Here is a 576,716-nt window from a genome sequence, read left to right as displayed (position 1 = left end):
CGTGCCACAAACAACCTGCTAAAAACACTTATTTCTCCCATACAGAAATAAACACTGGCCAATTAGTGCTCTTATTTTTGGAACTCCATTAGCTGCCAGAGGAGTTGAAAATATAACTGAGCAGACGTGGCCTGGCATGGAGGACTGCAGATTCAGTTCTGGGCGTCTCCCTGTGGACAAGCAGGAGTCACTGCAGCTATCAAGGCTGCACATTATCAATGATGGTCTGTCTCTGAAAGGAATCCCCGTGCTGGGAACAATAATGCCACTATTATGCAGCACAGAGAGAGATGAATTCAAACAGGGGACAGGATATCTTGATTTATGAAGTGTGAATTAGGAGCTGAGAGTTAGAGACCAAGGTGGGGATGGTGGGGAGGTGGAGTTCGCGTGGCACAAACAGCCGTCTGTGTTGTAGAGGCTGGAGACACCGCAACAACCCCCAAGAACCACCACCACCACCAGCACTACGCTCTGACTCCTCGCCTGTTCGCTCATTCCCAAGAGCCTCTGCAGCGTCGACCCCTGATCTGCAGAAATCCAGCCAGATCACCACACGGACCAACGCCTCGGCTGCAGCGCACTAAAAGCCCCGCTATCCTGAGGACGCCTGCTGTGTCTCTGCACTGGTCGTTAGGCTTCATTTATACCAAACTGCAGGTTGATGGAGCACTGCATCATCCATCAAGAGCACAAGTATTTCCTCAGATTCCAGTAAAGTAAAGGCTCATCTAAAACTGCTGACCTGGAGTCCTCTTCAAGCCAACTCTACACTATGAGAGTTCATGGTGGCGGTGTGTGCCTGCATACTTGTGTTAGCCCACTGTGTAAATATTATTGGCTCAAAGCTAAGTGTGTAAATACTTTTCATACCTGCAAGTCCACAGTAAAATAATCTGAGTGTGAGAAAATCTTAATTTGTTTATTTTCTTCTGAATTGAAAAGCTCAAAAATTCCAGGAGTGACAAGAAAGTCGAAATTACCAGCTGAGATTTTATTTGAGTGGATTGCAAAAGAGAGGAAAGAAAAAAGATCTTTTGTTTTGTACATCCATCCTATGACGCCACATTTAAGTCTGTCTCCCGGTCATGTCCTTTTGCACTTTAACCTCTGGTACCGACCATAGTTACCTTTCGGGTCTCTCAGCATGCACAGTTGTACCCCCCAGAGAATATTTAACTCGCTAATACAGCCTACAGAGTTCCTTCTGTGTCTGCAGACAGCTACTTAAACCCATGCATACAGGCTTATGCTCCTCCTGGACCACTGCGTTGCTTTCAGGAGTGTCCTCTGGGGCTGCCGTCCCCACTTCTTGAGGCAGACTCAGTTTCAGACTTTTACATTTACTTTGCACCTCTGTACCTGCTCCACTTGTACCAAAACTGGTTGATTTAGACCTAAAGGACATAAAGACCTGCATATAAGGCATTTATAAAGTAAACCTCACCATGTTGAGTTGTTAGTTGACCTTTTCCAAGCGGATATTTCAGATGATGCATTTAATGTTTGGGGCTGATAACAAAGTGAACTTAACACCCATGATCAAGAACTTTGGTTGATGTGAAAGTTGTGAATATGTCGACTTACCTGAAGCATAGAAAAGAAACGCAGTAAATTAGCAGCTTGAACGGCTGCACAGACTGTTCCATTGCATTGATAACATGAAGCAGTGGGGGCATCTGTGGTCACTACTCGGCTCAGTAGATTACCACCAAGTTGTAGTAAAATTAATTATACTGCTAGTCTTGAGTAAATCTGGGATAAATGTGAATGTCAAAGCACTTTGTGAACCTTAAAACTATGAGCTTCTGACTCGCTTTGAAGTACAGCTTTTGTTAGGTTTAGGATTCCTGCCTGCATGACACCGTTTTGCTTAATGATACCAAAGTCATGCACCAGCAACTAGATAAAAGCAGACTTTTGCTATAATTAATAATAAAAAAAAGACACTGTTGCTTTAATATGAACTTTTAAATAGAAAACAACCTTGTGGCAGATGCATCGAAGAGACTAAAGACAATGGTATGAGTAAAGTGTACCTGCAAAACAGGACAAGAATAAACATCAGATTGGTTTTCAGTGCAGGAGAGAGCAAAACTGGATGATGGACAGACGTAGAGTTGGCTTCATTGTTGCTATCAGTAAATAATCACCAACAAGAGCCAAGAAAAGCAAACGGGACAGAAGAAGAGAGCCGATCAGTTAAGTTGTTGACGTCCAGGTTTCATTTCTCCCTCTACTCTGTGTAAGCTGTGTTTGATTCATGTTATAAAACGAATTAAACGGGTTCACGTCCTCCAGGCATTTACTTTATTACTGTGACTACCAGGAAATGCACAGAATTATAACTGCAGCGTGTTAATCTGTGTTGTTATCTATCAGAGATGGAGAGGGGAGTTATAACGTCATGGTTATCACTTCGGTCTCGCAGGTGAAGCCTCAGTTAGCGCCACAGTTCTGTTTCAGGCTAAAGTGGAAATAAATGATGGGAAAATGTTCTCTCTGCTATCTTCAGATTAACTGTCTACAATGTGCATGACGGTGTGATTTCACACATAAGCCACATCCAGATCCTTCAAAATGTAAATAAGAAAAAGCCTGTATTACAGTAATTACTGTGAACATTTTGTTTTTGTAACATTACACCACATTGTCTCGTGGCGTCTGCAGATGTGTGCGCGGCTCAGGTGGAGACTGGTGTTATATCCCAAAACTGTAGGGGGAGCCAAGGAGCAAAAAACTCACATGTAAACTTAATTTAGCTTAACTTAAATATCTAATGGCCTTTTAAATGTCTCTTAGACACCCAGAAATACATTGTCCCTCATGTGTAAGTCCCTTTGGATCAAAGCATCTTCTAAATGACTCAGTGTAAAGCTAATATTCTGCAGACCGTGACCAGCGGAGAACGAGTCCATCTCCATTAACAGTACATTTTACAGTTACCTGATAATGTAATTTTTCCATTAACTATGGATCCTCTGTAGTAGCGTCTCCATTTCCTAGCAGTGATAACTTTGTTTTGATGCTTGAACTGAGAGCAGAGAGAAAACGTTGTAGCTTTACATAAACCAGCTCTTTATTTCTATCACTGAAACACTGAACAAGTTGTATTACAGTTGAATAACAGTTATAGTAAAAGCTGGGCCTATCAGGACCCGTGAGACACTGAATGGCTGATTATGACTGAAGCCTAGCTCGCACTACAAGTGTTTCTTTTTTTAATGTTGCAGACAAATGTCTCAGATCTAAAGCCAAGCAGTGGTTTTATCTGTGTTAATTAATCTCTAAATATAAGTGCTTCAAAAAATGAATTTGTTGCTGTCACGGTGACATCCCAGACTCTGACTGAATGTCCAGCGTGTTTTTCACCACTGAGAGACAACTGTCTGCTCAGCAAAGAATTCGGTTAAAAGTTGGAGTGAAACGGACCAATTCTCCAGGAGCTACTTGTATTATAATGCGAACCCTGAAAAATTTGCTAAATGAGCTAATTATAGAGCTGGTTAAAAGCCGCAGATTTTCATTGTGTGTGTGAATGCTCACAACCTGAAGATGATTGTGTTCGGTTTGGAAGAAATTATTCCTTCAAATTGAATGCCAAGAAAGGTCAAAACTACAGAATTCAAAGATATCGTGAATTTTAATGACAAAAGCAAAGTGTTCGGTGTCTGATTAGTGTCTCAGACACCTTGTTAGGGCTGTGTTATGCTCACAAACACAAGCGTTATAAAAACTCTAACCTCGTCCCAACAGCCAGCAGCTTCTCTAAACGACTGCCCGTTTTATTTGATCACTAGCAGGAATTGTGGAGTTGAAGTTGAGTTGGAGACGGATAACAACCGTGATGGAGAACATGATCGAGAGACAACTGTCTGCTCAGGAAAGAATTCGGTTAAAAGTTGGCGAAAACATCAGGCAATTTCGTGATGGATTTGATAGAAGCTGCTGAGTGAAATGGACTAATTCTCCAGGAGCTACTTATATTATAATGCGAATGACAGAGAAAAGCATGTCTGCATGAAGCTGGAACTGATCAGACACTGAGACTTCTGACCTCCTGAAAACAACGGAAATGTGCAGCATGAACAATATGACCCCCCCAGTCATCTTCACTGGTGTGCATGTTCAACTGCAGCCACATGCTGGTCTGCTGCTTCCCTCACTTCTCAAAACAAATGCATCAGCTCAGCTGCTACAAGTAAATTTGTTTGTGAATAATTCAAATAAACAGGGTTTTTTTCCATAAAAATTTGCAGTTCACCATAGGCAGAACATCAGGGTACTGTGTGTTAATATCATCCAGAGAATCCAGAAGAGCAGACTGTGTCCTGACACTTAACTGTGGCTTCTTACACTGAAACAGGATGTTATAACTCAGGATACTAGTAAGAGATATCGAGAGCTATCTCCAGCCGACATTCACCGACTTCAACTCCACTTTCTGCTTTCGCTTGTGCTTTTGCATCCAAGCCAAATGATATGGGTTATCAAAAGTCTGGTATGGGAAGCCCATATTTAATGTGTGTGAAATTCCTCTCAGATGAACCTTAACAAGAACTGTTTTTTCAACTGAATTCAGAATGTTGCAGAAGTTGTGATAGGGGAAAGAAAAATAGGTGTGCACAATGAGCCAAAGTCTCAGGGGTGAAAAAGTTAAACAAAGCCACAGTTCAGGAGTTATGAGCAGGACATAAAAATACTTGTTACACTGCCACCAGCTGACCCATTAGATTACTCTGTAACACCCTGACAAATACTCGCATTAGAATCAAAGACTTTAAGTAACGGAATATTTCATCCAGAAAACAACCTCAGAAGTAAACACCAGAAGAATCAAGATCTCCAAGAAGAGCCCTGCTGTTTTTATCCTTTTTATTTGTGCCAGTATCTCAGTTTATGATCCGATTAACTCTACTTTCTGTCATCTGAGTATTTAGTTGTGAGTTCTGGTTTAACGACTTTGTTTGGATGCTGAGTTCTGTCTGGAGGAATGAAAGGAGCACAAACTCTCACCAGACTTCGGGTTTGTTTTTCATTAACACTGCGGGCCTGTGGGAAAAATTTGCTAAATGAGCTAATTATAGAGCTGGTTAAAAGCCGCAGATTTTCATTGTGTGTGTGAATGCTCACAACCTGAAGATGATTGTGTTTGGTTTGGAAGAAATTATGCCTTCAAATTTAATGCCAAGAAAGGTCATAACTACAGAATTCAAAGATATCGTGAATTTTAATGACAAAAGCAAAGTGTTCGGTCTCTGATTAGTGTCTCAGACACCTTGTTAGGGCTGTGTTATGCTCACAAACATAAGCGTTATAAAAACTCTAACCTCGTCCCAACAGCCAGCAGCTTCTCTAAACGACTGCCCGTTTTATTTGATCACTAGCAGGAATTGTGGAGTTGAAGTTGAGATCTAGACCAGTGGTTCCCAACCTGGGGGGGCACAAAGCAATTGCAGGGGGGGGTGGAATGCATGCATGCATGAATCAATAAATGATACTGCTAGTATAACATGGACAACGTTTTAAAGGGGCTCCATGTAAACGCAAAGCAGAGGATGAAGCTTTGCCAGATGTGCTTCCAAAGCAATTTCCTTCCATGGCAAAGAAAAGAAGATATGATGACACATGTCTAAAGGTGGGTAATGAGGAGAGACCGCAGTGTGTTGTCTGTCTCAAAGCGCTAGCTTGTGACAGCTTGAAGCTGAACAAGCTAAGACGCCACCTGGAGACAAAACATCCAGAGCACAAAGACACGCCAGTTGAGTTTTTCAGACAAAAACTGGTAAACTCTTGTGCTCAACAGTCACTTTCTTATGTACCAAAGGGGGGCCCAGCAGAGAACGTTTGGGAACCACTGGTGTAGACCAAGAAAATGTTGGAAGACATTCATATTTGGGGGAAAAAGGAACGACTCAAAATGTCTTAAAAATATGGCTTGACTGAAACGTCAATCTTTCTTGCAGGATTTTGAATTGTGTTTCAGACAAGTTCTCACTGAATGGATTTAAATAAATAAACTGCTGTGTAGCTGCACCAGAGGGCGACAGTTTAGGCTACAGTGAAGTAACGGATTGTGACCAGAAACCAACTGCACACAACATCCAATAAGAGCCAATTAGAGAGGGCTTTTCTTTAAGAATTGCTTCCTCTGACAGTATTTGGGATAATGAATCATATTTGGAAAGGTTCTGGTCAGGCACATGAGCTGTTTTTGTTTGCCGCAAACAGCTGTTGAGTCATTTCAATCTTTGCCAAATGAGATATGATTTTAAAGGTGGTTTCTGTTCCCCTGCTAAGCCCCTTTTTGGGGCATGAGTTGCAGTTTTTTTCATTATTCTCATCGTTTCACCTGTTCTTATTTACATATTCTAACTGCATAAAGCAAACATCTCTCAGTTAGAGCGGTTAAGAACTCAATAACTGAAGACTGCAACCGAAGATGGTCGACGAATACAAGCTGACCTTGTTGATTGTCATCACGGCTAAAGCCCAGCCGCCCGTTCAGGATGCTGATTGGTCCAAAGTTCACTAAGCCCCTCCCACAAACGGCTTCTGTCCAATCCTACGTTAGCAACCGTAACTATGCCCAAGAAGCCAGTCACGTTCGGCAGAAAGCAATATACAGAAGCGGTGTGCATACAAGTCCGACAGTCGATATCCAAGAAGTTTGGAGGGTGTTGTTGAATTCTTTGCCTTCCCCAAGCCCAAGACGCAACCAGACAGGTGCCGGGTGTGGATAAATCATTATGGAAGACCACACGAACAGCTGAATCCCTCCAAAATCACAAAAAACACCTACATTTGTTCTAAGGTAAAGTGCTAGCTAACGTTAGCTAACCATACCTTTGTGTGATAACCTTAACAAAGACGTCTCTGTTAAACATTGAGTCACTGTGTAATATTTAAGCAAAATAAATACTAACAGATAGAGACGAGTTCTGACATACTGATATCCTTTCGCAATTTTGCAATATCCTGGCGCACTGTAAACAAATTCAAGATAGTTTATTTTAGCAAGAAACTGGCAAATCTAATTAACATTTAATTTACATTTAAAGAATGTACGTCGAGTTACCCTGCTGTACAAGAACGTTGTTGTTCTTGTATGTGCTGTTTTTTTTATTCGAAGTGTTAACACATGTTGTGCCTGGCGTAACAGTGAGAGCGTGTACTTTTCCCTCTATTTTGACTTCCTCTTCTTTGAACTTAGCCAACAATTAATCTGGTTAATTAAACGTCTCTTTCAAACGCATATTTGAGACCTTTTTGTCTGTTTCGCTGTGACACTTTTGAAGAATTTTGCCAGAAAATTTCAGATAATTCCTGAGGAATATTACTTAACGGTACCGGTAAAAACGCCATGTTTCTCGCTCTCGGAAAGCTTGACTGGCGTAGCAACAGTAACCAAGGGAGGCGAAGGGTCAATTCAAGTACACTGTAAACCCGAACACTACTACTAAGTCAAAAGTATTGTGAAAACAGCTATCAAAATCCGCTATCAAGTCAACCCAACTTCAAGTTATTAAGTGTTCCGAACGAGTTGTAATTCCGTGCTACATTAATTGTCTGAGTGATCATCACTATTTTACTCAAAACCTTTGAATGCACCGGGGCGTGTAACGCATTCACGTCAATGCGTCGTTACGTTGGCGGGACCGAACGAGGCAAAATCAAACCAACATGGCGGCCGTGGAGCAAGGAGAGTGCATCGGTTGCTGAAGTTAAGAAAACGTGTAAGTATAAGGGTAAAGTCTTCTAAAAGTCACTTGCATCTTGTTTAATTACATAAATGCCACAATGAAATGGTACTTTTTTGTTTGTCTGAGTTTTTTTTTACACATTCAGCGTGACACAGACACAGTTACTGGTCTTTGGTGAGGACGTGTTGAGTGAACTGAGTGCGATAATCATAATGACAATAAACATTTTCAGTCGTCGGTATTTTTATTGTTTATAAATGTGTTTCTGCTGGTAATGTTAACTTTTGGTTGAAAATAAGCCGCCAGTATGATCCGGTAAAGCCGCCTCCCCCTATAAGTAAGAATATGGTGGAGCCCGGCGGCCTAAAATATTAGTGAAATATAAAATACTAGTAAAATTTGTATAGCCCCAGGTTGAATTTGCCTGGAATTGTTCTTTTAATGACTTCTTCTCCTTCTCTTCTTCTTTTAATCACTTCTTCTCCCTCCATACTAATTTTTGCCTTTTCCTTTAGGCTGAAGTTGGTAACCAGCACAAGGCATCCTTGGCAAACAAGGTAATGTTTATGTTAATTTTTAATGTGAGATGTAGCCATTAAATGTAATGTTGATGATGATTGTCCTTGCTTTTAACTGTATTTTTTGGTGAGGCAGATAAAGCAATTTTCTATGTTAAAGAAATAACTAGGAAGGCAAATGTCATCCCTAATTGTTAAGAGATTAGATTAATTAGAATAAAGGTTAAACTATATATGTTGCACAGTTGTTTTTCATCAGGAAAACAGCTTAATCAGCAGCTTTTAACAAAGATTGGAAAGGGCTAACAATCCATGTTTTAAAATTTATAAATTACTTTTATTTTTAGCTAAAATATTGAAATTAGAAATTTGGTTTCACTATTTTATGTCATCCCACAGGAGCACACACACCTGAGACCAGTGAAGAGCACTGAGACCAGTTCAGAGCACTGAGAGCGGCACAGAACCTCTGTGGTAAACTTTGATCTTGAAACAAAGACACTGACGACTTCTTTTGTTTGAGTAATGTAGTGAAAGTGCAAACTGTGTCTGCAGACATCCGGGCACAGTTATTCCGGCACTATCGCTTTAAACACAGCCTTTATTCTACAGTTAGCCCTCTGCCATGTCTTGTATTTGTACATTTCTGTCCTTTAATGCCTTGAAAATTCATTTGTCACGGTTTCCCAGAGATGCGTGTAGGCCCAGTGCGAGTGACAGAGCACAAGCAGAAAGGGCAGCTTTTACCTGCTCTGTGTGTAACTTGAAACAGCTTCTCACAAGAAACATTGTTCACTCATTTAAGGGGCCATTTAAAAAAAAAAAAAACCATGAGCCGATAACATGCCCATTTAAACTGTAACTACAGCACAAACATGTTCTTCTTTTAATACACACAAAAGCAGGATGCAAATAGTTCAGACTTTCGTCATGAGATGGTTTCAACAGAAAATGCTACAGTTCTGCTGCTGTGTCCGAAGTGGTTTGGAGAAAAAGACGCCTGAATAAAAACACTGAAATATTCTACATTTATTGTGTGAAGAAGTTTAATTGAGTATTCTGAACTTAAACCTTTTGTGAATGAATGCGAGTCAAATGTTCCTTTTTAAAAGCATAATTATGATGGAATCTGAGAGCAAACGTGTACGTTTTTGGGGTGCAGTTGCCTTTTTAACAGGACATTTTAGGGCACTCTCAAGTGTCGCTACTTTTAAAACACTCAGGCTCGACATAACATGAAACTTTCCCAGTGTGTAAAGACCTGGGAACACGCGAACCCAAACGTCTATTAAAATAAAGGTTTTAAAAAAACTCACTTCTCACTGTCCGAGTTTCCGCTCTCCGCCATCTTTGTAGTCCAAAACAGTCAATCGGTGAATGAATGGACTCTTCCGGCTTCTGATTTTAGTATTATCTCTTATATGAGGCTCAACTGTCAAATACTCTTTTCCACTAACTGCAAAACAATTATTTGAATAGATAATGCCATGAAAGGCTAAGCTGTCATGCATTTCATTGCAATAAAAACTTCATGGGATTTCCTCCATTGGAGTCCATTCATTCGGCGATCGAGTGTTTTGGACTACAAAGATGGCGGAGAGCAGAAACTCAGTTTTTTTTAAAACCTTTTATTTTAATAGACTTATTGTACACAAACATGTTCCCCACGTTTGGGTTCGTGTGTAGAGACCCAGGTCTTTACACACGGGGAAAGTTTCATGTTGTGTCGAGCCTCCGAGTGTTTTAAAAGTAGCGAGTTTGACTTGAGAGTGCCCTAAAATGTCCCGTTAAAAAGGCAAATGCACGTCAAAAACTTACATGTTTGCTCTCACAAATGGTGCTTCCATCGTAATTCTGCTTTTGAAAGGACTGTTTGACTCAGTCGAATACATTCACAAAAAGGCCAAAGTTTAATTCTGGCGCTAGTTTTGCTTTAAAAAAATAGTTTATGATCTGTGAAAAATGATCTTTTTGGTTACTAACCAGAGTTTAAAGATGTTGATCAATTAAGTACCATAGCATCAGAACAAGTCATTACAAAGAAATGAAAACACATACAAATTAAAAGTATTTGAGTGTAAGTGATTTAAAAAAAAAAAATGTAAGAACTCCAAACTAACTCAAAAACTTGAGTATTCACGACTTATTCGGGTTTACATTGTGCTTAATGTGTCTGAGCTGCAGGTTGCTCTCACTGTCCCTAAATGAACAAACAGGAACATTTGTTGACACGCTTCAGAAGAGCAGCTCATGCATGATGTTGCAGGAATCTCAAGGACCTGAGGTTCCCCTCATAAAGCTGACATGGGTTGAACATTTCAGGCTCCAGGTGCAAGAAATCTGTGCACTCGCCATTGGAATAGCATTACACCCAGGAAGTAGACGGCACCTGATCACCTGAGCGGTCCGATTGGAGTCTGATTCTGACAGCAGAGAGACGAGGATCCAAAGATCTTCCAGAGCACCCAAGTTTGAACTCTGTGAAAGGCTCATAGTGGGGAACAAATGCCTGTAATACTCACCAAACTTTTGCTTTCGACCCCTTTTCCCGCTTTCATTTGTATCCATTCATTCATCAACTGTGAAAAGGTCTAAATAAATGAAAAACTGTGTAAACTTAAGGGTTTAATTTTGGAAACAGTTTAAACCTTCGCCTCTTGAACTTAGTTCTAGTAGCTGTAGCGTTGACAGTTTAATTCTTGACAAAGCTGTTTTACACATTAAGGTTTTCCTACTTCTGTGTAGAATTAATTAAATACAAATGTTACAATACTGAGAAATGTCAGGCAAGTCAAAGCTTTAAATAAATAGGACAAGAAGAGTGTGACATGCGAGAATACAATCTGTCATCTGACTCATGGTTCGTGGTCACAAGTAGCAATTAGTTTTAATTTAGCTCACAGCAGGAGTGATTGTTGCGATTGTGTGCTTTTGGATTGCAGAGGAATGGAAAAAAGTGCTAAACAAACTAGCAATTTGCACACCTCCCGAGTGCCAGAGTAAACAGAGTGGCACCCACTTCATGTCTGTGTGTATTCAGCTTGGCAGTGTGGGCTCAATCAGCACGAGGTGTGAAACAACGCACTGAGGGAGATGAAGCGTCCTCTGAATTACGCCGGAGCTGCTCCGAGCCGCTCCGAGCACTGAGGGAGGAACCCGGAGCTTCGGCAGTCTGCTCGCCTTGGCATTTCTTTCATAGACAGGAGGAAAAGCCTCGGCTTTCCTCAGCTTTTCTGTGGTCTGCGTCAGGTTCTTTCTGTTGTTTCTGCCTGAGCGGGACTCTTTTTGGGACCTCTGCTGAAGATGGCTGCCAAGACAGAAGTCTGCTTTTCCTCACTAAATGAGAAATCAGCAGGGAAGGCTACAATGACCTGCGCTCGCCTCAAACATGGAGATTAATTATGAATGTATATCCTAAAGCGCAGGTTTAAAAGTCTTCAGGAACCAGACCCTGCATTTAAAAGAGAAGTCATTACAGCGGGCAATTTATTAGCCAAAGAGAACTGTGTTTGGTTAACTTAGGAGGAAAAAAACTCCTCAATTAAGCAGGCGTCTGTCTCAAGTAGCCTGACTTTTTAAGGAGGAATATTTCACTATCAAAATGTTCCTGCGGTTAAACAGTAGGAAGGGATTAGAAGAAACCAAAACAACTCGGCGTTAAATGAGCCTGGCAAAGCCCGGTGACATTTAATGAGAACCATATTTGGACTTCTCCCATGCAGCAGTGAAATATTCTTCTTCTTCTTCTTCTTCTTTTCTGAAGAGAACTAACTCGCCAATTTGGTTTTAAACTCATTCAAGTACGAGATGAAGCGCTTTATGACTTAAAGTGTCAAAAGAAAATAAGTGATGCAGCTTAGTTTGTTCAGAAATCCCCCCGGACATGAATTAAAATCAGGGATTTGCTGTTATCTAATGCTTGGCACTAAGGTTTGTCTGTGCGAGCTGTTTGCTCGGCACCGTCCCCCGTGTGAATGCGCTGGATTGAGCCTATCTGTCAGCGTTCTCAGGAGCCATGGTTTATGATACCTGCTGGTCAGATGAAAAATATAAGGGTGACATTTTCCAGACTTTTCACCATCATTTGACCGTAAACTAAATGAGTCGTGTGCTCAAGTGCTTGTGTGAATTAGCTCATTGAAAATGAAACAGAGATGCATTTATCTTTAGCGGATGGTTTATGGTTGATGTAGCAGCTGGCGAAGTTCTTCCATTAAATTATTTTTCAAAGAATGATTCTCTGAGCTCGGCTTTAGACAGGTTCACAAATTGTGATACTTTCCATGGCTGTGCTTAGGGATGGTTGTTTATTTGGGAGTTAATTTCTCCAGCTTTATTGAGAGCCTCGGTTACAGCTGGACACAGGCTGTAAATATGCTGCAGAAGGTTGTTGGCATCTCATGATCAGACTGTTTCTTCAATCAAGTCTAAACGTCTGCTAAAAGGAGGATTTTTATTCATTTAGTTGTCTTTTTTGTTTATTGCGCAGCATGCCTCGTGGAGCTCATTTTTTTCTATGAAGAAAGTTCTACTGTTATATCAAACCATGTTTCCTGTTTCTCCACACAGTCGGACACGGGTCAGCCTGAAAATGGGCGCTCTCTAAATGTGAGTTTTCCCACCTTTTCTCCGTCTAGATAACAATTCACTCAGTGTGACGCACTGTGAAAAGCTGCCAGACGAACATGCATCCTGTCCTTTAGTTTCATACCAATTATTGAGCTTATAGCGACCCATTTCTCCAGAGAAAGTGCCTCATATGAACACACTCTTAGAATACCAGAAGCCTCTGATATTCCCTGTGCAGTTTGCCTTCAGAGACCTAAAACTGCATGTGAAGGAGAGGCCATGTGTTGTATCTGCATGTGCAACTCTTCATGGAAGCAGCACAGCTTTCTAAAATTGGTTTTCAGCATTAGAAATGATCAAATAATTCAAAGTTCTCTGCCCCACTATGGTTTTATCTATGACAGCAAATAAAATGCTTGTTGAGGAACAACTCAGATGTTTAAAGTCGTGTAAATACATTTCTGGGGCAGTTTATGTTGTGTTTGCATACATTTGAAAGGCAGAGATGTAGTAGCAGTATCTCACATGCTGGCAAAGTTACCATCTGTGAGCTTTTCATATCAGAACACTGAGATGCTAAAGTGTCCCGTGAAGGCCTCTCGGTTGCACTTGAACGCAGCACAGTTAGTTTTAGTTTGAGTTTTTCTGCAAGCGATACTGGAGCGTTTGGATTCACCGCGACTGACCAACAAACCTGGAGAATCAAAGACTGATTTAATGCAGTCTGGAAAACCCACAGGGGGCGTCTCCTCTCCGTGCCCCCCTCCCACCTCCAACCCACCTCCCCTCCCAGCGCGTGGAAGAAGGAGGTATTGGGGATCGCCTTCGAGACAACAAACCTACATTGAAAGAGGGGCACACGAATTACATCACGCTGCGTGTGGAGGATAAAACGGAGGTCGCGGCTTTTGCTCAGCACTTTTCCGCGGAGGAGACTACTTCAGCATCATGCCGAGCCCTCGCGCACGGAGCATAAGGAGACAGCTGATCTTTGTCACGCGTTTATTCGTTGAAGATAGTTTCCACTGATGCTGCTGCGGACAAATCTTTTTCTCCTGTCACGGATTTTTATGATGGGTAACTAAATTCTGAGGGACATTCGAGACGCTGGTTTGGATAAGGCTCGCGCGTAATTGCGCACAAGAAAGTGGCCCTTTGAAAGCTCCGTGTGCGCGCTGATCTTACCGTTTGTCATGGATCAGTCTCATCAGTGTGCAGCCATATATCTGCTGATGCTGTCTCTCGGACTTCTTATGGACAGAGGGCTTTGTCAGCACTACTACCTTCTCCGCCCCATCCCGAGTGACAGTCTGCCGCTGGTGGTATTAAAAGAGGACCCGGATCCTGTCTTTGACCCCAAAGAGCGGGACCTTAACGAGACCGAGCTCAAGAGCATCTTGGGAGACTTTGACAATCGATTTTTGTCCGTGTCACCGCCCTTGGAGGACAAATACACTGGGCTCGATGAGCTCGACGTCTTCGAGAACTTAAAGGCGGCTGGAATACTGCCGAAGGAAATCCGAGCGGTGGATTTCGACGTCCAGTTCGGCAAGAAGCACAAACCCAGTAAGAAGCTGAAGCGGCGGCTGCAGCAGTGGCTGTGGGCGTACTCTTTCTGTCCGGTCGTGTACACCTGGACCGAACTGGGGAACAGGTTCTGGCCGCGGTTTGTGCGGGTGGGCAGCTGCCTGAGCAAAAGGTCGTGCTCGGTGCCAGAGGGCATGGTGTGTAAACCCGCGAGCTCGACCCACCTGACGATACTGAGATGGAGATGCGTGCAGAGGAAAGAGGGGCTGAAATGCGCCTGGATCCCGGTGCAGTATCCGGTTATCACTGACTGCAAATGCTCCTGCTCAAGTTAAAAGAACTCTCTAAACTTAAATTATAAGCTCAATATTTTTCTAATTATTTTTCCACGTGCACTACGGAGTGTAGGAATGTATTTTCTGTATATGCGTTGTCATGCAGGTTTTATATATGAAACTCCCTGTACAAAGTCAGTATTATTTGTAACCAGAGTCTACTCTATTTGTGGAGAATATTGGTTATATATATATATTTGTATTTATGGAGCTGTGGCACGCGCAGCCACGTACGGACTTGCTGTTTTCCATATCTGGATGAAGCAGATCGACCTCAGTGTTGAACGTTGATTATCGATACAATCATGTATAAATGACTCGTTTTATCCTGTAAATTAAGGAAATGTATTATTTATTCTTTATATTCGTACAATAAAATGACACTGAAATGATTTTAAATGCTTCATTTTCCTTCTTCTGGGTACCAGCGTTGGATACTTTGAACTCACCTGCCACGGTGTGAAGTTATGAGGATTTTACGCATCATCTACTTTCTGCAACCAAGCGCTGCGTAATAACAGCATAATCTGGCGGTAGATTGCAGGTGTTTAAATGCGGTTTCAGTAGCTTTCTCAGCTAACTGCTGTGATCATGCCGCTGGTGAGGCCTATCAGACCTTTTACAAGCTGATAAAGGAAGGAGCAGAGAGGCAGTGGCTGAAGGAATCAACAGCTGCTCATAGGTTACACTTTCATCTGCACAATCCCTCCTCCCCATTTGTAGCCCAGCAGGAGCTGAGCTGAGGAGTGAAAACTGACTCTCCAGCACCATTTGAATATTAAAGATTAGTTCCTCCAAATGACTGAAATCTAACATCTTTTCTTTTGAGCAACTATGACTCGTAATATTTGGCTTGAGTTTAATGGCGCCTGCTTCATCCAGTTTACAAACACACACAGAACTTTTTTATAGACTCTGAATCTGAGGATGCAGATGAATCCCTTAAACTCAGGTTTGATTTCAGATTTAGCTGAAAACTATCTTTCTTAAATCACTAAATCTAATATATTTTGTAATCTTTCTTCTGCACAGCATCTAATGGAAATATTGTCAGTGTTTTCTGGATTAATATCAAACCGTACATCCAAAGAAAAGTAGTCTCTGTTAGAGCAAATGAACCCTAATCTGCATGAATCCGTAAAAAAACAGACTCTATTCATATTAATTTCAGTCATCAGAGGTGTGTGTTGTTGCTTTACGCAGCCTCCCCCCCTCAGTTGTTCCAGAGTCTCAGCTGGGCAGACTGTAGGGCACCAGAGAGCCTGTGTTTTGTTTAAGTTGTGTTTAGTCCGTAATGATGCTCCTTAACCTCAGAGCCGGCTCTGAGCACGCGTGCAGCTGACAGATCCCTGTACTTGTCACAGGATAACGTGAGGCCACAGATCTGAGCGCTGGGCCTAAACAAACACAGCGTACAGCCTTTGATGTATGCGTGTTGGATCCCTGGTGTTTGGTGGTAATCTTGTTGTTTTGTTCCATTTGCTCCAAGCCAGCGATGGTCAGGATTAACAGCTGACGGGCTCCATGGATCCCCGTCTATTCCAGGTATGTCACGGCGAGGCTCTCAGGGGGAACATCTGGCCCATAAACCGTATCGGGTAATAGTTTCTTATGACGTTGACTTTCTTAAAAGAATTTCTTAAAATCATCAAATAGGTAACCCAATCAGAGTGTTTCTGTTTGCTCAGTTCTTTCCACTTCTTCAGTTTTTCCTGCTGTAAAACAGAGTCGGTTGTGACGCCGGTCAGATGATTTGCGTGTTGACGGAGCGGTCGGTGTCTGCTTGTACCAGCTGCAGACTGCAGGATGTCACTTCTGAGCTCTCAGCGTGGCTCTTCACAGCCTCGTCTGCCCACAGAGACACTCGAGCCCCACACATCCAACAATGTAATGCTTTTAGCCACCAGCAATCCATTAACTTAATGATCTCTTTAGGTATGTGCTTGTTTTACCGCTGCTCTGCTCCTTCCCTCTTTAACCTAATCAACTTTTTTCTCGGTGGATATTTTCAAGCCAAAACATTTCTGCTGATTAAATTCTCCTACAGAGTTCAGAGGTTTTCCTGATCAAAGCAAACTTCTCCCGGTTTGTTAAGCCAACAATATCAAACGGAAGTTTTCAGTATAGATGATAAAATCATATTTTTAATAGCTCGGACCGGCTTGTTAATCAGCTAGAAGTAGACTTTGTGTCAGCCAGCTTGGTTTGTAAAAGGCAGACAGCAGAGTGACGTTTATTCAGGGGAAATGACATATTTCTAAATAATTCTGTTGAACAGTTCAGACCATGAAAGGATGTGCTGTAATGATCAGGTTTGAAAGCTCTGAATATACATTCACCCGCCTTTGGACTGCAGCTCTGTAATAGAATTATACAAAACTTTGTGCATTTATTCGGCAATGAAAGACGAGAAGTGGTCTTTGATCCCGATAATGCAGCTCAAAGATTTGGGCTGGCTGCAAAAACTTGGGCTCTGAGGCACATTTCATTAACCCGTTACGTCCTGGAATGAAGCGTTGGCTGTTTAAAAAAACAGAAATCCAGAAATATGTGCCAAAAGTCATGGACTGAAGGCTTCACCACACATTTTTCCATTTTTTTAGCTTCTTTAGAGGCTGAGAAAAGAGAGATTTCTGGAAAATCCTCAGGTTTGAACAGTCTGAATGAGTTTAAATCAGTCTTTACCCCAGTGACCAGTTCATAGATGCATTTTTAATCCTAAAAGCTCAGTTTGACAGACGCAACAATGAACTGCAACTCTAATTTAGCTGTTCAGTGCACCATAAAACACTCATTTCACTTTACATTTTATAGCAGAACAAAAATCATTTGTTTATCGTCTTTTTTTCTCATTTTTCTCATATCTAGTATTTCTATACGAGGTATTTAAGTCTAGAATCACAGATATAGATTAAATGTTTGGTACAATACAAGCCAGAAAATGCTGGGACACTAAGATGTTGATTAAAAACAGGTTGAAGTTATTTACAATTAATTTAAACTTTGTGTGCAACTGAAAATAATTGTGCCAAAATTCCTTACTTTACCTCTTCTTTAAACTCTACTTATTTCTGCATTTACAAATAAAAATCTGCCTCAAACCGATGGGATCTAGTTTAAAGCAGAGTTCGATAGTATTTCACAGCTTGTCAGTGAAAACAAGCCCTTCTTTAATGATCTGAGCAACATGTCTGCACATCTGTCAGTATGATCAAATCTGAGGAAATCTAAAGAAGCTTCACTCTCTGGCTGTCCAGATGTCCAGCTGAGGCCTCCGGTAAACGGACCTGAATGAAAGCAGGTGTTCTCTACCTGTGGAGCAGCTGTTTCTGTTCACAGAGCTCAGATATGAACCTGTCGCTCAGTTACAGCCTCATTTATCTTCCCGGGCTTTCGAAAATACAAAGTTATTCTCTTCATGCCGACTATGAGCCGGAGCTCAAGCTGCACAACCCTGTTCTGTTCATTTTGGGTTGAATTGTTGTGCATTTTTCTTTTATACGCTCTTTTGTGACTGTTGCACTGAACATGTAGGTTCACTAGATTAATTACTGGCTTCTATTTCCACTGGGAATCCGCCACTAATTACTTTGAGCATGTGACTAAACCGACAGTTTGACTTGAATAGATATACTTTAAATCATTTTTCCTACAATGCTGGAGGCCAACTCATGCCTTTGATTTTTATTCTAGGCTTGTTAGGATTCTTAATTACATTCAGTGCTTTGAACAGAGAAGCAATAAGGATGCAAACAAAGTGTTAACTTTCAGCTTGACTTCAACAATTTGGCTCCTTATCAGATAATGACTCCGAACATTTATGGAATATCTGTTCGAGGGAACTTTAAATAAGACAGCTAATTACTTAGATGTTTGTTTTTTATCAGTAGAAATGCACTCAAAGGCTTTGGGCAAACACAGAAGACTCCTAAAGAGGGTGATTGCAGAACGCCTTCTTTTGTCAAGAAAGCTGATGAACAATATTTAGCCAAAGTAAGAAAACTCTCCAGGAAGAACAGCCGTTATGAACATAGATGCAGAAGGTTTGAGTTTAGTTGCAAAGCTCTGGTAACACTCAAGAACCGAGGCCTGGTTAGATTTACTACTAAACATGTAAAGCACCTGGAAAAGAGGAGAGGTAGGGAAAAGGCTCATGATTAAACACGGCGGCGGCGGTGTGATGCTGTGGGTGTGGGTGGCTGCCAGTGGAACTGGGTCAGCAGTGTTTCTGATGCAGCTGCTGATGGGAGCAACAGGATGAACTCTCAAGCATACAGCGAGTAATTCTTGTTCAGATGCTGCCGGTGGCTAACGAGCCGTAGCACAACAGAACTGAGCTTCTTCCTCTCTAAGCCAGTCCGGGTGGTTTGGACTTGCATACAACAGGCCGGTGGGATGCTTTCCCCTCGTGATAGAGGCCACTGATTGGCGTTGCACCAGAAATTCGCCCGCTTTATATTTGTGTTTCTCACAAAAATGGATACCTTGAAGCCTGGGAGGATGGTTTCTGTCCCGGTTGAAAACCTTCTGATCTCGCAGGAATCCGGCTGCTTTGAAAGTCAAGCCGTTCATCTTCTGAAGACACAAACTCCTGGCAGAAGAAGACACGAACGAGCAGAAGCATGTTCACGTTCTTCCAGACTTCATTCAGTCATTACCTGCAAAATGATTTGCATCCAAGTCCAAAAGATGATCTTTAAATTTCTAATTCTGCTCGTTTATCCAATTAAGATCCAAATCTAGTGACAGTAATCTCAAACCAATGTAGTTATGGGCAGATAATGGGCAAAATAATGAAAATATCAGCGTAACTGTAGCTGCTGTGCCTTCAAAACGACTGCAAAGTGCTAAATTTACTGTGTAAAATGCATTAAATCATTGAGAAGAAAAGCAGAAATGTCTTTGTCACCCGTAGTTTTTGGACTGTTTGAGAAAAAGTAAAGAAAAAGGGGATTTGAAAATGAATGTTCTGCTTTAAAATCATTTATTCACAGATAAAATGTGCAGATATATACATTTATTTTGTTCTTAAGAGTGCATACCCTCACCAAGGCTGTGTAGTGGTCATTATAATTATCTCCCGGCCGTTATAGCAGGTGGAGTGCTGCTTAAAACGGGCCTTTCCTCCCACTTCATTCCACTGTCACTACTGAGGATGATTCCATGAGAAATATTACAACTTGGGCCTAAAGGAATCCTTTTAATTTGAAAACTAATGACTTGCCTCTTACGGTGGTTCTTGGTCTGGGTTTGAGGCGTTTGCTGTTGTGGACGTTTCGTTTGGTGAAAGATGGCGTGCTGCTGAGCTCGTTGTGTTCTCCCACACATCAGATAATTGGAGACTTTTGAAATCTCCTCTCTGCTGCTGCTACTCCCCGTCCTGGTCATGATGTTCAGACTTGGATGTGTGGCAAGGCTGGTGTGGAGTTTACTGAGCTGGGTTTGATGATTTGTGGGGGGGCGATCCTGCTGTTTGATGTCCAGACCTCATTAATCGAAGCCTGATCTGGTATGCAAGGTCAGACCTTGCTTTGATGTGCGTGGGGCAGCTGTGCCAAGTTCAGAGAGTTAAGAGGGCACCGTTCGTTTAGGAAAAATCAGGAACCAAAGCAACTCTGACACGGTTTGGCTTTTCTCCACCGACCGCGATGAAGATGAGCACCGGTTGTTAAAGGGGCCTCTTTGCCCTCCCGCAGCCAAAAGCACACACTAGAGCAGTCGCCGATGAGCTGAATTCAATGCAAATCAGTCCCTAAACATGCAAAGTAATATGAGGAATGTTCATATTTTCCTCAGGGAGCCACGAGTGCGAAGAGAGGCGAAAAGGCAGCGATAACACCGAATGTTTCCATGTGTGGCTGCTTTGTTTTCTCTTTAAAGATCATTGTATATTTCCTTGTGGTGAAAAACCTGGGATTGTATTTAAGTCCCTGAGCTGCGTGACACTTAAAACAAACCGTAATTAATTAGTTTATTTTCACGTGTGAGGGCTCAAAGCCCCCTGCATCTTTGGATAAAGATCTTGTTGACAGTGAGTGGAAATTGTGTGTTTGTTGTGTAAAATAAAGCAACAGCAGCCCCGACTTTGCACCCAGCACAGGAATTCACTGCAATTAACTCTTGAGCGTCGCATGTAAATATGAAGCTTTGGAGCTCAGCAGGCAGGCCGGCGCTCACTCACTCAGGGACCCTTGGCCTTTGTTCTCTTTGGGCTTTGGCCTGCCTCAGCTGGCAGCATCCGGCTATAATTTTCTCACAATGACCGGCGTGTGAGCCTTCCATCACTGCTCTACCCTGTCTGTGTTGCTTCTGTCCACCCACCACCCCAGTGGCACCTCGCTAACCTTAAGTACATTCGGGTTTATCTGCTCCTGAGTGCATGCTGGTTTATTTCCATCATCCTGTCGTCTTACACAACTAAACAAGCTGCCGAAGGATATCGATTAATTCACTCTTTTTACGATTCTGATGAGCTTTAAAGTGAACATCTGGTCTGAGCTCCTTTATTCTCCAACACAGCCTGAACCCTCTGAGACCAGCTTTCTGTCCTTTCTTTAAGGAGTCTTCAGGAATAGTTCTCCAGGCTTCTTGAAGGACATCCCAAAGCTCTTCTTTGGATGTGGGCTGCCTTTTGTTCCGTTCTCTGTCAGATGATCCCACACTGCTTCAATAATGTTGAGGTCCGGGCTCTGGGGAGGATTCATCCCTCCATAAGACCTGTTGCCACTGATTTTCAGTCCACTTCTTGTGTCATTTGGCATAGCTCAGCCTTTTCTCCCTGTTTCCCTTCCTTAAGAATGGCTTCTTGACAGCCACCCTTCCATGGAGACCATTTCTGATGAGGCTTGGGCCAACAGTAGATGGATCAGCTGAAGGTCCAGATGCATCTCTCAGGTCCTGTCAGGTCACAGCTGGATTTTTTCCTCTTTCTTAAGGACATCACTTTCAGATCCTGTTCATCTGCTGTAGATAGTTTTTTAGGCCTGACACTTCTTCTTTTGTCCTCCACTTGTCCAGTTTCCTCAAATGTTTTAAGGACACACTGCACACCATGCTGAGATATGCCAAGTTTTCAGCTAATAGCTCTTTGGGAATCACCTTGTTGCTGCAGAAATCCTATTTTCTGTCTGTCAAACTGTGTTTTCTTTGCTGTTTTTCATAGATGCAGCTAAAGAAATGGGAACAAATGATGTGTCTTTGTGACAAAGTGCCTAAAGATCCAGTTTAAAATGGCTTCTTTGCTAAGTTGTCTGTTATGTGTCGACTCAACACTGGTTCATCCCTTGAGTTAGGAGCCTTTTTGCTGCTTGAATGACTCATAGGTCAGAGTTAAGTAGCTTAACAAAGAAAAAACAAGTTCCTCTGAGAGTGATCAGAAAGACGAGTGAAAACTCTGTCAATGTACAGAGAAAAACTTTGAAAGATCCTCAGAACTGTTGCTCAAGACCACTTCAAAATATTACAAGAAAGGAAATGAGCTGTGGCTCAGGACCGTAACACAATACTTAACGCTCACATGTTTGAAACCAACAAGAGTGCATGATATGTAGCTTGAAAATAGATAAACAGATGAATAAACTTGCCAACGTAATGTTGCACAGAGTTTGAAACGTAACAGATGTTAGACAGTTGGATTTTAGTCTTATTTCCTGGTATGTAGCTCAACTGGATGATTTGCAAACTATAGTTGGTCTGATTTTACTGAACAATATTTACAATATATGGAAGAAACATGAGAAGCTGGAATCAGCCTCCATCAACCCGTCATGAATCGTGTATAAAGGTATATTACAAAGAGAAAACAGGATTTATTGGATAAGCAGAAGTTTATCTTAGATGGTCATTTAGGCCGGAGACATGCTTTCATGATAGAACTGTTGATGATACTCGCAGCTCTTCTGCGTGATGAGAGTAAATCAGCGATTGTGGCTTTTGGGTGTTGTACTTTACATGAATTCACCAAGTGTTGTTCAGAGAGGTTCGACACAGTTTTACAAGAATGCTGAGCGTCTGCAGTCTGATTTGCAGCCTTCTTCTGCGTCTTATGTGCAGGTCTGCCAGGAGTCTTTCCTCCGTCAGATCGGCCGTTTCTGCAGCTTTTTGTTAAAACTTTCTTGTAGCTTCTTGGACAACAGTTTCGTTAGCATGTTAGCATGAGTGCCCTACTAGCCTTGCATTAATGCACACTTGACCTGTTCTAGATCCTGTGGAATTAGGTTTTCTAGCATCAAGTCATGTTGCAGAAATGCAGTGATCGGCCACAACATTCGGCTGCTGAAAGCTGAAGTAAATAACACTGATTGTCTTGTTACTGTGGCACCTGTTAAGGAGATAAATAAGGTTGTTAAACTTGTGTGTCTGAAGCAGGACAGCCATAGTGTGATGACTTTTTGACTGTGTCAGCATCTCCAGAGCTCGCCGAGTGTTTCAGGTACGCAGTGTTTTGTACCGTCCAAAAGTAGCAGGAAGAAAGTGTTAAAGCACGAGCAGATTAGTGTGAGAAGTGATGGTCGGTCTGTGTGATGCACAAGCAGAAACTGCTAAAAACCCTGTTATTGTTCATGCTATCGGAGCTGATTATGAGGCTGTGCCGGAGTTTATCTGACTAATAAATGACCCCATTAGCACTGGAACTGGAGCTTTTAAACAATGCATGAAGTAGTCTAATGAATCCAGCTTCTTTTGCATGATTTGGGCGTTAACCTGGGGAAGAGGTGGCATCACGATCCTCTGTGGGGGGAGCATAAGCCAGTGGTGGTGGTGTGATGCTCTGACCAATGTTCTGCTGGTAAACGCTGGGTTCTGGCATTCACAACTTTCTTTAATTTCCCTTTATTAGCGGATTTTCTGACCTGAAATTCCTCCTATCACACGCTTGGTTCCCAGTGTGTCATCATGTGGACACCAAGCTTTCACTTTTGAACCTAGATACCATTTTGTCTTGTATCTGCAGTTGCAGTTATGGTGGTTATTCTCACCTAATTTCCCTTGATGTTGCTGCTTTTCAGTGTGAATCGTGCCGCTGAAGCTCCACTTTATGCAGGAGTTCTTGCTGCAAGTTGGCTGTAAACTTCAACAGGACCAAGGAGGTTTCTTCTACTTGATTGATTATATTATCTGTATTACCAAGTTCAGCATGAAATGTTATCAGAAGCAAAGCCCTCCAGCACCAGAGACTGAGACAAAACCCACCTGGCGTCTCCATCCTGTTGACTGAGCCCCGTCATTAACACGCCTGTGGGTTGCTGATATAATTACATTCTGTCAAGTTTCTGCACAAACATGTCAAATACTGCATCTTTCATTGGGGAAAAATTACCATTTCTGAAGTGGCAGATCTGTCTGACACATTCGTCTCAAAGGGAAAACCTTTCGAGTAGTGGATTTAATTTCATGTCATGTCTGGAGGGTCTAATGCAGCACATAGATTAGATTTTAAATTATCCTCAAAAGAGTTGGAGCGTGCGGCTCCTCCTGAAACCACAAATTGTTGGTTTACATTTCTGATTTAGTATGGATTACAAACAAGATGCAGCATGTCAATAGGAGCGAATTTGGCATCTTTTAGGAGAGTTTTTTTGCTCTTAAGCATCTTCTGTGTGCTTTTTGTCTTGTGTCTAACAATCAATTTCAAGCTTTTCCTGCCCAGCAAAACAAACTACAGTTGCCTGAACAGAGAGAGCAGAAGAAAGCTTATAAAAGGGAGGAACAAGGGAAGTTTAGGCAGCAGAGAATGGAAGATTTATCACCCAGCTATGGAGTGGAAAGAAGTGCTGCAAGTCTGGAGAGTGGGTTTCCACTTCAGACTAATTCAGTGTGAAGTGTTTAAGACACACGGGTTTGGGGAGATAAATGAGAAAGCCAGGCTTTTTCCACAGGACTGACACCTCTCTGTATTCTGATCTATAATCAACTCCCTCAGGAGGCATTTGCCACAGTTTACTGTACGTTGTTGATCCAGTACTCGTCTTGTTTTTGTGGTTTGACCCCCATCTAATGTGCACATTTATTTTTAGACGTGCCTGCAGGGTATCGGTTCAGAAATTTCAATAAAGGAATATTAATGACAGCTGCTGTGTTCTGAACAGTATGAAGCTGCATATGTGCCATCTAGTGGTGCAGATGCCTGCAGATGTTTCTCACAGCTGCATTTAATGTGTTAGTGTGCTTGTCTCAGTTAGCATACATGTTACATACAGACTGGAGCAAATGTTCAGCACGTTAACGAGGACCAATATTAGCTAATCTTTGTGGAGGAATCACTGTGATTCAGCTCTAAAGTTGACATTTTTCCACTTGTCTGTGTGTGTTTGTGGATGAGTCCTTGGCTGTGAGCGACGAGCATTAACCAGTGTGTTCAATGAGGGCTGAATAACTTGGTCCTCATATTTCTTTGGCACTTTAATGGCTGTTTTATTACCTTAGTGTGTTAACCTGAAGCCCTGTTTGGGGTCTGAGAAGAAGCCGAGGAGCTGCGTGAAAATGATTACAGCGCTATTATATCAGCCACTTTGTGTGACTCCTCATTGCCCAGCTGTCTGCCTCCTGCTGCCAAGAAATGGATTACTTTCACTGCTCCTCTAATAAGACAGTTAAACCAACAGCATGAGCCCAAACAAATGAATGAATGCTGTAGATGGGGAGGATGGAAACAGATTAATATTGTCAAGCTGCAGCATGGCTCTTCACCCACGCATAGCTGGAGAACTGGCAGAAGCAAGGGGAGACTCTCATTATCTCTGAACAACCAGCTGACACTTACCACCATCAAATCCTGTCAAATGTCCTCACACAGGACACAGCGAGCTCAAACAGAGAGTGTTTTGTATACCAGGAGGGCAGAGGTACAATCCCAGCGGTAATAAAACTCAGGCAGACCGTGTTGGTCCTGTAAACGTAATCTGCAATGTGTTAATTACAACCTGGCGCCTCTGTGAAGCTGTGTGTGCTGGAAGTCAGCTGAGTCGTCAGCAGCGTCCTGATCTCCCTCCTAAACAACACGGCTCAAGCCATGGCGACAGCCTTGGAAACGAGATTTTCTCTCTGTTGGAGATCCCGTTTGAATGGGCTGCTTTAAACAAATTAAGAGCCAGTCAGATGCTGTGTTTGTGTGACCCCTTTCTCCTCAGGGGTGGGGGGTTCAGCCAGAGATCCTGTGTTGTTTACTGTCATTCATGTGTGTGTTTACCACACACACACACACACACACACACAACAATCAATGAAAAGGTTTCTCAGAAATGAGACTCTGTGGGTTGTAGAGCTGCGTGGATTCATTCATCAATAAGCCAGTTTCTGTCATTTGGGCGTGTAGATTTGCTGCTTTTTGTTAGTTTTTGGTGAAAGGATCTGCTTGTGGACTCGATGGAGAATGAAATCTGGTTTTCAGGAGAGTTAGAAACCTCTGGTTGATGAGACTTAATTCAGAAACCCCCGTCCTGCGTCCAGCCTTCTCACTGTAGCCCCAGAGGACAGGGTTCAGTGGATGAGCTCCTCTCTCAGATTTTGTTATTTTGTTATTGTGTAATGGTTTCCAAAGGTTGATGGATGGCTCCACTATAGGTCTCCCTGAGGAGCATAACCTCTATCTACACATTAATCTACTGCTGTGAGACAGACACGCTTGTTTAGCTAGCACAAAGCCCAGTAAGCTGTTGTCTCTGAGAAAAAGCTGGCCGTCTCCAGAGCCACTGGAGGCAGCGATGGCTGGAGCCAGAGTAATGACCTGTGAAATTCAGCGATAGAGTTGTCCTGTTGCACACAGGTCCGCTGGCTCCGGGCCTTGTTCGCAGCCTGCTGCTGATTTATCAGAGTGCCACTGGCTTCATGTGAATTTTATGTGGGTTAACTAAAGGACCTTAGAATCTGGGGGGAAGAAATGGAGCTTTTGTGATACAAAAGGCTTGGAAAGATTTGCATGAATTTGATTTTCTGCCATTAAACTTAAATAAAGATAAAATTAGATGAACCAGTCATTTGTTGTGTTTTAAAAAGCTTCCATTTAGGTGGTCGCATTCCCACTTTTCCACTGTGGAGCATCATGGCAATAGCTTCAAATATTTACACTGCTTTGTCTTGTAAAATAGTCAATATTTTCTCCCCCCCCCAATCAGATCAGGATGTGAGGCTCAAAGCGAAGGGGAGGTGCCTTTGACGGTGGTAAGGAAAGTAGTTGTGTCTTCCCCAGGGCAGATTATACAAGGATCAGAAGGGCAAACTTCCCGCTGGCCCCTTGAGTCTGGTAGATACACTTTGACTTTGTTACCCCAGTTTCACAGCAGAGGGAGATTCCTCCTTATTCCTGCCCTGTGGGTGTTTAAAGAAACTCCTGGTGGGTGAGAGACTGAGCTTCATGTAACAAGCTGCTTGCTTCAATAACTCCTCGGTCTTTGTCATTCTGCCCGCTGCCATCTTTTGTTCTCGCTGCTATTTTATTAGCATTTTACAGTATTGTGTTGAGATGCCTGAACTTGACCCGCTCAGAAACTGCAAGCTTATGACTGCTGAAACTCCAGTGCTGCTTTCACTGTTCACTGCTGATTTTCACATGGATGTATTCCTGTGTGCATGTTCATTTAAAGCTGTCAGGTCTCTGCTAACACGTGTGCAGTTGTGTCTGATTTCTTATGATCTCATCCACCGTTATCTTTATCAGACAGCACACAGGTTTCTCAAAAACACCTACTTCGCTTTATTAAATTATGCTTTTCAAGTATAATTATGAAGAAATAAGCAACACTGAAGTTTCCGTAAAGCTAAAACCTTTGTAGTAATCATTCAATACAAAATATGTTTAACATCCGGTTTGTGGGGTGAACTTAAATATGAATGAAAGTTAGAAATGTTTGGGTGTTAAAGGTGTGACACCCTTGCTCTGATAGCATTTTGCAGCTCCTTCCACCATCATGGAGCAACAGATTTGGACTGAGGCCTAAAAACACACATCTGTGGGTACTTTCACAGATTTGTTTGTGCCTGTCATCCAGGTGCAAACATAGTTATTTGGTTAAAATGTTGCACAGAACACTGCATTCCTCCATCCTGTCTTTTATTCTGCATCAAAGTGTTGGAAGGACCATGTTTGCTCAATCAGAAGGATGAAAAAATGAGTTCTTAATTAGTTCAGAATCACGTGATGTTCAAGGGTCTGAGACCAGTTCTGCTGTCTGTAAAGTCCAATGTGGTGACAGGTATTGGTCTTCCCTTCATCTGCTTCTGCCCGGCAGCCTCATGACTAACATGAGTGTTTTAAACTTTACTTTGTAGATTTTTTTTACACTTTTTGTAACAGGAAATTATCCAAAAAAATCCAAAACATCTATCACTGTATAAGTATGATCGAATTCTATAGTATGGCATATCGTTTGGTGAGCATCAGGGTTACGTTTTAGGTCGTTTTACTTTACAAACTGTGTTTAATGTTATTCGTAATTCGTTCCTGATGTCTTTGAGCATTTACTCCTCCATCAAAAGTAAAATGTGGTGCTAATGATTTGCTCCATCCTCTGAAAACAGAGCTGCAGCTGATGGCCTTTCTGCTTACATGCTCTCCAATCGCTTTTTTATCTATTTTTCCTGTTTTAAATTTCCGACTAGAAATTTGAAAGGAGATATTTTTTACATTCCTCTCTCACATTTTCACAGATTGATTAGCAAGAGAGAAAAGTGTACATGGAGGCTGGATGACATCAGATACCATGACTAATCAATAGGACCCCTCTCTGCCTGCTTGCCCTTCAGGTGTCCGCAAAGGAGGTGGAGTTCATCTGGTGTAATAAAAGAAAACCAGGAGGAAAATGTGACAGATGTGGAGGTCTGTGCCAACGAGAAAAGCGAGAGTGGGACTGTCAGACATGTCGACTCCGGCACAGTGATGGATGGAGAGTGAGGTAAGACAGATGACATCGTCTGTCTGAGGCCGTGTTGTCATAGTGGAGGATTGCCGCTTGTCTTAACCTCTCAATATCAGAGAGCAAACTGAAGTTTGTTTACACTGCTCCAGTGGAGTGATTTAGAAGGAGGGGTAAGGGAGGCGTGGGTTTAGGTATGTTCGCTGGAGGGTCGGATCAGGTTTCTAAACATTCCCTTTGAAATCGAATAGCAACCATCCCAAGGGTTTTTAAAACCCAACCAGCCACGTTTTGTTGCAATCCTCATAGAGAGGAGTCCGAACACAAACAGAAAATGAACTATCATCATCAGCGATGGCCTTGATGTCTATTGCTGTTAATATTCTGGGATTTTGGCTGACAATAAAACAGAAGATAAGGTGGTAAATTACTGCTTGTTTTGAGCTTTCTGCTCTGTATTTATGATGTAAAGATTATGGTCTTTTCTGCAAATGCAAAGGTAAGTAAAATAAGTTCCCATACAATGCGTTCGGTTGCATCCTCTGGTTGCTTGCTTTAATAAATGCATCATGGAAAAATCTTTAAATCTTTAAACAGAGGCCATGGTGAAGCGCGGAGATGACGGATTTATAGCAACTTGTGTTGCTAAAACAATAAGACATCCTGGAGAAAAAAACAAAATCATCCCCAGAGATGAACTTGCTGAACACCCTGCAAAACAACATGGTTAGGGATGTGTGTTATTACGATGGAAGATGGATTAGAGTCTGGCTTATATAGCCAGGAGTCAGGTGTGGGGTTGGGGGGGGGTGATGGGGATTGGTGTTGGTGCATCGGCGCTGGGGGTGAGGTAGGGGTTTAGGCTCATTTCCAAACTCCGCCTGAAGTCAGTGCTGGGCTGTTTGGTATACATGTGTGTGTGTTTGGTTGGGGGGGTGTGAGGCTGGGATTACACTGTCACACTGTTCATACTGTTTATGCATACCAGGCCACTGTGAGTGCCTCTTTGTCGCATAAGTGTTTACTTGAATTTATTTTGGGAGAATTCCACATGACTGGGACAGGGATCTCTATAAATTATGGAATAGAGCGCTTTGTGTAATGATAACTTCTGTCAGTTAGTCAGGCTGTGTGACAGTGTTTTTAGGAGTGTGTAAATACAGGGGTGGTGAAAGAGGGAGTGGGGCGTCTGTGTGTTGAAAGGTGCTGCAGACTTTCCCCTTAAACAGAACAATAACAATGCTTTTCAAAGAACATCTTAATCCACTTTCCTTACTCAATGCGTTTTAAATACAATAGTTAAAGCACATTGAGTAATGTATTGTGCAGGAACAGCATGAGCAAGGAGGTGTACCCTGAGAGAACGCTAGCTAGCAGCTAGCCCCGACCAAGTTGCTTTGTAGCACAAAAATAATGAAAATACAGTCATTTAAATCCACTACTTCTGCATTATTTTTCTAATAGTTTTAGACAGGCTGAGGTCTGTGGGTACAACCAAGTTGATGGTAATGTTAGCCACATTAGCTACACATAAGCTAAGCACATTAGCATTTTTCCTTATTTTTTATGCGCTATTCAAATGATGGCAGTCTACTATGAAGACCGTTGTTTGCTTGTGAGACTTAAAACAGAACATTCAATCTTCTTTGCTCATTGCCAAGATATTAGCATTCACAGCTTCAACAAAGAAGACGATGGAGACTTCATTCAAACCAGCTTTGAGTGCTTAACAACTTAGCTGCAGTGAATGTGTTACAAGTAAGGGCTTCAAAAGCTCAACAACAAACAAGACATCTCAGGCAGGTAAGGACTCAAGGTGCAATTATCCATTAACTCTACAGTTCTCAATGTTAGGGACGACTCGGGTCCAAATAAGCTGAAAAAGAAAGGAAATATGCGGCATAGATGCTCCAAAACACAGCTGACTGGGCTATTGATTTAAATGTGGAGTAATTTTCCCAACACATCTCATGCACATCTTATACGTGCACGAAAATGCTACGCAAGAGACGGCAGGAAAGGGCCACACCCACAAAGCATCACATGGTTACTTTGCTAAATGTTACTTTAGGCTGACGTTGCAGTGTTGGGATATTCTAATAATTATGTTGTCATTATTATGTTTTTTGAGAGTACATAATGGTATGAGGAAGAGAAAAATGGTATATTCTTAGACTAGAGAGTGTGGAGTTATTGGCTATTTAATTAGACAAGTTGCTAAACACTTGTTTGTTGTTTTTTTGTCCTTACAGTAAGCAATCTGTCGCTTTAGGATGGTGAATGGAGCACTTTTCTTATCCAGTATGATTCCAGGTGTAAAATTTAAGGAAATGACGGGTTGCTGTGAAGCTGACTGATGATTTGAATCTGTAGCTGTCTTGTAAAGAAGTCCTTCAAATGACTCCTTGTCAAATCAGAAGCTGAGTTATTCTGTTCAGTCAAGTTTGTGGGTTAGAGACACAAACTACTGCACAGCAATCCATAAACAAAGCCAATACCTGGACTCACTTCCCATTAAGGTGATTGTCTGAAGTGCAGCAGCTGGTCTTAGTAGAAGTGTAGAAGAGACAAACTGTGGTTGTCTCTGGTATAAATCTTGGGTGAATACAGCTAATCAAGAACTCCGATGAGTCCACCTTCAAGTGCAACAGCACCATCTAGTGGCCCTTTCAGTCCATGTATTTATCAGTTGTAGTGAAATCTGGCACTGATGAGATGAACTTTAACCAGGTTCATGCCCTTTTTCCTGAATGGAAAGGATCATTTCTATTACTGTGTTGCTTTAGATATGAAATAAAGGATAAAATCCATCCTTGACCTCTTGTAAAAGCTCATTTTTGGCATCATTTTAACGCTGAAAGTAGGGCTACACGCGCTTCTGTATTGGTGCTGTTGTTTAACACATTGGTTAGTCTGTAAAATGGCAGAAAATGATCAATAATAATGATAATGAGCCCTTATGGTGTTTTTATATTTCTTGTTATGCCCATAGAAGTGTCCAAAACCCATTGCTGGTTAGAATTATGATAATCCCAGGACTGTAATTTGAATATCTTAATAAATGACAGCAAATAGACCAATTCTGTAACGGGTACATATTTTAATAAAATGTTGAGAGGTTTACAAGGTTCATACAAATATCTGATGAACTCTGGGCACATATGTCCACTCCTGTGGATCTGAGTTAGTTACTGAAACTCAAATTAACAAGAAAATGGTGAATTTTCTGCGAATACAAAGCCGAGAGCCATCTCAGAGCATTAGAAATTCCAAAAGGCTGCAAGAAAATCTGAAAAATGTCTGGAAATCTGTTTCAGTCGAGGGATTTCAAAATGCTAAAATTGCTCATGTGCTTCATTGACGTTGTGCTCAGAAAAAACCGACATCCAGAAGACGTTAGGCTGATGGAGCAAACCTGTGTGGCGTTTTAAGGAGGACATTACTGTTGAAAGGCACAAAAAAGCACAACGCCGCTGACAGAAACTTTCAGGCGTAGTTTCCACAGCAGAAGCAAACAAGAGCTCCTCAGAAAAGCAGTGCATTAGATTGTTTATGGGCAGCAAAGTGACCTCTATAAGGAGAAAACGTGGTGGTTCAGGCTGTTTCTGGGACTGAAGGCACATAATGTATCATTACTAAGGCGGTTTAGAGTGAAATGTGTGATCTGGTGTCGGGAAAACAAGATTTAAATACTGGGCCTGGTCTTAATCCTGGAAAAAATAAAGAAAAAGTGCAAAAAGGACTCCTGTAAACTGGAAGAAAAACACTCAGATGCCCAGTAAGTTTGTTTTATTTCACTATACAAACGCCTCTTTGTGTCATTAAATAACTTACTCTATTAAGGATTTACTTAAAATGTAGAAAAAGATACTGTTTACACTGAACGCTATAGGAATTTCCACAGGACATTAAACGAGGCATCACATTTAAGCCAACAGCTGACATTTGTACCATTTATTAGTAAATATCGACGACACTGTCCTAAAGGCTTTTAATTTGAAAAATAAATAGATTGCAAAGAGAACATCATCGCATTGAGATGGTGAGTTGATCTACAACAGGAAACAAAGTTATGCCAAGATCTTTTTCATGAAAAAGCAGATTCCAGAAAAGCAAAAACCGTAACGTGGTGACACTACCCCAGAGTCTATCACATGGGACCTGGATTAAGCCCAGACTAACCTCCTAGCTACGTCTATAGCCTGGAACTACACCATTCTTATGGTTTCCGGCGCTGTTGTGTATTCCAGATTTGACCCCCTTTACAAAACAGACCAAAATAAGAGGTACAATCTCCATGCTATGCTCTAAGGGGCATTCCTTCATTCAGCAACCTGAAATCCTAGCTATCTTTGGGGTAATGCCTTTGTGTTTAGTCTTTGAGAAAGAAAGGCACAATCTGCAGAGCAGGATTAAACGGAAAAGAGTTCAGTTGAAGTGCTTTGTTGCCGAACTCCTCTCAGGGGAGCTGAAAATAGCGCACATTGTTGTGGTTTCTTTGCCGTTACATCAGATAAGGACTCTTCTCCCCCCCCCGGCAGGGCCAGGCCTGCAGCTCAGGAACCCACGCATGCAGGTGGGACGTCCGAGTAACCAGAAACAGCTCCAGCAGACATCAGTGCACGGATATGGGAACTGTTTTGTGGTCAGTGACAAACGATTCCAGCTCAGTTGCCGTTGAGCTTTGTCCACACCCAGCCTTTCCTTTTGTTGTCGAAAGCTGCGGCCTCAAAAGGCTTATGGGATGGTGGGGCGGGCGGGGAGGGGCATTGTCAGGTGAACTGTCCACGATCCTCCATGTTTTCAGGTTTTTATCTGCGTTAACTCCCAGTCTGAGGCGACCCAAGTCTTATCCTGGGGTGTCGGATGGGGGCGGACAGAGATACCATATCTGACTGCCCACATGCTTCAGCCCGTTTGGAAAACTGCAGCGATAAACCGGCCGCACAGTGGAATGAAACTTCCCTTTGAGGCGATAACGGCGCACAGTTCAACACGCTGTGAAAGCTGTTGCTCCAGTTAAAAGCACGAAAGTCAAACAGTTAGAGCTACGTAACAGGAACACAGTGATGGAATACCCTGAAGGGAAAGGTTTAACCTTCCCCAAAGACTTGGATTTGAATGTGAAATGACATATGCTGAAAAAACAGAGGTAGCTACTTCATGAAGTACTAAAAAAAATAGTTCTATTACTCGATAATAGTAAGAAAAACTGGCTTATGATAGCCATGGATGAATTCACAACAAAGACTATTTTTAGGTAATCTCTGCTATTCATGAAAGACGCTCGACCTTCGCTCTATGAAAACCACAGACTGTATAAAAGCTGCTCAGAAAGCCTGTGCACGAGTGCCATGAACCTGCATTCTGTCGAATGACCAGCAGGGGGCGACTCAGCAAAGTCTGAGAGCCATATTACTTCTCACTGGATTTGTGACCACTCTAGATAATGAAATAAATAAAATCTCAATGATTTTATGGCCTTATTGGTAGGTTTTACAGCTTATTTAGAGTTTAGAGTAAAAAATGTCAAATGTTAGAGAAGCCAAATGTCCAAAAATGGTAAACCTACAACCCAAAAGGTGACGTCTGAGTGGCTACAGCCAGCTGCTCTGTTACAGCCAGCTGTGCTGTTACAGCCAGCTGTGCTGTTACACCCAGCTGTGCTGTTACAGCCAGCTGTGCTGTTACGGCCAGCTGTGCTGTTACGGCCAGCTGTGCTGTTACGGCCAGCTGTGCTGTTACGGCCAGCTGTGCTGTTACGGCCAGCTGTGCTGTTACGGCCAGCTGTGCTGTTACATCCAGCTGTTCTGTTACAGCCAGCTGTTCTGTTACGGCCAGCTGTGCTGTTACGGCCAGCTGTGCTGTTACGGCCAGCTGTGCTGTTACGGCCAGCTGTGCTGTTACGGCCAGCTGTGCTGTTACGGCCAGCTGTGCTGTTACGGCCAGCTGTGCTGTTACATCCAGCTGTGCTGTTACATCCAGCTGTTCTGTTACGTCCAGCTGTTCTGTTACGTCCAGCTGTGCTGTTACGTCCAGCTGTGCTGTTACGTCCAGCTGTGCTGTTACAGCCAGCTGTGCTGTTACATCCAGCTGTTCTGCGGTGCTAACGAAGCAGAAGACCAAACCGATATGAATAAATTTGGCAGGGCCGTGAACGAGCATCTTGAACAAGTTACTTCTCTCCTCCGTCACCCCGGTAACAAAGTTGGACCCACTGGAGTCAAAGATGTGGATCATCGAGCGAGGCCCAAATGCAGTTTTTAAACCTAAACAAATAAATAGTTACAATTAATAACCGACTGTTTATCTTTTTTTTTTTACATCTAAAATGTGTTTTTTTTTTTTTTTTAAATGAAAGAAAACGAAGAACAAATCAACCCTGTAATTCATTCCCTGATGCGTTTCTCCAGCTGTGATCTTTCTCCAGTCCTTTCAGAACCCAAATCCACTCCTTTGGCTCCAGAGAGCCTCTGTTTGCAGGAACTAGAGTCCGGTCAGTAGTTGCGAAGGTTGAAGAAGCCCACGCTGGTCGGCGACTCTTTGACCGTGACAGTGACGAGATTAGCGGTGACATCCGTTACGAACACATGCTCGATCAGACTGCGCGTGGGCTTCCAGTCCTGGTTCTGGACCGCGATGGAGTGACTCTGACCCGTGTAGGAAGAGTCGTGGTCCGAGTCTGAGCTGCTCTCCTCTTCCCCCGTGCTCATGTCGGTCATTTTGGCCTTCTTGCTGCCTTTGGAGGCCGATCTCTCCGGCTGGTTCTGGATCTCCGTGCAGGATTTATCCAACCTGCCTTGAACTCTGGAGGTCTGGATCTCAGCTGCCTCCCTGACTTTCTCTCCTGAAAGCTGTGTTTTCCTGGCCTGCAGCCTCCCGGGGGTCGCTGGGGTTTTCGGGGATTCACATTCCTGATTTTGTGTGACAGCTGTCTTCCTGGCCGGGTTTGTTGCATTTCTCAGGCCCGACAGCGGCGTCGTCCCATTCCCAGGAGCATCGCTGCTTTGAGACGTTTTGTTTTGAAGGTTGAGGGGCTGCGGGCCCTGACTGGTCGGGGTGCTCTTAGATGGTAAGGAAGCCACTGCTTTAGTACTGGGTGTCCGCTGCCCTGTTGAGGCGGGGGTCTGGGCTTTCTTTTGTCCGTTAGGTGGGCTCAGCGTGTGCTGTGGGGTCCCTTGAATGGGATGTTTGGAAGTATTCAAATTCAGCGCTGCAACCCCTTTAGATTTACTCGCAGTTGTTTTCAAATCGAGACTCGTCCCGGTGCTCATGGACATGGAGAGTTTACCCTCCGCTGCATTTCTGCTCTGGCTGGATTTGTTCTGGGGAAGAGAGGAGGTTTGGCCCGATGACCTGCCAGCTCCAATGGGGCTCATGGGACTTTTGGCCACCCCCGCCTGGGTCAGATGGCTCCTGCTCTGACCAGCCGCTGCCTCCTTGGCCGAGCCACGATGGAAACCCATGAAGGTAAAGCTTGCCGGGTGAACAGGCTTCTTGATGGCACCTGGAAGGTCGGCGTCTTTGGTCGTCTTCAGGATTTTGCGAGCGCCCTTGTTCTGCTGAAACTCTTTGACTTCGGGAGAGAGAGGTTTCCTGCTCCGCTTCTTCGGGGGCTCCTGTTTCGCCATGACAATCTGGGCCTTCTTCTGGGGGACGGGATGCAGGTCTCTTGTTCTGACGCTCGGACTCGCCTGTTTCACGTGGCTTTCGTCGTCGTCGTCATCATCAGAAGACGACGACGACGAGGAGCACGAGGATGACGAATCGGAGGACGATGAGGATGAGGCAGACGAAGAGCTGCTGGACTTCGAAGCTTCGGGCACATTTTCCTAAAGTTTAAAGAACAAATATTAAACGTTCGGTACGAAGTGCGAACAGAACAAAATGCTCTGCATTGACTTGTACTCACTATGATTTTCCGTGGTCGTCCTCGGGGCCGTTTGCCTCTTTTTAGCATCAGAAGCTCCTTTTCTTGCTCTCTGGTGAAAAAAAGCATGAATTAAATTGTAAAATGAGACACATGATGGTTGTAATTAAGGTTGTTTTGAACCATCTGATGGAGCTGAGTGCTGTTCATTCATGCTCCTGTATAAATTTCCAATAAATCCCTTATGAGGCTCAGATGGAATATTAATTCATCAGCAGGGCTGGTTTAAAACAAACCATTTTTCTGACCCACAGCTAATAAGACACTTACTTTTTGTTGAAGGCAGCCAACAGTCTCGGGTCAAGGATGTTTTCTTGAGGCTCCCAGCTGTTGTGTCTGAAATGAATGGACACGAAGAGCATTAAGCCATCACAGCACACATCAAAAATAAAGAACAAGCAGCATTAAAGGCGTTTCTCCAGCCTCAGCAGTGACCCCACATTTCATTCTGGTCCGGAGAACAAGCTGAATGTTACCTGAGAAAGTTCACTCCGGCTCGCCCAAACAAGACAACAACTAAATTCCGCCCTTTGAACAAAAGATTTGCTTCAAGCAGACACCTTTAAACCGGTCTACGCCAACAAAGCACAGACATTTAAATTTATGAACACCCCGCGGCACCATCTGCTTTATCAGTCAGACGAAGCACATTTTTCAGCAGCCTGACACCGAGGAACCAAACTGACCTCCCTGAAGTCCAGAGCCGTCACCCACAGACAACCTTGGGCTTATAATTAAAGAAAAATTCCACGAACGCACCCCCGAACCTGTCGAACAGCTGAAATCTTGCAGAAAAGCAAGAATTCATAAACATGTTCCTTGGCAGAGGCGATCTAACACAGCTGTAAACACGCTTCTTATCCAACTTTATGGAACAAGTTGATGTTATGAAACAAAAATGTAGCTTTTTTTCTTTAAAAAAAACCCACTTTTTTAAATCTCAACATCTCTTTTTAAATTAAATAGAAGGTTTAAATGATAATATTCAGGTTTTTTTTATTGTTTAACAAGCGTTTTTATACCAGTATGATTACAGACATTTAGAAAGCACCAGTGAGTAAATTATACCTTCAGATGTGGGCCGAGACTCTCGGTGCTTCATTTAACTTCCTAAATTTATAACTAAAGTTTCTCACTGTAAATAAGCATCCTTATAGTCGGATCCCACAAATGTGTACAATCTAGCGTTAAATAAACAGATTTGTTAGAAATCTGAGCAACACTTGTCATTCTTTAGTTATTTCAGGGGTTTTGTCCAGCAAATAAATGACTCCAGAAAGGGAATATTTACAATGTGAGGTCTCAATCTGTGCATCTTTTAGTTTGCAGGCTCCCCAAAGTGTCACATTTTCACTCCTCTTAACTCAATTTGAGTCTGAATCTGAAAGTTCAGTGTGCGATTGTGTTAGGAGCCACATGAAGAGTCCAGGAATTTCACAGCTGAGGCTCAACAGAAGAAACCAGCTGAAATCAGGCCACAGATCTGAGCTACATGCATATGTAATTACCTTTTCCTACATCACCAGAACTGAATGGTCTATTCTGATCAGCAGTCACCAGTGCAAAATAATCAACCCCCACCCTTTCCCTGCACACAAACACACAAAGGATGTGGTTCTAACAGAAAACCATGGAGCTGGCAGGCAACAGTGTGCATTGATGGTGGATTACAGCAACAATGTGAGCAGAGGGCAAGTGGGAAGAAATGAAGGTGGAGGGCAACCTTGGAGGCAGCAACGCAAATACAGAATAAAAACCTCGGGTTTAGGATCATATGCGACTATAACGCGACACACAACAGTTAAAACTAAAAAATAAGCTAAATTAATGCAGAATTGGGTGATTTATTGATCCCCCGAATCACGCACAAACTCGATAAAACAAGTAATCGATCGTAATAATTATCCGAATAAACAGAAGCGTTAATAAACGTCTCAGAAATATGATGGAGATTAAATATTTTCCCTGGGCTTTACGCTAACTTTAAAAAAACCGCTTGTTATGAACAAAAGGCACAAATGTAAAAGGTAGATTTTGTGAGCTACATGTGAACAAACCGCGAGCAGAAGCTGCATCTAAGTTCACGCTGCGGTGTCGGTTCCGACGGAAAAGCGTCGGTTCGGTTTCCCTAAAAGCAACCAGGCGACACGTTGTTGTTGTTGTTTTCATTGTTTCGGGCTGAGCAGCACCACTTGCACTTACTTGGATGACCATCCCCTCCACTTCACAAGAAACTCCAACTTTCCCTGAAATACAAGAAGAAGAAAAAAACACAAACGAGAGAGAACGTTTGCGGAAATCCACCGAAGAAGAAAAAGGCGAGAATTAACGGAAAAGTTGTTTCGGAGCTCTGACCTTTCTCAGTCGTTTGTTCAAAATGCATTCCGCATCAAAAACCTGCTCTCCCACGGCGCTCAGCTCCTCCATGTCTGCCTTCGCCCAGAAAACGGATTCTTTATCAAGACACGAGCTGCGCTCAGCCAATCAGAGCCACGATGGGACAGGACCGGATGTTCAAAGTAGAGCCTTCACAATAAAGGCACACTCGGCTTTATTCGCCTTTATAACTTCGGCTGAAAACTCTTTCATATCAGGGCTATCCGTTGATTATCTAATAATAATAATAATGTTATTATTAATAATAATAATATTAATGCACTTTTAATGTGTTCTAAATGCCCCTCAAAGGTGGATTTTTCCATAATAAGAGCGGACATTCAAGCAACAATCCAAAGCAAATGGTCTTGAAGAACACTGTCACAGAACATTATCTGAACTGTATCTCCAAAATAAAAATAAGAAACTGCTGAAAGCTTATTATAAACTCAATATTGATCACATTCTTAACATTCACACAATGTACAAACAACAGACTGTAACATCCCATTTCCAGGGTCTTATTAAGTTATGATTTTCAGACATTGTGGTCCAACATAGTTGGATTCAGTCTCTTACAACATTTGAATCTTCTTTCACCATAAAGAGCAATGTTACTGAGGAAGAATGCCTTCCCTCTCTCGTCAATATTTTCTGTTTTCTAACAGCAAATGAGCATTGAAATTAGCCAAGTTAGGGAGAAATATGCTATTCTGACTCATTAATAGGTTCATAAAACTATAGATGCACAATTTCTCCGTGAATTTTACTAAATTTAGTAATATTTCTGCTCCAGATGGTTAAGACAGTGCATTCAAACTCGCTATCTGTATCAGTTTAATCGATAAAGAAATAAATAAGTCAAATTTGCCACCGAAACATTAAAATATGGGTGACATGTCCTTACAGAAATTTGGTTATTTATTGTCAACGCTGAGCCAACCGATTTTTTTCTTAAGTACAGAAATGTTTAGCAAACATCATAATGGTTTAATTTTGAAAGTCTAAACCGGAAGTTTGGTGTTTTCTTTTGTAACTTGACACTGGTACTCAAAGAGAGGCGGGCAAATGAGAACGTAGGGCTGAAATATGACACCAGACAGCCACCGTAGTGTTTTTTTTTATTGTAAATTAATGTAGCCACATTAAATCTGATTTCAGAATGTATTTGAAATATTTCATAGATGAATTAGTCATGATTTTATTGCCTTTTTCACATAAACAATTGACATATTAAACGATTATTGAAGTACAACCTTTTACCACAATGTACATCTGATGAATTAGTGGGAAAATGAAAAAATATATATATACATCAGAAATCTTTTTCACTTGCTTCTTAATCGTTTTGACCAAAAACTAAAAAACATAGTAGAGTATAGTTGAGCTGATAAGTTGGTTTAACCAATTAATTCAGTTTTTTTGGTGATTTAGTTGTCTGTTAGGAATCACTTTCACTCAGTTCTGCTTCTCGGTTCCTCGTGTGATCCATGTGCCTTTCCTCAGGAGGAATAAAAGACTGTCCATGGGCAGCTTTTCCTCTTTTCCTTGATCAAAGTGAAGTCTGTTTTGTCTTGTCTTTTTCTGGATAACTTCTCAAACTTCCTGATCTGAAATGGAGACAAAGATATTTGTTTTATATACATATATGCATAGTTTTACAACAGAGGAGGGGAAAAAAAGTCAAGTTTATGTTAGAAAATTGCTTAAATGTTGATTTTTCACTATTATATGGCCTTTCAGCACATAGTATTAAATTATTACCTGTCATTACCTTTTATTTTCACGTCTTCTCTTGAGTAATTTATGAGATACTACCACTATGGCAACTAGAAAAAGAAATCCAGCTACTGCACCCAGTCCAATGTAGACACTTTGAAGGATACTCCTGGGTTCTAAGAGGAGAAAACACAAAACCGACACATTTCAATGATTTTCCCTGCGAAGGTAAAAAATCTAATGGACCCTTTGTGTTACCTCAAGTAGACTTTTTAAAAGCGACAGTGTTTTTCGTAGAGTACAGAGTCTGCAGGACACTACATACTCGAACAGTGACCTCAACCAGCCACATGATGCCGCCATAAGCGCACTTTCAAAGTTTATGGGCTCAGAGATGAGATTTTCCTTTATATTCTGAACTCACCCTGATTAACTCCAACATCTCTGATTAGTCCTGCTGAAGGGAACACTAAAACTCCACAAAGAGAAGATGGAATGATTATGAAAAGATGCAAAATTAGGCAAAAAGTCACCCGAAAGACATGCATAATCATTAAAGAGTCATAAAACAGCCAGAGTTCAATGCAAAATCAGTAGAAACACACCCAGAATGACTTGATTGAGACAATTAGAAATGTAAAGACGCAAGATAAACGTTGGAAAGATGCTTTGGACTTAATTACATTTACGATTCTTCTTTATGCTTCTACATTTTTGGTTGGGTATTAATTGGCATATATAATATATATATATTTTACTCTCTGATTTAGTCTTATGTATGGAAAAAAATCAAGAAATTATGAACCATTTCCTTCGGTTTCAGTGGTTTTTCATATAAAAACTACAGCACCGAGCTCCTAAACATTTGTGGCCCATTTTTAATGATTTATGTCCCTTCAATAGTAACCGGGGGACCTTAGGCAGAATTGGAAAGGGAGGAAGAGTTTGAGGTTAATTAGGCAAACCTGAACATCGCTGGTCTTTACTTTGGGGGAAAAAATACTTGTATGTATCACATCCATAAACCTGTTTAACACTTTAAACAAATAACCTTTTAATGATGCTAATGCAGTGTAGTTTTACCCTGCAGTGACCCTGATGTGGATCAGAAGTGATTGATGAATGTCTCCGTAATGAGGGGGCAGGTGTGGCAGCGACACACTTTCGTGGCTACGGGGGCGACTCATTAGTGTGATGCAAACTCACCTGACGGAAGAGGGCTGGTAACCAGCATGCGTTTGGTGGCATCGAGGTGGCCGTCATTGACCTCAGGCTCGATGCCCAGAATGTGACACATCAAGGGGTAGATGTTCACGGTTTCAAAGGGGTCCACCAAGAGGTTCTTGTGGAACGCCGGACCCACTGCCCTGAAGAAAGCCTTCATGTCCATGTCTTGGTTGTCAAAGCCGTGCTCTCCTTTATTGAACTGGACTGCGAAATACTGCAAGAACAGGATGGATGGTGTAACTCGCATGACCCAGTTTGCTCGGTTCAATTAGAGTGTAACTTTCACAGGGCAGGAACCTTTCTGAAAACAGAGCTGGAGCAGATCTCCACATGCTGGCCTGCTTCCAGCAGAGGGAGATGTTGGCCTAGTAAAAGAGTCTAAGCTGGAGACTGAGGGGGCTTTTCTCTGTTTGTGACTGCTGTCACCCAGTGAAAGTGTTTCAGTGGGAATTTGATTGCATCTAAAAATGTCCTTTTCATGAAATACTTGTTAGGCTTGAACTCCTTTGATTTAGTGTTATATATTCATGTTTATAACCAAGCACATCATGTAAATATCAGTCATTGGGAAGGCTCTGTTATCTCAGGAATGATGTAACAGTCATGATGTCCTTATTCTCCTCAAGGATCAAACTTAGCAGTAAATGTCATAAAGGGAGAGAACAAAGAGTCTGCTGATATCACGATCACTGCCGGCCCTAACCTATAGACTTTAGATAACCCTCTTTATCAGTAGGTTCACAGGACTGATTTTTTATTTTTTTAGCTCAGCCATTTTATGATTTTAGCCCTGTGCTCCGTAAGTCGTGGTTTGATGGTTCACAGTATCGACTGACACATTCAGCTGCAAAGTTGCTGCCCAGTGGAGTGTCTGCTGGAGTGTGGAGCCAAATGAAAATGCTAATTTTTGAATTTTGAGGCCTGAATAGCTTCGTTGAAACATTTGAGAGCGCGGCGTGTCATCCGCCAGGCCTGGATTATCCGTGCAAATGCACTTGATTAAAATTGTAATGTACTAAGATTAGAATTCAAACTCCCTGTTTCTGATTGAAAAGGGTCCCGTTTTTGCATCTCCAATCAGCAAATCTGAAGTAATTTAATTATTTCTGTGGTCAAGACATGAGGATATTTCTGGAATCAACTCGTTGGCACATACAGATTAGTCATCTGGCCTGTTATCTCTATCCGTAAGTGCTTGTCATTTCCTTTCCTCATGATCAATTAAGCAGATCATAATCGCACAAATTTACTGACTGCTGTTAATTTGTTACCAAAACTGTTGCTGCAGAAGATGCAAATGTTTGCTATTTTAACTGTGACATCTCGCATAGGCACAAATGGCAATTTATTTTACCCTTTAAAGGGTAAATCAATAAGACTTCCTGTTGGCAGAAAACTGCCGCGGCACCTGTCTCTGCTGACAAAACTTTCCAGCACGTCTGACCAAAGCTCGTGTTGCTGCTGCACCTGAAGAAACGATCAAAGACAAAATGGGAAAATCTGTTAACGCACCCCATTGATTACATATCCAGGGTCGGCCACTAGAATGAGGGGGAGGATGCGCTCATGTTTGGTGAAGTGAAGGTGCTCTGGCATCTCTTCTTTCTTGTACACGTGCAGGTGCGGATGCCCATTTTTCAGAGCGCTGTAAACCTTCTCCAGCCTTCCCGGCTTCGGCAGCAGCATCCCGGAGGGACCGTAGTCCACCATATGGAAGGACAGGTCGCTGAATGAAAAGCCTGGGATCTTGAACAGGACGATTTCTTGCACCCCAGCACCACGGAGCACCGTTCTCATGCCATGGTCTGCCGTGATGATGATGTTCAGCTCGTCTGTCAGCCCGTGCTGTTCAGCAGAGTGTCGAATGTAGCCGACAGTTCTGTCCACTTGCTGGACCATCTCTTTACGCTGAGGTGAGTCTGGGCCATATCTGTGGCCTGTGCCATCTGGCTCACCAAAGTACAGGGACACAAAGTCCAGATCCTGATCTCTGAACCAGCCCATCACCTTGTCTGTGTTGTTTCGCCAAGCTGTCTCGTTCTTGTAGTTGTAAAGCATGGGCTCCACTTCGCGCACCACAGCAACCTGTCCCTGGTAAGTGGAAGCTGTGCCAGGGAAGTGAAGAGAGCCAGCTTTCAGGCCCTGGAAGGGGGGGAGAAGGAGGGCACATTAACATGAACATGACATATGTAGCAGGCTTGTTGACAAGTATGCACATTCTTCACGAGTTCACACTGTGAGGCAGCGTCGAAGGAAGGCAAAGCAGTCGCTCCCAAGCATTTTCCTCCACCTTGCAGTTGCAGTTTGCATTTATACAGGCAGAGTATTTAGCAGAATCACCGAGGTCACTGTTCAGGTCGCGTGTTTTGCAGTAAAACAGTTCTCACGCTGATAAGATGTGTGCCGCACAGACCTGTTTCTGTGCTGTGATCCAGATGGGCAGACTGCCGTTGTCCCACCACTCATTCACAAACTGAGTCTGGTAGTAGGGCAACTTGGCAGAGGTGGTTGTGTTGAACCACATGTTGTGGATTACGCCGTGGTTCTCAATGTAGCGTCCTACAGAAGAGAATCACAGTCAGCCTGCTTGCACTCACTATTCACAGCGTGACACATTCACATTAAAAATTCTATCAACTTAACAGGCTGAGTGGCATGACGCTTTTGGACAAGGTCTTACGACCAACTTTGGAGATTAGAGGAATTTAATTTCAAGGAAGTTAAATTTCTTTTAGCGGACACTGATGATTTGAGAGTCAAAATAAGAAAGGGAACCGAATTCTAACCTCAGTCATCCAAGCATAATCATCTTACTCAGCTATAAAAGCTGTTGGACCCAGGGACATTCAATTACAACTAATTCCCATTTCCTGTGGCCTCTCTCAATCCTTGCAAAGTAAACTCTGAGCGGTTTCCTGCTCTGTCATGATATGCAGATCTCCTGCCAAGTGGGAGCACTGTAGTAGAAAATGGAGCACTTTACCTGTCAAGAGGGTGAAGTGTGCAGGACTAGTGATGGTGACGTATGGAGGTGTGACATACAGGGCTTTGACTCCATCCTTGGACATTTGGTCGAGGTTCGGCGTGTCCACATCCTGGTCGTAATCCCACCGAAAGCCATCGAAGGAGATCAGCAGTACCCTCTGTCTCTCTTTGTTCACTGGAAATCCGAGAATGGAGGAGGCCCAGAGGAGGCAGAGACTTGCTCTCCAAAGCATGGCGAAGGCTGTGGATATGAAACACGACTGGAAGCTGCGACGCTTGTTGTTGTTTATTAACAATCCTGTAAAGCAGCGTCTCGACACTATCAAGGCTAAAAGGAGACAGAGAAAGAGATATTTATACGAGTTCGTCCCATGGTCATCATGGTCTCAGACAGTACTTAAGAAAATAAGGCAAACTGCTGGAGTGCTGATATTAGCTGGGGCCAGAAAGCAAGATAGGCAAGATATAGAGTTCCAAACTGAGGGTTAGAGTAAATTAAACAGTCACCCTGACCCTCTCTGCTCAACAACACGTAACACAGATTAAAACACTGGAATAAACTGTACCTTTGTCTTATTTTACCCGACAGAGAACATCTCAGGGAGTCCAAACTAACCCAGACCTTCAGCTAAATGTTGCACGCGCTACAAAGCCCAACTCCTTTTATCCCACCTGAGTTCACACAAACAAAAACTTCTGTACAAAGTTTCTCCAACTTATCTTATCTTATTGATTAGATGGACTTTATCTTAGCTCCTTATTCATGGGGCCTGATGAGGTTTATGGGTCGGTTTTATGGCTGAGAGTTCTGCTCACAGTGAATTTCCCCCCTCGTTTTATTCTTGAGTACCGGCAGTAAAGCAGATTAATTTTTCCGGGCATCTTGCCTGTTTCTCCCCTAACTCGGCTGTTGATGCTGCCTTTCTGTTTGTCTGCCGGCCCGTCTGTGTTTTGGAGTTTCCTCTGAATCACTGACAATGGGGGAATGACACTTTGATGGGTTTCACCTTGAGTTGGGATGGTGCATGATTGATCTGACACCGGGAAAATGAAGAGGAGAATGAGAGTGTGTATATCTCATCCTCAGCCAGCAGTGGTCTCTCGGGATGGAAAGACCCTAATAGACATATTCTTTTTAATAACTCTAATGTGTAGATTTGCCCCTGGATATTGTTTGGATCCTTATAAAACTTACAGTAATGGCCATGAGGAGGGGTAAACTATTAACAATGAGCTGCAGCCCTCCTTACTGCTTCAGCTCAGATCATCGTCAGTATTTTCATCCTGACATTATATATCACTGCGATGCAGTGTAACCTTATCAATGTCCATCAAATTGCTAGACAAGCTAACTCTTCAAATTTGTTCTTTATTGTGTGTGTCCTTGGCAGAGGTTCAAGGGAATAGACTAATCTTTATGGAGATAAGGGATAACATTCATCAGCTTTCATTTACCTCATTCATATTCATCAGCTTTCTCATATTAACTCTAGCCGCTCGTCATCCACTGTCAGCAAGATTTGGAGGAGTGTTTTTGACTGCTGAGACCAGTCAGAGTCTCAGATCTCTGCTATGAGAACTTTATCAAACACACACACAAACTTTATCTGACCCTCTCAGTCCTGCACAGAAATTCCAGCGGGGTTCTTACATATTCTCCAAGAAGAAAAATGAGGTTTTTGCCTTCAGCACTCCCTCCTGCTGCACACCTTCCCCACACACAGCCTGCCAGTAAGCTTTACCACTTTCAGGCAGAGAATGTGTAGTGTAGTAACAACACATAAACCAAGTCCCTGCACTGCTGACACTGTTGCATCTTTTCACCAAAACAAAGACTCGGATATCTTATCACACAAATGAGCGTCGCAGCTGGTGCTGAATGCACTTTCTTTACCATTACAAACTATTGGAAGTCAACCTGGGTCTTTAGTTTTTAACCCTACCAGTGAGGTTATGTGATTGGTTGGTACGGTTTGTTCATCAAAAAGTCATGGACGCTTTCAAAGTTTTACCACTTGTGCTGCATAGCCTAACTTGATGTCGATCTGTGTCTGGAGAAGCAGGATTTATTTATTTACTTTTTTATTCAGCCTTGGCGGGGCTATGCAGTCTCAGACAGATTCTTTCCAAGTTATTTTAAGTTTAGAACTCCAGAAAAGAAGTGACAAACTCTCATCAGACCACTCCGGGTCTCATACTTTACCGCTTTAAACCTGTGCGTAATAAAAAGCCTCAGAATATTCATTCTGAGCTTACTGTACAGTGTCTGTTCTGAAATTCAACAAAAGCTTCAATCTCTAATAGATAAATAAGTACACAGAAAGTTTCACTCTTCCCTGACCATCGTCACTATATTTAGAGAATATAAATTTAAGATTTGATGCCATCAACACCCTCAAAACTATTTGGGACAGAGGCAAAGAAAGGCCGAAAAGTTTCTAGAATATACAAGTGACATTGTTCTGGAAGATTTAGCAGATTTTTGGGGGGTCAAAAAGGCAGCTTGGTCTTCCCAAGTGAGGATGGGTCACGGCTCACTGCTTCGGTCAGAGAATCATCAATAAGTTCCAAAAAATATCTCTCAGTGTAAGACTGTAAAGAAGTTTGGTCTTTCAGCATCTACAGAGCAGAATATTGTGAACAGATTCAGGGAGTCTGGAGGAATCTCAGTGTGGAAAGGCCAAGGACAGAAACCGCTGTTGGATGACCTTGGAGCCCTCAGGCAGCACTGTAGGAGAAACCGTCAGGCCACCATGATCAATACAGCCACATGGGCTCAGGAGGAGCTGGGAAAAGCATTTCCACTCAACACAGTCCACGGCTGCATCCAGAAATGTGAGCTGAAGCTGCATCACACCAGGAGGAAGCCATATATCAGCTCTGTGCAGAACCACGGCCCAGTTCTCTGGACTCCAGCTCATCTCAGAGGGACAGAAAGACAGTGGACACGTGTTCTGTGGGCAGATGAGTCCACGTTTCAGCTGCTTCTGGGAAAAACTGCTGAGAAAGAGCATCCAGGCTGTTCTCAGAGGAAGGTTTAAAGCCAGCGTCTGTGATGGTCTGGGGCTGCATCAGAGTCCAGGGCATGGAGGGCTTCATCTGGGTGAAGGTACCACTGATGCACAGCTGGATGTTGGAGTTCTGGAGAGACAGATGCTGCCATCAAGGGTCTGACTTCTGTGGTTATTTCAGCAGGACGATGCCAGACCTCATTCTGCAGGACTTAAAGCAGCTTCACACACACAGAGTGTGTGAGCTTGACTGGCCTGGCTGCAGCCCACATCTGTCTCCTATTGAAAATGTTGGAGCATCATGAAGAGGAGACGCAGACAGCCACCACGGACTGTTGAGCAGCAACTGTTCTGTTAAATAACGCTTCAAACGAGTTACAGATTTAAGTATTTAAAGCATTTCGGAACATGTTCCTCTATTCTCAAAATGAGTTCAATTAGACCAAACGATTTGGTTTTTAATCCTTCTGAGGATTATACAAACCAGATGTGAAGCTGCTCGGCTGCAGCTGCAGAAAAGTTCCTTTGACATTAGTTGTGTTTGTGTCTCAGTGCCTGGATGCAAGAATTTATTCCCATCTTTATGCGGTAGATCTAACCCTCACCAGAGATGTATGAAATTCAAAGAATATGTTTCTAACAGTTTTCTCCTCTCTCTGGAGTCAAGACAGCTTAAATAAATCACCACATTTGTTGTGTCAGGTTTAAAAAAAACATTACCTAACTCATCTCGCAAACAGGCAAAAACTTCCAGAATGCACACCAAACATTTACTCTTAAATCAGAATTTCTGATGAAAGACGAGTGAGAGCCAAATACAAAATACACAAACACAACCCACCCTTTTGTAGGTTGAAAATAAATCCTCAGCTGCATCTGTATTCTGCTCACTTTGGAGTTTGAATCTCAGGCTGCTCTCCTCCCCGCTGTGACTGGAAGTAGACCATCAAGTTCATGCCAGCGTGCTGAGATCGATGTGTTCTGAATTGTGTGCAAACAAACTTTTAATGCATGAATGACTGATTATCAGGTTATATGAAAGTAAGTCCAAGCGTAAAACTCCTAACCGCAGGAAAACTCCCCTGGAAGCGCGCTGTGTTCACACATGTAGTTCCCACTTAATAACTGCCACAGATACATTAAACAGCAACATTTTAACAGCTTATTCAGGATGGTTAATTGCTGTCAGGCTATAGAAACCCACTGTGTGGCTTTACCACCAGGTTTGACTGCAACATGCGGTGGTTGAAAGTGAAATCCAAACAACGTGAAACCGTAAAACAGGCTGGAAACATATCAACACCATGCAGAGCTTCTACGTGCAGCTGTAAGCATGCAGCCCCCTCTGCTGCACGGCTGTTTCTACTGATTTATGCTGCAGATTAATGCTTGTTTCTTAATAAGTTAGTGACTGGTCATGCTATTTATGGGTCTGCTTTAGCATAAGAGAAAAGCCTCCTCCTATCGGTTTGTAAATGCCCGACTCGGGCTGCAGCTGAAGCTCATGCTTCCAAAATGATTCATTTTATTATGACATCAAACAAATTCACTGACTTTTCCTGCCTGATAAATCTACAGCTTGCAGTTAATATTGAGAGAGAAAAATGGATGATTTAAAAACTGCAACAAATTTCAGTGCATAATTAGTTATTTTAAGACTTTAAAATTAATGTCCTTTTATGTATAATGCATTCGTCTTAAAAGTGTCTGAGTTTATGGGAAGTGCTGATGTTATCTGTTCCACTATATTTAAATTTTAATTTGGACATTTTTAACTTCTCTGTGAACTTTTCTTTTGAATTTCTGTGTGTGGTTTTTGTTAGTGCACGTAAACCTGCAGCCTTATGCTGTTTGATGGGGATAGCAGAGGCGTTTCCTCAGTGTTAATGAAGAAAAACACGAGGGACGGTGCTGAAAACAGTTCTGAACTTTAAAATCACATCATGAATGTACTCTTTTCAAAGGATCTTTCCTAAGAAGGAATGAAATGTCTCTGAACATAAGATAGAAGCAGCTAAAGCTCGACGTAGAAGAGAACCTGAAGTGGACAACTACATAGCCACGATGAGCTTAACATCTGGTTTGTCTGGAATCAATCATGAAACCATGAGAAGTATGTGTCAGAGGCATCATCTGTGCACTGATCAGAGGGTGTGAAAATATTCCAAATTCTGGGCATATTGTGGAAAACATGTTAGATGTTGATGTTTTCTGAATGGAAGTCCCAAAACTAAGCTAAAATGACTTGAATGTGAGACTTAAATACATGAGATGACCAGAAAAAAAAAGAGTAAACAGAAATGTTGTTGTCGGATTTTTGCAATTTTTGGCAAACAATCCGTGCGTGTCAGCCTAAAATATTTCAGTTATTTGGTCATAATTTGTGTCTTTTGACACCAAGATAGTATTTTTACAGGTTTATAAGTCTTAAACCGCCCCAAGCTTTCTGTCATTTCTTTAAGGAGTCTTCAGGAATAGTTCTCCAGGCTTCTTGAAGGACATCCCAAAGCTCTTCTTTGGATGTGGGCTGCCTTTTGTTCCGTTCTCTGTCAGATGATCCCACACTGCTTCAATAATGTTGAGGTCCGGGCTCTGGGGAGGATTCATCCCTCCATAAGACCTGTTGCCACTGATTTTCAGTCCACTTCTTGTGTCATTTGGCACAGCTCAGCCTTTTCTCCCTGTTTCCCTTCCTTAAGAACGGCTTCTTGACAGCCACCCTTCCATGGAGACCATTTCTGATGAGGCTTGGGCCAACAGTAGATGGATCAGCTGAAGGTCCAGATGCATCTCTCAGGTCCTGTCAGGTCTTTGCTGGATTTTTTCCTCTTTCTTAAGGACATCACTTTCAGATCCTGTTCATCTGCTGTAGATAGTTTTTTAGGCCTGACACTTCTTCTTTTGTCCTCCACTTGTCCAGTTTCCCCAAATGTTTTAAGGACACACTGCACACCATGCTGAGATATGCCAAGTTTTCAGCTAATAGCTCTTTGGGAATCACCTTGTTGCTGCAGAAATCCTATTTTCTGTCTGTCAAACTGTGTTTTCTTTGCTGTTTTTCATAGATGACGTGTCTCTGTGACAGGCTGCTAGTAACAAAGTGCCTAAAGATACCATTTAAAATTGGTTAAGTTGTCTGTGTCCATCCCTTAAGTTGATGGGCCTTTTTGTCCTCGGATGATTTATATGTCAGTGTTAAGTGTGTCTCAACAAACAAACCATTTTCACCTGAAAATGGCTCCATACAATGACTGTATGCATTATAGCTGAAAAAGCATCAATGGAAAAACTTTAAGTGACCCTCAGAAATCCTGGGGAAGTATTTCATAAGATCATAACTAAGTCTAGCTGCTTGGAGACTAAATATAAAGAACTGAGGGGTGGCTCAGGGTTTTTGTACTATACTGTAGGTGGCTCTCCTGTTCCACACCTCACTTTTTGATGTCTGCTGGTGCAGTTTTGGTAAAGGCCTTTACGTGGAACACTCCTATCAGGGAGACAGAGCAGATTTAAGTGGAGTATGGATGTGAAGAGTAGTGGTCATGTTGCAACAAGGAGAAGAGTCTTTCACACCTGTCAGACAGCCACACTGATGCTTGAAGACGGCTGAGAAGGTTTCTGTGTGTGCGTTATGCAGCTGGTTAATGTTACTGGCTCAGCACAGTACATATCCTCATATGGTAAACATATGATGACAGCAGAGGTCCCGGGGTCAGAGGTTCACATCGAGGTGAACATGTAGTCAAAGCTGCTGTTTTTGAATAAATGTAGTCCTTGTCATTCAAATCCAGTGTCACTGTTGGTTGCTGCGTGGAGCGTTAATTTCCATGTCAGCGCTTCGTCAAATTCAGACTGACCTTGAGCATCTGTCTGTATAGTTGAACAAAGCCTATATATGAATACTGCTCCTGTAATGTGCGTTGACATTGATTTGATAACAGTGAGATTAACATATAGAGAGGGTGGCAGTCGTTGCCACCTGAAACGCAGCAGACATAACATACATTATTAAAACTGTACAGCAGAAAAGAGACAACAAATATTTTCTTTACATAGGAGCGCCTCCTCTAACAGACCTGGGCTAAGTGTTAATAATGAAGATTGTTCAGTGCTGCTGTGATCATTGTTTTTCCTCAATGCTGGCTTTTCATGGTGTTTGGCTTTTTATCCTCTCTGTTGTGAAGCTGTCGGCCCACCTGGCTCGAGCTAACTATCAGCCAATCAGTATTCAATCACCGGAACCTGTGCATTGACGGCACGTCTGTCTTTATTAAAGATATGTCTGTGTGTGGATGCTGAGAGCTCAGAAAACGGGTACAACCGTGAGAGTATAACATGCATCTACCAAGAACACACTTTGTTCATTGTAATAACGGATCATTACCAGCCGTAAGAACACCACAGCTGCTTCAAACTGTGATTAATATGAGGACATATTGTTGAAAGGATACACTTTCTTTGCTTGAGGACATATATGTGTGTGAGTGAGGAGACTGCCTAATAAAACTCCAACATAACACAACCCTGTCACTTTATCCGGGCCTGTTTACGTCAGAACATGCGTCATTCAGTGAGCTGTTCAGATTTGCAACCCGTTCAGATGGTGCAGCTGATATAAGAGCTGAGTGGACAGACAATATTCCAGTCTGTTGGTATTCCCCAACTTTTTGCCAGTCATTGAATGACTCAACAAAAAGAGGGATCAAGTGTATCAACTGTGTGGTGACACTGCAGATGAGAGAAATGTAGATATTTGAGAAATAATTTGAGATTCCTTGGTTGTTTGCCGAGTTAGCATGTTAGCATGCTAGAGTTAGCATGTTAGCATGCTAGTTGATGATTGATAACATGCTAGAGTTAGCATGTTAGCATGCTAGTTGACGCTGCACTGAGCAGAGCTATGAAGACTGGCTTGAAAAGAATGATGTGGTATTTTGGCAAGACTAACATCTTGTTAGATTTGTTGACAAATGAAACACGGCCACCACTTGCTGGTCCAAAGCATTGCTGGTGCCCCCTGGAGGTTGCAGTGAGCATTATTAGCAATTCAAGAGGTTCAAGCTTCGGCTTTCCTTCAGTCTTTTGATTTTGATGTGTCTTATGAAAATTTGTGTGGGGAATTTGGACTTCTGCTTGTCACCGGTGTCCAAAATCAGCCTCCCTCTGACGAGCAGGGTATCAACATAATGACACCGATGAATTAATGCAAATGAATCAGCCCTGCAGAAATGCTGTCACAGTTATTCATATCCAGGAGGGAATGTCTTTCAGATATGTGGTGGACAATATTTATGAGCCAATATGGGTTATGCATTTTATGGTCTTTTTTTTTTAATCTTAAGCTCTAGCATGTGTACCATATGTGTAAGCTGTGCATGCGAATGAGACAGATGAGTAAGAGCTGGCGCAGAGTGGAGGAGGCTCAGGCTTGTGGAGGCAGCTCGGCTGATTTGCGGCTTCATTCCAGCGCGTGGGCCCTTTCAGGCTCTGTTGCTTGTAACAGGTTGACGTGATAAACTCTGCAGCCGAGCCAGTCAGAAGTGGCACTTCGAAGGCACCCTCCTCCTCCTCGCTCCTCCTCTCTCTTTTCCCCTTGGCCTGGTGTCTCATTGTGGGGCTCCGGTGTGCTGGCATTACACTTTCACACGGCAGTAATTGATTTCTTTAATTTGCTTCAAGAGAAACTGTTGTCAGCCAACCAAGCAGCCATTTTTCAGGCCACTTTAATTAAATGCCAGGTCTTTAGGTGTGATATGAAATTCGTTTGGCTGCTCTGATCTTCTACTCCTTAGACAATTCATTAACATTTTCCTTTCTGCCTTTATGTTTTACACAAAGCTTCAAAGAAAGTGCTCATCAGTGACATTTCCATTCTTGCGCTTTACATTCAATCATTTATTTAAGTGCATTTAAACTAGAGATTAAATGCACTGGCTGTTTCATATGAGATAATACAGAGTTTCTATAGTCTCAGTCAGCTGAGAAATACATGAGAATAACAAAGCTGGCCACCAGCTGGATTTAGTCTTATTCTAGACTCTGTTTCACCATTGATTTTTCACTGTTTCAGGTAACTAAAATGTACCTGAAGACATGCTGATATAATTAACTGCTTTGTTTTCGAGCAGCTACATTCATCCACATCTTTGGTAGTCAGATTTCATCCTGATGACCTTTGCTACTTTCACACATCCCAGAAGTGACACTGGGCCTGTAATCAGTCAGGAGTCATGGGCTTAGTACCATCAAAACCCTCCTACTTCTCACATTTAATATGCGAAGAGGCAATGCAGAGCAGGTGTATCTGAAGTCTACAGCAGCAGAGCCATTTATTTCAGCTGTAGCAGGAGGGCAGCAGGCACACCTCCCTAATAATATCCTGATGCCTCACCACTCGTTCTGACTCAGATCGTCTAAAAGGCCCCTTTTTACTCATCCTCTTCGAGTGGCCTTCCTCTCATAGAGATGAACAGAAGCAGCCTCTTCTTACCTCCCACCATACGTCAACACTATGCCTCCCTTTGTATCTTACCTTGATACCAACGTTCCTCTGTGGTTGTATTTAAAAAGCAGTCGTTTCTGAAGGAGAGGTCACTTTTTAGAGAAGCCCCACTGTGTTTATACTTGTCCGATCATATTTTTCCCTTTAATTCAAGTGAATCCTTTTTAAAGTGGAACATCCCTTGATCATCATGGGAAGTATGAGATCTGGCAGATAAAATGGACAAGCTTGGACCCCTGATGAGGAGACAACAGGAATATCAGGGAACCGTTATTTTCTTTCATTAAGACACGGCTGCAGGAACAACTCTCACACCTCTCTGCTCAGCTTTAAGAGTAAATTGGATCACAGAGAGTGCAGACAGAGGGATAAAAGTAAAGGTGGAGGATTGCAGTGCTTGTTAACAGCTGGTGTGGTCCTGCACACGTCGCTGAGAATGAGCGTCTCTGCACTCCAGATGTTGAACTGTTGGCTGTGAATGACAAAACAACACCTCGACCCATTTATGGAGACCTCTGAAGGTTTCTACCACTCCTTCCTCTCTGCTCCCCTTCAACTTTCTACATGTTTGTCGGCTGATTTATATTTAATTTTGTTATCTATCAATAAGCAAAGCATATCTTTGATAATAATCAGCACTGCGGCAGTCTGATTTTCCTTCAGGGATTGAACTGCATCATTTATCATGCAGAAGCTAACTGGATTAGCTGTTGAGTTTACACATCATCTTATTTTCATTTTTGCTGTAGATCAGGAGGTACTCTACTGCCACTTGATGCCTTCTTGGCTTTTGCTGCTGTCTGTAGCTGCTAGCTATTCTTCATTTTTTTACTTATTTGTATCTTATTAGTTTATTTAGAATGAGGAAAATAAAGAGTATCCCCTTTACTTAGCACTTGATTAAAGCACCTATGGCACTGAGGGCTGTTTTAAGAATCCTTGGGAATGATCCTTCACCTTTACTTTGGAAGTTTCCTCCATTCCTCTTGACATAACCTTTAAGTTCATCCATGTTGGATAGGAAGCATCAGCTCTTTTAAAGTCTCCATGGAGAGACCCTCTTGTGTTCTCGTCCAAATTTGAGCTGGATCACGGTCGGACCTTCTCCTTCTGGGTTATTTATTTCTTTAGTTTTGGGCAGCATGCATTCAGTCTTAAAACATAAACCTCCTGACATGAGGATTTATCAAAGTGTAGACATGTTTTTCACTGAGGATTACTCTCTTTTCCCGGCTCAATCCTTCTCTACGTCCCCCACAGAATGATTCTGCCACCACTGTGTTTGACTGCAGGGAAGGTTCAGATGAAGTGTCGCTCAGCACCTGGTTTCCTCCACATACTTTTAGGAATTATGGCCAAATGGATACTCACATAGCAACGAATGGCTCCTGTTTGGCTGCACTCCCATGAAGGCCTGGAAGGAACTCAGAATCTCGTTGGGTTACCATTGGCTTGTCGGTTTCCTGTCTTACCAAATCCATTCATCTATGATTACTTGGCAGCCGCTTTGAGACTCTTTGAATGCTGCAGAAATGTCTCAGTATCCATCCATTCATCTTTGCTGTGACACAATGCTCTCCTACAGTTTTCACTCTTCTCTTCACGTCTTTGTAGCATTGTTATCACTCTAACATACTTTGAGATTTTGAGACTTTATGCGTCTTCTAAATAGTGTCAAATGAATTCAATTAGACACAGTGAAGCTACAGTTGAGTTGCAGAAGCATGTCAAGGACCGCTGGCAGCAGGATACACCAAAGCTCAGCTTCTCATGTCTTAACAAAGGGTCTGAATACTTGTGTAAATTGGATTTTGAGCCTTTTATTTTCAGTAAATAACCAAACACTTCAAATACCTGTTTGTTTTGCTTCTGATCGTTAAAGGTTGTGTGCAAAAGGGGAAAATATGGAAATAAAACCAAACTAAATGTGGAAAACTTTCCTTATTCACTGTACAGTCGTACTTTCTGGAAAGTTTTCCTGAGATATCATTAATCCAAGGATAAGAGAGTCCTCATCATTCAAACCTTTTTTCTTGTCTGAGTGAAACATGAAACACGGTAATGCTTCGAAGGCATCGTTTGTGTATTGTGTTTATCAGTCATAAACCCACACTCTCCTGACAGCTTCTTGAAGCAGTGAGACTCATTTTCTCTGACAGTTAGCATTTTTCAGACTGTCTTTTTTGAGCTCATCATCTGTGACTGCTCATCATCTATAACTGTGACAGCCGTAATTCTCGGCTGTTTGGCAGATTTTCTCCCTGGTTCATCTCTGCAGTAAAGACATTATTTCCTCCATGGCGGAGGGACACGTAACACAAGCTGCAGACTGTCCAGCAGGTCAGTGGACTGGCTCTGACTCTGACTCTGGCTCTGGCTCTGCTCTGTTCTGCACGGGCTACCCAAACAACATGATGCCAACATAGAACCTGTGATGTAAATATTGTATTAATGTACAGCAACTGATGGTACAGCATTTAACTAGTGCAACAAATAATTAGATATAATGAGGCATCTTAAATGGTCTTTATAGTTATGTCTGAAAGGTGCAGATTTGAGTTGAAAAGTCTGGCTTTTTAAACTACAAAAGGTGCAACTGCTTGATTAGTTTTTACATGCATCATCATCAATTATAAATGTAATGTAATGAATAAATGTATTTCAGAAGCACATTTAAATGATAAAAGCTTTAAAATAACCTTTTTTTTTTCTCACTCCAATGCCACTAAAACAGGGATGTCGAACTCCGGTCCTGGAGGGCCGCTGTCCTGCAGGTTTTAGATGCTTCCCTGCTTCAACGCACCTGATTCAGATCTAAAACCTGCAGGACAGCGGCCCTCGAGGACCGAAGTTCGACATCCCTGCACTAAAATGATAGCTGATGATAACTGGATTTAAATCATGCCCTGACGGTAGTAAACACAATTAAATGATCAATTATAAGATATTATTGTATGTTTTTTTAATCTGTAAAGTATTATAAACTCTAGACACATTTTTTTTAGATCAAAAGAATAATCAAACAAGTGGCTTATAAACAGTTTATGTCCATGATCGACCATAGCATCATCACCACCTTCACGATATTGATTGGGTCCCGTTCCTGCTGCCAAAAGAGGACAAAGAACATCTGAGGGTGTTTTGTAGTTTCTGGTGCCAGGACGACAGCATTAGATGCTTTGGGCGCTGTATAGGGCTGGGTATCGATCCAAATTTTCCGATACCAATACCGATACCTTCACTTCAATACCGGTTCCTGCGCGAAACTTTTTTCAACACCAATCTTATAATATCAATTCTAACAAAAAGGAAATTACATTAGACATAACAGTACATATCTTCAGTTTTGTTTTTCCAGTCCAAGCAGTTTTCTTACAGAAAAGATTAACAACAAATAATTTCCAGTGCAAAACAGGTTGGTGTCTAATACTATCCAACATACTGAGGACACGTTTCACTGAGCAGTTTTCCTTCAGAAACATCAACATTTCTGCTTTCTGCACGAATTAAGTTGCACTAACATTGAGATTAATGCCGGATTTTGCTGAGTGTTAATTTACCTGTTAAAATCCCACACACTGCGCCGTCCTCGGTGCTCTTAGATGCAGCCAAGTCCAGTGGTGGAGATTTTGAATGATGCCGCTCGGGCTCTGTGGCGTCCACAGACTGACTTGAATCCTGAGAGGGGGATGGCTGCGGTCCGACCTTCTTGCAGTCAAACACGGAGCAACGTTCTGCTCTTAAATTGATTGATTTTGGCCTTAGCAGCGATGACTTTTTGGCACATATTGTCATAGATCTTGGTGAAATGGAGCCACGCTTTAGACCTCGGTGGCATTGTTTAACCGGTTCGACGACACACACAACTACAGTTACACAGCCAATCGAGGGTAGCATGATCAGGTCTTGATCACATGATTAATCTCTGGGTACCGAAACTTGGCACCGAAAGACGGGGCATGTTACTACCGAAGCATTTTGGTTGGTGCCTTAAAAGAACTGAAGTTCGGTACCCAGCCCTAGCTCTGTAGGTTGGGATGTGGAGTCTTTATGAACTGCTCTTTTCTCCCACAGATGCCGTCAGATTGATGCCAAGACTCTTTGTTCTGTTCTTTGACTTACTCTTAATTTACTAACTGCAGGAGAGTGTCATCCGTTTGGGTGCCAATATGCACCAGCAGAGCATTGCACCGTAACAAGACGGGTGTATATAAGCATTATTCACTTTACCTGGAGCTATTTTAATGTGTTTACTGTCACTGATGGTAGCATTGGGTTGGGCTACTGTGATGAGGCCCGAATTCAGAGCAAATAAGCTGTATGTATTAGGATCATAAAGATCTATTGTGTTTATGACACCTAGTCAGTCCCTTTTGGACTGCTGTGGTAGAGGAGTGAGGACGGCAACCCACAACCCACCTGAGTTGCTTGTTCTCAGGAAATGAAACACAATAATTGCGCCACATGTCATTCACCTGGACACTCAAAGGTCTTTAGAGAAGACCTCTGCAGACTGAACTTAACCCTGGATGTCTAATCAGTACGGCTTCAGGGTATCATTTGATAATCTGCCTGTCGGTGGCTGCATTTCCTCATTTTTAGAGTTTCTTATAGCTCACATATTTTGTATTTTACAAGGATATTGAACACAAGTTGGCATATTATTCACGAGTGGATTTGTGCCTGGACTTCAGTAATTTTAATTACTGTAAGCAGCAGGCTGTAATCTTTTCCTGCTCCCCAAATAGAGTAAAAGTCACATAATCAAAATGAAAAATGAGTGTTTTTGCATGTAAAGACAGAGTCAACTGAAGCACACCATTAAATATTAATTCTGTCATGAATAGCGGCATTTATATCCATCCACAAGTGAATTTCACACTGCAGACACACACCACCTCGAGCAAATATATAAAAAAGTGAACCTGAAGGTTGAATAAAAAGAGTTGCACCCACAAAGATGTTGGTTTATCAAAAAATGAAAAAAAATCACAGGACTTCATCCCAAAATGCATTTAAAGAAAGGTTTTCATCTGGAAATGGAGCGGCAGGCATTGTAAATGGGACATTAAAAGGATTCCCACATCAATTTCCCATACCAAATGCTGCATAACAGGAGTCATTTTGACAAAGTAGCCGTGTGATTATTTTTTTATTTCCATTTGAAAGCAATTAGCTGAAAGGTCCTTCCCTTGAGTTTCTGTGGCAGAATGTGTGGAATGACTCAGGATAATTGCTGTGAAATGAACAGAGTGCCAAGTTGAGAGAAGCACGAAAACCGCAAGGGTTCCCTCTCCATGGAAACGCCCTCTGCCTTTGTCAGTGCACCAGGAAATTAGGCAGCAAGTGATAACGGGGCTGAATGAGTAACAAATGCAGGGGGGCGAGTGATATTTACTCCATTTCAAGCCATTACAGAAATTGAGTGTTTCCCCACGTCTCACACTGAGCGCTGGATACAGCAGGAGGAGGGTCATTAAACATGGCAGTGACGTGCCGCTGAAAGCCAGTCGAACAACGCGAAGCTCGCACCGCCGATAGGCAGGGCAGACATAACGAAGCCCAGCGCTGTCAGAGAATGGCAACAAGCGATGGTACTGATGCCTGAAAGGAGGACAAGATGTTAGACAAAAGACAAGTTTGAGACTATGTTTGCTGCTCATCTCAAGTCTGCCACAAGCTGCCTCCTCAGCTTCCGCCCTAATTGCTGCCTTGCTTGGAGGCAGATCTCCCTCGGTGTGCCTCTCATGTCTGCCCCTATTACATCAGCTGCAGAGCAATGTGATTGTTATTGTCATTACTCTCATTAGTAATTAAGCAGCCATTGGCTCCTTCTTCACATTCAGCCTATTTGATTAGGGCCTGAGGCCTTGAGATATGGATTTAGCTTGTACAATGATGCAGCTGTAGAAGGCTGCATCCTTTCCTTGGCTGGAAGCCATGTGACCATTTATGGAGAGAGGAAGAGTGCAAAAGAGTAAGAACTCAACTGATCTTAACATTTTGTCTGGTAAGTCGAGAACATGCTGTGTCCTTTGTTCCTAACAACAAAGTTCTCGCCTCCCTTTGTCTGAGGGACTTGGAAATCACCAAAGCAGATATGTGAAGAACCTGCTTAACAAATGCAGCGGCAGCAGGGTAAAGTATATGCTGAAGTGTATCTATATTACATCCTTTTCCTTTTGGAGAATTTTGTTCAGAATAAACAGAAGATGAGCTGAGAAGTAAGACACCACAGTGCAATGTGTAAGAGTTGTCTTGACCTTGTAAAAAGTGCCCAAAGAAAAGATATTTTCTTCATGTTTTCTAGCTGAGCTGCGTTCCTGTTTTCATTCAATCTCTTTAGAAAAAAAACTCTGGGCAGAATCAGCCAGAAAATGCTGCACCTTCTTTCTTCAGATTGCTTCTTTTTTGTCTTTTTCCCGATCTTGTAAACGATCTTTTTGAATAAATTTGATTCCCGGCTGGGGCCTTTCTGCGTGGCGTTAGCATGTTCTCCCCGTGTGTGCGTGGGTTCTCTCCGGCTTCCTCCCACCATCCAAGAGCATGCGTGTTTGGTTAGTTGGCGCCTCTAAATTATCCCTAAGTCGTAGTTTGTGCTTCTCCGTTGACCCCTCTGCCGTAGCCTGACGTGCACCTCCAAAGAATTCTAACTACACGTCGTGTAGATGCGGGCCTTAAGGGCTGTGATTGGTCCACTCAGAACGTAATTTCCGGCAGTTGCTTTTTCCGGTCTTAATGGCTGCACACGGCGAAAAAGCTCGTTGATATTCGAAATTATCTAAAGTGCATTTGTTCATCCAGGTTGTAAATTCACCCTTTCAGCCTCGGCCGGTCGTTAACCATTTGTTCTTAAATATTCATGAGCTCCAGCTGCAAATACAGCTGCTCCACCTCGGTTTCCATTGGTTACTGTTGTTAACTGTGACCAGAAGAAAAAGCAAGGATTCGGCTATAACCCCTGAAACCACACAAACACTCAGCAACACCTCCCTCCCGGCATGTTGAACTGCAGAGCAATGAAGACGTCGCGTTGACGATGTCGACGTTCTGGAAGAGTATAGATTAAGCTTAAGAGTGTGTGTGGTCGGACTTTTGTGTCCCTTTTGTGTCTTTTGTTCTTTTTGCATTTGTTGTATTTTGCAGAGCTGTATTTCTTTCTGTTCTTCTTAGAAGTGCTGAGCTGAGTAGAATATTCAGTCATATAATATGATAAATAACAGTAAAACAGAGAGGTAATTCAAGGGTCACTTTCCTTGTAATCGAGGTCCAGCAAGTGGTTTTGGTTGTATATCGGTGGCTCCTGGGTTTTTGTGTCAGCTCCGATCACACACAGCCCGATGGATATGGACTTTAAAACCCTTCACTGATCATTTAATCTCGGCACAACTCGCAGAAACTGGCCGATCGCTGCAGTGACAACTTATCGCCAAAAATCAAAGAAGCTCCAATCCACTGGGTTGCCATTTTTAAAACCCCAGGGATTCCCTTCCTGCGGGAGAGTGGAAGAGGGATATGAGAATAATAGTCTGAGTATAAAAGAGGGAGTTCAGTAATCATGCAGGAGTGACAAGGACCCAAAAGCAATTCCTGACTGAGCACTAATCCTCACTTTTTTGGTGGAGCGCGCAGAGTGAGATAAGCCTGGAGGTTAATGCAGAGGCATCTCTCCTCTGTCCTCGGTGGTGACAGCCCCTGACAGGCGGACCCCAGCAGCACGCCTTGTTTATGTTAATGTGGGTGGCCCGGGCCAGCTCCCACACTGAGCAGCACAGATAGAGACTCATCAGAGTGGCACTTGCAACCTCTCGCTGGGCTTCCCGGGATCTCCGGGTTTGCATTCAGGGGGTTGGCGGTGGGGGAGCACCTAGTGGAGGGTGAGAGGGAAGGGCTTGCTGTGGCTCCCATCCACCTAATCATCTGTGGACGCTTTGTCTGAACCACGGTCGACATCTTGGAGAAAAAGATCCGTTTTTTTATGGTTAGTGTTGGGTTAGCGATACAGTTTTGCATTTATTCTCCATGCATGCAGGAAACTTTGCCTTTGAATTGAATTTAATGGAACAAAATTACATTTCCGTGTTCAGGATGTTTTCTATTCTGATACGTAAGCGGAGGAGAAACTGTGTTCGTGTTTTCTTTCACCTTCTTTTCTCCTATCTGAACATTTTGAACTGTCTGACTTCCGGTCCGCTGGACATGGAGATAAAGGAAATCTAAACTAAATGAACCCAATTCAAACAGCACACTTCACTTTCCATTCTGTATCGTTCGCTTGTTTATCTGTTTGTTACTGTGAGGTATCGCTCTCATCATATGCCTTGTCTCACACTGATGAATGGCTGTGCCTTGGTGACCTGCTACCCCCCCCTCCCTCTTGTTTATGTCAGTGTGATGTAGGGCTGACCCGGGGAGCTGTGAACAAGGTGGGGACATTGAGACGGATGAAGGGTCAGAAATGTGCGCCGAGAAGCTTCTCCTCTGGGTCTCCTTCACCTGCATGAGCTCGACCTGCGCCAGCCTTTCATTCTAATCTGATGATAATGATATTTGCTCAGGACGACCTCTGCTTGCACAGTGTAATTACCCCCCCAGCTTTCTATGATCTCAGCTATTGGAAATCGATGGGCCATAAGAGTGCCCCATCAGAGCTTATTATTATCACTACTCTCTTTTCGTTACAGCGCGATCAGATTTAATATGTTGTCGGGATTTTAACCAAATGTCCCCCCCCCCCTTTCACCTCAGCTACAGTAAGCATCGAACAAGGCTTTGACTAAATTTGAATGCTTTAATGACACTTTAATTGTTGTCTCTTATTCTAAATGCATCAACTCAAGGCTCAGAAGTTCAATATCCGTCTTTGAAATAATGAAAGTTTTAGGAAATCTTAACATTTAAGAACATTTTTCTTCCCCGTTCATCCGCTCGCACCAAAACTGCATCTGTTGATGTTATTTTGTCTCCTTAATGTGGCACCTTTGGCTTCGTAGCACTCAGCATTTCCATGCTTAGCCATGCGTTTGTGAGTGGATGCCTATTTAAATCAGTTAAGGGAATCTGCTCTGGATGACTCCCTTCATTAGCCACTCATCCGGGGTTAAGTACCCTCAGAAACAGACGGCGGTGGCCATCAGGCGACCCTGCTTCTGAACAGCTTATGATTGAGACACTGCCACCGTGACCTTCCCAAAGCCTCCTGCAAATAGACCTTCCTTGTGTTGGCATGGCTTTGCGTGTGGTCACGGATCTGAACAGTAGTTTTACTTCTTCTGCCTTTTCAGAACTTGTTATTTCGAAACTAAAGCGGTGTCTTTGCAACGACCTTTATACTTGTTATCGTGAGTCTTATCAAAGGGATGAGGATCACGGCTAAGATTAAATTCACTTACTACACTCTTTTTGGACAGGCCACTCCGCCTTCTACACAATTAGACAATAATGATTTGCTTTCTTTGTTCATTGGAAGAAGGCTGCGACGGTGTGTGCTGTTTATTTGTCGTTTAGATCAGGTCAAGGTTTGAGTTGTATGTCTTGAGTCACACTCCCACAGCTTCTTTGAGCAGCAATTTCCTTTTATTGACCCTGTAAAGTGCCTGGCTCTGTAAACATCTAGAGGCTGTCGTGTTTTTATGAGCTAAAGGAAACCAATAACAATAGTGATCAGCATTTATTTTAAGACGGCTCGTTTTGTGAGTTTTCACCGAGCAGAGGTGAGCCTCTGACCTCGAAATAAGTACGATGCTATCTGAAGGTGAAGGAGTCTTGAGGTCACAAGGCAGATGTTTGGTGCTCCAAACATTTTAGAGAGAATTATGAAAAGGATTTGAGTCAAAGGAGAGGGATCCAAGGATGAAGGAGAGGTAATTGGGGGTGGTCATCGGTGACATGAATAGGTTGTGAAAATGTATTTTTAGCCCAGGACAGAAAAGGTGACAAAGGAGGGGAGGAAGAAGTGATCGATATGTTTGTGCAAAGGGCAGAGGACTGCCGAGACACAACAGTGGAAGTCATGAGTGAAGCAGTCCCTCAAGGGGACGGCAAGCTTGACCGTTGTGTAGACACAACAAATGAGGAAATGGTAACGGAGACATGTCTGATGAGCAGTGAGTGCGCTGGAGACGTGGCTGTGCTGTAAAATATTTTAGAAGCAAACTGCAGGCTGTTTAAACACCAGAGAAGGCTTCTTTTAACAAGGCCGAGGGAGGCAAAGAATTCACTTTTATTTGATGCAATTTTATTTAATGAGTAACTCAGAGGCTTCAGTGTTTGAATTAGTGAGAAGTTTTCATTTCAAATGATACAGCCTCAGATTAATAACACATATTATGCTGTGTCATTATTTATTTAACAAGCTCCAAGTTTGTCAAGCCTTACTTCTTCCATAGGAATTAGGAGGGTAAAGAGCAGCCTGGTGCTGCTAATGTGTGTTAACGCAATGCAAAGGAGGAAAGACATCAGCAATGATCTTAGAGAAGCAGCAGCTGCTGCCCATCAGTCTGGGAAGGGTTATAAGGCCATTTCCAAACTATCTGGAGTCCATCATTCCACAGAGAGAAAGATTATTCACAAGTGGAAAACATTCAGGACAGCTGTCAATCTTCCCAGGAGTGGACGTCCCAGCAAGTTCACCCCAAGGTGAAAAAGCCAAGAGCTACATCTCAGACTCTACAGGCCTCAGTTAGCATGCTAAAGGTTAAAGGTCATGACAGCACAGTTAGAAAAAGACTGAACAAGGATGGCTTGTTTGGAAGGGCTGCAGGAGAAAGCCTCTTCTCTCTAAAAAGAACATGGCAGCACAGCTTAGGTTTGCAAAGCTGCATCTGAACAAAGCTCAAGACTTCTGGAACAATGTCCTTTGGACAGACCAGAGCAAAGTGGAGATGTTTGGTCCTAATGCACAGCAGCACGTTTGGAGGAAACCAAACACAGCATATCAGCACAAACACCTCATACCAGCTGTCAAGCACGGTGGTGGAGGGCTGATGATCTGGGCTGGTTCTGCAGCCACAGGACCTGGGCACCTTGCAGTCTTTGAGTCCACCATGAACTCCTCTGGATACCAAAGTATTCTAGAGTCAGATGTGAGGCCATCTGTCCCACAGCTAAAGCTGGGCTGAAACTGGCTCATCAACAGGACAAAGATCCCAAACACAGCAGCAGATCTACAGCAGAATGTGTGAAAAAGAAAAGAATCAAGGTGTTGCAATGGTCCAGTCAGAGTCCAGACCTCAGCCTGACTGAAATGCTGTGGTGGGACCTTAAGAGAGCTGTGCAGAAACCAATGCTGCAAACCTCAATGAGCTGAAGCAGCGCTGGAGAGAAGAGTGGGCCGAGATTCCTCCAGAACCATGAGAGAGACTGATAACGTCCCACAGGAAACCATCACTACAGCTCACTGCTGCTGGATCAGGGGTTCACTTAGTTTTTCACACACTGCTTTTTGTCTTAGTTTTAGATCAACAACTAATGACACAGTGTAATTTATCATATGTAGTTGTTGTTTTTTACATATAATAATACAGTGTTGGAGGACAAAGATTAAAGTAAAGTAAGTTCATACTAGCTGGTAGATTCCCAACTTCCATTTGGCAATAACGTGCTTTGAACTTATTTATAGATGAAACATATTTAACACTTAAACTATGGTGTTCTTAGAGTCTATGATTGGCTATAAAAAGACAGCAGCAGGGTTTAGAGGAGGAGGAAAAGAAACCGTGAAAAGAGCATCGTTCTGCCCACACAGATACTTGCACCATTTGAACAATAAGTTTTGTTTTTAGCTGTTACCTCAGTGATAATAACTGAAGTCTGTCCGCTGATGAAAGCCTTGAAATGCAGTTAACTGCTGGCATCAAAGTGGTTCTACTCCTATGAATCTACTGGAACTTTAAAAGAAGTATTTTGTCGGGGCAGCCGAGTGCTTAAGATCAGAAAATATGAGATAGGCTGTGTGTCGACCCATCTGCCATCACGCCGTCACCGATGCAGCAACCGTGCCACATTTTCCCATCCAAGCAAACTGATTTGAGTGTGTCAGTGTGTAGGATTTCAGAGATTTGTCGCCGTTACGCCCACAGGTGATGATTTCTCTGACCAATCAGTGAACAGAAGTGTCTTCACGTCACCTTTTTGTATTGGTTCAGCTCACCAAGACAAACCAAACGTCGTATTTCCTCACCGGTTCAGTCGCTTCTTCAGCCACGGCTTCATTAACCTCTTTTAGCTATGTTAGTTTAGCTCAGTTTGACTCTGTCGAGTCAGGGAGGGAAACGTGAGTGTGATCAGTTGGCTGCAAACACAACATTTCCAGAACAAACTGGTGGGCCGGAGACTCAGCATGTTCACATTATAAAATGGTATCTTTTTGGTAAATGGTCCAGTTTTGTTGTTAATGAAACAAATTCTCCATTTTTTCAGCCATCCGTCATGATTTTTCAGGGTTTGAGGACATATTTTCTGCTTCTGCTTGCTCAACATACCTCCATTTAAAATACAAAACTTTTTATATCTGCCACACAGTGCATGTAAGTGTGTTTTTCTGACTTTGTGTGTGTGCATGTCCATGCATGCGTGTATTTCACTCAGCTGTGACTGGTTAAATGATTTCTTGAAGGTCTATAGAGCAGCCATTTCATTTTGGCACCTAATAACAGTCAGGTCACACTGTGCCCCAGCTGATCCTCTTTGATATGGTCCTTGCACTTGCCCAAGCCCCCTTTCACAGGTGTCAATCATTATAATCAAGCCTCCATCCCCACCTCCATCACCAACACCGTCTCCTCCCTAAACCCTGAGGGTGTGTGTAGCAGGTTGCATCAGGAGGAGGAGAGTTTAATCTGGCCCCTGTTTTGACAGATGGGCCATATTCTTTGACCCTTGCTGACACCATTTGGCAATACTGTTCTTCTCCTGTTTCACTTCACTTTTGCAGTAAACTCAAAGCACTTGGACTTGAAATATTTCTCTGTATGCATCCTCCAAAGCAGCTTTCATGCTCAATGGCACCATGACAGGAAGAACTAATGGTTTTGGAAGGCAGAGCTTTGCTCACTTATACACTGCAGACGCATATCAGCTGGTGTGGGAATTCAAACGGGTCATCTGGCAAAGGTTGCTCGTTTCAAAAAGGCCAGAGTTCAAAGGTGAGCCTGGTTTCCAGATCCCATGAATGCTGGCTGCACATTATATTTAGCGAGCGGCTGGGTCTGACACTGCCCTTTTCTGAGATGAATTACTGACTTCATTGCTCTCCCCACCGTACTGGTCAGTGTTAAGCCAGTGACAGCAAGACAGAAATCAAATTGAACCCCAGATCAAATCAGGGCAACAGGCGCCAAAGGCAACCTCACCTTTAATGAAAGCTCGCAGACCCACTGTGCAGCTTTTCAAAAAGAAAAACATGTGTTTGTCATTGCGACTTATTTAAAGAAGTAGTGAAACTGGCAAATTTAGCTTAATGTGAGTAAAGAACCTTGATTTTATTGGTTAGTTTGTTATTGAGCTGCGATTCTCCTAAAGATGTTCTTTGAAGATGTAAATCTTGATATAATAATGATAATATTCTCTTATATTTACATTTCAAAGTAACTGCTTTGAGTTCCTATCGTCTTAGTTTTGGTTTACTCTCTCTTCTCATTCTCTACACCTCATTGTCTACGTCTTCTAACATGAAAGTCACCAATTTTCTACCCGAAAAGACCAGCGATGACTACTCTGCCAGGTTAAAATCCCCAGTAAGGACCCTTCCTGCTGGGGTCAGATCACACAGATGAGCACCACCCACCTGGTTAGCAGTCGGTGGCTTTCATTCCAGTTTTTAATTCACATTTAGATGATGTGAAATGCTCACTTCCAAGCGTTTTGTCTGATTTGAAGACGATTTGATGTGCATTTGGGGGAATGGAAACAATTTGTCAGTTATTCCTGACCTGGTTGAGATTAACTGAATGTGACTAATCACCTTTTTTTGATCTAAGTCTGTAAAGAATAAACTTGTGACAGATGTGATGTAATATCCCAGAGATGAAAGTGATTCTTTGCCGTTGTTTCTTCGTCTTTGAGGTTTTTCCTAAATTCTTGGATAAAATGCGTCCGAATCTTATTTCTTGATATTTGAAGACATGTCACCTTTCATCCAAAAGGCTTCAAGAATGAATAAAGGAGGTCCAGTTGCTTTCTTATCAAGAACTTGACCCGTATGACTGAGAATCTACAAAGACATTTCTCCTTCCCTTGATCTCATTTCCCAATTTGCAAACTTCATCCGTCCTCTCAACTCCTTCCTACCAGAGAGACGAACAGGAGGGAGGAGGCGTGATATCAGGAATTTAAAGAGACGCGCTTGCTTCAGTCATCCTAAACTGACGTCAGTTTTCTCTGAGAGAGCCTATGGGAGCATTTCAGGACTTCTTTTGAGGCATAACCTGTATCGCAGCAGTCTGGTGACGCCGCAAAGTTTAGTTTATTCACTTCAAACAAGTCATCTGATCTCAGATTGAGGATTGGGATTCTCAGGGGATTAATGGAGTTGATTTCAATTCCTTGTTACTATAGAATATAAAAGGCGATGGCAGTGGTGAAGCCAAATATCTGACGGTCCGGGCTGAATATCTGCACGTTTTAAATGTGCCAGATGTGGAGAAAGTGAGGGGGGGGGGGGTACTACCTGATACCCTGATGTTGACAGCACTTGAAAACATTCTTATTGTCACATTTTATGTTTAGATTATCTTGTTTTCAGGTTCTTTTTTCATGTTTTCAGGTTCCAGGTTATTTTCTTGTCATGTCTTAGTTTCACTCAAGTCACCTGTTTCTGTTCCACAGCTGCACCTCGTCACCAGTCGCCTCCCCACAGTATTTAGTTTCCAGGTTCACTCACACTTTACTTTGCATGATCACGCCATGTCAGGTCAGGTTTAGCCTCACAGTCTTGTTTGTATTCCATAGTCTTGTTTTTTCGTGCCATAGTCACAGTCTCGTTTGTCTTGTTATTTTTGCCACAGTTTAGTTTGTTCTGCCTTTAGATTTTTTGACACTTATTGCAGAGGAAGTAAGAACATGTTGTAATGAATAACACCAGAGAATAACCCTGCACATGCACAGCCGTACACCTGAAGTTGAGGTCGTTTTGAGGAGGTCAAAAGGAGCTTAAAGCAAAATGATGCGGTGCAGGGCTGGAAACCAAAGTCATGAACTGCGGTATCTCTGCCTCCGGACACTCTGGGGCAGTTTTAGGCTCAGGAATCTGCAGAACAAACATACTTTAAAATGAATCAGCAGCACATATTGTATTCAGCATAGTGCTTCAGTGTGTTGTGCACATGTAGCTTTTATTTTCTTTAAAATGACAAAAAGCTATGCCTATAAATCAACATCTCAGATCATGTTACATTCTCATCTCTGTATTTGTTTATGTTAAGTTTTATGTTTCTGTATTTATCAGACGCTTTTATCCAAAGCGACTTACAAATGAAGATATAACAGCTCTATAAAAAGCTAACAATAAGCTACATAGAAGGAACCCAGGAGTCCGACTCTGTCAGAGGGGACAGAGTAGAGATAGGGTGCAGGCATAGAAGGAAGTGCAGAAAGATAAAGGGCAGAGATAGAGGGGGTAGGGAAGTACAAGGTAAGTGCTGGGATAGGAGATGCTCTCTGAAGAGCTGGGTTTTCAGGAGCTTCTTGAAGATAGCGCTCGGTAGGTCATTCCACCATCGTGGGACGACACATGAACAGAGTTTGGATTGTCTTAGGCGTGGTGTAGGAGCTGCTAGACGACAATCCTGGGACCAACGGAGGGACCCAGTTGGGACAGAAGCCTTTGCAAGAGCATTCAAGTAGATGGAGCCGTTCCATTAAGCTCTTTGTAGCTAACATCAGGGACTTGAACTTGATGCGGGCGGCTAAGGGCAGCCAGAGGAGCTCAATGAACAGAGGGGGGACGTGTTCTTTTAGGCTGATCCAAGACCAGACGCACCGCCGCGTTCTGGACCATCTGCAGAGGTTTCACAGGCTGGAGACCAGTTAGGAGACCAGTTAGGAGAGCAGTTAGGAAACCAGTTAGGAGACCAGTTAGGAGAGCAGTTAGGAGACCAGTTAGGAAACCAGTTAGGAAAGTTAGGTATTTGATACTTAAAAGTATTGTGAAAAACACGAAATGATTAGATAAGATTTCATAATAAATCAGAAGCTTTCAAATCAACCCTATTTTTGGCATCTTCTTATCTATCTTCCAGCAATCGCAGGTCAGAGATTAGCCCTAAAATCTGTGACTGCAGCACCTTTAGTCACTTAATGTGTTGTAATCCGAGCTACTTCCCTACTGTGTTTCGCCACGTGTGGTTCGGTATCTCGGTATCTTTCCCAAGGACACTTGAACATGTGCCCCAGGATAACCCGGGAATCGAATAATGATAATACACCGCTCGGCTGCCTCAAAAAATTAGAGAGCTCTTCAGCAACAAGTCTGCAAGGAAGCAGGTTTATTAGCCTATTGAAAAGAATCAAATGGATATTGTAAACTTTGGAAGAAAAAACTGGAATAACGTCCTCTTGCAATCATTGTAAATAATTAAGCGCATACTTTGCCAGAGGCAATAAACAGTGAGTTATAAAACCTTAAAAATTTATAGCCTGTTGGTCTTTTCACAGAAAACAGACAGAAAGAAAGACTTGATCAATTAAACATACGTTACAAGAAGCAAGGAAGTGAGTTCTGATCTGATCTAATTTCATTGTATTGATTTAATCTTGTGAACACTCTCCTGTACATGAAAGGTAAATTAAGAACGACTGTTTTCCTGTCTGCCTTGACGACATGATAAACTTTCCGAGGCCTGTGGCTAGCAATATGTAGCAGTATAAATCGCCGCTGGATTTCTCTTTGAATGTTGTCAAAATAGCCACTAGGCAGGCATTACACATGTATTTTATACAGTGATGTAGAAGAGTAAAGGCTGGGCTACAAACGGAGATTTTCACAGAGCTCAGGAGCCGCCTCTTCTTTAAGAGGGAATGAATCCCTTGGGCAAATGACTTTTGACTTTGTAACTTTGCAGACCTTTTAAATGCACAAAATGGCTTTATGTCACTGAGAAAAAAGGGTGGAACACAAAAAGTATAATGTGGCTTCTTAAAGGAAGTCCTGGTCTTAGCTCAGTGTTTCCGAAACTTTCACCGAGCTTTGCCAGGATGTGATAACACACCCAGGAAGGTTCGTCAGAAATCAGAAGGGTTCAGTTTAGGATTAGATTAGATTAGATGAGATAGAACTTTATTGATCCGTTTGGGAGGTTCCTGCAGGGAAGGTCAGATTCCAGCAGAATCTTTATTTTATACATGCAAAGATAGATAATAATAAGATAAAGAAATGAAAGAAAGCAATCCTGTTTCCGGCGAGTGCTGCTCCTTCCCATCCTCTACCTCCTGATACCCCCTTTCTGAGTCTATTGGCATTGTCTATAAAGTCCCGGAGGGCTAAGAATAAATGTTAATGAAAATTTTGTTGTCATATGTTGAATGAAGAGCTTAAATGACTGTAACGACACGGCAGAAGGAAGGTGAAGGGATGCTTCTTGATCAACATTTCCCTGCAGCAGCCAATGAACTGTCCCTTCATGAATTTTGCAGTGTTAAGTTTGTGGACTGACTGGTGAAATAACCGAGATATTTGGATGTAAAAGAAAGCACCGCAGCCTCCAGAATGACGATTCGAAGGCGCTAAAAATGCCTCCAATAAAAACCTGAACATTATTAGCCTCTTATTGCAGGATCTCTGCGTTAGGCTGGATTTGTTTTTAGCTTTAAGCTTTTGCGAGTCTTTGTTCCAGCAAAAGAAGCTGCTGCACTACTCAAATATTAATCATCCACAACACAAAATGGAAAGTTTGGGTTTTACACCTGAAAATCCAGGGCAAACAAACCCAAACCAGGACTTTCTTTTTCTGATATTACAACAGAATGTACAATATATCCCATCACTGCAGTGGTGTGCTTTACTTATTTACTTATTCATGTATTCTTTCCTGCCAAGGGCTGACCTTCATATGGTGTATGTTTATGCTCTGCGTGTTACATATGAAAGGAATCTATGTACTGCCACAAAGTGATTGTTGTATTTCAATGCAATAGTCTCCGAAGGCGAATCTGAAAATAATTCATTGAACCAGCTGAATGAAATATGTATTATTTGAAGATTGGCTGAACATTTTGTTGTGAAGGTATACAGGAGCAGCGGTCACGAGAAAAAGAAACTGAAGAACATAAAACTGGTTCTTACCAGGTAAATACAACTTCAGATAAGCAACACCACATTATCTGCATTGCATTGGTTTCTGCACAGCTCTCTTAAGGTCCCACCACAGCATTTCAGTCAGGCTGAGGTCTGGACTCTGACTGGACCATTGCAACACCTTGATTCTTTTCTTTTTCCCACATTCTGCTGTAGATCTGCTGCTGTGTTTGGGATCTTTGTCCTGTTGATGAGCCAGTTTCAGCCCAGCTTTAGCTGTGGGACAGATGGCCTCACATCTGACTCTAGAATACTTTGGTATCCAGAGGAGTTCATGGTGGACTCAATGACTGCAAGGTGCCCAGGTCTTGTGGCTGCAGAACCAGCCCAGATCATCAGCCCTCCACCACCGTGCTTGACAGCTGGTATGAGGTGTTTGTGCTGATATGCTGTGTTTGGTTTCCTCCAAACGTGCTGCTGTACATTAGGACCAAACATCTCCACTTTGCTCTGGTCTGTCCAAAGGACATTGTTCCAGAAGTCTTGAGCTTTGTTCAGATGCAGCTTTGCAAACCTAAGCTGTGCTGCCATGTTCTTTTTAGAGAGAAGAGGCTTTCTCCTGCAGCCCTTCCAAACAAGCCATCCTTGTTCAGTCTTTTTCTAATTGTGCTGTCATGACCTTTAACCTTTAACATGCTAACTGAGGCCTGGAGAGTCTGAGATGTAGCTCTGGGCTTTTTCACCTTGGGGTGAACTTGCTGGGACGTCCACTCCTGGGAAGATTGACAGCTGTCCTGAATGTTTTCCACTTGTGAATAATCTTTCTCTCTGTAGAATGATGGACTCCAGATAGTTTGGAAATGGCCTTATAACCCTTCCCAGACTGATGGGCAGCAGCAGTTGCTTCTCTAAGATCTTCACACTTGCTGATGATCTGTTAATCACATACATTTAATTAACAGCATCTGGCTGCTACTCAACCTCTTAATTCCTGTGAAAGTAGTAACGGTGAACTTAGTTTTTCACACATTCCTTTTCTTTTGATTAAATGATGACATAATGTAATAATTAACATGTAGTTGTTCATCTCAGGTTGTATTTATCTTATTTCTCAACCTGGGAAGGACTCAGATGATTGGCAGTGTGTGTTAAATTATTTTTCCCTCACACACACAGACTATATATATATATATATATATAGTGTGTGTATATATATATATGTTTGCAATTTGTGGTTGGTCATTATTTTCCCTTCACTATGTCATTGTAAAATCCAGATTGATACATTGCTTTAATTACTGAGAGTCACATCCCTCACACACCACTGCAAGTCTTTCCCCCAACACTGATTTATCCATACACATGATTTCCGTTCACACACAGGACTGTTCTCCTCGCCCACCTCCCGTGGGACAAACGTTCCCTTCGATTTTACAGAGGAAAATAAACATGTTGGAGGTGTTTCGTGTTTTCTTTCCTCCTCCATCTGCTATGTCCAGAAACTCTAAGAGCTGTGGTTGTTTTCCTCTAGCAGGAGCAGCACCTTAAACCAGTCTGAGCTGCAAAGCTTAGCTTGTGCTTGCCACAATAAGATGCAACAACTTCCCAACCCTGCTTCTGTGAGTGTGATCTAAACAACTGGAGTGTGCATGGCGCCTAGTAGTTGCGTTGGTATTGAAATAAAATGAAAAAATAGCCACAGAAACTTAATTGGTATTGAAATAAAATGAAAAAATAGCCACAGAAACTTATTTGGTATTGAAATAAAATGAAAAAATAGCCACAGAAACTTAATTGGTATTGAAATAAAATGAAAAAATAGCCACAGAAACTTATTTGGTATTGAAATAAAATGAAAAAATAGCCACAGAAACTTAATTGGTATTGAAATAAAATGAAAAAATAGCCACAGAAACTTATTTGGTATTGAAATAAAATGAAAAAATAGCCACAGAAACTTAATTGGTATTGAAATAAAATGAAAAAATAGCCACAGAAACTTATTTGGTATTGAAATAAAATGAAAAAATAGCCACAGAAACTGTGTTTTTGATTTTACTGCACATGACATTTAACATATATAAGTGTGAACATGGACTATAATAGTCATTTTGACCCTTCTAAATGCAACATTGGTTCATGTTTTCTATAAATTCAGCAATAAACATGTTATTTAATGTTTAAAGCTGGGTCTAATCTCTCAGTCTGATGCAGTCTGTGCCACCATTGAACAGCCAGTGAACATTTGTGGTGATCAGGGGCAGACTCGGGCAGAAAGGTGGTCCAGGAATTAGATTTTCTATGTGTGTCTGTAGAAAAAGCTCCTGTTGGGGTGGGGAGGTCTGGGTCCTCATTGCACCTCACAAAATGAATCTTTTTTTATGCAATTTGAAAGTTAGAATCACCTGTTTTACTTTCTCAAGTAAAGGAAGTCGAAGGAACAGAACCCAGAGAGTGTGATTTATTTGAATAGATCAGTGATTTACAGGATTTGCATGTGGGTAGGACCCCGGTTGGGGCCTCTCTGGGTGCAGTTTGTTCTCCGGCTTCCTCCCACCATCCAAAAACATGCATGTTCGGTTAATTGGTGACTCTAAATCCTCCGTAGGAGTGAGTGTGAGCGTGCATGACTGCTTGTCTCGTTTGTCTCCGTGTGGCCCTGTGATGGACTGGCGATCTGTCCGGGTGTCCCCTGCCTCTCGCCCAGTGACAGCTGGGATAGGCTCCAGCCCCCCCGCGACCCTGACCTGGATCAAGTGGGTATGGAAAATGGATGGATGGATGCTCAAACTACCATATAGATGGCAACAAAACCATCTTACTGGCCCTTTCAATACAAACCTTTATTGAAAAGTGTCTGTTAGCAACAGCATCATACGTAGCCTATATGAGTAATAAATATTAGAATGGCTAATAATCAAATGCTAGCATTAGTCACCGCTCTCCTCTTTGGGAGGGGGGTGCTGGCTCTCTTAGTTTATGGTAAGCTTTCCTTACTAAATCTGATTTCTCTCAATGATTCTGGTGTTACCATCACCATGGCAATCTGCCTCTTCTCCACACTGACCTGAACATCTGTCTCTACACTCTGAAAGCTATACATGGGTTTCATATCGAGATGAATGGTGGAAGTTAGCCTGGTAACCTGACAAATATGCATCTGATGATTCTTTTTCTCCAGAAACCATCTCTCACACCAACATATTTCCAACCAGATTTGCCAGTTATTCACAGCTGATATGGGACAGTTTTGATCCGATGAGTTCTGTGCAGCCACTCATTCTTTTGTCTGTATTAAATGTTCTAAACGCTGTATTTTTCTCTAAAATAAGCCATATGCTGCTGTCGGTTCACATTATTCCTTTCATCACCACACATTTAATCAAAAATTTACCCAAAGGTACAACTTAAACCTACATTTGCACATTTTTCTGGTGATGCCATCATGTGTAAGCTGCCTCTATGGGTAAAATAACGAAATGTTAGGACTCGATTAAAAAAATTAATCTAATTAATTAGAGGCTTTGTAATTAATTAATCGAAATTAATCGCATTTTAATCGCAAATAAATATTTGACCTGAGAACAGTGAGAAGCAATTTTTTACATGGATTTTAGTATAGATAGATAGATAGATGGATACTCTTTCTTTCTTTCTTTCTTTCTTTCTTTCTTTCTTTCTTTCTTTCTTTCTTTCTTTCTTTCTTTCTTTCTTTCTTTCTTTCTTTCTTTCTTTCTTTCTTTCTTTCTTTCTTTCTTTCTTTCTTTCTTTCTTTCTTTCTTTCTTTCTTTCTTTCTTTCTTTCTTTCTTTCTTTCTTTCTTTCTTTCTTTCTTTCTTTCTTTCTTTCTTTCTTTCTTTCTTTCTTTCTTTCTTTCTTTCTTTATTTCTTTATTTATTTCTTTATTTATCCCGGAGGAAATTCAAGCATCCAGTAGCAAAAAGTAACATAACATACATTAGGATCTTTACAAAAACTAAGAAGTAACTGTAGAAATAAAATGTTTTGTACAACCATTGAATAATGACTAAATACATAAGCTTAAGCAACAAAACATTGCTTATTTTTTTCAAGGTAGTACTTTACCATCCGTCCGTTTTTTAAATTTTATTTTTTATGCCTTTTAATGGACAGAATAGATAAAAAGAGACAGAAAGCAGAGAGAGGGGGAATGGGACGCTGTAAAAGGAAGATTCGAACCGGGGCCGACTTTAGTCTCTATACATGGAGCACCTGCACAACCACAACTACGCTACCGACCTTCCCATCTTCTTCGTTCATGTTTGACTATTGTTCACTGTGCTTTGTCGTTGTGTGAAGTCATGAACGTCAGTTGGTGCTCCAGTATAATCGGTATAATAGTATAATCGTATAATCGAATGAGTTTATACCGATTATAATATAATAATCGGTATAAACTCATCCAGTGAAAAAATAAGTGCGATTAAAATGCATTAATTTTTTTTAACTCGTTCATTTTGGGCAATTAACTAATTTCCTTTCCATCCTTTCTACACCTAGAAATGAATCTCTAGGTAAAATAAAAAGGTGCATAATTAATAAATTAATTTCTAGGTGTAGTAGTAATTATGCACCTTTTTATTTTGGGACGCACGCAGTTGCATGAAGGCTGTTTGAGCTGAATATGATGCAGAGTTAACAAGCAGCAGGCCCAATGCTGCAGGAACGAGACGCATTTTGGTACATGGTGGAAACACTCATGTCCGATGGCATTAACAGAATGTATTGATCAGTTCGAGCTGGCTTCTCCAGAAGAATCCGACCGTACCAATAACTAATGCTACGGAGGTGTTCATATGCAACAAAATATGCTTCTTTTGTGGTTTTGTACATGAAATACACTCAGAATCATGGACTCTAATGGATAGTTTAATATGTAGACAAATTGCTTTTACATGAATTCCTGTGAGTGTTCCTCCCAGCGCTGTACATGGCTGCCAGGCTGCAAAAGATAACAAGATGTTGTGAAGTCAGACTTTTTAAGGTCAGAGGACTCTTTCAAAGCTGCAGAATCTATGGAAGTATAATATTTAGTTTCTCAGCTTGATAGCAGGATTCCGCTCATTTATTATACTTCTCTCCCTCTCTGCTCTGCCATCACACTAAAAAAACACCTAAAACTTTTTTGTCGAGCTGCAGCAGGACTTGGCCGGTTAATTGGGCTACTCTCCTCTTTCCCAAATATAAATGCTCGAGAGGGGAGTCAATTTACTGGCTCAAGTTTGACTGACACTGAGGACTCTGTGAGTAAATGTTCCAGAGTCTCTGCTGCTTCTACAGTAGTCTAACGTTGTCTTTGAGTTAGCTGAATGGTGGTTTTCTCAGATGATGCTGAGGTTATATTAATCAGGACTGACTCTTTGTCTTCATGGGCTGATTTTCAGTCGTATCTCCTGATGTTTAACCGTGTGACATTAAAAACAGAAAAACATGTGAATGAGCATCTTTGGGAATTTGACCGTTCTATAATTAACTTAGACGTTACTTTAAAGCCTTGTGGATATTATGTTATTACTAGTTTCTTCTTCTTCTGTGTACTCTGCAGGAATTGAGGAGCCTGAGTTGTAACTCGGCTCATTTGAGTCTCGCTGAGTTTAAATGAGTAATTCAACTCATAAGTGCACTATCTGGGTTTGTTTCAGTTGGACCAACATGTTTTCATGGATTTCAGTCCAGTTTTGGTTGGATTAACACAATATTAGGTTCACTTTCTTGTATTATGTAAACCCGCTGATCGTTACTCCTACAGATGTCCTGTTCTTCAGTATTTTTAGGGGGACAGAAGTAGAATATCTGAGTGTTACTCTTACTCCTCAAACTGAACAACATGGAGATGAAGGGCTGTTGTTGACCGCGGGGGGGGGGGGGGGGGTCCAAGGCTGTCAGAGGCAACACAGGAGATGAGAATAGTTGGCTTGTGTTTAATCTTCCGGTGTTAATTACACATTTGAAGAGCTTTGGTCAAAGCTTCTGGAAGCAATCGTTGGCTTTTTTGAGGCACTTTATTCTGATTACACTGAGTTTTCATTTGGTCTTCTCGTGCTATTTGTTCATTTGATGTCTTCAGTGATACAAATATTATTTTTCTTTGTGTAACACAAGGCCTTAAACGCATTTTTTGATGTTTAACTGCACTACTTCTGTTTCTATGTGGTATTAGGAATTAAATAACCTTTAAAAAAGGTCAGCGGTGGCAGAATTTGTCATCTTATTTCTCCTTGTACTGAACCAAGAGCCTTTCATAAACATTGTGAGAACAAACTGTTTCTCGTGTGACTCTTGTGGGTTTGGTACATGCAGTTTATTCAATTTATCAAACTAGTTTACATTTAAGGCAGCATTTCTCTTACTGCGTGCTATTTTTGGTCCTCTTCAATGTGCCAGTGGAGGCCAGAGGAGTTGAAGATGTGGTAGCAGCATAGTCTCACCTGTGTTTTAGCTCTAATCTGTAATTGCATCCAGTGAAGGAGGAACAAGCTCTCTTACGTGACTGGCCGAGGAGCACAAGGCCTGAGCCGCCACGCAAAGCCAGACAGAGATGGAGAGATTGAGCGGGAACAGCAAACACAGATAAAAATGAATAAAAAGAGAAAAGCAAACGGATTGACTTTGGTAAGAGGTCACTTTTGAAAGTCCTCCCAAGTGATTGTTCGAAAGTACCATTTTTTCTCAGTTCAGGACACCCCAGAGATGTGAAGTGTAAGGTTATAGTATGGCCCAGTGCTCTATATTAATGGTGACTTTGGCTCACCTAATACGGATTCTCAGGGTTATAGCCCCCGGGTGCCTGCTGAGCAGAATGTGAATGCAAAAAGAACCAATCCCTTTCCCCATCCCCTCTCTGGTCACCAGGGCCCCACCAGCCCTCGCTCAAGGTTACAGCCTGGCAGCAATGAAGCCATCAGCACTGATTTTAAATGATACCCCAGACTAGCCACCACTTAATGTGTTCCCTCTTCTTTTACTTTTTCTTTAAACTCTTGATTATCCTCTTTTCAAGTTGAGAGTGTGAAGCATGATCAGAAGAGATGCTGAATGGGAAAGACGTATTTCTCCTTGAGTCGGTTGCTGGAGTTCCTGCTGGGAAGAAAAAAGAAGAGGTTATGATCAAGGAGCTGCCTCTTAAGCCTTGAGCTATGCACAGGATGTTTTTGTATTTCACTCTATTTCACTGTGAACCAAGCCTGGGAATGGATAATTTGCTATGCTGAACTGCTGCAAAACAAGCCTCTGGATGTGTCACACATTGCTTGTTCGTTTTCCAGAGAAACTATTCCACTACTACATCCTGTAATTAGACCTACAGATATATTGCTTCAGAAGGAGAAAGCACTCTGCTCAGTCTTTGAAATGATACCTCAACGGATACTGACACTTTTTTTGTGTCACTCCCACCTTATTGCTCATGTAGATTTCACTAATGCTTATTTGACGAGTAAAAATGTTATTCTAATGATGGTCGAGGGAGCTGGGTTTTAGCAGGTAGTTGTTATGGAAACTGCAGCTGCAGCTTAACTGTGCGATAAGCCTCCTCTCTTACCTCTCCCCCATCCTCTCTTCCTTTTAGATCTAGTGAACACAGCATGCTGGAGTCATTACCAGAGTACAAATGGTTAAAGACAAAGCCGATGCAAGGGTGACAACATTCACTCAGAGAATGTGTGCCAACTGTTAAGTGAACGACTGTCAACTTCCTGTTTTTAGAGCCAGACAGAAGAGCATTGTTTGTGTTTACAAGATAATGTAAATGGGAGTGTATTGATATGGAAACTCTCTGATATATTGTGAGGTCTGTGGACATATTTGGGAGACTTGACAACAGGATGATGCCTTCGTCGTGGAGGGATTACAATGATATTCTGCTCTATCTTGTAGAATCCCTGATCAATTATTAACCACAATTCTGGTATTATGAGAAATATGCATTAAGGTACCACCTTCAATTGAAGGGAAACAGATTTCTAAGTCAGTCAGTATATTCATTTTGAATTCTTATTAATAATTTAATTAATAACCAGGACCAGAATTACCATATTAATAGCTGGTAAGGGCTGAAGGATTTTGGAGCTCTGAGATGCAGAGTTTGGCAGCATTCATGCTATGTTAAACAGACTCAGAAATATGCTCAAAGCATTTAGTGCAAAGATGATAAAAGCTAAAACAGAATATGTGCTGTACATTAGAAAAAGTGAATGTGTTTTAGCAGGATGGTGTAGCCCAGGGATGTCAAACTCCGGGGCCGCTGTCCTGCAGGTTTTAGACGTTTCCCTGCTTCAACGCACCTGATTCAGATCAATGCATCATTAGCAGGCTGCTGCAGAACTTCCAATCTTTCCAAGAGATCCATTTAATCTGAATCAGGGAAGCATCTAAAACCTGCAGGACAGCGGCCCTCGAGGGCCGGAGTTTGACATCCCTGGTGCAGCCTGTGATTCTTTGTGTTGGTTTGCTTCTACACACTTAGAAAAAAAGGGAAAAAAGAACATCGGGACGAGTTTGAAAGCTCAATACTGTGTTCGGTTGTGTTTTAAAGGTTTCTTTGGTGCTGTGTGACAGTCAGAACAGGTGCATTCGTCCTCTTCTTCTAAAGAGAAGTGTCACACAGCCCATTGTTTTAGATTATAAGATGGCAGTGAGCTGTAGGCTGTTGTTTTCTGTTGCAGCATTCGTTTGGCATGACGGGAACTATGATGCATCAGCTGCGAAACGTTAACCATTTACAACCTAGATCTGCAAACAAGTTGTGATGCTGCACTAAATGTAAACGGAGGAGACTATTTGCTGGAGCTTTGTGAGAGGAATGTTGTCCCATTTGTGTCGGATTCTCGCTGTGCAACAGTCCCACGTCTTCTTTGTCATATTTTGCATTTCATGACATGCCAAATGAAATGAAACTGGAAAAGATGCAGTGTGACAGTGTGACTGAATGGAAGCATTTGTTGCTCTGGAATATATTTCAGCATTGATGGAGCCTGTCCAGATGTGCAGGTTTCCAGTTCTGCGGGCACAAACACCCCCCGTACCATCAGAGATGGAGGCTTTCGAACGGAGCACTGATAACCAGCTTGGATGGTCACTCTGCTCTTCAGTCCAGAGGACAGGGCAGCCATGGGAATTTAAAGCTCCCCAGAGATGACAGCAGTGTTGAATCATGTTCACACGGGGCTTCTTCTCTGTATGATGGAGCTTTAAGCTGCGTTTGTGGATGGGACGGTGAACTATTCAGACAATGATTTCTGGAAGTGTCCCTGAGCCCATTTGCTTGACTACACCTCGTCTGTTTTTAGTCTTTTTATTCGATTATTTACTGTAGGTGATGGAACATTATTCTAAAACACGGCTGAACCTCTGCCCAGCTCTTTAGGGAACTCTTTAGACCAGTTGCTAAATAACCCAATTAGCTGCAACATTCTGCTCAGGCTGTTAAACCTTAATACTTTTCGAACCTTTTGTTGCATCCATTCCAAAGCAACAGTCTTCCATCTTTCTTGGAATCAGTGTTGTACACTGATTTTAACCCTTACTGCGTACCCACCGCACCACTAACTCTATCAGTGGTAGTAAAGTAGGAAGGAATAGCACGTGAGAGGGTGTTATTATTGTTTAAGACACCAAGCCTGTGGTTTAGAGCAGCCTTTCTCAAAGTGGGTGCCTCCAAAAAATGACCTATTCTGACATTTAATTTTTCAAAAATGAGTAAATAAATATCTGACATTTCACATATAAATATATTTGAATTCATAAAGACATTCTTTTTACATATGAATGGATTAATACAATTGTAAATTAATTTTAAATAAATAAACCTATAAAAATGTCTCACGTCGGCCCACCCACCATCAATAACGTGTCACACTGGGGTCAGCGTGACTGCTCAGTTTCATCATTTAACCACGAAAATACATTTGATTTCACAAAGAGCAAGGAGCAAGCAACAGCATCATGGATGGTTTTCTCTAAAGAAAAGAACCGGAGGAGATTAACTGTGAAATGGAGCCTCAGCCTGCTTCATGCGAGCCTTCGTCCACCAGCTCTGAGTCTGCACCAAAGGTCGATGCTAACAGTAAAGCTAAAAAGAGAACATACAACAACAACTACCTCAAATTTGGCTTCATCAGTTCATCTGTTCACTGTGTGGTTTTTAATGATATTTTACACTGGGGTGCCTTGAGAGTTTATGCACTTTTGAAAGGTGCCCTGACTGAAAAAAGTTTGAGAAAGGCCGGTTTAGAGACTTCCACCATCTCTGCCTTCCTGGCCAAGTCAACACAAAGAAGACCTTGAAAGTGGGCGTCGTTCACTGTTGTCTCACGGGCTGCTTTTTCATTACCTGCTGATTGTGATTGTCAGGTTTTGGAAGTGTTCTGGTTGGCAGCTGCAGTCAGAGTGTGATGAAAGCAATCACTGCTCTATTTTCCAGCTGGCACTCAAAGCTAGCATAAAAGGCACATTCCCACAGTAGGAACCTTTAGCAGTTCCTAGAACCTTTTCAGGAACAGGGCCGTTTTTTTCCTGTATTCGGACACACAGGAACTAGGGACCACCCTCAGTTCCTGGAACCATTTTAGTTCCTTCTCTGAGGTCTTTTCTGGGTTCCATAGCAACATGACGTAGGTGTTTGGTGGCTGTAGCTCCGCCCCTTGTCTGAAATGTTTACTCATACGACACGGACCCAACCAGCGCCTGTTTAATAAGTTAAACTGAGACGTCGTCTCCTTTGTCTGCGGCGCTCTGCTCTCCTTCTTTCCTCCATGAAACGAAGAAGTATCGCCCGCTGCTGGATTCTCCGTCTCCTGACTCTCGCTGTGAGCTCTTCCAGCCTCCATCTTAGACGCCTGATGTGATCGTCCATGATTAATATCACCGCCATGCAGACCATGAACACGGTGGCCTCCTCGCTCTCCATGTTAGCTTCTTGCTGCTGTTGTTTTCTTCTCTCCTTACTTTTCCCGGGTTTTGTTTTGTTGTTGAGTGGCGCTAAAGTAACACGTCTGTCGCAGACGGCTGCGTCACATCAGTCCCTGTCGAGGCCCCCGACTCGTGCAAATGCAAAATGAAACAGTTCCCCTGGGAAAGGACAGGTCTTAGACCTCTCTGTCCGAATGCGGCTATTGCTCGTCAACTTGCACACGATTCTCAACTTGTTGACTTGTATTTAGCCCTGTAGACCTTGCTGATCTGGGGTCTGTTTTCTGCTTTGAGCAGAGTGGGTCAGGAGGATCAGGATCAGTGCTCATTAGACATCAGTTTTAGTTTAGTCTTTTCCTTAGGCTTTAGGATATCAGGATATATCATTGGTCCATAACTCAGGGTTTTAACTCACCCACATAAGAAACTGGAGAATATAGCTGGTATTGGTCACTCTTTAGATTCCCTTCAACAAGTGTGGGAATCCATGTGTCCATTTCACTCTAAAATCTTGTATCCACCTTTATTTGACTCACCATTCGCATTATCTCCATGGTGTCAGCACATTAATGCAACGCATTAGACGCCACTGTCCTCTAAAAGGTGAATAGTTTGTATCTGCTGTTAGAGATGCACCAAACAGATGGTTCATCCAAGTACCTTCCATGTTTTTAAAGAAAGTTATATATCTTCAAAGTTTCTACGGACGGCCTCCATTGAAAGAAATGAGAAAGCAAAAATGTGAAATAAGTTCCTGATCTGCCAGAACTGATTGTGGGGGACAAAAAGTGAGATTTAAATGGGATGTGAACAGCACTCTCCCGTGTCAAATGGTCAGGTCACACTTTGTTGACTCAGCCATTCACCCATGTGTCCTTCTTTAGATTGTATGTCACATTACTATGGTTCCTTCATCTGAGTGACATCTGTCATGATTTGCATATCCTCAAGAGTTCAGACCTCAGTTTTTTTAAGGCTCTTTAAGGTAAAAATGAGATGAATGAATAGAGAATGAAAGATTCAAGAAGCTTTATTTATCCCGAAGGGAAACTGCTGTGCAACAGTTACAATACAAAGTGGGAAAGTAATAAAATAAAAATAAAACAAAGCTAACATAAGTAACTAAATACACAATATAATTAACAAAATGACCGTTTGTAGGGAGGTGTTGACTGAAGGTATATATAATATACAGCCCTGTGCAATGTGCAATGTCAGCAGCCTCAATAAAATCCAATATATACAAACAAGTGATTTGGATAAAGTGACATTTTGGCCTGAGGACGCAGCGTTTCCACTGACCCTCCATCGACCCGAGGTCGATGAGTTAAACAGTCTGATGGCCACAGGCAGAAAGGACTTCCTCTGGCGTTCTGCCTTACTCAGGGGTGGAATGAGTCTGCTGCTGAAGCTGCTTCTGTGGGAGGTTAGCACCTGCTGGAGCGGGTGAGTGTCCAGGATACGATGCAGTTTACCCAGCATCCTCCTCTCAGGCACCAACAAAGAGCCCAGCTGGACCCCCAGGACGAAGCCAGCCTTCCTGATGATCTTGTTGGCGCCTGCTGCCCCAGCACACCAAACCAAAGAAGATGGCACTGGCTGCCAATTCAATTCAGTTTTAGCGCCGTAATGACAACAAATGTCATCTCAAGGCACTTAAATTGTCTAATTCAAGCCAATTGGAGTTCAATTCATTGTAATCATAATTAATTAATTTCAAAATAATCCAATTCATTCATATAGAGCCAATTCAAAAACAATATCCTAGCTAAGGACTTGTCTTCAGTCCAATCTCCCGTCCTGAGCTGCACGAGGCGACTGTGGAGAGAAACGACTCCCTTTTAACAGGAAGAAACCTCCATCAGAACCAGAACCAGGAAGGGTGGCCATCTGCCTCGACCAGACGGGGTTTGAGAGGACAGAAAAGAGGGAAAAGAGGGGGGAAAAACACCATAACACCATTCAAAGGATACCTGTTGGAACAGGGAAACACAAGTTAATAACCACAATAATGTCACATGGACATAAAATCATTTGAGAGATTAAACGGGGAAAAGAGAGCAAAGTGAGGAAAGGTGTGACAGATGAGGTCCCCCAGCAGTCTAAGCCTATAGCAGCAGAACTATGGGATGTTTCAGGCTCACCTGAGCCATCCCTAACTATAAGCTTTATCAAAAAAGGAAAGTTTTAAGCCTGATCTTAAAAGTGGTGTCTGCTTCCCGGACATTTACTGGCAGCTTATTCCATAAGAGAGGGGCCTGATAACTGAAGGCTCTGCCTCCCATTCTGCTTTTAGGGGCCTGATAACTGAAGGCTCTGCCTCCCATTCTGCTTTTAGGGGCCTGATAACTGAAGGCTCTGCCTCCCATTCTGCTTTTAGGGGCCTGATAACTGAAGGCTCTGCCTCCCATTCTGCTTTTAGGGGCCTGATAACTGAAGGCTCTGCCTCCCATTCTGCTTTTAGGGGCCTGATAACTGAAGGCTCTGCCTCCCATTCTGCTTTTAGGGGCCTGATAACTGAAGGCTCTGCCTCCCATTCTGCTTTTAGGGGCCTGATAACTAGAGGCTCTGCCTCCCATTCTGCTTTTAGGGGCCTGATAACTGAAGGCTCTGCCTCCCATTCTGCTTTTAGGGGCCTGATAACTGAAGGCTCTGCCCCCCATTCTGCTTTTAGGGGCCTGATAACTGAAGGCTCTGCCTCCCATTCTGCTTTTAGGGGCCTGATAACTGAAGGCTCTGCCTCCCATTCTGCTTTTAGGGGCCTGATAACTGAAGGCTCTGCCTCCCATTCTGCTTTTAGGGGCCTGATAACTGAAGGCTCTGCCTCCCATTCTGCTTTTAGGGGCCTGATAACTGAAGGCTCTGCCTCCCATTCTGCTTTTAGGGGCCTGATAACTGAAGGCTCTGCCTCCCATTCTGCTTTTAGGGGCCTGATAACTGAAGGCTCTGCCTCCCATTCTGCTTTTAGGGGCCTGATAACTGAAGGCTCTGCCTCCCATTCTGCTTTTAGGGGCCTGATAACTGAAGGCTCTGCCTCCCATTCTGCTTTTAGGGGCCTGATAACTGAAGGCTCTGCCTCCCATTCTGCTTTTAGGGGCCTGATAACTGAAGGCTCTGCCTCCCATTCTACTTTTAGAAGCTCCACACCTGGTCGAACATCCTCAGCACCATCATACGTTGAATGACCGGAGCCTCCTCAGGAAATGGAGCCGGCTCTGGCCCTTGGCCCAGTCCAGTTTGTTGTCCTGAACCACTTCCACAGTCTCACCGTTGGCCTGCATGCTCAGTGGATTTACATTTGTATATTTAGCATTTGGGATTCATTCTTCTTCCTCTCCTGGAGTTTGAACACCAGAACAGTTAACCCTTCAGCCTTTGGTGTCTAAATTAAGATACAAAACGAAGCGTGAACCTTTTTTGGGGGAGTAATTTGAGACACGTTTAATTCACTTGCCTGAGCTCAGTGCGTCTCTTAAAGTTATTATGTGTTAAACGGTGGAGACAATGTCAGAGGTTCCTCAAATGATGTTGAACCTGCCAGTGTGACTGTAAGAAATAATTTCAGTTTAAACGCTTCAGTCACAGCACGCGCTGTTCAATTAACCAGGGAGGGAAATCTTTTATTGGAAAAGTACCTTCAAATATCTTCCCTCGGCCAGACCTTTCACATCTGCAGCTCGTCTTTCCCCAAAACAAATGTTTAATTCAGGGAAGAATTTAGATTGGAGACGGGGAACTGCTCCTCAGATTGAAGGCCAAACAAAATGTAATTACTATGAATGGGAAAAAAAGTGGATATTTGGACTTTTTTCACGTTTTGAAGTGGCTGATAATGGCATTGAACTGTTTGCAGTGACTAATAAGCTCCATATGAGATCACTCAAGGTTACAGCTTCACAGCTTAATGTGTCACAGATTCTCTCGGTTTCCATCAAGACTCTGTCGCGCTGAACTTCCACAAACTTCAGCTGAAAGTGTGGTAATGTCAGTAATGATCTCCATGTAAACTCAGCTAAAATAGCACAGTGACCTCATTATTGTTTCCATAGTTACAGAATGGCAGGGTTACAGTTCCTATCTATAGCAGCATTCACTTCACACAAAACCCAGCGTTTTGACAGACGATAGCGGTTAGCAGTTAAATTGCAAAAAACGGCTCGTCGTTATCAGATTTACTGTGGCTGTGGCGTGACTTTGGCTTTCTTTGCTGCCGCACACAAAGCACATTCAAACACGAGTAGCTCAAATTCCCCAACTGCGATGAAATGATTCGATAGATGTGAATTATTTTCTAGTGCTTCGTGATTAGGCTTTACATCGGTGCTTTGTTTCTTGTTTATCACATATTATCCTTGGTAATATTATTTAAATCGCACAAACAATGATATCAGTTTCAGACCCTCAAACAGCTTCTCTGCCACCCACCCACCCATTTCACACTCTGTGCCAGGGAAAGCATCACACTTTAAACTGAACCAGCTGGCTTTCTCAGGCAGGAATCCAAAATATGGATCTATATTTACAAGCTTATATCACTGTATATGAGTCAACTAAAACAGAAGATATTAATAGAACCCCTCCAAAGCCTCCTTCTGTATGTTCAAAAGATTGCATTTTATTCCTTCATGCAATATTTTGTTGTGTGAGAGGATGGTTGGCTCATATCCTGGCTTTCCCCCGTGAGGTGGCTGTTTTTGTATGTCTTTGTTGTTCCCATTTTCGTCTCAGTTGATTTGTGGTAAACTCAGCTGTAACAAGGCAGAGGAGACGCACAGCAAGGGATGTGTCAGCAGATTCAGTGACAGATTAGTGCCAAGACTTCTTTTAAAATGTCTGCTATTCTCTGTAAATGTGTTGAACTTGCTGCTATAATGCTAGTGTGAGGGTTACTAGTTGATAGTGGAACTAGCATGAAAGAATTAGCACTCATTCAGCCTCGAGTATTCCAGTTCACATCAAAAGTGTTGGAGCAGGTTGAGTTCAAGGCCCCGCTGCCACGGAGTCAGACTTTTAAAGAATAGTTATTTCTGATGGTCTTTCAAATTATTTCTTTGGACATTGGCTGATGTTTAAACATTTTCAGTTCAGTCCTTGAACCTAACCGTTTTTTCGAAGGAATGTTTCTTTGTTTAAGCCACTTAAAGGAGAACTCTGATATTTTTAAACCTGGACCTTATTTCTGGCATGAAATACGTTCATCTACTCACCGAGAACAGTTTGGTGAAAGTCGGCGTCCTTCCAGAGTAATACCAGAGTTCCCCTTTAACTCTAACCTATGAGTCATTCAAGCAGAAAAAAGGCTCCTAACTCAAGGGATGAACCAGTGTTGTGTCGACACAGAACAGACAACTTAGCAAAGAAGCCATTTTAAACTGGATCTTTAGGCACTTTGTCACAAAGACACATCATTTGTTCCCATTTCTTTAGTTAAATCTATGAAAAACAGCAAAGATAACACAGTTTGACAGACAGAAAATAGGATTTCTGCAGCAACAAGGTGATTCCCAAAGAGCTATTAGCTGAAAACTTGGCATATCTCAGCATGGTGTGCAGTGTGTCCTTAAAACATTTGAGGAAACTGGACAAGTGGAGGACAAAAGAAGAAGTGTCAGGCCTAAAAAACTATCTACAGCAGATGAACAGGATCTGAAAGTGATGTCCTTAAGAAAGAGGAAAAAATCCAGCTGTGACCTGACAGGACCTGAGAGATGCATCTGGACCTTCAGCTGATCCATCTACTGTTGGCCCAAGCCTCATCAGAAATGGGCTCCATGGAAGGGTGGCTGTCAAGAAGCCATTCTTAAGGAAGGGAAACAGGGAGAAAAGGCTGAGCTGTGCCAAATGACACAAGAAGTGGACTGAAAATCAGTGGCAACAGGTCTTATGGAGGGATGAATCCTCCCCAGAGCCCGGACCTCAACATTATTGAAGCAGTGTGGGATCATCTGACAGAGAACGGAACAAAAGGCAGCCCACATCCAAAGAAGAGCTTTGGGATGTCCTTCAAGAAGCCTGGAGAACTATTCCTGAAGACTCCTTAAAGAAATGACAGAAAGCTTGTCTCAGAGGGTTCAGGCTGTGTTGGAGAATAAAGGAGCTCAGACCAGATGTTCATTCAACCTTTATAATTTAGACATGTTTCAATAAGTCACTGCACCTATTTCCTGTTGTTCTGGCAAAATATAAAGAAATGAGGGTTGGCTCAGAGCTTTCTGCTGTCTGTGGCAGTTTTGTTTTATTCCCTTCTTCTCTTGTTCATTACAGCTATGTGCAACATTGTTTTCACAGCTGCCTTATGATGACACCACACAGCCTCGTTCTTTAAAAACAGTATTTGGTCTCATTTTCTTCTTGGCAACATGTAAAAAAAAAAAAAAGTCGCCTTAATTGGGCTTGACAATTATATAAAAACTAATTTTAGTGAAGCAGAAAAACAGCTTCTGCGAGCTGTTGGAAAGCTGGAAGCATAATTTTGGTAAACAACAGTTTTCATGGATGTAATGCAGCTTTGAAATGCTCAAAACATGCTGTTGAAGGGCTGCGTGCGAGAGTTCAGAGGTCAACATCAAACACACCAGGCTTGTTGTGGAGTTTGCAGCCAGGTCCACTTAGTCCAGAAAAATCTCTGACGGAGCCCAGGAGAATTCCCAGCGAGTGAAGTCTTTGAGTGCCGCTTTGTGCTCTTTCAAGCTAGCTTCTTTGTTAGCTTCCACCTATTTGTTATTGCAAGATTAAGACTTTATTGTCACGTAGATACAGGAAATACACAAAATTACGCCTCCACATTGGCACCTGTTGAACATGGACAGGGTCACACACTCATGGAGACAGATGCCATGCACCTGAGAGGTGGGCAGCCATTCACAGCGCCCGGCTGCACTGGGGGTACGGTGCCTTGCTCAAGGGCACCTCGGCCCTCCAGCTGTCAGTTCACCATTCTTTGAGCAGTGAGAGTGGGAATCGAACCGCCAACCTTCGGGTTATTGGACGAGCCACGGACAATGCGCTGCCCCTCTGGAGTTTTGTAGTTGTGGGAACATCCGGTTCATGAGCAGAAAGACAACATCTTCGTCAAAATGAGGGAGTAGTTGGGTTCAAACTCGCTCCTGGTGTAATATCTCACTTGGAGTGTTTCCTTCTGCGAGCAGGCGGTTGCACAGGAGTCCACACTCTGGTGCTGGTTTGTGAAATGTTGTGAAAGCCGAAGCTTCAAAGGTCCTGGCCCGACTTTATAACCGCACACGGTGGAGTTTTGTTTCCTCAGCTGTAGCTCTCTGTGAAATTCCAGAAAAACAACGCAGCCAAAGAAAAGTAAACATCTCACTTCATTGATTTGTCAGTCGTGTGGGCAACAAAACCGCATTGAAAATGAACAATGGAGTCTCATTAAAGAAGGCAGAAGCCTGCTGCTGCGTGTGTAGGTGAGCTTTAAAGCAATCACTTCTTCAGAGGGCCTGGTGTATTAGCTTTAAAGAAATGAGTTGGCTTCCTTTATGCATGAGCTTCCGAACCCCCTTAAACAGATTCATCACGTAGAAGGTTGACAGTGATGTTGCCATTTGGCTGAACCACATCTGGACAAACTGTGCTGTCAGTAATTAGAAGTAAATATTGGAATAGCATCCCGCTAGCAATGAAGTCCTGCTCCACAGTTTTTTCCTTATGGACTCCAAATAAAATAGTTTGATTTTTGCTATAATCTGGACTCTTCACATCTGGTGCTTTTTACTGTTGCTCATTAGCATGTTCTGTCCTTTAGTATTAAGTGGAATATGAAGCATTTTTCCAATGATAATGAACAGAAACACATAAAAGGTGAATATAAGGTGACGTTTCTTACGGTCAGATAACAATTTACACATTTAAAGTCACACTGTTTGGAAATAAGAGCCTTTTTCTTATTTTTCTCCTTCACGTGTTAAATGTTAAATGAGTTTTTTTTCTTCTAGGAATCAGAGAAAACTTAACTGTGATTTAGTTAACATTAGGACACATCCGAATAAGACAAATGGAGCCCAATCACATGTGAAGCCATACAGCACAACTTAGAACATGTCTGCTTTTGAAGGAGAGCGAAAAGTCGAATCTATGTGGAATAACCGCGGCTGAAAGCACGAAAATCTGATTACCTCTGAATAGGGCGACAGCTATTATCATTATTAGCTATTATCAATTCAATAATTGGATAAGAAATACTTTTGCCTTTTCAAAGAGGAGCAATGATGATTAAAAACGTGTATCGTTTCCTTTTGAAAGTCAAAAGCATTGATAATACTGAAAATACGACTTATAGAAGGCTAATTATTTGTCGGCAGGTGACATCTGTTGACTTCTCTTCCAGCCGTGCTCTCCTATAATGAGTTTAAGTTCAGTTTGTTTCAGTTTAGCTAAAATAAAACCAGTTAAGACGACACCCAGATCAGCAGCCACTGATTTCTCAGGTTTTATCTGACCTGTACCTGGTGGTCACAGGCAGAAGCTGCTCTGCTGGCGTCTTCACGCCGATGAAGACGTTCTCAAACAGCTTCAGAGCAGCCTGCATGAACAGTATCTTCAGTATGTGTTACGAAACATCGAGATGCAAGATGTCCCGATAAGGCGAATGCTTGATGGGCCTTTTTTTGTCCTTCGTCCAGTGTGACGGCTCACTCCGTGGTTGAAGTTCTCGCAGTATATTTAACCGCTGATGGCTCTGTAATGAGAAGAGAAATGATGTAATGAATACAAAATGTGACATTTTTTGTCAGAAACGGTGTTGCAACGCCTCTATATTTCTTAATTTGGAGTCACAAGTCTGTGTGTTTTCTCATCACTGCACACCAGTGTGTCAACAAACACAAGCTTGTGGTTTCTCATTTCACAGAATATAGCAGAACTCCATCTTACAGACCGCAACCGAACGCTCCAACCACGCATTGTTGAACCGCGGGTTGAGCTGCACGCAGGTGCTGTTGAATATTCAGCGGCGACGGGCCCTGTGGATTCTAATCACCGCCAATATGTGTGCACTTTTCAACTGTCTACTGTTCAGAAAACAAAATGTGCCCCTGCATCAACTACCTATGAAAATTTATGATGCAGATAGAAGATGAGGGGTTCCCGGTGAATAAAAGTGTGATTTTTGCATCAAGCACAAACAATAGAGCTGCATCTCTTCATAGTTTAAATGTGTCTCTCGTCTGCTTAATCTGCTTTAAAATTCATGATATTTGGTTAATGCTTCGCCCGTTTGATCAATCTGGCTTCAATTTAAACGTTAAACGCTTATAGTTGCAAGAATAAAGACCTTTTTAAGATTTAACCAACAGTAAAAGTCAACAAATGCTTCCTATAAAAGCATAAGAAAGCTTAGCTTTCAGCTAAATTAGAGCGCACTGTGAACACGTGTTAAACGTTTATACTGCGCTCCTTATCACTGCTCAGTAAGGCAGCTTTAAGTGCAACCACTTCAACAACCAATATCTTTTTTTACTAGCAGACTTATCTTCATTGTGCCAACTGGCGCCAGAGATAGAGACAAAACAACTTCTCATTTGCAGTTCGTCTCCAAAATCTTTTTAAGAGGCTTTCCAGATGTCACCAAATGGATGCTGCGAAATACGACCGACCGGTGACACCTCGGGAGTCTGCATTCATTCCTGTTTGTTTCACTGTGAGTTCATTTGAAAAGATCAGTGTTCAGACAATTTCCACAGTGCTGAGGAGACATTTGTTATGATCAACTACTTTTATTGTTGTTATCCGACAACATTTAGAGCTGTCGAGCAAGCTGCATTCGACGGGCTCCTGCTACACTTTCATTTCAGAGGATATGGCTGCAGATCTGATTTTACAGCTGCTGTGATGGATCTGTCTGCAAACCATCCTCCTCTGCAAGGCTCTAACTCACAGGCTATAAAACAGGCCCTTACTGCTACATGCAACCTTAAAAATGCTCATTTTAAACCAGATTTAGCTCAGTGGTGACCTGATTTTCCCTCGACTTCCCATCACCAATCAATACTCTTTAGAGTAAACATTGCAATCAGAGGCCTTCGTCTGATTGTTGGAGGTTTGTTCAAACCGGAAAATGCTTGCCCCTGTATCCTGTCGGCAGCAGGTTTTCTAGTAGACACAAAGCAACATTTCTTACCCAAAGCTTAACCAAGTGGTTCTATGCCAAAGCTCAAATAACCCTGCAACACAACACTGCCAAATGGTGAGAATTACTTCGAAATGGACTAAAGGAAAGTGATATCCTTCCAGTTGGGATACACAACGTTCTCTGTTAATTAGATTAAATTAGATTAATTCATGGCTTTGTTTCTAGGATGTGACATTAGATTAATACTACAACAGCCTATACTGTCTGCCATTGTTTAAGGCGGTACATTTACAAAAGGAAAATAATTCGTATACACATAATTGTTTTTAATTTGATCAATTTCACAGCAAAAAAGAAATGGAGACTGGTATAAAGCATGCTCAAGTAGCCATTTTTTATTTCATATTGATAAAATAATGAATAATTAGAAAAATGCCTTTTAAGCCTTGAGTGACGCACTCATAACAACATAAAGATTTAATTTTGATAAATGGAGTAAAGTCAGTAATGTTCAATAAAAGCAGATGGTTTAAGATCTCAAATGTTTTTTAAATCATTTGAGATCTTAAACAAAAGGTTTTAGGGTTTAGAAAATTAAATTTAAATGAAGTCTCAGCTATGGATGAGTCTGGAAGAGCAAATAAATCAAATATATTTACCTTTGTGCAAGAAGTACAAGAAGAAAAACTTTCTTTGATGCATTTTGAAAGCAAATCTGTGGACTGATTGGAGAAAAAGAACAACCATTTAGCTATTAAACATGGCAGGGCTCCAGTCATGTTTTGAGCTTGAGTTGCAGGCAGTTTGCACATTTCTTTAGTAGAAGAATGAACTGATGCAGCTGATCGGCTGGTAGGTCTGGAAGCAAACACCACAGTCTGTAAAAACATAAAGTTGAGATGGAAAGAGATGGTTTCTTCACTGAGATAATGATCCTTAAAGAAGCTTTGAGAGACACAAGCTACAGCTAAGGACCCTCACAGTCCTCCACCTCTTACACACCAGCAGACTTTAGAAAAGCAGTGCCTGCCACAGAGTGTAACTGAGTCTTTTCCACACTGAGTGGACACAATTCCTTCAAACAGGAAGTGTACGTGTTTTGATCCAGTTCATTTGCTTGGTTTTAAACGGTATAAAGTATTAGTTTATCCTTCTTTTTAAAGGCAGGTCATCTTAATCCCTTCCTGGAAACCTGTCAGTTTTACTCCACATGTGTGTAAAACACTGAAAAAGTTGTTCTTTAGTCTGACTCTTTATCAGGAATTTGACCTGGAGAATAAAACAAACCGATTTTTCCTTTTAAAGAGAAGGTTTTGGAGAGGAATTCTTCATTTGCTTGGTTTTAAACAGCATAAAGTATTAGTTTATCCATCTTTTTAAAGGCAGGTCATCTTAATCCCTTCCTGGAAACCTGTCAGTTTTACTCCACATGTGTGTAAAACACTGTAAAGTTGTTCTTTAGTCTGATTCTTTATCAGGAATTTGACCTGGAGAATAAAACAAACCGATTTTTCCTTTTAAAGAGAAGGTTTTGGAGAGGAATTCTTCATTTGCTTGGTTTTAAACGGTATAAAGTATTAGTTTATCCTTCTTTTTAAAGGCAGGTCATCTTAATCCCTTCCTGGAAACCTTGTCAGTTTTACTCCACATGTGTGTAAAACACTGTAAAGTTGTTCTTTAGTCTGATTCTTTATCAGGAATTTGACCTCGAGAATAAAACAAACCGATTTTTCCTTTTAAAGAGAAGGTTTTGGAGAGGAATTCTTCATTTGCTTGGTTTTAAACGGTATAAAGTATTAGTTTATCCTTCTTTTTAAAGGCAGGTCATCTTAATCCCTTCCTGGAAACCTGTCACTTTTACTCCACATGTGTGTAAAACACTGTAAAGTTGTTCTTTAGTCTGATTCTTTATCAGGAATTTGACCTTGAGAATAAAACAAACCGATTTTTCCTTTTAAAGAGAAGATTTTGGAGAGGAATTCTTCATTTGCTTGGTTTTAAACGGTATAAAGTATTAGTTTATCCTTCTTTTTAAAGGCAGGTCATCTTAATCCCTTTCTGGAAACCTTGTCAGTTTTACTCCACATGTGTGTAAAACACTGTAAAGTTGTTCTTTAGTCTGATTCTTTATCAGGAATTTGACCTGGAGAATAAAACAAACCGATTATTCCTTTTAAAGAGAAGGTTTTGGAGAGGAATTCTTCATTTGCTTGGTTTTAAACGGTATAAAGTATTAGTTTATCCTTCTTTTTAAAGGCAGGTCATCTTAATCCCTTCCTTGAAACCTTGTCAGTTTTACTCCATGTGTGTAAAACACTGAAAAAGTTGTTCTTTAGTCTGATTCTTTATCAGGAATTTGACCTTGAGAATAAAACAAACCGATTTTTCCTTTTAAAGAGAAGGTTTTGGAGAGGAATTCTTCATTTGCTTGGTTTTAAACGGTATAAAGTATTAGTTTATCCTTCTTTTTAAAGGCAGGTCTTCTTAATCCCTTCCTGGAAACCTTGTTAGTTTTACTCCACATGTGTGTAAAACACTGTAAAGTTGTTCTTTATTCTGATTCTTTATCAGGAATTTGACCTCGAGAATAAAACAAACCGATTTTTCCTTTTAAAGAGAAGGTTTTGGAGAGGAATTCTTCATTTGCTTGGTGAACAAAATGTGTCCGTGACATGAGATGCAAACATTTACATTCCTTTAACTCTTTTAACTGATAAAGCTCTGGTTTAGTCCCAGCTGTCTCACAGAAAGCAAAGATATAACCAATGCCATAAAGGGTTGATTAGGCTCGTGTTTGCGTCCTTTCTATGGGACAGTCAGCCTTTATTGTTGTTTCACGCATGCTTAATCATGGCAGTTAGATCCAGAAAACACAGCACGAGTCATTTTTAAAGACTTTTGGAAGTCACGGTTGTCCTGCCCGAAGGCATGTGGGATCAGATACTTGTCATCTTGGATAGTAGTGACAAATGAGTCTGGAGAGGCCTTTTGAGTTGGACAGTTTTCAGCTTTTTTCGCTTTTCTAAAACTCAGCAGCTTCCACCGGTGTCCTACAACCAGCTGGCAGAGTCTTGAACCGCAGTCCTCCAATGAACCGGGATGAGGGATGGGAGGTCAGAGCCAATGCCACTGCCAGGGCTGACCGAGTCATTTTACACTCTGTCATCACTCTTATCACAATTTTACCCCCTCTTTCACTCTATCTTGATTGGTCACTCCTCTCTGGAACACGTCTGCAGCCTGGAGAATTTATCTGCGATTCCTTATCATCCTCCTCTCGGCCTATCTCTCCCAGCTGCCCCCTTCTCTGTTCTCACTCCTCCTCCCTGTTTGTCTGTTGTGTTTGTCCTTCTCTATCTTCTGTAATAGAGTTGGAATTATATGTTGAAAGTAAATAGAGGAGGGGGGGGTAAAATAGATGTAGGTTTCAGCCAGACCCCTTCGGGGAGTACACATTTACTGCTGCTGACTTAATTATATTGTTCTTCACTGGGTACATTTTGCATCACATTTTCAGGTTTTACAATGTAATCACAGAGCTGGACTTATCAGTGTAATAGATCAGTGAGTAAACTGTACACATTGCACAATGTAAGCTAGGCTGGACGCTAATTATGATATTTTCAAAGTCATATTCACTGTAGAAGCACATTTATGCTGCGTCCATTTAAATTCTTAATTGTGCCTCAGTGTTATGCGAGTCGGAGTATTTGGCATATAGCCTTGGGGGCTGTTTGCCCTTGGTGATTCTTTCATCTTCAGATTTAATAGCATGAGTCAAACAGTGTTTGGTAAATTTGACTGGAGTACATAAAGTAGCTGGAGCTCATTGTGCTAATATTGACCTGAAGGAGAAGGTGAAAAAGATCATGTGGAATATGAAGATCCCTCCGTGATGGTACAGCAACGAAATGCAGGGAACGTTGTTCAAGGACGAGCGTGTTTGACATGTGTCCTTCGTCTTTCTTGCTTTGAAAGCCACTCGTGTCCGAGACTTTGACTTTGCATCTGATTTCCATAATGAAGACACCTGCAGCTAGTTAAAGTTCACTCAACGCCGCTTTGAGGTGTTCAGACCAACCTGTTGCACACTTCAGGTGTTATTTCTTGGCTGAGCAGCGCCTCATTTAAAAGGAAACGTCACTGTGACTGAGGGATTTTACTGCTGGTAGACAAGCAGCAACAGTAACGCCGTCGTTTCCACTTCAAACAGACTTTATGGCGTCCTTGTTTTAAATTGACTGAAGAAATAAAACCTCATGTCGGTGCGTTGGTCGAGGCTTCTAAAATGTGAAATTTCACCACAGTGGATGTTGTAGTTGCAGCTTTTTCAGAGCTTTTAGAATATAAAGCATCGTATTGACATTTATACATTCAGACGCCCCCCCACCAGAACATTGTTCACACATGGATGACGCCGAAACCACAATAATATTGCTTTGAATGTGAACAGAATTTTTGATTAGGTCACCAGCGCTCACAAGTATGAGCAACACTCTAACTGCTGCAGCATCAGCACCGTTCAGAGTGCTTTTCAGGGGGGAAACAGTCGTTTTTTATGTTAACCTGTTTCTTCCTGAGGGCTTCATTCCCAGTTGGAAGCTCGTTACTTGTCCTTACCTTCACCGGGATTCCTCTAAAGTGCCTCCAGAAGCTTCAAAACATCCAAAACAGCGCTGCCAGGGTCCTGATGAGAGTCCGAAAATATGAGCACATAAGCCCCATCCTCTACTCACTGCACCGGCTCCCTGTCCCATTCTGGATCAACTATAAAATCCTGCTGCTCACCCACAGATGCCTCAACGCACCTCCCTACTTACCAGAACTCATCACTCCTCAGTCCTGCAGGCAGCCTGCTCCTCCGAGCCCCCAGCACCGAGCTCTCCACCACGGGAGGCCGAGCCTTCTGCTCGGCGGCACCTCGCCTACGGAGCAGTCCAGCTGGGGGCTGCACAGTCTGGACTCTTTCAAAGCCGGCCTTTAAATGCTGACATGACTATGATCTGTGTGTCTTATGATTTTTCTTTATTATGCTTTTAACTTGCTGCTTTTACCTCTGAGGCTCCTGATGAAGAGTGCATTATAAATCAAATTTATTGTAAATATTACGAGTTTGACTGATTTATGATGTTTCTTACAGCTAAACGAAACACTGTATTTACATTAAAATGAAGGAGTTGATCATTTTGTTACATTTTCTGGGAGATTTTACACACTTGCTGCACGGCTGAGTTAGATTTAGAGAGTAGAAAGCCCTCTATAAGCCCCCCGATAGCCGCCAATAACAACAACACAGCAGCTATGAGCTAACAGAGCTATAGCACACGTTCATTCATTCATTCTTCTTAAAGTATTGGTGAAATAAAGACAGATAATGCCTTATTTAGAGGCTGCATCGTCTAAGCCCCGTTCACTCCATTATATGGATCTCGAGGAATCTAAATATCTTCCGAAGGACGCCGACTTTCAACCAAACTGTTCCCGGTGAGTAGATGAACGTATTTCATGCCAGAAATAAGGTTTAAAAACACCAGAGTTCCCCTTTAAACAGTAAAACCAACTGTTTTGTTCTAGTTACGGAAATGCCAGCATCTAAGATTTATGAGTAGCTGCTACTATTAAACGTAAAGTCACTGATAGACAGTTGATTCAAACACAAACACAAACGCACCACTTCCTGTTAAAACAGAACTGCCCATAATAAACCCATCAGTTGTTCGTTCATAAAAGCAGAAACAGCCGTTAACTGCATTCAGAAGACGTGTGTTTGGTCGTGAAAGCAGCTACATGTGAAGCATAAATGGTTATATTAGAAAGAATCGCAGTTTTTAACCCTAAAACATGTTGTTAACCCAAAGTACTTCTGATTTCTAACCCTAACCGAGGGATGTTGTTGTCTAAACCCAACCAGGAAGTGTTGATGTCTTATTAACTGAACGCAGCCCATGACAGAAGAGACATGTTTAAAAGCACTTTATTTAGCTGTGCCCCCTCCCTCCGCCTTTCAAAGACTGTCTGGCATCTTAAGTTTCCCTTTTGCCACCTGTCGGCGGTTGTTTTAAACGACACCAATCAGAGGAGAGGGGACACGAGACGCTGTCCCCGCCTCCAGAGTCACTGAAGTGAAAATGACAAGCAAGCGAGTTGAGTGCACACTTGACCCTTCCCATGCGCTCACAGCTCCTCTTCATGGCCGTAAGCTTGTGGAAAAACATTTGTGCACACAATGAAGACGACGTGTGCTATCAATTCATCCTCTTTCAGTTCACTGAATAGTCTGTAACTTTGGACAAACCTCATGTCAGCTGATGCCTCAAGATTGTATTCATATAAAACCCCTTAAACGTCCACTTTATAGCATTCATAGCAGATTGCATGTTTCAGGCCACTCAAAAGTTCATGGTTTTGTTCGCGTCTCAAGGAATAAAAAGCAGTTACTCTAAATGATGTTGCAGTAAACACATTAGTTGCAGTTATTTCAGAGAGCGTAGTATGTTCACATCAGTGTCTGATTAAGAGCACGCAGATTGGTGTTTGGTTCCATCTCTTATCCCTGAATGTCGGCACTCGAGCACATTAGTATGTGTGTGTGACTCCTGCCACACCTGGCTTTCCAATCTCTTCCACTCCAGCTCATTCAGCAACACATTCTGTTGGCACCAAACTTACTTTTGATGATTATTCTGGCAGCAAACATATTTTTATACTCTTTGAAGTGAATATATTTTAGAAACAGCTTGAAGTCCTCGCTTGCTAAGTTTGCGGTTATCGTGGGCTACAGATCTGGAGACTTCCCCCATTTCCCTGTTTATCAGTTAATTCTGTCCAAAATGACTTACTGTTATTTTCGCTACTTGTTTAATAGAGCAGCATTATCAAGGCCCTGTTTTTATGAGATAATGCCTGGGAAGACAGTGTTCAAGGTCTGGCATGGTCGAGCAGATGTCAGATTAGCACAAGAAAAGGCACCGTAAATAAAAGCACAAGCTGTCTCTCCGTTGCTTAGCTCCGCGTACGGATTTAGCAAAATATCAAAATTATCAGCCTATTACAGTCTTGACTGTGTTCAAATCCAGCACATGGCCCTCTTGTGTGCAGTGAAAATCACCATCACCTCATCCATAAATAAAGCAAGTGAAGGCATTGTACAAAAAATGAAAAGACTCGTCCAGTCTCCGGCCCATTTTTTTCCACCGGCGAGTCAGAGCTCGCATCGTCTTATGTTTGCTCCATGTTGTCATTCTCAGCACATTTCATAATGGATGAACATATTTCCGTCGTATACAGGAAAGCGCTGATAATGAGAGTTATCGTTCTTTAGAATTTGCACCACTGATGATAATGGACTTCATTATGTCCCTCTTCCAGTGAGCTGTCACCCTGAACAAATTTAAATTAGCCAGCCCAGAACAGATCTTACACCAAGATTATTTCCATTCAAGGCACCATTTGGAGCTGTTTTGATTCGTTTTAATACAGGACTTTTCACTCCAGCAAGCAGCGGCACTGTTTATTTGACTGTCACAACATTATAAATTACTGGCAGCTCTCTAAGCAATGACAAGAGGGGAAAAAAGTCACCTACAGCCAGACTCGGCTAACGTGGAGGATGCCGGCTCACTGGCTTCGAACGGGGCAAGGTTGGGTCTTGGGCAAGGGACCCTGAGGGAACCATGTGGTGCAAACCATACTGTGACTCATTCAATAAAGTTAATTAATGATATTTTATACATAATGAGGGTCGTTCTCCCATGTGGTCCACTCTTAGGTTGAGTTCATGGAGAGACAGCAGTTTAACGGCTGCTGCAGGGACCATTCTGGGAACAAAACAGGGCTTTAAACACATCAGTTTGTGTTCAGGTCGTTTAGTTTTTCTCTTTTCAAACACACATGTTCAATGATAAAAGCTTGTCGGTTGGCTGGAAACTGTCCTGAACAGGTCTTATCACACGGAGGCCTTGAAAGGCAGGGGAGTGAATATAATTCACCTTTTTTTAACTTCTTTTAAACTTCTTTTCATCTGTTAGATAGAGGGGCTCATTTTTCTAAATGTTTACTTTTTGTAGCACTCATTTCACCCACAAGAGGGTGAAGTGCACCACCGCCCTTGCCATCTGACAGACTTATGTGGAGAGTAAAAAGCCTTTAGCCAGGCAAACGCTGTTATAAACAGGATAAAAGGATAAAAACACCCCTGTTTTTAGAGTTTCTGCATGTGTTTTAAAAACAAGGCACACGCAGTATGTTTTGGTTTGAAATATCACTGTGAAAGCAGGACTTGACTGCTTGGAATAAGGAGTTTAATGCTGGTGAGGTGATGTGGTTTCTAACATTTGTTTGGCCCAGATTAGATTTAATTTCATGCATTTATTAAACTGTACAGCTGTGAAATCTTTGCTGTTTGTACCGTGTTTTTCGGGCTATAAAACGCATTAAATTAAACAAAACTCAGAAAAGTCAAACTGCGTGACTGATAGCGGTGAGTTTGAAATCCGCTTTGTGACGCCATTTTTGGGGCAGCAGGTATAGAAAATGAATGAATGAACGCACACACCTTAATGTTGAAGCACAGATCGTATTACTCTACTCTTGCTCGTGACTACGGTGGCCCGTAATGCTCAAACCATCAAGCTTCGTAGCTTACTGAGGCCGTGCTAAAACATTTTGACTGATTTTTGAGCGCCGTGTACCACATAAAATCGACTCTAGGTCAGAAAGCACAACCAGAATTAATCCATACATTAGGCGCAGCGCATTTTAAGGCATTTTAAGTGCGCCTTATGGTCTGAAAAATACGGTAATGCTGAGATGTCGCCCGATCTCCCATTTTAAAGCCTCGTGTTTGGGTTTTGGTGCAGGTGGAACCTGATTGGACGCAAGTGTTTATCCTTGAGACGTAATATCTATTTAAGTATTTGTGAAAGCACCCCCCAGCACAGGGACCACAGGGAGTTACTGTTGTAAATAACATCATAATGTGAAGGAAGCTTTGAGAGTGATTGATTGTCGAACGGGAGACCCTGTAAACATTTTGCATTATCACGTGTCCTCAGTGATCCAGTCAGAACAGCTCCAAGTACATGATTACATGTGCTCAGACCTGGCGCTACAATGCATTCCCACGTGTGCGCACAGTGACCATTTATGATTTCCCTCAACTAACTGACAATGTTCGCCTTTATTGGAAGCTCTCTTGAGACTATGGGGGGTCCATTTCATGTCCACAGGCGACAGCAGCCAACAATAGTCTTTTTGTTAGAAAGTGTTGGCCCACAGAGCTTTTCTGGGGCAAGGCCCATCAAAAGGTGTCTCCCAGAACTGAGAGGAAACTCCACTTCTTTTGTTGAGTTAGGCCATGTCTGTGGCCCAGACTGCTAAAGAAATGTGTCCTCAGTCCTTCTGTTTTACAGCTTGTGATTTCATCACCCAGGACACACTCTGGCACCATCTTTGAACAAGGCCAAAGATGTTTTCGACCAATCACCCAGTGGCCAACATGACTTTACACACTGTGTCATTGGCTTCATGAAATAAGTCAGTATGTGTGGTCTCTGGATCTTTATTCTATTGGTGTTACCATCTCTTAGGCTGAAATAAAGCAGAAACTGGGACTGAAAATCAGCTCGTTCAACTCACTTAAAGCATTTCTGCCCTGATAAAATCCTGATTTTTATAGCCGCAGCCTTCTCTGACAAAATTCAATTAAATAATACTTTAATAATCCCCAAAATCACCTTTTAAGTAACCCAAAGACAATGCGTGTGCAGTTAATGCAGCTATGCTTGCATGTGCCACAATCTCCCGCAGAGAGAGAAGCAGCAGACGAGCTCGAACGTTTTGTCGCACAGTCCAAAGCATCTGACATGGGACCACATCTCAAATATTGCTATGCAGTCTTGTGTTGTGTAATGATAAATACGTGTAATCTTCAAAGCTGCTTGCAGTTCTTGCTGTTCAAATAGAACCACGGTTTTCAGATTTACTCTGTGCTGTATGAAAGACTGAGACAAAGATGTTAAAGCAAACACACACGGTGCAGAATATCCATCCTCCATATGACGAGGATTAAGTTTCATGGGAAAAGTAGCCCTGATTCTGAGAAATATAACCAGGAGCAACACATTAGCGAGAGCTAAAAGCCAACTAATCATCTCATGTCCCTCTCGGTAAATAAAGCAATATATCAAAATTGGTTTAACAATAATAATGCGTGTGACCAGAAATGCTTCATGGTGATAGCTCAAGTTCGGTAACAGATTTTTGATAAGGACAGTAACAAAAATAAACATCAAGCTTTCATGCTGAATAACAGATGTATAAAGTTCACTGTATTCACAACAGAATCAACAGCCAAGCTGTTTCCTTTTTATCCGCTTTGAGGCCCTGGGAGCTGGATTTGCTGCCAGTTTGTGCTTCTGATTAGCACGTTTTCAGCTGTATTGACTGATGGTGCGACTCCAGGCTGACTTTCCTGGAAAGGTGTAATGAACACAACATGGGAGGATGCAGCATCTGCATTAACACCTTGCTGGGGATGTCTCCTTGGGCCCAGGAGCCGAGGACGGCGCCTTCCCTTCACACCTCGTTACTCCTGTTCCCTCCTGTGACCTTTCCCTGCAGGCAAACACGCACCCCAAGAGACGGAAAACCAATCAGTAACCCCTTCCATCCAACCCAACCTCTCATAACCCTTCCTCTTTGTCTCATTCCCTGTTTCTTCAGCTCAAATACTCTGTTGCTGCGACTGTCATCGACTCTTTTGCTGAGTGGTATCGTTGTCGTGGGCCCCATCATCGTCCTCCACTCATTCAGTCAGTGCTGTTTACAGGAGATTTTTGCTTTGAATCGCTGTAGTGGAAACTGACGTGACCTTGAAGAGAATGACTGCATCTTTCAAACCTGAAGAGGAAGGCGAACGCTCTTTGAAAGGCTTGTCTTTCATGCCACGAGACAGGAGGTTGTCTGAACATTTTCTTTCTTTTCTTTTTATTTTTTCCTTCTTTTTTATTTTTTTTGACCAGTCATTGCAAAGATCAGGATGGGCTTGAATGCATCAAACCTTGGAAAGTGAAAATGGAGTTCTCCAGGTGAAAGGAAAACAGGCCCTCTGGCAAGGTTGCATGGTTTGTCTTTGATGATCCTGGCTTGACACGGGGAGCTCACCTTGACTGGGTCATTTATTCAGACACACACTAAGTCACTTGGCACTAGAAGGCTGAGAGACAATTACTTTCAGCCTTCATGGAGCAGCGATGGCAGGGCACCAGAAAACATCTACATTTTGAACTTCCAGTGACTTGTCACGGTGTGAATGGTCCAAAATTAATAAAACTTTTTTTCTTTTTTCTTTTCTTTGCTCTCAATTTTAATTACATTGCTGTTAATTCTTCCTCTCAAAGCTTTTCCAAAGCTGAGAAGGCCTTTTTAGTCAGTCTGTGACAGAGATGAGAGAAATATTTCAGTGGGCTTGATGGGACTGTCATCCTTCAAGCTGAATTACTAAAGTTAAATTGACCTACAAGTGTGCAAGCGTTTGTTTCTGCCTGTTTAGATCCAAAAGCTGCTGTTGGTGGCCTGGTTTATGGCACCACTTTAAATCATGTTGATTAAAAAGAAAAGTTTGTAGATTCAAATCAGTTCTTTAAGTGGGTCGAATGTTGATTAATGTTGAACAACGAAAGTGCTGCGATACAGAAAAGAGGGAAGATGGGAGATCCTCTACATGTTTGGTCATCTCGTGCATCTCTAACAGCTGTTAAAACTCCCCTCATGCGTCCTGAGTGACCACTTGTGATCCATTCTGTCTGCAGATAAGCACAAAGCCTTCATCACACAGCCTGGTGTCAGCTGACCAACAAACATGACATCAGCAGGTCTACTTCTCTGTGACACCGGGTGCTTTCAGACACTGAACTGTGTCATTATTCAAGCATTAACATGCTTTAGATTAACCTGCGTAGCATCACTTTCCAGCCTTCCAGTTATATAAGCTCATTATGTATCAGGCGTACGAGAGAAGTAAAGAAACAGGAGATGAAATATTTGTAATCTTCTACTGATAGTGACACACAAACAACAGCTTTTAACCCCTGTAATTACAGCAGCTCACTGGTGGCTCGCTGCTTTGTATATGCGACATATCGCTGGGAAGCTGAGATTCTCGTGGCTTTATTCATGCAAAGTATTTTCATTAGTCGGCACAGTGTGTAAAATCAAACCTGATATGCAACTTTACCTCCTGGTAATCCACTGGTTATGTTTTCTTTATAAAAATGACAATCCAGTTAGGTTATAATAATACTTTCTTCACTATATTCCCACAGATTGCTGTTGCTTCATTTCAAATTAGTCAGCGGTTGTGCCTCATCTTTATGGGTTTCATTTGCATGTAAACATCCTTGATATCATGCTCACTTGAGACTATGGGAGCTTGCATGGTATGTCCACAGGTTACAGTAGCCAGATGTGCAGCAACAAATACACAGAAGCATCTGTAAATGACCTCCTCCGGGTCAAGGCCAATGAAAATGTGACTCCTTGGACTGACGGAAAAGGATCTGGAGCCTTCGCTTCGCTTTGCTCACTGTTTCTGCATAAATGAACATCAAAGACGAACAGGAGATGAATAATTCATCCTGTGAGCTTTGACAATGCTTTTTGCACGATGTAATTTTTCCAGAAACCAGAAGAAGAGAAAACATCCTGATGGTAGCTCGGCTGCTTGCAAAGAGTATGTCATGTCTGCAGATAGTCCCAGAACGTGTCCCTAAGATTCAGATTATCCAAAGAGTGTGGACTGAAGTGTTTGCCTCTGTCCTAATATGGCCTCAGTGACTGGATCTAAAAGTCTGTCCTGACTGTGCTCGCACCCGTATTTCCCTGCTACCTAGGATCAGATCACCCAGGACACCTGTTTGTCCCAAATATGAACAGAGCCTTAGGAAAGACTAGGTGTAGCAGAATGTTTCAAATAAGAAAATAGCTCATGGCAGAATGAGGAAACTTCTATCCAATTACAGCCCTTTGCATGTTTCATTTGTGCTCCACTGGAGCATTGTGTCCCCATACCAGATGGACCAGTGACAGTTAACACGGTGTGTGTTGGCGTGATGTGCACTTGTATTTCCTGGAAGGTGCCCACCAAGCTACAGAGAAGCTTCAGGTTAAATGATGGCACAGGGACACGAGAGTAAAATAAAGCCCAAGGACCAGAAGCGAACACTATCGTCAAATGAAAAACGAATCAACCGAAACCTAATAAAACACGAGGAAAAACCGTCATTTCATCGGAGTATTTGGAAGTTTGTGTCAGCTGTTGTCATTTGGGATTTGTGGGCATCTAAATATTTTGTCATGAATGTCTACGGTAGACTCGTGATTGACGCAAAACTTAATTTCCAGACAGAATAGGTCAGCCATCCATGAACTGGCAGAGTCGACTACATGTCATAAAGCTTGGAAAGGTGGGCAAGACCATTTCTGACACTGACTTTTTGAAAGTCGGCAGCTGGCGCCATCATACAGTGGCTCTCTGATTAGTCAGAATGGCCCTATGTTTGGGAATATAAATGCTGTCCACCTTCGATGGCCTGCATCTGTTTGACGCTGGAGCATAAATCCGGTTTTAGCCCCTCTGAACAAACCATCCCAACCTGACCCAGGATGTTTGCAAGTCTCACACAGCAGATGAGTTGCAAACTGCAGTGTGGCAAGTCAGAGCAAAGAAAAACCCTGTTAATTGGTCCAGTCTGGCTGGCCCCTGTCAGACGAGGCCTTTCATGGCCTTTTCATGAGTTTCTCCTGGGAAAACTGAGGAGGCTGCCTGTAATGAGGCACTGTACCTGGTTGCAGAGGGGGAGGGGGGATCAGGAGGGTCGCTCGTGGGCAATTAGAGAGAAATAATGAGAGCTTTCTCTTTCTCTCGGTTTCTACCCCCCGACACACCGTCGCCTCACCCCCCCCCCCCCCCCCAGTGAGAACTCTGGCTCATCAGGTAACTTTTTAGGGTAGCATCCCGTGAGAGGCAACTCAAAGCCGAAAGTAGCACTGCAAGAAGCGCGCCAGAGCATTGTAGAGCTGCACAAAGAGAGCTGCACACAACCCTCCACATGCCTGGCTCTGCTGCCCAACAGTGGAGGCAAGCGCCGCAGATCTGAAAGACGATGATGTGGAAATGTGTACAGTCATGCTGCACGATCATAAAGTGATGATATATTATAAAACAGATGGATCCGTGTGCTATCGTGCTGTCATATCTGACATGTTGTGACCGCCCAAGAGCTGAGATAAGATACCATGGATTAGCTTGTATACAGGTTATTGGACTGATTCAAGATTAGATGCCGTGGCTTAACTTGCAAACAGTTCATTATACAAACTGGTTTCCCCAGCACTCGTGGGATTTGAGTTTTTTATGCAGCTGCTGTTCGCTAGCACAGCTCTCCTCGCCTGCTTCTCCTGTCTGGAGACCGATTTCCACTTCCCTGACAGAGATTGATGTGCTGCCTTTGCCTGGCTGTAATGGCACTCAGCCTCCACTGCACTTAATATCCAAATGGCACCAAATCAAAAGCACAGCCAGTCTGACACTGGAAACACCTCAGCTAAGTGTAGCACCTTATTTACATGCAGAGAGCAGATTCTTTTTTTAGGGGGTTGAAAGGTGATCAATAATTTATATGCACATAAGTGCCTGATAAGTGTGAAATTGTCTGCACGCCTATAAGAATAATGGAGAGGTATTGCATGAAAAGATCCATAAAAACTGATTAGAATCAAATTTAAATTGAATAGCTCTTTTGTCGTGCATTTGCAGCTAAAAGGAGCTTAATTATGTTTAGAAAATATATTGTTGAAATAATTAGTCTTGCCTGTTTAGGTGTGGAAAAAACCCGAGAATGCTGGGCAGCGAATGAGCGTTCAACCTTTTGTGCAGCTCTAGCATTCTGCATCACATCAAACTGAGATCCACTGGCTTAAATCTCTGTGAGCCTGATCCTCCCACTCATTTCTACTTTAATGATAATCACAGATTCCCTCTCTTGCTTTTGTCTTCAATTTTGCTTTTGCACACGGCTAAAAAAACAAAAAAAACCCGATTTGAATGCTTGCATTCACGAGGAAGACGGAGCTACATTTAGCCTGTAAAATGTGGCTGCTGCCCTTTCAGTGGACAGATCAGACAGCGAGGTTGCAGCAGACGGAGGGGGGTGCAGTCTGCTACAGAGGGCTGTGCTTTGCAGTTTAGTTTTGAAGCAGTATGACAACACTGATGGCATGACAGATTTGGGTTAGGATCCAGACCTTGTTTTGATCTTGCTGTTTTTGCCTTGGAGAAAGGGCCATAAATGTTATAGCAGTAGTGGAAATCCCTCCCTGGTAAATGTTCCATCTGTGCACTCAGAGTAGCAGGATGTGTGCGAGGCAGTAAAAAATGAATGTGAGGATTGTGAGATGGCCCAGGGAGTCTGTTACACTGATAGAAAATGTAAAGTGCTATAGTCATGGATGTAATGTAGAATGATTGTCTGTCTCCCCTGTTTATTTGCCAGTGTAAGGGCTGTAATGGAGACAAATGCTTGTCTGAGTCTGTGAACCCAGTGCTTTGGTAATCTAGCTCTTCAGTATCTGTGGCTGTTGCGGCAGTCTGCTCTGAGAGGTGTGTGAAGGCAGGTGAAAGGTCCTGAGGTGACTAGCCTGGGTTTTATGCCTTAATGACTCCTTGTTATTCTCAAACCTATTTCCCAATTGCCACCAGCAGTTCCCCCCCTCTGTGTCCATTAGATGCAGGGAGCACAGATCAATATGTGATGCAATTTCCCTGGGGAATGAACAAAGCTTCTTTAGGGTGGCGGGCCGCTGTCTCCCCTTCTTTTCACTTTCTCATGCTTATCCGCCCTTACTTTTGCACCCCGCTTCTTCCTCCTTGTAATTCATGCTGACTGAACCTCGGTGTTGCAAACATGGAACGTTTTATCTAATTTAAGTTAAAAAAAAACCCAGATAACAGGTAAAACTTTGTAGCAGTAGCTAGAACAGAAGCCTGTCACCCGGGTCGTTTTAAAGTAGACGAGGAATGAGTCATCACCGGTTCAACACCCACCCAGAAGCGAGGCTGGCACTCAGCTTGCCAGCAACATCATCTGCCTTACAAGGGATGCTGCCCAGCTATTATCTTTGGACAATGAGACACGGTTTGCTAGTATTCGATTTCGCAAAGGTCAACATCATTTTGCCACTGGAGTAAAGTGTTGTTTTCATAATGAATATGCCCTAGATTATGCAGACACAACACTGCCGATGCAGTCTCAGGGAGCAAAAGCACATGAGAAAGCACTGGTGTTTTTTTTGTTAATAAGTCTATTGCTTTTACTCAAATATAAGTACAAATACCACGCTGTAAAACTAGCCTACTACAATTGAAATTCTAAGACTTCAGTAAAGATTTATGACAAAAATTGTACATTTATTACTGTAAAAGAGTAAAGATACTCAATGCAGAGCTCAGTGTCCCCTGTGAGTCATGATACTGCCGTCTCATTCAATTAAAGAGGTCCTCGTGTGCTTTTTGGGTTGTTTCCTTTGGCTTTTTATGCACGTTTAGAAGTCTGAAGAGCTTCAAAGTGTTCTTCTCACCAACAGAAGACGCTGCTCCCCAACTGTCTCTAACACCTCGTATGTGGTCCAGGTTTTTCTTCCCTTACTTAATGACACTATGATTAAAACATTTGCATGTCTGGAATCTACCAATCGGAGCAGATTATGCCCATTAGGAGGTGGCCCTTAAAGAGACACGAGCTAAAACCAGCTGTTTCAGACAGAAGTTGCCTAAAGATGCTGTAGAAATCCAACAGAATGTAAAATATTATCTGTTTTATTTAACATTAAAGCATGTAGATCTCCTCTCAGAAGACGATCAAAGTAGAATTATGGGCATTCAAATGAGCACAAGATGGGGTCTTTAATGTAAAAGGAGAGTTGGCAGCTGACAGTTCTTCTTATCATGCATCAGTTTTCACATTTATTTCCCTTTTTGAACGATTGACTTGTTATAATCTCATAAATGTGGGGAAACGTAGTCACAAATGATGTATAATTGACCTCATATCTGTATTTATTGGCCATTCGTCTCAGCTTTTCTTGTGCAGGTACAGGTCAGGTCATTTAATTTAAGGTAAGAAGTAACTAAAGCTGTCAGATAAATGTAGTGGAACGGAAAAAGGTAAAATATGTGGTGGAGAAGAGTTTAAAGAAATATAAATGTGGCATAGGCAAAGCACTTGAGTTGATCCACTAAATTACATTCCACCACAGATTTGGCTGCTCTGAAACCCCTAAATAATTAAAGGGATGCTGAGTAGGAGAGGCTGCTAAAAGATGCCTTACATGTCCCTGGACTTCTTTACTCGGTGATAAGTCAAGGCTCCACATGTATTGCTGACTTGTGTTTCCATGACAACATTACTCTTGTTCTAATTTTGAGTAGCGTAGTCTGGGGACTTCTTTTTGACCACGCTGAAAATAAGATGAGAGAAGAAGAACGTTTCGCAGTTTTCACTCATCTCTATAATGTGCTTAGGAATTATGGATAATGCTAGACTTCATCATCATTAATGAAACCCAAAGCCACTGTGTGAATGCCTGGAGTGTGTGTGCGCCTATTAAAAACAGGCCAACAAACATTATTTCAAATGATTGTCCAAAAGAAGTGATACTGACACCTTTATTTATAACCCGACAACGATGAAAAATGCATCTTTCAGTGTCCTCAGATGCTCAGACAAGTATGAAGAACTTGAATCACCAAGACGCCCTGTACTCTTTATACAGGAGCTTGTATGCTGTCAACTGAAAGCATGCAAAATAAGCCCCAAGTCTCCATGGCAGCCCTGAAATAGTGATGGGAGTCAGTGACACAGAAATCTCCTCTGGTCTTCGCCTCCTTTTTTGTGTGAATCTTACAGAACAGAAATGTGTTTCTCTGTAGAACAGCAGCCATTGTTTCTGTGCAGAACCCCCCCCCCCCCCCCCCCCCCCCCTTCCTCACCCACCCACAGAGCTCAGCCACACTGAAACCATTAACTTCAATAATTAGAAAATGCCTGGAGTAGATGATGCTGAACGCTGCACCCTCCTCCACTAGTTTGCCTACAAAGCCATCCTCTAAAGACACTTGAGAAACCTCTGAATTCTTCCAGGCCTCATTTCTGTTCATTTCACAGAGAAAGAAATCCACAAAGCGTGTTCGGACACACAATCCAGCTGCTGCATTGCAGCGAGCTCCAACATAAACATGCAGAAAAGGAGGAAGTTGCACCTGTTCCCACTCTGCTCTTATTGCATCTGAGCTTCTTATCATGTCTGTAGTGTTGGTTAATCAAAGTGCACGTTCTGGATTTTCTTTACTGAGTGAGGTTAACAGGAACGGCTCCACCTCTCACCTCATAATAGTGGACAGTGGATGAACCATATCCTTGAATTAAGAGGTGTGAAATCCAGTGTTTTGGCAAAAAAATCATAGATGTAGTGCTCTGTGTTTCTACCTCAGTGAAACAGCAGCATTCTCTCAACTGGACACACATTAACGCTTTGCCTGCAGTCATCAAACTCTAACTCTGGACTGATTTATCAGTCCGATTGTTTGACATTATCATGTTATTTGGGTTCTAATACAATTTTAATGCACTGTGCCTCTTAAGCTAAATTTTTCCACACACTTGGTGGTTATCTAAGATGAGGATGTTTCAAGACCGACAAAGTGCATGTTTGAACTTTAGAGAAGTGGCGGCGGATTATGTCACAAGACTTCCAGCTAGGAGATTTGTGTTGGAGTCTCAGGAATGAAGTAGAAATATACTGTAAGCCCTTTACAGACGTAGGATGCATAACATTAATGGCTTCAACAGTCTGTTAATCCATTGCGACCCGGAGTAACATATGCGTAGTTTTACCTTTCGAACCTGAAGCAAACGCACACATTACATCAACATTTACATGTCACGCTATTCTAATTGTTTTAAAAATATGATAAAAATTAGTAAAGAATAAGAAATTAACAACAAAAGCTGAAGGTTTAACCCCTCAAATGCTTTTAATTTCTCTTTTTTTTTAGTTTCTGAAGGCTTTTTTTAAAATAATAATAGAACAGTAACAGATTTAATTGTGAATATGGAATAACTTCCTCCTAATTCACTGCACCATGTGTGCATCTGCACCTCTCGACCCCAGATGCAGACCCCCATTCGTGTAGCTTAGACCCTGTGAAGATGGAAATAATAACCAATGGACTGACTAAGTAGGGAAAAGAAATCAAATTAGGAAAGTTTTTGGCACCAATGTTATCTAATTATTTGATAATGCCAACTTTTGGGCTTCTCTGAAAAGCAGATCACACTCCAAATTAAAGGCGGGAGGGGGGGTGTATATGACAAAAAACTTTTTCTTTGTACTTTGGATCATATCTTCTGTTTAAAGTGACCAAAAGTCAAAATTACCTCATTAAGTGAGCTGCAGCCTGCTGTTATTTCACAGCAGAATAATACAAGCTCCTTATCTTTAGCTCCACCCACAATCTCCCATCATGCTGCATTCCCTGTATCTGAGAAATAGCAAGTCAAAACTCTAGCTTTTAGGCTTGTTATAAACGGTTAATTCTCATCAGCAGTGATATACCGGACTATAGAGCGCACCTGAATATAAGCCGCACCCTCTCATTTTAAAAAGAAAATCCACTTTGTACTTGAATAGGCTTCACTGGATAATGGTACAGGTGAGGATTTTTCAACTTTTAATTTCATGGGTAACATAAACAAATACATACTGCAAATGCTTTTTTTTCTGACCAGTGCCTTTAACACTGATGGTTTTAACTTAAATACCTATCGGTAACATACTTTTTTTCGAACAGTGCCTGTAACACGCTAATTAAAAAAAAACAACCTTAACCTACCAGGAAAAGTAATTAAATGCCTTTTTGCATTTCTTCGTCTGTTTTCCATGTTGAGGGTGAGTCCAAATGACTGATTTACAATATTTTAGTAGGGTAAGTGTTTGATTTATCGTACAATTTAATTGGACCACTGTGAACTATTCGTTAATTGTATCGGTCTGATGTTACGAGGCATGAAAAAAAAATAAAAAAACATCTTAGCTGCACGTGGTGCTCAAAGCCTGGGAGAAAAGTGGCGGCTTATAGAATGTAGTTCACTTTAGAAAGGATTTTTCTGTGTAGGCTACCTTTCTCACACTACTTGGTAGAACTGTTTTGCTTCTTCTCTCGTTGTGGCTGTGGCGGTGTGAGCTCTCAGGGGAGGAAGCAGCAACGTAGGCCTACTTTAAGGGTGATTGAGTTGCACCCATCTTAAACTGCACCAAAGCGTATCGCAGGTATTTCATTAAGACCTCGGGATATTGTGTCAGTTGGTGAAAAACAGACGCATTTATCAAACATCTCAGTTAAAGCAGTGCATGCCCGCATATTGTTTCACATTCAGCTAGTTTTACATCTTAAATGTGATGTAAACAAAAAGGAGATAATAGATAGAAAGAAGCAGATAATCTGAGGTAAAGCACACACTTCTACCATGTGTGTCAAGGCTTTCCTCCATTATCAGGGTTTCCAGTGTGATGCTGTGTCTTGAAACCAATCAGAATATTTGCAGGTTCTTCAAAGTCCACCGACTTGAAATATATGATTTTCTTTAAAGTTACAGCAGACCGAGTGGTGTGAGAACAAATGAAATCCATAATGAAGGAAGTATGTTGTGCAGCTCTGAGATGCTCCTGTGCTCCAGTCGCTTTCTGGAGGTTAATTGTTTCAGGATGAACAGATTGTAAATGCATAATTTAATGTTTATAAGGCAGTGAACCTTTTTTTTATCTGTCTGTATTCCAGCCTGTCAAGGGTCAGTGATTTTCTGTGGGCTTGTTTGGCAGTTACAACCTTGTAGCTATTGAAAGATGTGCACGGTGCTGTGGGTGATCAGAAAGTCTGAAATTGGTCCGCATGGAGTACTGCTGTCTGAAGAAAAGAAATGGAAAGCGCCATCCCCTGCTGGGTGAATGAATACATGAATTTCCATGTGAACTTTCGGTCATACAGCTTGAATCTCAGCGTCAGCGAAAAAGCATGCCAAAAAAGTAGGATTATTTATTTAAAAATTCACAATTCAGGGGTGACTCTCTTTAAAGGAAAGGACACTAAAGTTAATGCTTCCCCTTTGTTAGATTTGTCCTCAAAGAGATATTTCTGTCGCCCATTCTGTGTTGATTTGAAAGGACGTCGGAGTCTCTTTCTCCTTGTCTTCTGTTAACACATAATGTTATCTTTCACAAGCCCCGGCCCTGCATTTGTGCCTGTGACTGTTTCACGACTGCAGCGCCGCTACTGAATGGCACCATTTAAGAGATGAAAGAGCAGTCGTGCAAATGTTGTAAAACAGCTGCAAAGACCGAGCTAAGTGGGAGGATGCAACAAAAGCCACAAAAAGTAGTCTTTGATTCAGGATCTAAAGAGGAGTCATCAGTACTTGTGGGCAGTGTTAAATAATTCACTGCCTGATCATACCCTGTTTAATTAGCCCTTGTTCCTCCAATTTAATCAGGCCCTCTTGGTCAGGGTGTTGGGCTCTGAACTGTTAGGGGCAAGGAGGCATCATAAGCTCCTCTGCTGTGTGATCACAGCAGGGCCCGAGGTGGAGGCGTCCTGCTAACTAACACCACCAGCAGGACGTAGCTGCAGATGACTTCTTTAGGCCTGCTGATAACCAATGCAACACTTTTCATGTCTTCATCCTATTTACTGGGCTCTAACCATGTTATATGAGCTCTTTGTATGTGTCTGTGTCTGTTGGTGTGGATGCCACAAAGCATCAGAGCCAGAGCTGCTGCTCCACCTCCTCTCTCAGGATTAGTGGTAGCATCTTTAGAACTTTCTGGAAATGATAGCAGAGAAGCGGTGCCTCTAAGTATTGTGCTGCCAGAGGCTAGTTTAGAGGAACTGTGAGCTGCCAAAGAATCCAATTTCAGGCCATTTCCCCCCCCTAAAAATTGTCTGAAGTGGAAAATCACACCTGATGGCCCACTAGTATGGCTTTCAAGCCACTAGATGGTGGTATGGAAGTCTCAGTACAAATCAATTTTGTAAAGAAAAAAAAAGTGGTTTTGATAAAATAAAAGGAAAGGTTGGACAAATGCTCAGATGGCCATCTGTCTTTGGTTGAAAAAACCCACTGGTGTTTGGTGTTTTCTCCCACTGTGGGATAGACGGGAATCAGCCAATGGAGGACATTGAAATTCATTTTAAGATGCAGTCCCATGACGTGCAGCCAGTGCTGAGGTGCACACTTTGATTTGTGACGTGCGGAGGAACGGGGGGGGTTAAAAGAGAAGACGATGAGGAGGAAGAGGCAAGTGGAACAGAAATGTAGTGTCCCACTGTGTTAATTTGCCTTGGGTCTTATAGAGCTTATTCGCACTGCTGGCAGAGTGGCATGCAGGCTGCTACAGGAAAAGAAGATGATGTGGGAACAGCGTGAGGAAGCAGCAGAATCACAAGTGTTTTGGCTTTACCTTGTAGCTTCAGAGGACATAAAGGGCGAGATGGAGGTAAGCCTGGGAGAGGAGTAGGGTTTAACTAATACTCAAACAAAAGGTAACTGTGTGCTCCCACTCGTGAACACAGTCATCATCCGAAGCATGTGGAAAACTAAGGACAATTTTAAGGGGGTGTAGCAGTTTTGTGCACACATAAGCGCCCGCGACACCTTTGGCAGTGCCAAGAGCCCACACATCAGCCGGCGCTGACAGCGTGCCTGGCACATGCCTGAGGGGCTGGGAAACTTCCCTTCTATAATTGCATCCCATGTCAACCTGTGACAAGTCATGCTCAACCAGCAAGGGAGCTCACTAATCACCGACCAGACCTCCTCCATATCCTTTACCCCCTCGTTCCCACCCCATCCACACTCCCAATCAAGCTATCTGTTGTTTGCATCTGTTGGGGTAGCACCCCTGAGCACGCCATTACATCCTCTTCTCAGCACCTGATACCATCAGCATGACTCAACAGCCAAAGCAGTGCCATCTCATTAGTCCTCTTCTTTAAGCGAGTCTGTTAATGATGCTCTGTGGCTGACACATTTCATTCATTTTATGTTGATTACAGCACATTTGTTAAGGTTAGAAATCTTTCTTACAGGATTATTAGCTGGGGATTCATGGGCTTTTTCACACCTTCCAGGAAAAGTCAGAGTGACAGCGATACAGTAAGTAACCACAGGCGTTTCAACAATGTACTTTTGTGATTTCAGACGAGCAGCAGATCTGTAACGAGCTAAAAAGCGTGATGACGAGTTTGTAAGAGTCTGCATGGCCGACAGTCCTCTTAATCTTTGGTGTGAGGTATCTGTGTGTGTGTGTGTGTGACCACATCTTTGATCTCAGGTGAATGATGTGTGTGTGTAAGTGAGAAAGGGAGCGTCATGGTGCGAGTGCCTCCTGCCTCCTACAGATTGAGGTGAGAGCAGCCAGGTGGGGCTCGGTCGTGTCTGTGCGCTACAGTAACTGGATGTGATGGGTGCCCTCTGGGGATCTCTGCCTTAGAAGTGCTAAACGAGCGAAGCAGAGCAATCACACTTTTCCTGCTTGTGTGTATCCTGCCTCTGTGTCTGTGTGTGTCGCAATCCCACACACTCCTAAATATGATAGTCGGTTTGCTTCCTGTTGACACTGGCTCTGAGTAGGTGTGTGTTTTTCCTTTAAAGGACACTGCTTTTATCCCCTGACTAAATATAAGCACCATGAGGTGGATGATAAGATTAAAAAAAAAGTGGTAAATGTATGAAAAATGTTGCCAGGTAACAAGCCTTTTAAGTAACAAATCCCCAACATGGCTGTGGCAGGTCAGAGCAGTGATGCTAAGTGCTGCAGATGGTCCACATGTGGCTGAGCCGCAGCGCTGTGCCAGTAGCATGACTCCAGTGAGAGATACTGGTTCCAGTCTGGATATTTCTACCCTGTGCTCCTTTAACCACCTCCACCCACTATGTCTCAATGTGATTGTTAGCCTGAAGCCCCAGAAAGGGCAAACTACCCCCTCCCCTTCATTAAGCAAATGGAATTGACATAATTCAATTAAGGAGTAAAAAATTCTCCTCCCAGGAGAGGAGCCAGTGTTTGTGTACATCTCTGGCTTTTTGCACGCCAGCTGTGGCTCCGTGTGTCCTCTCGGGTGCTCATATATCACACATGCAACCCGCAGCCAGCTCTCATGCATGCGAGAGCACAACAAACGGGTGCGTGTCACAGGTTGCGTTCTTGCCGCAGGCAAACCGAGGCCCACGGAGGCGACTACGTTAGCCTGCGTTAGCGCCCTGGTCCCACAGCGCCGCCCGCGCCCTTGTGCACCGCCTGAGTCGAGGTGAATGCCAAGAAGTCTCTGCGCCACTCCATCAAGCTGCCCCCCACCCACCCCAGGGGAACACCAGCCAATGAATTACAGATTAGATCATTGTTACAGGATCATAACAGTGATCTAATTGCCAATTTCTCTTTTTAATTGAATTTGGTGGAGTGAAGAGGACGGAGATGGGATTCATGGGACATTGTGTGGAGCCGATTGGAGCCGGCCTGCTGTTGACCGGGCACAACATTTAATGAGGGGAAAAAATATCGCCGCTTGACATTCGGCTGCAAACTGGGCGTCAACTGCAGAAATGTCAGGCTTAATATCCTTGACAGAGCCTCTCGTTTGGACTGAATCTTATTTTTGAAATATTTAGGGTGTGGGTTCACTAAGATGAGCAGCATCCTGTATCAGTTACATTTTTGTGTAACCAGGGTCTTGTTTTTCAAGTCAACTCTCTTCACTGTTTGTGTTTTCTGGTTGAAAATGGCTGCAGCCTGCTGCTCTCTGACCTGGGCTGAGCTACTAGGAGTTTGTCCGTGTCTCCTTGGGTCCAGTCTGACCATAAATGAGCTCCACAGTGTGGCCTGATTATAGCTTGGTTAAATTAGATGAGAGAAGTTAGCCAACATCTCCTCCTCAGCCTTGCTTGAGAGCTGACAAGCACAATACATCTGCCGCGGCTATGGTAATTGAGATGGGGAGGGGAGGAGGGTGTGTTGGATGTGGACGGGTGATTTGTGTGTGCACGTGTGTGCGCGTGTAGAGGCGTGTGAATGGGAGGAAGAGCCTTCCTCTGTCTCCTGTTCCTCAGTACCTGTCACTGATGAGGAGCCAAGGAGAAGCTTCAGCTTGAAGCTGTCATCAGCCCTCTGAAAATGTCTGCCTCCCTCTATCAGCCTCCTTCTTTCTTCTTCTCTGTGTGTGTGTGTGTGATCAGCCTCCTTCTTTCTTCTTCTCTGTGTGTGTGTGTGTGTGTGTGTTCAGAGTGTGAGTCGTGAGCCAGCCAGTGTGTGTGTTGTGTTGTTGTAGGAATCGGCTCAAGCAGCTCTGGTGTTTAAGTCGGAGAAGCCGGCAGACGGACTGGGGTGCAGGCAGCCCGCCGCCCTTACACCGCCGAGACCAACGCTCCCTCTCCCGGACTGACAGGCCAATCGCAAGCCACCGCTCGCCCTCCCTCCATCCACACTCTCTCTCTCTTCCAGCTCGCTCGCACTCCCTCCTCCTCCTCCACTTCTTCCCCTCTCTCTCTCTCTTCGTTTTTCATTCCTTAGCGCTCAATCCGTGTATCCCCTCCTCCTCCTCCTCCTCACACCTTTTGGTCAGAAGAGGAAGAGGAAGCCCAGCCCAGGGAGAGACGCTGAGAGGATGAAACTCTGACACGCCGGCAGACCACAGGGAAACAAGAGCACAACTGTGAGTACAGCAGTCCTTTCACCTCTCACTCAGGCTTAACGCTGTCACACACACTTTGTGTCACACACGTGTGCAGCACATTCTCTTCAAACACACTGTGACTTCACTCTACACTCGCCAACCATCCTCTGTTCAACTGTCTTTGTCTTTTTCAGGTGGGCAAAAATAGCAATGAAACAATTGCATTTTCTTAATGTGTTTCCGCTGTTTGGATCGGGCTTTGTCTTGCATTTACAGCAGAGCACAGAAGGCGAACACAAACAGCCCCGAAAAAGTCCGATTCGTACTTTGAGACCTTTTCCCTCACTTTAACAGGACGACTTTTATCTTCTGAACATTGTGCCTTTATTTTCCCATGTTTGGTTTAGATTAAAAAAGCACTCCAGTAATCAGGAAGGTCAGCTGGAAATGTTTGACACACTCATGTTGTGAGCCTTTTGTCTGTGCAGTTCGGCTGTTTTTATTGGCTATAAAGGAATGTGGGATCACCACATGAGGGACGCGTCTCTGTTCTTATCTCCCATCTTAAACGTATAAGCTGCTATAAGCCAATAGATGCCTGAGGGGTAAAAAAAAATAAATAAAAAAGGGGCGTACTTTCTCCTCAATGGCACAAGCCATCCCGAGCAACCCCACTGCTTATTATTTAGCGCTAAGCCAGGGGAGGTCTGCATGCCGGGCTGATCTGCGCCGTTTGTGCCACACTATTTTTTGATTATGTTCCTAGTTCATCTCTAGCCGAGGCGATTTCCCATTTCCTTCTCCCATTTCGAGAGCGGGGAGTATAATATGATAGCCGCTCACATGCGGGGAAGTGCAGACAGTGGATCTGTACAGAGGACACAGATTGCATTTCCCCTGGAGAATGCTCTTGCTGTATTAAAGGCACTAGAGGGCTGCGCGGCACTTGTCATCAGCTTCGCTAGTAATGCCGGCAAGGGGGAGACGGTAGACGTGGTGTTTACAGCCACACTCTCATTTAAAGAGCTCCCATTGGCCCTAATGCTGCAGCTGCACCACACTGGCCCATTGCATTCCAGGTTATATTACATTTGTGAAGCCCAGGATATTGTGTGGCGCTTCACTTGCTTTGACAATCTGATGAGCAAATGCAGAAAATGAAAACGTATATATGTTAAACACCCCGCAATATATTCGATTTGTTGTTGGACTATAAACTCCTGGAGTAAGAAATAAAGTATTTGCATTTTTATTACATGGTTTAACATGGATCACATGTAGCCGTTTATGCTTAAAGTTTAGCTCCTGGTGCCTGTTTTTGAAGTTTGTACTTTAAACTTGTTGTTCATTTCTAATTCTAATGATTTTTCTGGCATGTTCTGCTGCCATAGGTGATATTTTTCATGTTTTCCAAGTTGCTGAATCCAAATGAGCGATTGATTTTGACTGTTAGAAATGTGCAGTGGCTCTCGGGACCCACCGAGGCTCCAGTTGCGGATGTGTCAGCAAAAGTGAATGAAAAGCTTCAGATTGACATCCCCATCTGGCCTTGGTGAATTTTCTCAATCCTCGTGGTTTAACACACACAGACACAGTATTAAGTCAAGGTAAACAAGGCAATCATGTATCCTTTCCTCCTCTGTTTTTCCCATTTTCCCACACGAGGCAGGTGAAAAACAAACCTGGAAAACAGATGATTACTTCAGAGTTTCAAGGGAAACTTTTACCAACCACCATCAAAGCTGGGAAATTTGTGGCGGAGGAAGATTACAAAAGCTGCACCGCAAAAAGTAATTTAAATTCTCTCAATTAATGCAACTTTCATTTCAGAGTTGCCTGTGGCTTTCATAGGAAATTTCTGTAATTTGAATGCGGAAAGCCCGTCTGCTTCTGACCAATTTAAATGGAGCGTTTCCACGGTGTATGTGTCATTGTCAAGAAATATATTGAAGAGAAGTTAATAGGCTTTTATGCAAGGAAACATATTTAATTACATATATCTTTCACTTTAAAGTGGGTACCCCCGAGGTGCTGTTAACGTAAGTCTGTGATCTTTGCAAATATTAAACAGCTGGTGAAAGCCAGATAAGTAGCTGTGACGCCATATTTATTCCTGTTTGATCGCGTGTATGCTCCTATTGATTAGATGGTTGTGATCATCAATACAGATCCTTACAAAGTGAGGACCAGATAGTCTCTCCACTCTCCCTGAAGGCTCAATTACACAGCATACACAAGGAAATGTGGGGGGATGGAGCTCAGCTTCTGACAAGGTCGAATTATATATGTCAGCTTCAAATCATTTATTCAGTCATGTCTGAATGTATAAAGAAAGACACATTTGGGGAGTCAATAAATGTTGTATGCCGCAGCCTTTTAAACGGTTTAATCAGATACTTTGCTGATTAAATTATGTCCACTGGAAGAGGGGGGTTCGGCTCCTTCGGGGTGTTTTCTTCTTCTTTTCCACCTAACTTTGGAATATTGGATTCCAGTAATTGCACATCTTGAATAATGAGCGATGGAATTTACTAATTTGCTGACTTCTGATTACGATTGCAAACCCATCACACGTGTTTCAGTCCTGACAAAGATGCAGCGCTGCTCGTGCTGCAGAGTATGAAAGCTGATGCTGTAATTGGGGCCCGTTTTCATTTGCCAACATTCTTAGAAAATGCCTATTCAAAGACTCATGAATACCACAATTCACTGATGATGGACATGTGCTGCAAATCTTTAAGATACTTTGTTTTGTTTTGGGGTTTTTTTTATTGATGGGAAGCCAGAAAGCAGAATTGATTTCACAGCGGAGCCTGGGAAGTGGAGCACTGCCTCAAAACACTGCGTGAGGAAGATGGTGATTGCAGGGTGAAAGTGCTGCTGATAAAATACGAGATAGTTGCAGCGCGACTCCATTTGCCAGCTTTTAGTAGATATGCAAACCTACATGTGATTAAAAAGGACTCAAGTCTTCAGAGAGCAGCCTCCGAGCTGATAGCATCCTTCAGGGGTCAGCTCACTGTGCATTTTCTTTATTTTAAGTCATTTTCAATCTATCCATGTGCACAGTTATGCTTGTTTTTGGAGATCTGTCTGAGGTCCTAAAAACACTGAAAATGTAAGAACTCAACACTGCTGTTATGCCCTTTCCACCAGTGTAATAACCCATGTGAGAAATAGTGAATCAAATGATAATTTATCCTTTACTGGCAGCCAACAGTTAACTTGCTGATATTTCTTTACAGTTATCAGAGTAATTACTTAGTTTTAACATGGTCTCAGAAACTATAATAATGTAGTTAACTCCCTCTGCTGGCATTTGCCATAATAGCTGAGCTTCCATTACCACTGTTGACATTTAGAAGATGTGTATAAGAAAAGGTGAAAGGGAAAAAAAAAGAAAACTTCCACTGATCCACTAAATGTTTATAAGCCGTACCAAGAACTGTGACTCACCAGCTGTTTCCAGTCCAAGCGAGTGAACAATAAATTCTAAACTCGTATGAGTGACTGGCGTCTTCCCAGATATATGATATCTCAGATACTCCCAGAGATAGAATAACTTCCTGAAGAAGAGCTCTCTGTATTTTCCCTTATTGATGTCCACCACAGCTGAATTTTTTATACGCTTTGTTCCTAGTTAGGACGGCCGCTTCTTCTGCTGAATTACAACAAATGGCAACATAACCTACACTGATGCTTTGTGGCGTCTAGTTTATTCACTTCAGACAACTCGCTGGAAACATGTTTCATTCTCATTTCTTCTATGTGGCTTTTCCAAAGATAGCTTCGTATTTGCTTTGCTTGTAGAAGGAAACCAGGTAGTTTTGTTTGTACGCCGCAGACACAGAATGAGGTAGAAAGTTGTTGAGCCTCTGATTTCTGGATTCTTCCCTGGTTCTTTCCTTTATGTGGCTTCATGTCGCATCAGAAGCAGAAACCGAGCTCGTCGTCAACCGAGTTAATTATTAGAATTAACTATCTTTGCTTTCATATCCAATGACCTGCTATTAGCTCAGTAACTCGAGTCTTTGACTCTGTTTTGACTACATTAGCAAACGGCTAATAGCGTGTCGCTAATGCTAGATTAACCTGTTATCCTAAAGTAGATGGGTTTGTACGTACATACGACTTCACAATGATGCTTTTTAATCTCAGTTTAACCAAATTATTCCAGCCAATTTAAAAAAAAAATTAAAAATAAGAAAATGTAGCCTCCATCTTGGCTAAAACTCGATTTAGCTTTAACTAAGATAGCATTTCGGCATATAGGATTTGTTAGACATGCCTTATTTACAGCCTTTACGGTTATTTTACGACTATTTCCGGTTGGTTTTTAGGTAACTTCCAGTGAATGCTGCGGATGTTTTCCATTTCTCTCGGGTAAAGTTTCAGTAAGTTGTAACTTGGCTCACTACATTAGCAAACGGCTAATAGCGTATCGCTAATGCTAGATTAACCTGTTATCCTAAAGTAGATGGGTTTGTACATACTTACGACTTCACAATGATGCTTTTTAATCTCAGTTTAACCAAATTATTCCAGCCAATTAAAAAAAAAAATTAACAATAAGAAAATGTAGCCTCCAGCTTGGCTAATACTTGATTTAGCTTTAACTAAGATAGCATTTCAGCATATAGGATTTGTTAGACATGCCTCATTTACAGCCTTTAGGGTTATTTTACGACTATTTACGGTTGGTTTTTAGGTAACCTCCAGTGAATGCTGCGGATGTTTTCTATTTCTCTCGGGTAAAGTTTCAGTAAGTTGTAACTTGGCTCACTACATTAGCTACATTAGCAAACGGCTAATAGCGTGTCGCTAATGCTAGATCAACCTGTTATCCTAAAGTAGATGGGTTTGTACGTACATACGACTTCACAATGATGCTTTTTAATCTCAGTTTAACCAAATTATTCCAGCCAACTTTAAAAAGAATTGAAAAATAAGAAAATGTAGCCTCCATCTTGTCTAAAACTTCATTTAGCTTTAACTAAGATAGCATTTCGGCATATAGGATTTGTTAGACATGCCTTGTTTACAGCCTTTACGGTTATTTTACGACTATTTACGGTTGGTTTTTGGGTAACTTCCAGTGAATGCTGCGGATGTTTTCCATTTCTCTCGGGTAAAGTTTCAGTAAGTTGTAACTTGGCTCACTACATTAGCTACATTAGCAAACGGCTAATAGCGTGTCGCTAATGCTAGATTAACCTGTTATCCTAAAGTAGATGGGTTTGTACGTACATACGACTTCACAATGATGCTTTTTAATCTCAGTTTAACCAAATTATTCCAGCCAACTTTAAAAAGAATTGAAAAATAAGAAAATGTAGCCTCCATCTTGTCTAAAACTTCATTTAGCTTTAACTAAGATAGCATTTCGGCATATAGGATTTGTTTGACATGCCTTATTTACAGCCTTTACGGTTATTTCCGGTTGGTTTTTGGGTAACTTCCAGTGAATGCTGCGGATGTTTTCCATTTCTCTCGGGTAAAGTTTCAGTAAGTTGTAACTTGGCTCACTACATTAGCTACATTAGCTACATTAGCAAACGGCTAATAGCGTGTCGCTAATGCTAGATTAACCTGTTATCCTAAAGTAGATGGGTTTGTACGTACTTACGACTTCACAATGATGCTTTTTAATCTCAGTTTAACCAAATTATTCCAGCCAATTAAAAAAAAAAATTAAAAATAAGAAAATATAGCCTCCATCTTGGCTAAAACTTGATTTAGATTTAACTAAGACAGCTTTTCGGCATATAGGATTTGTTTGACATGCCTTATTTACAGCCTTTACGGTTATTTACGACTATTTACGGTTGGTTTTTAGGTAACTTCCAGTGAATGCTGCGGATGTTTTCCATTTCTCTCGGGTAAAGTTTCAGTAAGTTGTAACTTGGCTCACTACATTAGCTACATTAGCAAACGGCTAATAGCGTGTCGCTAATGCTAGATTAACCTGTTATCCTAAAGTAGATGGGTTTGTACATACTTACGACTTCACAATGATCCTTTTTAATCTCAGTTTAACCAAATTATTCCAGCCAATTTAAAAAAAAAATTAAAAATAAGAAAATATAGCCTCCATCTTGTCTAAAACTTCATTTAGCTTTAACTTAGATAGCATTTCGGCATATAGGATTTGTTAGACATGCCTTATTTACAGCCTTTACGGTTATTTTATGACTATTTACGGTTGGTTTTTAGGTAACTTCCAGTGAATGCTGCGGATGTTTTCCATTTCTCTCGGGTAAAGTTTCAGTAAGTTGTAACTTGGCTCACTCAGGAAGCGACACTGACTGCTTGCTCCTGATTGCCAGCTCTGACATGTCCCATCCTGCAAGCTGACGTCTGCTGGTTTAATATGTATGAAACTTCAGCCATGTTTTTGAGACCCTTATTGGCACCATGAGGAACTGTTGGGCCATACCATTGACTGCTTGTCACTCAGGATAAGTCCTCCAGCTCATGGAAAAATACTCTATAGACTAGAGCAATGCCAATGACTTGATAAATTCTGATATAGATACATCGACTGATTATCACGTGTACATATATTCATGCAGATATCATATTATTTGTCTGTGAAGACACAGCTTGGCTCCACATCTGTCAACACATTTTCCTGCTTAATGTCTTGCAAAAGAAACAGTTAATTCCACTCGTATGTGCTGAAAACACTGTGCTGTTTTGTGTTTGTAGAAACCAAAATGAGGTTTCATGTGTACATTACTCAGCCAAAGAGGCTGATGTATCTGGCACAACATGACATGATAATGATCTTTAATGATCTATGAGGAACGTGCATTTTTCACCCTTCAACTACCCAACTCAAAATGTCTTGTTTTGAAGAATATCCTGTCACAGCCAAATAAGAAGACCAGAAACATTCATGTTTAAAAGATGTTGACCTGGCAAATGTTTGGCAACAAGGGAACAAACTACAAGGAAGTATTTGCTTTTGTGGATTTTCATGGGAAAATTGATTGTGGACCTTCTCAGTCTTTTGTGTCAGAAAACAAATTGCTATTGAGTTTTTTTTTTTTTCCAAATGTTTTGAATGCTTTGAGGACTACGCATGAATTTCCTTTCACCTCTTTCTTTTTTTGGGGGGGGGTCGGGGTCTGGGGACATATATCTGAAAACCGACAGAAAGAAAATGAAACTATTTTTATGTTTGTTCATCACCAAAGGGCAGGAAGGGAAATGTGTTTTTGTAAATTACCTTTTTAAAGTCCTATAGCGAAATTCTCCTGCGAACAGTGTTTACTTAGTCCATTTTATTAGAAAGTTTATAGCGGCCCTGCACAGGCTTTTGCCATTCACTCGCCATTTAATCAGTCTGTACCCCCGGCATTAACCTTCAATTCCTCTCCGTCATTCTCTGCAGGGTCACACAAAGTATCATCAAATATTTATAATATTAATAACTGCCTTTAGGAAGGAAAAAGAGAACATAAATAAATCTGCTCTGCAAAGCATTCGATTAAGGAGTCCATTCCGTGTAATAAATGGGTGAAGGGGAAATAAAAGGGCAGTCGCGGAGCAGAAGGGGCGAGACATTAGAGTCGGTGACGGAGGAGATGCCACAAAACAGAGGCAGCAAACCCCTTTTTGTCAGAAAGCAGCACATTCCTCCTGTAAATTCTGGAAACGTGCATTATCCGGGTTGTGTTTGTTCTGAGAGCTAATGCGAGCCTGAGAGAAATCGTTGTTGTGGATGGCTCGAGCATCCACAATCCCCGGAGGGGGGGGGGGGCCCTCCTACATCGACAGACTCCAAATAGACAAATGCAGACACCCACACACGTGCGCACACATATGTACACACGGCTGTTTAGCATGGAGGCTGATTGAGGCAGGGCCCAACATTAATTATCTGTTTTTCAGCCGAGGTCTGGTGACAGTGATTAGAGTGAGGGGTTTTTTGGAGAGTGCTGCACATGCGGTCTAATGAGGAAAACTGGCCTCTCTATAGAGCTCTCCAGGCACACTTGATCTGCTTTGTGGTTCAGCAAGTGTATGTGTGTGTATGCGTGCAAGTGTGTGGGTGTGACTGTAGCTCCTCCAGGCTTGCTGCTGGGAGAGAGGCGGTGAATCTGAGCTTTAGAAGCTGATGTAACACCGCTAGTGTAGGCACTCCCAGAGCATTAAAAAAAGGCTTTTTACATAATTGCTGTTTAATTGTGTCTTATTGTGATGATTTTTGTTTGGTTTCCTGGTCAAGCTCTTTCGGCTTCAGAAAGATTGTGATTCTGTGATGACGGCACAGGCCAGTTTGCATCCCATGGAGTCTGTTTGGGTAAAAGAAGCAAGCTGCTTTCCTTGCAAGAGAATTATAAATGGCTGTGTCCAAACTTTGGCAGCACTGAGCCAAAAATACTCACAGCACAGTAGTGTGGAACAGCAGTGAATCTTGTGTTGATCTCAAAACAAAAGGCTGATTTCCTACTGGCTGAGAGAGAAAGAGCCGACTTGAATGAGGTTAGAGATTTAAAATTCAGAGTGAATTGCTCACAAGGTTCATGATACCCCGACCTAAATATGTTCCAAAATGCTGCAGGGTTTCATAAGTAAAACACTGTTTTATGGAAACATGATAGCATTCGAACTGAAACCAAATGCACAGACATTTTGAGCAGCAGGAGCTGCAGATTGCATGGCTTTAAACTCTAGTTTTCTTTCAGTAAAAGCACTGGTCCAGCACATCGGCTCCTCCAGTATCGTCGCCTAAATCACATTTGTGTAAATGCCAATGTTGGTGTGCACCTGACTGATAGATTTCTGCCTGCGCGCGGTTGGCTTTAGGCAAAGACCTACACGTCATTTTCCACACCATTTTGTCCCAAAGTCGATTACTTTGCCTCTGCAGCTATGGCCGCCTCTGAATTGAACCACACATTTAGCTCACAAGCTGCCAATAAAAGTCAGAGAGCCCGGCTTCCATCAGCGTAATGATATTTCAGCCTCAGTATTAGTTCAGCACTGTTCTCCACAGCAGTTTCTGCTCAATTAAAGATGGTCCATATTTAAATACATAGAAAATCACAGGGTGGGCCTGGCCCGTGTGCATTCAGATGTGCTGTCAAACGGTTAAATGATTGAGTTTGAAATGGACTTTTTAAGGAGCCACACGCTCCACACCTTTTGAGTTTGAACAAGGGGAGCCGTTCATTTTCGAGCTGTGAAATTTTCCCTTAACGTCATCGGTGTAGATTAACTTTTGCAAAGGTACGGTAAGTAAGTGAAATGTGAAATAATTCATCAAGAGTCAGCCATGTAAGAAATGTGATTTTCGCTGGCAGAAAGACTTATAGACCATTACCACAAACAGAGGAAGTAGATTAAGGGTGGGGCTCTCTCCTCCTCTCCCTCCTCATTCACTCAGTCTCCGGGCCCAAAAGGATGAACGTCGCATTTCCGACCAGAACTGCCTGGAAATAAATTGCAGCTAGTGTCAGCGCCGTGCACTCGTGGTTTGGAACTTCCTTTGTCTCTCCCTTCCCCGACCACTTCGGCTTTATGTAGCGGGAGCTGTCATTTCCCATAAATCCCGAGGAGGAGGCGTCCGTCAGAGCTGCCAGCTCCCCTGTGTGGAGCACCTGTAACAGGGGAGCGAAGTGACAGTTGTGCTGGGACGGTCCCATCAGACGGACTCAGACGTACACACACTGAGAGGATTGCTTCCTCTAAAAGCTTTTTGTTCGTTTTTAAAGCAGTTAAATCGATTTTTAGACGCATGTTTAATTTGAGCATCTTTGGAAGCTTCCACCTGCTTCCAAAGGTATAGATAAGCAGCATTTAAATAACGCTTTCCTGGTAAATAAGTTCCTTACTTTCAGGGCTCAGTCCCTGTACTTTGTATTTAAATCTGCTCTTGTCAGCTTTGACACTTTAATGAATGACCACATCAAAAAAATTTACAGAACACACAAGGTCATTGTATCTGTCAAACGTCATTTGCCACAAACTAATTGTTTCATTATTATATTTATAAATGTGGCATAAAAATGCTTGTGAGGTGGAAAAAGAGAAGTTTTTTTTCCTTTTTTATCTGATTCAGCTGTCAGCACACATGCTCCATCATCTGCGCTCCAGGAAATTAGAAAGGAGAAACGTTTGACAGCACAATTTCACAAAACACAGCCACGCCATCATTTCATTTTCTCTGAGCCATTCTTTTTTTCATTTTTTTTTTCATTTATTTATTTCATTATTGTCTTTTGGAAAACAAACAGGGCGATAACAGTGGTTCCTTTCCAGGTAATTTATCCAGGCTGCTGTGTTAAGTTTAACTCTATCCTTCCGAAGATTAAACTCCAACCAATTGGCGGTTACACGTGTGATGTCTCCCAATCAAAAGAGACAGTCGTATTATGTGGGTGCTGGCCTGCAGGATTAAAGGGTACTTTGGTTTTTACAATTGATGGCTCGATTAATTTCTTATGAGTGTGATCAACAGTCTTGTGAAAAAGACTTTCAACTGTAAGGTTTTACATATCCAAAGTGTAGCAACCTCAGGTGACTAACGACTCATAACTTATTACATTGTGTCATTATATGTTGATGAAAAACTCAACAAAAACGCAGAAAACTCCCACAGGAATTAAGAGGGTAAGTAGCTGCCACGTGCTGCTAATCAGATATAATTAATTGATCATCAGACAGTGTGAGCAGCTCTATAAAAGCAGAAGTTCTGTCAGTTTAACACGATGCCAAGGAGGAAAGACATCAGCAATGATCTCAGAGAAGCAGCTGCTGCTGCCCATCAGTCTGGGAAGGGTTATAAGGCCATTTCCAAACTATCTGGAGTCCATCATTCTACAGAGAGAAGGATTATTCACAAGTGGAAAACATTCAGGACAGCTGTCAATCTTCCCAGGAGTGGACGTCCCAGCAAGTTCACCCCAAGGTGAAAAAGCCAAGAGCTACATCTCAGACTCTACAGGCCTCAGTTAGCATGTTAAAGGTCAAAGGTCATGACAGCACAGTTAGAAAAAGACTGAACAAGGATGGCTTGTTTGGAAGGGCTGCAGGAGAAAGCCTCTTCTCTCTAAAAAGAACATGGCAGCACAGCTTAGGTTTGCAAAGCTGCATCTGAACAAAGCTCAAGACTTCTGGAACAATGTCCTTTGGACAGACCAGAGCAAAGTGGAGATGTTTGGTCATAATGCACAGCAGCACGTTTGGAGGAAACCAAACACAGCATATCAGCACAAACACCTCATACCAGCTTTCAAGCACGGTGGTGGAGGGCTGATGATCTGGGCTGGTTCTGCAGCCACAGGACCTGGGCACCTTGCAGTCATTGAGTCCACCATGAACTCCTCTGGATACCAAAGTATTCTAGAGTCAGATGTGAGGCCATCTGTCCCACAGCTAAAGCTGGGCTGAAACTGGCTCATCAACAGGACAAAGATCCCAAACACAGCAGCAGATCTACAGCAGAATGTGGGAAAAAGAAAAGAATCAAGGTGTTGCAATGGTCCAGTCAGAGTCCAGACCTCAGCCTGACTGAAATGCTGTGGTGGGACCTTAAGAGAGCTGTGCAGAAACCAAAGCTGCAAACCTCAATGAGCTGAAGCAGCGCTGGAGAGAAGAGTGGCCGAGATTCCTCCAGAACCATGAGAGAGACTGATAACGTCCCACAGGAAACCATCACTGCAGCTCACTGCTGCTGGATCAGGGGTTCACTTAGTTTTTCACACCCTGCATACTGGCTTAGTTTTTGCTCAATATGCAATTAAACAGCAAAATATGTTGTGCTGTTATTGAACCAAGGCTGCATTTACCTAATTTCAGACCGGGTAAAGACCAGATAATGTTTTTCATTATGTCCTGACACAGAGACCCTTGGAATTGAAAGGGGGTGCACTCTTTCTCTCATGGCTCTGTAGGTCTTGCTTGGCTGGTTCAGCCGTGCCCTTGATTTTCTGGTCCGAGCTGTTCTGGTGAGTCTTGACCAAAACATCAAGAAGTCATCAGTTGCCGCTCAGCCATGGCAGTTATTCATCACCAGTGTCAGCAGCTGACTGCTGCTTATCTCTCGCGTATCGATTAGAGGACTGCTGTGGGGACCACAGCACTGCAGCCAATCAATCGGGGCATTTCATTCCCCTTGAACATCTGCTTTTTGATCTCCACGACTGATTGGTTGGGCTCGTTCTGGTGCTGTGGGTTTTTCTGCTCTATTATGAAAAGGAGTGGGAGGAGAGTGATGAACACTTTGGTGTTGGCAGCCTGCTGAGCTTCTCGCCGATGTGCGTGGCATATGTGCAAGAATCCTGTTGTGTTCCTCCTTCGCTGCCAAGAACCCACAGATCTTGCTTAGAGGTTTGCTTCAAATTTGCACCTTAATTTCAATGCACATAATTTCATCGCAGAGACATGACGACCAAAAAATAGATTCCCTGTATTACCTCCTTTGTCTCACGACTTGATATATGAATAAGTTATATTGAAATATATATATTGTGTTCTATGTGGCTGTTGGAGAGTGCAGCTTGTGCAGTTAACTTTGAAAAGTTGTGATGCATTATTTAACTATTCACACTAAATTCAGATGTTTAAATGGGACGGAGTGCTGTATGTTCCAAGGCTGTGGCTCTTAACAGCACCCAGGAGGTCTCAAGTTTCATCTGAGGGATCAACGCAAGAGCTCACAGACAGACAAACTTATAACGAGGCTTCCAGTTGAGCCCTTGATCTCACTGAGAAGAGATTGTTCTAATCAGCCATCAAGGATGGAACTTTTCCTCCCAGCTCAAACTGGAGCTCCTGGCAACCTCTGGTCCCCTTGAGGGAACAACAGCGTCTGAGATGAAGTGAGCATTGTTAAGCCACATGCTCTGTTAGTTGGAAAACTTAAGATAACAACCCAGTCAGTGATCGTGTCCACTGAGACAGACGGATGCTAAATATAAGTTCTGGTTGAAACTGTCTGCAGACCTTTTCCATTAAAAATAAAGATCATGCTGCTGATCAGTGCGAGGTCGCATCTTAATACCGGGGTCTCTGCCCTTTATGCTAGAACAGAATAAGGAGTCGTTTCCATGAATCTGCAGTGTATGACTTATTGAAAAAGAAACATTCAATCTGCCGTTATTTCAGTGTCTGTATTCACAGGGCAGTTGGAGTCAAACTTTATAGATGTTCATATTTAATTCACAAGTCTCTCCCAGAAGGGTGAGAATGTTTGATTGAATGACTGTGGTCACAGGCGTGTTTAAACTTTCTGCAGCACCCGTGTGAATGCAGCTACCTCGCATTACCATTTACACAATATTCACAAGGTGTTTAAGTGTGCAACACCCACTGACATCTGGCTTCAGAGTGAAATGGAAAAGTTTGGAATCCAGCTGGAAGCTGCGGGTGTTCGGCTCCGTCTCTGATCGGCATTGATGGGAACACAGCGCTCGGCGCTGTGCTCGGGGCTGCAGGAGTTTGCACAGCTCACCTTTTCAGCGCAACACTGACCGACTGCAACGTCTCACATGAAAGCGTTAGAACCGACAGCAACAACTAGTAGACCAAAACAGATGAGATTGATTGATTTATCTTTTTTACCATCTGCGGGGAAGCTGACAGTTCACTCTTTCCTGTCTAACACAGCCTCCAGGATCCGGTGTGATGCCATCATTTCATGTTGTTGCAGCTTAGAGGCGTTGTTGTCCTCAGCATACTGAGGCTAAATGTCTAACTACTGTCTATGATAACACTGCTATCAGTATTCTAGTGGGAGTCATACATGTTACCCTACTTCTTCAATGCAGGAAAAGGGACTTAAGACAACTGAGGAGCAGGCATTAGCTGGATTCTTGGGTGAAACCGGCTCCTGATCGGACCCATAATGAGGCAGCGGTTGCTGCTAGCACAGGAGATGCAACATGTAAGGGCAACTTGTGTCTAACCCAGCAGGCTAGCAGCATCATGCTGCTGGCTTAGCAAAAGTTGAGACACTATGTAGAATGTAAATAAGAGCAGAAGGCAATGATCTGTTAATCTCGTAAACCAAAAGCTGCCGGATGTGGTTTAACTTTGTCCTGCTGAAGTATGCAAGGCCTTCCCTGAAGGAGGGAGCAGATGCTGCTCTAAAACCTGTTTATACCTTTCAGCTTTGATGGAGCCTTTCCAGATGTGCAGGTTTCCACTGACACACAGATGCAGGCCCTGGATGGTCCCTCTCCTCTTTAATTTTAAGGATGCAGCGTCCATTTTGATCCAGCTGACCACAGAACAGTTTCCCACTGTTCCTCAATCCATTTTAAACGAGCTTTGGTCCAGAGAAGAAGGCAGAGTTTCTGGATCGTGTTCACATTTGGCTTCTTCTTCACACGCTGGAGCTTTAACCTGCATCTGTGGATGTTACGGTGAGCTGTGTTCACAGACGATGATTTCTGGAAGTGTTCCTGAGCCCTTGCAGGGATTTTCATGGCGGAGACGTGTCTGTTTTGATGCAGTGCCGCCTGAGGCCATGTATGGATTTTCAGCCGTGTCTCAAGATTCTGTGAATATTTTGATGAGGTTATGTACTGTGGATGATGGAAGATTCAAAGTCTTGGCTATTTCAGACTGAAATTGCTTGTTGCAAGTTGCTGAGCCTCTGCCCATCTTCACCCTGCTTCTAGGACCTAGAAATGCCTGTCATTACAAGTCAAAATGAAATAAATGCAATCATTCACATTAAACCTTAATTCTGTACCAATCTTCGGCGGGCCGGATGTGGCCCGCGGGCCGTAGTTTGCCCACCCCTGTTCTAGGTCATGTAACTGACCAGTTGCTGATTAAACTAACTGTTTCTTTTAGTAACACTTAGTTTGCAGCAAGAATATGTCCAGTGCAGAGGGGGAAAAGCTGTGATCAGCTTTGTCCTGACTCCAGTCTGTCTCTCCTCTTATAATTTCTTAATTAATCCTGTGACGCTTACTGTGTTGTTCAATTGGACTTTCTCATTTGTTCACAACAGCTGGATTTCTTCTTTGTGAAGGTTTTCGATGGTTCACAAATTATTCATCTTCTTTTCTATTGTCACCACATGACATACAACACAAATCAAATGTGCAAACTTTAGGTATATAGCTGCTTATCCTCTGTGCTTTGCAAATTAAAGATGAATCAAAGGAAGTTCTGAAGACAGGACTGTCGGTGCCACAGAGAGTAACAAATAAGTCACTGGCTAACGGAAAGGACGTGTAAAATCTAAGGGAAAATCAAGATTTCCTCCAGGATGGATCTTCGTGTAATGATTGTTCTTTGTAAAGGAACTGGCAGTTCAGGTCATTTTATATGCTCTTTCAGCTTCTACATTCACACAGTACTTTGTGTATAGATGGCTCATATTGAATTCATGAGTCTGTCAAACAGGAAAACGGAGCACCTTTCTGTGATTCACTTTCAGATGGAAAATAGACAACGACAGTTATGCCACTCTGTTTGCGGTTCTTATGGGTCCAGAGAGTTCACAGTTTGCATGATATCTTTCCTATATGTCTCCTTAACCTTTCCAGAAGGCTATTGACTCTCACTAACCTTGTAGAGAGCTGCTGGAGGACAGGAGATGATGAGCGTGTTCAGTATATGGAAAGAGGCCCATGTGGAGGTTTTCCCGCCCCCATCCTGCCACTACCGAGCAGCACTACTACTTACGCTTTGCTCGACCTTTGCCTTCTGATCTCCGTTACCATGGTGAAGCTCACAATGCTGTGAATTCTGGCACAACAGGCATACGCGTCTTATCTATGAAACGGTGAGGCTTTCATGTCCTTCCAGCAGGTGCAGCAGGAGGAAGACTGGAGGCTACAATGGAGGTTAAGAAAGGTTCTAATCACTCTCTGCGCTGGTTAATATGTGTACATTATCAATTTTTACGGTCCTTATGACATACATGAACCCTCACCGGCTGCTCATGCTTGAACAACTTTTAGTGTCTTTCTCCTCCAACCACCACTGGCAATATGATTGCAAAGTACATACTGAATACATCACTGCCAGATGCAGCCGTGTGTTCATCTGCTGCAGGATCCAGGGTCTGTAGGAGAAAGTATGATACAAACAAACTGCTGATGAAGCTAATGCCCACCAGGAAAAGGATTCCTCCCTTATTTCCTTGTCTTAAAACACCATTTCCTTTTAATTTCTGCATTCACAAGCAGTCATAGATTAGTCATAGAAGCCCCAAAGTGAAAGCCAGGGGCTAGATGCATAAAACTTGTAACACTCTGTATGCATTAAGGCAAAAATATGTATTATTATTTTAGCTGCATTAATAAAACTCTGATTTATGAGCAACTGCATGAGCCAGATCTCTAATTCCAACTTTAACCAGGAAAAAATGTAGCTACTCTTAGGTCTGGAATTAAAGGAAGTAACAGGAATGAATCCAGGAAAAATAAGAACGGAAATGGTTTGATTACAGAGGAGATGCATAAAAAACTATCAGCTCACAGGTTAGCATCATGCTACCGGGGACCCAGGTCCTCAGACATGTCAGTAAGAGCAGCCCACTGAAGCCTAAACTGCTGCATGAGCCCACTGTCGTCATATAGCGGAAAATCAGAGCCATCTCTACGTATTTGCTCTCTTTGTGAAGTTGCATTAGTCGTCCAACAACAACAGCAACCTTATGGATGCACAACTCCATGAAATTGTCTATTTTTTCTTCATTATGTTGTCTTTGTTGTCTTTTTTGCTTCCTCCTCTTCATGTGAGTGTTACATTTCTATTAAGAAGATGAACATGCAGTGTGAACAATCTGTTAGCCTCACCACACGCTCTTCTCTTATAATTGCCAGCTTGTGTGCTGGAAAAGGAACATGTATCTACAGTATATACGCACCTTTAATACCTGTGTCACAGTGCGTGCATGTGAGGAGCGCGCAGAAAAGCATCTGTGAACAGACTGCCAACAGTCTAAATGCAGAACATGTAAGAACTACGTTGGGCTACAGTTTGCCTTCAAAATTGTGACACACCTGCTATGTTTTGCAAATTGTCACAAAATTAGTATTTCCAATTTTTACAACCACAACGGAGCTGATTCGAAGCCCATCTGACCCAATATTTCCAAGTATTCTTTCATTTTTCTGCTTGACTGTCACCGTAGCGGTTTTTGCAGTTTAGTTATTAAACGTTCACGGGTAGATTTAGAGCTAGAGATGCACTGTTTTAGCTATTTTCCTTTAATATCAGTGAAATATATAAGGTAAATATAGAATATGCATTGTAAACGAGTAACAGAACAGTTAGTATTTCAGCCCTTCATCTTTGGATTAGCACAGATTCGTTCGTGCTAATTATTTAACGACCTTTATCATAACCTTCTACATCAGTAAAATCCTTTTAGCCTGTTAAACTATTACCTACTGAAGTGCTTTTATTGATCCAACAATACGTGAAAAATAGGCTGAAAGTCAGTCCAACATAGATAAACACTGGCTACTGCCAGCGGTTCATGTTATCCTCTGATGAATATCTGCTGATACGGACGTTAGGCTCATAAATCTGCGCTTCCCTAGTTAAAGCACGACTCCTGCCTCATACACAAAGGAGTAAAAAGCAGAGTTTTTACATGTTTTAGTGCCTAACCCAGGTAGATCTGGGCTGACACACAGTTTTAGTGATATTTTGGTTCTTGGTAGCAGTAAACATTCGACTTGTCTTAATAGCTTCAGTGGTTAAGTAGTAGTGGTGACTGTACATTTAACAGAATTAACAATAGTGTTCCTGGTATTAGTTGTAGCAGAAGAAGCACCAGGATTAAAGAATTGCACTAGTTCCTGTTTGTGCTTTGAAGCATGTGAACTGTGACTTGACTTAAAGGGGAACTCCGGTATTTTTAAACCTGGACCTTATTTCTAGCATGAAATACGTTCATCTGCTCACCGAGAACAGTTTGGTGAAAGTCGGCGTCCTTTGGAAGATATTTAGATTCCTCGAGATCCATATAACGGAGTGAACGGGGCTTAGATGATGCAGCCTCTAAATAAGGCATTATCTGTCTTTATTTCACCAATACTTTAAGAAGAATGAATGAATGAACGCGTACTATAGCTCTGTTAGCTCATAGCTTCCATGTGCTCAGGGGGCTTTCTACATAGGCATCTACTTGGATGACCCGATTCAGGTCCATTTTCAACTAACCAGAGCTTTAGTAAATTCAGGTCACGAAAAGGTAGCCTGTGAAAGCTGAACTTCGTCCAACTCATCATCTTGTTTGGACAATTTGGAAAGATGCAAGCATGTTACCAGTAATAGCTAACTCTGTGTGAAGGGACCGACCGTCTCAGAGTAAATAAGAGCGTGCGTCGATGACATCATCCAAGTAGAAAGCCCCCTGAGCACATGGAAGCTATGAGCTAACAGAGCTGTAGCACGCGTTCATTCATTCATTCTTCTTAAAGTATTTATGAAATAAAGACAGATAATGCCTTATTTAGAGGCTGCATCCTCTAAGCCCCATTCACTCCTAAAAGAACACGTCCCCCCTCTGTTCATTGAGCTCCTCTGGCTGCCCTTAGCCGCCCGCATCAGATCCAAGTCCCTGATGTTAGCTACAAAGAGCTTAATGGAACGGCTCCCATCTACTTGAATGCTCTTGCAAAGGCTTCTGTCCCAACTGGGTCCCTCCGTTGGTCCCAGGATTGTCGTCTAGCAGCTCCCACACCACGCCTAAGACAATCCAAACTCTGTTCATGTGTCGTCCCACGATGGTGGAATGACCTACCGAGCGCTACCAGAACAGGGGCGTCCCTGTCTATCTTCAAGAAGCTCCTGAAAACCCAGCTCTTCAGAGAGCATCTCCTATCCCAGCACTTACCTTGTACTTCCCTCCCCCCTCTATCTCTGCACTTTATCTTTCTGCACTTCCTTCTATGCCTGCACCCTATCTCTACTCTGTCCCCTCTGACAGAGTCGGACTCCTGGGTTCCTTCTATGTAGCTTATTGTTAGCTTTTTGTTTAACTTGTTATATCTTCATTTGTAAGTCGCTTTGGATAAAAGCATCTGATAAATACAGAAACACTCCGTTATATGGATTTCGAGGAATCTAAATATCTTCCGAAGGACGGCGACTTTCACCAAACTGTTCTCGGTGAGTAGATGAATGTATTTCATGCCAGAAATAAGGTCCAGGTTTGAAAATACCGGAGTTCCCCTTTAAATGTATTATATTAAATACGTTTAGTTGTCCTTAAAATAAAGTTGGCTAATAAGGACCAATCAAAGAAGAGCAGACATTAGAGTCTGCCTCCCTAACAGAGAATATATCAGGAGATTTTAGTATTTTGTAGCTTTAGTACTTCGTATCACACAAGGAAATCATTTTTAGAGCCTGTGTTGAAGCTTAGCTAAAGGCTGTCAGGGTGCACTGTTGCTGAGGTTGAATTTAAAATCAGGGAGCCATCAAACACAACCCATTGTATTACAGTGCTGGTGGACAGTTATTTTTCTCCTATTCACTGTTGAATCTCAAGAATGGGTTTGTGCTGTTGGTGGTGTTGGAGGAAGGGTCAAAACAAGACACGGCTGTCGAAAACACCGAGAGCCATCCCTCACGTCTGACTGTAGTGGTTAAAGGGCAGCCATGCTCTTAAAGAAACCATTAGCATTTAGATTTGAGACTCTTCCCCCCACAGAGTAGCAGGGAGTGGCTGCGTCACACCTCAGACTTCTATGCTTTGAGTGGGCCCAAGTGGCAGCTCCATAGCCCTGATCAATCTTTCAATATGCCTAAATTGCTTTGGATGACCTCCTCGTGAAGAGACAGGATTGGCCATACTGATTCTCCTCCAATCAATAGCAGATGCTATCATGGCTCATCAACAAAGAACTGTTTTAATGGAGGTCAGGGCATGGAAGATCTAATTCATTTTAATTTGTAAATTGTGGCATGACAAAATTCTAATCAGGACGCTTTCCTATCAGATGTGCAGACTTCTGAGTCTCCTGCTCGTTTCTCCCACTCTCGATGCTTCTTCTCAGCCTCATTTGCATTCATGACTGGCTGTGTGTATCCACACAGGACTGGGAAGCATGAATGTATACATGACATATATTAAATATCAGTCAGCATTGAGTATCACACGGTTTCTAGTGCTGAGTGCTTCCTTCTTAAGGTGCATCATCTTTAGCCGAGTCTCACAAACACACCCCTGCACGTGTTCCACCTCATTAAGTAAAGATTGAAAAGATGACAAATATGACATGTGCAATTTATTATCTTAATTAATTCACTGTCTTCTGTGTGAGACAGGCAGGGCAGTTCTGTCATCTGAAAACTGTTTTTCCTCGGGGTGTTGTTGTAGGAAGCCGGCACTGTGTCGTTTGCCCAGATTAGTGTAAGAGGTGAGCCTTTTCCATCTCCCCTTCCATTTCAGCTAAATTTGTCTCAGCCACAGTAATATGCACCACGGGACTTTTTCCCCCGTGAGCGGAAATGCAATTGGAATGGGATGCGGCCGTCCGTTGTGATTGTGTGCAGATGAACCTGTCTGGCCTTGCACCCAGTGCATGAGTGAGGCCACGCGATGCCCATTGGCTGCGAAGGTTTGCAGTGCAGGGGAGACGAGGGCAGGTCCAGGGGCCACACGAGGCAGCACATTTGCTGGGCTGTGGCGAATGCAATCAGTACTGAAGATCGCCACGCCATTTCAGATGGATTAGACTTCCTCTCAACATGGAAAATTGGCAGAAAACTCCTGTCACTGTTGGGATACACAGGAAATAGGCCGCAGTCATTACAGAAATATTCAAGTCAAGGATTGTGCTCGTTTAGAGGGGAAAAAAAAGCTTTTGTTCACCATCAAATGGCCTTGATGAAGCCTAAACTCATGGATTTATTTAGGAGGGATTGGGCTGAAACGCTCTGTTCAAGGTCTGTTGTTTTCTCCCCATCGGTTGTAACACAGAAATCCATGAGTGAATTATGGAGAATAATTATTGATGAGAGCCAAGGGCATTATGCTGGCCTGAGAAGAGAAGCTTCAGAAGCGAGCAGCACAAACTCCCCCCTCCGTCTTCACTCTCGAGTGTCCCCATTGATTTATCAGGACTCTATTTTTAGTTGCACATGGAACAGTAATGGATTTGTGGGAATTAACAATGATTCATGCGAAGCTAATATTGTAGATTTCAGAGGCTTGATTAATGCTGGAGGAATTCACTGCGTCAACTCCCCAATTATTTATAACATTTCTCACAGTGCATAAACACAGATGCTTGTCAGGGAGGCTTGTTAGAGGGCCAGGTGTGTTTGCTCTCTGTCACACCACAAACTATAAGAGCATCTAATAGGCTGCGAGTGATAATGTTTCCTTTGTGCTCTGATTTATATCGAACAAACGTTTCCAGTACCTGCTCTTAAGATTAAAAATGTAAAGCCATAAAAGTCAGTTGCCCTTTTAACTCTTGTGGTATCCAGACGTGGAATAAGTAGAATAGAGCTGATTTAATTAAATTTAGTTGTGAAGGCATGATGTCTGACCTGCAGCTTGAAGCAAGATTCACAGGTTTTTTGTGCTCGGTCTCACATTTCCTAATTATTTTTGCCAAGTGTATTATTAGTTTGTGTCTAAATTGCAGCTTTTTGGCACAAGAGGAGTTTGAACAGCAGAATACTTTAATACTACAGCATTTTTTACGCCGAAAGCCACTGTGCAGATTGGTAAAATGGATCCATGGTTGCATTCATATCTGCAGGCTGGTGCTCCTGTCAGTCTCAAAGCCTCCACGAGAGACGCTTTGTTGTGTAAATGTGTTGTTAAATCTTGTTTCCGGGCTTAGCTCATACACGCAGTCCACTCGGATGTCACGTTTACGTCACTTCTGATCAGAGCTCCGGGTCATAAATACCAGCGTGAGTCTTTTATGTGACTCGATGCAGATTGTACCCTTTACAGCTGATGAAAATCCACAATGTTGGAGGGTGTTAACAATGTTAAACATTAACAATGTTGATTAAAGCCAGTTTTATAGGGAAAAAATGCAATATTTAGGCACCGTAATTACTTGGTTAGGTTTACCAGCTCAGCATTTCCTGATAACTTGATTTTAGCTCTTATCTTGAGCACCTGCATCATCGTCCAAGTTAGCCGCTCTGACAGAAACATGAAGTTAGCCTTTTAGGCTACAGTTAGAGAAGGATTTAGTTCTTCTGTCACATAATGTGAGCTTAAGAAGTCAGTCTCAGTTTTTAAATGAGACCAGACTAATAGGAACTTTCCAACTTCGCTATCAGATCTTATTTATTGAGACTGTTTGCTAATCAAGTGATCAGATTATTTCCAAGCATCACTACCCCATCTGCATGGGGTGCAGGGGTAATAACGCATTTTAATTTAGGTTTCTGCCCACCAAGCAGCACCGATTCTGCTGTTTCTGAGAATCAAACTGCATACAGTCTATTGATGTACAGCACGCAGCACGTTTTATTGTTTCTCTGAAGAAACTGATTAATGGATTCACGGGTTTTGTATGTTTTAGACCTTTTCTGAGGAGCTATTTCACATCCTAATAAATCTAAACACTGTCAGGTGTGTTTACGTGCTGGAAAAAATGATAAAAACAGATTTGGGCTTGTGGTCTGAACCAGGCTTAATTTAATCAGCCGCACACAGAGGACCTGTAGATTTAAATAAGTGTGTGAGGTCCAACGTATGAATAGAGCTGGAGGAAAAAGGCTTTAGGCAACTAAGAAAACTGACTGTCTAGATAATTTCAATGAGGGTAGACCTGCAGTGTTCTCCCACTTCTCAGCTCCAAGCATTTGATTATTTATTTACATATTTATATATATATATGTGTGTGTGTGTAAAGCACAATATCCTCAGAGTAAAAGACTGAACTCACAATAATGAGCACTTTCTTGAGGCAAACATAATCCACTCTGAAGTATCAAGTTTGTTTATTTGAACCTGTGGCTTGAATACAATCTTGAGGAAGTAATTCCAGAGTTGTTTCCCCGATAGATGCTTAAAGAGTGAACAGACAAATTCAAATAGTCATGAATAGAGGAGGAGAGATTAGCGATTTGCATTGTCTGAAGTGAAATTGGTTTGAGTGTGTGTGCTCCAGCTTTGCTTCCTGCTTTGCTGTCAGCTGTGCTGTTTGTGAGGCATGACAGTGGCAGCCATGTCGGGGACTTCTGCCTTTGTTAGGACAACACCAGGTGTCACTTCTTCTCTCATACTTACATTTCACACAGCCTCCCCCGAAGCTGCTCCCTGTGAGGTGGGACAACATTAACCTTACCCGGGAACTCTGTGTCGTCTACAGAAAAGCACAGAGAGCCACACTGCATCAGTCTCCAGTTCATGAAGGGTATTATGAACGTTTTCTTATTAGTTCAGTCTTGCAAGTGATTATAACACCTCCTCACTGTCTGGTAGGGAAGCTACAGCTCTCCTGTTGTGTCAATATGTTTCCTCTATCTGTTCCGTGCCATTAATGTTTAATCCAATCAGCCGTCTTACATCTACATTCAAACAGGGTCTCTTTGACCTTCTGCTTAAATGAGAAGAAATTGGGCATAATTACAAAAGCTGAAATTGGTTTCTGACAGTTATGGATGCCTAAGGTGTGCATTAATGGTTGTGGTGATGAATGCATGTGACAAGTGGACTTAACTGTTTGTGGCAGTTGGGACACGTTCGGAGCTGCCGTCCAATGATAGGAAGCAGTGAGAGGACAGTAAACGTGCGCCACATTTTACACGCACTCCTTTAATATTGATCAGAAGGAGCATTCTGGTGCTTTTCTGGTAGAATTTTAAGGCCTGTTGAGGAAGTTTAAATGATATTTTCAGCTGCTCCTACCCAGCATTGGTGTGTTTTATACATGCACAGCACTGTTGTTGTGCAAATATGAATTATTACTGCAGCTTGGCATGTTGTTTTTAGTAAACTCTGACTCTAAAAGGTCTCTCATTGTCAATGTGGCGGGTATATGAACAAAGGTGTGAAGAACATTAACATAAATGAGTCATATGACTGAATGGCGTCTCTTTAACAGCATGAAGAAGCCAATAATGCATATATGCGTTGTCTGAGAAGATAAATGGGGCTTTTTATGTTTGTTCCTGTGCTCTTGTGTTCTGTCTTTATTTACTTATGTTTGAGAGCTGAAACTACGGTTTAGTTTTTCTTTGTAGGAACACTGGAGGGAGATTTATGATGTTGATGTGTTGCATAGCAGCCATCATCGCTACATATGCTCATAGAAATGAGTTCAACTAAATCATGTGATTTCATCATGTGATAATCATGCTCATTGGCTTTTTTTTAAACTAAATGTACATTAAAACTCACCAGTTACACATTCATGCATTTTAATTATTCTTTTATTCTTTAAAGCTAGTTTGCTTAAAAAAAATCCTGTTGACAGGAAAATAATATGGACAAACGCTATCCTGCATCTGCATCATTTACAACTGGAACTTACTGGTCATGGGCGGCCGTGGCTCAGTGGTGTCCAATAACCTGAAGGTTGGCGGTTCGATTGCCACTCTCACTGCTCAAAGGCGCCCTTGAGCAAGGCACCGCACCATGGCACCTGTCTCCCTGTGCATGATTAGAACTGTAATGTATTGTATATTATTGTAAATACATATAAATGACTCCTGGATGGGTTAGACGCAAGGGCGTAACCATGGTTTAGACATTGGGGGGGTCCAAAAAAAACAAAATTGTTAAGTGCATTATCTACAATTCTTTATTTATATATGAAAAATTGGACATTTAGAACATAGTTTAGAGGACTACATTGACCATGTAAGTTCACATCTAAAGGAATAGTGTAATTTCTCCGAGACAGTGACTGCCCCCCCACTTTGTTTTGGTTAGTTGCTTACTGTTTACTGACCTTAAACACACCTACCAATTACAATTCTGCTCTTCCAGTAGTTCTGTAGCAAATAGGACAGCTTCCAATGGAAAACGACCAAATACCCAAAGCATGTTTATGGAAATATTTTAATAAGGACAACTAATGATGTAACAAATTACAGACTTTTCCTTTAACAAAAAATGTGCTGAGGACTTTTAAGTCCAGGTTCATTTATATTGGGTCAATGTCTCAAAATGTGCATTAACAATGAAAAGTCTAATAGTCTAATAGTAATTTTTGTTTTAAGTCTTTTATTTTGAAAGGGGGCGGAAGTTTATTTTGTTGATTCTGTGTTGGATTTCCTGTTCTGGTACAATCTGCTCTGTCAAAAGTAGAAGTCCAACGTAAAGATAAGGAGAGCCGCTGCTGAGACGGCGGCGCGCCCGGTGGGTCACTCTTAGCGATCAACAACGGCGACAGCGGCGCAGCCGTTACCCCGGTAACACACGTAAAATAAGTTGAAAATAAATAAGACTTAAAAAGAGACCGATCCCTTGACAGGGTTCATAAAAGGAGAACATGCATTTTACATATTTTCTTCTGTATATTGGGGGGGCAGGTTGGTATTTTCTCAATATTGGGGGGGGACACGACCCCCCCCAAAGAATGCGTGGTTACGCCATAGGTTAGACGTGCACACGCACATGCACAGGGTCAGATGTACACCGGAGCAGTGAGCAGCACCTCCAGCTGCCAGTTCTCCAATCTTTTGAGCGGTGAGTTGGAATCGAACCGACCCGCTCTAACCAGTGTGTTCAAGAGGTGCAGAGGAGTGATTTTGTGTGTCTACGTGACAATAAAGTCTTAACTAACTATGTTGGGCAATTCTCCACTCGGAACGACCAAGAACCAACCAAGAATAAAGGGGGAAATGTTCCATAAATGCTGGAGAAGACAACAAATCTGGGATGAAAGCTGCCTGTGGGTGGAAGTCTGCAGGAGGAATTAAATGCCAGCGAGTTCAAGTCGAGGTCATGAGATATTTATCAGCCCTTTAAGATGCCTCGGATCCAACTATTACTTGTTAATTTTTGTGTTTCGGCACATCTGAATTCTTACCAGCACAGGCACTGACGAATGAAAGAGTGAAACATTTGAGCTTGATATTAGCTGCTGTTATGTGCAGGAAAACACGGCACAGATTTATTTTCAAAAGCACTTGTCAAACAAAATTGCACTTGTGCTTTTCATACCTTTTGCACAGCTATTACAGTTTGCCAGGCTGAAGGCACTGAATAATGAGAACTTGCCACTTCTAAACTAAACACCGTGACATGGCCCTGCTCCCCTGAGTTACACTGAGATTATATTGTTTTGAAAAATATCTCTTTTATACGTACCAAATGGTTAATCCTAAATATTAAAAAAGCAGTAGCTTGACAGTTACGACTATTAAACCAGTTCTGAAGTAGAGTTAGTTGCATGTGAAGCAGATTTTTCAGAATTCAAACCGAGCAGCAGCGAAACCTCCAAAAAACCTCCAGAAACTTTAAACCGAGCGATGATCAGGTGACTTAAGCCTTTCTGAAATGTGTTTTTTTTTCTCATTAATTCACACCGTTTGGAATTGGACTTTAATGCCGTCTGTGAATAAACAGGAAACTGTGCTTAGACAGTTTAAAAACAGCATGCGCTGCCTGTCAGACAATCCTGTCAGGTTTGTTTATATTTACAGGAGCTAGCATGAGTTCTGATGTCACAAATCAAAGCAGAGTCACAGCATTAAAAAATTAGCTGAGATCAAATCTCTCTAACGACATGTCATGTGAGGGAAAAGTGACTAAAGACTAAGTCCTGCCCGTGATATTACCTTAAAGGAAGGGATTTAAAGCCTCATTAGTTGCAGTTTGTTGCCCTTAGTTTATGAATTATGATATTTGTCATTAGATTTCTAAACTTTATGCAGCATTTTTGAGGCATTTGAAATGTGACCTGACCGCACATCGCTCCCTGTGTTGTACTTTAAAGTCGACTGTATATAAAATATTCATCTTGAATCTAAGTTTTGAATAAGGCGGAGCAATATAATGACGTAAAAGTGAAGTATTTTGTTCTTAAATCTTGTGGAATAGAAGTATAACAACAGTCTTATCTTGTCAGTCTTATCTTATCTTATGTTTTCTCCCATTTGTCCTTTTTTGACCATGTGACCAACGGCACGCATCAGAAATGACGCACCAGGTGCTTTTGAGTCATGGTCACATGACTGCACAGAACAGCGTGTGATTGGGTTCATTTCTACACACCTGCAGGACCCATCAAAACCAAAGAAATCACAATTATTTCAAATCCTGCTCAAAGGTAAAGCGGAGAAGTTGTATTTTTCTGTATGAAACACTTCCTGTATGACTTCTTTCAATGCTGCTGCAGCGTTTGGAATGAAGACTGCATGCATAAAGAGTTAAAGCCCTGTTTGTGTTAGCATTAAACAGCTGCATTCAGGTAGTGTCTTCCAGATTATCTGGTTTGATTTTGCATCTCTAATTGCTGCCTGCTCACAGAGCTTGCTGTAGCTGACTGTAGCTCCCTGCCAGGCAGCTGTTTTTTGGAGGAATCCTCACCATGTCTCCTCACCATCCAAGCTGGTGCATTTTTCAGTATCTTTGCAGCTTGTCTCTCTGAGAATTTTCAAAGTGGGACACATGATCACTCCGGGTCATTCCCGGGATCTCGGTGTGCCTCAGGGACTTAATGTGACAGTTGTAAGTTAATAAAGCTTCACAGCTGCAGAGATGAAGATGGTTTGGTTGATGCTGACTTACATGCAAAGATGTAGGATTCTTATTATGAGAAATAAGCATCTCTGGGGTATCCTAAATGCATCTGATGCTTGTTGGCTCTGGCTTTTGACCTCATTATCTATACTGCTGTCTCCTCAGACAGCTGAGCAATGGATCTACCTGTTAACAGTCAACACAGTCTGTCACAGTTAACTGGTCCAGAAGCATGATTTAATGTCATGTGCCATGAATGCTGAAGAACTTTCAGCTGAATTCACTGCACAGACGTTGTCTTGAACTTACTTGAATGATTTTATCAGATGAGGCTGCGGTTATAAAACCAGGATTTTATTAGAGCAGAGCAACAGTCCAGAAATGAGACCACGAGGACACATGCAATCACAGTTTCTGATGCGTTTATCCGTCTGACAACAGAAACAGCGCAAATATTTCAAAGATAGCAGCTTCGTGGCTGTTTTTACATGAAGATGGAGCTTTGGAATATACTAAGCTGTTCACATGCATTTTAAACATCCAGTTTCGGTCAGACTAACACGATAATTAGCTTTTTTATGGTGTCATGTAAACATGCCGACGAATGACAGGTTTTTTTTTAATATAATACTTGTTTAACTGATGCTGCCCCATCTGTTACACACTCCCACTGCCACATGACAAGAAAAAAGCTGTAACTCAAGTAATAAAAAGTTTTTACTTTGTTAATTCCCACCATGGGCTGTGCCTCTCTGCCGTTTAATAAAAGCTGTAATCGAATGTAAAACTTATGAGATGTAACAAACCACAGCTCTTGTCAAAGCAGCGGTCTCTATTAGTGACTGCTTCTTATTGTGAGTGTTGGGGTTCATTTATCACATGTTGTCAGGAAGGCAGCTATTTCTGTCGTGCAAAGCAAGCACACAAGCAGCTCAAAACAGGATCAACGGTGTTTTTCTCTCTAAATAAAAAAGAAATGCAGAAACAGCAGATCATCAGTTATCACCTGAATGCCACTGATTGTGGTTTTCTCATATATTTCAGCAGAGCAAGCAATCGATGACAAGCGCAGCCCCATTTTGGTGTGTTCTTGCACAGCTGTGGAGGACCAATACGCTTATTATGAAGAAGAATACACCATGCTTGTGTTCTGCAAACCAATAAACGGGATTTCCTCTTTTTGTTGAGGATAGCTTAAAAAAATGGGATTCTAAATGAAGTTTTTATGCCGTTTTCACCTAAAGTTGTGCTAGATAACAGTACAGTAATGGAGATGCAAGCTTTTAGCCCAAAATTGATTCAGTAAGGTTACTGTAATACCTTTTTCCCTGACTTGTAGCCGTGCAAACGTGCTCCATATGCCGTATTGCTGTTCTGGGGTTCAGGGATTGGTCCATTTTGGTCATTTTTCAAATGGTAGGAGACAGGGGTGTACTGGGAGATAAACAGCCTGGGGCCCAGTTCAAGAAAGGCTTGCTGGTTGTTAAATTAAAGAATGGGTTTAATTAATTTTTTCTTGTTGTGGTTGTTGAATTGTAATATTTATGCAAGATAATACAAACCAAACAAATGGAAATGTGTTCTTTCAGCTGGTGGCGGGTAAAATATACTGAGTTGCAACTTTGCAGAGTCTTAAAAGCGGAACGTATGAAGTTAGTTGTCGGTTATTTAGCTTGAACAACAGATAAAGTACTTGTCTGTAACTATTGCGTCATCACAATATAACTGTAAAAAGTTTAACAGCTATGAGAACATGAAGACCTACCCTCCCGGTCTCTGCCCTTGAAATGCAGTATGAAACATGGAAGGAGTGGAGGCCGGTCTCCCATCACCTGGTCACCCAGACCAGCAGACAGCACTGGCAGTCTGTCCACTCGTCTCATTTCCATCCCCTTGGCACACTGGGTAATAGAGATCAGTAATTGGTTGCTATAAATCCTGGCCGAGGACAAGGTGGGTCAGAACGGGCTGATTACTTAGGCATTACAGTCAATCTAAGCAAGTCCTTGAATTGAAAGATTTGGTGAGGTGGATTCTCATTATCGGGCTCAGTGCATGCATGCATTTGTGGGAAAGAGGAAGGGCCAAGGTCCCCTTCCCATCCCCTGTTGCAGGATGACATTATGCAATGCTCCAATGCCCTCAACCGCGCAGACTCGTAAACATCACAACAAATTTATTTACCTCATTCTCCCACACTTTTACAAGAATGTTTTTTGGAATTGTCAGAATGGTCTCGGCGCTTACTTGGAGTTTTAAGACCCCTGGGTGATTTTCGGACCTGACATTCCCTGCATGTTCAACCTCAAATCGGGGGTCAGTGTGTGTCTGCAGCAGAAGCCCGACTCCGTCTCGAGGAATCCGCCTCCATCGCGGCTGTTTATCTCTTTCTGTCGCCAGCAAACAAGCTCTCAAGGTGATTAGCTCTGTCATTTAACATGAAGCAGATTGATGGCTATGTGGTGAGATGCACCTTTATGTTATTTTTCATCTCGGAGTCTATGAGCCTAATCCATTTTAAGCTTCTCAGTATAGAAAAAAAGTCTATGGAAGATGAATTAGAGTGTAAAGCTGATAGTCTTTCTCAGCATTCTCTCCAGCTGAAGGTGTGACTTACTGGATTATGGGAACAGTAGTTTCTGCTCCAGCCCCTTTAAGTTCTCCCCTGCGCCTTTTATTCTCAGGACTATTTTGATGCTTTCTTCCCCTGTATCCAGAACACATCGACACATTCCGACTATGAATCTCCAAATCACAAGTTTCCTTTCTCCTTGGTGCCATCAGTGCTCAAAAAGTCTTTGATTCGCACTCTTCAAAGTCATTTGTCTGAGAAAATAAAATGTAAAACTCACGTCATGAATAGTAATGTGTCTCGGATCCCAAATAAGAGCTAAGTGAGCAAATGTGATAAATTAACTTAGCATACATTTAGCTGAGAGGAAAAGGAAAAAGATATATGACACATTGATGGTATAGCAGCAGTGCAAAACCCTGCGGTGTGAAGTGTTCCCACTCAGAGAAGCACTCGTGCTAGCATCATCCCTCGACTCCTGTAACAGCATGCTACTTCACTTAGCAGCCTCCATTTGGGATGCAGCACAAACACTGTTTTAGCGCTTTTATCTTAATGCACTGCAACACTCTGTAGCTTTAAAGGCATGATTATTTTGCAGAGAGAGGAGCCGCGTGCATTTAAGCAAGACTTATTTAGACAGAAACTTAGCACCAGGCTAACCACTCAAGGGCAGATGGCTTTGTGATTCTCATTGCTTGTTCACTTCATTTTGTTGAATGGACTCTTTGCATATATTTTAATATAATACTAATTCTTTGCATCATTATCCCAGTTCAAACCATAATATCCTACTGAGTGTGTTTACTGTTTTGGAGAGCAGTTTATCTGCCAGATACCAGACTGTTGTCACTTTAACCATCTGCTCGCTGGTTTAGCTGTAAAATACTCCTCAAGGAAGAAAAAAAACATACATTTGAGGTTTAAATGGATCACAGTGAAGTTGGATTACTTATTTAGATTTTTTTCCTCCTGACTCTACTCCCAGAGTTGCATATGCAGTGTGCGAGTTGGGTGGGGGGGGGCAGCATTTTCTCCAGGGTATAAAGGGAACCCAGAGCAGTGCATGCTTCAGTTGACAGACGTCTTACAATCCTTACAGTATCTTGCTTGTTCAACTCAATGTCTGCTGTCTGTAGATGATGATAAACCAAATTTTACACCATTTTACATTTCATTGGGTGCATAATGTACCACAACAGGCAACTTTTGCAGTCAGCAGTCAAGTGTTGTAGACCCAAACTGCTCAAATGGATAAATAAACGAATAAATACACGAATAACATCTGTTATATTTCTCCTGTCAATTCAAATAAATGTGGTTTTGAAAAAGGGGGCAACTGTCAAACCTGGCAACGCAGCAGCTTTAGGCATTGTTTACAACTTTACCACAGTGCACGCCTGCAGGTTAGTAGAGCGAGCTAACATTTAATAGCATGTAAGCTAACATGCGCATGATGACATTTTACATTTAGATGGAAAGTCATGGACATACATTAGCATTTATCTGAAGTCACCTGAGGAATTAAGTGTAATAAACTAGTTAGATAGCTACTTACATTCATGCAAACAGACAATGAAACGGTACAGTCCGCTTCAGGGGTGTCTGACATTTTACTACAAGCATCTAAGAAAGATAAATGTTCCAACCCCCTCCCAATCTGTTATTTGTACCTCTTTTAGGGGGGATAAAGTCGTAATTGGAGGAGTCAAACCTCCCCGTAATTCGCACTAAGGGCATAAGAATGCTGTCAGCTTTGCGGTCAGGGCAGGTGTGGAAGTGAGCATCAGCTACGCTAAGCCGCCACACCCCATCTGATTGAATCTTCAGCAACAAGGATAAAGCGTCTGTCACCCTCAACTCTGAACGTGTCCGGGCCCACTGTGGCAGTGAGGCATGTTCTCACACTTTAAGAGGCCACTGATTTAATAGAGGCACAGTGTCGGCGCTGACCTCATCCCGTGATGTCTTCACAGCTAATGCCCTAACATGTGACAATGACAACCCGCAAGACAAACAGTAAAGCAGAAAGATGGATTGGCAGAGAGACTCATACGTCTCGCTCTGGACAGAGCAGAATGATGGACAATATTCAGGAAGACAGCTGTGTCAACAGGAAATGACAAAATCAAGCGTGATGGAGTTTATTTAGTGACAGGTCTCATGTAATGTTAGATCACATTATGTCATGTCACATCACGGCACGTTACAGTGTGGGTGGACATGTTTACTGTGGTACAGAGCACTAAGTATTTCTGTTATGTTTTAAATAAAGCAACTCGATGTCGATAAAGAAGGTGAAAAATTAAGGGTTGAACGTACGAAAGGCCATTTTTGATACAGGAATCAGGGCTTTCTCATTGTACAAACATGTATTTATCCTTCTGTAAGCTTGGTGATATAGACTCTTAGTACATTTGCTGTAATGTTTGGATTAAATATAATCATGCTGCAGCCTGGTCATTACCACCAGTCTCTGAGGAAATTAGCTGTCACTTGGCCATACTCATCAGCCTCTCGCAGCGAGAGTCACAAAAATAAGGCTTTATGTTCTGGTACGAGCTAAAGCCGTCGTACTGTAGGTAATGGGAACCTTATTAGTCCTCATGAGAAACTTGTTAATATGTATTGTGTTGATAAAAATGGACTAAGTATGAATCAAATAATAGAAAACCTCAAGTTTAAAGTCAACTATCAACAATCTTTCTTTAAATACTTCTATATAAAGCAAATATATACACATAAAAATCTAGAAAGGTCTTTGCAAGTTGTCACGTTAGATAATGAGTAAAAAGATTAATATAAATACAGTATATTAGAGGTGAAAACAATTTCATTGAATTGGATTTTGAATTATCAAATGATCCCCAAAGAGAAACTATATTTGATGTATTTGTCACAGTTTGTATGTATCAGGGCAGCAAAATACTATAACAGAGAGAAAAATGGAACAAAAACTGTGGTGGACAGGAATGACTTCCTGTGTTGGTCCTTATTCCAGCTGAAGGGGCTTTTTGACAGCTTCTTATCACTAATACAATTTTATTTCAAGATAGATCGTGCTGATCGCTTCGGTTTTTGCTTGTTTGGCTGCAGACGGTGACGTAACAAGACATAGGAAGTTGAAAAGTTTTGAATTCTCTGACAGTCTGCAGCTTCCCAAGGCTAAACGCAGAAATAAGCTGCTTTTCCAGCCTTTAACACGCTGTATCAAGCTAGTTTCTTTCTAAAAATGATTACCGACGGTTAAAAGATATTAAAAGTATTTTCTTTTAGTGACAACATACATTTTCCATTGAGTTCTGTGACTGATTAATCAGTTGTGTTGATCTTTTGGACTGCACAGTTTACCTCAATGCTGAAAGATGCTGCAGCTGTGCTTTTTTAAGGCCAACTATTCATATGTAGCCACATGTGGCTCCCAGTGGCAAGCAAGTAACCCTGTAAAGCACTTTTCTCACTGCAGCTCCAGCAGCAGCGAATCTGTTAAAACTGTATAAACTGCGAATGCATTGCAGAGAAGGGAGTTGGTGGTAATAAAGCAACAAAATGTCTTATTAAATATTTAACAATGATATGATAGTTTGGTAGATAACGATCTCCTCCAAAGCAACCCTCAGCTGTGAGTGAACACGCCATAAATCTGGTTAAAGTTGGCTCGGAAACAAAAGTAAAGGCTTGAAAATAGGATCGAACACCATGAGACAAAATTACATTAATTATTTGTCCATTTATTTGCACCCAGATCATACCTTCTTCAACACAAAACAGGGAAACTTCGGCCTTAAAGCAGCACCGCGGTTACAGCTCAACTTTAAGTGGACCACCTTCCTTGTCCCTGTGTATATATAATAAGGCCAGAATCAAGTTATTTCCTCATTTAGCTGACGGTACATGTAAGGATGGCTGAATTTACTTTGGTGAGGCTGCAGTTATAAAAAATCAGGATTTTTATTAGAGCAGAGCGACAGTCAGGGAACGCTTTAAGGGATTTATGGTACTTTTAGCAGTCTGAGATAATAACCCTAAATGTTGTGAATGAAAGCAACTCTTCAGCTGTATTATTAAACACTTTAGTCTATAGATGCAGGAGCGATTTGTTCACCAACCACATCATCTTGGTGTGTTCGTCCTGCTCTGAGAAGCTCGGTTTTGCATGATTTCAGTCGGACGGGGTTCCATATTTGGTCGGACTAACACAGGAAATGTGTTATCGTGCAGCTTAAAATGAACACAGTAACTTCTGATGTGCCTGCTTTGGTGTGAATTCCAGAGCCTTTGCATTTCCCACTTTGCTGCAGTTGACCTGAATGCACCACTGCAGAATGAGCCTCTGATACATTTAGATGAGCAACAATTACTACACATTAAAACATATGATTGATCTAATTTGACAGACTACACATTAAGTATAAAGAGATGTGATCTACTTTGACAGCTGTCTACTCTGAATGTGGCAGCGTGCAGAACGACCACACAACAAAGCAGCTTTGCAGTATGTTCGTGGTGCCATTTGTGTGTCAGTCAGAGATTTTCCTGTGCTAATATCCTTCAGCTGTGCCGAAGCAGTGAAGGAACCTGCAGAAAGCACCATCTCACCATCACACCACGTGGGTTGCTTTGAAGTGGGCGTGTATGATGTTGTTTATCCATGACAACATGCTGTGCAGCCGGCTTCAGACTATAACAACACCATATGTTTGTACTTTGTTTTTGCATGGCACCTTCAATCGACTTCCATTAATTAAAGCACTTTGCTACCAATGACAGTACAGGCTTAAAGGGATAAACGGTTTCTAAATTTACCTCCAAGAGATGCTAGAGATGCCCTCAATTTGGAGAAGCAGACACAGAAACTTAGCAATGTATGCTATGACTTTGAACGAGGTCCACTGAAAAAAATCTCTCTTTCAGGCTCTGCTCCTGTTGCATCATTTTAACAGCTTTATCTTGCCTCAGCAGTTTGGTCTTCCATTGTCTGGATAGGTTAATTTTATGTTATTGTGTGACATTGGAACACAGTAACCATCTGTTCAGGTCTGAGAAAACACTTTGACGTACCGAGGTTTACCAGCATATCTGTGTCCTACAAGAGGATAAAATGAAGATTATTTCCCATAAATTCTTTACAAGATGAAGAAAAAAAACACCCACTGGGGATTGTGTTTACACCTCCAACAGAATTCTTGCTAATTTTCACTAAAACGTGGGCAGAGCATGACTCCACGAGATGTGTGTAATATGCACCGGTTGCCTTAAAGATTGCATTAGCAGGAACTGATTTACATTCTACAGTGTTGAAATATACGACAATAATGTTGTTACGGCAAAGTTTAGGGGCGTCAGCTAAACTGTCACGCATGTTTTTTGTTATTCCAGGTATCATCAGTGAATAGAGAGTGATGCACAACTCGAAAGTGCTGTGCATAGAAACTTACAGGCGCTCGCTGCTCGCTATCAATACATCAATAAATTTTGCTCATCAGAATATACGCAGTGCTGAAGTAGGTTCTCGTGGAGTTGTGCGACTCCTAATGACATTGGACAGTTGAAGTGATCTGATCCAATTTAGCTCTGGGTAGAGCCATGAGTTCACTCAGACATTTTAGCAGACTTGTGTTTCCACGTGCAAGAGTTTTCTTTTGCAATCAAATCGATCAAAGTTTGAGAGCAAAAATGACCTCAAAAGAAATACTTTCATCTCAATTTGCAAAGTCCGGGAGTTTTTCATGTCACTGAGCTAAATGTCGTGGTCGGGACCTGTGCTGAGGGATGTAAGACGAAGCAGAGTGACAGCTTGGAAACATCCGCAGTTAGTAAACCAGAGAGGGAGTCTGGAGAAGACAGAGCGGGAGTGGAGCAGACAGAAAGTCAATGTGCAGGAATGTTTGCACATAACTTTGGTCTCTGTAATGGAAAGAATGTTTAAACCGGTGCATGTAGATTATATTCACAGCTCAAATCTATTCTGCATTTACATCTTTACCAATATCTATTATTATTGTTGAGTTTTGAGTTGCTTTTTATTCATTTATTTAATTTTTGAGTCGCAAACTTCATGCGTTTGATGCCATGATGGACGGCTCGAGACTTTTTTCTTTATATGTCGGCAGAAAAATTGGAAATGGGTTTAGAGATTTAATGAAATATAAGCAAACATGGAAATGGAAACTCAGTATATAAGACAGAAATGGAATTTCTACGATTTTTGCTTGTTTGAAAGTCATTATATGATATGACCTTGAGTGGAGCTTGAATTTCGAAATTTGGTCTGAGCTCCTTTATTCTCCAACACAGCCTGAACCCTCTGAGACAAGCTTTCTGTCATTTCTTTAAGGAGTCTTCAGGAATAGTTCTCCAGGCTTCTTGAAGGACATCCCAAAGCTCTTCTTTGGATGTGGGCTGCCTTTTGTTCCGTTCTCTGTCAGATGATCCCACACTGCTTCAATAATGTTGAGGTCCGGGCTCTGGGGAGGATTCATCCCTCCATAAGACCTGTTGCCACTGATTTTCAGTCCACTTCTTGTGTCATTTGGCACAGCTCAGCCTTTTCTCCCTGTTTCCCTTCCTTAAGAACGGCTTCTTGACAGCCACCCTTCCATGGAGACCATTTCTGATGAGGCTTGGGCCAACAGTAGATGGATCAGCTGAAGGTCCAGATGCATCTCTCAGGTCCTGTCAGGTCACAGCTGGATTTTTTCCTCTTTCTTAAGGACATCACTTTCAGATCCTGTTCATCTGCTGGAGATAGTTTTTTAGGCCTGACACTTCTTCTTTTGTCCTCCACTTGTCCAGTTTCCTCAAATGTTTTAAGGACACACTGCACACCATGCTGAGATATGCAGAGTTTTCAGCTAATAGCTCTTTGGGAATCACCTTGTTGCTGCAGAAATCCTATTTTCTGTCTGCCAAACTGTGTTATCTTTGCTGTTTTTCATAGATGCAGCTAAAGAAATGGGAACAAATGATGTCTCTGTGACAGGCTGCTGGTAACAAAGTGCCTAAAGATCCAATTTAAGATGGCTTCTTTGCGAAGTTGTCTGTTTTATATCTAACAGTGGTTCATCCATTGAGTTTGGAGCCATTTTATGCCTGAATGATTTATAAGTTAATGTTAAAACATAATGAAAATCAGTGAAAAAGCAGCAAATGTCCAAACAAAAACTTTAGAAGACTTTCAGAAAGCCGGGAGAACTATTTGTCAAAGACCTCTTTAAAAGATTATAAAACAGTCTGGCAACTTTGAAAATAAATATAAAGAAACTTGCAAGATGGCAGGTTATTGAATGTCCTGAATACAGACCGGCTGCATTTATATATATAAAACGACAAAATCAACAGCTGCCCTTGAGACAGTCTGTTCAATTACATTATGATTCATTAGGAGCCTGCAATGTCAAGCCACTTCAGAATTGTTCTGCTGTTTATTTCTATTATTCTGCTCCCTCCTTTACACGGATCAATATGAGGATTGTTTGTTTGTGTCTTCTAACAGTCGAGAGGAAAAGTTAGAGGACAAAACAACATAAAATCTAAAAGAAGCCCAACGTGTGAACACCTTCAGTGGATTGAGACACCCAACACATAGCCAACAATGCCATGAGTAGCACAGGCACTTGGCCATCAGACTGTGACATCATGCCTCAGTAAAGCTGCTGTGGTGAAGCTGCAAGCCGTGTAGAAAAAGAAGAGAGGTGCCTTTTGAATCACGGCTGTTTTATTAGATTATGTGAGATAATCCACCTTTAGAAAAGTGCCAGAGCATGCTGAACACCGATTTCACTGAGTGCTTTATCATTACCATTTTGCCTCCAAACTGAAATAAAACTCCTGATGGAAATTAATTTGAATAAGGGAAAATAAAACCGAACTGATGGTAAAATGAAATTCTGAAAGAAAAGTAGAACTGATTTGAAAATGTGGAACTAAAGTAACCTTGATGTGCCACGCTGCAGTGTGTTGTGTTTGTGTTGTTTATTGCACACTCAGTTCATACGTGGCTGATCTCTGCTGAATGGCCCAACCTGCCAAACTCACAGCAGCGCAAACAAGAAGGACCCGCTGTTTCTAAAATGATTGAGCCATGGCTTGTCAGCAAGAATCTACTCTTGCCCTTGAATGCTAATTACTGGGTGTTTATGCAAAGTCACGTGCACACTCCCAAAGGATCTTAGGCTGGGTTTCTAAACTCTTAAAACAAACCTTAACATGTTGTCAGCATAACAATGTCAATAAAATGACACTTCATTTTGTGTCAGAAAGACATTTTTTCATTCCCCCAACAGCAAAGGCTTTAAGATCTAGAAGACACCCCCCCCCCACACCACCACCACCCCCCACATTATCAAAATCTGTGACACAGTTTACACAATCAGCCTGACAGCTGCCCTAAAACAAATTAAAATGTATGAACCAAAATGCAAATGCAGTCTAACTCATTTCAAAAAGTTTAAACGTTTGCTGGAGTCGTTGTTCATGCTGCGGAGGAGCGTATTTTTATTAATATTTAAACTGCAACTTTCTGACTTAGGTTTTCATCTTAAAAGTCATCGAGTGCCTTACTTTTGTACCAGTTGGCAATCGTCTGTTCCTCCTCGGGTTTGTCTGCAACTTACTTGCAACTTGCTGAAATTGAGATAGGAGGTTATTATAGTTACTTGCATGCTGATGACCCGGTTGAAAATCAATTGCTGGGGTGGCAAGATCAAGTTAATTACTGCACCCCTCAATGGCAAATAACATAATTGAATCATGATTTTGCTGAATCACATGATTTCCCAGCAGCCTGGTGGTTGTCAAGGGCTGTGGACCATGAAATTAATACAGGGAAGGCACTGAAATGAGCCAAGGCTGCAGTTCAGTAAAACTACACGACATTGCAGATAATTCAACAAAACTTGGTCTGCTCCATTTTACAGATGTGTGAACATTTCATTTGATGCACAGAAGAGTCGAGATGTGATCCAATCTACCGTTGCATTGTCATGTATGGAAAACATGACTAACGACAAACTCTTATGAAAAAAATATGGATCTGGTCTTTATTTCAGATCAAGTAGAGAAAAAACATGGTGTCACCTCAAAATTTCTAAAAGAAATACCTGCACAAGTCTAAATAGTCAAATTAATCTGCACTTAAGAGAGCTGAAGGAGCTGTTGCACCTCGCTGATCGGCCCCCCAAAAAGAGCTGTCAGTGGAAACAGTGGGAGGGATTAAAACATGTCTTCCATAATAGCTATTCCCAGTCAGCTGGGCCTGAGATTTGGAGCAAGAATAAACTGAACAGGAAGAGTGTAAAACATACAGGTCAGTCGAGGTGGATGTCGAACAGAAAACTCAAAGCAGTGTTTCTGAAAATGTACAACAAAAGAAATGAAAAACAAATGTGCAGAAAAAAAGGAGTCAATGTTTGTGACAGAAGTGTAAGAAACCAGAAAAGCCAACATAAACCATCACTAACACCGAAAGAGACGAAAACAAAGGTCACAGTGGGCTGTGAATGAAAATGTTGGACCAGGAGATGATGCTGAGCTTTAGTTTGGTCCAATGAAACATCGAAAGTTAACCGGCTGAAGACAACGAGCACGTTTCCCCCCTCCCTGATGATGGCGGGTAAAGGACCAGCGGAGACTCAAACAGAACTCTTCTCACTCCAGCAGTCAGAAGGAGGTTTGGTGATGATTCACATCAGTTTTCAGGATGATCTCACATGCAGCCGCAGATCAAAAAGCCTTCAAACACTTCTTAGGAAAAGACGTCAGTTTAAGGACACGACCGGCAAACAACCCAGATCTCAAGCTGAGTTAGAAAAGCTGAAAAAAAGCCTATATTAGAAATTCAGATCCTGGCTGATGAAGAATATTGTTTTTCATTTGTAAAGTTCCAAATAATTCAAGCTGCCGTGAAACCCAGAGGAGCTGAAACACAGTGCAAAGTTTTTTTGTTTTCTTTTTTCTGTCTCTTGATACCTTAAAATTTCCCTCTGCTTTTATTACTTTTTGGGGGATTAATTTACAAAGCCGGCTTGTTCAGCTGTTAATGAATATTGTGGTGACTTCATATTTCTTTTTGCCAGCGGTTGTACCGTATAATACAGTTAAATCCTACACTTTCCTTATTATAGGTTGCTACATTTTCAGACTAAAGACATTTGTTTGAAGTCGTCATGAAATTTCACACCGGGAGCAATTTGCTTCCACTTCTGTACATTTTGCCGGTAAAAACAAAGGATAAAGACAGTCTGTTCTCATTCTTCAGCTCCACAGGCACCACCCACCATAAGAATGGTTGACATTAAGAATGTCAGTGATTAATTGTTATTGATTTTAAGCAGTTGATATTTTAATCAATTAGAAATGTATTACCCTGTAGGGCAACATGAGAGATGTGCTGTCAAACTGGATTCTTTAACTCAAACAGAACTTTTAATAGCCAAAACGTTGCAGTTTCACGATGAAGTGTGACCGTTGTTCAACGTCTCGATGCATCTCAGGATGTTCTGGAGCACTGCAAGGGTCTGATTTCTGACCATTGCTGCCCACTCCCACATCACAGGTCTCCAATCCCAGAGCAGTCCTCTGTGCAGGCACAGAACTGTCAGCTTTTACATCAGTAAGTCAACATCTAAGTCACTGTTGTTAGCTTTCTAAATCACATGCAAGTAAAAGCAGTCGATGAACAAGGAGAAAAAGAAATAAACTGACAGTTACGCATGTAACGTTGTGTTTACTTACTTCCATGAATGCAGAACAAATAGCAGCTATGCTATGCTATGATGCTACAAGGAAACAAGTCCTTTGTCCTTTGCTTCCTCGGTCTTTCTCTTAACTTCATTTGTTAAATGCAAACACTGCGGTTAAAGCGAAGGACCGCAGCTGTTGTTCGGAACAAACGCTTATAAGGAATCAGGAGGAAGTGGTCAAAGATGTTGGTTGAAGACCAGTCCCACAGAATGTTTTTCACAGCCCTTTGACTTACTTGAGTTGCTCTCACTGGCAAATGGTTAGGGTTAGAGGTTGAAAATGCATGGTTAGGGTTGGAATTAATACATATAGTGAGGTTAAAAGCTACAAACACACATGGATATTGTGTATTATAACACTATCATACACTGTAGAAGTGGATAATCATACCTCTCACATATTTCCTGATCGGAGTGGGCTGCAGATTGATAAATACAAATGTATGTTATTGATCTCATGAGGGAAGTTTTTTTCATAAATGAATATGAGCAAAGCAGTTCCGAAGAGGTGCAAAAATACCCCATACATATATATATACATATGCTGTGTAATTATAAATAGATAAATATAAATGAGTCTGATGGAGAATAAGAGCTGTTGTTTATTTATTTTTTTCCTTGGAGGGAGTGCGATGGATTATTCTTGGAGGACAGTGTGTTCAGTGCTGTATTATTATAAAATAATAGAAAATAAAAACTAGAAACCATATCACACAGATGGCTGTGAGATAAAAATGTAATTTACAGATGGCTGGGCAGAGTAAAACAGCAAACACAGACAGTAGAGCAAAAAGAACAGTACGTACAGATGGTAGAGCAATTTAAAAGAAAAACTGCGTACAGAGAGTAGTGATATAAACGGCTCAGGATTGGCAGTAAGAAGAACAGTGTGTACAGGTGTGTGGCACAACGGTGTGTTCACCTGTTCTGGGTGAGAAGTGGTAGACAGTTTTTGTGAAGGAATTACTTTCTTGAACGTTCTTTATGTCTGAATCTGTTGGAGAATGAGCTCCCGTGTCTCACGGAGGGGTTGTGATGGATTATTCCTGTTTTCCATGATCGGTGGTGGTCTGTTAAATGACATCCCCTTCCCCACTGACTCAGACATAAGCAGGTCCTTTCCACTGATTGTTCAGTCCTTGTGAATGAGTTTTTAAAATCCTGCTGCACAGTCGATGGCCGCCACAGACTGGTAGAAGATCTGAAGCGTCTTGCTGCACACCAAGGAAGATCTGAGCTTCCTCCAAAAACAGTTTGCTCATCTCCTTCTTCTAAACAGTAAACTCTGCAGATGTCAGCTGGCTTTCCAACAGTTTTCTACCTGAGGTCAACTGCCATCTCCTTGGTCTTGGTCTTGGTGTTTTTTTTAGGAGGAGATAACTGAAGAGGGCCCCTCAAGAGTGTGTTTTAGGTGGTTTCATGCGGTGCCTGGTCGTGCCACTTGTTAGACCCTTGTTACTAGGACAGATAAAACAATAGTTAGTAAACAGTAGTTTACCCATAAACATTGCGTTTTTTTAATGATTATTGACACATCTGCCTCCCGTCCAAGTCAACAAAAATTTAAAATCAACATCAGTGGCCACCCGCTATCTGCTAACTATGCCAGCTAACTTAGCTAGCTACTGGGGACTCTGTTGATGCTAAATTAATAGGGATGTGTTGGCATTGTCTACTGATTCACTAAATACTACACTGCAACCTCATTACATGCTACATTGAAAGCGGAATAAAGCTTCTGTACACTACATCAGTTAAGATAGACCTTCATTTATTCTAGCTTGGAGTCAGAAGCTAACTGAGCGTGCTAATGCTAGCACTAGCTACCACTGACGTGGGCCATTGAGGCTTTGTGTTTATAAATAGTTATTTTTGTCTCCTATTTATTTGTGGGTAATATTAATTCATCATTGAAGATTATCATATCGTCACAGCGTCACAGTCCCTGATTCTGTAGGTTTATCAACCAAAGAGACGTTCACCAGCTCCACACAGGTAACTGTGGTGTGTGCACTGCATGTGCTTTGCTGAACGGCTGCGTTGTGGCTGGCTGTTTTCACTGCACACATCTCTCTGCTGCTGATGGTTAATACAGAGTTTTGTGTATTCCATGACGTACGATAAATGGCTTAAAGTAAAGTTATGAAACTTCCCCAGCTTTAACATGCAACTGCAAAAATAATATCAAAGTTTTTCATCATAATCATCAACTCTGGCTAGCCCTGTCTCCTGGTGAAACCTCCATATAGGGAACCCTATATAGTTGACATCTGAAACTACCTAAGAGTGCCTTTAAAACAAGTTTTTGTCATTGTTGTCTGACCCTGACAATGCAGGTGACCAACACTTAAACACGGGTTGTTTTCAAGGGGATTTGAACATATCCCATATTAGTTTGACAGCTTTATTTTTGTTACCTGATCTCAAATGAAAAGACTTGATAAATCAGAACCCTGATTTGTAAATGTGAGCCTTGCTTGTGATGTCTTGAAATTTGGCAGTCAATAAGTTTGTGTTTATTTGAGTCAATATGAGCTTTTTTCTGTCTGTGGAGGAATTCCGGGGGATAAAAAGCACTTACAAGCTATTTAAACAATGAAGTGAAGCATGCCGACATTTCCATATTTTTTCCATATTTATGTCCAATCTGAACAGAAGCTGCGGCTGACTTCAGTGACTCAAATATAGAAGTTGGTTGAAAAAAAATTGTACTGTATTTTTAAAACTAATTTAACATTAGATTCCAGTTTACCTGAAGCTCTTTGCTTGATTTTGGAATAACTCACGTGACAAGGTCCATTTATTTCCCCCCCAAACTAAGAAATCTGAAATTCAGATTGTCCCTTTGAATAAATTCCATCCAAATGTCACCATATCCAAACCATCATCCATATAAAGCTATTTCTGCTGCTCTGTCCGAATCACAATTTCCTGTGTAAATCCACTTGATGTGTCAACATCTAATCAGTCCAATTTGAAAATGGAATGGGGGGGGAGGCGGGATGAGGAGAGAAAACGAAAGCCAAAGAAAAATGAAGCAGTGGGAGGGGGTGGAGGGGGGAGTCGCTGCCGCCCACCACTGTCTGGCCCTGACACCTTGTGAAGAGTGCTCATTCATCACGCCGCACAGGGCTTGAGCCTCCGTAAATCACTGTGGATAAAGGACGCGCCATAAAGAATGGAATTGTGAAGGTAAGGGTTTTAAATCCCCCTAGATGATCCGAGATAAACACGGAGAGACTTTTGACAGTCCCTCGTTACCGCCACAAGCGAGAGGAGCTGTCACCGCTCCCTCCTCGCCTTTCATCTCTTGGTAACAGTCTGGCTGCTAATATCCTCAATTATCTCTGCAATATGTTGCTGGGAAAAAGGGAAAGTTCCGAGGAGGCATCCACGCAGTTTAAAAGTTTTAATTTGACAGCTTGTGGTGCGATGATGAGTTGTGATTAGGGTAGAGGGGGCAAACGGCCCACACTTAGTGTGACAGGTGATTGGGCCAGACAGAGAATGGTTTTTGGATGTCAAGACTTGATGTCAGAAAGGTGAATAGATGCTTTACAGGACGCAGTGAAAAAAGGCCCCAACCCCTGGATTGTAAATGCCACTGGCATTTCATTTATTGGCTGTTTGCAGAGGGAAGGACGACATTTAATTTAACCAAGGTTTTTTTTTCTTTTACCAAATCCAAATCCATTTTTTTCTGTCGCCAAATGACACCAGTAACGGTTTCTCAGGTTTACGCCTGAAAACATACCCATGACATTTTGCTTTGACAAAACTGTACAAAAACAGACTGTTGCTTAGTGTCTGCTTCTGTTTCTCGGATGAATGTGCAAAATAAAGATAGGAAGCAGAACAGTGGAGTGTCTGGTGATGATGGAGGCACAAAGGGCACGAGGCTATCACATGAAGGTTGACCCTCAGAAAATCTCATCTGTCCAAGGCACCAAGCTCGTAATTGTCCTTTTCTTAGCATAGATACATAGCTTCAGCTTAGAGGATAAACCAATCAATCATTCAGTGTCTGGAGTAATAAGCGAACGTGATGAACTATGGCTTTGCACTCAGGTTTATGGAATATTGTCCATCCTGCAGGTGCTCTGCGTTATCTAGCAGTCAGTGTTTCTGGGCTGAGGCGCTGGTGTCGGAGCATGTGGGCAGTGCTGTGCTGCGAGGAACAGGAAGATCCGCCTTCTCCATCAAGGGCTTTGTGCTGCAGCGCAATTAGTACACAAAATATTAGCATAAGAATCAGGCGTGGTGTTTCCACCAGGGCGCAACTTAAAAGTTCAAGGTAGTTCACACCGCCGCAGTTGTGTCAATCTTCTTTCGCTGGAGTAATTGCCTCAGGTTCATTCAGTTTGAGTCAGTATAAGATGAAGTCAATAGAGTCGGTGGCATAATGACGGAGTACACACTTTCTTGCTCACATTAACAGCTTTTTCTTGATAGATAAAAGTCCCAAATAATGCCTCCTGTGATGGAGTGAAACCAGGATAACAAATTGGCCCTTTGTGATAACAACCCCCCTGTGAGCTTTCCGGGCGTGAAAGGTAGACAGACAGCTTTGAGGAGAGTCAGGTCTGCAGCAGCTTTGCGCCAGAGGAAAAGCTCCATGCCCTACAGAAGGATGGATAGTGTAGATTTGTAATGGTTCCCCTGCTTTTGACAAAATAACCCAACCTGCAACCTTCATCCTCATTGGCTGAGTGAAAGGGCACTGGCAGAGGAGCTGGCCTGAGATAAGTGAAGTCTGTCGCTCTGGCTGGTATGTTATAAATTGTAGCTACCTCAATCAAGTGTACGAGACAAGCAAGCTGTCTCCTCTGACAACCCCCGAGTGACTCGACATGCTAAAAAACAAATTGATACAAGGCGCAGAAGAAAGGATTGAGAAAAATGAGGGCTGAGCAGATGTGGGAGGTGATGTCTTCCTCCACAACTTTTATTTAACATAGCATATTGCGAGATTCAAATGCTGTGCACACTCACAATAAGAAGCGGTGCTGCAGGACAAAGGGGTTACCAGCATCCATTAATTAAATTCCACGGATTCGCTCTTTTTTTGTTCAAATACAGTCAGGTGTAATTTTGCATGTGCAGGAGCCATATCATAATTTACAACTTTGTCCAATTGCCTTCAGCAAATGCTAGAAAAGAGCTTAAATAAAGGTTTCATGCAAATTTAACCCTCTCCACCACCCAGCAGGAGAGGGAATGCTGGGAAATTATGCTAACTGGTCCAAACTGACACATGGAGCCGCCAAAGGGTCAGAAATACTCCCCTAATGATATTCAGCCATGCACATTCAGATCTGAATTTATTTGTTGCTTGTGCACCCACAGCAACGCTTTGAATGTGGATTAGATTAGTTTCTGAACACTTTGTTTTGCATTTAACACTCAAAAGTGCTGCTTTTGTTGAAATGAAGAGCTGTGCTGCTTTACCGTGAGGCAGGGGTGTCGGGGCTCAGTGGGGGGGACTTCACTCAGTCGATTTAGTATCACAAAGTTCGTGTATCGTCATGGTAACCTTTGGTAAGAATGAAGCAGGATGGGTTCCGGATAAGAGATCAAGCCGTTGCTTGAAAGAAATGTGGAATAAAAAACAGGGAGTTGGTCTCTTCGCTCTGTTTTACTCTGAGTTACAGAACCGAGTGGACACAGAACAGGGAACTATTTACTCTAAAGTATCTGGAAGTTACTTTTAAACCAGGGTACAAAGTCATTATTTTCTACAATGTAATAGAACCTTAAATCTATACGCTTTTAAATTAGTTTGACACTTTATTTAACAGAGACGAGTCCAAAGAAATCATTCTCAGTGTGTTTACTGACTAACTTTATTGTTGGAAGTCGTGCAGAATGAGGTTTGACATCATCCTGCTGCAATAACCGTGGGCCTCCCGGGAAAAGACGTCACCTTGATGGATGATATGTCTCTGCAAAATTCAAATATACACTTCTGTTTCCATGGGACCTTCACACAGATGAAGCCATCCGTGCCATGGACTCTGATGCAGCCCCAAACCATCACAGACACTGGCTTTAAACCTTTCTCTGAGAACAGCTGGATGCTCTTTCTCAGCAGTTTTTCCCAGAAGCAGCTGAAACGTGGACTCATCTGACCACAGAACACGTGTCCACTGTCTTTCTGTCCATCTGAGATGAGCTGGAACTGTGTTTCTGCACAGAGTTAATATATACGGGCTGCAGCCGTGGACTGTGGGCTCCGAGCTCATCCAACAGAGGTTTCTGTCCTTGGCCTCAGAATTCCCTGAATCTTTCTGCTCCGTAGTTGTTGAAGGACAAAAGTTCCTGACTATCTGTCATTGAGAGATGTTGTTGTGGAACTTATTGATGATTCTCTGATGAAGTGAACCACAATCCATCCTTGTTGGAAAGACAAGACTCCTTTTATACCCAACCCTGACACCCTCACCTGTCACCAGGTAATCTGCTGCCTGGAGAATCTTCCAGAACACGGTAACTTTTTCATGTGTTGCTGCAGTGAATTTAAGTTAAGTTAATCTGTCCGTGTGTCAGCTGAATAAAGATCCAAATCAATTAATAAAACAAACAAATGTCGGGTGTTTTTTGTTGCATTTCTTTGGAAATTTCCCAGAATGTCTTTTATAACCTTGATTTCTGAGAACGTGAACTTCAAATGACGCTTGTGGTGAGTTAAAACTTTAGAGCGGTGCTTTCATTTGTTCGGTGCAAAGAGCCCCAGCATTGGATCAGAAAAGAATAAGTTTACTCATCCATACGAGTGCAAAATGCTCATTTAATGAAATGCACAGTTGTAATTATAGTCGAATCAACTCGTGCTGTAATGATGTTGCAGTGATATTGATCAACACATTAGCACCATTTTAGCTGTGGCTCCAGCAACTGTGCAGCCCTCAGTCTGTTTTAGGATATGTATATTTAACTAATTGGATTATAATGAACTATAGTTGGTATACGGCCATGGAGCGGTCATTATGAGCAGGGTTGATGACCAGCATTGTGACACCTTTTAGTTGTTTTGGGGGTTTAAGTCGGATAACCAGAGGATGACATGTTTGCTTCATAGTTCTCTGGTTGTTCTGGATTATCTACCGACAGTAATTTAGAATAATGGCATTAAAGCCATCGATTTCTTTGTTTTTAACAAATTTTATTGCAGCAGATTTCCCACAAAACTAAACAGAAATAATTGGCATGAGTAGACATAGTTTTTAGATGAACTAACCCTTTAATCCTGTCTGCAGTGCCATACCCAACCCCCACAGGTGTTTTCACTTTTTGGGCTAATTAGGCTTTTTCCTCTGTCTGTGTGGGCGAGTACAGACTCCTGCTGACATCTCACTGAATCTTTTGTTTGTTTTTAGCTGCTGTCTCTGTAAATTTGGACATGCAAGGCGGCACATAACCCATTACACATAGAATCTAACAGCATTGTATCGTCGAGCAGGGAGCCGTTTCTGCCGGGGAGCGCCGTCAGTAGGTACCTTTTTCTTTGTTTTCTGTTGCTAAGTGCCGAACATGTGGAAGAGTCCTCTGCTGTTATATGTAATGCAAAGAGATTACACAACCTCAGCTGTGTGTTTTTATGTGGGTGTTGCCTTGGACAAGCACAGTTCTTTGTTGATCAAAGTCACTCAGAAATAGCAGAGTTATCTGACTGAAGAGATGGACACTTCCTTTTAACCCACTCTCTTACCAAGTCTGTTCCAGCCCTGCACAACCCTTTGACTTTTTGTTCTTGTTTTGACCGTGTGCACAACACAAATCTCTTGTTATTGTAAACCAAAAGCCAGGCATTAGCTCTTTGGCAAAGACTTGGAGAAGGGTATTAATCACATGACCACAGTTCACTGAACTCTGCCTTGAAATATGAGACTCATTTCTCATTTCTCCTGGATAATCAACTTAAGGGGGGGAAAAAAATCCAATATTTCACCTTGAAATGCTTCATAACTTGCCTGCGGGATTTTTAAACTTGCCATGCTCATGCCTGATTATACTAGACAAAAAACACAAAAGCACAGAGTCTGCAGCATACCTTCTTAACACGTGCAGCGCTCTGTGCAAGCCAGCATTAAATGAATAAATATACATGAGAGCTTATATTAATTAAAATGTAGTTTTCCTACTTTTAGAGCTGACAGCAGATGGATTACTTCTGCTATTTGGTTGGTTTTGCCTTCCTAACCAGACCATCCTCTCTCATGAACATTAATCAATCACTGACAGTGTGAGACAACTTCGTAGGATGCATCAGAGACCGTCCCCTCTTTGTTTTTTTTGTTGTTAATGAAAGCTATCCTGCACAGGTTTTACATTGGATGTGAGCATTTTGAGAGGAAGTCTTTTTCCAGAGAAGAAACGCAAACTTCACATCAGCACAAGTTAAAAAGTCGGAGGTCTTTGAGTCTTTTTATAGTTTCAAACTCTATTTTATGCACAAGAGCCACATGTCAGATGCTGAGTTTCCACACAGCAACACTCTGCTGAGCACAAAGAGGGCAGTTTTGTTGCTAATTGTGTAGACATCCAGTCTTTCTTTAAGCTCCTCTCCTTGTGCTTTATACCAGGGGAAATATCCATATTTCTTAGGAAGACCACACTGAACTGAACACCTGTCTCTGTTGGTTAACCTTTTTTCTTTTAGGTTTGTCAGGCAGTGTAACAGCGTTGTAGTGCAGGCTGTACACAGGTAAGCAGAGTATTCCCACTTATTTTTCAGTGCTCAATCCTCTTTCCTCTCTGGTGTTCTGTACATTCAGTGGTGGGCTGCAAATCTGAGGTCTGCCATGCTAATACTTGTTTCCTTCATTAGATGGGTTGATTAAGTTGAGGCTCGAGGTGTTGGGAACAGAGTAGTAAAAAAAAAAAAAGAGGAGCTTTTACAACTCGACTGTATAAACCCAATGAAAACGGCACTTTATCACAAAGGTAGGAAATTCGGAACAATAAATTTAAATATGTTGTCACATTAAGGAGGGCCGCTCACACTCAAACTCCTGCTTGTGTTTATTTGCACGAATGCCAATTATTATTTGCAGTAGAATAAAAATTGAATCGGTTTAACGATGCGGCTGCGAGGAAGGCCACAGCATTATCTCCTTTCCTTTCAGAAAGACTGCTCCAATATATTCAATATATGCTAAAGGAAATAATAACCAAAGCACTAAAGCTCATGTAATGGGACCCTTCATGAGCAAAGAATGTCCATTTGACCAATGATGAGCGGTTAGACTTTGTGTCGGCTAATAACAGACAGTTCTGGTCCACTTGCAGCTTACCTGCCGGCTTGGTTTTTGCAGCCTTAAGTACTTTATGAAAATAAGTAAGAAATGAATAGAATCTATGAGGCAAATCACACACACAAAAATAGCTTTCAGAATTACAACTCGTCTATATGTGCTGCATCTAATTGGCTGTTTGGAGAGATAAGTTGCAGAAGGAAGGTCGGTGAGGAAGTTCTGTCATTCTCTTCTGTCGCTGAAAAAGCATCATTACTTACAGTCGTTTTCTCATTAATTCGATTCAAATGTTATCACAGAATCCAGGTGCAAAGTTAAAACGATACATGATACAAACTAGATAATAAACTGTTAACTCTTATGGTTAAACTACCAAGAAGATGTAATGTTCTGAAACGCTGAGCCAGCAAACAACTATTTAACTCTTTAAACCACAGCAGCAGTCATAAACCTTTAAAAGTGTAATTTGAGTTAAAAATATGTGCAATATGCTCTAAACTAAGACATATTCACTTAATCTGTAGGTGGAAACCTGGAAATGTGTATCCTTATTCTTCAGAGCAGCACAGACTGGTACATCTTCACTTCTTCTGTAGCTAATCTTAATTTCAGAGGGACTGAAGTCAATCAGCAGCAGCTAAGTGGCGATATGCAAATAATACTGGTTCGTTTTTGAGTAATCTGCATATGAAAGTATAGTTTTACATGTCTTTGTTTGGAACACGAGGTGTTTAACCTTTGCTGGACCAAATAAGAATGAATAAATAGATGAAGTCCAGTGTAAATATTAAGAGTGCACTCACTTCTGCAGGCACATAACAGAGGGTTGCTCTGCCTCTGCTGTGTGTTGACACACTTTATTCCTCACATGAGGACACAGTCCGACAATATTTGGGTCCCTCCTGGAGTACAGTTCCCTAAGTTTACTAAATGTCACCACAGGTTCAGTGTCAGCTAAAAAATATTCTAAACTTTGGTCCTTTATGGTCCTGGGCAGCATCAATGTGGGAAATATTATAATTATACTAAAGTTTGGCTACATGAGGGCGCTGTAGACCGACCTTAATCAATACAAATTAGGTTCCAAATCGGTCGAGCATCTCTTAGATACCTGAGATGAGCAACAAACTTATCGCTTTGTCACACAAGACAAACACTGTCTGCCTTTTTTCCATAAGTTCGGCATACTCCAATTACTTGAAGGAGCTCGAGGAGGAAAAGATGACTACACATGAAGGCAGTTGGATGTTAGAGGTCAGAGTGGTTCCCTGATGGTTCCTCGTCCTCGTGCTGAGCAAAGCCTCCCCTGTCACCTCCACTGTTTCACTCCCCTCAAACAGCGCTCTGCTTTCAATCCTTTCAGAAGAAGCTGTGCCCTTCCTACCAACATACTGATGTTTAATTCATTCCCAGACGCCCGGGGGACACTCATAACAACAACAACTGGAAAAAAAGACAAAAGGAGAGAGGGAGGGATGGAAAGGAAAGAAGAAAGGAATTAGAAATAACTAAATGTTTCTTCTGCTTTTGCTGTCTGTTGGTGGGTAATGAATGAGGGGCCGAAAATAAGACCAGGAACACTGGAGGCATTTGAGAGGCAACAAAGCCTGTGAAGACAAATAAATCCCATTTCCTTGTGTTTTGATTGGCTTCAGGGGTAGACGGGGGCAGTGAGGATGTTGCTGGACACCTTGGCGTGCTCCCTCTTAATCAGAGGTTGATTAAGCGCACTTTCAGAGGCATGGATTAGGGGGCTCCCCTCGGACTCCACTAAATTGGTCGGATGGGAAGGAAGGCGGTGTGTTGAGCACTACTGAGGGAACTTTTGATGTGTCAGTCAGAGAATCTGGCATGGCTTGCTTTTATTGACCTTCCCATCCTTGATTTGTGACAGATCCCCTGGTGCTGGAGTCGGTGTGGAAGGTTAGAGGAGTTTCAGCTTTTTGAAGAATTTCCAAATTGTGCTGAACCAGAGGAGCTGCCGAGACAGTTTCCGAAGATTATATTTCTGCCATTTATTTCTTTATTTGGCAACAAGGAGGAAAGACTTGCAGCAAGATTCAAATCCAGGAAATGCAGTTTGAAATTATCTCATCTTCGTTTGAATATACAAACAGTGGCTTTTACACATTTCATGTTTTAGCCACCATTAATGGATTCAACAGAGTGCCCGCTACAGCTCTAAATACCCCCCCCTCCCCTGTATGTACAGTGTGTACAGTGTGTGCCATTTATGGATTTATGGTTAATAATAGTCTGATGCTTTCTCCTGCTGTCAGACTGGTTTGTAACCCCTTCACAGAAGGAATGGCATTATTCATGTTGCAGCAGTGGCACCACTATTAATGTAATGAGTCAGGCTGTTAATGTGATCCAGCTTCAGACACAAAGGGGATCTCTCAACCTGAGCTGCTGCTGCTGCAGACAGGAGACCTCTGCGCCCTACATAACAACGATGTGATGTGTCATCGCTGATTTATTTTGCCCTTGAACCTCCTAGTGATAGGACCTTGTGGGATAGCCTTTAAAAGAAGTGCCCAGAGATGAAATGAATGCTCTGTTCCAAACTATTGAGAGACGTGCACTACAGCTAAAGGCTTTTAGAGGGAGTGCTGTAATCTAAAATGTGCTATTTCTCACACATAGAGCAGCTCTGGGATGGGCTGATCAGATAGCCTGAGATTAATCTGACTTGACCTGTGAGCAGCAGTCACTGCCTTCTGCATTGCTGGCCATGAGAGGAATTTGCAATGGATTCCACAAAGATAGAAATCAATTTGAATTCAGCTGAGGCACCTTGCAGCGATAAGCTATTGCTACACTTACATGTGGACTCACAAATTTCATAATGAATAGATAAGGATTAATGTAATTTCAAACTGTCACCTTCTGCCAGATGGTGTGTCATGAATGGCTCATCGTTGTGTCCTGATGTTATTTACATCCAGGAACATAAACAGCCCAGTTTATTCATGTCCTTTCCATAAACATGACTCCATGGTAACCGTCCACAGAGACGCGTCCTCAGAAGTGTTTTAAACAGCCTTATCAACTCAGTGCAATTCCTCGTGTAATTAATGTCTGCCTACAATGCAGCAAATATCCACTATGTAACCTGTGCAGACGTGCAATGATTATGTGACCGTTTGAGTGACAGAGATCAGGACGGCAAATAGAGGAGGTCTGTCTGCAGCCTCGTCGGGGGGGCAGAGTGTTGGTGCAGGTTAATGGGCATCCTCCTGGCAGAGATTACCTGGAGTTAAAGAAAGTAAGGAGAGAGGCATTCAAATTTGCTCATCTTTTATCATCTCATTGGTCCGGGACTTCATGAAGTTCCCTGTGCAGGCATTAAAAACAGGAAAATCCTTTGAAAGAACACTTCATTTGAGCTGGACTCTGCTGCACCGTCCATAAATAGCCAACCATCTGTTTCCTGCTTCTGCAGCAGCCAAACACTGAGCTACAAAACAATCTCAAACCGAGTTTTGATCAGCGAACAAAGGAGGGCTGAAGCAGTGTAACTGAAAATGGTGTTGGACCAGAATCCAGCCAGGTGTCTGGATTCTGAAAGTCAGCACAAGCAGAACAATCTTGATTTTTAAGGGGAATGCCACTTGTAGTGAAGTGGACCTGTGATCGATTGGGATGAGAGGTGGCTTAGCAGTACCTCTGTGTGTCAATAGCTTTACCCTCCCTCTCAACCCTGTGATAAAACACAGGCGCGTGGTACTAAATCGCAGTCTGTGTGCACCTCTGAACCCGTCGGTATGATCATATTTTCTTCTCGGGTGTAATGCTGTTGATTTGTGGCTCATTCCTCTGATCACACAATCAAAAAGTTTTAACTTGAACATCATCAAACCAGGCCGCAAGACGTGTGGGCGTTAAGGGCTGAATTGACAACAAATTAGAATGCAGTCCGCAGCACGATGGATCGAGACAAGGATTTAATTGGCTTCATATCGGGGTTAGATAGCACCATTGTTGACATTTGATTAGGGGAAAAAAGAACAAGGTGACTTGATATTGTGGTGATAAGCAAAAATCCCGACTCGATCGCATCGATACTTTACTCGGGTGCAGTAAGGTGTCTCACCTTGTAACCAATGACAGTGGCTGTTGAGAGTCGCTGGCAGATAAATGCAGGTTTTCTACAGAGCATGCTTTGTCATACATTTATTGCTGTGTGAGCACTGTCCGTTTTCCTTCTAATCATCCGTGTTGCTTCCGACACACTGTTGACCCACAGGTCAAGCTGCAGAAAAGCATAAACTTCTCGAGCGTTGACGCTGGCTCATTCGCAGCGTGTCACTTCCCAGCTCCTCAAAAACAAAGGTCACCTCTAAACAGCACTTAGTGGCTTTATGTCTGTTTTACAGGCAACTGTGCAGATTAACCGCTGGAATAACCTCGCTCAGGGTTTATTTCTTTTGCTTATTTGTTGACAATTCTGTTTCAACAGAAAGAAAACAAGCAGAGGGATGATGATTTTATTTTTGATGTTGACAGTTCTGAAAGCAGTGGATCTCCTCGGGCTACTTTCTGTTTAAGCACAGAAATGGATGACTTCTACACTAAATCCTTTTAAGAAATGTTACATTTTATGAAAAACATTCCTTTAACCACCAGGACACGGATATTTCAGCTGTGAACCAAAATATTTAGCATTTATTGTAATTCATACGGACCAAAGAAAAGTGATCACCTGGATCTAACTAAGCAACAGTTTACCTCGGTGATTCATTTGTTTAAACTATAAACAAGTTAATTTAAACTTATGTAAACGTGTGGCTTCTCATGCAGTATATTGCCAAAAGTATTTGCTACAACCGCCAAACCCAGGCTCCTCCATCAGATTTCCAGATGAAGAAGTGTGATTCGTCCAAACTCCAAAGAATTCTAACTCCACGTCGCGTAGATACGGGCTTTAAGGGCTGCGATTGGTCCGCTCAGAACGTAATATCCGGCAGTTGCCTTTTCCGGTCTTAATGGCTTTACACGGCGAAGAAGCTCGTTGACGTTCGAAATTATCTAAAGTGCATTTGTTCATCCAGGTTGTAAATAAAGCTTTAGAGTCCAGTGGCGGCGTGCTTTACACCACTGCATTAGTGACGTATGTCTTGGATGCAGTTACCATGGAAACCCATTCCACGACGCTCTCTACGCGCTGTTCTTGAGCTAATCTGAAGGCCAGAAGTTTGGAGGTCTGTAGCGACTGACTCTGCAGAAAGTCGGCGACCTCTGACCCCGCTCTGTTTTACGTGGCCGAGCTGCTGTCGTTCCCAATCGCTTCCACTTTGTTGTAATAATAATAATAATAACTACACGATATTTAGCAGCGAGGAAACTTGTTGCACAGGTGGCATCTTGTCACGGTACCAGGCTGGAATCCATTGAGCTCTACATGCCGAGGTGCTTGGATTTATACACCTGTGGCCATGGAAGTGACTGGAACACCTGAACTTAAATATCTGGATGGCTGAGTGAATACTTTTGGCTATAAAGTGTATCTTAAGACCCATCCTGGGTTTGTGGAAAAGAAGAGATTTCTGGAACCACTAAAGTTGTGTTGGGAACTGTCCAATGCATATTAAAACCTGGAGGGATGGCGGTGAATCATCATCTCTGAGGAAGAATGGTGGATGGAGATGAATCTTGAATGATAATTATCTGAGATCACTTAAACCTTTGAAATTAAATTGAAGAAAATTGACTGTAAAACATACTGAAATGCTTAATATTGAAAGAGTATTTCCACACACGATGTGAAGAAAACTATCTGGCCTTAAAGAAATAAAATAAAAAACACATAACAGTGAGGCTGTTCAAATAGAGGAATTGGTTATTTGCTATGGAGCATAAATATCGGAGTCTAAAGTAAAACAGATGGGTCATATGGCGCGATATTTACTCTGTCTTAGGTACTGATGCATCAGGGTAAGAAGACAAAGTGCTGCACGGCTCATGCAGAGTATCAACTCCTCCATAATCACTCCAAGAACTTATTTAGGAAGGATTGCAGCCCTGGGTGGATAGAGATGTTGTGACGCCGCATAAGTTTACTGAAACATGGCAAAAGGCAATCCAACAGAATCTTAGTGTGTGACTTTCTTTGGCCGGGCAGTTTGTAATAAATGGGATCTGAAAGTGTGGACTCTCTGCTTTAATGAGAGCAGTGTTTCCCAATTCTAGTCCCTCACTCTGCATGTTTTACATGTTTCCCTGCTCCAGCACACCTAATTCAAATAAATGGGTCAGCTCTTCAGCTTTTCATCAAGCTCTGCAGAAGCCTGATAATGACCCATTCATTTGAATCATGCCTGCTGGAGCTGGGAAACAGCCGAAATATGCAGGGCTGGAGGAGCCCCGGGACCAGGATTGGGAAACACTGAATTAGAGGGTAATCCCATCCATAGTTGGGGAAAGGTTTAGGGTTTACTCTTCTTCAATATGTAGAAACCTCAGTTGTGACCCGCTAATGTTTGAGTACACATCATATATCTTTTGCGCAGTGTCATGTTAATATTAGTGTGACCATAAAATCAGCTGTTTTACATGATTCTGTCGTAAATGCTCACCCTGGCCATCATTATTAATAAGCTGTACGCATTATAACTTATGGAACCCACAGTATGATGACTTCTTCTCTGATTTATGGGCATCTACCGAATGGGTTTGCATGTCTTTGCTGTAGATCTCTCAAAGTCAGAATGTGTGTGTGTGCAGCTGGCTGCAAATCTGAGGCCCACGTTACTGAATAGAAAACATGCATCAGGCACGGTTAACTGGTTCAGTTATAATAATACAGCCTGTAATGTCCTCAGAAGGAGGCAAGAAACTGTAGTGATCTGAGGAAAACAAACCTTTAAGAATCCCTTTCAGTTTCTTCTTCATGTTTCCTCTCTGAATCGTAAAAGATCGTAAAACATCGTTTGTGTTATTCGTGAATTCACTTCTCGCTTCACTTAAAGCAGTTGTCTCACAAGGTGATTTAGTAACTGTAAAACTGTGAAAATAAGGCATTTCGGGAAAGATTCTGAGCCTTTTATGTTCTGTGAAGGACAATAAATGCCCTTCAGTGTGGACTTCTTGGGGCTTTGCACATTTGCAAGCTGTGGCATGAAAACACACCAACGGACGGGAGGAAATTGGCCTCTTTAAGTTTTAAAATGAGTAAAAACAACAGGTGTTGGGTGGTTGGGGTTGTTTGTTTCTTGCACATGCGTTGAACCGTTCTTACCTCACCAGGCATTGGCAGTGCGGACTGTACCAAGTAGCACTGCAGCGGAGGGGGTAATGGGTTGTATTGATGTATTTTCTGCCATTTTCTACCAGGCATCGTAAAATTAAGTCTGGCTTTAATTGTTTGTTGCAGAGTTATTGTGCATCTTAAGGTCTTATTGACTTGAAGATTGACAAATAAAACAGATTTAATTGCCCATTTTATTTCACCTTTGACATTGGCAAAGTAGTTTCACCGTGATGTATTTAAAGCTGCCGTTAAAGTGATTTGGCGTTTTGTCTGGGCCTTCGAATGACCACCCCATCAAGTTGGCGAGTTTCCTTTTGTTTTGTGTTGAGGCATCTTCCTTTATTCGTACCTACTGAGTCCAACAGCCGGTTCCCGGCTCCTGATCAACAAGGTTTGATAACTTCGCCCCATCAGACATCCCTAAATGTCTTCGTCCAGAACAGGAGGAGAGGTGTGATTACTATGGCGTAACCACAAATTCTTTGGGGGGGTCGTGTCCCCCCCCCAATATTGAGAAAATACCAACCTGTCCCCCCCAATATACAGAAGAAAATATGTAAAAGGCATGTTCTCCTTTTATGAACCCTGTCAAGGGATCGGTCTCTTGTTATGTCTTATTTATTTTCAACTTATTTCCGTGTGTTACCGGGGTAACGGCTGCGCCGCAGTCGCCATTGTTGATCGCTAACACTCTAGCCAATGAGAGTGACCCACTGGGCGCGCCGCCGTCTCAGCAGCGGCTCTCCTTATCTTTACGTTGGACTTCTACTTTTGACAGAGCAGATTGTACCAGAACAGGAAATCCAACATAGAATCAACAAAATAAACTTCCGCCCCCTTTCAAAATAAAAGAACTTAAAACAAAAATAACATTAGACTATTAGACTTTTCATTGTTAATGCACATTTTGAGACATTGACACAATAGAAATGAACCTGGACTTAAAAGTCCTCGGCACATTTATTGTTAAAGGAAAAGTCTTTAATTTGTTACATCATTAGTTGTCCTTATTAAAATATTTCCATAAACATGCTTTGGGTATTTGGTCGTTTTCCATTGGAAGCTGTCCTATTTGCTACAGAACTACTGGAAGAGCATAATTGTAATTGGTAGGTGTGTTTAAGGTCAGTAAACAGTAAGCAACTAACCAAAACAAAGTGGGGGGGCAGTCACTGTCTCTGAGAAATTACACTATTCCTTTAGATGTGAACTTACATGGTCAATGTAGTCCTCTAAACTATGTTCTAAATGTCCAATTTTTCATATATAAATAAAGAATTGTAGATAATGCACTTAACAATTTATTTATTTTTCTTGGACCCCCCAATGTCTAAACCATGGTTACGCCCTTGTGTGATTATGATGGGGGGGGTTCACTGCCCCAGAACGACTGAGGAATGACAATCCTGAACACTTTGAGGCTGTTATTTATGTTCTGAACAGGAGGATTTGAGGACTTCATCTCAAAAACTAGACTTCTTAAAGCATATGACCAGTTTTCTACATTGTGCAGAGCTTCTTCCTGAGAAGAACGTGAACCTAAATCCTGCTTTTAGACTTTTGTTGTTTCGTTCTTCATGTTTTGATGCACTTACTTCACATTTGATGGAGCCGTGTGTTATAAGTAAATGTCCCCGTTGATTACAGGTTGATCTTTCTGGGAGAGACTGCGTTGACATTGTGTCTCTTTGTGTGAACTTGTTATCTTCGTGCCCCACAGCCTGCTTCTCTCATACCACAACGCCGCTCTGTCCTCAGCTGTGAGCATATTAGTCTCCATGGAAACTCATTTTACCAATACTTCATTGGTGCCAAATGACCCTGTGCTGTTACTTAGCTTCTCGCTGCTTTTGTGTGGAAGTGTTTTCTTTTGGAGATTAAACGTTTGAAGGCAAATTGAGGTCCTGCTGGTTTTATCGCCAGGATATTGAATAAGCACATGTGGAAAATACCAAAGCGTGCTACTGTAACACTCGGTATGAAAACAGATTGATGTGTTTCTGTGCTTCTTAGGGGCCAGGGGATAACAAGGAGTGTAATGCCAGAGGTGATGCACAATTTTATCAGGTGGAACCAGCACGTTGAAGTTAGCAGCACAAGTGTTTTACTGCTGTTATTTGATATTTTCCAGTAAAAGAATATTCCTTGCCTTGCACTACAACATGTTATACATCTCCTCTTGGTTGTCAGACATGAAAACAATGACTTGGGTTGCTTTTATGCTGCCATATTTGGTTTCCTGTGTTGTTGTTTTTTTTTTACGAGCCTTTTGTATCGATCGGCATTTGTTTTGGGGGTTCCCTGAGGAATATTTACTCTTTCTCTCTCCAAAATGTCCGTAGATAATTGCTCTGAAGGAAGCACCCAGGAAGGTCATCCAAGAATCCCGCTGTAGGAGCCAAAGTGAAATCTACAGGACTACAATTACTTGGACAGACTTCGGCTGCAGAGCAAAGTGAATGACAGGTAGGAAATAATTCATATGAATCACCTGCTGTATTATGAATAGCCACCTGCCGAGAGGACATAGCACGGTCAGTTATCCTCAGAATTGCTTCTGAATTGCCCTTTTTTGTCATTTGTTAGTAATTGCCTTATTCTCTTGATAATATAATGAAATTAACCTCAGAACATTTCCTCCTTATGACATTTATGAGACAAGGTTGAAGTTGACGTCGTAGCAGTCTTATATATTTATATTTAGATGATTTGAGTCTGATGACGTTTGGCTTCTCTTGATGTTGCCACTTTAGAGGTTGTTTTCACTGCAGCTAATAAGAAGTGTTGGATCCCACTCGAAGGGAATTCTTTTAAGAACTTCAGGATCACTCGCATCTATTTTCTGTTTGGGTACATCTGACCTTGTAGTGAGCGGACATAAAAGGCTGTCAGTCAAACCATCATGCAGTCTTTGTTTCCGTGTGCTTGTCATTCTCTAGAGGAGTCAAGCAGCCACTGACTTAAATCCAGTGATTCTGTGCTCCTGGCAAAATGCTTGTCTGTCCTTCTTTCTACCAAACTCAGCAAGCGCCTCGGGGTAAGGTGGAAAGAAGGTGAAAATAAAAAAATATGAGGAAAAAGTTTGAGAACAGTGCTAGGAGAATATAATCAAGGCCAGCAGTTAAATAGTTTTTCTTTCTTTTGGATCAGTCTAACTTAACATTTCTGACCTTCAAGAGATTTTTCTGTCAAACCTGAGCAACAAAGAATGTTTGCTGTCAAACAAAGTGGAATATCCCTCAGTGGAAGACATTCTAGGTAAACTGCAGCCTCTCAGCACCGTTTCAACCCGAAAGGTTGGGCCAAATCCAGCTCTTTATTGAAAGCAGATCGTCTTCGCTGCAGAGAAGGATTCTCTGTTTCACTACAGATGCAGAAAGGGAAAATAACTCCTCATATCCAGGAGAAGTCCTGAACTGGTGCTGAAACCCCCCCCCGTACACAGGGAAACATGCAAACTCCACAGAAAGGCCCCAGCCGGGAATTTCGAGTAGTTTGTCAATTCGAGCTTAAAAACTGTGAATGACAGTTTATAGGATTTGAACCAGCAATCTGGCATGAAGAGATCAGCTTTCCCCCCCCCCCCCCTCAGTACAGCATTTTTGTCCTTGTCAGCCTGTCGACATCATTACATCGTGAGCATCGGCGCCGTCTCGTTGCGACAGGAGCAGCAACATCATCGGTAGAGCGACAGGAGCTGGATCACAGAGAGGGAATGTTGCTGTTGTACATTTTTCAGCCTTTATGGTGAAATTGCTGCCTTTTTTTTTCAGGGAACATCATACTTACTTTACGATGTATCATGAGATCACGTTGCAAAGTTACCAAACTCTACAGTGTGTAGAATATAGATTTAAAGGCTCTAAAGTGTCCATATAGATGTTTCACCTGCATTCAACCAGTGTGGTCAGCATGTTTATATACTATAATATTATCTTGATAGTCAACCCTCTAAGTCAAATCTCCTGATGAAAACCTGATTAAGTTTTTTCTCTTATCTGTATCATGGACAAAGTTCCCAAAGATCCAGTTCTGTAGAAGTTTTAGCCCAAAAAAAATCACTATTTATATATATATATATTCTCACAGATTTCTTCAGCATCATTTGCAGCGTTTCTGGCATTATTAACACATGGATTTTTAAATATAGTCGCCCTTCTTAGCTTTTCATTGACATCCTACTTGAGACTGTAGGAGGTTCCATTTTGTGTCCACAGGCTGCTTTGTAATAAAGTGCATGACCTTCTTCTGCCGTGCTCACACATCTGTATGTGGCTACATAAAGTAGACGAGGAATTTCTAAAAAATAAGAACGAGGATATGCCTTTTGTATGTTATTTCCAGTGGAAATCTAGAGAAACTTGAAGTGCATAAAAGCCATTTTCTCAGCATGACTTCCTTGCCTTAATATTCAATACAGATGTGCACTCTCCAGCTTTGCTTCTGTATCATTCAAAGCCGGTTTTATGGCGCATTAGTTAACCAAAATGGTAATATGGTAACCTGTAGATTGATGCATTTAATACATTGAATGTGAACAGTTACGACCTCGGTGCAGAGTTTCTGCTAAAATACTGAGATATTCTATACTTTTAAAGCTGAAATCTCACAAATATCTTTCCAAATGTGACCCTGATGCTGCTTAACGGGTAATAGTGACGCATTTTTCTGTTGTGGTGCACGTCTCGCAGCCATGGCGTTGCCTCAGATGTCTGTGCATGCTGTCGACTGCACTGTTTAGAGGGATTTCAGACATTTGTCCACCCGAGCACCAGCTGGTCAACGACTCGAACCCTCAGGAGCACATCAAACATGAAGTATCTCGGTGCTCGGCTCAGTTTCACATGAAAAGATAAAGTGCGCCACAATGTTTTCATTCCAGTTTCCTTCCATTTCAAAGAGCAGTTTCTCTTTTTAAAGACGGGCCTGAAAAAGCTTTGTCATAGAGCAAAAGAAGACTTACTGTGGAGAAACGGTGCAGATGCTGCAGAAAATGTTGCATTTTGATCACGGAAAATTACTTCAAAGGAGAACTAAACGCCTTTTTCTGAACGCTTTGAGGCAGAATTTTGTTTTGCTGCTCTGAGACAAATATTGTTGGTGCTTTTGTGTACTACAGGTTGATGCCTTGGACGCAACGATGAGGTGAAATGGAAATTGGTTGGGATGAGTTTCTCTTTTTGTCAAGTTTATTTGTAGCACATTTCATGTACAAAACAATTCAAAGTGCTTTACATAAAGTAAAAGCATTGCATCGGGGAGTGGAAAGAGCATTAAAAATACATAAAACAATACAAAGAGAAACTATTTGAATGATTAAAATCTCTAAGTTAAAAGATAGCGTGCAGATTTCATGCATAGACACATGAGAAAAGAAATGTTTTTAACCTGGATTTAAAAATGTCTCCATTTGGTGACAGTTTAATCTCCTCTGGCAGTTTGTTCCATAAATAAACAGCAAAATGCTGCTTCTCCAGGTTTAGTCTGGACTCTGGACTGGACCAGCTGACCTGAGTCCTTGGATCTCAGAGCTCTGCTGGGTTTATATTCTCTGAACATATCACAGATGTAAACCATCTTTTAAAGGCTTTTAAAATCTATTGTGACTGACTGGAAGCCAGAGTAAAGATTTTAAAACTGGTGTGATGTGTTCAGATCTCTTAGTCCTGGTTAAAACTCCAGCAGCAGCGTTTTGGATGAGCTGCAGATGTTTAATGCTCTTCTTGGGAAGTCCAGTTAAAAATCACTGCAGTAATCAAGTCTATTGGAGATGAATGCATGGATGAGCTTCTCCTGGTCTTTTTGGGAGAGAAAACCTTTAATTCTGTTGATGTTTCTGAGTCGGTAAAAAGCTGCCTTGGTGACAGCTTTGATGTGGCTGCTGAAAGTCAGATCTGAGTCTATCAACACTCCAAGGTTACTGGTCAGTGATTATAAGGGCCCGAGTCTCAACGTATTTACCAACGCTGACCCTCTTCTCTTTGCTACCAAACAGAATGATCTCAGTTTTGTCTTCATTTAATCGTAGAAAATTCTCTCTCATCCAGGTTTTGAAGTTGAAAAATGTCTTTTTTAGCAGCATTTCCTCAGTAGCAGAACAGAGTTGATATATTTTACCCTTCTTGTTGTAATAAGAGCCGTTCACCACATTTTATTCATAATGGATTTTTTTATTTTTAACTAATGTTATGAGGGAATATTTCTTATTTCATATCCAAACTCGGTCCTGTAGCCTGAAGTATCTGATAGGACGAAGTCTGCGTGCTGTACTGTAATAATACTGATTTCAGTTTCCTGAAATTAAACATTTAGATTCTTTTTGAATAATGACAATGATGCTGTTATTACTTTCTGTGCATGAGGAAAAAGACTGGAAGCTAGAAGTGCAAAATGTTTAGTTAAATACTTGATCTGCAGCTTTCGTTATTGTTTAATTTGCCCTTTATTTCATAGGTTTATTAACAACATGGTGAATAAATAAAGCGAAGAGGCAGTAGCATGCTGTTCTACCCTATGAGCTGAAAATTAGACAAATTGTTCAAGATACTTCAGTTAATTCATTCAGCGTTCAGTATGACAGAGCAAGAAAACTAAATATCTGCACACAAATAAGAAATATTGAAATGTTCCAAAAAAGACAGTCGGGGACAAATGATTAAGAATAATTTGAGCAATTAGCATTAAACAACTGAATAAAACAAAAGCTTGAAGTAAAATAAGATGGAAATAGGTTCAATTAAAGTGTTTTGTATCTTGGATTTAGAGAATTTAGTAAAATCGGTCCACATTAAAGGAGAGAAGCAAAGAATAAGGGAATAAAGTCGTCATTAATGTTTACTTGGATTCAGGATATCTTGACCTGACAATTCTTGTCATTTTTTTTAAGTGAAATCCTAATTTTATCTGCAAAAAAAAGAGGCGGTTTGTCAAATAACATCCTTCGTGTCACCCTTCGATGGAAGGTTACAGTAGAAATAGTCCATGCTTATTATCCATAAGTATTCAGGTCATGATGGCAGCTGCTCCTCTGATGCTGCTGCTTTTCACTCATCATTTGAGATCTATCTGTAATGCATTAACTTTAGCTTTATGTATGAAACGGAGGTCCATTGTAAAAATTGGTTAAAACTCCTTAAAAGTATGTGGGAGGTGAAGCTGCTGTATATATTGATTATGGAAACTAATTGTGGTTTGCATCCTGACATGACGTCGTTTAACCCGGTGACCCGATGTCTTGCCTTTTATTCTTAAAGGGGAACTCTGGTATTTTCAAACCCAGACATTATTTCTGGCATGAAATATGTTCATCTACTCACCGAGTAGTTTGGTGAAAGTCGGCGTCCTTCAGAAGATATTTAGATAACTGGAGATCCATATAACGGAGTGAACGGGGCTTAGAGGATGCAGCCTCTAAATAAGGCATTATCTGTCTTTATTTCACCAATACTTTAAGAAGAATGAATGAATGAACGTGTGCTATAGCTCTGTTAGCTCATAGCTGCTGTTATGTGGCTACTTGCAGCTATAGGAGAGCTAACGGAGGGATTTCTACACAGGCACTCTACTGGGACCACTTCATCCACACGCCCCCCTGCAGCACAGTTTATTCACTCCGTGCTCTGTGACAGTCGGCTAACTTCACACAGAGTTTGCTGCTGATAGTTTTGTGCAACATGCCAGGATATTTATCAGATTTTGACCGACGTGAACGATGACTTTGAGTAAGATGGACGTTCTTACCGGAGTGAATAAACTGTGCTGCAGGGGGGCGTGTGGACGAAGTGGGCCCAGTAGAGTGCCTGTGTAGAAATCCCTCCATTAGCTCTCCTATAGCTGCAAGTAGCCACATAACAGCAGCTATGAGCTAACAGAGCTATAGCACACGTTCATTCATTCATTCTTCTTAAAGTATTGGTGAAATAAAGACAGATAATGCCTTATTTAGAGGCTGCATCGTCTAAGCCCCGTTCTCTCCGTTATATGGATCTCCAGTTATCTAAATATCTTCTGAAGGACGCAGACTTTCACCAAACTGTTCTCTGTGAGTAGATGAACGTATTTCATGCCAGAAATAAGGTATAAAAATACCGGAGTTCCCCTTTTAAGCGCCCTCTCTATGTTTAGTGTGACGGTTTGTCATGTAGAACCATCCAGCAGGTTGTTGTCAGTTTGTTGAAGGGCAGACAACGTCAAAAAGTTTTTGGCAGATGGAAAAGAGCCCGTTCTAACTGAGTTGTCAAATGCTGCAGGGTACCGTTTAGCATCGGTTTTAATGTGCAAAGCCGGGATGTTGATGCACGGCACTGTAACCCAGTGGTTTTAGTTCCTAAACTCCACCAGGTGCCTGAACTTAAGAACTGAGGAATTGTGATGCCGAAAGTTAACCATCTGTGAGTGAGACCAAAAATTGAAAAGGAACTGAAAACAGCAGCCGGTTCTCACTGCCAACTTGTCATATAAGCCTTAAAGTATCACCTGGACTTGCAGGGTTTGACAGCTGCAGGACCCACAACATGGTTTCTTGTTGGAAAAGCTTGTATTTTAATGCCCAACTATGAAGTTTTCCTAACCTTAGCCAAATACTTTAATGTGTAATAAGACAGGACAGTAGTAAAGCAAAGGAAGTTTAAATAAAAAGGTAAATGGAAAAACAGCAGCATCAAGGTTTCACTTGTTTGACCCTGAGCACACACAACTCTTTATTTATCTGTTTAATTACCAACTCAAAATCAATCTGTTATTAAAGAAAATGTTCTTCAGTGCATTCTTGATTTGATTGAGTTTAACACCGTGCATTTGAACCCTGAAAGTAATTTCTGTAGCTTTAGATGCAACAACTTTACCCTCAGAAGTCACATTTATGTTACTCCTATCACTCAAATTCTGCTTGTGTCAAGTTAAGTGAAACATTAATAATCGTACACATAATTATCACAACCTGCAGAGCTCAATCGGATTACATTGGTACATCGGTTAAATCAATATCTCCTTATAACAGTGCTATGTCCCACTACAGGATGGTCAAAGTGGGCCGTGCCCATCATAATGCATCCAAAGCATGCAAGCTTTACTATTTAGTCTGCGACCTGCCTTTCTATCGTCTCCTCTCAAGAGACATTTCTGCACAATTATTAAAGCATATTAGCAGCAAAGGGCCATGACAAATGCTTCAAGTGCCCAATTAACATCACACCAACATGAGCTAAGCTAACTTCAGCAGCGGGTGAAACGACTGCAACTTCAAATCAAACAGCAGCTTAAAAGAAATTAAGAAAACTGACCAACAGCTGTGAATCTTTCTTAGTGGGAAAGCATGACACGGGTAAGGACAGCTCTCTGTGCCAAGACAAAAACAAAAGTTCACTTGAATTAAAGGTGCTCTCCTCTGGCTTTTTGCTGTGCAAAGTCATCCTATTACATGCTTCAGATTGAGCTGGCAGGACTCGCCATCTGCTTTTAGCCGTCTTCTGAACCCCGCTTTTGTTTTACTGCTGAAGTTTCCAGCTTGCTGTCTGCTGTGGGAGTGTAGCTACGTAGCATTACACACGCCCTTGCATTGATTGTATATATGGATGTTACTCCAGAGTAAATATAGATGTATAGTAAAGAGTGTGCACGCTTCATGCTCATCAGTTACAAACAGCCTCATTCAGTTCAAGATTTGCAGAAAATATCAATAACGCTCGCCAACAAACACATTCACGCGCTACTCTACTTAGCTTTAGCAGCTAGCGTTGTTTACCGTACCTAAAATAAAAGTTAACTGAGATGCATTTAGGATTTCATCAACTTAATTTAAATTGCGTGTGGGTCTCCTCAGTCACCTGAGCTTTCTCTGCCGATGCAAACAGCCTTTTTTCTGCTCGTAAATACAACTCAAACCAAGATAAGCCGTGTTTAAATCATCAAATGCAATTGTTTGCAGAAGGGACGCCTTGTTGAACGTGACTTGAACACCTTGTCTGGTGATATTTCAAGCACGACTGCATGTTAAAGCAGCAGGACTAGATTTCCATGTGTGGTGCCACACCCTATGTATCTCCATTCTCAATTATACATGGCTGGAATGGGAAATTAACATGGGGCACATCATAAAATGCTTGATAACAGAGCTAATACAATTACATTAGAGTGATTAAAAAAAGGTTAAATAGGTGATCTATTACATTGATCTTAAATGCATTCAGATTTAATTTAATTTAACAGTACTATAATGCTGTAGTTAAAATATGTCCTATTAGTGTTTGGAGCCTGTATGTATAACGATTAATTACTGAATAATTGTTCATGCATTTCAACACTGGCAAGCTCTGAAGGGTGATTTATTTTCTTCAGTGGCTGTACAGAGATAGGGCTTAATTACAGTGGATAGCCTTATCTCCCCTCTCTAATCCGCTCTTTGGAGTCTCCCGCGTTCACGCCATCTAGTCGTCGATATCATCACACTGTTGGCAGAGCCAGAGAGAGAAAGTGATCCCCAATTTCTCTGTCACATTAAGGCTTATTCATGAAGTCTCCACTGTGAACCTGACTTAAGAACTCCAAAGTGGGAGGGAAGAGGAGCTGCTGAGTGCTGGAAACCTCTTCCCCAGCCTGACAGTCTGAGGTCAGTGAGGCTGGCACATTACCCACTTGTGCTGTTTTTGTCAGCTGGATGGACTGAAAAATGTGTGGTCAAATCTGATCAGATAATGGGCTGAGCTTCTTGCCAGAAGCAATTTGTTGCGGATATTCTTGTGCTAATGTAGGCAATTTGACGGTTTACCTCCTTACTGCGAGTGCAGAACTGTGTGCCTCTGCAGTTCACAGTCATGTTGACCAAATACTTGCAAGATAAGCCATTATTAACCCCGTTTGCTTGCATACAAATGTCTGTTTTGACTTTTCGCTGATAGCTGTTTTCGCTTGATGATTCACAATCAACCGTGGCAGATCTTTATCAGGGAGACTAAGAGTTTAATTATTGTAGCTTGATGGATAATTTCCAGCACACTAAGAGTTGCATATATTAAAATGATGCTGGATAAATAGTTGGCAGCTTGAACAGACTGCATTTTCAGTTGCCAAAACGGATTGGGATCAAGTGATGTCTGATCTGCAGTGATGACACCTTCAAGATACGCGCTGTAAATATTCTAAATTGGACTCTTTGGGATTACATAAAAGGCAGACCCCTTACTGTGCAGCCTGAATATCTGATATGGATAAAGGAAGGAAGGATGGATGGATGGATCGCCTTCAGCCGTCCGCTTACTTTTGGCCATCTGTACTTGTTACAGTGATGTCATATAAGAAACAGCATCACTGCAGTTAGAGCAGAAAATACTAATTATCTTCTAAAGAGGCTGGAATAAGAAACTAGTTAATATCTTGATTGGTTTTTCAGTTTATTGCTTTTTATGCGTTGGTAAAAGTGTCCATCAGAGAGTCAAGGATGATATTTCCAATTTCTTGTTTTCTCACCCCGACAGTGAAATACCCAAATTAGTATTTAAGTTGCATTAAATTGGGAAAAGGGTTAAATCTCCCCAGTGCAGAATCTGGTTAAAGGGAATTTTTGGTTATATTTGATCACAAAAGCTGATTTTTATGTCATTTTAAAAAAAATAAATTAAAAGTTTTCTCATAACTATTCAAATAATAGTTTAATCATTAATTAATCACTGTTGGCGTCCAACTTTACCTGTGTTGGAATGAAGAAAGCCTCATGGAAGTTACACAACATTAAAACCTTCATAGATCTTTTATTTTCTCATCAGCCAAGAACTATTATTTATAATTAATTAGTGAAATTAATGAATTAAATGATTTGTTGAGAGTTCGTAGTCTTTGTTTCACGATAAAATCCAACATGCACAAAGTTAATTTTATCGGTCTGTTGCAGCCGCTCTCTGTACAAGGTGAAATGTAGACGCTGAGCAGTGAGGATGAGGATGTCGTCCCCTGACTTCATCGTGATAGAGAAAGGAAAAAAGGAAATGGCACGTTGAGCAAGGAGAGTTTCAGCAGCCGATGAAAGAGCTTCTCCAGTCTCCGTGTCGCTGGCAGCACGATAATCCTGTATTTTCTTTACATTAATTATCTTTCTGTGGCGCTGGGAAACAAAGATGTAATTTTGGATAGCAACATTTGCACGTACGGTGGCTGTCAAATAGCTCTGAAAGCTTAAATTGGTGGGTAACCGTGATTGTATTTGACATGTGACAATATTTGATGAACTTGGTGTGCAAATGATGAGATAATAACCCTGCTTTTTAAATAATGATTTGAATTATAATAGCATTGGAGAAGCAGACATTTTTGCCTTTTTCTTGCTCAGTTCCATTTTTGATTACACATAAATATTTTTACATGAGCAAGACTTAATTTTTACTGTGTAGTATCTGTTTTATCTAAAGAAAAATGGTTGAATATCTCCTCTCTTGCTGGTTTCGATGCGATGCTATTCTCAGAAACTAGGGTCTTGGAATACGTGTGACGTAGTCCTCAAACTCCATTACAGCCTTAATTGGATGCTCCAGAACAATCCCAGGTCCTCCACGACCCCACCCACCAATCCAAAGGACCTAAGAGATCCACTGCCAGGACATCTAAACCTCCTGAAGCATCGGAGCTTTTCTGGCACAGAAGGCCCAACACAATATTAGGCAGGTGGATTTAATGCTGCAGGAATGAAAGGAAAAGGAAAAAGTTCCTAAACTTGTTTCAGGAGGTTGATGTGCATGGTTGAGCTTGAACCATCCCTCACTCCCTCCTTGTTTTCTGGAGTGTTCAAGACAGTGTAGGAAATGCTTAATATGCTGATTTGTCAGGCAGATGACAGGAGAGCCCAAATGTTCTTTCATTGGCTGAGTGAGCTGATGTGCATCAGGGCGGCAGGCATCGCCGCCTGTGAGTAGTCTGGGCATCGAAACCGTCGGAGCCGCTGCTGTATTCCTTGTTTTAAGTGACCGAAGAGGGAGAAAAGAGTCAAACTGAATGCACCGACAGATTCGTTCTTAAATCGTCTCTTCAGGCTCAGTGACAGCTCTGCTGGAAAATGACACGACTTCCAGTGCAAAGCGACAACTAAGCTAACTAATTAGAGCAGAGATTCCCGCACAAATGTTTAATGAAGAGATAATGTATCACCACAGCGCTTGTGTAATAAGACTACTTAGTCATTTGTCTTTTTGTCTCAAAAATGACATTTTTTTCCCCTTTTTTCCTCATACTTTCAAAGTGTTGCCTCACTTATGGAAGTTTTAGTGCAAGTTTTAATAAGTTTACTTTTTGCTTGATATGCCTTTCATGCTTTCATGATGGAGTACTCTTCTCATCACTTTCAGTTGGTTATAGAAGATTAATCCTTTTTAAGGCACATTAAGCTCATTTGCTGCCTTTGGCTTCTTTTAACGATTATTTCAACATTGCATAGGGCCACTTGTGTTTTTGAGTTGATGTTTATGGATTTTAAAACAAAGAGAAAAGCTACCAACACACTTCACATCATATGCCACCATTTTACCATTGAATAAAAGGTCATTAAGCTCCACGTTTGGCATTTATTCAAAATTTTCAAATATCTATCATTTTAGAATGATTCTTAACATACTTTGTAATTTTTTTTATGTAATATTCAGTCCTTGTATAAATGAGAAATTTGAAAATTGCTCCAGTAATGGAATTTCTAATCGGATCCATCAATCTGTGGCTGCTCGTTACAATAACTGTGGTTCTTCCTTGACGATGGTTTGTGAGGCTTCAAGTATGATGATAGCGTCGGAGAATAATCCATAAAACAATATGATAAAAATGTTAATAACGCTTGCCTTTGTTATGTTAACATGTGTTATGAGATCACTCATCTCAGTTGGATGTTTCTTTCGTTAGATAATTAGAAATTCTATAAAGTTAGCCTTTTATCGTCCTTGTGACAAACATCCTATGCTGTTTATGCGTTATTATTTTCCTTTGTTAGGCCTGAAATATCAAAGCTTTGACTACTTCCAAATGAAGTCCTTGAGGATCACTGTTATGCCTCATCTAGGGGTAACCAAGGCACAACATAAATGTGACCTATTTTCCTCAACCCTCAGGCAGCCACGGAGACATTATTTAGAATTTAACATGAAAGTTTATTTACAATTCGGATAAGAAATATAATGTCCACTTGGAGATAAACTAACAGGCTTCAGCATGAGCCAAGGCCAAAACAACAAGCCAATAAAACTATCTTCAAGAGGGAAGCTGACCTGAACAAAGCAGCCGCTTTGTTTACCGCTTACCTTGCTAGACTAATAAAAAAAAAAAAGGGAGAATCTGAAGCAAATAACATGGCAGCCCACCCCTCCAAACTCCAGGATACTATTCTTTTTACAACTCAACCGGACTGGTGTGGCTGGTTGGGAGGGGAGAGGGAGATGAGTCCACCTGCTGTCATCGTCCCAGGTCTTCATCAAGAAGCCCACTCCCTGGTAGCCAATCCTCTACGGGCTCTTGAGGTCTTAGCCAATCGGAGCTTGGCACCTGCACACTGTAATTTGCATAATATTAACAAAAAAAAGACAAGTCATAACAATCGCCTTGTAATTTAAAAAGAAACAACTTGTCAACTTTTTGTAAAATTAGCTTTATCAGTATTTTCAATTACACCCCCACCCCCCCAACCCACATCTTATCTCATTATAATTCTGGTTTTATTACCTCCTTTTGGTGCTTAAAGTCCAACCTGCCCTGAAACTCAATCAATATTCTAAAGAGGTAGCTGATTTCTGCTAACTGAATACCATATGCCAGCACCTGATGTTAAAGTGATGGTAATAGCACTGTCAAGTTTGACAATGAGGGGAAAGCAATACCATCATTCCCCATATTCACTTTTGAAAATCTCATTTTGCTTTCATCTCTTCACTAACACAGAGCTGTCAACATGTAATTCAATGAGTGTCACCACTGTGCTTGAACATTTTCTTCATCTCTTTTGCCAACGTTGCTGCACAACTTCTGTTGTTTAAATGATCTTATGGCCACTTTTGTGAAGATTGTACTTTACCATAATGCAGTAGATCGTCTCGTATTTTTTTACACAATGTTTCTTTTGTTTAAGTTCTTGGTTTGCAGGGAACGCATGGTCTAAAAGGGATGTGCACCTCTCCATAACAGCAGCCTTATTCTAAGTTGTAGGGCTGTCAGGACGGAGGAAATTGAAACCAATCCGTCTCTCAGGCATTGTGTGAACACTATCTTCTGTTTCCAAAAGCAGTCAAACACAAACACCACATAACCTCTTCGATATATCTCAGTTTTTCTTTTTTGTAATCTGCCATCTTCCTTTTGTGAGATACATCTCAAAAGGGAGAGCCTGAACAAAGCGTGTTTTTACCCAAGGTCATCCTGACTTTTAGATTGAGGCAGATCCTTGCATTTTTTCAGAGGATGACTGTATTGACAATCAGTATTTTCCTTTTATTTACACCGTCAACATATCACATTAAAATACCAATAGCTATCAAATGTTTTCAGTGTGATGAGATATGTTGCTCTCGCATCAATCTAAATAAATCTTGCCAGTTAATGTCAACATAAAAGACTATTCAGCGTTTATTTTTAACACGATTCATATGTCACAGTTACAAAAGTATTTCACCAAAAAAATGACAAAATAGTCGCAGCCTTATCACTAAATAGTGATAACTTATCCTTTATCCTCGAGCATACAATGATTTAGCATTCCAATTAAATGTTTCCCAAAGTCTAGAATATCAGCAGATGGTATTTGGATTGGTGGATGGTACCTTTCCCCAATAACTACTTGATCGATATATTTCCTATCGCTCTATTGATGGAATAATATTGTCACGTGGCTTATGGACTTGAACTCTAAACAGTTTTTGTTTACTTTTTCATTTTATTTATTTATTTTTAGGGACATCATCTGTGTGTGCCTGCGTTAGCATACCGTGTTAGCCGTTAGCTTATTTTCTATATAATTAGCCTGTGTTATGGCTAACTCAAGCTAACAGTAGCTAATGGCTAATTAGCTAACTGTTGTTTTTTTTAGCCAAATGTTAACTGTTAAGAATCTAAATACATAAGCTAACACACAAAAAACAATGTCAAAAGTAACTGGTAACTTAAAAAGAACATTTTGCCACACCTGTAAAACTAAGTAAATCAGACTTCGACGGGGGTTAAACGGGGTTAGTTGAAAGCGGAGAAACAGCAGGTTTATTCAGCACTGGTTACTCCTACAATGCAGACCACTTATTAAAATCTGCTTACAGATGGTTAGCTTTCTTCCTTTTCTTTTATCCTCAGATAGGCTTTAGGTCATGTGTTTAATCGGTTTCCTTGTGTTACAACTTTTTTTTTTTCTTCTTCCAATCTTTACAAGGGATCCAGAGATTCAAACGGATCATTTACATACAAAAGGATGATCCCTCTTTCTCAGCCCTATAAGTCATGGGAATTATCCACTGTAGTGCTTCTTGTGTTGTTGGCTTGTTTCACGATAAGATGTGTGAACAACACTTCAGTTGTTTCCAAGCAGGGCGACACTACAGTCATTTTCATCAGCACTCTTGTTCAGGTGATGTTCCTTCAGGCTGGCTGATTTCAGGGCTTATCTTGTTAAGAGCCCCCTGCTTCGCCACAGATCTCTGCGGCTGTCAGAGACCGAGCGCACACATTCCACCACTATTATTGGTGATTGTAGAATGACACTAATTAAAGTCATTGATGTTTAAAATCAAGCGTCCCGCTTGTTTTGTCACAAAAGCTCAGAGAGCTTCTCAGCCTGGGCCTGTCGTGTAGTTATCATGTCATTTGTTTTCAAGCCGTGTGGAGATACTAGCATGTGTGTCACTTCATTAAAAAGTACACACCTCAGGAAGGGAGAAAGCTCTGCTTGAGATATTTACATTTCAATTTCAGCTTTCATTTCTTTATGGCAGGTTGTAATGCAAAAGCTCAGCGATTCTGCATTTAATCTCATTTTTATTACAACGGAGCAAAACAAAAAATATCTACAAAGCATCAGAGTATCACCTCAACTGATTCTCGTGACAAAATCCATTCTGGAGTCATTACTTGAAGTGCTGTGATACACAAATATGAGTCATTTTGTTTGCAATTTGCGAAGTAATTTCAAATTTTTATGGTTCATACCTTCAGGTACGCTGAAATATATGAAACTTACTATGAAATTAAGCAGCAAAGCCAAAAAAACCGCAACAACTGCAGTTCAAAATACAACAAAACAAAGCGGTAAATGCTAATGTGTCATAAAACGTAGCAAAAATACAACCAAGCCAAAAAATGCTTTTTCAAAACAGAGAAAAATAAAGATTTGAAACCTTTGAGCAAACACAACTCAACTAAACCTTCATTATATTGTTTTTCTGAAACTTTATTCGTATCGTAGAATTTTACACTACCAGCAAAATGATGACGAATTCAAATGTTTCGCGAAGCTGCATCAGAAACATCAGAAGTTATTTTTCCCTCCTAATTCAAATGTTTGGTCTGTGGAGTCTCCTTCTGCACTTACTCACATCCTGAATCTTTGGCTGCAAATACCCACTGACTGACCGCTGGACAAATCAGCCAACACAAGAAGGTGGCTCTCCCCCCATCTTGTCAACCCTGCAGTGTTAATCAGAAACATGTTTTGCCACATGTGTTCGTAGAAATTTGACAGGTTTGCCAGAGAAGCTGCTGTGTCTGGTATTTTTGGTTTGCAGAGGGAGGACAGGCTGCAACTCACATCTAATCAAGTGCAGAAGGGCACATAACGATCTTGGCAAAGAAAAGTTTCAGATATTTATCAACTGGCTGAAAAGTTACCTTTTAATTAAAAGTTATTTTTCAACTATTTAATGTGTTTCGTAAGTTTTGTCTTTGATAAAGAGAAGCAAGCATTCAACCAAATGCAGGAGTTGGAGCTTAAGACGTCTGCACATGAAATAATGTTGGAAAAAGGCCCATCTGCACCGGGAGGGAATAAAAATATGATGCGTATACCGTAAGATAACAAAGAATGTCGGTCTTTGATCTCTTTGGTTTGATAGTGAACTTAAGTCTCTGGTGTTTAGAAACCTGGAGCTCCCCAGCATCACTGCATTCAGAGGATCTCATGCAGGTGAGACACCTTGTTATGAATTTACATGCTTGTACAGTACATGTACAAAGGCTTTCATGTTGTGGAAACGCAGACAACATAGTCATTTATCCAATTTTTTTTTTTCTGAGAATGCTGCATGCTTTAAGGAAAAAAAAAAAAGCAGTGTTCTCTAAAGTAATCTGGTCTGGAATATGTTTTACATTAATCTGAATCCTTAAAGCAGCCTTATTTGAAAGTCCGCTTCAAGAAGCGAGCAGACATATGCAGGATTAGGCTGCAAATGTCACGTTTTGTGTTTGGCCAACATAAAAATAAGATAGAAACGGACAAAGTTCATATCTACTTTCTATCCAACGGCTATCTTCTTCTCCCCCATGTATGTCAACACTTTCAAACATGCAGGAACAAAGAAGGCTATATAAGCCCTTCACCCTGCTGCTGTCAATTATCTATATGACCGAACTACAGCATAGCTTAATAAAGAAGGCTTAAGACTGTTGTATGAAGAGGAGGAAGACGGCTGAATAAAAAGACTTGTATAATCAGAGATGGTGCAGTTGTTGACCAAATGTCCAACCCTAATGATTTAGGAACATGTACCAAGAACAAGTTTTTTAAATATAAATGCATGCCTATATATCCCCAGATTTTGTGCAATTTAAAGAGGGGGGGAAAAAAGCACACCTCAGTAATGTGATGTAGCACGAGGGAGAGCAGCCAAGTTTAACAATAAGAAATATGGATCCACACAATTCTGAAGCTGTGGAGATCAAAAATGTAATTGCACAAGCGCATGACAGACCACAGCCCTATAATTATGAACTGATATATGTCAAAGACACCTGGAAAGGACAAGGATCGGGAGAAATGTCATCCATCAAAGAGAAGGGAGCCTGATGTGGGGAGAAGCAGTGGAAAACTGAGCTCTTTTGTGTGTGTCACAGTACTGTAAACACATAAAAGTGATAATAACTGTTGGAATATTAAACTAAAAACAGCCTAATTCCCAAATAAATGTCTATGCTGGTACATTAGAAAATAAAACTATTGCGTCTAACACTGATGGAGACCTACAGCAGAAGCAGCCGAGGGAACCACCATCTTCCCATCGCTCTCACGTGATTCTGGCGTCTCGATCTGGAGTTCATTAAATTAAGTTAATTACTAACTTTTTAAACACATTTTTTTAAAAGATGGCTTATTAATACTGTGTAAACATGACAACCTGCTATTTGATCTTTAACTCGACTGTGATTGGTTAATAAATAAGTTTTAATTAAGTGATGCTTTCTTGACATGTCAGCTGGGAGTATAGATGCATCACTTGAGCGGGAAGTTGTCGACAGCCGCACGCAACACTTTTTTTCAGTCATCTCAGCTTTGTTTTCAATAACAAGGGGAAAAAGCAGCATTAAAACTAATTTATTATGGAACGGGGCAGTGAGTGAGCGCCAGCTTCGGTGTTTACGGAGTTTAAGAACGCTTCATAACTGCGGTGATAAGAGAAGGTACTTGGCTGATTTATCCGAGGTTCCCCACAGTCTCGGGTCTGATGTCCTCACACAGCAGCGGCTGAAGTTTGCAGTGCAGTTGAAATCCGCTTCACAATTGGAGAAGGTGTTCCTGGACGCGGTTGATCAGCAGCACTTCCTGTTCTGCTAAACCACTGCTGCAAATGTACAATAATGGAATTAGTGGCATTTACCCACCTGGCTCCATTTCTTCTTCTGTGGTCAGCCTCAATCAGGCCAGCGGCTCTGTTCCTCTGTGGTTTGCTCAGCCGTTGAACTCCACTTTGTGGTCCTTTTACTCTCCTGGACCACACGGTTTTTAGAAGCGGTCAAAGGGTTGGTCAGCTCACTTGACGAGCGAGTGTTTGCTCTGCTCGGGACGCTGTGGTTCACTGATTAGATTTAATGGACTTTTCGACAACAATAGAGCTCATTTCTGTTGCAAGTCAGCGAAGCAGAGCCGAACAGAAGAAATTTCCATTCAGTTTCTCAGACCTTCCCTGAGTGAACAAGTAAAATAAACTGGTGCTGCTAAAAAAAAAAAAAAAGAAAGAAAAAAGTCAGTCAATAGTTCCTTGATTTAGAGAATAAGAGCGGTGTGTTTTTAAAAGTCTGCCTTTATAGATGCGTAAAGTTTTCAGATATGCAAACCAAATGAATTCAGGTAAAGATATCCTGAAACGCTCTCTGTGGTTTTTCATTACGGCCACTCCTGTGTCGTTTCTTTCGGCTTTTACTTGTTTTCTCCCGCTGTTGTTGTCCTGCCTTCAGCCTCCTGTTGGGGCAGCACAAGACTGATAACTAACAACCAATTTATTCTGTTATATGTGGACATTTGCACAAGATGCACACATTTAATTGAATAACCGGATCGATACTGTTTTCAATTAGCTGCTCAGAATCAGCCAAATTACCTCTCTGAAATGACTTAAGGGTCCAAGTCCACCCAAGGACCAACATTTGAATAACCCTGCCTTAGGGTGTAAAGAATTGACAACCTTTGATTTGCGCCACCAGCTCTCACCTCCCTGTTAAGGGATGCTCGTTTCATGTTCCACCTTTATTTATGGCCATTGTAGCATCTGGCTGGCAGCCACAAGCAGCCGCAGCCCCTCGCCACCCCTGCTTAAGATGCAGTGGAGCCTCTATGGGTTAGGAGGGCCAGCTCTATCAATCTGCTCCCTTCCGGCCCCCACGTTCCCCTGTGCGGTTAATCACTGCCACTAATTAGTGCTAATTACTCATTGCTGCCTGGGAGAGCCCCCCTCACACTGATCTGAAGGTCCTCTGTGGCACCCCACTGCTTGGCATTCCTCAGGTATGGGAAAGAGGGGGGTGCAGGTACGTGGGAGGCTCATGTTTAGCAGCGTTTTTGCTGCTTCACCCTCAGTGGCTGCAGGTGGAAGGATGGCGTCGCTGCGGGCCGGCAGCTCAGACTGGTTTGTTCTGGTCTGGCTGCTGGCCTCGTCTTCACGCACAGGCCTGACCAGGCTTAATGAGCCAGCACCTTTCTGCTCCCACTGTCATTAATTGTCTGCAACCATGACTCTGGGTTACATTGCGTTTGGTTCTTTTCTCCCAGTAATTTTGCTTTAATAGATTCAATTTGCTTTCATTTGCTTCGTATTGATTTATTTGTCCTGCTTTGTCTCGTCAACCATAGAAACCTATAATTTCTCACAAAAGTTTGCGAGCAAAAGGCAGCGAAAAAAACTCATTTAATTTGCTAATATTGAGCGAATTATTAAAAAAAAAAAGAGAGATAACAAATGATGTTGATATGGGGTGGAAGTGAGGCTTGACTAAAGCTGAACTCATTTCTCGGTGCATACAAATATTACAGATTTCACATCAGGTGCAAACAGTGGAGCTTAATAATGGGCTGAGGGCTTGTTAAGTCTGACAGTCACGTTGCTAAATGCCATCATCTAATCTGTCAGATCTTAACCTTTAAAAAAAAATAAAGGGAAAACTCAGTATTTTCTAATGGAAGGTGAGTGCTTCATGTTGGCCCTAAATTATACAATGACAGCTGATTGGGGGGAAGTGTAAATTGGTGTTTTGGAAGGACATTTTAGACAAAGGGGTTGAGGATGTGTCTGTAATGGATTGCTTTAGCCTCTGTCAGAGGCACAGGGAGTGCAACACCGTGTGTCACCAGGAATCAGCAAGAGGGTAAAGCCTTTACCTCTCACTGACCTCCAAATGTGTCCAGCTGTGGTAACTGTGACAGATGAACCCACTGCGATCATAACACACACACAAACACACGATGCTCCTGCTATGAATGCCTGTATTTTCCATCAAGAAAAACAACAACATGGGCCCAAAGATATCAGTTCAGCTGAAAGCACGAGGAGACAGATGCACGTTTCTTTTTGTTTGCTTTCACTTGGCCGCTGAACTTAGCTGTGACCGTATGTCCTCCTGTCGCCGCATTCATCTGTGAGATTCTGCTGCTAAGGAAAATAAAAGCTACGCCGGGAGGCTCGACAATGAAGAGCGAACAGTCTGTTCATGACTTGGTCGTTACTTTCAGAGTGAGCGGCAGTGCGTTTGGGAAAAGATCTCACTCGCAGCCTCTCAAAGAAAGTAATTTAGACACATCTTCAGCAGGATGATGGACTTCACAAACTTTAGACTCATGGCAGGATCACGCTCTCTTTCTGCACCGATACCCTGATAGATTTTTACAATTCTGATGACAGAGGAGTCAAATTAGTTGACAGCACATGGTTTCAGCTGCGGCACGTTTAAATAGTCTTTTTGAGAAAAAATAGACCCATGAAAGGATTTATTTTCAGACGTGAGTTCACTTGGTTCACTTCTATGTTAATGTTCCTCACAATGTATTCAAAATAATTTGGCTTAACAGTAAAAACAGTTGGACTCAAACTGAGGTTAAGGTGTCCATTCCTCGGCTGATGTGATGAACATAATACATACAGATTTGACTAGATCTACTTGTACGTTTTGAGGTAATTCTTTAGACTTTGGTCCAATCAAGAGGCAACAAAGCAAAGGATAAGAAAATGACTGCAGTTCTGTCAGTGGCCACTTGGGGCTCCCTCCAAACTCTTTTATCACCATAGATCCCCTTTAAGCTTTCAGACTTAAAGAGTCCGGAACAAAAACTGTTCACTTAAATTCCACCTCCCTCTTCCGGGGTTGTGACCGACGGCTCCTTTGCAACTTTAGTTCAACAGCACATTGAAGTATTAGTTTCTGTTTGGTCGTACGTTGGCTAAGGACAGACTGTGTTTCGAATGCAACTCAGGCCTGTGTTTGGAACGTCTCTAATTACCATATCAATGCAGATGTGCTATTTCTCATTGTGTCGTTGATAATCAATGCATGGCACATGTTTCCCTTGCATGAATAAAACAAATACCAATGAACTGGGAGGAGACCCACCAAAGGGGTAAAGTGGAAGGTGGGTGACGCGGTAGCAGGTTCAGTCTCATCATGGCACAAAGTACTGTGTCATTAGCTTATTATTTAATTTAAAATGTTTGTTTTAGATGTGGCAGTTTTATTTAATCAGTTACACCAAGTGGAATAAGGATCATCTACAGCTGTTCATGCTTAGATTATCAGAGTGGGAAAAGAAAAGGGGAAGTAACTTTTTACCTGACGGCAGGTCCTTAAAGGACTTGTTTATCTCTCTGTTTGTGGAGAGAAACATGACGTTTTTAGATCAAACTGACTAATTCATAAAGCTAAAGAGACACTTGTTGTCCTGTAGCAACCATTATGGTTGATATGAGAACAGTGTTGGAAGAGGGATACAAACAGCTGTCTGCCAGCATTTATTGACCCATCTGTCCAGTCCTCTGTGGATTTCTCTTGTTTTTACATGTCTCCTGTGAACATGTGAAGATGCAAGACAATGAGCCTCAAGTGAGACAGAACAGCTGTGATCTTGTCATCACCACAGGTGGATTATGACTCGGTAACTGTTTTAGCATCAATAACAGTTCTGTAGATCATCCCCAGATTAATTTATTTGATAACCACAGTTGATTACACATTTTGAGATCAAGAATTCAACATTTGCAGCGGAGTCATTTTAAAATGGCTGCATTGGTGCTGATAAGGTGCAATTCACTGAGAAAAGTCAGAATAAAGTCGTGTTCAAATGAACCTGTAGATAGAATCCAGTCGTCAGTCCAGAATAAAGAAGCTGTGCTTCGTACAGACACACGTAGGCAGCCGTGTAAGAGTCGGGGAGAGGTTAGCGGTTCGATTCCCGCTCTCACTGCTCAAAGATTAGTGAACTGCCCTTGAGCAAGGCACCACCCCCCCAACATCTGCTCCCCCGGCGCTGTGAGTGGCTGCCCACCGCTCCAGTAAATATGGCGTCTGTCTCTGAGCGTGTTCAACAGGTGCCAACCTGGATGGGTCAAATGCGGAGGAGTAATTTCGTGTGTCCCCACATAACAATAAAGTTTCAACCCTCAACTCGAGGTGATGCACTGTGCAGCTGCTCTGCAGCACTTTTAACAACAATGCGTCCTCGTGCAGGCTATTGTTGCTTCCCTTTAAACTGAGAAACCAAAGCTAATTTTTTCCTAATGAATTTTTCTAAATGGAAGATTATTAAGCGTCTTTTCACTTTGGAAATGCATTTATTTCATGTCACCATGGCTCCCCTGAAAGTGTATTCATCTTCTCAAGTAAGAAAAATCCCCTCTGCGCGCACGTTGTTCATTAAACCTCTGAGATTCATTCAGGTTTATTTTTAGAGTGAGAGATTCATCGTTGCAGCCGTGTTGATTTTCCACACAGTCTGGAGGGTTTTATTCTGCTGCTGTAGGCACCCAGGCAATATGTTTCCTTGTAGCAAACACGAGTGAAATAAGGTTAGAGGTGATCTCCTCAATAGTGGCATTCAGTACGTTTTTAAAAATTCAGGGACAGGAATGTCATTTCTGCACAACTGGTATTTCTTTGTCAGACCCATTTTAAATGGATCATTGGTATTCATGCATCCAACCTTGTTTTCTGGCTCCTGACAACACGAGGTGTGTGAAGGTCAGGTTTCCTTTGTGTGCACAAGCACTTAGAAATAAATGCTGCTTGTGTTTTCCTTTACCCAGTCAGCTGTGCTAAGATCAAAATGAATTGGTATTTCTTTATTTTTCGCAAACTGGTTTAAAATTACAGAATAAATTGATAGTTTTACTAAAATGAACAAACACTAGAGACAAAAGAGAGATGATGGTGTGAGCCAACTTTTCACTTGTAAAGGATCTTCTCTCCTCGTTTGGAAAAGCTGGTGATAAACAAAAGCTTGCCAAATCTGTGCATTGTTTACGGGTGTCTTCTGGAGGATTTGTCTGCATGATACTCTGTTTGTTGTGCTTTATTTCCAAAACCCAAAATACTCTCACATAAATGAGAAACAGCAGGTGTCCGATGAAGATATCCTGTCGGTAAATAGTGTCTTTTGTCACTACATTGTTAAATTCTTAGTACAAGGATGCCTCCAAAAGAGCCCGAAACGTCTAAGAATTACCCCCTAAAAACGGGGACAAAACCCTTTAACTTGCATCAACCCCAACTATCATTTACATGTAAATTTAGAGTAATAATTCTGCCATAAATGCCACGATTATCACAGACATGTGGAACATCAAACAAGCTAATCTGTTGCATTGCACCAGCTCTCTATTGACCTTTTGTTTTGTGTCCCTTTTACTTTTGCCTTTATTTCTCAATCCAGCAGAAATAAAGTCATCATCCTGAAACAAAGACCCTGCAAAGCCGAACCTAAAGGCCATTCTTATTCATTAGACAGGCTTGCGGTGTTGTTGGCTGTCGGTGCCACCGGGGGCCTGTCCGTGACAGCAGCCGACATCTGTTGGCATAATGTGGCGTTCGGGGCTGCGATTGGCAACAGGAACTGATTTATAAGGTTCTCTGTTTAAGTGGGTGTCTTAAGGTAATTATAAACTGGTGGGGGGGTTGCTACTAATTGCACCTTCCCTGATCTGTAATGAAGGCCAAACAGCGTGAATGAGCCCATCCTGCGCGTCTCAGGCAGTGGAGGAGCGAGGGCAGCTGAGCTTGACCAGTTAGTGTTGGTTTAGCTCTGGGCTGGAGCGCCTCACCTGCTGTTATGCCTCGTCTTCAGCCAATTTCTCTTGAGTAATTAACTGCGGTGCCACATATGGTGCAATGGTGGAAATTCTGATCGCTGGCGGATGCAGAGGAGTCGAAGAGAATAACTGGATGCGGGAACCCTGCAGTGACCAAAGCTCCAAACGCTCTGTGCTGAGCATAAATGGGACGCCTGGAAAATTCTTTTGACATGCACAATTAAAAACAAATGTTGTTTCCACATGACATAAATGAGTGTAATTAATCACTGAATAAATGAATTATTAGGAAAATTAGAAAATGAGGTAGATTAAGTACACCAATGAGGCGTTAATTATTAGCAATATTTGTATCGCATGATTAAGGTGTTACATGAAGACGGCACCTTCTGGTAACTGATGACAAAGATGGAGATCCTCATACAGGATGCATGATAATGTTCATGGAGCAAAGCGAATAAAAAGAAGTGTCTTCGGGCTCATGTTTCGTTACTTTCAGCCTTAACTTGCATGTACATTTATTTAACTTCCATACCTGCTAATTCCAGATGTTAGATTCTTTTGAATCATGTGGAACCATGGAAACCAAATCCTTAGAAAACTGCATTAGGTGTTTTTGAGCAACCTTGCCTGCCAAGCCAGGAGAATTAGAGCTGCTTTAAAGGCATTTATTAGATGATAAATCTGTTCCCTCATCTGTTTGCAGCAAGTAAATCCAAACTTGTGTGTGAGAGGACATGAGAAGGATAACTTTCACAGCATCATTAGCTGCGTTTCCATCCAACTGTCAAGCAAATTTGTGGCGAGTTTCTTAACCTGGTTTGGAGGAAATACATCGGCGGCGTAGAATCATCAGAAGGTGGCATCACATGTGACTATGATGGAGTAACCAGATGCACAACGTAGTCAAAGACGACACAAACGATCTTATTCCATAGAAAAGAGAAAAATGGCTTCAGGGCTTTTTTCAGCTTTGTGCATTGATTATTCTTGCATCTCAATAAGTATTGACCGTGTTCACATAGAGGCAGGATATACATTTAAATAATTCATGTGAATTAAATTTTTGCTACATCATAACTTACAGAAGATAGTTCATTTTGAGAACAACTTCATGAAAACATTTGTCACTTATTTAAGGTGGTTAAAACAACAATAACCTTTTTTTTTTTTTTTAGATAAGGCAACTGTGGTGTCCATCCCGAGAGAACAGATGAATGTGGTGAACATTACAAAATGGGCTGTTTTAACTCGATCTTGTCTGAAAAAATAGCAAAATAGCAACAACGAACCCCCGTGGGACGCACACACACCAAAATATGACCAAATATGAAAATTGAGCACAATTAAGATGATCGGTGAAGCTGCTTTAAGTCACTGTCGTATGAAAACCATAACTTATGCTTGGGAGTGTGTGTAAATGTAAACGCAGCTTTGAACTAATCATCTAGCAGCAAAACACAGAAGCTGCCCTTAGAAAGCAGTACTCAACAGTCTCAACATCCACACATTTTATTATTATTATTTATTATTATGTTGAGTTAGAAACAGACAGGGAGTCTAACTGGTGTGAACACTTGCAAAGCACATCAGGGCTGATGAAGCATTATACCACAGTGAGCTTCAGACAGCAGGCCTAAACTGCTTGGCGAGAGATCAGTGAGGCTCTTGAGCTGATACTGCTTCCCATAAAAGATCCTGCTAGATTTATGTTGTGATCAACAGCACCTGGGACCGGTGTTGCAGAGAGAGAGTAACTGCATGAAAGCCATTCTGTTGCATAAACAAGTTTTGGCCACTGGCATTTTCCAGCATGAGATAGGAGACGGATCAGGCATTTCCCAAACCATCGCTGAAGCTGGATTAAGCCATCAGTTTCACACGTCGTCATCTCCCTGAGCCCCAAATATACTCAGTTCCTTTCTTTCCCAAAAAGAAAGACTTTTATCTTTAATCAGGCTGGCAGTGCAAAAGTGTCCAAATGTGCAAGTTATTCAGCCTCAGCATCAGTCAGCTCAGTAATCAACAGTCGACAGTAATGTTTATTTTCATCAATTTGTCTGGGAAGAAACGAAACGTATGCTGTATACTAGCATAACATCGTATGCTGTTAGCATATATGCTAGCATAACATCGTATGCTGTTAGCATATATGCTAGCATAACATCGTTTGCTGTTAGCATATATGCTAGCATAACATCGTATGCTGTTAGCATATATGCTAACAAAACATGGGGATGTTTTGTTAGCATATATACGATTAATTGAGTAAGATTCTGAGTGTAAATGACCACGAATGGGCCACAAACATGGTTTGTCAACAGCTGATTATTTACTAATGTGCGTACAGTCAGCTTGCACGTGTTTGATGATACTATTTGTTTTATTTCATACTTCCATTATACATTTTATCTGATTCCAAGGTTGCTAAATCAGGTCTGTGGTTCAGTATTACACACAAACTTGATTTTTTTTTTTTTTTTTTTTTTTTCAGACCTGTAAATGGATAATATATGCTGGCGGTACATGAGGAGTACATATTACATGCCTCCTCCACATACTGCGGTGTTAAGAGGCAGCACTTGTTTCTGTGAGACCAGGCAGTGCATGAAGCTCAGTGTCCTCAGTGAGTCTTGTACTTGAGTCAAACCTCCAAATGTTGACTTAGTTTTCTGCTTTGTACTGCCTCGTATCCGCAAACACTGTTGTTTTGGGAGTCATTGGCAAACTGATCTATTCTGTTGTGGAGGGATGAGGACTTGTTTGTCTTTCCCTCTCCAGGTATTTAATTCTTGGGTGGTACCAAAGTCACAGGGAGGTTGTTGGGGCTTTGACTCCAGCGACTGCTGTTATTTTAGGCTCCTGTAACAATGTCATTAAAGACTTTTTTTGTCTTGGTATGAACCATCTCATGCCACCACTTACTTTTGAAATATTTAATCAAGATTAAAATCTTTCCTTAATCATAACTAAGTGCTTTAACTTGCCTAAACTGACAACCATGAGACATTAAAACGACCGAAGAATGATGCTCCAGTTTTCATGAGCAGATGTTGAGAGAACTAAATAAATGTTCTGTTAGCTAACATTTTTCATGTTGTGTAGCTGCATTTACATACCAAACATATAGCAAAATGCATGTAGTCTTTGTCAGGGGTTTTGTACATGCTTTTGTTAGGATAATAATATATAGATGAACCCACATATTAGCCCAGATTTGTGAAGTGTACAAGAGAGTCTAATGTGTCTAATATTTGAACAAACCAGACAGTCATTACTGATGAAACTGCCCAGAATGAATAATGGCTTGTATGGCTCTGTGTAAGAACTGACATTTCAAATTTCAGCCTTTATTTAGGTAATAAATGGTTTGTCAAATGATCAGAGAGGCACAATAAGCTGTAGTTCAAGATCACTCTTGTGTAGAACAGTGAGGCACGATGGGGTATTAAAACAGGGAGGTGAGGCTGTGTTTAAGCACTGAGTTACAAAGAAAAGAGTTTCCGTCGAGTGAGTGACACAAAAGCAAGATTAGGGGATCAAGTGCTGAAAGATGAGAGAGGAATTTAGTGGAATTGACAGCACATTCAAGGGCTTCCGAGAGGAAGAGAAGACAAGAGACGGGGCGATAATTTTAGAGATTTGAAGGGTCAAGATTAAGCTTCCTGATAATAAGCAGAGTGAAATGAACCAATTTTGAAAATATATGCTGATGCAGTGTGGGGTGGGGATGGAGGGGTTGTCAGTGCTTCCACAAATGACTTGGTATCAGACAACAGGCAGACACACTCGCTGCCTGCAGCAGTGTATTTATGCACAGATCCCAGACAAGGCTGCATTACGTCGGCTGCATGCTGCCGTTTCTTCACGGTAAATGTGAAAGACCAATAAAGAATCTGGGTTTCTCGTGGATGTAATTAGCCAATCGTTTCTAATAGTGTCCATAGCAATGCATTTTCATGGCAGTGTCATTTTACCCCGGGCAATATGCCTTGAGGTGTAATTTCTGCCTGAGCGTTTAGACACAGAGCTATCGATTGCATTCAGTGAATGATCTTCTCAGAAACCCATCATCTACTTTAATAATGTCACTCGCCACCGCATTCTCTTTGCTTGGTTTCCATTAATACTCGGCCTACGTGACATCGTCAACATTCGCCCCTCAAACAACAGGGTCTTTGAAGCATGGTTAGTTTGCAACTGGGTCATTTAATCAATTTATACAATTGAACCTATTTAACATATTGATATGCAGTTACCCTGTAATGTGTGTGGCCTTTATCCCCTCAAGTGAAACAAACTCCAAGGGAGCTTTCGAGATCTTCTGCCGTTATTTATCATGTGACATTTAGCTGGGCCCTGATGGCGGCAGCTCTCCACTTTAATTAAAGGTTCAACCTCTTCACTGGATGACAAATTGACTGTTGTGCCTTGGAAAAGTGGAGGAACATGTCTAGTCCACCCTGCTCCTCCCTGACGGTGGGCTAACATCAGGGGGAGGGAGGTGGAGCTGGCATTTTAGTGGAGTCATCATGGAGCAAGGTCAGAGAATCTGCTGGAGTTTTGGGCTTTCATTAACTAAGTCTAACATTTTATCCTTTTTCAGTGCTAATTTTGCAGCAAAAAAGGCAGAATTTAGTTTCTTCCTCCCTTCCCTTTATTTTTCTTTGTATTTCTTTCCAAACTAAACATTATTTCCTCCTTGAACAATTCTTTTAAGTTTGCTGTGACCTTCTGTTTGTGCAGATGCAAGATCTGCAGCTCGGTCGGTAGCAGCAAATGGCTAATGGTCCATCCCCCGGTTATTTTACGGCAGGCTGGAGAATATGTCCACTTTGCATGGTTCCCTTCTTCCATTTTTCAAACTTCGCCTGAGTTAGGGGTGACACAGCTTGAAACGGGTTTCAGGAGAAGCAGCAACACAAATGGAAGAGTAGGCCCAGATGATACAATCACTTTGTTCAGCATGAACACTTCTGCAAACATGTTGGGGGGGGTGGGGGCTTCTGCAGGGCAGGCATCGAGGCTTCTGTGTAAGATGAGATGGTGTAAACAGGCAGATTGGCTCTCTTCACAGCATTGGCTTCTTGAGATTTCATGCTAGCTGGATTTATAGAGAGTCACAGTGCATTGGAATGTGCCTCAGGCTCCTCCGGGGCCAGTCTCAGAGAGGCTGCAGAGCTGTGAACCTCGGATGATAAACCAAGTCTAAATCTATAAAAAACAGAGAGAAAATAGTATGTTTTACAGCCTTAAATTATCATTTTAATGTTGCTTTCACATGGGAGTTATCTACCTCCTCTGCCTTGATGTTTGTTATCTGTTCTTTTATCAGGATACACATTTTATTGTTCTGTTTAATGCAGCTATCTTAAGAATTCCTTTTATTTCTCATCAGACAGTTTATCTCATTTATCCACTTTACAGTTATGTTTCAGTTTTCCACTTAATTATGACACATTTGGGGCTACATTCTACGGTGGCCCCGAGGTGCAATACACAGTATAGTTTTCAAAGCATCTTTTGACTCACATCACTGCTTTAAGCTCCAGCAGAGTCAGTGCAGAGCAGGACGGCTGTGGCAAAAGGAAAACCCCATTTTCTGCTAGTTTTTTCTTTTTATGGATGTAACGAAGACTTTGGATGGGTGCTAACGTCACAGTGGTGCAGAGAGATGACTATCCTCTTTAATATCTAAGAGGGAATTTAAACTGCAACTCATGTAAACATCTTAACAGTCTTAATATTGCAGCGCAGATAAACACAGCCCATATGTTCTAAAGCAGGAACTTAGTGATTTAGCCTCTAAATGAGTGGAAATAAACTAGCTGAATCACAGATGCACTCTACCACTACATGCCAGTGTAGCCATCTGATTTAGTTCAAATTGAAACTGATGACTCAGTAATTTGGCTGCAATATGCCTGCTGAGGTCGAGAGCTTTAGATCTAAATTAATGTTGTTTTTTTTTCTTATGTTGGGACAAGGAGGTTTTGATACTGTCAGAAAGAAACTGTGGAGCCATGTGTGTTATCGGTAGGAGGGCAATGATTCCTGAAGCAATAAGATTTCAGTGCAGCAGACGCAAACTTTCAACATCTAACACTTCACTGCTGAGTTTTCTCAGTTCGACTCCACGAAACAAACTGATGTCCGTACTGCTGTGGCTCTGGAGGAATACACGCACCGTATATAATCCATAAGTAAAGCCCACAATGTTTTTAAATTTCAGTGCGCATTGCAGACTTGACACATCAATACGAAACACTACCTCTACCTCTCCGAATCCAATAGAAACCAAAACAAAAGTAGAAAATCAAGCAGCAGGCTTGGACGAGCATGCAATCTGAAGACGGCGCTGTGCAGCCACACTGTATTTTAGGCAGCTTTTCGCTGGGTGAGATTTATGCCTGTTGCATTAAAAAACATACGTCTCTGACTAAAATTGTGTGTTAAGATGATCTTTAATGACTGTGAAACAGAAGCATTTGATTGGATGATTGTAAAAATGTTCATTTGACACCAGTATGTGAAACCATTAAACAGATAGAAGCAGGTTGTCCCTCAGCACAGCAGAGTGGACGAGGAATGATCGAGGGGCTGCAGTTCCCTAATGACGGTCCCCTGCCGAGGGGACAGTTGTCTCTGCTATAAGCCCTACTTCCTTGACAGCCCCTGGGATCCTTTTGTCCTGTTATAAACTATTCTGAAGGAAGGACATTTAATTGCCCGGCACACACTAATGAGTTTGCAAACTAATTAAAGGGGGTATATTACGCCCTGTGGAGGCCCACATCACTAAGAAAGCCAGGGACATCTTTAATGAGGAGCCTTGATAACCCTTCAAAGGAGGGATGTGTAGTGTCTGTAATGATGCCCAGGGTAAAGCCAAGCTCAGCCAGGGAAAAGTGTGTATGTGCTGGCTTGTGCGTCCCTCACCTCGGGTGTGTGGAGACTTGCAAGCAGATGCCAAGTGTTTTCAGTCCATCGCCCACAGCTACCTACCTACATGTCCTAATCAAAGAGTTTCACTCTCCCTCCAATAGGTTCAAAGAGACCAGCTCCACCTCTTCCCTCGGTGGGTGGTACACAGATATCTAGGTTGTTTCATTTCTCTGCATTATTCTATTATTCACTGCAGCATAATCAGGATTATTAAGGAATCAGAGGAAGTATTTTAGGAACATTTTCTGCAATTCAAATGACCTATATCACACACACAAGAATAAAAATGCATGCACAAGATGCAGAGGAGGAAATCTTGGCTGAATAAGAAAGGCGGAGGTATGACATGGACAGATGGACCGCATATGCCGTCAGAATCGATGAAGGTCATGATTAGTCCTCATTTTGGAATTCATTAAAGCACCCAGGGCGCTTTATGTTTTCAAGCAAATTAAACTCTTTGACTGTTGCTGAGGTTCAGCCGTTGCTCTCCGTCATGTCAGCTGGAGCTCCTGCTGAGGCTCGATGCAGCCGGCAGCCCTTTTCTCTGCAAAGTCAGTCCCCCTCCAGTAAACAAGTGCATTTTTTTGTGTGCGGTCACAATATTTTCCTTCTAGACAGTGACGGCTGTTATTTTGCCCGTGGCTCCTGTCAAAACTAACATGGCTTAATTGACTGTGAGCGAATGAGCTCCTGGATTGATCCTGTCAGGCTCCTCAGGAAGTGATGCTGCTCCATCTGTGAGGCGCAACTCCAGCGACAGCAGCAATCTGTTGCTTGGGAATGAGCCAAGGCTTAGGAAAAAAAAAGTCAAAATTACAGAAAGTACCTCAGGCGCTGTGCATATTCTGATCAGCTGTCAGTGATGACACACTCTGATGAACACGCACGCGGAAATAAAGCAGCAAAGAACTCGACAGGAAGACAGATATTCACATATACACAATGTAATTTTTGCATCATGGTTAGCAATGTCACATTCAAGGGGGCTTGTGTGTCTCCCTGAAGGTATGGCATGAAATCAGAATGGTCTTGTCTGGCTTGTTAGACATTTGATGTCAGCCGAGGTTGTCCTCGGGGTATATCCAAAACACAACCTGTCATCTCTTCCTGCACTGCTGTCATTTGTCCCAAAAGTTGTGGCATATACTGTCATCTTCTGTTTCTACCTGTAACTCGGCTCAGCCAGGCCGAGCCTTGACCCCTCCCCCCCCCCCAGCCTTTCACCTCTTTCCTCCGTCCTCACCTTTCATCTCTCACAGCCTGTCTTTTCAGTTGGAGATACTGTATTTCTTCAGCTGGAGTGTGGGAAGCAGCAGCGCCTTCTGGCACGATTAAATATTTAGACTGCTGTCTATGTAGATGGCGGTTCGAAGACGCAGAGGAATAATCTGCGAGACAGCTGCTGTAGCACATCTGGGTGTCACTGATAGCAGGGGAAGGTGTGCGGCTGGTGTTGCCATGGAGGAAGGAGACTTAAGAGACACAGCTGTCAATCAGCTGAGTGGCACAGGCGCCGAGGCGTCATACTGTCCCCCTATGGTGGGCCGACTGACGGCTGACAGACCGAGGCTGCCACTGATGTCTGAGCCGAATGCACTTTTTGGTGAAAACTGCCACATAGTGCTGCCACCAGCCACCAGCCACACGCATCAGTGCAAACACCTTTTCCTGAAAAGTTTCAAGTATACGTGAATATGTAATTAATTCACCTGAAACATTTATTTAACAAACCCAAGCCTGTTTAATTCTGTCTTCACTAACGTGTTATTCCCTGCTGTAAAAAGTTAGGACAGAGTTTCCCTTTAATGACACTTTTTAATGCTTTGGGAAACGAGGACACCGACTGTTGCAGTTTTTCAGAGGAATCTGTGTCCATTCCTGCTGAATCCCAGATTCCAGCTGCTCAACAGTCCCTGGTTGTTGTTGTCTGACTCTCCTCTTCATGATGCTCCAACATTATCTATAGGAGACGGATGCGGACTGCAGGCAGGCAGCCGAGCTCACACACCCTGTGTGTATGAAGCCATGCTGCTGGAAGTCCTGCAGAGTCAGGTCTGGTATTCTCAGATGGAGTTTTAGCACAGAACGGCACCCATGTTTGTTTGGAAAAAGTAAGTTTTCTTCAGTAGATTCCTCCTTTTATACCCAATCCTGACACCCTCACCTGCCACCAATCTTAAGTCTGTCAGATAAAGGCTCAAACCAATTAATAAATGGCAGATTTAAGAGGGTTTTTTATTGCATTTTAGAACTTTTTCCAACTTGCCTACATTATAATCTAACCCACAATGCAAAAAAAGTTCAGAATTAAACTGCTAGTTAAGAACTTCCTCCCTCAGTGATACTCTGACCTGATGCAGAAGACATTTCTGGCTTTTCAAGAGCACCGATCCTTGTTTAGGTTCGCCGGTAACAGAGGTGGCTGTAGGTGCAGTGTCACAAGATTTGAAGAAGATCGAGTGTGAATAGCCGCCCACCTCCCCCCCTCACTCTTCATCCGCCAGCAGCCTCAACTTGGAAGCTGCACAGCAGCACTACGAGGCCGGCTGGCCTGAAAATCACTTTGTGTTCCTCTCCCAGGCACATGCGATATGGATGCGTCTCCGCTCAACTCAGGCCCTCCCGACATCGTGATTAATGGCACTCGCTTCTCTCCCCATCTCATTCTGTTACTGTCAGAGTTAAGTGGGCCGAAGACAATAATAAACAGTCAGTCTTCTGTGAACCCCCTAACACGATCATTCCACCCCACCCGATTCCCCCTTTCCAATGAGAAAAAGAGGAAGAGAGATGGAGTGAGAGATAGAGGAAGTGTGCATGTTTGTGTGTGTGTGTACATGTGCTGCACCAGACAGATAAATGCAGAGTTAAAGACACAGAAACAGGGCTCAGTAATGGAAGTGGGAGCTGGAAAATGCGTCTGTAAATCAGATTGTGCCTCATGAGTACATGGAGTTTAAGAAGGGAACCACTTTGTTTGAATCTTACAGGAAAGCAGCAGTTTGAATGCAGAATTACTCTAAAAACTGTGTATATAATGAATACATGAACATATTTGTATGTATTTTCAAATGTGTGCTGAACCGTTTAACGTTTTCTGATGTTTATTTTCTCCTCTACGTCTTCACGTCTTATGAATATCAAGCAGCAGAGCCTTGAAACTTGAATATACGACATGATTTTATGTATGCTTCTAATACGATTATATGGCATTCATTTGAAAATCGCTGCACAGCCGTGACCTCACAACATCACTGCAGAGATCACATGACAGTGAATAAAGACTTCATCTACACTGTGATCATTTCACAACTCCAGCAAGTGTCTTATAGATTTTGATATTGTATGGACATTAATGGGAAAGCCAATGAGTTCCCAGAGCGTTCACTGCTGTGATCCACTTAGTATCAATACTGTTATGCAGGGAGTCCAAGCATGCTACATGCCAATAATGTGTCAGCTACACTGGCAAATGGGGAAATATTAGACAAAAGCGAGGCAGTGTCTTTAAATATGGTCCTGAAACCAGGAAGGAGGTGCAAATGTAAATGTAAATGCACATGATCTCCCATAGAGAAGGTTAGAAGCAGCTGAATGTCTCGAATGCTGCCTTTTGTTCCGTTCTCTGTCAGATGATCCCACACTGCTTCAATAATGTTGAGGTCCGGGCTCTGGGGAGGATTCATCCCTCCATAAGACCTGTTGCCACTGATTTTCAGTCCACTTCTTGTGTTATTTGGCACAGCTCAGCCTTTTCTCCCTGTTTCCCTTCCTTAAGAACGGCTTCTTGACAGCCACCCTTCCATGGAGACCATTTCTGATGAGGCTAGTTTGAATTCTGAAAATGATTATTTGCTTGCTGTCCAGATGTGTCTCCCATTTGGAGAAGAAATGTAAAAAATATGACCAGAGAGGCTCCAAAAAACCGCTGAAATCCTTTATAAAGCAGAAACTAGTTAGACGCCTCAGTTCTTAAATATTTATCATTGTTAAAACAAGACTTCGGATTGTTGCTGGCATCAAATTCAAGAGGAAAGTATATTTTACAAACTGAAAAACAAGATTTCTGTCCTCACCTGTTGTGTTTTCTCTAAATTAGATTAGCGGTTTGCACATCTTCTTCTTCTATCTAAATTCAGCACAGCCCTCCATCTTCTCTTCAGAATCACGAGGAAACTTACCCAGGGGCTGAATCTCAAATGACCTGCGAGTTTCTCAAATTGAATCTCTCGGTTCGTGAAAATATCACATGTATTATGAAGCAGGAAAGAAAAATTCTTTATTCAGGCGGTCCGGTGTTTGTTGGACAGTCCTACCTATTCGTGCCTTCTTTCTGAGTGAGGACCACTTCGTTATAGCATAAGAAAAAGATGGGTCCACTCTGGAATGCCGAGTGACTGAGAGAAAAGAAAGAAATTGAGATAACTCCAGCCAGGAGAAGCGAGTGAAGTGAAGACACTTGGATCCCAGACCTGCTGTTTCAGTCACTAGTGAGCTTGTCTGTTCCTGCAGCTCCTGCCTCTTCCTCCCAAGGCCTGTCACTTCACTCTGCCATATCCTCTTCAGTCAAGCACTCCCTCCTCCTCTCTGTCTCTGCAAGACACTGACCAAACTGCCTCGCAAGCAACACAGTGCTCAAAGAGCAACAGCACTGCTCAACTCTCTAAGGGTTTTCATACACAAGCAGGAATAAAGGATCCAAGTTTGAGTTCCAGTCACTGACCTCAGTTTCCTCTGAAACCTCCACCGAGGCTGTGAGACCCTTCACCACTATTGCCACCACATCTCTCCCTCCTCCTCTCTCCGTCCTCTTCCCTCTCTTATTACTGGGGATGACCCGCCTCACAGCCCTGGGCTCAGTGACCGAGAAATCCTCCAGCCCTCGCCATCCCCATCCTCCTTGCTGCTGCTAGATTGTCTTTGTGTCTACCGGAGTGGCCTCGGAGAAATGAAGTGCCATGATCTCATCACGCCAAGCCCATTGTTTTCACTCTCATGCACACTGTGTAATAGCCATGGAGATAAGGGGATGATTCAGGCCTTTCACAGAAGGAAATATGAAAAGCCTGGCTGTGAGAAAGTGAAATTACTGTTTTGATGGCTTTTGATGGCAGGGGGCATAATTGCTGGATGGAAGGAAAGATGGAGGGTGAAATACACATAGGAGATTAGTATTTCTAATACGGGAGACGATTGGTTGGAGGCCTGCAGAAGGTTATGCACCCAGTGGGTAGTTCTAATGAAGCTGCCATGTATGTAGAATAGCAGTTTGACTAAAATAGCTCATTGTTCTTCTTTGCACAGCAACCTTTGCCCTCCTGGATTCAAACTACAATCTCGATGGAAGCGCTGATTATGATATTGTTCGATGCTCATTGCCATAGAAACTGTGATTAATGTCGTACTGTCTGCACGTAAAATAGTTGCCCAAGCCTTCGGGAATGGGAAACAAGTATTTTTGGCAACCGGCATAAGGCTCATCAGCACATGCACACAACAGGGGTCGGAGGATTACAGCATGTAGTAATGACAGGAGCAAAGCATAAATAGTATAAATACTCCATGGGATTATAATTAGCCTTACTCTGCACATTTAGACACACTCAAGTGGAACTAAAACCTTATTGACTTCTGGAGACAATTTCATATTAATTGGATGCCTCTTCCTTCCCTCTGTCGTCTTCCTTGGTTTGTTTCGGAGCTGCTGACAGACGTGCTGCGGTGGAATGCAGAGAGCGAAGCAGATTAGCACTAGCCACAGCTACAACTCAGATGTGAGAAACGCCACCGTCGCCAGGACCGATGACGGTGGCTGCGACGGAGGGGAGGGGTCAGAATCAAGGGGTCCAGGCAGGTTTGAAGCAGTCGAGGACTCGAAGAGCGCAAAAAAAGGGGGGATCGATTTGAGTGGGAGGCTGAGAAGATAAAGCACACGCTGGCGGGGTCGTCAGCTGCAGGTGGAAAGATGGCGAGGAAGCTGGGCTTTTCCTGATGATGCCGGACCTGGACATGTTAGGAATTAATGTAAAACTTGTCACACACATAAACGCAGTCTATTTCATCCTCCAGCTCAGCATTCAGAGTACGTCCTCCTCCCTCTTTGTCTCCCTCCTTTTTTCTTTATTTTTATCTGTGTGCCGACCACAAATTTATCCCCTTATTTTCCACCCAGAAGAGGGGGAAAGTTGTAAAGCTAATTAAGGAGTGTGGCTGCTGCAGCTCGACAGATGTGCACCGAGATGGGTGCTATTGAGTAGCGGGGATAATGGTGTGTGGACCTGGTGGGCAGTGGGGTTGTGTTGGAGGGAGCTCCTACCTGGGCGTGCATGTTAATCAGTGTGCCTGTCTGTTGAGAGCTGGGGAATTAAGGGGGAAGGGAAGCGTGTCGCCAGCCTGGAGTGAAGAGACAAGGAAGGAGAGCTGATTAAGAGCACAAATTTGCCAGTTTGGTCAGACAGGGAGATATGTGTATGGAAAAGGAAAAGGGCAAGAAAAGTGTGTATTGATTAACAGTGCTGGAGGTGAAATTCAAGAAAGTGAAAGAAAAGAAGGGTGAAAGCTACTTAACATTGTCAAACGAATTATTTCACAGCACTTGAAGGCATCACAACTCTTCAAAGAGGCAAAAATCACAAAATGACCATCACATACCTGCAGGGAGGCTATGATAGCCTCTTAGACATGTTTATTACTCAATGATTGTTTGACCCATGCTGAGGTTTCTGCCCATGAAAAGTCACTTTGGCAGCGTTATGAACAAAAACTGGCACATTGATGAATTTCATGACATTCAGTCTCCTTCACATTCACGTGCATTTTTAGCCGCTCTGCGGTGGAAGACGGAGATCCAGCAGCATTAAAGAGCTTTGGGCTTTATCCAAAAAACGGCACACAGCAAAGAGAGACAATTTAATTTGTCTCTTACACAAAAAGCCTGCAACCTCATGCTTGTACCTGACAAAAAATCCCTGAAATACTTCAGAAAGTACACATTCTCCTTTGTTGTGAACATGAAAATGACCGCATTGCAGTTTAATATCATGTTAATTGTTTATGGACGATTATTAACATATTATCTATGATGTAATATGATGTCAAGGTGATGGTATAAATGCCAAATATTTATTTATATGCTAAAACAGACATTTTTTTGTGCTGTAAAATGGTTAAAGTGCAATAATTGCTGAAGCTTATGGAAGTTATAGCATAATGCTCAACATTTGCTTTAGTTGTCCTGCAGCACTGTGCAAAAGTCTTGAGCCACCCTTCAAATCTCTGTATACTGCAAGGAAAGTGGAAAATAGGTGATGTGACGTACCAACATAAATGGAAATACTAAATGTAAGCCAAAAACAGAGTTTTTTTTACAATATTAAGAAGTTTTAAAGTGAATATCTGGTCTGAGCTCCTTTATTCTCCAACTCAGCCTGAACCCTCTGAGACGAGCTTTCTGTCATTTCTTTAAGGAGTCTTCAGGAATAGTTCTCCAGGCTTCTTGAAGGACATCCCAAAGCTCTTCTTTGGATGTGGGCTGCCTTTTGTTCCGTTCTCTGTCAGATGATCCCACACTGCTTCAATAATGTTGAGGTCCGGGCTCTGGGGAGGATTCATCCCTCCATAAGACCTGTTGCCACTGATTTTCAGTCCACTTCTTGTGTCATTTGGCACAGCTCAGCCTTTTCTCCCTGTTTCCCTTCCTTAAGAATGGCTTCTTGACAGCCACCCTTCCATGGAGACCATTTCTGATGAGGCTTGGGCCAACAGTAGATGGATCAGCTGAAGGTCCAGATGCATCTCTCAGGTCCTGTCAGGTCACAGCTGGATTTTTTCCTCTTTCTTAAGGACATCACTTTCAGATCCTGTTCATCTGCTGGAGATAGTTTTTTAGGCCTGACACTTCTTCTTTTGTCCTCCACTTGTCCAGTTTCCTCAAATGTTTTAAGGACACACTGCACACCATGCTGAGATATGCCAAGTTTTCAGCTAATAGCTCTTTGGGAATCACCTTGTTGCTGCAGAAATCCTATTTTCTGTCTGTCAAACTGTGTTTTCTTTGCTGTTTTTCATAGATCCAACTAAAGAAATGGTAACAAATGATGTGTCTTGGTTCATCACTTGCGTAAGTAGCCTTTTTTCAAAGGTCAGAGTTAAGAGGCTTAACAAACAAAAATGTTCATGTTCAAGAACTGGACTGAAAATGAGAAAAAAAGCAAACTTTTAAAAATTTCATAAAGCCTGGAGAACTATTGCTGATGACCATGTTAAAAGATAAAGTCTGACAGTTTGGAAGCAAAATCAAGACTTTTGCACAGTTCTGTCGTTAAAATGGAATATTTGAGCAACAGAATGACAGGAAAGCAAAGCAGTTCAGGGCAGAATTACCTGACAGCAAAAGCAAACCTCTAAAAGCATTTCATACTTAGAAATGAGGCACACAACTTAAAAAAAAGCCATGTGGCATATACAAAAGTAAAAAAAAAAGGTATTCTATGTCAAACAGTCACATTTTCTAAAGCCCAGAAGACCTGCCTTAATGCAAACAAACAAAAGTCAAAAGTTGAAACTTCAATGAGATTATGGACATGTATCACACATAAATGACTTCAGAGTCTTTTTCTAATTAAATATTGATGTTTCATCCTTGCTTTTTACTCCGAAGGAAGACTAGTGATTTGGTTTAGTCGCAGTTTCTGAACCACACAAAAGATTTTAACACACGAGTAAATAACAATTCTCTCCTATAGAAGGGTGTGATGTGCTTTATGCTCTCTGGCTCACATATCTGTGAGTTTTTAATTAGAATTATCTCCCTTTTCACCAGCACAGCCTGATCTAATTTCTCTGTAATTGTTGTTATTTACACAGCAAAGGTTTACGGGTATTTATCGACATTCCCTTTCCCAGATCTTGGTGTCTGCCGTCGATAATGAGTGGGGAAATTATTTGCAACACTCAGACATTATCAGTGTGTTCAAGTAGTCTTCCTTTTAATATGCTAATGCAGCAGATATAATCAGCTGGTAATTGTGAAACACTCAAGTACAACACATTTTGTGGCACTGTCTCCTGAATAAAGAAATCACAGGCAGTTGGCAGCAGAGATCTGTGGCTGGATGAGCTGCCGATGCCAGACACTGTTAAGGGAGCGGCCGCCGATCGACCCGCGATCAAACAGTCGACCCGTGATCAAACAAATCCAAATTACAACACATTCCTATAGAAAAGCTTCGAGTTGAGTCCAGGGGCGAAACGCGAGGAAACATCGAAGGTGTCGCTAAACAATAACAAGTCAAAATCAGAGCAATACATCATTTTAAAAAGGCCAAAAACACAAGTAAATGTCACTAAAGGGGAAAGGGAGGAAACAGGGCGTGACAATCAGTCACAATCAGTGCAGAAAACGTTTCAGAAACACAACGAAGCAGAACACACAAAACACAATAAAAGTCCACAAAAATGATCAAAGTTAAGTTTGAGAAAATAGAGTGAAAACAGAAATAAATGGGATGAATAAGAGCTCAACAGAAAACTACTTGTTTCCCGTTTCAGTGGTTTTTTAAATTGAATTATTTGTTGTTTTCCTGTTTCAGTCAGTTTTATTTATGTTTTTTCCCATTTCAGTCGTTTTTTTTATTTGATTATTTGTTGTTTTTTCCCTGTTTCAGTCATTTTTATTCTATATTTGTTTTTTCCCATTTCAGTCGTTTTTTATTTGATTATTTGTTGTTTTTCCCCCGTTTCAGTTGTTTTATATTGATTATTTGTTGTTTTTTCCCTGTTTCAGTCATTTTTATTCTATATTTGTTTTTTCCCATTTCAGTCGTTTTTTTATTTGATTATTTGTTGTTTTCCCCCGTTTCAGTTGTTTTTAATTAGATTATTTGTTGTTTTTCCCCCGTTTCAGTTGTTTTATATTCGATTATTTGTTTTGTCCCTGTTTTAGTCCTTTTTTATTCGATTATTTGTTGTTTTTTCCCGTTTCAGTCGTTTTTAATTTGATTATTTGTTGTTTTTTCTCCGTTTCAGTCGTTTTTTAATCGATTATTTGTTGTTGTTTCTGCTTTAGTCGTTTTTATTTGATTATTTGTTGTTGTTTTCTGTTTCTTTTAAGGTTTTTCTGACATGTTTGTTGCTCTTTCTGTTTTCTTGTCACAGTTTCTGGAACTCTGCCATTTCTCTTTCTCTCGTTCTGTTTTGCTTTTCTATATAGTGGTGAAATGCATTTCGGATTTGTTTCCTAACATGTTATTTTGGTTTTCTTTTCTCTTGTCTGTTCGGTTTCATTCTGACATATCTTTGTGTTTTATAAATTGCTGTATTTCTGGTTTTGTTGTTGCATTTTGTCCAATGTTGTAGTGTTTTGCCCCTCAGGGCCACTGAACGTCATGCTTCTTATTCTTAAAAATCCCCACTTGATTAGCATTGATCCTCCCTCCGACTTGCTTTATACCTGCATTCTATTTATGTCACAGCATCATAAATGAATCTTTTGTTATTGTGTCTTAACCACAGTGATGAAAGAAGTGTTCTCCCCATGTCCTCCGGGGATGCTAGAGCTTCTCTGCAGAAGAGGCTGGGATCCCGACTTTGTTTTTCTCCTTCGGCTGTTATTTCCCTGTAGAGAAGAGCCAAGTGAAGGCAGCTATGAGTGATCGACTCTGCCTTTATTCTCCAAGTTTTCAGGGGATTTGAAGTTATTGAAAGTGTGGGGATGGGTGACAGCTCGGAGATGGCAGCGTGATGCCTATCAGACATGCAACGGTCACTCTGTGTGTGTTTGTTCGCCTTGGAGGCAGAGGGTACGAGCTCCATGCTCTCAAATACGTCTTATTCTTGTGGCCAATCATTTCTGCTCACATATGTCATCTCTCCCAGATTGATTTCATTCAGCTGTAGAGGGCGGCGAGATCAAACAAACGTTGTTTGAAATAGCACCGGTCGTGCCGAGACGTGGAGAAGGGGGTCAGAGGTGGGAGGTTGGTTGCTTGAAAGATGAAGTGAGGGATGGAAATGGAGTTTAGAAAATCTGTCATCCAGTCGGCACTGGAGTGGTGACATGGTACGGTGGATACTTCATAAACCTACACTCCTTTCGACAGTGAGGGGGCTTTTTGCAGACGTGGTGGTGGGGAGGCGGAGGGGGTGGTTCTGTTCCTTCACGACGCCTCTGAGTACCCATGCAAGGAATAATGGATGTGTAATATGGAACGACAGCTTGCAGAGCACTATCATTAATGTTGTAATTCACTTTTAGTGTTTCTACTATTGCGCTGCAACAGGAGGCACAGATGCCACCTGAATCTGCTCCTTGTAGCAGCCAGAGCGCACCCGGTTTTCACCAGCTGTCTTGGAACGCACCCTGCCAGCCCCCCCTGTGTGGCCAAATGTGGGCATGAGCATATTTGTGAGCGTGTGGGGTCTTGTTTTGCATTTTGATTACATGTCAGGATTTTTTGAGATTTGGAGCATCTGATGTTTGTTACTTTTGTGCATTTAACATGTCGGTTAAACCTACGCTCAGTGCAGGGGTTAGTTTACAGTTAAGCTTTGGATTTGAGGATAATTAATCACTACTGTACACTGTGTTCTGTTGGATTTGGAGGGATGCTCTTATAAAACGCTTATAAAACATTTTCACTGAACCAAAAAAAAATGTCACAATCCCAGGTGTGAAAGAAAACCCACATAGAAGTATTTTCTCTGCCAGTAGTGGGCAGACTACCTACAGCTCATCTCAGCCTCAGCAAACCATAATCCTCTCTGTAATAATACAAACTCTGTTGTTTGTAGATATTTTCTTTTTCCTCTTTTTGGGATTTTCAAGCGTGACTCGAATTAAAATAGATGCTAACTGTCTTTTCAGATGTATGATGCAGTAATAGAGCTGTTATCTTTAGGGTGAACTCGGTGGCACGTAACGCTGCGTTTGGACAGCGACGGCAGGAAAAATGTATCTGAGAATGTATTTTCACCACTTTGCCTCGTGGTCAAACAGCTTGGATTGTGAGCAAGCTGGAAAATTTGATCTAAAACAGTAACTTTTTCTGTCAGAACACTGAAGTTTCTGGTCTCCTGCTGCCTGTAAATTTCAGTTGTGATATCTGGTGACTTTGTTTCATATTTAAGGTTGGTTTCCTGCCCCTACTCGTCCACATTATTCCAGATTATTAACCAGGAAAGTTTCTGTATCGCACACATTTTGCACACATTTTGCACACATTTTTGTGTCATGTCTCACAATCCTGTATCCAACACAAGTTGTTTTTTTTAGCAGCAGTACTTCTGTTTCCTCTTATGTTTATATATCTTCTTCCAACGCGTAGATCTTGACATGCAGGTATGCAGCGCAGTCTCACAAGAAAACATGTAATAGGTTTGTCTACATCGCCAATATGTTGTAACATTACAGAGTTACAAAGTTACAGAAATTCAGACATTTTTGAGACAGTTATTTTGTTTCAAGAAGCATAATGTGAACTTCTAACTAGCTACTAATTTATGACCAAGTCTAACCATTAACCTAATGAACAAGGACAGTGTGGCATCACCCTAAAAAAGCTGTTGGATGATAATATGAATATTAGGGCAGTCAAACTGTTTTTTAATCGCGATTAATCGCATTTTTTCATAGTTAACTCGCGATTAATCTCTATTTTGATAATATGTAGTTAGAATCAAATAAACACAAAAAATGTCTTTTACCATTTATTTCTTCTTTCAAATAAAAACATGCATTGTAGACCCACTTGACATTTCAAAAACACAGCACATAAACTGCCACAACAGAAAACTGAAGAGGTAGTTGACAACAAAGGACAAACAGAACAGATCCTAATGACAGTTAAATGAATGAAAAACTGCAGTCATTGGACACATCAGATTCAGAACTCTGAACTCTTAGTGTCTTTTCTCCTATTTTTTAAGCCAATTGCTTAGGCCGCGATTAACCGCGATCAACTAATGCTGAAATGTGTGTTTTATTACTGTAAGTGGAGGGAAAAAAGCAAGTAAAGTGTACAAAGCCTGCTTTTGGGCAGATTAATTTAATCTACAGTGATGTGATTTCTTTCTTTCTTTTATTATTTCAGCTAAAGCAGGTTTAACTAACGTAGACTTCCCCTGTTCCCCCTCTTCTCTGTGTCTGCTATGCTCGATTTTTCTCGTTGTGCGATTAGAAAACGTTCAATGCTAATAGTTTCTTTTTGGCTAACTGCTCATTTCATGTAAATCTTGATCTCGATGTGTAAATCACATGTGAAACCTTCGCTGTTTGGGATTTAAATACAGTTTTGAGACTCTGCGGTTACAAAACCGTGAATTAAATGTCGTATCAAATACAAAAAGAGCATAGATTAAAAAAGCAAGATTAAAAAATTGACTTTCAGATATGGTCTTTAAATACCACTGACAATATTAGTGGATCGTGTGTTTTGCTCCATCTTTAGAGCACCTTATCTGGAAGATTAGTGGTCAATCTCCAGTGTTGAATTCTTTAGATACTATTTGAAAAATGAATGTGATGTGCTTGATTTGATCTAAACCTTCTGAAAGGCAAAGATCTGTGACGAAAGGCTGGTTTTGGTCTTCTGCTTGCTTTGGAAAGAGCGATAATATGGCTTCAGTTCTCTTTTTAAAAGGATCTGAATGCAAAAAATATTGCCTAAAACCGCTCTCCACATTGTTGACTGCGCTCAAAGAAGCCTAGCTCCTCTTTTCATTATTTTAGCTGTGTAATCTCTATCGTTATGGGTTTTTATTCACCTTTACCCATCTCCATATGTGTGGTTATGCTCTCTATAGTGTTGCAGTTCACATATTCCTCATTTCTAAGCCAACTTCATGTACATTTATTCACCCATCAGTCAAATATTTAGTCTCTTTGCTTCAAAGTGCAGCCTTTTTTGAGGCAAAATGCAAAACAATAAGTAAGTAATGATATGGATTTCATGGATACCCAAGCTCTAATTGAAACAGGTGTGATTAGCATATTGTTTGTGCTTCACGCTGCACCGTAGGCCTGTTTGTGTTATACGGGGACCTTTATGGAAATGAGCGCTTTGAAAAAAAAATCAACAGAAATGTAACCTATTTCTTTAAAAGGGGCACAAATTTACTGTGAAGATCATCCTGGCAAAACCACAGAGGGAAATGTCAGAAGGCTGAAAAGAAAAGGTTCAAAGAGAAAATAGCTGACTGACTCTGTAAGTGAAGCTAAGCTGGAAATGAAAAATGTTCATTATATGCCCGTCAAGGTGAAAGGAAGCCATCTCCTCACTGCTGCAGTTAAAATGTCGACCTCTCAGATCACCTCCTTCTCCGAGGGTGAAAAAGAGGAGAAAACCCTGCACTGTGTGTGTGTATGTGACGGATCTGAGCTTCACTCCAGACAAGGGCAGCGGTGTTAATGGTGCTGCTCAGTAAAATGACCCTCGCATCCATTTCTCCATACATTTCACAGTGCTTCTGAAGTCCTCATATTTTCCCCGTGTCAGCAGTGTTTGTGTATCATTGTGATGTTTTGCGTGTGACCTCCACAGTGAGTGCAGCGCCCTCCCAGACCCCCGCTTGTCTCTTTGCATGTACCTGTTCATGTTAAGACTGTAAAATTACACTCAGGATGCATTTTATTCAGCTGTGAGGCCGGATGTTACGGTCGACCTCTGCAGATCACAGTTGCCGTCCCGGGTGCCTCATTACTGACAGTTTATATAATCTCATGTTACTCGAATCACTTGCTCCATCGGCCGCAACCGTCTTTATGCTCCAGATTTACTGAAAAATAAAGCAGCAGGTGGGAGCTGAGCAGCTGACCACATCTCACCAAAAGAAGTTTAACAACTTTCATGGCCTGAATGCAAATGAGCGAGTGGCTCCTCCACTCGTGCCGAGACCTGATTCCATGCCAGCGCGGCGAATCTCAGCTATTTGTTATGGATTATGAGCTAACCTTTCACCTCACCAGCTCCTCTCCTAAAGCAGTGTTGGCTGCGAAGGATCTTTTTAAGAATGTGAGCCGAACTCTGAGTAGATATTCCACCACATCATTAACGACTTCTCCTCCGCTGAACAGCTTCTCTGCAGCACATCATTCAGTGGGGAAATTCTCGGTTGTTCTTTTTGTCAACCAATCACATTAAAGCACCCTGACATGTCTTGTTCCTCTGTATCACGGAGCTCTATTGTGATCCAAAAACTATTTATTACACATTGTAGTTTATTTTAACTCAGTCCCTCATATGCTGTCCTTCTGCAGCTCTTACTGAGGCACCAAGTCAGGATTAATTCGCAGCTGTGGATATTCAATCAAGTTTCCAAAAACCCTATTTTTGGAAATCATTTGAAGACAATCAGCAGTTTTTACAAAGATCCACATCTTCAGTATTTGGTTTGGGACTGAGAGACAAAGACAGTCGGGAGGTTGGAAAGTTTTCTTTCTCCTAAAAGAACCCAAGCAGTGTCTCTTAAATGCGTAAATCAGATAATCTTTAATGCCAGACGTGCCATATCTGCTCAGTTTTCACTACATTAGATGTTGAGTAGAGTTCTTTACTATTATTTCAACAACATATTAATGTATTTCAGATTGCAGCATGTGACAAAACAACAGAGGGCTCCGGGTAAATTTCCAGCCTCGACCAACATGTTGCTGTTTAAAAGAGAAAAGCTTTTGTCTTCCTCAGAAAATTAACAAGTCTCCTCTGAATCAGGTTTGCCCAGCAGGTTGTTTTCTGCTTCTCGTCAGTGGCGGAGCACTTTTCAACTATTCCATAAAAATCTCTTGCTCTCACGGTGTTTGGTAGTAAATTATACATCAACGGTTAATCCAGTTATGAAACACAGTTAACTGCAGACGTGGAGCAATGAACTAGTTCTGAACATCCATTTAACTGGTAGATTTAAATAGAAAACATTAATGAATTATTAAGCAGCTAATATAGAAAGACTGATGTATCCATTCAGCCATTGGAGCCTGGTCACTGCAGTGAGTTTGTTGTATTATACAACAGTTCTCCTGATTCCTAAAGACTTTCTGCCAGGAACTTTTCTGCCAGGAAGCCCTGAAGGAAAAGCATCTCCCAATAGTCATTCTTTTCAAACATTTTGTGGCTTGATGACAGCCGGCAGCATCCCTCGCTGGCTTAAACAGAAAGTGCTACTTACTAGATGCTCCTTCTGTTTGGACTTATAAAAATGCACTCCTTATTTTTCATTTAAATGGAAAAAGTAGATTTTATTTCAAGCTTTTCAGCTCATATTTAATTTAATATCTGCCTGTTATGTCGGCATCGGTAATCGGTACGTTTGATATCCTTATTACAAAAGTTTGAGGATAGATTAAATGATGAAGTTGTTGCTGATATCTTCCATTGGTTAAACAGTTTTAAAAAATCCTCCCACAGCTGTAATATTGGGATTCTGTGATATTATTTACCTTATGGATCATTTAAAATCTGCATGACCACAGAATCTTATGTTACAGTTTAGTTCTGGCAGCTGTTTTAATTCTTTTTCTCTGGTTTTATCCTAAAATTTGATTGTAAATTAATGAAAAAAGATGCTTTTTGTCATTGTGTTTTTACCATCGAGGGACAGCAGTTTGCCCTTTGGATCTGACAAACTGCCCTTTATTTATTGTCTTTTTTACAGTCACCAACTGCTGTTGTGCTGAGCCTGCGTTGGACTTCACCACCTGCTGTGTCGACAAGTGATTTCACCTGCAAATCGCACAGGTAGGATGACTCGCGTGCGACTAATGGATAATGAAAGGAGTTTTAATGTAGAGGCCGTGCTCCGGGAGCGCAGTTTGTGAAGCAACTTGCAATTATTTCTACTGAGGAAAGGTAACATTTTAAGTTGAGCTGGTAAAAAACAAACTTTACGAAGGAAAAAGAACACAAAAGAGGCACAAAATGGAATACATCCTGCAGATGTTACTGGTTATGAAGAAAATGTGCAACTGAGGGGAGAAAAAGCATCGTATAAAAACTACAAAATCAAAGTAATCTTCTGCAGCGCACCACCTTTGTAATTTCTCATTATTTAGCTCATCTTTTAATTAAAAGATGTCTCGGCAGGTTTCTAAATGCTATATTAACTTAAGTTACAAACCACTGGACAACAAAGAAATCATCATTTTTCTTCTTTTGCCATTTTGTGTAATGAGCCACTGTTTCCACGTCCCTCTGCACCGTGGTGAAAATGTTGTCTCTCGCCGGCTTCTGCAATACTCAGACAGTTAAAAGACTCATTGGAATGATAATCTAGTATGTGTCTGCACTTATGGAGAATATCTCGAAGCATGTCAGACTTGCATCAAAGCCGCTGTTGTAATTTTCTTTTCAAGGGCAACTTGAAAGAGGAGTCGGGAAGAAAGTAGCATTAGTTTCTTGTTTTTTCCTACAAGGCAGACGCTTCAAAAGTAACCCCGTAGTTTCTGAGGAGAGTGTGGGATGATTCAGCAGGAACCCAACCGCCCATCTGACTGATTCACATTTAAACATAAACAGAAATATGGCTGCTCCAGGGAGCTCCGCACAGGAATGGAAAGTAGCCCCAAATTTCACAGCAGCAAATCAAACGTCTTTTTATTTAACTCTACCTTTCTGTTTCCCCTTCCTCTACTGCTCCCTGTGGCATTGTGCACACATAACGGCACCTACTGATTGGCCTTATTTGAAGCACGTACCCTGACAAAAAAAAAAAAAATGGAGAAGAGGAGATTTTCCTGTGTCACAAAGGGATTGAATGTGGTTCTCCAGAAGAGGAGGGCCTGAGAGGATTATATGGCTCAGTGGGCGCTGTATTGTGCAGGGAGTGGATACAGCAGGTACCCACCGAATCCCGGCCAAGAGACAGACACAGTGTTGCTAGGGATAATGTTGCCTCCCAGCAATTAAACTCTGGAGATTTTGGAGTGGTTTAGAAGGAAGCTTGTTAAATGATCTTATCGCTTCTTTCCCCCCTTTTCTCTCGTCGCCGTGCCTCTCTGTTCGCTGCAGTTCTGCCTTATTTTTTTTACTTCTTCGCTCGATAAAACCCCAAAAACTAACTTTGCTGCTTAATTGAATTCCCTCTTCTTTAAACCATATATTAAACACGCACAAATGAATACTTAAAGGGAAACTGCATACTCAACCTCACTCTCAGGTGATGTGAAGCAGCAAAAATGCCAAAAGCTGCCAGATGATGGCAGCTTTGAATTAATTCTCGTTAACTTGGAGTAGAAATCAGAAATGGTCACATTTGATGCCTTTATATTGTTAGTTTTTGGTGGCACTTTTTACTTGGAGGTTCCAGAGATACTGGAGTTTTAGACAAAACACTTCTTAGAGACTTTAAAGTCACAGTTTGTACCAAATTAGTGACATCTAGTGACCAAGCTGGAGAGGGCAACTGTCCCAAATGCTGTCCACTCACCATCCAGCTGCAGACATCCGGCTCTGAAGTTCTTTATTCTTCATCAGCACTTTCCACCTGAGAAACTCCAGTGTTTATTCTTCTTTCCTGCCTCTGCCGATCCCAAATTTGCTCGGCCACATTATGTTTTCTCTTCTTTGATGGGGTTGAGTCACACGCTGTCGTCTGTTCCTGCATAAAGTATTAAGAATGATCCCCGTTTCTGATGTGTGTCGCATCAATCTTCTCTCAAAGCATCACCGCTGCTTCCTCCACTTTGTCCGTCTGGTGCCTTCATGGCCGTAGGATCATCTGCACAACATAAGCTAAATGGTTCTGATAGTAATTAATCCATTTTTAGTTGTTGGGTGTTCTTGTTTTCTGTCCGCAGCATCAGAGGTGAAACGTATATTTGCTTTTCTAAAGTACAGCTTTTAAATTTCAATATTATTATATTTTGCTGCATTTTGTGTGGAAATGCAGTGAAATAATATATATAATTACCTTCCTCGCTGCTACACTTTAAAACCCTGCATGATATGTGTTGTATGTACTCAGAGACACCAAACTGAATCACTTAATCCTGTTTTGTGCTATTTATAGAAAAGTAAAGACTCCCCTCTCTTCTATCTGAAGACCAAACTCCGCTCTTGCCGCCTTTCTTGCTATAAAAGTTGAGCTCGTGCTCGATGCACTTTTTCTTGACTTTGCCCTTCACTTCAGCCTCCATAAAACTCCTGCCTTAGTTCTGGTTTTATGTGAAAAGCAGCGCTCGCTAACTTCGACCAGCGTCCTCGTCCTCGGGCAAACAAACAGCCCATTTCAAAGGTGAAAGTCCGTGGCTTCCCCTCTTGGAAAAAAAGTGCTAATTTATTTCCAAATGTGACGCTGTGCTTCCTGACGCCCTTGGGACTTCTGTGTCCGTAGTTCCAGGTCGGTTCCCGACAATGCAGCTCCGCGGCGTTAACCTCTCTCCTATACCTCAACACACACACATACCTCAGAGTAACTGCGGGTAGTGGCGCCCCAAAGCTTCGTCGTCCAGGACAAATTGGTAGCAAGCGGCTCATTTACTCGGAGCCGTCATGAATGGACTGTGCCGTGACTGTGTAAACAAGTGCAAAGACTCCCAAGGGCATTCCTGCATAAATAATGACTCCAAGAGATGTTTGCCATTTGTACCACTCACTGGTTGCAGACATGGGTCAGGTAGTCTCCTCTGCGGGGAGTCTTCAGTAAACAACAGGCGCAGCGTCCATTAATGAGTGTGTGGAAAGTTTACCTGGTCACAGGTGCAGGGGCCCGTCTCCCAGGCTGCAGGATGTTGGGGATTTATTTGGTCTCCTTCTCCACTTGTTTGGTTTCCTTTAAGTAAGCTTGAACTCAAAAGTCTCATGTTATACCTGCTGAGCACTGGCTCTCCCACACAGCTTTAACACACAAAACAAATGCACCGTTAATGTTTTCAGTCGCATTTGGGGGCTTGCTGGACTTTTGGGAACCTTGTGACGTGACGAGTCTCCGACTAGTTTCTCTAGTTTTCCTGGAAAGAGGCAGAAACTGCAGTTATTGATATTCTTGAGTTGATTTCAGTCCTCACTTAGCCAAATGAACCAAACTGAAGGATTCATCACTCTTAAGTTTGATTAAATTCCTCCAAACATTCTCTGAGTGAATGCACCCGAGGCTGATATTAGGAGGGAGCGATGTGGTCGTATTTTGATGAAGGTGTTTAGAATTAACCTTGGTGTGTCTGAAGATCCCTGTTGATGCGAGTGGCTTGTACTCCTTTTGAAAACATATTTAAAAGTGGAGCAGAAGGTCCTTTTTAACCACATAAGACTCTTTAATATGGCAGCACTGTAAGTGAGGCTTATTGTTTGATGTTTTTAGGAGAAATGGATCACTTTCTGCAGATGGGCATGTATGAGGATAGCTTTGGTCCCTTTTACCTGCACTGAGACTCCTCATTACACATTATTTAACTAAATTATTAGATGGATTAAAAGTCTCTGATCCTTATTATTAGTCAGTTGAAGAGGAAAAACATGCCGTTACCTAAATCAAAAGGGTTTATCGTCTGTCTGAGGGGCACTTACTGCTTGTCAAACTCAGCTTGCTGAGCTAAGCTCGAGATTGTCAGAATTGCCTGATCTTTCATCAAGCTAAGCTTTGCTCTGAAATGAATGCAACCGTGAGGGGTGCTGACATTTCAAATGTACATTTATTATTTAATCTTTTCCCAAACTTTAAGAGCTTTGAATTTCAGCGCACCTTATCTACATCCCAGCTATTTCACCCACCTTTTTTACTGTGCAAATCAGCATCTGGGAAAATATTTCAGCATTGATATTGGAGCATAAAACATCTGGGAAGCTTATGAAATGGAACATAAAACATGAAATTCTTTGCCTTTTTTTTATTTTTAAAATTCAGGTTTGAATTACACAGCCTATGCATACTCCAGACAACTTTTAACTTGTCTCATTAATTCTCATTTTTACATCTAATGTGACTAAACGGCAATCTGGAAAATGCACTCAGCAGAGCACAGACCCCTGTCAGGAAGGTGTATTGAGTCATTTGTGTTCAGTCTCCTCTGGTGCAGGACTAATAATCTCAGAGCTTACAGAGAGATTTATTTGTTTCTTATTTTAGTGCAGAGTGAAATTATTGCTCATGAGCTGTTCAATTTTCTTATATATAACACAATCTATAACAATTATTTAATTTCTGTAAATAACTAGATGAAGGTCAGAGTCTTATTAAAGCCCTTAATGTATGTGGTGATCTGGCATCCGCTGTACTTGAATTCATGTGTTCAAACCTCACTTTTTAAACAATATTTGCTGTATTTGCTCGTTGGTTTGGTCTCCTCACACCAGATTTTAAAGTAACAGACACGGTAATTGACCAAAACGTACGTGACATGTTCGACATCGCCAGGCCGGTTCGAGAATAAATTGATATTTTTCAGCTGACATTGTTGATTTGCATACTTGTGATGTTCAGCAGGTTCCGTGTTGTGGTAAAGTTAATGTTACCAATGTGAACAATCCATTTGCACGTTGAGATCTTTGACATATTGGCGGGTGGAAAGATGAGGCCAAATTAAAAAGGCATCATCGCTTAATTGCTCCGTCAAACTCCGATGGTGGAAAAGGTTTACTTTGATGCCTCGGACATGATGTAATTATGTTATCTATCACGTCCTCTAACCTGTCACTGGTTGAATCCTTTGACCTGGTCTGCGTGTCTTTGCAGATTGGACATGTTGGCTTCTTTGGTCAGTGTAGGTTTAAATCATCATTTACAGACAGGCATTGTGCTGTCCTTTTGGGCTCCCTGGCTGTCAGCCATGTAATGCTCACTTGTCTACATTGTCGATGTGTCTGCTCTTGTTTTTGCTCCTCAGTTTAATAAATCTGCACCACACAAAGCACATTCATTCATTAGGTACCGGTCTTTCATCCAGACCCATCAGCTGTTGTCTGATAATTAAAAAGCAGATATTTTCAGGCTTCCACAGCACGCAGCGGTATATCCAAATGACTGAAATTTGTGCCAAAACTTCCCGTTCAACGCACCAGTCATATATCTTTAAAAAGCCGATATGAATTGGAATCGTTGTAAGGCGATAATGGATGGTCTCTCAGATTCTTTTTATGCATCGTGTGCTCTTCACACGTTAACGTGCGCGCAGCCAAAGCCTGCGCTGACATAATTAAATCAAAATCATAGACCTAAAAGAAATAATAAATGGAGCCAATGCAAACGTGCATTTTATCTGAATGCAAACAGTCAGTTTAAAGGTCTATCGGAAAATTATTCCGCTTCTAATTTAATTTGTGACCTCATTAAGCAATCTTTAAATTGCTTTATGGTCCTAATCACTAGTTCTCACATCTTATTTCTTGAGTTTTGCCAAGAGAGATTATATTTACCGTCTTCTCGCTTCTCTCCATAGGTTTTAAAAGGCCCTAAATGGCCGAACTCCATCTTAAAGAGGAGATCTTATCGTTCTAAAGCAGGCCTGAAAATCCAGGCCCTCCCAGAATTTCCCAGTAAAGACAGCAGTGGGAGGCATAGCTTTCAGCTGTCAGGCTCATCTGCTGTGGAACTTTTCATCGAAGCTTTTAAGACTCAACTTAAAATATTTCCCTTTGAAAGCACTTTTCTGCCTTTATCTGTTTGTGTGCTACTTGTTGGAATGTGCTCTCTCTGTGTGTTTTCAACTTTTTTTATTCCTGCTTTTTGCTTTTGCTGCTTTTGATATTAACATCTTTCTTCTCGGCCTGTTTGCAAATTGCTTTTGTTGGTGTTGTTAACCTTTCAACTGTTTTACTTTTTCTTCTAATTCCACACGTGCTTACTTTGATATTTCCCCCGTTAAGCACTCTGGGCTGCATTTGTGTTGGAGAAGTGCTATTTAAATAAAGATGAGTTATTTCATCGAACACGTTTTCCAATTCATGAACTATGGTCCCAATTTTGAGTAAAATAAAGCCGAGCATGCATACGTTTTGATTGACAAGCTGCTATTTGTTGGAAATGCACAGTTCACGTTGTTATGGATCAGCTTTCTTGTCACTGACTTAGAAACGTCTAAATCATCAAGTCAAAGCTACAAAATATGAATCAACAAACCAAAGGGTGATTTTCCGGTGGCTACATCTATCTGTTGTATAACAGATTTGCAGTGCAAATGGACAGAAACAGGTCGCTTGCTTCAGATCTCGTATATTTATTTGCGTAAATACACTCGGAGGCCTTTATTTACCTCAACTGCCAGCTTTTACTATCAAAGATGCACAATCGTACAGCTGCAAACAGCCTAAAGTGGTTCAGAATGAATCCAGCAGCACTAGTGTGGGGCGATAAAGTCATTTTAATAAATATAGATACCTAATCCAGTGCTTTCGATGATTGATTTGATGACACTGACAGTGTCAAACCCTTTTTACCTTATTTTTGTCATGGCTGAATCCTTGAAAAAGTGAAGTATTTGAACCAGTGGCGATGGTAGATGAAAAGTCAGATGGGATTTCCTCATCCATGAGTCCTGCTTATGTGTGTCAAACATTTCTGTGCAATCTATCTAATATTTGTTGAGACAGTTGTCTGTGAACCAGAGCGCTGAGCCGACTGACCATCATCCCCACAAGAAGACTGTGGCTAAAACTGCCTCTGAACCACACTCTTCATCTTCAGTTTGCTCAGGAAGCTGCAGTGCACTGACCTGATATCACCTGCAGCATGAGCATTATGTTCTTTCGACTGTTGTTACCGCTCGTCAGTAGCTGGCGGGAACTCTGCAGTCAGCTATATCTTTTAGACAGCCACCCAGGCTGCAAGCAGCACCCCCAATTGTGTTGCATAATAATTGTGTGGCATATAGGTTTCCGCTCCAAGCGTGGGTTTGAGGGAGAATGGAAAGCAAGAAGATGTGTTGGTGGGAGAAAGGGGAAGAAATGAAGAGGAAAACAAAGCACCGCCCACTCCTCATTAGCTTAAACATTGCGTGTGTCCGTTATCCCGTAAGATAACATTTGAAGAAGAAAAGAAATAAAACAGAAGCCCACATCTACTGCGCCACAACATGGGATGGAGATATAAAACGAATCTCCACACCATCTGTTCATCTTGGAGAAGAGTATGCCTTTGCGACATTTTTTCCCACCTCCCTTAGAGACCATCAAGCGCTCTCAGAAGCTTGACAAAGTGACACGCCTGCACGCCAACCCTGCAGCTGCATGTTTTCTGCCTCCTCCCTTTACTTTCTTCTCTTGAATTTAACTTTTTTTTCCACATAGTTTGCATATCTAAATCCAGTTTTTGATAGCATATGCGAAATACAATGTGACATAATACAATTTGAGCTCCATGTGAGAAATGGGATTATCTGGGCTGTGATTGTCAGCTCTGTGTTACAGTAATCACTTTCTTCCACCAGCGTAGACGTGACTCACTCACAACTTGACCCGCTGTCATTATCTATTCACTCTGACACTATTTATGCATTTGGCTCGATATTTTGTTTTCCTTCAGGTGAAGTAGAAATGAATTTGGAAACGGAATAAATAAATAAAAGCATGATGAAAAAATGAGTAATCCCCCTGCAAATTGGAACAAGGAGTAAATCCCACCGGCAGTAAATCCGCCACTGTTTTCGTCACTCTTTTTTTTCTTTTTCCTCTCTCTCAAAACGTGTGGAAGCTTCAGAGGAAGTGGTCGATCATCACAGTGGAAGCTCCTTCCCTGCATTGTCCACAGCCAGACAAACTCCACGGTGGTCTAAATGATATAGGATGAGTTAGGAAGGTCACCTCACATCAGCCCGACACCGTTTTTAGATTTTCCACCTCTTATATTTGTATTTTGTCCTCATAGAGATGTTTCCTTCAGCCATATTCTAGCTTATGCATCCTACTGCTCCATTAATGCCTTTTGGATCAAACGCAGCACCTGATTTATAACCAAAGATAAAATAAAACATTATTATATTAAAACCTGCCCTTTGCCTGCATGAAAATTAAATAATAGCAAATAAAAGTTGTGACTTGAATCGTTTGATTAAAGCAGAATTAAACAAGTTTTGATATTTTGATGATTTTTATGACACGGATGGAAGATTTTCAAAGCAAGTCTTTATGTTTTAAACTATATTATATGTCAGATGTGTCTTATGGGAAAATTTCAGTGCTTTAGTCCTTAATTAAACTTCATCAAGAAATATAAAGAAAGGATGGTCAATGCTCATATACTTAAAATACTCATTTATTGTATGCTTGTTTATTTGAGTCTATTGCTGGGCTTCAATCCAAATGTATGTGCGAGTACATATGCGCATCCACCCACTAGCCTTATTGGATTATTAAGGGCTGGTTCATCGAGATAAGGGGTGGGTGGTGTCACTTCTCCATCCAGAGCTGTAGAAGATGAGGACACAACAAAATCCCACAACTAGTGGTGCAAGGGGTCACATAATCATAGCAGGAAACTCGAGTATTTCAGCGTTTACAATGTAAATTATATAAGAAAAATCCAGATCAATGTTCACTTAATAAAACTAAGAATGCTTTTCTTTTAGCTGAGTTAAATGAGGTGCATCAGTGTTGGTGAGCGCTTGTTGCTAAAGGCCAAACTGTAAAGAAAACTGGGATGGAGCCAAGTTTCCTTCACATTATATTCACCGAACGTGTGGGTCCAGATGACGTGATCTTGAGTTGCTCTTTGCCATTCGTCAGAAACATATTTTAACATAATGGACAGCCTGCTGACAGAAAGTGGGTCATAAAAAATTGAGACTTTTGAGCTATAAATTTTACAACTGTATGTGGTTGTTTTCTGCAAGAATTATGCTTCCTGTTTCTGCTTTGTGCAAAATTGAAAATATGTTTAAAAATAGATGCTTTTGAGTCCTAAAAGGGATACTTTCCTGATTGTCTTGATATAGATATGTGCAGCTTAAAGGGGAACTCCGGTATTTTTAAACCTAGACCTTATTTCTGGCATGAAATACGTTCATCTGCTCACAGAGAACAGTTTGGTGAAAGTCGGCGTCCTTCAGAAGATATTTAGATAACTGGAGATCCATATAACGGAGTGAACGGGGCTTAGAGGATGCAGCCTCTAAATAAGGCATTATCTGTCTTTATTTCACCAATACTTTAAGAAGAATGAATGAATGAACGTGTGCTATAGCTCTGTTAGCTCATAGCTGCTGTTAAGTGGCTACTTGCAGCTATAGGAGAGCTAACGGAGGGATTTCTACACAGGCACTCTACTAGGACCACTTCATCCACACGCCCCCCTGCAGCACAGTTTATTCACTCCCTGCTCTGTGACAGTCGGCTAACTTCACACGGAGTTTGCTGCTGATAGTTTTGTGCAACATGGCAGGATATTTATCAAATTTTGACAACGTGAACAACGACTTTGAGTAAGATGGACGTTCTTACCGGAGTGAATGAGCTGTGCTGCAGCCATGCATGTCGATGAAGTCGTCCCAGTAGAGTGCCTGTGTAGAAATCCCTTTATAAGCCCCCCGATAGCCGCCAATAACAACAACACAGCAGCTATGAGCTAACAGAGCTATAGCACACGTTCATTCATTCATTCTTCTTAAAGTATTGGTGAAATAAAGACAGATAAAGCCTTATTTAGAGGCTGCATCCTCTAAGCCCCGTTCACTCCGTTATATGGATCTCCAGTTATCTAAATATCTTCTGAAGGACGCCGACTTTCCCAAAACTGTTCTCTGTGAGTAGATGAACGTATTTCATGCCAGAAATCTAGGTTTAAAAATACCCTTTAACTTAATGCAGGTGACTCTTAGCTCTATTTAACATGCAAGCATGCAGCAAATGCAATGTGTATAAAAACAAATGTAATCAGAATGAATAAATTCATTGGTTCGGTGTTCGATGGAGCCACAGCTCAGAGATCCACCAGCGCTGTTCTCTGATAATTCAGCAGTCCCACACAGTAATGTATAATAGCTGCACTGGTCCATCAGTTTCACATTATAACAGGCCTCACGCTGTCAAATCAGTGCACGTTTTAGGCTCCAAAAATGTCACATGCTTACGTTTCACAACAAGATTCTGTTTTGCATTGCATGAAGCTGTTAAGAGCGCCGTCTGATCCAGTTTTATCCACCAACTTTTCTCCTTCATTGTCAGTCGGGGTTGGTTAGAGTGACACATGGTGCAGGCTCAGATCATGATTAAAGCGTGGCTAACGTACGCAGGTTTGCATCGTGTCACCTCAATGCCTCCCAATACAAAACGGGCAACTTAAAACGTTCCCATCTCACAATTTTTGTGGCAAAACGTAGACGAATGTTTCTATTACACAGTTTCTTGTGGGAACAGACTAGTTAATTCTATCTTTACATCCAGGCAGCTTCATATGTATGTGTGCAAATCAGTTTTCTTAGTTTAGCTTTACTTTAATAGGAATAAGAATGTTTAATTTAGTCTTTTTATCTGATCAGATCTTTTAATACATCACTGTATGAGTAACTTGTCGCCATAATCAATCTAAAATGGACTTTCGTGGTTTATTTTAGCTGATGTGGAGAGTTTCATACCACGCACCCTGTTTAAAGCATCATTTTTACCTTCAACTCACCGGTTAGGATGTTTATTGTTGCTATATGTGCGTTCAGTTGAACCTTTCACTGAACAAAGTCAAATACAATATACTGTGATAAAAATTAAGTGCTTTTACCTGCCCACTTTAGGCTGTATTGCCTTTGACAAGGTGGACGAAAGCCAAACTGCAGTCAGACTTTTAGTGGTTTTCCTCCATTCTGCTTCATAGTGTTATCATGTCTAGATTTAGTGTTTCTTGTGTAAAGAAAGTGCTGCACTTCCTGCATTCGGATTAACTGTTTATTCTTCTTTTATTAGATTATCTCTGGAACCACAGGCAGATGTAAAGACTGAGCTTTTGAATTCATTAATAAAAGTACCAGGTTTCCACCCTCTTTCCTGAGCACGTGCAGCACATTATTTACAGTTTTCCTTTGTTCATCTTCAATTTAGAGCTTCTAGGACATAGCTTTACGAGTTAAAACATGTAGAAAAGGGACATTTGATTCACATTTCCTCCTGATTGCCAGGGATTAAGTGGAACACGTATCTCTCTGTGTTTTGGGCATGGGTATCCGGGTGTCACACCCCTGCCAGGAGGTGCCACATGGCCGGGGTACGCATCATTTTATGAGTATTTGGCTGGAGCTGCATCCTCCCTCTGTGGCCTCCCAGCCTGCGTCCACAGCCTGTAAAGAGGACATCCATCAGGACAGGTGTAATTTGCCATGCAGTCACGCTTCTCTGCTAATACAATTTGTTAACCGGTTGTTATATACGTGTGTGTGTTTCTGAATGTCCAGATTAGTTTTCCAGAGATATGGTTTGGCTTTATTCCCTGTGAACTGAGCTTCGTTTTCTTTCATGTCTTCTAAATTTTAAGCCTTGGGGATGCTGACATTTTTGTATTTTGCTAATTAGTTTTGCCTTCATCAAAATGACTAAAAATTACTTTCGGGGAAATAAACTTTCTGTTCTTGAGAGGCAGCGAGATTGTGGCTGAGACACAATGATAATGTTGAAGAATAACTAGCATTCCTTGGCCTAGAGTGACGTTGAGGTGATTCAGAAAATTAAATTAAATTGACATTTAAAGCATTTTGCATGCTGTTTGTGTCCCTCACTGGACTTTTGCTTGTCATAATTCAGTCTTTTCTGCTGTAATTGTAAACTAAAACTGTTTTTTTTTCCTTTGTTTTAATTTAGCTTAATCCAGTCTTGCATCACAGTCACAGCTATGCATTGAATTCTACTGAATGGGTTTCCTAGATAGCCTCACACAATGCAGTTTAATTCTGGTTACACAACACTAGATGTCACTCCAATGTTCTGAGATTAGTTTGATGTGACTGCATTTGCCCACAAACTAGGTGGACATCCCCACTCGCCTTTTAGTGCGTTTCCACACATCAGCTTGCATGCTTTCACATCACATTACATCACATATCCCCATAGTTAACCACGGATCAAAAGCTTGTGTCAACCGAGTCAAAGATGCTGTCTCAGATAAGCAGATTTAAAGTGTGTGTTATTTGAGCAGAAAACTGAAGTGGGGTTACTGCTGTGGTGTGATCCCGGGTCTCGAGGGGAGGCTCCCGCTTGTCAGAATGTGCTGTTGCAGGATCTTCCTGATGAAGTCATTAAGAAGTCATTAAGAAACCATTAAGAATCATTAAGTCGGCGAGGTGGCACTCCAATGCGCACACAGCGAAGCACCAGGCATCAGGAAAACTTGTTAATCACGCAGTTTATTTGTTTCCCCAGTGTGAGACTGTAAATACTATGACAGTGTGTTGAAGTGTGCATCCTAATGAAAGTCTGTATTAGTGCCTCTGCCAGTGTGAGCGCCCGTCTCCAGAGGGGCCACTCTCATCATCACACGATGGCTGCCTCCTTGCCAGCTTACTCTCTAAAGCAATAAACAAGAGCACACGATTCTGATTCTGTTCACTCATTTTCCCCTTAATCGCCCAGGTGGCTGATTTATAAAACGGCAGAGATATCAGGGAGTGCACTGCTTTGTTTTGGTCCTTTCTATTTCCATTTGTCATCTCCGAGCTGGGCACTAATGTATACGCATGGGCTGCTCTGTTGACAAGTGTCTGCACTTGCCATGCATATAGGTGCAGCCCCTGTGTTTTTCTAGCTGATTGTCTGCAACCACTACAAACCCCGGTGTGGCGACAGGTCGGGAGGAGGAGGGCGCTGCTTGAATATCCACTGAAGGGCTCTTATCTTACTCATTAGGCCTGGGCGAGATGTCGCCTTCCCCCATAATTATCTCCATACAGTAAATCTCTCATTAGGAGGGCGCCCTAAAGCAAACCCTAAGAGACACAGGGCTATCTCGAGCAGGAAGAGGGAGGGGTGACGGCTCAGGTGTTGCCTGATGCTACTGTCGGCAGGAATAAGGCTTCACAGGGCGAGCTGGTGTCTGGTTACTTTAAAACTTATACCTTTTTATTATTTTCCTTCTCTATAAACCAACTCTGTGATGGATATTACAGTAATTGTAGAAAGATGAGGAAAAAACAGCAGGGAATAGATTGTAAAAGTGGGTTAAAATGAGTCAGATATGATCTTAAATACACACATTTAAAAGATAATTAACTTTTTTTACAGAAAGTACGGAGAGTTACATGCTCTGTGCAGCAGGACGTATACAGTCCATATGAACGTGGAGCTATGGTAATAATGTGCAAAATCAGGAGACATTTGTTGTTGTTTGAGTGTGATACTGCCGGGCATTTTAAATGTTGGGGAGTTAGTTGAGAGGGTGATGGTGAGGGGAAACGAGCTCTGTTGCACCTGCTGAAGGGACGGTGTTGGAAAAGTGAGCGTCCAGGGTGTGAGTCCTGGAGGGAGGGCAGGGGAGCCCAGTTATTTTATTTTTCAGCTCCCTGTACACACATATAGTCCTGCCCAAGTCATACCTACGAACATATTTAACATCTGTGGAAGTGTTTGTGTGCTGAGTTCCTGCAACACTCAGAAATGTTGTAAACCTTTAACAAAAAGGAGAAATATTTCTCACTTCTACTTGCTTTTTGCATTTAGAATTTGATTCTCAACTGGTTCCTTTTGTCCTTTTGATTATTCTGTTATTTTTGCTTTTTTAAGGAGGTATTATACTGGTTTCCTCTCGTTTTCTTTGTCACACGAAAAATATCAATTTTAGTAAAATAAGTATCATTCAGACTTTTACAATGTGGCTCATTTGTTCATTTATTCGTCTCGTTTTTGCCACTGACATTTGTTTGCCATCATGGCAGCATTACAGTTATCTCTGATAACTGAATTCAGCATCAGATTCTCAAGTGGGTCCGAAGAGCAGAACAAACCAGATTAGCTGATTCTGGATCAGCCTCGATATTACCTTTTAATAAGGTCATATTCACAGAAAGCAGTGATGAAATGAAAGTTATGTGGAGTATCCTGTCGCATTAGGTAGACATGCTTACACACCGCTGCGTCTCTCAACACATGCTGCTGCTTTACGGTGGACAGCAGCTGTTTGCTTTGGGCTTGTTTTCATAGATCGAGTTGCTTGTTTCTGTTACAAGATCTGGCAACACGAGTTCTGGCAGAGTTCAGTGCAGAACAGGAGGGCTGCAGTAAAAAGAAATGGCACTGTTGAGATGCGGTAGAAACCTGTGCTGGCTCGTGCGCTGAGTTTTGAGGGGTATGGATCGTTATCGAGTTATTGATCGTAGCATGTAAATGGGAATTTGAATAGAATATCCTATGAGTAACTCGTACCATCTCAACACCATAATCAGGTTTTTTTTTTAACCAAATGACTCATTAGCATCAGAAATGGGTGAGTTTGTTCAGTTAACACTTGTAGCTGCCCTATTTTGATCAGTGGCTTTATCACTGCATGGCTTTTCTGTGTTTAGTTTGGAGCTTGTAGCCTTTCCATGTCTGTAATTCATATAGTTAAAGACGAGCACACATAGATGCCATTTGGTGCCCCTGAATGCAGCTCAGCAGGAGCTCTGACACGATAAATATCTGTCTTCCCCGCCATGTTCCGGGCTGTGTTTAGCTCTGGGGCCCCTAAAGCCCTTAACACCCCCCACACGATCGTCTGCTGTGACCAAACATCCAAAATAAACAATAAAAATGCAGGTGTGTTAAACAAAGCATCTCATGTGATCACAGGACTAAATCCCCACATGAACTTTTACCACCATCACAGAATATTGACTAAAATGTGCTCAAAGCACCAGAAATGCTACATGACAGATGGCTTTCAGCTCGAATATAATGATCTTTTGTATGTGCCTTTGTCCACATGTTTGGCTCGTTTCCTCCCCCCCGCTGATCTTCAACTCAAAAACACAACCCTCCTGCTGACTGTTTGACCCGGGTCAACCAACTTCTCTGAGGGATTAATCCTTGTTGTGTGTAAACACATCAACTGGCAATTAATATGGAGATTCTGCTCCAGATGTGCCTGTAAAAGTGGAGTTTGGACTTGGCAAGCTGCTTTTCTGATCCATATGGGTTAGCTGCCGAAGCAATATTCCACCTGCTCCTGCAGCCATTATTTTTCACACAGGCAAACAAACGCCCCAAATGAGAGTGGCAGCATTTGGTTGAACGGTGCTGATGAGGGTGGGGAGGGGGCACTTCATTCTTGCAGCATTCATCCACACCTGGTTAGTATGTGTTTAGACGCAGTTGAGAATCTCTTTCCTCCGTTATGTATAATTCCAGTCCTCCCACCTCTTGGAAGTTGATGATGTGAGACTTTCGTCAACAGCTGCAACTGACTGTGATACGACGTTACTGCAGCATCAGTACTTTTCAGCCAACTCGTTAAACTAGACAAACTTTCCCTTTTGGATCGTCTTGATAGTGAGGATGAAAAAGTGATGTAAAATGTGGAAATTTTCCGAAGCCGTTAGCGATTGCTCAGCGCCGTCTGTTGCACTTGACCTCACCTGCTTCCTGGCAAACGCAGACAGGCCAGGATTCCTCAAACAAATTGAACTGAATTGTGCTAAATTACTTTTTTTTATATATCGATCTGGCTTATTTTCAGGCCATGTAATTTAACACTCCGATTACCAGGCCTATATATCATCTTTGTTTATAAAGAGAAGACGATCAATAGAAAAAAAATAATGCTCACGCTCTTTGAAAATGAATCAAAGTGAAACATGACGCCTCAGTGTTATCATTCAAAACCAGTGTGGCAACCTGATCTGTGTTAGATGTACTGTCACAGCTTCAGTGGCAAAGGTCTTATCTGACTGGCAGCATGAAGGCATTAAAATAAAACAAACAGCCAAAACAACTCACTGAAACAGATAAAACTCATGGTGTGAGCCAACCAGAAACTTAATTCTGAGCCCGTCTGCCGGTTGGCTGTTGTTTGTGCTTCGCAGTCCTCTGGTCCTCTCATTCAGGTGCAGGCAGGTCACAGCTGAGATACGGCGTAATTCCTGCTGAGACGATCAGTCGCACCCACCAGCTGCAGAAAGAATGATTGCGTGCAAGCTCTGTTAACTCCCATTCTCATCAGGATTTCCTCAAAAACACTAATTCAGAATTCAGGGCAGCAGCAGTACAAGTGGCTAGTTTTCATGTGTCGCACATCCACACAAAGTTGCAGCACCATCATCATCAACAAGATGGACTCCATGATAGAAATATAAATGATTGCATATTTTAAAGGTGCCCTCAGCAGATGGCACGCTCTTTAGATGTGTCGCTACTAAACAATCGGAGGGCTCCGGAGGTGGTTTGCATTCTCTGCCATTAATCTGCACATTTGGTTTTACGTCTAAATGAAGACCCCGGTGCATTTCAGGGAAATCTGTGATGGAAATTTTAATTTCAACATGACACGAAGTCTAAGCTCCGTGCAGTCACATCAACAGAAGCAGCAGTGGGTCAGAATGAGACACAGTCTGCGTTTCCTTCTCCCTTATTGGATGCAGCACCTAAACATTTGTGAAAGTGCCTGAGCCAAACGGATGGAAACGAAGCAAACTGAATGTTCTCTGTCACATTATTGGCTTCTGCTGTCTGACAAACACACGGCGGACAGGAAAAAAGTCAACCCAAGTGAAACTAACATTATTTTATTGCTTCTTACTATAAATGCAAAAGCATTTCCAGAAGACACAGCCGCCCGCAGAAGGTAAAAGTAGCTTACATTTAACATTTGTCAGGTAGGTGCTGTTCGGAGGCTTCTTTATGCCTCCCTTCAAAGCACTTGCCTTCTGATTTATGTCCACGTGAATCACATGGAAATTATAACGCCCCTGGTTCTCCACCGCTGGCAACACTTGAATTTTCCTCCATCTTTCTTTCATTGTCCTTTTCATAACTAAAATCCTGCTCAGCCACCACAGAAGTTGAATACATTTAATCTCGGACGTGGGCAGGTGTGTTTTTCAAGTCTCCAGGGACTGTGACCCGGCCCGCCCACTCAGAACCACCTTGCACTCTCGCTGAAAATAAACTGATTACTAACCGGTGTCGCTTCCCTCGTGAAAAGAGTTTGACTCCTGACCTGACTTGTTGTGGGATCTAGCTGGAAAGGCAGCATTCACTCACGTACCGCGGGACGTCTGAATGTCTGCGACACCTTCAGTTCTCATAGTAACTTTCAATCTTTTTGGAAACATGGATCTAAACATCTAAAGCTATTTAAAAAGGCCGATTAAAGACGAGTGTCACAGATCATGGGCACAGATGGCACTGGAGACGGGGGGGACATGACCCCCCTGATTCATAGTGACCCCCCCATCCCGTCTGTACTTAAGGCAGCAAACATCACCGATAAACCGATGATTAATGACCCGTTACTTTGACTAATTTGCATTGCAGCGTGCATTGAGAGCCCGGCCTTTGTGTGCAGCAACTAATGATGCGTTCCAGTTGTACATGAATGTCGGAATTTCCTAAATCCAAGTCAGATTTTTAATCTGAACCCCACGTGAAGTCGGCTCCAACTCGGAAAGTCGGTTTAATCTTACCAGCCTTACAGTATTTACAGTAGTTTTTTGTACGTTTGTGAGGCTGCGATGCGCTGGGAGCTCAACTTTGGGGTCGCATTGTTACGAGTTTCATTGTAAATGAACACACCAAAGGGACGACTGTCACTCCCCAGGGTCCTAAAGAGGAAAAACGATGTAAGTGGGCTATCCTACGATGTTCATTGTTGTTTATCAATACGAAAATGTCTTTTTAGACAACTACTGGCCCATGGGGTATTACAAAAGTAACTACTTGAGTGCCACTTAATGCCCAAATTACTCAAAAATAACTTGAGTTGAAATCATTTGTTGACAGCTTGCCCCCCCCCCCCCCACTTAAAAAATCCCATCTGCGCCCCTGTCACAGATAATGAATGAAGAATTTCTGGTTATTTACATGCAAAACTGTCAACATATTGGTCAAAATATTTGTTCAAAATGGCTTTCAGCACTCAATAAATTGCCTTGTGGCCAAATGCTCATTTGGTGCAGAGGTCCTCAAAGCTCAGCATACTTGAGCCTATCAATTGTCAGGACATGCCTAAAGGTTACAGTATTGACCTGAAATTGGCAGATGGTGCCAAATCTAATGCATCTCCTTCTGTCAATGAAAACAAAAAGCAAACACTGCATCCACTCGGACCGATATCCTTCACTTTGTAGGATTTGTAGGAGATGTGACCTTAATTTTATACCTCCACCATCACCTCCGGGCTGCAGTAAATTTACAATTAATTGGACTTTATAGCTTCATTTTTGAGTCTGGAATGCTCAGCATAGCACTTTTACAGGCCGTTGGGATGCTTTGGCTTAAATTAGACATCAACGGTAGAAAACTTGAAAAAGATACCAAGCTGATAGCAGTTTCAGGAGTCACTGCTCCAAAACTCCCACTCACCGCCACATGAGGTCTGTCCTCTAGCTTGGCCCGGATGGACTAGCGGTCCCCTGATGGTTGCATCCTTTCTCCTGAGGTCTGCCGTGTGCCCACGAGTACAAGAGAGAGATGCACTAGCAGACGCTGGCCACAGTTGCTGTGCCTGGCATGAGCATCGTGTTGGCTCTGACCAGACCAGAGTCTTCCAAGAGCTCTGTCTTTTCCGGCCGGCCTGGGCGCCCGCATGGGGCCTGGCATGCTGAGTGTGAGCTTGGCATCCCGGACAAACAACGGGGGGTGGAGGCATCCTCGCTCTTTCTCTCTCCTGATGATCTGCTCCAAGGACGATTTCCCTTCTTTCAAAGCTGGCTGCTGTTTTGCACACAACAGCAGCAGCATTTACAGACCATCCAAAGGAATAGAATAGAACAAAAAGGAACTCAGGGAATAGGTTTGATTTGCTTGATTCATATTGTATAGAATCGCATCCAGGCTAATTAAATTGTATTCATGTTTGGACGCAGATATACTAACATGCACAAAATGGAGGCATTATGTGTTAGAAGCACTGATAGGGCCTTGGATGGAACATGTTTAGCAGGTTTTCTTTATATCTGCCAGTGATTTAAAAAGGTAAAATTACATCAAAATGACAATCAGGCTAAAGTAACATCATGTGTGCTGATACTGTGTTCAAATTGGCTATTATTCTCCTTTTATTTGATTTTACTCAGAGGGAGTAGTTGTTGACTGGGGTGTCTGTGATACTTAATAATTAATCAGTCTGCACAGTGTTTAGTTGTACATATTGATAGCAATGGATAGCTCATTAGCAGTGCTTAGCTACAGTTAGCTGTAGCATTCTTTGTGTGAGATCATTGTACATGTAAGTATTGAATTGAATTCACTGCACAGATCTTGTCTTTAAGTTACTTTAATGGTGATTTTTGCCAGATGTGGTTATAAAATCAGGATTTTATTAGAATTAACTGCACAGACCTTGAATTCACTGCATGGATCTTGAATTCACTGCACAGACCTTGAATTCACTGCACAGACCTTGAATTCACTACACAGACCTTGAATTCACTGCACAGATTTTGAATTCATTGCACAGATCTTGTCTTTAAGTTACTTTTAATGGTGATTTTTGCCGGATGTGGTTATAAAATCAGGATTTTATTAGAGCAGAGCGACAGTCTGCTCACTTATTCTTTAAGTGAGTCGAGGTTTGGTCTTAATGAGTTGATTTTCAGTCACAATTTCTCTCTAGTTTTTATTGACGGAAACGCAGAAAAATATGGAAGCAGCTTTATTGGTAACTCTGCTGGGAATTTGGCTGAGAATTTGCACTTAAACTAAAAATAACGTCTCGAAATTGAATCCATAAGCACACAAGGGTGATACAGATTTGTTGATCAGATTTCTGAATAATTTAGACAGTTTTTTTTCTTTATGTCCGAAATGTCAAGCCTAACCCTTGAAGTCATAGTTGAAGGAGTGCGTACGGTTTCAATGGGAATATTGCATAGAATGAAATAGAATTTCTCACTATACAGTTGTAATAGATACTCTAATATAAATGTATTGTTTCTCTTTGGTAAATGCTATGAATGTTTTACATGATTTCTCTCTTTGCCGCATCAGTGTGTGTGCAGCACACTGTATTTACCCAGTGCACACACCCCCTGTGTGTGTTATTCTCTCAGAACAATGTAGAATAACACACTATAGAAATGTTTTAACGGCCTAAAGAAAAAGAAAGCTGAAGTCATGGCATCACTTCCTGCCTCACCTCTCCTCTATCTTCTTCTGCAGTACAGGATGCGGTCTCTCATGTCGTGTTTAATGTAATCTTTTCCAAGCAGCTACAAGTGAGGCAGCAGGGGTACTTTACTCAGAGTAACTTGGGTTTATCAGCTGTTGCTGATAGTTTCTCAGTTGAGACTTAAGCAAAGGGGACCTGTTCTTTTACTCTGTTAGCTTCAAAACTATTGAACCCAACCTCCTCTCACTATCAGCGCAGCTCAGTCTGCTTCATTTACAAAATCCTCATGTACAGATCAGTGTATCTATAAAAGTATTATTCTGTACAGAATGTGTCTCTCGCTTAGTGAGTTTAATGCATTCCTGGTTGTGAGTTTGGGTGAGGAACCTTGAAACTGTCAATAAAACTACCAGCGTAATGGAACCATGATGGCAGATAGAGTTCAACCACTGGAAATAGTTTAAAGCAACGGGAAAGAAGCAGCTCGACCAGTTTGACTACTAGAATCAGTGCAAAATTATAGTTTTAAAAGATTTGCTTTTCAAATGTCATGTTTTAAACATTAATATGTTGCATTTTTAATTTTGTAATTTGTAGCCAGCCTTAAATCTATTAAGTGTCATATGGGTAGAAGTGGTAGCTACTAGAGCATTAATACCACCCAGCTGCACAAGGCTGTATTGGCATATTATTTTTCTCATTAATAAATATTGAAAATTCAAATTTTCACATTTGCACGTTACAATAATTCTACACTTTGACTTTGTGGCAAAGTTGGACACTTTCTGCACACAAGATGCCAAATAAGCTCAAGTTAAGCATGGAAATCCAGCCGTTTTCTGCCGTTCTTTTGCAGCTTGAAGGGATAAAAACTACTGACATCGATTCAAAAGTTCTCCGACAGTTGTGTGAATGTGTTTTCTTGTTTCACTTTCACAAGTTAGAAGCTGAAAAAGGTCAAAAGTAACCAGCAATGTCGAAAGAAATCCACCAGCCTCCCCTGTCTGTTTCTCACAGAGCTCTGAAAACGCATAACTTTCATTTGAATTACATTTCAATCACAGTTTGCAGCACTACCATATCGATCTCACACTGTGGCTAATGAGCTGGAAGCTGCTTCCTTCTCTTCTCCCACCACAGTGACTGACCAACAGAAGATTTGAATCCTAACAATGTCCTTCAGGCATCACGTGATGTGAGCAAGCATCTAATTTTTATACACAGCTCTGCGGTTGGCTTGTTCCTGACTGCCCCAGCAGAGGAAAATGAAGGAAACTGTGTTTTTAAAGTAGCGCCCTTCCTGCAACCCCCATAATTCATGCTGTTTATGATGTAAATATTTCAGCAAGGTGAGATGACCCCACGGCATAGCAGAGGCCATTAATAATCATAAAAATATGAACCACCCTCTCGGTGATTAATTACATGCATTTTGCATAATGCTTTGTTTGCGGTAAGCTTAAAGCAGTTTACCATCAGCCCAACCAAACTGTCAAAGTAACCAAGGCTCCGAAGTGATTTTTCTTGTCCAGGTATCACTTGTTTCTCCAGAGTTATCTCCATAAAGGCCGAAAGCTGCAGCATGGCTGTTTTAAAGTCCAGAACGGCGCGTCAATAAACAAGAGTTATTGCGAAAAGAAGTGATTCTTAAAAAAAGAATTATCAGTGGCCCCTGAAAGACGAGTGCTCCTACGCTTTGCATCACCGCCGTGTGATAGGTTTATAGTTCTTTTTGAACGACTACCACATTTCCGAGGGACAAATTTTAGAATCTCATTGTTTTATTGATCTCAGAAACTGTGAGAATGGGCTGCGTATTTGCTGTTCTTGGTCTCTTTTTGGCAAGACAAGTTCATTTATCAAGTATAGATAAAAATGTATCCCAAGTGCATCAAGTTTTAAACAGCAAGGGAGAGGACATATAGCTCCGAAAAGGCCTGATCCATCACTTACAAATCCAACTCAGTGACATCTTTTTATTAGAAATCTGTTGACAGAAGCTGATTGGTGCTCCTGGGTACTGCAGAAGGGCTTTACTGGTTAGTCACATTACATATATTTTGTCTCAATACTGTGACTTACATGTAGTCAGCACTGACTTAATATGAGGGTAAAAATGATCTGCCAAATGTTGGCCAAGTGGACCTGGTGGCTTGGCAGCTTCTACACTTCCTGCTGGCTTGGCTGAGGACAGTTAGTTAACTGGATCATTCATATTAATTTATTCAGCATTTCATTTGAACATAGAACAGATGGATCACCTCATCCTCTGCTGTACTGTGAGCAAATCTTTTTTAATTCTGACCATATGCATTCATTCTGAGTTTATGACTGGAAAAAGTTTAGACGGATATATGAGTTCAGTCAAGTTTGTCGAAACTTGTATTACTAGTATTTATTAAGTGCACTTGGGTAGTATTAAGGCTGTGGTCGCCGCCACTGCTACACAAGTTAATGATGCCACTATACACAATATTATTCCTCCGCATCTAACCCATCCAGGTTGGCACCTGTTGAACATACACATGCACAGAGGGGGCGGTTGCCCACCCCTGTGGCCCAATTGTTGAAAAACGCATGCTAAAGTTCCCCCTTGGGAGCCAAAACGCGTGCTAAAGTGACCTCTCGGGTGCCAAAACGCGTGCTAAACTGCCCTCTTGGGAGCCAAAATGCGTGCTAAAGTGACCTCTTGGAAGCCAAAATGCGTGCTAAACTGCCCTCTTGGGAGCCAAAATGCGTGCTAAAGTGACCTCTTGGGAGCCAAAATGCGTGCTAAACTGCCCTCTTGGGAGCCAAAATGCGTGCTAAAGTGACCTCTTGGGAGCCAAAACGTGTGCTAAAGTGACCTCTCGGGAGCCAAAACGTGTGCTAAAGTGCCCTCTCGGGAGCCAAAACGCATGCTAAACTGCCCTCTTAGGAGCTAAAACGCGTGCTAAACTGCCCTCTTGGGAGCTAAAACGCGTGCTAAACTGCCCTCTTGGGAGCCAATACGCGTGCTAAAGTGACCTCTCGGGAGTCAAAATGCTTGCTAAAATGACCTCTCAGGAGCCAAAACGTGTGCTAAAGTTCCCTCTTGGGAGCCAAAACGCATGCTAAACTGCCCTCTTAGGAGCTAAAACGCGTGCTAAACTGCCCTCTTGGGAGCTAAAACGCGTGCTAAACTGCCCTCTTGGGAGCCAAAACGTGTGCTAAAGTGACCTCTCGGGAGTCAAAATGCTTGCTAAAATGACCTCTCAGGAGCCAAAACGTGTGCTAAAGTTCCCTCTTGGGAGCCAAAACGCATGCTAAACTGCCCTCTTAGGAGCCAAAACGCGTGCTAAAGTGACCTCTCGGGAGCCAAAACGCATGCTAAACTGCCCTCAGGAGCTAAAACGCGTGCTAAACTGCCCTCTTGGGAGCCAAAACGCATGCTAAACTGCCCTCTTGGGAGCCAAAACGCGTGCTAAACTGCCCTCTTTGGAGCCAAAACGTGTGCTAAAGTGACCTTTTGGGATCCAAAACGCGTGCTAAAGTGACCTCTGGGAGCCAAAACGTGTGCTAAAGTGACCTCTCGGGAGCCAAAACGCGTGCTAAAGTGACCTCTCGGGAGCCAAAACGCGTGCTAAAGTGACCTCTCGGGAGCCAAAACGTGTGCTAAACTGCCCTCTTAGGAGCTAAAACGCGTACTAAACTGCCCTCTCGGGAGCCAAAACGCGTGCTAAACTGCCCTCTCGGGAGCCAAAACGCGTGCTAAACTGCCCTCTCGGGAGCCAAAACGCGTGCTAAAGTGACCTCTCGGGAGCCAAAACGCGTGCTAAACTGCCCTCTCAGGAGCCAAAACGCATGCTAAACTGACCTCTCGGGAGCCAAAACGCGTGCTAAACTGCCCTCAGGAGCCAAAACGCATGCTAAAGTGCCCTCTCGGGAGCCAAAACGCATGCTAAACTGCCCTCAGGAGCTAAAACGCGTGCTAAACTGCCCTCTTGGGAGCCAAAACGCGTGCTAAACTGCCCTCTTGGGAGCCAAAATGTGTGCTAAACTGCCCTCTTGGGAGGCACAATGCCTGCTAAACTGCCCTCTTGGGAGCCAAAATGTGTGCTAAACTGCCCTCTTGGGAGGCACAATGCCTGCTAAAGTGCCCTCTCATGAGTCACAATGCGTGCTAAAGTGCCCTCTCGGGAGCCAAAATGCATGCTAAAGTGCCCTCTTGGGAACCAAAACGCATGCTAAATGGCCCTCTTGGGAGCCAAAATGCGTGCTAAAGTGCCCTCTTAGGAGCCAAAACGCATGCTAAACGGCCCTCTTTGGAGCTAAAACGCATGCTAAACTGCCCTCTTTGGAGCTAAAACGCGTGCTAAACTGCCCCCTACAGTGGTGAGGACGTGCTATATGTGCCCTTTTTTTTTTTTTATTCTTTCCGCCCCTGCCCTTCAAAAAGTCTGTGCACGCCACTGCACATGCACAGGGTCACACTCTCCTGGAGACAGATGCCATATACACTGGAGCGGTGGGCAGCCAATCACAGCGCCCGGAGAGTATGGGGTGCTTACCTCGACCGTGTTAAGGATGTGGACTGACACCCCACCAGCTGTGGAAATCTGCACGATATCAAACGTTAGAAGTTGACTTAAAATTGTACGACCTCCAGTGGTCCCGAGTTTAACTGCATGTTAAGCCTTAACATGGCCATTTTCAACCTGTTTTTACCAAACCTAACCAGTGTCAGGTTTAGGTAACCGTGCCAGTGTATGACCCGTCCTGACATTATCAGCGTAATTGAGCCGCTATGGTTCAAAGGGTTGCGTGTAATGGCTCCTTTCGCTCCCCCGTCATTTCCTCTTAAGAGGACTTTGTGGCAAACGCCTGAGGATGTTGTTTCCTTTGATGTGGAAATGCTCGTATTAGTCGTATTTGACAAAGTAACCCTCCGTATGGTCATTTATTTCCAAGATATTTGTTACCTCCTGCTGCCTGTATTTGCAGAAGATATTCAGCTCAAGAATACTTTCTTAATCCCCAAAGGGAAAACGTAGTGCTGCGGTGCTCATTATTCTGATAGATCTTATTTTGACAGATAAAAAACTGATTTAAAGGAGTTTATATGTGGCAAAGAGAGATGTGAACGGGCTGTTGTCTCGTTTCTGTAGCTTGGCAACAACTTAGCTGATGATGTTTCGCAGGAGAAAATAAATATGATCTTGATTAAAGGCAGCTGCCTATAAATGCTGTTGATTTGGTCTCAACATGGAATGTATGAAAAATACTTAAATATGTTATTTAAGTCGGTAACAACTGCTTTTTTCTTTATGATCTGAGGAGTTTAATGTGTTAAGTGAACATCTTATCTTATCTGCATCTTATTTCTATCCCCCTGAAGTCAGCGGTATGTCAGGATTATGCTGGGTGTTTTTATAGTAGCCTCTGCTGTCATAAAAATCCAAGTCAGTGGCACACAGTCACTTTAAAAGCTGCTTTACTGTCTTATGGCCCAAAGCAGATTGCTTAACAGCACAAAACCGGAACCAGACAGCGCTCTCACAGTCAGAGTAAACCTGAGATGCAAGAAAGCCAAGTCAGTGTTTGTGTCCTTGTGGCAAACAGTCCTTCCAAGTTATCTTGTAGAAAACTGAAGAGAGAGAAGTATTCGTAGAGTTTTAGATGGGCTTGATATCGCATGTGTGACCAATTAAAAGTCACAGCTGTTTTCTCTCCCATCTGTTTGAAGTGGCTCCGTATTATAGACTGTGTTTGGATGTGATGTGTCGTTCCAACACTGAATAACCAGGCTCCTCATTTGTTCTCATCAGATGAGTTGCTGTCTGATTTATCCTCATCCATCTCCGGTGCTCATGTTCTTGTCGTTTTGAAATCTTAACTTGGTCGATTAGACAAGAGAGCAAGTCTTTAGAAAGAAGCTTTTTACTTTGAACAAGGCTGCGTAACTTCTGAAAGTGGTAAAAAAAACTAAAACTTGCTGCTACAAATGACCAAACTTTGTAAGAAAATTTGGTCAGTTTGATGCAAATAAACACAAAAATGGAATTACAGTCACAAAAGACCTGAATTATCTCCATTCCAACCTTTACTTTCTACACTTTAGTTAAAGTGAGTGAGTTAAAGGTGCAGTAAGGTGCAATACACATGATGACCACTAGGTGCTGGCTCCAAAGCATCTCTGGGTCCTACAAAAAAAAATCATAAGCAAATTTTTGCTCTTATCATTATCACACCATTAGGTGGTGCCTTTAGTCCATAATTAGGTTGCTATGAAGCCTCAAACTGACATTTTGGCTTCAAAACCTTGGAAATTACATTCATGCGTTGGGAAATTTGGTGCAGTATGTTGCAAAAATGAAAGGTGTTTGATGGCAGCCTTCTTCCATTTGTTTCTGACATTACCCTCGAGCATTATTTATTCACTTATACATCCACAACTTCAAGCATTTGCCTTTGCAAGCTTCAGTTTTTACATTTCAGGGAGAAGCATGCTGCCGATTTTGAATATTAAAGCTGATCAATGGCTGACTCGTGTACTTTATTTAGCCAGATAGATAAATATTGCCTTTAAATTGTGTCTTCAAAACAACTTATTTAACAGAAAGTGTACAAAATAATGAGGATTTAGTGTGATATTATCTGTGGGTGCCTTGTTACCACAAACACTGCTGTTATTGCTCGAAAAGGTAAACATTAAAGTAATCTAGCTGCAATAGTAATTATCTTAAACTAACCCTATTTCTTTACTCATAACATAAGCACAGAAGCAATTAGTGAATTAATTGCATGTTCTATTTTGATGAGTTCAGGTTATATATATAGTATGAAAATGAAAAATATGCGTTTCAAGCCCTTTCCAACAGAAAGATCTGGTGTTTTTGTGTTTATTATCAATGTAAATCTGACATCTTTGGGTCATTAGTTATGTTAAACTTTATTAGTGTAAGAAAGATTCTTTTCAAGTTGTCTGCTGCACTCTTAAGAGAATATCTTCTGACTTCGATGTTTTCCCACCATTGTGCAGACTAAACATAATTGCTAATGAATTAATTGACAGATGAATCAATAGTCCACATCATCACAATTTGCAGAATCACATTTCATAGCAATATATATCGATAGGCTGAGCCTCAGGTTGACGGAGTCGTCAGCATCTTGGAATTGACAGACAAAACTGGCCAAACGAAGGGCTCGGCTCCTCTTGTGGAACATTGCAAGTGCTGGAAGTCAATAGTCGTATTTGATGTAGATTCCTTTGAGGCTGAACTAACTCGCAGCCTCACTGAAGACTGGCTGTGGATATAAACCACCCCCCCCACTGTCTTCGGGCAAAGACAATACATCTTGAGGCCTCATGAAACAGGTGCTGGCAATCTAGCCCCAACCTGCAAGACGTGATGTTTGATTGGAGAGGAGCTGCATCAGATTGTCCCCAATTGAGCCACAACCAGCTGACATTTTCATAGTATTTAATAAAAGCCACTTTTGATTAGTGAGGCCTTACTGCAATCTTTTTATTTATTCTCACCAGCAGAAAAGCATTAATTCGCAGTAATTAATGAACAAGTGGTGGAGGGCCTGGGAACAGCTGCCTCCTCTGGGAGGCTGGAGGAAGGGACTCTTTCCTTTGCCCTGATTAGATGCACTCCATTCCCTAGCTTCCCATGACACTTACTGTCTAATGATAGTGGCTGCTGAAGCTTTATGCCTGAGCTCTATGTGGCACTGGAAAGACCTGGTGCCGTTTTGGCTGAATGCTGCTGCTGTTCGACAGATTCTTGTGGAGATGTCTCCAGACTCATCAATGAATGTTGATAACTGAGAACACAACCAGGTTCATATTCTGATTTTCACGAGTCCATTTGAAGTCTTTTGTGTTGCCTTCCGTCGTACGTTGTACTCCTTTCAATTTGAGGCTTTTTCCTCTTCTTTTTTTAAAGTTCAGAGTCATTTTGTTGTCTTTAAACCTTCCATTCTCATATCCTCTGTCTTTGGCTGTCACTCGATTTTAGTCAGAAGGATGAGCTGATCTCTTTTATCCACACTTGATCTTTCTCTTTTATCACCACGTCTTGATTTTTTTTCTTTTTTTCCCCATGACATCCCGTTTCCTTCCAGTTGGCTGGCCATAGAGCTTTGGTTTATGAAAACAGTTTAGACTTGAAAGGCAAGACTGAGGTGGCATTGGGGAGGGGGTGCTGTGGAGCATCAGCCAGCCCATAGGTCAAACTTCCTTTTTATATTGCTTGTCACTATGAAAGTCAGGCGTCAGGGTGTCGCATCCCAAAAGCTCCTAATTGTCTGTTTCACATAGACACCAGCTAAAGACTCAAATTTAGACTTGCCTACAAGCCAAAAGTAGGTCTTTCCTCCCTCAAGGATGCAGTGAAAGTAAAGCCAGGAGTAATCCTGATACAGTACTGTCTGTTTGAGACACATCCTGCTTTACTGCTAATGGATCAAAGCCTGACTGTGGAGGGTGCGATGCAACCATCTCAAGCTTATTTATTGCTACTGATCATTTACATTACTGGTAAACGTGTTTTGGATAAAAATTGTTTTGTCTGTGAAATCTTATATTTTCCATGTTAGGTTCAGCTAAAGGCCAAATGTAACACACTTAAAACAAATAATATGCAATCAATGCTAGCCCAACAACTATAAGAAATGATTTTATAATGAACATTTACGAAACCTCCTTTTCTTTTTAACTTTGTTAAACTGTATTATATTTAAATCTTTGCACAGAGGTTCTCCACACACTGAAATACATATGTGCCTCTAAGTAGGTCATGCTTACCATGCCATTAGCTATACTCGCTAATCCTTTTACAGAGTCAGCTGGCATTGGTCGAGAGGTGGCGAACAGCCTACAGGTCATTTTTCAGTCGGAAGATAGTCACCCATTTATGTTCGCATTCACACCAACAGCCATTCTGAAAATCCCTAATGAAGCAGTGAGAGGAAGAGCATAAGCATGCAGGCCTGGAGAGGTCATGCATACGTCTCACAGTAAGGACCCTGCCGGCCCAGCGGTTCAAAGTCAGTCGTTTTGCTGTTCAGTCGGTGTCAAAACAGGCTGATTTTGACTAGTCCGCCTGGCAACACCATTGGAAAAGTGAGCTTTGTAACACGATGAATGTTGTGAGAGAGTCTTTGTATCCGCCTGGACCTACGCAACAGCAGCTGAAAACAACAGCCTCTCTAAGCCCAAAGATAGGACTAGGACTTATCCCAACACCTCAACCCCTGGTGCATATTTCAGCAAAGAGCACTCATGTGATAGCTGTGACTTGAAGTAGCCGTGTTGCAGTTTATAGCTGTTGTGAAACCAATGCTGAGGTGGTACATATTTAGTTTTGAGACTACGATGCTGTATAATTACACAGTGCAAAACACTCAATGTGAATTTATTTGCAGCTGCAAATTGTTCCTGAAAGATTCACGAGTTAGTCCAGTTTGAGGGACATTTCCTTAAATCTCTGAGAAGAGCATTTTGAAAATAAAGCCGTATATTTCTGAGTTTTTATCAAGATTAGTATTTTTTAATAGGAACCGATGGCCTTGGAGCTGTGTGCCACAGATGGGGCCGAGCAGTCAGAGAGGACCGAAGGACAGTTGACACAGTGGTGGTTTCACTCTTTTTCATACTGTGGATTCTCATTTTTTATCATTTTTTGCTTGACAATAAGAAAAAAATCATGATTTTCAGCTTTATTATTTGGTTATTATGGTTCTCCATCCCAAACGTTGTCGACTTAACCATCACAACCACGATGATAACCCTGGTTTGAATATCTACAGATTAAAAGTCGTTTCTCATGATAAGATGTTGAAACCACTCTGAGCAGAGAGTAAAAGCTGCAGATGTTTATTGTTATGCAATAAGCAGCGAGATTATGGTCGATTAAACCTCCTGTGTGTATGGCTGATTTATGGGAGTCTATTTGTAGATATTCCATTTAATATTGATGATAATGTTTCATAACAACAGATGCGTTACGAGAAAATTAATTGTTAGTTCAGAACAAACGCTTTCTTTTTAGAGACAGGACAGTTCAAGCAAATACTGGCTGGAGAGCAAGAATTTAGCATTTTTAGAGGACTCCTTTGTCTCTTCTGTGCACTTGGAAACGGAGGATAAAGGGTGGGTTTAGTTAGTTGAAATGAAACGAGGATAAAATGAAAAAATGCTTTTATTCTGTCCACTGAGTAACAGATAGCGAAACACTTGGTCTGGCGTTGAAAAAGTTGAAAGGATGACACAGACGTGGAAGTGAGGCTTCACTGTTTGCACCTTACAAGCCAGACATTCTTTCTCGTGAATAAACAAAGCTTCTCCAGAGCTCAACGGCGGTGGATGCACCAGATTTAAAGCACATTTGCATGTAAAACAACAACCAAGATGGCCGGTCTCAGCTGTGACCTTGCCCATGTGACTCTGATAGCCAGCAGAAAGCTAAGGAGTTTCAAAATAAAAGAGCTCCTTTCAGAACAGAGCTAAGAGCCACTGCTCTGCCACATCACAGGTTTATTTATCCAAAAGGGAAATTATTTTGTTGCAATGAAGTTTGGTTGGAATCTGCAGTTTCACTACTTGATGGCGCTAAATCTGACACACAGATACTTACTTAGAAACTAAAACAGTTTATAAAATAAAATCCTCATCCTACACTAAAGCCAAAGCTGTATTGCTCATTTAAAAAGAAAAAGTGCCAAATTTGAATAAAACTACTTACAAATGAAGATATAACATTACAGCTATCATCAAAGCTAACAAAGCTAACAATGAATCTGTGGCCTGAGCCCAACTTTCTATCATGTTTCATCATATTCTGCCTTTAGACGACTTCTATCTCGAAGGTGTCCACGTGTTGAAGTCCTTGGGCAAGACACCGAACCCCACATTGGCACTGATATGTCCATCAGTGTGTGATTTTACACAAATGAACACACGTAAAGCAGTTTGTGGAACCTAGAAGGTTAAAAAGCTGCTATGACAGCATGGAACATGCAACAAAAATGTATGAATGTAGTTCACAAAACTTCTATCTTGGTGCTGATGTGCTCGTACCATTGCAACACTTTTTATCAAAAGCACCTGGTCCAATTTTCACCTGAGATGCATGCAGTCAATCACTCAACACTGTTTGGATGACATTTCACATGATTAGTATTTGTAGAAACATATGTAGTTATGCCACGTGCAAGTTTTAGATATTACATTTGATATTATACCCCCGATTAGATTGTATGCATGATCAAGTTCTGATGGTGCCACGTTGGAAATGGACAGCATATTTTATTCAACCTTCTGTTCTAATTTGTATGAATGTATGAATAATGAGGAGAGCAGTGCGGCTGTCTATTGAACCTTGTATTTATGGGCCCAATGCATTAGAAAGTGCAATTCCTGAATGATAGAGAAACCCATTAAAGTAGTAATAAAATTGCAAATGTCTCCCTTCTCTGTTTTCCTGCCTTTCAGTATGGGCAGCAGAACACGTCGCACTCACCAACTGTGTGCGAGCCTCTGGCGAACACATACATAGCAATATGATACAGAACACATTTCCCAATCCAATTCCTGCCCGCTGCGTTGGTGAAACACTTGGTGAGATCCATCTTTTTCAATTACGCCGAGAGAGGACAGGCGTTCCTTTAAGCCTGGAGGGAGAGGGAGTTTTTAAGGACAGGTCTCATCTCCTGATCTCAGGTTGCATTAAAATGTATTGGTGTCATTGGATATTAAAGGAGAATCTACTGGATTAATCAGTGAGAGGCTCGCAGGGGGATTGTCATCCAGAGACGCACACTTACAGGAAAGACTGCTACAGATTCAAAAACCTGGGCAAAAAAAGCAGACCTGAGGGTTTATCCAATGTGTTAAAACCTGCTTCTTCCACTTTGGATACAATTTAATTCACTTAGATCTTTACCTTAATGTCTAACAGTTGTACCGATGTACCTTTGGTTGGATTTGGAGGTTTTTATGCACTAGGCAAAAGATCAAAGAGTAAAAACAAAGAAACCATCGTTGAACTGGTTAAAGATCTGCATCCTGGGGAGTCAAAAGGCCGCTTTGTAGCCATCCATCTCGAGGTTTGATTCGCAAAAAGGTTTGATCCTTTGTTCCTGACAGAAAAGGCTTGTAATTCACACAACCACCGGTCAACTAAGCAGAGGTGATTGTGGGTACTACACAGCAAAGAGGACAAATTAATCAGAATGTTCTCAGTGCAGCTTGTAAAGAAACTTATTTAGTTAGTGAGTCTGGTTGTAAACCAACCATGAGGTGAACTAGATTATCTAAATTATTTTATTGAGCACAAACAGGATGAGAGCATTGGTATACAGTAAGTCCAGTGGGTCAAAGCCTGGCCAGCAAGACTGTAGTTTAAAGGGTAGATTAGATTTTACTGTGACTCTGTGTAGAGTTCAAGGAGTTTTTAAGAAATGCCTCTTAGTTATGTTGCCAGATTTGAGCCAGATTTGAGCTTGATTTCACTACTTTTTAGGGACACACCTCCAGTGGCATCAAGTTATTCATGTCCAGCATGATCACCTGCAGCTACATCATCTCCTGTGGGATTCTGAGGGGTTCCCAGGCCAGATGAGATATCTAATCCCTCTGGAATTTTATGCATCTGCCTTGGGGGGGAGGGTCATCCTATTTGAATGTGCCCAGAATGTCTATGAAGTAGATTCCTTAGTATCTGAGTTTCTCACCCTGTTCAGGGTAGGTCCAACCACCTTTGAAAATATACGAGTTTTCACCCGTCTCATTTGTCGTCTTTACCCTAAAGCTCGTGTCAGCTCAGGAAATGGAACAATGGACTGAACCCAGTGATATTAACAGTAGGAATGATGACCAAACTGTGGAAGTAGGACCCAAGTTGTTAGAAAGTGTACTTACTTTAGTCAGTGAGAAGGAAATGAGGAACAAAAGAAGACGGATGGAGGAAAAGAATTGTCACCTGAAGGTGCAAGTCAAGATTCACAAGTCACCCACTAATGGTGTTTTCCACCTGCAGTGTGAAGGAGCAGAGCTGTACAGTTAAAGGTTATGGCCGTGGAATGCGCCTCCAGCCAAGTCCCCCTCACAGAGCACTATAATCAGTTCAGTATGTGATCATGGCGTTTGGTATGTGATCACTCAAAAGCCCTATTGTGAATACGGATTGGAAACACCGGGACCTTTATGAGTAATGGACAGAGAGGGGTCCCTGTTCCCTAACCTGTCTTCTTTATCATACGCAGCGGCTGCCCAGGAGAGGGCGGGTAAGCCACACCAGCGGCACCAAGCGTTTGATGCTCGCCCCACCTTACTCATGATTCACAGCTGCTTATTTGTTTTGCTTTATGTTGCGCATCGTGGATGCCGTGGCGGCCTTTCTGATCACCTTAAACATGCACACTGGTGTGTGAAACCACACTGGCAAGAAGCCAGTCGCATCCTCGGTTGCTAATCAAAGAGCTGGGCAGCATTCCTCCTCCTCCTCCACCTCCTCCTCCTCCAAGTCCTCACTCCCCTGACCGACCAGGGGAACAGAATTACATTTCCCCAGGGTGGCCTAGCAGTGGGAAACAAGCCCCCACTGGCCTCATGTTGGGGGGAAGATGAAGATAGCCTGTGGGGTAGATTGAAAAAGTGAGAAAATCTTCCCCAAATAAGAGAGGTGACCTCGCCCAGATTGTTTGGCAGATTAAAAGTCTAAGTTTGTGATACTTTTCATTTGTCAGAGTATGGTGATTGATTTGTGCTCTCAAGCCTTCTTAAGTGCAGCGGCGGCATGGTGGTCACAGGGCGCTGGGTCTCCAGTAGCACTGACATTTAGAGCTCCAAGGTGGAGACATACGGAGGCTCATATCTACACACTGTTTCATATTCATACCAGTATCTACTAATGAAATGATTCATCATGGATTTCATAGACAGCTAAGTTTTTGTACGTTATTTTATACGCCCTTTATCAAGCACTTTGTCTTGCTTGTTATCGTAAACTGTCAAATAGCCTGTTTCAAGTATCATATTTTATTGAATATTTGCTCTAACATCGTGGACACTTGGCAGTATTAGACGAGATGAATTGTGATGAAAATGTGCATCTAAAATACCTGAATAGTTCAGAGCTACAAACGCATCGTGTTTGTACAGTAACGCTGACAAAGTGCCATCCACATCATTTTATTCCACTAAATCTTTTGAGAAAGCTCCATAAAAAGCATCTGTCATTTAAATAGGCACTGGGATGCCTCTTGCCCAATTCTCTGACCTTACGAAGGTCATTGTCAGACTTTGTAGTAAAACTTTATGGGATGAAAGAATCCCCAACTGAGAAGAGACCTTGCTCTGTAATTGCTTGATACCCTTCTGCTCAATACAAGAGAAAGAGAGAGGCTCTGAGGCTCAGATGCTAAGTCTCATCTGTGATATTCAGTGATGAGTTTGAGTGACATGGAGTTGAATTTTTCAGATGGTACTGTTGGATGCACCAATCAGGCCGATCCTCCATTGTTTGGCTTTGAAAAAGAAGGGCTGAGCGTGCAAGAGGCTTTTGTTTTCTCCACACTCATCACTGGTCTGTTCTTTCTGATCCCAGTGTCCCAAGTCTATTCTAAACAGATCCGGTGATTGTCTGCGGAAACAAAACCTCGCTCCCAAGCGATCACTTTCATTGAGCCGCGGACACTCTGTGAAAATATGTACTCCTGTTTTCAAGCACGGCAAAGGGCAACCGTCAACAATACCTTTGCCTTTTTCCATTCGCAGCGCATATCAAAAGACAATGTGGTAGGAAATGCAGCATAGCTGCCAAGGACTTCACAGCAATTCCACATTTTTCTCTTATTGTGGCTTTTGTGTCCTCTATATAAAGCATAACAATGGTTTATTGTGTCTGTCTCACGAGCAGGGACTCTATGAGGAAGAGTAATAGGACATACAGGTTGGGGCATATGCTGGCGCAGACATGGCCCCTAAATTTCCTCTCCATCATTCTCTCCATTTACCCACCGCTGAGGCACATCTGGGTCCAGGTGGCATTCGTACATGTTGTCAGCATGTTGTGGTAACTGCCTTAATGGCTTGAGTCATTCTAACTGACAAGATGGGAAAACAGACATGGCAGAGTCTCACTCAGCCTCTTTATCTTGTGTTTACCCACCACTGTTCCACTGATAACAAAGAGCCCCATACCCCGATGGTCCACAAAGTACCCGAGTAAGCTGGGGATGTCTTTTCATAAAACACATCTACATCTGGGCAGCTTGTGTCAACTGAGACAGTACAAGAAATGAAGAGCAAGGCATAAATTAAAATGGCAGTTTGCTGTTTCTTTGAACATTGAACACATCCAGGTACTTTCTGCCCAAAATAAGAAGCATGGCACTGTTTAAAGAAGGTAAAATTGTTCCACATCAGGTGACACCATGTGCATTTTATGCCTGGTTTTCTGTTGAACAATCCAAACAACCCTCGGTCAAACATGCGCATGTGTTCTCTTTGTTGGCAACTTGGCAGCTTTGTCCTCCTGCTATTAAAAAAAAGCAACTTTAGCATGAAATATGGCAGTGTGATGGGATGAGTTTCACCCACTTTCCTTCCCTCACCTCTAAGAGCGGGTTGGCCAATAACTGGAAGGTTGGCGGTTCGATTCCCACTCTCACCACTCAAAAAGATTTGTGAACTGACAGCTGGAGGGGTTAAATGCGGAGGAGTAATTTAGTGTATTTCCTGTATCTACATGACAGTTAAATGTCAAAAACACCCCATAAATAATCTATATTTCAATGGCCACATCTGTTTTGTATCACATCTATAGAACTAAAGAAATGTATCTGTCTTGCAGAAGCCGCAGTGTAAATTAACAGTTTTACTCATCTTCCCTTTGTAACTCTAAAGAAATTAAAACCCTAATATTAGTATATATTTCTAAAATTTAGCTCTAAACACATGAAGTGATAATATTTGGGCCACATCACCCAGCCGCTGGTTAAATGTTGGTCAGTGGATGCGACAGATGCATCCATAAGCTTACCGGTAACCGCTGTTTTGTCTTTTTAGATTAATGACAGTAAAATATTGGCAAAAAAGACAATTAACTAATGATCCCTGAAATGCTGGCAGCTGGCTGTGGTGAGAATAGCACACAAACAGATGAAGTTACTTTCTTTTTTTCTTTTTTGGTGACTTGGCACCCGTTTCCATCATCATTACTTGATTTACAGAAGCCCCCTGAACATCTCACAGGAGGGAAATTCCTTGACAATTTTTCCACGTTTAAAGTAGATTGGGTGAACGGTTGTTGAAGAGCAGATTCCTGCATGTCTTACAGAGATTACTAAAAGTCATTAAACCATCCTCACGTACTACAAGTATTCCACATCAGGACGAGGGCATATTTAAAGATTTAAAGATAGCAGTGTCATTTCATCTGTGGTGCTTTGTGATAACGACAGCCCTTTTAGTAATACCACAACGCTTTGCAGGGCAATCAGGAAGGCCACTGCCGAATTAATCCTCATATTACTGTTAGCCACCGTTATTGTTGAGAGTTCACCAGCAGCTAATTTAAAAAGTTGAGTTTATTCTACTTGGCATATTCCCAGTGTGCATCGACATGTTCAGCATGACATAAATTATAATCCTGTTAGGATGCATTCGATAATAATACTTAATGCTAATTTAGAATACACACACAGGTTATGTCTACAGTCTTTAGAATAAAGGATAAAAGTTGGCTCTGCATGAATCCTAATGAGCTGAACTCCCCAGATGAACTCACGAATATTTAATTGACAGCCCAGTCAGCTTGTTGCACACACACACATGCGTAGGCATCAAATAAATTGGCCCTTGCCTCCATAGAGCTTTGAGTGTTGTGTAAGAGCTTCCAGGTACATCCTTAAAAAATTTTTTTCTAATAAACAGTTGGGGATTAGTCCTTGTTTGTATGACATGTGGATACGTGATGACCCAGAGGAGTTAGGGATATTATCTGGATAAGGGAGGGACTGCGAACCACCATAAGTCATTGTGAGACATGCACTTATGTTTAATTAACGCTGAGTTCAAGAACTGCGGGCTTCATCCGTTACACAGACGGGGAGACGGAAGCTCCTTTAATTGGGGATGAGGGGGCAAAAAAAAACGAAAGTTAAAAAAAAAAAAATACAATTGAGCTGAATAGATGGGTCATGCATTAAGGTCAACATTTTTCATAGAAACCTCCGATCCTCTCAGCCGTACGGCATGATTAACTTTGTCACAGCTTCATTTTCCATGTGTGCGCGATGAGATAATGAGTTTTAGAGTTAAAGCTATTACTCACGTTCTCTTAATTTCCGCTTCAGTTCAAAACAAGATATTTTCACTATCTGTTAACGCTGGAAATTACTCAGGCCAAGAATACAGACAGTGATGTGACCTGAGGATGGACGAGGCGACTCAGGTAATCAGAGCGCTTTTCCAAATTTATTGTCTTCTCGGAGCATTTCTTACTGTAATATTGCCACAGAGCCAATCTACATTAATATAGATTAATGTTGGCGCCAGTTTATTTGACCCCACCACTCAAATTCCCCTGTGTAGATTGCTCTTATTTATCCAAACTACTGTTATTGTTAATTTGTCAATGAAAACGGTAACCGTGGTTTCGCAGGAAATTTGACATTGGAAAACCATCTGCATGAAATTGCTCTCTGCATTTTCCCAACCGCCTCCTTTGCTTTTGAAGTTTATTTGTGTCCATAAATCTTTCCTGGAGGGTAAGAACATCTTACAGTTGTGACGATAACAACAATTTTGCAGTAAAAACATTTATTCAAATTACCGCTGCATAATGAACGCAGGCCTCAGTGCGCACAGTCACCTTCAGTTGGAAGGTGTTCACAGCTCTTTAACATGTGCGACCCTCTTTTTCAGGGCCTTAGATACCACTGTCCAAACATAACTGGGAATATAATGCTTTTATTCCTTATATACTTGTTGAAAGTCCTTTGCATGAAGCAGCCGACTGAAATCTGGAAGCCATGGACGTCTCCAAAGAATTTCTTCCTTTGTCATTCTTTGTCAGGCCTTGACTTGTGGGGTCAAAGTTCATCTTTAGCCTGACCAGGTAAAAGGCGATCGACTCGGCCATTGCTGTTTATACCGTGTGGCTTTAGCGGCAGGTTCCAAGTCCTCTCAGCTTTGCTGCATCCATCCAGCTGCTTCTGTCTTCTGTCACATCATCAATAAACACTACTGGCGCAGTGCTCTTTGAGGCTAAGCATGTCCGTGCCATTATGAGGTTGCAGCTTCAGAACATGAACCATCCAAACCTTCTCCAGATGTTTTTCTTCCCATCATTCTGATGCAGGCTGAGCTTGGCTTCATCTCCCCAAAGTTACAGAACCGTTCCGGCTGTTTCACTTATTTCTAACAAAGTCTCAACTGGCTTTTCTATTACTGAGGTATATGAATGGTTTGCACTTTATGATGAAGTCTCTAGTTGCTCTTGTGAAATATCCTCCCTGTGATAGGTTTAGATGTGATGCATGTTGCTCCTGGAGAGTGTTTGTCACTTGGCTGGATGTTGGGAAGGGGTTTTCTTTACAACTGAAAGGATCCTGTGAGCATCCACCATTGTTTTCTTCCCTCAGGGCTTTTTATGTTGCTGAACTCGCCATTTTTTGACGAGTTAATAATCCCATTCCCTCTGATGAATTAGTTTAGCTTTTGCCTGCATTGAGAGCTCCTTTCCCTGCATGTTGTTTTATAGCAGCAGCTTCCAATTGCAAATGCCACACTCAAAATTAACTTGATCTTTTACCTGCTGATTCAGTGAAGAAACAACAAAGGAATAGCCCACAACTGTCCACGAAACAGCTTTGAGTCAGCTGTGCAATTACAATGTAACATCTGAAAAACAGTTCTTCCTTTATATCTACTGTGAATGAGAACACCCTCAAATTAAAGCCGAGAGTCTGTGCTTTAATTTCATATTCGCTGTTTATACCTATGTTTTGAGGTTTTCTTTTAACAGATATCAAATAATTTATTCCAAAGCCAATCAGGCAAACCACATAATATTTATCTGGTAAAATTCTAATTGTGATTAGAATAAACATTTATCTGAAGAAGCTAAGAGAAGGGCTAAATGGATCTAATGAAAAGCATAAAAAAAAGCTTCATTAAGTGTTGCAGTATGCCGTGAATGTGAACCAGCATGCAAAACAGATGAACTACCCCTATGGAATGCAGCCATCCTTAATACTTTTCCTGCTGTGACTTGCCAACATGTCTGCTTTGAAAATGTACCCAAATTAACGCTGTTTGCCATGAAATATTTAACGGATACAACTACCCAGCTGATCAGGTGGTGAATAAATATAAAATTCCATCCTTATGTTGTGCCACTATAGATAAAAAAGGCTATGAGACTCTCCATGTTTATTAATACAATTAAGACACTTATTTGTTGTATTGCAAGTTTAGAATTACATATCTATTAGATTAAATGTACTATTATGCAGCCAAAAACGGGTTAATTTCTATAACAGTGGATAAAGACAGGTTCAAAGTTCTGATTTTATTGTGTTGACGTGTTGGAGAAAAGCTTTTTAACAAGAATATTTTGCATATTGACAAATTATACACGCTGAAAAAGCCAGAAAGACGAAGCAAGAATTTTTGCCATGTTTTTAGAATAAAGTGCTCTATAAATCAGGATGTCAACATGATTATGATGATTTTTTGTGAAATCAGGAGAGATCTGGAGATGTAGACAGACCAAGTATCATGAAATAAACACCTTAAATGTGTGTTTTTGACATTTTTTTAACACTAGTCTAAAATAAAATGTCAAAAATGACCAGTTGACGCCTCTAATGGAAAGAAAACCCAGTCCTTTCTATAACGTTATAGGTAAAAGGGCCAAAAAAAGTATGTTAGAAATTAATTGGAGATTAGGTAAAAACGCGAGTCTGCTGCACAGCCCTTGTTTTAACTTGTCATCTCTGATTTACTCTTGCAGATGGAATATTAAGTATGTTCTTTTAAACACAAGTGGGGAGAAAAACTGTAGAGAAAGGGGAATTAATCCGCTTGGCTTTATTTTGATAATGTTTTAGAGCTACGCCTGCCCAAATCCATCGGCAGAGCTGCTCTACTTTCTCTTCCACAGACGAGCCAATTCTTAATCCCAATTCATCTAATTGTACCTCAGAGTGCTAATAAATATTGTTATGAATTATTCAGGCTCTGAGTGGGCTGATGACACAGAAACGGGTGCAGTGAGCAGAATTCAAAGCACTTTAGATTGGAAATGGGGAAAGTGCACTAAATTCTCTCCGAATTTGAATTAATGAAAGTTACATGGAAAATGAATAGTGTAGGGACCTTCTCTGTATGATTATTGTACTAATGGGGATGTTAGTGCAACTGTCCAAGGCAAAATAGTGCCAGTTCACAGAATGCAAGCTGATATAAAAGGTAAGTGGCATTAAACCATCATGCTGTTAGTGATAATAAACAGCCTTGCATTAATATGCACATTAAACATGCAAGTTTGTGCACTTAACAGCTGACATTGTCTGAACCCAGAGTGTTGCCTTGGTGTTTATGTCACAGAGGATGGTTCAATAATCTATCGCGGCACACCTGGCACTTCTTTTCATGTAGTTTAAGTACTGCTTTTAATGCATTCATCTCTTAATTTGCCGCTCAGATACTATATGTTTTCAAATGTCATCCATGTTCTGCACAGCTGGGGGTTTTACAACTCGCTTCTTGGCTGCCGGTCCACAGGGAACGACGGGGATTAGGCTCTGTGGCAGCAAAACGCCGAGCTTGTCTCGTCGCGGTACTGTTCCACCGCTGAGCTCCACTAATGGCCGTGGCTCAGACCAGGCCTCATTAAGGCAAACTGACACCAGGAAACAGGGGCTCGCGGTAGGCGTGATTAGATTAAAAGTTCAGACAAGCCTTTGGTCTGTGTAATTTGTGGGGCTTCGGTGATACACAAATAAACAAAATGCAAGAGTACTTCAGAAGCAGCCCCCTTAATTAGCTCATTGAGACTTTGGTAAGCAATATCAACATTGTGGCCTTGGGCCGTGGAAGGAGACGCTACTGCTGGAGTAAGGAAGGGGCTGGGGCAGAATTATCCGCTACAGTTGTATTTCCAGGAGTGTCATTTTTCGGCAGCAGATGCAGGCAGGAGGTCATTGAAATCTGCAGCTCAGGTCCGAGCTGCTGATTTGAAGCTGGAATTAAAATGTTCCACAGCTGTTTGGCTGGTCTCTGTAGCTTGTCTAATGAGCTGATATCTCACCAGTCGGCGACATCCTCACTCCGACCAGTCGACTGTTTCAAAGTGTTTTCTGACTAAAATACCACCTGCCCCGCTCAGCTGTTGCTTCAAACAGCTGCGTCCCAACATGTGGACGGCAGTGCGCTGCATGTGGGTTTAACTTTTCATCAGGTCACCACCGGTCATCGGGCTTTTCTGACCTGACATCTGACAGTTCAGAGAGTTCAAGCTAAGAGAACAACAAGGAGACACTGCAGTTGACATCATTTTGCGACCATCTTCAGGTGACATGATGTCTCTACTAAGAATGAAAAGCTTTATTAGTTAGTAATTATCATTATTAGTTAATTAGTCATGCTTTTGGGCCAGTATGCTAGTATGATCCCGGTCATTTTTGACCAAGAATGAACATCTACATCGACTATATTCAGAATTTATACACTGTTTTTCAACTGTTTAGTTAATTGTAAATTGCTTGTTACAACCACCATCAGCTGTCCTCACTTTTTGACCTCATAATGACAAATTCTCCAAACTGCTTTCTAATTAACTATTAATCAAATATCAACCAACATCCGAGCAACGAACACAAAAGGACCCAAACTCATCATTACGGTCATGTTGGAGTTTCCATCAATTTAAAATCTCGGTAAAAGATTCAGCTTCATCAATGCCAGCTCTCTTTGTCTCTCAGACAAAAGTAAGACAATGTACTCATGTCGCTGAATTTACATACATAGTGAAACACGAGCATGACTAATGTCCTTTCTGAGGCACGTCGTGTTTTACATTCCTGATAATATAATTAAAAAAGACAAATAGTTTCTTAATACTAGGAAAATTCAGAAGAGATTTTGACGGGTACCAATGCAGCGACTGCCCACTGAGATCACTGAAATCCCACTAAAATCATCGGATTTTAATTAATATATTTATCTAAATTTAAAATCTGTCACTTTATTGTAATAGTGTAACATTTATTGAGTCTGGTCACTTCTTGCCAGGCTCAAGAGGCTTTTTTTTTTTTTTTAAACAAAGGTTGAATAATGAGTTTTTCTTGTTATCCATTTAAGCGATCTGTGACCTTTTATCCTGAATTCCACAGAGCATCTCACTGTCTGATCAGAGATGACACAATGTTTGAGATAATACAGGGCCTACGGGGGGGGAGCCATGATGAAATATTTCAGAGAGAGAGTGACCTGATGTGGCACTGCTTACTAAGATTCTTACTGCCTTTTTTGAGTGTGTGGGGGGGGGGGGGGGGGGGGGGTTTGTTTCTGCAAAATCCTGTTGTTAATGACACAAAAAGCCAGCGTACCACTGATCGAGCAGCATGTTTTGATGCATGAGCTCGATAGCAATAAGTGTGTTCAGTGCTTTCACATCAGCAAAATGTTCTTTTTATCATCAAGTTTTAATGTAAACAACTCGCTCATAGTGGAACTAATGAAATAAAGCCAATAGTTTTTGGCCACACACTGCCTTTTATCAGGCATTAACAATGAAATTGATGTATAAAAGTAGTAGCATAACATAGCTAATGTTGCTACTTCTAGCTATTATTAGCAAGAGGCTAATAAACACATTAATTCACATTAGGCTATTGCTATCTATTTCATTGCATGCATGATATTCAGAGACACTGACATGACGGCATAGTGCATACCTTTATCTTTTGTTTGTGGCGTCAATCTTCTGCATGATGCGCTGTACGGTTTTAGCTAGCTAGAAAAACCCAAACAGTCTTGGTGCGCCCTTTAAAGTAACAACTCAGCTGTCACAATTAGTGTTTTTTTTCTGTTTAACTCACATTATCAACACAGCATATAAGCACTAGCTTGCGAGATAAAGATTTTCCCTTTAGCCACATTTGCCACATGCTAGCAGGTAATCAGTTTACCTTCAGATACCTTTGAACATGGAGAGCGATATCTGCTTCACCACGAATTAAGAGACTAGATACAAGTTGAAAAGGGATTTCTTTCAATGAAACAATTGAGTTACTCCGTACACACGCCATGCTGACCTTGAAAAGAACTAGCATGTGGCGGCTACGCTAGCTATCTTCACGTTACGTATGACGAAAGCACGTTGGGGCGAGCCCTCCCGGGACCCATAGAGAACCCATATTGTATTGTAACACCAGGCATTTGAAAAAAATGAGTCAATGGGAGCAGTTGGGGTGATTATCAACCTAAACGAAATCGCCCCAAAGACGCGGTACCTCATGGAGCACGGCCCTACGCTGATTGGACATACAGAGCAGCTGAAACTGTCTAGAACTGACACAACCACCGTAACGCTGTGGAAAAATATGATTTGGTGATGGTGGGTCGCCCCAATCGCCCTCATGGACAAACCGCCCCTGTTGTAGTTATAGATTAAGCTTTGTTTAGGATTAATGGATGATTTGAAGTTCAAAAATGTCACCGTGTGAAATGCTGAGTCATGGCGAGGCAGAAACTTACAAATGTTTTACAAAACCAAAAACAGATTTCATAAATGAGTTAAAAAAGAGACTAAATTAGAGTGAAAAACTCTGATTTATTAGAAGACTTTGCATAGAGGAGAGTATCGAAGTTACTGTACTGTACGTGTAACTTCTGTTTTGGCCTTGATGCTTTCACCTTCCCTGTTCTAATCTGTGTCAAGCACTGCCTCCGACAGTCTCAAATACACAGCTTCACATCATTAATCTCGCGTCTTACTTTTACCTTGCCGCACTGTAAACTGGCACTTCGCTGTGTGCTGATATGTGACACCAGGAGGTCCTGACAAAACAGCAGTGTGCGATGCCCTCAATTAAGAATGAGCTGGACAAGCAGACATACAGACACGATGCCTCCGGCAAAGATGACACCGTTGTAATGATAATTTACTGTTTCTCTGGTTTGAGATCCTCCCCCCTGCCACAGACACTTGTCTCAAGGTTACCTGGGCAGGAATGCAGGCAGATCTTGATTGCATCAAAGTCTTTTCTTGGACTTTGTCCCTGTTGTCCTATACCAGGGGGATATAATTTAGGGTGTTTTTCTGCTGCCAGAATTAATTAGATTTGTCCTGATCTTTATGTAAGTCTTAAGAAAATGTTCCATATGTCATGAACACCACTCAGAAAGGGGGGGGTTAAACTACTGTAATTGGAAAAACTGAGAGTGCCGTCTGTATTTTCCACACAATAACCAGCTTATTTAGTTACCTAACCTCAATCAAAAGGAGTTCAGTCGGGTTAGTTTGTGAAAGAAATAAGGTGCATGGATCCCCGAGCATCAACCCAACGTGCATAAAGACAATCGGGCAAATCATCAATTAACATAATGCAACCGTTTATTTTATACTCTTAATCAGAAGACCTAAAAGGGACGCAGATATCTTGTATTAAATGAAAATAAACATAGATTAAACAAATGTCAGTTTATTAGTAGAGCTGGGTGAATAAGCGTCTGCAGCGTCAACGAAGCCAGTTGGAGTAATTCTTTTACTGCTTTTTTAAAGTCTTTGATAAAGTATAGTAATATGTTCCTTCTGTCTGGAGCACCATCAGTAAACATTATTATAGAGGCTGCATGATAACTGATCTGACTGATGGATCTTGCATGAGCAATGGTGACACATAAGTGATGGATAGTGTTAATATAACCTGTGGATTTTTTTTCAAGACAGCTACACTTATTTTCTGTCCACCAGTTAACTTCCATTTATCATCACATTTGTCAAAATATGTGAGGTAGATGTATTTTTACCTCTTTTCTCACTCTCTTGGGTCGATAAAGTTTCCCGTGTGGTGATTTGCAACCGATGGGTAATCAGATTAAAGTGACTTTCCGAACCTTTAATATTCAGGCTTTGGAACTGTCATTTCGGGCCAGCTGTCAGAGGGAGGAGAAGAGAAAAGAGGCGGTTCAAGCAGTTCTGCCAGGCGGTTTGTGTGTATGTGTGAGGTTGTTACGACTGCACTTCTGCAATATGTCAGAGTTGGTGCATTCTTAATAGAAGATGTGCTGTTCCTGTTTTCTTACCTGCTTAAAAGGTCAGTGAACATTTTGAGATTGAAAACAAGAGTCCAACGAGTTGTTATTCTAAAGTGACAAAATGCCCTAACACCACAATCATTGCTGGTGTGCTGATAACATACTCACGGTAATTATCATTACTTATTTATCCCAAACGAGCACAGTTCTGTTTAAAAGGGGTTAGGGATGAATGTGACTACTTGCTGATTATAATTAGTCACATGAACAACTTATGGAATAAGTAGGATTGAAAACATGAACTCCAGGAAGTGTCTGTTATGACATCTTATTATTACACCTTAACTTGGGATTTAACCAGGCTGCAAACTTCATCTCAACTTGTGTTTATAACACTGTTCAATCATAATTTACCAGGTCCAAAATTACCATTCCCTACTAAAAGTGCTAAATGTGTTAAATCAGTCACGAAAACAGCACATTTGTGTAAGCCACGTAGGCACTTTTCAGATATAACAGCATTCTAGCTACAGAGAGCAGAGAGAATATCTGTGCACATCCCTGCAGGTAACTTATAAAATGGAGCTTTTGAAACCGCAGTGAACTAAACAAAAGAGTCATCCCAGTCATGATCTTTTCCTTTAACCCCAAAAAAGTTTGTTATCTAACAAAAAAAGCTCCACACTGGCCCCTCTTTCAAGCTCCTCTACCAGAGGCCTAGTAGCTTGAGGGTTGTACGCAGTATTTTAGCTGTTTTCTAGAACTGCGCTCTTCTGGTCAGAGATCTTTTAGGTTGTTGCTTGGGCATGTTGGAGCCACCTTCCCAGTTTGGGGGGCGGTCACAGTCCAGAGTGTTTCGATTACCACTGGTATCCGGTTGGTTAGATATCACCTGTTTATCAGTCTGGATCTGGAAGTCCCACAGGACCTGAGCTCTGCCATTCTACTGTTGGTGGTGTCTCCTATTTTGACTTTGGACTTCCAACCCATACCCAGCACAGATGTTCCTGTACACTATTCCTGCCACATGTGCATCTCATGCCATGTTCTGGACTCTCTCAGAGGCCTCTTTGCACAGCCTACAAGACCCACAGTCTTGCCCAGTGTGGTAGACACCGGCCTCCACTGCTCTGGTGCTCAAGGCCTGTCCTTGAGCTGCCATGACTACTACCTCTGGACCTCAGTGACTGGGTAGCGTAGAGGTGAGATCGCTGCCCTTCATGTGGGTGACCTCAACCCCTGCATGAAAGTTACTACCTCCAGTCTGGGAGCTTAGGCAAAACCCCCTTATGCTACATGCCTACCTGGGATACAAGTGTGTCGCCAGATGCATAAACCTCTGTTCCGTCTTTCAGACCAGCTTTTTCTAGCCACTGATGGGACTTCTTCAATCTCTTGATGGTACATGCCATGCAGAGGCCTATACTTCCATGGTGGTCCAAGGTGGCCACTCTGGGTTGGGACTGAGTTCCTGCCTGAAGTTTATCATTGAGGATCTCAGGGCCTTGTTCACGAGTTGGTTGAAGGAAGCGGGAAGTGACAGGAGGATTCAGACAGCACCTGCAGTGTTGTGAATGCTGTGCCAGTCTGTTGTGATAATGACAGACCTGAGCTAAAAGGCAAACCAGTCAATCTATGCTCCAACCCTCATTTATGGTCATGAGCTGTTGGTTAGTGACGGAAAAAACTTAGATTATGAATTCTAGCAGCCGAAATGAGCTTCTCTGGGCTCACTACTGAGGACTGAACATGGTTTATTTTACGCTCCTCGATGGTGCCTCTCAAATGCACGTCTACATGTTGCATTTTGCTTCCCTTTAGGGGCAGTTTCATACATATGTTGGTCAGGAATGCAGGCGACTGTTTCTAAAAATCTGTCAGTTTCCCCAAACCTAATTCACCTCATAAAAAAGGACTTTTTAATGTTTATTCTTAGAGAGTGATCACAAATTGGTTTGTGTTAATAGGATAAATTTACGTTGGATTACTTGAAATGTAATGTTCTAACTATCAGAATCAGCAACAATGTTAACTTGATGGAACTTGCATATGAAATGATGCCAATCATCTCATTCTGACAAAGCGTTTTACTGATTTAAAAAAAAACAAAAAAAAACAACAAAAAGATTAAGAGTAATCCTTAGAATTTGCATTTTCACTGCATAGTGTCTGATTGGCTTTTTGAGGGAATAAATTGTCTATTGGCTCATTAAAATTTACGAAGGCTTAAAAATGCAATTGTTTACCCTACATAAATGTGCCCCGCACAGATAATCCTTAATGTTCAAGAACCTAAGGATGGTTCTGCAAATGTGTTCAGTCTTATCCTTTTGTTTGTTAAAGTTCTTGTCCCTTCTTCATGTATTAGGAAATATAAGGGTACTTTAGAAGTTATTATACTGACAGCTACGCATTATACTGACAGTGAGATTACAACCTGTTCACACTGGCCACACATGGCTGCTTTGTCCACTGGCACAAATGATACGTCTGTGGTGTCATTTCTCAAAGTGCACTGTAGTCTGATGGAGGTCCTTCAAAGCCACATCCAAATTTCCTCGGCCGTGCAGCACACATCACCATGGCAACCAGGAAAATGTACAAGTTCGATGCAGAAGGCGAAAGTTTTCAAGCGAATGTGGTCGTTAAGAGGTCATGTAAAAACGCACATGAACGCTAATTTATTCCACCTGGTTGAAAGTCTTTTCTTCTTCCAAATGTGGATTTTTTTTTTCTCATTCTTCTTCACCAAGTAAGATGCTAATATAGATCGATACTCTGCTAAATGGACCCAGTGTGTTTTAAATTTGATGCCAAGGGCTCCTGACCAAGTGTCAGTGTGTGATGAGTTGGGAATGAGAATGTGTTGTGAGCTCACAAGAAGCAATGCGGTGGTTTAATGCTTGGTACAGCTCAAGGGTATGTGGAGGAAAGAAGAAAATCTGTAAGACAGAAGATGACAGACGGGTCAGACCATTTTCTATTCCTTTAAGATTCCCGTCTTCTGGCTTCTGCCACCCACAGTGCTAAATCAAGGGCCAAGTCGGGCTCACTTCTGCTGTGTGTGTGTTGGGGGTGCTGTGAAGTGTATCAGGCCCACACTACACGTCTGGTCTAAAGGCCATGCCTGCTCCATGGTTGCCTCCACACCAATCTGCTCCCAAAACATCCACACTGCCGAGCAAGGAAACAACTCTCAAAGTACGATTACACAACACATAAACACAGTGTGTTTGCACGGGGGCATTATGTTTACAGTAGACATATACAGTATATATTTTCCTCACAGGATGTGTGAGCACACACTCATCACAGGAAGTACAGAGTAGGAGGACAGGCCCGGTATCTCATCTCCTTGCCTCTTCCTGTCACTGTGCGGTGGCGTGGTGGATTCAGGCCTTGTGTTTGGCACAAAGGCCTCCTACATGCCTGCGGGCCATCTCCTACAGGCCAGTTTTTACCCAGCAGGTTTCCTCCCACAAGGATCCTGGTGAATCATTAACTCTTACTGAGGCTTTTCCTGTGTCAGAGATAAATCTGGCTAATAGAGAACACAGAGGTCACTGTCACACTCAGACAGAATTTAGCTCTGCTTATGTTGCTCACAGTGGAATTTTTCAGCCTCCATTTCTCAACTTCTCAGAAAGCAAACTGACACATTATTTCCCTACCAGCTAAATATTTCCGATCAATCCTCAAAGTCAGGTCGGCTCTACGGGCAGGAATGGCATCGGTAGTTTAGGTAAACTTTAATGGGCAGAGCCTAATTTCTCCATTTTTACTGAGTGCATTCTCCTAAAGTGCTAAAGATATAATACAGCTTCATTTCTCTTTCTATGTTCTCATCTGGCCTTAAGGGTATTTTCTTAAATGAGGTTTCTAGCTTTTGCTTCTATGATTTTTCCCCCCCTTAGCTAATGGGATTATTTCTTAGCCTGGTTGTAACCTCTGAACCATCATCCACATCTCTGCTTTTTTCAGTAATTGAAATAGGTCTGATGTTTAGCCCATAGGCCTTCCTCACAACATACATCCTGACTTGTCATGGTAGGAAAAGCACATGTATTATTGTCATTATGATGTATATTCCACAGAAGAGCTACAACTACAACCCATCCAAGGCTATAAAAAAAAAAATCAAATAGGAAACTGAAACAAAATGGGTATTATCAGCTCGATTATTTCTTCCGTCTGCTTTTCTTCTCCCAGCAAGAAATGCGTTTGATGAGCCAAACTCCCGTCTGCTCCCTCACCCCCGGAGACTTTCATTTTAGCGAACTGACCTTCAAAGAGAAGCTGGTGACTTGCCAAGATTAGCGTAATTAGAGGACAGTGGGTTGTTGTGTGTGTCAGGGTTCAGAGTAGGTTTAACAGTAAGAAGTTGGCCTTAGTTTCTGGAAGTATTGTTTGGAATGAGTTGTTTTTGCATTAAAAAATAACATTAAATCTCAAATGAGGTTGTTAGATTTGAGGTACGGGGACTTTCGCTCGTTTCTGAGCGTCTACCTAACAGCAGCGTAGGGACGCAGGTTGAATGTCATAATGAGTCTGGACAGAATCAATAAACATCTGCGGTATGATTGATGAAGACCCAGAGCTGCAGAGAGCGTCTCACTTGTGATCCACTTATAGTAAAACACACATTAACGTGTCTTCTTTAACGAAAGAACAAAAACAAGGCAGAACTCTCCAGGGAGTGTTGTCTAATTCTTCTCCATTGTGCATGATTGGGCGTGGTGGCGTCCTACTGGCCCATTCCAGTCACCATCAACTAAGCGCTGTACTCTGGGGCCTCCAGACCTGACTTAATCAGACCACTTATACATAAATAGCATGTCAGCCATATGGTTCCACCAGTTCCTCATTTCTATAGCTGCTTGCAAGAAACTTTCTTCAGTTCTCGTTCTCCTGCAGGGTTTGAATTAAATGACGAACAGCTGCATTGTACAGTAAGTGTAGAGCTGGCCTACTGTACGGTGTCTTCACTCTGTATGTGGTTCAGACATGGTTCAAGAGCCTCAGGCAATGCAGCATTTACCATATGCACTGGCCTCTAGGTCAGTGCAGAGCTGAATTCACAACATGTAATTTAGTCACGTGAACACTCCGTTTGTCGAGCAGCTTGGTGAAGGGAAAAAGTATCGGCGCTGCTGGCTGTGGAGTTGAAGGGAAGGAAATCTATAAATGTTTGCTGTATATTGTGTCAGAAGCAGCGTAATTGTAGCCCATTAAATCAGCAGGGTGTCCTATGGGCCAGCTCTGATGAAACGGCGCTCAGCTGCTGCCTCCACCAGCCACAGCAGGGTCAGCAGGCTGGGGACCACCGAGATGATTTAAGGCCTGAGTCACTGGTTAATACTTAATGAGAGTGAGTCGTTCAGAAGCTCTGGATGGTTTCCAAGTTTCGGCCAGCTCAGGGGCAGTAGCCTCATAGTCACTGAAGGCTGGAATTGTGAGGCAACACAGAGGTCTAATCATTTTGTTAAATAAAGGTTCCCTCCTCTTCATCTTCTGCAGATAGCTATGCACACAATAAGGCAGAAAATAAACACAAAGGATACACCTACACGCTCCTGTGATCGTGTCCCTGTCTAATCTCCCGCCCCTGTCCCAGAACCAGATTTACAGCCGTTCCTGTCACCTCTGCAACTTGTTCCCTCTGAATTTTTTTGTCCCCTTGTTCATCATTTTTCCATTTTTCAGGCCTGCACACGTCAAGCCATAATTCAGGATTGCCAGATAGCTTGTCATTCAGCCATTTCCCGGGGAAAAATAAAGGCACTGTTTTTTAAGAGGGGGGGGAGGATAAAACCCGAGGCTTTTGCACACAGACGCTTACAAGGGTGCGTCTGCCGTGCCCCTCCATCCATAAATACAGCTGCAAGGAGTGATAAGTCAAGAGAGAATCAAGGGCACATTAGTCTGCAGAGAAAAAAGCAGACCTACAGTAAGAATCCATTATTACCACAGGTGTTTTGCTAATGCATAAAGTGGCTATTATCTGAGCACGGCTGCCACACTCCTCTCTTTGGTTCCGAGGTGTTTATTGGTTTATTAGGATCCACGCTGACTTCACTGTACCAATTTAATGCAATGGAATTGAAATAGAGCAAGATATTAGCGTTGTCTGCAGGAGCATAGAGAATTGTGTCACGTAGCCTGTTAATGTTGTTTCATTATGAGAGAGAATTTAAACGACTGTGTGCCTCGCAGAGGTGACAGTGAATTATAACTGGACGTTTTCACACTCTCCAGTGAGTGGGGATTGTTTGCCTTTCGTTACGTTCTGCATGCATCTGTGCATACAGTACCGTACAACCAGTTTTGTGTGTCTGTACGTTGCTAGCTGTGAGAAAAGACAGAGATTGGCCAAGAGCTGCAGAGAGACTCTCCAGGGTTTAGAGAGAATGCTCATTAAGGCCTCCTATAGCACAGCCAGCTCATTCCTCACAGTCCCAGCGGCCGGCTCTACTACGCTCTGCTTCCTCACCACATCCTCTTCCCCTCTTTATCTGCTCTCCTCTATTTCTGTCTTCCTTTCTTTCTGTCTCCTTCCCCATCTGTGTCTCAGCCGCTTCCTTTCGCGCTGTATTCTACCTGCCATTTCGAAGCTCCAAAAGCAGATGTGTTGACTTAAGGTAGACAGTTTGCACGAATGTGGAGTACTTTAGCAAATAGGAAATTTGGCACATGCAGTCTGGCTTAAATTAAACAAAGTATGTTGGTGTCTTTACCTGTTATTTAGATAGTTTTGTTTAATTGAGCTGTGCAAGCCTTCCTGGGGTCTTCTCTATGTGCAGACGTCAACAGAAAGCAGCTGGATGTAACTGATCATTTAGATTTATGCACAGGATTGACGTGGGAGCGTTTGCTCAGTGTTTATGCACACCTCTTGGACTTGGGGGTCTTTTTGAGTGTTGAAAGTGGAGGTGTTGAACAGGTGGAGCTGTCACTGATGAGCCCGCCACCAAATCTCTGGAGGCTCACAGCTCACATGAGCAGTTTTATATTTATCTCACCCATTTTGAGTCTTCACTTCACTTTGAGCCATACAACTATAGGTTGAATACTAATTTCCACCTCATTTCCAAGTTTGAAGCTAATTAGGTTACTGCATAATTGTACAAATATTTTGTTGGGAGCTTTAAGAAGTAACAGGAGTTGCTTTAACATTCTCTAGTTTATGAAGAATTTACATAAGAGACCAAAAGCAACGATCATTTTGCATATTGCATATTATTACCCGAATTACTAACACATCATTTCTGTTAATGCATACTTCTGTTGATGAATTCTACCCTCAACTTTCCACCTTCTGCAGCATTACAAAGGAAAGCCTGTTGACTGGGCGTGTGTGGTGGGTGTATTTGCGTCTGGGTGTGTGCAGATGAGTGTCAGTGACGTTATCTGTCATGCAGACAGGCAGCCTGCTGTCTGCTTGATTACCGTTGGCCAGCCAAACGCTTGACCCTCAAGCGGTTGAGGCCCCGGCGGAGGCAGCGGTGGGAGCATTATCCACCTCCACCCCTGCCTGTGTGTAATGGTCCCACCATGTGATCGATGGCCTGTGTACCTGTGGAGCCCAGCAGCTACAAAGGCAGACACACACGCACACACTCTCTTATACGACCAGCCGGCTTTCATAAAGGCCTGAAAACACACAGCGCTCCTCAGGAAACACCTCGAAGTCTCGCCCTGACACATGGATCCACTATGCAGGCTTGACTAGATGTACGGTATATTAATCATCTTGTCCAAATACCATGCAATTTCGCTGCTGAACTGCCAAAATGTTAAATTCCTTTGTGCAATTCTTTGAAAAGGCTATAGAAAGCAACAAAGTGCAGATTATGAGAGGAATCCTTGGTTCATAAAATCTTCCCAATGGAACTCGCAACCTCATGCATCATTTTACAGTGAAGTAGTTCCAGGGAAACGTTATAAATGTGTGCACTGGATCAGCTTTAATTGTTACCAGGTAGCTGAAAAACATCTCAAATGCAAAAAAAGGGCGGGAAAAATGTGATTATATCATTAACAATACTGAGCGAGGTCCTTCAGTGCCTCTTTAACTCCACAGGGTGGCGAATGTAAGATAGAAGCTGCAAGAGCCACCTCTAGTCTGAATGACAGGGAGCATTTCACATCCCACTTGTTCCTGAAAGTCTTGGTACCAATTAGCTAGCTAGCTATGAATGTTTCCTTGGTAGGATTGTTCCTTCCATCCCTCTTAGGCTCGGTGAGAGTTCGTCCTTGTATTAAAAAACAAGAGTTAATGCAACGTTCCTGAAAAGTAGGCAAATGTGCTGTTATCTAATATGGTGAAAACAAACTTAGATGCATCAAATTCAAATTTATTACACCAACGACTGTTCTGCCTGTGGCATCTCAAAAGGATGCAAAGGATTGTGGGTGTTTTGAGAAAGCAGATGATGCACAAAAGCAGCCTTGAAGTTTTGCAGAGCCAAGGACTGAGTCCTCTGAAGGATCCTGGACATCAGTATATGAGTATTTCAGTGAGATTTGGTGACCTGGCTCCTAAAAATGGCAGCGATTAAGGCTCTTTACTTGGCTTTGAGAAGCATGTACTGTTTGTTGTTTGGCAGCTGTACATGAGTTATTCACTTTCATATCTAAGGCTTCTCCTAATTACTGGAATAGTGATCATTCTCTTCACTGCATGAGAAAGTTATGGGATTGTTTCATGTGATATGCAAAGCTTCAAATGCCATCATGGAAACTCTGCTGCCTTGTAGAGAATATGAGAACTATAAACTAATCTTTTTTCTTTCGGAAGTGACACCTCATTCTGAGCCACATATGCCTCAAATGGTGTTTAGATGACAGTTCATACATTTTTAAAAATGCATGAAACATTCTTCCATCATCAAACCTTTCCATTGCGTTGTATAGGTTTGACACCACATTAACAGAGAGCTGAACTGCTTTGATGTCAAGTTTATTCCTCGTGGAACTGCTGCTTATGCATTGTGCATTTTCTTCGACAGTGCATTGTTATTCATTCATGCCTTGCAGTGACAGTGTCCAAGCACACATGTACAAGTTTTTCCCTCCTTCTTTCCCTAAAAAACATTGATAATAGTTATAAAATTAACCCTGAAGTCAGTGGAGATTGGTTGTAATGCCGACATTTGGCATGCTGGGAGGCCTTTTGAGAAATTTGCCTGCCCCCATTATTGCCCAGTTAGCTTTGGTGTAATTTGGTTAGAAAGTTGGTCAAATTTGGCCAGAGAAAAAGAGGGAGGAAATGGCCCTTACAGAGGGATATTGAATCGTGCTGCTGAGGAACAAGATAAACAGCATGGATCCTCGTGCTGGACGGGATTAATGACCCTGATGCATTAACTCCTGCTCATTGTGAAGCTTGTTTCGGGCTCACTTTGCATGAGTTTAACAACGAGACTTCCAAGAAACCTTACAGGCGGTTTCATAGTGACTTTGTCTAATTTCTGCCGATTACCAAGCAGGATTTTTTGCTTTTTCCTTTTGATACCTGTCACTCTTTTTGTTCCCATTTAACAAAATAAACCGATTACAGGACTTTGAGATACATTCAGTTGTGTGTTGGTTGTAGTCGAGTTGTTTTAAGTTTCTTTATAGGAATTTACTGTAATCCAGAAACCTCTAAAAAGTCTTCAGACTGCACATATGATTTCATATGAGTTCAAAGACGAGCCTTAACAGTCCTGAAGGTTAGTAAGAAGGCTCCCTGCATTCAACAGACAGACTCGGTGCGAGCCGAACCCTTATAGTGTGGAAAAAAATTCAACTTGGTGTGTTATTGGCTTCAGATTCTCTATTCAAGCAGTTTGAAAACCATGCAAAACCAACAGTCACCTTCCTCTTTTCGGCACATACTCAGACATCACACAGCCACTCTCTGATTTTCCCCTTCAGCTATTCAATACTACAAACAGTTTGTCAATACCTGCGACCTTTATCTATATCTCTGAGACAGAATTTTGTAACAGGCTGCCCTAACCGTGTTGTCAAAGTTTAACCAAAACCATTCGCATGTGAGAGGGAAAAGAGGAGAGGAAAGTGCAAGAACTGTGAAAAAGTCTCCAACTAACAATCTCTTGTATTAAGGTCTGTGGAATGCTGCTTTCTACCAACTCCTTTGTCCTAATATGTGGCTTAATGAGTCGTGGACAGTGGGTGTCTGATAGAGTCAGACCTGTAAGGAACAAATAAAACATGGCGAAAACGTGGCTGTCCTGAGATTAGGTTGTTGCAACATAGATGGGTGCTCGTCTGAGATCTTTCTGAACTTTGAGAATTTCACAATCTTTCCACGACGCGGCTCAAAGGCTGCGGAATAAAAACAGAGGCAGAGATCTGAAAAAGAAAAAGTTTATTGGACTTTAAAAGCACCCCAGTTCAAATGTAACTGGAGCTGCAGCAGCAAAACAAGTGGTGCAAACCTCAGCAGGTGAGCCAGTTGAGACAATTAAACCAAAAGAAAAATGACGCCCTCATACCACCTGAAAGACGGCTGCAGTAACGCAGTTTCATAACATTTTTGCCCGTATTTTTCTGTATTCATAAGCAACCTTGTTAGACTGCACATCAACACATCTTGTATTCATATATGAAAACAGGAAAGCAATAAAAGGAAGCCAGTTTAATGCATTTAAATTCCTTTAGTTGTGCTTCCCACACTCTTTCCTTTAGGCTCTCATTTGTATTCCTCATCACATGAAAGGGATTCATGTGATGATGCTTCACCTAGATCACAACTCAATAAGTAGAATCCTAAAAGGTTCCTTGTATGGAACTACATATACATATATAAATTCCCCACACACACCTGTGTGTTTCCTCTATAAACAAAATCCCTCCTGCTTGATCTTTTCAAAACTCCCCATTTGTCCTTTGGAGAGCCAAGGTTACCATGTCCATCGCTCCCTCCTGCTGCAGCAGAGATCTGTCAACAAACTTCTGAGGACTTTCTCACTTGGCAAACTTAAAGAGGATCGGGGGGGTTGGGGGGGGGGTCCCAGGAGGTAATCAAGCTCCTCCTGCAACCGGTATCTTTAAACAGAATAGATAAAGGAGGAGCGGGTCATGCAGGGGAGCTCAGGTACTCGGCAGGAAAAGTTCAGCGTATTGATGTGCTGCAAAGGGCCAGTGCTTCACAGAAAGAGGAGCCCGTCAGACCGCAGGCTTGATACCTGCACAGGTAGCCCAAAGGGAGCCCGGTTAGTGCCCAGAGAAATTGACTTGCTGGAATAAAAAAAAAAGAAGATGACTCCCTCTTTCTCCTTCTTACAAACCTTCTCTCACTCCTCTCAACTTTTGTGCAAAAGAAGAAGAAGAAAACTTGGATAAATGACTGTCTTCTTCACAGGAGACTAATGATCCACTGGTGTCTCTCAGTCTTGGCCCTGAAAGTGGAGAAGAGCTTTGATGATGGAGCATTGCGGCTGACAGATAAAAGCTGGATCCCCCCCCCCTCAGATGCTCCCCATCGCTCATAATACTTAGTTATGTGCTCCACTGTTATTGCTATGGTAACCCATTGTTATTTTATTTCATCTTTGCCACGAAAGTTCAAACTGAAGGCACAAATTGAGGTCTCCTCTCACTTGGTTTCTCTCAGTCTGCCATTCAGCACTTTTTCTGTCTGGATTCGTCCTCCGTGCTGAAGAGTGCGTGTTGATCTCTTCTGTCTCTGGATCAACATCTCAAATTTTCCAACGTATTCATTTTATCAGGCGTCCGTGGACGCATTTAAACTATGAAAAACACGGCAGTGACTGTATGAAACTGTGCGAGGCCCTTTCTGATCTTTATATTCTCTGCACTGACCTCCTTACCTTCCTCCCATCTGACTTTAATGAAGTGGTTGCTGCTTTAAAGCTGGCTTTGTGCGAATTCCTCTGCATTATTTTGCAAATTGTCACTCTGAGCTGTTAAAAGCTAAAAAGAACTTGAACTCTGAGAAAACGGGGCTGTTTTCAAGCCCCCTTTCCTCCCCCTCCCGACTCCTCACTTTTTCATTCAAGCACAATTTGATTTGACTTGATTTGATTTGAGCCCTGCCACTTTCAGTTTGAATAAGGTAACCAAGAGTTATTTGCTAGGAAAGACAAGGGCCTCACTGGACGGAAGGTTTGATGAATTTTCACACTGCTTAAAAATTCCAACTTTGCTTTATTCAAATGTAACACATGACGACAAAGACCCAGTGTTTGATGAGGTGTATGAAATGTAAATGTCGACTGGAGCCTCTTTACTTATCTGCCCTGCCAAGGAAGGTGCCTAGCATCGCAATCATCCCATCTGAATGGATTCAAAGTGTGCTCCTTGATGTGAATGAGTGCTGCTCCATTGCTTTGACAGGGGAGCTGTACAGTAACATCCCCTGGGGGCTCCATGGATCAGATAGAGCAGGCTGGGAGATGTGCTCCACAGCTTCTCAGGGAGCTGAGATGTAAAGTTATTTTTCTGGGCATTTATTTCTCTTCAAATCCCAGATCTTGACTCCGGTCAAGCTAAATTTATACCGGAGATTACCAGCATCTCCCCCAAAAAATAAATAAATAAATCCTCTGTGCTTGAACTCTTTAACTGACTGGATATATTCAACAGACAGAGATTTAAGATGAGATTTATCTTTTTTTCTGCCTTCCAGCTGCTCTTACATTAACCTTTGCACTCACCTACTTGAAGTGTTTGCAATTCAGTTATTTGAAATTACTCCACTCCATGTATCATAAGACTCTCTGGATAAGAATGTCAGCTGAATGTCTTTGGTATAAATGTATGCAAATGTACGACCTCCCGTGAGCAATCAACCTGTTCTTATTGCAGACCATCACACACGGCTGTTTAGTGAAATCTATTGGCATCTCAGACTTATTCTCAAGGTGTCCTTTAGTGTTTTTTATGTACACAGAGCCTCAATTGGGTTTTCTTAAGAACAAGAAGCGGAGTCGGTGGTTGGAGGCTTCGAATAATGACCACTCTGGGACAATAATTTTGTCACTATGATTATGTTTTTCATGTCATTTTCTTGCTTTAATTTTCTGCTTTATGAGGTCTGAGCACAACAGTTAGTTTCTTAGAATTAGGAACCAAAATGACTTTGTTAGAGTTGGGAAAAGATCCTGATTTTGCCTTAAATAAATTAATCCACGAGATTAACTTGGCATTTAAACCGATGCCAATGCTTGATTTACAGGATGCTTTCTCATTGGTTCATCTCTGTGCCTATAGCATAGCCCAAATAGCCCATTATGAGCATCTATACCTGTTTGACTGGGTGATGAGACAATAAAAATGTTTTATTATGATAATCCACAACCAGAAAATCTGTAGTATGCAGCACAAGAGAATGGACGAAATACAGAAAAGTCCATAAAAAGATAAGAAAAAGGTCAAATCAGTGACAAAAATGTCCAAAAAGGATATAAAATTAATACAAATCTTCAAAAAGATAGAACTTTGTGGTGGTTTGTGGCTACAAACTGTAACTTGGTATTAACCTAATTTAGCTGAGAGATTACTTTGTTGTTTTGTTTCTTTGTCTGCTTCAAACGATAGGAACTGAAACCAGAAGTTATGAAAAAAAATGCATTTTATTACAAAGGTAGAGCACCGGCTTAGCATTACAAGCCACCCTCTGCATCGACCTCATAATGGAGCGTAGGACGCCATCTGCATTGATCTGTGAAGTCAACATGTGACACCTGGGTCCAAAAACACGAGAGCCGGCGGTCGCTCTGTTAGCTGAAAGCTTGGAGCCGGGCTCACGCAGAACTGCTAAATGTGAGGCGGAATCTGAGCTGGAAAACACAGGATTCCACAGACGCTTATCAACAAGTTAGCTTTGCTTCTTAGTTTTTTGGTCCACTTCAACACTCTTATCCCCATATGAGACCGCGCTGCATATAATTCCTCCTCCAAGTCAAAACATTCATGAACTTTGTGCAGGTTTTCTGCTGATTAACTTGATCTTCTCTCCCAAAGACGACAAATACGACTTGTTTAGAATCAGTGTTGTTGTGCAGTATGGTTGTGTTAGCTTCCACTGCTTTGAACATTATCACCAGCGTTCTTTGAGACAGGACTGGCTCCTGCTTACTGAAGCCTCATCCACACTGCAGTTGCTGCGTTTGTTGTTGTAATTAGTGCTGGCTGATGTTGGCCTGTTCATGTGGGACAGGGATGTCCGCATCCGGTGCCCGAGGGCCGCCGTCCTGCAGGTTTTAGATGTTTCCCTGCTTCAACAAACCCGATTCAGATGAAACGGATCTCTTCTAAAGATTAAGTTCTGCACAGATACAAGGTGTATCTGACACCTGCAGGACAGTGGCCCTCGAGGACATTTGAGATCGCAACATCTCCCTGAGCTGCAGTTTTCAGTGGAGCAGCATTCGTGTGGCACAAAGGGAGCCGAGACTCATGAATAGTAAAATATGTAGCCGTGTGCATTTCAACTCCAACCATGTGTTTGGTAGTATGTAGATCTAGCTAAGCGTGTACATGAATTCTGATCCTTACCATTCTTGTGGGAGAGTCCAGTTGAAAGGTAAAAAACCACCAGTGGGAGGGAAGAAGAAAAGTGTAAAGACTGGCGTCTTCCGCCATCTCCTCTGTCTTCATTAAACGTGTTTGTGGCCAAATGAACACCAGCGAGACGTGGAAATCGTATGGAGATGTAGCATGTGCTGAAACTTAACCTCTGCCTGTGCAGACATCAGAGTAAGGAAAACATGGTAATTGTTTTTCAGCCTTTATTGTTAAGCAGCTCTGCACCATAGACTGAAGTAGCTGTTTCACATTCTGTCCTGAGAGCTGGTAGCCATAACCATCAGCACTTACAGGATCCACATGAACTCCCGCCACTCGGTTTAGATGATGCCTGCAACCACTGAACAGTAGTTTGCACAAATCTTGCTAAAGGAAAAGGCATTTGGTGGTTGTACTAATATCATCAGCGGTGGATTCGTACATTAGCTTTCTGAATGCGCAGTACCTCGTGTGAGAGCCCACGGTCCAGTGCATGCTTTGCTCGCCAAGTCTGTGGATGGTAATGTCTGTCGGGGGTCACGGGCAAGCTAAGTTTAAGTTCTTTGTGCGTGTGCGACTGGGGGAGTTTGTGTGCATGGGCCTGCATCAGCTTGTATTTGTCACTGTGTATTTGCGTGTGAGCTCTAAACCATGCTGCTCACTGCCTGCCTGCCTGTCTCCTGCCCACCTCCCCAAGAGGGTCATTCAGCCCCTCTCTCAGCCTCTAATCCCGTCTGTCCGAAGGAGATAGAGGGGAGCGGACGGCCGCAGCACACCCGGGGCACCGCAAACACAATCACCAGCCTTTCACAGACACTTAACGGGGCTTTGCGCTTGTTCAACAAGGCAAAACGCGGCAGGAGGGATCAATTTAATACAAGGTCTGACTCAAATGGAAAGAGGGTAAATAAATAAGCAATGACAGCGAGGACTGTTGCACAATTTGTGTTGTGGCTGTCCACTTTCTCTCAGTCTCTCCTCTCTTGCTCTCTGCCATAGCGTCTATATGGTTTCATTTCCTCCCTCTGCGGCATGTGAGGATGAGCTGAGGAGGAGCAACCCTGGCTCTTCTCTCATCAGGCTGTGTTATTTTAATAAATCACTTCTGCCATTGCTTGCTACATTAATTCCCTGGGCCCAGAGGGCTGTGTTGCCACTAGCAGCGATCTGCATGAGGCGCTAAATGATGTGGGGATCCCCCGGTGAGAGAACAGAGGCTCTGTGAATCTTCCTTCCATCGCAGCCTTGTCGGTTTGGCTCTCACCCTGGGCTAGCCCTTTTCTCAGCAGACATAATCAAAAAGGAGCAGCGGCCTCGTCATACTGCACATACCAATGAGACTTGCATATATCCACGAGGGAAGTCACCTGACACTTAAGTTTGCAGACTCCAGCCCTTGCATTACTTTGTATCCTCCTGGACAGATTATCTTTTTTATGTAATCTGAAGACAACAGCTGAGATGATCACTGCACTCAGAATGAGCTACATGTCTGCAGGTGGCGTGGAAACGGTACATGGATGTGGCTGCTCGATTGAATTCGGAACAATGTGAATGCACAGAGGCAGGTGGTATGAATAGCAGACACCAAAGTGGTAGCAGTAGTAGTGTGGATGGAGATGAATGTATTTCTCCAGCAGGGGTTTCCAGACATTACCATTTCCTCTCCAAAATTCATTCACCGGCTTGCAGCTTTTCTCTTCCTTTAGACATTACAACTCCTTAAATAGAGGTGTGGTTGCCATTGGTATGCACAGACAACACCGGCAGATTCACCACCCAGAATACCGCTGGGAGATTATACTCTTCCTGCTCCACGCAGCGGGGATTCGGCCACCGTAAATAGAGCGCTTGGGAGTGTGCCGTGTGCCCGGAATGACAGAGCACTGCAGCGGCAGGCGCCGAGCACAAACTCAAGGACTGCTGCAAATACAGTAATCTCTCATGCTTTCTTTTGTAGTTTTTACCTTTCCTACGGGGACCCAGAAATTGTTGCGGTGCAAATCTATCTGGCTGATTGTGCAATGGGCAGCGTCGGGGCATGTGGGATATGAGTTAAAAACAAATCTGTTGGACTTTAGGAAAGAAATGTCACTTGAAATTGGAAAAAAAAATGCTATTTGCACAGGGACCCTGTTGTCTGTGTTGGGTCATTTTTAAAGCCACTCAGAGACAAGACAAGAAAATGGCATCATTTCTTTGTATTTCACTCAAACATTAGATTAAATTGAGTACATGAATATGCATAAGTAATCTTAGCAGGTTGCAGATAGCAGTAAATGAAAAGCAGGAGTTTGTTTGAAGGCTTACAGTATAAAGAATCAGAGACAAAAATTGAATGACATCGAGGGAGGTAATTTGAACGAGTGTAATGACTTGCTGTTGCTATGGTGTGCAATGACACACAGTGGAAACAGGCTGAGCACGGTGCAGAGTGAAATTCTAGATGAGAAGTACTCTGACATGTTGTAACAACATGCCCGACCACCTTTTACATTATGAATGAGTAATTAATGCAAATGTACTCCCAAACTTTTTGAGTAGAAGTTATTGCAAGTTTAATTAAAACACTTCATGGTCATTTTCAGTTTCCATCATCATGCCTCTTTCCAAGCCTCTTCTTCTCTTTATTTTTCTATTTTTTCAGCACATTTGTCTTACATGTGCTTACCCTGACCCATTAAAACTGCATCTGTGCATTTGACTTAATAATGGGCACGAAGGGCTGTCTTAATTAATAAGCAGGCATCCACCAAACTAATCTGCCTGTGTTGTGAAGTCTGTCCTTTCCATTAAGTGGGACTCACATTATCTCCTAATCAAATTAGTCACTTAATTGTGGCCCTCCCTTGATGGATCCCATGAAAAAAGGAGCGGCGTGTTTGCTGGAGGGGGATGTGTGAAGATGGAACACGGCTGTTTCATTACGATATGAATTTTTTAATAACCAAAGCGTTCACTGTCATCATCTTGCTTTGAACTTTGGCAAAGGGTGAAGTTGAAGTTGACATTTTGTGCGCTCACACAGCTGAGTGTTGGTACCAAGGCCAATCCCCAATTGCCCAACAGGGGATTGACCCCCCGTCATCCACTGATCACTAGTCTGCTTTCTTAATCACTTCCCCGCATCGTCTTTGGCGCTACCTGATCTTAATCAATACATTAGCTTGATAGAACCACCCTGCCCATAGTCATGATGACGGAGGAAAAACTCAAGTGACCGGAGACCCCACTCTGTCCATGCTCGGCTGTGGAGATTGGCTCCTGGGAGCTCACATTTAAAGGAGGAGCGAAAGCAGCCTCTGAGGAGTTGTGGCAGTCAGCATCGAAGTGGGGGAACCCTGAGTCCTGACAAATGGAGGCATGTGTGGTCGTTTGTCCTGCTGATTGAGTTTTATCCCCTGCCCTTTCACAGCAGCCAGACAATAAACAGAACCACATCCAAGCGTGACAGGTTAACCTAACAGTAATAGAATACTCTTAATAGTCTGGCCTGAGCCAAAGTCCACGGCATGCAGGGCCGGCCAAATAGCCTGGCTCCTGCGACGGTGTGAGTGCTGGGGGGCGCGGCACCAGCTCTCACTGCTGTTGTCAGGCGGGAGCAAGGACAAAGAGGGCAACTTGATGGCTTAATGGGTGGTTTGATGGCTTCATAGGGTGAAATTGAAGTTGTTGAGGGCAACCAAACAGATGAAAGGGGGGAGATGGGGTATTATACAGAAAGAGAAATTAGATATGTACTGTATAAGCATGACCAGCTACACGACTTGTATATTTTATTGGAATCCTTGAGCTGTTGCAAGCTGGCATTGTTTCACTGTGCCTCTCCTTCACACGGAGAATGATTTATCTTGGATGCTGTGACACTGTGATTCCTATACAGCAAAGAAAATAAACACAATCAAACTGAGCAAACTGTCAAAAGAGATTTAGATGATGTTGTCATGACGCTGACATGAACGTGGCTGTTTTCTGGCAGATAATCCTCACAAAGAGAATCCTCCGGGCTACATGCACCCGCACAGGCAACGCTTCTGACTGTGTTTGTTTCTGTAGCACCTCTGCTTGCAGTTTGTCATGTCTGACTTGGGCTTTAATTAGGCCTGCGAATTGAAGCAGCAGCAGCAGGGCTGGGAGCCCTCTGTCCACAGCTCAGCCGTCCTCCACGGTGTCTCCTCGGAGGACCTCTTTGCTCTGTGTGGTTAAGATAATAAAGGCTCGCTCAGAAGATGTTAATTGAGGGGAGATAAAGTGCGGTACTGGCTGCAGGGATGCAGCGTGCGGGGGTGGAGGGGAATGGGAGGGGGGGGTTACCTGATTAGAGGCTGAGGTGTTTGACTTACAGCTCTCTGTTTGATGGCAATATATGTTCTGCAAGATTTTAAAGCAGGAAGTTGGAATATACAGGAGCAGCGTACATAAAAAACAGATGCATGAGACAGTTAATAAAGTTTCTCTTCAGGCATTTGTGTTCAACACATGCCTTGCAGGACCCGATATGGTCTGGAAGATGTATTTTACCTCTCAGATGTTCTTAATGGTGCTGTCAAGTTGTGGAGTCGCGTTTCATGGAGCTTTTTGTGGGGGTAGGGGCAAAGAGGCAAACTCTGCTCGGACTGAAAAGGTTGAAGCAGAAACTGAGGTGATCTGACCAAAGCAGCTGAAGTGACAGAAGCTACATTAACAGTGGCACATGTCTGGAGCACAGAGAAACTGAAAGAGTGAGAAAACAGACTGAGGAAGAAGAGGGGAGGACGCAGGAAGCAGAAAACAGTGCCAGCAGCCTCTATAATTGCCTCAATGCCACTGGGATTGCTTTCATTCAATTGAAGCATTCTCATCCACTGTACATTGGAGGTGGAGATGTAGTTGAGGTGGGTGGGGGGGGGGCAAGGGGACGGACGGTTGGCGTGGGCGGGCGGGAGATCCGATGGTGCCCTCCCTCTTTCAGTAACGTACAGCGATGGGGGCGATAGCCGCCCCCCCCCCGTAGCGCCCGAATCTTTGGCATCAGTGTGAGCAGCAGAGAGTGAGCAAGTGGGTGAGAGAAAGAGTGAGGTGGCGATAAGTAGGTAGGTGGACCACAGATCAGACCTGTCAGATGTGACTGTGTCCAAGTGCGACCTCATATGTTTTAAATTTCCCAAAAACAATCCACCCCCCAACACACATCGCTGCCCAAACACGTTGCTCGAGGAATCCTTTATTTCTTTATTTGGGCTCCTGTTGGTGCGTGCATTAGATGCTCAGCTCCCTCCTCCTCCCTCTTCTTCTTCTCCTCCTCCTCCTTGTCCTGCTCTTCTCTCCTCCTCCTCTCCGTTCTCGCTTTGCCGCTCTCACAGCCTAGTTTTCTTTTTTTTCTCCTCTTCAATCTTGTGCAGGTTGTATCTGACGGAGGGACCGGTGCCGCGCTCCCATCCCTGCGCTCCTTCAACAACAACACTGTGAGTATTCTCATGCTAATTTGGCTTCTCCAGTCTCCCCTAACATCGGTTTGTCTATTTCTCCCCCCCTCTTTCTTTTTTCATTCTTTGCCTCTTTTATGTTCCCATCCGACGCGCCGAACGCGGCAGCAGCAGAGGCAGCGCGGGAACACCGGGAAAGAAGTGTAGACAAAAAGGAATGAGAGAGCATGCACAGAAATGGAGAGAGGAGAGGAGAGGTGAAGGGGAGGGGAAAAGAGACGAGGAGGGAAAAGGATCATTGCTGCTACCGCTGCCGCCGCTGCTGCTGCTGCTGCTGGGAGCAACCCGTTCTGCTTTCGGAGGTGTTTCTCTTGGAGGATGGTGGAATTGCCGAAGGGATGTAGGGGGCGGGTCTTGGTTTTGTGAGTAGATAGTTGTGCGGGAATGATAGGGGATGTTGTTGACAAGCATAGAGTTGCTCATCAGACAGCCGGGCAGCTGGAACCGGGGTTGTCTCTGTTGACTAAACTTCTGATTCATCCGTTACTTTTCATATATACACCCAGAGGCACATCTCATCTTTCTACTGTCCTTTTTTAGTGACATCGCTCTTATTTCATCATATTGGAATGAGTACTTTTGTGCCGCACAGTCATTTCTCACGATGATGTGAGATGTACCGCGTGTGCAGATGGGAGATGAATCATAGATGGATGCTTCTCTCTGTGCATCCCTTTGCCCAAGATGTGCTGAGCATATGCGTGTGCCATTCATAATATGCATGCAGCGTAGTTTTAATGACAACACCAGCAGCTGCACAAATAAGCTTTTTTTCCGTTCAACATTTGTACTCACATGTGCATCATCGACCTCCGAGTAAACAGACAGTAATGAGCGCACTGTGTATGAACATATATATCCTTGTTGTGTGTGTGTGAGGAGGTCAGAAAGTCAGTGTCCATTCCTGCTTGCTGCCCTTTGATCAAAGAACCTCATTTAGTCCGCCCACGGCATGTGTCTGAGCCATATGAGGAGTGGGTGTACTTTATGTGCGTGGGGGGGGGGGCTGAGATAGATGGGCCCTGCGCACTGACTGCAATAGTGAGGCTAATGGGCACTCAGGTCGGCAGGGGTGGATGTGCATCCTGTTGTGCAGATATGTCACCAACACCAAAACCCTTCTGAGGCCTTGACCGGGGAAAACACAAATCTTTGCAAAAGAAAAAGCATATTGGGCCAACAAAACGTTCACAAACACACTTTGGCATATTCATTTGGCAGAGTAAAAAGGATTGATCTGAGCATGGCAATTAGGCAAATTTCAGAACTAAGCATCTGGCGAGGCGAGAATGCTTCGCCTGGCAGAGGATTACCATTTTAGTTCCATTTTCAGCCCAGAATGTGTTATTTCACAGCACTCCAGCAGCACTGCGGCTCACGCAAAAACCAGCACATGAGGGATCTTTATGCAGCATTTTTGTTGTGTCTTTTATTTCCACAACCTTCTAAGTCAGAGTAGCGCTTTGATTAATGATGATTAGGTTTAATATGTGTGTTAGTAGCTGTAGTGGCCGACCTGCCTTTTCCACGGCCTTTATGAAAATGAATTGTCGGGGTAAAATGCCCGGGATGATAGCAGCCTGCCGATGAGCTTGCTTTCTAAAGTAGGCTGATATGAATGAGAACCATTCCCCCAATTACGGAAGATTAGGTTACCCTCCACCAATCTGAATCCTTAAATCCCTTCTGTTTTTACAGCTCTGCCTGGCGAATGTAATTCAGCCTTGAGACCTGGGCAGAATAGCAATAAAAGAAGGTAGAAACTTTTGCAGTGAAATCCAGGCAGTAAAAATATCCATTGGGAGAGAGCTAAAGCACATGATAATTGACACTGCGCTGTGTTGCGGTTGGCTGTAATTAACTGTGTAACAGAGGTTGTCAGTTGGAAAGAGAGAAAGCTCTATCTTAGTGCATTTAACACACTTGAAAGTGCAACATTTATCGTGTCTTTCCAGCTTTCACTGAGGGTGCATTTCAGGTTAGTGTGGGCCTCTTAGCTGCATTTATCCAGATCTTTTACTACAAGCCCAGTCAGACATTATCCACTGCTTTCTTTATCCTTTGTACCACAGTTTGCACACAGGAAAAATCAAAAGGAGCCATTGTTTCTGGGGCAAGCGGAAAAGGCTTATCATCTATTTTTAGTGTGCTTTTCCTCGTTGTTGCCTGGGCCACGATTCATGCTTATGTCTAGAGATTTTGTGCCATAAACTATGTTGTGGTTCGCAGCCAGGCGCTGGCTGGTGACAACTCTCACCCACACATTAGTGATCTACGAGCCTTATAGCACAGACCCCCTGCTGCCTCGCCAGCCGCTTTTCAAACACACAGGGCCACAGCAGTGTCATTCTCTGTGTGTGATAGCACCCATATGTGCAGAGAGCACCTGTATTAACAAAATGTGCCAAGCCTTTATTTCTCATCACTTATCACAAGCCGCTACATGCTGTACCGAAAAGAGGAAAAAAGCTCATAAAGATAAAAATCACATTTCACTAGAGGGTGCTTGTGTGACAGTGATATATGCTGTGAGCATCCTGGCACCTCATTGAGAAGAGAGTGAGTTCTGGGTGGGTAAATCAATTTGTGCAGAGGCCGTTGGTGCTAGTATTGGTTTCGTGATATGATCTTTGTTGTCCATTTTTAGAGGTCAGCGTGAGCGCAACGACAAGGGCAGAAGAACCTGACCGCTTTTTCTTTTGTTTCTTGCCTGGTAAACGATCTCCCCCAAGAGGATTGTGGGTAAAGTAAGTCTTAATAAAAAAGGTATGTGCTTTTTCCTAGGTTTAGGCACTATGGATTCTCTATTAAGAATGTACGTTCATCCATTACCACGCGCGTCTTGATAGAGTGTCCAGAGCCAGAGGCGAGTGCAGTCTGTGCATTAATCGCTGTAATTACTCAGCGAGGGTGACAGTGATTCTGGAGGTGTGTCTGAGTACATATACCAGTGGAGGACTGGGGGCGGGCAGTGGGAGACCAGTCAATAGGTGAATCCAACTCCGTCTGAGCTCTCTGGTCAGAAAGTAATGAAAAGAAGGCTTCGAGATGCGTCAGCAAGTCCAGCAATTTCCTCATAAGCATCTCAAGGGGGGTGGCGGAGTGCATGAAATCATGAAAGACCTAATCTGAGGACTTTTGGTGCGTTTAAACAGCTGAAAACCACATTTCAGCTCACTCTGTGTTTGATCCTTTGATAAACACACAACTGGATGCGAAGCGTTGAAGTTGCAAGTCAAAGTTTCCTTTTATCGGATTCAAGGAAGACGTCACCGCACTGGCCGGACTCTTTGACTGACTCGCGATCTCTGATAAGTGCAGTGCAAAATCACCACAGCAACGACTGCTTAGCAACAAAAACGTTTCCATCATAAGAAAACAAAGAAAACACACCAAGAAAATGGAGATAACAGAATCATCGCTTGATTCGGTGTGTGCTGGTAAATCATTTTAGTTTTATTGCACAAACTGCCGGGATGTGGGCTGCACAGGTTTCCAGCGTGAGAGATGCTCGTAAAGAGGAGGAGACGAATGGTCGAGTGAAACGTGTCAAGTCAGGGATATGAAAGCGGAGGAGGGGGAGCAGAAGGCGCTGCAGCTCGGAGGGCTGTGCACTGTATTGTCTGTACAAGGGCAGCAGAGTTACTCTTTGTGTTACGCTTCTGGAATGTGTCGTCTAACACTGCCAATGTTCCAGCTAATCAGAGCGGCATTGTTGGTCATAATAAGTGAATAGTTTAATAGGTGAACGTGTGCCACTTCGCTTCTTATCTCACAGTGACTTTCACTTGCACCGCCTGCAGCAAGTAATCATGAGAAATATATGACTCAGAGACACCGTTTTTAATTAAGGACAGTTTTTAGCATCATCAAAAAAAAAAAAAAAAAAGGGTGGGGGGTTGATTTGAATATGCTGAAAGACTGTGCATGTGAGCCATTTTCTTTGGGTTTCTCATTAATCACAGAACCATGTCTGATACCAGTGAACAGGAGAGGAAACCAGGCTGGAATGGCAGAGTGGAATATTTGAACATCTCAGTGCTGATGTGTGCAAAGCAGAGTGTGTGTCTGCAGGGGAGGCTTTGAAATTTCATCCTCTCCATCCCTTTTAACTTGGCGGAGGGGATGTGTGTGCCTCGCTCCAGTTAGCCAATGGCTGTTAGGAAGCTCCTGAATATCCCCACTACCACCACCCCTCTAACCATTCTCACACACACACTCTCCTCACTATCTTGCTCCTCTGCCCCCCCTCCCCCTCCCTCCACTCCACAGACCTGCATTGTGTCAGATAGTTTAATGTGAAATTGCTTTTCTTTCAAATTTCCCTCTGGAAACGCAGGTCGTCGCAAAATGTTACATCTCATAATGGCGTGTTATTGTTGTTCTTTCATACGAGTCCTTGGCTTCTGAGCAAAGGATTTTTCAGCACTGAGCTGAGGTCGCGCTCGGCTGTTTTTCCCTCTGCTGCCGTCGCCTCTCTTTTCTTCGGCATCTCGGATTCTGGACCGACTTCTTCCTCTGCTGCGCCCATGGTAACCTCGTTGAAAAATTTATCACCGCCTCACTCTATGATTACGCTATGCATTAGCAGGGCTTAAATTTAATTTGTCGGCGGACCCTCGCGGCAGTGCTACGGGCCTGGCCTATCAGAGACACTTTGTAAAGGCCCTGCAAGAGCCTCCCGGGGTCATCCTATCAGTCAGACACTCTGTCAGCAGACACACTCAGTTAGTCAGCATCGAGTCAAAAATGTGGCCCAGCCAAGCCACACGCCACCGTTGGCTGCTCCGCTGGGCCGCTGCTGTGGGCATCAAGCTCCCACGCCTGCCAATCAAAGCTCCAGCAAGGATGCTGACCTTTGTTCCCCTGCTGAAATGAATGCTCTTCAACAGGTGATCCGACGACACCCTTGCCTCGGCACTCGGAAGTTTAAATGTAGCATAGCTTCTTCACTTTTTGGGTCTTTATTGTGCCACCCTCTCTTTGCATTGCCCTGTTGAAGAACTACTGGGTGTTTGTCAGTAACTCTGTATGACGTACTCACATTATTTCGTATATTTTTAGACTTAATTCAGCGCGGTGTCAATCCTCTGACAATCGCCTCAGTAATAATCACCTGTCGTAAAGTGGCTATTACTGTCTTCCACTGCTGTGATTTACATTAATACCTGGTAGTTAATGTCATGTTTCTTTATTGAGAGAATGTGGGACATTAAATTCAACGTACTGCCTCTGCAGCTATATTATTCCCTCTTTTACACTTCTTTATTTTTACTTTCACATTTTTTCCTTTCAGACGGCTATCAAAAAAAGCTTGATCTGAGGGCACTCGAGGCTGCTTTTATCACCGCTCCCTGAATGAGAAGGTCAATTTTCAAGGCGTTTTGTGGGGGAAAGATGTTAAAACCAGCTAGTTACTAAGAGAACCGAGAGGGCCTCGTGCTTTCTGCAGCTCTAATTGGGATCCATTTTCATCTCATATGGTTTTAAATGTCAAGAACAGAGCACATGCAAAGTGTTTTGAATTTGTTCAGGAAGGCTTCAGTCCCTGGGTCACATAGGTTGAAAAAAACCATATTAGTTTATTATGAAAAGAGGACATAGTGTAAAAAGGCACTTTATTCTGGAGCCAAGTTTCACCATTGAAAAAGTTAAAAAGGAAAAAAAAAAAGATGATGTACTGCCGCTGACCTCATCCTTGCTCCGCTGGGAACATAATGTCAGAAGTTGCCGGCGTTTTTCTCCATTTGACAGAAACAAATCCTCAGGAAGGACTCGTTCCTCCCTGTGTGGAGGATTTATACTCTCCCGATGCCTTTGCCTCCTCTCACTGTCCAAACACGACGCCCAGAGACTCCCGGCCCCTGAAATTTATAAATGGGAATATTTATTTCTTAGTTTATGTACGGCTTGGCCAGAGGGTAAGAAATTAACAGCAGAGTTGGTCCTAGCATGAAATATGTACGCTAACTGTTATACAGTAGTAATACTGAAAGGTTGATATCACATACAAGTCACGTCACGGCAGAAGTTGGATGCACCTACTGTTTTTCTTCTGAACTATCTTGCTAAGAAGTTTGTTTCTGTACGTTTTGTATCCTGCTGTGTTTCCCATAGTGTCAAGAGATGAGTGTCAGTGTGGATCTGTTACGCCAGGGAGCTTTGATAGGTTTTGACAGCCTCTGCTTGAACACAATACTCAAGTTCAGATGCATTTCTTAAGCATGTCTGTGGCACTGAGAGGCGTGGTTCTCCTGTTAAATGTCACTGAAATTGACACAATCAGGCTCTGGCTCCTTCACTGGAAGGTATCTGTTTTCTGTCTTCCAAGGTTTGCTTTTTAGTGTGTTTTTAGTGTTTAAAACTCAGCCATGAGACCACTTAAAGTCTGAGTAAAGCAGGACTAAACATGGGGCTAACAGGCAGAGATGTCACACTTCTGTTAACAAATATTCTGGTTACATTCCAGTCGTGAACTAAGTTATTAATGTCGATAAATTATGTAATTTACAGTCGCCATGTCCTGCCGGTGATACAGCTGAGATATCGAATGCTAATGGCAGAGAAAGCGAGCTAGTCCAGCTATGATAACCTGTGGAAGAAGTGTATCTTCAGCTCTGTCTCAACATGGCTCTGAACACTCACCATAGGTACTCATCTCATTTTTTATTCTTTAAGTAGGAGCACAGGCCTCTAAACTATTCTAAAAATTAACCAGATACTTGGATAAATCAGAGGAGGAGCTGCTCCGACATCTACGGTGTTTCACCCGTGTTCTCCGGTAATTTCGTCCGGTTCGTCCCGATCTGATTATTCATTTGCAGTGTAAAAAGGCCCAGTATTTCCCCTGTTTTACATCAGAAAACATGCATTTTTATCATCCTGGAGGACAGACATAAAGGCACCTTTCTGATGTCTCATGTAGCCATTTGAAGTGGTTGCTTCCTCTGCTTTGGACTCTTTGTTCTCTCCCTTCCCTCAAAGGTCGGAAATGTCAAACGCTTTGCAACTGGTGAACCGCACGGATTCATGTCAAGAGTTGACCTCGGTGTGAAAGCTAAGCGAGGCAAGCAAATCCACTGACAGCAGCATTTCCTAATGAAAATGAATTTAATGTATTCGAAAATGTTACTGTTGTGCACTGTGGTGTGAATGAGCCCTCAGCCCAGAACGCTGTTCTGTCTGCACCTGAAGCGGGCTCACTATATATGACTTTGAATAGCTGTTAGGACAATACATTAATGAAATTCCCTGGAGCCTCGACTTTGCATCTGAGGTTCAAATGCAATTTTTCTTCCTGTGACAACGTATAATCCCTTGTCCAAGCAGGCCTGTATTTCTACCTTAAACATCCCTTTCATTCCTTCATTTAATAAATGACACCCAGAGGACAAAACGGGGACAAGTCCCCACTGACACCTGTGAAATATAGACTGATAATGCTCCTGCCACTTGCTTAATGCCGCTCCCTTCCACCTCCTTGGGTCTGACAGGCCGGCCCGATGCATGTATCATAATGAGTGGATCTCTCCGGCGTCAGTTAGGAGCACCTAAAGCATGTGACTGAACTTCTTTGACTCCTGAGAATAAAGGAAGAGATGAGAGAGATCTTTCCCGCCTCATGGGAGTGAACACCGTTTCTCCTTCGAGTGCATCCCCTCAGTGGTAGCCATTTCTGCTTGATGATTACAAGCACAGCAGCCATTACTTCTTCATTGTGTGTGTCTGTGCAGTGATGGTCTCAGGGGGGATGTGACGGAAAAGAGTGAAGTGCGTCGGCTCCTGCAAGTCCCCCTCTCACTGAAAAACTCAGCCAGTCATTGTTTGCATGGCTCACTTTGAATGATTTAATTACTTGCTTTAGACTTGAGCAATTATAGCTGAGCAGCACATATGTTAATTATATCTGACCTCACATTTTTGCTGCTCTGTTAATTGTTCGCTCAGATGACATTCTAAGATGACTGTCATTGCTGCTTGCGTATCGGGCAATTTATGAAAAAAATAGACTCGGAGGTTGCTGTGTGACAGATTTTGGTTGACAGAAAAGTTTAACCTGCAACACTCGGCTCCAGATGGAGAAGGAGGGAGGTCACAGAACGAGGGCATCATGACTCGTCTTTTTAAACCCTTTTATGCATCTGTTGCTAAATATGTAGGGGAATAAAAACAGCTTTAGCAATGGTTTCTCCTCCAAACACAACAAATTAGACAAGTGAAGCTGAGGATGCAGACACAGAGCCCACTTCCTGTTGCCATGTGAGATAATGCATTTTGTTTTTCTCTTGCCATTATTGCCCAGGAAACATCAAAAGCCACTTATGTCCCAGGCTGAAGCTCATACAGACGGTTCTAATGCACATTTGCCTCCGGATGTCAAAAATTCCTTAAAAAATCCATTAAAAGTAGCATCCAAAGACAAACTGCTACCTGAACTAATACGTGGTGTTAAACGACACACTTATTGCACATTTTGCAAACATGATTTTATCACGTAGCTTATTATCGCATTTAATGGGGGTGGTTTTCACTTTTGCTGGAAATGCACTGTGTGGTTTAATTCCTCTGCCAGTGGGGAGCGAGAGGAGTTGAGGCAGCGTGGAAGGCAGATGCACACAGTGAGTTCTTCAAATTCATTTTGTCTTGCAGTATGATTGCGGTGGCGTGACTGTGGCTTTATGAAGCAATGGCAGAAAGAATGAAAGATACTCGTGCTGCTCAACATGATTGCATTTGATAATGTTGCTGTATGTCTCTGCATGCTGTTACTAATGGACTGTGCTTTTGTTTGTCACCTTAACTGAGCAGCGATGTTTCTCGTTTCACTTCACTAAACCAGAAATGAATTCTGGAAAAATAGGATGAGTCTCGTGTTGTATTTATGGAGAAATAGGTTGTTTTCCTCTATTTTAAGATTTCTGATAAATAGACTATCATCACTATGAAAACCAGTGGCTATATTTGCTACTCTAAAGATAACTTAAACATTTTTAAAAGCATCGATTTTCACTGACAATCTGAAAGTTGAGGCTTAGCTGGGAAGTGGTTTGTGTTCTGCAGCTTTCTAAAAGCTCAAAACCCAAACCAGGTGAGGTTATTCTACTCCACAGAGACCCTGCTGCTGAACTTTCTGAACTGCCTCGTTAGTAGTCCAGACTTTGGTTCCCTTACTTAATGACATCCCATGTCGTCACATACCGGCGCTCTTTCAGGAGCCCTCTGCTGGGGTTTTAAATGGTGGGTTCATATGAGCTGGTAACAGTTGCAGCATCTGTTTAAATTGCAACATGTTTTGATTTAAGCACTTTTTCTTATTTAAATAAGTATTTTATTTCATTTTGAGAACTTTGTTGACCATTCACACCAAGCTGGGTGAGGAGTTGCTATTCTATCTTCTCAAACCCCAGCTGGTCGAGGCGGATAGCCACCCTTCCTGAGTCTGGTTCTGCCAGAGGTTTCTTCCTGGTTCTGGTTCTGCCAGAGGTTTCTTCCTGAGTCTGGTTCTGCCAGAGGTTTCTTCCTGTTAAAGGGAGTCGTTCCTTTCCACAGTCCCTCAGGCTCAGGATGGGAGATTGGACTGAAGACAAGTTTCGGTGCAATCTGTTGGTTTCCTTAGCTCGGATATTATTTTTGAATTGGCTCTATATGAATTAATTGGATTATGATTACAATGAATTGAATTCCAATTGGCTTGAATTGGACTATATTATTTAAGTGCCTTGAGATGACATTTGTTGTAATCTGGCGCTATATACATAAATAATAAGGGACTGGATAGTGTTGTGGTATGATTGCCAGCTTTCATGTGGGAGATCTGGGTTAAAATCCCCGGCATGAAAGGTACTATCCAGTAGGGGTCCTTAGGCAAGACCCCCTTACCCTAGCTGCCTAACTGTAAGTCGCTTTGGATAAAAGCGTCTGCTAAATACTTAAACATAAACATAAAAATTGAATTGAATTGAATTATGTTGGATTGTAAAAATGCTGCAAAGACTCAGCTGTAATGAGCAGCACATCTGACCCATTTGGAACAGCGAAGCCGGGAATCCAGAAAGTCCTGTTTGTATGTTGTTGGTTTGTGCTGTTTTCGTGTTTTAATTGAACAGCACCAGAGTTCGTCAGGAGGTGGACTCTTAAAGGAGGCTCCGCTCACACTAACAAATCACTAAAGCCGCCGATAAACGTCCTCTTGAGCGGCTGGTTCCACGCCGTGATGACGCAGCATTATGATCGTAATGCGACCACAAATGACCGAGAGAGCAACTGCATGCAAACTGTAAAAATGGCGTCCATCGAAGTGACGTTTGCTTGGTCATTTTCTGGCTCTAACCAAGTAATGTTATTGCCTAAATCCAACCAGGAAGTGAAGAAAAGCCTTTGGTAAAGCGCTGTTGTTATCTGTTGGTCTGGAACTCGTGTCATGAACTCACGAATGACTGAAAGCATTGCATGTCACCGTGCCCCCCCCCCCCCCCCCCCCCCCCCCCCCCCCCCGTTACCTCATTATAAGGGTTTTGTGGCTTTTATAATTGAAATTCTTTGGAGTTATGTGTGCTCTGATGTTGAAACACTCATACGAGTCATGCTTCCCTCATGCTGCTCGCAGGGTCCACCACAATAAGTCTTATTTAAGGGCATGAACATAATAATCTGAATGATCGTATCAGCCGGTGGACTTGTTGGCCGGTGTTGTTTCACCTAATTTTAAACATAAACATTAACATTTTAGGTGTGAACGCACCCAAAGAGACGAGAGCTGAATGTGTCAGATATTAAAGCCCAGAAATAGAATGATGAACTTGTAACTGAAGTCGGTCTGAGCTCTTAAAGTGGGCACAGAGCTCAGTTTTGAATGGTAAAAAGATGACTGAGTGAACAGACAGTGAGTCTTGGAGGGCACAAAATAAGCTGCCGCCAGCAGTTACAGTTAATGAGCGATGGGACCGGAGCCTGATTGAAATTCAGCCATCTTGTGTCAGTTTCAGTAACATTTCACTGGAGGACCACGCCTCTTAATGCCACAGTTATGCTTAAGAAATGCATTTGAACTTGAGCATTGTGTTTATGCAGAGGCTGTCAAAACCTGTCCAAAGCTCCCCGGCATAACAGATCCACACTGACACTCCTCTCCTGACGCTAAAGAAAACGTTATGGGAAACACAGCATGATAGAAAACTTATAGAAAACTTCTGTGCAGGCTTTTCTGTTTTCTTAATTCTCTGTTGGTGTGAAACGTATTCAGATTGGCTCTCTTCGGCACACATTCTCTGCACCAAGTGAGCCCTGGGGGGCTCTGTTATTTATTTCAGGCCGTCCCTTTTGCAGATCAGGCAGCCAGACTGTACATTACTTGCTTCATGGACAAGGACTATCTAAAAACATTGTTGCAAACTACACGAGGCTCCTGTTCTAATTATAACTGTCATTCCAATTAGCCGCATTTGACAGTCAACTGATGCACAGTAAATAACATCACATCCCTGTTGCTGAGTTCCGGCATGTGTCTGTTTCTCTTTGTTGATTCACTTAGCATTTGGCAGACGCTGTCTTCCTTTTGCAAACTTCTTCCTCCTGAGATATTAAATCATTTAGTAGTTTGCTTGACTGATGCACAAATAACATGGTTTGAAAAGCTTCTCGTGTGCTGATTGTGTGACATACTTTGCTTGTTTGCCCTCGGTGATTAAGTGCCTCCCAAGAGCTCTTTTCCATCAGGTGTTACTTTATATTTTAGCTAATAGTTCTCTCTGCATCCCGTGTTGGTGTGTGTGCACAGCTCCTCTCCTTTGGTGGAGATTCTGAGTTGATGGCAGCACACATTCATTAGGTGGCTCAGGCTTCTTCCCACTAGGATTCACAGACAGCTGTCAGTTTAGTGCGGCTGTCCTGCACTGATTGAGCATCAACATTCCCTCGTCTTGCACATGCATTCGCACATCCTCTTACTTCGACATTTACATGCCCATCAACACATTTGACTGTTGCAGTGTGAGCTGTGGCTGACTGTCAGGACAGATTACCCAACTCTGCACATGTGCCCATAGATGCTGGAACATATTAGTGAGGGGATATAACTGTAGTATCCGATTTCACTTTCATTAGTGTTGCAGAACAACTCTGGAGTTTAATTTTATAGATCAGAATATTGGTAAACAGTTTCCTGTTTATACATCCAGCAGGCTCAGAGCAAACTTATCATCTTTATTATCATCTTTAGTATTCTTTGGTATTAGTTTGTTGATTTGTTCGGTGCTGGATCGGCTGCACAGTACAGTGAGTTTATCAGAGCTTTTTCTCCAGAAGACAGTTGCCTGCTGCTGCTGGAAATGGGGCGGATAAGAGCACAAGACTAATCTATGCAGCAAATGTGGTGTAAAACTACAGTGTATGTAGCATGTGGATGTGGCCTTTGTGAAGTGAAACACTGCTTTGAAAATGTAACTTCCTGCTAAGAATAACTATAGTTTAAATTGTTGAATAAAATAAAAAATCCAGCCTCTGTACTATTCTGATGAATAAGAAAATTAGCTATGGTCACCAACATGTTTTGTTCTTTATTTCTGCTCTAAATTTAGCTAAAATCAGGTCTGTAGGGATTGAGCCTTTTTTTGGAGCAAGCCCCCAAGTGGCCATTTGAAGAACTGCAGCGCAGTGAAACAACATCTCTGTAGCAATGTGAGGATTCTGCACACACTTACACTCGTGTGACTTGTAACAGCATCAGACAGGATATCCCATCCATGTGCACAGTTGTGAGATGTGTGCAGAAATTGCAGATCCAGCTGTCTCTGTGTCTCTTCACATGGCTCCACATTGATAAGCAGTTGATCCTGTGCACGTCAAATGAATGCTTTCTGCAGTGGAAAGCGAAGTAGAGTCGAACTGAGTCAGGCTCCACCGTGCAATGGGGGAAAAAAACTTAAACAAAGGTGTTTTTCTCCCCGCAAGGTGTCCACCTCTGTAAAAGCCAAAACTTTTCATCAAAGGGGCTAAAATACTGCAGAGTTGGTGTTAGTGTGAGTCGAGTTTATGATTCTTTCATTTCAGAGCACAGACAGTTATTAAGCTTTAGATTTTGTAATTGAAATAAAATGCTGAACTGAATCTGCTCAGAAATCTTTGATCTGAGGGAGACTTTTCCTGGTTTAGTAAAGGTTATAATAATGATGATAATTATGTATTATTTTGAACAAACAGGGCACCTGTCTTCTGGAACTTATATCGGCTATTTTGCATTTTTTAATCTAAACATTTGTTCTCCCAGAAGGGTAGCATGTGATCAATAAAAAAAAAACCTGATTATCTGAAACTTTCAGGAAAATGCAAATGCACACCAAAGTTTTGCTAGTTTTTCATCTCATTGTTTATTAGATTTTAAATAAAGAATCTTTCATTCTTCCTGTTCATTGCTGCTGTATGGAGTTCATTATTATCATGCATTGGTATTCAGACATGCTGGCCCAATGTGGCAGTCTGTTAAAGAACGTGAATGGGGGTGTCACCTCTCAGTTAAGGTAGCGCTGCCATCCTCGAGCCTCTGTGTGCTTGGACAGCTGGCCTCAGAGTTAGCAAGTGTAACTGTGGAGGAATGGATGCTAAATAACATAGCCTACAGCTCTGCCCCTCCTGCCTGGCTGGCTAGCTGGCTGGCTGTGCTAGCAGGCGTGACGCGACAGGACTGAGGCCAGAGCCAGCTACAATCCATTACTTTTACCTGCGGAGGAGGAGAGGGAGAGATTGAGTTAAGGGCCGGAGCACCTTTCAGCACTCCCCTCTGCATGCTAATGCCACTAGCGCTTCAAAAGGGATCAAAACCTGCTGGCTGCAAAATGTAGCTTCTCAACTGACTGAAGGATGGAAAAATCCTCCCTCCTCCTTGATGCTTTTCTTGCACACATATGCATAATAACACAGCAGCACACTCTGTTTAAATGAGTGTTTTTTGAGTGTTAGTGCACATCAGCCGACTCTAAACCTGCAATTCAGATGTTAAGCTTTTATGTTTGTATGACCATGTGCACGCTCCGTGCATAATAAGTACAGAAAGTATCTGCTTTTAAAGAATAGAGGACTAATTAATTCAAATTCCAGTTAGAAAATGAAAAAGGAAATAAAAGGGGGGCAAGCACGATGGAAACCTAGCTGTCAGATTCCATGTCTTTTTTCCCTCCTCTAGATTTATCACTCGCTCAGTGATGTCACGACACACATCCACACCAACACAAATCACCGCCATCGCCTAAAATTTCCCATGCACACCAGACAGAATGCGATGAGCATTTGTGCAGAGAGCATGAAGCAGAGGGTGATTTTTGAGGCGCTGCTTAAAGCTATCACTATCGGAGTGGAAAGTACACATGACAACTGGTTTGCAGGTTCCAAATGAGAAACCATCACAAACCGTGTGGGTGGGGGCGGCGTGAGGGAGAGGCAGAAAGAAAAAAACGGGCTGGATTGGCACCCTGTGACAGTGATAAATTTCACCAATCGTCCAGTGTGAAGATCTGTCTAATCTTTGCGGTGGCTCACAGCGGGGTAGGACCCCATCACTCTCCCATTATTTGACAACAAAACATCCGCGGAGAGCAGTGAGCCAGGTTCAGTTAGCTACAATACACTCCCTGCATACACAAATCCCCAGCGAAGGGGATTATAAAGTGGCTCAGTAGCCGGCCGTTAAAGGGGCAGGCCATTAAAATGCAGCCGCAACCACCTATCCGCACTCTCACTGGTGAAGTGGTTTGGAGAGAACAAAACAAAGCCGTCTGTCAATAGCCTTTAATTTTGAATAGAGAGCAAGTAAAATTCAATGCCTATAATGGCCTTCATTTTCCTCCAGACCCTTGAAATTGATTCAATGGCTTAATTTGGGGCTGGCAGGTGGGATGCAGTGCATGGCGGCATGCATCTCACCCCAGATGACACGATAAACAGCAGTTTAGCAACAAAACATTTCTTTCCGAGGCCATGCATTACAGTCCATATGCATCCATCACAGCCATGTGGTGTTCTGTTGGCAGCTACCAGCTCGTCGTTTACACCGAAAATGTTAGTTTGATTTCACTGACACAGAGATAATGTTTCATAACACACAGTCAGTCACGAATTAGCCCATCTGTCTGTTTGAGCTTCCCGGTGCTTATGGAGTCGGTGTGTGTTTGTGTTTGTTTGTGTGTGTGTGTTTGACCACAGTGGCTCAGCCCTCTCCCCACCAGGATTCACTGACGGCTGTCAGCTCATTGAGTGACTCCTCCACAGATTGTATTTGAGCCAAAATCCTGATCCCTCGTCTCGCTGCTCCTGTCGCGCTTTGCTTCTCCCACTCCTCCCTGGCTTGTCGACATGCATATGCTGACACACTCGCACATGTACAGTTTATACGAGCACTCCCACACGCAGGGTGATATGTTGCGTTTGGGCTCGTGTTGTTCAGCAGGACACACATGTGACGCTGTGAAAATCAAACCTGGCATACAAGTTCTTCCTAAGAAGCATCAGAATGTGAAACTGCAGCTGGTCTACGCTGCAAGGCGATAAGAAAATCAACCATACTATTTTCACAATGGTATCTACATTTATATGACACCATTATGTGGAAGTCTGCATATCAATAACCACTGAGAAGCATATTTAGACTGTCGCAGTGGCTTATGTCTCTTCATGTAATCCCAGACGGACTCCATGATGTTGAGATCAGGGCTCTGTGGGGGCCCCGCCATCTGTTGCAGGACTTCTTGTTCTTCTTGTAGCTGGAAATAGTTCTTTGTGACTTATTGTCATGCTGCGGAAAGTATGATGAACTGATCCGTGACAGCAGGTGACGGATGGAAAAAGTAAATCATCATCATGAGATCCTCCATATCGTCGAAGATGGGAGCCATAAAAGGCGAGTGAGAAACCCGGTTTCTCTTTCCTGGGTTTTTATGACGTGTAAACAGATCCACAGCAGCAAAAAAGCCCAAATTCTTGTTAGGTTTATCCACGTGAGGCTGCACTGCAGTAGAGTTTGTCTGGGATCCGAGGCTAAGGTTTGAAAGCATTCATATTTTACTCCAGGTGGGGTTGAATGTCTCATTGATTCTAAACCAGATGTGCAAAGTCATGCAACATTACTGTGCTGTCTGGCTTTTTTTGACAGGAAATGTATGGCAGCGACAGCAGGATGGGTTGTTTGGACTGCAGTCGAGCGAAATGTTTCACAAAAAGCTAAAAGTTATGGTCTTATTGTGTCGCTGTTCGGTTGACGAGCAGCAAACTCACCTCAGTTAGGTTTCTGGTGCCGTTGTCATTAATCGACATGGTTCAAATGCCCTTAAATCTGTGCAATGTACATAATACCCATATTATTATATCATATTATATTCCTCTGGGGTATCTGTCACCTGAAGGGTTTCTTCCACCCAGAGAAGCTGCAGTTCAGCTCACAGAAAAGCTGAAAGCTGTGCATCTTCAGTCTTATCGAGGCCAAAATAAGTATAAAGAAATTAAGCAAACGCATTTTTATTAACTCCAACAAACACTTTTTCACCTGGTTAAAAAACACAATTTTTCTTAATTTCTACGTTTTTCTACGATTAAATTGTTCATTTTCAAAAATAAATTAATTAAATGATATTGAGGTACTTCCATTTTAAGCTACATAGATCACCATGAAGTCCAGTTCCACACTTAATGAATATGCAGAGCTTTAAAACGTTCCTTTTGTGTCTTTTTCACCCAGAAACACAGTTTTCTGACCCTCGTTCTCTGGTCTTAGCTGTGGCTGTTTCCTCTCAGCGTCTCCTGTGCGTTTACCATCACATGCCAGTGTTTTCTGCCTCTGTGATTTTAAACAGCAAAGATATGCCACAACTGTATGTTCCACTGTTTTCTCTCGTTATTTGCTTTATTGCAGGATTTAACTTTTCTATTTTAATCTTTATTATGGCCCAGTTTCTTTGTATGCTGCTCTTATTTGAAGGCATCTTCAATGGTTTTCTGCTGTGCACCACTCTGCGGCGCCGTGGCTGCTTTTTTGTGAACAAAGCCCAAACCTACTTGTTCATCCCTCCGTCTCATCAGACTCCTTCTCTCCATCCTCCATCAAAGAATTGGCGGAAAGCTTCTGCGCCTGAAGACTCACGTTGCTGAACAATTTTGATCAGGGTATAAATTTTTAAATTTGAGTCCAACAGGAAAAATGAGTTCAGTTCTGAATAAAGAATCAAAGCTTTTTCGAGCGTTTTTCACATCCTCCTCGTTGTCAAACATTTCTTTTATTGTCGTTTCCCCCTCCCGTGTGCCCTCTCCCTGCACCTCACCCATCGCCCCCACACACGCCGATGCCCAGATTGAGAACCGCCACGATTTACATGACTGATTACGGTGTAATTTCACACTTATTTGCATGGATCTCCTCAACATCCTCGCCAAGCTTAATGGATTGTTAGAGCTCTGCAGCCCGGGCCATGTAAATGAGGGGGAACAAGATGGAGTGAAAGACGGAGAAAAAGGGAAAGAAAAGCAGACAAAGTTCAAGTTAAAGTTCAAGGTCCTTCATCTTCACGGCCGTTTATCACACGCAACACTTGGTGGACTTCAAGGAGACGGAAACAAAAAAAGAAAGGAGAGACCCACAAAAAAAATCCAATTACATCCAACTAATCAGCAACCAGTCACAAAACCAAATGAAACGGTGCGTTGAAAGGACGTGGCGGCGTTCCAAACCTTCTAATCAGCCTGAGAAAAAGACAGGCCGATGCTTTATTAAGCTCAGGAGAGTGTGTTCAATAACATCGCTCCACGCTTCTCATCAGGGTCAGTTTGCTTCATTAATACACACTAACAGATTGTTCACCCACCTTCAGCTGTGGGCTAACACCTAAACAGTCAGGAAGCCTTTACTTGAGGTGGAGATCCACTGTATGTATTACTAAATTTAAATATTTCCACCCACTGACACTCTCCTCACACAGCAAACCCACTCACAACAGAAGCCTGCTGAATATTACATGTTTAGAGAGGAGAGTATAGAAGGCAGTGTGCCATTTAATTGAGTTATCTGACACTTGCTTTTAAATTACTACTGAACAATAACCTTAATTAACCAACACCAGCACGGATCTTCAACTACATCTGCCTCTTAAGTACATCTTTAACTACATCTGCTGAAGAAACTCGGATCAGTGAAGCTGCAGTTACAATATGTTTTACCAATATAATGTACAGGCCGATGCAAACATTAACGGCTCCTTTCTTGAGGTTTTAAAGCCAACATGTCAGACTGTAAACAACAATCCAAGACATGCATGCAGTGCTTGCATAAAATCGGCTCTAAATAGCCACTTTCTACATGTTAAAGGGGATATTTAGGCTCAGGCTGGAGAAGCTTGAAGGAATTCTGACGGAGGAGCTAATAGCATCAGACGGGGGCCACAGAAAAGCACATTTTCACCTTCTGTAACGACTCAAACCTCAAATATGTCACAGCTGTTTAAGCACAAGCTGTATTGAGGATTTTAACCCTGTGACCTTTTGCGTGAGGCAGTTATTTACTTTGTTACTGCATGTTCTCAACCACAGAACATGCATGCTGCAGCCCATCATAGCACGATGTTCGCTGAGACTGACCGTTCTGATCCTGAAACGAGACGGTTAAATAACACTTTATCAGATTACATTGCTGCAGTGTTCATATTGTTTTAGATGGATAACAAAATAATGTATAAATCAGATGACAAATATGTTGGATGTTTGAGTGTAGCAGAGAGGAAGGTGTGGCAGAAATCTTCAGAGGTTGGCATCAATAAGTTGGGGTGTTTTTGTCGCCTGGCAACAATTTAGCTGATATAAGTACACATGCTGCATCGGGTTGAACTCTTTACTGTAGACAGAACCGCCTGTGCAGTCCCAGAGCTGAGCGGAGAGACAGCAGAGCTGCTCCTGCAGCCACGTCTCAATGAAAAGCTAATATTGCCTTTATGATGTCCCTGCTGTGTCCTCGTCAGGGTGATCAAGAGAAGAAATGGTTTAACCCTCTTTCACCTCTCTGTCCGCTCCTCTTAAACTTTGGGTTTCTTATTCCAGGCATCACTTGGGTTTTAGGGAAAGCTCCGTTAGCCGATCCAACAGGTTAACGACGTCCCTGTTGCCACGGTTACGCGTCGTGGTTTTACAACGGGTTGTAAAAAAGTTGGCACCAGAAGTCCTCCCGACAGCACAGCATTCAAACCCACCCTGAAAATGTGCTCCAGAAATCCAGAAGAAGATGCAAAGAAGGGACACGGCTTGTCCAGAGGCATGACCTTTCTCTGAGGAGACCTCGGTAAACATCGTGAGACTGGGAATACAACCATTGTAGAAAGAAAACGTGCTGCATTGGGCTGATACTGGCTTGGCAAGATGACCATTTTAGCAGCTGTCGTTCTCCGATGCACTAAGTTTTACCCTGAGATGCACATCTCAGTTAGTTTCTCCTTATTTTTTTTAGTTTCCAGCATGACTAAAAGGCACATTTCCTCAGGAATGGTTTAAAAACGTGCCCCAGCATTCACGCTATAACATTATGACCTAATTTTGATTAGGTTTTGGGGTTTTTTGTGCCAGAAGAGCTCAGACCAGTGTGGGTTTTGACAAAGAACATTCAAAGGGGTCCTGAAGTGGTCCCGTGGGTCGGGAGTCTTTGTGGATTTGGTTTGCTTCCTCAGATGGGGAGTTTAGAGGCTGTTTGTTGTGTTCTTTAAGCCCTTATTTAGCAGTCTTTGCAGGGCCTTCTTTGCCATATGATGAATGAGAATGCAGGTAGCAGGTATTCCCAGCTGAACACCGAGCGTTACTCACTTTACCTTTCAGTGGTTTTAATGTTGAGGCTGTTTGGTGTTTACTGATGGTCGGTTAAAAAAAAGAAACGACTCGGTTGATACATCAAGAATGTTTGCAATTGCTGTATATAAGATGTATGAACCAATTGGATTCTTTGGAATTGGAAACTAAAGAGAAAAATCACTAGTTTCTTTTTTCTGTCTGACTGATATATCAGTTTTTTACAACCGCACACCAGATGATTTCTATCCAGTGTCAACATTTGGTGCCACGGGTACATAGTGAGCCTTTAAAGGATTGTTGATTAACCGTCTTTCCCCAATGCCCGAAGTTGTAGGGGACTTTCCTTTGAGTTTATTGTGCGTTTAACATATCCCGCCAATGCACAAAATATTGTAATTACAGAAAAAGCCCCAAAACAACGGCTTTAAATACCAGTTGCCACTGCGCACGCACGTCTTTCTGACAGCGCTGAAGTTGTAATGGAAGAAACTGGTCTCGTAAACTGTGTTTGCAGGATTAAAAAGACTTCAGGAGGAGAGACGTATGGATAGCTGGTGCTGCACCGTTCAGGTTTTAAGACTTCAGTCTTCAGAATGTCAAAAAAAATAAACATTTAAAGTATAATGGTGTGAAATTATAGAGAGAATGTGTGGATCTCTGTGATGTTCAAGGCTGCTGTTATCAGGGAAATGTGTGTCGCCGGGTCTACGTTTTCCAACTGTAAAAACATTCCAGCGGCTCTCCGTAAAAGTGCAGTATTTTATTTTTTCTGCACAGATGCCAGTTATAATTTTGTCTGAGAATTTCATCAGTGCTCTTTATGAGAGGTTGGCTGTGTTTGACACCCCTTTTATGAGGCCTGTTACTTTTTATGTGAAGCCTTCAGTGGAAATGTTGATGCGGTATGATTGCAGGATTGTGAATTTTACAAGTAAAGGGCTCCGTCCAAAGCACACAGCTCCTGCTGAATAAAAAGCAAACACCCAAACAAAAGGTTTTTACCTTCAGCACATGCATATCTACTCCAGATCTCACACAGCTGACCAGATAAAATGACTACCGTTTCATTTTTAGCAGCATATCTCTGTCCCCTGCAAAGTTTCTATTTCTCCATTTGCTCCGACTTTGTAATTTCTTGCATCAAGTCATTAATTTCCACTTGTTGTCATTAGTTGAACCAGTTAAAAAAGTGAATTATGGTCAACTTCCGTGCAAATAATGATTAATTGGAGCTGGCTTTAGTCCATTTGTTCTCATGGAGGCTGCACAGGGCAGCTCATTTCTCCCGGTTCCACACACATGTCGCTCCTCCACCTCTTCATCACCCTTTTTGTTTCTCATTGTTTCCCTTCACTTTCATCATAAGCCGCATGCTAATGTACTGCGCAGCCCCGGTAGAGGCTGGAATACATCATTGTCTGATTACATTTTATAAGTGGATTTGTGGCTATTTGCACAGAGGAAGTGTCACAGTGACATTACATATGAAAAGCTAACTTTTCGGCACAGGTAGAGCCAGAGCAGGTTGTCAGTGTGTCCGTGTGCTCTGCAGCAGCTCGCCGTTCTGACGGCAAAAACTGCTGAGGGAATTACCAGCCGTCAAGGGGGAAGCTCCATTAGAATATCTGTGATGGATCCCAGAGTGAGAGTTGACGTTGAGGCTTTTTTCCAAGTGATTTTTTTTTTAGCTACCTTATGCATAAATGGTGCAATTCAGACTGCTACTTAAGCCCTTGGCTGAGGTGCTTAAGCCTTCTCTCACACACAGTTTCTTCCCCGCTCTGTCTGACATTGAACTGAAGTGCAAAGCTGTGCGGCTCGCAGCAAGATGCTCAAAATGGTCATTTGCATTATTTAAAGCTTCCAATACAGTCTTCCTGACACTTTCACTCACGGCGCCGTAAAGTTACTTCATTAGTTACACCTACACATTTATTCAGTCAGTCTGACTGAAGTCAAGATCTCTCTGTTTCCTGAGAACACTTAGAACAAGATAACAAGACTTATGATGCACAGACGAGGGGATTAAAACCACTAGAAATGTGACAAATACCAGTGAAAATCAATAATAGTAATCACGTCTGTATTCTGACGTTATTTTTCTGGAAACCAGCCTCCTGATTTAACTTTTACCATCAGTGTGTCACAGAAAACACACTCTTTTGAACCGTTGTGTATTTAAACACGAAAGTCTTGAGCTTGTTAAGGTTCATAATGTTGGGATCCTGTGAGGTGCACCTTCTGCTGCTAATAAGATAGTCATTACCTTTTGTTTTGTTTGATTAAAAAGCCAAAACATCTGATTGAATATGGAAGAGATTGAAAAATGGAAGGAGAGACAAAAGAGACGTCAGTGAAAGAAATTAAACTGCGATGCCTTTGGGTGTCATTTGGAAAGGAAAGAAATATGAATACAGGGACCAAGATAATCACCACAGATCCATACGTTAGACTGGATTATTGATCATGATGTATTATCTCTGCTCATATTCCTGAGCATTTTAAATTCTGCTTTTTAGAGTTTTAAGAACATCTGCAAGCTGCTGTTGTGCCAAAAAACGGGTCCTCTGCAGAATCCATCGCCTGTTTTAGCCAAATTATCTTCCAAAAACAATCAGCCGAGCATTTATTTTGATAAATCGCAGGCAGTGGTTTTCATCAGGGACGATATTGCCAGCAAGAATTTGGGCAGAAATGAACTGCAACATAATTTTCGAGCTTAGTCCTTCAGTGTGTGCATAAAAACACAATCCTGTAGGTCAGAGACTCTCAGTGGAAGAAGAGTCCTCTCAGCAGGGCTCCTAAACACAACAAAGACCCACAAATACCCACAATGCATCACTGTGTGGCGTCAACGTTCTCCACTGGAAGCGTGGAACTCTCAAGAGTATGTGGGGTGAAAAGTGGGACTGCGTTACCAGGGCTCCAAGTGGCCGGGGGGGCCTCGAGGAGTCTGGATTTTTTTCTTTTTAAATATTAAAATAATTTAAAGTTAACAGTAAATGTTTCCAACTAATGTAAATTTAATGTTATGGTAAATACATCGTTGATTGATAAAAGCCTAAATAGGGCTCCGGGACTTCATATAGTGTCTGAGTGCAGGCCCCCCCACCCGTTGCACGAGATGGTTTAGTCCGCCTTCACCGGGCTTTTTACTGCTTGTGCATCGGGTCAGAATTTGGTGCTACGCCCCTGATCCTAGGCTATATTTTACAATATCATGTGCACCAAATGCTCTTCTGTGTACATGAGTTACAATTTGGTGCCTTTTTTAATTTATTTAATGAATTAGTTTTATTTGTGATAAACCAGAACAACACAACAGATCAGCTTTTCATCTCATGACACAATGTTGATATGACCTTAAGAAATGATTTGGGAATTTTTACAAGAATATTAGATCAGATCATTGGTGAAGTATGAAAAATTCAACAAAAAACACAAGTAGAAAATCATTAAAATAAACACTTGTGCTCATATTATCATTTTGTTTACTCAATATAGTAAAAAAATGGCATTAAAACATTTCCTTTAACTCATCTGATGGCAGCTCCGATGACTCATTATAATAATAATTATCTATTAACAGAGAAGCTGACAGGAAAATCTAACCCTAAAGGAAATAGTGTTTACTTTGGATTTCCAGCACACTTTTACGGTGTTTTAAAAATGGAAAACTAATTGTAAACTGTAGATTAGTGATGCAGGACTGATGACGTCTGATGTGTTAGAACAGAGGGGAAAATGTACATTTAAAGTCTTTTAGGTAGGTCGCTCGTAGACTGATGAAGCAGATTCCTATAAATCCTGCATGTAGTTGATATTTTTTGTGTAAATAAGCTGTATTATGGTGTCTTATATTGTTAAATGACATCAAATCTGCAGTGGAAGCAGACAGTAGATGCACTGTAACGTAGAAGCAGGTAATTTCTACTGTTATTTTGCTGGGAAATTCTTTACCGTGTATTTAATTTGAAATGACAACTTAAAAAAGAAATAGTTGTAATTGCATTTCTGTACACGGATCCTAAAATTCCCCTTTTAATAAGAAATAAATTCTTCCACTGACAGCAAAGAGAAAAATGCCCTCAGGGGCCTTCCTTAAAGAAAGGTCCTCAACATGTTTGCCACTCTTATTCTATGAAGGCACTCCACATTCCGCCTGCATTTACCTACAAAATATCAGTTGCAAAAGGCACTCGGTAACAAGATCTAAAACAACCATTTTGTAATTTTTATCAGTGACCAGAGGGAGTTAAACGAACCCCTCCGACACTTTTAAAAGATCTTGTTTTGCTGGCTGAATCACCGCGAGGTCTAACCCGCTGTACTGCAGCTCCAACGCCTCTCCACCACTTACTGTACTGTAACTCGGTCCAGTCTGCACCTAAACCTCCACACTTCCACCCCCTCCTGGCTCTGTAGTGTACTCTTTATCTCGCCGTCTTTGTCTTCCACTCGCCGTGTTTTCTTCCTCCCCCCTCCTCCTCATCACGGTGGGGCTCTGCCAGAGGCTTGTGATCGGATTTAGCGCCACGTTCTCACTCAGTTTCGCAGGGATGAGTGACAGATGGTGGCCATTAGTGTATATTCCATGCATCTGTTGCAAGGCGCTAATTTATCTCATTAGGGGAACGTGTTGGAGGGGGAGGAGGAGTGTGTAGGAGCAGGATGGAGCATTTTATTATGAGTGTAAAACACAGGGAAAGATGCACTGAGCTGGCTGACGGAGAGAGAGGAAGGGGGCGGAGCATCCAAGTCATGCGGTCATGGAGTGCAATCACTCGTCTTTCGGATATCTGCGTGCATGTGTGGGTATGAGAGTACGCATGCATTAAAATGGGTCACTCTGTGGGGCGAATCGAATGAACCCGCTCACATATGTGCACCTCAGTCCCACAAACGCCTGATGTGCTGCATATTTACACTGATCACGGCACATGCTCGGGCCTAATTAATGCTCCTCAGTGCCGATATGCTTATCTTCATGGTGCCTTATAGACTCCGCGTGTGTGTGTGTGTGTGACAGGTTGACAAAGTCCTCTGAACAGACCATTAGTGAGTTGACATATGCTGCTATTTTGCAATGTTGCTCAGGTTTTTGTTCTGTGATAATTTATCTGTTTCATGCCACAGCCAAGGGGAATATTTATCTCTGATTGGCTGGCAGGAGACCGTGTGAGATAACCAAACGGTGTGGTGTAAAACCGTGGGTAACCATAGCAACAATACTTAATGCAGCATCACCAAAGAATAAATGAAATAAAATCTTAACACGAGTTTCCTCCCAAAAAAGAAATAAAAAAATCAATTCTGTGACTGCTGTTGTGTCACGGCATTCTGGACTGAAAAGGAGCTTCTCTTAGCACAAAAAGTCCAAAAGCAGACGCTCTGAAATAAGGTTTTGGTCTCGAGAGCTTCTCACAAAACTGCTGATTGAAATTTTGAAAGGAAACTCCTGGGCAAGGCAAGGAGGTGAGGTCGGCCATCGCTGTGAATCACACTCTGCAGCGATTGGTTATCTTGAAGAAGCATTTTTTCGTTTTTCTTTTCACCAAATTATTCGGATTTAAGGGAGGTTGTTCCTGGAAAGACTGCAGCTTTATCCGTGGAGCTACATTTATAACCGGTGTTCCTGTACTATTAGAAACCCTCCGGTAATCTGGGAATCACCAGCTTGAGTTTACCTGTTTACCTGTTCCTGTGAAGTTGTTCGTTGCTTTGCTGACAAAAAAACTAACATAATTCTGCCTCTCACCGATTCAGAGTCGTCCAGTTTATTCCAGAGCGTCAGTTTGTTATATTATCAGCGTAATCCAAGACATGTTAATATGTTAGAAAAAGAAAAAGGGAAAAAATGAAGTGATGTTCAAAAACAACGAGCCGACAGTTTTCTTTATTGCCTGAAAGGAAAAAAAAACATGTTGCTACCTGAAGAATAAGAATAAGAACAAGAAGAAGAGGAATTTTTTTTTAACAGCACTTTATTTACACTTTGTATCAAAACAAAATAATATAATTATAATAATTATTATTATAATAACACAATTTACTTAATAATAAAAGGATCAATCAATCAGTTTAGAAAATGTGCAAAGTTCTGTCAGTCACCTGGAAGAACGAGGAAGAAGAAGAAGAAGAAGAACCACAACAACAATAACAATAAGAAGAAGAGGAAGAAGAACAACAACAAGAGGAAGAAGAAGAAGAAGAAGAACAAGAGGAAGAAGAAGAAGAAGAAGAACAAGAGGAAGAAGAAGAAGAAGAGGAAGAAGAACAACAACAACAACAACAATAACAATAAGAAGAAGAAGAAGAAGAAGAGTGGAAGCTGGAGACAGGAATGTGTAGCAGGATTGTAAATTTCTTAGCTCCTGTTTTGAAAAACTAAAATCAAACCATTAACATTGTGTTGATATTATTTCTGTGAATGCTTTAGGCCGCCATAGTATCGTGAGTTATTTTCTCCAACAGTGGATTTAATTTACAGAAAACACCTCTTTTGTTTAACTCGCTGCTACAACTGACCTGTTTAACCTCAACGGCAGCATCGGGCATGAATGCGTTCACAAAGAATCCGGTGGTCCTGCTGAAGCCAGAACTCCTGAGCTATCACTTTTATGTATCACCACAGATTCTGATGGAATAAAATGTCCAAGGAGCCCGAAGAAGATTCGTCCACATCTACAAACCGTACCACTTAAAGGGAGGAACAAGTTCTCCTTTCCAAGAGCACGAACTAGTTAATTTTGGGGCTGTGAACTAGTTGATTATTAACACTTAACGCTCCAGTTTCCATCTTTTTGCATCTTTTTGTAAAAACAGTAAAGTGTAGCTGAAATTTTTTCCTTTTGTTCATCAGTCAGAGTCTTATTTATCTGTAGCACATTTCATGTACAAAACAATTCAAAGTGCTTTACATGAAAGAAAAGCATTGCAGCAGGGAGCAGAAAAAGCATTAAAATATGTAAAAGAATATAAATAGAAAGAAATTAAATAATTAAAATGAATAAAAGCAAGCAACAGTCTGGATAAGTTAAAAGATAGCATGCAGATTTCATGCATAGACACATGAGAAAAGACATGCTTTTAACCTGGATTTAAAAAGGTCTACATTTGGTGACAGTTTAATCTCTTCTGGCAGTTTGTTCCACTTGTTTGCAGCATAGCAGCTAAATGCTGCTTCTCCATGTTTAGTCTGGACTCTGGACTGGACCAGCTGACCTGAGTCCTTGGATCTCAGAGCTCTGCTGGGTTTATATTCTCTGAACATATCACAGATGTATTTTGGGCCTAAACCGTTCTGGGATTTGGGATCAGACAGCTAAATGTGACTGAAAATCAGCCCATTAAGACCTCTTGTCAACTAGCGATGGCTTAAAGCCTTTCCAGACTGTCTCTGCTCTCGTAAAATCCTGATTTTATATCCTCAGCGTCATCTGACAACAATGTCTGTGCAGAGTTCAGCTGTCCTTGCATGCATCGTGATCTCCCCCAGAGAAAGTTGGAAGCAGCAGAATGTCTCGAGCATTTTGTCAAACATACTTGATTCAGTTTCCTGGGACAAGGACAGCGGTCCGGTTGCATGGCCACTGAAGCTGGAAGCATAGCTCCACCCATCTTTGCACTCAGCTGTGTGTGAAATCAACTTTGAAGTTGTTCTTGTGAGTTGTGAACAGTGCACATCACACATTTAGGCTAAACTTTTGATATCTCGTGTCATAAAACATTTCTTCTTCTTCTTCTTCTCCTGCTTTCTTTGGGCCCCTCTGAACCATGATACCAGCTGTTGTGTTTCCTGCAGAGTTTAACTGCTGGATCTCTAAGTTAAGTAGTCTTCTTGCCAGTGCTGCTCATAATGTATCCTGGTTTAATTTGTCAACACGACTGCAACACGCAGGTGGAAATTAGCATATTTAGAGGAGTTTCTGAGCTCTAAAACCAAAACAATGCACTTAAAGAGGGATAAACGTTCCCTGGAGCTGCAGATCTGTCGAATCCAGTGATAAAACTCTTCACTATGACAGAAATCAGTCCAGTGGAGTCATTTTGATTAGTGAAGCTTTAATTTAAATCGCTGCTTCTGGTTGCAGCTGGTTGATCTGTCAGGAACTGACTATTTGGGTCTGTGACACATGGATTCTTGGATTCTTCCATTGATAAAAGCCGGCTGTCTGCAGCTGTTAGAGCTCCTGCTAACTAGAAAAATTTGACAGTTCATTTTCAGCACAGAGAAAGAAATCTTCCATCTGGTTGGTGTTAGATTAACTGTTGAGTTGTGATAGGAAGATGTACACCTGTAATGCATTTCCTGGATTCAACTCAAGCACCGATGACAGCTGCAAAATTAATTAGTATGATTTAAAAGCGGTATTAGTATCGTGATAAAAGAAAAATAAAAACCTGAAGCCTCACATTTGAAGCTTTCTGCTCTTTAATAGCCTGTAAAAGTGTACCAAAAGGTGATGAATGCTGTATTTTGACATAAACACTCATTACTACACAGGTTTTCACTCTCTGGCATAATTAAACAGGAAATACAAGGAAATTGCAGAGACGATTGGCAGCCTCCTCTGAGGGAATTTGCTCAATTCTGCAAGTTTTCAAGACAAGATATTGGTTCAGAAAACAGAAGCTCAGAATTGATTTTTGCTCAACAACAAGAAACTTAAGCAGTCACTGAAGGGAAGATGTGTTTTCAAGCTGACTTGCAGTGAAAGCGATAAATATTCAGTCTCCAGCCTCTAGCACTGATGAATTAGGAGCGGTAGAACCCAGAGATTTATTCCTTTTTTTTATTATTATTTGTTACATTAAACTGGCAATAAATAACTTCTCCCCCCTGTAGTGTTCCCATGTTGTTGCAGCTCTCGCAAAGACCGGATTACTTTCCGTTTCTGTCCAACAGCTATCAGCGAAGCAAAGCAAAGCAGGAGAGTGTGTGGATGTCTGTCCAGGACACTGAACTTGTGTTTGGGAGGTTTGAATCGAGAGGTTCACTGTTCAATCGAGCCGGTTCAGCGCCGGTTCAACTTTAGAAATAACTGGTTTAATTGGAAACCTCCTTTTGTGTATAAATACATCGATTTGCCTTAATATTACAATTCTAATTTAAATTTATAACTATATAAATATGCTCTTTATAGCACTGACTGAGATCAATGAACACCACCGCAAACAGGATTTCTGCAAATTCTTTCAGGTTGTGTCTATAAAACAGCGGCTGGTGCTATTAAAACTTTATAAATTCCCAAATATAAGTTCACAAACCTGACATTAAGATATTACAACAGCAGGAAAATGAAAGGAGCTTCTGTGCTTCCACTGCTGCTTGGACTTTAAGGAGATTGTTCCCTCTCATATTAAGCAGATTAGAACCTACTCTAAGTTGTTCTGGTTGGCCGGGGCTGCAGAACCGGATGCAAAATGTCATTAAATGGTCATTTATTACGACATCAAGAGAGTGGATACGTGTTCATCTTAAAAGCAACAGAATACGTTCTCATGTTTGGCTATTTAAGGACACAAACTCTTCCTTTTTGGTGTAAATCAGACATTTGTTTTGTGAGGACACTTCTTACCTCACACAGAGCAAATTAGGCTCATCTGGAAGTGACCTCAATGCAGATTGTGTCATTATTCTATAGCCATTACATAAGGCCATCAGCTTGCATTGTGTACGTATAAGTTAAAGCACACACACACATGTAACTCTTTTGGATTAATACTTTTAATTAAGGCGTTGAATGGCCGTATCGTTTTTATTATTACCAAAAAAAAAAGGTTTATGGGAAATGTGGAGTGAATTAAAGAGCAAAAAAACCACACTCACAGTTCTATCAGCATGCAGTAAAGGCTTTCAGACCGTGGTCCTGTTCGTTTGCAGTAATTATATCTACAGTAGGTTGGCTAATTACTTCAACAATAACCCACTGATTAGTAAAAAAGGTAAAAATGTCACCTCCACAGCTGGATCCAAGGCTTCAGTTCCTCCGTCTGTGCTGGAAGTGCAGCAGTGATGTTGAGTTCCTGTTGAAAGTGTTAACCAAAGTGGATTAGAGAGGCCTGCACTCTGCATTTTGTTCACAAACTCCCTAATGCCTCCAAAAGATTGTTTCAGCACATATTCATGAATAAAGAGTGAGTTTAAGGAGATTTGGCATCAGGGCTCTTATTGACCCGTCTTCTGTGTTGGGTTTTGCAGAGGCTATCAGGGAGCCCAGGGGAGGGATTTAGCCTGCCCAGGAAAAATCTAATATTTCTGCACATTAAAGTCAAATAAAAGCCACCTGGCAGCTCCTGTGTGAATGTGGATGTGAGATGATACAGTGGTGACCTACAGCCATTCCCTGGAACCCGAGTTAAACGCTCCGGTTCGGCCTTCTGCTATCTGCTCCGGGTGCCATGAGAGGTGACACATTCTCATAAGCAGGCATGAGGCCACAGTGAGGGCTGATATGCTGTCTGATGTGTGTGGGTTGGTCTAATGTCGAGTGTTGAGCCTTCCCCTGTCGTTGTGTGTGAGCTGAGCAGAAACTGTCATTAGTTTCTATGCGTAGAACACGAGAATTACGTCGTGACTTTGAGCTTTTTTAGTATTTTCCAGGTTTTTGTTTGTTTGTCTCGTGTGTTTAAATTGATTAAGTCTCTAAAGAAAAGAGAGCAAACCGGCACACTGCTCCTGCTCGGTATCATAATTTGATTTATTCATCAAGACTGCTGTAACAGCACTCCTGACGAAGGCCCGGGTGGTGGCGGCGGGGGGGGGTCAGCGTTCGTGTGATCAATAAATTTTGATGCCGAGAAAGAGGAGCTAGCAGCATTTTTCAGTTTTTTTGACACCTTATACTCCCCAACGCACCTGTGCCAGAGACAGATACTTTAATTTGATTATTGAAATGTGGGAGTAAACAGAAAAATCTCTCCCTCACAGTTCAGGGAAATTGCCACTAAAGAAGTGACTTAAAGTAATAAATACTACGATATTTAACTAATAAACCAGCGCATTTAATATTGTAATTCAATTAAATGTATAAACAACAGATTGCGTCAGTGGGAACATGGCTATTGAGTGCTTTTTGTGTGTTGAAATCTTTATTTTTGTTCAAAGAAAATAACTTAGATCAAAATAATCTTACTTTTATAATGGATTTTAGCTGTTTAAGTTGATCAAATCTGGATCAATGGTACCCGAGTGGGGAAAAAAGCCCATATTTGTTTTCCTCTCAACTGAGAAGAATCTATTCTAAGATGCAGGCAGTTAAATGAAGTAATTAGGTTGTTTTAAAAAGCTCCATTCGCCGAATTAATCGCCAAACATTTCCAGATTTGTGTGAGCTTCATATGGAAGGACAGTCGGAGCCGTCACTGCTGTGTCTCCTTTGTTGCTGCACGTTGGGACCTGTGTGAACACCTACTGAGACTCATTTTGCTTGTCTACTGGGCCCAAGGCCACAGCTTACAGTGTGTCAGCGAAGGAAAAACTTGCATTGAGATTGTCTACCAATTTGAACGGGGCAAAAAACTCCAATTCTGGCTTATTCTACTTAAATCTAACAAAATGAAAGTGAGTGACAGTTGCGTTTAGGCTCTGTTTTGTGTTAAAAATCTCTTTTTTAAGGCTCATACTGGGCGGCGGGTTGCAAACAGATACAAGTCATTCAGACTGTATACATCATGATTTCAGCTGTAAAATTAAACTTTTAAAGCTAACCGCAGTGTTCTCTGCTTTAAGGACCACATCATGTATGAAATATAAATGATATAATAGAAAAAAAAGTGGAATACTAAGTGTAATCTCAGTGTGAAATGTTACTGCATGATTTATCTCTGTCGGCGTTCTCTGGTGGGTTTCTTCCTCTCTGTGCATCATAAATGACACTGTTGAGAGATTTCATCATTTCCTGTGTGGTAGCTCATTTGGGAGAGTAGGTGAAAAGTTATCTTAGAGCCAGAAGGAAATAATGTAACACAGCGGCCTTGCTTAATAAAACTTGACACCTTTTGGGATGAAGAAAAAGTTGAGATTGTGTTGCAGGTTTTGAGGAGATTTATTGCAGGATGGCAGGATCTTTATCTGAGATTAGGCTGCCACGGAAAGCGTTTCATTCGTATCTCTGTGTACTCGTCTCTGTCTGCCGTCACATGTCTCTGTGAAGCTGCTGTATTGTTTGTTCCCCGCTGCCTGCAGCCATGCTGGATGAAAGCGGCGTTGGTGGTGGATGAGAATCAAATGTGGGCAGCCTGCAGTGAATCTGTGAGCAGTGGCTTGTCTTTATGGGGGCCAGGTCACTGGGAGGTCTCCTTTCATGGAGGTGACTGATGTAAAGAGAGATGCATATCGCTGTGTGTGTGTCACGGAGATCCTCTTCTTTTGGATTTTTACCCTGATCAAATTAGACCTTCTCATAGATGAGAATGTTCATTTAAATGTCAGCACTCATATTAGCGGGCCTCCTGTGAAATATGGGGGATTCAGGGGAATCATTTAGATGTCAGCCTTCATTTTATATCTTCACTTTAGTGATGAATGGCACCAGTTTGTGTCTCCTGAGCAGACTCAAGGGGAAGGTCTCATCATGTCAAGTCAATATTCAAATCAGGAGATGGAAATCTTTTTTGGATGAGAAGGAGGGTGAGAGTTCAACCCACGAGTTTGTGAAACTTAAATCAGCAGCAGATATGGGGAAAAATACTATTTATCTTCTTTTATTTCTTACAATAGAAAATATAACTGTTATAATTAGTGTTGTTTGCTTTATAAAAGTGGGGGTGTGGTCTTAGACCAACAACCTTCTGCTCATGGCAGCTGCTGTGTTGCTCTCAGTCCATTCAGAGTGAAGCATTATGGGTATTCTGCCAATGCATACTATGCTTTTGTCTTAATACTGTCTCTCCTGTAATTCCATACGTTTGTGGACCTCTTTAAAAAGACACATTTGGCACGTGAAGTGTTTTGTTTCATCTGCTCTCGCTGGGATTTTGGACACAAAGGGGTGTTTGCGATGTGTGAACGGCAGCTTGTCATGGATGTTATCCTCGGGCAAAGGGACAAATTTGTTCCAGGAATATTTTAACTGACTGAAAAACAAGATGGATGGAGTAAAAACAGCTATGTGAGTTTTATGGACAACCACGCACCACTGCATGGCTGCCAGTTTGAATAAGATGTTAAGTAAAAGTCCACAAGCTGATGAATCTATCAGGGGACACACTGCAGTGCTTTTCTTTTTATTCATATTTTCTTTTAGCCGAGTTGCTTCGACACTTCTTGTCCAAAACACCACAAACTTGGCTCAGCCCTCGAGCAAATCTACAGCACATTATACTGCATCCTGCCGAGAACCAGACTATCACCCTGAATAATTCACTCAACTCCATCAACATGTTCTGGAAAAAAAAACAACAACAAAGGGAAAGAATAAGTTATGGCTGCCTCTCTCTCCCCCTCATCCTCCACTATTTTGCTTTATTATAAATCACACGACAGCTTTTTTCTGTCTCGGGGCCTGATTCGATGCAGGGAGTTCTGCGTGAAGCTAACAAAGCTAAAGCGGCGAGCATGAACCCCTGCGAGAGACAGTCAGCCAGACAGGCACCTGTGTGCTTGTCAGCCTCCCTTTGTGTCAGCCACCTAATTGGGAACAATTAGCCCAAAGGTTGTTTTACATGGAGGAACATGATAGACTTCAGTTATTCTATTGTTCCTGTTTTCTGAATGGCGCTATCTGAATGAAGCTCTGATTGGAATTGTCTTTCAAGACGAGGCGCAGCGGTGTGTCGGCCTGTCAAAAAGACACTTCCTGAAAGCTCCTTGGAAAAAAGGCGCTGAAGTCGGGAAGGTCATTGTGATGAAACGAGCGGGCGTGCAGTTTTACTGCATGTATCTGATGATCGGGCCGGTGTTGGGTACCGCGGGGGAGGCGACAACAACAAGCCTCTCATTTCTATCAGCGTTTGTACAGAGAAAATAAGAGGCTGTCATCCAAGAACAGTACAACCAAGTGTGCGTACGATATGATCAGTTATGTTGATAATAAGTCATGATGGATCTCATAATGACTCCGCTGGCTTTGCCACCACACAGACATCATCACCTTACTCCTCCACGCTCATTTGTGAACAGGCCGAGGCCAACTCAGCCCGCCGGTTGCCAAATGGAGCTAACCCGACGCCAGGCAGCGCTGAGTCTCCTGTCTCCTGCGGCTCTGGAAGGGAAGCCATCTTCTGAGGCCAAGGCAGCGTCTCCTTGACAGATCCGTCTCCTCTGTCACTCTGCAGGCACGAGTGTGTTGGTGTCAGGGCGGGTTTGTGTCTGCGCTGCCTCAATGCTGCTCTTTTATTACACGTCACATCTGATTCAGTCAGCGTGAGCCACACTTATTTAAAGAAGGCCGTTTGTTAAACGGTTTGGTTATTGATTGCTTATCCCTCTTGCACAAATTCAATATCTTCAATTGATATTAAAGCACATATTGTTTACTTGAATGCCAAAACTGCCTTGACAGTAAAACATCAAACAATCTGCAAAATTCCACCGTTTCCTGCGTAAAAACAACCAGATCCAGGACTCTCCAACTGATGTCGATCACTTATTCACTTATTTCGCTTATTCTCCAGCCTCCTCTGCAGGGTGGGGCTTCAGATGAATACATTTATGATGTTCTTAGCAGATATTGCACACCTTGCACACCAGAAATGAAGCTGTGTGGCACTGAGTCGTACAAAGCAAGCTTCTTCTGCTGAACCAGAGGTCACTTTGCTCTGTTTCTATAGAAATAAACGACATCTAAACGGCTTTAAAACCTCCGAGTTTGTCTTCATTTCTGATCGTTTTGCTCTGAGGTTCTGCATCTCTCGTCTGACACCAGGGAGTTTCTGAGGTTGAATACCTTTAAATTATTCTGGGTAGTGTTCCATTTTTACTCCAAAACATTTAAAGAATTAGATTCTCTGCTTTTGCTAAATTAAACTAATTAAAATAATTCTGCCATTCTGCCAGGAAAAGAAAGAAAGAATTGATTAAGAATCATTTCGGTCCACGCTTGATCAGATTAGTGTTTGATAAAGTGATGTAAGGTGCGAATGCTGAACAAAAGGCTGGTTCTGCTCGACTTGAATAGCTGCTTGAATAATGTATTTTTTACAGCTGAAGCTGGCGATGCGGCAGGTCGCCCCGTTCAGCCTTCTGCCATGTCGAAAAGACAAAGCGACACCAGCTCTGGAGCGGGCTTTTTGTGCTTCTGCTGCCCCCATAGTTTTTCTTTCTCAATTTGAAGGGGATGTATTTAGCTAGTTGCAATATGTCACTGGATGTCACTGCCTCCTACACTCTGTAGGAGCGAGGCTGCCCCACATGCTCAGATTTACTCCTCTTCTAACTGTTTTTCTTTCCACCAACTCCCGGGGAAAAAGTAAAGCTCTTTAGACGCTGCTTTAACTTTCTTCACCACTCGGTGTTGTTCTGTGCTGTTTGTGCAGTGCATGTTCTGTACGCTCTATGAGCCATAAGTTGGTAAAAAGCTCCACTGCTGGTGTGAGAGTCCCCTGAGTCTGGGACTCCACTGTTGTACCAACAAGTATTCATTTGATTCATATGAAGTAACGGAGCCAGTTCCAGTGCTACTGAGAAAAGGTTTTGATGTTCTGAGACGGTCCAACTTTTGTTTCAGAGGCTTTTCCACAAATAAAACTCTGGAGGAAGTATTGAACGCTTTTCTTTCTTGGGGGGGTCACATATTGGATATCGATTTTCCAGCTCTGCACCCACATCTTCTCTTTCTCTCTGCGTTTTTCCTGCTCAACTAAATATTTTGTCGTGCATGTGTCTCCGCTCTGCTTTGGGACAAGTGCCACAGCGTTCCCACATCTCTTTGTGCTGTGCTGCTGGAGCTGAGTGGGTTTATGTGTGGGGCAGTATGGTCCTGGAGGGTGGGGGGGTTGCTGGTCGGTTTGTGTTGGCAGGCGTGCAGGCCTGATCCCTGGCTTCATTCTTTCTTTAGAGCCGGGGCCTTGGCTGTCACTACCGGAAGTAGCAGCAGGAGGATGGTAGAGAGCTGTAATACCAAACAGTGTGTTGGTGTTATTTGTCATAGAAATACAGAAATACGTACCCGTGTTGTGCTGTGTGTATTTATGCTAGACAAGCACTTTGCCTGGTTTTGTTTGTGTACATCCATCCTTGTTATGATTTAAATGTGTACATTGCTGTGCTCGTGCGTGGCTGTGCATGTTTCCTGCCAGCGGGTGCAGCTTGCAGCTCAGTGTGTTTATATATTCCTGCTCACAGTGTGCGCCCGGCACTGCGGCACTGCGCCCAGCTTCACCTGAGGCCAAGGAATGTCCTCTCTTCCTCCTCCTCCTTTTCCCAGCATCCCCTCACACTCCCCGCCCACGCCCTCAGTGGGGCAGCGGGCACCTCCGCACAGCCCAGGCCAAGCAGACCTGCCGGGCATCTGGGTCGGCTGAACCCATCTACATTCACCTGGACCGGGACAAGGTCAGGAAGTTGGGAAAGAATATATAACCGCAACATGCTCGTGTGCCTGGGGCAAGGAAGAGCCGAGGCAGCATGAACCCAGCAGACCTTCTGTTCCTCTTCACAATGAACTAAAAAGGAGTTCTGCTGTTGGGCGAGAACAGGCTGAAAGAATCTGCTGCTCTTCCAATAACTCAACGATCAGGAGGTTACAGTGGAAACAAAATGAAAGCAACAAATTTATCCCGGACGAGGTCTGTAGACGTAGACGAGCTGCGTGTTTTCCCCGCCCGAAACACGGCGAGTTTCCTGGGAATGAGTGAACCGGGGGTTATTCAGGGGATTTTCATGCTGTGCTGCACACCAAATAGGCAGAACCATAGTCAGGCAGAGAAATTCAGAACTAACCCCTGGATCACTCGGTGTCTATAGGAAAAGAAAACCTCCTTCACCACCCTGTGTTCTCACACAGCAGACAGTGTAGCTTTGTCTCGTCAATCCCACACTCCCAGAATTCAAACTAATACAAGCCTGGCCCACGAGTGTCTCACTCCGGCAGGATGCGAGCTACAAGAGATTTGCTTCACTTCAGCGCCTTTGAAACAGGTTTTCCCTCATCGCGTTGTCTGTTTGACTTTTAAAGACGATGCTCCCAAGGAATACGGGCACGGCATATTCCAGGCTTTACCGGCTGGCAGAAAAAGAAGAGGAGGATTGTGGGTAGTCACCAGCCTCTGACTGCTCAGCACGTCTGACGCCGATGCAGTTTGCATTCTCCATTCAAATGGGTCTGATCTACTTCTCATGCAGTGTGATTCCCTGGATATTTCCAAGGCCTCGATTCCTCTCACAAGCTCATTCTCTTACTGTCACCGCAGCCCCCCCCTCTCCTCCGTCCCCTCTTCCTTACCCTCATTTTTATCACCGTCGTTAAACCGAACCTCCTCGCCCCCCGACAGCGGTTTTTATAGTCCTTGAAGTTATTAAACATGTATAATTACTTTTAGTCGCTTCTGCCGTGGGGAGATGAAGAGAGAGTGTAGAGGGAAAGGACAGAGATGGAGGGAAGGGGGGTAGCAGAGACAAATAGAGTCGGGTTTTGTGTGCTCGTATATCCTCATTCTTCATAGAGCGAGCTGGAGCACCGTGTGCATGTGAGTGTTTGCCCTCCTGCTACATCCTGCTCATATTTCTTTTATTGGCTCTGTGGCATTGGTGTTGGGGGGCTCCGGGCGACCACAGGGACAGCAGGTGTGGCCTCTGTGTGCCACTGTAGTCGAAGGTAAAAAGGCGCCAACTACCCAGGAGTGAAGTGCTTGCTGGGAGCCATCGGAACAGCTGCAGAATGGCCACTGGGGCCTCTATTGTTTAGAACGGTGTTCGTCTCCTATTCATTATTCACAGGCTGGCTGTGTTTGTGAGCAGTCTGATTTAATCTTTTTATTTTTTCTGTTATCAGGCCTTTTGAACAGGAGACAGGAGTGTTAAGGTCAAGCTCCAGTAGGGGGCTCACTCACCCCGTCGCGTGGGCTGACAATTGATTTAGGTCATCCGGTGAAGGACGTACAGTAGGAATTGGTGTGGGTTTGTGTGACATTTCGGACATGGCTTCTCACCGCGTACCCCTCCTTTGAGCTTGTGAAAGCTAAATATAAAACAGGAGACAGTTTTGTGCTTCTCAGGGGGATTTAGCTCCTGTTTAACCGGCTGAATCTGTTTCCCCGGCAGGGTCGAGGAGGTGACAGCATGGCTCTCCTCCACCGAGAACGCAGGGGCTGATGGGTACAGGCAGGGAGAGGGTGGTTGGAGTTGTGGGGGCTTTAGAGGGGATTTTTCAAGGGTGGGGGCTGCAGTTTTGGAACGGGGTCGGATGAGGACAGAGGGGCAGCAGTGTGTGGCATATCAGGGACATCTGGTGGACAAAGACGGGACTGCAGCATAGTGCTGAAACACATTTTTCATCCATCTTTGTCGTCTCTCTGAATGTTTAGTCAGCAGTATTTTTTTTATCTTTTACAGATGATATTTAGACTCTAACAAGACCGATAAAATTGTTTATTAGCTCCAGTGACAAAAACACCAAAATACTTCCCCAATTTGAAATAATATCGCCTTAGACGCCACATCTCCCCACTTCTTAAGGTTGTTTTCATTTGAGAAGCTACTTTCCCCCCATCTTTACATGGCTGCTGTTGTGTAACACTGAGCTGCTCTGATTGCCTCTCCTCCCACTCATTTTGCTGCCCTGCTGTCTTTCTTGGCCAGTAGATGGCAGCAGTGCTCCGGGTTTGATCTTCAGTGCAACAACAGACCCTGTGAACTCCCTTTGTGTGGTGGAATGAAACATTTACAAATGCCTTTACTTCCATGCTTGTGTTAGATTTGTGTAAATGATTCATCATGATGCGCTCCATGTGCGATCTCATACAGATATTGAAATTATGCCACTTATGAGATTATCTCATATCCTTTGTTATTTGTCTTCCTTTCACATTAATAACAAGCATAAACAGGAGATTTTCAGCAGGAAATTACTCTGCTGTTGACATAGAGCGATACGGGTCATGAGGATTTTTATTGCATTATTTACCCAAATTAGAGCACAAGGTTGTTTGGACAAAGACATAAAAGTGACTTTTTCAGACAGAAATGTCAGAAATTAATTGTTATGCAATAATAAATAAAAACAAGCCCACAAATATTGACTTTTTAAAATCTGGAGCTTTTGCATGGCTCATCTGTCAGATGACTAAAAGTTTAAGGTGTGTTGCTGCTCTTTAAGCACAATTCAGTGGGAGATAAAGGAAAGAATTGGTTCGTGTCTAATTATCAGCGGTGTTGTGATGTCAGATACATGGAGCACGCAGCGTTCCAGGCCTCCACCAACAACAACAGCCTGAGAAAAGTGGGAAAGCCTCCCTGTGAACGTATCAGCAGCTCTCTGCCAGCTGCCTGTCTGGAATAAACAAACACAAGCTTATTTGTTGCAGGCGGAAATAGGCAGAATCAAACTCTGTGCCGCTTATTAAAAAGCTCTCCTAATCTTTTGCAGAGCACACATGCTCTGAGATAAAGACCACCAAATTAATTACCGGTTAATTATCACTTCTCACAGTGCTCGTTCGAAAGAGGACAATGGAGTCTTTCCCCTCCTTTTTTCGGTCCCGCTCCTCCCCCCGACATAGGTTTTCCTCTCTTCCATGGCTTGATAAAGTGTTTATTTATTCCTCCAGTATATTTGGCACACACAACCTTTTCCGAGCTACCTCTGGAGCATCTGCACTTGAGCATGCTGGGAGAGGAAGAGGAAATATGATTTGAATGCAAATCAGTGATGTAAACACAGACAAGCAGCAACATGTTTTGTTGATTATGGAATAATATTCAAATAGAGGAAATTCAAGAGGAAAAAAAGAATCAGCGCTGAATAATCACTTCAGTGAAGCTATCAATGAGTAAAAAGAGAGGAGGCGCATTTACAGCAAACAGGGGAATGACTGTACTTATCAACTTGTCCTCTCACAAAGCAGCGTGATTAAAATGTAATGTTTAAATTATGGAAATATTTGATCCTGCATCTTTTCTCTTTTTTTGGTGCTGGCCATTGACTTTAAATAGCTGCTTTAAATCTCCAGACGGGCAGGTTTTCAGACGGTTTTCAGCCAAATGGGTCCTTTGTTGATACAGGCAGACATTTCCCACGACTGCATTCAAACACGATGCGGCGTCTGGAAGTCATGGAAGTAGTGTCCATTAAGTGGCATCCAACAAAGGGCACATGTTAGTCCTGACCAGCTAACCTTAGTTTTATTTATAACCCGAACCGAGTGATGTTATCATCTAAACCCAAGCAGAAAGCACGGCATGCAGCAGTGGCACCCACCTTCCCGTCTTCCTCCTTCACAGACTTTTTGTTGTCTTTAAGGAAAAACACTCAAGAATGAGGTCATATGAGGTCCTCCTCATGGATGGGAACAGTTGGAACAGAGAGGAGGATGCTTCCTTTGATTTGAGGTGTTTAAGGGATATGTTGGATCATGCCACATGTGTAAAAGTGAAACATGAAAGGCTCACAACAGTATAAAAATACTTGGAAGGACACAGAAGTACTAATAAGAGTGAATGTGACTGTGCACGATGTCTTTCTTTGCTGCTTTTCAATGAAAACTTGGAAAAATGTATGAAAAAGTACATTTTCTGAACTGAATCATGTCCCTAAAATCAATAAATTATACTTTATTGTCCTCTTAGGGGGATTTTTTTTCTTTTTCTCGGAGCAAAGTGCTGCAAGACATTAAATTGTGTAACAACCTACAAGGATATCAGGACATACATAAGGGACAGGCTAAAGCAGGGTATAAAAGTGAAATAAATAGTGTATCTGGGGGAAACGATGAAGAGAAACCGGCATGTCTGTGCTGCAGCTGTATTGGCGAATTTATCACCCAGCCAGGAAAGTATGTTGAAGTTAAAACACAAGGAAAATAGAACAATTTAAATAGCAAATGCAGCTGTGCCAAACAAAGTGCAGGTTGCATTAGAAATAAGCTACACGGCCAAATTAGCATGTTTTATTATTTAGTAGTTTGATAGATGCAGGAATAAAGGAAAGCTTGAGGTGATTATTGTTACGCTTACAGGCTCTTTGGTGTCCACATGAAGGTAACTGATCAAATTAAGAGAACAGGATGTGATTTTTAAACCTTCTTCTTTCCCCGTACAGTTCAGAATTTGCTGCATATTTCAGCCCATTAAATCTGGATGTTTTGCAGTGGTTTTATATGATGTCGATGTTTTTTTTCTTCTCTTTGCTTCAAATGCTGAGAAATGAAGACTTTAGGGAACTTAAAGAGTTCAAACAGTATTTAGATTTTCTAATCCATTTCTAAAGGGTGTAGTTTGTCATCATGGATTAAAACACAAGCTGATATCTCGTGTGTTCATTAGTTAAAGCAGATTTTTTAAGCTTATTATTCATGTTATGCTGTTATGGTTTAATTTGGACTGGATTGACTTCTGTCCCCATTTATAAAAACAATCATTTGTTTTTCAGTAATGAGTCAATGAATAACCAATTGAAGAAACATGTAGTTTTGGAGGTTATTTTCTTAATAATGCCAAGGTTGTCGAATGCATTTTTAAAAATGCCTTTTAGGCAGCTTAAATGGGTTAAAGTCGGCCTAAGTTTCTCAGAAGATGTTAAACAAAGAAGATGCATTTACAGATGAATCGGATACATGAGAAAACCTGAATTAGACTCATATAGCGCCACCTGTGGGTGCAGTACCTCACGCTTTGGGCGGAGTAGGGGGATCTTTAGACCACCCCATGTTTTCAGCTCTTATTCCTCTGCCAACGCAGTGACTGGATGAGTTTGTTAGCAAGATTGCACACAAAAAGGAGGCCCTACAGAGGCAAGTATAATGAAGCATGGACAAAGGAAGCACCCATTAAATTTTAGTGTGGATCGGGATCACTTTTGTGAAAATTGCAAAACACACCATTGTCCTTGGAGGAGGAATCGCTCTCTCAGCCTTTTTTGTGCTTTTTGCTGCACAAACACTTTTAAGGCAGAAAAATAAACAGGAAAAAGAATCTGAACCAAACAATAGGCCAACACCTTCACAGCTTGGGCCCATGATAAGATTAATTAGAATAATATTCATGATAACAATGATAATGGTAGCAAACTAAATATGGCCCCGGCGGCTCGGCTGTTTGGGCCTTTTTATTATTATATCTGTTTAATGTTATTTTCTTATTTCCTCTGTTCCACGGAGCTCCGTTATTGTCCAAAAACTATTAAAAATACATCAGTGAGCCACACTGTTGCACTGGGTGACATGATTCTTTAGTACCGTGAGCACACATTATAGTTCATTCTGTCTCAGTCCCACTTAGACGGCCCTGCTCTCAGTAACACTCATTACAGCATCAAATGTGAAGCTTAAGATTGTTCCCAGGAAACACACAAACTTCTTTCCTGTTCGGAACATTTCGGAGGAGTCCAGCTGTTTTAGGAACTCGGTTTCTGCTCTTTCACTGAAACATTTAGCCCTCAGACACGTGGTATTCAGCCACATATCAGACAAACAATGTGGATTCTATGGGTTTAAGTAGCTGAGTCGGATGATTTGATGGTTAAAGCAAACTTTATCGTCCTTTGACTCCACAATAATGTGTGTTTTTGATCCGTTATTTATTCATCACACAGACAACCTGAGAGCTTAGTAGTCTGATCCTGTCCAGTCTGATCTTTGCTACTTTCAATTTCTACAATAATTCTCAAAGATGTACACTCACTTTTTCTAATCTGCTGCTGTCACTTTTCATAAGCTGAAGTACGCAACTCATCCGTTATGAATATGGCCATCGCTGGGGGAAAGCTGATGAGATTTCGAAGTGGTTCACTTTGCAAAAAAAGCCCCAAAAATCTATGAAAAGGATTGTTTCATTGATAGATCTCGGATAAACTTGTAAATCACGTCAAAAGCGCCGAGATGAATGATCAGATCTTATTTATAGGTGTTATTTATTTGAGCTCTCCCTCAAAAATGAGATGATTAAGGGATTTATCCCCTGATTACATTTTGAAATTAAGCTCATCAATATGTTGTTTTCAAGGGCATCTCTTTCAATCCATCATCCAGGGTGAAACTAATTGAAGGCGCTGGATTTCTGGTGCAGAGTGTTTCCAGGTGAATGTGTATTCTTAGCAGCAGATGAAAGAAAGTGGATTCGTTAGGCTCACTGAGAGGAGCACACGGCCTGGGGTTTGCCTCTGAGACGTGGAGGATTTTATGTTTTCCTCTCGGCGCTTCAGTTTAACAGTTAATGACAAATCAGTGAGGGGGTCAGAGGTCACATCCAACATGACTTTGTGTGAACGCCAGCTAATTGGCCTGATTTCAGAGTTCTCAGAAGGTGCGGCTGCAGTCTGTTTCTCCTCTTAATTAAGACAATCAGATCAGGTGGGAGCTATGCAGCACACCGAGGTGCAGACTATACAGTACGCAGTGTGTGTCTGTTGTTTTTATGAATTAACAGATGTATTTTCTCCACTGCTACACCCTTCAGTTGTCTGAGTCAGTCAATAAGAAGAAGAAAACGAAGGCATGTTGCAATCTTGTCCTGATTCTTTTTTTTAAATTGCACCTGGATCCCAAATTATTCTACACTCGCCCCGGCAGCCTGGTTTTAGCTCTGTTTCTTAGTGCTATTTCATGACTTATATACATTTTCTATGTGCAATAGTCAGCTAAGAGTGGATGAGTTCGTCCACAGCTCATGTCTTTAAATGGTGAAATGATAACATCTGACGTTTTCTGGCAGCGTTTGCACGACATGACGGGAACAGCTGTGCATTCGTAGTAAAACGTTGCAAACCAGGATCATTAATGCTACATTAATTCCTCCCCTAATCAACTTTGTAATCTAACCTAAGCCTGTGGATTGGTGAGGTCTGCCGTTCCCTCCTTTGTCCGTGTTATCGGTGGCTTTCGGGGTCAATTTCAACACGAGCGAGATATGGAAAATGTGCAGAATGAGGGAAAATTCAATAATTTAACAATTTATCAGCCTTTATTTTGAGTCTATAATGTTTTCTCATTGCAACAACTTTTTTTCCGTTTGCTCTAAAAGGGAAAGTTGAGGAATTTTCATCAAAACAGCATTCGGAGCGTTTAAAAATGGGTTAATTTAGCACAAGACCAATCATTTTGACATGAGAACTAACCGTTGGTTTACTTGGTGTCTGGTGTTATAAGGAACAGAGAATAAACACACACGTAGCATTAGTAACAAGCTAATCTATTAAAAATTCAGTTTCGTGGACGCGTGGGAGATACGGCGGCTCTGCATCCACCAAGAATAACAGAATCTTAACGTCTTATATTATTTTATGTAATAATAGCTACTCACTGGAGTTCAGGAGTCTGATAAATGGGGAGACGCTTTGAAAGAGTGCTGCAGCTGCATCTAATGCTGCGTTTATTGACAGGGGGGACTTGGGTTTTTTCCAACTTCGACTGGAACACATTCGAAAAAAGTGATGCAAGAAGTCCGATTTTTGAGTCAGTGGTCCTGAGTAAGGTTTGTTAACCCTAACTTCTAAGTACAGCTTGCTGTTCAGACATTAAATATTGAATTTATTATTATATGCTAGTCTTGATCCAATGAAACATTTGACGAGGTAACTTTTGGAGCAAGTTGATAACTGCTGATGAGCAAAATAAGCCAACCTCAAGGCTGCCGTGCTATTTCCCCACCTTATATATAACCAAATACATGCTAATTATGATCAGAAACTTACTTCTGAAGTGCATCAGACGCAGCAGCAGAACCTGCTGGTAAAAAACAACAGAAAAATTATCATTTTTTGCAGTTTGCAATGAAATATTGAATGGAACAACCTCTATTTAAATGGTTTAAAAGCTCTGTCCCTGTGGTTTCCATCCCAGGACTGATCTACAAGTCTTTCTGACACAACATAATTGAATCTAATTTAATGGTTCTCGGTTACAGTCGGTGACTTCTTTCTGTTTTAGATCTGTTTCCAGAGCAGGAGGCAGCGTGACCAACAGATCACTGGTTTCAGTTTGGAGTGAAGTGTTAAAAGTTGCCTTAAACTCCTCAGTTTCCCCTCCAGGTCGCACCAGGAGAGTCGTCACAGCTCTCACCTGCTTTTCTGTTTGTGTTGCTGAAGTAACATTCCAGCCTAATTATTATCCAGTAATTAAATATTCCCCAATGGAGCTACGTGATATTTCTTAGAAAAATAAAGCATTTTAATGCCATTTTTTCCACTATTATGCAGACCTATTTTCTTTGTTTTCATGCCTTGGAAATAGCTCATTAAATTAAACAGCTGAAATGAAGGCATGAACACTCTTTCACACTCTGCTGTCCTGAAAGGAAGAGGAAATAAACCGCCTGGATGAATCTGCAGTCGTATCGTGATTATGGGCCGGAGCATCCTGGGTGGAGCAGTGATAGATTCACCCATGCAGCTGCAGTGTGGACGTCCAGGTTTCTCTTTGTAAGTTTTCCCCTTTTAAAGAAGAACTGAACCTGCTGCCATATTTTCGTCTCCGCCTCTCTCATTGGTTCCCTTTGCCTCCCTGGTGGCTTCCAGTGTCAAAGACTTGACTTTGCTTCAAAGCTGGTGGTGAACAGTAAAAGGCTGTATTTGTACAGCGCGGCCTTTGTAGAGCTCTATGAATAAGAGGAAGCTGCAAACATGTTCAACAAACCTTTTCTGTGGAAACCGTTGAGGAGTAAGTGCTGTACCCAAAGCTTTAATGCTGGGCGCTCTCCACATAAAGAGCGGGTAAACAGAAGTCTCAGAGTGTTCTGGAGCTGCTCCGTGCAGAGCAGGTACATGGACTCGATGATAAGGCCGGGGACGCTGAGGAGACCCAGCACAAATGAAAGGCTAAGTAAGGCAGGCAGGCGATCTTGTCATCACATTAGCCCGGCCTCATTGTAATTGTGAGGCGGCTGCTGTCAGCCCGGTGCAGCACAGAGCTCCGAGTCAGAGCTGGAGCCAGTGCCCTGGATAAAGTGCTCCGCCGACTGGAGATAATTGAAAATCCAAAAAGACTCAGGCTAATTTGATTACACCAGGCAATCGCTGAATTGTTCCCATTATTAAAGGGATTTGATTATGACATGAAGTCAAGTAATTATTGGTGCCGAAACTGCAGGAGCTGTCCCTTCTGATGAGGGCTACTGCTAGAGGGAAACAATGGTCCCTCCGAGTGTGTGTGTGTGTGTGTGCAGGATTTGAGACGAATGTGAGCACGAAGGTGTTTTTTGTTCAAAAGAAATTAAGGGAAAAGAAAATCACCAAATGTCAGCCTCAGAAGTCCTTCAATATAACCTAATTTTACCAAAGTGATCCTTGCCTGGAAATGAATGTGGTGATCCATTTATTGTTAAAAGAAATGTGAAATATCCACGCTTTCAGCTCCAAAGGATGGCGAGAATATGAAGAAACTAATCTTCAATAACCAGGAATCCTGTATTTTTTCTATTATGTCACAAATATACTCTTTTATTTTATTTTTTTTGCATGCTGAAAAAATTCCACATAATAATGACGTGGTCGTCTTCAGAAGATGGCGTCAATTAGGCCGATAATCGGCTGTGAGATAAACCTATGTTTGCAGAAACAAAAACAACCTGCTACACAAATAGAGAAAACAATAAAGCTCCAGTGCTGCTCAGCCCAATGTATATTACATTTGTGGAGGCAGCAGTATGGCTCTGCAAGCTGTTTTTTTTTAATGGATTTTTGAGAACAATGGGCACAGAAGCAAACCTGCAGTGGAGCCGACTGTCGCACAGCACAGGTTTCGACTTCTCCCTGGTTTTAATGGCAGCAAGAAGGGGGAAAAAAAGTCCAATTGCTGCAGTTTTTGCCTTTCACTTTTGATCCATCACTTCCAGAGGATGAGGCAGCCCATGCGACAGCACAGTATAATTTGGGCAAATAGAGTGAAACTACATAATCTCACTTAGGGGGATGGGGCGGAGGGAGCTCTTGTGTTCCTGACTCTCTTAAGTGATTTAGGCTGATGGGATGGGTGTGTTTCTGTGGCTCGTCTGTGTTTACTTGCAGAGGATGTCTGCACGCAGGGGCAGCCTGCAAAGCAAAGTTCAATAGTTCGACGTGCTCATGCTTCTCACTCTGATTCAAATATCAGCTGAATTCAGTGAACACTCCCATTAAGGCCAGAGACGAGTCCTTCGTAATGTATGCCCCCTCATGCAGCTCCCTCGTATTTGCCACACACACCGCCTTTTCCCTGCCTTTGGGCGCGAAATTCATATGAGGGATTAAGAATCCTTCGTCACTGGACCCCATTGACATTTGAGTGAGCATTAGTGAAATTGTAACTGCATCTGGACAAAATCCAGCCACTTTTTTATCCTCTATTCGAAGATGTAGCCAACAAGTGTGACCAGAAGGGAGCAGTCTTGAGCCTGGGAGTGTGTGTGTGTGTGTGTGAGCCATACAATATACAGCCGTGCACACATGGGGTATGCAGAGATGGAAGTATGAAAGAGTGATTTTGTCCCTTTTGTATCTCGGCAAGCGGCGCCCTTAGTTCTGCTTGGATAAAGGTATGAAGAGTCACAGTGAGGGAAAAAGGCGCAGTTCTCTTTAAGTCAGGCTTTACCCACTCAAGTGTCCCCATTTGAGACACAGTGGCCAGCTTATCCTCCCCAAAGCACCTTGGACTAGGCCGGCTTCTGCTCCCCCCATGAAAAAAAGTGCTCTTCCCACCCTGTCGACCCCTGCAGGAAGAGTGTGGGCAACCCGACCGGCAGAGATGACTCATCCTCAGCCTCCCTTCCCTCATCTGTTCCCCTTCAACCTCCCTCCTTCCTGCTTTAACCAAATTTGAAAGTGACTGTTTGTAATTCACCTCTGCGCTTGAATAAAGCCGCGCTCTTATCCAAAATGAGCTTCATACACTGTAGATGTGCCACGGTTGTTTGTGCTCGCCCGTCCTTAGTGGCAGCAGTAGAACACGAGTGGTTTGAGGTTTATTTATTTATGCCTTTCAGGCTCTTTTTTCCTCTTCATTTTGGGGCTAAGAAATGGCAAGCAAGTGCCGCTGGGGCTGTAGAGATTAAGTTAGCATTGATTGCTTTATTGGTGTGGTTGGATTGTTTCGTATCTGGGAACATTTGATGTAAGCACAGGCATTTGTCTTGTCTTGTGCTGTCTCTGTTTCGTCGAAAGATCATTCATTTCTCTCAGTGCGTGGGATTTATTGGTAATACAGAAACGGGGAGGACGTGCTTTTTTTTATGGTTACGTATCTTGTAATTTTTAATGATAGATAGGGATACAGGTCCAATCTTTGGCCCTGCTATTATCACTCTCATTTGAGCCGTTGGAAGTAATGTTCCAATTCTAATCAACACCTAATTACATCCAATAATGTCCATGTAGCTAATCGGCAATTGTAATTACTACGTAGTCCAGCTCGAGAAGTATAGATCTGACTTGCTTATTGGGAGTTCTGCTGCTGTGGACTTTTAGATGTACCGCAGCATTGATCATAAAATTCAATCATGACACACATTATAGTAACTTTTTTATGAGGACTCTGCAACCGTATGCAATCCCTCCCCCTCAGTTTGATGCCCCTTCCTTTATTTATTGTGCTGAGCTGGTGTTATCCCCTCCAGACCTCATTGTGGATGTCTTCGAGTGCATCAATACCATACTCTTTTGGCATCAACCATCAATAGTCCACCCATTAAAATGTGGAATTGCTTAACGTAACACAGTAAGATGCATTTCTCTGTATGGAGACGGGTATTTGCAAATAGTCCTCAGATCAATGGTCTTTTACTGCCTTCTGAAACCATTGTCTGCAAAACAATTGGAAATCTTTGGGAGAGTATAGTGGGTGCAGCATGAGAGGAGCTGGAGGAGACGAAGCGTCCCAGCACAGCAGCGAATTAATTACCCTTTTGAAGAATGAAGGTCTGTGAGATTTGCTTTTTGGGCCATTATCAAGTGACACTGCGAACGATTGTTTGTCCCTCTCTGGGTAATGTAGCCCAAACAATGGCTGGCCTGCACCATCATATGGATCATTAGCAGCTCACTGTTGGGACCCCATCCTGTGAAGTTGCCCTTCTGGGGGGCTGAGGGGGTTTTCTGGGTGCTCTTCCTCCTCCCGTCTACCAGGGGACAGACAGCTGACCGCCCACAGAAAGGCGGTCACTGGCTGCTGCTCATTAGGAATAGATGTAGTGGAGTTGGTTTGTCAGAGCAACTCCCGACGGGCGAAAACGCAGCTATTACTGTAACTGTTAAGACTGCCGACACACCAAAGCTCAGAAAGACACCAGAGACACAAGATGGTGCCCTCAAGTCCAAATAATAAATGCCAAGAGTGTGTCTTTGCTGATGGATTTTAGTTGTTGGGTTTCTACTCAAGAGTTAAAATAATGAATTGCTCATAAAAGACGATTCTTCACTCTTAAACAGATGCTCTTCAATCAGTGGCGTTGAGTGCATTTCACAGCTTTGAAACATCCCACAGGAGAGACATCAACCCCTTGCCTTCATGTGGTTCTGGCATGTAGCAAGATTACAGACCCATGAGAACAGAGGCTTGTCCAGGACTCTGTTCATCCCTCTCAAAGCAGTGGCTTGCATTTAGACCCATTCAGTGGATGACTGGATGAGACGCTCCTTAGTACTGTCATACATCACTGAAAATGTAGTTTGTCTACAAATAAGGTTCAGCTATTTGATTCTGTTGGGCTGAACCTGCTCATCACCGTCCTGAGGATGTTTAGCTCGTTGCGTGTCTCAGTCTGATGGCCTACTTTTCCCCGTGCTGCAGTCTGTGTTTTAACCCTTGTTTCCATGTGTCCATTACCCTCTCAAGAAGGAAATTATAATATCAGATATTTTTGTCTATTTATATAAAGCCCTGCTAATTAAGAACTATGCAGCTAGCTACCTAATTAGGTCAAATGTGTTGTGGGGTGCAGTTTGAAATGTTGAGTCTCGAAATAATCTTTTGCTCTGTGATTACAAAGAACTGAGAAATACAGTTGAAAGTCTGGTCATCGCATCATAAGCCAGTTTGGGCTTCTTACAAATACAGGTTTTTGACCAAGTTACCTTGAAGTTTTCACATCTAATTGGTTTGCATACCATACATTCTGTGTGAATACATTCAGATGATTAAATCTACATGAAGCGTGTGACTCTTACATACATGTTAAATGTATATGTAATGAAACTGAGTTGAACATCTAACATGACTTGATGCAGTTTACCTGTTTGTTGGGGTGTATTACAGTAGGATGCTCTGCTACATGCACTTTTAAGCGTTATTTTACCAGTTTAGATCATAAAGATACAGCAGTTTAACTCAAATTTGCCCCATAAGCTGTATATATCAGTAAGTTAATCATTATGATCGCATAATATAATGTATATGATTCTAAAATAAAGAATTAATCTGGTTCGGATGCTTTTATAAAGTCTTCTTTTACTTAAACCGGAGTTTTGAATACAGTAATTTACATTTTTAACTTCAAACTAAATATGTTTACACTGCCGTACAGCTACAATTACTGACATAAAGAAGATGAAAAGCCTCTCCCAGCAAGGATTGCATCATGAATAAAAATCCCATTGTAGCTAATTTATCGCTGTTGTTGGAAGGAAAATATAAATATATGGACAAATAAGCCGCTCGTGTTGGGCTCTGAAGGATCGTCCCTCACAGGCTTCGGGAACACTTGAGTTCACTCAACTTTGTGACTGCGTTAAAGACTAAAGTCGCTGTCAGCCTCGCTGTGCAGGAGAAGTAAAGAGTTAGCAGGTTATGTGCAGTCAAAGGTCGTCTCATGAGGAAAATATGCCGTTACTTTGAATCTCTGGTGTTCAGGTGAGGCGATGCTGGCATGTAAACGTGTGTTTATTGGTGTTAAACTCTCCGTTTTCACGCCACTGACAGCAGTGTTGAAAAGTCTTTGAACAATGTTGGCTCAGTCTGGCTCAAACTTTGTTGTCCTGCTTGACTTGCTTGCCAGTCTGCGGCGTAATGCCACCTCCCATCCATCCCTTCCTGCCTCCTTTTAAGCATTTATATGTTTTAATCGTGTGTCATGCTTGAAAATGTCACACAACCCAAAACTTGGCCCAGAAAGTGCAGTCATTGCAGTTTTTTAGCCTGCGCTGTTCAACAGGAAACCAAACGTATCAAAACATATAAAAGTATGTTTTTGTTTCAGTCCTTACTGTTTGCATGTGAAATATAACCCGATATTGGCTTCTGCCTTGTGAAGAAATGAATCTGAACATTTAATTTTTCACAAACAAGCAAAGACAACAAAATGTCCCAATTTAAGGCTTTTCTACCCGTGAAGTTATATCAGTTGAAACACACTAATGAAATGAATGAATGAGTAAAACACTTTACCTTGGAACTACGGTCCAATTTGTTTGTCCAAACAGACGTATAATTTAATTCCAGCACATGTTTTGAATGTAGTGTGCACGGTAAGAGAAACGCATTTCCCCAGAGAAATGGGAAAAGCACAAACAAAATTGGCGAGGTGCTGATGGATTTTATGTACAGAGGATGCATAATGCCCCGTGTCAAAAAAGCAAAGTGAAATTTCCTGTTAAATATGCAAAATCCCGGCTGTCTATTGAATGATAATGGCTCGGCACCTTGTCGCTGGGTTGCTGACTCCGTTGGCTGCGCTTCAAAGGCCTGTTGACTAACTTTGAAAAGACCTTGTGTTTCCTGACTCTGGGCTTTCTAAGATTGGACAAATGCAGCAGAAAGAGGGCTGTACGGGTGCCAGTCACGGCTTCCCCGAGACGCCGGGGGGATGTCAGCCTTTGAAGTGATAAAGACCCACTGTTTCTGAAGACAGCCGTCTCAATGTGATGCACTCGTGTTTCTTTAAAAATGACCATGTTGCTTTTGGATGGGGAGGGTCACAGTTAAACTGTAAACAAATTCTGTGAAGTTGGGGGGTTCAAGTGTGCTCATTTTACGACCATAAGTATGTGGACACCTTGTCTCAGGCTCTGAGAACTCTGCTTTCAGCCTGCTGGCAGCAACAGGAGGGGAGACTCTCCCGTGTTGTTTTTATTTGACATGACAGTGCATAAAAACCACAAGCTCCACAAATAAATGTATTTTTCCAGATGTGCAGAGAAGAACTTTCAGAAAGACTTCAGCCAAATCCAATTACAGATGGCTTAACCTCTTCAAGGGACCTGAGGCAAAAAAATCTGCAGTCAGGCCCCTGCTGAGGACCCACCCACACATCTTCCAGCCTCTGTGCTTTGTTTACCCTGTTGCTCAGAATTCTCATCAAATACAGTGTGTGGGGGGGGGCTCTGCATGAGAATTAATTTGTCAAACTTAACTTAATTCTGAAGTATTGTGAGTGCAGTTTGGAGTGAAGCAACTTTGGTCATAAAGCTGGAGTTGGGCTCAAGTCTCCTGCATAACACACATTCATAAGTGCACGTTGGGTTCATAGTTAGTTTTATATTTACTGTACAGCAAAGAGATCAGCTGGCATGCACTAAAACTGGGGTATGACACCGAAAGGAATAAAAAAAACCCACAGAAAGCAGAAAGACGTGATCCGACAGAGAAAACTGAGCGTTTCTTCCAGACCTGCTTATGGGAGGCAGGTCAAACAGCTCTGAGCGCTTAAAGTCATCAGCTGTTGTCATGTGACATATTTCCACCTGGAGTGTCTGTCACAAAAACATAATCAATGAAAAGCAACAGAAAATAACGGCACATTTAAATTAAGTATCACTCTCCAGCTGCCTTCTGGCTGCATTAACTTCTTACTAACTTGAACTGGATTATTCACATATTAGATTGGATTTAGTTCCACATGAATTCATGTTTAAAGACAAAGTTTTGGGGTTTTTTTTGTTTGAAGTAGCCTCCTTTCACCAGTTGGATCGACTCCTGTTAGAAAAATGAAAAAACTTTGTTCTATTTCTGTCTGGAAACGTGCAACAGATACTTTTTGCGTGCACTTCCAGCCTGTCACTGACTCTGAGTAAGAGATTCTTCAGACAACTTAAGAATGAAACGTAAACTCAGGACAGCCATGACAGAAGCAGCCGTCTGCACTCTCCCTTCTGGCTTTTGAATTCAAACTTGTCAAGGGAATACGGTTTTAGGATTCAGTATCAACTCTGAGAGCATGAAGTCAAGAAAGCTATGTTCTGCTACAGGCTGAGGCGTATTTACCGTTATGTCTGGGCTAAAAGGCCACGTGACGAGCAGATATCTGTGCATTATTTTACAAAGTAGAGCAGGAAAGTTAACTCCTTACAGCGTTTTATGACTTAGCCTTAAATTGTGACACATTTTGCTTATTTCTGATGTGGATTCTGGTAAAAAATTAAATGTTCACATTCGTTTCTTCACAAAGTAAACCGATATAAGGCTATGTTTCACGTGCACGCACCTGTGTTTGTTTTGACGCGTTAAAAAGGCTGAAAAACTGTGCAATGACAGGGTTAATTAGCTCTGGACCTCACAAATGTTCTTTCTACTGACTGAGAGGAAAAATCCCTGCTTCCAGGTTTTAAAACTGGTTGGAAATGTAAGAGCAGAACAATCCCGTTTACTCGTGGCCAAGTTCCCTGCCCTCCTTAGACCAATTTGTCATCGTCATCGTCATCAGCATGTGCCGCCACAGCATCCCGTTTTCACCGGATCCAGTCTGCCTCGGTGCTTTTCGTGCCGACCAGTTGTTATGTCACATCTGTAAGGGCTTAATAAATTGTTTGTGGAGCTCCAATTCATGAAAAATGGGCTGCTCCTTGTAATCAATGCAGGAGCAACATGAATCCGGCTGGCCATTATTTCGTCGGCCTAATCATTTGAAGAACCAGAGACAAACTACCACCTGTGCTCCTGGCATTGATCATGTGTAGGTATTCTATTAAATCTAATAATACACTTTCTTTTGGCTAAATCGTCCTGCACATTTCAATACCAAATGACTTCTGTTCATTCTATTAAAGTGGAACTACTCTCAATTATGTTTCATACTCCTATTGTCTGATACTAATGAAGATGAAACACTTTCATTTTTCCACTTAATTAGTTCACATTTAACAAAGGTGCTGTGCCATCAGACTCTGAGGAAGTATTTTTCTTTTTTTTTTTCTCACCCTCCCCTTCCTTTCTGTTTCTTCTTGCCTCCTTTGGCATTGAAAATAATCCCTTTGCTTTTATCCTTCTGTAGAAATTGTCTGTGTGCTTTTCTTTTTCTTACATTTCAACACTGTTTTAATTGAATTCCTCAAAAGAATCCACCTGATCCTTTGCACTTTTTATGTTTTTTTTTGTGGTGGAATGAGCTTATGCATTGTGAATGCACTCGTACTCAAGGTCCCATTGGCAGGCAGTGCCAGGGACGGCTAATTGAAGGTGAATTGATAATGCCCCAGCTGTCTGTGTGTTGCAGCCTCATAGCCAGTCTGCTGTGCGCGTCTTTGATAAGTAATTCATCTGTTTGGCCTGGCAGCAATGCCTCGCTGCTTTCATGTCACTCTCTCTGTGTGCGTGCACACATATGTGAGGCCTTGGATGCTCCCTCCCCCAGGCTACGTGTCTGTAGTCATGGTCAACAGGGGGTGAATCCTCTGCTGCCTTGGCTCTTGCACTTTGGGTCTCTGGGTGGCATTATAGTGCTTCATCTCTCTCCCAAGCTTCCTCTTAATTGGATTCACTCCCAACTTGGCCCCAGAAAGACATAAAAATAAAGAAATCTCTGTAACTCATCCACCTATCGTAACCCACACAAAAACTTGAAGAGCTGGAGACGCCACCTGATGCGCTCCAGCTCGCCAGGGTGCCGCCGTTCTCCCGCTGCTTTAACGCCACCTTCAGTCCTCTCCTCTGACCCCCGCCTTCCTTCCCCTCTCTGCACACAGACATACTTCACCCCAGTCTCCCCGCCCCACCTCTGTTTTTGCGGTGCGATTCATTAACATGTTTGAGGTGGACATGGCGGGCTGCGGAGCAGCATCTGAATCAATGCCCTTGTCTCCCAATCTGCCCTTTATCATGTTAATATGATTTCCATTGATGGAACGCTTTTTCAAAATGGCATCCCTCTATGGTTTTACATATTGACTTTTTAATTCATGGCCCTCAGTGCTGCATCACTCTTGTTATGCCGGCGCTGCAAGAACGCTCCCAGATCAGAGACGGATGTTGCTTGAGTGTGGAATTGACTTCGGGGCAGTGTTTTTCTTTTTTCCCCCCCCTCTTTTCGTCTTACTTTGTGGCTCTGAGTGTGTGTCTCCAGCTCCACCCCCTTCCTCTCTCAGCCGCCGTGTCCCTGATGGTGTTTGCATTCTCTTGTAAGGCCCAAGTCATGAAAAAAAAAAAACAACAACTCTGGTTTCATTTCACAGGGGCAATGAGTAAGTTGCTTCTTTGCTAATGTTCCCACCAAAATACAATCTGGCCTCAATAGTAATAATGTTTACGGCTCCTCCCAATAGCCAGTGGAGAATTGCCTGAACCTGTAACACTGCTATAATAGGAAATGAGAGTTTAATGCCCCGTAGAGTTACGTTCTACCAGCAGTAAAACATGTATTTTATTGTATATCATGAAGGTAGAATGATGTCTCTCTATTGTAGCTCCTCTGGTTTTACATGTCTGTTTCTTGGAGGGTTAAATGGTTTTCTTGCATGTTTAATCCTGTCACAGCTCCTGGAAGAATATGTATACCAAGCTAAACATTTTGTAGATGACAAAAGCAACACTGGAACCTAAAAAAAGAGGTCAGTGTGTTCAAGTCTGACTTTCTAAAAGTCATGAGAAATTAATAGAGTAGAATTAAGATATGCATATGTAGTCAGTTTCTCACTTATATTACATGCTTTTATGAGGAGTTCTATCTCATAGACTTAATGTTTAATGTTATTAATGATAATATACTGTTCAATATCGGGCTTCTGCACTCAACGTGAGCAGGACGCTGAATTAGATGGGTCTGTGGGCAGGCTGTCAGAGAGAGGCATCACGTGAAACTGTGCCGAGCACATGAAACCACAGAAGATGTTGTCAGGGGAAGGATAGGACAGGAATAGATGGAAGAGACAAGTGAGTAGCAACTGGGATTTTTTGGTGTGCCACAGCTATTATCATTTAGAGAAATGTTTTCTACCTTCACATTTATGCACCTGGCATGGACCACATGTTTTTTTAGCACTGTATGAAATAATTTAGCCTTATGGGATGGAATTAGGGACGGCCCTGTGCTGTGTCAATGAGGGTTTTATTCATAAAGCACATTGAAAACAACGCGAGTTGCATTGAAAAAAGTTCTACAAACCAAGAGAAGTAAAACAATAAAAAACAAATCAAACACAGTGGGTGAAATCAATAGAATAACACAGACTGAAGGTAGAAAAATATGATCAGGACTAAGAAAAAGAAGCACTGAAGCTCCTTTCCTCAGCATTTGCACAGTATGAGTAGTTGTTACCTCCTCATGTCGGTAACCTACTGCTCTGGACTTATTTCTGAGGTTATTTTGCTCAGTTGGGAACCGTCCTAAGCAAAAAAAAAAGACTTTTGCTTGGTTTTCTCAGTCCTGAATTCTCTTGAGAAAACACCACAATATTTCCCTCTACCAATCCGGACAAATACAGTCATGTTCTGTTGTGTTAACTGACTGCAGTAACTATTAATTAAGTGCAGAAAACCATCAGTTTGATGGTAAGATGCTGGTGTAGAAGTCTCTTCTCTGGGGTCAAACGTCAGGTCAACACAAAGAGTTTTATCACTTTTAATCTATCGTGAAGAAATCTCATAACCATGCTGAAGCTGCATGCTGCCATGAAGAAACTTTGCAATGGGAGCAGTTATATACATTAATGTAGAATTAGAAATTTCCATTAATGCTTCAGCTCTCGTGCATAAGTAACTCACAGCACCGGAGGGAGATCAATATAACAGCAGGAGCTGATCTGAGTAGCTCCATGAGAAAAGTAAAGGCTCTACTTTCCTTCATTTTGGAGCGGTAGACAAAAATGAATAGTTTTAATGTATAGAAAGTGACGTGAATAAATTAAAAAGCTTAAACATAAAAACATTTGACTGGTTGTTGATTAATGCATTGCAACTTATTGGCTTTTTAACACCAGATGGACACCAAAAACACACACCTCACACCACTCTGATTAGCTTTACATGAGGGGAAGGTCACTGATCGGCATTAAAAATGAGCAGTAATCTCAGTTTAAAAGTGTTTGTTGCAAAGGAAAAGCTTCCAGAGGGCATCGTAATGGGATTAGTCGTACGCATCGATGTAAAGTTTGAAATGCTCGTGAACCAGCAGCAGAGGAAGATCTCACCCGAGTTTTTCTGTAAATGAAACCACAGTTTCGTAGCGTAATCAGTGTGGTTGCTGTTTCAGGAGCGGAGTGTCATGAGTTGATTCTCCCTCTCGTCATATTTTCTGAAGTCGGCGTGACCTGAGGTGGGCGGAATTTGAAATCTCGCTGGCTGCAGATGGACGTTCTCGCACCGAATCCTTGAGCATTTTTATGTGGGTAAGAAAGGGAACAAAATGTGTAAGTTTCGATAAAGTTGCCAAGAGCCAAATGAATGTAAAGTTTAATTGCTTTATAGCCACACAGTTGTCCAGGGCTTTTGAGACGCATCCAATTTACCAGACAAACTGCTGCGCGCTACCAACTGTGAGCAACAGTTGCTCATATGAACAATTAAATGAAAGTAAAGTTACTGCCAATGCACCAACATTCGAAGCAATTCAACTGTCCAATCTCATGCATGCGTCTCGTCGTAAAACCGACTCAATTACAGCTGCGGCACAAAGCAGCCAATCACGTCTGCTTTTGCTTTGGCTGTTGACACTGAACTTCAGCCATGTGCTTCTGGGGCTCCTTGGTGGAGAGGCTTGCAGATCTATGTTGAGCTCAGTGATTAAGCAGTGGCTCTTCTCTCCATTTCAAACGACAAGCTGCCAGGGACTTTGGTTTTAAATTGTGCAATTAGTGATCTGGCATGCTTTGCTTGGCTTCAGTCACACTCAAATCCCAGTCCGGGGCCTTGCCGAAGCACAGTCGACAACACATACTCCAGGAGCATTTGTCAGACAAATTCATCTGAGCCTCCACTTCCGTTTTGCTCTCTGAGCACACTAACCTCCCTCAAATGTCAGCCAGAGTATTTACCGTCTCGCTGGTGGGTACACAGTGGTTATCCACATTAGGTAGACCAGATTTACTGTGATTCTTCTCAATCAGAGCAGATGATATTTCACTATTTGTTTGTTTTTTATACAAATGCACCAAATTATGTTGAGTATGCATGGTTCTCTGCCAAAGGTTGAGCTACTCCTTACTTGCTCTGTATTAAACATGAGATCTATTTCCCTGCAGTCATAAATCATAAACATATTTACATTTCCAGGACCGCTGTAATAAATCTACAAGATTTTGTTAGGTTTACTGCAGCAAATCTATGAATAAGGTTGCTAATTTTAGGTTGCAAAAAAACTACAAACTAGCCACCTCTTGATCATAATGTTGGCTCAAAAAGGGAAAACTGGCTTATATAACCTAATTATTACGGTGCTATATAAATAACCTAAGTTTGAATAATATTGGGAACAGCTTAGATAATAGCCTTAATATTTAATTTTCTCTTTGAAGTTGAAGTTGGGTACATTAAAAGTTCAGGAAGAATATGGTAAAAACTTGTCATCACCACCAAGATTCATTTGAACATGTATTTTTAATGGACTCTTGTAGGAGTCGAATTTCCACAGCTCTGAAAACTGCTTTCATTTCAGCAGTAGTTTGTTTCATGTCTAAAGCAGAGCATCAGGAGTCTAGCATCTGACCAGCTGGGATTTAATGTGCCTTGCTGATAGATGAAAACCTGCTAAGTTGCAGAAAAAAATATTCTGAATTACAAGTACCCCCCTCCGCCTTCGCACGCATCCAGAAGTACAGCTGGATACTAAATATCATTTTTCCGGTTGGCGGAAACGACAGTCATCTGCAGAAATGCCATTATGTGCTGTTTATCACTGCTGTATTTGCCGTGGTAATTAACTTTTTAATGCTGGGAGTTTTGATATCTATTACAAATTAGCAGTATTTTTTGTGCTTCTCATCAGGGACACAACAAACATGAGACGTTAGACGCATTAGAATGCTAATTTCACTCTGCAGCCTTTCCTCCGTTCCCGTGATAAGTGTCGGGATTGTTGTTAGAGCGAGAACAGGGTGTTCTAGCGTTCGTGCTCAGAAGATCCGAGTTTCTGAGGTAAAAAGAGATAAAATGACAGAAATCACTGCCTGTGGTATATGTTCCAATTTTTAGTTCAGCCTTTCAAATCTGTGAGGGTGATTTCTCTGATGATCACTTCTCTCCCTCAGGAACAGGAGCTGTAAATGTTAACAACACGGGCTGAAATCCCATCTATCTGCCTATATACGCCTCTGCTGTTTAATATGCTTTAACCCATCATGACTAGTAAGGATGGGATGTTAGAGCATTTGCTCCTCAGCTGTCCTAAAGTAACTTTGGAAGAAGTTACAAGCTTGCATTTCTGTTTCAGAGCTAAAGTCTGAACATTTTGGCTTAAGATTAAACTCTTAAAATTAGATTTTATGCACAAAAACATATAAATGAGGAAGAAGTACACGTTGTTCTGTATGGAAGCCTGTGGAAGAACAAACATTGGGTGTTATGGGAAAGAGTCATATCACGATATTTTCTTTTATATCAGCCGATATCGATATATATCGGGTCGATAACTTGAACCCCTTATTTTCCACCGTGCTTATTGGTTGCATGTCTTTTGCAACACAATAAGCTGCTACATTTGTAATATCACGGTGTCTCTTAGATTCTTTGTCATACGGCGCTGGATAAAACAGACTCTGTGGTCTTCTGTTGCTGCTGCACAGGCCTTGTTGTTGGGGGAAGATTAGCACTTGTTTGCATTGCATTGTTTGCAAGAGTTTGTATTCTCCGTGCTGCTTCAGGTGATGAAAAAGATTAGCGGTATTCCCCCATCTTTGGAACATGTGCTCGACATAATGTACTCTGTTTGGTTAGTATCACTGAACTTTTCGGGCCTGTCTTATCAACAATGTCATCCCTTACGCCTTGGACTGTTTCATTTTCCCTTTTCTTATAGGCTGTAGCAGCAGCCTATTCCAGCCTCATTCTCATTGGTTATTTGTATCGTCTGTCAAAAGATGGACGAATGTAATCTATCGAAAAGTACATCGACCATCATATCTCTATCGAGGAAAGGTTATTCGTCATTTTATCGCCCAGCCCTAGTTGTGCTGAAACATTTAACGTCTCAAACTGCAAATGTTCCCCAACAACTCCCAAATCACTGCAGATTTGTCCCTTCTGGGGTACCGTAGCAGCATCGCAGTGCAACACAGTGAAGGAGCAAAGACAAAGTGTGACAACAAGAAATTAGAATTAGCTTTTAATTTAGTTATTGTGCAACACTGCAAAATCTTTAAAAAACTAATTTAAAGATGAAAGTTTCCAAACATATTCCTACTTTCACTCCACGGTACGTGTCAATTCTGAGTATCTACACTAAATTATTCTATTTATAGTGTATTAATAGCCTGTCTGACATTGGGACGGTGTATATTAGGTTATATTATGTCCAGTTTTACACATCACAGGAAAACATGACAAAATAATCTAAATATGTTTATTAAACTGAAACAGGTCAGGATTTGTCATCATGAGTCTTAATAACTGTAATATTCAAGCAGCTGACAATAAAATCATTTAAATTCTAGGTTTCTGGCTGCCAGAAAAGTGTTTTTATCCTATTATGTCATCAATGAAATGTTTAATTTATTTAATTTATGGACAAAAACCCAATGGTTGTCTGCCACTTTAAGGACATTTCTTCCGGATGATCCTGAGATTCTGCATTTATAAATAAGGGATAAATGTGTCCAGAGAATTTACTACTTTTTAAAAATCTGGATTTTATTAGAGCAGAACAACGGTCTGGAAATACTTCAGGCAACCACGAGTTGACACGTAGACTTAATGGATTGATTTTCTGATGCGTTTATCCGGCGAATGAGAGCAGCTTTATTGGACATTTAGCTGTATTATTATGCTTTTACACTTAAAAGTGGAGCTTTGGAGCATGTGCAGAGTGCATGGTCCATTTGAGTATAATTGACCACATGCATAAAAGAGTGATTCAAACCTCAACCCCATTATCTGGCTGTGTTAGAAGCTCAACTTGATGTGATTGTGTTCAGATGGCATGTTTGCATTAATTCTAAAAGTCCTGTTTCTGTCAGACTTTACTTCTACACTCGTGTTAATCTGCTTTTTGTTTAAATTTAAAATACATCTTGTGTATATATGTGTTGAACATACATTTGAATGTTGCCCAGCGTACAGCAGAGTAGTGCCAAAGCAAGCTTTTCATTATCTTTTTGATATTATTTGGAGAATTAAAGTTAATTAATTATTTTTACATGAGGTATTATTTTGAGAAAGTCCCCTACGGGCTTCCGTAGAGGCATTAAAGTGGCCAACAAACACAGATCTAAAGAAAAAAAAAACCATCTTATGCACAAAAATGGATCAGTAGTTATTCTTCATTAGATATCAAAGGGAATAACACCATGAGTTTGCACAATTAGTCCTTCCACTCTTCATACTATTTAATTTTTGTGCTGATTCAAATAAACTTTTACGTAACTGTAATTTTTTTAAGCAAGACTTCTGCTTACTCAGCTTTTTCACCAAGATATTGTATAGGTTCCAAACCTCTCAGTGTTAAACAAAGAAGCCAAACTAAATAATTAAAGTGAGATAATTAAATAATTAACCTGTTGAGTAAAGAAAACACCGTGGAGCTGAGTGGTGAATATCAGTTACAAGTGCTTGAGCTTGAGCAACATCCTGGAATCAAAGCAGGTGTTTTTCTGTCATGACACCATCACTCTATGAATGGAACTGATCCCTTCCATTAGTCAAGTGGATAACAGCACTCAGACATTCAGGCAGACCGTGACCATTGTGCACGATAATGCAATATCCAGAGTTGTATTTCTAGGTAATTGAGAAACGCCAGCGTGTTTCAAACACATGGTCCCACCACGGTTGTTTGCTCGTCTCCCAAAGCAAACATAGCAATTACAGGGACTGTCAGTCACTGTCAGATGTGGCATCAGTGATCAGTCAAGCTCATTGGGCTCAGGACATTAGACATGAACATATATGAAAGGAGTTAAACCCTCCCCCAGCTCCCCGGCCTGCTGTTCATTCGGCTACCTTAACTGGGATTGAGGGAGACTCCATTGTGTGCTCCAGGCTTCTGGAGGTGCTGCTTCTTCCTCATCTGAGCACATAAACTCAGACATTTAGCTTTTATTGCCTTTTGTTCTTGGTCACCCTTTTTGCTTACTCTGTTAAATAACTTTCTCTCTGTTGTGATGTCCTCTCTCCACACAAAACATTAATTTAGTGGGTTGTTTGGTTTTTAAATCCATTGCTTAAAGTATCAAATGCAGAGAAATCAGGGTGGAAGAGGCAACAATACCATCTCCAGATGGTAAGCTCTGCAGGACCTCAGATGAACAACAGCATATGACACGTTACACTTGATTTATTTAAAATAAAACCAAGATAAAATTGAGAAGCAGTGCAAGGAGGAAAGACATCAGCAATGATCTTAGAGAAGCAGCTGTTGCTGCCCATCAGTCTGGGAAGGGTTATAAGGCCATTTCCAAACTATCTGGAGTCCATCATTCTACAGAGAGAAAGATTATTCACAAGTGGAAAACATTCAGGACAGCTGTCAATCTTCCCAGGAGTGGACGTCCCAGCAAGTTCACCCCAAGGTGAAAAAGCCCAGAGCTACATCTCAGACTCTACAGGCCTCAGGTTAGCATGTTAAAGGTTAAAGGTCATGACAGCACAGTTAGAAAAAGACTGAACAAGGATGGCTTGTTTGGAAGGGCTGCAGGAGAAAGCCTCTTCTCTCTAAAAAGAACATGGCAGCACAGCTTAGGTTTGCAAAGCTGCATCTGAACAAAGCACAAGACTTCTGGAACAATGTCCTTTGGACAGACCAGAGCAAAGTGGAGATGTTTGGTCCTAATGCACAGCAGCACGTTTGGAGGAAACCAAACACAGCATATCAGCACAAACACCTCATACCAGCTGTCAAGCACGGTGGTGGAGGGCTGATGATCTGGGCTGGTTCTGCAGCCACAGGACCTGGGCACCTTGCAGTCATTGAGTCCACCATGAACTCCTCTGGATACCAAAGTATTCTAGAGTCAGATGTGAGGCCATCTGTCCCACAGCTAAAGCTGGGCTGAAACTGGCTCATCAACAGGACAAAGATCCCAAACACAGCAGCAGATCTACAGCAGAATGTGGGAAAAAGAAAAGAATCAAGGTGTTGCAATGGTCCAGTCAGAGTCCAGACCTCAGCCTGACTGAAATGCTGTGGTGGGACCTTAAGAGAGCTGTGCAGAAACCAATGCTGCAAACCTCAATGAGCTGAAGCAGCGCTGGAGAGAAGAGTGGCCGAGATTCCTCCAGAACCATGAGAGAGACTGATAACGTCCCACAGGAAACCATTACTGCAGCTCACTGCTGCTTTTCAAACACTGCTTCGCCATTTTGTCTTAGTTTTAGTTTGACTTTAATATGTTGTGTGTTTTTGATCATCGTTTAAAGCTGGACGAGGAAGATGACCGAGTTTAACGACTGTATTTAGTTGTTAAAAAGTAAAGCAGTTAGAATAGTAGTAGGATGAAAAGAGAGAAAGTGTGTGTAAGTATATGTATAATATATGTGTTTACACACACACGTGGGATCATTATAATGATGGCTTATGATACAACAAACAAATTAAAGAATGCTGTTGATCAACAGAGAGAAAAGCAGTAAAATATCAGTGTATATTGTCATGGCACATCATCTGTACATCCTGAATGAGCCTCAGCGAGCTAATACATCCCAAACAACCATAAATCCCTTTTCTGTAGGCAAGCTCTAATGCTGCCTGCGCAAATAACTGATTATCAATTATAAATATGGAACCTCCTTCCACAATACAGCCTCACAACAATCAGACAGAATAAAAGGACAAAGCCACCATAGCGCATGTCCATCGGCTTAATGTTGTAATATCAGGCCATATAAATCAGGCAACTGGCCACTTTTGTGTAATTAACAGCAGAATAAGCAGCTATCAGCATCACTGGAGAAAGACGACACAGCGCTGCAGTTCATAAACAAACATTCGAAGGTCTGGGCCCGGCGCTCACACCAACCCTCCCCAGCAAGGCAAGGCGGGTTAGAGCCATCGCTGGGTTTCTGAGCATCGTTTGGGCAGATCTGTCTCCATGCAGACCTCCTGATTTTGCTCTAAACGATAGAATTCTGATAGAACAGGACGAGGGAGGCGAAATAAACTTCACATTAACTCGAGCAGAAGAGGAATGTTTGAGTCCAACACATCTGCAAAGCCTGCTGCTTCACCAGGTTTTAATTTCTGAACCACGAAACAATGCTGCAGTTGGTTCTCGTCCTTTCTTCTGACCTCAGCAGTTATTTTCCAACACACCTAAGTTAGTTTTGAACCTTATCTCTAAATTTGCCTTATGCTGACTCTGAATAACCAAAAGGTTAAGCTAATGTTTGCTGAACCAGAACAAACTGTGTCACCATGTCTGAATGTGAAACTCAGGGCTACGGTTAATTAAATTACCTGCACATGGTCACAAAGGTTGTTTTTCTGAAGGGGCTAACTCCACATTTCTAATGAAAACGGTCTGTAAAACTGCTGTAACCTGAGCTGAAACTTCTTCTTTAACTCTCACAGAGGCTAATTCAGACGAAAGCAAATGGAGTTGATATAAAAAATCAGGCTGTTTTCTCCTAAATGATGCAGTAAATTTGTGACTTCAACCTTTGCCTGTTGACCTCTGTTTTCATAATGATTGGTGGGTTTGTCAGAAAGCAGAGGGGCTGTGGATGGTCATGAAGCTGCCCCAGATGCTGCAGATAAACTGCTGCATGCTGGAATCAGTTGGAAAACAACAGCTGAAGCAGTAGTACAAGGGACAAGCGAGCAGACCAGAGGAATAAATGGAACACGGTGAGCTCCACAGATGGATGAATATCAGAGCATCTGAATGTAGAGTTTTTCCTGTAAGTGCACAGTTATCACAGTCTCAAACCACAGAGGAAAACAGCCATAATAGCCCCATTCTTAACTTTATTTCATCGTAGCCTCTGTGCATGTACATTATTCTCTCCTGCCCCTGTCACCCTTACACTCAACAACAGATAGAGATCTATAACTACGATTGCCAGTCTGGAGGGAACCGGGGGGAAAAGGGCTTTGTTAGGCTGCTGGTCCCCGCCTGCACTGCTGCGCTCCTGCACGGGTAAAAAAACAGCTTTACACACTGACCTCAGAGCTGTTGTTTAATCACCAGGGCATTTTAATGGCTTGTCAGAGTAATGAAATATGGTTGGAGGCTACCTGGTGCAAACATTACGATAAATCCCTCTCACACAAGTCTACGCAGGGCTTAATGGTTATAAATCATCACTTTGGGGAGAGAAAAATGACAGCTATTAAAATAATGAATGGGATGATTAATTTTTCACATTAAAGATTAAAAGCTATGAGAGGTATCATCAGATATTTGAGCTGCCGTAAACGGTTGAAAGTGAGAGCTTATTTTCCGCACTTTATGACGCCCTCCGTTTCTTCACTGTCATCCAAGTTTCTGCCTGATTTTTTTTCATTTTTTTTCTCATCATTTTGTTCATTTTGTGTCTCTTTTGTTCGTGTGCCGCAGAAAACAGGCGTTCCTTTCACCTAATTTGAGCTCTTGTAAAAGCGCTCAGAGGAAAAGCCTTGAAGAACACTTATTGCTCGAGGCGGAACAGGACCCTCTCAGCCTCTCTGCAGGAGCTCCTTAAGGCTCTCACCCAAATTATTTCACACTTCTAAAGCAACCGTACCTACAGCCTCTCACCAGAAGAATCAGAAAAGCAGGCCGGAGGTAGTCTTATTTTCCTTAGTTTTGGCCATTTTTTGAAGCTGCATCTGTTTTGCTGCCAGCAAGAAGTTTGTGCTTCAAACTGCACGTCGAACAAAGACGGTAGATAATCGCACATGCTCACTGAGCTGGTGTAAATCCCTGTGTATAGACAAACTGTGACAAGCTTTCCCTCTCCATCAGATGGCTCCCAGGAGAAGGTGTGCTATTGCATTCATTTCCAGGGGGACTCGCAGTGTTTCTCAAACATACATCATCGAAATTGCAAAGCGAAAGATTGGAGGGGAAAATCATAATTAGAACATTAATAACCATACATGTTAGAGAGCATAAGTGAGTTTTTTTATGATAAATGGGAATGTAAACAAAAGGCAGGAGAGTAAGAGCTTCAATTAGATATTCCAAGCTGTCTCAGCAGAGACGTGAACGCAGGCTTCTTCCACTGTAGCCCAATTATTTCTGCATTCCCAGGCAATGATAGCACTGCTTGTCCATCTGCAGCCTTCAAAGGCAAATTCAAATCGTCTCATTGAAGTAACGAGTCCATTTGTTGGCAGAGAACAGGATAGATATTTTTTATACCCACCCAGAGCAAAGCCAGGTATTTGAGCTGCTAAAGTTTTTTTTACAAAGTGGTGGCAAATTTAGACTCCTGCCGTTTCCGTGTGCTTTTTTTAAAAAAAAATTCTTTGATTCTTCTTTATATTTATCTATTAATTTCTTTTTGTTTCTCACGTTGTCACGGGAGACCCGCATGTTGGCCGCTCGCACCTCCTTCATGCCCCTCCAGCTCTCTTTTTGCTTTCTGCTAATGATCCAGGGATGCCAAACACAGGGCCACTGAAACAAAATGGCCACCGTCGCTGCCCACTTATACCTCAACCCTCCCCTCTCGAATCAATTCTGACATTTCATTCTGCCCTTATAGAAGGTAATGGTGCATTCAGAGGTTGTTACCGATAATGTTGAAATGGTATTGCTTGGTTTCATTGGATAGACGTACTGTAACCTCTGCTGGAGGATGGCCTGGGCTCCTCTTCCTCACTTCTTTGTACCTTCTTCGCTGTTGTTTTCCTCTCAGACTGAGACGTTGGTATTTACCGGCTCCAATCTCTCTTTTGGTACCAGAGAACGCACCGTTTTTCATTTTCTCTTAACAAGTAACCAACCAGTGTTTGTTTTATCCTCCCTCTCTTGTGTTCACACAACATGAAGTGAAAACACTCTTTTAAGTCGGCTAGTCAATATGCTGTTTCTAATATATTATTTATCGCCTATGGGCTGTATATCAGAATGTGCTCAACAACTGTTTCGGTTTTGCAGTCATAATCATGTAGAGGAAAATCACAGAGCCAGATGTCTGGCCCTCGTTTTACAGCATTTATGTTTTCCTCTGAGTTTATGTAAAATTCATCCTTCCCTCTTTTATTTATTCCCTCGTTTTCACCGACTCAACAATTAGTCAATTCCCAATCAACAAGAGAAAAGAAATTGCTTTTAATTACTTTTGATAAATGACAAATTGTGTTGGCATGGCTCCCTGCAAATGCTTAATCAGGTGCTGGGCGGGATAGGGAGGCGGGAACCAGGAGAAGGGATTTCTGCTGGGATGAAATCAATGCGCTCTCTCTGCGGTTCACCGGCTGGGCTTCTGGGCAACAGCCAACCAGAGGCCTGCAAAGATACACAAGTCAGCAGAAAAGCTTCTGCTTTATGGGAACAGTCACACACTGAGGCAAAAACATGCTGTAACACTCAGATATATGTGCTTTATATAAGGGCCGTGGAGCCGGCATTCATGGGTTGTAATGTTAGCTCTCAAGATAAAATACAAACACAAGCGAGTCGGTGCACATTCAGACGGGACATTAGTTAAAACTGAAGCTTTTTAGATCGTCGAATTACGAGAGGAACAGCAATTTTAATCACAAAGCTGTAATGCTGAGTTGGAGGAACGGCTACAGATGACTTTCGTTGTGAGATTGTGTGTAAAGAGTGCGAAACAAAGCAATCACATTGCTGTATTTTCCAGTTCCAGCGTGATGCGTCCCCTGGAATTACACTGTTTGGTTTCCATGTTTGCTGTGTGCACAGATCAAAGAGAAGTCTTGAAGGACAGCATTGCTTCGTGGGCTTTTTCTTTGGTTGGATTCACACCGCAGATGACTGAAGTGATGCAACAGCCAGCTGGCGGTTGTTCGATGAGTCAAAATCATACAGCCTATACACTCAATAAACCCTGGGCTTCACTGGCAGTCAACTTTCCTGTGTTTTGTGTCGCTTTTTAAATGCGAAGATTGAAGCCAAATTACATGGAAAATTAAGAAAAAATGCACATAGGCTGTGTCTTGTCTTAAAGCAACACGAGAATAGTTTGTGAACCATAAAGCTAAGCACCTCTGACTTGTTTTGCATTAGTTCTGCATATTCCCAGGCCTGAAATTACCCTGGAGCGCCCGTGGGATACCACAGTTTACAACTTTCCAGCCCCACACAGTTTTGCTCTAAGGTCGCTTGTCATTTTTGGCTTTTGTTGGCATCTTGTGGCCTCTTCAACATGTCAACATATAAATGTGTATGGTACATGTGCAGGGCTCACACGAACATTTGTTTTTATGACTGTGGTGTGACATCCCTCAACTGTAGAAGGAGCCAAAGAACAGAAAGATGCCATGTGTACTTCTCGGCAGCCCTCTGCTTGTATCGCTCTCCTTTCACCTGGCAGAAAGTGAATTTTTACCTTTTTTTTGCTTTATCTCGTGAAGGTAATCCCACTTCCTGGTATTTCAACTGCTACATTGCTGGGCCGCAAAGAGAAGGAACGGTTGAGTTGCAAAAGCCGCATTTAAAATGGCAGCAAGTTGTTGTTTTTCCCTTAAATTTTTTGGTATTTGGAGGTTTCGCAAAAAGAAAAACAAAACAAAATAGTTCTAGGAACTACAATCATTTGCATCTGCTCCGGTGTGGAGATAAGAAGAGGCGGTACGGCGGTTCCTTGCTCGACATCTTAGCCATGGCGGCGTGCCACCAAGCACAGCAACATGAAACCCAACACCACAAAATTAGCTCAACAAAGCGACATCCAGCGCTTGTGTGTTTTTTTCTGACTCCAACACAACAAAACACAGCTGATGACAGGTGCTGGTTTTCCACGCTGATGTCCTGACTCTGCTAGGCCTGTTTCGAGCTAACCCGCTGCTTCTGTCGCAAAGGATAACGACCACATTCAGTCAGTCTCATATCAAAGCCACTACTGCCATCTAATGGCAAACATGAGCATACCCCAATAGCTGTGATGGTGAAGGCAGGTCAGGCTCCCCTTGTTCTAAAGTGACACAACGCATCTGATAATAACAAGCACTAAGCTGTTGTATGATGAGCTGTAATTTTCTCAGCTGTATCTTAGTAACAAACCCTCCCGTATGTCCTCTTTCCTCTGCAGCCGGCGCTCTAACGGGGGCTTTTCTGTTTCTCTGTATGCAGGGTTCGTCAGCACCTGTGGCAGCAGCAGCGAGTCGAGTGAACCAGCTCCAGGCCGACCGGCTTCACCTGTACATGGAGACCCCCAGCTGGGCAGGTCAGACTCCCAAACCCTCCCCCCTCATCCCCACATCGTGGTTTGTTTTACATGATGCGGCTTCTCTAACTCGAGATGCGTTTCCTTTAGACAGAACCATGGCGGGAAAGATATGTAGATGGCAATCAACAGCAGGTGTGGCTATAAAAACTCTGATTTACAGCTTTATAGCATATAAATCTGATGGAAATATAGAAACATAATTTTGACACGAGTCAGACTTCTGAGATTAATTAGAATTATTATTATTGATGCATATGATATGAGCACGAATGCCTTGTGTAGATTAGACACTATTCCTCAGAATTGGTTTTGGAAAAAGGGAAATTGTTTCTCTTTAAACAAACAAACACGATGTGGTAATGACAATTAGGAAGAGATTGTGTTAAAATTCACATCTGTTCTGCAGGAGAAACGTTTCACTCGGGTAATTTGATGAGCCGAAGGAGTTGAATTTCTTCCCACATTTTAACTTTCTACTTGGTTTGCAAAATAACTATGAAAAAAAATCTTATTCTTTCATTGTTTTACAAAGGTTTAGAGCAGCTGAACTGTACTAGTGCATTTCAGTGTTGTTCGGCGTACATGAGCGTCATTTATCTGCAGCGGCTCCTGAACACACCATGATGCATTTTCTTAATAATAAGCCCAGTTTGTGCTGTACCTCAAAACCAAGTGATCAGACGCGACCGTGCAGTCGTTCGTCCCCTCTGACCCTCTTTATGATCTCCGTGTCTATTACAAAAGTTATTCAAATCTTTCCCTTTGTGCCACTCGTGGGTCAGTTTTAGGTTGTTTAGGTTCACAAACACACTCCTCAGGCACAGGAAGAGAAACGGTTTGGGTTGAAGAGGATAATTTACTGCAGGGAGTGAACAAAAACTGAAGCTACATGTTGAATTTCTCACATTACGTGGGTGTGCTGAAGGGAAAACACCTTGTAGATGGGTCATAGGTGTGTTTTCATGTGTGCATGACGAAGCAGGTCTGTTCCTGTGATAAAGGATCATTCCTTTCAACTCAGACCTGCAGTATTTCATATATGTGCAACTCTTTGGGTCACGCTAGCTTTCCACTCGCCACCTCTGCTGCAGAGGTCTAAACCAACTAAAAGCTATATCTGGAAAAGTAGCGTGAGCTCCCAAAGAAACATGAATTTTACATGAATCACGGTGTCTCTGATTTCCACCAAAAGTAAACACGAGAAGCGCCTAAACTGCTATTGTGTTTAGCTGCGTGGGGACCTAAAATCCATCTGCTGCATCATATGCTCTCTTTACATGCAAGGCTGTGCAAAGCTTTCCATTTATTCTATTTATAGAGGTTGAGAGTACAAAGTTATAAATACAATAAACCAGCTATCTTCCAACCAACAGGCCTAATTCACACGTCTTCGTCAGCTGAATGTAAACAGGTTGTTTTTAGCTGAATGGACTGCTGTGGTCAGTTTTGTGACGCTTTTAACACATTTTCACCATTTCAGTGGTCCTTTTTATCACCTGAAGCTGATTGTTCCAGAGTCTGAGTTAACGGCTTTCAGTCCTTTCGGTGTGGAAGCACTCTCGCTGTGATAAAGGCTGCGTGTATGCACGCCTTACTCTTCCCCCATCCGGCCATATTGTGCTAATGTGTGCTGGTTAAGTAGCGCAAGACTAGGAAAAGACTCTTATCCATATGCCTGAGGGCCGGGTGTCGGCGTGATCTCTCCCCAGTTGAAGCCCTCTGCCTTCCCGCCCATCCTCTGCGGAGCTATATAGCAGGTGGCGGTGAGGATCAATGGGCCTCCGCCATTACCTCCTCTCCACTTCACATCTCCAGCCTCATCTCCGGGGGGGGCCCACGGGGCAGGCAGCGTGTCTCACTGCAACACACCAGGAGCAATGGGGACGTTTTCCATTAGTCTAATTGCTCGGTTATAGTTCTATATTATTGCCGTGATCACCACTGTGGCTTGATAATGATGGACCTCCCATGACCCTATGTATAGCTGGTGGGTGTTATGTCTCCCCCGTCGCCGCCCATCCAAACCGCAGTGGGTGTGGGTGGAGAGATCGAAGTTAACACTGAGGAGAAAACGGAAGAATAAACAACGGCGCTCCTTGAATGTTCTGATGAACTAGTTTAATCATATAACCTCGGCTGTTTCCACTCTCAACAGGTGCAGCGTGAAGCTGATTTATCAAATAAACGCAGGAGTTATGGTGATTGTTCATTTGCCTGAGCTAAAAAGTGGCTACATGGGGCTAAATTGCAATAATTCGCTGCTGCTGTGGCCACTGGTTAAGAATGTTTATGTAATCGTGATGTGATAAGAAAAATGGGAAAGAGTCTTTTACGCGGTTCAGGCCTTGTCAAACACACCTCGCAGACTCACTAAATGATAATTACATTCCTCAAACACACCATTACATTTCACCCTCTCACATGGACTTTGTTCACAGTAAATGGGGGAGTTTTATTTTCATTTTAAGGTGATATGGCACGGTATTATTCCCACATCTGAGCCCTGTCAGTAAAGCAGAAGCCCCCTCCCCTCCATCAGCGATTACACAAGAAGTCTTCCATCAGTGAGCAGTTGAGGTGAGGATTATAATGAATTCATTTACCCTCAACGGCTCTGCCTTTCTTCTTTCTGTTTATAATATCCTATTTGCATACCAGAGTCTCGTGTGAGCAGAAAACTTGAAAAGCCTTGCACTGGACTAATCGGTGCTGAATATTTCACTGCTGACCTGTAGCTCTCCCGACAAGTCAGCTTCCTGTTTTGGATTTCCTCTCAAACGCTGGAATTGTTACTGATTACCTCGTCTCTTATTCCGTAGCAGGAGAAAATCCTTGACTGTGATTCCTTGCCTGTTTTTATTTTATTTATTCTTTTTACAGGTGTGGGTATTGATCTTTTGCCTTTGCTGCAGGGGAGTGTGTTCACTTAAAAGGCCCACTGATGTAGCAGAGCTTATTAAACAAATAGGCCAGTGAACAAGGCCGCAATCGCTTTGAATCATGAAGGAGGCTGCCTGTCTTAAAGCACTACTGTATCAAATATGAAACGCTCTGCTAACAAGGTGTGTAATCTATTTCTAATCAGATCATATTTTATGAAACAAGGAGAAGGTTGAACTTAAGCAAGAGAGAAAGACAGAGATTCTGAGGGGGGGTTGGGGATTGTATTTTAAAATTGGATGTGACGGCCAGGGACCATGACTTGATTTTACATGCATGGCTTTATAATGAAGCCATGCCAAATGGTCAGTAATGGTTAACTTTAGCGGGAGCTGGAGCCTTGCTGTAATGGGAGGCTAATTCAGGGCCCATACTGCCTTGACAGGCTGCAGAGCACAGCTGGAATATGGAGAGGGATGTAAGTTAGAGGCTTTGGGGGCTGCAGTAAAGGTCTGTATTTGTCTGCAAATTGCCAGGTTGCCTGAGGATATAACAGGGTCAAGTGTAGCGTAGCATATTTTGTGTTCACAGACACTGTAGCAGATATAAATACAATAGAGAAACACACTCAGACAGAGATACTACCTAACACACTCAAATAAAGTGTTGCGCAGGAGTGACTTCATGTTGTCATTGCAATTCAGGCCATGATCTTTTTTTCATATATCTTTACACTGGCTGGGTTCATAGGCGAGTGTTTTCAAAGTGTTTTCATTCCTTTTTTTCGCCTTGTGCCAGAAGGCTCTCCTGTGACACTAGAATATGTGTAGGTGTGTGTGTTTGTGTGTATATATATCTATATATATATAGATATATATATATTAGGGCTGTCAAACGATTACTTTAATCGCGATTAATCACTTTTTTTCCATAGTTAACTCAAGATTAATCTCTATTTCAAAAATATAGTTAGAATCAAATAAACACAGATAAAAAAATCTTTTTTTTCTTCTTTCAAATAAAAAAGTGCATTTTTTCAAAAACACAGCACATAAAATGCCACAACAGTGTGGTCTTACAACTGAAGGGATGGTAAACAACAAATGACAAACAGAACAGGGCCTAATGACAATTAAATGTTTATGTTTCTGTATTTATCAGACGCTTTTATCCAAAGCGACTTACAAATGAAGATATAACAAGCTATATAAAAAGCTAACAATAAACTACATAGAAGGAACCCACTAGTCCGACTCTGTCAGAGGGGACAGAGTAGAGATAAATGAATGAAAAACTGCAGTTATTAGACACATTAGATTCAAAACTCTCAGTGAATTTTCTCCTATTTATTAACCCAGTTGCTAAGGCAATTAAGGTAATACATTTTCTTATTAATCGCATCGCAATAACGCGTTAACTATGACAGCCCTAATATATAAAGTTATATATGTACACTCACCAGCCGCTTTATCAGGAACACCTGTTCAATCACCTGTTAACACAAACAGCTGATCAGCCAATCGCATGGCAGCAACATTTAGGCATGTAGAGGTGGTGAAGACAACCTGCTGATGTTCAAACCGAGCATCAGAACAGGGAAGAACGGGGATTTAAGGGGATTTAAGTGTCTTTGAAGGTGGTTGTTGGTGCCAGACGGGCTGGTCTGAGTATGTCAGAATCAGCTGATCTGCTGGGATTTTCACCGATAACCATCTCTAGTTTACAGAGAAGGGTCCGAAAAAGAGAAAATATCCAGTGAAAATGCCTCGTTGGTGTGAGAGGTCAGAGGAGAATGGGCCGACTGGTTCCAGGTGACAGGAAGGCAACAGGAACTCCAGAAATAAGCGCTCGTTCCAACCGAGGAACGCAGAATAGCGTCTCTGAGCCAGTGGAGCCCTGAAGAAGATGGGCTGCAGCAGCAGGAGACCACAGCGGGTGCTGCTCCTGACAGCAGGAAACTGAGGCTACAATTCACACAGGCTCACCAGAACTGGACAATAGAAGGTTGGAAAAACTGGTCTGACGAGTCTCCATTTCAGTCGAATTAGTGGCGGAACGGAAATTAAATTCCTGTTAGTTCCGCTACCGGGCTAATTTATTTAACAAAATTTAACATTTTAACGCAAAATTAGCTTTTTAGGCAAGATTAACGTGCGCACGTTCAATTAAATTCAATTTAGTTTTATTTATATAGCGCCAAATTACAACAAAAGTCATCTCAAGGCACTTAAATAATATAGTCCAATTCAAACCAATTGGAGTTCAATTCACTGTAAATATATATATTTACAATTAGTTAATTAATTTTGACAGCCCGTGTGTATGTATGTTTATTTATAGATAGATAGATAGATAGATAGATAGATAGATAGATAGATAGATAGATAGCGGCCTCCAGTCACCAGATCTCAGTCCAACAGAGCAGCTTTGGGATGAGGTGGAAGAGGAGATTGGCATCACAGATGTGCAGCCGACACATCTGCAGCAGCTGCGTGATGCTGTCATGTTAATATGGACCAAAGTCTCTGAGGAATGTTTCCAACACCTTGTTGAAAGTTTGCCACGAAGAATTAAGGCCGTTCTGAAGGTAAAAGGGGTCCAAAAGGGGTCCTTTTACTAAGAAGGTGCAGCTGATAAAGTGGCCAGTGAGTGTATGTATATATATATATATATATATATATATATATATATATATATATATATATATATATATGATAAAAACATGTTATTATAACATGCATAACATGTCCAATGAAATGGAGAAACAAAATGCTATTTTCTTTGGGTTTTTTTTCCATTTATCTGGAAAAGCAACAGAGTGGTCAGCTCCTCTTGTCTCGGCTGGCACGGTCCACAGTTCTAAATTAGCTCTGCAGATGTCTCAGAAGCTTTTCATTTGGCACAAAATTAGTACACAGCCCCAAGCGCAGCATCATCAAGATTTTTAAGAAATAAAAAAACCTCTAAAATCCCATTTAAAATGCCTTCACAACATCTCTTTGCGTTACTGTTGTTGTGTACAATACCCTTGTGTAGTGTTGATATTCTGTTCCATTAGCTTTGAAGTTGTCTGTAAAGTAACATTACTGTTATATATACATATATACATGTGTGTGTATGTGTAAAGGTTCTTGTAGTATTGGAAAAAAACTACAATATTCTTAAAATAACACACATTTTCAGCTAAAACTTGTTGAAAAGGCCACTTGGCTGCAGCACTGACCATGTTAAGTAAGTTTTATTCTGTCTAGTTAAGAGAGGAGCAGTGTGTCACTGTGTGTCAGCTGGAGGAGGCAAAGCAGCGCCGTTGGCATTGAATTTGTTGTAAATTAGTAACTAATCCAATACAAATTTTTCATTATCAATTGATAGCTCATAGCCCAATTCTACGGGTTCATTAAGGTTTTCCTGCAGATTTCCAACACAGAGTCAAAGCATCACTCGGTACATGCCAGGTGAGCTGAGTTTTCACACCATTTTAAAGGGCAACTCCGGTATTTTTAAACCTCGACCTTATTTCTGGCATGAAATATGTTCATCTACTCACCGAGAACAGTTGGGTGAATGTCGGCGTCCTTCAGAAGATATTTAGATAACTGGAGATCCATATAACGGAGTGAACGGGGCTTAGAGGATGCAGCCTCTAAATAAGGCATTATCTGTCTTTATTTCACCAATACTTTAAGAAGAATGAATGAATGAACGTGTGCTATAGCTCTGTTAGCTCATAGCTGCTGTTATGTGGCTACTTGCAGCTATAGGAGAGCTAACGGAGGGATTTCTACACAGGCACTCTACTGGGACCACTTTAACAGCACATCTACCAGATGCGTGTCCCCACAATTATTGCTTTTTCCAGGTAAACACAAAACGTGTCTTGCGGCCAACATTGACATCTAATTTTTGGCAACTATTTGGATTTTATAAGAAGGAAGCATCGATTAAGTACATCAGCAGCACAACAGATCCGAACACTCACCTGGTTGAGACGTCACGGTGAATCGGTTGATGCTAATTCAACTAGCACAAGCAAGAACAGCAGTGCACAAAGACAGATGTTTCCTCCCACAACTTGGCCACAAAGAACTAAAAGATAGTTACAGCATCTACTGCTAAAGATTTACTGATAGGTAAAGAATGAAGTGATTCCTGTGCTATGAAGTAATGAGAATACTTGTAATTCCCTGATTCTTTCCTAACTTTATCTGTTTGGAGGTAGTTAAACAATAACACACTTTTTTTTTTGACAAGTTGAAGAAATATTAATAACTGTGTCAGATTGCATTAAATCTAATTAGAGTGAACCAAAAATAAACCCTTTCTATGACATATTTGACCCTATGTGAACTAAATACATACAGATACAACAATCAATTGTATTGCAAGACATATTAACACATGAATACAGAATCTGACTTCAAAAGAGCACCGTGCAGGATTTAATGACATCTAGTGGTAAAGCAGCAGATAGCAACCAATGTGTGAAAAGAAACTAAAGCGGCTACAAAAACTGTTCCTACCCACAGTGTTTGGTTTGTTCTTTCTGGGCTACTGTAGATAGATGGCAGTGCAGCATGCTGTACTGCAAGAGAGAGAACCTGCAGCATCTGTAGAGTTAAGGAGCTACTTCTGAGGGATTTCCACGCAGTTGCACCCTCATAAAAACACAGGAAAATCTGATTGTTAATGACTTTTGTATCACATTTCTTATATTCGCGGAGCACAGTGGAACAAAAGAACCAGCTGTCAGTAAAGCAAAGAGCATTGTGCAATTTCAGCACATACAAAATAAGAGGATTTAAAAAAAAAAGATGCAATGTATCTGTGGTAGATGTTGCAGATAGAATAGATTTCACCACTCTGGCAGGCACCACTTGCTCCAAATGATTCATGTAAATAAGACGAAAAGGAATTCCTGAGAGATCAATCTGTGCACCGACACAAAAAGAATCCACTTAATGCAAAGAAGTGTTAAACATCAAAATGCAAATTACCGCATCGCTCCTTTTCCTTTTAATGGTGCCCAGGTAAATCTAAAGCTTCACATTGTTAGTTTCTGGGAGTATTTCCAGGGCCCCTATGCTGGTAGCAGAGGGGGGAGGAGGAGCAGGGGGAAGAAGAGTAAGGATGCCTGCGTCTTTAAAAGCGAGATGGAGTGAGGGAGCGGGGCGGACGGGTGGCTGGCAGGATTGTGCTGACGGCAGGGCTTTGGTTCAGAGCATGCCCATTAGAGGGAGCCATAAATCCTGGGCTCTCTGGGCCGGGCTGTGTCAGCAGTCCACTGAATGAATTGATTTTAAACGCCACTGAAAAAAGAGAAAGTGCAAGAGAGAGAGGGAGAAAAGGGAGGGAGAGTGACTATTTAATTCACCCTCCGCCAGAAGCCCACACCCCGTTCCACCCCGCTTCTCAATTCAGGACTGTCGTTGAAAAGGGGGAGGAGAGGAGTCAAGAAACACTGAAACTGTCACCAGCAACAAGCCCAGGGCTACGTGGCCCCCACGCGTTTGATTTAAACAGGAGGGAAACACACAAACCAAATACATAATCTCAAATTCCATACAGCATTTGTTCTCCCACCCCTCTAATTTTTCCTCTCAGCCCTCTCTTTTTTTATATCTCCACAAGAGAAATGAGACATATCGTAAAAAAAGAAGGGGGGGGGCGTAGCTGCATTTGAAATTCAAATGTGTTGGATTTTGAAATTGATGTATGTGTTTATTCATTTACGAGCAGCATCCATGTGTGCATGCATTTATATATTATCAGCAGCAATGAAACGCTGCATATAGGGCCGGTAGCCCATCTTTCTCCTCTACCTCGTCTTTGTTTCCTCCTCAGAGCTGCGGCTCCTGTTACGTTCAACATAGGAAAAATGATGTCTGCCAACAGACAACACTGTAAATTCTGCATGAGGACCAGTGACGGCCTGTCATCACTTGTTTTTATGTAAACACATTTAGGTCGAGAACAAACTTTGATTTAGTCACGCTTCACTCCTCGGCGTGTCTGCAGACCTGTTGGAGTGTCATCAGACGGCGTGCTGGTGGAGCTGGAGTGCTGCTGCACGGAGCAGTGTTACCAAACTCCTAAAAGCCTGCAGTGCAAGTGGAAGAAGGAGAGGACAGCCGTGATCAATATTGTATGAATAAATATACAGAACTCCTGTGAGAAAATAATCTAATGGAAGCTGAATCCTGTTCCACCTAAATTAGGAGCTGTTTTTGATCATTAGGCCTTCGTAATGAATTTGTATTGTAAGATATCGTGGATTTTATCCCACTGTTCATCCTCCTGACTGTTTCAGGGGCCGAGACACAGAATATCCAAATAAGTTCAAGTGCACATCCTGGATTTTTTAAGGCTCACATTTCACAAGGACCACAAACAAAAACATCTGGAAAGTGGGCGAGAACAGGCGGTGGCAGCAGAGGTCAAATAATATTTAATTTGAATTAATATACATCTGTTTTTGTCTAAAAATAAGCTTGTTCCTTTATAAAACTACACGGATAGAGACACAACATCATAATAATTAGTTAAATACAGAAGCAGGAAACACAACTTTGATTATAATTCGATGTTTTGACGAAGAATGACTGTTTTTTGTGTTCCAGTCCAGCAGCAATATGGCTCGTGTGGTCCTAATAATAATAATATCCTGTTATCAGATCTTCACCACAAGAATATTACGGCCAAAAAGCTAAATATTAATAGAAAATTAAAAAAATTGGAGACATTGTGATCTGATTCATCTTTAAGCTTTTTTGTCTCTTTAAATATGCACAAAAAGAAGGTATAGAAGTTTAAAAATGACGGGTAATCAGCCGTAATATGACTGAAAGATTACAAATCACAACATTTACACAGCAACCGCTGATGAAACCTCAAAATCAGACAGATGTGAACACTTTCTACAAACCACAGTGTCTGAGTATGTAGATCGATCAGCCAGGCTCCAGAAACTGCAGCTTGATTTCATAAAATTTAAAATGTTGACGTCAGAACAAGTTGGACAGAATTCTGACGAGCTGGTGATCGATTCTGCCTCAGCTGAAATGTGCTTTTTGTGTCTTTATAAGATGGTTCTGACTAAGAAAAAGGTGAATTTGTGAGATAACGGTGAGCAGCTGGGTTTATCACCTCCACGTCATGTGGTTTCGCTTCAGTCACTCTTAAGTAACTCATTTAGTTAGCTTTGTTGCTTCGGTTAGCATGAAATCGGTCACTTTTAAACCTTTTTGTGAGCATGTGCAAAAATAAACATTAACTTTAGACGTAATTTCAGTTGTTGGTTGACTATATTGCCATGTTGTTGGGAGGGAGGCCTGGTTATGGTGGTGATGTTCGGAAAGAAGGAAGGGAGGGATATGTGAAAGGAGGTGGGGAGGGTTTGAAGGGGGGGGTGGCGGCGTCCTCTCTGGCTCATTACGCTGTTTAAAGAGCCGGCGCCTCCGAATCACCTGCCCAGCTCCATGCTTCAAACAAGCTCAGCCACCAGGGATCATACATCAACTTCTCCATCAGTCCCCCCGGCTTCACTTTTTCACCATTCGGCTCCCGACTCACGAGTCTCACACACAACCCACACAGCGAATGTGGAAAACAGATAGCTTTGCTTGTTGAATACTGATGTCACGCCTGCTACAACAAGAATAATAAATTAGTCACAAAGCAGCCTTATGTTGCTATATATGCGATCATGAAGTTAATTGAATGCTTCCAGTGGACTTTAAGCATCAGAGGCCCAGTTTGTGGCCTCAACATTGTTAATACATGGCTGCTGTATGTGAAAACTACACTCTCTCATGCCTAATTACCCACAGGCTAAGGCATGAGGAGGACCCACTGCGGATTACTATAAAGATTGTGAGGATATTTCACTTTGAAAAATGGCGAAGCACACAGGACTAAGGGTTTGATTACAAGGAGTGGGGCGCACAGCCTCTACATCTTCCTTCCCTCATTTCAATTATGGCTGACTGGAGGCGCGGTGCTGCCACCATCCTCAAATAAAACTAAAATATGATAAAGCTGAAATATCAGGCCCGGGACTGCTCCAAGCCTCCAGCCATGTAAGGCGAAGATACTCTGCACGTAATTACAACATTTGCCAATATTTTTTTGACAGGAGGTTCAACATGGATATGAATGAAAGGGGGGGGGGGGCATGAGGAGTGTTGATGACACATGATAAAAAGCACATTTCATTTTCCTTCCCTATGGATAACAGGAGACACGCCGGTATGGAGCTGCCGTGGCGCCCCTCTATGTGAAGGTGTAGGATAGCTGTGTTATTTTTAAGTTGCGAGATCATTACTCATGTGAAGATGCATGAGTGAGAGGATTTGCTGTCATAACAGTGGACGACGAGTGTGGGGAGAGCCAAAAAGAGTTTGTCAGTTCTACTCGGGAGGAAAAAAAAGGGCTTCTTGTTTGAAATGCAGCTCTGTGGTTTCACGTCTGAACAATCCAGCAGCTGTAGGCAAATATTTATTTTATTTTCTAACGGAGAACAGAGGAATGCAACACAAAGCATACTCCTTATTCAATTCATGTTTGCCCTTTTAAACGATGCCCCTCGCGACCCCCTACAGATGGGGAGCGATGTGCGATGTGGCCGCTTTCTCACCATGACGCCCCAACAAGGTGGAGCTCCTCTGGAGCCCACGTTCCCTCTGTGGCCTCCGCACCCCCGCCAGCCGCAGGCCGACCTCCTTTACGTCAGTGTTAATAACAGTCTGGCATGCTCGCCACGTCACCCGTGCCACTTGGGGTCAATTCTCCGCAGATTCAGGCTTTGTAAGGAAATCCCAGCCAGCGTGCTGCAGAGTCTCCTGATACACCAGATGCATTACAATGAATATGAAGTTGCAGAGGATTTGCAATGAATGTAATCTATTTTTGCACATTTTATATTTAAGCGTTATTTGCTTTGGGAACGCACTGTTTGCAAAGCGACGGCTTACAACGCAAACACTTGAGCAATTAAATTTAGCAAAAACACATGTTCATGATACATGTGTTTTGGGAGCTGACATGTTAGCTCTCTGCAGAGTCATGTTGGTTTAATCTCTTTATAATTCATCTCTTATGGCTGCGAGGAGCTGCAAATGAACAACACCAGCATGGCCTATAAACACAGGTATTGCTTTTCAAGAGTTTCTTCTCTTGTTCTTTCTTCATCCTTAAATCTATTCTCACCCATTAGTGATTTTGAGATGAAGTAATGAACATGTTTGACATTTCGCGAGAACATTACAAAAGTAAGTAGATGATGTATCATTTTGTAGGTTTGATCTTGCTCATTAAATGTGAAAACCGAGTGAAGTAGTCTCCTCTTGGCGAGAGTTCCTGGGCTCGCTGGTCTCTCAGTCTCCTTGTGTTTTCTTTTATTTTTTCCCCCCTTTTTTTCTTCTCCGGGTGTTGAAGTAGCTCCAGCACCTGCTTCTCAAAGTGAAGGAGGAAATGTTTTGCAGAGGGAAGAGCTTCTGCAGCAAAATCAAGAACTATTCCACCCCCCTTCACTCGTCACAGTGTGGGGGATTCAATCAAAAGTCTGCCCTGTGACCTGTTCTCCGAGAAACAAACAGCCAGCAGAGTCTCCAAAGACCAAAGCCATCAGAGGAGGGCGGCTTGTGTGTGAGCCAAATCGTGGCACCTTTCTGAAAGCCTCCATCATAGAAAAATTGTGAGTTGTCGCAGTGGAGAGTGACTAGCATGGCGGTACATTGATACATTGATGCAGTGAATGCCTTGGACAGTGCAGTAAAAGTGCTGAGGTTGAAATTAAGCTGTTATCTCTCGCATGTATCACTGGGGAGGCAAGAAGCAGCGGAGCAGAGGCAGTAGCCTGTTTGCTTTACTGTTATTGCCTCTGCGTGTCCATTCTCATCTGACTCGCCTCGTGTTCCGACATTTTAAATGCAACACTGCGTTTGCTCACCTTTTATGTTTTGAAATGATCTTTCCTGTTGTAAAGAAAATCCATTCTTTTCTTTTTCCCCTCAAAATCTATTACTGCCACTGCGTGGAGCATTTTAACACCGATGTAAATTACAACCTTAATGTCTTAGAAATGATTATAATCACCAGAAGCACACGAGACCATCACTGAGAAAATTGCTAGCCTGATCCGAGCCGGGCGCTACGTAGATCATTATTTCTGCTTCTGTCTCCCAAAATTAGAAATGTTGACGTTTATTTTCAGGAAAAAGACTGAAGCTGTATTTAAAAATATTCCTGCTTTGCTGAAATTTGTTGTTTAACTCAGTTGAGTGGGACTCGGGTGCACAATCAGCAGCACATTATTGTTTTACTTAATGCAGATATACAGTAACCTCTGGCAGTATTCTGTACAGTAAGCACAGCCTTGGTGGGATTAGCATCAGCTTTAAGAATCTCCTGGAACGGGGAGTTTGTGTGTATTTGGGTTGAGTTGGTGGGAGGTCTGCGCACCATAAATACTACTAAAAACTGAATAAACTGATTTGGTTTATTTAGCTCGAGCAGAGACAAATGGGCCTTTAGAGACAGGCAGTTATCGCCTGTTTAAGGCTCTCGTGCTCAAAACAAAGCATAATGTAAATTTCCAATGCCGCAGTTTATGTTACCGCTAAGTAAGTAAAAGATTAGCTGAATTCCAAAGGCAAAGACTGGGAGATGAATCTTTTTCTGAATGTTTTATGGGAGATTTAAAACGTCCATTTTCTTAAGATTACAAAGTTTAAAACAAAATGACCTCGTGTAGCAACTTAACCCTCTTTTGTAGTCGTCTTTTATTTCTTTTTTGTGCCTTTTCTGTTAGATTCTATTAGAAAACTATCAGCCTGTACCTTTAGAGGTAGTTATTCTCATTTCCTCCTCCTGTTTGATAGCTGCTGTGATCTTTTATCCCAGTTTTTTTTCTGGTATTTAACAGAATCTATCGATCAGGGTCAATGAGTGCAACACAAGCCCAAAGCATGATCAGTCCACCCCCGTGTTTAACAGTTGAAGAGGTGTCCTTGGCATGAAATTCACCACATTTTCTTCTCTTTCAACAGCATCAGTCAGCAGGACTCATTTCTGAAATGCATCAGGCTAGTTGAGACTTCCTCTGATGCCTCATTGATTTGAGGAAGGTGTGGCAACACCACCACTAAATAGCTTCCTACCCGTCATCTTGCCTGTTTTCTGTGATTTCTTAATTGCATTTCAAACACTTTGCTGTCCTCTTACGGCCTTCTCTACGTTTTTTGGGCATCACATATTCTCAGAGTGCATACAGCTGCTTGGAGGAGGCCGATGATTGGTTTGGATGAGGTTTAAAGAGGTTTTTGAGTTTTCTTAAAGCCATCAAAGGCCTGAGACTTGAGTAAAAGGTTTTTTTTACTTCTATCTTTGACAGTTTTCACACTTTCTCAACATTGTTCAACAGAGAAATCCTCGTTTCTGTAGGTTTCCTTCTCTTCTCTTACTAATTTCTCATTCAGAGGAAAAAGTGTGCTGCAGTTCCAACTTTTACCACAAACACTTTCAGTTGTTTTATTTATTTACAAGTGTGCTCAACAAATGTATCAGTTATTTTAAGAGTGATGCATTAACGCCGTGAAAAGCACCTTTAGAGATCTGTTTCAGTGTATATCATCATGAAGGAGACAGTGAGTAATATCCCCGGAGCCCAACAATTGGTCGAGACAAAAATCAGCAGATTGGTCTTTAAAGCTGGAACTCGGGACGCCATCCTTCAAACTCCGGACTCCACTGACCTGAGGTTTCCTCCCCGCCCGAAGGACATTATGTTTTCTGGATCCTAAAATAAGTTTGCTAGTTAAAAGTTCTGGACGCTCATATGTCATATTTGTCTCCCTCCGGTGCAGTGAGTGAGGGGAACATGGGTGGAGGTGTTGGTTCTGTCACGTCTTACTGACACCCTCATGAGTAATCTGGTGCATGATAAACAGAGGGTCGAGGTGTCACAGGAACACCTCAGCGCCTGGCACAAGGGTAATTACTCTTCCTGCGTGGGTGCAACTCAAAATTTTTGAACCTTTTCTTTCTCCAATCATACTTGATGGATTGAGTAGAGGAAGGCGATCATCTGGTTCTTAGCAGGCTCACTGAGCGTGGTAGGCCTCTGTTGATTAATGATATCTGCTGCAAGTCACCAAAAGCGGAAATTAAGTATTTCTGTTTAAATGTAACATTTGTCTCCTTTGCTGGTGTTGAGAAAAGCATTTGTCAAAATCCCCAGGCTCTGGCGAAAGGTGGATTTCCTCTGGGAATTACTCCTTACTTTAACATTAATGGCATTCAGTGTTACTATTTTACACTTTGAATCCACTTTTCACCTTTCCACCTTTGCAATGGATTTTGAATATGTAATGGTTTACATTATAAAAGCTGACAGTTTAGGATTAAACATGTTGTAGATTTTAGCAGAAGGCTGACGGATGACCTTGGCTGCATGAGAGGAAGGGATTTCTGATGGCATCTCTGGTGGCGGTGGGCACATGGGACGGGTTCTGAGGGTTTCACTGGTTGAGTTGGGTTACCGTTTGTGCTGATGGCGAACCCGGCCGTGCTGGGACGGAACAGACTCCTGCTCCTGGGGAGACTAATGGTTACAGGGCCTGGCCATCGTCCAGTGCTGCCCCAGCCACTGCCTCTCCTGTCGCTGGGATATCATTACCTCCAATGTGTTACATCAGACTCGCTTGGTCAGGCCCTGAAACAGTCAATACTCCACAATTTAGAAAATCAGCCAAGTTTGCAGAAACAAAGAGGCAATATCGGAAATAAAGACGGATATATAATCTGACGCCAGGCATTTTTTCATGCTCGGTGAATTATTTGTTGTCCGGAAGGTTGGGACGTGGAAGGAGTTGAGGGGATGGAGAGGGGGGAGCCTGGGATCTGTCAGAGGTTAGAGGAGGTGGTCAAACGGCCTGAATAAACGTGCAAATCACAGTGCCCAACCACTGACCCTCCCCGTCTCATACAAGCAGCCTCTACTTTTTCCATCAATGGAAATCTAATTGCTTGAAAAGCGATCAATGGAAACTAAATTGGTTTTGTGTGGAAGCGCGCATGGAATAAGCTCTGAGCTGTTTTAATGTGTGTTGGTTTTGCATCTTAAATCACGGTAATATTTGGAGCAGCCCCCCGCTCTCCGGAGGGGTAAACTTTGGTAGTGTCGAGGCACCGGGGAGGAGGCACTCAATCAAGCTCCTAATAAAAATCACAGGCTTAATTGTTTTTCCAAACTCATAAATCGTCCAGCTTAATGGGTTAATATTAAGACTTATACAAGGTTGGTGAGGTGCTTGTTTCCAAGTGGCCGGGAGCTCCTCATTGTGGAGCTGCGACCACTGATAACCCTCTAGTGATCTGATATGACTAATCCCCTCTAATCCTTAATACACTCCTTAACATGCTCCTAACTGACAGCAGTCGATATGGGTGCACTTCTCTGTCTTATCGCTGATCTCTTTGTCTTTGTACGCTCTCTGCAGTGAAATTTGCTCTCCCACTCATCCTTTTGACTGCGGATCACTGGCACATCTGCATCAGTGTCACACACTTTAGCTCTGGGCACTTCCCGATAAGCCGGGAGTTGATCAGAGTTTTGAAATTGCACCGACTTGCTCGCAGAAAGTCAAGAGAGCAAATGGCAGCGAGCGAGGGCATTTTTTTTTCCACCACAGTATCCCCAGCGGATGCTTTTCTTCCTTGATGCGCCTCTCCCAGCGGACAGCGAGATGGACTGCACAGGAGACCGGGATGTGGCCGATGTTCACCTGATCGTGTAGCCTCACCCCGAAAAGAACGGTCCCAGCAGAGTAATTTATTGACAGCATTGCGATGTGTCTCTGGTCAGGTGCTTCTCTCAGCCATCCCTCAGGTGCTTATCTATCGGTTATCAGTGCAGACAGAGCACAGGCCCAGGTTGTATTTCTGTCTGCCATTGTAATTACATTGTAATTGATCTGAGGGTGTGCTGGCCAGTGCCCGTGCAGTAACTTCCCTCAGTGTCTTTGGAAGAAAACCTTCTGTTTCTTCAGTAAAATGGATGTGCTTGCATGTCCTTTGAAGGGAAAAAACAAAACGCAGACGGATATGTTTCCATGTTCGTATGGGCTTCATTAGAATTAATGCTGATCCTGTTAATCTGAGAGCTTGTGTTTTCATTTTCTGTGCCGTCACCCTCACAACAACACGCGGCACGCTTTGTGTATCATTCCAATCACGCATATTAGCCAGCCCTCGCCACCCATCAATCTTCCCGCCACCATTTTGTAACTGATGCCGAAATGATGTTATAAATGATGTTTGAAAATATCCCCACGCCGGCCTGCATCAGCAGTCTGAAGGCCTATCAGATGTTCCGCACGCACATCTGTGAGCTGTATTCACCTCCGGGAAATTAGCAATCAACCTTTTACCAGCCAACACCTGTATTAGGAACACAACATTTCCCCCATCCAGCCGCTCGTAATGTCAGGTCACACACCCTGCACACCGTTGTGTTGGAGATGTTTTTGTGATGTTGATAGTAATTTCACATTGCTAATCACTGTCATGGCTTGTAATTTGCATGTTGACTCCTTCTGTGTAATAACAACAGCCTGAAAGCGGCGGTGAAACCAGCGCCGGTTCACACAGCTCTTGAAGCTCTTGTGCAGTCTAATGTAAGTATGCACGCTCTCCCTCATGATCCCTCATTTATCATTTTGACACTGGCTACTTTTTTGAAGTGGAGAAAAATGTTGCAGTCAGCTCTTCCTTTGGTCTCAGAAAGTATGTGTGAATGAGAGCGTGTGTGTTGCGCGTGCAAATTCGACTGCATGTGGAAGATAGAGGGGAGGAATGTGCGTTACATTGTGTTTGTGTACATGCATCAGTATGATTAAGGAGCACGGAAACATGGCACTGGCTATTTACTGCTGATAAACCAGTGTGTGCATTTGTTGTTGTGTTGCATCGCCATTTCCTGCTCGCTTGTTATTCTTTTATTCCGATGCTCCATCTATCCTGCTTTATGTATGACAAATTGTTCTCTATTTTAAGAAGCTTGTTGACCTGATACACAAAAAAAAATTCTTATAGAGCAACACTTTAGCGCTCTTGCTTATCTATAACTGTTCGATGTCATTTTGGCACCACTCAGTTCAGTGTTGACCCAGAAACACTGTTTAGCAGAACTCCTGACATTTACCTGAGCGCGGACTAATATCCCCGTTAAATTGCATCAATAGATATCTGAATAGGTATCCATATTGATTGTGATAGAATCGATTGCTGACATTATGATCCTTCTCACAGTGTGTTGGTGGAGAGCCTCTGATAAACAGTCTGATCCGTCTAGCTGCACAGAGGGATAATGTTACTTGGCTTTTCTGTTGTGCGCGTGTGTGTGTGTGTGCGTGTGTGTGTTGGAGTGTGTCGTGGCAGGTTACAAATGAGTTTGTTTGTGTTCTGGCCGCAGAAACCTTTTATGCCCCGGGCTGTGTGTGTTGTGTGGGTGGGTCTTGGAGAATGTGATAGAGACTAAGGATGTGTGTGTGTGTGTGTGTGTGTGTGTCCAAATAGCTTCATATGAGTGGGATGGTTTTGAGTTTCAGATTTCTTTTTAGTATTTTGCTGCTTGTTACCACCTTAAGCCATATAGCTTCCTGTCCACTTGGTTTCGATCTCTGTGCTTGCGCTGAGGTCAAACAGGTGACCTATTGGTAAAAGTGCCTTGCGTGCCAATAAATGCCCAGCAGTATTAATCACATAGGAGCCCTCACTCTGTGAAGAGGTCAGTGCTTTAAAGGGCACCCAGAAAGCTGCCTGACTGAAATACAGCCAGGGCATCTTTCTGGTTGAATGTACCAAAAGTTTTATTAGTTCCCCCAATGAGGTCAGTATGCCCTGCATAAATGAAATCTGTCGATATCCCATTATAGGCTTTAGGAACTTGATTGTGAGGCATCTGTCAGATGCATATTTCATTCTAAATTTAGTTAGCTGGCTGTAAGTAATGCATACATTACCACCAGCTTATTTCCCAGTGTACACGGCTGCAGAACATCTGTTTTTCTATTAAGTGAGAGATGAAATATTAATCTGAAAGCAAATCTGGTGCGAGTCAATCATTGACAGACCGCAGTGACAGCTGCTGTGAAAGTAACACCAGCATGTCAGGTGTCTGCCTCCATACATCTGATCACGACATCAACCCACACTGTAGCTCAGAGCCAAAACATGAACGGCATCACCAGATCAAATGGACTGTTTTATGAACTGGGTTGATCTGAGTTTGTTACTGCAGAGCAGCAACTGTTGATGTGGTCTAAGGAACAGGCGCATCCCTGCAAATTCACCTTAAGTTATTAGACAGTTAGACAAAGGACCTTTGTGTATAAATGCAAACCTCTGTGCCACTAACAGCAGCACAATCGACATATATCACATAGCTTAGAAACGGGAATTAGAAAAACCAGGATGGACATTATTTTAAGCAGAACTAGTCATTTGCATTGGCTTTAACTCATTCCCATGTAGCCTTAACAGATGTGTACGATCGATATATTGCATGCTGCACCCTTTTTTTCCCACACTCTCTGTCGGAGGGGCTGCTTGGCTGCAAAATGAGACGTTTGTGCAACAGGAGTTCTGACGAAAGGCACGAAAATAAAGTCTATTTTTGCTCAGAACAACAAAAAAAAAAAAGTCTCCAGACTCTTGTAGAGCAGATCTAATAGATTTTCCATTAATCACTAAATACACCATCCACCCATCAAATGTATCAATCCACTCAATGAATTCATTGAACAAAAAGAGATCCATACTATGTAATTATTGCGCTCTAAATAGCCCCTGTGAATACTTGAAAAGCTAACTGTATGTCAATACTGCTCAAAGGCGAATTCTATTGACATGCGGCATTTGAAGAATTTAGTATTTGGCTTGCTTGCCAGGTGACGGGCACTAGACCTTGGCTGCAGGCGCTTGTATTGAATGTTTCTCATCATCTAGGCTTTAACAGTGCACAAGGATTTCAGCATTGTGTTGTTTATGTGAAGAATGTTGTGATCTCAAACAATGCAACAGCATGCGCGTTTTACACAGAATAAATCCTTACATGCAGCTTTTGTTTGGAGTCAGACTCATCAAAACGTGCAGTCTCTTCAGTTTCTGCAGCATCTGCATTGCCTTGTAGCTCTGTGCAACAGCAGGATGTTTACAGCAAGGATGTTGTACCCACAAAACATTAAATTATAATGGTGCGGACTAATGTTAGCCTTGTTGCTATGAATGCTAGCTTTACAGTCAGTGTTACTCATATAAACACAAACTACAGTGGCCAAGAGAACAGAAACCGTGCTGCAACGTCTTCATTGCTGCAAATGCACATCAAAACCAAACAACAAAAAAAGATGTAAATGGTACAGATGGCAATCAAAGTGTTTTCAGGACCTGAAAAGTGACAAAGCAGGATGTTAAGATTGAGATAAGATTAAGGTTGAAATGTTGAGATTAAGATCAACTGCAGATTAATTCAATTCCTATTCTGACTGATAATTTGCTAACAAGCTAAAAACAATGATCAAAAGAGGTTTTGAATAGGCTTAGTGTGTTTCAAGATGTTGAAATAAACCCAAAAAAAGCTAACGTTAACGTTCCTCCACATGTCTGTATTTACATTTCTTAGTGTTTATGGGCAGCGGTTTCACAGCTGAATTCAGTCAAAATCACCTTTCTGAACATTTTCTTTTAATGTAAATCTGCCAATGATCCTATGACAATGCAGCAAATACACATGATTTATAAAATTTTTAAACTTCAGTGCTTTTTATATCCAGGATGACAGTAGAGTAGATAAATATTATCATATATAACATATATATATATATATATATATATATATATATATATATATATATATATATATATATATATATATGAACTAATCCTTTTTGTGTTCTGGTGGTAAAAGTGACTCATAGCTCTTTGTCTCTCTATCTTTCATGAATTCAGGTAAAAATCAGTTTAAAAGAAAGATGTGACTGTTAAATAAAACCTTTTGTCTAATGATTTGTGCTCAATAAGAGAATTTCAAATGCAACAGGGTTTCATACATTAAAAAACCAGAAACCTGTCCCATCAGCTTGCAGGATGGAGCTACCGCTTCATGGCTTCATGGCCACCGTGAGCAGGCTTTGTTAACACAACAGAACATGTTGAAGGCTCCTGCAACCTGTGTGCATCTGCTGCACTTCAGCTTAGAGTGAGAGTCTCTCCTGCTTCACTCGTCTTCTGGGATGTTTCTTATACATTTTATGCGTTTCTTTCGTTGCCCATTTGAAGTCATAAACTCAAGGCTGAGCCTGGTTGACCTTACCTCGATGTATTTCCTTCTCAGTGGTTTTTCTTCTCCGTGTATCAAGCAGAGCTATGAATTCAGAGTGTATTTTTCCTGCCAAACAGGCGACTCGTCTCACGGCGATAAAGCCACTGGCAGACGGGAAAGATGGGGCAGATTTGCATATTCGCATACTGCAATACTTACGGTAATAATGTAGAAGTATGAAGTTAAATCAAAGCAACTCTAAGACTGGAATGGCTTAAGTTTTTCAGGGTTTAATCAATACCCGGAGAAAGACTTGAAGGTACAATGCATTTAGCTCTCTCAGCTACTGTAGAAAACAGATCCATAACACAACTGGAGGTCAAAAACTCCACGGGGTAGAGTTGTTGAATTTGCACTTTTTTGGAACATCTTTTTCCTCTTCTGGTGAATCTTAAACAAACAAAAGAAAGACGAAGACCAAAAAAAAACAAAGAAAAATTAGATGCTGCGCAGCATCAGCGAGTAAAAAGCTCTGTAAAAATCCTGATGCAGTGCAATTTAGCAATGCAACATACATTACTATTATGACCCATAAGCTGCATCAGCGTCTTCCATTGTTCCTCGGCATGCGGCAGGGCTGCACTGTACGTCCCTGCAGATCTCCCTGCAGGCCTGATTGTGTGCCGACACGAGCAGAACTGTCCTCCCTCTTGAGCTAAAGATGCTTGGACATTAGCATACACAGGTTGTCAGTGGTAAATGAATGACAAGACTTTCATCTCCCAATGTGTCAGCCTCGCTTAGCGGTGACACGGTTCAATGTGCCCGCAAAGTGCCACTGTGGTAGCCTGTGGAACCAGCGTGCGATTGAAGCTCTGCCTTGCAAAGATTATTTAATAAATGGAATAATTTCGCCATCAATATGATACCAGCTTTGTGACAATGTCAGAAGAGAACGAGAAAACATCCAATCTATATTTGTTATGAAAGTTTGCCATCCTCTCAGTGCTCTTGTGTGCATCCATTTAAACCTTAATGTGAAATGGAGATATGCTTTTGTGCACGGAGGAGACGTGTGTTACTGATTTCCGTGCTTTGCTTCTTCTGCCGTTGCACTTTGCACACGTGGATGCAGATATCCTCACAGGTTTATACAGACAAAAGACGGATTTCGCAGGTGAGCTCAATTGCTGTGTATAAATTCAACCCTGACAGTTAAAGGGGTGCCAGTTAGTTTTAGTTGGGGATATTTAATCCTCATTAAAAATTAAATGAATGATGGCTCACTTTGCAGAGGAAAAAAAATTAAAACATGAATATTTTATGGGAGCTTTCTTGTCTGTCTTGATGACTGTGACTAGTTCTGGTAGCAGCTGCTCCAAATCTTTGCGATTCTGCCTGTGATCTCGCCCCAAAACTTCTGACGTCCTGGCCCCAGAATGGATGACATCTTGATTCCCCGGTAATGAAATCATCACTTGGATATTGCAGACGGTTTTAATTCTGATTAAAAGTCATTTTTTAAAGAGATGACCTCAAACATCTCACTTCTCTAATCTCCGCTCTAATTCTTCATTTCCCATTGCTCCGAGCCGAAGTCCTTAGTTGGCAAAATTCCGCTGGTGAATAGAAAACGTTTATCAAATTTCTCCATTAATCTGATGTGCGGGCCTTGATTAAAATGCTACCCCACACAGACAAGGCAGATGCTCAAAGTGCAGACTTATAGGAATACACAGATTGATACAGATGTGATGCGCTCCTCTACCTCATTCGGACGCAGAGGGTGGCTGCGGTGGGAAATCGATAAAGGGAACGCTCTCTGATCGGGGGGGTCGGCTTTTGTCTTTAGTGTTTATCCTGAGTCAGCACAAAGTCAAAAAGGCAGCATGTGACCGAAGGGAAGACTGATGTGTCGAACACCCCCCTGCTCCCCCTCCCTATCTGACCGTCAGGGATTCCACGGAGCGAGCAGAGATTGATTCTCTCCCCACCCAGAGATATCGGGCTTGTTTTTCACGTAGGGTGATATGAGACTCTCAGAAAGAGTCTGGCGGCTGGGATGGGGCGGGGGGGCGGGGGTGCTGTGCTGTGCAGGGGTGGTGGGATTGGTATTGGTGGAGATGACAGCGCGGTGATGTGGGGATAGGCAGGGCTGATTGGAGTTGAGAAAGAAGTGAAAAACTGAGACAGAGATGGAAAAGCAGAGGCCCGCTCCCTGAGACTGAAGGGATTGAACCGCTGCCTCATTTCCACCATCTTGCGCCCTGAGACTCCACTCAGGCCGGCCAGTGGTGCTTCTGGACAAGCTGCCCTCCAGTGTATAGATCTGCTGTCTTCTAATGCTGATTGATATTAATCAAATTGCCTTTGACTGACACAGCAGCCAAGAGCCGCGATTTCTTAACCCAAAAGGCAATTTTCTAAAATGGACCTGGGTTGGAGTCTGCAGGCATTCTTGCCGACTGCTCCTGCCAGGGCCACTGACCCCTGGATAGCACATGTAATGGATGAGTACATATGCCTTGTGCTGTCTCCCTCTCTCTGAGCAGAGGAGACATGAACTAATTAATTACGGGGGATGTTGGCCAGGCTGGACGCTGACACGATCGTTGTGGCTGTGTGGTTATTGACTACTCCGCAGAGGAAAGTTGCTCATTTAGCACTGTGTTGCGAGCCTGGGAGGTCACTGATCATTGTGGAAAGAGCATATGCTCACTGTTTGTCTGTCTCTCGGCTTGTGTTTTCTCCTGTCACATGCACTGTACGTACGTGAGCATGCGTGCGTTAATGCGTATTTGCACCTGCTTGCCGTGTTATAATATTTGGATTTGACACCTGAAGTGGTGAAGCAAACTGAAGCCCGCTATAATGAGCAGCTTTTACTTCTCAAAGCTCAAGAGTGGTTGTGGACATTCAAAGAACATGGCAAGTGGAGTAGATTAGAGGGTTATGCCCTTGAACATCCCTGTTTCTCTGTATTATTCTGAAAATATAGATTACAGACTTGGGGTCAGGGAGAGCGCCACAGGAGACTATAGAAAACCACTGCAATCATCTCAGCTAGTCTCCAGCCCTGATTCACATATGCTTTTGAAATTCTAATGTGTGCAAGATGGATGTGGAAAAGTACTCGAGTGCAGCTTAAAAACAGATAAATTATGATCACCGTCCTTTTACACAGCAGATAGACTTAGCGGCGGGGGCCTAACGGTGTGGCGTTTCAGATTTAAATGGCGTACCTCAGGGATCCGCCGTGATGTTGCAGATCAAGCTTTATCCTCAGAGCAGGAGATGCTTTTCTAATTGCTTTGGCTTGGGCCTTTTGACTGTTGGTCCTCTGTCATGTGTACCAGGGGCCGATGAGGGGCTGAGGAGCGAAGGTCTTCTGGGGGGGGATGAGTTGGGCTTGAGTTGCAAATATTGTCAATGCAGGAGGTTGAGTCGGAGTCTGTGGTTATGCTGTTGTTTTATTTATGAGGTTTAACACGAGGCAGAGATTTATGGTGGGAATGCCATGTACCGTATGTATAATAGGCTTTATCTCTCACACATGGAGAAGGACGTTCATGGATCCAGATGTAAACTTTAACATTTTCCAGAATGGTTCACTTTTAGATTTAGAACTTCTCAATCACCATTTTGCAAGTAAAACTGTAATTTCCTGTAATTCAAGCTCATGTGCAGCATGGCACACAATTAGGACAATTGTACCAACATGTAGGCCTCTATCAGACGATCCTGGATAACGTCACCATGAAAATTATCCAGAATGCATGACTGCAAACGAGTGGAAAGTGGATTTATTTTTCTTCCTTTTCATGGCTGCTTAAATGTGCTCAATGCACATTTTCAGAGTTGTTTAAATAAACACAATAACACATTAAAACTCTTTGAGTTTACTGCGTCCACAGAAGAAAAGCACGTCAACTTCATGTTGCAGTTACTCGATCATGACAAGTGCTGTTATCTTTCCAGAAACCGGCTGTACTTATACTGTATTCTGGCTTAAAGCTGATAACTTAATTTCCTCTTCTGAGACACTTTACATGGTGTACAACATTTAGATAACAGTTATCCTCCAACCGAAGTCTATCTGGACACTTAATGGCTGATTATGAGTAATCTGATCACCTCTGTTGGCATGCATTTCTCAGCTGCAGTCATGTTCTGCTCTGCTGCATCCCTCAGGTCATTACTCACTGGGCCTGCACCATTACCATGCTTGCCATCGGTGTCCAAACAGTCTGCATACAGTTTCAATGACACATCCACTAGAGCATATGTCGGATGCCTCGCTCAGTTCAAGTATCCAAAGCATTATATTTTGCTCACAGTGCTGACCTAACGGAATAGAATAAGTCAGCTGCTGTGATTGTTTTTAAGCAACTTTTGTTAAATAATGAATGTGTATCAGACACATTTCCTCAACCTGATTTGGAGCCAATCAACAGCAGGTTGTGGTAGACGCTAACCAGTAAAAACACACAAGCCAAACTACCTGCAGAACAGCTATTTTCAATTCAATTCAATTCAGTTTTATTTATAAAGCGCCAGATTACAACAATTGTCATCTCAAGGCACTTAAATAATATAGTCCAATTCAAGCCAATTGGAATTCAATTCATTATAATTATAATCCAATTAATTCATATAGAACCAATTCAAAAATAATATCCGAGCTAAGGAAACCAACAGATTGCACCGAAACTTTTCTTCAGTTCTTCAGTCCTTTCTGTGGAAAGGAACGACTCCTTTTTAACAGGAAGAAACCTCTGGCAGAACCAGACTCAGGAAGAAACCTCTGGCAGAACCAGACTGAGGAAGAAACCTCTGGCAGAACCAGACTGAGGAAGAAATCTCTGGCAGAACCAGAACCAGGAAGAAACCTCTGGCAAAACCAGACTCAGGAAGAAACCTCTGGCAGAACCAGGAAGAAACCTCTGGCAGAACCAGACTGAGGAAGAAACCTCTGGCAGAACCAGACTGAGGAAGAAACCTCTGGCAGAACCAGACTGAGGAAGAAACCTCTGGCAGAACCAGGAAGAAACCTCTGGCAGAACCAGACTCAGGAAGAAACCTCTGGCAGAACCAGAACCAGGAAGAAACCTCTGGCAGAACCAGACTCAGGAAGAAACCTCTGGCAGAACCAGGAAGAAACCTCTGGCAGAACCAGACTCAGGAAGAAACCTCTGGCAGAACCAGAACCAGGAAGAAACCTCTGGCAGAACCAGGAAGAAACCTCTGGCAGAACCAGACTCAGGAAGAAACCTCTGGCAGAACCAGAACCAGGAAGAAACCTCTGGCAGAACCAGAACCAGGAAGAAACCTCTGGCAGAACCAGGAAGAAACCTCTGGCAGAACCAGACTCAGGAAGAAACCTCTGGCAGAACCAGAACCAGGAAGAAACCTCTGGCAGAACCAGGAAGAAACCTCTGGCAGAACCAGACTCAGGAAGAAACCTCTGGCAGAACCAGAACCAGGAAGGGTGTCCATCCGCCTCGAGCAGCTGGGGTTTGAGAAGACAGAAAAGAGGGAAAAGAGGGGGGAAAAACCCCATAACACCATTCAAAGGATACCTGCTGGAACAGGGAAACACAAGTTAATAACCACAATAATGTCACATGGACATAAAATCATGAGAAATTAAACAGGGGGAACTATTTCCATTCTTCCTTATGTCCACTGATGGAAACACAGTGAATGTTCAGACTAGCTCGCACGCCAGGCTGTGCATTAACTAACAGGCGATTATTGGCATATATTTGGTTTTCCCTGAGACTCAGTAAATCTTGAGACGACGTCTCCTCTAGCTGACAAAGTTTCGACCCCACTTCTTAGAGCTGCTGCTCCCTCGCCGCTCGTCATCACTCACCGCCGTCTCCCTAAAGGGGATCAGAATATGTGTCTTTAAGTTATTTGATTTGGTTAAAGATTCAACAGATTTTAAATTAGTTATCAATCGCAGAGTCATGCTATAAATCGTGATTAACGATTTCCAACATTTGACAGCCCGAATGATTTGCTGTGAATTCAAACCCGGATTTGAAGATAATCAGACCAACGGAAAAATAAAACATGAAACCCACACAGATATGATTTAAGAGCAGCCTGTGATTCATCAACATAATTGGCTAACTGTCATTTTAGATATATTTCACTTGTTTCTGTTGAGGCCCACTTCAGGATGGCTCCGCTTGCCTCTCAACAGAAACAAGAAACCTCAAGGAAGCAGCTGCATTACGCAGCTCAATTAAAAAAGCTGTTAATAAATTATACCTTTAGTATCTTTTCTCTCTGCTGTCATAAATCTAATAAAGCTAAGGTCTTGTGGGTCTCCTCATAACAGATGAAGACAAAACTCCCCCCGGGACCAATTAGACCATCAGGAAATTACTATCTATTGGATTGTGTCCCGTTAGAAAAATCCTATTGAAGAGCGTTCCCACAAACACTTGACAGGAAAATAGGATTTAGGTGACTCACACCAGGAATTTAAACTTGTGGATATCATCTTTATGTCCTTATGAGCCCCCGGGTTACCGTGATCGCCACTTGACCCTACCAGCTCATTATGGAGGAGTCATGGTCACCTCTCTCCATCTGTTGCCGCGGCGACGGTGATGTAGCGCAGACAGGTGACATGAGTGAATTGGCAGGTGTGTGTTGTTGCGGTTGATGGGGGGGGGGTGCGCGGTGATTTGTGCATTTTTAATGGTTGTGCTCCTGGTTACTGCCCGTCCAACCTGTCATGGCACCAGGCCCCCGCCAGCCTCAGAAACAGAAACCTTCCCCTGGACACCTCAATAATTTAGTGCATGTGTTTACAGAACGTTGACAAAGTCAAGTGCAACGGCACTGTATACATCCCAGGATGAATAATACATGCAGCCGTTTCAATAATGTGCCTTGTGGTATGGAAGTTCAGATCTACCACACATAAGCAGAGTAAATGTCCTGACATTTCAAATATCCACTGTGCTGAAATGTGCTGAACGCACAGAACTGCTCAGACTCCCTGTGAAGAGGGAGAGTTGGTTAGGAGGTGGTGATGGGGGGGGGCAGCTGGTGCTGGTGGGAGGGATGAGGATTGTTCTCCAGAAATAGTTTCTCTCTCAGAACAACGGCCTCAAACAAACCCGGCTTGGCCATGGGCTCCTTGACAGGATGTTTGATGCCTCTGTGCTTTTATCTCTTGTTTGAGATGCTTAGCAGAATTACAGACGGTGGGAAAATGTGGGTGTTACGTTAAGCCAGAGTTACATGTTTTTTTTTAAAGATTGTGATTCCAAAATGTGATCCCAGGAGAAAAGATCTGCAGGAGGAAGGGCAGGAATCTACACCGCTTGTTTTTCCTTTTTCTCTCCCTTCAAATGAAGTGTTGAATCTCATCAGGAGGGAAACGATGACTAATCAATTTTTTACAGCCCCTCTGGTGCGGCAGCCCAGGACACGGAGGAGCTCTTCTTCCACTTGTTCTTGCATGAGTTTGTGTGCTGTTTAAAATGACAAACAAATCACGGTTATGAATGATGCTTTTGTAAATAATGTGGAGGCATGAATCAGTGAACCACCTCCTGTTGCTTTTTTTTTGGGTTTGTTTTATCCGTTTCCTCCTAAAAATGACAACCAACAAAGAGCAATTACAACTTTGTGAGCTACTGCGCCATTTTACTGTGGACAGAGATATAAAACCCCTCCTTCCTGTCCCTCCCCGTCAGTGTGATTGTTATGCATGCCGTGACATGTGTGCATTCCACTGGATCACATTTCAAATGGAGTTATTTGCAAGGAAGACATTACACAATATTGTGTTAGACCTGTGTACATATGCAAACACGCGCAGACATGGCTTGTGTTTTGTTTTCCCCAGGTGACATTGTTGTCTCTGAAATGAAGCAGACAGTAAACATTTCCTGTTTGTTACGTTGTAGATATTATGCCGTCTCAACTGGAGCCGGCATCTGAACCGGTGCTCCAGCAAAGAAGACACACAAGGCTGTAATCCAGTGACAGCTTCGAGCTTGATTAGGTTCTCTCACGTATTTCAGATTTATTAAAAATGCTCCAAAAAAGTCCCCGTTATTCAGGTGTGAGAAGTCAGAGTCTGTTTTTAAAGGAGGCTGAGTTTAATTTTAGAAGCCTGGTCACCAGAAACAATGTTAAAAATCTTAAAAAGCTACTTGAATAATGGATTTAGGCTTCGAGTTTCTACTTCGGACGCTTTGGTCTGATACTGAGGTGTGTTCCTAACCCTAACCAAGTAGCTTCGGCGCTGCCAAAACGTCTCCAAAACTGACTGAGCTTAAGTTACAGCGGTCAAGACTCACAGAGGACCATAACCATGAGGCTGCAAAGTCAAATCAAGGATCAGTTAAACATTCAATGCATTTGTTCGTGGATACTGATCCAAATGTCTTTGTAGTCTTCGGCTCATGCATCAAGTCTGCTACTCAGCATTAGTTAGTCATAAAGTTTATAAGAAATGCACATTTAAAACAACTGTGGTTGTAAAGTGCTGAAGATGAATTAAAGCAGCACAAATATCAGTGAATGACAGCAACATTATAAACAACAAGAGTAATCAAAGTTATATTTATAAACAGGCAGAGTTGGAGTCACCTAAGAGGAAGTTGGTTTAATAGTTTTGGGGTTCTGACTGTGAAGGCCTGCTCTCCTCTGTGTGTCGGCCTTGACCTGAAGACAGCTTAAACAAGCGATCAATACTTTTATGAGGTTGTCAGAGCTCTGAAACATACAGAGGAGCAAATCCTTTGGATTATTAATGGGACTATGCTCTGTAACATGTAAACAGGTATTTGACTGAAAAAAAACATCTGTATCATAACTGGAATATCGTGTTATTTAGAATAAAGGTCAATAATCTAAATATCACACATATCCAGTCACCAGAAGTTAATCAATAACCCTTATTCCAACAAGTTTGGAAGCTGTTTCAAATGTTTCATGAAATAAATATTCGCTCATCTTTAATTTAACGACAACAAAACGCTTGAAAATAAGTTTATTTAAGTTAACTGAAAGGAAACTGCTGGAGGAACATGTTGCTGCTGATTAGGTTAATTAACAACATATTGGTGACATGACCGGGTGTAAAAAGAGCACCTTAGAGAGGCTGAGTCTCTCAGAAGAGGTTCAGAAATCTCCAATAACTTTGGAGCAATTTCAGAAAAATGTTCCTCAGACTTTGAATATTATATCATCGAAAAATTCAGAGACTCTGGAGGCATTTCTGTGAAGAAGGGACACAGCGAACATGATCCATAAACACCGCCGTCTTCACTGGACTGAGGCCAAGAGGTCAAAATGAACCGCATCCTGCATCTATTCCAGCAGCAGGGCTTCGAAGTGGAGGAGTCCAGGTGCTGGACTGACCCGCCTGCAGAATCCTCCATCAGACAGGAAACGGGACAACATTCCTCTCCCAAAGGTCCGGCAGCTGGTCTCCTCAGCTCCAGATGTTTACAGATGTTGCTAAAAGAAGCTGCACAGTGGGAAACATGGACCTGTCCCAACTTTTAGAGACAGGTTGCTGCCATCGGATTCAACATGAGCTGATGTTTTCATGAAATAGTGCTAATTTTCAACATTTTACATGGTTTTATACGTTGTCTTGTGAATAAAATGTACAATTATTTTATTTTAAGACACTAAAGGTTTAATATCAAATGACCGCTTCGTCTTTTTTGATCATTTTGGGGATTTTTTTTAACCCAAAAAATGCAAATATACCTGAGAAACAAGTGAATAACACGAGATGGGTGGAAATTCGATCATAACAAGGTGATAAACTCCAAAATACGGTGTTATATGCACAGATTATTTTGTCGAACAGCTATAAATTGAGATTTAAAAGCGCTCCGCTGCTCACTTCGTTATGAGGAGATTAACCCTCAAACACTGGGGGAAAACCTGCATTTTATATAGATCCTCGTTGTCTTTTTGGACTTCATGGTCGTCTGAATTTAGAAAGAACAACGTGATCTCAGTAAAATGTCCACATTAACCCGGTGCCCCCCCCAGTAAAAGCAGATCCCAGCACACAGCCCTGCCTGGACGGGGTTATTCAGCCATTTTTGTCCGTTTTGGTCGTTTTTGCAGAAGCAGTCATATTCATACACATACATGTAAGCCCTGCGTTCACCTGGGGGGTCCATGTTGACGCGAGCTGACTCCTGATTGAGGGGCTGCCCCTCTTTCCCTTTGCAGATTTATGACTGAGAGGATTTGTGTCCAGTTGGGCTACAGGCAGCTCAAACTTATCTTGCTGATAGACAGCCTTGTAGATTTCCTCAGTGGATTTATGTTCTGTGGGAGCCAGCGTTGTCGGGGGTAACGCTCCGCACCCCATGTGTCCCCATTTTACACTTTGTTTGAACTTTACATTTCCACACAGCTTTGTCTTCCTGCTCTGAGTGGCTCTCCACCTCCAGCCATTTACTAGGAATGTAATTATTTATACTCCAGCATAGAGAAAGATTTTATAAGGAGCCACACATTTGATCTAATTTTCGCTCGTCTCTGAAGATAGGCGATAATGGTGTTGAATTTCCTCCGATGCCATATATAGAGCATTTTTTTACTACATTATTTTAAAGTCAGCATGATTTATGAGGGCCAGACTCAAGACGTGATGATTGTAATTAATCTGAACCGTTGTGAGAGGAAAAGGCCAACCACTGATCTATACACGGCATATGGCTGAGGGATCTTATTCTCCCTGCACCAAATCACACTCCTTCCACCTGAATCAGCATGTTTGGCTTCTCTATGCAAGGCTGCTCTGCCAAATTCCAGTCATGCAGTCATCACTCTTTATCACATATGCCTCTTTAGACATCTGGTTAAATAGGTATGATTCCCAAAACATTCAGCAGCTGCTTCATCCGTTGCATCTGTCCGCAGAAGGCAGGAAAACGCACCTTTTGGATTAAATTAGAAATCTCTGCTTGCTGTTTGGTGGGAAACGTGCAGGGACCGTATTTGCAGGCAGCTTGTCCCAGATGGAGATGAAAAGTTGACCTTTTCATACCGAACACATTTACAGAAAGAAAATAAGAATTTAAAAGGAAAAAAAAAAAGATCTGAAGCTCAGACCAGCAGACAAAAGAGACGCTGGTAGCTGGAAAGACAGAGAAAATTCTGAGTAATATTGATCTTAGTTAATTAGATTCCTATCTAGTCTCTGGGGACTTGTGTTCCGGCAACACATTTCAGAGTGAAGAAAGTGGCTGAGAGATATACCAGTATATGAACTCAGTTAATTTAATTTTAAAGCCCCGAGTACAAAATGTGATTTGATTATTGGGAATATTTTTCATGTCTAATTACAATTTCTCCTTTTCTCCCCTAAAGTTTATCTAAACTTAGTTTTTTTTCGTCGATGCATCCTAATGAACCTCAGTCCTTGTTTAGAACTAATGACCAAGTGTTTATCTCCCCACCATCACCACCCCCCACCCCCCCACCCTGCCATGCAGTGCAGTAATTCAATCTGCAGCGCAGAAAAATTGGATTTGAAATTGAGCCTTGATATTGTTAGTTTCTCCACTCATTGAAACTAAATGAATTTGCACGTTGAATCTCTAATTAGAAGGTATTTTATTTCACTTTACCTCAAGATGACGCCTGCGCAATAAGAGATATTATAGTGCTAAGTCCAATTACATTCTTTTAATATGCGAGCAGGTTCCATTAAAAAGAAAAATCCCGTCAGTCGCACTTGGTCATCAGTTTTTATCTGTAACTTCCAGTGTTGTGGTTTTACTGTGTTCCTGCTCTGGATTTCTGTGCATGTGTGTGTGTGTGTGTGTGTGACGGCGGCGGTGGGATGTCGAGGAGTAGGGGCCCGATGTCCCGGGGCCACACACCAGGTCACTGCCTTTCATGGCTGATCTGTTTGTCATAATGGCTTTTAAAAGGTCACATGTGTTGATTAAAATGACTGATCATTAAATGCATCCAAATTGAATTGAACTGAATTGAATCCACTGGTAACACACACACACACACATCCGCAGGGCATGTCCAGTGGTGTATGCCACCATTTACTCTGGATGGATGCAGAGGGCCACGGATACATGGATTAATAGAGTAGGTGCCGCACTCCTAAAATCCCGCCACATTTTTTCTTGTGTGACTTGACACACAAAGAGAGTTTTCAGGACTTTTTTTTTTTTTCAAAACTAGAGATGGAACACGAGCAGATGGAGAGAGACGTGCAGCCCTAACACATGCTGAAAAGGATTATCCATGTATTCTCCTCTCACTTGTCATCATTTATCTCTTACATATTATTTTTGCGCTGCTCTGGCTATAGCAGATTCTGGCTTTGCTGCAAGGCAATTGCTCTCATGCATAGCAGGGGAATTTATTGCTCTGCTCTGCTAGAGATCCAAATGTATTACTATGAGGCTGCCGGCTGTGAGTGGCTGGCTGTATGGAGGACGTACCTGCGTCCCGCTCCACGCCACCCCCCCGCCTTCCTGAGCAGCTCCCCGCCCCCAGGCATCCCGTTGTATGGGGGCTATAATTGTTGCTGTAAATTCTGCCGCTCCCCTACGCCCCTGTCTTAACCGCCCATTACGCATGGTTCACTACGGCCCTTGTTGATTGCAACTGTCAAGAAGGGCAGATTTATGCACTCGGGCTGGGAGATGGAGGGATGAAGGGGAGGGGTGAGAGAAGGGTGATTAGGGGAGATGCTGGTTTATTGGGGTAACCCACGCTTGACCCCTCCTCGAGCCCGGTTTGCCCTCGCTGAGGTGGGTGGAGAAGTGTAAGGCTGGACCGGCTCGGTTCGAGTGTTTAAGATGGAGGGAGAAGTGAGAGCTCTAAAGTGGGCTGGTGATGAGATCTGCGACTGCTCCTTTGAGCTTTGTTGTGTGTGTTTTATTTTTCTGCTGTTCACACACAATCCTCACAGCCAGCCTCTCAGACACCCTGTCTTTTCTCAGAAAACACCACTTGTGTAACAATGGCTGCTAATCTGTTGAGTACAGCAGTGAGCCCAGTGTGGAGGGGGGGGGGGGAGCACTTCCCCAGCCCATCACAGAGTCCGCTGTGGTCACACTCTAATCCACTGAGCCATCACAGCACTAAAATAAACCATTATGCTCAGATAGGGCTGCTGCTCTGCTCTGCAGCTCCTCACCATTATGGAGCAACAAAAAGAGGAAAAAAGACTCCGTTACAACAACCGGTTGTTCAAATGTGATATCGCATCGTGAGAATAAAAAACAGCTGTTGGCTTTTTGTCATTGATCAACAAGACATGATTTAGCTGTCGGTTAATTTGTTTTACTGACTGAGAATGACCTACATCTGACTTATCCCTAAACTATGGTGTGTTACGTGCAATAAAGGGCGAGGTTGATATAAAGATATGATGCATTTTCTTTCATTTCGTGGAGCTGTTAGGTGTTTTTTTGGCATCTCTCTACTTCGAGGTGGAGGTTCGTGACTGTTGCTGTTGGAAAAGCATCATATAGTTTGTTTAGTGGCATCATATGTTGTGGTTTACATGCTTATTTGCCAGTATGTGTTCCGGTGGTACAGGATATTGAGTGATGTAGTGCAGGGTATATGCAGGAATGCAGAGCAGACTCAGTCTGCTATAAGGCATGACCCACCTTCTTCTGCCTCTGAGCGCGAGCATCATTGGGTAGTTGGTTCGGTTTAGGTTTGATTCATTATAATCTGTTAGAGTTTTGGTCGAGTGAATCATTCCTTGCTCTGGTTGTGACCTAAATTATTAAAAGAGAGGATTTGTTTTCATCGAGCCACAGCCTCCGGTATAAAAGAGCCCACTGTCCCACAGAAGATCAAAGAACAGTTGTACACTGCACTGAGAAAGGAATAAGAAGTAATTTACTAAAAACGTATAATCATGCAGATGTCCCTCTAATCTGTGAGCCAGTATTGATTTCAAAATCTGCACCTCTTCTGCGGCTAAACTTAATTAGATTAGTCACTGCTTCTGGCCCATTTCTGGGTTAACCATGAGTCATCTTCCATGTTCCTGTTCATAACTCAGGCTGTTCCTCCTTTGCTCGACAGGACTTCAAAAGGGGAAACAAAAAGAAAAGCAAGGGCAGAAATTAAGAGTATACAAACTTTTTTAAAGGAGCAGTGTGTGATAATTATGGTGATTTATTAACAGCAATGGAATATATTACATATACGGTAACTATGTTGTTAGTGCTATACAGTCACCCTATGAAATGAGTCGTTACACTTTTATTACTTTAGAATTCGCCTTTTTATTTCCGTAGCTCCACACAAAGGCTTAACCGGAAAGGACGCCACTTTCGTGTTGATTACAGTGGCCTAGAAGGGACAAAGGGTGCGATTCGCCGCTACTTTGCAGGCGATCAGCTGATCTGAGTAAACAAACGTACCGTTTTCTCCGTGTCCCTGTTGAAAACTGTTGATTCACGTGAGTTTATGCACCAAAACGAACAGCATCTGCAGCATGTCTCATGAAACGATGTCGAGTTTCCAGTTGATATTGTGTTGATTGATCAGTCTGATTACTGTTAGTTTACATCTACAGTATGTCTTCATAGTGTTACGAGTGTTTTTAATCTCAAATAATTGATTGTTTGGGAGGTTGAGACGGATAATTGAGTCGAGTTAGCTTTCCCACAAGAAAGCAAAATGGAAGAAATGGCAGCTTTGTACGATCTACAACATAAAAAATGTTACTTTAGAAATAATCAAATGCTGAAATGATTTAAGCAGATATATATATCTTTTGGGGGAACTTGTGGAGAGATTATTGAGTAATAATTTCATAAAAGTTTTAACTATGACAGAAGAAAATCAACTAGTTTAATATTTAACTGTGATGAGAACTGCTTCCACATCTGTTGTGATTTCTTTCTGCCATTTAGTTCTTTTGTATTTGGCTAATCCTTCATGTTAATGCTGAATAATATGTTCTTTTTGTTAAAATCCTCCTCTCTTTTGTTCTGTTTTGTATTGACATATTTTCCTTTTGTCCCACTAGTGTCTTTTAAACTGATCCATCTACACTCCAGAGCAGTAGCTGCTGTTTGTTAGATAGTGATAGATAGTGCTTGTTGCCCAGTTGGCAGCATTACTGTAACGCAGCTAAACGTGCACAAGTCTCTAAGTGGTCCCTAAGTTGTCCTGCGGGATGATGGGATGCCATAGTAGCAGCAGTAATGGAATTACAGGAAAGACCCTGCCCTGGTCGCACTGACGAAAAGCACAAATGGAGGATGAGATGGAGTGAGGAGGAGAGGCAGAGCCAGAGCTAACAGACCAATCTACACTATGGCACTTATGGAATTATCCACTTCACCTTCTTCAGACCAAGCAATCAATGGCACTCATTAATAATTTACACAGTCTTAGGAGGGAACCATAACTGTCATAAATGGTAATTTTGTTTGATCATTACTGTCCTTTCATTGGGATAAATAGACATTATTCATCAGCAGATCAGCATAAATATTCATGGAACGCGCCTCAAATTCTTTATGCAGTCACAACAACGTGTAGAAAAAACATATATCCAGGCTGTATTGATGCGATTTCCCCAGAATGATGAAATAATTTACAGAATTGATTAAGATGAAGGCTAATCTTTTACGAGGCATATATGGCTGAATGTGAATGCACCCGGTGCTGCTCTGTGATGTGGTAGATGGATGCTAAGCTGCTGTTACCGTGAGCAAAGCATCATGGAAGCATCAGAGGAAGTCAGGAAATCTTCAGTACTGTCCATGAACACTGTTCCCTCTCATGCATCCGACAATATGTCACCTTCATTTCATTATCTGCCGAGAGTATCAACTCTGAACCACTCTGAATTTTTATTTATGGCTCCATTGCTTTTCCAGAATCATCAAAAACGCAATCACAGTTACCGATGCAATCAATATCTATCTGTACTGTCGAAAATAAGTGCTATGATATTAGATTGCCACGATGCCGGTTTGCTTATGAGAAGGACGAAACAGATGGGCTATTACAAATACAGAGACTGGAGCAAATTGAGGTCATTGAACAGGTCTTGTGAATCGTGCGTTGAAGACAACGAGCATCAGCGTTAGAACAGGACGTTTTGTTTCAAGAGGTGTATTTGGCGCAAATGTATTCTGCATATATGGGACGGGACGGGCCTCTAAGCACAGGCAGCAGTCAGTGGGAAGAGGTAGTTTGATGAATGGATTTGTTCCCACTCCCCACCCCAGCCCGACACTCCTTCATAGCCAGATTTTTTTTTGTTCTCCGGCTTCATTTTTGTCGCTCAGATGAAGTGAACATGGTGGAATTTGTGCATGACTGCAGGGCCAGGTGACGTCAGGAGAACTGGAGTCTCTCCAGCAGTGTTGCTCCTCTCTGGGTGTCTGTTACCCACCATGTGAGGGCGTTATGGAGGAGGCGGAGCCTCTATGAAATGAATGTAAATGCATGTAGCAGTGTCTAAAATTCAAATGATGAGCCATTTTTGTATTTCTGCCCTCAGTTACAGCTACAACCTGATCTTGGTTTTGCTTTGCTTTCCCTCTTAAGAGTGCCGGGGTGTTTTCAGAGTGTGTGGGAGCAGCCACTGACTGCAAGCTAGTCACCACAGGGGAGCGATTTAGGGGCCTTTTATAGAGATAGATCCGTCCGGTTTACTGGGCTGAAGATGGCTACCAAGAGTTGTGACAGACATGTGCCTGCTAGACCTCATACATAAACCACTGGGGTGTTTGTATGCATTTGTGTCTATGTGCTGTTGCAGATAGCAATAGCTGTTGTATCTCTGCTCACGTGCCTTGCTTTCAATTGCCCAATCAGTCAGTGGAACCCTTCAGACAGTCTCCTCTTAATAAGGAAGCTTCCAGCCCAATTCCCACAGATAGCCTAAGTAAATCAAAGTGGTGAGGAGGAGAGCCTCTTCAATCAGGCTCTAGAGAATGGAGCCCGGGCAACTCTGGCACTCCAGACAATAAGAGAGACAAGGAGGTGCGGGGGGGGTGTACAGTGATATTCCTGTATGGTGATGACTATGCTCAGAGTGAGGTATACCATTCATCTGGACCCAGCTATCTTCTTAGAGCTGCATCTCTGTGCCCTCAGGTCCTCTCACGCTCCGCATCTCGCAGTAAAACATCCCACATTGTAATTCATGTTATGCCACAAAAGCCTGGGCTTTGGTACAGACTCACAAGTGAATACAGCCTCCTCCACCTCCCCTGCTTGCAGCCTTATAATACAGTCCTCATGGCGAGCTGAGTGAGCCATAATGCTGTGTTTTGTATTCATTCCCGACAGCAGCCATTTCAGCGAGGCCACAAACCAGCGCTCCCAGCTTTCGCGCTGGTCAGGGTTCAGCTTGGACCATTCAAAGAGGTCCCAAGTCGGCAATTTGGGGCAAGAGCCCTCCAGGCCACATGTGCCTCGTCTGTCCATCACAGGTGAAGGGGAGGAGGCTCGAGTTTAAAGGCAAGGTCCTGGCATCTGCATCAGGCCAGGCCAGCAGATGTGGCGATCCTGGTCTATTTGAGCTAAAGTGATGATTAAGGGATCATGGCCCTTAAATAGACAATCCTGTTTACCCAGTTTAGGGCTGCAATCAATCCGCCACTCGCCAGATTAATTGAGATGCTTCCGATTGATTTTCTTTTTCTTTTTTTTCCCCTCCTCTCGCTTCCCTCCTCCTCCTCCTCTACTCCTGCCCAGGCTTCCTATCAATGACTTCTCAAACTGCAAGACCATAACTCATGAGGGAGGGCTGCAGGGGTGGAGTGAGGACTGGGCTTAATGCATGGTTAAAAATGTATGACATCACGTTACATCACTGCCTACCTAAACTACAAGGATGTGGACTTTGTCTGACTGATAGACATGATGGGTATCTTTTCCTCAACACACTCCCCGAAGCTCTTTTTCACAGTAAACCTGACTTGGAGGTAATTTATTCTCCCATATGCAGGTTTCGTATTACTTCTTCTTCATTACTTAAATGTATACCAGGATGGGAAATGTCATAAGATATGTCAGGGTGAGGAAATCTCTCTATTGTCCCACCTGTAACGATCCTCATTAGTGGCCGTTCTGTTGCAAGCTGACAGGAGAGGCATCAGTTAATTAGGCCAAAAGGATGAACTTTACTCACACATCCCTGGCACCAGATGATAAGCACATCAAGATGTTCGAGTGCCCCCCCCCCTCTCCCTCTCTCTTCTGGAAAAGATCAACCCTGGCAATGAGAGGAGGAGGGCCACTTAAAGCCTATTTTTGTTCTCAGCGCTCATAACGTTTGCCTTCTTGGAAAAGAACACGGGATGGACACGTGTTCTTGTTTGTTTCAGTGTATGTTTTTGTACTTTTAATTGGCTGAGAATATGCCGTGTGTTCATTTATTTATTTGTCTTGATCAGAGAATGATGGGAAGGAAGGCGATCACAACTGAACTCGTCTCCAGCTGATCTGCCTCATGTGACACATTGTCTGTCAGCCATCACCACCATCTGTCAGCACAAAGAATCTGTAAAGACTTTTCCCTGCACTTTGCCTTCAGGGCAAACACATTTCTCATGTTGTTACCCCTCCACACACCACATAACCCCATCTTCCAATAAGTAAAAGAAAAACAAAAGCTGGAAAACAAGGCAATGAGGGTATGAGTTTTGGCAGCGTCGTCTGAGCGCTCACTCTCACGGAGGCAGATTTGTCAGGCTTCGAGGGGCTTCTCCTTGACAGCTTAAGCACAGCAGCTACCTCCCTGTGAATTTCCTGAAACATTGTGTGCAAAGTAGCCATAGATCATCTCTGAATCCCCCTTTTTTTTTTCCGGTCAGCTTGATTAAACAACACGGATGATTGCATGAGCGTGTTAATCACGCCAGTAATGTGGTTTGTGTATTGGATGTGCTTTATTGAATGTGACAGCTAACATCAACAGGGACAAGATGACATATAGTTAACCATATGCATAGAGTTGAAACACAAAAGAAACATCCCGTGTTTGAGTCCTTTTTATTTGTCACCTGAACATTAAAAGAACTTGGTCATAAACAACCACTGGCTTACTTTGTGGCGTCTGAGCTAAGATAGAAAACATATTTACTGTCACACGTTGCACTCCTATCACAGCTAGTTCACCTATGTGGCCAAAGCGAGGCAATGACTGCACGCATGCTTCATGATGTGGAATACTACATTGGGATAAAAAGCTTTTTAAATACAGATTTCTCAATGAGACCTGCAGGTGTGCCAGCAAGGTGCTTTGTGGAAGTGTGGCACTTCCTCCTTCTGTCTTGTGCTCTAATTTGATTACAGACTGATTAAACCCTCCCTAATGCAGTCAGAGCTACGGCATGCTAATGTAATAAAATCACTTACAGCTAAAACAGGTTAGCTTAATTGGCAGGAGGCACGATGCTGGGATTTGCATTAAATTATTTATTTGCTTAGCAGACGCCCTTATGCGGGGCAACTCTCAATTCCATTATACACATTAGCCATTTGCGCAGCCAATTTAACTTGAGCACCTCGTTCAAGGATACTACAAGTGTCGACCACCGCTACCCAGCCACAGACTACCTGCCCTCCATTTTGTTTGGTTTCCAGAGGAGAACAGGAAGTGGCACCTGGACTGGAGGCCATCCAGTGAAACATTTCCTTTTTTGCCCTTGCTGTAGCCTTTTTTTTTTTCGTGTTTTAGCAAAGCAGAAAGTCCACTTAATGTTTGGAGTTGAACGTAAACAGCACACACCAACATCAGAGCGCCGTCCTGGTCAGTCCACTGAAAGTCAAAGCATAATTGAGCTGCTCCATTAGCATCGAGATCAACCAGATGGTGCCCCTGTTCTTTTATTCACCCATTTATGTGGGCATGTCATTCTTCCAAGTGTAAAAAAAAAAAAAAGCATGAGATTGAATGACTGTTTGCATGCATGTGTGTGCAGCAGGGTGGAGGTGTCTAGGGATAGCCGTGGGTGCCTTCAGACTCCCACCTGTTAACTAATCTTTGGGCTCGGTGTATCAGCACGATCACCTCCTCCTGCTGCTGCTCTGGCTAACTTAGTTATCAGACACACCTCTTATAGGAGTGTGCATGGAAAGAATGAACTCAGCTTCCCACTTTTTTTAAAGATCATGCTTACAGCATCGAGAAAATCTAAGTGTTTGCCACATTTCATGAGGTATTTAGTCGTCATAATTTTGTGGGTTTCTTGGATCTCAAATGGGTAACTTCCACTGCCAAATCTCTTTTGGACACGCTGCACATAGTAGAAACAAAAGACATGAATATTATCTTCTCCAGCCTTTTTAACATATGATAAAAACCCCTGTGACGTATCCTATTTAGTAGCTGTGTTGATAAGAATCCATTTCTGATTAAGCTGCGCGTGCCAAGGTTTATATTTGGCTTTGTGCATTCAATTTTCCTTACATTTAATACAGTGTCTTTCACCCAGTAACAGAACTGGCTGCCTGCCACAGAGGCTTTTGATTGGAATTGAATGCACAGTCATTTTCTCTAATATAAATCAATACTCGCCAAACCTGCCACAACACGGTTTTGATGCTCACTATAGCCTGTGTGCAGGTCGGAGCACCAGTCAAGCGGTCGCACACATTTTTTTGCACTAGTCTCGGGAAGCCACCCGGAGTTAATCATATTACCTTGCTAAGTATGAAAACTCAGATGTGTTTTTCATCCCAAACTTATTGGAGGTCTCCTGGAGGCGTGCTCTGTTCGGGGCTGTTGCACAGCTCCTTTGATTCCCTGCATTTCCAGTGGCGTTTGAAATGTGATGTGGGTTAAATGGCTGTAGTGGCTTTTGAAAGAAGCGCATTACAAAGTAAAACAGTTGACCAAATTATCAGACACCGGATCCCCGGCTCAGGCGCATGTGTTTCTCTCCATCTTTTTGTTTTTTTGTTTTGTTTTTTCCTTTGTTTTTTTCGCTGCAACAACAGTATTGTTTGCATTAAGGGCCTGGCTGGAGTAAATGGAGCTGTTTTCAATTAGTTTTCAAAGTGCTTATCCCATTAAAGGTAATGACTTATTGATTTAACGACAGTGGCGCTTTTGGTGTGAAACGTGCTGCTATTATGACTCTCTCCTCTGTTATTTGAAAGCGGCTGGTGATAGTGAGCGGCGGCTGAACGGCTTCCGTCTCAGCCTTCCTCGTGACCGTTGCGCTTGTTGTTTTTGCCGCGGTCCCAGGGTCATTATTGAGTGGCGTAAGTAACTCTTTGCTCGCAGGGTGGAGCAGGTGATTTTTCTCCTCCTGGCCTTTTGCCAGCTGTGTCATCTGGGATCCAGGAGGCATCACAGAGGTGGGAGAGCCTGATGTCATTGTCAATGTTCCTGTGCGTCCCGCAAACCGCAGTGCAGAGGAAGCGATGGAGGGCCCCATGCAAGCTAATGTGCCCGCTGCCTCCCCGTGGGTTCCACTTTGCCATGCAGCCATATGGCCCTGCTCCTCCCCTCAGTAATCCCTCACCGGTGTCAGCATCCAACCCAGGAGGGCCACACTTTTGTGTTTTCTCCTTCTCACTCTTACACTGTCTGTCTTTCTCTCGTCCTCATCTTTCTTCTTCCCTCAGATTTCTTTTTTATTTGTTACACACGCATTTTTTCCTCCGTCTTTGGCATTGCGTATGTCCCTGTTGAACTGCCTTTGTTTTTTGTCTCATTCTTTCAGCATACTAAAGGTTGAAACATTGTTTTTTAACCTTGACAGAACTTTCCGAGGCCAAACTGCTCGGTACAGTAATATGCACCACACCGTGATAATTGGCTTTCACTTATAACTCATCATCAGCGGTTGCCATGTGTTAATGTACTGCGTGTCCTCAGTATCGTAAAAAAAAACCTGTTTAAAAGTCTTTATTGCTATTATGAGTCTTCCACATTTTTATAATTACATAAACTCGGTCATCCACATTCTGATTTCTCATTGCTAATTGAGCTCAACAGAAGACGCATCACTGTTGTAAGGAGTAACTACAAGCAATCTCAGTCTCTGTTCCACTGATTTCCTCTCTGCTGGAGTATGGATATGTAGTGGACCAAGAGGAAGATGCCCAGTTGCTGACAGTCGCTGTTTCAAGTAATGAGACAAGTGATAAGCCAGCCAGCGACCTTGTCTTATTCCCTTTGCTCTCTCTCTTCCTTTTAAATATGAGATGTACACTGTGAGCACACCTGACTGTGCTGGTGTTGGCTACGTTTAATCTTCGACTACCTCAAAGTAGAATAAGCTAAATAAATAAATAACAGCTGCTCTGAGGTGCTGAAACAATTAAACAATTACTGAATTATTCAATCCAGAGAACGCAAATTAAATAAATGAACTGAATTTATTCATTTGGTTGCAGGTAAACTCGGACACGGAAGCAACAAAAAGAGACAAAAATGAACGTGTTGGGTGGAAGAAACCCCAGATGGGTAAATTATTAAGCACAACAGGAAAAACCAAGCGATGCTAAGAAATTCATTTCTAAATCAAAACCTTTTTAAGTTTGCAGACCGATTCATTTAGCTTCCCTTCAGATAAAGTTTGGAAAGAAAGACCCCACACTCACGCCACCTGTTTCCTTGGTTTTACTAAGTTTAAAGCTCATTATAGTGTTATTATGAAGGTTTATCCCCCACTCAAGTGAGCCAAGATAAGCACATATTGCTGTTTGATACAACAGGGCTGACGTCCTAACTGTTAGATTCTGACTCTGTAAGAATCAGTCAAATTACCTCCTAATAGAGTATCTGAGCTAATTGTAATATTGATAGCTAATGTAATATTTTGTGAATGTTTTGAGCTCCCACAGAGACGCCCGCTGCTTGTTTAGGACACTGATTTGAACAGTAGTTGTGAGTCTGGAGGCTCGTTGTGGTGCAGCAAAATGGACGAAACTGAGAAACTGCCAGAGGTTATATTCTTGCTGAAACCAGCTTCTGATCTGGTCACTGATAAAGCGGCACTGGTAAGTGGTAGGTGGTGGAAGATAAAGCCCAGTGCAGCGGCTTAGTGCTTGTGCTGAACATTTGCAACTACCAGGAGAGAAAAAAAGGAGCTGAAAAATCAACCAATGTTTGCTTCTCTGTGGTCAAACCGTTGGTCTTGTGTTTGGAGGGCGCCCATATTGTTACATTAATGGCATTAAATGCACTGAAATGACATGCAGTGACTTAACATGCAGGCTTAGGGAAAAACGTCCCACTTTACAATGACAACTGTTGCAGTATGAAAGCAAAAATGATGTCTTTGTTCAAGAGAAAATATGAGAAAATGTAACTTAAGGACACTACATGCATTTGTAATGAATTTCAATAAAGTTAGCAACATTCATACGTTTAATACATTTAATATTATGTCCAGATTCTGAAATAAAGTATGAACAGAAAGAACATGAAGTAGCTAAAGAATTAGATGAAAATAAAATTAGCCGGATAATATTCCCAGGAAGAAACTCTACTATTTAATTACGAGCTACTGGAAAATATTAAATAATTCCCGCTGATTCTACATTGTTTCAGTGCACCATAAAGGTCAGAATACAGGTGCAATAACTTTACAAGCAGCTGCTTTGGTTACAGCAAGCTGATGCACAGCTGATGTTGATCAGCAGGGCCTTCAGCCAGGACCTCTGCCGCCTTAATGCTCTTAAGTATTTTGTCTCTTATCCTTTGCCGTAGCTTGCACCTGACAAACTGATCTCTGTTCAATGCTTAAGATGCTTAAGAATTACCAGAATTTTTAAGGGGCTGACTCCTGTTAAGTCACAGGAGGGACCGGTTGGGTCCAACAATCCAGGGTCAGTTGGAGTTGATGTGAAGATGCTGATCTTTGTTGGTCGTTTCCACAAAGCTGAAGGAACAGGTTTTGCTTTTATTGCTTAAAAAAGCTCATTTAAAAGGATGAAAACAGGAGCATTTTCAGCCTGATGGTGAAATCTAACGGGTATGATACAGGAACAAATAAACAACACGACGAAAGGTTTATTTGGAGGAAAATATTGTTCAAACAGCAAATGTTTAAGGATGTAGTTTGTAGTAAATAGAAGAATAAATTTAGTGGTTTACCTCACCAGCTATAACATCCAAGTACATGTGAAAGTTCAACTTAATCAACAGCATATCTCAGTGAAACAGCATCACAGCAAACAGAGTCTGATTGCACATCTCTGGCGATAAGAGGTCACTGCTGTGGTTATTTTACACAAAGATGGGGACAAAATCAATAGAAGAGCGAGTCTCCGCAGCAGCGCTTTAACAGCACACTCCTGATGAGGACATCTAAATGTAACAGTGGCTTTTACTACTCAAAGGAAGTTTGGCTTCCTCTTTCTTTATCTGATTGTCATTTTTAACCGCCTCTGGTGGCTTTTTGAGTCCGCAGAAGTCACTGTGAAAACCTCGCAGCTTGTCGAGTCCATACAGTTATTGAACAGCTTGAGTCAGTGCTCACTGTCAGCAAGCAACTTGATTTCTGTTTCCCTGAGGATTGGAAATGAAATTATTTTTGCACTCGGTAAGCCGTGTGATTGACACAGCCTATAGTATGCACGTTTCGTGTTTCTTTGATGCTTTACAATGGCCATTTTTTTCTTTTGTGGTGATAATATAGCATTTGCCTATAATTCTGTACATATAGATAAAGCTTGTTTGAGCAGAATTAATCCTTTTCCTGCAGTCTGTAACACAAAAGGGAAAAGATAGAAGAGTTCTCTCTATATATTGCGTATTCCTCTGTAGACCCCTTTGGGTTTGTGAGAGGACATCTTATTTGTGGCTGCGCCTCACACCCTCTGAAGAGAAGCAGGTCCAAGCAGCAGTCAGGACCCAGTCGGGCTGAAGGCCAACGGAGGAGGGAAAGAGCTCACATTGTACTTGCATGAGAGTTCAGGCCTGCGGTCCACACACTGCTCTCAGCGCTCCAAACGGTGCGAGCTTTGGTGCAACTGCACACCGGCTTGTGCTATAAACAACAAGGGAGGGTACTGTTAGATCCTAAGGTCATCTGAAAGTACAGACACAAGGCTATGTTCCTTCAGATGATTCTTATAAAACCAACCATTTAAATGAAGATCCCCGCGGCCCTGAAACGGATGAAGCAGGGATGGAAAATTAATGAAATTATGAAGATCAAAAAAAACTCACCGACGGTGGGAAATTCAACCAGTTAATGTTTGTGATGTAAAAGTTTCAAGGTTTGTCTCAGGCAAAAACTTTGGCTATTAATTGGTATGCTAATTATCTGTTTTTAAAGAATATTTAAAAGAATCTGCTGAACAATGATAATTCTGACTGAAACGGGTCCAGTGTTGACTGAGAAGAACAAAAAATGCACAAAAAATGATATAAAGCTTTGAATTTAAAAAGAGTTGATGTGGAAATGGTGCCCGATCGGACAAGTGGGGGCCACTGGAAATGTGTAAATATACAGTATGGAGGCCAACGGCACTCCACTGGCCCTCCTATAGTCAGATTCAGAATACAACAAGATTACTTGGCACTAATAGCAGTATATACATAAGAACACGTTGTGCTTTATATTAAATCACTTGTTCTTTGGACAGGACTGAAGAAATCAGTCAAAATAATTCAATCTTTCTCTTAATTTTTGTTCTGATAGTGCAGTAACCTGCTGACTGAGACAGGCTCACAGGGAAAACCTACAACAAGTTTTGGATGGTTTTGCTATTCTTTTGCAGGCGAACTTGTTGATATGTGGGTTGTCGGGGTTTCTTTGTAAGCGATAGTCTTCGTTATAATATCTATGACTATTTCCTGTTAATAATCCTCTGATTGGTTCGTTCTATCTGCCTGATCAGGCCCCACCAACCGCTCACATCAGCTCTGCTGATGCTGAAAATACAGGAAAGTTTTCCTCCTTTTTGTTCCGTTTGTTGTTCCAGAGACTGATGTAAAATATAGAATAAAATATAAAATATAAAATATAGGTGACGTATAACAAGAGATGTTACTGGAATCCAGTTTCCACTGCTTGATCGTGTGAAACTGTTTCTGAATGGAAAGAATCGGTGATCGATGTTTAGTCACTTTTTTCCAGGTCATCCTGAACACCTTTTCTGCTAATGAATAAATATTTTGGCGTGTTTTATGCACAACTCTGTGGTTCAGACCGGCTGCAGCAAAAAATGTCCTTACTATGGGAATGTGAACCTTTTGTAAAGGAACGAGATGAAGTAACTAACTCAATTACCAAACTAATACACCACTTGTGACCTTTAACTTAACTTCTATTAGAGGGCAGTCTTTGAAAAAAGTTTTGATGGATAGATCGAGTTGCCTTCCAGCGTGTGAATTAGTCTTACCTTTGCTGAATTTAAGAAGGTGGGCAAATGCAAATGTGAGACTGTGGGATGTGTGAGGGTGTGCTCTGTTGTCTGTCTGCTGCTGCGGTGCGATGATGGATAGGGCTGCCAGCAGACTGGGGTTTCACTAATACTGGAGCCTCTGTAGAAATAAGGGAGGGATGCATTAATGGATGTGTGTGCGTACCTGCATTTTCAAGTTAAACGTGTGCCTTTGGCCATCGGTATTTCAGTGGAACTCTTCTGTGCACCGAGGCTTTGTGTAGCTGCAGCTGGATGGATCTTCACTGCTTAATATTGTGTTAATTTCATTATAAAAGTCAATGGGGTTGATAGAATTGCTTCATTCAATCCCGTTTCGAGTTTCAGCTCGGTGCTAAGTGAGTTAGAGCTGTAATATCTTGGTGTTCGGTTTGATATTAGGCAAATGGGACATACTATAGTGAGTGTTGTCCACTTCTTATCAGATGAGCTGCATGTTTCCTGTATATATCCAGCTTCAAACATGTGATCCAAATCAAATATTTCTCTGTTGAGCAGAGCTCTGAGGACTTCTTCGTCTGCATATAGAAGCAAAGTTCTTGGAGTGTAACGTGTGGCTTTGAGGTTAAACTAAAAATAGGGTTTCTATGAATATTCCAGTAGCTCATATAAATGAATGTATGTGTAAGTTAAACCCAGCCCAGTCGCCATAAAGAGCCCTGTGTGCACAGTGGTGCCTTTCATGGTTTAGTTGCCTTGCTGTATTTCAAAATCAAATTTGTCTTAATCGAAACTTTAATAAAGTACGCTGTCACATGAATACTCATCTGGCGTTTGTAAGAAATGAAACCACGAGAAAATAAGTGAAAAAGTCTGTGAGGTATGATGGTTTTCATTGTGATAAAACCTCCTGCGTTCGTGGAAACGCATGAGGTACGCAGCTGCTTTGATGTAAAGGAGCAAACAAAATGCTGTCTGGTTAGAATGATAAATGTGTATTATTGCATTGGGTGGTGGAATTTAGCTGATGTTTCTATACAGTTTGGCCCAATTTTTGCAGAGATAAGACGTCCCTTTTCTTTCCAAGGACTAGTGCTCATCTAGCTCTTCATCTGGGGCTTTGGGGGGGTGCTTTGGTGACTCGATAACCCCTACTGTTTGACCCCTAAAAGAAAAGGGGCACCGTATCCCCATGAAGTGTTTGGGTCAAGGAGAGGAACTGGGGTAACAGTAACTTTTGCAAAGTAGCTCCTTGCTGGTGCTCAGCCACCTGAAACTTATGGAGAGAGACACACCTACTGAGATCTGTGGGAGGTCATCTGAGGCAGGATCCTTTTTGTTTAACCTTGGTTTTGTTTTTATAGGGCTTGCACGCATGAAGAGTTTCTGAAAGTAAAGAAACGGTGTCCACCTCTTTGGTGTGGGTGGATAAAACATAGATTGAAAAAGAAAAAAGACGACACAAAGCAAAGCTCAGGTGGTTATTTAGTGAATTCAAAGGAACACAGATCGACCCATTAAAGTCCATGTAAACAGTTATTTTATCTGATGCTGCTGCTAAAACAAAGTGCATCATGTGAGCTTCATCTTCTTGTGATCATATTTTCTTTAAGGTATTATTTTTGGACCATTGCTGACGCTCAGGCGAATATCTGCAGCACATTTGATGGAGATCTGACAGATTGCTTTGAAGAGAGAAGCTGCCAAGAACCGCAGTGTTTGACTGAATGACCAGCGTACATTTCTGTCGTCAGGGTGGAGCGTTTTGCTTACCATTGCGGATGAAATCAGCAGAACTGACAGTCACCTTATATTTCTCCTGTGATGTTCTCTCGTGGTCATAAAACTTTAATTTTACTGACTGAAAAATGCTTAACAGTGTAAGTATGCGGCATCCCAGCTCGAGATGGCCAGCTGCTACATTAAGAGTTGTTGCATTATGGCTCTGCAGAGTGTAAACAGCAGTATATATCTGTGTGCATGTGTGTGTGTGATTGAAAGCCTCGGCAGCACACCTGCTCGGCTTGGACAGGCAGTGTCTCTGGACCTCGTATCCCATTCAGCCGAGCTCCTGTGCGGAACAGGAGCATATGGTGTAAAAAAAAGGCAGTTCTTCCTTCCTTTGTGCCGCTGTTTTACAGAGGGCTCATATACCCGCAGCACTCCCAGGAAAGCTGTTCCTTATTCTTCTTACCCACAGTACTTTGCCCCTGTCTGTCTCCTCCGCCTCATCCGTGATGGCTTTGGCGGTGTTCATCATCTGACATATGAATATAGAGACACCCTGGGAGGCAAACTGAGCTGGATCTTCACTCAGCTAAAATAACTCTGTGGCTTGAATTTAAATTTCATCTCAAACTCGATGATGCCGTTTCTTTCTTTTCTTTTTTTTTTTCCTGAGATTTTAGAAAACAAGAAAAGAGCAAATGCATCGTGGTTGAATTAGAGAACGTCACACTCCCATTCAGGGAGGATTTCCCTCCAATAATAGCCGAGGAGGTTGCATGTGTTGCAGACGAGGCCAGTGGATGGATTACTTCTTCACACGAGCTTTTCAGATTGTTGCACTATGTGCCGTTCACTATTGATGTGTTTTCTCATTGATGCAGAGATTTGGGTTGAGGGAGCACCTCCACTCTGGAGGAACACCTGTTTCAGTCTGCCTCCAGATGGTTAGCAAATCTAAATGCATTTTATATGATGTCACACTAATCTGAATATAGCACGGTGTTCACATCAAAAACAATGCCTTAGGTAGAGATGGCAGCATCCATATGCCATCATACATGAAACATGTTTACAATAATGTTGTTTCATTGCAGGATTCGGTCTGATATGAAGAGGTGTTCCTCATCACCACGTTAGGATTTCTCTTACTTCTTCGTTTGTTTTGTTTCATGGTTGTTTTAGCAGCAGCCATTCTCCACTATATGACAGTATAGTCGAGCATTGTTTACAACCATATTTCACTACCATTTGCTGTCTTGATGTTTAGTGCTGTGAACATTTTACAGACCTTTATGGGGGCTGTTTTTAAGATCTCTCAGGAGCCAAATGTTGAACTTGCAGTGATTCATAATACTGAGATTTAACCATGCAGGCGACATGGAGGCAAGAAAACAACCACAAGATAAAAGGCTGGATAAGATGGCAGCATTATGGCTCAGATTTTTCCTCATTTCACCGCACTTTTCATCAGATTTAAGTGTGTATTTTCAATAGGTCTGGGACTTTAGTGTTGCCTAAAGTAACTATATCTACAGTAAAATGTGCAAACTTCTGGACCTACTGCTGATATTATTGGATGTAGTCTGGGCTGGGCTGCTGTGTAATGTAAATAAAAGTAAAGAAATAAAGAAATACAATCATTTCCTGTCTATTTAAACTCTCAATTTGTCATAAATGAAGAGAAAGATAGCATATCAAATGTTGAAACAGCTGAATTAGATGCCAGAAATGCCTATTTTTACCAAAGTTGGAGGGTTATGAGATGCTAAAAAGCAAATAAATAGAAAAACTACCTTTGATAGATATCTGATTAAGTAGATAATAAAGCAAAGGGCCGGGATCATGGCCGAGTATAAAATAAGCATCCCAGAGGGGTTCAACTTTTCAGTAATGTTTTCTCAGTGTGAAATGAGAAAGAACTTCTTATCAGCATTAATTCTCTTCTTCTCTTCGCTTCTTTCTCAAAATGAATTGAAGGATATTTGAGTTGACCTGGAAGCTGGACGCGCCACAGCTGCCTTTTGTCCCGGTTTTGACCTGCTATGAGTCATTCTGATGTTGACGTGTTTCAGTAAATGTTTTTGCTTAATTGCTGCCACCCCTCTTAACTAGGACACTCGTGCAAAACTAATTTTGAATCTAACAAATCTGATTTTTGTGGTTATATAAAGGTTGAATAAAAGACAAGCGATTATGTAATTAAAAAATTAGAGGAAGTCGGTCTAATCTGGGAAGTAAGTGATCATCTGCAGGCCTTCAGACATGATTCTGTTCTGGAAATCAGTGCACGGACCCAGGAAAGTTAATTTCTGTTTGAGCCACACAAACCACTTTCTGGAGTTATTAGAGCAGCATGATTACATTAAAAGAGTCCAGGTGCTGAACTGACCTGCCAGCAGTCCAGACCTGCCTCTTAAAGCAAGACTGGAAGTCGTTCTCCTCGGCTGCCAAACGCTTGGAGTGCTGCAGCAACTTCTTCAAAAGATGTTGCTGGCATCAAATTCAAATTAACATATTTTCCTTGGAAAAAAAATCTCTTTATGCTATTTTATATTGAATTTAGTGTGAAAAAGCTCTGCAATAATTTGCAGACCGGTATTGTTTACATTTCACAGGGCTGTACAGACTAAATTCACACCATTATTACACTATTGTCTGACTCGCTGTTCTAATCGTATTCCACTGTTAGATATGCGGCAGCCGTTTTATGAATAACATGCAGTTTGAGTGGAAACACTAAATATATGAAAAGAATGGAGTCATAACATGAACACGATAACTGCTCAGAAGGAGGAGCCTCACAATAGAAACCGGTGCAGAAAGATGGCTGACAGCGATAATAGTTGGAAATGTATTTTCTTTTAACCTGAAATTGTGTTTCACATCACATTTAGACTAACAGCTAAAGTGTGACACCCAGCCAGGAAACATTAATGGGAGCACATAAACATACTTAGCTGCAGTACACATGGGCTGAAGCTCTGATCACAGCACTTCCTTCATCTTCAACCTCGCGTGACATCCCCTGTGTGATATGTTACTAAGAAGCCGATGCCCCGACTTCATAGGTTCACATGTATATTTAACATCCTCTCTGGTGCATTAGGGAGCAGTACAGCTGAGCTACCACATTCCTGTCAGTTCACAAACGTCCACATGTGTTAGCAAAGACTTTGTGCATAAGCCTGGGAATAACTACATGGTATATCCACACGGGTGTGTGAGCGCATTTGTTTATCAATATTTAAACGTGAGTAACACATGCCAGAAAGCTAATTTTTCCATCGGTTTCTGTCCAGTGTTGCAGGGTTATATGCGTCTCCTCTATTTCTTTATCTATTTATTTTCAGCTTGTGTGTGGCCCCGGCCCTTGCGATCCATCCTCCTCTGCACTGGGGTTAAAGCCGCATATTCAGGGCACAGGGGCTGCAGGAGGGAGCGCGCGGGTGGGCGGCTCATTAAGTAGCACTCCCCGCGGAGTGGGAAGGAGAAAAACACCCATTAGCAAAACAAACGACGTGCCCATCGCTCACACAAACACGCAGATTGTTTACCAAGAGCCAGGCGGACGAGCCCGTTGGCACGCCGCGCCCGCTGGGGGCCTCCGGTCCTCGCACTTCCGGGGTCACATACGAGGTTGAGAGAGGGAAAAGCCCTGTGTCGGATATATGCGGTACTTATGAATACCTGTTGTGTATTCACTGTTCACTGCAGGCGAAATAAGAAGAAGACAAAGTACTACTTTTATAGCTGTAAAAGCAGTAGTGTGAAGAAAGTACATGAGGACCAATCCTCAGAGAGGTCTCAAATGAAATTTATATAAGATAGCAGAAATAAAATGTAAAGTATGCAGCAGGACATTAATTATTCATCGATGCATTACAGCTCTATGGAGCTAAGCATTTTTAAGCTTGCTGCTTCCCCATCAGCAGGACTTTGTTTATCAGTGCCATCAAAACCGTTACAAATTATTATTTATAGGTAACATAAAGGAAAATCACAGCATCTCCATTTACGGCTGCTCTGGTTTGGCGAGGTTTTGTCCAGGCTTGGGAGCCGTTTGTGATCATGGTTAAAAGTCAGCACAGCAGCAGGCTGGGGTCAAAACTGCAGAAGCTCTGTGGTCTTTCATCCTTTTCTAGTTTTTACTTTGTCTGTTCATTTGAAATCTTGTGTTTCGCACATTGAGGCTCTGAAGCTATTTGAAAATGCAAACAAAACGCACAAAATGAAGCACGTAAAACAAGTTAAAATGATTTAAGTGTATCATTAGAAGAAGGACAGATGGGAAAACATGATATCAAACATATGGGATCTTTCACATCAGCTCCACAAGAGGCTGCCTCCTTAATATTTATACTTTGTTCATATTTTTTGGTGAAAGGTGAAACTATATCAAAGTAAAAGTCACAGCTACTCTAACAGTGGGTGGGTCAAATTGAATGTTTTCAGCTTAATTATTGAGCAAGTTTAGGGCTTTAAAAGAGCTTCTTGGAAATATTTTACACCTGCTGTGCTGCTTGAGGGGAAAATATGTAGTTTCTCTATGGAGACCAGTGGTGCCCCAATTTGACTGGATATTTATCAGATACAGACACCTCAGAAATTAGTCAAAACGAATCGTTATTAAAAAAAAGGAAGATATTATCTTTTTTTTAATAACAATGCCCTCAAAAAGTTTAAAAGACAGAGTTTGTTTGCTCTTACTCCCTGTGCACCTGTAGTTTTAATTTAGTTAGTTTAATTTCATCTGCCTAACATCCCGTTTATAGGTTCCGCTAAGGTCTGACGCATTTGCGCGATGACGTCACGTGCACGCTTCGTATTTTGGCTCAGAATGTTTCCAACATGGCGTCGAGACAGAAGCGCCCAAAAGTTTGGTTATATTTCACCAAAAAGGACGATACTAGGGCCAGTTGCAACGCGTGCATCGCTTCGATCTCATCAAAGGGGGAAACACCTCCAACACACTGAAACATGTGACCTCGCTGCATGCAGTTACTGTGCACGAATGTGAAGTCTTTGACACGCTGCTAAGTGATGGCGGCAGCTCCTGCGGGGGAGCCTGTTTCACAGCGTCTTCCGTCTCAAAAGTCCGTAACGCATCAAACAAAACAACAAAAAACCATAAAGAACACAAACTTGTCTATAAATAATATAAAAAAGGGAGGTTGAATAGATTTATTTGTTGATAAATTAATGAAATTCCTGACTAAGTGCGGTCCTTTTGGCTAAAGTAGCCTGAAAAACATTCATCACCCTTAAAATGAAAATTTGTGATTTTTATCACTTAGTTATTTTTGTTAGAAAACATAACAGGAAAAATATGTAAGTGGGTAAAATATTCAGACAACTTCAGTTGTTGATAACTTACATTTCCCAAAAATTGAGTGTTTTACACGCAAATGAGCCATTTTTTAATTAAACATGCGCTGGTTTGCATAAACTGACAAATTGCTGTTAAGTAAACATGTAAATGTGTATTTTACGAATGTTTTGGTTCGAGTAGTCACAGAAAAAAAGACTATTTTGCTAAATGTGAGTCGTCCAAAGAGCGAACGTCCCCACAGGACCGCAGTATGAAGTATGTTACTGTGTCCTGATGTATGCTTATGTCATTTGTTCAGTGGAGCTCATCCCTGTGTGCGGGCAGCAGCCTGTGCTTAGCCTCTTGGGTAATTAGTGTATCGGAGGCAAGTCCATCTATCTGACCTCTGACCTCTAAAGCTGTCCTCCAACACTACAGTTCCCGTCCCTCTCCCCTCCCTGACATCAACTCTGGCATCTCCTCATGAATCTCTGCCAAACAAAAGAACACAGATGAATCCCTGGGTAGAACACCAGTGCTAATTTGCTATTATGCGGCATCTTCCACTCATTTGTTTGGCTGACTGACTGCACAGTGTGTGTTATGGTCCGTCTGCAGTGTCCTCCTGCCGCTAAGTGAATGATGGAAATTATTTTCATCAGATAAAAATGGGGCCAAGCTTCACGCCTCGTGTTTTTCTTCTATTTTTTTTAAATAGTTTTTATTTTTCTGTGGACAGGGTTTCCTGGAGTCTGGCTGGGTTTTATATTCATCTTCATTTCGCTCTGTGTCATTCATGCAACCCGCCTCAGATCTTAAGTGGAGTCACTCAGCCTGATCTCCACGCTCGCTGTGGTCTCTATCACGAGTTTTGCAGATGACTAGTCTGCAAGGTGGTAGTAGGAGGTTTCTCCCTCCCTCCCTCCCTCGTCACAGTGTCTCTTTACAGCCAGATAATTAGCTGCCGACTGTCAGATAATTAGCCAGGCTGCATCTAATTTTGGTCACAACCTCGGATGATAATGGTCAAATGAAATCAATGGCATACAGGAATGTGTGGGATTGGTTAAGCAGCAAGTGCTCAATTGGCTCATTCCAAATGGTCTGTCCCAATTAATGAGTTAGTTGCTTTGTGTTAATGGCTATTGTCACATCGTAAGGGTGGTCACGTGCTTTTATCTCATTTGAGAAAATGTGAACTGTAAATTAATGGGACTGTGAGCCGCGTTTTACTGTTTCAACAAGATTCCATCACAATTTAAAACACCAGAGTTGCTGTTGTGTACTTGAAACTGTGCCACCTACTGATGGTGGCTGAGGTTTTGAGTGAGACAAAATGGATAATAATGAGAACCACTGTGCAGATTATTTTTGCTTGCATCATTTTCCAACCAGCACGCTTACATTACAGTCCAGGTGATCTGAAAATATTGCAGAATAGCTTCCCGCGTTGAGCATTTTGTCAAGAAAATGATGTTCGTGAAGACACTCGTGGTGCTGGGAAGTGCCATTAAGTTGAGTAGCAAGCATAATAGGCAGGTGTGACTGAAGAAATACCCCCACCTTTAAGCCCCCACTGACACCTCCCAGTGCTAGCCGGGGATTTGGGTTAATGCAGAGTTATAAAGACATTCAGTAGAAACGGAGGATTGGAGGCGTACATCATCATGATGCACCTCAGTGTGATGACAGCCGTACTGCATGTGACAGTAAATCCTTGATACTTATGCATCATTTTCTATTTCCTGCTCAGTGACGACTGAAGGAAAGTATCGAAAGTAATACAACAATTTCTGCCAGGGCATCAGTCTCCCTGAAAGCTGAAACACTGCAACTCTGGCTAACTGCAAATCTGCAAAAAGAGAGCTGCCAGTACAGTCTCATCAACTTTGGGCACAGTTTGTTCCAACATGGGTGATATTTTAGAGTTTAGGTCAGCCCCAAATAATCAGGGATAGCACTGATTTGAAGGCACCTTAAGTGCAATATATTATCCAATGCCAGAGCAAAGTGGCGAAGTACAAAGTCAGGGTTGTGATCAAGCTTCTGAGTCAGGGTTCAAGGTTGTGTTGGCTCATTCCTGCGGGAGATGGCAGGTCACATCCTGTCATAATGCAGCAGTTGATACTGATGTGTAGCCCTAATTGCTCCGTCACAATGCTCCCTTTGTTTTCATGGACATTTACAGTTTTAAGCATGCGGTGGACAGGGAGGTGTTACTGTGAAACTAAAACGCTGATGGATCTGAAAAACACAGATTAACCGGATTAATTGAAATGGGAGAACACTGAAAGCAGTCGTTTTGGGCCCAGAGGTTAGTAACCATTACGCTTCAAGGCACTTCTTCACCGGCTCCACTTCTGACCTCGGACCTGTATTTCTGGAGCTCTAAGTAGCTCTATAGCTATATCTTCCAGTTCACTTTATAGTCCACTATGTAGTGAGTCAGCTCCTCGAAATCTCAGCTTTTCATCAACTGTATGACTCACTATGAGCTCCTCGAGTAGTACATTGAAAGTTGTGTACAGAAGCTGCATTAGACCACCATGCACTGTGGACTGAAGCATGCTAATGCTAACCTCTAACCTAGTCTTTTTTTCACTTTTTGAGGATTATATTAGTTTATAATTACTACAGTGAAGGTTAATAACAACTAAAAGGAATTACAGGTGCACACAGATTTGTGTGACATGTTTTCTCACCAGAAAAAAGGCAAACTTGTACCTGTCGTGCCACTGTTTGCTTGTGTGACACATTACTAAGAGTATCTGGCACATAATTATGTTGGACGAGAAAAGAAAGTTGCCTTAACTCCCACCTTGCAGATATCAGGGAGCACAGTTTCTTAGACAGTAAGAGATCATTTCCTCCACTGGAACACTGTTTCATTAGCTGTTTGCTCACTTATTATTCACTGTTTGGACTGATGTATCACTTCATACCAACTATTCTGTTTGTAATGACATGAAATGAACCAAAATCTCCATGTTTCAGTCAAATTTTTAGGGTGTGACGGCTTTAAACATCCCGTAGAGACAGAAATGTGATTGTTGCACATTTCCTTTGAATGGTTTAAAGTTAATAAACTAAGCTGTGTGCTGTTGCCACAGGTGGGCAGCATAGCTTACTTTGCTCGCTGTGGTAATTCAGCAGAAAAGGTCCTCGCTGGAAACTTTTTTTTAACAGACTGGAACTGAACATTTTTTGCAGACTGGAAACAGCTGGTGAGTCGTGTCACTTTTATCATTTCAGACAGATTCACAAAGTTGTTTCTCCCTCCATTTCCAAGACGTGATGTGCATCGAATTGTCAAAAAAAATCTGCACATTAGCATCTGGTTTCCTTTATTTAATTGATATTTCTTCTAAATCTTTACATGCTACCTCACCCTACGTCCCGCTAAAAAGACCCTCATGGCTAACTTTACTCAACAGTGTTCCTCCTCTAAATAAAATAGCAGAATAATCTGACTCGGCTCGAGTTTCTTCTCCTGTTTTGGACTCTGCAAAAGTACGAAAAAAAAAAAGACCCAACTTTTACATCTGAATCATTCATGTCGGCTTCGTGACAAACTAGAGAAACTCAATTGGTGGACACGATCTCCACAAGTCCTCCTGAGATTCACCTCCAGCTCATGAGTTTGGGGACGGGGTGGATGCAGTGCACGAGTGTTGTGTGTGCGCTCCTCTGCCACACTCCCCCATGCACTTTGTTGCTCTGTATCTTTTGCTACAGAACTTTGTGTGACATTAGTATTCCAACAGCATTGCAGGGGTCATACGATCTACACCCGCTCCCTCCCAGCAGTGCGTCTCATTGCACCCTCCCCCTGCTCCCCCTCCTTTCTTCCTCTCCCCTTTTCTCCTCTTTCTCCATTTTGTGGGCTGCAGCACTGCTTTACAAGAAGCACGGGGAACAAATAAAAATAGATGGGCGAAGTTGTGAGATGTGAGCCCTGAGGGACGCACTGTACGGATATACATTTTCTGTGCGCATTTGGAGCGGCCCTTCTCGTCAAAGAATATTATCCCGGCCCCCCTCGCCCCACCTCACTCCTCCCATCTTTGGATCACAGCAGTAATTCAATTGGGGATAGACAAGAGCGGGTTTCCTTGATGCCTTTTTTCCTTTCCCTATAAACGGGTTGTCTGCCTGTCAGCATTGATAATGCTAGCTGATGCACACTGCGGCTAACTCTTCCCAACCTGCACTGCCATTCTCCATACTGCTCTGGTATTGAGGAGCTTCTCCGTGATTTACTTTATGCTTGTCTGCCCATCTGGCTCTTTTTTTCCCCCGTTGGCTCTCCCTCCAGAGGACTCGCCTGCCTGTCTCTCATTCTCTCTCGCTGATCTGTTTTTCTGTTTGACAATCTAAGCATTGTCCATCTGATACGTCTGTGTGTCTACGGCTATCTTTCCATCTGTGGAGATGGGAATGAAATATGATCTGACAGGAGGTTGGATTTACTGCATGCTACCATACATGCACCTCTGATCTCAGCTCTCTGTTTGAGGATCTAAGCTGATCCATTCTCCTGCATATCTGATCAGCGAGACCGGGTTAACTTATAGTTGGAAATAAGCCGATGCACAGCAGCAGGTAGTCCAAAGCTATTCACATCATCAGTCAGCTAACAAGCACCCACATAAGTAACTGATTTGCAGCCTGACAGGTGTGATCGACCCAAAACCCTCAACACAGAGTGTGGTTCTTTTCCGCTGAGCGCTTCGTCTTTGAGATTTTATTCTGACAGTTTCTTGACAGCGTCAACTTCAGAACTGTATCTACCCCTCAAACATGCTGTTACAAATTTCTAAAATGTTCACCATCATGTTAATGGGTGTCAGAAGAATGTGACGAGGTGCGGCAAACATCACAGTCGCTCTGAAAGTGGCTGCACTTTGAATTTTGTCACAATAATAGAGAGCAAAGATCAAGCTGAGTGTGGAGAAGTTCGCAGACGAGATGAGGACGAGTTTGTGCTTTCAGCGAGAGTTCAGAGGCCTGCGGAAGGATTTAATACGCAAACAATGCGATGAGGATTCAGATTCACGCAAAACACGACAAACTCCAGTTTAAGAAAGGCCCAAAATGATGTCATAAAAGCAACATCACATGTGTTTTTATAGCTTTTTGTCCTTTTATGTCCTAAAGATGCATAAAAACAGTAAGTTAAAGAAAAAAGTAACTTCCCCGATGCTTTGCCCATCAGTAACCCCCCCCCCCCCCCCCCCCCCCCCCCACGCTATGCCTTCTCAGCTAATATTACACGAATCTTACACTTATTATTAACAGATCTTAATGCACTAAAGGTTGGACACGTGAATGCTTTTTACAGAACATGAGGAGAACCACAAATCAGAAGAAAAGGAACGTAAAAATGAATAAACAAATGGACAAAAAGAAAAATAAAGAGAAAAAATAAATATGACCTGAATAAAAACATCTGGAGGACACATAAGTGTATTAAGAACAAAATCAATGATGTAATCTTTACTTGACAGATGTTTTTATTCCCTGTAAATATCTTTTCTGACCAGTTTTTATTCTTTTTGTTTTAAAAAGTTTATCTTTATTCACTCTTTTCCCTGCTTTAGCAATGTCCAAACCTCAGAGAAGACCCCATCATATATAAATATATATATATATATATATATATATGTATATATATACATACATTCCCCAGAGCAGATCTGAATCGAGTTTATTGCCATGTAGGTTTGCACTTACAAGGAATTTGACTTGGTGTAGTTGGAGTATTAAGTATAGATAATATAGATATACATACATGAAGATAAAAGGAATTCATGGAGGATCTTCACCCTAAAGAGTTCTTAATGGGAAAAACTGTCAAAAGGAGGACTTTAAGAGGCTGAAGAGTTCCTTAAAGCAGAGAAGAAAACACCTGAAGAAGAAAGAGGGTGGAGACGATTAGACCGTGCAGGCGTCACATCTGTCAATCAGTCGGTCTTTATTTATATAAAATAAAGCAAAATGTAACTTTATGGGCCAGTTACAAGCCAGGAATGTAATGCAATGATATTTCTATGATATTGTATTTGTGTGCATGTGCTTCTTATTGTATTGTAACGACAGCGCCAGTCCCATCTGCTCTCTGAGATGAGAGATTTTGTCTCCTCCTTGTCCAGCGTTGCTCTGAGAGAGGTCCTGTATCACTTTGATGTTCAAAGCCAGAAGTTTTTAAGCAGATTTCTGAGCTCTCTGAGAGGATTCTTGTCATTTGAATGAATCTGGCCCTCCTGGACTTAAACGTTTAAACTTTCTGACGACAGGGCGGAGAATAAGCTGAGCAGAGTTCAGGTTGTTTTTTTTTATTTAGTTTTATTCATAAAGAGCCAAATTACAGCAAATATCATCTCAAAGAGCTTCAAAGATACAGTCCAATTCAAGCCAGTCATAACGCAATTAAATCTAATTCATTATAATCCAAATTAGTCCAATAATTAGTCATATAATGCCATTTGAAAGAAAATTTGCTTTGTGTCCTGAATGTGCACGAGGTGACTTTTTAACTTTTGACTGGAAAATGGGGCAAGAAAAAAGCAAAAGGTAATGGTTAAATAGAATAATCTACAATAATTTAGACCAAAGAAGAGAAACGTGTGCAATAAACACATTTATTCCACTTTAGTCTTATTAAAAATTTAAATTATTACACAAAAAATACATTTACAGATGTGAAAAAGACAGAACAGACTTAAAGTAATAGTTTAATTTGTCTTTATTTGCTAATTTATTCTTATTTATTCCTGTTTTTATGCTCTTAATTATTTTCTGTTTTTGACATTTTGTGGCACTCAAATCAAACCAAATGTGCAAGTCAGTGGATTTCGTGAAACTCCAGCTGACCAATGAAATCTAAGTCCAGTCCTAACTGTCAAAGATGTTGAGGTTTTATCTGACGGAGACTCACTGTAGAGCAGTGAGGACCGAGATGGAGAGGGCGAGAGTAATAGGCTGCATCAGAGTGGTGAGGAAGCTAATGCCTCTTGAGAGTGTTTGTAAGGGAGGGAGGCCTTTGGATGGCGAGCTGACTTCAGTATGTGCATTACTCAGCCACATAAATCTGGGAGCCCCCGCCTCGCCTGCCTGCATTGGTTTGGCTTTAATTACCTGAGCTATCCTGCACTCACCACCAGCACTTCCCTAATGGGGCTGCCTCACTCGGGCATCACTCACGCTCGGTCCGGCCAGCTGGCAGGATGGCCTGGGGGGGGAGCCTGGCCCTCCTATTATAACTCCAAGCCTGTGCCCTAACACACCTGTAGTTTGAGTGTGTGCTTGTATGTGTGGCTGTCCAACCGCTCAGCTGTCACACAAACCAACTTTTTCAGTAGATAAACAGAAAATTCAGATTTGAACTTTCAACCGGGGTTCTCTCTGACCCATGCTGTCCACTAATTTGGCCCTCGGTTGCAGTATTTAGTGTCTGGTTAGTTATGTGTCCTTGGGGGGGGGCTGCTGTCCGTCAGTGACATGTCATGACAGCTTCACCGCTTGTCAGGTATGTGTGCTTTCATTCTCCTTGTGTGCAGCTGCCTAACAATGTGCCAAGAGCTTTCAGCGCTGACTTAAAATTCATCAGAGCTTTTTGTTCCTGCGTGTGAAAAGACACAGAAGACTTGGTATGAGCTCCTTGCATCCTGGCTGCCGTTGAATGACTCACAGTGACCTTGGAGATTATTGCTATACTAGACAGAAAAAATGCTATATGTTTGTCAAGAGCTGTCTGTCATCAATGAGCTTTTGTGTTGGCTATCGATCGGCTCCTGGGCAGGACACCGGGGTTGATGGATGCACAACAAACAGACTCTGCATTGCCAGCAAGCCGCCCAGCCAGCACCCCTCCCCCCCCCCCCTCCCCTCATGATGGGATGTCAAGTCTGGGAGGCTGCCACTCGCCCCTCATGCATCCTCCCTCGGATGTGAATTTACCCAAGTGTTTGGCCCCGCCCCCGGTCTGATACAGAACCGAGCTGCGTCCCTAAATGGCGATTCATTAGTAAACATGGAGTGGATTACTGTAGTTTAGCCCTGCTACCCGCACATCGATAACAGGCCCTGATTGCTTTGTAAAATGTTGCAAGCTGTGAGCAAGAGCTGTGCCACTGTATCTGCAGTGCACACATATAAAGATAACAGCACAATTCCCCTATCAGTTGACCTGGTTTCTCTTCAGTTAGCAAGCTCCAGCCTCTAGGGTGCAATTGAGAGCGCCTTGGTCCGATACTGAATACAACACAAATGCCAAGTGCAATGCAACAGTCATCATCCCTTGTGATTTTGGTGATTTTTCAGGAAGTGAGCTACCACTGCTACATTATTCAGCCTCAGTCTCTCACAAAAGAGAGAATGGCATTAAAGTTAATTTCACCGTCACTCCAGCTGGTGCTGTTGCACATAAAAAATAAACCACGTGCAGTAATTTGCAAAAGTCTTGAGCCACCTCTCATTTCTTCATATGGTGCCAGGAAAATGGATGGGATGTTGGGATTTGCACAATTCTAATGAGCTTTAAAGTGAATATCTGGTCTGAGCTCCTTTATTCTCCAACACAGCCTGAACCCTCTGAGACGAGCTTTCTGTCATTTCTTTAAGGAGTCTTCAGGAATAGTTCTCCAGGCTTCTTGAAGGACATCCCAAAGCTCTTCTTTGGATGTGGGCTGCCTTTTGTTCCGTTCTCTGTCAGATGATCCCACACTGCTTCAATAATGTTGAGGTCCGGGCTCTGGGGAGGATTCATCCCTCCATAAGACCTGTTGCCACTGATTTTCAGTCCACTTCTTGTGTCATTTGGCACAGCTCAGCCTTTTCTCCCTGTTTCCCTTCCTTAAGAACGGCTTCTTGACAGCCACCCTTCCATGGAGCCCATTTCTGATGAGGCTTGGGCCAACAGTAGATGGATCAGCTGAAGGTCCAGATGCATCTCTCAGGTCCTGTCAGGTCACAGCTGGATTTTTTCCTCTTTCTTAAGGACATCACTTTCAGATCCTGTTCATCTGCTGTAGATAGTTTTTTAGGCCTGACACTTCTTTTGTCCTCCACTTGTCCAGTTTCCTCAAATGTATCCCACCATATTGAGATATGACCACAGCTGGCAGTCAAACTGTGTTTTCTTTGCTGTTTTTCATAGATGCAACTGAAGAAATGGGAACAAATGATGTCTCTGTGACAGGCTGCTGGTAACAAAGTGCCTAAAGATCCAATTTAAAATGACTTCTTTGCTAAGTTGTCTGTTTTATATCTAACACTGGTTCATCCATTGAGTTTGGAGCCTTTCTTATGCTTGAATGATTCATAGGTCAGAGTTAAGTGGCTTAAAACAACAAATTCCTCTGAAAAAGTTCAGGTACAAAGACTGGACCGAAAATGAGTGAAAAAGCAGAAAATCTCCAAAGTAAAACTTTGAAAGACCTTCAGTGGGGTGGACTCTTTTCCACAGTACTGGTGTTAGAAACTGTGATTGTAAGAGGAGAAGCTGAAAAAGGTTTGAGAATGAGCAACTCTCTTCAGTGAAGTGTTTGTTTTCCTCCTTTGACTGGGTTTAACCCTGCTCGCCTGCTCAGCTTTGATATGCTGTGAGGTCACCAATCGATCTGCTTTGATATTTTATACACCCCGCTCAGGTTCCACCAGTATGAGCGGCCACTGCCCAGTATTTCCCCAGTGCAAGATTAATGATGTGATCCTCTCGTAGCCTCCGGAGATGTTGCAGAAAAACGCGTCATCGGCCGCCTTCCAGAGACACAAACACGCACTCATCCCTGCTCCTCCAAACAAATCAGGGAACAGCAATTGACCTCCACAGTAAAACATCTTTCAAAGGGGAAAACATCACAAAATATAAACAGTGAAATTTTTACCGCCTGTAACCATCTTTCTTTGCAGTTTTACTGTCACATTATCCTGAACATCTGGGCCAAGAGTGTGTGGCACTAAAAGCCCGTGTAATTCACCAACACGGGCAAAAAAAACCCAACAAAAGAAGCCATCCTGTGCGTTTCAAAGCTGCTGGACCGCAGCCAAATTGATAACAATTTATTCAGAGTTTGCAGACTCAATAACACTTAGAAGGATGCAGAAAAACAAGAGCACCGGACACGGAGAGGGGGTCCGGCAGATTACAGGAGATTTGTCGGCCCCTGGGAGTTCTCACTCAGCTGATGTTGACAAAGCAGAGCTGATGTGAGTTAGCAGAGAAGGATAAATGGAAAAAAAACCTCCTTTAGAATAAACAGTTGATGCACACAGGCCTGCGTGTGTGATACATTTTGAAATTTCTTTGTCTTTTCCTTTTCGACACCCTCCCTCCTCCCCTTCTGCACCAAGGGTAGAACATCAGTGAATAATTCATCAGTCAAATCCAAAAATCTATGAAATAAAATCATTTGTTGCCCTATAGTGTGCTTGACAGAGAGCTTGTTTATAAGGGTGGTAAAGCAGGACTCGAGTGTTGGTACAATCAATAGTCTGATGGAATCCCGAGGCCCTCGCTTGTTGGCAACGCACATCCAGACTGAGACATCAAAACAGCTTTTGGTTTCTACCCTCGCTTGTGTCTCCAGAACATTTCAAGCCAGATGGGCAGTTCAGGCTTTTTTCATGGGTTGTTTTTTAGTTGCATTATTTATTTCTGCATTAACAAACCCTCTTCGTTCCACATCTCGAGGTTGTCATTAGCTCCAGCACGTTCTGATGATGCTGAGGACAATTAAGATAAAAACACTGTGACCAATCATAATGGTGATAATGATAATGAAGCGATAATGATAAGAAAGGAGGAAAATGACTCGAGCAAATAGGGATTCTGTTTTGAACACCAACAACACACTTATGTTGCACCAATGATAATAATTATTATTATACTGATGATGACGAGTCCAAAATAAATCCTCCACTTGTCAGCCTCTTTCCCCTTCATTAGAAAACAAGGAGGTCATAGCTCCACCTCCATTTATTTCACCAGTTACCCCTCTACCCCTGCATCCTTTAAGCTTCTAACCTCGTCAAATAATGCAAAGCAACGCTGTTTATCTCCTGGTTCAAGTCAGTTTCTCCATGATGATGTGTTTCTGTAGTATAAGCACTATGTTGTGTAGATTTTTCCAATATTTAAGATCACAGAGAAGCGTGAACACGATCACTGGAATCCAGAAAAAGAGCCTCTGAAAACAGAAGCAGGAAGATAATTTTCTAATCTCCAGCACAAATAAGACTGTTGCAGTTAACACGAAGGCCAGTTGATTATCAGGTGCGGGTAATTTGCAGCAGCTGCTTATTTATCGGACAAACAAACTGTTAAATACTCAAACTGGACTTTCTGGCTCTGATTGTTTGGTCTGCTTCATGAAATAAATTCAATATTTGGCTTTTTTTTATAGTTTAGATCCATTTCAAGTAGCCTGTAGTTCTTCTCTGTTCGTTACATTTCTTTAACATGTTCATTTTCAAACTTAAGTGGCATTGGTTAGCCACCTTCAAATGGATATATTTAATAAAAGACCAGAAAGTCACTGTGTTATAGTTTGTTTTGGATCGATTCTTTACTTTGACATCTGGCACACATTTATCTATGAACTACATCTTTAACTTTAACGTATGCATCATGGCACCAACTTACAGATGCTGTCATTACCTTTGATCTCATCGACTCGTGTCTAAGTCGTAGTTTGAAATACCTGAAATATCTGTGTAAGCTTCCAGCAATTAGCCAGATCCTTTCAGGTGAGCGTGCTGCCGCTGTTGTTGATCGATGCTCTGCAGATGTTTGTCCAATGTTGGAGTCTTAACTAATCTAAACTTAACAATGTATCTGTTACATCTGTTAATGTCAGTGTTTGTTGGGGGAAACTGTAGATTGGATTGGCAAGAATCTGGCAAGTGGTGCCAGCTGATATGCTGTTAAAATGGGATAGAGAATCCACCATCTCAGTGGATGACTGGTGGGTTAGGGTTAGTTTTACTGTAACATAAGGCTACAGGTAAACCTTAGGGTTAGTTTCACTGTAGGATAAAGCTACAGGTAAACCTCAGGGTTAGTTTCACTGTAAGATAAAGCTACAGGTAAACCTCAGGGTTAGTTTCACTGTAAGATAAAGCTACAGGTAAACCTCAGGGTTAGTTTCACTGTAAGATAAAGCTACAGATAAACCTCAGGGTTAGTTTCACTGTAGGATAAAGCTACAGGTAAACCTCAGGGTTAGTTTCACTGTAAGATAAGGCTACAGGTAAACCTCAGGGTTAGTTTCACTGTAAGATAAGGCTACAGGTAAACCTCAGGGTTAGTTTCACTGTAGGATAAAGCTACAGGTAAACCTCAGGGTTAGTTTCACTGTAAGATAAAGCTACAGATAAACCTCAGGGTTAGTTTCACTGTAAAATAAAGCTACAGGTAAACCTTACGGTTAGTTTCACTGTAGGATAAAGCTACAGGTAAACCTCAGGGTTAGTTTCACTGTAGGATAAAGCTACAGGTAAACCTCAGGGTTAGTTTCACTGTAAGATAAGGCTACAGGTAAACCTCAGGGTTAGTTTCACTGTAGGATAAAGCTACAGGTAAACCTCAGGGTTAGTTTCACTGTAAGATAAAGCTACAGATAAACCTCAGGGTTAGTTTCACTGTAAAATAAAGCTACAGGTAAACCTTACGGTTAGTTTCACTGTAGGATAAAGCTACAGGTAAACCTCAGGGTTAGTTTCACTGTAAGATAAAGCTACAGGTAAACCTCAGGGTTAGTTTCACTGTAGGATAAAGCTACAGGTAAACCTCAGGGTTAGTTTCACTGTAAGATAAAGCTACAGGTAAACCTCAGGGTTAGTTTCACTGTAAGATAAAGCTACAGGTAAACCTTAGGGTTAGTTTCACTGTAAGATAAAGCTACAGGTAAACCTCAGGGTTAGTTTCACTGTAAGATAAAGCTACAGGTAAACCTTAGGGTTAGTTTCACTGTAAGATAAAGCTACAGGTAAACCTCAGGTTTAGTTTCACTGTAAGATAAAGCTACAGGTAAACCTTAGGGTTAGTTTCACTGTAAGATAAAGCTACAGGTAAACCTCAGGGTTAGTTTCACTGTAAGATAAAGCTACAGGTAAACCTCAGGGTTAGTTTCACTGTAAAATAAAGCTACAGGTAAACCTCAGGGTTAGTTTCACTGTAAGATAAAGCTACAGGTAAACCTCAGGGTTAGTTTCACTGTAGGATAAAGCTACAGGTAAACCTCAGGGTTAGTTTCACTGTAAGATAAAGCTACAGGTAAACCTTAGGGTTAGTTTCACTGTAAGATAAAGCTACAGGTAAACCTCAGGGTTAGTTTCACTGTAAAATAAAGCTACAGGTAAACCTCAGGGTTAGTTTCACTGTAAGATAAAGCTACAGGTAAACCTTTGGGTTAGTTTTACTGTAAGATAAAGCTACAGGTAAACCTCAGGGTTAGTTTCACTGTAAGATAAAGCTACAGGTAAACCTTAGGGTTAGTTTCACTGTAAGATAAAGCTACAGGTAAACCTCAGGGTTAGTTTCACTGTAAGATAAAGCTACAGGTAAACCTTAGGGTTAGTTTCACTGTAAGATAAAGCTACAGGTAAACCTCAGGGTTAGTTTCACTGTAAAATAAAGCTACAGGTAAACCTCAGGGTTAGTTTCACTGTAAAATAAAGCTACAGGTAAACCTCAGGGTTAGTTTCACTGTAAAATAAAGCTACAGGTTAACCTCAGGGTTAGTTTCACTGTAAGATAAAGCTACAGGTAAACCTCAGGGTTAGTTTCACTGTAAGATAAAGCTACAGGTAAACCTCAGGGTTAGTTTCACTGTAAAATAAAGCTACAGGTAAACCTCAGGGTTAGTTTCACTGTAAGATAAAGCTACAGGTAAACCTTAGGGTTAGTTTCACTGTAAGATAAAGCTACAGGTAAACCTCAGGGTTAGTTTCACTGTAAGATAAAGCTACAGGTAAACCTCAGGGTTAGTTTCACTGTAAGATAAAGCTACAGGTAAACCTCAGGGTTAGTTTCACTGTAAGATAAGTTTACAGGTAAACCTCAGGGTTAGTTTCACTGTAAAATAAAGCTACAGGTTAACCTTAGGGTTAGTTTCACTGTAGGATAAGGCTACAGGTAAACCTCAGGGTTAGTTTCACTGTAAGATAAGTTTACAGGTAAACCTCAGGGTTAGTTTCACTGTAAAACAAAGCTACAGGTAAACCTCAGGGTTAGTTTCACTCTAAGATAAAGCTACAGGTAAACCTCAGGGTTAGTTTCACTGTAAGATAAGTTTACAGGTAAACCTCAGGGTTAGTTTCACTGTAAAATAAAGCTACAGGTAAACCTTAGGGTTAGTTTCACTGTAGGATAAGGCTACAGGTAAACCTCAGGGTTAGTTTCACTGTAAGATAAGTTTACAGGTAAACCTCAGGGTTAGTTTCACTGTAAGATAAAGCTACAGGTAAACCTCAGGGTTAGTTTCACTCTAAGATAAAGCTACAGGTAAACCTCAGGGTTAGTTTCACTGTAAAATAAAGCTACAGGTAAACCTTAGGGTTAGTTTCACTGTAGGATAAGTTTACAGGTAAACCTCAGGGTTAGTTTCACTGTAAGATAAGTTTACAGGTAAACCTCAGGGTTAGTTTCACTGTAAAACAAAGCTACAGGTAAACCTCAGGGTTAGTTTCACTCTAAGATAAAGCTACAGGTAAACCTCAGGGTTAGTTTCACTGTAAAATAAAGCTACAGGTAAACCTTAGGGTTAGTTTCACTGTAGGATAAGTTTACAGGTAAACCTCAGGGTTAGTTTCACTGTAAGATAAATCTACAGGTAAACCTTAGGGTTAGTTTCACTGTAGGATAAAGCTACAGGTAAACCTCAGGGTTAGTTTCACTGTAAGATAAATCTACAGGTAAACCTCAGGGTTAGTTTCACTGTAAGATAAAGCTACAGGTAAACCTCAGGGTTAGTTTCACTGTAAGATAAAGCTACAGGTAAACCTCAGGGTTAGTTTCACTGTAAAATAAAGCTACAGGTTAACCTTAGGGTTAGTTTCACTGTAAGATAAAGCTACAGGTAAACCTCAGGGTTAGTTTCACTGTAAGATAAAGCTACAGGTAAACCTCAGGGTTAGTTTCACTGTAAGATAAAGCTACAGGTAAACCTCAGGGTTAGTTTCACTGTAAAATAAAGCTACAGGTAAACCTCAGGGTTAGTTTCACTGTAAAATAAGGCTACAGGTAAACCTCAGGGTTAGTTTCACTGTAAGATAAAGCTACAGGTAAACCTCAGGGTTAGTTTCACTGTAAGATAAAGCTACAGGTAAACCTCAGGGTTAGTTTCACTGTAAAATAAAGCTACAGGTTAACCTTAGGGTTAGTTTCACTGTAAGATAAAGCTACAGGTAAACCTCAGGGTTAGTTTCACTGTAAAACAAAGCTACAGGTAAACCTCAGGGTTAGTTTCACTGTAAAACAAAGCTACAGGTAAACCTCAGGGTTAGTTTCACTGTAAGATAAAGCTACAGGTAAACCTCAGGGTTAGTTTCACTGTAGGATAAAGCTACAGGTAAACCTCAGGGTTAGTTTCACTCTAAGATAAAGCTACAGGTAAACCTCAGGGTTAGTTTCACTGTAAAACAAAGCTACAGGTAAACCTCAGGGTTAGTTTCACTGTAAGATAAAGCTACAGGTAAACCTCAGGGTTAGTTTCACTGTAAGATAAAGCTACAGGTAAACCTCAGGGTTAGTTTCACTGTAAGATAAAGCTACAGGTAAACCTCAGGGTTAGTTTCACTGTAAGATAAAGCTACAGGTAAACCTCAGGGTTAGTTTCACTGTAAAACAAAGCTACAGGTAAACCTCAGGGTTAGTTTCACTGTAAAACAAAGCTACAGGTAAACCTCAGGGTTAGTTTCACTGTAAAACAAAGCTACAGGTTAACCTCAGGGTTAGTTTCACTGTAAGATAAAGCTACAGGTAAACCTCAGGGTTAGTTTCACTGTAAGATAAAGCTACAGGTAAACCTCAGGGTTAGTTTCACTGTAAAACAAAGCTACAGGTAAACCTCAGGGTTAGTTTCACTGTAAAACAAAGCTACAGGTAAACCTCAGGGTTAGTTTCACTGTAAGATAAAGCTACAGGTAAACCTCAGGGTTAGTTTCACTGTAAGATAAAGCTACAGGTAAACCTCAGGGTTAGTTTCACTGTAAAACAAAGCTACAGGTAAACCTCAGGGTTAGTTTCACTGTAAAACAAAGCTACAGGTAAACCTCAGGGTTAGTTTCACTGTAAAACAAAGCTACAGGTAAACCTCAGGGTTAGTTTCACTGTAGGATAAAGCTACAGGTAAACCTCAGGGTTAGTTTCACTCTAAGATAAAGCTACAGGTAAACCTCAGGGTTAGTTTCACTGTAAAACAAAGCTACAGGTAAACCTCAGGGTTAGTTTCACTGTAAGATAAAGCTACAGGTAAACCTCAGGGTTAGTTTCACTGTAAGATAAAGCTACAGGTAAACCTCAGGGTTAGTTTCACTGTAAAACAAAGCTACAGGTAAACCTCAGGGTTAGTTTCACTGTAAAACAAAGCTACAGGTAAACCTCAGGGTTAGTTTCACTGTAAGATAAAGCTACAGGTAAACCTCAGGGTTAGTTTCACTGTAGGATAAAGCTACAGGTAAACCTCAGGGTTAGTTTCACTCTAAGATAAAGCTACAGGTAAACCTCAGGGTTAGTTTCACTGTAAAACAAAGCTACAGGTAAACCTCAGGGTTAGTTTCACTGTAAAACAAAGCTACAGGTAAACCTCAGGGTTAGTTTCACTGTAAGATAAGGCTACAGGTAAACCTCAGGGTTACTTTCACTGTAAGATAAAGCTACAGGTAAACCTCAGGGTTAGTTTCACTGTAGGATAAAGCTACAGGTAAACCTTAGGGTTAGTTTCACTGTAAGATAAAGCTACAGGTAAACCTTAGGGTTAGTTTCACTGTAAGATAAAGCTACAGGTAAACCTCAGGGTTAGTTTCACTGTAAGATAAACCTACAGGTAAACCTTACGGTTACTTTCACTGTAAGATAAGGCTACAGGTAAACCTCAGGGTTACTTTCACTGTAAGATAAGGCTACAGGTAAACCTCAGGGTTACTTTCACTGTAAGATAAAGCTACAGGTAAACCTCAGGGTTAGTTTCACTGTAAGATAAAGCTACAGGTAAACCTCAGGGTTAGTTTCACTGTAAGATAAAGCTACAGGTAAACCTCAGGGTTAGTTTCACTGTAGGATAAAGCTACATGTAAGCTAGTTTCTGACTCATTTGCTTTAATCCAGGGGCCTTCATATATCTTTAATTATAGCAATTAAAATCTGGTTGTTTAATCCATATAATTTTAATCTTCACTCCCCTAAAACTTATCCGTGTTAGAAAACTCAAAATAAAAAGTCTTGTCAGTTTTATTCTGTCCTCCTCTGGCAGTGGAAAATTTAAAAAATGGATAAATTAATTAATAGATAAATAAAGCTTCTCTCTTTCCTGTAACACCTCCATTTTGCAGAGGCTGTTGCAGCCATATCAAATGCAAAATGTAAGGCATCTTTTTTTTAAGGCAGTGAATAATGGTGCGGCAGAAAGGAAACTCCAATAAACACAAATTCAGCTGCCTCAAAAATCTATGCCCACTCACTTCTGGAGCAAACATCACAGCGAATCCTGAAAGTAGTTTTTTTTAACAGATTAAATGTCCTGACATGAGCAGGCAGCAGCTCCATCAGCTGTTATTACACAACAATAGACTTAAATGAGCATATTTTGAAGAATAAGCCACAGAAACTGAAGCAAGTGCAAACATCAATCAGCGCATTCACTGCAGGTCAGAAGGGGCAATAATAGTCAAACATAACATCTGCAGCAAGATGCGTTTCCCTCCAAATTATCTAAATCTTCCTTGAAATATTTCAAAGAAAACAGCCTGCAAAGATTCAGGCGGTCTTATAGAAGCAGCAGAATATTTAAACGCCCTTTCTCCCTGTTTTGTACGGGCTTCAGAGATGCATAAAATAAATCAATCTTGGGAGCAAAAACAAGTTTTTAAACCCCAAAAAAAGGGATCTGATGTTACAAAACCGTAAATCTGCCTGCCTTAGAAGCGCTCATCTGCAACTTGTGACCCTTTGTTGATCTCTTCGGACCACTGGTGTAGAATATTATATGCAGTAGCATCAGGCTTCCCCTTCATTAGGCTCCCAATGATGAAAAAACCATGCCAGACTTTCAGCCATGAAGTGTACATAATGCAATCAAAGAGCAGTCATGTTCTTTACGGTCAGAGATTACAGCCGCTGTGTGTCTGAGCTGTGTTTGATCTTTATTAGCTTCCTCACACCTCTATTTTTAGCCCGTTTTAATTTCATTACAGCAGAAAAATGTTCACTTTAAATTCAACAACTGATCTATTAAAGCAGGGCTGTGTTATGAGAAGACCACCAAGAACCCCCTGCAGGCAGCAATGCAGCAGAGGGCTCTTCTGTATGTAAGTGTGTATACATTCAGTAGATAGAAATTAGGCCTAATCGAGCCTGCGGCTCTGCAACAAAAAAGGAGAAGAATCCACTTAGCAACGTGGCTAATTTGCATTGCTTTGAAGAAAACGGGGTCTGTGTTTAGTCAGCTTAGATGGCAGCAGAACGTCAGACTCTGACACTCAGCGGGAGACAAAGCAGCTGACTGACTGGTTTGTCTGACGTTCAGGCTGGCTGGATGACTAGCTGGCTGCACTGGTATTGCTTTGAAGTACAAGGCACCTCATCAAACTGTGTTTATGAAGGTGCACAGATATACTTTGGTGGTTGAACCCACTGAAGCAGGAGCTGTCAGATTTTGTGAATTTAAAAGTGCCTAAAAAAAAGAAAGAAAAAGAAATGTGTCTGCCTCTTACTGCAATTCTGTCAGGAGGGGGAACATATCTGAAATGGCTTTTAGGCCATTAAAGTGTGACGAGGTTGTAAAAATAAAATGTAGGTCAACTGGGTAACAAAATTCTTCTGAGCATTTTCATGTTTTATTTTCATTTCGTTCTTTGTTAGCTTCTACTGTACTCAAAAAATGTTGGATTTGGATTCCTCATCAAATTCTTTGTTAAAATCCACTAAATTCACCTTTTAATTTGTCCTCTTTAAAGCTTTTAAACATTAACACAGCATTAAACAAATGTTTCTAGTGTGTGTTGTAATCTGAGCTTCTCTGTTATGTTGTGTTGGCCGGGCCGGAAGGGGTTAATCATCCTCATATAAACCGTGAATCTTCCCTTTGTGGAGCTTACAGGCTGCAAGCTAGGTCGTGCTTTAGCTTTTGCTTCCTTTCCACCTTTAATTTTTTCCATTCTTTTGTCTTTATTCCAGTTGCAACCATTATCTGAAGAATTAACAGCCTTCATATCAATCATAAAGCATAAACCTAAGGACCTATAGAGGTTCCACCTGGACATTGAGCTTCTGTAACTGGTTAAAATCGTATAGAAAATGTAGAGATTCCCCCAAAATAACACATAATAGAGGAAACAGCTGGCCTGTTTATGAACAATTAGGATGCGAAGCAAAGAATAATACTTCATGTCTGCTTGGTTTGATAGCTGATGTGTTTCTTTGCTTTTTCCACTCGTGTTCCTTGAATCTAAGATCCTCCAAGCAAGAGATGTGACAGAGAGACGCGAGGAAGAGACATAAGAGACCAAAAAACTGCGTTTCCTGTGTTTCTTTGCTCTCGGCTCCGTTCGAGGCTTCCTGTCTCCTCATTTCTTCGATGTAAATTTAAGGGATTGGAAAATCCCCAGGAGAGAGGGGGGGAGGAAGGAAGCATTAGTTAGCATAATGAATAGCACCAGATTTTATAGACTGTACATTAAAATAAAGGAAAAAAACGTAGTCATGTGGTGTTTTACAGAGCTATAGCGCTAATGTTTTTACTATTTTGCTGAAAAAAGTATCAACTTCTGCCATCAAATATTAAATCAAGAGTATTTAGCGAGAGTCACTGCTTCTGATCCGTGTGCAGGTGCTTCTTCATGAATGAGCTCTCAAACATCGTGTTTGGGGGCTTGAAAGTTGTATGATACGTAGTGAACTACAGGCTCATTATATCCAGGTTAACCAAGCCAGGGCTAGTGTTAGCTAATGCTTTCAGTGTAAATATGAGGAGCTTCTCAAAGTCCCAGAAGGGTCCTTAACGGCTGTGTGTCTTGGATTCCTCGTCATAAAATCTCGCTGAAGGACTGTTTGGATGTCAAGGATCCTTTCAAGGACTTGGTCCTTCATTCGGTGAAATTTCAAGGTTGCTTCTGTGTAGAAGCTGTTTTTTCCACAATCCTTTGCACAGGACGGACCGAGGCTGGTGCCATGTGTTCTTCTCTCAGTTTTGTTTTCACCGTATCTGTCGTCATTGTAAAGTTTTAGCATTTAATGTCTCATTAAAGGTTTAATCAGTTATTTAACGTTTCATCAAAGGAGGGGATGTTATAAATTGCCGGTATAAATGGCTGAAGGGCAGTCGGATAACGGTTATTTAACGGCCATGTCAGTTTTCAGTTGTTGTGTGTTTTGGATGTAATGGATGGAGTCTTATCCTAAGAAGGACATGACTTGAAAGTATCAACCCTACCCATTAGTAGTTTTTGGCTTTGAGAAGCACCCACAGGCGCTTCAGGCTCTAAATAACCAAATACAGGAGGCTTAAGTGGGGTCACGCTAACCGTGTCCAAGTCACCTTCTGGGTCTTCTGTAGACAAACAGTGTCATTTACCACAATTAGTCATGTGACTGTTTGATATCCATCGTTTTGTAGGTGAACAACACTGACTGTCACAGTGATTTCTCATGAAAAGCCGAGATGTCAGCCAGTCATAACACAATCTTCATCTTTCTGACCTCCTGCCGTCACTCTCTTCCAGCGCGGCGGCCTCTGATTTAAGACCTCTGCAGCAGTTTATGGTGTATATATCCCAAATGGACATTTTAATAGGCTTTTATTTTTTTCATTGTATGCTGCAATGTAAGCAGCAATCATAAATTAAAATTATTCTAATTTGTTGCTTCCGACTGGAAATGTTGCAGAGAATCTCCGAAAATGTCAAGTTTTCACAAAGAAAAACAGCTTTGTTCAGAGCCCGAGTGAAGATCTGAGAGGATTTATCAAATCCTGGGTTACAGTTTGAGTGAGAACATAAAAAAAGGCAAAACAGGCGCTGAAATCTGCATTTTTCCTTTTTTATATGTGCAGCGCAACCAGGTCGAGGTCCAAAAGTGTCCAAAGATGCCCGAATATGTAAAAAAAATACACAAAACACCAGAAATATTTCATTTTGACTGAATGATGCAGTTACAAAATGAAGAATTAGTGGCAGCTTTAAATAATTGACTCCATATAAACATCATAAAGCTGTTATGGGATGAAACAGATGTTTTTTAAGCATAAAGATGCATTTTCGGACATAAAGGGGGGAGAATTGGACTTTAAGGAGTTAACATCGTCACAGAAAAAGCACATCTTCCTTCTAACTTGCTCTTATTTTACTCGTGCCTGTGTCTTTTATTCAAACTCTTTACTCTGGAAACTGCCATCAGGCTCAGAGGCAATTTACGGTACCTCTGAACACGTCCTTAACGGTACCATCATGCGTCCATCAGTGCCACAGTGAGCACAATTTTATTACTCAATTTGATTCCATACAAGCTTCATTCCCCACATTTTTTATGCATTGTGGGCTTAGCTCAGGCAGAAAATAATCTGGACAGCGAGGGCTCTGTATTACGGCTCAAACAGGATAAAGCACTGACAAATTTCGGTCCGGAGGACTAGTGAACGGGGAGGACAGGGAGAAAGAGAGATTAAGAGCTACACCATTGTTTACCTCCCCTCTAAGGTGCAGGATACTCTGTCATTTATAAATGTTGGTAGCTGTTATTGGTTACCTCGCAGGCTTCAGGGGAAAGAGGAAAGGAAAATGAAGAAAAAAAAAAAAAACTTTGGGAAAGACCCGGGGGGGTGGGGGGATTCGATACAACTTTAATAATGCGTAGCAGGAGCTAAATGAGCCATTCTGCGGTACTTTAAGACGTCTTTCCTCCACCCACCCCCCTATCACCACCCTCCACCTCACCCCCCTCGCGGTCTCAGGGCCTGAATTATTAAAAGTGTTGTTTTCCCTTATTGCATTGCAGCAATGTGCCTCTTTGCTAGAAATGAGCTGTGCATTCTGGAGCTGGAAATGCTTAAACCTCCAACAGCAAAGCCAAGAGAGCGGGCTGGAGAGCAAGCAGCTGGGGGCACTACACAAACACACCTTTAAATGACCACAGTCACAACGAATGTTAACACCACACTCAAGTGGTTTCCTCCATTTCCTTCCTCAGATAATCTGCTGCTTCTGAAGCTGTGTTTTAACACACTGTTCAGGGCTGCTGCTGCTGCTTATTTTCTTATTGCTTAATGTCAATCACTTCCCAGAGATGGCTAAAGGATAATTCTCTTAACACCATGGTTAATCATTACAGTAAATACCTCTTTTCTCTGTCCTAAAAAGCAGGTGACAACTGTTGAGTAATGAGTCATCATTAGTGTCCACTCATTACTGGACTGTATTTCCACTTGAATCAAATATTTTTCAGGTAAAAATGATTTAGATCTACGGCAAAGGTTTGATAAAAGCTTCCTCTCATTGTCTCCAGCTATTTGGTCTATAGTGCAGTTAAAGAAATATTGTTTCCTGGGCACTCGGGTGCTTTCAAATGCATTTTATTTTCACTGCAGACAGATCTGAAGGTGCAACAATGTTTATTTGAAACAAACTGGAGAGAATTTTTCAGAGTGCTTCTCAGACTCAGATGCAGACGCTGTAAGATCAAGACTTGCAGCAATCGATGCACCATGTCTGATGTATTGGGTGTGCTGCATTTTCTTGATTGCATACGTGATGCAGACGTAATAAATACTTGCAACGACTCCACTTTCACGAGTGCGCCCCGTTTCATCCATGTGTGCCGTCTTCTTTAGAGAAGTTTATAAAAATGTCGAAGCTTTAGCTTGAATCTTGGCATTTGGAATAATTCATAAACAGATTCAGTCCTGAAGAACAGGTGGAGCAAACCCTCCGTACATGTCTGCACTGAAATAAAAGGAGAAGTCTTGACTTGCAGCCAGTAGAAAATTGAACCAGACTCAACTAGACATCACTCACTTAATAAAACAATACCTTCTCCTTTCCTTCTTCTGCTCTTGCAGTTATCGTACATGCCCGGTCTTTTGGGGAGTAAATAATTTGATGCCTGCAGTTAAACGTCCTGCTCTGAAATACGAGAAATAAAAAAAAACTCTTAAGTTGTAGATAATGCAAAGTGTGCACTGCAGGTTGCATTCCTCTACCCCTTCCTGCAAGACACACACACAGAGCAACACACACTTTAATCACGCAATTAATAATTAATCAGAGGCTGGGCTCAATGCTGTCAAGTCTGCAGATGAGAGAACACCCAACTGCTGAGAAGGGCCATAAAAAAAGGCAGGATTAACAGCCAAAAGAAGCGTTATCAACCGCTCATCGCAAACCACTAAGCAACATGTCACCGGTTGCACTCGATTTTATTAAATGGGAGAAAAATACAGATGCTCCGGCGGTGCAAACACACAGAGCTGAATGCATTTTTAATAACCAAGAGTAAATAAATAAATAAATAAATAAAAGCCCACTGGCTCTACAGTTCTGCAGAGTTTGTGAGGGGGAAAATTAAGCTGTCTCTTTTATGTGACATTTTCTACATGCAAATATGGAAAATTTGATTATGTGCTCTATTCGCTGTATGTAAACACCATTAATAATACCATAACAAACTGGTTATAGAAGAATAGGTCAGGGATGAGTCTTTACTATTTGTGTTCTGTGTTACACCCACTGCAGTGATTGATTTCAGAGTATTACACCACTCTGAAATTGATCAAAACAACCATGATCATTTTGTTCAGCTTATTTATTCCCAGTGATGTATTAAATATTTTCCGATACTGTTAGCACAGAAGCTCAAAGGTGATGGGTTTCCATCCTCTTTTAGTCTCTGTGCTCCCAGTGCTGCAGCAGAAAGCAGAGTGTTTACCCAGCTGTAATTACAACATGCACAATGACCTCATTCTGCTGTGTCAGTCGTGGTAATGTATAGCTTTGATGTTAAACTGCAAAGAAAAATGCTATGCACTTATTCTCAATATGCTGACTACATTCTCGGCATTTTTCAGACGTGGCCGTGAAGCCGGATCAGAATTTGATATAAGCACTGGTGCTCCTATTCCTCTGACAAGGTCTCTCTGCCTTAATATGCATTCAATAATGTGAAATGATATTAGCTGTAGGAGCTCATTGAGTGTGCACTCGGGGTCTTGCGGTGTCTCTTTCTCTGTCTGTATCATGCTCCTTATCTGTTTCTCTTCCTCGCACACACACTGAAGGGGGAAAAAGTGAGAGGTGGTGGTGGTGGTGGGGGGGGGTTGAACTGCAGATAGCAACAGCAGCAGAGCAATCACACCGAAGCAATGCCCCCCACGCCTGGCCCATTAATAACAGTAATACGCACACCGCGCCCAAGCCAGCACTGCCGAAAGCACCACTGACACTTTAATGGGCATTTTTTACTTTTGTTTTTAAATAATGCATGTGCTGCTTGTCAGCACTGCCTCACTCCACCCCTGGTGTGCCTTTGCAGCATTCCTTTGTGCAGAAATTACAATGGAGACCTGTGTTTTCGGTGCTGCCTGCTCCATAAGCTGCATTCATCACATGCAAGGGGACATCAGTGCGCGGCACATCACACTCCTGGGGACGTGCGAGTGTGTGTTGAGGCATGCGTGTGTGTGTGTTTTTGTTTGTGAAGGGCCCTCATTGGCACCGAGCTAATTTAAAGTGTCTTTGCGAGGGTGAACTGCGTGGCCCAATGGCAGTGAACATGACTTATAAAGGAGGGTCGATGCTATACATGCTACAATAAGCTCCACATGCCACGGTAGATGTGGATCCATCAAGCTAAAGGCCGTTCGATTTGCATATCTGTGCTCTGTTCCAGTCGTACAGAAGAACCCAGGCTGCGCACGTAAACTTCCACATCATCTCGTTGGTAAAAAGACACAAATGTTTTATTTAACGGTTATCATATAAGGGCAAGTGCGTAAGAAGAGCCAAAGGTACATCCAGCTGCATGCACAAGTTGAAGCACCAACCCTCTAAAAACTTCTGAGTTAAAAGAATTACTGATCTCCAAAGGGCCTGGAGTCAAAAATGAATCAGACACACTTCTTACGTTTGTAATTTTAACCAGACTGCAGTCCATTACCTCCCTGTTTCTCCCTTGAAAACGTGTCTTCCTGTGAAGTCAGGGGCTCTATCCACAATTTGAATCCTAACTTAAAGGATTTCGAGTCATTTTTAGTAAGTTAACAACCTCAGACGTGTGTAATTATAATGTGATTAAAAACTATTTATACGTTTGTTGTAGCAGGAAACAAAGAAAAAGTGCGACACACTTTAACAGATCGGTCCTGATTGCACCGTAATAAACTGTGTGACTGCAGGTGATCCCACTCTGTGCTTGTGTTTAACCCTTTAAAACCACAGAAAGTCCAGGTGGATTTAATTAGCCTTAAACCTGCAGAGCCTCCTGCTTATTAAAGCACTTACGAATAAGTTCAATATAACCAAACCTAACTTGACTGCTTTCTATTGAAAATACGTGAAACTGCATCTACTGGAAACTTAAAACAGATGAAATATTCTTTAAGTACGAGATCTTTGGAAATTGAGCGATCGGTTAACGGAGGAGCCAGAAATCTGCAGATATGTGATTTATTTCTTTTTATTCAGTGTGATCTTTTATTCTACATCATACTCGAACAACGTGATGCTGAACAAAACTTGCTTAAACACTGTCACACATCTTATTTTTGTGGTTTCCTGCTTTCCGTCACATTCATACAGAGTAAAACCCGCAGTGAACCTCAATGGGAACAGTCGTCATGGGAATTAAAAGCTGCTGTTTAATGTTAAAAAGTCTCAAACCGAGCTGGTTTTAATATCACCGATATGACCGATGGAGAATTCCAGCAACGCCTTTAACCACAGAGAATAAACAGAGAATGCGGTTGGACTTCGGCTTCGTGTTGAGATGAAAAAACAAACCCAAAAGCAAAGAGAAGAACTGTATTTGTCGCAGCATCACTTGCCTGGTCTCGGTCACGTTGCATCTTCTCTTGAACTACTTGACATATAAAACTGGAAGCTTCGAGGTGTTGCTGGTGGGAATAAACCCGACTCAGACGCTGAGGTGTTGCCTCTCAGAAAAAGGTTTTAGGAGCATTGACGCTTTAATGTGATGATGCTTGTAGTTGTTCTCTGTGCACCTGATTTGTTTTTTGTTGGAAGTGGAGCTCAGCCTGCCTCAGTTGTGCTACTTTATTGATTTTAGACAAGCTATCTATGTGTATTTGTCATTACATGTAAGGTCAATAAACAGCTGAAATCAATATTTATAACAATCAATGTTGCGTTCTCTATTATTTTGCTTCCTGCACAATGATTTCCTTTGATTGAATTTGCTATATTTCCCCCTCTGAGCAGAGTGTTGCTGCCTGAGTACATGCAGTTGCCCCTTGCTGCTTCTTGTCCGTTTCAATGACGCCTGCCTGTGTTTCTTTGTGTCCCTGCAGGAAACACGTTGTGTAAGTCAGGAAGCATTGCTGTCTTCGGGAACGTGGTGTACAGCGGACTGCTGAACGATCACCTCTGGCATTTGGGAGTGCCCCTCTTTACAAGACTGGTAAGAGCAGCTGGGCCCCTCTGTGTGCACTTACCTTGGTTTTGTCCAAAGATTTTCGCGCGGTTGTGTTGAATCCAACAGGCATCAGGTGTGGAATTCCCCGAAGCCTGTGAAAGGGCGGCTTTTGAAGGTTGCTCCGCTGACATGTGTTCGTGAAAGTCAGGCTTGGCGTGCAGTTTGTGACAGCCCGACCTCTGTTGTAGATTTAATCTGAGGAAACCCAGCTCATCTGAGCATCTTGTGTTGTAAAAAGGCTTCTTACCTTTTTTTTTTTTTTCTTTTCCAAAGCAAGAAATCCCATTTGAGGCATAACATTGATTCTGGAGCAGCCATATCAGGATTCCTTATCATCTATCTGAAGCTAGGTAGGACCGAAAAGAGCTGAAAATTACAAGGCTTCAATTAAGAGCTGAGGCAGTAGATTTAAGGATAAATGTTTGTTTTCGACTCTCTCGAACCGGTGATGGAAGGTGAGCAGCTGCAGCACAACGGCACAAACCACGAGAATCACGCAGCGATTTTCCAAAGAAGAAGAACTCCTTCACAGCTCTTTTTCTTCCCGTTAATTACCCCGTTTCTAAGCGGGTCGCAAGTTTTCATCAATGTTTATTATTGATTCAATCTGTCGTCGTAGCTGTCATTTATGAGTCAGGAATTAGTGTTGATTGGTGCACAAGGGTTGCATATAATTGGGTTACATTAAATAGATAATTCAGCTGATCTCATAAATGTCTGATGTGAAGGCTTGTTTGATTATCAATTAATGTCAAACAGCGATGCAAGAGGCTGTTTGGATTCCAGTTGGGTTTGCTTATGTGGCATGTGGGGTGAAGCTTCTGAATTTCTCTCCTCGTGCCTGTAAGATCCTGCAGCCTGCGCCGTGGAATCTATATTTCATATAATCCATGCACTAATGAAAACAAAAGCGGAAGCATGCGCAAAATTGTGGCTTTGAAATAAGCGTCTGAGAGATGGAACAATGATGAATCACACACCACGAGTAACGGGGGTTTCTGATTAAACTGAGTGGGTAAAAGATGAACATATAATGGCTCAGAAGTCACAGGAAATTAACATAACAGGATGGTATTCAGTTAAGATGTTCAGTATTGCTAAAAACAAAGATATATTTGTGAGCTGTTGAATCTAAATGTCTTTTTAGATGGATGGTAGTAGCTTCCTTGACCTAGTTCAACAAATAACTTCCCCAAAGGAACTGGTCTCAATTTAACTTCAGCTAAAAATCTGACGATGCCATCAGAGGGTGCTCAGCTTTGTTTAAACCTACAGCTCTAACGTTAATAAAAGGTCGTCATAATGCAGCTGCTCAAATGTTAGAGGATAAACACTGAAATAAACACTCGGTGGCACTAACTGTCCACTCAGGTGCAGTTAAACCGCAGCAGGAGGAGGCACAACGAGATGACAGCATTAAAGAGCAATGCTCTAATAGAAAACAACTTGTAGGCGCTGATAAAGCACCTTCCTGTTGGTTTAATCCAGTCGTTTCAGTAAAGATGATTGGATGATCTCAAATGATAAACTCGTATGCACAGAGGTTTTCTTCTCTTGCCTTTACGTCCTTATTTTACACGTCAGGGTCCACAGCTGCCAGGATTTAATTTTCGTTCATAAGACACCGTTTGTTGCTTTTATGTCGCTCTCAGCGGGTCTCGTGGGACCAAAGAGTCTCTGCACTAACAAGATGACACATGATTAACGGCACAAAGCAGCAGACTTCTGCTTTTCTTAGTAGGTGAAGCTTAAGGGCTGCAAATGTGTGCATTGATTTCATCTGTAGAGATAAGTGGACTAAAGAAGTAGAAACTGACACGTGACACAGTTTGCTGCTGAGAACCCGACAGGCCACAAACAAGATTAATTTTCAGCTGATTTCTTGCTCAATCACCTGGATTGAACAGTCTCAGGACTGGTCGCTGTCACAAACCATGTGACAACGATGCCCGGCATCCCTCGTTCTCCTGCTTCTTGTGAAAACTGAACTGAGTAACAGTGAGTCTGGCTTCAAAAATGAAACGTATACGAAGGCCAGTGTGCGAACTTTAGTGTGTTGCAGCATGGGGGAGTTTTGTCCACACTGAGGAGTAAAACTCAAGCCTTATCAGAGCTAGCTGCTTTAACTACCGTCTTGTTAATCTGTCTCTTGCAAGTCATCCAATTTTATTAGAACTCAGAACTAAATTGATGGTGTGTCTTTAAACCTTTTTTTCCTCATGAATTATGCATTTTACAAAAGATTCAAACCTCCTCGACTCAAAGACATAAAACAGTCAAACCAGAGCATGGAGAAGCCATTCTTGTGCTCATATAATGTGCTTTTATCTGTATCTCACATATTCACTTTTGAAAAATCACCAGAACGAAGAACTGAAAACAAAAATCAAATGGAAAAAAAAAATAAAAGACTTCTGAAGCAGCAGAGACTTGAGATTTTGTCTCCAGCATCAAAAGTAAAGGGCTGTGCAAAAGGTCTTGAGAAACCTTTCTTTTCCTTACATATTACCAGGAAAACTGGCAATAAGTCCAGCGATTTATTGAAACGTGCAAATGAAAATCCACACTGCTTCAGTGATGTTGAGGTCCGGGCTCTGGGGAGGATTCATCCCTCCATAAGACCTGTTGCCACTGATTTTCAGTCCACTTCTTGTGTCATTTGGCACAGCTCAGCCTTTTCTCCCTGTTTCCCTTCCTTAAGAACGGCTTCTTGACAGCCACCCTTCCATGGAGACCATTTCTGATGAGGCTTGGGCCAACAGTAGATGGATCAGCTGAAGGTCCAGATGCATCTCTCAGGTCCTGTCAGGTCACAGCTGGATTTTTTCCTCTTTCTTAAGGACATCACTTTCAGATCCTGTTCATCTGCTGTAGATAGTTTTTTAGGCCTGACACTTCTTCTTTTGTCCTCCACTTGTCCAGTTTCCTCAAATGTTTTAAGGACACACTGCACACCATGCTGAGATATGCCAAGTTTTCAGCTAATAGCTCTTAGGGAATCACCTTGTTGCTGCAGAAATCCTATTTTCTGTCTGTCAAACTGTGTTATCTTTGCTGTTTTTCATAGATGCAACTAAAGAAATGGGAACAAATGATGTGTCTTTGTGACAAAGTGCCTAAAGATCCAGTTTAAAATGGCTTCTTTGCTAAGTTGTCTGTTCTGTGTCGACACAACACTGGTTCATCCCTTGAGTTAGGAGCCTTTTTTCTGCTTGAATGATTCATAGGTCAGAGTTAAGTGGCTTAACAAAGAAAAAACACACCAAAAGACCTTCAGAAAGCTGGAAAACTATTGCTCAGGACCACTTTAAAGATTAGAAGAAGGTCTGAGTGTTTTTGAAGGAAACGGAAATGAATGACGGCTCCAGACTTTTGCACAGTACTGCAGTTCTGTTTATTAGTGTCTCTACAGCAGCAGCAGGGATCTAACATCGACCTCAGCATGCAAAGACAAAAATAACCATAATTAGCACCTGACACAAACAAGTTACAAACAAGGGATGAAAAATAGGTTCGCCGAAGGAGAAAAAACATTCAAGGTTAATCATACGTTTTCAAAATGGTCCCATAATCTTTGGAAAAGTACACATGGTTAATATAAATGAATGAATGAACACACACCGCCTGTGCTCCTCATGTTGTGAGGACAGATATCACCGCTGTCATGGAGTTAGCATCCTTCACATCCCCTTTCAAACGTGAGAGTCATGACTGAGCTCCGAGGCTGCGGGAGCGCTTGTTGAAGCGAGAGGTGCGACTTCTAGCTGTGACAGAAAGGTGTGGCCCCATGTAGCACTCCTGCTTCTGACACACCAGGCCGGCCCAGCAGTGGTATCAGCATGACATGTTGCAAGCCTTCACATCCCCAACACACATTCCCTAATTACTGCACAGCCCTGCCAGTTTGTATCCCTGGGCCAGTACTGACTGCTCAATGCCAAGATGTAAACACTGCATTATTAACACTACATACAGTGTGTGCACACGGCTATGTTTAATGTACTCTTTGTATGTCTACACGGAGGCATTACTTTAGTGGGATTCTTTATGTGCAGAGGCATACAATGAATTTATCGTCTCCCCGACAGTGACTTCCAAAATCACCAGATGGGCGATTTGCTCTGTATAGTGTAATGTATGCTTACAAATGATGTTTAATGATATCTTACAGGGATAGATGCAAAACATTCCCGTTTTCAAGGCTAAATATGCAGGCTGTGTGAGGAAGCTTTTTTTTTCCTGTTATTTTATACGTGGTTAGTTTTTGCAGTAAGTCACAGTAAGGCTTGTCCTGTGAAATGTGAAAAATCTCTCATGTTCTGCCCAGAATCAGCTTCAAATTTCTTTCACTACTATAAAGACAGCCAAATGCATGAGTGCTTTACTTCCACACATGGACATTTTTCCCCCTAAAAACAAGCTAAGAAAGCCTCCTTTGAAGCCCAGCCCGCTCTGATTGGTCAGCTTCACTGGCCTGAGTTCTGCAACCTCAGTTTTATGCAGTTCGACCTCCTTCCTGAGTCTTGTTGCCAGTTGGAGGCCACTTTACTGAGTTAACATGTCTAAACATACGCTGTATTTTGAGTAAAAGTGACCAGTAATATCAGGGTCTGAAGTATGACACAGAGCAGGGAAAAGTGTCTCTTAATGCTCTCCTTGCTGCTGTTTTGTGGCTGCAGGACTGATCGTGACGTACAAACACAGCAGGAATAAGAAGGCGGTGTACTGTGGCTGCATCATGCAAAATCTAGCAGTGTGGCACCTTCCTACCGGGCTGTGCTGAGCGTTTCTTTTTGTAGTTCAGAATATAACTGCTGTTTCTCTGATTCATTGCCTCGTTCGTGCCATTCCTTTCCTCATTCTTTCCAAGCTCACTCGACAGCCACAGACCGATCGCCCCAGCTGATTGAAACGCACACCAGTGGTTGTGTTTGAATGTTGAGCTTCTGATCAGTACGTAGCAATCCTGCCGCACAACTTAAAGTTTCCAGATTTTGCAAATTGTGATGGTGATTAAATGCGATCGGACCGAAGGAGGAAAAATAGAAATAAGAAATGTTCAGAGTTCTGAAAGCCCCACCACAAAGGCACAGGTATTTTTAGGCCTGCTTCGTATTCTTTAGCCTCCAGCATTTCAACTACCTGATAATGTGAAACACAAAGGGTTGATGACTAAATTGAAGAACTGGGATGCAGCCTTAAAGGTAAAATATATCCCAGGCACTTTGTTTAGGCCCTGGTCCCTTTCAAAGTTCTTGCAAAACACAGTCAGTTATATGTTATGACAGGAAAAGTGAAGCATTGTTCTTCCACTCAAACTGAGGATTTATTGATTTTTGCAGGTGAGCTACCAGCACGGACCATGCTTTTACATTTCCCAAAAACAGTTTGCACTGGATGTACAACTGTGTTTAAAGCCCATTATTTAAGTGTACTAAATAGCCTGTGATTTAGGACATGGTCAGTAGTTTCTAAAATATAATTTACCAACAAAACAACTCGTAAAACATCTCATTGTTCATCAAAACCTTCTGCAAAGAAATGCGATATCCTGCAGTCTGGATGCTTGAAGGTCCAGTGTGCAGGATGTGGGGAAATCTTTCAAATTGCAGCCAACAGAATATCCCTCTCCACCTCACTGACCCCTTTGAATCGTATCGGACGCTGCTGAAAACATGCAGCCGACTCTCTTACTTCTGAGCTGCTGTGGTATAGATTAAAGCAACATGTCTTTGGACATAAACTGCTGGTTCTAATTGAACAAAACCCTTCTTACTTCGATGAAGTTTCACTGTTAAAGGATATTATCCTGCGTTTTTTGTCAACAGATCAAACAAAATGCTGCACGCAGTAACTTTAAAGGGGACACAGAGAAGGAGGTGAAACGGGTCGTCTTTTTTTCCTCTTGTTTCCCTCTGTGAAGCCTTTCATGATGCGGTTTCCTGAGGTGATGTATGTCGTATAGAAACGTCAATACCTACCTGTGGAGCTGATGAAGACACATAAAGAGATAAAACGAGTATGGCTGCGGATCCTTGTCACAGAGCTGTAAAGCGGGTCACTCCATAAAGTGAAGTGTGTGATTAGAGGAAACCAACCTGAGAGACTCAGGATGGAGCCGCATCCTTCTTTGTGTTTCAGCCAACCAAACGGTGCTCGCACCAGCTGAGACCGGGCAGAACACAGCCGAGCGTTTGATGAATGAGGACAAAAGGCCGAACTTGCCATAACCACAGCCCACCGCTCCACAGGGAGTTTGAGGGGATGAGAGTGGAGGCGCTACTCGTTGTCTCCTCTGGAGTCTTTCTAATGATAAGATCCGAGTGTAGTTTGACAGAAGTTGCTCTGCAAGTAGCAGCACACTACAGAAGAGAGGTGAGATCATCATAAAATATTAAGACAACAGATCTGGAGTCGGTGAGAGTCGGAAACAGACGGACATTTTAGGCCAAGCACACACTGCGTGAGGCCTTCACTTCCTCTTCTCTTTGAAAGCTCCATCTTTGTAATGGATGGCAGGGTCTCTGGGGAGTGTCTAGACTATGGTGGGAAGTCTAAATGGTTGGGAAAGCCACTCGTATCCTTGGTAAGTAGTGTGGAGCACGGCAGAAGTGCAACTCAGAGAGGTGACAGGAAGCAGGGAAGATCAGGCCTTCACCAGCAGCTCCGCCTAATTTCCATTTTCATCTGTAATTGAATGAAATTCCTGGAATGGAGATGTTGAAATTATTTGATGCATAAATGCCGTCTGATTATTATTTTCTACCTTTTTTCCTAATCCCTCCGACCTCAAGCGCCCTAAGCTCCAGACCATGATGCTCTGTGTCTGCACCCCCGCCCGTCTCCCCCTTCCCCTCTGCTCTCTCCCTGTTTTTTTTCTTCTTTTTTAGCCTCCACACTCCTTCTTTTCCTCCGTCTCTCCCCTCAGTTATTTATGAGCAAGACTTGAAATAGACTTCAGTATTTGATAAAAGCGTGATCTTTAATCTGAGTTGCCTGAGAAGTGCATTTCATTTTTATTTCCCATCAGAGATTGATGGAGGAGTGGGGAGGTTATCCACTCTGTGATTGCTAATGTAAATCCATGGTGCTGTGGTGGACATGTTTAAAGATATGGAGGGCTTGTATGTGCATGCGGGGCCACCAACAACAGATTGTTGTAGCGTGTGTCTAAAGCGGTGGAAATACTGGATTGGGATGTGACTGCGAGCCACTCTGGCGGCCTTAGAATTACATGATTAAAATCCTCCTCTGAAGAAAACTACTCTCCTAAAACACGAGAATTTGTGCAAAATTACTCACTGCCGTTCTCTTCCTGCCATCTCATATTTCACCATTTGGTTTTGGTTTTCTGAGGAGGGAAGAAAAATAAAATGGGTGATAAATTCAAGATGACAGTTACGCCATATGAATGAGGCCCCTTGTGTATCAATTCGCTCAAAGCCAGCTGCAAATCTAACTCTGCCTCCTTATGTGGCAATTACTGATGGGTAACATAACCTGAATATATCTGCTCTGTTCATTACGGCAACGTTCTCTATAGCAGGCAAATGTTCTTTAGGATCCTACAGCAAATTAGCTCATCCCCCAGGACGTCTTTTATTGGATGATCCTGCACCAGAGGATGCCGCAAAACCACTTGAGCTCTCCGCAGCCTGCCCCGGTTGCCACAGGGTTAATATTTAAAAGCGTGAGCTCCCAGTCGTGTATTGATGATATGTTTTGAAAATTGCTGAGGCAGGCTCATTGTTACAGTGCTGTCTAGAAGATAGCCAAGCCTCCCCCCTCCTGTTCTCCCCTCCCTCCCCCCTTTATAGCCGCCAGATGGAAAACACACTAAAGCATGTAATGTAATATAGCTTGGCACACAAAGGTATTTCACACCAACTTCATCTGGCCTCTGATCTGCCACAACACATCAGCTGGAGGAGGGTTTTTCAACCAAAACCCTCCTGGTCACTAACCCATGAGCTCGTACGGAGCAAATAAAGAAAACGCAAAGGCGAACACACAAGAAGATGAGCAGCTAAAAGTAGAAAACAAGTGGAAAAATAGGCTGTGCCTCCCAGATGTCTGTGCCACTCTTTAAGGTTTTCTCTGAGATCCCCTCATTTTTTTTCTCCTTCAGCATCGCCTTCGTCTCTTCAATGAACTAAAACTGCCACAACTTCAATGAAACTCATCTCAGTCACAGACAGTGAAAAGAAGAAAGAGGAGCGATCTGTTAGTCCTCCACTATCACCAGCATCATCCTCAACACAAGTCCCCCCTCATCCTCACCCCTCCTCCTCCCTGCAGAGCTTTCCACCACGACTCCTGCCTTCTTGCCTCCCCCCTCCCCTGCCTCTCTCGCCCCCCCTCCTCCCCGGGACGCTGAATTTTACAGTACCGTCTGCAGGATCCCGGATTGTTCGGTGCACTCCTCTATGCAGAGCAACACAGCTCCGGTGGAGGAACGCTGGAGGCAGCTGTCAAGCGCAGGCTGCTGCTCCTGCTGCTCTAGTTGAGCCTCGGCGCCGTACCGACTGATTTCACATTCACCAATAAGAGACGGCACAGGGGGGAGAGAGAGAGAGAGAGAGAGGGAGGGAGGGAGAATCTCGAAGTGAGTGGTGTGGAGAGGCAAGTGGAGTGGAAGAGTGTCAAAAGAAAAAAGAGGTTACAACACCTCCCCAGCTCTCTTTCCTTTCTCCCGTCTGCTTTCTCCCCCTCTTTCTTGTGTTGGCTCAGAAGAGGAAGAAGAGAAAGAAAAGGGGGCTTTTAAAAATTAACTGAAGAACAAGCTGCTTGTAGAAAAAAAAAAAGCGAAGAAGAAGAGGAAGCAGGGGGGTAAACCTCAAGTCAAGCCCTATTGAACAGTTGAGAAGGAGGGCTGCCTCAGAGGAACAGGGACCAGTAAAGCTCTCTGTCCAAACGCTCGGACTCCTCCTGACACCCACACTGGCTGGACTGGTCCCAGTGCTCGGCCCCGCTCTCCTGCGCCCGCCTGCCCACACCTGTCCCGCTTCCAACATGATGATGTACTTTTGGGTGAGTACCGGAGCACAGAGTGTGGCTATCAGGCATGGGCAGGGAGCTGGTGTGTAGAATGGGTGGTGACGTATGCGTCAGAGCGTGTTTTAGCTCTTATGATAAATATATATGTACCTGCAGTGTGAGCCTGACAGCGTGTGTGTGTGTGTGTGTGTGTGTGTGTGTGTTGCACCTCCCACATGCATGGGCAGAGCTGATGGTTTTTCCACTTCCATGTGTTTTATTGGTGCTGGGCGCTGCAGCCAGAAGCTATAGAGGCCTGTGTTTACGTGACAGACTTGTTCAGCCTTTAAATGAGAGGATGTCGGGGTGTGATTATTACCAACACTAATACCTTTACAAGTATTGCTATTCAACTTCCTCTGACAGTCAAACTATCCAGCGTGCAGAATGTCGGCCGTTTGAACGAGCATCCCCCCAGGATGAGCTTTCCGGGGTCTTCCGGGGACACGCTATGATTTGCTCGTCTTTGCTGGCTTTAAGATGCTTTTCCTGATGTTGTTGTTTTCGTTGCTTATATATAAGTCAGGCAGAATTTCATAAATTAAACGGCATTAAGCGCAGAATGAGGATGATTACAGATTGTTAACCAGAGCTGCTGATTAATTCTCTTTGAGATCATGTGTGATTAGTCAGATTGGTTTTGTCTCCTCTGTGGTTTGTATTCTCACCACAACAATACCCGCCCAGTGCTCGCTGCTTTTTCCATTTGCACTCTTTCTTTTTCATTTCTCACTGATGCACACTGCAGATCGTTTTAATCCTCCGCTGTTTTGCTAACTTTGATTTTGCACCTTTGCAGAAATACAAAGTAAATGAATATTTCCAGAGTTGCCACAGTAAACAGCCTTAGCTGTAATGCAGTTATAGATGTCTCTCCTGCAGACTGTGTGTGTGTGTGTGTGTGTGAAGCTATTGATCGTGAGTTCAGATTTCTGTAGAGAGAGCATCGTTTTTTTTTTTGGGGGGGGGTTACTTCACGTGGATGAATCTATTATAAATGGCTTTATACTTGAACCACTTTCTTGTACTTGGATGTGAAAAACAAAGCATGAATAACTAAAGTATGTTTTGCACGCTACGAATGAAACTGCACTGAGTATTGATTCAAAGCTCAGATATCTGGTAGAAAGGATGTTTTGGGGCCAAAGTTACTCTAAGTGGAGAGATGAGCTCTTATTTGAACCATTTGTAAAGTTTGCTTTTTGCTTCCAAACTAACAGGAAGTGACAGGCAGGGGTATGATTTCCAGATTATGTCATAACTACAAGAAAATAATACAGCGAGTGGTGTTGCTGCTTTTAGGGCCGCGCTCCATCTGAGGCCTCTTTGATACTCGCAGCGTTCGTCTTGGAGCGTCTCCTGGGTGTTGATGCTTATTGAGAGAGGCTCATCACTGTCTTCTGGCCTCTTTGAAGGTGTGCTGCGAGGTTGCCGCTCACCTTTCTCCTCCTCCAGTTTCATCACAAATTCCCCCTCCAGCCAGTCAGAGTGATGACCACACACAGATGCAGGCGAGGTGGAGTGAAGCAGCAATGCTGACAGTTTACAGCCCTGCAGCCTCATCGGTGTAACAGTGGGCCTCGTACACTGTACTGGCTTTATTCTCATCGCATTAGTGGAGGAGCAATCGCATCTGGGATTGTTTGCAAAGGTTCATCCTTGAATTCATTAGAGTCATGCTAAATGAAAGTCTCGATGAGCCCTACTTTTTGAAGTCAATACATAACACATTATCCTTTTAATTAAAATCTTTTGTACTTGGAGGGACCTGTTTTGTGAGTTATCATCCAAGCCGAACGTGTTCCTCGTCATTTTATTCGGCTAAAACAGAGAAAAAGCTTACAGCAAGAATCTGTTTTAAGATCCTGGCGTCCGTGAGGATTTGTGATTTTTCACTGGAATAAAAGAGAATTTGGACACACGTCCTCTGCTTGATGAAAAGCATCATAAGGTCAAGAAAAGGTGTAAAGGGGAATTTATAGGAACACTGCTGTGAGAACCCGACTCAGACGCTTCGAGTCGCAGGTCTGCGGCGGTAAAACTGCAACTGCAAACTTGGACTACAAAATAAAAGCTTTATTTTAAAAGGGTTGTTTCCTGCGAGCTAAATGTGGACAATACGGTGAAAATATGTCTCACTAATCAAAGCTAATCATTTAAAAGAAACAGAAATGCATCAGTGTGTGAAGAGAATTGTTGATCCTTTTTTTTTTATCACAAAAGAGGAGTCCGACGTCTCCGATTTAATTTAATTCTTTAAATTTAACATTTATTTAGCAAGGAGTAAACACACCTTGAGATTTAAAATCTCTCTGAACAGGACAGGAAGCAGCTGCAGTTACAAAGGCGCACACACGATATTTATTCACATGACACAAAGACATCAGTAATTACACGAAAGCCACATTAATATCTGTCGTTTCTCCGTTAGATGAATGAATATTCAGGCCAAAGTCTGGTGACTACAGGAAGGAAAAGCAGAGCAGCAAACCTGAGAGGTGCAGTGGTTGTGAGGGTTAGTGCTGAAGTCCACTACTACTGGTAGACTGTATCTATTTCATGTAAGTAAATGACATCATTAGAATCCAGCAAAGACACACAGGTGGTGGCCACGAGTTTCCTTTTGGCCTTAAACCACAGAGAACAGCTCCGAGAGTTCGACCCGCTCCTTCCTCAGGGGAAGAATTTCTAAGCAAAAGAAATAAAAAAATTGGTGATGGACATTTTTTTTTACAAGCCAAATAAAAGATTAAAGTAATTAAGTAAAAGCAGTGATGGCAGGGAGGGGAGGAGTTTGCCAATCTTAACAAAATTAGAAATGCAGCTTTGTGCAGAATCACAGATGTCTTCTCACCGAGTCGCACCGGACCGAGTGTCCAACTGCGTTCGGGTGAGTGTGCGTCAGTCGGCCGGCGTTTAGCCGAAAGAAGAAGGTGCGACTGCCTCCCGTTTGAACTGCAGGTGGTGAGCATTACCTGCAGTCCCACCGGAGGCCTGTCAGCCGTGCATCAGTCTGGGGAACCTGCAAGCTCCCCTCATTAGAATATTTATTCACCAAGCAGATGTTCTTATCCAGGGCAATTACCTTTGGCTTACATTTCCCTGTTGCCCACTGATATAGATGAATGTGTATACAAAGACGTCCCAGGTTATGCATGGGACCCCTGGGTGCCACCCACCTTTCCCCTCCACATATGCGCGGCGGGCAAGTCAGCCACCGTCTGGTCTGCCATAGAGCTCAGCCTAAAAAGCCAGCCTCAGCTCCACTGTAGTAATTGGAGGAAGTGGAGGCGACATTTCCTGCAATGGCCACAGAGTGATGGAAAGATGGCCTGTATATCATTCTCTCCACCCGGCTGTTCCTTTGAATTAGAGACAGAGAGAAAAAGGGAAGAGGCATGGAGTGGAGAAACCATGCATGCTTCTGTCCTCCCCTCAGTGTGATGAATAATTTAGCAGTGCAGGGCCCTTGCTGTCGAGTAGAGATGGTGGTAATGGGGAGACTGGATATATATGGCATGGCAAGGAGCAATGCTTTACGTTAGACTTCCCCAACCAACGCACTCAAGTGTGCCGCAGGCACCTCACATGGTGTGTTTTCCCCTGCATTAAAGCTTTGTTTTTATTTAGCAGCAAAGTATAAAACTATGGACAGACGTGTGGAAGCTTACAAAGGAGCTGAAGCCACTAACAGTGGTGGAGGCAGACGTTCAGTCACAGCTCTGAGGATTGGGTCATCTGTGGTGCATTAGACTGTAGTTTAAAGTATTTCTCAAGAGGAGCTTGTGGTTTTTCTGGCACTGCATATATGTACAGCGTGTGATGTGTTGGGGAGGAGGAAAACCCTCTGAGGCTTGCAGCCTTTGTGGCAGAGGATGTTGGAATTCATGACGAACGGCGTAGAGAGGCAGAGCTGATCAGCCATTCTGGACGGCAGGGCAGCGAGTCCAGGCCACCGGTTTCATATTGCAAGATGAAGTGCTTGCGATCGTTTGTTAATGTATTAATTGATCTGTGTCCTCAGACGGGCGAATCAGGAGTAGTGTCACGTAGACTCTTTAGTACTCGCCGAGACGCCTTCATTAGCTGCTGCTGGCCGGCTCTCCACCCCCATTACAGGACCACGCTGCCACACACTTTACCTGACTGCTGTAATAACTTGAGACATTTCTATCTCCCGGCAGGACCTCCGACAGCCTCAACAGTTTGGGGGCTTAACATCAAATGTGAGAGGTTCTTTGAAAGGCTCACACTGCAGGTGATTCACTCCAGGGCGTCACGTGGTGTTGTTTTGTCTGCGAGTGGTTGCTCTCCTTTTCTTACAAGTTTTGAGTAACGGCTGTTGCAATCAGTCATTAACTTCCAGCTTAATGTTTTATAATCTGGAAGAAGGCACCACACGCCTTTGTAGCAGAGCTGTTACATCAGCTTCTCTACAAAGCCGAGCCGAGGAAGCAGCAGAGTCGCTGCATCCAGGAAACCTGTTATCTCTTTAACCACCAATGCCAATGAGCTTCTTGCAACTTCATTGAGTTGTGAAATTGTATACTTTTCAAGTGCAGAGCCGAGTCAATTCATACAGTAAAATTAGAGCAGCGGAGTTTTATTTTCATTCATCTTTTTTGGAATCCAAAGCCCCACCCTTTGTTCTCCGTGGGATCATTTGCAATCAGTAGTTTTAACAATAATTCAGTCAGCTTTTGGTCTCTTCCCCTTGGGGCTAATGGGTCTAGAGCCCAGCTAATTGTGATTAGGGCTCTGACAGCAGGTTTTACTTGCAGGATTTTCACACCACAGTCCTCTTTGATATTAGCTGCACAGCTGATAAAGAGATTAGATACAGGAGGGGAGGGAGAGAAGGAGGTGGTAGGTGTTCTTAAACTACAGAAAGACACCTACACGGGGGAAATCACTGGTGAGTTTAGCAGAGGAAAATAAATCCGGCCGCAGTAAAAGCCTTGCGCTCGCTTATTGCACCTGCTATCATTAGCACTTTTGTACACATGGTCAGCCTCCCAGGGAAAAGTCATTATCCAGCTGTGCCGTTATTTTTCTGCTGTTTTCTCCTAGTGGAGTGTGACTTCAGGGCTGTAGCCAGCGCACCATTTAATGCCTCCAACACAATAAAGGACTCTAGCCTTAATGATGTGGGATTGGATGGCCATGCCTCAGGTTGTCCAGGGGCTTGTGAGCTGTTACTGCGAGCGGCCATTTTGCTTCGCCGCTGTCGAGGCTCCATGTCAATTCAACTCCAAGCAGTCCAGAGGAGGCAAAAAAATAAAAATCTGATTTCTTGATTAACTGCAGCCACGTTAGGCCACCCTTAAAGAGCCAGAGCAGTGCAGCCTCAACAGCAAAGCAGCAAAGGGTGGAAGGAGCCAGTGGAGTACAAGGATGGAGAGGTGCCAGCGCACGCTAAACGTGCCAAAACACGAGGTGATATCATCTGTTTTCTCTCTTTGACTGAGTGAGTGAACGTGTGCGTCGCATGTTTGATTATGCAGGATGTTTCCAACTAAAGCAAAGCAGACATTTTACATCTCAATGAATTAATCATTAAGATTATGGCTTCTTCAACAAAGGATGAGCCAAAGAAACTGGAGCTAAAGTTCAAAGATTTTTGCCCCAAATTTCAAGTGTTAAAGCTAAAAATAGGCAACAGCCTCATTTGGCTTCTCACAGTAGGACAAGTAAGTTTCAGCATCACAGTTTGTGTCATTTAGCCTGGGAGAAACACAAAAACATTTTAGATAGCATGGCCTAAAAACGTCCCCATTCAACTGATCTGAGGGGAGAAATGGCTTCTCTCAGCACTGATTCCTTCAAAATGTACTTTAACACAAGCCTCTGTTTAAATGAGCTTTCCCAAACCAAAACGTCACATGCTGGTAATTATATTTGCAGCCTTATTTATTTATTCGACTTTTCGCGGTTGGCCTGTTGCGCTGTCAGCAGCTCCAGAAGTCTCTCATGGCAGTCCTTCATCCTCCACGGCTGCGTTGCTGCAGAAGGCGTGTGCACCACTAACACGCCTGTGCCATAGATATGCCCCGAAGTGTCAACTCTCACATACGGGAAAGATTGGAGGGGAGGCCCCTGTGAGAATGGCAGCAACATATCCACTGGCAACCTGCCACGCATGATAAGAAAACCTCCTCTGCTCTCTCTCGCACAGCAATAAATGTAATTTGTGTGCTTTCCACTATTTTAGACTCAGTTGCTGAAACAGAAAATTGTTTGTGGGTGTAAAAGATGTAAAAATACCATTTCTGGAACCCTTTTTGAGTGTAAGATGCTCTGTATCTTCTACTCTGAATCAGTTGTCAGCAGGTGCACCAGCCTCTCATCTCGGTTAAGAAACAGACCCTCAGTTACCTTCATAAAAATCTCATTGGAGCACTTACTATTACTCTGTATACAGCTGTGTTCCTATACAACTTCTATTTACATACAAGCATAACCATTTGCACATATTAGCATATATTAGCGGGAGCTGAGTGAGGACAAATTAGATTCAATACGAGGACCCAATCTTTCATGAACACAAATAAAATAAACGCTGTTCCTCTTTGGGGGAAATTTGAAGGGTTTTTGTAACCTGGGGGAGTCTTCACTGTGCACAGTGCAATGTAATACTTATACACGGTGCACATTTGATCCGCTGGTTCTGCTATTTATAGACACAATGTCACTTTAAGTGCATTTAGAGATTTTATTAGCAAGTAAAATCTGAAATAGAAACAGAAAAATGTGACGTACCACGTCAAGAAAGAGGAGGATTATGCCACCAAGGGGTCAGATAAATAACCTGAGACGTCTTTGACCCTCACATAAGCGCCCTGAAACCCACCAGCAGCTTCAAAGCCATGCTTTACTTTTATTTATTATATTTCACTCACCAAAAGGCATCAAATGTTCTATTTCCCATCAATTCTTGAATGCATCATTTATCATTTCTGGCTCTTTAAAGAAAAATGAGCAAATTTAACCTGAAAAACATGTAAATATATATATATTTAACTCGGGCGTCTTTCAAATTTATTAAAAATAAACACTTTGCACTAACAAGATGGAAATTCTGCACTTCTCAGCAAAACTGAGAAGCTGCTTTTCCATAAAGGTGCAGGACTTTATACTGCAGTGAAAAATGAGCCCGCAGAGAGTAGAAATGTAACAGGAGAACGCCCAGACACAGCTTGAGGTTCAGAGGGTTAATACATGTGAATGTGAGCTATATGGAACATTTTAAATAAGAATCCCTAACTTTAAAGTTGACCTGTCAGGGCAAAAGTGGGCGAAAACACTGAATATTACAGTGTGTTTCACAGAAGATGCTAATAAGTGAAAAAGTCCCCAAAACACAGACTGTCTCCAACAATCTGCTTTTTCACTGGTGTTCTTCATACATGTGTTTATTTTTATGAGTGCAAAGGCTCTATTCAGAGCTTGTTATATACTCTTCTCAATCAATCCCAGCCAGTATAAACCCCCCTGTCACGTAAAAGGGGGTTAAGAAACAGTGTGGCACACTGGCTGTAAAATTAATGGCAGGAGAGTGACATTAGTGTTATAGGTTATTGACCGATTTCACGGAATTTATGACCCTAATCGAGAGGCAGTGTCAAAGGGAGTGAAGCAAATAAGAGTGGTGCTGACAGCAGGGTTGTGCTGTGGCCACTGGACACCACAATTTGAGCCTTCCCAGTAAATTGTAGCAGGGACTTTATAAGTCTCTGCGGAGGCCCCTTTCGCTCTCGGTGCCCGGGTCCGGAGGCCATGCCCCGGGCATACCTCCATCCTCCAGGTCAGACACAGCCAGGCTCGGCAGATGATGAGAAACGCTACTTCATCTCACCTCATGTCAGGCTTGGCCTCTCTTGGTGTCAGCCTGTGTGTGTGTGAGCGTGCATCCATGCACCTGTCAGTGTAATTTCAAGTGTTTGTTTCAGAGGGGGCTGGTGTTGGTTCTCATGCAGTTTTCATGATCATTATATAACCTCCTGTACAGTATATTTGTAGCTACCGGTGTCTGTTTCCACGCCTGGGAGAGCTGGTCAAAGCTCCTGTTTAAGCTCCAACTAGAAACAGAAATATTCAGCAGCGTGCAAACGGCCGGCCCGTAAAGATGACTGCACTCCTGCTGATAAATAATTCCAAGTGAAAAAGCAGCATAATGTGACAGCGTTGTCATTTTATTCTAAAAATATATATGCATGCACCAGTGAATGCAGGTGAGAGGATAACAAGACTCTGGCCAAACGCCGCTGGCCTTTATTTATCTATTTGTTTACTTCTTCTTTATGTTTTAACCCCTGACAGTCAGCAGGTAGTTTGTGCACCAAATCTGCAACAAAACATCAAACTCAACAGGCAGAGAAAGAAAACTTCCATTCTCAGCATCTTCTCCTCTCCCTTTTCTTTTATGCTTCAGGAAACATTTACAGGCTGTAGTCTCGCCTCTTCTTCCCCTCTGACTGGTTGGTCACCTGCAGACGATCCGTCTTTTATCCACAGAAAAAGAGGGCAACATTATCTGGTAAATGAGGTATTTTATGAATGAAAGAATAAGAAAAAGCACAATACCCAAATAAAATATCTTACGGTTCTGCAGCTAAGCTACTGCAGGCCTTCTGATTGGGAAAGAGTAGCTATTTTCTATGAAAATAGACTCAGAAATTAGGATTAGTTCACTCTAAATATACAATTATCTGCACCTTATGTGTGGGTAATACTGGGTGAACTGAATATAGAAAACGTCTTTACACCGACGTGTTCGTAAGATTTATCTTTCGCTTGTAAAAAATTCGGATAGAAATCAAAGACTACCGACACACAAGCAGTTATTTTTAAAAATGGGCCTTTTTCCCTCCTCCGTTCCAGAGAAAAAACACAAAAAATCTCAACGTTTCCAGCAGATTTCAGTGCAAACACGACCAGGACAAAAACTGGACATCAGCAGCTGGTTCCGTGTTGCTGGGTCCTGTAGCAGCGAGCGCCGCGGTGCATTTTCATGCCTTTGTTCTTTAACATAGTCAGAGAGTAACTGCATTTACACGTGAGCATGTAAAATGAACTGTTAACAAGGTGAGCAGTGTCTGGCGTGTCCGTTGGAATCTGACGGATACCATCACGGTCAGTTAAAGCTAGATAAAATCCTTTATTAACTCCAAAACAGACGCCGGAGAGGCCGTCTCTCCCAAAATAACAGGTCTGCTGTGATTGGTCAGCACCTGTGGCCTGATCGGACACCGCCCACCGTTCTGCTGAAATTAAAATCTCTATAAAGCCTTTCGCTGGATGCTAAATTAGCATAAGCCCCCGAGAGCCGGATGAGAGAAAGACAGACCATTAGACACCGATAAATGACTTAATTGTCGGGCCTGGTGTATAAATGACATATTGTGCATTACTAATAATGTTAAAAGCTCTGAAACAATACATTTGATCTGACAGTTTAAAATAAAAAGAGCCCTCCAACATATTGTGATGCTGCTTGGATCCAACATGCAGTCTCTGTGCTTTTTAATCAAAGGGATGCAAACTGAGAGAAACCCACAAGTGTTAATACTCATAACAGAAGAGGAACAGCGAGCTTTTGTTCAGGAACGTGGAGAGAAAACTAAATTAATGCTTTAAAAAAAAAGCCCCTCTTCACCCTCTTTGATTCATCTAAAAATAGAAGCTGACATTATCTTGTTGTTAACAACTTGGCTTGTGGACCTCCCAAAGAGTGGTGACTGTGTGCTGTTTGTTTACCCGGGGTCCTTCGGGCTGTGGGAGGACGGTCAGCTGTGGCGACACCGCCTGCACCGTTCTGCCCCAGCGCTCTGTGGCTTTGTGCGGCGGCTTTTGTGCGGCGCTCTAACCTGCTCTAAAAGTCCTTTAGTGTGGTTCTGACATGCTGTGCTATCACATCGTGGCCTCTGCAGAATGTATGGAGCCATTCAGACACTGTGCAGAGTGAAATGAGTTTTATCCAGTGGTTGACGATTGAATGTAATGGCACTCTCTCCGGGGAGCAGAGTTTTCTATCCACTGATGTTCGCAGTGATACGATGCAGCACTCGCGCTGCACCGCTGAGGAACAGCTTGGCCTCGGCTCTTTTAAATTATGCATTTTTATGACTGGAATATGGGAGAAGAGTGTGCCACTTCTGGACGTTTACACTGAACAAAAAAAGGATGCATTATCAGGGGCCGAATGGATGCGTCGAGGCTGGAAAACATCAGGAAGAATGTGTGTTTTTTTTTGTTTTGTTCTGGTGGGAAAAAAGAAAAGGAAGCCTGATGAGCTGATGAATGACATGTAATAAGAATTAATATCTACACGAATGTCATCGTTTGGGATTTGAGGGCCTCCGTGACAGCTTAATCCCAAGAAACAACAAACAGAAAATAAATTTCATCTGATTGATGATGTGCCGACAGTCTTGCCAGTGCCTTTTACACGGTGATGAACATATAAACATGGACAGCCCTCTCCTCTCCTCTCCTCATCATCATCAGCGCTGCTGCGGTATTTGACAGAGAGCCCAGTGGTTTGCTTTTTAATTAAAAAGAAAATTCAATAACCTTATCAAGACTTGCCATTTTAGTTTGAGACGTATTGATCGGCCGTTCGGTTATGCAGATCCGCCGCTTTCATCTTCTGTTTGGCGTGGCGGCTTCTGGTAACTGAAAAGATCTTATTTCAGAAAATCTATCCAGCTTCTGCTTAGTTCGGCTCACCGTACAATATTTGAATGAGTTGTCGTTGTGAAGTGTGAAGGTGAGTGCTGCGACCAGAGATTCGGGACGAGCTGGACTGGAAAGTGTGCCACCGATGATCCGCCTCAGCAGTAGGCTAATTGCCCCGCGTACCTTTGTATCTCTTATTTAGCTTCTTTTCTGTTGCAGTGTGTCTGCTAATGGAATTAAAAACATGTTGCCAGGGGTCTTTGCAATTTGGAAAATAAGTCCATTAAGTTCATTAATTTAATAATAGGCAATAATAATGAATAAAAAGTATTGCTCAATTAGAGGGGAGCGTACGGTTGGCTGTCTCACATTCATTCGAAATCACCTCGGTGTGCAATAGCTTAATGAGATTATAATGGAATTGATATCACATAGGTAGTGAATTAAAGCGTTACCAGAGAACTCATTAGGAATGAAATTCTAATCCTGAAACACTTGTCACAGCTAAAATAGGCTCCTACTTTTGTTATTAGCCGTCAGTCGAAGGCATCAGTCTCAGCTGGAGTGCAGTCTGAAGGTGAATCTTTTGTGATGATGAAATAAAGTAATTCTCCTTGATGTGTGTTAATAGCAGTGAATGTCAGGCAGTCCCTCAGCATTTGTTTGTCATTGTATCACTGCTGTATTAGACCACTGATCCCATCAGCGGCCGCCTCCTCGGGTTTCATGGCCACTGTTTCCAGACCAGCAAAGCTGCTGAGGGCTTCAGTTAAAATTACACAGACAGCACATTCATAGTAATCTAAAAAGGTCAGGAGAAATTACACTGCTTATTTCAGTGAAAAAGCCCAGTAATGTGATCTGCAGTGAGTAGTTTTTCATGCTGGCCCCAGTATATTCGCATGGCTTATGGTGCAGATTTGACTCTTTGACTTTTACACGCTTGACACTTGATGTCAATTTACTGTCTCGTTTAAAGAGCGGCGGCGGCGACTGAGCGAGCTGAACTTTTCCTTTTCATCAGGGTATTACAATAATTTGAGGTGTTTTATATGCATAATGGCTTTTTTACAGGAACACTTAAAATAATGTGTCGTTGGAGGATGTTGTTAAAATCAGAAATAGATTGGTTCATAATTTAACTTTTCATTTAATGTGGGCGCAGTGATACACCTTGTAAATCCACATTATCAGCAGTTTGTGCCGCTTCAGCAAGGCAAGCATGTCAGAATGTATTATCAGTGTCAGTCTTAATGTTCTATATATAATGCATAATGAGCTATATATAACGGATTCAATCAAAAATGAGATCTCTGCTGTTGGAAGAATGTGGGAAGAAAAGAAACTTGAACAATTTAGAGTTTACTTTTTTTTAAAAAAAAGGAAGCTTTCCACTCAGACTTCTCTGGGAAATAGAAATATTGTGTTTAAATGTGGTGAAAAAGCTGTAATTTGAGCCGAACCGGCGCCCTGCCCTGAACACGCAGGTGTGCTGCACTGGCTTCACTTCCCCAGCCAGGCGGGATCCCAGAAAACCACAAAAGAGGAGTTAATCAGTGAGATGTCTGCTGTAAGAAAACAGGTTTGTGTGTTTGTGTCCCGAAACAAACTCGGTCCCGAGCTCCAGTACGCGTGTGCATATGGGCGAACATGTGTGTGTGCTTAATTAATATTTAAGCCACCTTCAGCACACCCTGGAAAGGAAGTAAAGGGGATTGTGTTCTCATGGATCCTTTAATCCTCTGAATTAGCAGTTTAATAACAAGAAGCCATTTGTAGATTAGTAAGATCAAGCTTCCAAGACATGCTTGTGTACAATCTACTTAAATGCTTTGATATTTGATGTTGGAAAACTTCCCTCACACACGCTGCATATACAGTGAGGGCGCAGCCGTGCACGTGAGCGTGCACGCATCGCCGTTAGGGCTCCTCTCATATTATTTCATTATATTTTGGATTACTGCTGAAATGATTAGTTGATTAAATGAAGCATGGGGAATTAATCAATAGCAGTTTTTGATTGACAGTATCATAATTCAAGCAGAACTGCAGACTGCACAGCTCCCTCTGATCCCGGCTGCTCACATGTGGCAGATCTGCTGATTCCCTCAGCTTTACAGCACCGACTTTATCATAACACCAGCATTTTCAACAGTTTAAATCTTTCCGTTTCTCCTCCTTTATGAGTCCGCGTTGCTGCTAAGCCATGACAGGTGTGTGGGGAAATCACCCAGCATGCAGCGGGGCAACGGGCTCATTTAACTTCTGCTCCAGCAGCACCGCTTTTAATTGTGTTCCACCTTTTATTCGACTACTTTGTCACGGTTTCCAGTCTTCGGCCACACTTTTAGTCGCACTACGAGTACACAAAGTGCCGCGGTTCTGGCATGAGAGCAGGTCGCTCATTAGGGCCGAGGTTGAAGGTTTGAATCCTGGTTTTTCTTCACAAATTGCGTTGAAGCTTTATTGATCAGGACAATGAAGCCCAATGAGTTGTGTTTGCATGCTGGAGTGGAAATGCGGTATTTCAGGGTTATAAATGAGCAGATTAAACAGATTTTTAAGGTCTGTTTTGGTTTCTGTTGTCTTTTAAATGCAGGCTGAGCATCATCTGAATGGTCCCGAATACAAACATTTATTTACCTTTAATGGGTGACCTGATCAGGGTTAAAACCGACTCTTCAGCTGCTGCACAGACGGCGTCAGGTGGTCTGATTAAACAGCTTATCACATCCTCTTGGTGCACACAGAAATGTTGCAAGGTAGATTACATCCAGCGCTTCGGTAACTATCTTTTCTGAGGCATTTTCAGCTGCTAAGTGCGAAGAGACCGGTGAGCATGCAGCTACATCTGCTGTGGGAAGTCTGTCCCAACTCTCTGCTGCTTTCTCACACTTTAAAACCATTTTAAAAGATACATATCGATAACCATGATTCTGGATGTAAAAACATCAGCGAGCGTTATGGTGCATCAGCATGAGGAACGCCAGCCTGCCGCGCTCAGCCCTAATAAAACCGTCTGGAAGCTATTCATTTAATTTTATCACTTTACAGTTAACAGTAGCATTATTTTTAACGTATTTGTATTAAGGCACGATGCTTTCCCCTCAGCTGAATGGCTGCTTACATCACACAAAAATCCTCCTTTTTTAAAGCAAGGCTGCATTTCTTTCATTGTAATAATTCATTCATGTCAACTTTTAACCTCATTAAACTGTAAAAAGCTTAAAAAAGTTGAGCCGAACGTAAAGAGGACAGTATACGTTACCCATGCTTGTGTGTTTTGCATCAACACAGCTTCCCTGATCCTCAACACACACACAAACACACACTCAGATCCCATCTCCTCTATCAGTGCTCGGCGTCAACATTTGCCAGCGATGACAGCCGCCTCAGTTTAACCGCCGCAGATCAGCATGTCACAGCTACCGTGTTTCTAATCATCCCCACGCAGAAAGTCTCTGTCTTTGTTGGCGTTCGCTGATAGCGTCGCTGCGTTATCCCTGACTCTCCCACCCGGCCAATATCAGAGATTGATTGCTTTTGTCTTGTTATCGGGGTCGTTTAGGTGAGATTGACACATGCTCACAGGATAAGGAGGCTCTGAAGGGCTCTCAGACTCCTTGTGTATGTGAAGGGGTGCTGGGGGGGGGGGTTCTCAGTAAAGTACGGTGGCGTGCCTTTAAACATGCATGATGACCTGCATGAATTGTTGATGATGAATAATCAGCTGCATCATGGGGACCGTAAATAGGTCAAAACGACTTCTCTGTGCCTCACTTTGTTTTTGGCAGATATGCAGGCAGGAAAACTTGATTCTTTTTACAAAAAGACACCAAAAAAAAGGGAGGAAATCTTCTAAATCCACCCCTGCGTTTGTTACCTGGAGCCAGACGTCACTCCTGCACTCCGCCAAGCTGAGGCAGAGAAGAAGAAATAGAGATCTCGGGCGGGCAAATGTTTGTTGCACACTGAATTTCTCGGCCACTCTAAGCGCTTGCCGGGCGGGGTGACTTCATGCTCTGCACACTAGCCACACATCCTAAATAATTCACACTCTACTTGAGAATTCTCCAACGGACTCACTGCCGCCATTAGACACTCTCTGGCTGCCAGTTTTTCTTTTCTTTTCTTTTTTCGGAGGGCTTGTTTTTCACATTCTGACTTACACTCTCACCACGGAGGGAAAGAAGAAGAAGAAGAAGAAGAAGAAGAAGAAGAAGACGGCGGCGATGTGCGGTTTGAAGAGGGGAAGAAATGAAAAACGAGCAATGCCTCGGGTCGATGAGAGTTCATGGACAATCCAATATATAAAAGCAAGTTTACATGCATAACACTTCAACATTAAGATTTTTCACAGAGTTCAGCAGATTTTCCAGAACTCTCCTTCTACTATTTTTTCTTCTTCTTCTTTTTTTTTTAATCTGAGATGCCTCTTTGACAATGTCTCCCTCATGCAAAATGCATGAGCGCTTGTGGATCGATACAGGCCCTTTAATCTCTCTACATAGACAGCTCCCGCGCTCAGGCGTTGAACCCACACCCATTCCTGCCACCGCTGCAGCCCAGATCAGAGGCCAGGAGGAGGCAGAGCCATCACATCGAACCACTGGGGGTCTCTGGCCCCTGATGTGGGACATGCTGGCTGTGGGAGACACGAACCCTGCAGCATCCCAGAAACTGCAGAGCCTCTTCCTGCTCAGTGCCTCTCCCAAATTTTCAGAACTGCTCGCAAAGAAAGGTTTTCAGTGGAAGAAGAAAAGTAGTGAACAAATCTCTCGTGTGAAGACACCTTTTCTGTCTGTTGGAGGCCATTATCGCTTGTTCTACCACCATATGTGTTTGTTTTGCTCTCAAATACTGCAGAGAATTAAATACACACTGCTACTAAGCAGCATACTGTTCCTCTTTTTCATGAAAAAACCCCCAACCAAGACCAGCAGAAGTACTCCACAGCCAGCTAACATCCTGCATTGATGAAAAAAACGTCTTATTGTCAGTAAATTACTTAAAAACAGCACTAAAATAGTGTTGTGTGTCCAAAGCTTGCTGCACTCACGACTCAGTCCCTTTTATATCCAGCCTGCAGACCCAAATACTCAATTCAACATCAAATGTGGATTAATCCACGGGGAAAATAGTCCCCAATAAATGCACAATTTCCTCCTGTTCAAACAATATTTGCTAAACTTAAAACAGTGAGCAACAGTTATATAATATATATACATCACCTTCACCCCAACATCTGCCCCAACAATCTCCTGAAAGGCTTTTTATAAGGATTACTTCTGGTATTTTATAGCTTTGATTTCCTGAAAAGTGATTAAAACTGTACATGGGGGTGTGAGTCACGACGAAAGGTGGATGGGGCCTGCTCCGACCAATCAGAGTGCAGCATCCTTAGCTTCAGGTGAAAATCACTCCACCGCCTGCTTCAGGGGGGCTTTAAAGTTATTGGTTTAAAAGATAAAAACATTCATGTTGGAGCTGGTCCAGGAGAAGCTAATTCGCTGCTCCAATCAGCTGCTAAAGTCTAATGAATAAAGAGACATGTATCACTCCCTTTCTCCTTAACAGTTTGATTGCACTAGTTTTTCAGGCTAGATGAGGAGAAAGCATAGCATCGTCATGTCATACTGTACATCAGTAAAAAGGAACCACCTGTTTTAGTGGAACATTTAGATCCATGGAGGTGGAAACTGGAGTAATGAGCAAGTTTTTAATTAGTTAAAAAACATCCACCACTGAACTTCGGGAAAAAAGGAGCTGTTTTTAGGTTAATTCAGTCTTTCGTCTGATCAGTTTGTCATACAGATCGTTGCTCAGTTGTGTTTGATTGTCTTTAAGTTGAGACTCATTAGGCAGAGCACAGGGAGACCCTCCGCCCCCATCTTCTCCCACAAAAGAAGCTTCCTTTTATCAACGCTTTTGTTTACACGGGATGTGCCAAATGCAGGCTTTAGTGTCACATTTGTCTGAGTTTTTGGCACTTTAACCGAGCTTGTACTTCAGCTGAACTTATTATCAGCCATTTTGAGGCTGTTCCTCATTTTGCCAGTCATTTACTTATTTTTGAGGCGATGTCATCTTCATGTAGCGGCGCTCTGCGTGGAGCTTTGATCATATTTTGTACAAACAGATTTAGGAAACAAAGAAGAGGTGCTGCGGGTTTCTGTAGAACGCTGCCGTTTGTAAATATTAAATGAGGGGGAAGAATTGTTTTAGCGTTTAGCAAAAGGAGATGTTCTTGAAGGGGCCAAACAGAATAAAATATCACCTTTTTTTTTTAGCCTTTTTACAATTCTGTTGACAAATTATCTTATGGAGTGGGCGTCGATGAGCTCGGAGGACTTCTGATGTTTGCACAGTTCGGCTGAAGAAGGAAAATAATGAACAATTAGCTCCAGAATTGAAACCGAGAGATATCAGTTAAGTGGAGTATATCAAGGCCCACCTCTGGATAATGTGTGGCAGTTTAGAAATGATCCAATATGGCTGATGCATCAGCTCAGCCTCCCCATTGTCTCCCACCCTCAACAAACCCCCTCCCTCGCTCTTCCGCTCCCCATAATGCAGTGCAGCTTTTGTTCACTCATTCTTTTAACCGTTTCTTTGGCTGCGAGTTGTCACGGTGGGACAAATTAAGGAAGCGGTAATAGGGTTATGTCAAGTAGACGGAGGTGCTGGCTCTGTGTGGATGCCTCCCTCCCTCTGTCTCTGTGAAAGGTTACTGCACTCACTGGGTTTAGTCTCCCCCGCTGTAATGAGAAAGGCAAAAGACAAGCCTCTATCAGTCCTGCAACACCTACTGACAGATAGCGTTTGGAGACTGGAGAAAAAGAAGCATTAGGGAAAGAGCGAGTGAGCGTCACAGGAAGTAATACAGAAACATGAGCATGACTGATCACAACAGACGCGCTTGACCAGGAAAAGCAATCCCTCTCGCCAAAGGTGCTGCTCCCCAACATTTACCTATGTGACACCTTCACGTGCGCGTATGTGTGTTTGTAATTTCCTCAGATATCACGGCCCCAACAGGGCAGCATTAAAATCAGACATCTTGTAAAATATTGAGCAGCGTTCCGGTTCAGAATAATATTACATCCATGCCTCCCACTCAGAGATATTACACTCACATTTCTTTCACCTCCTTTGGGCGGATTTTCTGAAATCTCTTCCAGCCGCCGTCGTTCCCGGGCAGAAGTCCGAGGAAAATCTGTATGAATGTGAGAGTCCCTGTAGCTACGTTGTGATGGCTGTGAAATGGCAGCAATGCAGGAGACGGCGGGGTCACTACGTGATGTGGTCAGAGGGCACGCTCGGATCTTAGGTAACAACAGCAGGCACCTCATTCTTCACAGGAGGGTTTTATAGCCTGGCAGGTTCCTACAGCCAGAGACACACCGACAGAGATGCAAACACTGAGGGAAACACGTTGGGACTCAGGCAGAGGCACACACCCACACAAACTTTATATTTAGAGCTTCTATTTAAGTTGCACTTCTCAAAACATGAGAGCTTACCAAACGCTAAAAAAAAAGAGAGCTACATAACACAGCATTCAGCAGTCAGATTCATCAGGAGGTAACAAATAGTATTTAGGAGGCATTCAAAGTGATGGAAAAGATGGAAAAGACTGACTTTGACCGCATTGGTTGAGAGAAATCCTTAAAAGCCACATATGATCCTGATTTACTAAAATATATATATTTATGTATCTTTAAACCTCTCTCTGGCAAGGCCAGTTCTGCTCTGATTGGTCCAAAGCTGCCAAACATCCAGCCGGGGGTTTGGCCTGAGTTTGTCATGAAGTAAAGAAGGAAAAGTCTGGACCGAACGAGGCGTTTCAGGCAGCTTCGGGAGCAGCGTCCCTGAGATGCAAAACTGTGAAGTAAACACCGTAAGAATCATAACATGAGCTCCTCTAAGTCTTTCATCCCATGGATCACTCATTACTCTGCATGGTGTTGCAGAGTTGGTCATTTCCAGCACAAACACGTGTTTGTTTTTGAGTAAAACGCCTTAGAAACATGTTTGCTCACCATTTCGTGGGAATGTGTGTAATTTCAAAGACTCGTCAAAATGCTGCAGACCCTCTTTCTCTCCCAGCAAGCTTGTTTCTTCCTCCTGTACAAAATGTTACACGCAGTAAACTTCTGTTAGCATTTACACTCAGCTTCAGTGTAACTGCAGAGACGTGCAAATAAAAGAAAAGAAAATGCACAAAAGTGAGTTTACGGACACAAACGGCAACTTTGCAAAACTGCAGATGCAAAAATAAATGTGAAAAGTTTCATGAATATAGATGCTGAGCAAAGCCCTCATAAATCACTTAAATCTGTTTAAAACAAACATTCATCTGATGTTCCCGGAGGTGTTGGAAGCTGGTCAAAACACGCCAAAGTTTAATTTTTCACTTAAACCGGTGATTATATTTGAGTAACTGATCAATCTTTGAATGGGTTACATGTGAAAAACAGCCAGAGCTAACAGAGCTTTCATATTTCTCATCAGAGCAACAATTCAACGCCTCAAAAAGCTGCTGTCATCCCCATAAGTAGATCAAAGGTAAAACGAGCGTGGGCACGATTTAAGATGAATAATATTTGTGGTATCAGGATTTTTTTTTTCTTTTTTCCAAGCCGGATAAACACAAACATCAACACCTCATTCGATGCGACAAATTGTCTCCACAATGATCCCCTTCGATGATTTTTACCTGCAGTTTGGTTCGGGGTGAGAGCATCGATACATGAGACAGACGCACAGATGAGTTTCCAACAAATGCACGTTTAGCACGAGCAGTGGAGGCATGTCAGATGCTGTGAGTTGCACATGTTCACACATTGGCTAACACCTCCCGGCCCTGCTGTGGTTTGTTACGCTCCATTCTAATATGATATGTGTGTGCAGGAGGCCGCTGTGGCCCAGTGCGTCTGACAGTATTGATGTACCATTTCTCACCTGCCGCTGCTAAATATGAGAGCATGGTAGCTGCAGTGTGAACCCCTGACCCCTCTGGGAGACACACCGGCATTCACAGTTGTGGGAAATAGGTCTCTGGTTCCCTAAATGCCTGTTTAGAGTAATGGTCAAAGGTATGCCTGCTGGAAGGGAACATTACTGGGCATGACCAATCTGCTCCCAAATGGAATACACTTTATGTCACTGCACCAATCTATGTAATTGACTTGGCGTTGGGCTGAAGCCATTATGGTTAAGGGTGCTTTTTTCCCCCCTTTTTTAAACAGAACGTCAATGAAAACTGAAACGCACGAGGATGGTGGATTCTGAGAATGATTGCTTTGGACAGATTTGAATTGTGGGACATTTTGGCCATAAAGAACACCTGATATGTGTAATGTGCTTGTCAAGCAGCACATCCTGTCTGGTGTCTCCACACTCGGGGTCCAAAGTACTGCTGGTGTGCACAGCTTCCCGGGAGTATTTAATCTCGCTGCTGAATCGAGGGCCGATTTAGGCGTGGGACAACAGGTGAATGCAATTAACTAGATGGCAGAGGAGGGAAGCGGCAGCTCTGGGGACCCCAAGGATTGGATTTGAGAACATTGGTCTGACTTATTGATTGGTACTAAACTTAGCAATGGCATGATTACAGTACTGCTTGGTTGGTGTGTGTGTGGTCGTGCACCTCCGGTTAAAATGGAGTTATATGGGAGGATTCACTCATGCAAGCAGATTCTTGACGGTTTGACCTGACTTTCTGGATTTAATGATGTTTTATTCTCATAGAATATTTCATCTTAAAGATAAGGAACGTATTCTATGCTGGTTTAGAAATAATCAGATTTTAAATTACAAATAGATGTTTCTACATGGGAAATCTTTTCCCAGATGCCTTGTGTTTTACAGTAAGTTGGTGGTTTGGATGTGGCTGCCTCACTATCTCGAGTGCACATTGTTTTGTGCATTAGTAAAGCACATTTAGTTAATCACTTTGCCTTGCAGGAATCCTGTGAATACAATATTACCTTCGCCCCTAACGGTCTAATTCTGTCCAACTGAGGATAGTAAAGGGAGAACTACATCTAAACACAACAGCCCGACTCCTGACCTCATACCAGGATTAAAGCAAAGCACAAAGGGACACTTGTATGGAGAACTGCTTGAAATGTAATCTCCATCTCCGTTTGCCTTCTCCTCCTCTGAAAATCTACTAATTTAGACCTTGTGGCAGTAACAGCATTGTAATATACTGTTCTTACAGGCTGTAAATGTGTGTCGTTTTGTGTTAGTCTGAAGCACAAGAGCAAAGAAGTCACAAACTATTTAAATTGTCTGGTCTAAAGGACTTTTGTAGGTGTAATCATAGGCCGTAACTTAAAGATGGACGTTAAAGTACAGTAACTGATTGCACTGGCTCCGACAGTCTCCCATTCAAACAGCACTGAAAGTCAATGAATTTTTCCCAAGTCATTACAGTGAAGGTTTCATTAGTTAGATTCACTCCTTCTGATCAAAGTTCTGCTGATGCTTTAGAAACTAATTCCTTAATTAAATAGATTTGAGGCCCCACAGATATGTACTTTTGTCCAATCAGGTTTAAAGTCTCACGCTGCAGTTCGACCCTTTTGTCTAAATATGGCCGCCTCTCCGAAAAGACCAAGATGGCGAGGCTTCAAATCGGCAATTCACACACACCACCGGCCGCAGCCATCTTTTATATGCAGTCCTATAAGTGTAATGGAGAGTTTAAAGCCACAGGACGAGAGGCACTTTTGTCATTTTAAATTCCAACAGAATTATACATATGCACATATAACTCTCTGAGCATCTTTTGTTTCACTTGTCTTCATTTCCTTTCTGCTACAAAGCTCAGCGACAGCTCCACTCCTTAAAGACAAAATGGGGGATTGCATGTTTGCACGCTGACACATTAGCCTCCCCGCGTACATTCAGGAGTCCCACGCTTACATGCACTATGTGACATCTTTCCCAAGAGCGACTCTTGCCGCCACTAAATTTTTCATCATTGATCTGATGTGATTTCCATGCTTGGCCGTCTCTCTGCCCTGTCAGCTCTCTCTCGATCATAGCATCTCCCGGCCTAGAGGGCTAACGGGGCGTGAGCAGTCGCCCCCGTTTGGTTTCTTCCCACCGAGCCTCAACAGAACTCTTCCCTGTCTTCCACCCACCACCTCGGGCTACTGCACGCGCCTGGGCGCTTTGTAGCCACAAGCATGCCAGACCTTTGGATGAGAGGCTGGTAAAACGCTCGATGTATTGACACCGACTGTCCACTGCCATAAAGCTCCATCAACCCCCTCCTTTTCTGCCTTGTCAAAGCAGCTGCAGCAGTGCCTCGGTGTGTGTGTGAGAGTGTTTTGGGTGTAGACATTGTGGCATGGAGGGTTGATATATGACTGTGTGGGAGGCAGAGTCACTACCCGTCGGCTTCCACGCTGCCTCCTCCAATAGAAGCTTTCGAAATGTCCTAATATCTGGCCAGAGCTCAGTGAGCGATGGCCAGAGCCAACCTGCTGATCTTAGCACCGGGTGCATTAGTTTGCCATAAAGAAGCCGTGATTGTGAAACGCAGCAGGCGAAAACATATGAGGATGAATGACACCATATAAAAGCCAAGCTCTGTTTCAAAATCCATTAGAGGCAAGTGCCTTAGCTCCAAACGCAGCAAAAGCCAGGGCCCTGCATCCTATCCACGCAGCCATTTGAAGCATGGATCGCAGATCACTCTAACGGTTCCTCCCCTAACTGTCCATTTAATCAAAATTTTTAATCAATGCATTAGTAGATGACAGGTTCGAGGACAGAAAAAGCATACTTCATTCGGTGCCAGCTATTGGCATCCAACGATAGGTGAGAGATGAATGCAGCTCATTTGGTGCGAAGACAGAAGAAGAGCGCTCGCATTCCTGTGGATCACATGTGTGATTGTGTGCTACTTTCTCTTTGTGTTTGTACGCACTTCCATGAAAGCTCCAGCCTCCCCCTGCGGACTGCCTCCTAATTACTCAGATCTGCGCTCAAAGTGAAGAAATAATGAACGAGAGCTTTAATTATGCCTCCAGACAAAGGATCCCTGATGCCTCCACAACACCGCTGGCACGCTGAGATGGGTGAGGGCAGGTTAAACAGGAAGCCACTCCTCTGGGTACGGAGAGCTGGTCAGCCTTGAATGCCTGTAACCTGACATGATGCTGTGAAGTGCAGATATGGAAGGGGAGGCTTTTAAAAAAAAAAGATGAGCAACATAGGTTTGTTATCTCTAACAGATATGACACAACCTTTAATTAGTGAGGATCCCTGAAGCTCTGGGCCTGAGATATAATCAGCGGACCTTTAGCGAGAGCACAACCCCCGGCTCTGTTGGTACCCTCGGGGCACGCCGATCGAGGCGTCCTCGCGCTCCCTTCTACAGCGGGGTTGGCTGGCACTCCGGCGATGCCAGATAATGAGGAAGCCTGTCATAGGGGCACTTCAAGGGTGCCCCTCAAAAGGCATTAGAGCTTCTTAACAAAACCCACCATCACCAGATACTACGGCTTTGTTTTCTTTGGAGAGCTTCTGCAGGGTTCAGCTCCTGTAACTAACGGACAGAGTGTCCCATAGTTACACATATTTGCAAAGTTTGAACACGTGCATGACGTTGCACTATGTCCAGTCTGACCTGTTTGTGCTGTTCAAACTCTGGTTGTCGTCCTGATGGGGGAGCTGTGTCCATGTTGAAGCACAGAGTGCAGTGGTGGGAAGTAACCGGTGCAACCCTGCTTCTACTCTGTTACGTTCAGGGAGGAAATATTACACTTTTAACACCTCACACTCACTCTGCAGGCAATTTAAACCGATTATCATGTTGCAGACGCATGTATGATGGGAAAAACCACTGACAAAGTGCCACAAACGTTGTGTTTTATGTCAGAGAAACTATCATTTTGATCAACAATTAAAGCCATCATTCTCAGAGTGGCTTAAAGTAACATTTAAAGTAAAAAAAACATGTCCGATGAACAGGAATCTGACATCAGGAAGGTGCAAAAAGCTGAATTTCTTCCTCTCAGACGGATTCACTGGCAAAGGCGTCGCTTTTTTGTATTTTTTCAGACAGTTTTTCAGACAAGTGATCGTAAAAACTAGCATAACTTGTCTAAAGTTGATAGTTTAAGGACAGCTGCAGCAACTTCAGTGCCATGGAATTTCATTATTACTGGTATAAAGTTAAATTAACTGCACTTTGCTCACAGTCTCGCCAACTAAATGAGATCCTTCGAGATGCTTTGCATCTATTTTTCACAAGCGGTTGAGAAATCATCGCTTGATCAACTAAAACTGATGTTTCCATTGAAGCTTTATTAAAACGACTTGAAATTTCCTTAAAAGTTGCACGTTATAATCTAAAAAAACCCTATACTACATCTATAATTGCAGCACCGACTCCGCTTGTTGTCTCCAGTAAAGATGAAGGACAGAAAGGGAACCTGGTAGCGTTTCATGTTGTTAAAGAATGAATAAAACTTCAATGCTTTACATGTTGGGTCAGTAAAACTGGACAAAAGACAGCAGTTACATCTGAAAGTGTCCTGTTTTTACCTGATGCTACAGTTGTTAGAGAATAGTTTAATCAGCCTGCATTAAAGCACCAACATTACAGTTATAATACCCTATATTCTGCAGATTTAGAGCCTTTAAAAGATTCTGCTGCACTTTTGCTTTCAGGGATTATTTTACATTTATTGGCACTCTTGAGTGAAGCAGTTGAAGGATCTGAATACTCAGAGTGATGGGAGTTAAGGGAAATAAACAGTCATCTCTTATGATGATTAGTGCGAGTGCGCTGTATTGATCAGCGGTCATACGATAAACAGTGGAGAACTGGAATGTGCCGCCAATCGTTTGGGCCCCATTAGGCGTCGCTTGCATTGCCTTTGATTATTGCTGACTGTGCTCTCAGTGCACGTGATGGCTTTTTACTGCGAGAACTGCTGCTTCCGACCTTTTTCTGAGGAGCACATTAAAATAACACCGGCTCTTGTCTCACCAAAGCTCAATCTTGTATACAGCGACGGATGTATTAGTGGATGTTTTTGAGGGGAGATTAGACCAGGTTTAAAAGCTTGTAATGCCTCAAACCAGCAGAGACTCGACACAAACGTGCACACGTGTGCACGCGTGTGCACGAGTCCTCCCTCAGGGGTAAATCCTGTTCTGTAGCAGGCCGGTAACACAGGCTCAGAAGACAGACGTGACTGTTGCCAGTGACAGTGATGATGATGGTGATTGTGGTAATAATGATTATGCTGATTATTACGGGCCTGCCACAGGGATGTGGTGATTGCACGGCAAGAAGAAAAAGAGGAAGACAAAGGGCGACGGTGACAAAAAAAACAACAAAGATGATGATTAAGATCACTTTTTTTTGTCTTTTGGTGATCAGCTGTGAGGTGTTCGCAGCCGTTGTTGATCTTTCATTAATTGGCAGAGCCACGGCGTGGGGAGTTAACTGAGGATATCTCTGCTGCGTTTGAGGGCTTTGATTTCACATGACAAAAAGAAAAGGCACCGTTGAGAACATTCCAGCAACTCCCTTTGAAGGGAGTGATCTGGCAGTGCTCATTTGAATTATTAACTGGGTGAGACAGACAGACTTGGTGGAAAAGGGAGCAAATGAGCGAGAGACAGAAAAACACACAGATGGACAGACAGGGAGATGGATTCCCATCTTTAGCAGGCGAAGCGCTCAGCCTAAACCACATCAGATATCTGTGACGACTGATCTTTTGCATCAAACAGTCAGGCCAATTATTCCCAACCAGAATGTATACTTGCAAGATGGCTGCCGGTGAGGTGAGCTTTTATTTGAATTAATGATGTTTTATTATTCAGTTTTCACTCTTTGGAGAACATGAAATTGTAGAATGAATGCGTAATTACAGGCCAGCCCTCCCCCTGCTGCCTGCTTATTTAATCTGCGAGGGGGGAGGGTGTCCCGGGGAAAGTGGGTTCCCCGCTGTGGTCGTGAAGCGTCTCCCGCGGACGGACCCCCATTATAACGGAGAAATTCCAGGTAGAAAAGAGTCAAAAGCTGCAACAACAGTGTAATCCCATGCAACCGTAACAGAACCAGCCACACAAATGATTCTGACAGGCCCGTCTAAGCATTCACAAGAACATCCAGTGCACAGAAGCATGTTCAAGTTGACTCACAAAGCCTGTGCAGCTGCATCAATCTCCTCCACACTCGTCGCCTATTTTGTGGTATTGCTCGCGATGCCATTATTCTGGCTCTGGCATAGGAAGATAACATCCCTGTTCTTAATCCTGCCTACAGAGCTCAGATTGTCTTTGTTGTGTTTTTCAACTGGGGAAACAGCCATAAATGAGCACAACACCAGACCTATTTGAATCGCTGAGGAAAGAAAGGACAAAAAAAAAAAAAAAAAAGCTGTGCGGACAGTGATTCAGAGGCCTGGAACCGGGCTAAAAATATGCCACCTAAAAGATGGAGTTTGATCGTCCGACTGGCTCACTCTGCATCCATCCCTTTAATTCCTCCTGCTGGTTTCTGGATCTAAAGATAGAGAGAGAGTTGTACATTGTGCAGATTCTAATCCCCTCAGGGACAAATTTGTGATTTTGGCCTTGATGAATAAAACATGTCTTGACTTTGACTGTATTAACAAGAATTACAAGCTCAAGAGTAACTCTACCTTGTTGTACCACGGTGATGACCCATGTTCCTCCAATCTCTGCTGAGGCATCATGGTTATGAAACCACCCCGGATGAGAATTAAGATTGATTTCATGCGTCTCCTCCCTGACTCGTACCTCCACAGCCAAACGATGCTCGTGACGTAATGAGCCCATCTTGTACATTCTCTTTGTCTGTTCCTTTTAAAGCCGAATCAAACGGAATTAATCAGAAAGATACATTAAAAGGAAGTGTTTCTTGTACAGTTTAGCGTGCGCTGCAGTGCACGCTTGGCTGGGTGCGTGTTTACCCCTCAGTAGATGCCGATGAGGAGAGATTTCACGGCTGGGCCTAATAACAGCCTGTTTCTGTTTTAATGCCTTTCCTCTGGCTTCAGATACACGCCATGCGTGCCGTACAGTTTGTGTCCTTGAGTTTGCACGCACAGGCGGAGGAGCGGGAGGTGGCGCCGGCCACCGAGGGGGTGTGTGTTTGCGGGGTTGGGGGGTGCAATTAAAAGGCAGCATGCGGTGTCCCACGAGGTGCTAATGCCCAGGATCAGCTGTTCTAATGTCATTCACATCCCCTCTGCTATTCAGCCGGCCCGTTTGATGTATGAATCCACCAGGGACTTCATCAGCCCCCCCCCCCTACCACCACTACTGCCACCTCTTTCATACCCCCACCCTAACCTACCCAACCCCTTGTCGGCTCTACAACCCCTCCTCCTCCTCCTCAGCTTGCACAGAACCTCCCCTTCTGTGTCTGAATGCTTATGTTGGCTTTTATCGCACACAAAGTAAACAGAGTCGCGGCAGGGATAGTGAGAAAGCCAGGCAGAGAGAGAGTGCAGCAGCGATAAAGGTGGAACGTGCACATTGTCTGCGCGCCCATCGCCTCCCCGCCACATCTTCAGTAGAGACACAAAAGCCAGCAAAGGGGAGATTTAAAAGGCGAGAGGAGAGGCAGAGGAAAGGAAGTGATCCGAGGAGAGACAGAGAGGCAGAGAGAGAGAGTGAGTGGGAGCGCGATTCAGAGGAAGAAAGACAGAAGAGCGAAAGGATCTCCCTGCTAAATGCGCAAAGCGTCCCGTCACCACACGCTGAGCTCCATGGCCAACTCCGGCTGTCTGCTGCTCTCCGGCTCCGGGATGCTGCCTCACTCGCTCCAGTGTCCCCCTGCCTTCCTCTACCTGCCCGAGGTAAGAATGAATGAAGCTCGCTATGTCCACCCCCCCCTCTCCGCTCACTCTCTATCCCTTCCTTTCATTTCTCTGTGCGCTCCTCAGCGGCACGTGATAGCATCGCGCTCGCTTTGTGTTGTGTTACCACGAGTGCTTCACACCCCCCCTCCCACCTAACCCCTGACCCCCTCAACCTGCCTTAAAACGGGGGCCAGGGGGAGTCTGATTCCATCCTCCGAACCATCCTGCTCTTCCTCTGCTCCATGCTAATTCCTGAGTGAAATTAAAGCAGTCAATTACTGTGACGTGGGATCGCGGCGTGTTTGTGTACATCAGTCGTTTCATGACTCATTGTGCTGGGAAATGTTTTCTCGGTCAGTCTGTTGTCGTCTGTCACTTCTCAGCTGCTCACATTCAGCCGTGTTGCTGTGACACCGCATTTTTAAAAAAAAACCTTCCTTCATCTCGACTTTTTATGCAAATGGCTGCCAACTTTTTCCTTTCATTTAGGAGAACACACACCTTGGGTTTTTACGCATGTGTGGTGACTAAATCCTGAGTGTGTCACCTAATCTGAACCCCAACATTTATGTTTAATTCATGTTTGTGTTTTTTTAACATGACATTTAATTCAAGCCCCTGAAATTTAAAAGTTGGACCTGTGAGGCCTGCTGGCATTTGAATTATTCTGCACATTTTTCTGTGACAAAAATCTCAATTTTTCACTTTTTCGATTGTTAACTTAAGACTTTAGCAGGTGAACTCGTGCTTTTTTTTAGCTTAAATCACAGCGTCGCACTCGTGAAATGAAGCTGGAACTTATGTGGAGAATTAAGGCCCACAGAACGAAATGAAAGCACTTTGAATAATTATATCTTGCTCTGCAAATTAACATCGATTTTCCCTTCTTCTTATTTTTTGTCCTCCTTTGGAAATTGATTCCGTCACTGATCCCCTCGTTTTGTGAAACCCAAAGGCTGCAATTTTCTAAAGGCAGGTGAAAAAATCAACAACAAGGTGACTCCTCAGAGCCCGTGTGCCTGTCTGTCTGCTGAATTATTCACATGTTTTAATTCAGCGAGGTGGCGGCGGCGGCGCTGTGAGTGCTGGGATGATGGGTGGGCGTCTGGATGGGGGTCGAGCGTCCAATTTTGTTTTTACTACCGGCCGCATGTGTTGCAGTAAACAGTGTGTTACTGCAGTGATTGAGGGGGGGAAATAATGGAGAATGCTAACGATGGAACTCCTGCACTCCTCATTTTGGACCACACGCCCCCCCCCCCTCTGCTCCCTCAACATCATGGTAATGGCCTTCACCCCCTCCCACCCATCTGTCCAGATCGGGCACACCCCACCAGCCTGGCGGGGATGGGGCATTTGGACGACCAGGTGCCACCAACTGTAGACGAGCCAAAGCCATCTCCAGAAACTCACTAAAAATGTGCAAATTTTTACTGCTTTTAAACACAGAGGAGAGCGTTTCAGCAAATATAATTTCACCGGAGTGGGGTCACTCTCCGGATACGATCTTTTATATCACAAATCTTTTTGCCAAAAGCCTCCTGAGCTCCTTTCCACCTGTGAAAATATCAGTAAACTGAGTGGGTTTACCATCCACTACATCCCTGTTACATCCAAATCCTCAGGATGAGCAGCAAGCCTCTGGAGTCGGTGTGTGTGTGTACGCCTGGCTGTGTGTGTGTTTACATCCACAGTCCTTTAAAAGTCCAAGACAGCTGAAATTGAAACTTCCTGTGTGCTATTTTCATGAAACATCCCTTTCTGTTTCAAACCCCTTTAATGTCTCAGCAGCTTTTGTTCTTTTTGCTCTTCTGTGTCTTTTTTCTTCTTTCCGGTAAATCCTCGCCCTGCAGCGCTGCGAGGGGAAACAACCCCTCTGAATCACACCGTGGCCGGCGTCTCTCCCCCACCTTCCTCCCACATCACCCATCCTTCGTAGCATGCTGCCCGTGTCCCCCCCCCCACCCACCCCACCACCTCTCCTCCCCTCGCCACAGTGCAGGACTGCAGCATCGGCTCATGTAAGATGACAGCCAGTGAACAGAAGGGGAATAGATTGAGGTGATAGCCTCTGCCTCACAGTTTGTTTGCATTTCAAATAAGACACTGTATTAAGTTGGGCTCTGAACAGCTTTGCTTATTATGTGCGAACATGGCGCCGCTTGATATCACAGTAAGACAGGAGTTTATTACATAAAGATTAGCAAAGCATACCTTGCCTTTATTTGTGAGCAGCAGTGTTTGGGTGTGTGTTCCCGGGCACTTTGCTTTGATGCTCTTTGTAGTCGGCTGCAGCGCATATAAATCCCAGCTAAATGTTTGTTTTCATTAACACAAGGAGAGACTCCCTGCGGTGCGGTGGCAGAACTGTGGGCTTCTGATTGCAAAAAAGTGTCAGTATCACGTCGCCGCTGAAGGGCCATTCCTCTGCTCGACAGGGGGAGAGTTTCTCCACCACATGGAGCGCCGGCTTCATCCTTCCGCAGGATGATGTCACTTTTCTTCTACCCTCAATTTGTATTGTAGTGGCTCATTTTGTGAGTTATGACGCTGGATATTGAGGGAGTTATGAATTACAGTGTGGTGGGACTTTTATGGGATGCAATGCTCACTGCTGTAGGCCTGTATTAAAGTATAAATTTATTTATGGTACGAGCCGAAGCTGACGGGGTAACTCAGGTTTGCTCATGGTAGTTAGTAGCTGTCTTCAGAGTCATAAAAACATGGCATCTCATGGATTTTCTATTTACCAGGCACTGGGTGGGCATATGGCAACGCTCGTAAATGTAACTCTATTATCTAAGACGGGGCTGTTGGGTGGGAAGCATGGTGTTACTTATGTCTAAAGAGGAGAAAGCAGCGGTTGTTTTTGTCTCAATGCCACATCTCTCTCTGTCTTTGCCTCAGATTTATCTCCAGATCTCCCGTTTTCTAAAATTGCCTTCCTTTGATTTGTAATTGGATTTTCTATCATGGCGTTCCACTCTGCTGATGTCTATTGTTATTGTTGCATCAATTGATTTCTTTTTGTGGCTTTTTGGTCAGGCTGGTTTGAATCCACCCCCCCCTCCTGCTCCTTCTCCAACTGTACACGATTTCAGTGTCGTTCTAAGTGGTTAGGTCACCGAGAAGGGGCGATCCTTTCATGTTGGTGGATCCTGCGAGGAATTGCCCTGCCTCTCTGGTTTCAGCAGCCTCCTCCTCCTCTTCCTGCTCAGGCTGATCTCTTTTCCACGACTGCACTGGTACCGACTCCCTCTCTTCACACACACACTCTGATAGATCTGGTTAAAGGCGAGGGATTGCAGAGAGGAGAGAACTGGGAATACTTGTGACACACTTCCCCCTCGGTTCGAGTCTTGATCCTGCCTCCCAAAGCGCCGCTATTCACAGGGACTTTAGATATCGAAGGATTCAGGTTGGCGGCATCCCGCGGGCGGACTAATGCGAACCCTGCAGAGATGGCTCCTTCCTGGGGGATAATTATTGTGGGCCAAGCTGCACTATTGACAGCTGTAAATGGCGATGCTTTCTGTAACTAGGGAAACCTAATAGGTTTTGGACCCTACATGGGCTCTCTTTAGGCCCATGTTGGTGCACTTTAGTTTGAGAAATGAGTCATGGGCTCGCTGGTTCTCTCATAAGACCACATCACCTCGATCAATAGTTCTGGTTCTATGTTTCTACTGGCGATGTTTTACATTTTGTCCAAAAAAAACCAAGCAAATCAACAATCTGTGCTGTGTGAATTTTGCATTCTGCTCAGCCACAAAGCTCCTTTGTTGCCCAAAAACTAGCAAGAAGTCCTTTTAAATGACTGGTCGACATGTTCTTTCATTACCATAAACACGGTTTACTTTCAGTCAATCTGACACGCCGTCCTGCTGCTGGAAATACTCACAGATTATAAAAAAATAATGAAAACAGTCCCAATCACACCAAATAAATCTGTGGAGGCAGCGAATGGGTCTGAAGTGGAAATGAACAAACATGTTTGGGCTTTTTTTGGGTTGAATTGTCAACAGTGGGGAAAAATGAAGGAAAACACTTTGACTTCTGCCTGGTGCAAGTCAAAGCCCGATCTTATGATTAGGTGTTTGTCTCATCCGTTTTCACAAGCTATTTCTTTTTGTTGTGCTGGTACAGATAAAAGCTGTGTTTTAAAAATATTTCCATTATATCACAAGGCAAACGCCAGCTTTGTTGTTTTTCAGTCAGTTTAGTCAAGCACAATTCACTCAGATTCAATCAGGCACAAATCAAAAAAACTTTAAACCCAATTTCATGGGCTCCAGAATATACCTCTCAATATGTTCTATGTTTTGGTGTGAAATCACTCAGTCTTTCTCTCACCCGCTGTTCAGCTGTTTTGTCCCTTAAACAGCTGATTCATAGCAGCATAACAAAGGCGGAGGGACTGATTGAAATGTTTTCTCACTTTTCTCTGCCCCGGAGGAAAATTGTAAATCACAGCTCAGTCGTTTATTTTGAAATTTCATTTGGTGTGTGAGCGAGTGCCGCCTTGTTCTTCACAGAGACTTCACAGTCAGGCAGATTTCACTGTGTGTGTGTGTGTGCAGGCGTGCACGCGCGCACGTTTTTCTTAAGGCTACCCACCGTCTTACTCCACTAGACCTTTGTAAATGGAACAAAATTAAATTTGTTCGCTGTACAGAAGAATGGCACAAACGGTGCAATAGGTTTACCCTCCAACAAAGCTTTTTTTCCACTAAGAGGGGGGGTGTTCTGCCTGTATTTTTAATGTGTGCATACATATTTACGCTGACGTACCTACATTTGTGTGTCTACCTGTGAGGAATCCTGAGCATCTGGAGGTGGACGCTGGCAGGCTTCTGCATGCACGCTGCTATGTGGCGCATCAATAGATGTGTGTTTACATTTAGCCAATAATGCTAAATATCCCCCAGTCATTAATGGTGAGCGTTAGCTTGGAGAGCTCCTGTCTATTCTCTGGACCTGTGGTGTCAGTATATTAGCATTCACAGTGCTGCTCATGCTAATATACTCCACTTCTGGAAAACAAAGCTGCAGATGGCCTCACCTTGCAATAATTACCAAGTTTTTTTTTCGTTTTGAGGAGGAGGAGGGTGGCAAATATCTAATGAAGCTTTTAATTAACATCAGTGTTGAACATTAACTGTTGCACACCTCACAGAGAGGAGGAAATATGACACCGCAGGAGATATTTACATGCTAATTTCGTGGTGCTGGAATTCTAAAGTTGCCAACTCTGGAGCAGTGCTGTCTCATTTGCTCTCCTCTCAAAAGTTCAAAGGTTCAGAGAGAGGCTGCGGGTCGCAGAGGGTAGTCGACAGTCGCTGTTGTCCATTCTGACCTTATCCCCCACCCCGGCTGTTGAACACTGCTCAGGCATGTCCGTTCGGTTTTGAAATCTTAGCTTCCCACGACTGTTCCTTAAGCCCAGAACATCTTTGTGTGGAAACTGCAGGAGCTCTCTCTGCATCACTCACACACACATTCAACAGAATAAATGCAGGAGAGGAGGATAACCTCGCAGTGCAAACTTTGTGCAACCCCCCCCGGAGAATTTAATCTGACCTGAGGTTTTTTTTTCCTTTTTCTACAAATGGCATGCTAAAATGCTTAAGCAGCTCGACCAGCTTGAGTCCAATTATTTCTTTACTGCGGTATCTTAGCCAGCTGTGATTATTATGTTTATAATGTAGTGTCACTCTCACACTGTCCTTCAAGCATTCTCCTCGCGGCGGGATCCTCTCAAATGAGACGTATTACCCTGTGTGCTGAGTTAACAGAGTTGGCCGTACAAGTGAAAGCAAAAAAAAGCCATCGCAAGCCATTAAAAGCACTGCACCTTTTTATCACCAGCGGCTTAATGGCAGTGGTGAACAGCAAAGCATTATTACAGTGGTGCTCCTGCAAGCCCGTTTTCTCCAGCGCCAGAAGGCATGCTGCTTCTGCTGCTGCTGACAAATAGATCTGCAGGCTAACACTGAAGTTTTGTTTTTCAAAAGGTCATTATCTGTCTTCATCAGAGCAGCGGGCTCGTAGCTCAGGAACCAAGTTTGAGGAAGCACTTTTTCCATTTCAAAGCCAGCTGAGGAGTTTCTTTCCTCCCCGTCTTGATGTGAGCGTTTGGCTTTTTTTAAGGGATGCAACTGAACAGTGCGTTTGACTACGAAGAGGCACCCGGGTCACCCGCTGAAAAGAGGATCAATATTTGAACTATGCTGTTGTGGGTCAGCATGTACGGGTATATGAAATGAAATGGGGCTTGAAATTGATTTCAAATTCCCCTTGAAAAAGTCTCCAGGTATTCTGAAATGAAGCTGAGAGGGAGACGACCTCCACTGAAGCTGCTGCATAATTGTTTCTGTTTCTCCAAATTAAATGAGCCCTTTCATTATTGTTATTATGGGTTGGGCCTGTAGTTGGGGGGGGTCTGAAATGGATTCCCTGCACATCTACGCTGGCTGACTCTGGGATGGACTTGAAAATAAAAAATGGGACCTCCGTTGCAGTTAATCTCAGCTCCGTGTTGCATGAAAAACAGGAGATTAAAAAAAGCAGGGAAGGCTCAGACTTTGTTTTCTCTTTGTCCTCACGGGCAACCAAACAGGTATCCTTCTGATTACTCTGCTTCTCATTGTGTAATGGGTAAGAAAGGAGAGAAGCTCATGTAATTTAGCCCTCCTCCTCCTCCCGCTCATTTTCCCTCTGCTCAGATGGAGAGTCTAAATATCACGGCTTTCTCTCGCAGCAGTTTGTTAGTGGAGCACGCCTCTGTGTTTTTCTAAAATCATCTATCAAGGTGAGATCTGTGGGAAAGAGCAGCGCCTCGGGCTTCCTCGCCGTGTGCTTATGAGGTTTTATTAGGTCCCACAGGACCACTGCTTTGGTGTGTGTTAAAAACAAATGGAACTTACAAATTACACATTATAGCCTCCACAGGCTCGTGCATCCACCTTTCAGTCCGTTTCTGTGTGCTTTCCTTTTCTTTAGTGTACAGACAAGTGTGGCCAGTAAATGAAGGAATGTGTTTGCTTGGGGGAGGCGGCGCAGGCAGCTTGGCGTGAGGGATGGGCTGGTGATGGAGGCGGGTCAGTTGGACCAAAGTAAAGCTAAAAGGACCGTATCTTCTCATGTATATCCCTTAAAAATGACCTTTTCAGGTAGTTAAATATTTGAAATAAACTTTCCGCTGTGTAAAGTCATCATTTTCATCCTAAAAGCGCGTTTTTACGCTCGTATTAAAGCAAAGCAACGTGTCCCAGGAACAACTGGAGAGGCAGAGGCAGGGAAACGTGTTTAAGTTGTCACAACGGAACAAAGAATCCCGAATGGGAAACTTAACCGAGGCGATCGGCTCCGTTAGCTCCGAACAAAGGAGGTAAAACAGAAATGTCCGGACAGCGAACGCATCGCAGCAGCAAAGCCAGAGCGGCCCAACAACAATGCAACGCTTTAAATCGCCCAAAAATTAGAGCAATGAAAGAAAATGGAAGAGGCTTTGAAACATTTAGCACCCACTCGGTTATTTCCTGTGAAAGGTGAACTTCCAGCAGAAGAAAGAAGGATAATAAGAAATGCAGGCTCTGTGAAATTGGCTGTTTTGTTTAAAGTTAAACTCGTCTCACCTTAATTTTTCATTTCCTCCTCACCTGCTCCGAACACGTGCACGTGGTCGCGTGCACGTGGTTTCTGTACATCCTCATGACCACACTTTTATACTTTTATACTTCACAAACCCAAATTTCATCATGAAATTGTATTGCAAAATACCACCTTAAAAAATTAAGGACAATTTTTTCTAGTAACAGGTATATTGATGCTTATTATTAATAGTTAGCAGAGTTATTGAGCGCCCCCGTTTCTTTTTATAGTTCCCAGAACACGAGAATAGGTGTTTTCTTTAAAATGTGCAAATAGATAAATAAATCTGAGCTTTAAAGTGAATCTCTGGTCTGAGCTCCTTTATTCTCCAACTCAGCCTGAACCCTCTGAGACGAGCTTTCTGTCATTTCTTTAAGGAGTCTTCAGGAATAGTTCTCCAGGCTTCTTGAAGGACATCCCAAAGCTCTTCTTTGGATGTGGGCTGCCTTTTGTTCCGTTCTCTGTCAGATGATCCCACACTGCTTCAATAATGTTGAGGTCCGGGCTCTGGGGAGGATTCATCCCTCCATAAGACCTGTTGCCACTGATTTTCAGTCCACTTCTTGTGTCATTTGGCACAGCTCAGCCTTTTCTCCCTGTTTCCCTTCCTTAAGAACGGCTTCTTGACAGCCACCCTTCCATGGAGACCATTTCTGATGAGGCTTGGGCCAACAGTAGATGGATCAGCTGAAGGTCCAGATGCATCTCTCAGGTCCTGTCAGGTCTTTGCTGGATTTTTTCCTCTTTCTTAAGGACATCACTTTCAGATCCTGTTCATCTGCTGGAGATAGTTTTTTAGGCCTGACACTTCTTCTTTTGTCCTCCACTTGTCCAGTTTCCTCAAATTTTTCCCACCATATTGAGATATGACCACAGCTGGCAGTCAAACTGTGTTTTCTTTGCTGTTTTTCATAGATGCAGCTAAAGAAATGTCTTTGTGACAGGCTGCTGGTAACAAAGTGCCTAAAGATCCAATTTAAAATGGCTTCTTTGCTAAGTTGTCTGTTATGTGTCGACACAACACTGGTTCATCCCTTGGTTAGACGTCTTTTATATTCTTAAACGATTGATAGGTCAGAAAAAAAACACATTCCTCTGAAAATGGTACAAGGACTGGACTGAAAATGAGTGAAAAAGCAGCCAAAGAAAACTTTGAAAGACCTTCAGAAAGCTGGAGAACTATTGATCAAGACACTTTTTCGCTGCTTGGAAGGATAATATAAAGAATTGAAGGATAACTTTTGCACAGTACTGTATTTCTAACTAAATAGATAAAGATAAGAGTAGATAACGGCGCAGGAGCATGTAGAAAGACATTTCTCTTGCTGTTTGACATCATATAAATTTAAATTTAAGAAACACATTCGGACAAAAGATCCTGTGCAGCTTCTCTCAAGCACAGACGAGTCCGTTCTCCACCGCTATCGGGAGCATCTGCATGGTTAGATACCGCTAAAAGATAGCTTAAAAAAAAGATAATCTTAATTCCACTTTGGATGAGGCAGCCCTTTAAACCATTACACACAGTCAAGGCTCAACAGGGATGAGGATTTTCCATTGCCCACCCCTCCTATTCATCCCCTTCCCTTCTAATTTAATGACTCAGAATTGTAGCTCCCAACATTGTTATCATTCAGCAATAGCGAGTAATGAATAGCAATTAACGTTTTCAAAGGAGGGAGTAAAGCTTGAGAGACGTCGCTTTTCACCCAGAAATGTTGAAACAGCGCAGTCGGGGGAGATACTGTCATGTAGAGAAAGGGCCTAATTTATCCGTCCAGCTGTTTTTGGTAAATAACTTATTTTTTTTCTTCTTCTTCTGCTATCAGCGCAAACACAAGTAATCGTTCTAATATCCAACACACTCCGGCTTCCTCAATGAACTGTAATAAACTGTAATAAATTACTCCGCGCATTTTGTCCAATGATTGCTCTTTCTGGGGCCGGGCAACAAAGTGCTAATTAACTGGATATGAATGAAATTCTGGGGCAGCACGGTATCAACGGCAGGGAGACAAATGCGATTTAGTTCTGTCGTGAGCGAGTGGAAAATTGCTGTGTAAATTGGAGGTTGTTGCTGCAGAGCGTTTTTCTGTGTGCTTACATTTCATGGGTGAGAATCCAATCTCACAGGACAGCATGTGCAGACTGCCCTCTCTGATACACTCCACCGTCCTCCACCTACTCTATGATAGCGCTCTAAAAGCTCCCCCAAATCTCTTCACACACACTCTCACCGACACACGGAAACACAAACACATATCTCAGAAGGTAAAAGCCATTGTCAGGCTGAGAGGGAGCCGCAGCAGCTGAGGTAAAGATGTAAGCAGAGAGTACGCCTGGCAATTTGACTCGTCTTCCAATTCACCAAATTCCCCCGACACTTGATTTCACGCCACGTAAACAGAGCAAATTCTAATTGTCACACTTGTCCTCTCCTTTTTTTTGCATATTTCCCGTCCTCCTCCTTGAGTCGGAGAAAGACCGCAGCCTCCTCTCCTCCTCCTCCAGACTCATTGTCCGTTTTCGCCTCTTTGCACTTTTTCATCTGTAGCTGCAGTGGCCGATTTTATCTATGGGTTTGGGCAGTTCGGGAGAGAATTACGGTGACAGAGCCATGGAAATGATAGGCCGGCAGTGAGATATCTCTGCCTCATAAATTCTACATTGCTCAAGATAATTTACGAGGGAGGTTTGTGTGCGTAAGACAGACAGTGCTGCACGGTATCCATCCACTCCACAGCCTCCATTCACTTCAGCCCTGCGAGTGCAGTCGATTTATCGAATTTATTTTCACATTCGTTCCTCTCATTCCCAAAGCATCACTTTGAATGATTATGATCATTTTTTTCTCACCTTTTATTTTTTGCTCTGAATATGCCCGAGTATTATTTATACCGTCAGGATTATTACAGATAAAAGAGCAAACTAATAGATCTTGCATGCAGTGTCTCCTGCTTTACGATTGAGGGGCCTTCACTGTGAGGTATTCTGCCATCAGCAAAGGTCATCAGCCCCCCCGATTGTGAGCTACGTGCATGAGGGGAGGCCAAAAGGCACGAGGGCTCTGAGATTAGAAATCCTTCTTTTTGCATATTTCCAGAACTAGAGGACGTTTATCCCCTTCTCCAGCCGGCGAGGTCACTGTTACTCCTTTTATTCTCCAGTTTTCTCTGAAAGTTTCAGTGTTTTTTCCCCTGAAAACAGATACTGTGCTGGAGGAGATTTCCTCAACTTTCTTTACTCTTCAATTGTTTTATTAACTTTCTGGAAGTTTCACTTCGCTGAGAGCAGAAAACACTCGAAATGCGTAGTTTTATCAATTTGGGTTTAAGTATGCAGCCTTTCACTAACGGAGGTTCGGCCCCTCTTCAGAAGACATAAGTTCCCCCGAAAACACAATTTGGGAATTTTTTGGGGCGTAATACATGAAATAAGCAACGAAGTGTGAAGCCTGAGATTAAAAAAAGACTCTCCTCAGCTGCCTCGGTGGCACAACTTTCTCCTTTTTTAGGATTTGTAAATCTGCCACAGACAGAGAAGGTGGTTCACTTATTTATGAGGCAGCATTTTAAACATCTAATCTTGGAATTGTTCATATAAATGACTCAGAGTTTCGGTCATAAGCGGCGCCTTTACAATGGTTCACACCAACACGAGTCATTAGGACTGAATAAAGACCACAACTTCAATGGGAAACCTCCAGATTCACACTTCAGACACAGAGAAAGACCATAAATAAATGAATATACTGTCTGTGAAAAATAAAGCGAGGAGAGGGGCTGTTCGGCCGATTTTATGTACAGTTTAATAATGGAGAAATGCTCAGCAAAATACCATCAAATCATGTATTTTTGGCCAACAAATGAAGCGAAATGTGGAAAAGAGGAGTGTATGCAGTAAAAAGTGGCCTCAGAATATGATTGTGTGTCTACAGCCACTCTCAGGCTCCACACTGCTTCTTCTTCTGCGTTTTATTTTGTTTTTCTTGACGGGGACTGAATTCCCCCGCCTGACTTACAGGCTGATCCGATGAGCAGAATATGACTGCAGCCCCCTGGGCAATAGAAGTTTACAACTCAGTTAGCGCCGGCCCAGTTTAGGTTTTGGGCCTTTATTTTGGCTGCAGCAGAGTCTTAAAAGATCCCTTTTTTTTTTCTTCCACCGGGGCGAAACGCACCTTCAGGGACCAGGCGTACGGTCCGGTGGGTGTAGAGCGGCGCTGAGGAATCACTCACTTGATCTTCATGTAAACCGGTCACTCGGGGGGGTTAGAGGCTGTACGTGAGCGGCGTGTTTGTGTTTGTGGAATACTCCGCAGAGTTTCCAATCAGCGGCAGTATTCCCAACACGACTCTGATGTCAGCACACCTGCTTATTGCCACGGCATACCTGCGTCGTTTTAACTAGACAGGATGCACAATGGAAGCAGACAAGGCTCTTTCACAGGGGAGTTAATCTAATCTACTCGCACTCAACTTGGACATTCGCTGTCACTGACATGCCTGCGTCGTCTCCAATAAAACAGGTGAAGGCAGAGCGCGTCGGCTGCGGCTCTGCAGGTAACTGGGGCTGGCACTCTGCTGGGCTTTCATGTTAACCCTCCCCGGGCTCCATCCAATCATTATACATGAGCGCTCATTCTCAATTTAGTCGAGTCTTCAAATCAGTTATTTTTGCTGTCGTTTTGTTTCGGAGAACCGGCCGTGATGCCACTGACAGGAGAGGCTTCCAAAAACGTGTACCTGCTCATGGCTGCAGTGCACTTTTGTCAGGTGTTTTGAGACTTAAAATCCACCACAAGGCAGATGTTAACATACCTCCTGTTTCTTCTTCCCTTTAGCTGTCTGCGTAGGTGTGTGTGTGTGTGTGTGTGTGTGTGTGTTTGTGCACACAGGTGACGAGTCAGTGATTCAAGTGCTCAGCAGCAGGTTATTTCCTCTGAACTGGGGCCCTTATTTAATGGTAATTGTAGCAATTAGCATGTGAATGAGGTAAGAATTGGATAATAGAACTAAGATAAATATTGATGTTAATTCACACTGGAGAAACAGTGTGTGTGTGTAAGGGGGGGGGGGGGGGGGGGGGGGGTGCACAAGTTCCCGTAAATTCATCCCGAACTCTCATTTGCATGCATTAATGCAGGAGCAATTACGACCTCAAAAAAAACATCAATGCTGCTGATGTTGGAAATAAATCAATTAGTTTTTGAAGGCAACTGTGTCACACCAGGAGAAAATGGATCCAGAGGTGTTTTCAACTTTCCTCCCTCAGCCTTATTTACTCTGGTGTCTAAACCAGTAACCAGCTGTTGGGAAGGTTAAATGACATCCATCAGCTGTCAGACGGCTGACCTGAGGATGAGGCTTTTCATTCTGACTTTGTAATAACGCCAGCTTCGCTCACAAAATGAGACAGATGACCTTGCTTGGTCCATTTCGTAGGCTCCCAAAAGCTCTCTCATCGCAGGTGAATAACAGGTGATGAGACTGTGTCATTTTCTCCACTGAGACATGGCGGTAGTTCTCTCTTTGAAGCGGTAAGAGAGGAAGACTGTTTTTCACCACCGGAGGCTCGAAAAGAAGAATTGACCAAAGATAGCCGATGCTCGGAGGTAAATAGGTTCTTGGTTGTTGGAGTGGAAGTAAAAAATGCACTCCCAGAAGGCAGCTGCCATCTGGACACTGGCCTGCAAATCAGCAATGCACAGGACTGGAGTCGTATCTGCCCCCCCGCACGCATCGCAGCGAACCTCCGAAACACACGGAAAATATACGCCGACATTCACATCAGCCAACCCACGTCCTCTTATGCTTCCCCCTTCTCCACCCTGTCTGCTGTTTCTGAAAGAAAAATGTGAGAGAGGAAAAAAGCCGGGGAAAGGGTGCAGAGCCAGGGGCGGGCGGTGGAGAAAACCTCATTTCTTCCGGCGTGCTGCAGCGAGTGGGTTATTGAGGTGGCTGTAATTTGATAAGGAGAGGAAACTCAATGGACTGTGAGCAAGTCAGCAGTTTGAGGCCAGTCACATTTCTGATGTGATGTGGAGGTGGTGGTGGTGATAGTGGAGGGAGGGAGAGGAGAGCAGGGTTCCCTGACACTGGTGGCGTTTCCTCTCCTCTGTGAGAACAGAACGGGAAGGAGGAGCAGCTCTCAGCACGTTCCCAGGAAGATGGCCCAAATACATCGGTCTGATCGCGCTAATCTGCAGATCTCCCCACAGAACCCCACCAAACCCGCTCCCCCTTCGATTTCAAACGCTCACGCCTTCATCCCCACCTTTCCCTCCGTGCTCTGAATTTCCACTCTGCTCACAAAGTCACTTTTTGTTGTTGTGGCTGTTTCTCGCTCACTAGATAAGAGACACAAGTGTGATCAGCGGAACCTTTGAAGTTCCCATAAATAATCGGGCAGCGTGGCCCACTCCGGAGCCCTCAGCTTCCAGTTCAGATCAAAGATTAGCCTCACGTCGGCCCCAGCCCTGGAATAAAGCACTTTATTGGATTCCAAAAGCTGGGCAGGCAGGCCCCTTTCTCTCTCACCACGGGTCCTCGTCAGACACAAGGCCCGAAGACTTTCACACGCAGCCTATCGAGCTGTTTGTACTCCCAGGATCCACAAGAAAGAGAAAACAAGAAAGCCTGAACATTGCTGACTTTTTAATCAACGCCACGTTCAGAGGCAATCAGCAACCAAAGCCTGATGTCTGAGAAATCTCTTTGTGGAAAAAATGGGACAGAGGGATTTTTGAAGTTACTGTTAAACAGGCTGTAAAATGCTCCCTCAGACCTACGGGGCGTTTGGATCTGGCGAGCCCATGCAGGCAGTCGGGGCCGTTCACACATGAGCAGCCTCCCTCATCTGGCTGAGGGCAAAGTCAATCTGGGGCCCGGTGTATGAGAATGGCAGCCCACCATTCAAAAGGTCGGCGCCGGGCTTCTCTGGCTCGTGGTCACACATCTATCTGGGACCGCGCTCCAGGTTAGAAAACTGGCCTGGCTGGAATGAACGCCGCCAGCATTTAGATGTCTAAGGAACTAAAGGGTAAGCCGGTCTGTTGTGAGCTGGTTAAAGACAGGGCTCACTGAGCCTTTTGTGAGGGATGAAAAATGATGTCCCCTTGCATGCAAGGCTGCTCTCAGAGGGTGGTGGGGGCGGCGCCTTTAAACCCTGTGAAGAGCAGAATTATTTCCTTTATGCACCTCCCACTTGCCACCTTACAATAAGTGTCCCGTACCACTCAACATCAAAAGTTATTGTCAAGACTTTACGGGTCTGCAGGAGCATCAACAACACTGTGTAAAACATTAACAGGCCGGTTTAATACCCCCATCCTCCACCGCCGCAGCTCCCCTAACATTGCACATTTTTGACAATAGGTAATACTCAAATCTCTCTTCCAGAGCCTAAATCCCCATAAAAACACATCTCATCATGGCAGCTGTATTCTCTGGGGATTTGATGTTCATGTCATGAAAAGCCATACTGTGCAACACACTGAAGCGCCCACGCACAGATTAGGCTGGTCATACCAGCTCTCTCTCAATTTTTACATTTCTTTCTTTATTTTTTCTCCTTTTGAATCATACTTGGTAAACAGCTAAGGATTGTACCGAGGGGAAGGATTTTATGAGCAACAAAACATGTAATGGTAATAAAAAAAAAATCATTACTCCAAGATGAAAACTGTTTCCAGCCTTTTTAGAGGTGCAGAGCTGAGTGAGAGCCAAAGATGGGATGAAAAATATTCTGTCAGCAGACATCACCCCATTGCTCTCCTAATTGATAAATGATGTCCATTTATTTCATCAAGGTCAGCATACAATTAAAACTTTCACGATTCAACAGCCGATGAGCAGAAAACCCAAAATCAGCAGGGATCGCGGGCAACAAGCCTCGATGTGTGATGACTCGAACATGTAGCAGCGATGTCGGCTTTGACCTGAGCAGCTCACCGAGGATGTGCTGCTCCCGGCTGCTCCCGGGTGTGTGGACTTGTCAAGTTGTCAGACATGCAGGATTCATCCTTGTCGCCCGTCTTCGGCAGCCGGTCCATATTTCAATATATGCTAATGTTTGTTTTTTGTGCTACTGTGGCTTTTTGTTGATGAAAGGAGGTTTTTCCAATGCAAAATTCCAGGCTTTTTCCAGGCTTAAACGTACAGAGACCGTAGATTTGAATCATGATCCTCATCTTGTGTCTCTGGATAACGACACCAGTTAAATACATGTTTAATTTTAGCCACGATGCTAAAACAATGAGGTAAAGCAGCTGGTGCTGCCTGTACTCATTATTTTAACATATTCAGTAAGTTACACCGCTGTAGTTCCCACCAAATCTTTTCTCTTTCATGAATAAAAACTGAGAATTTGTTGACAAAAGCTAAATAATTTAATTTCCACGGTCTCTGTGCAGTCTTGTTCGCCGTATCCATGGAAACGAGTATGAACACTTGCGCTAGTATCTCATAAACTTCAGATTTGCTCGCAGGCTGTGATGTACAGGCAGCTCTGTGTAGGGGTGTGCGTTCAGTCACACGTCCTACTTCCTGCCTTGATTTGATGTCTCGCTCACTCTCTCCGAGTCTCTCCAGCGCCGGGGTAACATTTGGGAGTGTTGGCTACCTGCCCCAGAGCAAGAATTTTCTATTATGAAAAAAAACAGAACGGAGTAGAATAGGCGCAGTCGTTTGCAAAAATATTTTTTTATCCTGTCCGTACTGGTCCAATGTGTAGAAGTCAGCGATATCTAGTGCTGCAAACAGCAAACTATGACCTAGCTAATGCTTGGAGTGACATCTGCCTGCAGAAATGAGCTAATTATGTGCATCTCAGGGTGTTCGTAGGTGTGGCTGCTTAATAGGAATCAGTAATCAGGATCAAATGCAATTTCACAAGTTTATATTCAATGAAATTCAATGAAAATCAGTAAAGAATGAATAGTTATCGTCAGTCCATCGGCAGCCAAAGGAGGAAGGGTTGCTTTGCTATGGTACATGCATTAAATTATCTGAGCATGTGTCAGCATCTTTAGATATTCTGCCTGCTTGTTCTTTAGTAAGGCCTTAAAAAGGCATCAATTCCCCTATTTTAACATGATTCTAAACCAATGAAAAGACTTTTATATTATGTCTTTTAGCCAGAAAAAGGCTCATTGAATAAATTCTGCCTCTAAACTCCATTTATCTCACAGAACTGCGTTTTAAGTGAGCCCGTCAACAACTTTTAAGTCCCTTTTTGCTAAATCTGTCGTCACATTAGTCACATACTCTCTTTTGTTAGCCCTTTTTCCACTCAGGCAGGATAACTAGCACATCTTAATCGCAGAAATTAAAAGAAGCACATGTGCTTCACGATAGCCCATGAGATAAAGCAGCAGCATATCCAGTGTGACATTAAATTAAAGATACTGGCAGCTGTGAAATGGAAAGCCATGCTATGCCAGGCCAGTACAGTCAAGCTGCAGCCTCCAGTGCTTGTGCTTTTGGGTGGATTTCCATTTTCAGAATCTGCATTACCTTTGCATATGAATTAAAAAGGTCATTACAAAGTCTCCTTTTTGATGTCTGAGTGATAAATAATATATATAAGCTTTTGCAAGATATGCTCTTTCAAGTCCTATCTGCGGATCTTTTCTTAATATATGCGCTACATTACTGAGCCATGCACACCCTTTGGTGCACATCCCCCATGCATACTTGAGATGTATGTTAATGACTTTAATGGGCTGTTCTGTTTCCATTTAATCAGAATCTAAGTTCTGGGATACAGCTGTGTGCTCGGTGGTGTCAAAGAATCGTGTTCAGGCCCAGCTGAAAGCCGCCGCCGCCGGCTTCAAACCTGCTCCCAGCGTCCCAGAACCCAGACTTAGACGCCAGCTTGATTGCACTCAGCAAGTGTGTGTAGAAGGAGAGGTGTCAGGTGAAGTTTAATGTTCGTAAGAGAGAAATCTCAGTGTGAGAGGATGAAATATGAGAACTCTGCTTGATGTGTGGCGGCTGCAGCCTTACAGCGCTCACCTCAGATATTCCTGTCGGTGAATGTTTGACAACATGGCTCCAGCAGCCCTTTTTCCACTATGCTCTGGTTTTACGAAGTGAAAAAGAACAAAAGAGATAAATGCATTTTGCTCATATCCCATCAACTGTAATGAGTTTCATCCCATTTCAGTGTTTACTTCTGTTCTCCTGCCTTTTCCCTTCCATCCTCCCCGTGGCGTTTCATTGGCTTTGCCTCCTCGGTGCAGAGCAGCCCATCTAACTGAACCTGATACTGAGATTTGTGCAGCTAATTCCCTGCACTCACACAGCTCAGTGTGGTGTCATAATTGGCACACCATTGATTTATGTCTCCTCTTACAGCGCCCTGAATGGCTGATGAGTCGAGCTTCCTGTCATAATAGGCCTTGTCCAGGCCTCTTGCCGCTCGGCTGCTCACCGCACTCCTTCCTGTCCTCCGATATTTGTTGTGGCTGAAACCCGGCTGAAACTATGTTAATTTCCTTTTTACACGGGGACAACATGGGACAAGCACTCATATATTACCTTGTAGTTAATAACATTCTGTACATTTCAGGTCTTTAATGGGATTTGAAACCACATACATCCACATTGCCTGAGCTCCGTTGGTCAGTAATTACATTGCAGTTGTCTCGGAACGTGATGCAAGACTACACTAGAGGTTAATGGCTTGAGCACGGTTTTTTTCTTCCTTTTTTCATTAAAAAATGAGAATCTTTATCAGACTAACCCGTGCAAAAAGGCAGAGAAGGATGCTGAAGTGCGCTGTCCTTCTCAGGCAGCCAGCAGGAGACCGCGGCGCCTGCCGGGAGCTGGCTTCTCCCCGGGGGCTTTTGTAATCTTGTTGTCCCACAGTAGGGGATGCAGGGAGGAGGTGGAAATGAGGGCTGCAGCCCTGAGAAGCTCCAGGCCCTGCTTGGAACATTCTGCACCATCTTCCCAACTAACTCTGTGCTGCCAAAATTCTACAAGTAAGCAGTAAAGGTGCACAAGTCATCACAATCCCCCCTCCCGGGCTCTGCCCTCATTGATTTGTTTGTTAGATCCAAAGAGAAAGGGATTGTGCCTGATGAAATTGAGTTGTCCTTTCTTTCTGGTATGTGTGATGATCTTGTGACACACATACTGGGGTCTGAAATGTTTCCAAACATTACATTTGCTTGTAAACAAACAAAACAATCCATATTCAGCCAATGTGAATGGTGAGAAATATGAAAAATGTATCAAAAGCTACGAGCTATGTGGCTGGTAGGAATAGCACAGTGGTATGTTCTGCCTGTTGTACTTTTGTCTTCTAGCTTGCATTTCATTAAAGTTTCAGTTGACTGGCTCTGGGAGATCAGATACCATCACAAAGACAGTAGATACACTCAGATAAGACTGGGGAGGACGGGGAACTGCGAGCGACACTGCTGAGTCAAGGGTCACCCGGGTTACCAGTGCTGAGCTGGAGAGTAAGCAAAGCTGAGATCAGTGGAGGGCTTTAGCCCCAGGCGCAGTCCTGCCCCTTCAGACTCCCTGCGTTGGTGGAGCTGCCGATCGGACAGGTGGGGCTCGGCCAGATGAGCTGTCAGGCAGAAGTCAGAGCATCGACGGGAGGCTGTGTGAGAGCGGCCGCACGTGGACAGGAGGGGAAGAAAACGGCGAGGAAGGAGAGGAGGCGAGGAAGGAGTGGCAGGGAGGCAGGCAGAAAAACCCCAGACCTTGTGTTTCTAAAGCCCAGCTCATACATTGCTAATGCCTGGAGTAATATGGGTCTCATTCATAATGGATAAACCCTTGGCCCCTGCTTGCAAAGTATATCATGCGCACTGTAAAGAGGTTAAAGATTGGGTTATGTTTGCCGGGAATGTGGCGACCACTTCTGGCCCGAGCATTAGTGTTTGCTATTGTTGTGAATGTGGATTTCAGGGAGGGGCCACTGCAGTACAGGACAGGAGGCCTTGGAGGGGGGGGGGGTACAGACAACTTGAACCCTGCTGACAATATCTCGGCTCACCAACTGTGTCGTTTTGGCCTGCTTCTTTGGTTTTATGTTGGCTAATCCCTGCTGTAACACTGGTGTAAATAAGGCAGAAGGGTGTGAAGGAGTGGGCAGACCATTTGTTTCATAATGCCCTCATGGCAGCAGCGCAGGGCTCGTGTTGGGCAGCCGACACGGAAGCTGTCGGCATCACACGCCACGAGATGGGTCAGAGCTGCAAGGTGGTGCGACCAAAAAGGAGCAGTCCCTCAGGCCACTTTTAATCTTCGACCCAGCCGACACTCAAAATTAAAAATGCAGCAGATGCAATTTAGGAAAAGTTTAACCATGGCATGACAGAAGCTCTCAGCGTGTCACGAACACTTTTCTTTTGGGCTACTGACAGCAGGGCCGAACACAGCACAGTGCAGATGAGGTGAAGTGTTTTCTGAAGATAGAGCATTGGTGAGAACATTTCTTTTCCGCCTTTTTGCTGCCCCTCTTTTTCGCTTTTACCTAGGTGACTGTGCACATAAATCAGCACTCCAGTTTGGCCCCATTACCGAGCACTTCCTCCGCCACCATCCGGCCTCCTTCTCCTCTGCTCCGCTGCCTAAACAATGCATGAACCTCTCAAAGGGCAAAATGCTGTACCACTTAGCAAATGAATATTTTATAGTGTGTAAAACTATGTACAGCCTCCCTTTTGACTGGCCCCTTTTTTCGCCGCTCCACCCCTTGGAGCTGCTGGAGGCCCTGGGATGCTGATTGTCTCTTCCAAAGGGTCAAAGGCCATCCTGCGTCTTCCACCACATAGCATGGCTGCTCTTAAGTAGCAGTCCAATTGGATCTTTTGATAAGGCGGAGTGCTTTGGTGCATTGAATGTGTCGTAATTTCATTTAATGTAATCGAATCAAGCCCTAGGAGTCCCTTGTCAGATTACATGCAGTGCAGCCGAGTCCAAATGGGCGGCGGCAGGACTGTAAAGAGTTCAATAAAATCAGAGAGAACTTATGAGAATAATGCATCACAGAACCGTGGTTGTGGCTTCATCTGTGCCCGCCGGCTCACGTTCGGCGGGGCCATAATTCCTCCAGAAGCCGTCCTAATGCCCTGCGTTTGGGTCGGGGATCACAGAGCACTGTTCCTGGGTCAGTGGTCTTTGGGTTAATGATCTAAGTGCGGCGCCACAGCCTTCGGTATCAGATGTCTGTTTGCGAGGGATTGAGACACAACCTGATCCCCCGTCCTTTTCACACCTCTGTTTTTATTGCTTTCACCCCCCCCCCCTCCTCACATGTCTGTGTGTGAAATCCACTAAAAAACTTTTCTGTAACTTACCCACATACCTCACCTCTTTGGCCTCCATTTCCGCTTTCCCTCTCTCTCGCCATCCCATCTCTCCAATCCCCCCGTTTCTCTGTTTTTTTTCCTCCCATCTCTTTCTTTCAATTTCTCCCTCCCTCTGCCCCCTCCCTCCCTCTGCTGATCGATATTTGGGGCTGAATTGGCTGAAAGGGGAAAAGAGGCCTGTAAAATTGAGGAGACAGGCTGTTGGAGGGCAGCCAGCCTATCTCCCTGGCTTGTTTATGCTTCAGGAATGATTCCCAATACCAGATAACCTGCAGTAACGTCAGCATGTGTCTGTCTTGAGGGATGGCCATGATCCGCCAATTTCTAATTATCGGGCAGCCGACCACTTATCTGAACTGTATTTATTGTTATTAAAAATCTTGATTGCATTGCAAATGAGGCTGCTTTTCATGTTGGTTGCATGCTATAACGATGAAGAAGTGAGGTTTTTGTGTGGAGCAGCGTACAAAGGAGGTCTCTGCACCGTGGCGCTCCATATCTCTCGGTGTGTACGTGCACAAAGGGGCCCCTCGGGGAGTTTGTCTTTCTCTATTTGTGTTTGTCAGGGGATTTTTCGTGGCAAACACACACTTCATCACTTTGACATTGATTAAAAATACATGGCCCTATTCTCGAGGACAGTCGGTGCACAAATCAGCACAGTGTTCAGTTCTGGCCGTCCAAAGATTCTCCGGCTCCTTCTCCCCCGGTTTAAGCATCCAGGCCTGTGCTCGTTTAATTGCGGCGCTGCTCTGGGCAGCGTAACGGCAGCTCGCGGGGCTGCGGCTGCACATCCATCCGTCAACGCGCTCCACCAGGCTTGACTGCTCTCACACACACACACATGCATGTAATCGAGTTTAAGGCGACGCTCGGTGTGATCATCATTCTAAAAGCAATCAGAGAAACTTGTCTGCATACTCCCTGTCAGTGGTTTCACCACAAGCTGACACAGATGTTCCATTTTGAATGGACTCCTTCCTCTTTATTGTTCTGACAGTTGTTTTGCTTGCTTTTCCTCTCTGGGTTCCTACCTCTTCTTTGTCCCCCTCCTCGACTCTCTTCCTTCAGTCCCCGAGTGACTCTCTTGTTTCTCTGGCTCATCTGTTAAGTGGGAGATAAACCACAGTTAGCTTGTGTGGAAGTCTCTTCAGTGGGGGCACGGTTACATGAGACGAAGCAGCGGTCGGAGCTATGCGCTCCAGCGTGTGTTTAAACTTGCAAGCAGGAATATAAACTTGCGCTTTGTTCATCGTTGCATTTTAGTGTACCCACTTCCTCCCTCAGCTAATTCAGCCCCTCCCACTCATTTCACTCCCGGAGCATCTGGTGTGGTCATCCATGCCTAATGGGCTTACAGTGAGGCCCGTTTTCAAGCTTTGCCAGCAGAATTGTTGCTCCATCGGTTACTGTGGGGGCCATTTTGCTGGGATAGCTGGGTGGTGGTAACACAGGCAGGGCAATTAGAGGGTATATGGAGGGGTATCACATCCACTTCTCCCCCTGCCTCCTCATCACAGCTCTGGGGTGGTAGAGCTGCCGATCGATGGCTGGACCAGGACGGGGAGTGAGCTTGCTGATTAGGGAGGGATCAGTTGGAGAGCCCCAGAGAAGCCACAGCCACTTCTCCCTGTTCATTTTCCTCAGTCATTCTCACTTCACTGTCTCTTCACCTCGGACACTCTTGCCCCCATTTAAAAAAAGAAGAAAAGTGCGAGTGTGTGAGTGTGTGCGTGCTGTCTCTACCCTGACATCAGTGTGACATGGCACTTAATGGACTCTGCCATGTGAAACAAGCGCCCTCAGTTAATTACCTTGCCAAGGCCTTGGCCTTTCTGGAGCAGTTCATTCCCACTTGGGCGGAAGCTGCTGCTGTTGCATGTGTGTGAGAGTCGGTGTGTGTGAGCGCACGTAGGAGTGCGTGAGCTCTCCATTGTTGCTCTAATCCTCTGAAGTTGAATCAGATTCGGGCTCTTCCCTCTAAAAACAAGTGTTTTGTTGTCGCCTGTGCACAAATGCAGCAGGCTGAGGCTAGAGGCGAAGTGCTAACAAAGAGCCCAAGATCCAGTAAAGCTGCAGGCTATTCTGGGAGTGGAGGGCTGCTGCGGTACACTTCCTGAATAATCCTGCCTCCCTGCTTCATTCATATGTCGATTAGCATTGAGTCCATTTTATAAAAGCTCGCGTTTCACTGGAACTGACGAGTCTGTCTGCTCAGAGAGTTTTTTTTAAATATAATCAGTATTTTACACAAATGTTCTCCTGTTTCTGAGATGCAGCTTCCAGAAGGAAATCTTCATTCTTTTCCACTTACTTCCTCAGTCTTTTAAACTCTCCGCAGTCGGCCCAGCCGACAACGCGGGCGGACGTCCGAGATTCTGGGCAACACTCTCTAAAACAGGTGGTGTGGAATAAAATATTTAACAGCATTTTCTGAATCTACACACGGCGTTTAGCATCCTGTGCAGCCCGGTCCATATGCCACACAAGTAAACACATCCCACAGCCTCACCCAGCTGCACAACATGATAATGCATGTGTTGGTAAAGTGGCCGAGTGAAGCCCTTTAAGCTTGTTCAGGAACATCAACAATGAAGGCTTTGAAGCAGGGTTTACTGGTTTTATTATTAATTACCTTTCATGTGCAAAAATGCTGCATCCGCAAGTGTGAGACAAGCTTTGTGTCTCAGAGCACAGATGGAAAGGGAATCATTTGCAGCCGAAATCAACCCGCTTGTTTCCTTGACCTCCTTCTTTTTTTGGTTGTTTTTAAATCATTTAACTGAAAATCAGAGAAGAAGTGGACAAACGGCAACCACAGCGGCTGCTAAACACAGTTTAAGCTAACGCTAACCCCTCACAGATGCTACAGGTGACAGAATTACACTTAGATGAGCCCATGAATGGGTAACTCTTTACACTGAGGGTGCATCAGTCTCATAAATTCACTTACGACTGCGTGCATGAGGAGGCTTTAATTATGTCGTGTAAAACTTCACGAATAGACGGTATCTCAAACGCTTTAGCAAAAACAACACAATTAATGAATTTGTTTTTTAGTCGTCATGATTCATGAGTTTTTAATTCCTGTTCGTCTTCTTCTTCTTCACGGTTAAATCTGCAGAATGAGCTAAAACTGAGCAGTGGATGTGGATTCTCACAGCCTTTATTAGCTATTCAGTCACATCTTTCAGCTGCATGTTGAACTCTCTGATAATAAAATATGACCACACAGGACATAGATAAAGCCGATTTAATTGATCAACTAATGTCTGTCTAACAAAGTCCAAAGTCTGTGATGAATTTGTGGATTTAATTCCCTGGTTTCAGGTGATTCAGCAACAGAAAGAAAGGTTCACTGTACCTGAGAGGTGGAGAAAGATGGAAATATGACGCCTCAGACTAACAGAACAGTGAAGCTGAAGCGTTCCCTCTTTAATAACAATAAATAATCAATGACTCTGAGGTGTGAGTCGTGGGTTTTAACCTTTTAATTGCAGCATTAAATCTATAATCCACTAACCCTCTTAATATCTGCTTTTTTTAAAAGTAAATAGTCCCATTTTATTCTGTATTTTTTAAATCGTGAAGCCGTTTTTTTCTTCTTCTTTAGACCAAATCGCGTTGAAATATTCCGAATCCACACTCGCCGCTCGGCGTTTTCATGATTCCATAAACTGCAGACCTAAACAGGATTAATAACCCCTGAATCATGATGAATAAGAAGCTGTTGTTGCTGCATTAAAGCGTTTCAGATCCTGCAGATTCACGTCTGTTCCTGATAGTTTGTGAGGTTTTTACATGAAATAAAGCTTTTCCATGCATGAAATCACATAAATTGGTGAGGCTCTAAGCTATTAAAGAAGAAGCTCTAAAAATAAGATTCCACATGTTGGAGCGACTAAGAATTTCATGCTGGTTTTGCGTCCCTCCATTTGCATGAAGATTCAGTTAGCTGTAACTTTCAGTGCTGTCGGCCGTCAGGAACAAAACTAATTTAGTCCGTGTTGACAAACTGCAGCTTAACAGTCAGACCTTGTAGTCCTGCTTTTTGTCACCAGGATGTTTCATATGCAGCCGCAGATTTATAGCCTCCTGTCCCTCGCTCCCGACGCTTCAGTGGGGCTACCCTGTGTTTATCTCTGAATTACAGGTTGGGCCTCTAAATACACTTTATATGTTGTTGTCGTCTGCTCGCTGAGATTTTCCCAGAAGTGGCAATTTTTCAGGTGAAATCAAAAAAGCGGTATCGATTGTCTCCGACGCAAGGGTTCAACTCCCAAAATAAAGTGTGGATGTGATTTGAAGGCTTGGAACTGAACTTAAGGCACTTTGATCAGGAAATCTGAGGAGGCAACAATCGTGACATGGTTGTCTTCACTGGAGATGAAAGGAGATTTTTCTCCTCTTTTTCCTGCTGTCTGTCTGTCTCCATTATGCATTTTACCGTAAACAATCTCTGACAGAAACTCCATCTCCCTTTGAAATGCGAGTCATCCAGGATTCAATCAAAGTCGAATTTGGAAGGGAAAAAGTCTCTTAATTAGTTCATTGTTTTTTTGCACTCAGTTAAGATTAAATTTCAGACACAGACGGCAGCTTTCATGTGCAGAAGTTTCCTGTGACGGCTGCTGGTTGAATATGCCTCTTTATTACTCATAAACTTCCCAATAGAGTCCACCGGCCCAAAGTTAGCGGATCGCTCCATCTCCCGAGGTGTTCTATCCGTCATGGCTGATTATACAGCATGACCTGCCAAAGCAGAGTGAGGCCTGGCTTTACCTCTGTCATTACCATAGTGTGGATATACACTACATCACTTCTCTTTCAAGCTCCCAGGCCAGTGGCAGGCAGGAAAGACTCTGGCTGCTGGGCACTGCTGCACAGGGCGTCGACCGCCTTCATTAATGATGCAGCAGACACTACCTCTTCTCTTGCCAAGACAGACAGAGGGAGAGGAGAAGGGCCCCTGAACTGAACAGCCCCATGGGTTAGTCTCTAATAAACCCCACCACCTCCCCATCCCCACCGCCCTGCCTGCAGACTCGGTCCAACTCCCCGTCTAGCTCATCCTGTTAGTTTCCAGCCACAGTCAGGCTGAAACTGAGCCGGTCCCAGAGCAGCTCAGGGGGAGGCAGGCAGGTGAGGATGAAATGGAAGGAGGAAGAGTGACAGATAGCGGTTAAGGATGCTGACCGGAGCCTCAACCGCACTTTGCCAGCCAAAGAGATAAGCGACATCCTGCTGGATTGGGGCTTGAGAGGGAAGCTGGCCTTCTTGCGCTTCCTTTCTGCATCGCCATTCATTTCTTCTCTCACGCTTCAAAGCTCCACTTCAGCAGGATCAAATTGTCAGGTTGTTTTTACCTGATGTAGCTTTTCCACCAGCTTGACTCAAGACGCAGGCAAACATCTATAATGCAGGAAAAAGGTCCCAAATTGATTCAAATCAGCCACTGATGCTCTGTGAATGTTGTGCCATCATTGCCCCATGGCCTTCCTTTATCAAAGCAGATAAATGGACCAATTTGTAGCTCTGCCTTTATTAGATAACAAGATGCTGTTATTCTGAGGGTATCACACTCCTAATCTTATGCAACCATATGAAACACAGTCCCCAGCAGTGAACACCTTAAAGGCTTTCTGGCTGCAAATGACTACCTGAACTCGCATGTTGCTTCAGAAAACAGATAAAGCTCCTTGTTGGTGCTCGGGGAACCGATCCGCAGCCCCCACTAAACTTCCAAGAGTCTTGAATTACTCCAATATTGCACCTTTAAAGGACTGCGGTTTGAGGAAATGTAAACGGAGACCAATTTAAAATTTCAGCTACCGAGGGGCTGCTTTGTGGTGGATGTAAGAGAAGAGGCGTGGTGCATCCTGCCCACATCACTGTAATTATTTGGATGGAAACAATAACCCAGTTTAGTGGAGTTTTGTGGCGCTCAGCACATATTCACATAGCGACATGACTGAAAGGTGTACGGTCTGCAGGAGATCTTACCATGCAAACTATCCCTCTTTCTCTCCATCTCTTCCCCAACCACTCCGAGCAAAGTGGCATTTCCATTTTAAGATTGCCTCCCAAGTCCCTTTGTGAAAAGAATCGAATTACGCTGAAAAGCACCAATTGATTCTTTCGGAGCACAATAGTTTTCATCATTTAAGCCAATCCCAGCAGGTTTCGCTTTTCTTCAAGTACCTATTGAGTCCGGTCCAAGGAGTCATTGTGACCATTTCATTGTTTCAAAATGGGTAAATGGGTGAATGGGATCAGGAAACATGGCTCTGAGGAACCATGTCAGAGGAGACCAGAGTGAGCGGGGGTAAGGGGGGGGGGGGGGGGGGGGGGGGGTCAAAAGTTCAGCTGGTACAAGCTCGAGGTCTAGGGTATGCATTTCATTGCTTTAACACACCAATGCTCTCGTCACTGGGTCTACCCAGGACCTGAGAGTGCTTTTTAATGGTGGCATTGGCTCATTATCACTGCTGATTTGCCACGAGGACGAGAACAGGTCCAAGCTCAAAGTAAAGCTGGTTGAGAGGCTTTTTTTTATCATGCATGGCACATTTTTGATAGAGGAGAAAGGAGGAGGAGGGAGGTTATCCTGGAGGTGTTTGATAAATGAGAACCCACCATCCAGTTCTTTGCAACCCACATCCAGGCCACCCTGTCCCCACCCAGCCCGAGCTTCTGATTACCCTTTGAGGGCGCTGTAACGCAGCCTTCGTGGCGGCAGTCTGCACACACAGCACAGCGTAGCAAAGCAGGAAGCACCACCCTAACCTCCCCCACCCCAGCAGTGATGAAAGGCAGGGCAGGTGAGGAGTTCACAGCTCCACTCAGGCTTTAATCAACTTTCCTGCAGACATGCAGTAATGTAAAACAGAGGATGAGAGGCCAATTCTGACTAACACCATAACAAGCCCTGTCCCACCCCTCCTCCACCACCACCACCCCCCCTTTCGCTGCCTTATTACAGATAGGGGGAAAAGGGGGAACATCATTTTTCCAACCCCACTCAGCAGCTTCTGACATGAGCTGCCAGGTTTGCAGGAGACGGGCTGCAGGAAGCCTCTGGACCGGGCCCAGGCTTTGTGTCTCGACGTTTTGACTGAGCTACCTGTGCTGACGGACAAAGCGAACAGAGGCGGTCTGGGGACTCAACAAAGGGTCTGAGTTGGATGTGTCGCCAGGAGCTGCTGCAAGTGATGTTCAGCCAGCGATACATGGATGAGATCCATGTGCACTGTCACACTGGCACTGGTGTTGTGTATCTGCAAGACTCTCCAGTTCCCTGCTGGAGGGATGCCAGTCTGATGAGCTGGAAGCTTGGCAGATTTTTCTTTACTTTTATTTGAGGGGGGGGGGGTTCAGATTTGACTTTTTTTTCTCCCTCTCCTCATCAGCAACACACAGAGACACAGTATCTGGCATCTCCTTCAAGGCTCTACTTTTAGCTGTGACACAGGCACTGAAAGTGTGTGAATCATGTGTCGGTGTAACAGCTGTGGTCATGCCCCCACCTGCTCATGGCCACCGACTTCAATTTTATCCCTTTTCTAAAGGCAACCCTTCCCTGCAGCTATAAGAAAATTAGACTTGAGCCATGACAGTGACCTGCTCTGTTGTGAGCACCGTAAAATCAAATATACGGATGAAAGTCTAAAAATACTCAACCTTACACGCCACCTTGGACCTGAACAATTCATTTATTTCTCGATATCGGGACAATATTTGGACGTAAATCTTTAAAAGTTACATATTTTCGTATGTGAGTGAGTTGAAGCATGATGAATGTAAAGTTAATCTAATGTAAATTCATGTGGTCTGTAGCGTTTTGTGTGAAGAATGTGATTCTGTGACCCAAATACTGCAGGAATTTGAGTTAAAACACCTAAAACATGCAGCCAGACGTAAAATAATATCATCTGCAGTGGCTAAAAGTCTGTATCAGGTTACAGTGTTTAGCTGTCACACTTCAGGATGATTCTGATCTAAATCACCTCTCCGTTAGCACACAGCCTGTTAGTTTTAGTTCTATCACATGATTTAATAACTACTTTAAAAGAACTGGCAAAATGAGATTAACTCAGATTTTTTTGTCACTATTTTGTACCGATCACTAACAAATGCCCCCTGGTGGCTGTTTGTATGAACTGCAGCTACATGTTGAATCTATAATTAGATTATTTCAACCCTTTTAAGGGTCCTACAACATCTGCGTAAAAACACTAGTTGGCAGGAGAGTTTTTAAGCCATAATAGGCTAATTTAATAACTACTTTAAAAGAACAATCAACGTCTAATAAAATTAGATTAACTTGTCAAGCTTTTTTTGATAAGCCAACGTCACTATTTTGTACCGATCACTAACAAATGCCCCCTGGTGGCTGTTTGTATGAACTGTAGCTATACGTTTAATCTATAGTTAGATTATTTCAACCCTTTCAAGTGGTCTAAAACATCTGTGTAAAAACAGTAGTTGGCAGGAGAGTTTTTAAGCCATAATAGGCTATTTTTTATCATTTCTTTGATTCCTATTGGCTCTCACACCCTTTACAGCATTAATTCCAACCAACCCGAAGTATCATCATCCATCCAACAGACAAACTAACACATCCAAGACCCTGTTACTTCATAGATCAAACAACTAAAACCCCAAATCCAAAAAGTGTCGGGACATGGTGTTAAGATAAAAAAACATGAATAAAATTAGTTCTAAATCTCATATTTTATTTACCACAGAAAATATATCAAATGTTGAAAGTAAAGTGTTTTACTATTTCATTACACGCACACATGTGTGAGAAATCTTCACCCTTGGAACAGAAGATCAGTTCGATTCCCAGCCAGGGTTCGCCTCCAGCAACCTCGATACTAGAAACAAGAAGAAGGAGCATGAGAATCTTTAAAAACACCGAGGGCTGAAGGAGGAAGTTGAAAAGATGTGGGAATTGAAGGCAGCAGTGGAATCGGTGGTAGCTGGAGCCCTCGGAGCCCCGAACTGGGAGAGTGGCTCCAGCAGATCCAGGAGCAGCTCAGATACTGAGGAGAACTTTAGGCTCCCAGGTCTCTGGTAAAGGACCCCAATGTTTTCAGTCTCATATATGAATAGTATAAATGCAGAATTACCACCGCAGGGCACTCATTTTCAGCCATGATCTGTGTCACTTTCAACATTTGATATGTTTCCTAACGTTCTACTGCATATTAAACAAGTGGTTTAATTCTTTTTCTTTACATTTTACGCAGTATAAACCCTTTTTTGACTTTAAATATGATCAAGAGAAACATACAAAGAGACTCGACCACTTATCAATTCAATTTTAAGCCACAAACTTTGAGTTAATTTGAAAATGAAGATATAAACGACTTAAGCAGAAGAAACAGGTGAGCTTTAGTGGGTCTTCTTTTGTTTCTCTTGAACAAACTACGCAGCAACCGTCAAGATGGAACAAAATTAGCAAATGTTTAACATGTCTGACTGATGGAAACCAACAGATTCTTTGAGAACATGTGTGATCCATCTCTAACCGGGGGCTCACACCAAAAGCATCGTGAGCGGCCAGCTGCCGTTCATTTTCAATGTAAGCTGGCGTCGATGAGCGGCCGGCGTTGTGAGCTTCAAGAGCTTCAAGAGTTGAGAAAGGCTCAACTTTATGCAAATGAGCAGCGACGCTACGCAACGACAGCCAATTAGGGCCGATCTGGATTCCGAAGGCTGAAAAAAGGCGGAAAAAAGCAGAAAAGGGCGGAAAACGGCAGAGCACAAACACAAAGAAAAAGATTATTAAATATGGCTGCTATTTGAAAGCCCCGCCCCTTTCGGCCCCTTTCGGCAGCAGAGGCGGCGGGTTGTGAGCTTTTGGTGTGAGCGCCCGCTTAGAGATGGATGGATCGTACTCTTGGCCTTCTTTGTGTTTCTTTGTGTTTGCTCTGCCGTTTTCTGCTTTTTTTCGCCTTTTTTTTCCGCCTTTTTTCCGCCTTCGGAATCCAGATCGGCCCTAATTGGCTGTCGTCGCGTCGCATCACTGCTCATTTGCATAAAGTTGAGCCTTTCTCAACTCTTGAAGCTCTTGAAGCTCACAACGCCGGCCGCTCATCGACGCCAGCTTACATTGAAAATGAACGGCAGCTGGCCGCTCACGATGCTTTTGGTGCGAGCCCCCGGTTAGAGATGGATCACACATGTTCTCAAAGAATGAAAAGTGGAAGCTGTTGGTTTACCATCCACAAAAAATGCCACTTTGCCCGATCGGTCATGAGCAGCGATCACTTCCACCCCCCCGCCTCCCTGCCAGGCCAACGCCATCAGGCCCTGGTGGCTGCTTTCGTCCTTTTCTCTCTGTAATGTAGTATTTCATGCTTTCTCGGCTGATCTGCTCGATCAGCAGTATTCCCTCTGCACCTCCCCCCCCCCCCCCGTTCTGCCCGTCCATTTCCTCCCTCCATTGGTTTGACACACGGCAAAGAGCAGAGAAGTTGCTTCTCACTGAGGTGGATTCACTGGAAGTTTGGATCATGATGCGCGTATTGACTTTCCTTCGCCTCCCATCTTTGAAGCTTGTCTTAGAGTAATGGGAATAGAGAGAAATGTCAGATTGACCAGAAAACTATATTATCCTTAATTCCAGTGCTCTTTATCTAAGTAAATGAATTCTCCACGTTTTCGCCGAACAGTTTCTTTAATGTTGACAAATACTTAACTGTCACACAGTCTTTATAAAATAGTGTATTTTCCACCAAAGGTGGTGAATTAAAGTTTTACTGAAACAGTGGAGGAGAACTTAATATGTAACATGAAGTTCCTGGATGAGATCAGATATAATCCTTCTGCTCTTTCCCTCCATCGTTGGATAAACACAGACAATCTCCAAGCTCTCTTTATTTATATCCTTAAGACCAAACCCAAACCTTGACTGTATATTTTTCTTTTGAAGATCCCTTCCATGGATTACGGTGCTCCTAATTGACTCAATTATCCTGTCCAGCCAAAGTTTGAAAAGTAAAGTGTGGGCTGTGAGGATTTTTCTGGCATTAAGTCGTCATTGAGGGGGCACGCAGGCCCAGTGTATTTACTGCCAGAGCCCACGTTTATCCGACCTGATGCCTCTAATGCGGGTATCAATCTCCACAACGCGTTCTCCCTCCAATATGGGTCGTGTCATCCCTGGTTAGTGGAGTCTCCTGATGAAATTGTCCAAAACTCCACCGATCAATCAGGCTTGGCGAGGGATTGATTTTCTTTCATCTTTCTCGTCTTCTCTTTCTCTTCTTGCCCCTCTTGAATCCGAGGCCTCCGCTGTTTCTCGGTGTAAGACGAATGTCGCACAGAGGGTAGAAGAATGGCGCGCTTTGACCCACATCTTTATATATATATATATATATATATATGTCTTCTTCAAAGCCTCTTGACTTTGGTAACACGACCATCTAGCTTCCAGTGCGATCTGCAGCTGTGAGAAAAGGCAGGACTGCCCCCGGTTTCCCTCTCCGGCTGGGGAAGGCACAGCCTGCCGGATCCACAGCCCCCACCCCCCATTTCTATGGGCCTCACGACTTTCCCCATAATGAAATATTCACAGGTCACTGGTTCCCTGAGAAATGATGGGGGTCAGTCAATTGCTTTTCAGCGAGTAATTTTCTCCCCCTTCAGCTTGTCGTGTTGACAGTCATTAGCGCAGGAGGAAGGCTGGATCGAAGCGCAAGTGTGACACTTGTCAGACAGTAGCAGTCTTTAGCTTCTCTGCCTCTCTTTTTATTCCCCACAACCTTTTCTTCCTCTACTTTATCTGGCTTTTACGCTCCTTTTTTGTGCAGCCTGCTGCTTTTCAGCTTGAAGTCAGCTGGATAAATCATCCCACTGCAGGGTTTCTTCCCGTTTCCTCCAGCCTCTATCCCCCCCCCCCCCTCCTCGCTCCTTTTTTCGAGTTGGTTAATTCCATCCAAAAAATCCCCTTCGTATTACGGTAAAATGACCTGCTTGTTTTCTTCTTAACGTCTCTTTCTGTGTTATGAATCGCTGTGAAATGAGGCCATCAAAAGCCAATCAAAAGAGACACTTCAGATTTGGAGATTGGTGATTAGACCTCCGGAAATCCCGGGGAAAGTTTAGCCAAGGCTCTTTTTTCTTTATGACTCCCAGCGACCTTTAAAGATATTAACATTTGACATGATGAATGGCGCACAGAGGAGACAGAGACTTTTCCTATTAACCAGCCCCCCCATCTCTCTGTCCTTAAAGGTGGAGAGAGAAAGGGAGTCGCAGTGACACGCTGTTAAAAACAATGCGGGCTGTTTGAGTGGGGGTCTTTGCTGGTAAAGGCACTGCAGATGGCCAGCCTGACCCCGAGGAAAACTCCAATTAGCGAGCAGTAATGGCTGGGCCTGGTGCCTCGTGTCTGCAGGCAGTCGCCGCTCTGACCCTAAGGCCTCACATTCCCTTGTTCTGCTGAGATGTGATGGAGAGCTGCGCAGCAATCTGTTTCCATTGTGTCAGCTGCCACATAGCAGCGCCCTGACACACACGTGCACGTGCACGCACGTCTGTGTGCTCAGGTTGCACCAATATATCTTGCTGATTCTGGTCTTTAAATACCTGCTGGATGTCACCAGACAGGCTGATGGCGTTAAAGCGGCATCATGAGCTTTGAGTTTGGCTCAGTTTGGCGGTTCTGGTCCTGAAGCACGTTAAAACTTGCATGGATCCAGATGCTTTGTGCTCCACCCTTGTTCCTGGATCTCTGACAGGCTCTGGTGTGGCTGCAGGTTGTAACTAACGTACACCTCTTTAATATTCTTATTAATTCCATGATAAATAAATCCTGCCCCATGGCTTCTGTTGATTAGCTTAAAAACGGATTTAGAGTCAGAACTTTTACATCCGGACCAGGTGGCAGCATCTCCTGCCTGATCCGGAGCTCTAAAAGCTCCAGCTGCCTTTTAATATGAACTGCATCTCACCCAGAACAGACATTCTGACATATTTCACGGGAATGTAAGGAAGGATTCCAGCTCTGAGATGTACTTAATCTACATTTTAAATGTTGTTACCTTGCTTTCCGGAGCAAAGCCTGTTTCTTGGGGTTTGTTTTGCATAGTTTTCGGTCATAACGAGCTCTGGGAAGCAGATTATTACATTTCCTCTCTGCTCTTCCGCTTTGCATCATGAATTGTTTTCCCACTGTTTGACCGTCCAATCAACACATCTAATTATGTCTCAAAATTAAATCCGAGCCGTAAAAATCCGCTCGGAAAGAAAGAAACTGATCAGAGTTTTTGTTTCCGGGTATCCAAAGTAAAAGAGCAGCCACGGACTCACACAGACGTGCAGCATCTCGTGTCCCCAGCAGCACCGGCACATCTAACCTGAACACAATAACGGACCCTTCACAGCCAGCTTCCTTTTCTCATTTCCTCGATTATGTGCCTGAACAAAAAAAAAAGACTGCAGCTGCTTCTTTTCCAATAATGCAAATCAATGTTTTCAAGCCACTGGTTTTAGAAACAAATTCTCTGCACTCTGTCCTCAACTGTAGTAATTTCCCTCTGAATAAAAACATGACAACTTTATTTATTTCTTTACTTCTTTGGCTGCTTGTTTATTCATTCATTACTTCTTTTTTTCTTCCTTTTGGATGCGCGTTTTGCTGAGTGTGCAACCTCTTTTCCAGGCATCGCCCCACAGTGCTCTCACACGGTCTTGCATGTTAACGCTCGCTGCAGCCTCGCTTTAACGCCAGCGGCCACCAAGGAGCTCGGTTAGTTAGGGGGAGAAGTGCTTAGCTGAAGGGCACGTGGGCTGGAGATGGTGGAAGTTAATTTACCTGCCAACACTCTGTGAGGAATTATATTCAGCAGCTGAAATGTCTCGAAGTTTCAGCTTTCTGCTGCCACTGATAACAAATGTGTGCCCCTCTCAGTGAAAGCTAGATTTTAAGTCATTCTGTTGTGAAAGGTTTTGAATGAGGTGTCACATGAGGCTTGGATCTATTCAAACCGGCTTTCTTGGCCTCTTCTTTCAGCCTCGTGGCTCCTAAAACTTCTGCTGTTCCCTGCAGCAGGACAGCAGATGTTAGAGTGAATGACCATCTCAGCCAGTGTCTTATAAACACTATGAGACGTTTGTAGGATCAATTCACAGTGAGAGAAATAAAAGAGCATCAAACCGGACATATTTGACTAAATCTGTGACATAATGTGGTCAAAACAACACAGAAGCTCTTTTTTTCACCCAATCATTTACAAATCTAGTCACGTGGCTCATTTCAGCGACTCAACAGACTCGTTATCTTCTTCTTTTGACATCTGTAGTACTTGATAAGCCTTGAAGCACGAGAGAAATATTCGACATACCTGGATGGTGGACAGCTGGTGGGCGGCTGATCCCTCGGAGGAAGTCGTGTTGTTAATAAACGCCCTGCAGCCGGTTCGCACGTCGCTGAAAACACGCATCAGCTCCATTAACTCCTTTTAGCCTCTAACATTAGGAGCTGTTGCTTATATGAGCAATATTTCACCAGTGTTTGTTTTTCTAACAGTCTTTACTGGCGTTGTACAAACGGTGCGTTCACTGACGGATGGAAAATCAGAATTTCTACCTTCCGACTGATAAAAAAACATTAAAGAAGACCAATTAGAAGTCAGATCTTCTCACTGGGGAGACATATTAAACCACGAGCTGGAACATTAGCCCGTTTATTTCTTTAATTAATGAAATGACTAATGATGAGGTCTGATGTTAATGCGGCATCATCTGATGATGGAGTCGGCCGAGGAGGCTGTATAACCGTTTGAAGTGACTAAACTTTACCGTGCAAGTCTGAACAGCTCACTGAATGACGCATTTTAGGACATCCGGGGCTCAAAGCAGAGTTTTTTTTACTTGGTTGTGACTTCAGACGCCCGAAAGCACAGAAAAAAGTGCCTTTTCCGTTATATATGTTCAAGGGGAAAACGCTAGCTTGGAATCCCTGTTCCACCAAACTTTCTACTTAAAAAACCAAGTGATGATTAATTAGGAAAGATGGATCTCTGCTTCCGTCTCTCTGTTTCTGTGAGCCCACCCCCAGCCGCCAAGGGGCCGTGTGTTTATAAAGAGCTGAAGAGCAGCAGCAGAGCTCTTTCAAAGATGGTTTGATCTTGTTTAGATTTAGATAAACATGACCAGAATGCGAGCGGCCTTTCATATCATCCGTGTGTGCGTGCGTGCTGATTATTTCACGTGTAAACAGGACCTGCTGTGGATCACTATTACAGCTTGTGTCAACATGTAAACATTGCGCAGCATCAATCTTGCACTCAGCGCAAGTGGACAGAGCTATTATGTTAAAAGCCCATTTGCCCGACATGTTCTTACCAAAGATGGCCTCCTCTCGCGGTGGGAGGAGCCTCATCCAGAAAGTATCAATAAGCTCATTGATTGATTGATGGTCCCTTGTGATTTATCGATCCGCCTCGGCTCCAAATGAGCTTCGAGTGCTTTCCTGCCCCGAGGAAAACACGCACACATCCACACGAGCCCTGTAATGAGAATTCACCGACTTATTTTGAGCTGCACGGCAACGCGTAACCACCCCCCCCCCCCCCCCCCCCCCAACCCTTCTTTTTTTCCAGGGGAGAGATGTACTGTTTGAAATTGAAAATGAAAATTGTTGCACGGTGTTGTGTGCTGTGAGATTTGGAGAAAGATTTCACTCAGGCGGAGCACTTTACCCGATAACTGTACAAAGTCAATCTCCTCCTCCCGAGGTTTTTAGGTGGAGTTTCAGGGCGTCCTTCGGTAGTTAAAAGTGCATCGGCTGGTGGGATGTGTAGATTAATGCAGTGGAAAGCCATCCCTCAAAGTGCTTAGAATAATTAGAGTCAGGCTTCCAACAGAATGGGCATGTCACTGGAGGAAATTGTATTTTTATTTACTGTGTCGGGTCTCCCTTGGCCTCCCTCTCGCTCTGTCTCTGCCTCTCTCCATTTGTACGGCGGCGGCGGCGGCGCTCGGTATTCAGCAGCCGGGCGTTTCTCAAAGTGTCTTAAAGGTGCTGTCAGAGCGCCTTGATGCATCTCTCAGATTTGTATCTCTGCGTGTTTCCACATGTGGGCGCACACCATTTGTATTCCGCGCCGGCATTTGCATTCAGGAGTGGATCCCAGTTCTTTAGGTGTGCATATTCACATATGTGCCGAGCTCACGGCTGTGGATGCAAATCTGCTGCATTAGCATGTGTTTGAAATCTAGCATGTGCCTCTACGAGTGTGTGCTGTGCTGGAAAGTAACCGAGTATATTTTGGTAATGGGCTTGGGGGGCTATTTTAGCATAGTTTTACTGGTATATCACCAATTTATGCATCCGAACCCTTCAGATCCACAACATTTCAGAGGAAAATATTGCTTTTTTTTCTCCCAGCTGCTCTTATTAACTTCTCTGTTGATGCAGGCTCATATTAGCCAAATGCTAAAAAGAGAATTTCTTAAAAAGCGATATTAAATGTGCTTTGATTCCATGTTGCATGCTTTTTAAAGCTCTGTGTAATGCAGTGAGTGTTCGCTGCTTTTCTTTATATATATATATATAAAATCAGAACTAATAAGATATTAAGAGACAAACATTTCATCAGCTGGTGACATAAACTGTGGATTTAACTATGCAGCTGTTTTTAGGATCATTAGATAGTGTCTCGGTAACATAAAGAGAATAATAAGACACCCAAAGCAGTGAGTTACTCGGGTTATTTGAGTGTAGATGATGCTTTTTCTGCATCTTCTGCTTCATCCTGTGGGAGGCGGCTCACCGGCCTTCGGAGGTATTTCCCATCTCAGTGGAGTGGATGCTGCTGGACAGCGAGGCGGGTCATTGATAAATTGATCAGAGTGAAATTGTGGAGTAGTGAGACATGCTCTAAATCCCTCCCCCATCGCCACACATCCCCCCCGCACACACACACTGGCGCTGGCATCAATTATTGTGGATTGCGTGGTTGACAGAGTGTAAACCAGGTGCCAGCCCTCAATCCAATTAAAGAGATTTAATTGGGGAGAATAAATGGAGTGTGTCCACCAAGTGCTGCCTTCCCTGCATTCAGAAGATTTCACCTCTTTTGAAAAGTTAGCTTTTGTTTATGAAAGAATGATTGAATCTAATAAAGCCTGGAGGTTGTTGCTTTTCCCACACCGCCCTGCTCCACAGGTCAGTAATGCAAACAATCCAATTTCTCCAGTCTGAGAGCCATGCTGGCATGTAGAAATGGGATTATTATCTAAAATTGGCCCAGCAGGTGTTTCAGTGATACGCCGTAATTTTAGGAGAGTGATAGTGTTTCACACGGCCCGGCTTTAAACTCCCAGAGATGCTTTTAAAGCGGACTTTCTAACTAATAAGTTGATAAACCTGCCCCAGTGGCGCGTTAGCATTATTGCCAGAGACCGGAGCCGTTTTCTGAATTTCCTGCATCAGCAAGTGGATGAGCCACAGGCGTGTGCACGAGCCGCAGGCGTGTGCACGAGGAGGCAGCCGTCACAGTTTGAGGAGTTCATCCAGCTAAAGAGAGGCATCTGAGGCGGTCAGGTAACGCTCAGGGTGGGCTCCACTTTTCTACACCCGGCTCTTTTCTATCCAAATTTCTCCCCGGGGATAAGAGAGTGAGGCTCATTCCTGTCGCCGCCCCCCCCCCCTCAACTCCTCACAAGGGACGGACATGCATAATTCAGGATTGTTATCTGTCTGCTGCTAACCCCTTTCTTTCCGCCCATACACACTCACACACAGATCTGCAATGAAACAGTATGACTGCACATCAATGATTCACCAGACAGAAGCGCCCTTCCTCCTCCTCCTCTTCTTCTTCTTCTTCGTTGAGGGAATCATACGGAGCCGACAGGGACTCCACAAGCATGCAACTCCCTATAATTGGAATGAAAAAAAGGGCGAGCCGGAGAAATGCTGCATCAGGGATCCGGTGAGAGGTGCTCAAACAGCCACTCAGCAGATGGGTGCCTGGGTGCCGGCGTGGGCCACTCGTTAGCCACCAAGGGAGACGAGAGGTGATGCAGCACAGTGGGCTTCCAGAGGGAGAAACACCAGGCAAAGAGGCAGATTTCAGCACCATGCCTGCTGCTTTATCCTCACAACGCTCACCTTCTTCTTCTTCTTTAAACATCACAGGAGCAAATCAGCAGACAAGTGATTGTACAAGTTTTCTCAAGCTTTGGAGAATTACCACCATTTCATCATGGATAATCACAGTTAATAACCCTTCTCATTAAGGAGACGAGAATCACGGGTCATTAATATTGTTAATATCTTCTCCCTTTCCTTCTCTTCTATCTCTCTTATTCCCCTTCTCTGCGTGCCAGAGGGAGTGGAAACAAAAGGATGACTAAAAAAGAGCTTAGCGTGACAGTGATTAACCGATCGGGGTAGATGGACTGTGATGAATCAAACTTATCTCTCAAATCTTAATAACTGGAATTAGCCCCTGATTAGATGAGCTTTGCTACGGTGGGGAGTAGTCGGCTTTATTACTTCAAAGAATCCTGCCCATGTAAACCTGTCCCTCCTTCCAGTGCAGAGCAAAGGCAAAAAAAGAAGAAGAAGAAAGAAAGATCCAATGAGGCAAATAGGCCAACGGAAGCCAGAGAGATAGATGCAAACACAAAGGGAGTCTTGGGAGAGAATGAAGAGATAATGCAGCGTTACACCTGTTCTCCTCCCAGAATTCAGTCATTATCGGGCCTTCTTCTCCGTTCATCTCCCCCTTTCACTTTTCTCCGTTTCCTAACATGCTCGGGGTCCAGTGGGAGGTGTCAAACTCTCCGTGACAGGGTCATAATGAGAGTGGCACTCTCCCACATTTGCATATGTTTGCCTTTGTCACAGCGGTCAAGGAATGTCATGTTGAGATTCCTGCATGCTTAAGTAATGACATTTCATCCCCAGGAGGAACTCTGGCCCGGGTATCATAACCCTCACATGCACAAGTGACCCGACAATCAGCTGATTCCAAAACAAATGTTGTCATTTTCATGGCGTGCAGGACTCATCTGTAGGCCTCACAGGTTTATATGACCACGGTTCTCAGCTTTTATTCTATTCCGCTCTTTATCTTAGTGATCAATACCAATCTCAAAGAAGTCGTTCAGTTTGGGAGGATTTTTAATAGAACGCGCGTCAATATCACTTTGTTCCGACGACTTCAGAAGAAGAAGAAAAAGACGAGGCGTGTGTTTTTGACGAGGTCAGAGGAGCAAACGAGTCTCTACACCCAACTGGATGCATTCCACAAGTTAATCCAAATTTTGACACCCAGTGTGGAGTAATTAGTCCCAGATGTAAATATGTGTTATGCAACAAAAGAGGCAGCGGCACTGAAACCGACAATTATCTCCTCTTATGGTGTTGGCAAAACGTTGTGGGTCTAACCATGTGTAACTGATGGCTTTTTCACAGGCCCTCCAGGCTTATTTGCCGGTGTTTTTGTTTGTTTATCTGCATTTTCGCCGCGCGGCGCCACAACCCAGACATCGCCGTGGCTGAGACAGACAGGTTCATTACATGTCACCGGAGTTCAAAGTGATCCTCTGTCTACTCTGTTTATTAAGAGGCGCTGCAGCGTCTCTAAGGTATAGGAACACTCGTAGCCGCGCCGCTAAGAGCGCTCCCATCTCGGTACGAGGCTCCGTGTGAGGCGACTCGGCTGCAGAGTAATGAAGAAATCAGCAAGGGATTGAGCAAAATGAAGTCCCTTTCTAATACCTCTCCATCCGAGGCCGTGGAGCAAATAAGTGCTCCCAATAACGAGGAAAAATCAAGTTAGAGCGGCTGAAACATATGTGACACGTGAAAACGATTAAGCCTCTCAGAAAAGAGCGAAACATGCACAACGTCGAAATTGACTCGGACGCAGAAGGAAGACACTCAGTGTTTATTTTCATGAATTGATTTCTGCATAAATGAGATGGAAAAATGGAAAGACGAGAGTTTGCAGGGGAGGAAATGTGAGACAAAACAATAACCCGCTCCCCAGCCTATTTGAAATCATAAACCCACAGTGATGGAGAGGAAGAGCGGGATTTCGTGGCGGTGGGGGTGAATCTGCATTAAATTGGGCTGCTTCTCCGCATCGCTCTCACTCGCTCGCTGTAATTGGTTGACTTGGGGGAGGGGAATAGCCACTGCACCAAATATGTGGCTCATCATGTGAAGCTCTGCTGAAGGTGTTTTGTTGTTGTTTACCTCTTCTTAGTCTTCTTCTCTGGCGCACCTTGGACTCACCGTGTGACATGTGGTTGTAATTAACACACGCTGCAGCCTCTGGTGAGTGTTAACAGAGAGACTCAGACTGAGATCATGTGGCTGTCCTAATTAAAATGGACCCAGCTAGACGGCTTTTATTTATGCACCTTCAAGACAAAATGAATGCCAGTTGCCTGTGGAAATAATCTCAGGCTGTCTTTGTGCGGGGCTACAATTAACCGAGCATCAGCACCACGGCCGAGGACAACAAGACGCTTTCATGTAGCTGGCAGAAAACCACCCAGTGTTTCGTTTGTGTTGCATCAACTGACTGCCATGCGCTGGCCTCACTCACAATAAACCCTGCCTGGGTCGGTGCTGCGGTGGCCCCCCCGCGGGATTTGTCCCAAGTTTGCCACCGTCGCTGTCAGTGGGTCATTAAAACCAAATGAGTGTTGTTCTAGAGGAGCCTTTGGATGAGACCACAACCATTTCCAAGCACTGAGGAGCTCAAGGTTCCCTCTGGAAAATGTTGTGTCATGTGTAATTTGACAAAGCAAGTTGCCCGTGTGTGTTTTCCATGAATGAACGAGACAGCGAGGCTGCGTGTTGAGTTTCATGTCGTCTGGATTATGCACAAACACCGCAGTATTGCTTTATGTGTATTTAGTTCTGTACAGCAGGAAGCATGTAAGGCAGAAAGGCCTTTGCTGAAAAATGATCCAAGCTGCGTGCGAGTGAGCCCCAGCTATAAAGCTGCCCACTCCATCACGGCTCCTATCGCTGAGATTGATCAGCTCGCTCCCATTTGAGTGATTTCCCTCTGGATTCAATGCGAGGCAATTAGTCGCCGGCCGTATTTTGCCTTTGTGATGCTCTTTGACCCTCCATCGCACATCTGAGTCAGTGCAGCACTCTGCCGTTATGAGCTCCTCCTGTATTTGCGCAGCTCCGTCTCCTTTTGGCCTCTCAACGCCGTTAGCCCCAAAGCTCCACTAAAAAGGATCAGGAATGGCTGGCGAGCGGCCAAGACATTGTACCTGCTGAGATGGAGAGCAGCCTCCACCATCCACCCGGGGGTTAACACCAGTGAAAGTGTCTGAGTGTCTCCGGGACTGGCGGCATCAGCAGTGGGCATCATCACCAGACCTGCCTGACCTCTTTGGCTCCTGCCACAGACTGTAAAAACAAAAACTCCACTTCAGAAGTGATCTCCTTAAGTAAGGGTTTCCAATCCAATTTTACACGAGGAGAGTGCTTAAGATTAGAGATAGTGTTTTTATTGTGCTCTTCAGTAATAGAAGCAGAAGGGGTGAAGGGAGAGATTGAGGGAAGGAGGGGATGGGAGATCGATACGGGCTGCTCTCTCTGGTTGCCTTTACTCTTCGTCATGGTGCCCGTGGAGATGAGGTCTGTGCGGCTGGTGGCTGCAGGCCATGTTAGGAGGACATTAAAGCGTTGCTCTCCTCTCATAAACAGCTCTGCAGGTAGAGGAACGTATCGCCACGGCTCAGGAAGGAGAGGCGGTGCGTACCTGACTGGTTTGTCATGGAGGGCTTTTCATTAGGCTCCACGGGTGTTTGCAGGGGCCTGATTCTGCCCTGCGTAAAGGGCGCCTGGTCTCACTGGGACGAGCTCAGCTCGCCTGATTTGCATGGGCCTTTATTCTTTTCCCAGTTCATTTCCAGTTGAATAACTCGTTTGTCACATACATCAGAGGAAGGCGAAGATCATACGAGAGCCAGTGTTACTTTGTGTTTCACTAATGAGGCCTGTACTCTCCGCCTCCTTGCTTTTGCCTTGCTGCCCTTTGAAACAGCAGCGACATGGTGCTACAGCACTTTAGTAGTTCTCTTTCTCTGATACCAAGCTCCGGGCTGTGATCCTGTTTGTGTGTCACTCCGCTCGGTCTCAGTCCTTTGCACTCGTTTGAGGCTCAAACCTGACACAGAAACACTAACCAGTGAGGCCGCTGAGTGCGGCGAGTCGGATTCTGACCCGACACTCCAAGGCAAATGATTGTTTAACGAGTTTAAAGAGGAACAGTGAAGCACATCACAGACCTCCTAAACTTAGGAACAAATAGCCGAGACGCAAAGCTGGAAGGATTCCCTGACAAATCTTAATCAAACGCCTGCATTGTGTTGGTTTCCTTGTGTTTCTAAGCCTCCTGTGTGCATGACTCCAGCATCGTGCCGCCCAGGCATGTACCTGAAGAGCTCAAGTCTCTCTGATTCCAACTCGGTTACCTCAACGGTTTAAGCTGAGTGGACTTAATGGAAGACGAGATAATATTTCTTTCTTTTCAGCATGTAGATCATTCTATTTTTAGGTAGGTAGGTTCAGAGTTCACCTTTTCAAAGTAGCATCAGTGAGAAGATGAACACGATGCATCATGGGAACATACGCATACATATTTCCTCCGCTGCAGCGGGGCTTTGCAGGATGCATTGTGGCAAAACCTTTCTGCCGCATGACCCTGCATATTGCTGCAGCCTTCTGCATCGTGATGCCTCCTGTGCCAGTGCAGGGAGCTCATGGAAAGACTAATGAGGAGTCTAAGGTGCGACCGTAACCGGGATTAAATCAGCTTCACCCAACTGGTGTCGTCAGGCGTCCCAAAACGGTTCGTCTGAAACCTGGATTTTATCTTTCCATGAAAGTGTTTCTGGATAAAGGACAAAGCTGAAGCTTTGAGCTCAGTTTGATGTAGAAAGGCAGCACCTTCTTGTTTCCGGGCCGCTGAGCTCTCTGCTGGACTGTCGAAGGCCAGTTTAAAGCAGGACACGGGATCCGGTGGCACTTTAAGCTGTCGTACCGGGAGGTGCATCTTTTTTTAGGTAACAAACCCAATTCTTCTTTTAAAATGTGCGCTTAGAAGTTGAAAATTGCCAACATCAAGAGCTTCCTTGAATTAGGATGCCCCGCAATGCAAGTGTGTTATATAATGCCGTGACTGGAGGGAGAGAAAAAGTAGAGCACAGGGGTAGAGATTAAAAAACTTTCTGCATAAAAAGAGAGGAGGGAGGCAGAGATGAGCATAAAAGGGAAGGAGGGGGAGGAGGATTGAGGGAAAGATGGAGGAGACAGAAATACAGTATAATGAAAACTAGAAGGGGGGGATTAGGTCAGGTGGGAGTGAGGTTCAGTCCTCCGGTAGGCCTGGCAGGCAGCAGGAGGCTGGTCAGCTCTTCTCCTCTCTTTTTTCATTTAGATAATGGAGCATTTGGTTAATTGGCGGCGTACAGTTTAGGCGGCGGTTTGTTTGCCAACACGTCAGAGCAGAATTATTTCCACTACATTTACAGCATAGTGTTGCTCAGCTCCCTCTCATTAAAACCACAGCCTCCTCTTGCCCAGACCCGGCTTTCTGTGGAAATCTGCAGGAGGAGGCCAAACACCACTGCAGCAGAATAAAAAAAAAGAGGAATAAAAGACATTTATCTACTATCTCACCAAGCCCAGCCAGCTTGTAAAGGAAGAGACAGAAACTTCTCTATCTGTTTACTGTTATTGTTTTTCTCCACTCATAAACCTTTACTTCTGGCTGCTATTGGGTGCTTTTTTCCTCCTCTTATCTTATCCAAAGAGTTATGCGTCTAGCTCGCATGATCTGTATCTTTAAATTTGATTGAGGGTACTTGCAGGGGGTGTTATTGGATTGCGGTGTTATTGTCTCACCTTTTCCCTGTGTGTTTTTTAATGTTGGGATGGATATCCGCTCCAGCAGCACTGATCTCACTGTTCTGCTCATTAGGCTGGATTCACAGAGACTAGTGCTTCGCAACAATAAGACATGCACTTCTGTAGTCCAGCCATTACCAAGTTTAACAATGTGCACCAGCCAGAAAAGTCCATTATTTCTGCAGCTCATCATCCCGAGCATCCACACGAGACAAAGGGTCTGTGAAACTGCTTCATTGCAAAGGGCTCATCTATCACTTAAGTCAGAAGCAGAGACTAAAAAACATATGTGCTGCACATACCACATACTGGGAGATGTGGCAGCATATGGAGAGGCAGTAAGAGTGAGGCTCCAACGGCTTTTAAGGGGCTCCAATGAGTAAAAAAACGACTTTTTTGTCCACAAAGGACTCAAATGTTGGTCTAATTTTACACATTTGCTCGTGGAGCGCGGCGCGGGATGCTGCTGGAAGTACGAAAGTGGAGCCGGGCGAGGGAGCGGCTGCTAATTTAACCGACCTGTCACTGAAATCAAAGACCTTAATCAAAATTTTATCAATTAATTGATCTTTCCTCTTGTGCTTTGCCACGAGTGCAATTGAGATTCCCCCTGACTCTTGCCCCTCCGACTGCAAGCCATGCTCTACCACATAAACTGTGTTCATTAGCAATGATCAAGGATTTCTCTAATGTGAGCTGAGACGTGCTATGATGACTGTTTCCCCCCGACTTCGGGCTTTGGAGGACAACTCTCCTGCCTCCTAAGTCTCAGGAGGGAGCTTGTTCAAGTCCAACTTTTATTCCTGCTCTAAATGTAAAACCTGCCTCTTTGTGCTTCTCGCAGGGTAACCAAGAGGCCACCAACCCCCCAGAAGCGATGGCCCAGCCGTACACCCCAGCCCAGTACCCGCCTCCCCCACAGAATGGCATCCCGGCAGAGTTTGCGGCGCCGCACCCGCTTCCCACGCAGGACTACACCGGGCAGAGCCGGGTTCCCGAGCACGCCATGACCCTGTACACGCCCACACAGACGCACAGCGAGCCGGCCGGCACTGACAACAGCACGCCCGCCATCACCGCCACCACGACCGCACCGGTCAGTGTCCTCCATCACCTGCAAACACTGTTCTCAACACGCTGTCAGCAAGTAAAATATATTCTTTTATTCTCTCTTTTTTTTCTTTTAAAACTATTTCATCTGTAATGACTTTGCTTGTGTGTCATAAAGAGAACGAGCTGCGCTCACCGGAGGTTTGTTCCTCTGATGTTTATTAACCCCAACAGGAGAAATATTGCTCCCAGATGCATTAAACTGCAGCGATGAGCTCCCAGATTTCCCCTGTTTGGGAACCCAAAGCCTGCCTTTTCTCTGTGGTGGACAGAAATACTTAATATTTAATAAATTACCTTTAATTAAACGTCTTAAATCAGGATATTTAACGTGATTTTAAACAAAGTGTGTAAACAGACTGTTTTCTGCCCCATCTTTACTGCCTACTATACAGTTACTTTATTATGTATGTATATATATATATATATATATATATATATATACATATGTATATGTATAACTCAAGTTTTACTCTTTCCCTTCCAACCTTTAATTCAGACCTTTTCCTGCCCTCCATCGAGGCCCGTGCGGCGTGTCCTTTCCTTCCCCCGTGCTCCAATTATCATGAAATTCAGTTTTTGAGCAATCTTGCAAGCAAATGCCAATCATCCTGCTCCTCCTCGGGTAGTGGAGGAACAAACTGTACCGATAGTTCCCTGTAACAGGTGAGGGTTAACAGTGGGAGTGCAGCACGAGGAGCTGCAGACTTTGATGTCCAGGCGCAGCTCGGTGCTTAACGATGGAGGTGAGCTCGGCTGTAAACGTTCATTTGGGGCTCCCTCAAACACGAGTTGTTTTATTTACTTGCATGAGGGAGAGCTGACATGCTGTAGACATGAATGATTCAGGCTCCCTGAGAGGCGGACACGCCCTTCACCCTTTTTGGACCCCGTTAAAGAGCATTTTCCTCCAGCAGTTAATTATCTGCGGCTCCACAGCAAACAGAAGCCAGGATGGGCCGTCCCAGGACGTCAAAACCCCCCCTTTTAACTCGCTTTCACCTCATCCAGGGAGCGCCGGTGTTCACGGCGTAGAAATGTAGAGCAGAAATCAAGGCTTGTAAGTGGAATTCTCCATTTATAAATTATACATTTAATTCTTTTGTGCTGATCTTACATAAAACGCCTTGACCTGGAATTTATATCACAAGATGGAGATAAAAGGGAGAACGAATCAGCTCCCAAGTTTAAAAAAAAGCATCTGAAAAGGGGGATAATGCTGTCAGAGATGGAAAAAGGAGACCTTCAGACCGTCTTTTCTCCTGTAGCATGAACACACCTGCTGTGGGGGGGTCACAGAGAGGCCACAGCCCTCCTGAGAGGGATCTGGGTCACTCATAAAGAACACCGCTAATACCTCCATTTTCCCGGCCTCATAATTACGGCGCAGCCATGAATATTTGGCAGCAGGAAAGTGCTTATGCAGCATTATCATGGGCCTGTAATGTAGCAATGTTTGATTTGAAGATTTGTGTGACGCTCTCCAACTGCTCCACGGTTATATCCTGCACTTACAGTAATGGCTGACACGCAGGAGAGTTTAAAGTGAGGAGGGACTTGGCAGGAGGTTCAGCCTCCTCCTCCTCCCCCTCCCGACACTGTACACCACTCTCTCTGCCTCCCCCCCCCCACTCCTTGTCTCCCTTTCGCATTTGATTTCATTTCATGTGTTCGCCCGCTGTGAGAAAAAGCCCAGAGATGGTGGCCGTGGAGAGATGAGAGCTCGCCTTGCTTCCCTCCATCTCCTCTCCCTGCATCCATGCTCTCCCCCACATCCAGCCATCTCTTCTCGGGGAGGACAGAGGGATGAGATTAGTGGGGTGTAAACAGAAAGTCTAATCCTCGGGGGCCGCTGGTGTAGTGTCGCCCACCGCTGTGTTCCCCGGCTTTAATGACAGACCCAGCCTGTTTGCACTGGGTGCCACAGACGGCCCGGGAGCCTTTGATTAGGGCACCCTGCAGAAACACAGATTGAGCGAACAGATCAGCTTGCTGCAAATCCCCCTCCCCCCCCCCCCGGCTCGACTCTGCTGCGCTCAGCTCCTCCACCCCACGACGGCGCTTTGCTCGGCACATCTTCTTGACTTAAAGACTTAAAAAGAGTCAAGTGAGTGAAAATTCACTGAAACGTATGGATTCTGTGTCAATTCCCTGCAGAGAGAGGAGAGTGTGCATGTTTTAATGAGGCGCCGGGAGTCCTGCTCTCGTCTAACAGTCACCAGTCTATACTGGGAAGGTGGCATTGTCCAGAGCCAGATCTCTGGGACCTCTCTCTGTGCTGTGTTCAAACAAGCTGACTTGAAAGCAAGCGACTTGAGGAAGAGAGGCAGCCCCCAACTTTTCTCCAAATCCTTAGAGATGAGGGTAGCAGAGGGCTGCCAGGGAGCTCTGCTGCGGAAAAAAAACCGAGCTCGTTATCTGGCTCAGTTCAAATAGTCTGAGGTTTGGTTGAATTTCATGAGTAATCATTCTCTTTTCAGATAACAAATTAAGGCAGTGGCATTAGGGCAGCACTCATTTCCAGATTTTTCACAGACTTTCCAAAGGGTATTCTGGGCGACTGTGATAACATAGACGCACACACAGGAGAGTACGCAGAAAACATGGCCGAGCACATGCAAACATTCACCCGCGCCCTCGCGAACTGTGTTTATGGGATGGAGACACCATCGGGTGTAGCTTTCAGAGGCAGTGCTGATGGCAGCATGTAAAAGAAGACGACTGCGTTATCTGGAAGTGGGAGGAGTCGCTGGGTTTCTTTCCTGTAAATTCCCTTTTCAAAGATACCCTCTTTAAGGGATACAGTTGTGGTTTGTTTTGGATTAGGATTCAGGGTGAATATTTCCAGCTGCAGGGTTAGAAATGATGAGGAAAGCTGGTGCAACAGCGTGGTTCACGGGGGTGTCACCGGAGCTCTCTGGACCCCAGCGGAGCTGGAAGATTACTTTGCTTGTTTGGTCAAAGGATGGAATTCGCTGACAGTGAGAAAAGACATTTATCTCAGTAGATTTAAGATACGGAAGGTGAGTGTTAACTGAGCAGAGCTGAACCAAAGCTCTGAAGCATGTCTGTCAGTTCATCTCAAAATGAGCCAGATGTGATGCTTTTAACCTAAACTTCCAGTCTTTTACAAGTAAAACACAGTTAACACCTGATGACATCTTGGTTTCCAGAGGAACAGATAACCATTCGCATGTTGCAGCCATGTGAGATTATCTCCTCCTGCTCCAGTCAGCAGATGTAAACCTGAACTTAGAAACTCACAGGAACACCATGCATCTTACGAAAAAGTCTTAAATATCAGAAACTGGTCGGTCAGATGCCACCACTTCCTGTTATCTGCTGAGTCATAAAAAACCTGCATAAATGCACCGATTTTTGGTGTAAAAGGGTTTAAAGGAGCAGCTCAGGTGTTGCAGAGATGATTCATGGAGGTGGGACTCGTGTCCATGGGCCTACTCTTCCCTAAGTGCCTCTGAATGCCAGGATGCTTTACACAAATCAGGCAGATGAGCTCAGACCCTCTTCTCACTCACTCCCTGCTCTCTCTGGTGATGGAGAGGATATATTTGCTGCTTCTTTAGAAAAAGAAAACAAACAGTGGAGCACCGGAAGAGGAAAGTAATGAATTAAAGCTCAGGCATTATAATTCTTGTGAGCGAAGACTCTAAACCCCCCCCCCCCCCACCCCACCCACCCCAACTCCTATTTAATCGGATGTAATCTACCTGCTTGGCAGCATTCCAATCAGATAGTTTCAATTATGCTCTTGTAATGCCACTCTGCAAGGAGGGGGGAAAGTGCTGAGCAGAGCACTTTGCAGGCGATTTGCAAATAACAGCAAGGGAGTCTTTTAGAGAAATGACTGAACAGGAAGCCGGAGACTTGCTGGAGTTGACAGCTCTCTCACTCTTAGCTTTGCTGGCTTTGGCGGTGGTGCTGTGTTTTGCATCCCACCTCCTCCTCCCTTTGACAGCAGCTGTCGGGACAGTAAAGTGCCACTGAAGGTGGCCTCCTATGGTAATACGGAGGTAATTATTTTCCACTGCTACAGCACCATTTCACAACCAGGCAGGCAGGTTGGAGCCTCAGGAGCAGAGCGCAGAGGCAGGCGTCCTGGATCTCGGTGACACTCGAAGTTATTGAGTTAGTAGTATGCAGTCTGGGGTGCTTGGAGTCAGCGATTCAGCATTTGTGTTCTCCGTATGTGTGTTTGCCCCTGATGTCAGCGGGCTGCTGGCCTGTCTGAGCACCCAGTGAAAGTTAATCGGGATGTCTGCAAACACGCGACTGCCGTGATAAAACGCCACACAGACAGGGCTGGAGGACAGCGGTGCTCAGTAGTCTGGCAACATATGCTAAAGGTCGATAAGTGTCATGTGTGACCGATGAAACAGATTGACCCGTGGGGCTCTGGTACCTTGTCACCCTCCACAGTCCCAGCATCTGTCTGCAATGTGTCGCCCCCGGGGCCCAACATGGCTACTCAGGCTATTAACCTCCAGCGCAAGAGGACACGCCAGAGTTAGGACCCCTCCACCCGTCTCCCTCCGTCACAAATCCACTCCTCACTCGTGGCTCAGAGACTTTTCCTGCTCTCGTGTCCTTTAGTGCTTGTTAACCTCGGGGCTGGACACAGTCAAGCCCAGGTGGGACTCGGGGAAGCTGCTGCATACCTGGATGGCTGCAGGGGAGACAAAGTGGGACCTTGAATCAAACAACTGTCACTGCTAACAATGTATGTCACCGTCTCCGAATGGGCCATAAAAACCAAATAAATGACGGCCATTACAGTGGAGATTGTGATTATGATAATGAGAATAATAAAGGCGATCATCATTATGATCATGATGATAATGATAATACCGTGATGATGAATTATAATGAATAAATCCTTAGCCCATTTCCTAAATGGTGGGAAATGCATCACAAAGCGAGCGGCCTGCAGCCATCCGACAGCCTCGGAGCAGGGCGAGGGTTATCCGAGTGTGAGAGTGTGTGCGTCATCTGAGCCTCCTCTCCTTCCACGCCTGTATCAGTACAAGATTGTGTCTGTGTCTGCTTCCCCAGCCGGCGCAGAGTGTGTGTTCTGTGCTCGGAGCACTTCCCAGGAGACCTTGCAGTTTACATATCACATTCAAACAGCTTTTGTGCTCAATATCTGCCACTTCCACTCTCTCATTTCTCATCCCCCCCTCCCGCCGCTCTCTCTTTCTTTATTTAGTCGTCTTCCAGAGTCGCCGGCACGAAATCAGGATCCATTTTTGGTTCCTTTTATTAATTTGTTTGCTAATGTGAAAGGAAAACTGTCAGAAAAACCACAGCATTTACTGCTTGTTCAAAGGCCCAAAACAAACTTTATCTTTTCCTGATGAGTGACCTCTTGTGGTCATAAAGGTAATTACTATGAGCAGTGATTTCTTTCTTCAATTGTTCAAATATACATTTTCCAACACTTCTGTGTTGTTTACTTGCTCATAACTTCAGCATTAAGAGCCTCTTTGTTGTGCTGAAACTCTCTGCTCTGAACAGTATCCCCAGCATCAGAGGAACAGTTTCTGGTACAATGGGGACCAAAAAGTAGGACAAAATGATTAAAAAACAGCAATCTGTACAGATTAAAATAAACAGAGTGAAGGAGGCTACATTCAGACCCTTACACTAAGTAAAAGTAAGACTAAGAGAGCCACTTTTTTAAGGAAAAAATGACAAGAATTGCCCATTTTTCGACCCTTTTTGGTTGATATTTTAATCACGTTGCTGCTGGTGTGGGAAACACTTCATTTACAAGTTTATAATACAAAACACCAGATAAATCTGAAGGTTCTTCAGCTAAATAATGTGCAAGAAAATCACAATTTCATCGAGCTGTAAAACATGTAAAAGAGGCCCAAAAAAATCATGTCTTTAAAACTGTCAAATACATGTAATTAGAGTGAAAACAGCAAAAAATGCTAAAAAACTCGTTAGAAATGTCTCAAAATTCTACTTCAGTCCTTAAATTTGTACACATGAACTCTCCGTTGCTGTTTTTCTACCTGATTCAGTTTTTATAGGAAGTTAATCGTCGTAATGCTCATTTCTGGATGCTTGTAATTTGCTTCTGAACTACAGTAAACTTTCAGGTTTAGCTGCTGGAGCTCAAAACTTAAACTTTAAACCGCAGAGAGAAGGCAGGTTGTTAAAAATGCAAATAAAACGTGCGTTTTGCCCACAGAAAATTGCTCATAACTTCAGCATTAAGAGCCTCTTTGCAGCTTTGTTGTGCTGAAACTCCAGGAACAGTTTCTGGTACAATGGGGACCAAAAAGTAGGACAAAATTATTAAAAAAAACAGTAATCTGTACAGATTAAAATAAACAGAGTGAAGGAGGCTACATTCAGATCTAAAAGACTAAAAGAGCCACTTTTTAAGGAAAAAATGACAAGAATTGGCCGTTTTTCGACCCTTTTTGATTGATATTTTAATCACGTTGCTGCTGGTGTGGGAAACACTTCAAATACAAGTTTATAATACAAAACACCGGATAAATCTGAAGGTTCTTGAGCTAAATAATGTGCAAGAAAATCACAATTTCATCGAGCTGTAAAACATGTAAAAGAGGCCAAAAAAAATCATGTCTTTAAAACTGTCAAATACATGTAATTAGAGTAAAAACAGCAAAAAATGCTAAAAAACTCGTTAGAAATGTCTCAAAATTCTACTTCAGTCCTTAAATTTGTACACATGAACTCTCCGTTGCTGTTTTTCTACCTGATTCAGTTTTTATAGGAAGCTAATCGTCGTAATGCTCATTTCTGGATGCTTGTAATTTGCTTCTGAACTACAGTAAACTTTCAGGTTTAGCTGCTGGAGCTTAAAACTTAAACTTTAAACCGCAGAGAGAAGGCAGGTTGTTAAAAATGCAAATAAAACGTGCGTTTGACCAACGAGCTTCTGCCCACAGAAAATTGCTCATAACTTCAGCATTAAGAGCCTCTTTGCAGCTTTGTTGTGCTGAAACTCTGCTCTGAACAGTATCCCCAGCATCAGAGGAACAGTTTCTGGTACAATGGGGACCAAAAAGTAGGACAAAATTATTAAAAAAAACAGTAATCTGTACAGATTAAAATAAACAGAGTGAAGGAGGCTACATTCAGATCTAAAAGACTAAAAGAGCCACTTTTTAAGGAAAAAATGACAAGAATTGGCCGTTTTTCGACCCTTTTTGATTGATATTTTAATCACGTTGCTGCTGGTGTGGGAAACACTTCAAATACAAGTTTATAATACAAAACACCGGATAAATCTGAAGGTTCTTGAGCTAAATAATGTGCAAGAAAATCACAATTTCATCGAGCTGTAAAACATGTAAAAGAGGCCCAAAAAAATCATGTCTTTAAAACTGTCAAATACATGTAATTAGAGTAAAAACAGCAAAAAATGCTAAAAAACTCGTTAGAAATGTCTCAAAATTCTACTTCAGTCCTTAAATTTGTACACATGAACTCTCCGTTGCTGTTTTTCTACCTGATTCAGTTTTTATAGGAAGCTAATCGTCGTAATGCTCATTTCTGGATGCTTGTAATTTGCTTCTGAACTACAGTAAACTTTCAGGTTTAGCTGCTGGAGCTCAAAACTTAAACTTTAAACCGCAGAGAGAAGGCAGGTTGTTAAAAATGCAAATAAAACGTGCGTTTTGCCCACAGAAAATAAAAGTGCCTCAAAAACAAGGTCCATCTAAACAGACAAGCAACCAGAACGCTGGGCGAAATCCATCATCGGTGTCACACAGAGAAACAAGTGGAATTTGTCATTGACATCAGACACGTCATTTATATAGAAATGTCAGCATCGCATTCGCATAATGATGGAAACAACAACGCTGAGGGCTCTGGGCCTCGCACTCTGATGGCTGTGTGCAAACGTCACCAATAATGTGTCTTTAGTCTAGACATGTCAGGGCTCCGTGGGATCTATATCCACGCCTTTTTGTCAGCACCTTCAATCTTCCCTGTTGCTCAAGAGCTAAGTGCAAGAGATTAATAAGTGGATTTGTAATGCACAACCTCAGGTTTGACACCATAAGTCATCGGCTGTTTATCGCTTTGGCTTTCTCGGCAGATTGAAAAATGGCAGAAGCTGAGTAAGTTAGTCAGTCAGGCCTCACATCCCCCCCCCCTCTGCTCTCATACCGCAGGACCAGGAGGTACAGTACGCTGTAGCAGCTAATGAGTAACCTGTGTCTTTTCTGTGTTTGTTTCCCCCCGGCAGACAGATGATGTGACGCAAACAGAGGGCTCTCAGCAGCTCCAGCTCCAGCACTCAGACTCTTCAGAGAAGCAGCAGCCCAAAAGGTTACATGTCTCCAACATTCCCTTCCGTTTCCGGGACCCTGACTTAAGGCAAATGTTTGGGGTAGGTATAAAAGTAAAGTGACAAATTACTTTAGTGGATTCCTCCATCAGCTTCAGACACACAGTGAAAACGCTGACCTGAATGTTGCTTTACAGATTCTCCAAAATGATCTAAACCACTTTCTATTTAATGGTATTAATCCACTGCTGCAGTGTTTCACATCCAGGGCTGCACCTCCCCTAATGTCAGAGGAAATTATTACAGCTTTATGAAATGGAGCATTTGGCTTCAAGGAAAACATCACATAACTAAAGCTGCTTTTTTAATGTGTGAAAGCACCGCTGTCATCTCGTTAATGCATTGATTAGTGCCGTTGTCTGGGAAGGGAAGAGCGGCTTCAGAGTTTTTGCAGGTGATAAACAGCTCAATCCGTCACAATCAGGTTGTGAACCCGAGGGAGGAGTTAGCTGAGCAGTGAAACCTGGTGCGCGCCATCTTTGACTTCTCCATCAAAAAGATTTGTTAACAGCTTTTGTTCTTTGTTTTCACGCAGCTTTCAAAGAGATTAAGTTGTCAGTTTGAATCGTTTTTCACAGGTTTCACTTGCAGGATGGTCAGCTGCAGACTAACGAGTTTACATATCAGGAAACCAGGGGTCCTCGTCTCCTGGCCAATTAACGAGGCAACAGCTCGCCCTCGTGTCTCACAAAAGCCTCAATAAGAACGGAACCAAATTCAATAACCATAATGGATGTGAATTGAGACGATTGCCAAAAATGTTCTTCAAAATGTTAAGCACTAATTGGACCATTAGAAGCCAAAGGCGTTAATTCCCGTCATTATGAGGACAACATCCAGCTGATGATATTAATTACTCGTGAGCCCTACCTGTGGCTTTATAAATTGCAGACAACATGGCTGCTTTCTCTCTCTGATTGTTGGCTTTATTGTTCCCAGCTCTGGTGCAGGTCGTGTGGAATCCAAATCACCTCCGTAATTAGCTTGGAGGCTTTGTGTGCCCGGCCGCTGCATGCAGATATATGATAGAAAATTGATTGCAGCCCACCCAGTCTCCCTCAATCATCCTCCTCGCTCACGTGTTGCCTGTTCCTTCCCGTTACCCTCCTTTTCACTCCCGGTGGTTGGCATAGTGAAGGATTGTGGGATTGATTGTCTTGGTTAGAGCTTGGCAAGGAGATAGCTGGTCTGCTCCACCCTCTGACATGGCCTCCACAATGGGCCTTTGTGTGATCAGCGTGTGCAAAGCCTCATCCCTCCAGCTCTAATGGCTTCTGGAGCGCCACCGGCTCAATACGCCATTACTGTTACGCCTGAGTGAAACCCACAGACGTGCGGGCTGGAAGACAGAGGAGAAAGAGAGTGGAGGTGCTGCAAAGCCCCGCCAGGAGCTCCATCTGCTCCCAGAGAAACCGGCGGCAAACGTTTCAACCGCGGCAGAAAACAACGAGGGAGGGCCCGAGACGCACCCTGCAAAGTCGACCTGTGAGCTCCTAACGAGGCACTGAATGAAGGTCTCATTAGGGCATCCACAGCGGACGTTAATCAGTAATTAGAAACTGTGATCTCGGAGAGCTAGTAAGTGCGCAGGAAATGAAAACACTCCAAGCGCGAGTGAGCTCTGTGCGGAGGAGCCACGCTGCGCTGCTGGAGGGTGCTCTCATTTGTGCGACTGGATTCCTCAGCAGTGCCTCTCTCAGCGCATGTAAGGGCTCTCACAGCGTTCCCCAGAGCAATCAGGGCCCCCCTCCCCCACCCCGCCGTCACACTGGCTGCTGTGCTCCAGCATGCTCCACACACAGGCCACAGCAGCGTAATTATAGGTTTCTGAAGGGCTTAAAGATACTCAGGCTAATCAAAGGTGGAGGCAGGAGGACCTCCGTCTTGTTTGTTGCTTCCACACTCAGAAGCTCACGGCCAAATAAACACAGCCCGCCTTTAATTTTATTCACAGAAAGCCTCCAAGTCCAAAAATATAGCTGTGTTTACAACTTTTAGCTCCTTCGCTGCAGATTAAAGCTGCTAACTTTGTGCTGTACAGTTGTTTGAGATTTCCAGGCAGTCAGCTTCGGAAATATATCTTAAGTGCACATTAAATCATTTCAGGAGTGCTGCTCATTGTTGCCTGAAAAATGATTATCTAATAGAAGCGGGACTGAAATGTCTTAAATGTATAATTGCACGTTAAGAAGCACTGAAGCCACTGAGCTGGTCAGCCAACTTAAAGATACTTGGGTCTGTTTTTGTGCTCTGTGGATGGATGTAGCTGCAGCCTCTTAGTGGAGATGACATCAGTCTCCCTTGTCCTCCCTCTGGAGACTCCTCCCATTGAAGCTATTGTTTATCAGTGCTGCTGATGCAGCTGTTTCTGTGTCTGAGTGTGTGTGTGTGATTGAGGGAGTAGGTGGGTGGGGACAGAAGTGCATGAGATCAGTGGAGAGCAGCGAGCAGTCCCCAGCGCCATGTGGAAATCCACAAAGACGACTTCCTCTGAAACTAATTAATCGACGCCACAAGCCCATTACACTCGGTTAAAACAATTAGCATCTGCACGTTGCGTGGGGGAAGCATTGTCTTCTCAGGCGAGAAAGGGGCATCACGCTGGGATATAAATGCCCGCGTTCCCCGTTCAAATCAGTGGAGCTGAGCGCCATAGGAGGCACATGTGTGGATAGGATCTATGGAGGAACAGATATGTAACGAGGAGGCAGAAGATGGCATTTTTTTTGTTGCTGCATTACCCGTGAAAGCATGAGCAAACAGAAGTTTTTCCTCTAACCCTCTGCTCCTCAAACCCACTCCACTCCACTCACTCCAGCCAGATAATAGCCAACTCCTCCTAACCCCTATTAGTGGCTCAGTCAAACGATCCATCCATTCCCATTGAGCGTCGACCACATGGAAGGCCCATTTCTTCCCTGTTGTGCTGAAATGAAGGCGACGCGGACCGCTTGACAGGGTAATTACTTTTAATGAAATAATACGGCCATTGTAGACAGCAATTAAAAGTCGCACTCGCTCCACTCATTAGAGGAACTTACAGTTTACTTTCATTCCTCTGTTTTCTAATGATCCAAAGGCAGGCCTGTTAAATCGAAAGGCTGGAGCATGTTAAGCCCTGGGGACCGGCCCTTAGGTCCTGTTGACTATGCCAGCGCACAAACAAAGAGAGAATAAAGAACGGATAGAGAGGTAGCACTGAACTTTCCTCAAGTCCAGGCGACATCAAAACACCATGACGTCACTGCTTATCCGCCCAAGTTTCTTTAAAAGAAGGCAAATATCAGAAATTCTGTGACGTAATCTCGGATTTTTTTGGTCTCATTTCACAGTTTTGACACAGATACAAAGAGGCATTAAAGCAGCAGCAATGAGCTCTCTTTTCAAACCATGCCAGCAACCTTCAACAACTGTTTGCTGAGCTAACAAATGCAAATTGACCAGCATTTCCTCACAAAAGTAACATTTCCATAATGCCTTAATGGTTTTTCTTTCTCCAGTCTTCCTTCTCATGAATTCATAGCCAGTGAGGCTTTCTAACGCCATCCCTGCTCTTCTCTCTTTCTTTTCTCTCTGCAGCAATTTGGAAAGATTTTAGATGTGGAGATTATCTTTAATGAGCGAGGATCCAAGGTAAGTGAACTAGAACGCCAGCTGCTTCATTACCATGTACTTCTTCTGTTTCCTAATGATGGCATTAGTGTGGTGTGTACATTGGCTGAGAGTAGTGGTCTCTAAGCCTGGTCCTGGAGAGCTGCATCCGCCCAGCCTCTCGTTCTCGTTCTCCCTCTCTCCCCATTGTTTTTGTTGTTTGTTGCAGCTCTCACCCAAGTTGTGAATCATTAGCCCTGTCAATCAATTTATTATTGAGCTGTTTCAAATTCACTTAATCCACCAGCAGGCTGCAGGTCCTCCAGCATATGGAACTGAGAACTAGTTGTTTAGGGACCTGGACCTCTTTGAAGCCCGAGCATTGACTGAAGCGCTCCCACATTAGTCAGATTTATCAGATAACTCAGTGAATACATTTAGTTATAAATCTACAGGCGGATACTGCTTTTACCTCACACTGCAAACAGGACATGGTATGTTTGCATATATTAATTTCCAAGCAGCCAATTGAAGGATGAGCTTGGCCTTCCTCTGCGTTTGTTCTCGTTGTCATCAAAAATCCAATGATAAGACCAAAACTAACAATGTGCTACTCCCTCCCTCAGCACTTTCTGACTTCCCCACTTATGCGGCTCTCGGCCTCAAGCTCGCCAGTTCCCACCGAGGTTGTTAGTCTTTATAAAAAGGTCACAAATATGCAGATTTATTTAAATAAACAAAGCTCAGCATTTTTCAGGAAACATCAGGACGCTGTTGTTTTATGTAAACTACGGTTAAGCAGGAAGCAAAAGTGCAACTGTTGGGTGCTATTTTCAGCAGATTAATGCACGACTTCCCAGAGTCCAAATTAACAACGGTGTGAGTTCAAACTTTATCCATATAATCTGAAAACTTAAGACAAGATAAATCATCTGAACCCCAAACCAGGAGCACCAGGCAGCCATGAGAAAGAGGCTGCAGTATCAGTCTCCAAACCACGTAGCGGGACAGGTGAAGCCTGCGGCGGCGTGAACAGCCGAGTGCTTCTCATCCAGCTGTTCATTTAATAGAGTGTACTAAGCTTCACATATTTCCATTCATAAAGGCGACAGGCTCCCTGGCTGGGTGTTGAGCCATGAATACTATCGATTCCCATTCATACCTGGGAGTGCTTTTGGGCTGGTTCACCGGCATGCAGAGAAACCTGGAACCAGGCGATGCTGCTGCAGCACTCAGGCCCCTCTGCCAGACAAGATTGAGCACCGGATAAACCTGCCTCCTCCGCCGTAACAAGCATTTATTGTTTGTGCCCCACAAAGCCATTACCCATGATGCCTCTCTGCCTCTCACACTCTCTGTGCTATATAATGAACCTATCAGCCCATTAATAAATAATCTATTTCCTATGAAGCTTTGGCAATTTGCATTCAATATGTTTGTCTCCTTTGAAAAATGGTGGCTCCACTCTCTCTTCTTGTAAGCTAATTATTTGTGCATGATAAAGAAAAAAAAAAAAAAAAGATAGAGGGGGTTACCACAGTCGGGTGAATGTCCAAAGGATTAATTTTGCCCTCAATTCCTTTTTTGAATTTATTTCTTTATCTCTCTTTCCCCAAGGACAGGTCCCATGTTATTTATGCTAGAAATAGCAGCCCGGGGATCCTGTGTATGCATGCAAGATCACACTGCTCACCATCTCTCACATGTATTACATCCTCAAGCAATTATCAGGCAGTGCCGGCCACGCTCCCTGTTCCCCACACATACCTTTCTATAAGTATATATATATATTTATTTATAGAAACTAAAGGAATGGGACTTGTTTGGCCAGAATATCTTAATGCCTCCACTATAGAGCTCAGGTCCAGCATCCCAGTCCACATAACTCAAGAAGTGACAAACCCCCCCCCCAGGGAAGCATGGCAGGGAGAGTTTGGGGGATGGAAATGAGAGGTTGGCTATATGTTGGTCAGGGTCTAGAGTCAATATCAGAGCTCTTCTCTATCACAGAGGACTCTATTTGCAGCGACACCACTCACTTTTTTTTGTCCAACCTATTAGTGCAGTGAATTAAAACCAGCCAGAGATCAAGTTAACATCCCTCTGAAGAGAATCCATCCTCACTCCCGTTCCCAGTGCCCATATCTTCAAAGGGAGTGGAGCCCGTTGTGTAGTTGTGCAGATAATTACAGCGCGATGGTGGCAGCCGACGGTGTTCTGCATTCGCAGCTTCCCCACATTCACCGATGCCACCACAGCTGTGCCGTTTAATTGGGTAAAGCGGGCAGGTTTGTTGGTGTTGCTGTGTGAGGTCATGTCGCCGGTATCCCCTCCTCCTTGGATCTCTCTGTTTGCCGTTTCCTGACACCTCACTAACTGCCTCTAATTAATCTGGCTGCTTACAACTCGACTCTGCCGCCACTGCTGCTCACCTACTCCAGTTTTCTCACCTCTTTCTTCCCTTTCTCCTCCCTTCCCCTTTCTTTTTCCGCTGTGTGTGTCCATCTTCTCCTTTCTTCTCTACCTGTGGCTAACGTGGCGCTCTCTCAGGGCTTTGGGTTTGTAACTTTTGAAACGAGCACAGATGCCGATCGTGCACGGGAGAAACTAAACGGTACAATCGTAGAGGGACGCAAAATAGAGGTGCTTTCATTTTTTCCCTTTTCCCACATTTTCTCCTTCTTGCCTGCTGCCTTCTCAACTTACCTTTAAACCCACGCATAAGCATGCTGTGTGTGTGTGTGTGTGTGTGTGTGTGTGTGTGTGTGTGTGTGTGTGTGTGTGCGCCTGGATGCATGCATGCATAATGGTGCGTGTAACTCGCTCTCAGTCGAATGCAGAATCCATACATGTCAACCTGGACGTTACCTGACAAAGCAGAATGAGTGCATGCCATCATCCTCTGGGCTCTTATCGAGTCTGAGAAGACCAGCACCCCCCCCCCCCCCTTCGCCATCGTTTAACGTTGCCTGCTCTAATTCTGTTTTTGTTTACGACAAACCAAGCCTCCCCTCCGGTCATTCTCATCAGGTCCGCAGAAGAAAATCAAAGCACTGTCTGTGTTTTTCTTTTGGAATCCATTTGTTTATCCAACCAATTACTGAAACTGAAGGATGTTTTTATTTATTCATACCTGCTGCATGTTCTCTCTGTAAAAAAATCCCTAAAAGTCATGACAAAACGAATCAAAAACATTTACATTGTCATTTGTTTATTATTTGATGAATTAAGGAATGTTTCTCTTGGTTCGCTGCTTGCTTGTGGCCCCTCCTGGATGTTTGCATCGTGCTGTAAAGGTGTGTGAGATCACAGGGTGTGTTTTACTGCTCCAAACAGGTGAACAATGCAACAGCACGGGTGATGACAAACAAAAAAGTGGCCAACCCCTACACAAATGGTACGTGCCAAACTTACTTTGTAAAGTCTTTTCAGAGGAGACACTGTTTCCATTAAGTTTCCGCGGTGAGTTGAGCTTTTCTTTGTTCACAGGCTGGAAGCTGAATCCAGTAGTAGGAGCTGTCTATGGTCCTGAACTGTATGCCGGTAAGAGCTAGAAGAATGCTTTCTGTCTTTCTTTCTCTCCCCACCTTCCACCACTTGCACTGTGCTGTACCTGAGGCCACTATCAGCCGCAGCCAATCCCAATCTAACCCCTGAATTTCCACAATCAGGTTCATCCTGAACCTACTGAACATGAAATTCCCCTTAAATCAAAGTGAATCTGAGAGCAGCTCAGATAAGCAGTGGATGATCCAAGCTTCTGTGAGTGACTGAGGGAGCCTGAGCCATTGTTTGCTCGGTGTGCAACTGTAAAGCTGGAAAAAAAAAAAAAAAATGATTTCAAGAGCAAGCGCCCCTGCAACTGTTATCAGATTGTGGAGGCTGCTGCTGTGGATGGATTTGCCAAGTGCGCCAGATTGACTTTTACAGAGCTAACCGAATAAGGGAGATTGAGTGAGCGATATTGTTGGCACCCACCCTGTCGAAGGCCGCTATTCCTTCTGGTCTCAGTAATGGAGGAATGAGATGAGCTCAGTGGGGTTTTCCCTATCTCTCTCTGCTTCGACATGCCAGCTTTATTGCTGTATGTTATATGAACCCTTTGCATTTTAATGAGGGGGAAATGGTACTATTTCATTTGGAAGAAGTGCTGAGCACATCGCGCCACTTTAACGGCTTTCCTTTCTGCTCATTAGACTAAAATCTGTTCATTCCCCGGACAGCTTTACGGCGAACCTCTAAATAACTGTCCATGACAGAAAGCAGTCATCTATCATTTTTATTTCATCCTCAACCCCTCACCCCCTCCTCCCCCGCCTCCCACTCACCTCCTCCTCCTCCCCCCAACACTCCTTTGGTTTCAACATCTTCCCCTGATAATTATTTACACACACAAACATGCGCACGTGTCAGGACGTACACATCGGGACAAGTTGAGATGGACTTTTCTCTCAGTCCTTTTTGGGACCTATATGTGCTCTCGGGACACTTTCACCTGCTGCTTCTTCCTCTCAGACCAAAGAATACCAGCATACAGAAATAGATAACCAAAGTAGAACACAGACACTAATACATGTTCCCTCTTCCATGCACGCTTTCTCCATTTTACACTCGCACAGACACACACACACACACACGTTTCCCAAATCATCTCATAAATCAGAGGGAGTGTGGTCCACCACTCCAGGCAGGGGAAGCAGGAGGGGTTGGGTGATTTATTGGCTGCTAATTTTTCAAGTCGTCTTGACATGGCGCTGGAGTTTGCCAAGCCTAAACGACAACATATGCTTGCCAGCTGGGAAGATGGGAAACATAAATAAGAGATACATTTTTTGAAACAAAACCTCTCTAATGAGCAGCAAAAAGGCTGCTTTAAGTCGCAGGGAAAGAAAGGAAAAAATACCTCGACCAGGATTTCAACCGGTTCTGTTCCCCCCTTCTTCATAAAAAAAAAAAAAAAAGAATTGTTGCAGAATTCAAGACATATTCCAAATATCATCATAGCTATAGTTAATACACTTTTGGTGGGAGTAAAATGGGATATAAAGGCGATTAATCACTGTTTATCAGTCCTCATTTCTGTGCAGGAGATCAGTGAAATTGGGAGCCATAAATCCTGGCTCGGTGACAGCACACTTCGTCTCCATTCGTCCTGGCGCTACAGGTTTATTGTCCTCAAAACCCATTCAGGAGAATGACGGATGAGAGCCTCACGCCGGCTCCCCGCTCTTAACCTCTTCCAGGGTAGATTGGCTCCACCTCTTGATGGAGGAGGGGAATGGGGAGTACCTGGTAGGGTCTGCGGCACCAGCCCTGGGTCCAGATAACGCCGTCAGCAGAACCCTGCTGAAGGCAGCTGGTTTCAGAAACTCTACAATTCGTTGCTTGGTTTTACATATGGATAACATTAATTCCATAAAGTTTTAGCCTAGTTATGTTATTCCTAAATTTAAAATGGTTGCAGTCATTAATATTAAATCAAAACCTGAAGAAAACCCCTCCAAGGCAGATCTGCACCGTTTTGCTCCTCTATATAATTGGCAAACTTTTCTTCATTACGCTTGTTGGAGGTTTTCAGCGCCACGGACAGCTGTCACTTAGAAATGGCGTCATATGGCCACCCCCCTCAGGCTACCACTCAGACTCTCCTCTGCAGCTAATTCTGAGGGAGGCAGGAGATGAGTAGCTTTTCACTCACCGGTTCACATTTTCCGTCACTAAGGTGGAGTTTTCTTGAGGACTCGTGAAAAGCTGCCAGCTGTGTAAATGACAGAAAAGAAAGGCTAATTGCCGTCTTAATATATGTAGACAGATCCTCTCATTGTTGGAGTGTACTTTAGGGGGATAATTAAGCTCCAGACTCTTGATTAGATTAAGCTGTTTTTGGTCCCCAGTGCGTGGATTAGGTGCTCATTGCCCGATGTATTTGAGCAGGAAGTATTAGAGAGATCAACCTTGTGGAAAATCAGATCTTTCTTTATGGGAGCCGGTTATGACCCCATCATTGGCACAGAGCTGGATTACCCCAGGTCCAACTGGCTCTGCAGGTATTGAGCTTCTCTCAAGTTGACACATATGACATATGAGGTGCAGTGTGACCCTGCCGCCCTCCAGCACATAACTCATATTTTCTCCAGCCCCCCTCCCGGAAAAGGTGTTTGACTTTGGTGGCTAGACCAGGTTTGTGCTCTCGTACACCGTGGCTGTTGTTGCTTTTCACGCGCTTACCAAGGTGTGACAGAGCCTTTGATTTATGGGTTATTATTGAAGCAGTGTAGCCTATCGCCAACTCATTATGAGTTTACATTCACATACATCACTGCATGCATATCGCATACAAATTTTCAAAAGAAAAGGAAGAGGCTTTTTTTTTTTTTTTTTTTTTGGAGGGGGGGGGGCAAACAACAGCAGAGATTTGTAAAGAGGAAGGAGGAAAAAATACCTCTGAACCTATCAAGGAGGATTGTTTTTTGCCCTTTAGCAACTGCACTCTCAGATGTCCACCGCTCCAAAAAAAGAGACTAATTTAAATGTCAAGGTCAGCATTATAAATCTCCCCGGAGGTGGGGGGGGGGGACCCTGCAAGTCCAGGCCACTGTGTTGGTACACTGGCAGTAAACAAAGGGCCCTGCGTGTTGGTGGGTGGGTGCAGCGGGGGACGTGGGCGTCACCTGGCCAAATGAGACGCAAAGTTTGAATATGTGTGTGGACCCACTAATGGAGCGTGATGTTAATGGCAGAAGACATTAAACCTGGCTCTCTCTGTTTTTAAAAGCACCACTAATCTGTCTCCCTGTCAGCTTTATTGAAGCAGCGGGGCTGGAGTGTGGACTGTTCATTATGGTGCTCAGTGGTCGCAACCAACTGCAAGGTTAACACTGCGCCCAGTAACACCCGGCAGAAGCTTTCACAGCTATCCTGGATCTTCATTGCGGTCTACTTTCTCTGAGACTGCGTCGAACTCTGCAGGTTCACATTGGATACATGTTATTAACCTGCGCTATTCACCCCAACCGGGGCCCCGTCTCAACCCACCCAATGAGATGAGACAAGTCGCTATCATAGAGTGAACTCCGCTTGTAGAAAACTAAGCAGCATGTCATGGAAATGGGTAAAAAAGGAGTAAGGTGAGGGGAGGGTGACAAAGGGGCGTTTGCTGGAGATGAAGAAAAATGGGGCTGACTGTTTTTTGATGGACTCTGTGTTGGGGAAGGGGGCTGTGAAGGAATTACAATTGCAGGAATAGTGGAGACTGACTTAATCATGGCGAGAGATCAGTGTGTTTGTATGCACGTCTGCAGCCTATAATCAGACAGCCAGCGGACTGATTGAAGGTTAAATCCAGACCTGACATGTCCTCTAATCTAACTGTAACCATCACCAACCTTTGCTATTCACCCCAACTCACCCCATTTCATCCACTGACACCATCTGCAGGGGACACATGTAGCTAGACATTTGCTGTGACTATGTTCTAAGCATCTAGTTGGGTTATTCAACAACCTCTGGTTCCCATTTGTCTTTATCCAACCTGAAGAATCGCCCTCTACCTCTACTCTGTCCACCCTCCCACTCTCCTCTTCGCTGCTAGCCCATTGTGTCTAAACTATGCAAAAGCCGTGGTGCGAAACTAGTGGTATTGCATCCATTACCTGCTTGGGCTTCAAGGCTGCCCCTCGCCAGGCATCAGGGAAGGATGCGTACAGCAAATGTGGATCCTTGCTGAGTATGGCACAAAGCAGCGAGCTGGGAAAAGGAAGAGTGCTCGATGAGGCGCACCTAGAAAAGATTAAATCTATTGTTTCCTTGTCTTCCACATAATGCATTCTGTCATAGGGAAAGCAGTGCCACGCGTCTCTCTCTAATGTATTCTGTCATAAGGTAAGCAATGCCAAGTCGAGGATGCTCTCTGAAAGTCATTTTCTCTTGTCTTGTGTGTTTGTTCCACAGTAACAGGGTTCCCCTACCCTGCCACAGGTGCTACGGTGGCCTATAGGGGCGCCCACTTGCGAGGACGGGGACGGGCTGTGTACAACACGTTCCGCACAGCTCCACCACCTCCACCAATCCCTGCTTACGGAGCGTGAGTATCGAGTCTCTAACCTCTGTCTAGACACGTGGATTTATAGTGGATATAGTGGACTGGATAGTGTAGTGGTATGATTGGCACCTTTCATGTGGGAGACCTGAGTTCAAATCCCTCCATGAAAGGTACTACTTCCAGTAGGGGTCCTTAGGCAAGACCCCCTTACTCTATATGCCTACCTGTAAGTCGCTTTGGATAAAACCGTCTGCTAAATGCATAAACATTTAACTGTAAATGTTGGCGTGGGAGTCAAAATCGAGTAGTTTTATGAATCTGAGAGTAATCACTAAAGCATTATGGTCCATTTCTGTGTTTTAGCACCTAAATCCTAACCCTGAACATCCTTATAAGCATGTTTTTTGTTGACAAGCGAGCAACCTACAAAGGCAAGGCGAGAGTTGTAGCGGGCTGAGATAGTGTATTACTGGGCAGATCTCACTGGGCTATGACCAGGGCCTACGCTGAGCTCCTGGCTTTGTGCAGCCCTGCCTCACTCTTATCAGCAGTGGTCTGTGTGGCCGTGGGAGAGGTCTGACGGAGGCCGGCTGAGGGCCCAGTATAGCTGTCTATCTGTGATTAGATCAGGATCCGTCTTACTGCACAGGGACTCGCTGCTGAAACCAGGACTAGAAATCCCACGTTCCCCTCCCTCCCACTCTGGGGCCCTTTGCTACTGATGGCAGCCGGTTGATTTATATAGCCGAGTCATGTGACAAAGCTGCCTTCACTGCTTTCGATTGTCTCCAACACCACCAGCCCTCCTGACAACAACTGCAGCAACTGGAAAGACAAACAACTTTAGCAGAGCAGAAAATTGGACAGGGATCTGAAAAGGTTCCACCTTTCAGTTTAATGTGTCATTCATTATTTGTGGTACAGTGCGCTAACGCTGCCAAAAGCTGACCCTATAGACACACAAACAGTCAAAATAGTAAGAATGGCCAGGGCAGCGTAGACCATATCAACTAATCCTCCTTTCCTGTTCTACAATTTCACAGGGTGGTGTACCAAGATGGCTTCTATGGTGCAGAGATCTATGTAAGTACAGTCGGCTTTTCTTCCTGCCTGCTTAGATGAAACAGAAGTAATGCAGACAAGGGGTTCAGCCCTGGAGACAAAAACGTGATCTCCTCAGCCCCCAGCTTTCAGCAAGCCTTGCTGCCAAGCCGGCGTCGATTAGGCCTCTGTCTACTGTGCCAAGAAGCCCAACAACAAAATTTAAAACCCCCTCAGCTCCTCCCTCCTCCCACTCTTCTTATGATCTCAGACTTTGGCAAAAAGGCGGGCCCTGACTCAGTGTCCCATGTCAAGTTAGGTCATTTACTCCTTTAGATTTGTCTGGGTTCTTGGGCCCCCGCCTTCCTCCTTTCTGTTTTGTGTTCACTCAGAGGGCTTGGCTGGGATATCCCTGCCTGCCTCGGGGGGGTCTGCGCAGGCCTGAGTGGAGCCGGTTCCTCCCAGCCATCGCCATGAGGGAGATAAGAGGAGCAGCAGATAAAGGGATTTGCTCTCCCTCTGGAGCTGTCCGTGTAGGCAGGGTCACATCAGAGGCTGGCCCTGCTCCACGTCGCCCTTGACAAAGAGGAGCATGAGCACTGGGGAGATAATGCCGAAATTACCACGCTGCCCCCCTTTGACATCAGTCCAAACGTTTGTAATTTGTCCCTTTGATTTCGCTGCTTTTTTTCTGCGCCGCCGTCTGCTGAGATAGCGAAATGACAGTAGGCACAGCGGCAGTGACAGTTGCCTCTCACTTTCACCCTGCCGGTGTCTGGGAATGAAATGCTAAACCAAGTGATATACGGCCTTCACACCAGCCCACATGATAGGACGGTATTTCACTGTTTTTTATTGCAGAGACACCCACCATCATAGCCGAGACCCAGGCTGTGCTCTTGAGTGATGTTGTTTGTCTCTCACACTTGTTCAGGCACCTCCAGCCAAGTCCTGTACACCACCGTCCCCTGACCGAGGCCCGGCCAGGTTGATCAATCACTCACCCAGTCAGTGCAGCCTCTGGGGCTTCACTGCCATTAGTTTTGGCAATGGCCACCGCTGCAGACGGCTGACCAGGAGGAAGCTGTCCCATAGCCCTCAGTGTCCCGTACAATCATTCAGGGGACACCAGAGTGCTGTCAAAACCAGCCCTGCTAATATCTGAAAAAGTGTGTGCACATAAACATGCAATCCATATGCATGCACCTCCATGCAGAAACACATACATGACTGCACTAACACACAGTCTCCGTGACAAAATAACAAATGTGCTGCACTGCTGTGTGCAGGATTTGACAATGTGGTGGAGTGATTTATTGGCTCGTGTTTGTTCGGGCTGTTGCTGTAATCAGCACAGTCCCAAGGCATGCCCGTCCCACAGGAAGTCATCTGCCTCAAGCGCTGCGACTTCCTGTCCCCCCGGAAAACCCTGATGAGCGAGAGAGAGAGGGAAGTGGGGGAGTGGGATTCAATCGGCGTGACCCCCGCCTTGATTTCACGTGAAGCTGCAGATGCCACCGTTGCCTCTCGGCAGAGCTTCCGATCGGACGACTTCCCCCTCGAGTTTAAAAATGAATGAAAACATGCATTATTAAAAGCCACCTATCCGCCGTATGGACACAGATGGGCACGCACTCCAGTAGCACTAATAGAAAAACAGTGGGAGAACAGCTTCATTTTTCAAAGAGAGTAATAGCAGCACTCCACAATGAGGTCTTTAATTCCTTCCCCACTCTGGCAAATGAATACAGCAGTCCTGACTCCCCAATGGTTGAACCTTCCTCTACCTTCCTCCTCCGCCTGCGAGCCAGGGGGGTCGTGTAAAGGAAAAAGGGGATGTTCAATAATGTAGCAGCAGAGACTCCTCAGTCTACAAATGGGCTGGATTTGGGGACTTGGCTCATGTGGCCTCTGTGATGCTGCAGCTACTTGAATGTGTGACAATGGGTCGCTCCCCAAATGTGCTGCTTCTCAGAACATCATTCATCCCCCTATTGCCACCTCCTGCCGAACACACCATACATCAAACAGCACCCTCTGGTGTCTCCAAGGGAGCCTGCAGTGTGGGCTAATGACCAAAAAATACTGTGCAGTGACATTTAACTATTAAGGCAATTTAAATCTGTGTCTGTATTGTTGTTTTCTTGAGTATCTGAATTCTAACCTTTCTCCAGCAGGTTGAGCTTAATTAATACTCTGGTATCTTAACAGGGAGGCTATGCAGCATACAGATTTGCCCAGCCCACCACCACCGCTGCTTACAGTGACAGGTGAGAAGCCCTCTCATTCAGTCAAAACACTTAATGAAATTGCTTGCCTTAGATCTCAAAGCTAAGCAAAGACCACCATAATGATGCATGTACTCTGGGTCTATTGAGCTTTCCATGCAACTGCAGAGACGAGACGGATTACCCAATCAAACAATCATCAGCACCCGCGTTAAGCCCCTGTTTTGCAGACATGCTGAAGAAAAAACACAAAAATCATAGAGTCACAGAGCTTGCTGAGGCTGCATCAGGCGTGAGAAACAAAGTGTGATACTGACGCGTTAAATTTGGTGCTAAAATGATAGAAACATCTATACGGTGTTCGACAAGCTATCGTTGCTAATGAGAACTTCACTGACTGAAGCAGAAATAGTTGCCAGGGATATTTTTTACTTTCCATAATTAGTGTTTTCCTAACAATAAGGAAGACATCTACAGGCCGAACGTATCGGTGATGAATGGTGGCTGCTTCATCAGCGTTTTACTATTTATTCTGCGAAGGTTATTTAGGGGTTTCCTGAGGTTTTCTTACTCCCATTTTATCTTATCCATTAGGCACGCCGCCGTATTCTTTTTAGCTCGCAGCGAAAGAACATGCAGACAAAAAAGACTAACCTTGTTGGACTCTATGAGGAAAGCAGTGATCTATGTCATGACTCTGGGTACATCACTGCGGTATTTATGAATGGCCTCAGGTCTGCGGAGGGGAGGCTGGGAGACGATGGACCAGAAGGAGCTCCATCACCTCTGAGTGATGTCACTCCGGTTCAGGTGCGCTCTGTTTGAGGAGGCGTCGCTGATTCATTTCGGCCCCTGAAAGCTGTTGTCAGCCGGGATGTGGGCTGGTTTGGGAATCTAATCTGGGAAGGATTGAGCGTGTCACTTGTGATAACGTACACCCTGCCCAAGAGCCAGAAGATCATATCGATAATGTAAGATTTATCAGGCCTCGCCGCAGCTCGAATTATGAGCAGCCGTGCTCGGCGAAAGCAGAAATTGGACAGCAGCTCAACCCCCCCCCCCTCCTCTGAGTGATTTAATTCCTGTTTCTCTTGCTCATACTTTTCCTGAGAGTTAATATAATTCGCCTTTGAGTTGTTTGTTTTGCTTTGTCTCTTTGTTTCCTTTTGAATAAGCGGCCGTGCCCAATGGATCAATAGGGGTTTGTCTGTATTGTCTCAGCAATACCTTATCGGACTTACCGTGGAGCTGTCGAACAATCATAAAAAAAGAGGTCACCGGGCGTGTGAAAAGCCGACAGTGATCACAGGCAGCGTCACCAAAGCCCTTTAAGTAACTAAACAGAGTTTATATCGGAGCCCGCTAGCTTCCAGTTAGCTCTGCTGAGGCTCTGTGACATTGGACGGAGTGCTTTGACCTGCCAGCCGTCAGCAGCGCCACTCTGGTGAGAGTCATTTTGTCGACATATTAGAATTAGAGGGCCTGTGGGGTTTAGTGCTCGCTGAAGATAAGAGGGCCACGGAGACCTCCCCTGACCATCTCATGGCACCAGCCTCCTCCCCAGGAAGCCCAGACAGCCTTTCTGACCTTGGGTGCTGCCGGACTTAAATGGGCCGAGCCATTTTTAGATCTTATGTAACTCAACGTAGCTCATGCGAAAGGCATGAATGCTGCATGTCTTGTTGTTTCCTTTGGGATAATTTCTTCCTCTCTCCACTTTCTTATTCCTGGTTGATTTGGTGCCCTCAGTCCTTGGCTGGGTGTGCCTTATCTGCTCTGTGCAGACCCTCATTTGCAAGCAAGCATTGGGGAGAAGAAGAAAAAAAAAGAAGGGAAAGTAAATAGAGGAATATGTGAAGACGAATAAATAAATAAATAAATAAGGCAGACACATCTTGTCCTGTCTTAGAAGAAAATTGGAAGGATTAGTTCCAAACCAGCAACAATGAAAAGACAGGGGCGTGAGCCCAGTGTGCAGCCTGGGTAAACAAGCACAGGGTGAGAGACCAAGCCCTCCGGCGCCAACTGTCTTCTCCCTTTGCATCTTTCTCCCGCTGTCTCTCCCTGCTCATTACCTATTCCATCCACCTAATCAAGATGACAACGAAAAGACAAGTATAATTCACCAACCTTTGAACTAGCCTTTTTGAACCACCTTGTATAATGCAGCGAGCCCAGGAGGCCGAGGAGGGAAATAATTGATTGTGTTAGAGACTTGAAAGAGTTGACTTGAGGGGTTGAGCATTAAACAAGCATGCATAAATGTTCCGCTCCCCTCGTCAATGATAGATCAATGACCGTGTTCTCTGTGCCTCCTGTCGTGCAGCTATGGCAGAGTCTATGCAACAGCAGACCCCTATCACCACACGATTGGCCCTGCCGCCACATACAGTGTGGGGACCATGGTAAGTCTCTGAGAAGCCCGCCTGTTCCTGTCTGCACCGTCTCCAACATCACGACACTAGCTAGCACACACTCCCAAATAAAGGCCGGGGGCCGCGGCGGTCGCTGGCCTTTATTCACGTATTTTCTCATGAATTTGTTTAGTTTTTGTCATGCAATCTGGCACACCCCAGTGGAGCTGAGCAGTACTGTGAAACCCGGCATGTGGAAGTTGGCTCAGACATTTAGTGCAATAAACATATTGTTTCTATCACTGCAGTTTTATCTCATTTCAACACAGACTTTGCATTTTCAAGCTTTCTTTTCGTTTTACATCATTCGGACTTGCTGTGGAGCGAGTTGGATCATCTCTTTTTTTTTTTTCCCCCCCATTCAGACAAACTTAAAGGGATGAAGTTGAATTGTTAATGTCTGTTTTTAGCTAGCTTTTGCAGCTACTGTAACATCAAAGATGAAAAGTGTTATTTGATAAAAAGAGCATCTTTTTTTTTTTTTTGAAACTGAGAGTTTCTCTTTGGTTTTGTTTTTATGGCGATGAGGGGAAGGGACCGGGCTCACAGACCAAACCTAGAGATTAAGGAGCATCAAACGCATGCAGCAGTGTGCCGTGGGACATAAATGAGAGCGAGACGGAGGGAGGGAGTTGTCTCGCCCTCCTCTTCTGCCCACAAGCTTGATCAGAGGCTTGAGAAATGACTCAAATTTACCGTTCCGGCATGCATGCGATTTTTCAACAGCAATAAATAAAAAAAAAAACAGTGTTCAGTTCCCCGGTGCAGCTGCTAGCTAAAAGCTTTCATTAATTAAGACATTTCTTTCTCCCTCTTCATTTACTTAATTAAAAAATGTGCTTGAATGTTTTTATTCTTTTCCCTCCAAATTTCCTTCCATTTCTCTCACACTTAAATCGTCCTCTCAGTGAACGTAAAAGATGGGATCCGGCCCCTTAAAACATCTGAGCTAATGCTGTGTGTGTTGGGAGCTCGGGGAGCTAACACAGCCTCGAGAGGGTGTGTGCGTGGTGTTGAACAAACAGCGAGGCTACTGGGAGACTCTGTGCCGAGGCCAACCACTAATAAACTCCTGAGCCAAAGAGAAAAGACCAGTTTGGTTCCTAATTCTTTTAATCAGATTTGATTAATGCTCCTCCAGCCGAGCGCAGTCATTTTTGCATTTAAAAGCTATACAATAATTAGTTCCTCTGAGGTTGGAAATTCTCTTTACTCATTTCCAGCTTACAGAGGCATCTCATATGGATAAAAGTTTTGTTCAAGCAAGAGGACTCCCTGAAATTAGGCAAAATTAGCCTTTGAAGACATTCAGTAGCCTTTGGAGTTAGTCTGAAATACTAATTGCAACAGAGCCACATAGAGATGAGAGGAGTGTGTGTGTGTGTGTGTGTGTGCATGTGCAGGTGTGCATGCATAGGCCCTCTTGCATGCTTTATGTGAGTCTGCCCTAGATATTTTGAGCATGGTGCTAAATCTAAGGGCTAATATCCTGTGGTGGTTTGGCCCTTCAGAGAGGTGCAGGCACCTCTGCCAGACATGAAAAGGAGCTGTGATTAAACCTCTCTGAACTTATTCTGCTTCTGTTGGATGTCTGATATTGTCATGGCCCTGCAAGGAATGATTTTATTTAAGGAAAACAATATATTCTTCCTCCATTCAATTCTTTTTGTAATTAATTAAAAACATTCAGATCCAGGACCAGTGTTTCTGGGATCGTCATCCAATAAATTGCTGCTTTTTTTGCCTTTTTTTTTCTTCCTTTTTCTTTGCTTTGCTACTACGGATTATAAATTGCAGCAGCTGAGCTCCAAATCCACCAATCCACTTCAACTCCTGGTGACCCTGTTCCTAACACACACCCAGAGTATATGCAGTCAGGCAATTCATTCAGCAAAACCAATTATTGGCTTAAATATATCAAACTATCAATCTGCCTCACATGGAAAGTTACTCCAACACGAAAAGTCAATAACTTTAAAGGAAGGAAATTTGTAGAGAAAGAGAAACCAACTAAAGCTGTCACCTGAATACTGATTGGTACTTTTTCATCTTTGATGTTGCAGGCTAGCCTATACAGAGGAGGGTACAGTCGCTTCACTCCCTACTAAAAGAAAGAAAAAAAGCGAGAAAAGACAGAGAGACATTACCCCAAACAAAAAAAAACAACAAAAAAAAAACTATCTCCAAAAAAAAAACACAAAACGAGCGAACACCCGATCCTTGGTGGAGAGCTAAATCAAACAAAAAGCTTCCAGGTCCACATGCTGAGCCCCTCCCAAGCAGATATTTCTACAACAACCTCTTTGATGTCATCATTGGTCTGCTCTTGTTTTGTATTCATTTTGTGCTTCTGGTTTTCTTTTGGAAAGTTTTATGCACATGTGCATTATCTTGATTGCTGTATATGGGTGCTGTGTCACCATAACCAATGTGAGCCTACTGCAGCACGCATGATGCATGCTCAGAGGTGTGTGTATGCAGCTGCTGTCGTCTGACTAAGAACATACTGGGACATCTCCATCAAACAGAAACACGGTTGATTAACAGCCCATTTAGCTCCTTTTCTGGCATTAATCCTCCCTGTAACGTGCAGAAATAAAGCCCCTCCCCTCCAACACTGACTGACATGCCTGGTATTTCTTAGCTCAAAGACAGCACTGCTCCGACTGCTTTTTCTTTTCCTTTTTTAAACCTTGGAGTGTCCTACTGTTGTGCACTGGCAGTGGAGCCTTACAAGCTGTACAATGTGGTATGACAGCATGCAGAGTAAAGGGTCGTGAAGGTCAGAATTCTGTCTTGGACTCGCGATGCTCACCAGGCGACTCGAGCCTCCTGCAAATTAGCGCATATACAGCTATTCTGCAGAGGCGCTTTTTGTTTTGGGGGAAGTGTGTTGCCGGCTGGGTTGTGTTCAGGGACGACAGCCAAAGGTAAATATCTGGGATGAGCATTAGCTTTTCCCACCGGCAGCCTGGGTTCACATCTCATCTCATGCTCAGTGGTATTTTTAATATTTTATAGGACCAATTGGAAGTGAACACGAAGCAAATGAAGCATGTGCTTTAAGCTGCCTTAAGCTCTAAGGGTTGCCAGTTTTTTATTTCATCTAGTTGGTAAATGTCTTTTCTTTAAGCTCGTGAAGAAATCAGCTCTTTACAGTCCTCCATAATGCTCCAAAAAACCCACTGAAGACATTATACAAGCGTTTTGAATAGTTCTCCCGATGATATGCAAACAGAACTTACGGTCTGTTCTAAAAGATTAGAGGAGAAGATCGTTATAAGACCATCCTTCTGTGGCACTGGGTCTGGAGAAAAAAAACAGTATTTCCACAGCAATGAGGAAAGCTATTTTAAAAATTAAAATTCAGCAGAGACTGCAGCACGTAAATAAGATTTATTACAAGACTGCTGTAAAAGATTAGTGCAATTAAATTAGTCCATTGACAGGCTGGTCCCAGCTTTGGAAAGTGAGACTTTGCTGCTGTGGAGAACCTCTCTGCTTCTGGAAACAGGCAGTCTGAAGACGTCACCTTTCACTCTGGGAACTCACGATAAGCATTCTCAACTATTTCTTTTCACACTTCACTGACTAAATGAGTCAACTGGCTAATCACATTAGCATTACAGTACGCAGGGATTTGTGTGTGTGCAGTTCCCCCAAAACAGCCTTGTTGAGTGCAAAATAGTCGCATATGAACCGAATTTGCAGAAGACACGGTGGCGTATTCTCACTAATACACAGTGGCAGATAATCTGTAGTTTAACACCAAACATTTTCCACATCAACTCACACAGTAATGACACAGCACTGAGGTGGATGAACCCAGCAGAGGGGCTCTTCTTCTGGTATCTTTTCCTTAACATTGCACAAGATGTTTTACCTCAGGATGAACTAACTGAACTTCACAAACTAGGATACAGTGCTGCTCACGTCTCAGCAGGCAGGACAGTTTTGTTTCTAACACAACCAGCAGGTTTGTCCTCCTTCAGCTCGAGGAAGAGCTGATTTATTATTTTTCTTTAAGTGGAGACCCAAGAGAGGATGATAAAATAAGACTGTACTGTTCTTTACTAAAACTACTGTATTATATATATAAATATATATATATAGACATATACTGTATAACACATTTTACACTGTATACACCCTGAAGTACAGACAGATATTATATAAAAGCAGCCGGGCGTTAGGAGATGCAATGTAGGTGTGTAGAGAGCAGAAATGCTCGTCTCTTAGCCGACATTCAGTCACTGCATTGGCTTCTATTTGTGCTACGTGAGGTGGATTTAAAAGAAAATCTCTGTGTAGCTACGTTAGCTGTCAAGATTTCAGTGCAGCTATGGAAACTAAAGCTGTTGCCAATAACATTTCATTTCCATGTGCTCACAGAAGTGTTTGTGGTCTCAAAAAAAACAAAAAAAAAATGTTTGTTGCACTTTATTTGTTCTTTTTTTCAATACTTTCTGAGATGTAACATATTTGTAGAAAAAAAAATCTCACATACAGCTAGTTATGTTTAGTCGAGATGTTAAAATGATATAAAGTAATGTTGTATATCAAAAGACAAAAAAAGAGGGTTAAACCATTATCTCATGAGTTAAAAAAATCTATGTGGGGGGGAGGGAGGGAGGGAGGGGGAGAAAAAAACAAAACAAAACAATGTTCTTCCTTTTCTATGCTAGTACGTATGCGCCGCTACGTTTTGGGGTTTTTATAAGGAGCCAAACAGACTTTGAATCTTATTTTTGATCACTTGCTAAGAGGAGAGTTTGTCAGAGGAACTTAATGTTCGGTTAGTGGCCGCCGTTAGTCAGCCAGACGGGAGTGAAATAGACCTTTTCTGTTTGTTTTTCTGATCTGAATGTGTGTGCCTATGTGCTATATACATACATATAAAAAAATATATATATAAATATGCATTAGACTGTGTGAAGGGGGAAGCTAACAGTTCGGTGTGACTTTACTCCGAGTCCCTGTAATAACATCACAACACAGCACAAAGCATCCGTTTCATTCAAACTGCTCATGCCACATAACTTTCACATTTCTTACCATCTGAGCCCCAAAGCGTCCGATTTATGCACTTACAGGAGACATATTCATACCCTGTCCGGTCCAGTTGTGTTTTTAGACTTTCCTACCATTTCTTTATGTACATGAAGTAGTTTCCATTGACTTCCAGTCATGGTTGGGTTGGGTGGAGCGTGCAGGAGGCCTTCAAACGCAGCTCCTGCAGAGCATTTATAGCAAAAGAGCCGCTCTCCAACCCCTAATAAACCCACACATATGTGTTTAATCTCTTTTCAGCTGCAAACGTTGAACAAAGTGACACAAAGTGACAGATTCTAGTTACCAAAGCGCCCGCCAGGTGGTTAAAAAGACGCGTAGATCACCACAAACTCGGCTTCATTTATCACAGCGACGGCTGTAAATCCTTCCAGTCATCCATCAAGCATTCACAAGCTAATTTTGAAAGTACAAATCTACTATTAATTATTAATTGCTGTTGAATTATTAAGCGCATGTAACATCGAATGAGAAATATGATTAAGGGTTATTTTATGGCTACTTCTACATATTAATTCAGAGCTCATGTTGAAATTATTAGATGTAAATCTGCAGAGTGAATTCCGATGGTGTAAAAAATCAACTTTAATACTTAGTTTGGAGGTTTTGTTCTCATAAAAACTGACTAAATCAATTACGGCTTTAATAATAGTTTGTGCGCACTGCTGAAATGGACTTTTTAATCCATCGTGGTCATCAGAGTGTGGTGAAACATTAATTTGCTTTTGGTAATTACGCCGAATGTTAGCGCATTAGCATAAAAGCCATCTGTTTGTGAGTGTAAAAGTTATCCCAACAAACATCTTCACCCAGAGGGAGACTTCCTTTGTTTCCCATCCCCGATGTCATGTTATTACTGGGACCAGTTTGAGCATCGTCATCGACTCCTAACAGTCTGCACGGGTTTGTCAACAGTTTACAGAAAAAGTTCAAATTAGCGTTGTTTAACTGTTTCAGTGTCAGCTTATCAAGGCTTAAATGTTAAAGATTATTACTAACTAGCAGTCAGTATTGTACACTAAAGCTTTCACTAAGTCAAATGTGAATTTATAGTCCAGACACCTTTGAATTTTTAGGTTTGTTTGCTTTCGTTGTATCCCACGACCAGCTTAATATGCAACCAGTCCTCTATTTGATCCATCTGTTTACACTTATGAATAGTAGTCCTGAGATATGTTTACACATGAAAAGAAAAATACACTTTATGCATCATTTATATCTACGAGTATTCACTAAGCCCTGATAAGCTGGCAGGTGAGTTTATCAATCCACCTAAAATATTTGTACAAAAGGAAACCGAGCAAAAAAGTTACAGCACCTGTAAATACATTTAAATGTATATATACACAAACTATATCACGATTCTCTGAGTAACTGTTTTATATGTATTCCTATATGAAGTGGGGTTATCTGTGTATTTTCAATTCAGCTGAACTTGTTCTTGAATTCTATGTAATTTCTATAATGAGAATATATTGTCTGAAAGGTGTAAAATCATTTTCTTTTGGGTTCATTTCATAGGTAAAAGTATACTATTATAAGGCTTTTCTTTATCTTGAACTATTTTTGTTGTGACATATAAGTAACCTCTGATTGTTTTCTGAGTGTCAGAATAAAGCAGTTATAAGAACATCATGTCTGCTTTCACACATGGATGTTGTTGCTTTTTCACCATTCTCTCCCTCTTTCTCTCTTTTTTTACTTCATGTATGTGCACTATTTACTCCTGCTGGTGTCTGGCCACTCAGATAGTTGATCTAAAAGCATGTGGAAGACCTGGAAAACTCATCCAGATTGTGTTTAATTGCATTGAGCCTTTCAGATGACACTTCTACTGAGATATGTTGCAGTTTTGTAGGAAATCTGCCACTTTTTCAGCATGTTGTAACATCATTATCGTGTTTAAGGAGCTGCATGTTTGATACATATTCCAGTGAGGAGAAATTCCCTCTAATCTTTGAATCTGTCAGTTTAGTTTTCTCCCCGTTTCCAATCCTGAGACACGGCGAACGTCTACAGAACAGCCTGATTAAAAGTAATCTCATCACATCCCCGCTCTGCTCCACCTTCCTAAAGTCCAGAAGCAGCACATTGTCTAACCCAGCAGAGCAGGGATTAAATGTCCAGGTATCGGCTCCCGCTGTGCCATCCAAGATGAGACACGATTAACACGACGAAACGTTCTGTTTTCAGCTCCACTCGACAGCAGTTTGAAGTTATGCGTCGATGCTTACGGCTCCAACGCGAAGAATCGATCATCTTTCTCGACCTCACATACTTTCAAAGCAGATATTAGAGCCGCCGAAGCGTCTTAGGAAAGGAAGTGCTGGGCTGCAGGTTGAAGTAAAACGTACAAAAAGAGGAATTCGATTGGAAGGCTCCAGCTCTCTGGGATTGTTTGTCTCAGAAACATAAAGCTAAAACTATCTGGATGGTTTAAGCAGACTTCACAGAGAAGCTCTAATGCCTCTCCTGAATCCTTCACGTCCGCGGGTGATTAATATTTGTGTCCGCGGTCTCTCCATTTCTAGGCTGCCTGTCAGCGAAGGACTATATGTAGCTGCGGCGCTATTGTGCTCCCTCCCTGCTGAGCTGTAAGGCTGCATGTGGATATTTTTGTATGGCAGGTCCCAAGCGAGCAGGCAGTAAATCTGAGGTGCAGAATAGATGGAGGGCCACTTCCTCTATAATAAGAGCTGAATGCAGGGAGAGGGAGCCGGTGGATGCTGATTGAGCGCGCCACTTGTTTGACTGTTTGTCTCTCTGGGTTGGGGGGGGGGGGGGGGGGGGGGGGGGAGTAATGAACTACAAAGCCGTTTGGAAATTAAAGCCTCATCTTCTTTCATTTCGTTATTTTTTCATCAGAAGCTCCACAGAGCTGCTGAAGATCACCCCGAATTAGCGAGCGTCTGTCATGACGAGGGTCCTGGGACGCATGCTTGCCTGCCCCCCCACCCCGACACCCTCCCACCACACCCATTCTTCCTCTGCTTCCATCCAGCCCCATTATGCTGAGACTTTCTGCCGATCTCCAACTGGTGTGATTACAGCTCGCTCTGATCTTTATTCTGGGGAGAGCGGCAGCTTTGGCAGGCCTCGTCTTTTATGCCACATTACAACAGCGGGATGAAAACTGAACCAAGCCGCTGTCTCTCGGCTTCCAAACTCTTTGCAGTTGAGGTTAAAGCGACTCCATTCGGGTGTTACGACTCTGTGTTCTGACCTGACACTGAACCCTTTCTCCTTGTAGAAATGCATATTCCATATATGGGGGGAAACTCTGTGATGAAGGAAATCTTTGTTGTTTATTCACCTGCATTTTTTCTGTTCAAAGAGCCATTTCTAGCCTATGCTTTCTAGAAGTTCCCCAAAACTTCTTCAGAAAGAAAGTCACTCTTTAGAGCTCATCTCATCATGTTTACCTATCAGAAAGCACATAACATTCTCCATATTTACCAGTCTCCCCGCTTCTCTCCCCTGTTTCCAGTAAATACAAAAGGAAGAGCTGTACTCAGTATTGATGGACATCACAGATGAAAACAACGAAGAGAGGAGAACTAGCTTTAAGAAAATAACACAAGAAGACGACGAGAAGGAGTCCCTCTACTGAGGCTGGCGAAGGAAGACGGGAGGCGTACAAAGTGGCACCGCGGCAGCGGTGTCAAACCAGCCACAAACTTGACAGATGGAGTGAGCCAGTTTCCACCAGGGACCACCTTTTTGCCGGGTAGAAAAAGACAGAGAGAGAAAGAAGTGTCCCGTTATTATAAAACATTTTATTTTTCTATACTTTTGTGATTTACAATGGTAAAAAAAAAAAAGTGTGTATAAAGCAGTATATATGTACAAATCTCTTTTTATGTTTTTTGGTAAGGGAGATGAACAGTTGGCCCTTGATGCTGATTCTGTGGTATGCAGGAAGGAGGAGGGAGGACCCCTCCCCCCTCCCCCTCTCTCTATGGCACACTGCTCTGTCGCCGAGGTCGTGTAAAAAGGATCAAAAATGAGAAAAAATGAGAAAAAAGAAAGAAAAAACAGAAAGGTGGCAGGGAAAGCTCGGCATCCAGGCAGAAGCACTTTCTACACTGTACTTCCTGTGGGTGGAGTCAAAGGTCAGCTTCCTGGTCTCACTGCTCCGCCTTCTTCCTTCCAACCTCCTTCCTTACTACCTTCCTTCCTTCCTTCCTTCCTTTTCTGGCCGGTGATGACACAGCTTCCTCCTCGTTGCGCTGTCACTGGCCTGCAGCGCCTACTGTTAGCAGCGTCCCCCGTGGATACTGTCGTGATGTCACTTCCTCCTGGCAGCACCATTGGGCATCCTCACCCTCCCCAATGGGCAGCATCACTGGTTTACAACGTTGGGGAGTGGGGGGGATGAGCCACGGCGGGACGGTGAGACGGTATAAAGCCGAGCCTCCCCGTCTGCCCCTCTCCACGCCCCAGCAGAGGTCACTGACTAAAGGACTATTTAGAGAAAACGGCGCAGAAGTCGCCGACTTTACTCACCTGCCAGACTCCGAGCCCAAGCCTTTGTGTCACTCTGCACCGACGGACGAACTATCAGACCAACACGATAACAAGGTGCGTACAACTACCAAGGATGCACGTTTCCATCTGACGAGTATAACTCATCAACGTCCATGTAACAAATTGAATTATAATCGAATAATCCCATTGTACTACATCAGCAGGTGCATAACCAAAACACAAGCCTGAGGCATACAGACTATGTCGCTAGATAAAACATTATAGAAATACAGTAGTGCCCATCCAATGGTATCAAGGAACGAGGGCTGAAATATGTGATTTGTTTTTTTCCAATGTAGTCTGAGAAAATTTGTGTGTTTTTGTTTTTCTTTTTTCTTTTCTTTCGCAGCACTGAAAACTTTCGAAATAGGAAAAAATGTTTTAATTTTGTGGAAGCAGAACCTTAATTCTTTATATCAGGAGAGTCACTGTAAACGTGTTTAATCAAGAATGTTGGTTCAGTTTTTGAATGTACTTTAATGTCTAGGGTGTCCAATAAGTATGTATTCTTTTTCTGTATATAAATATATATACATATCTATTATATGGGCTGTGGTGATGTCAGGGAATAGAGGGGGTGGCAGGAAAGCCTCTGGCCCCCGAGCATAGATATCATAACCCCCCTCCAACTAAATATGTCCCTGATATTTACTGTAACATGTGATCATGTGTTATATGATTGAAAGTGTGATGGTGATAGTGTGAACTGATCTCCCCTGAAATCCACCTTTTCCACATAAACAAACGACACTCGCCGGATTACAGACACGACCCCAAACATCGCCGCCCCATTCAGAGCAAACCATCACAACAGATACTCCCATCTGCAGTAATTCTGGCCCTGCATCGGAGCTGCAAAGACTTGCTAATTAGCATAAGGTGTTGGATGAAAAGTTTATGAATATTGATTTTCGTTTCTCACTTGAACCAAAGTATGATTTGAACACACGGTCTCAGCGCTCTTTGATCAGCAGACAGCGGGACTCTGTGAAGACGGCGGAGCCCGGATGTGTATTGACGTGACCCAGATTTTATTCGCTCATCGCCGCTGAGGAAGCGCTCGCTCTTCAGCCGATGCAAAGAGCCGTGGCGACGAAGACCGGCTCGCGGCTTTACGAACCACTGTTCTCACGCTGACCCTGGCGGGCGGGTGGCTTTATCGCATATTGGATATAACCTGCTGGCCCTGAAGAGAAACTTTCTCATTCTTTTCTTTTTTTCGTTGGTTTGCTTGTTTTTGATCAGAGGCGAGCAGGTTTGGGTGAAGCACAACTTTGTTTGAGAGTTCAGGGTACGCACTACTGTGTGAGTTATTCCAAGAGGGTAAGAGTAGGTAAAGCTCCTGACTTCCTGTACAAACTACAGTGTGTACTGTTAATATCCTGTACAGTAAATCTCACCTCACACTTCTTGATTAACTTCATCTTATTTCAGGTTTAAAAAAAGGAAAACTTGTTCTGAATCAGGGCTCCTACCCACGCGACCTCTGCTCATCTGTAGACAGCTTCTCATATATTACAAAGAGTATCTATATCATGGCAACTAACTGTTGTGAAGTCTAATTGGGGTAAAAGTCGGTCATTTGTCCTCCTATCACATGCAGATTTAGCATCTTCATACCTGTAGGTTTGTCACACGGTTCTTCTGGCCTACTTACGCTACTACAGACTTGCGGTGGGTCAGGAACACATCAGGAGCAGGTTGGAGTTTTAGCTTGATTGGAACTTCCAGGGAGGCAGAGATAAAGAGCCACAGTTTTTTTTCTTTCGTCTTAGTTTTACGAACTTTAAAGTTTTGTCACATGGTTGGAATTTGTCCACTGAATTATCTATGCATTTTGCAACAAAAACACTTGATGTCATGTGTGATAGGCACATTTTTGGAAAAAGAACACTGTTATCTACTTATTCTCGTTAGCTATTAGCAGATCAAATCTGACAGGATGAAGCTGGTACTATTATTATTATTATTATGTGTTTTAATTTTGTCAACAAATCTCACAAAAAGACAAAACAAACAAAAAAAAAATGTGTGTTTGTCTCTCAATATTCTGACTTAGTTACCCTGATTGTTTATCTTGGTATAAAAAAAAAAAAAAGTATAAGTTTTTAAAATACTGGGAAAAATAAGGAAAAAAAAGTAGTATTTAGCAAGTATTACTCAAGCTCAAGTGCATTTCTTGGGACTATTTTCAGCAGCGCATGAATCCACATAAGACGCTCTTTTGAGGATTTGTGGCAGCAGGAACAAGTTACCTCCTGCAGACGCGTTTTTAATAGTCTTTGGACAAAGATGGAGCTCTTTGATACAAAAGTGCATCCAACTCATGGCTACATTTGGTTTTGGTCTTTTCATGGGATTTGAGCCGCAATCTCTGCTCATTTTATTGTGTTTGATGTCAAATGTCAATACGTAGCATTTTCCACGGGACAGTGATGCAGAAATGCATGTCAGATATCAGACTGCCTCTGTTTTAGTTTATGCAAATTGAAAATAGTTGACTAATTCTGAACTGGAAGTCTGGTTAATTTGGATGCACATACAATCGCAACATTTGCGGAACAGTGTTCAAAAGACTATTTTTCATTGTTTCTAGTTTTATTGTCCTGGTAGTAGGAATAGTAATAGGGGCTGCGTGCAATGTCACCATTTTAAGTATTGTACTAAAGTTCGCCTGAGGCTCATTTTCACCTGCAGATCACAGTTAAAACAACGATGTACGACACTGAACATGTATCACAGGTACATCACTTCCTCTATAATACTTGTTTTAAATGTGTATGCAGCTTTGCAGCTAACTTTAAAGTCAGAGGTGTGTTTTCCTAGAAACTGAAAAAGACAAAAAAAAGGTTAAAATAGAGAGAAATTAGAGCTCTTTTTGACGTGTGTGTGGTGATGAAGAGTCCCATCCTGCTTACGGGTTAGCTCCTGTTCTATAGCTTTTACTGCATGATGGTATTTTGTCATATTCTTTTTCATTCAACAACTACAGCTCCCATGAACTCGACTTCCTTTGATAGTGCTTAGCCCCCCCCGAAGCCTCGTGGGAGCTGTAATTGAACACTGAGGGGGTAAAAAAAAAAAAAAAAATTGAAAAGATAAAATTTATTGCCTTAGGATTTTCTGTCTTTTTATCCACTGTTGATATGAAAAATACTAAATACATTTTAAATGTTCTCAATGAAGTAGTTAGATGTTACTAGTGTTGGTAGCTGCACTAGCAGCAGTGGTCAAGTATGGATTAAAAGTAAAAAAATACTGTTTTTGGTATGTAGGAGCTCTTTTGTTTCGACTGTGGTTGTTTGTCTCTGCCGGCCGGCGCACAGTCTGAACTCAAACTGCGTCTGCATCCAGAGGAGTTCTGCCTTTAAGAAAAAGAAATGGTCTCTAAAACTCCAGCCTGCACCGTAGCAGCGGGATGGAGCGGGGGGGCGGGGTTACACTGACCCTCCCTTCCTTCCTTCAGATGCCTTCAGTATAACGAACTAGTCCTGATCTTCCTGAGCACAACTGCTTGAGCTGTGACACTAGCAGGATGCCCCCTCCGAAAGTCCCCCGCTTCCAACATACCCCCATATAACACCAACCAACCCCCCCAGCCTTCTAGTATGTGAGTCGACTGGCCCCTTTTGTATTCCTGGTGTTCTGTACATAATACTCCTCACCCCTAATTACCTCTCTTTTCCTCCCCCAGCTGTCCTTTCAGGGGGAAAAAAGAAGAAAACAAAAGAAAAGTTGAAAAAAAAAAAAAAACAACAAAAAAAAAACATCCTCTGACTCCCCCCAAAATCTTGTATTTTGTTCTAATAATGACAAAATTTATTTATAAGGATTTTTTAAAATCTATCTCTTTCTCTTTTTTGTAAATGTTCCAGTTAAATAAAGTTTAAAAATGTTAAAAAATTAAATGGATATATTGAAAGGTTAAAAAATGTCTCTAGAAGTCCCTGCCCCCTCCTCTGGCTCTGTACTCTAAACTTTGTGTTTTTGGTTTTTCTCTTTCTGTATGCTTCTCTTTACGTGCTTCAGATGAAGAGTTCTATTTATTATGACATTAACGTTATTATAATTATGACTAATTATTAATATTATCATCCTCATCATCCTCATTATTATCATTAATAAACTTGTCTACTTCAGCTGCTGCGTGTCGGTGCCGTTTTGTGGTGAGTGATGCTTTTCTGAGTGCTCGGGGTGGACCGGGACCGCCACAAATCCCGCGACACAACAGGACTGCGACACGGCGTGAGATAGGCCGAGTGGAACGGGGGCGGGGCTACTCTCCAAGACCCATTTGTCTTACGCCAAACCCCCCCTCTGGGGCTACAAGATGGAGAGCACCTGTCCGCCATTTACCCGGCCAGAGAGAGACAAACTCTGAAGACCGGGAGAGTGGAGAAGCAACACAAATGTAAATACTTCCAGAGATCAGTGGCTCTCCATCACTGTTGACTTTGTTTAATCCTTTGAGCCTCGACAAACATCAGGAGATGAGATTCTTTTGTCACAACAACACACAAAAAAAAAAAAGGCGAGAGATTGGAAATCCAGAAAATGTTATTTGTGCCACAGCAACATTTGCACAACAAGGCGTTTGAGCACTTCTTTTTTAAAGGTTAGCATCTTCTCAAGGCCTCAATATTTAAGGTTTGTTTTGTCATTGCACAAAACAAAAGGTTTTAATGCCATCCGTGTGTGTTCCAGCCGTGTGATAAAAGGTTACGTTTGAATAAATATCTAAGTAATCACGAGAAAACTATTTCTTTTGCGCTGGAGGATGATTTCAGCGAGCTCACAGCATGAGGAGAGAAAGCTCTCGGGTGGAGCAGCAGGGGAGGCTTCTCCATCACCGGCCAGACGAGCAGCAGGGCGAACAGGTTGCGTCTGGTATTACGATAATGTCTCCGTTTGTCTTAATAATTACAGATTCTGTTTTCACCACCTCAGAGAAGTGAATCAAACGACAGAAAGAGAAAGGTTTTTATATTCAGAGGAGGGCTTTAACTGGGACATGTTATGGGAAATACAGTTAGGGATATTTGGCTTCTGAGTTCACGCTACAGTGATATATCATGAAAGTAGGGCATTGAAGTGGAAGCATGCCGTGCTGATTCCCTCATCTCTTGGTGGGTATAGCACCACAAAGAATGTAAATGTCTCAATAACTTCGGTTACAGCTTGACGTCTCACGCTGTTCTAAGTCCACCTACCGTCTGCTGAGGCATGGCGCTCTTCTTGAAGGGCGGCCCTCAGGTCATTGAGGTTTTCTCTTGGATTCAGGTGCAGGCCGCTCCATCTGAGGTTCTCCAGTCTCCAGCAGCCGTTCCCTAATGAAGCGACCTCCATCAGCTGGAGCTTTCTCGTCCATGAAGGTGAAATTAGGCCCGTGTTGTTCATGCAGGGGCACTGGACTGGATCAAAGATGTTATTCAGGTAGTCACTGTCCCATTCACAAAGTGGAGGGCAGTTCTGTACCGACGACACACTGCGACGCCACCAAAGGCTCCACCAACAGTGGCTGATACACAGCGCTCTCCAACATCGCTGGCGGCCATCATTTCTACTCGCCGTGACTCTACTTTCATCAGAGAACAGCCCTGCTCCCTCGTCTCCAGCGTAAATGCTCTCTGGTCCATGCAAGACGATGACCTGTGCCTGGTGGTGTGGTCAGGCACCCTTTCAAGGCATCGCGCAAGTAAACGGTTTCGAATGGTCTGATCTCATCTTGCTTAAATGTGCCTGGAGTTGAGTGGCATCCATCGCCCGGTTCACAATGAAGCGGTCATCAGTGTGGGATGTTGCCACTTCTATGCCTTTCTGTGACTCTGTTGCAACCTGCTGATGACACTAAGCTCAGTGGCCAGTTGTCAGGAGTCGTCTTGGTCTCATGACGTCAAAATGTGAACAGATGATGAGGAGGACTGTTTAAATGCCAATTCTAACTGAACCAGGACATTTATTGGTCGATCCATGGAACTTGACATGGAGTCACACTGGAGAATGTTGGTGTTTTCTACCTGAAAGGATCTCAGAGGTAACTATAATCAGAGCTGGTGGAATTACAGCAGGAAACACCAGATGATGCCTTATCAAAGGAAACTTTCAATGTAACAAAACTAATTATGAATGACTGGAGCATGAGTTAGAGAAGTCGTCATTTATTTTTGCCACATCCAAGTTTTTCTTTGGCTACATCCGATTGTGCGCTGCTCTGTTAGCATAGCGGGGGCTGACTTAGCCAAGCTGGTGCTAACCTTACCTCCAGCACTTTTTACATACTTGTACAGTTACAGGCCGTCTTTACTGAGGAATGGAGGCCTCAGAACACGTTATGGACGACATCAAACACAGAACCCGATGCCAGCGTTGCCGGTTTTGGACCAGACCCGGTCAGACCTCGAGTTGGAGGGATAAATTTGAGAATGTGGTGTTTTTTTTGCAGAAGAATGTTGTGGAAATTTTCAGTTATCCAGGGCAGGGGACAGTTTAGATCCACTACTACTAAAACCTGGGTACTTACAGTATATATCCCCTTCCTTCCTTTTCTAAGTTGATTTAAAACTACCTTTAAGTTACCTGGCAAAGTAAAACACTTCAGAGGTTGTTCTGGACAATGTTTCATCGGCAGGCTCTGACTCAGCTGATTTCTGCATCTTTGTGCATTCTCAGACAAATCCACTGATCGTATTGTGCTGTCTACTTACATTTACAGGAACTGATATCATGACAGAGCCTAGGAGTCTCTAATCGGCATGCATCACTGCCACTTAGCCTGTGTGCATGTCAACCTCCTCTGTGGAGCCGCTCTGCTTTTTCCAGGCACTTCTTCCAGTTTTAGGTCCAAGAACTCTTACTGTCGTCCATCTATTTGTGCAAAGAGGCGGTTAACCTCCAACAATGACTCTTTCCTCCTTTTATATCAGAGTTGTCTTGCATGAAATGTATTTGTAAAATGGATGAGGAGAGATTAATTACGGAGGCTGAGAAATAACCGGAGCTATACAACCCTCCATCCTGTCATAAAATCAGAAATATTGCTCCTCTGGTCCTGTGGATCCACACAGGACTTTAAGCCAAAGTTTGACTGTGGATGAAAACTTTTTCATGTTATTGTGGATCATTCTCGCAATATAAAAGTAATTATTTGTGTTTAGGGTCGGGACTTTCACGCATTAATTAGGATTAATTAATTGCATTAAAGAAAATTAGCGCACTTTGCACCGCGGAACGAGTTTCAGGCAAACCGATTATACTGTGTTACGGCCTCACAATATAAAAATAATTCATAGGCTCAATAACATATTAGGACGCCACACAATGTTTGCAAAAAGGGACCATATTTATTAAAAGTTGTCACTGAAAAGGGGAAAGAAAAGTTAATGGTTAACCCATAAAGTTATGAGCCAAAAAGAGATGGAGACCCCGGCCAAAAGGAACAAAAGGGGGAAACACAGGACCAGCCACACCTTGCGTTTTCCCCAATTACTGAAAAAAAAAACAAATAACCTGAAACAAAAACGACAAAACAGGACTACCGACAGTCTCCAACTCAAACTAAAATAGGAAAAACAAACACTCATCTAAGACAGATGAATAATAAGAAGAAAGAAAAGAAGGGTTAACAATTAAATCAAAAGAAAGCAAACCATCCATGTAGCTGCTGCCTTCCTCCTCTCCCTCTTTATCCTCCACCTGATTGGCTATTGGCCTGTGGAGGACGACAAAGAGGAAGGAGACACACTCCAGGTGTGCCATTACCTGGCCACACATAACATACTGGAGCACCAACTAACGTTCATGACCTCAGACAACAACAAACCACGGTGAACAATGAAGAAGCAGCTGATGAGACCGCTTTGGTTGGCCCCGTGGAAGGGAAATGTTTTAAAGGACAGACGGATGGGATGGTCGGTAGCGTAGTTGTGGTTGTGCAGGCGTCCCGTGTAAAGAGGCTACAGTCGGACGGCCTTTTACTGCGTGTCATTCCCCCCCCCTCACTGCTTTCTGTCTCTCTTTAAATGGACGGATAGATGGAAGATAAGAGAAACCAATGTTTTGTTGTTTAAGTTTATGTATTCTGTCATTATTCAATGGTATAAACTAAAATCCACGAGAAAAAAAGTTGCTTCTCACCGTTTTCAGGTCAAATATTTATATGCGATTAAAAATGCGATTAATTAATTACAAAGCCTCTAATTAATTAGATTAATTTTTTTTATCGAGTCCCGGCCCTATTTGTGTTCTAGTTAAATCTCATTTACCAAATGGCACAATCATGCCACTTACTACATAAACTGGAGGCTAGCTGCATTGTCATGTTTGTATCTTGATAGTTCTGCTGCTTTCAAGACATAATATCACTAATCTAAGCATTCGATTTTCAACCTATTCGTTAAAAAGTGACTGAAAAACACCGTTATGCTAACAGCTCAGGAGCTTGTTGTGTCTTTAGGCTGGCGAAGCTGTGACAGCCTGAGGGTTGAGGTGCAGATCACCTGTTAGTGCAGATCGTATGTGTTGCTCAGCAGAGGATCAAACATCCACAGGGGGGGGGGGGATCTGACAGTTCTACCAGAATCTGGTGAACATGGGGTTCTGCTTGCTGTGGAAATTAAGTGTACATGCCGGCAATGACTTCTGAGACTCACACTGAAACAAAGATAGTCTTAAAAATGAGAGAATATAGAAAAACCAACACGGTATCAATGGGAAGGTGGGGCAGCCCGGGTGTATTTAGCATTCAACTCACACAGATTACATTTTTACAATCCAAAGTACGACTGCAGAGCTGCAACTCAGGTGCTCACCCTTTCCTATCACTCACACAGACGTTTCATCAGCTCCTCCCCTCTTAATATACACATACCGGATCAATAAACTATCTCACACAGCAGGAAGGCTAGTTGGATTTCACTGTTGCCAAATAGATTTAGTGACTTTAAGGCTTTTTTCAGACCCGTAGCACATTTTTTTCACAGAAGCACCAAGCGAAAAATAAGCTTTTCTACTAAACTTAATTACTTTCTGAGACACTTTCAGTCCTCTGTGCTTGAAGCACAGAGAGGGCAGATCTCGCATTGGTGCATATGACCATAAGGCGGCCGGTTGTCCTCCGGGTCCAGCAACCTCTGATCTGAGGGAGTAAATATTGGAGCTGACCATTTGAACGCAGTCTGTTAAGCGTGTGGCAGAATCAATTAAAAGAAATCTGATAATCACACAAAATGTACATCAAAGTAGCAACTAAAATATCATTTCACTGCATGTTCGGCCCAATTTTAGCATGAATCACTCCTGAAAACTCCTGAAGCGACAAACCTTTCCAGCAGATTCCAGTTCCACACGACCAAATCGTATCCATAACTGGTCCATAATTGGTGCATAACTGGTGCACAACTGGTCCATAATTGGTGCACAACTGGTCCATAACTGGTGCACAACTGGTCCATAACTGGTCCATAACTGGTGCACAACTGGTCCATAATTGGTGCATAACTGGTCCATAACTGGTGCATAATTGGTGCATAACTGGTGCACAACTGGTTCATAACTGGTGCACAACTGGTCCATAACTGGTGCACAACTGGTCCATAACTGGTCCATAACTGGTGCACAACTGGTCCATAATTGGTGCATAACTGGTCCATAACTGGTGCATAATTGGTGCATAACTGTTGCATAACTGATGCATCACTGGTCCATAACTGGTCCACAACTGGTGCATAACTGGTCCATAATTGGTGCACAACTGGTCCATAATTGGTCCATAACTGGTCCATAATTGGTCCATAATTGGTGCATAATTGGTGCATAACTGGTCCATAACTGGTGCACAACTGGTCCATAATTGGTCCATAACTGGTGCACAACTGGTCCATAAATGGTCCATAACTGGTGCACAACTGGTCCATAATTGGTGCATAATTGGTGCATAACTGGTGCATAACTGATGCACAACTGATGCATAATTGGTGCATAACTGTTGCACAACTGGTCCACAACTGGTGCACAACTGGTCCACAATTGGTGCACAACTGGTCCACAACTGATGCATAACTGGTCCATAATTGGTGCATAACTGGTGCATAACTGGTCCATAACTGGTGCATAATTGGTCCATAATTGGTCCATAATTGGTCCATAACTGGTGCATAACTGGTCCATAATTGGTCCATAATTGGTGCATAATTGGTGCATAACTGGTCCATAACTGGTGCATAATTGGTGCATAACTGGTCCATAACTGGTCCATAACTGGTGCACAACTGGTCCATAATTGGTGCATAACTGGTCCATAACTGGTGCACAACTGGTCCATAACTGGTGCACAACTGGTCCATAATTGGTCCATAACTGGTGCATAACTGGTCCATAAATGGTCCATAACTGGTGCACAACTGGTCCATAATTGGTCCATAATTGGTCCATAATTGGTGCATAACTGATGCATAATTGGTCCATAATTGGTCCATAACTGGTGCATAACTGGTCCATAAATGGTCCATAACTGGTGCACAACTGGTCCATAATTGGTCCATAATTGGTCCATAATTGGTGCATAATTGGTGCATAACTGATGCATAACTGGTGTATAACTGATGCACAACTGATGCATAATTGGTGCATAACTGTTGCACAACTGGTCCACAACTGATGCATAACTGGTCCATAACTGGTCCATAATTGGTGCATAACTGATGCACAACTGGTGCATAACTGTTGCATAACTGGTCCACAATTGGTCCACAACTGGTGCATAATTGGTCCACAACTGGTCCACAACCGGTGCATAACTGGTGCATAATTGGTGCATAACTGTTGCATAACTGATGCATCACTGGTCCATAACTGGTCCACAACTGGTGCATAACTGGTCCATAATTGGTGCACAACTGGTCCACAACTGATGCATAACTGGTGCATAACTGGTAATATCGTTGAATGTATGCGGTCTTTCCCAAACCCCGAATGTTTAGAGCTTGTTTCACAAACAAATGTCCAGAACAAATGTTTCACAAGTGGAAACATTTAGCAAACTTAACTGAATAAAATAATGCCTCAAAGGCTTTACTTTACCATCAAATAAATATTTATTTGTAAGCATTCACTGAACATCATGGTGGACTTTAGCTAAGTGCTCGATTTCTGCCTCTTAGTTGATTTGTATGCGACTGCTGATGTTTACATTTCCCGTCCCAGCTTGTCGTACTGTGACTGTAATGTATTCCAACTCCCACATGGTGGCATCATTCATCAGTCTTACACGTATGTATGGAGGCCTCAGCAGCTGGATGCAGTAATCCATACAGCAGCAGCGGTTTGTCAGCTTCGCCCGCTGCTTGTTTGCGTGAACTCACCGGTTTCGTCCTTCCTCACAGCCACCAGCCCTTCTCACCTCACCGCTGAGATGTTATCACTGTTTTATTCATACATGCAACGCTTGATTAAGGTCAAATGAGGATCTAAAATATGATAAAAGCATCTGTTGGGCTCAAATAGAATCTGTCACCCCAACCACAGCAATTGACCATAATCACACAATTATGAAGTGATGAGACACTTTGGCTTTATGGGGAGGGTGCTTTGGTAAAATGGCCCACGTAAAACCCCATCTGTACAAATGGGCCTTGGATTTGAGCCAAAGTAGGGGCTAAAAGACCCAATATATCAAGGCACGGCACATCCAGCAGAGGGGAACACACAGCGGCTGACAAAACGATGAGTCAGTCGGTGTCAAGGAAAAACACGGCCTAAATATTTGTAGGCACCATCAATTTTGTAGGTCCAGGATTTCCTCGTGCATCTCTGGTGGTAAATACAATTAGCAAAGATGATTCATGAGCTGAAGGATGGCTGAATCCAGAACAGCTTGTAAAACACAATCACGCCTCGGTTTATTCCAGTATTCATATCACAATAATCAATCTAAGATGACAAGACAGTCGGGTATGAATTCAGCCGGCTGCATATTTGCTGTGAATCTGCATCAGTGTACACATTTCTGTACATTTGCTGCGTCTAAAAGCTGCTTAATTCAACAGTCTTACAGCTAAAGTAAAGCTTTTCCCTTAAAGATTTCCCTTTCTGTGGATATTGTTTATGTTTCTGATAGAAATGTGGACTTTAAGTAGAAAAACCTGCACATATAAACATAAATTAGGGCTGAAATGATTCATCGAGTAACTCGATTACAAAATAATGCTTTGATACTTCGTTTAATTACCACAAACATGTTCTGCTCAGAACGTTTCACGTTAGCATTTTAATGGGAATCAGTAGGCTAGTTAGCATAGAAGCTAACAGATCTGATGTCTTTCTTTCTTAAGTCAGATGGAAACCAGTTTTTTGTCTGTAAGGTCAAATCTACGGAGTTCACGAACTTCTTCGTCACTTTCGGAGGACGTTCATCACAACTCTGCGTCCCGTCTTTTTGAAACAAGATGGACGACAACACAAACCTTAGCCAGCAGCAGACCAGCAGGGTGCTGGACTTAATAAGCATTTGGAGATTTAATACCCAGTAGTATGGTGACACTTTTATATTATCTTATTCAATTTTGCTGTATTTTATTGCGTTTACTGTTATTTTATTGTTGTAAAATATATAATATATTTAATAATATATATAAAATATATTTTATTATATTGTACTTATTCTTTTCTTTATTCATTATCTGCTGTAAAGCACTTTGGTACCGAAATGGATTGTTGTAAAGGGCTGTATAAATAAAGTACATTGACATTTTACATTTAATTCCTCCATCTGGTGACGTCTTTGTTTTTTTGCACATCAGGTTCAGTTCAGTACGATAAAATCATTAAAAAAAGCCAACAGTTCGGGATACGAAGAAGAGATGTAGCCGTTAGCCTTGTGGATGCTTTATTTAGGTTCTCCTAAAATAATATATAACAAAATAAACTAAATAAATGATCATATTTATACACAATGTGTCATTTTCAGAGGATTCTTTGCACTGTTTCCTTTTGAGAGAAGCTTAACCCTTCAGGGCCACCGTACCTACAAATGTCACAAGTTTTCCCACCACCAGGCACTCTATGATGTATAAATAAATAATAAGTAAAGAAAACACCATTAAACACAGTGAAATTATTATAATGAATCCAGGCCCCCTCTTACTCCTTTACTTTTTCTTATTTTAATGTGAACAATCCTATGAGTCTATGAACTTTAACCTGAATCAAATATAAAATATTTCCACTTTAACAGGCCAGTAGATGAGGCTGAAATCCCCCCCCATCACACACAATAACAGGTATCAACAGGGTAGAATACAACCCACATTATGGCTCTAATAAATCAGCGAAGGTAGCACCTATCAGCTGGATGTTGGAGAGCTGCAGAAGCTCATCCTCCTCAGCCTCAGCCTCTGAGTTTTTTAGGCTGAGGGGGAGCAGCAGGTTTCTTGTCTGGACTTTTCGACAGTGCATCCATCAGCTCAGCACTCCACCATCTGCTGCAAACTCTGCAGCGCCCGGCCCAGCTAAGAGCCATCTGCAGCCAACTTCCCTTAAACGCTCAGAGAAGTTTTACTTTGGACTGGAGCGGAACGGGGGCTACTTTATAAAACAGTGGTGATCCTGTTTGTCATTTTAGAAAGCAGCTGCAGAGAGGATTATAAAAGGCTGAAAGCTCATCGATCATCCAACACACTGAAAGGTTAGATTTTTTCTAACATAGCTTAAAATTTGGGAGTCATCACTTATTCATGCAGCTCTTAGCTTGAATGTGCCTTCTGTCCAACTCTAAGTGATCTATCTTCACAGGCTGCAGTTAAACTGTCCGACCAGATGAGGGAGACAAACAACTACAAATCACACAGATTTGACCAAACCGCAGCTCCTGCTCTGCAACAGCACATCCAAATCTAGGGTAAAATGGCACCAAACGAGCACCATTACATCGAAAGGCTGAGGTTATAAAATATGCAGCTGGATGAGGTGGAATGGAAAACATTAGAAAAACCAAAAAGCTTTTAAATAAAGAGCTGGAAGGTTAAATCCCTTTAAAAAATGAGCCGTTTCTGCTTCTGGAGAAGTAAAACGACCAAATGCTGCCGAGACAAAAACGGGAAAGTTAATGATGACATCACACATCCACCTTAATCACAACCTCTTCAGCATTATAAGTATTTATAATTTATGGGTTCTGCCTTTAACAGTAGAAACATAATTAATGCTCATTTTTAAGATTTTAATCACAGATAATTAGACTGCTTGCAAAGCAATTAAAGGTCCAGTGGTTATGGGTCAAGAGGGTGACCTGCAGCATCTTTGGATGGAAGGTAATCAATAGGATTATTTTCCACTAATATGAACAGGGAACCTGCACTTCTGCCCAGATATTTCTCTAAATGTCTCACACTGAAACTTTAAAACTCAGAAATGACTGATTGTGCATCCAGTGCCGCAGTCTTCCCTGAATGCTACCTTCCATTAGGTTGTGTTCACCCCTATCCAGCAGCTGCATCACAGGAAGAAGAGGATCTACGGGCCTCGGCCCACCGTGGGTGGCTTAATATGATTGTGGTTTAATACCCATTACAACAGTGCGAAGGTGCTGTCATTAGCAATTGAGCTGGGCTGTAACTCAGTCAGCTCCCACACTTATAATGATAAGGACCCTGAAAAGAGGCAGCTATAAATGGAAACAGAAGCGCTCGACTCGACAGAACAGCAGCATCAGCTACAATTTGTGGGATTGGGTGAGCATGTTGATGACCTGCATCTTTGTGGGTAATGCAAGGTCAGTCGGTGTATGGGGCGATCTGAGAGAAGGGTGCGTTGGCACCAGGCTGCAAATCAACGGCCCGCGAAGAGAAAAGACTCTGAGAAGCAGGAGCTGAGGAACAGAAACGATTCAGCAGCTTTGGGCGACTCTAATTTTCTTTCTTTTGTCAATTAAATGTAAATACACCAAGATAACAGGCCATTAAAGACATTTAAATGTGCCTAAAATGTTTGAGTGGATCCACACCTTTCATTTCATCATTTAGGCCTCGATAACACAGTAAATTTCTTCAGTTTCTGGGCAGGTTTGGAGTCAGAGCCTAATCCGTTTCAACAGCTAAAGCACCTACCTGCCTACCCAAAGTCACTGCTGGGTAATTCCTCTCACTGAAAGAGCTCGTCTCATTATGTGGACATTTTTTAAATCAAACAAAGAAGAAACGCTGCGCCACAGAATCGAGCCGTTTGGACAAAGCAAAGGATTCTTTGCCGTCTTCATTAGGAGGCTAAAAAGAGAACTGGCTTTCCTGGGACTTACTTCCTGCTGAGTTCAATTTATTTTGCCCTCAACCCAAATTGACTCGTTCTGTTATGGCTGAAGGAAATATAAGCCCCGGGGATGATTGATTCTTCTGCCAAGTTTTAGCACAACAGCGCTGAAATTAGCTGAAAAGACAGAAATGTGGAGAATTTGGAGTATCTGAGACAGAGATATAGATTCTGAATCTAAGTCTTAAAAGACAGAATCTGTCTTGGTCTTTCATTCTTAATCCTTGACCTCGATCATCTCTGCCTTCCACTGTTAAACAGTCCCAATATTTCTGCTCATCTTGTGTTTTGTGACGTGTAATTACACAGGATCAGGGGACCCCTGATCTAATTTTAGAAATGCATCATGGGTCCTAGAAACTGATACAAAATCACCACAAAGTAAAAAAAAACAAGGAAAAAATGACCAAAATATCACAAAAGGCGTATATGAGGACCACAGAGACCCATAAAACTGTTTAAAATAGACGCAAAATGATGAAAACATGATAAAAAACAACCCATTTGATAAATAAAGTGGATATTAAAGCACCAGTCAGGCCTTAAACATGCTCTTTTCACCCCAAAACATCCCTCTGACTGGATTGTTGCTACGCGATGGTAGGACATCGACCCGATGATGCGTTGGAGTAACCGCGCTCCATCCACTCGGCGCCATGCCAAGGCGTGCAGGATTTAGAACCACTACTGCTGTCCATCTGCACACCGGATTTAAAACGTGGCTTCGCTGTGACCCGTCTGTCGTGAGAGGCCTCTGGAGACGGCGAGAGGAGAGAAGGTCGTGCCAGGAAACGCTCACTTTGACCGCTTCCACTCCTCACAAACACGTACCGCCGAATCAAACCGCTCCCTCACAACCGTTTCTCTTCCACAACTTTCAGTCCAGGTAGACACCGGAGGGCGTTTTT

The 576,716-nt window shown here is 42.8% G+C and overlaps 4 protein-coding genes across 9 annotated transcripts; 2 read left to right on the top strand and 2 right to left on the bottom strand.

Moving 5' to 3' along the window:
• The first annotated feature begins 13,679 nt into the window (after nucleotides 1–13,679).
• On the top strand, nucleotides 13,680–14,985 carry LOC140273345 (noggin-like). Its single transcript, XM_072368880.1, has one exon. The coding sequence runs from the start codon at nucleotides 13,984–13,986 to the stop codon at nucleotides 14,650–14,652; it is 669 nt and encodes a 222-aa protein (XP_072224981.1). The 5' UTR covers nucleotides 13,680–13,983; the 3' UTR covers nucleotides 14,653–14,985.
• A 19,394-nt stretch (nucleotides 14,986–34,379) lies between these two features.
• Nucleotides 34,380–38,886, bottom strand: cbx2 (chromobox homolog 2 (Drosophila Pc class)). Of its 2 annotated transcripts, XM_072369226.1 has the most exons (5): nucleotides 38,788–38,886; nucleotides 38,635–38,678; nucleotides 36,703–36,768; nucleotides 36,415–36,484; nucleotides 34,381–36,334 (listed from the first exon to the last, which is right to left on the bottom strand). In XM_072369226.1, exons 1-5 carry the CDS (start codon nucleotides 38,857–38,859, stop codon nucleotides 35,000–35,002), a joined length of 1,587 nt encoding a protein of 528 aa, XP_072225327.1. In that variant the 5' UTR covers nucleotides 38,860–38,886; the 3' UTR covers nucleotides 34,381–34,999. The 2 variants fall into 2 exon arrangements, with proteins under 2 accessions (XP_072225328.1, XP_072225327.1); XM_072369227.1 differs by lacking the exon at nucleotides 38,635–38,678 and having other exon boundaries at nucleotides 34,380–36,334; nucleotides 38,788–38,863.
• Nucleotides 38,887–40,336: 1,450 nt separating this feature from the next.
• LOC140273095 (ectonucleotide pyrophosphatase/phosphodiesterase family member 7-like) lies at nucleotides 40,337–53,360 on the bottom strand. Its single transcript, XM_072368618.1, has 9 exons — nucleotides 53,108–53,360; nucleotides 52,699–52,767; nucleotides 45,627–45,773; nucleotides 44,738–45,067; nucleotides 44,168–44,313; nucleotides 43,267–43,896; nucleotides 41,734–41,968; nucleotides 40,583–40,703; nucleotides 40,337–40,418 (listed from the first exon to the last, which is right to left on the bottom strand). Exons 1-9 carry the CDS (start codon nucleotides 53,358–53,360, stop codon nucleotides 40,361–40,363), a joined length of 1,989 nt encoding a protein of 662 aa, XP_072224719.1. The 3' UTR covers nucleotides 40,337–40,360.
• Nucleotides 53,361–118,957: 65,597 nt separating this feature from the next.
• rbfox3a (RNA binding fox-1 homolog 3a) lies at nucleotides 118,958–564,078 on the top strand. Of its 5 annotated transcripts, none has more exons than XM_072368744.1 (17): nucleotides 118,958–119,315; nucleotides 179,037–179,160; nucleotides 226,005–226,087; nucleotides 291,657–291,719; nucleotides 361,142–361,235; nucleotides 442,525–442,634; nucleotides 524,978–525,280; nucleotides 533,498–533,641; nucleotides 537,179–537,232; nucleotides 539,741–539,833; nucleotides 540,527–540,587; nucleotides 540,680–540,733; nucleotides 545,141–545,273; nucleotides 546,275–546,314; nucleotides 548,484–548,542; nucleotides 550,827–550,905; nucleotides 552,978–558,748. In XM_072368744.1, the coding sequence occupies exons 5-17, from the start codon at nucleotides 361,214–361,216 to the stop codon at nucleotides 553,020–553,022; spliced, it is 1,197 nt and encodes a 398-aa protein (XP_072224845.1). In that variant the 5' UTR covers nucleotides 118,958–119,315; nucleotides 179,037–179,160; nucleotides 226,005–226,087; nucleotides 291,657–291,719; nucleotides 361,142–361,213; the 3' UTR covers nucleotides 553,023–558,748. The 5 variants fall into 5 exon arrangements, with proteins under 5 accessions (XP_072224845.1, XP_072224847.1, XP_072224848.1 ...); XM_072368746.1 differs by lacking the exon at nucleotides 552,978–558,748 and adding an exon at nucleotides 559,472–564,078 and having other exon boundaries at nucleotides 118,960–119,315; XM_072368747.1 differs by having other exon boundaries at nucleotides 118,962–119,315; nucleotides 524,978–525,229; nucleotides 552,978–558,746.
• Nucleotides 564,079–576,716: the final 12,638 nt, after the last annotated feature.

Source organism: Leuresthes tenuis, unplaced genomic scaffold, assembly GCF_036924035.1.
Source record: "Leuresthes tenuis unplaced genomic scaffold, fLeuTen1.0.hap1 SCAF_17, whole genome shotgun sequence".
NCBI classification, from domain to species: domain Eukaryota; kingdom Metazoa; phylum Chordata; class Actinopteri; order Atheriniformes; family Atherinopsidae; genus Leuresthes; species Leuresthes tenuis.
This window is presented reverse-complemented; position numbering and strand designations above follow the sequence as displayed.

What these genes read in the sequence shown, in the direction of transcription:
- LOC140273345 (XM_072368880.1), top strand. Translation starts at nt 13,984, where the DNA reads ATGGATCAGTCTCATCAGTGTGCAGCCATATATCTGCTGATGCTGTCT.
- cbx2 (XM_072369226.1), bottom strand. Translation starts at nt 38,859, where the DNA reads ATGGAGGAGCTGAGCGCCGTGGGAGAGCAGGTTTTTGATGCGGAATGC. An exon ending in TGAACAAACGACTGAGAAAG is followed by an intron (nt 38,679 to 38,787) that starts GTCAGAGCTCCG and finishes CTTGTATTTCAG; the next exon opens with GGAAAGTTGGAGTTTCTTGT. An exon ending in TGGAGGGGATGGTCATCCAA is followed by an intron (nt 36,769 to 38,634) that starts GTAAGTGCAAGT and finishes CATTCATTTCAG; the next exon opens with ACACAACAGCTGGGAGCCTC.
- LOC140273095 (XM_072368618.1), bottom strand. Translation starts at nt 53,360, where the DNA reads ATGAGACACCAGGCCAAGGGGAAAAGAGAGAGGAGGAGCGAGGAGGAG. An exon ending in ATGCACAGCTTACACATATG is followed by an intron (nt 52,768 to 53,107) that starts GTACACATGCTA and finishes TGCAACCTCCAG; the next exon opens with GGGGCACCAGCAATGCTTTG. An exon ending in GGATCACAGCACAGAAACAG is followed by an intron (nt 43,897 to 44,167) that starts GTCTGTGCGGCA and finishes CCCCCCTTCCAG; the next exon opens with GGCCTGAAAGCTGGCTCTCT.
- rbfox3a (XM_072368744.1), top strand. Translation starts at nt 361,214, where the DNA reads ATGGAGACCCCCAGCTGGGCAG. An exon ending in TCTCAACACGCTGTCAGCAA is followed by an intron (nt 525,281 to 533,497) that starts GTAAAATATATT and finishes TCCCCCCGGCAG; the next exon opens with ACAGATGATGTGACGCAAAC. An exon ending in TTAATGAGCGAGGATCCAAG is followed by an intron (nt 537,233 to 539,740) that starts GTAAGTGAACTA and finishes GCGCTCTCTCAG; the next exon opens with GGCTTTGGGTTTGTAACTTT.